Below are 576,716 nucleotides of genomic sequence, written 5' to 3'. Positions count from 1 at the left end.
TGAATGGGCTGCCATGCCTTTGTTTCCTGCAGAAAAAAGGTGCATTCAACATTTAAAAAATACAGTTGCCTTGTAATCCATTCTGCTTTTCCACCATGCTACTTACCTGCAGTTCTTGCACACACAAACGCACTGTGTTTTTAAAAGCGTGACCTAAATGTCTAAAAATGCAGCAAGTTTGACAGTGCGGGAACTGCAGATAAGTCACAGCAGACAGCAGAATGGACAGACAGTGCTGTATTTCAGTGCTTGATGGGCATAGGTGCGCCATGTGCGCAGCCTATTACATGAGGCATGCGCTTTTCTTTGCAGGAAACGCAGGCATGGCGGCCCATTCAAATGAATGGGCTGCTGTGCCTGCGCAAATGTGGGCCGCCAAAACACATACATGTGAACCAGCCAGGCCCAAAATAAGCCCATCAAGCAGTTAAATACAGACAGTAATGCCATGTGCTCTGAGGCCTTACTCAGCCTGGACTGCAGGTCTGGTCTGTGATTTAAAGAGTTCCTCTATTTTACACATGGCATGGCATGGGGTCCCATGGTGCTAAAGCAGAATGGACAGACGGTGCTGTGATCCCATGCCATGCCATGTGTAAAATAGAGGAACTTTTTAAAAAAAATGACCAGACCTGCAGTGAATCATCAAATATTATAAAGACTTTGGGCACACTCTACAGAAAACTTCTATTTATAATATAGATTAGCAAACAGTGACATACCTTGAGGAGCAGGACATGAAGAAGTCAGCCTCGGGAAGAGCAAACTGGGGATGTTATAAAATCACATTCTAATTCACTTTTATATACAAGCAGCACCCAATGGCAGGAAGGGAGAAGTGCACGTCTAAAGGGAAGCCAGGGGTGCTGTACATTTTAAAACACTGGGAAGGGAAGCAGATGTGGCACTGGCTGCATGCTGCTGATGATTTTCAGCCTGATTTGTGGGCAGCACAGGGGCTTAACGGGCAGCTCTGCTTTGGGCCCCCAACAGTGACAGGGCCCTGGGCAGCTGCCCCTGTTTGCACTATGGTAAAGATGGCCCTGCACCCAGTAATTCACACCTCCTTGAAGTCTCTAACACGTAGAGAGCATCCTGCCACACAAATGTAGTTCCCAGGAGGGGGTGAGCACGTTACTGACCACCGCAGTAAAGCCTCCCATCATGGTGGTCAGTAAAATGAGACAAGCAGGAAGTGAACAGAACAGAGAAGAAATAGAGCAACTTCTGAGCAAAAACGAACAATGAGGAAGTGAAAAGAGGAATGTGTGCAGGTAAAGGATGCTTATTATGAAAAAAAAATATTTTCCTTTACAACCCCTTTAATTCAGATTTTCGGACCAATGCATTTTTTAACGAAACAAAATAAATAAAAATGAATTTCGGGAGTAACTAAATACATTTATTTTTCGGACTAAACCGAAATTCCGAAACAAAATATTTCAGTGTGCACATGTCTATAAATAAATACCCAATTATGTAAAATAGAAATGGAAAAAAAAGTATTTCTTGCATTTGATTTAATGACTAAAATGGACACATTAAATGGTTTGTTCCAACACTATATATAAATAAATAACTGCCACTTTTTCTGGACAGCTTGGTCTGTTGAAAAGTAACAGACTTATTGGCAAGATCAACATGTGAAAATAAAAGAAAAAAACACCTAAAAAATGAATTCATCCACCTCATCTAAGGACTGGTAAACTGCAATGCAGTATAATACTTTCTTGGATTTAATACTGCTTTAATTCTGTGCTGTGCTCAAGCTGTAGCCATGGCTAGGTGCCACAGGAATACTCCATAAACCTCATTCCAGACAACAACCAGCCTCAAGGACACATTTAATTGACCTGCAGCAAATCAAAATTAATAGTTACATGTACATAAATAAATGTAATTCAGAGTGAGTGATCAGTAAACTTACGGTGGAACTGCAGCCAAACCTTTTTTTGGACACAGGGTGGAAGAGCTAAAACTTCTGCCAGAAATTTAAAGCAGTCTGGGTCCTTTTGGGGGAAAGTTCACTTTATTTCCTGTCCCAGACAGGTAACAAAGTGAGATGAACTGCCTCCTTTGACAGCTGCCATCTCAGCTGGAAGACCTTACCTTCTGTAATAGTGACAATGACAACCAAGACACATAGGGGTTGATTTACTTAAGGCTAAAACACTGTTTACTTGCACTCTGCACTGTAATTATCCCCAGAACTTGGTGAACGAGGTGAAGCTCAGCTGACTACCATTATCCTGTCATGTGCAAGCATTTTTTAATTTAATTTTTTTTATTTGCACGTGATTAGGTATTTTCAAAGTGGAATTGCACCACATTCACTAAGCTCTGTGAAAAATTTCCATGGAAAGTGGACAGCTTATAGCCTTTAGTAAATCAACCCCTTAGTACACCTGGATTTCCTGAACAGGGGACACAGGTAGACTGACAGGAGTCTTAACCCTTCCCTTCTTTAGGTCTACAATAAATGGTCTTAAATTATTCACTGATTAATATAAAACAGAGCAAATTAATACAGAGGGTTTGATACAGGCCGGACTGGCCATAGGGCACACTGGGCTCAAGCTTGGGGCCTCAGCCCGATGTCTGTTGATGACCGGGCCCAGAGCGGGAGGTAAGCGGCGACCGGCGACGCTCACCTCCCGCTGTGTGGCCATGCCTGTGTCTCCCCTTCAGGCTCCCCTGCCCTGCCAACAATGTCATCTATCAGCAGGGCAGGGGCAGGAGGAGCTGGAGATCTGTACACTGAACAGCGTGAGTGCAGGGATCCGTGGTTGCAAGGCAGCAGGTCGAATCCAATTAAAACAGTGATCACTGTCCACACACACGCGCTGCAGCCAGGGATTGCTAGGCAACGGGGGATGCTGCCAGGGCTGGGGCCACTGATGTCATGGAAACGTATGACATCAGGAGACCCCGTCCACCTAGGCAGATTACGTCCTTTAAAAGAAACAAGGGGAATGAGGGAGACAGTGAGAAGTCAAGCCATCAGATTGGGAGTGCATACAAGAAAAGGAGACACAGAAGGAAAATGGGTAAATGAGAAAAGGCAGACCAAGGAGTAATGGAGGACACAGGAAAGTGTAAATAGATAAAGATGAATGGCGGCAAAAACTAAATAAGAAAGGGGGAAGAAGAGGGAAAGGAGGGAAGAACGGATAGAAAAAAGAGGGAATATATAAAGAGAAAGAGAAATGTAGCACTCACCCCCGAAGGAGCCGCTGGTTATAGATTGGGATGGCGTATTACCTCTGTGAGCGTCTAAGGTAGATGATGAGAGCTTTAGCAAATGGAATGTTCACACGGCAGGTGTCTTTTCTTGTGCTTTTTTTTTCCCAACACAGCAAACAATAAAACTTGAGGTAGAGAATGGAGAAATAGTAGGAGAAGGAAAAACAGATCCAGGCGTAACGGTGCGGAAACAATCCGGTTTCCGACAACACTTTGCTTTTGCCGCCACTCCAGCCGGAGTGGGTATAGTGTACCTGGACAGGCCTCTCACACCGACCTGGCAGCCAGAATATCACACGGAACTTTGAGAGGAACAGGTCTCTGCCACAGACCTGGCCTCAGAACTTAGATTATGGAGACTATTCTCCTCAGTGGACTTTTCTTTGCCTAGATCTTCCTCAGGTAGTTCCAATTAGGTTACCGACTGACAGGTGGCCAACATCCACCCCCTCAGTGTCCGGCTACCCTGATCCCCGGTGGATTGTCTAGGCCCTGTTGGACCGCCAGCCTCTCATAGGCGCTCCTCAGACGGACTCCCCACCGAACAGCTACACTTGCTTGGGATCTTTTCCTCAGAATTTGGGGACCCAGTCGATCACTGGGGCCCCGCCACAGCTTCAATTACTCCGGGCCAACAGGGTCCCGGAACCAGGAACACCTCATGGCACGCGCACCCCGGCCTGGTAGGCCATCTCGCCAGGGGCCGTGATGTGTGGTCACCCTGAAGGTGGGCGCCACACCAGGAACAAGAACCCCGCCCAATGGCGTCTGCTCTAGATGTACCTTCCCCCAGCATGCCCCGCGAGGGAAACTCCCTCCTGATTGGCTGCTGGCAAGAGGCACTCCACAGGTGCCACCTGTCGCTCTGGGGTGGTATAGCACCCCAGCAACAACAGAATGAGCCCACAGTACAGCCCAGCTAAAGCAGAGGCCCAATTTGAACAAATCAGCTGGATGAGAGCTAACTAACTCCCTCATCCCCCTTAAATTTAGAATAGCACCGGTACTTGAAAGTACACAGGCGATACAAAAAAAATAGACAAAGGAAAGGAAAATAAGATACAAATACGAGTGAAAAAAAAAAGGATAAAGATAGAGAAATGAGAATGGGAAAAAAGCAAGAAATTAATGAGGCCTCGTGCACACAACTGAGGAACTCGTCGTAAATCAAACATCGTTTTCCTCGACGAGTTCCTTGTTAGGCTTGTCGAGAAAATTGACAAGATTTCTTTGCGTACACACTGTCAAGACCAAATCTCATCGTTCTCAAACGCAGTGACGTAAAAACACCTACGGCAGCACTATAAAGGGGAAGTTTGATTCCACTGGCACCACCCTTCTGAGCATGTGAGGGTTTCTAAGCATACACACAAACGTGTTTCTCTTCGAAAACCAGCCCGACGAGGAACACAACGAGGAAATTGAGACTCCCGACAAGGAAAAAGAGAACTTGTCTCTTTTTTTCTCATCGAGTTCCTCGACAGTTTTCTCGCTGAAAAACATACACACGATCGTTTTCCTCGGCAAAAAAGCTCTGCCACCAAGTTTCTTGATGGATTCTGTCGAGGAAAACGGTCGTGTGTACGAGGCCTAAGAAAAGGAGACAAATTAAGAGGATTGAGAAAAATGTTGGAAAAATTTTGGAAAATAAACTAAAAAAACAAGTAATAAAACAAATAAAAAAATAAATAAAGTGTGAAAAAATTATAAAAAAATAAATATAAAAATAAATATAAATAATAATAAAAAGAAAAGGAGAAATAAAAAATAATAATAAACAATAAAAATGAAAGAACACGAAGAATAAAAAAACATAAAGAGGGAAAAAAGAAAAATGGGAAAACCTAAAATATTATAGGTGAAAAAGGAAGAGAACAAACCGGCAGTTTCTGGAAAATTGGCTGCTAAGTCTAAATTGCCCAGGCCTGTTTTTTGTCCCAGTCCAGGCCTGGTTTGATATACTAAAACTGAAGGGTTCAAAATCATAGTGCAGCTCGTGAAAGCTTAATTGAACAAGCTGGAATTAGAAGCTGATTGGCTACAATGCACAACGGCACCAGATTTAACCCCATAGTGTTATTAGTAAATAGAAGGTGTAAGCAACAGCCTGTTCTCAGTAGACTTCCAGCCAGAGACTGAAAAATAGTTCTAGAGAGGTCTGATGGCCTCCCCAGTGCCCAGTTTTGACATTGCTGTCACGCATAATGCTTGAGACTTGACAGAGCTGGAAATGTCGTTCTCTCACATAACTGTTTACCTAACACTGTCAGGGCACTTAATAAAAATCCCTTGAAGCTAAGCAAAAGTTAAACAGTGCATTACCTAAATATTTCTATTGACCTCAGTAGTATATTACAAAGTCCATTACAGCCAACATATTCTACCGTTGACTAGAATTCACAGAGCTATATATGTCTTCTTTTCACAAATTGACCCCATAAAGATCAACAATGGCTCAGTCTAGGTTCATGAGCTTAAGTCCTGTTTTAATTCCCAATCGCTGTGGTGTATAGAATTTTTTAATGGATGTTATCATTCTTGGCTTCAATATATACAATACAACTATATATTCATTTATATAGCCCCAGCAGTGATAAATTGACAGACAACTGACATCAGCTAATATTCTAATGTCCCTAAGATATTAGATGAGCGTGCTTTACAGTGTAGGAGCTATTAAGTTGCAGCTTATCAGTCCGTAGAACTTTTTAAAGCCACAAACCAAACATGTAATTCATTGCATATATCAATCCTTGTGGTGGCTGCATTCATTTTCTTTTTATAGGCTTTTCCCCTCTGTTTTCCCCTGGTAATCTGGCCAGTAACACACCTCCTTTATTAGAGTGCCCCCATTCTAAATAAAGGATCACAGGGGACACCTTTGTACAGCAGCATTGTCAGTGCAGCCAGTACTTCTAAGAATGGGTAAGTGGCATTATAAAAAATGTTGCCTTTTGGGTTTATTACTGCTTTATGCTAAGTACATTTTCAGTAAATACAGAAAATACATGTTGATCCTGCCAGAAATGTAGAGTCTTTGTCACTTCCTATGAACTGCACAGAAAATTTTCCTTCCGAGCTATCTTCTGTAAACTACCTATTGCCATGCCCCATGTATTCTAGATCAGTGGTCTCCAAACTGCGGCCCAGGGGCCGGATGTGGCCCTTTGCTTGCCTTTATCTGGCCCTTGGGGCACTATTTCACCAACTGACACCAATGATGGGGCACCATTCCCCCTACCGACACCATCAGTTGGGCACTATTCTTCCCATTGATTCCAACAATTGGGTACTATTTCTCCCATTAAAACAAATCATGTGGCTACTTCTATTGGCCACAGCCCGAAGGGCGGCAAACTGGCCCTTTGCTTAGAAAGTTTGGAGACCCCTGATCTAGATGAAGAGACACGGGCATGTTTTTACTCCATGTCAGCAGTGCAGCCTAAGGTGACAACCATGGCTCCCTCTATGGATACAGTGGAGGAGTGATATAACCCAGGGACTGACTTCCAGATCCCAGTCTTCACTGGATCCCTTGAGCTCTTCCACAGCTATCCCGATGTATACTCCTCAAGCGTCACACCCGCTATCCTGCTGGGTCCCTGGCTTGGCACTGGCTGATGCTTTCCCACTTCTTCACCGTCCCCGGGTGGTGAGAAAGCTGCTCAGGTACTTGCTTCAGCTTACTCACAGTAGTCTTCGGTTACAAGGTGGTTGGTCCCTTAGTGGCGACAGCTTCCCTTCTACCTCCGACCACAACTGGGTCCAACTGAACCTTCTCAACTCGGTTGTACTCCGATCCTGCAGTCCCAATCCTACGCTGCTTCTTCTGCTCCTGGATAGGCCTCAGGCAGCCTAGCAGTCAGATGTCCCCAGGATAGGCCACAGACTTCCAGCCTAGCAGCCGGGGCAACATAACACACGTTTACTCAGACAGCCTTCCAGGTGGCACCAAACCCCGATCACCTGACTCCACCAAAATAAATAGGCTCTCCCAGCAGGCCAGGAGGCTTAAAGAAACCCCTGCCCATTGGCTAAGACTCCCCATACATCCAAAATATGTCCTTGCTTTGCCATTGTCTATCTAATGTCACCAACTACAATACCACCTAGTGACAGAAGAGAAAAGTGCAGCAATTCCAGAATTAGGGGAAAATCAGTGGATCTCCTAACAATTAGTCAGGACAATTACTACCTGGCAAATTAAATTGGTTAGAAACCCTGCCTAAACACCAGGGTGCTACATCTAATATTAGGAAAAGAGAGCAAAGAGTGACCCCGATATAACCAACCAAAATTTATCATAGATTTATCATAGACGTGCCCCCATCCCCATGTACTGTATTTATCGGCGTATACCGCGCACTTTTTTGCCCTGAAAATCAGGGCAAAATCGTGGGTGCGCGGTATACGCCGATACCCGCTTTCCCGCGCCGAGTTTGAATACTGCGCCGACATATACCGAGCGCTGTACACTCGTGTATTGTCGGGCAGTCTCGGCTCCTCCCGCGCTGACGTTCTGGACATACAGGACGTCAGCGCGAGAGTAGCCGAGCATTGCCGACAATACACGTGTGTACTGCGCTCTGTATATGTCGGCGCAGTATTCAAACTCGGCGCGGGAAAGGAGCGGGGAGGACGCCGCAGAAGGACGCCGGACCCGACGAAGAGGACACCCGAAGCCGCAGACGGACGCCGGACCCGACGAGGCCGCCGATGGACGCCGCGCAAGACACCAAAACTGGAAGTACAAAAAACTTTTTTTCCACAGGATTCGGGGCAACTTTAGGGGTGCGCGATATACGCGGGAGCGCGCTATACCCCGATAAATACGGTATATATGTAGAAAGAAAAGGAAGTTTTTTTTTGGGACTTTAGATGAGGCAGGTATATGTACATAATAAAAAAGACGAGTATCTAATTATACATAAGTTACGTGTCATAGGTCCCCTAGGGGAGCAGGCACGCAGTCATGAAATAAAAAGTTAGAATTGATAAATCTAATTAACTAAATGCAGCTGATGTAAACATTACAAAAGTTTCTGAGTACTGTATCATATAAATAATATACAGAACATGATTTCCATAGGAATAAACATAATGAATAATAATAATAATCATAACATATTTATTGTCATTGATACACATGATTAGTGCAAGCAAGAACAGTCAATAAATAAATTATAGACAAATACAGGTCCAATAAGTTATAACAATCCCTGGGTCAATTGTACATATATGGGGTTTACCCTAGGTAACGTATAAGGCCTCGTACAGACGACCGGATCTATCCGATGGGATTGATCCGCGGATCAGTTCCAGCAGATAGATCCGGTCGTCTGTACGTCCGAGCGGACATTTCCCAGCGGATAAAAATTTTGTAGCATGCTACAAAATCTATCCGCTGGGATCCAGTCCAGCCTCTCCCCTCCCTCGCATGCGTCGTAATTATTCGACGCATGCGTGGAAGTATTTACCTTCTCATCGTCACGGCGACGGCGCGACACGTCACCGCGGATGTATTCCGCGCGGATTTCGATCTGATATATTTTCAGTTGTTTCACACTTTTTTGTTATGTATAATTCCACATGTGTTAATTCATAGTTTTGATGCCTTCAGTGTGAATCTACAATTTTCATAGTGAAAATAAAGAAAACTCTTTGAATGAGAAGGTGTGTCCAAACTTTTGGTCTGTACTGTATGTATAATTAGATACTCATATTTTTTATTATGTACATATACCTGCCTCATCTAAAGTCCCAAAAAAAACCTTCCTTTTCTTTCTACATCTAATTTTAGATTATATCTGTACTATACACCAGAGGGTCTGGATATGAAAACTGCTGATTGGGGCGTAAAATAATGATTTTAGCATGACTTAATGCATCGGTTTTCATAATTAGAAGGAAAACCTGTATCTAGAGCAGGGGTGCCCAACCTTTTGAAGAGCGGGGGCCAATTAATCGACCTGGTAACTGGTCGCGGGCCACAATGAGCAGAGCGGGTATTTGACAGCTCTCTCTATAGAGCCCACTGAACTTTTTTTTTTTTTTATCGGATTGGAGGTAGGCATTTGTAAACAGACACAAGATCATTTACATCTGCCATGCCTTAGAGGTGAATGGAGGGTCCGATTGGGTCGGAATGACAATGTGAAAGAGGCCTAAGGCTGCTTTCACACTGATTCACTGTTTACCCGCACTGCGGGTGCACCTGTGGCTTTCCTGCAGGTTAGCTGCACTTTGCCATAGACTTCTATTATATCCTGTAGGTGTGGTGCACTTTCAGAAAGCGCGTCAAACTTGCAGGTAATAGAAGTCTATGGCTCAGTGCAGGTAACCCGCAAGTGCACTGCTCTGCACCTGCAGATCAGTTGAAAGCAGCCCTGTAACCTCTGCAGAACACACATGCCCATATATACACTGCAATTTTAGTAATAAACTTACCTTTATAACAGTATTCTATTCCATCCCAGAGCAGGAGGTCGCGGGCCACATCAGAGGGCACCCCTGATCTAGAGAGTGATCACAGCCTGGTCCCTAGGCCTCATTCACCTTGACACAGACTTGGCTTTATATATTCACCACTGGAGGGAGTAAGCAGCTTTTCATAAAGACCAGAACACTATTTTAATTTGAGCCTTACAACTACATTTCCTTCTGCCTTAAAAAAAATTATATTGTGATCTAAGCAGTGTATGTTCTCTGAATTTGAGTAAATTAATCCTTTTGTACTTTCCTTGACAGTTTCTGTCTATAATTGGTTTCATGCAAGAAGCTTTAACCCCCCTGGCGGTATCCCCGAGCGTGACTCGGGGTTGATTTTTTCTACCAAAATCGGTAACCCCGAGTCACGCTCGGGGTAGATATGCAGAGCCTGCAGTGTGCGCTGGCTTACCTTCTCCTGGATCCAGCGATGTCACCACGCTGTGTGAGCGAGTGGGACCTCGCTCGATTCACACAGCGTCCTCCTGTGCCGCCGATCTCCGTTCCCTGCGACGTTACGACGTACGGGAGCGGAGATCGGCACCAAATTCAAAAAAGTAAACAAACACTATAGATACAGTATACTGTAATCTTATAGATTACAGTACTGTATGTAAAAAAACACACCCCCTTGTCCCTAGTGGTCTGCCCAGTGTCATGCATGTCATTTTATATAATAAAAACCTTTTTTTCTGCCTGAAAACTGTAGATTGTCCATAGCAACCAAAAGTGTCTTTTTATGTCAAAAATGGTTTTAGATCAGCTAGAAAACAGCGATAATAAATTATAATCACTTGCAGAATTGTGCGATAGCGATTTGCGGGGAAATTCGTCATAAAAAAAAAAAAAATAATGACAGCAACAATTCTGCAACTGAGCAAATTTCAGTGATTTTGAGTTGATTACATTATTAAATAATTTTTATTTTAATTATATTATTACTTGCTATAATTATTTATAATTATTTATTATATTATAATTTAAAATTTTGTTTTTAAAAAAATGTCATACCCGGGATGCCTATTAGATTCTTGTTTGGTCAGATTTAAGTGAGTTATTCCTAAAAATCACAGGCCTACAGTATAAAACACCAAATTTCCTTGCAAATAATTGTACCGCTTTCAGCATGTTTTTTCAGACAGAATCATACCGCCAGGGAGGTTAAAATGTAAATGTATTACAAATAAGCTAAGTTCAGTGTTTCTTATTTGAATAACATTACTGTGTAAATAGTAGATTATGTATGTATTATTTTCAAATGAAAATCAGGTGATTCTGTGAAAAAATATTGGTAAGAAAGGTAAAACAGCATAACAGTATTGTAATCTTAACCTCCTTGGCGGTATTGCTGAGTGTGGCTTGGGGTAAAATTTCAGTACCATTAGCGGTAACCCTCAGCCACATTCGGGATTGCATCGCTGGATCCTGGAAGAGGTAACTTACCATGTCCCAACAATCCCCGCAATGTATTCCAGCTGTGTCTGGAGGCCAGATCTTCCCCCGATGCTCTGTGCATCCTGGCTTACTTTCCCTGCGAGTGTTGCGACCAGGCCCGTCGCTACAGGACAGGCCAAACAAACAATTGCTTGCGGCCCCGAGCTGGCCTGGGGCCCCCAACTTCCCCTTTCCAGGCTGTAGCGTGGCCAAACTCCTCTTCCTTCCTCCTGGAGTCCTGTCAGTCTAGCCGGGTACCGCGCGCGGTACAGGAGATTCAGTTTCCTGTTCATGGCCGGACTGACAGGAAGTGTACACTGAGTGCTCACTTCCTTTCAGTCCGACCGGGAACACAGGAAACTGAATCTCCTGTACCGCGCGGTACCCAGCCCAGGCACTTTCTAATAGGGGACTGGGGACCCATAATGATAGAACACCGGACTGACGGGAGGAAGAGGAGCTCGGCCACGCTGCAGCGGCAGCCTACAGGGAAGAAGGGGAGGTGAGAATAGAAAAACATAGTTACTAGGGAGGGGGGGGGGGGTAAGAAAATGGGTGTAAAAAATTAGTGTAGCGCTAACGTAGGCTTTGCGTGCAGGGGGGGTGATTGGGGGGCCCCCATTTTGCTTGGGGCTCCCAAATTCCTTAAAGCGGACCTGGTTGCGACGCAGGGGTGTCCAACCAGCTGCAATTTCAAAATGTATAAATCATATGTAGCACTACCCCCGAAGGAGCTGCTGGTTTGATTTGGGTGGCACGTTACCTCTATCTTTCCTCCGTCTAGGGTACTGGATGAGAGCTGTAATAAAGTTAATGTCCACACTGCCGATGTCTTTTCTGTGCTTGATTACCCAACGGAGTAAAATGGTAAAGATAGTAATAGGAGAAGGGATAGAAGAAATGGAAGATGGCAGATTCAGGGTTAACTGGTTTTTGGAAACAGTCCTGCTTCCTACGACAACTTTCTTCACCACTCTAGCCAGAGTGGGTACAGTGCACCTGGATAGTCCTCTCTCACCAGCCTAGCAGCCAGGGTGTCACTCGGAGCTTTAGCAAAGTCCCTGACACGGACCTTCCCAAAGAGTGGAGATATTCTTGGTCCCAAATCCTTCTCAAACTGGATTAAGCACCGGATCTCTTTCAAACATCTTTAGTGATTTCGGGACTGATAGGCGACCATCATTCAGCCTCTCAGAACGATGTGTCCTTCGATGAAGCAACAGGCCTCTCCTGAGATACCAGCCTCGCGCTCAGTATTCCTCCGGACAGGTTCCTCATTGGTCGGGTTCCTCCCTCAGGACGAACAGCACAGGACCACTTGCAAATTGTAGACCCAATCTACTCACTGGGCCTACAGGTAGATTAGTTGCTCCGGACCAACGTGGTCCCGGAGCCAGGAACACTCCAACACACACCCCGGCCAGGAGGGCCACACACGGGGGTGGTGGGACAACTGCCCAGGCGGATGGCGGCGGGGACGACGACAACCCGAACCAATGGCGTCTGCCCTCTAAATACCTCTCCCCAGCATGCACAGCGAGGCGATCAACCCTCCTGATTGGCTGCCGAGGAGAAGCATCCACTCGACCCTGACCTCACTGCTGCCACCTGTTGTCTGGGGGTGTGAGGTTCCCCAGACAACAAACATGGGCACACAGTACAGCCAGAGCTGAAGGCTCTAAATTTAACCAAATAAACATGGTCAGAGGCAACTAACTCTCTGACCCTCTCTAAATTTACAGCAGCACCTGCTATGAAAGTAGCCAGGCGCTACACATAACACATACACAATACATTGTAATCTTATTGGATTACATTACTGTATCAAATCATTTGACTTCAAGGGGTTGTAAAGGTTCTTATTTTCTAAATAGGTTCCTTTAAGCTAGTGTATTGTTGGTTCACTTACCTTTTCTTTCGATTTCCCTTCTAAATGTTTTTTTGCTTTGTCTGAATTTTTCACTTCCTGTTTTTCCTCAGTAAGCTTGCCCCCCTCATCCGAGCCGCTCTGGCTGGGGGTTAGTCAATGTGCTCGCCCCCTCCCTTGGGACTACATCCCTGTGTTCACAAGTGGTTGTTTGTCCTTCCAGAAACACCAACTGGCTGGGTGAGCACCCCCGCAAAGTAAGCATGCTTAAAACGGCACGCGTTGTACCACTTGCAGTTGCTCTTATTGAACATCCAGTATAGACCTTTTTTGGGGGCAGCCGACGCTACGGAGAGAGTGCTGGCCGGGGACTGAAAGGACGAAGGCCTGTGGGGGCACATGAGGAATAACCACAGGTGGTAGCCTGTGACGGTAGTCTTGGCAATTAAAACAAAACTCCTTATGTGTCGCCATTTTTGAGCGAAACTGCAGGTAGCAAAAGAGAGATGCGGCCAACTCCAGGAACTGCTCAGAAAGCACTCCACCATGAGCACAGAACTCCTGCAGCCTGTTCCCGAACGTACGAGGAAGCTGTTTTGATTTGTCGCCCTGCGCCGCAACGTCAACCCGACAAGATTTGTCAATCGTCTCCCTGTTGGGAGGGACTAGCGTGAGAAAATCAATAAATTTGCGACACCAGATCCTGTCCTTGACGTCCTCCGACAGATGCGTGCCGGTTGGTAAAACCGCATACAAAGCACCACCCGCAACGGAGCCGAACTAACTGTTGGACTAGCCACACCCATGCGGGACAGGAACGACTTCACGACTGTAAATATGCATTCCTTTGGTGGGCGCCTTTGTAACAGGCACTCAATACAGCGCCGTAATGCGTTCCATGCTAGAACGCATATGGCGCCCGCCCGATGACGTCATCGCTCAGCGCCGCGTGTGTTCCAGCTTGGAACGCGGAAGTGCGCTGAACAGCCCGGCTGCGCTGGATTCGGTGCTGATGCACTGCAGCTGTTCACTGCCTATAAAGGCATTCATTTCAAATAGAAACATCGTTCTTTTATTGTCAGCCGTACCGGCCACACTACAATACAGGTAACATTATGGCCAGCTAGCAACAGATCTTCACTGCGTCCAGCCTGCCATCGCTGCGGACAACCTTGGAGTTCTTCCTTGCTGATGCCCTACACTACGGTGTCCCTTGCTGTTAAACACTGAAGCCCTGCAAACGGATAAGTAACAATTGTGTCACTTGTAGTTCTACCGAAAGATCTGCTGCATATTTTCCACCTAAGACAATTGCTGTTATTTATTATGGCTTGTGGCTATTAACATACTACTTGGGATAGACTATTGTGCCTATGGCTCTTTGCTAAGGAATATCTTAACCGCTTAAGGACCACCTCCTGCACATTTACGTCGGCTGAATGGCACGGCTGGGCACATGCACGTACAGGTACATCCTCTGTTAGTGCCCAGCCGTGGGTCGCGGGCGCGCGCGTGACCCGGTCTGAAGCACCGGGACCGTGGGACTCGCGGACCCGATCGCCGCTGGAGTCCCGTGATCGGGTCCCCGGTGCAGAAGAACAGGGAGAGCTGTGTGTAAACACAGCTTCCCCGTTCTTCACTATGGCGCCCGCATTGATTGTATGTTCCCTTTTATAGGGAATCACAATCAATGATGTCACACCTACAGCCACACCCCCTACAGTTAGAAAAACATATGAGGTCACACATAACCCCTTCAGCGCCCCCTAGTGGTTAACTCCCAAACTGCAATTGTAATTTTCACAGTAAACAATGCATTTTTAATGCATTTTTTGCTGTGAAAATGACAATGGTCCCAAAAATGTGTCAAAATTGTCCTAAGTGTCCGCCATAATGTCGCAGTCACGAAAAAAATCGCTGATCGCCACCATTAGTAGTAAAAAAAAATTTTTTAAAATGCAATAAAACTATCCCCTATTTTGTAAACGCTATAAATTTTGCGCAAACCAACCGATAAACGCTTATTGCGATTTTTTTTACCGAAAGATGGTAGAAAAATACATATTCGGCCTAAAAAAAGTTTTTTTTATATATTTTTGGGGGATATTTATTATAGCAAAAAGTAAAACATTTTGCATTTTTTTCAAAATTGTCGCTCTATTTTTGTTTATAGCGCAAAAAATAAAAAACGCAGAGGTGATCAAATACCACCAAAAGAAAGCTCTATTTTTGGGAACAAAAAGGACGCCAATTTTGTTTGGGAGCCACGTCGCACGACCGTGCAATTGTCAGTTAAAGCGACGCAGTGCCGAATCGCAAAAACTGGCCGGGTCCTTTAGCTGCCTAAAGGTCCGTGTGGTTAAAGTGGTTAAAGAGACATTTACTCTCAAATTACCTCAGCTATAATTGCCTCTCATATGCAACTATTATTACCTGAGCTATATTTGCCTCTTATATGCAACTATTAGTTGTCTCTACAACTCCTATATTACTATGTGTACTCTCAAAGTACCTGAGCTATACTTGCCTCTCATATGCAACTATTTTTACCACAGCAATAATTGCTTCTCATATGCAACTATTATTATCTGAGCTATATTTGCCTCTTATATGCAACTATTAGTTGTCTCTACAACTACTATATTACTACGTGTACTCTCAAAGTACCTGAGCTATATTTGCCTCTCATATGCAATTATTATTACCTGAGCTATATTTGCCTCTTATATGCAACTATTAGTTGTCTCTACAACTACTATATTACTATGTGTACTCTCAAAGTACCTGAGCTATATTTGCCTCTTATATGCAACTATTAGTTGTCTCTACAACTCCTGTATTACTACGTGTACTCTCAAAGTACCTGAGCTATATTTGCCTCTCATATGCAATTATTATTACCTGAGCTATATTTGCCTCTCATATGCAATTATTATTACCTGAGCTATATTTGCCTCTTATATGCAACTATTAGTTGTCTCTACAACTACTATATTACTATGTGTACTCTCAAAGTACCTGAGCTATATTTGCCTCTTATATGCAACTATTAGTTGTCTCTACAACTCCTGTATTACTACGTGTACTCTCAAAGTACCTGAGCTATATTTGCCTCTCATATGCAATTATTATTACCTGAGCTATAATTGCCACTCTTATGCAACTATTAGTTGTCTCTACAACACCTATTTACTACGTGCTTGACATAAGTGCTACTTATTTATGGGCCTATGCCCTAAGTTGCGGAACATGTTCGCCTAACCTTTTCTATGCTAAGGGTTGACGTATTTCATACCTTCTCCTTTAGTGGCCTAATGCACAACGCTATGTAATACTGATAATCACTTGCATACAGTTGTGCATTGGAATCTTTTAGTGCATACTATAATTTTAAACGCTAAGCTCTGGTCGCATGTTGTAATGCGTCCAAGCTCAGTAGCTCAATGCCTTTCTTTATGTGAGAGAAAGATGATGTAGAGAACCCCCAAACTCCTGTTTGTGTGGAGTGACGCCTGGGGTCTAATACTGAATTCTCACATAGATAAGAGCATTTAAATCCTTGCTACCGCAGTTGTGGTTCATCCCGTTCCCTAGAGCTGTTACAGCCTTATATGGCAGCATCACTGGACCTACCCCAAATTAAATCACAATCATACTCACTAATGTGCGAAGGCGGAGCTGAAGAAGTGCAACCAGCAGTAGATCCAGGAGGAACGCCCGATGCAGAATCATCCGTGGGAGGGGCTGGCAGAGGCTCCTGGAGAAATGGTGGTGCCTGGCGAGGCAGGAGGAAGATGATGAAAGGAGATATCCAGGGGTGGAGGTCCGGTCACTGACCCTGATGAGCATGGGTGGCCAAGGACAGCAGCCATGCAGCTTCAAGAGCAATCTGAGACTTCAGATGGAGGACCCATAGCAGGCGCAGTCAACATCCTGGGAGTGGCGTGGGAATCTCCCACACTGCCGGGCGCAGGGAGATAAGGCCGCACAGCAGACCAAGGCAGGGCTGTGGTGGCAGGCAGCAGGCTTGAATCTTCTACCCAGCCGGGTGCAGGGAAATGCTAGTAGGCTGTAGTCAGCAGCAAGGGGTGGGCGGCAGGTGAAGAGTGGCCATCTGAGATGCGGGTAGGCAGGAGTCAAAGGCAAGGGGTGCACAGCATGTGAGGCTTGGCAATCTCCCACCCAGCCAGGCGCAGGGAGATGCGGATAAGCAGATGTCACAGGTAAGGCAGAATGTACTGTGGCACATTCAAATCTCCCGCCCGGCTGGGTGCAGGGAGATAAGGAGCCTCTGGCAATGGCAGGACCGCTGGTGCAAGTTGAGTGGGGGAATCTCCCGCCCAGCTGGGCACAGGGAGATGGGAACCTGTGGCCGAAGGGGACATTACAGAGGCTCCTGACTGCTGTGCCGGGGGACGAGCAGAGAGGGAAACGGACACACGGGTGGATCTCTGTGTAACCCCCCCCCAGCGCCCACCCCGCCAAGCATTGGGGGAGCGGGGGCGGATTGAGGAACAACTGCGGCAGGCACCTGTGGGTGTAGAACAGAACGCAGAAAGCGCTGCAGCTCCTGCCCGGCCTGGCGGGATGCCGGATGGCTCTAGGACTGTGGGAGCGAGAAGAAGATCTGTGTACTCTAGGAGGGGAGAGCTAGTACCCAGCACATCAGTGGCTCCGGGGGTGGGGAGAACAGGCCGCAGTGTAAGTAGCCCTGGAAGGACTAGGGCTCAAACGGGATGGTGGGTGGGCACGCCTCTGGGCCCTGGATGCAGGGGGCCCTGCAGCAGAGTCCGCAGGTGGCAGGGGAGTGGGGGAGGAAGCCATCTCAGGGGAGAGGACAGCAAACAGCCAGTTAGCCTGACCTTGGAGTGCCAGCTTGTGGACCCTGGCCAGCAGTAGATCAGTGTCCATGGTAGTGAGGGGTCTTCTTGCTCTTCCAGCCATGTTCTTCTAAAAGGCCCAGAAATCCCCTGGGGTAATACTTTTTCTGAACTCAGGCCCAGCACATCCCCTATAGTTCGACCAATCCGTGGCGACCATTCACCAACATTTCCCAGCACCTGGCCATGCCCCCATTCATCAAGGCTCTCTTTCCCTATAGGGGCTCAAGAGCCCTTCATTCGTATTCATTCCATTCCATTCGTTTAGATGCAGCATTCCTCACTTTGGATAATTCGTAACTTAGAATGCTTTCATATTCGTTATGTTCACTAACAGTTATTGAGCCCAATTTGAAAGGAAATTTCAATAAAAATATAAATCTAATCTATCCCAAAAATGCCACTATAGTGCAGAGACATGAATAGAAGAATTCAGCTATTTTACCTATAATTTATTTGTTTATAATAATAAATTTACAATAATAATAATGATAAAAACGATAATAATTGTTAATAATTTTTTATATAATAGCAAATACGAAAAACAAAGTTATCCAAATATAATCGTTAAACTCGTAGGTTGAATTGTTTTTCATTCTTTCGGATTTTTGTTTTATTGGATTTTCGCTCTTTCGGATTTTTGTTCTTTATGACAATTTGTTTTTGTATGCATTTGTCAAAAAAGTATTTTGTTTATTCCGATGTTTACCGATTGAACGAATATGCAAAATTTCGTCCTAAAACTAATTTGTGACTAAATGAATTGCACATGTCTAACCAAAAGTATTTTTTTTACAGGGTATAAAAGAGAAGAGAGGCAATAAGTTGCTAAATGTTGTACCTTCATTAAATGTAACCATATTGCTACACTTAGAGGCTCCTCTCTTTTTTTTTTATACTCAGTTGTGACATGACGCTACTCTTATATGAAGACATCGCTTGTATATCAAGGCAAAATGTATTAAAACATCTTGCTTGTCTTGCAAAATGCTCTCAAACCAAGGTTTTAATGTACTCCAAGGTCATGTGGTACAAATTAATGGGTCTGGAAAAAACAAAATCTGGCCTGATCAGATATATGTACCAGAGGTAAAATTGGCATCCAAACTTTACCACTTCCTGGACTACTAACACCCCATTTACCTTCTGTCTAGTTCGATCACATCGATTCTGGTATTGTGGAAAAATCTGGATGATAAATTGCTGGGCTACTAGATTGTACAAGTATAGTGAATCTCCACATTCCGTCTGAGCCTACAGCCCTCCATTTTCCAAGCATGATTATTTTCCTGGCACTTCCCTTCCTCTGAAATACGAGCTGCATGACCTAATGACACTGATATGTTTAATGAGTTAAAAGGTCTGTCCCTCTGGGGACTAAAGTGACGTCATGAAGCACTAGCTTAATGTGTGAAAGGGTCAGTCCCATATGGCAGTGAAGTGATGTAATAACAGTGGCATTTCTCAAGTACTGTAAATCATTCTTCATGACTTGCTTGCAAAGGAACAGTGTGCATAATATAAAACAAGGATCCAGCTCCAATGAAACTCTCTCTTTCTTAGCCTTGACTGTACAGGCATTGTGACTTAAAAAAAAGGAGAGAGATAACACTGAAAGAAAACAATAAATCATGTGATGGATGTTTACATTCCTGCTCCATTGGGTAGCTGAGCTATGATGGCTTCCCTCATTTAGAACATTTCCAATATCTCAAGTGCAGAACAACAAGACATCCACAGCCAGGATAAAACTTTAGGCGAATACAATAATTGATGTCAGCACAAATATTCTTGTTAATTTCCCTTTTGGTTTAGCCAGCAGTTTAAACAAAACATTTTTATTCGTTAGGCCCAACAATGCTACTATGAAATTACAATTTTTCTTTATCATAAATGGGTTTACAAAAAAATGACATACTATGCTACAATCCGAAATACTTTCAGCATCAGCATTGTGGCATATTGCTTACCAACGTTGGGGTGGATTCAAGAAGCAATTGCGCCTGTGTAACCATAGGTTACACAGCGCAATTGCTTACTTGCCCCGGCGTAACAAGTGCTCCTGATTCAGGAACCTGGTTACGCCGACTGCAGCCTAAGATCTGCGCGGCATAAGGCTCTTATGCCCGCATATCTTAGGCTGCATTCTGGCCGCTAGGTGGCGTTCCCGTTGTGCTCAGTGTATAGTATGCAAATTGCATACTAACACCGATTCACAACGTTGCGCGAGCCCTGCGTACGCAATTTACGTCGTTTACGTACGGCAGTTTTCGCGCAAGGCTGCCCCTGCTATTAGCAGGGGCAGCCAATGTTAAGTATACCCGTCGTTCCCGCGTCGCAAAATTAGAATTTTACGTAGTTTGCGTAAGTGAATCGTGAATGGCGCTGGACGCCATTCACGTTCACTTTGAAGCAAATGACGTCCTTGCGACGTCATTTGCCGCAATGCACATCGGGAAACTTTCCCGACGGAGCATGCGCTCTACGCTCGGCGCGGGAACGCGCCTAATTTAAATGATTCCCGCCCCCTACGGGATCATTTAAATTGCGTGCTCTTGCGCCGGGCATTTTGCCGGCGCGCCCGCGCAATTTACGGAGCTTATGCTCCGTGAATCGAGGGCAGCACAAAAAAATTGCGGGGGCGCAGGGCAAAATCGTTGCCCTGCGCCTCCATAATAAATGCGCAAATCTCTTTGAATCCGGCCCGTTGTCTTTATGCACCAAGGGTCAATTATTTGTGTCTACAGCTCTTTATTAGGGTCCTTTCACACGAGCGGACCGTTCGTCCGTTCATTACAAGTCCGTTAACGGACTTGTAATGAATCCCTATGGGAACGCGTCCGTTAGCGGATGGAGCATCCGCTAGCGTCCGCGTCAGTCGGGATCCGCTTTTCCGAACGGAAGAAATCCGTTCGGCGGAACGGACCGGATGCAGACGGACAGACGGTCCGTCTGCATCCGGTCCCCCATAGGGGACAGCGGAGCAGAGACAGGGCGGTCCCTGCACTGTGTGCGGGGACCGCCCTATCCGCCGACAGCTCAGCGCTGAGCTTTGGCGGACACACGGTCCGCTCCGTGTGAAAGAGCAATAATACTGTAGAAATATATAGCACTCAATTCTAGTAATTGAGAATTTTGGTTTCCCACAGGTTTTGGCAAAAATATGAGGATTTAACCACTTGGCGCCCAGAGGACGTCATATGACATCCTGGGCTTTGTGGTACTTTGAGGGGCTATATCTGAATGATGCCTGAAGCTACAGGCATCATTCAGATATCGGCATTTTCAGCCGGCGATTCCCTACACCATAGGAACGATCATAGCGGCTGTTCCGCCGCTTGATCATTCCTACGGGAGGCGAAAGGGGACGTCCCCCCCTCCCGCCGCCCTCCGGTGCTTCTACCGACTCACCTGTGCGATCGGTGAGACGGTGACAGGAACCGCCGGCCCCCGGATGCAGATCATAGAGATCTTTGGTGGACCAGATGGTCGCCGAAGTCTCTATGATCGTGGGAGGCCGGGCGCGATTTGATGATGTCACGCCCGGCCTCTGCATTCAAAAAAACGTCGCCGCTTTGGCTGTGAAGCGGTGATCGTTTTTTTTTTTCTATCCTTCCCAGCCTAGAGGTGAGATGTGGGGTCTTATTGACCCCATATCTCACCGTAAAGAGGTCCTGTCATGCCATATTCCTATTACAAGGAATGTTTACATTCCTTGTAATAGAAATTAAAATGATCAATTTTTTTTTTTTAAAGTGTCAAAATATTAAAAAAAGAAGTAAAATTAATAATAATAATAATTTTTTTTTTTTTAAAGTGCCCCTGTCCCCGTGAGCTCGCACACAGAAGCGAACACATACGTAAGACCCGCCCACAGATGAAAATGGTGTTCCATCCACACATGTGAGGTGTCACCGCAAACGTAAGAGCGAGAGCAATAATTCTAGCCCTAGACCTCCTCTGTAACTGAAAACATGTAACCAGAATTTTTTTTCAAAGCGTTGCCTATGGAGATTTTTAAGTACCGAAGTTTGGCGTCATTCTACGAGCGTGTGCAATTTTGAAGCGTGACATGTTAGGTATCTATTTACTCGGCATAACTTCATCTTTCACATTATACAAAAAAATTGGGCTAACTTTACTGTTTTTTTTTAAGCATGAAACAGTTTTTTTTGTTAAAAAAGCGTTTGAAAAATTGCTGCACAAATACTGTGCGAGATAAAAAGTTGCAATGACCGCCATTGTATTCTCTAGGGTCTCTGCTAAAAAACATATATAGTGTTTGGGGGTACTATGTAATTTTCTAGCAAAAAATAGCAATAAAGATGATCTTTACATGTAGAAACGAAGTGTCAGAATTGGCCCGGGCCTGATGTGGTTAAAGAGATGATCCTTCAGATAAAATGAGAAGTCGGTAGCTACAAATACTGTAGCTGCTGACTTTTAAGATTAGGACAATTACCCATCCAGGAATCCAACGGTGTCCTCACCTGAGCCGGTTTTTTAATCGGCCATTGGGTGCTACCACACCCAACCTCACCAGAAACCAGCAGTGAAGCCTTGCGTCCCTTACTGGGCATGCAAGAAGCACGCTGCGCTCTGTGCATGGGTCAGCTGTGGAGGGGGGGGGGGGGACTTTTGCTTCAGTTTGCCAAGTCAAAACTAAGTAACTGCTCTCCTCCCCCCAAAAGGTGCCAAATGTGGCAGCAGATGGGGGAAGGAGGCAAACAAGCGTAGCTTCCCCTTTTGGGTGGAATGGAGCTCCACTTTAAGTTAGATGTCAACCATTTGTGGTAAAACATATTCAAGTCAATGGGGAATGTGAAAAGGAGGGTGGTTTTTTATAGTTTAAAATTAACCACTTAAGGACCTTGGGTGTTTTTCAGATTTGGTGTTTACAAGACTGAGCCCTGGTTCACACTGGGCTGCGGGAGTGAAGCCGTGCGAGTTCAGCTGAACTTGCACGATTTCACTCCCTCTGGCTGTCCCGATTTCGGACGCGATTTAAGAGACATCTGTGCAGTAATGTCAATGTAAATCGCGGGCCGAAATCGCAAAAAGTAGTACAGGAACTACTTTTTGAAATCGGTGCAGCGCCGCAGATGCGGCGTAGCACTGATTAGGACGGTGTCATTGCCGACAATTGCCGGCAAATGCCGCCGATTTGAGTTGCGATTTCACATGTGAAATCGCATCTCAAATCAAAGTAAATCGTACTCAGTGTTTACCTGGGCTAAAACTGTTTTTTTGCTAGAAAATTACTTAAAACCCCCAAACATTATATATATTTTTTTCTAACACCCTAGAGAATAAAATGGCGGTCATTGCAATACTTTTTGTCACACCGTATTTGCGCAGCGGTCTTACAAGCGCACTTTTTTTGGAAAAAATTCTATAGGTTGCATTTTTTGAGGAGGAGGTCTAGGGCTAGAATTATTGCTCTCGTCTAATGATCGCGGCGATACCTCACTTGTGTGGTTTGAACACCGTTTTCATATGCGGGCGCTACTCGCATATGCGTTCGCTTCTGCGCGCGAGCTCGTCGGGACGGGGCGCTTTAAAAAAAAATGTTGTTTTCTTATTTATTTTTATTTATTTTATAATTTTTTACACTGAAAAAAATTGTTTTGATCACTTTTATTTCTATTATAAGGAATGTAAACATCCCTTGTAATAGAAAAAAGCATGACAGGTCCTCTTAAATATGAGATCTGGGGTCAAAAAGACCTCAGATCTCATATTTAGACTTAAAAGCAAAAAAAATAAAAAATAAATGGAAATGTTGTCATTTGAAAAAATGACAACAAAAAAATGTTTCTTTAAGACGCATGGGCGGGACTGACGTTTTGACGTCACTTCCGCCCTGCAATGCTATGGGGACGGGTGGGGGCCATCTTGCCGGACAGCAGGACCCGATCGCCTCCGCCGCTACCGACGGCTCCGGTAAGCGACGGAGGGCGCGGGAGAGCGGCAGGAGGGGGGGCCCTCTCCCGCCACCGATAATGGCGATCTCGCGGTGAATCCGCCGCGGAGACTGCCGTTATCGTAAACACGACCGCTCATGCTAAAGATGGATACCTCGGCTGTGGCAGCAGCTGCTGCCGTTACCGAGATATCCATCTTTAAAATACCGACGTATATGTACATGAGCGGGTCGTTAAGCAATGTGCCTTATATAAAGTAAAAATAGCAAGTAAGACAGTAAGAAAGGTCAAGTAAAAACTTAAACTGACAAAAACACAAATGCACACACAAATAAGGAATAAAACACAATTGCAAATAAAATAAACTAAAATAAAATAAACAACCTAACTCAACCTAAACTACACTAAATACCCCCCAACCAAAAAAAAAAGAACACCCCCAAATAAAGAAAAAAAAAGGCGTTCATGAAAGAAATTGATAGTCTCCTGGGGTAGATTCAGATAGATTAGCGGATCTTTAGATCCGCGTAATCTATCTGATTTACGATCCGCCGGCGCAAGTTTGAGAGGCTAGTGCTGTATTCAGAAAGCACTTACCTCCAAACTTGCGCCGGCGGATCGTAAATTCCCCGGCGGAATTCAAATTCCACGGCTAGGGGTAGTAAAGTATTTAAATCAGGTGCGTCCCAGCGCCGATTTAAATGCGCATGCGCCGCCTGCTAAATTTCCAAGCGTGCATTGCTCCAAATGACGTCGCTAGGAAGTCATTGGTTTCGGCGTGAATGTAAATTACGTCCATCCGTATTCGCGAACGACTTACGCAAACGATGTAAAAATTCAAAACTCGGTGCGGGAACGACGGCCATACTTAACATAGGATACGCCGCATATAGCAGGGGTAACTATCCGCTGGAAAAAGCCGAACGCAAACGACGTAAAAAAAAAGCGACGGGTGGGCGTTCGTTTCTGAATCGGCGGATCTCCTCATTTGCATATTCGTCGCAAGTAAAACACGAAACGCCACCTAGCGGCCAGCGGAAGATTGCAGCCTAAGATCCGACGGTGTAAGTCACTTACACCTGGCGGATCTTAGGGAGATCTATGCGTAACTGATTCTATGAATCAGTCGCATAGATCCGACCGTCAGATCTCAGAGATACGACGGCGTATCAGGAGTATCCCTATCTGAATCTTCCCCACTGTAATCTCACGTATACTCAAGTTATAACATAATACATAAACATGTTTCTAAAATGTACTATTTTATGCATTTTGGTCTGCAGAGGTCTGACTACATAGAAGAATATTCATATAAGAAGATACACAGAATAACAAAAGATATATAGGGCTAAATTCAGATAGAATGGTCTATCTATCCACCCGGCAGATACGTTACGCCGCCGTAATTTAGGGCGCAAGTTCTGTATTCAGAAACAACTTGCGCCCTTAGTTACGACGGTGTAACGTATCTGTGTCGGCGTAAGCCCGCCTAATTCAAATGTGGATGATGTGGGCGTGTTTTATGTATATTAACTGTGACCCCGCGTATTTGACCTTTTTGCGGACGGCGCATGCGCCGTTCATGAAAAAATCCCAGTGCGCATTCTCGAAATTCCGCCGCAAATCGTCATTGCTTTCAACGTGAATGTAAATTACGTCCAGTCCTATTCGCGAACGACTTACGCAAACAATGTAACATTTTCAAAACTTGACGCGGGAACGACGGCCATACTTAACATAGGATACGCCTCATATAGCAGGGGTAACTATACGCCGAAAAAAGCCTAACGTAAACGGCGTAAAAAAAATGCGCCGGACGTACGTTTCTGAATCGGCGTATCTATCTCAATTGCATATTCCTCGCGTAAATATACGGAAGCGCCACCTAGCGGCCAGCGTAAATATGCAGCCTAAGATACGACGGTGTAAGACACTTACGCCGGTCGGATCTTAGGGAAATCGATGCGTCACTAATTCTATGAATCAGGCGCATAGATACGACCCTGCACACTCAGAGATACGCCGTCGTATGTTCTCTGTGAATCTACCCCATAGAAGATAATGGCACTCTTTCTTACTTGGTGAGTGCAGTGACCACAGTGGATGGCTCTGTTCGGTTATTACGATACAGAAGGTGTTGAAATCACAGAAAAAGTTGTCTCTGAAATTTTTTTTTTTTTAGTCATGACAAATGACATAACGTGGGAAATTTACAAAAACTGGTGCACAAAAAATCTGATGCAGCAGTACATAGTGACCAATCGGCTTCTAATGTCAGCTTTCTTTAATTAAGCTTTGACAAAACCTAGAAGCTGATTGGTTACTATGCACAGCTGCACCAGATTCTGCATGCTCCGGTTTTAAGAAATCTTCCCCTAAATGTTTCAGAACTGCTTAGAGTCCTTCATCAAGGCAACACCAATACACTGCATCCTAAAATGGACAAAGGATCAAATAATCTAGGCCTTCTGTCATTTTGAATACCTTTAACAAACTTTTACATATTTCTATCTTTACTTCTCTTTAATATTTTTATATGGGATAATGCATCCTAGCATTGGTGTGCGCAGCCTATTGCATTAGGGTGTGCACCCAAAGTTCAAACGCACATGTACACCACCTGCTATGACAGGAAGGGAGGCTCTGGTGGTGGGAGACAGTTGATTGGGAGCATATTACAGTACACCCTAAATATGGTTGCAACGTGTTCCTAAAGTTGAACCTAGACTTTAATATATTGGGAGCATTTACACTGGCCACTGGCACCCCCAACCACCCACCTGGTGCTGCTTCTGGTTAATGCTAATGCACATGGGGTGATTAGGCTGTGCCCGGGCACACCCGGCACACGCTGTGCGCACGCCTATGCATCCTAGCTAACTCTAATGCCGTGTACATGGGGCTTTGCGCAAAGTGACGTCATTTTTTCGAATGGCGACGTGCGTAGCGTACTTTCGTATTCCCGGACATCTTACGCAAGATCAAAAAAATTTCAAATTTCGACTCGGGAATGACGGCCATACTTTATACAGCACATACGTGTGCTGTGTAAAGTTAGGGCAGCAAAAACGACGACTAACTTTGCGACAGGAAATCAGACTAGCAGCGACGTAGCGAACGCGAAAAACCGTTGTGCATCGCCGTAACTACTAGTTTGCATACCCGACGCTGGTTTACGACGCAAACTCCCCCCAGCGGCGGCCGAGGTATTGCATCCTACTGTGTAATTCAATTACACCTGTCGGATCTTAGGGCTAACTATGCGTAACTGATTCTATGAATCAGTCGCATAGTTAGGAAGACCCTAAAACAGAGATACGACGGCGTATCAGGAGATATCTCTTTTGTGAATCTGGGCCACTATTCCTCCCACTGACATCAAAGATGGGGCACTATTCATTTCACTGATACCACTGATGGTGCACTCTATTTTTCACTGACACCAACGTGGGGCACTATTCCTTCCACTGACACCAACGATGGGGCACTTATTCCTCCTCACTGACACCAACGATGGGGCACTATTCCCCCCATTGACACTAACGTCGGGGCACTATTCCCCTTCACTGACACCAACGATGGGGCACTATTCCCCCTCACTGACACTAACGTCGGGGCACTATTCCTGAGCAGTATTCCTTTTGCTGATTCCAGCAATAAAACAATATTCCTCCCACTGATATAAATAATAGAACAATATTCCTCCCACTAACGCCAATGATAGGATACTATTTGTGCCACTGACACCAACAATGAAGCACTATTCCTTCCACTGATACCAATGATAGGTCACTATGCCTCCCACTGATATCAACGATAGGGCACTATGCCTTCCACTGATATCAACAATGGGGTACTATGCCTCCCACTGACACCAGCAATGGTGCACTATTTCTTCCGCTGACACCAATGATGGGGCACTATTCCTTCCACTAATACCAATATGATGGGTCACTATTCACCCTCCAACTGACTACAGGCATACCCCACTTTTAAGTACACAATGGGTATTATTTACTAAAGCTGGAAAGTGCAAAATCAGGTTCACTTCTGCACATAAACCAATGAGCTTCCAGGTTTTATTACCAGGCTTAATTGAACAAGCTGGGGTTAGAAGCTCATTGGTTTCTATGCAGAAATGAGCCTGATTTTGCGCTTTCCAGCTTTAGTAAATAAACCCCATTGTGTACTTAAAGTTTGACCACCAAACCTGAGGCATTATTTAATTCCACTGACACTGGCGCATTGTCTATTCCAATTGGTTGCAGTTCAGCCCTTTTAAAATCTAAAGGGCCAGAAGCTCGCCCTTTGTTTAGAAAGTTTGGAGAGCGCTGGTATAAAACAATGCGCTCGATGTGAGAGCGGACAATCCTTCTCTTCTCTTATGCTTCCAATTAAATGTCTTCATGCAATAACCAATTGTACCGTGGAGTCACGCTTCTGTTGACTTTCTATACAAGCGCATTCAATACTGCCAGATTAGCTACTTTCCTTGGAAGTGACAATGCCAAGAGAGAAGTATGGGGGTTGCCATTGCTGGCATCATTATGAACAATCTAAATGCCGGCTGTGTTTGTCTACTGCGCTTTTCAGTCACAGACTCAGATCAAACACACTGTAAATAAATGCCAGCAGCACCTTAAAGGGGTTGTAAAGGTTTGTTTTTTATTTTCTAAATAGGTTCCTTTAACCGCTTAAGGACCGCCTCCTGCACATATACGTCGGCAGAATGGCACGGCTGGGCACAAGCACGTACAGGTACGTCCTCTTTAAGTGCCCAGCCGTGGGTCGTGGGCGCGCGCCCGCGGCGTGCGCCCGCGACCCAGTCCGAAGCTCCGTGACCGCGGGACCCGATCGCCGCTGGAGTCCCGCGATCGGTCCCCGGAGCTGAAGAACGGGGAGAGCTGTGTGTAAACACAGCTTCCCCGTTCTTCACTGTGTCGCCGTCATCAATCGTGTGTTCCCTTTTATAGGGAAACACAATCAATGACGTCACACCTACAGCCACACCCCCCTACAGTTAGAAACACAAATGAGGTCACACTTAACCCCTTCAGCGCCCCCTTGTGGTTAACTCCCAAACTGCTATGTCATTTTCACAGTAAACAATGCATGACAATGGTCCCAAAAATGTGTCAAAATTGTCCGATGTGTTCGCCATAATGTCGCAGTCACGAAAAAAAATCGCTGATCGCCGCCATTAGTAGAAAAAAAAATCATAAAAATGCAATAAAACTATCCCCTATTTTGTAAACACTATAAATTTTGCGCAAACCAATCGATAAACGCTTATTGCGATTTTTTTTTTACCAAAAATAGGTAGAAGAATACGTATCGGCCTAAACTGAGGAAATTTTTTTTTATATATATATATATTTTTGGGGGATATTTATTATAGCAAAAAGTAAAAAATATTGCATTTTTTTCAAAATTGTCGCTCTATTTTAGTTTATAGCGCAAAAAATAAAAACCGCAGAGGTGATCAAATACCACCAAAAGAAAGCTCTATTTGTGGGAAAAAAAGGACGCCAATTTTGTTTGGGAGACACGTCGCACAACCGCGCAATTGTCAGTTAAAGCGACGCAGTGCCGAATCGCAAAAACTGGCCAGGTCCTTTAGCTGCCTAAAGGTCCGGGTCTTAAGTGGTTAAGTTAGTGCATTGTTGGTTCACTAATCTTTTCCTTCGATTTCCCTTCGAAATGTTTTTTTTCTTTGTTTTCTTTGTCTGAATTTCTCACTTCCTGTTCCACCTCAGTAAGCTGTTCTGGCTGACTAACCCCCGGCCAGATGATGGTGGCAAGCTTACTGAGGAGGAACAGGAAGTGAGAAATTCAGACATTTAGAAGGGAATTCGAAGGAAAAGGTAAGTGAACCAACATGCATTAGCATAAAGGAACCTGTTTAGAAAATAAAAAACAAACCTTTACAACCCCTTTAATGCTTGTTAAAAAAAAAAGTGTCAATAAAATATTTTGGGGTAGATCCACGTACAGCGGCGCATTATTGCTCCGGGCGTAGCGTATCTAAGATACACTACGCCGCCGTAACTTACCTTTTTTTTCGAATCCTCAAAGAATTTGCGCCGTAAGTTACAGCGGCGTAGTGTATCTTTGTCGGCGTAATTGAGCGGCATTCAAATCTCTGTGATGGGGGCGTGTTTTATGTTAATACGTCGTGACCCCAACGTAAACACCGTTTTTTTTAACTGCGCATGCGCTGTCCGTGGGGGTATCCCAGTGCGCATGCTCGAAATTAACCCGAAACAAGCCAATGCTTCCGACGGTGACGTCATTCTACGCAAATCCCTATTCGCGAACGACTTATGCAAACAACATAAAAATTTCAAATTTCTACGCGGGAACGACGGCCATACTTAACATTGAGTACGCCTCATAACAGTAGCTTTAACTATACGCTGGAAAAAGCCGAACGCAAACGAAGTAAAAAAATGCGCTGGCCGGACGTACGTTCGTGGATCGCCGTAACTAGCTAATTTGCATACTCGACGCGGAATTCGACGGAAACGCCACCTAGCGGCCGCCGAAAAATTGAATCTAAGATCCGACGGCCTACTAAGACGTACGCCTGTCGGATCGACCCGAGATGCCGTCGTATCTTGTTTTGAAGATACGACGCGGGAAATTTAAAATTACGGCGTAATTCTTTTGTGGATCTACCCCCTTGTTTATAAGGGACTTGTTCAGACGATCTTTCTTATTGGTATAGTAATATAATTATCAAGTAGGTTGCAGTGTTGCCAACCGTTCGTATTTTTACGGACAGTCCGTAAAAACGGGCACTTTTTTCGGCCGTTCGTAAATGTCCGTAAATGTGCCAGTAAAAATAGCCGAGATTGGTTCGGCTTGGAACTGCGCATGGAGATTGGAGGCAGGGGGTGATTGGAGGCAGGAGGTGATGGTGGCTGCGGTGGCACCGCAGAGGGGGTGGAGGCAGGGGGCAATGGAGGCAGGGGGAGATTGTAGGCAGGGGGTGTTAGTGGCAGGGGGTGATTGGAGGCACCGCAGAGGGGGATGTGGCACGGCAGAGTGTGGGGGGTGGAGACAGGGGTTGTTGGTGGCACTGCAGAGGGGGATGGAGGCAGGTGGTGATGTGACTAAATAATTTGCCCTTATTATATTGAAAATAACAAAAATATGTTTTTTTTACCTTAATATCTACCTTACATCACATTGCTATTTGCCTAGCGTACATGTTTGTAGCCTAGATACTGAAATTTGCACCTAAAAATTTAATTTTGTAACTTTTGTGAAATGCCAGTAAAAACGTGGCTGCGCCAGTAAATTTCAGGTGTCGTGCCAGTAAATTTCAATCTGGTAGGTTGGCAACACTGGTAGGTTGATACATAAGGCTTTATTATGATTTGTAATTATATGATAAAATCAGTTTTACTATTGTAAAAAACACGCAAGGTGAATATGCTGAATGAAAATCTTTCTATAAGAAGGATTATTTAGTCACAACACATCCATTAGGAAACAAATTATTTTTCTTAGTACATATGCCATGAATAGCTATTGACTCAGCAGCCTTTCCAGATTCTTCCTATGAATATGATATGTCCCGAGTCAGAGAGTATGAAAGAACCACATATGAATATATCTGGTTACAATCCTGACACAACATCTTACCAAATATTTACACCATGATGGGTCTGAGGCAGCCTTCATTTGTAGGTAGAATTCTAACATTACTTAAAGGGGTTGCAAAGGTTCATTTTTAATTTTCGAAATAAGTTCCTTTAGTGTATTGTTGGTTCACTTACCTTTTCCTTCCATTTCCCTTCTATGGGCCAGATTCTCGTAGATCCACGTATCTTTGTGCGGGCGTAACGTATCCTATTTACGTTACGCCTCCGCAACTTAGACGGGCAAGTGCTGTATTCTCAAAGCACTTGCTCCGTAAGTTGCGGCGGCGTAGCGTAAATAGGCCGGCGTAAGCCCGCCTAATTCAAATGTGGAACAGGGGGGCGTGTTTTATGTAAATAACTTGTGACCCGACGTGATTGGCGTTTTTCACGAATGGCGCATGCGCCGTCCGTGGAATATCCCAGTGTGCATTGCTCCAAAGTACGCCGCAAGGACGTATTGGTTTTGACGTGAACGTAAATGACGTCCAGCCCCATTCACGGACGACTTACGCAAACGACGTAAAATGTTCAAAATTCGATGCGGGAACGACGTCCATACTTAACATTGGTACGCCGAATGTACGCCTCATATAGCAGGGGTAACTTTACACCGGGAAAAGCCTTACGTAAACGACGTATCTGTACTGCGTCGGCCGGGCGTACGTTCGTGATTTTGCGTATCTTGCATATCTTGCTCAGTACCCTGCACCCCTCCACAGAACCCTGCCCCCCAACCCATAGTACCCTGCACCCCTCCACAGAACCCTGCCCCCCAACCCATAGGACCCTGCACCCCTCCATAGTACCCTGCACCCCTCCAAAGAACCCTGCACCCCTCCACAGAACCCTGCACCCCTCCACAGAACCCTGCTCCCAACCCATAGTACCCTGCACCCCTCCACAGAACCCCGCCCCCAACCCATAGTACCCTGCACCCCTCCACAGAACCCTGCATCCCTCCACAGAACCCTGCCCCTGACCCGTAGTACCCTGCACCCCTCCACAGAACCCTGGGGAAAAAAATCAGTTTGATGTCCCCCTTATGGGACAAGATTAGGCAGAAGTGAGAAACTTCCAGGCCATAGCTGTTGAGTCAGCTGTCTGTCCCCTCCCCCATGCTCCTCTGGTCCCCCCCCCTGCTTCTTTGTTCCCCCAAGGTGAGCGCTGCGGGGAGGGAGAGGAGGTGAGCACTGCGGGAAGGGAGAGACAGAGGAGCAGAGGGAGGTGGCGGTCCACTGTCACTGAAGCCAGCCCACTGAGCCATCAGCCCACCAGGAAATTCCCTGTTGTTCCAATGGCCAGTCCATCCCTGACTGTGATGCAAAGGGAGAGTGGGGGACTCAACTACTGATGGTGGGGTGGCTCTTGACATCTAATGTAAGGGGAGGGGATGCGCCGGACATCTAATCTTACAGATACAACCGGCCCTTTTGAGGACAATCATAATGCTGATGCGGCCCACAATGAAATTGAGTTTGACACCCCTGCATTAGAAGGAGGAATCATGCTTTAGTCATGACACAGTAGCACTATTTATATTTTGGTATATATCCAGTGAATAATCATTAACTCAGTAGCCTTTCCAGATTGTTCTTATGAGTTTGCAATTGCTTAAATCAGAAAGCATGTAAGAACTGTACATGAATACATCAAATTAGGATGCTGACCTAACATGAAACCAAGCAATTACCTCATTATAGAACCAAACTCTTATTCATTTTTGTAAACAACCCCCATTTACAATAATTGTAATCATCATTTCTCATATACTAATGTTCCCTTGACCTTTGTACAGTAATAGGAATAATATGTCCATCTGTCAAATGCTTATATATTAAGTTTTGATATATTTATAAATATTCAATATATCACCTATATTACATCATTTATCTAATTAAATAAGCACAGTGTTTAGGTCTGACCTCCAATTTCTCTTGTTAATTTAGCTGCCTGCCTAGGAGCCCTGTCTAAAAAATATCCTTTACTCTTTTTTATGGTGCTGAAAAAATTCCCAAACCTGTCTAAGATTCCTTTAAAAATCTAAATGTGTGAGAAAATTGAAATGTGTGTGGGGGACCAGGGGATGGAGGTAGGTAGGAAGGGATGGAGGTAGGAATTAAGGAGGAAGGGGTGGTGATAAGAGGGAATAGGTGAGGATGCATGTGCAGCTTTTCTGGTATCATGCTTAATATTCTTAAACTCTTCATAGGATTCAATAGAGAGAGCTTCATGCATGTATTAGCCTGACAGAAGAATTTTTAAAAAGAGGTGTAGTCCCGACCCAGCCACACAGCGGATATCTTGCCTGGTCAGGGATAGGTGAGTATAAGACTGGGCTGGGGGGTGATCAATTAAAGTTTAGCCACTTGCCAACCGCCACACGACTGTGTACGTCGACAGAATGGCACGGGCAGGCAGATGGGCGTACAGGTACGTCCCTTTAAATCTGCCGCACAGTGTAGAAGCTATAACTTTTGTGCAAACCAATCAATAAACACTTATTTTTTTTATCAAAAATATGTAGAAGAATACATATAGGCCTAAACTGTTGAAAAACATTTCTTTATATATATATATATTTGTTGGGGATATTTATTATAGTAAAAAATATTGATTTTTTTTCAAAATTGTCGCTCATTTTTTGTTTATAGCGCAACATTTTTTAATTGCAGAGGTGATCAAATACCACCAAAAGAACATCCATTTTGTTTAACTGACGTCGCACGTCAGTTAAAGCGAAGCAGTGCCGAATCGCAAAAAGTGGCTTGGTCTTTGGCCACCAAAACGGTCCAGGGCTGAAGCGGCTAATGTGCAAGTAAACCCAGAAACAAAAATGTAAAAAATGCAGTTTGCCAATCTTTAGGTGAGGTAGCTGCAGTAGTTTTCTTATTCAAGTATTTTTTTAACCTTTATTTTTACAAGGTCATGCTGTGAATAACACACTTCCTCTTCCTGTGTGGCTATGCTCACACCTTCACTCTATCTATATAGGGAACAATGGTTATCAGGCTAGGTTTCAGCCATGTTTGCTTTTGTTCATCTCCATTATATGATAGACATGGGCACACTGAAATATTTTGTTTCGGAATTTCGTTTTCGTCTGAAAAAAAAATTATTTAGTTATTCCCAAAAATTCGTTTTTATTTATTTAGTTTTGTATAGTTTAAAAAATACAGTCGTCCGAAATTCCCAATTAATTAAGGTCGAATCTTTTATTTTTTATGTCAGATCTTTTGGTTTTCGGACTTATCGTTTGCTAAAACGAACGCGAAAATCCCTGAAATTCGGACGAAAATGCATTCGGACGAAAACGAATGCACATGTCTATTATATGAGGATGATAGGATTAGGAGGGTATGATCAACATGTATTAATATATAAGTGGTCCATATAGTGAACTTGGTGGTGAGTTATTCACTTTAAGGTCATCACAGAGGACAAGGGGGCACTCTTTAAATCTGGAGGAAAAGAGATTTCATTTCCAAATACGGAAAGGCGTCTTCACAGTAAGAGATGTGAAAATGTGGAATAGACTCCCTCAAGAGCTTGTTCTGGCCAGCTCAGTAGGTTAATCCAGGCTCAGAAAGGCCTGGATTATTTCCTAGATACACATAATATACCGTATAAACTCGAGTATAAGCCGACCCGAATTTAAGCCGAGGCACCTAATTTTACCACAAAAAACTGGGAAAACGTATTGACTCGAGATTAAGCCTAGGGTGTCCATCTGCATGCCTTACTGGGCCGGGTACTAACGACCAAACATGTTCGCTGGAAAGTGTCCGACGGGCAGTTTCCGGCGTACAAGGCTGTTTTGTCTTTTGGCCCGCTGGCTTGTACACACCAGCGGACCATATTTCCCGGCGGACCAGAACGCGTGCACGTAAACCACGTTTGACGTCACTATAAAGGGAAAGGCCAAAGTCAATGGCGACGCCCTCTGTTCCGCTTTTGCTAGTTACGGCTTTGCTCGTGTTAGTGAAGGTTTGGTTAGAGCTGATTCGCACTTCTCGGTCTCCGTGCTTTAGCAGGTCGTATTTTCGGGTTCAGTGCGTGTGCTTGTGGGTTCGTAGTTGGCATTCGGGTACAGGCGTGCAGTTCGTTCTGCTTTGCAGTTTCGTTCTGCTTTGCAGTTTCGTACTGTGCGCTCGTATCTGTTTGTCGCGCGTTCTTTGCAGGTACCGCTGGATTTGATTGTGCTTTCTGTTGGAGTGTGTTCTTGACTGACCAGCCGGCCGGTTTGAAGCCATGATGGAGCAGCAGCATCAATTTTCGCGAGTTGGTGCTGTTTATGGGATGGCTGCTGGATATGTTCATCATTCCAGTACTTTGGCCAGGAACAGGGGGAGGAGGCGTTCCTGGACCAAGAATTGGTTGCGCCAGCGTGACCAGTTCTCTCATATGCCTCTGCTTAGGCCCCTTTCACATTGAGGAGTTTTTCAGGCGGTAAAGCGCTAAAAATAGCGCTGCTATCCCGCCTGAAAAACTCCTGCCCAGCTACCTCAATGTGAAAGCCGAAGGGCTTTCACACTGAGGCGATGCGCTGGCGGGAGACAAAAAAATCTCCTGTCAGCAGCATCTTTGGAGCGGTGAGAGGAGCGGCATGTATACCGCTCCTTCACCGCTCCTTCCCATTGAAAACAATGGGAACCGCGGCAATACCGCCCGCAATGCGCCTCTATAGAGGCGCATTGCGGGCGATATTAACTCTTTATCGGCCGCTAGCGGGGGTTAATACCGCACCGCTAGCGGCTGATACCCGCGGCAATTCCGGCGGTATAGCGCCACTATTTTTAGCGGCGTTATACCGCCACCGCAGCTCCCGCCCCAGTCTGAAAGGGGCCTTAGGGAAATCCAGGAGAATAATCCTAATGACTATAGGAACTTTCTCCGCATGACGGACCCCGTATTCAACCGTCTGCTGGATCTTCTGTCCCCCTATATCACGAGGCAGGACACTGTGATGCACCAAGCCATCACGGCTGAGCAGAGGCTTATTGCCACGTTGCGGTACCTGGCGACTGGGAGGAGCCTGCAGGACCTCAAGTTCTCGACAGGCATCTCTCCGCAGGCGCTTGGGGTCATCATACCGGACACGTGTGCTGCCATCATCAAAGTTCTGCAGGAGGAGTATATTAAGGTACGTTTCCTCATTTTACCCTCACAATCTGGCTTTAACCCCCCTGGCGGTATCCCCGAGCATGACTCGGGGTGGGTTTTTTCTGCTGCGATCGGTATCCCCGAGTCACGCTCGGGGTAGATATGCAGAGCCTGCAGCGTGCGCTGGCTTACCTTGTCCTGGATCCAGCAATGTCACCGCGCTGTGTGAGCGAGCGGGACCTCGCTCGATTCACACAGCGTCCTCCTGTGCCGCCGATCTCCGTTCCCTGTGACGTTACGACGCACGTGAGCGGAGATCGGCGCCAAATTCAAAAAGGTAAACAAACACAGTACATACAGTATACTGTAATCTTATAGATTACAGTACTGTATGTAAAAAAAACACACCCCCCTTGTCCCTAGTGGTCTGCCCAGTGCCCTACATGTTCTTTTATATAATAAAAACCTTTCTTTCTCCCTGCAAACTGTAGATTGTCCATAGCAACCAAAAGTGTCCCTTTATGTCAAAAATGGTTTTAGATCAGCTAAAATACAGCGATAATAAATTATAATCACTTGCAGAATTGTGCGATAGCGATTTGTGGGGAAATTCGTCATAAAAAAAAAAAAATAATGACAGCAACAATTCTGCAACTGAGAAAATTTCAGTGTTTTTGATTTGATTACATTATTGAATAATTTTTATTAAAATTATATTATTATTTGTTATAATTATTTATAATTATTTATTATATTATAATTTATAATTTTGTTTTTAAAAAAATGTCATACCCGGGATGCCTATTAGATTCTTGTTTGGTCAGATTTAAGTGAGTTATTCCTAAGAATTGCAGGCCTACAGTACAAATCACCAAATTTCCTTGCAAATAATTGTACCGCTTTTGGTACGTAATTCCAGACAGAATCATACTGCCAGGGAGGTTAATAATGTGGGCAACTAACTATTTATTTTATTTCCCAGATATGCTGTGTGTTTAACTAACGTTCCCTTTTCTCCCTATGCATGTTGATATAAGCTTTCCATGTTCTTTTTCTTTTGGCCTACCTGCATATTTGTACCTTACCCAATATTAACCTGTCCAGCATGCTATCCTAGAGCCAACCCCCACCTTGCCTATTTGTAGTTAATATTTTAGATTTTTAAACAGTTTAAACACCCCCCACCCCCCCTTAAAAGTGTTTTTGTCCCCATCAGAGGGCTGTGGAGTCTCTTATTAATTAAGTGGGCCTATATATTTGTGCCCCGAAATTCTCCCTTCACAATTTGAAAATGCTATTTGAAAACTGTGAAGCTGCACAAGGATGCTTGTAGGATTATGTTTGCTATGTTTATGTGCCAAAGTACTAAATCTCTTTTTTTGTTTGTCCCCACAGCTACCCTCCACACCACAGGAATGGCAGTCTGTGGCTTCCCAATTTGCCCAGCGGTGGGATTTTCCAAACTGCGGTGGAGCAATAGATGGGAAGCACGTCCGCATAGTGCCCCCACCCCACTCGGGGTCCTACTATTATAACTACAAGGGTTATCATAGTATTGTGTTGATGGCGGTGGTGTCGGCACAGTATGAGTTTCTATATGTGGACGTGGGGAAGAACGGCCGGCTGTCAGATGGGGGAGTATTCGCGCGGACAGAATTCTACAGTTGTCTCCAAGCTGGTGGTCTGGCATTGCCACCTGATGAAGATAATGTTGAAGGACTTCCGTTTGTGTTTCTAGCGGACGAAGCTTTCAGGCTTGGACCTAACCTCATGCGGCCGTTTCCCCAGAGGACCCTCACCTCAGAGAGGAGGGTGTTCAATTATCGGTTGGCCAGGGCTCGGAGGGTAGTCGAGAATGCCTTTGGGATCCTCACCAACCGGTTCCGCCTGTTCCTGACAGCGATACACTTGGCGGAATATAAATTGAACACCATTGTATTTGCCTGCTGCATTTTGCACAATTTTCTGCGCAGGCACTCCCAGTCGTACCTACCCCCCATGGGCTCTGAGGCAGGACTACCCTCAGATAAAATTTCTGGGCTGGACACTTGTCTCGCTGGCTTGGCCCCCCTATCTGCTCGTGAGGTACGCGACAAATATGTTGAGTACTTCATGGGTGGGGGGGGCCATTGCTATGCCAGATCATATTTCTTTCTAATTCGGCCCCCAAAAGAAAGAAATATTCACAGAACTAATAAATAATTTGACCATTGGACTTTATACAGTTGTTTGTCATTATTGCTTTTTCTCTTGTTTTCTGTCTTCCTGGTTCTCAAACTAACTAGTGCACTTCTAGTGCCAATTTAAGTTAGGCAGATTTAGTAAATAACCACAATTGCACATTATTCACTCATCTACAAACTGGGTATTGAGTCGAGAAATACGAAGCCACTCATTTTTCAGCTTTTGATATCACCATTTTTATTTTTAGTTTTTTCCTTACTCCACAAAAAAGGATGCATTTTTGGAGTCAAACATGTTTTTTGAATTTGGAGTCAAAAAATTTTTCTTTTTTTTTTTCACATTTTTTCTAAAAAATTTTACAGTGATTAGCAAGAATACTGATAGAAACACAATGTCAGATATATTTTCTGCAAATATAGATAATAATTTTCTGGCTTGTCTATATATATATATATATATATATATATATATATATATATATATATATATATATATATATACACTTCAAAATGTACAAATCTTTATTTTTAGCATCAAAATAATCTTTAGATATTTTTTATTTTTGTGGTTTTCTGTAAACAAGATTTATTCTTTTGATCATATTTTTTGGGGGTTTTTCACAAACATTTTTGAAAATCTTTATTTTTTTGGGGGGTTTTGTTTTGGTAAAAAAAAAAATTTCTTCAATTTTAGTTTTTTGGTTGTGTTTTTCCGAAAAATTAGCTTTTTGTATTCTTATTTTTATTTATTTTTAATTTTTTTTAACCCCAAAAAAGTTTGATATTTGTATTTTAGAAAAATATATCTATTTACATATTTTTTTTTTGTCCTTATTTTTTTTTTATCTATTAATATATCTTTTTTTTACTAGGATTTATTTTCCTTTTTTTGGTTTTGTTGATTTCTTGTCATTTTTGGGATCTGAAACTGTAAACATTTACAACCAAAACAAGATCACCACCAAAAAAAAATCTCTTTTCAAAACAGCAGTCAGTCATGGATGGTGTGCTTTCACACTGGAACACGCCAAAATTTCAAGATGCACACATTCAGTGTCAATTCGCCAAATGTCATTGGTTCTACAGACAAATGGCCACATGTGCTATCTGCCATCATGGGTGATCAATGTCTGTGTTTTGTGGGAGCAAACCCTTCCTCTCAACTACTTGAGGATGGAGGAGGGGGTTGTACCCACAAAGCACAGACAATAGATATTCTGTGATGGCAGATAGCACATATTGGCACACTGTGTGTGCATCTTGAAATTTTGGCGTATTGTTAAATACAAAAAATTAAAACGGTTGGGGGGGGGGGGCGGGGGATGGGCGGGGGGTGTTTCAGTCTTTGACACGGCCCATCATGTCAATGATATTTTTGTAATTCTGTTCGATGACTATCATCCTTTGGCGCATGTTGTCCATTTCCGTGCTGCACTCCAAAATGACATTTCGAACATTCTGCTCCATGACGACCATCCTTTCCCGCATATTGTCCATCTCCGTGCTGCACTCTATTACCTGCTGTACTATTATTGAAGCACTTGCACGTGAAAAATGTGCTAGACCATCTTCATCCCCTAAAAACAAACAAATTGGCATTCAAAATATGTAAAGAGTTTCCGGCCTATCTGCATATGTTTTGCCCTATTAAAGTTGGGGTGACACTGACCTGATGGCCTGCTAATTTCAACATCCACAATTTCGCCATCTTCTATCACTCCTCCTTCTTCCACCACCTCAGCCTCATCATCCACGACTCCTCCTTCTTCCACCACCTCCCCCTCATCTTCCACGACTCCTCCTTCTTCTTCCAGAACTCCTTCTTTATCCATCAATACCCCTTCAAAATCACTCAATTCTGCTTCGTCAAGTTCCGCCTCATCTTCCCTGAATTCTAAATCCAAATTTAAGTCTTCCTCCTCTCTTCCTTCCTCCTGTCTTACTTCCACATCCTCCTCTCTTACTTCCACATCCTCCTCTCTTACTTCCACATCCTCCTCCTCCTCCACATGCGGAGGTGTGTGATTTTGGGGGTGTCTGGCCCTCTCTGCCTCCTCCAATTGCTGGCGTCTTCTTTCCCCTATAAGAAATAAGAAAAAACAAAAGGTATACTCATCAGCACACAGATATTGTAGAGCTGAACTCGCACACATTGCTTAGAAGAGTCCTTTTTTATTTTGTTTTATTTTCTTCTTTCAGCAAATTTACTTTTTTGGCGGAGTTCTAGGCCAAGCTCTGATCCTGCCCCTTTTTTGCTAAGAAGTGACACACATGGATGTCCCCCCAAAACATTAATTCTCGGAGACCCTACTAAAACTTCTGCTTTTATTGTTGAGACACAGGTGCTTTGCATTTCCAGATGGGAAAACATCTGCTTTATTAGCACTGTTGAGAATGAATCTTGTTTGGCTGTCACATTCACTCAATTTAATTTCTCTGATTTTGCTTATCAACAATGTTTGCAAACAAAGTTTGGGGCCAGTCAGCCATGTCCAGGTGTGTTGTTCCTGGACTAACCTCGCATTTCTGCGAAACAATGTCATATTACGCGTGTTACTATTTCACGATATTTGCTAAAGGTTGGTATTTAACATAAACACAATACAGTATCTACACGTGTTCAAAAGTACAAGCAGGCCAAGGAGGCAGATGTCAAAATTTACATGTCAACACATTCTTGCAGACATTTCCCCCCCCCCCCCAAAAAATATGGACTTACTTTTCCGCAGAATTTTGAGAATCTTCTTCATGTGATGTGGCTCCCGCAATTTCCTGAGTTGCTCTTTGGACCTGGTGACACCAAACATCTTCCTCATTCTCCTCGCCACCTTGTCCATAATGTGTGACTTTCTGCGGTTAGGGGTCTTGTAGGGCCCAAATTCACCATCATAGTCCTTCCTCCGCATGATGTAAACTAACTCCACCATTTCGTCGAAAGCCATATTAGTGGCTTTATATCTTTTTGGCCTGGATCGGGACGGTCCTGCCTCTGTCCCTTCACTTGCGCCATGAGAGCTCCGTGCCCGCTCGTGTGACATCGCCATCTTTCCTTCCCACAGAGATTAGGGGCGTGGAAACGAGGAAATGTCCCATCATGGGCGGAGATGAGGGCGGGGATTCATGCATATGCGGAGTGTCGAGAATGCAAACAACGTGTTTACGTAGGTTACGCAGAGAATATTCGCGCGATTCCAGAACCTACACAGTTAACGCCATATTTCCGTTTCACATTGATTAGGGGCATGGCAAAGGTGACGAGGGCGGCGTTTCATACATACGCGGAGTGTATAAAAGGCGCACGCCGTGATTACGTAGGTTACGCGGTCATTAATCGACGTTACAAACGAGCAATTTGAGAGAGGAAGGTAAGAAATTTAAACATGGGATCAGCAGCGGCCTACAAAATAGAGAACCATGGGATGGGGGTTTGGTCTGTTGGTTGCACCCTTTTATTAAGCTATTATGTCTCTTGGATACCACAATGGGATTTTGGGAGCCAAATGCTTTTGTAGACATCACAAAATATAGATGTGAAAAATGCTCTACCTCATTACAATTTATGTAGGGTGTATTCAGATCAGGCCAAGTATTGTTCTGTGTTGGTTGGACAGAGGACATTAGGAAGTGTCTTTCATGTAATCAATGCTGAGGGGCAGGATATCTACACATGAAATAGTGCCTTGATGAATGCTCTCATTTGTAATAATTGGGTATGGTTCTAGATTCCACTTATTTACTGCAATGGAACCAAAGGGACGGCATGTCTAAAAACAATGTTAGGTACAACCAATGGGGCAGAGCTGGCCAGCATTTTGGAAACAAGAGACACTGTGTTTGTATTTCTATATAGGTCCTACATTTTGTGCCACATATTCTATCAATGTCAACGCTGAGCCTTTTTTAAATCGTGTTTTTGGTTTCTTTTTCTTTTGGTAATCTAGACTAAAATTAGCCACAACAAATATTTGGAATGGATCTACTGCAGACCCAAGAGATTATCCAGCACTTGCTGGATAAATTCAGAGAAATGCCCATCCTGTGGGATTCCAAGCAGCCCACTTACCACAATAAGGACCTACGAGCGGCAGCACTTGAGCAGCTAGCAGCCTACATGAGAACATGGGTGCCAGAATGCAGTGCCAACATGGTGAAGGATAAACTTGCCAACCTCAGGGGCACATATAGGAGAGCGTACAAAGCTCACCAAAAGCAGCTAAGATCTGGAGCAGCAGCAAGACCAACAAAGGAACCCAAGCTATGGTATTTTAACCAGATGTCGTTTTTGCGGGATCAACTGGAGGGCAGGCCATCAATGTCAAGTCTGCCTCCCAGCCTTCCCTCCACACTACCTTCCAGCGGGACTTCCCCAGATCACCACAGCCCTGCAGAGTCGGATGAAGAGGGCCTGGCTGACAGAGACGTAGATCTGCGCCTCTACGATGATGAGGTATAGTAGTTTCCTAAATATTTCTGAAATAATAATAATAATTGTTGGATTATTGACTTGATATTGTAAAATAAAAGACAAGCTGGGGAAAAAAAATTAAAAAGTCGTGGGCAAACAAATAGGTGTCAGGGATGACAACTGCAGGGGTCAGAGGGTGAGTCTGTTCAAGTTTAAATTAGCCCCAAAAAAGGAGATTCAAGCATGAAAATGTGAGTGATTAGATTTAGAAATATATTAAAACATGTCCCTTTTTTTTACACAGGAAGAAGAGACCAGCCAGGAGGTGGCAGATCCTCTCGTCACTGTCAGCCAGGCCGAAGGGGTCAGTGGCAGCCAGGAGGAGGCCGGGCCCAGTGGCGTTCAGCAGCTCCCCAGGACAACCACCACCAGCCAGGCTCCTCCCCTCCAGATGAGGCCAACAGGCCGAAAGAGGAAATTGGGGCCAGTGGAGGAAGCCAGCCTCAAAATGATTCAGGAGGCGAGTGCCATCATGAGGGCCCCCCTCAACCCCACTGAGGCCTACAGTGCCTCCCTGGCACACGATCTCAACAAAGGGACGGAGGAGCAGAAGCAACTGGCAAAGGGCGTGATCAACCAGGCCCTTTGGTGGATGGAGAGGGAGCTGCTGACCACAGACACTGGGCTATGTGACCCGGCCCGGCTTGCTGAACACCATCCTCCTGCTGCCAGATCATCCCCACCTGCAAGGGGCCAGGGAAGACCCGCTGGAAGGAAGCCTGGAGGGAAGGTTGCAAGGAAGAGGAGACGGTGATTCCCTGCCTTCCATTTGATCCCCCACAAATGGCATCTTGTTTGGACTACCACAGCTTGGGTTCCTTTGGTTATGTGCTGCTGCTTCAGAATTTTGTTTGTGTGCCTCCTGAGGTTTGCTAGTTTATCCTTCACCATGTTTGAAATGCAAGTCTGCATGTATTTTGCTAGCTGTTCAAGTGCTGCCATTCTGTTTTATTTACTTTTTCACATTTGCCAAAATAAATGGCCTTTTGTTTAATTTAAAAACGTGCCTATTGTTTGTTATACTGTGGGGATTATTTTAGGCATCAAACATTCAAAACAAATACAATGTTTCATTTAAAAATTACACAAAGTCCTTTGGGGGGGGGGGGTGTGCATTTGGTGTGCCAACATGGTAGACAATTGAAACAACCTTCAATAAAATCTATGAAAAAATTCAAACAAAATATAAATACAAAAATTACGTACCACAAAATTAAAAATGGTGACATAACTATAAACACAGAAAAAAAGTGGCTAAGATGAACATTAAAGAAAACCTAAAATAAGATATACATGTGGAGGACCCCAAAAAATATACTACGTCTGGCCTAGAAAAGATTTCTAAAATATTACTACATCCCAAGCAACAAATGTCACTTTTCAGTATGGGACAACTCAGTTGAAATAGCATCAGCAAGATAACGGGTTTATTCTAGCAAGAGAACAATGAATAAAACAACGCCATCAACTGTTGTTTATTGCGTCGTTTTCTTCATTGTTCTATTGCTAGAATTAATCTTTCTATTGACGAATGTGCCATATCCCAAACAAACGTGAGTTTTACCTGAACGAGCGCTCCCGTGGCCTCCTTTAGTCTGAGCATGCGCGGGGTTTTTGTACGTTGCTTTTGTGTACTAACCACCGAACATGTCCGAGCGGACAGGATTTCAGCGGACGGTTTTAAAACAAGTTTGGAAATAAATGTCTGCTGAAAAATGGCCCGGCGGGCAAATGTACGCTGAAATTCTGTACGCTCGTAACTACACACGACCGAACATGTCTGCTGAAAATGGTCCGCGGACCAGTTTCAGCAGACATGTTTGGTCGTGTGTACGGGGCCTTACTGTGCCTCACTTTGCTTCACTTCTTGATCCAGGAAATATCTGATTAGGAGGGGATTTTTTCCCCTGCTGGAACAATTTGTATCATGCTTTATAGTTTTTGTGACAACACTGAAGAAATGACACTTTGCTACAATGTAAAGTAGTGAGTGTACAGCTTGTATAACAGTGTAAGTTTGCTGTTCCCTCAAAATAACTCAACACAGCCATTAATGTCTGGCAAAAAAAGTGAGTACACCCCTAAGTGAAAATGTCCAAATTGGGCCCAATTTGCCATTTCCCTCCCCGGTCTCATGTGACTCGTTAGTGTTACAAGGTCTCAGGTGTTAATGAGGAGCAGGTGTGTTAAATTTGGTGTTATTGCTCTCACTTTCTCATACTGGTCACTGGAAGTTCAACATGGCACCTCATGGCAAAGAACTCTTTCAAGATCTGAAAAAATTATTGTTGCTCTACATAAAGATGGCCTAGGTCCTAGGATATAAGAAGATTGCCAAGACTCTGAAACGGAGATGCAGCACGGTGGCCAAGACCATACAACAGTTTAACAGGGCAGGTTCCACTTAGAACAGGCCTCGCCATGGTCGCCCTAAGAAGTTGAGTGCACATGCCAAGCATCATATCCAGAGGTTGTCTTTGGGAAATAGACGTATGAGTGCTGCCAGCATTGCTGCAGAGGTTCAAGGGGTGGGGGGGTCAGCTTGTCAGTGCTCAGGCCATACGCAGCACACTGCATCAAATTGGTCTGCATGGTTGTCATCCCAGAAGGAAGCCTCTTCTAAAGATGATGCACAAGAAAGCCCACAAACAGTTTGCTGAAGACAAGCAGACTAAGGACATGGATTACTGGAACCATGTCCTGTGGTCTAATGAGACCAAGATAAACGTATTTGGTTTAGATAGTGTCAAGCGTGTGTGGCGGCAACCGGGTAAGGAGTACAAAGACAAGCATGTCTTGCCTACAGTCATGCATGGTGGTGGCCTGCATGAGTGCTGCTGACACTGGGGAGCTACAGTTCATTGAGGGAACTATGAATGCCTTGCCAACATGTACTATGACATACTGAAGCAGAACACGATCCCCTCTCTTCGGAGACTGGGCCGCAGGACAGTATTCCAACATGATAACGACCCCAAACACACCTCCAAGATGACCACTGCCTTGCTAAAGAAGCTGAGGGTAAAGGTGATGGACTGGCCAAGCATGTCTCCTGACCTAAATCCTATTAAGCACCTTCCTGAAACAGAAGGTGGAGGAGCGAAGGTCTCTAGCATCCACCAGCTCCATGATGTCATCATGGAAGAGGACTCCAGTGGCAACCTGTGAAGCTCTGGTGAACTCCATGCCCAAGAGTGTTAAGGCAGTGCTTGAAATAATGGTGGCCAGAAAAAAAATGTTCCCAATTTGGAAATGTTTACTTAGGGTGTACTCACTTTTGTTGCCAGCGGTTTAGACATTAATGGCTGAGGGGACAGAAAATGTACACGCTATACAAGCTGTACACTCACTACTTTGTAGAAAAGTGTAATTTCTTCAGTGATGTCACATGAAATGATATAATAAAATATTGAGGGGTGTACTCACTTTTGTGAAATACTGTATATATATATATACCTTGAATTGGTTGAACTAGTTGGCCTTTTTTTCCAGACAGACTAACTATGTAGTAATCTACAGAAGGAAGATAATATTGTTACTTCTTTCAGTTCATCTCAGAGTTCACACAGGACGATTATTGGACGGTATTGGCCGGTTCAAAAGAAACTGGCCAACATTTGGCCCGTGTGAACGGCAGCTGGTCCGTTCACACAAATGGGATAAATTTGAGCGGAGACTGTGAGCCAGGCCTTCTCATCCAACATTAGTGCTTGACCTCACAAATGCGCTTCTGAAAGAATGGTCAAACATTCCCATAGCTGTTATAGTTGCAAGGGTGGGCAAACTCAGTATTGAACCCCATGGACTAAGACTGGGATGCCATTAAAGTTCATGTGCGTGTAAAGGCATGTGTCCCAATACTTTTGACAATCTAGTGTATGAGTTTACCTTTCAATCACACTTGTCTGCAGAAATGTCTACCTCCTTATTAAAATGTAACTGGAACTGGAACAATAAAAAGGTTATTTTCCCTCTGTTCTATAGCAACACTATTCTTCAACTCTGAGGCCTCGTACACGCGACCGAGGAACTCGTCGGGCGAAACAAATCATTTTCCTCGTCGAGTTCCTTGTTAGGCTTGTCGAGGAACTCGACAAGCTTGCTTTGCGTACACACTGTCAAGACAAAATCTCCTCGTTCTCAAACGCGGTGACATACAACACATACAACGGCAGGGGAAGTTTGATTCCACTGGCACAACTCTTGGGGCTGGTTTTGCTATTCTCATGTGTTTGCGTGTTAAGTAAAAGTTTGGTAAGAGACGATTTGCACTTTTCAGTCTGTTACAGCTTGAAAAATGTGTTATCTCCATTACAAATGCTACTTTTACTCCCGTCTCATACTTTATTCTGAGCAAGCGTGGGTTTCTTAGCATACACACGCTCGAGTTTCTCGTCAAAAACCAGCCTGACGAGGAACACGACGAGCAAATTCAGACTCCCGTCGAGGAAAAAGAACTTGCTCTCTGTTTTGCTCGTCGAGTACCTCGACAGTTTCCTCGATGAAAAATGTACACATGACCGGTTTCCTCGGCAAAAAAGCTCTCCCACCAAGTTTCTTGATGGATTCTGCCGAGGAAACCGGCCGTGTGTACGAGGCCGTACAGAGCACATACAAGCATGCAGATCCATCTCCAAACAAGTGCACCCAGCAAACTGTTAGGCCCCGTACACACGACCAGTTTTCTCGGCAGAATTCAGCAAGAAACTCGATGGGAGACGTATTCTGCAGAGAAAACCGGTCGTGTGTACCCTTTTCGCCTAGAAACCCGTCGGGAAACTCGTCGAGCCAAAAAGAGAGCATGTTCTCTATTTCCTCGTTGGGCAATGGGAACATTTGGCTCGACGAGTTTTCTGACAACCGAACAAGGAACTCGAAGAGCAAAACGATGTGTTTTGCCCGTCGAGTTTCTCGGTCTTGTGTACGGGGCCTTACTACATCACTCATAAAAAATATTCTAGTTTCAACCTGAGATTGTTTGTTTAAGTTACAGAATTGAATCAATATTTTGTAAATTCCTAAATGTATACCAACCGATAGTTTTATCACTGCTCTGATCATAACTGATTTATGAAGTACCAACCTATAACACAGAAGACAAAGCAGTGCTTTACCAGCACATTGGGATTGCAGATGAGGCTTCGCGCTAATAACGCTCGAAAAACACTTGAATAACGCTTGAAAAACACTTGAATAACGCTCGAAAAACCCTTGAAAAATGCTTGAAAACGCTGGAAAAACGCCCCAGTGTGAAAGAGGCCTATAGGATTTGCACTCACCAGATTCTACTATACAATCACATTCAGATGTTTGTAAGTGCAATGTATTAAGAGAAGGCGTTTTAGTTTTAATAAAGGCTTTATAGTTTTACACGATAAGGCTTCTTTTCCCTTCCTTTTGCCCGAGTATTATGGAAACTTATCAGTCGGTTGTATCCTCAGTATCGCAAAAAATGGCCTGGCCATGAAGGGGGGTCAATCTTCTGGAGGTCAAATGGGAAACTCTAAGGCCTAGTACACACGAGAGGATTTATCCGCGGATACGGTCCACCGGACCGTATCCGCGGATAAATCCTCTCGAGGATTTCCACGGATTTGGATCCGATGGAGTGTACTCACCATCGGATCGAAATCTGCGCCGAAATCCCCTCGCGATGACGTGTCGCGCTGTCGTCGCGATGATGACGCGGCGACGTGCGCGACGCTGTCATAAAAGGAATTCCACGCATGCGTCGATTCATTACGACGCATGCGGGGGATCCCTTCGGACGGATCGATCCGGTGAGTCTGTACAGACCACCGGATCGATCCGCGGGAGCCAATTCAAGCGGATAGATTTGTAGACATGTCTACAAATTTTTATCTGCTGGAATTGGGAAATTTCCGTGGATAAATATCCGCAGGAATGTACACACCATAGAATCTATCCGCTGAAACCGATCCGCTGAGATTTTTCAGCGGATGGATTCTATCGTGTGTACGGGGCCTTAGCTAAAAGCAAAGGTCAAGCTTGAGAGATGAAATCCAAGATGTATTTGCTATGAAGAGGCAGTATGCTATAATTGCAAATGTGATGGAGAGGGGATAATATCAATGAGCAGGTCACAGTATGCAGTGACGGTGAAGCTATGATGATTGGGAAGAGGGAATTCTGGGAGAATTGCGTACAGAAGGCGGTTGGCTTGGAGGTAGTGTCAGAGTCCCAGACATAATGCGCTGCATGCTTCCTGCTCAGTGACCACACACATCATCTGCTATTCTAGGAGCAGCATCACAGGAGAAATATGAGACTCCCCTCCCCACTTTGTTTCTCTCTCGTACTAGTTCTTTATTAGTCAGTCCTTTTCTTTCCACCCCTTTGGCCTTCTATCTATCAGTCTGTTCTCCTAATAAACACCAACATGTAACTCACACTGTATGCTGCCACAATTATCTATATTATAAAGTTGCCAATGATCTATTTTCCTACAGGCACTTTATCAGTGTCCATTGCATGTATTCACTATTTTTATTTGGGGTACTTTTTCTGTGTTTATGGTGTTCTAAAAAAAAAAAAAAAATGCATTATTCTTTTAGCCCAGGTTCACACTGGGTACGATTTCCTTCGATTTGAGATGCGATTTCACATGTGAAATCGCATCTCAAATCGGCGGCATTTGCCGCCAATTGTCGGCAATGACACTGTCCTAATCGGTGCGACGGCGCATCTGCGGCGCTGCACCGATTTCAAAAAGTAGTTCCTGTACTACTTTTTGCGATTTCGGGCCGCGATTTACATAGACATCTGTGCAGAAACCGGGACTGCGGGCAGGAGTGAAATCGTGCGAGTTCAGCTGAACTCGCACGGCTTCACTCCCGCAGCCCAGTGTGAACCGGGGCTTAGTCATACAAGGGGTTGATGTACTAAAACTGGAGCAGTTAGACTCTGCAGCTGTGTATGGCAGCCAATCAGCTTCTAACTTCAGTTTGTTCAATTAGGCTTTGACAATAACCTGGAAGATGATTCGTTTCTGTGCAGAGCTGCACCAGATTTTGCACTCTCCAGTTTTAGTAAATCTCCTCCATTGAGCGTAGAAACTATTGGATCAACAAAGATTTTTGGTGGAGGTTCATTTCAACACATATAAATGCTTACCAAAGCAAATATGAGTAATATCAAATCAGTAGCGGTCAATTTGAACTATTTCAAGAACTATTCCATCTCATTGGATTTATTTTTGTTAGTATTTTTGGTTTTAGTAAATCTTTTTTTTTTTCATGTTTTTCTCCCCTGTGATACTTGTGATGTTTGTAGAGATGTGTTTTATTGCTGTATAGGTTGGCTAGATACCGTATTTGTCTTGCTATAACGCGCCCCCGACGCATATCGCGCACCCCCGAACTTGAAGGAAAATTGCTGTAAAAAAAAAATACTTACAGTTTGGATGCCCCTCGTCGGTGTCTTGCCCGTCATCCATCGCGTCCTGCCCGTCATCCATCGCGTCCATCGGCGGCCTCGTCCAGTCCTGCGTCCTTCTGCGGCCATCGTGGTGTCCTCCCCACTCGATCCCCGTTTCCCACGCTGTGTTCGAACCACTGCGCCGACATATATCGAGCGCAGTACACTCGGCTCGGCTCCTCTCGCGTAAAGGACGTACAGGACGCACAGGACATGACCGCGAGAGGAGCCGAGCCTGCCCGACTATACCCGAGTGTACAGCGCTCGGTATATGTCGGCGCAGTGGTTCAAACACAGCGCGGGAAGCGGGTATCAGCGTATATCGCGCACCCACGATTTTGCCCTGATTTTCAGGGCAAAAAAGTGTCCGGTATACGCCGATAAATACGGTATATGTAAGGACTGTTAAGACAAGACTGTTAATATGGATATAAGAAGAATGTCTTCCTTTTCAGCCGACAAGCCCAAATATAGGAAGTCAAAGTGATAATTCAAAATATCAATAGGCTGGGATCCATAGCTGAAGAGAGATATACAATACAGATTCCCAAGTAGCGACTATCTACTATTTGACTGGACAGATTCAAGGTAATCCCCAGGGGAGAGCACAAAAATAGGGCTCTACACAGAAGTTCTTCTTATATACATTTTCTCCATGTGTGACTTTTGTAGTCATATATACCGTCTATTTGGAAATTACAGTTGGTTTCCCTGTTTTTTCTTCGCCCAGCATTGCACCTTTTTTTCCTCTATTGGATGTCTGGTTTGGCCACATTCTAACCAAGAAATGAATTTGTAAGAGTGAGATCCCTTTCTTGCCTCTACAATTACTGTTTTCCTGAATTTGCGTCCTAAAGAAGCCCTCAAGGTGAAACACGTTGAAACATTCAGGTTCTCATCATTTATATGTATGATTTTTAATTCTTGTATTGTCCTTATATCCTATGTTATATATGTGTTTTTCTATTAAACATTTATATATTTTTTACACATCTCTATTCTTAACTGTGCCACTGAAAGTCCGATTAGGGTTCATACCCTTATTATTTGCTGTTTTTTTTTTACCACGTTTTTTACCACGTTGTTATATGCTTTTCACTGATGTTCAATACTAATGGTGCCATATGGTTTATGTTTTTTTTTTATATTTTCTGCTTGAAAAGGCATTGTTTCCCTCCCAAACAGGGTCCTCCACATCACAGAACTAGTGTGAGCCAACCCACACCAATTACCTGGACTCTTAATAGAAAGACTGGGCAGTCCAACTTTTGTTATTTGTTGCCTTATGTGTACCAATGTTGCTGTGTATGTAGCATTAGCAAACTACTATTGTTGCTATATTTGGTCTTTTTTCTTATATCTTGGAAAGAAATTGTGTAATAAAAACAATTGAAACAGCAATTCCAGTTTTCTTTTATGTTTAAAAACCTATGTGGGTTGGCCCGTCTTCCATTCATGTAATATGCCTCTACATAGACTGAAGATGCAATGCAGACCAGCTCCTTAAGCCTCGTACACACGATAGGTTAACCAGAGGACAACGGTCTGAAGGACCGTTGTCATAGGTTAACGGATGAAGCTGACTGATGGTCCGTCACGCCTACACACCATAGGTTAAATAACCGATCGTGTCAGAACGCGGTGATGTAAAACACAACATCCTCTGGTTAACCTATTGTGTGTACGAGGCCTTACTGCCTAGCCCTCTGTTACATGTAAATCCATTAGTGTATGTTCACTATGCTCATCATGTTCATACATCTTAAGAACACAGATGTCTTAATCTGGTGAAGTTAAAAGAAGCAACCTTCTCAAAGTTGGATATGTGCGGTCATCCGCGCTGCTTATCGCTGCTGTGGGTGGTCTGATTGTAGACAGGTGCAGTTTACTTTCTCCACTGAAGGTGGCGCTCACCTGCAGCTACCTTGCAGATGGAGAAGAAGTCAAGAAGAACATAGTTCATCTATGGTTCACTGGGTAACTGGGGAAGTTATCCAGTTAGACGCCGCTGCCCCATGTGACTATGGGAGCTATCTTTGGTCAGGCAGAGCCTATTTAAGACCCTGGCTCCCAGGGTTTGTGTGCTTTATGCAAGTGGGCAGCATAGAGAAAGGTTTCCCATCCGTTATTGACAGTACTAGCGTTAGGGAGAGGTTCCTGAGGAGGAGGGAAAGGGTAGGGTCGTGACTCCTCTGGACATCCTCTAACTTGGGGACGAGGTGGCCAGGCAGAATTCTACCCTCCTAGCAGATGCTGTCAGTCTGGCTGAAACCTGCTTTTTTTGCCGTACATACCGTTTTATTGTAATTTTCCCCCCGGCTTCCGGGTTCTGGCTCCCGCGGGAGTGGGCGTTCCTATCAGAGATGTATTATGGCCTAGGCCGACAAGGCCCAGGCCTTGGGCGGCACTTTGCGGGGGCCGGCGAAAAAGCCCCCCCGCACGGAGAGCCGCACAGCTGAATCCTGGAGTTCAGTGCCGAAGCGTGCAGTTGCACTGAACTCCAGGATTCAGCTGTGCGGCTCTCCGTGCGGGAGGAGGGGGGTTCACGGGGGGGGGGACTTTTTGCCGCCCCCCGCAAAGTGGCGTGGTCACCCGGGACATCTGCCGCCTGGGGTCCCGCAGCGTCATTCGGCTACAGTGCAGCCGTCCCTCTCTCTCCACTGACTGCAATACACAGTCACTCTTCGGCTCCTCCCCCCCTCTTGGCTCAATGTTCCTGTGTATACAGCCAGGAGGAGGAGCCGAGGAGAGACACAACTGAGAGAGCCGTGCTGCACAGTAACCAGGAGGTAAGGGGGGGGGGGAGCAGATACGAGGTGAACAAATGAAGTGATGGGAGAGGAGAGGGTGGTATGGGGATATGTGCTGGGGAGTGATTTGAGAGGGAAGAAGATATGTGCTAGTGGGGGGGTCTGATTACCCCCCCCTAGCACATATCATCTTCCCTCTCAAATCACTCCCCAGCACATATCCCCATACCACCCTCTCCCCCCAAATTAAAAGATGTTCTGTCCCCCTGTACTCATCCCACCCTGTCCCCCTGTGCTCATCCCACCCTGTCCCCCTGTGCTCATCCCACCCTGTGCTCATGCCACCCTGTCCCCCTGTGCTCATGCCATCCTGTCCCCCTGTGCTCATGCCACCCTGTCCCCCTTTGCTCATGCCACCCTGTGCTCATGCCACCCTGTCCCCCTGTGCTCATGCCACCCTGTCCCCCTGTGCTCATGCCACCCTGTCCCCCTGCCACCCTGTCCCCCTGTGCTCATGCCACCCTGTCCCCCTGTGCTCATACCACCCTGTCCCCCTGTGCTCATGCCACCCTGTCCCCCTGTGCTCATGCCACCCTGTGCTCATCCCACCCTGTCCTCACCCCCCCTGTCCTCATCCCACCCTGTCCCGCTGTCCTCATCCCACCCTGTCCCGCTGTCCTCATCCCATGAAAATGACAGGACAAGTCTTAAAAAGGAAGGGGTGCGTCATATATAAAGTAGGGAGTGTGCGAGTTTCACCAGGCCTAGGGCAGCACAAAACCTAAATACACCCCTGGTTCCTATTCGGAGGTTAGATGATTGACGTCTGGTGAAAAACTTCCCCTGGCGCATAAGGCGCGTCACCAGTTTTCCGTAAGTAGCCGACCTGTGAGTCGGCTCTATACAGCACTATACGGTGCCTGTGCCCGCCGTGTAGAGCTGACTGCACAGGCGCCATATAGTTCGGCTACTTACGGAAGACTCGTGACACACTTTATGCGCCAGGGGAAGTTTTTCACCAGACGTCAATCATCTAACCTCCGATTAGGAACGCCCACTCCCACGGGAGCCAGAACCCGGAAGCTGGGGGGAAAATAACAATAAAACGGTATGTACAGCAAAAAAAAAAAAATAGCATACTGTAGATGTTGGAAGTATGCTGGATGTAATGGTATATAGATGTTTTTTAGGGTGAACCTCCGCTTTAAAGTGGAGGTCCAGCTTTAAAAAAAAACTTTTTTTTAAAGTCAGCAGCTACAAACATTGTAGCTGCTGACTTTTAATAAGCACACTTACCCGTCCAAGGTGCCCGCGGCATCGGCCACACGAGGCCGATCCGTCGATCGCGGCAGGTCCCGGCACCGCCATCTTCACTAAGGAGGATTCACTGCCCGTTTCCTACTGCGCATTGGGCAAGTCGTGCGGTGCTTTGTTGAATGGGTACACCGTCCTGTGTGTCCCAGAAGGCAGCACGCCCATATTTCCCAGGAGGAAACGCGAGGAGAACACAGAACCTCACTGCGGACGAGGAAGTGGCAGATTAGGACGATCTGCCTAGTAACAGCCATTTATGGTAAGTATAAGTATTTTTTTTTTCTTTTTTTTAGCCTTTTTGTCCATTTTTTTTTTTTTTTTTTTTTAGGGTGGACCACCGCTTTAACAGAAACATATGTTTTGTATGTGTGTATGTGGTTGTATATATTAATTAACAAGATAACTTAGAAACATCTTTATAAAGATTAAAGACAGGTCAGTTTGTAGATTTTTTGCTAAAGCATATTTTCTACAGGCAAAAACTTTTCATTTAATATAGTTCCTTGTAAAAAGAGAAACAGCTGTACTTTCTGTGCTTTTATTTGAATGGTTTTATTCTCCTCCTCCTGATGTGATCTCATGCACTCTTCCTCATCAGCCTTCAGTAAGTGTCTTTCTGTGCCAAGAAACATCAGAGCCAGATCAGTCTCTTGGAGATCACTTGTGTCCTAGAGATGATGGAAGCACTTGGTGATTTTTCATCTGACTATAACGAAGACATAATTTGGTGTGGAAACATTTAGTAAATCGCAATATTCAGTTACAGCACAGCGTGTTTACAAGAAGCATGTCATTTTTCATTATCTGATGATAAATCAAGATTTCTACATAATTTTTGTTGTGTTCCAGAACTTTAAAAAGAGAATGTATACTTAAAGCAAACCTCCAAATGATGTATTTATAAAAGAGACTCTAGGATAGTGACAGAGGGCCAGATCCACAGACGAAGTACGCCGGCGTATCTACTGATACGCCGGCGTACTTTCAAATTTCCTGCGTCGTATCTTTAGTTTGAATCCTCAAACCAAGATACGACGGCATTTGGGTAAGATCCGACAGGCGTGCGGCTTCGTACGCCTTCGGATCTTTGATGCAATACTTCGGCGCCCGCTGGGTGGAGTTTGCGCCGTTCTCCGCGTCGGGTATGCAAATTAGCGAATTACGACGATCCACGAACGTACGCGCGGCCGTCGCATTTTCTAACGTCGTCTGTAGTCGGCTTTTTCCGGCGTATAGTTAAAGCTGGTATTTTGCGGCGTATAGATAGACTTGCCATGTTAAGTATGGCCGTCGTTCCCGCGTCAAATTTTTTTTTTTTTGTGTGTGTAAGTCGTCCGTGAATAGGGATGGACGTAACTCACGTCTAAGTTCAAAAAATGACATCGTTGCGACGTCATTTTGCGCAAAGCACGGCGGGAAATTTCTGGACGATGCATGCGCAGTTCATTCGGCGCGGGGACGCGCTTCATTTAAATGAAACCCGCCGCCAACCCGCCCAATTTAAAATCTGCCACCAGAAATACACTACGCCGCCGTAACTTACGGCGCAAACTCGCTGAGGATTCGAATATACGCCAGGTAAGGTACGGCGGCGTAGTGTATCTCTGACACGCTGTGCCGATCCAAATGTATGTGGATCTGGCCCAACGTCTCTTGCTAGCCCACCTACCTGAGCCACTTATTTGCACCATTGCTGTGCTCTCCTTATGCTTTGCTTAAACAACTACAAATACCTGGAGCTTCCTCATATGTAAGAGCTTGTGATCCTCTCCCAGGATGCTGTGCTCAGGTCTAAGCAGTGTTGCCAACCTACCAGATTGAAATTAACCGATTTGACACGCAAAATTTACTGGCACAGCCAAGTTTTTACTGGCATTTCCAAAAGTTACAAAATTACAGTTGTCAGCGCAGATTTCAGCATTGAGGCTACAAATAAGTACAATATGCAATTAACAGTGGGATTTAAGGTCGATATTAACTGCTTGTCGACCAGCCTCCGCAGTTTTACGGCGGCAGGTCGGCTCTGCTGGGCGAGAGCACGTAGCTATACGTCACCTCGCCCAGCAGCCAATAGGGGCGCTCGTGCCTGACTCCCGTGCGCGTGCCCGGCGGGCGCGATCGCCGCCGGGCACCCGCGATTGCTCGTTACAGAGCAGGGACCAGGAGCTGTGTGTGTAAACACACAGCTACCGGTCCTGTCAGGGGAGAAATGCCTGACCGTCTGTTCATACAATGTATGAACAGCGATCAGTCATTTCCCCTAGTGAGGCCACCCCCCCTACAGTTAGAACACACCCAGGGAACATACTTAACCCCTTCCCCGCCCCCTAGTGTTAACCCCTTCCCTGCCAGTTGCATGTTTATAGTAATCAATGCATTTTTATAGCACTGATCGCTATAAAAATGCCAATGGTCCCAAAAATGAGTCAAAAGTGTCCGAAGTGTCCGCCATAATGTTGCAATACCGAAAAAAAAAACGCTGATTGCCGCCATTACTAGTAAAATATATATATATATTAATAAAAATGCCATAAAACTACCCCCTATTTTGTAAACGCTATAACTTTTGCGCAAACCAATCAATAAACGCTTATTGCGATTTTCTTAATGAAAAATATGTAGAAGAATACGTATCGGCCTAAACTGAGGAAAAAAATCATTTTTATATATTTTTGGGGGATATTTATTATGGTAAAAAGTAAAAAATATTCATTTTTTTCAAAATTGTCGCTCTATTTTTGTTTATAGCGCAAAAACTAAAAACCGCAGAGGTGATCAAATACCACCAAAAGAAAGCTCTATTTGTGGGGAAAAAAAGGACGCCAGATTTGTACCACCTGAACCCACTGTAGCAGGCACTTAAGATGGTCCTGGCATGCCCAGTTCCAAGCCAAAGCGTCACAGCCGTGTTTTTTTACTGGCAACCTTTTCCTCTTACTGGCATTTACTGGCAGGAGAAAAGTGCCTGTTTTTTACTGGCTGCCAGTAAAAATACTGACGGTTGGCAACACTGGGTCTGAGTGGCCAATTGCTAGACCTGAACTCCATTGCTTGAGGAGGAGGACAATTTCATCTACCTTGTGCATGCTCCTAAACTATCCAATATGTTTTTAGACGTTGACTCCTGGAATCAATACAGGGAATACTGTGATTGCTCTTTTGTCCTCTGCTTTTCTTTTTTGAGCACAGCTTCCATAGTACAAGCTTTACCTCATTTACTAACCTCTGGAGCAACTGCACTTGTAGCGTGTGCAATTTGTTTGTCTTTAGTAAATTACTCTCATAGGCCCGGATTCAGGTAGATGACGTAACTCTGAGAGGCAAGTGCAGTATTCACAAAGCACTCGCTCCCTACGTTGTGCCAGCGTAATGTAAATTGGCAGGCGTAAGCCCGCCTAATTCAAAGTAGGAAGGAAGTGGGCGTGATACATTAAAATTAAGCTTGACCCCATGCAAATGATGGGCGGAACGAATGCTCAGAATCACGTTGAATTTACTCCTTAAGATACGACGGCTCAATGCCAACGATGTGAACGTAACCTACGCCCAGCCCCATTCACGTACGACTTACGTAAACAACGTAAAATCCGACGGCTGTTCCGTCGTCCATAACTTTGCATGGGATGCGCCTCCTATAGGTGTTTCAACTTTACGCCAGACGTACGCCTTACGTAAACGGCGTATACTACTGCGACGGGCGCAAGTACGTTCGTGAATCGGCGTATCTCGGTCATTTGCATATTCAACGCGTAAATCAATGGAAGCGCCCCTTGCGGCCAGCGTAAATATGCGCCCAGGCTCCGACAGCGTAGGAAACTTACGTCTGTCGGATGAAGCCAGATTTCAGGCGTATCTAGCATTGAGAATCAGGCGCATAGATGCGACGGCGCATCTGTGCACTTACGCGGCATATAGAAAGATACGTCGGCGTAAGTGCTTTAAGAATCCGGGCCATAGTGTCTGCCCATTCTTGAAGCACTGGGAACTGCTGCAATGCTTACCCTACATGGGACATTGCCTACTGGTACTTTGATCCAGTCATAGCATAACATATACTAGATCCTCTGTCATAACACATTACTAGATCCTGAAACTCTAATCTCCAACTGCCTGAGACACTCAATATACCATTCAGGCAATCAGAAAGAAATGCTTTAATTCGGGAGCTTTGCCCTTAATGTTTGATCCATATATGACTGGCCGCCCTAATAAATAAAATGAATGCAATGAACATAAAAATGGAAATAAGCCAATTTCCATATTTACTAAAAACTTTGCTTGCTATTGCTTAAAGCGGTGGTTCACCCTAAAAACGACTTTCCACTATTACACTGCCCCCCCGCATTACAATACGATTATGCCTTTAATTTTTTTTTTGCTGCTGTACATACCTGGGTACAGCTATTCACCCGTGTCCTCCGGGTTGCGAGTCCCGCGGGAGTGGGCGTTCCTAACATGGCGGTGATTGACGTTTTGACTAAAAAACTAGCTCCCCCCGTCGCGTAAGCAGCGTCACGATTGGCGGAAGGAGCCCGAACGGCGAGTCGGCGCTATACTGCGCCTGCGCATCGCCGTTCGGCTCCTTTCGCCAGTCGTGACGTGGCTTACGCGACGGGGGGGAGCTCATTTTTTAGTCAAAACGTCAATCACGCCATGTTAGGAACGCCCACTCCCGCGGGACTCGCAACCCGGAGGACACGGGTGAATAGCTGTACCCAGGTATGTACAGCAGCAAAAAAATAAATAAAGGCATAATCGTATTGTAATGCGGGGGGGCAGTGTAATAGGGGAAAGTCGTTTTTAGGGTGAACCACCGCTTTAACCCTTTATTTGATAATGATAAGACCAACTCTATAGATATATTTATTTCCGAAAATGTCATTTGTATTTGAACCCAAGGTCAGACACATGGAACAATTTTAATTTTCGCAAAAAGTTTTTGATGTTTGTTCTACAAATGAAGTAGTAAATGTAGTAGAAAATAATGCACCATGAAATTGTTCAACATACACATATTCAGTAAAGCTAATCATTATACAGTATATCAGAAGGCAGCTGGAAAAACAGCCATGATACAACCACTCAAATTTTTTATTCTGAATATATCTAAAAAAATTTATTGGGTTTTCTTGTTAAAAAAAAAAAATTGTATTGGGTTGTTTTAACATAAATGTTTATGGCTATAGAAGAGGTGGTTGGCACAGGAAGAAATCTCTGGCACTGAGTTACATTGGAAAAAGCAATAGTGACTCGCTGAAGAAATTCAACATGGATTATTTTACTCCAAAAGTAGACAACTTACTATGCTGTGGAAGTCTGCTAGTACCCATAGACATGGGGATTGTTACTCAGTGAAGCCAAAACCATCCAAATCGGCTGGTTATAATCTCATATTTACAACCCTATTTGAAAAATTATTAAAATCTAGATAAAAACTGAATACATTGATTTGCAAATCTCATAAGCCTATATTTTATTTGTGTAGCGCAGGGGTGCCCAACCAGTGGCCCGGGGGCCATATGTGGCCCTCGGAGCCCTCTCATGTGGCCCGCAACCTCCTGCTCTTGGATGGAATAGAATAGAATACTGTTATCAAAGGTCTGTTTATTACTAAAATCACAGTGTATATATGGACATATCTGTTCTGCAGTGGTTACTGGGCCGCTTTAAAACGAATCCGCAGATGCAGAGCAGTGCACCTGCGGGTTACCTGCACAGAGCCATAGACTTCTGTTATTACCTGCAAGTTTGGTGAGCTTTCTGAAAGTGCTTCAAACATGCAGAATATAATAGAAGTCTATTGCAAAGTGCAGAAAAGCCAAAGGTACACTGCGTTGCACCTGCAGTGCAGGTAAACAGCAGCGCATCAGTGTGAAAGCAGACTTGGGCCCTTTTACATGGTCAGTCCGAACCAACTGTATCCTCCATTCACCTCTAAGGAGTGGCAGACTTGTGTCCTACCTCCAATCCGATCTGGCTGTGTCTGCAGAGCAGACACGGATCTGCCTGCTCCACTCATTGTGGCCCGCGACCAGCTACCAAGTCGCTTAAGTGGCCCTTGTACTTCAAAAGGTTGGACACCCCTGGTGTAGCGATACCCCCGAAAGAGCAGCTTTGTTTCTTCAGTCTGTTACTCTGCCTCTCAACCCTAATAACAGCCTCAGCCCCCTCTGGCACACCTGGCAATAGTGTAAGTGCAACAACCAATGAGAAACACACATGCTATTATAAAACACAGAAATTGTCTTTACTGCACTATTTCTGTGGAAGAATAAAAGACAGTAACAATATCTATTCAAGTAATCAACTAGAGAACAATAACTGAGATTTAAGAGCAATATAGCCCTCAATCCTATATTCAAGCTGCTTTCAGGGGATTCCAAACCTGAGAATGTCCCCAAGAGCAGAGGCACACGTAAATAAAGCACAAAATTACACTTTTAATTGGATTGGTTACCTTTACTTAGGAGGAGAGCAGAGGAATGACTCCCTTTGTGTCAGGTCTCTCTTTTCTGCTACCTGAGACAACACAGGCCCAACTTTAAACACGTTTATTCAAATCAACATGCAATGGTTACCTCCTAGATAAGCTGTCCCACACACCCCCACTGTATATACAGAGCCCTGAATATGTGTGTGCGGATCTGTATGACACTAGTAGCTTCAGTCCTTTTGAAGAAAAGATATGATTTGGTGTCTTCAGCTAGCCACTTGCATTGGTGCACTTAAACTCCTGGATAGCAGGACCAAACAACACAACCAGACCAGATTATCAAGTGAAGCAGGCAGGATCTTTCTCAGCAAGGTGAGAGGACAATGATGTCTGTATACAGTGTCCCAGAAATGTATAGCCGTATCCTTTATCCCTGTGGCACTACAAGTGTCAACAAGTGTCTCAGTTTCCTGCAAATGGACAAAAATCCTGCGATCAAGGCCCAAGCAAATGTCCTGGAACAAGCAGGCTTTCTTGGCAACCCAACTGGTCACCTCACACTGGAACACTTCACCGTTGGATATGCACCTGGGATCCCCTTCTCTCAATTGCGCGATAAAGTCATCTGAGAGACAGCGTTTCTCCCTCAGGTCTGATCTCTTTCACCGCCTCATGCTGACTAACTCTTTAGGAATTCAAATGGAGTATTTTATCTTCCTGCCCACAGATAGTGCTGGTTTTGGTAGTTTATGTCGCTATACAAGGCTATGGGGCCGCTCTGTGCTGGAAATTCATATCCCAGAGTCCTTTGCAGCTACTTTCTGTGTCTTGTTAAAGCCCATTTGATTGGCTCCTGTAACTGTACCTTTAATTGGCTTTCTTCCTCCTGCCAATAGGGACACAGATGAGGCTGTGAGTGAACAGCAGCTCTATGTAAGTCAGCTCATAATACATTACATCCAGTCAGTGAAACAGGAAGGAGGGGATCCCCTGCAGACTCGACAGGCAGCTCTTTCCCTCCTTCTGGCTGGAAAGTTCAGTATGCCTTCAATTTTGAATAAATCCCCAACAGTGTCACCAGCAAAGCACCCCCACACCATCACACCTCCTCCTCCATGCTTCACAGTGGGAACCAGACATGTAGAGTCCATCCATTCCCCTTTTCTGTGTCGCACAAAGACACGGGGGTTGGAACCAAAGATCTCAAGTTTGGACACATCAGACCAAAGCACAGATTTCCACTGGTCTAATGTCCATTTCTTGTGTTCTTTAGCCCAAACAAGTCTCTTCTGCTTGTTGCCTTTCTTTAGCAGTGGTTTCCTAGCAGATATTCTACCATGAAGGCCTGATTCACACAGTCTCCTCTTAACAGTTCTAGAGATGTGTCTGCTGCAAAAGGTGGCTACTTTGAAGAACCTAGAATATGAAATATATTTTCAGTTGTTTCACACTTTTTTGTTATGTATAATTCCACATGTGTTAATTCATAGTTTTGATGCCTTCAGTGTGAATCTACAATTTTCATAGTCATGAAAATAAAGAAAACTCTTTGATTGAGAAGGTGTGTCCAAACTTTTGGTCTGTACTGTATGCAAATGAGGGATATACGCCGATTCACAAACGTAGTTGCGCCGGGCGCATAATATACGCGGTTTGCTTAAGTCGTACGTCCGGCGTAAAGTTATTCCCCATATAGGAGGCGCAACTCATGCAAAGGTATGGACCAGGGAACAGAGCCGTCGTATTTTACGTTGTTTACGTAGTACGTGAATATGGCTAGGCGTAGGTTACGTTCACGTCGTAGGCAGTGATCCGACGTATCTTCGGCTGATGTTTCAACGTGATTCTGAGCATGCGCACTGGGATGCGGCCACGGGACGGCGCATGCGCCGTTCGTTTTAAGTACTTCTATGGCACTTGGCCCATCATTTGTATGGGGTCACGCCTCATTAGCATGGCTCACGCTGGCTTACGCCGAGGAAACCCAGCGTAGATTTGAGAGCCAGTGGGAGCAAGTGCTTTGTGAATACTGTGCTTGCCTCTCTGTGCTTCGTCGGTGTAGCGTATATTCGATACGCTACGCCGGCATAAATATGCGCCGATGTATGTGAATCCGGGCCTATATATTTTTCTTTATTGTCAAAAGCCAGACAAGGTACAGGAACTACAGTTGACACGTTTCACATGAATGTACAGTGCTTGTTCAACTTTAATTCCTGTACCTTGTCTGGCTTTTGACAATAAAGGTTTCATCAAGCATAGTTCTGGTGTGCGACCACTTCTTTTTTCTTTCCTATTCACTGTGGACGGTGGTGAGCCGGGGGTCTGCACCTGGAACCTGTTTGCCCCCGTAGCTTGCCTGGAGCGGTACACCAAACACTCTTTAAATTAACCTCTCTTGTTTTGCCTTCAGAGTGGCATGCTGATGTGCTTTTTAGTGAAAGGGTGGTAAGTATGTTTTTTTAAAGAGATGCAATCTTCTCTTGACACTTCCTTTAGTTATCTTGGTCTCATTATGCAGTGTAGTGTTTTGGGTGGTATTGGTGATGATTATTTCCCATGCTCCACAGTTCTTCTAAAGGTTAAAGGTCCTTAAATTAACCTTAACGGTGTCTATTTTAGTATTAGAGTTAGGTGGTTTCTTAAAAGTGTGGCACCACTGCTTTGCAGAAAGCAAATGAGCTCTGAAGGAGGGGACTCTGAAGATGATAACAAGTCCATGTCCTAGATGCCTAAAGAATATCTAACCCAAGGACAAAAAAATTATATATTACAGTTTATCAGACTTGTGGTGACTGCCTTAGTTTTGTTTTTCAAGCTAAGTACATTTTTTGCAGGCTCAGAAAGTACCTGTTTATTTTGCCAAAATCCCATTGTCTTTGTATCTTTCTGTGAGCAGAACTAAAATATGACTCCTTTTAGCTTTCCTATGTATCTTTTGTGAACAACAAAATAATGCCTCCCATTTATTGGCACTGGGGAGACCAAGGGGCGTGTAACCCAAATCAGGAACGCACACTAGCATAGGAAGTGTGATACTGACAGGATCACCAGTTGAAATATAGGAAAAAAGAGACAAAATTTGAAGAGTAATAAGGTGCTATATATTCATTATTGTTCTGGGGTTTAGATATTCTAAAGAGTTGGTAAGCAGCACTAAATGTATTGATTCACAGTTAGGCCTCATGCACACTAGGTGTTAACAATGCCACTTCTAGGAGCATTTGACAGGTTTTTTTTCTGGCTCTAAATGCCCCTCAATGTTAGTGTATGTGTCTATGCACACATAGGCGGTTACAGTCATTTAGAGGCAGGGACGTTTAGAAGTAGAGAAAAAGACACTTCCAGCACATTCAGGAGCAGCAGCATTTTGGCAGAAAAAAATGATTTTCTTTGGGTCCTCCTATAAGCTGCATAGCCAGGCAACACACATTTTCCAACTTGCATTCAAAGTCAGTAACAAGTCCATGAGCTTGTTTTTCTTAACGGATCAGTAACACAGTCTCTGTAAGGAGCACTTGGTCCCCTTTAAATTAGGGTGACCAGACATCCCCGGTTTCAGGGGACAGTCCCGGGATTGAGGACACTGTCCCCGGACCAAGTCTGTCCCCGGTTTTGTCCCCGGATTGGATTTGAACAGGGGCTGGGACTTTTTTAAAGACATTCAGTGCAGAATAAAAACAAAAATTCTGAATTACACACCTCCACTCCGCCGCTCCTACTAGTTTAGGGGGGGGGGGTGTATTTTTTTCCATTATCTGTGCCCCTTTCTGATGATCATGTGCTGGTCGAGGTCAAGGCCAGCCGCCCATCCAGTAGTAACCGGGGCCCGTAGAGTGAGACTTGACAGGCTTTGAGGCGGGCGGCGACAGGCAGAGAGTCGCTGATTGCCACCATTACTAGTAAAAAAAAAAATATGTCCCCGGATTTCATTTTAAAAATCTGGTCACCTTATTTTAAATGAACCTTGTCAGATCCCAGCAGGAACTACCACTCCACCTAGGTGCCCTACAAGAGTATCCCAGAGCAAGGGATTACAGAACAGAATTAAAGCACTGTCCCAGGGAGAACTGGCTGGGTATGGCACCTAGCAGCCCTTGTAGGCCCTGAGCGTGTGAGGTACTCACACTGTCCTTGTCTTGTAGCTAGCTGTAGGTGTAACTGCTTTCAGGCCTTTCACTGGGCTAGTTTCCTTCCTGGCTAACAGGCTGTCCTTTACAGACAGTGGAAATCCCACTTTCAGCTTCCTTCCTTCTTTCAGCCTTCAGCCTCCAGCCTGAAGGTAGACCCCCTCCCAGGCCACACACCGCAGCACTTTAGCACTCCATCTTCCACCTGACTCCCCTGCTGGCCAGGCTCTCTCATATTTAAGTGCAGGTTTAGCCACCCTGCCAGGCCCCCTGCCTGGGGATTGGCCAGATTTCCATAAATATTCAGATCCTGCCTCTTTGTCTCCACCCACCAGCTTCCAGAAGTTTCCAGGAAACCTCCACAACCAGGGGAAGGCAATAGAGGACTGGTCTGTGGGGCCTTCTAGCCTGACCTGAATCTGAACCCTGAGACTCATGATACAACTACTATGAGAGACATAGTAGTTGGGACATTCTTTACATTTGTCATTGAAGTTGTTAAGCAGGGGGAGGGGGGGGGGTTGTGCCACAGATTGAAGTTGTTGGCGTGGGGGGGCGCGTGGATTGAAGTTGTTGAGCGGGGGGGCGGATGATCAGTGCCGCGGATCTGATCGATGTTGTTGAGAGGGGGGGGCGCGGATCGGATCTAAGTTGTTGAGCGGGGGGGGGGGGTCCGCAGATCAAAGTTGTCTCCCCTCAGACCCCGTGCTCCTCCTTCTTGCACAGCTTTCGGGAAAATTAACCCATTTGCGGGACTGCGGGAAGATGCAGTCTGTGCGGGAAAGTCCCGCAGAATTCGTGCGGGTTGGGAGGTATGCTACACTTATTTTAGCACTAGAGGCTACACATGTAAACAAATGATAACGTTAGGTACATTTATCGCTAGAGCGTTAATTCACTTCAATGGCAAGAATAAATTATTTTTCTGGTCAATAAGATGAATTAATGCCCAAGCGGCTAAATGCAACTAAATGTGTTTACAAAAATGTGGGTTTAGGTGTGTTTTTGACACTGCTTTTTTACTGAGAGGAGAAAGGCATTCAGGAGAGCAGAGCAAATGCCCAGTGTGCATGGGGCCTTATCCATATGGCCCCTACATTTGATTTAGCTTATATAAACTAAACTATGGATGATGTGTGGAAATGTAATAAATAGATATACACCAAAGATGTGTTAAGATACTAAGAACAAAAACTGCTTAAAATCTCAGAAATGCAACTCACATACTTCTTCAATGTCACTCATCTGTAAGACTAATGCTTCACTTCAGAGAGATGCCTAGAACGTGCATCAATAATTCACATATCCTTATTCGGTTGTATCACCTTCTGAGAGGAGTATTGCCTTACTTTAGTTGTTAGCTCTTCCTGATTTTCAGAGACTGTCCCAAGTTTTGATCCAGATCATCTCTTGTCCTGTATTCCCTATTATTATTATTATAATGCAGGATTTATATAGCGCCAACAGTTTGTGCAGCACTTTACAACATTAGGGCAAACAGTATAGTTACTATATAATTCAATACAGGAGGAATCAGAGGGCCCTGCTCGCTTACAATATATTTTTGGGTATTTGGGTGCAAGTTTTTGTTTCATCCCATACGTTCATAAAGTATATCTAAAGTCGAAAGTATTGTTTCTTACATTTTGGATAAAATAGGGAATGAGTAAATCCCTGTTTTTTTTTAATCATCTGTGCCCCATTGAGTATATTTCCCTTCATTTGCTCCTAGAAGTTTTTGCAAGGAAAATAGAGAAAGAGGAAACCTTCCTAACAGGAAGAAAGACAGGAATACTGTATAAATCTGACAAAGGTTCTAAGGCTAGCTATAGACATTACTTTAGTAAAACAGTCCTAAATAATGTGGATAGAGGAATCTGACCTGCCAGCCACTGTATTCTGACAACCACTCTTCCTGAGTCCTTCGGCTGTCAGAATACCCAAACAGTGACTCTTTTGATTGTCTGAAGTCACTGAGTAAGTGTGCGGCTGAGCAATTTCCACCTGACTCCTTCAAAGTCTGTTGAACCAAGTGGTGGTCAGCTTGTGGGTGGGTGCAGCATGGTGCGGTGGCAGAAAAACACTCGGGTTGATTTACTAAAAGCAAATCTGCAAGTGCAGTTGCTCCAGAGGTTAGTAACTGAAGTTTACCAATACAGAACAGACCCAGTGGGAAGGCAACCCGACCAGAAGCACTCACAGCATGCACCAGCAATGTGTCAGTAGATTTAGGCCTCAGGTGTGCCCACAACTTCTGTCACGAGGTGTAGAATGAGGCATGGCTAGTGGAGAGGCTTCCAGATAGGATGGTGTGTAATTGCACTTTGCCAACTCCTCAGGAACCTCTTCCTGATGCCAAGCACTTTCCCTGCCAGACACATGACCTTTCCCTACTCTAGCCACACACGAAATGCATGCCAAGCCTGGGAGCCAAGGTCTTAAATAGACTCTGTCGAACACAAGGCTCCAAGAGTCACATGGGGCACCCCCTGTGGCTCAGGAAACCATAGAGGAATTAGGTTCCTCTAGACTTCATCTCCCTCTGCAATGCTGCTGAAGTCGAGTGCCACCTGCAGTGGAGAAAGCAGACTGCATCTGCCTACAAGCATAACCATTTTCCACCAAACTAAACAAAACATTTTGGCTTTAGATACATGTAAAGTCAACCTAACAGTGTTTAAATATACATATAAAAGAAATGTAAATTTGCAAAATAAATACCAATATTTAGCAAGCTTAGACATTCACAAAGTGACCATACACAACCAGCTATAATCAAGTGCAATGCCCCCAATCAATGGGGCATTTTAAGCATTTGTGTTGACCTGGTCATGTAGGGGTTCACTTCCAAGAGCTAACTGCAGCTCCAAGCTTGAGATGCATTCATTCTTAGGCCTCGTACACACGACCGAGAAACTCGACGGGCGAAACACATAGTTTTGCTCGTCGAGTTACTTTTGAAGCCGTCGAGAAACTCGACAAGCCAATTTTCTCCATTCCTGTCAAGGAAATAGAGAACTTGCTCTCTTTTTGGCTCGTCGAGTTTACTCGACGGAAATGTACACACGACCGATTTCCTCGGCAAAAAAATATCTACCAGAAAGTTTCTTGCTGTTTTTTGCCGAGAAACTCGGTCGTGTGTACGAGGCCTCACAGAGTTTCCCAGCACTCTGGAAAATATTCATGAAAATGATTGTCAGTTTTTCTCATTCTTGTGGAAAAAAGGGAAATAAAGGGCCGGATTCACATACATCGGCGCATATTTCTGCAGGCGTAGCGCATCTCATATGCGCTACACCGATGTAACACAGAGAGGCAAGCACAGTATTCACAAAGCACTTGCTCCCAACGTTGCGCCGGCGTAACGTAAAATCCTAGGCGTAAGCCGGCCTAATTCAAAGTAAGTGAAAGTGGGCGTGATCCATTTAAATGAAGCGTAACCCCATGCAAATGATGGGCCGAACGAACGTCGCATGCGCCGTCCCGTGGACATATCCCAGTGCGCATGCTCAGAATCACGTCGAATATACTCCCTAAGATACGACGGCTCAATGCCTACGACGTGAACGTAACCTACGCCCAGCCCTATTCACGTACTACTACATAAACGACGTAAAATACGACGGCTGTTCCCTGGTCCATACCTTTGCATGAGTTGCGCCTCATAGATGGGGAATAACTATACGCCGGACGTAAGCCTTACGCAAACCGCGTATGTTATACGCCGGGCGCACGTACGTTCGTGAATCGCCGTATCTCCCTCATTTGCATATTTGCAATGAGGCAGCCAGCGTAAATATGCGCCCAAGATACGCCGGCGTAGGAAAGTTACGTCGGTCGGAGGAAGCCTATTTTCAGGCGTATCTAGTTCTATGGGCACGGCGCATAGATACGACGGCGCACATTTACACTTACGCGGCGTATCTGTAGATACGTCCGCGTAAGTGCTACGTGAATCCTGGCCAAAGTGTTTACCATAAAATATATTGGATGAGTTGAATAGAAGTGGGTCCTAGTGGTGGAGTATTCACCGTTATTTTAAATGAGAAATCTGAATGGAGGGGGTAAAGCTATCAATCATCCACCCGTCCCCCTTTCAGAGATCCTGTGTCATTCACAGAAGCTGTAGTATGGCTTCTAGGAATGGAAAATAAGGCAGGTAAGGGCAGGTATAGTCAGGCACTCTTGATAAGAGCCTGTGATAGCCTTTTAGCTGTATTAACCTGTGGACGGTTACGCCGGGGACCATAGACTGGGTCACTTGCCCTGCACATGGGGTACCTTTACTCGTGTTGTGCTCATCAATGCTCAGGGAAAGGTGGAGGTCGCTGTTGAAGATAACTCAACCCTATGATGAACATCCTAGAGATGGTCATACACTGTGTACACTTGAACAAATAAACTGGACTTCATGCATGCACTTAGTTAAAGCGGTGTTTCACTCTGCAGAACAACTTTTTAGCATAAAATTCGACATAGTAGCGCGAGCTACAGTATGCCTGTCTTAATTTTTTTATCCCCGTACTCACTGTTATATCGTACATAGAAGATTCTGACTGCCCGCGGGGAATGGGCGTTCCTTTCAAGAGGGAGGGTGATTGACGGCCGGCTCTGGCACGTCACGCTCCCCGAAGACAGCCGGAGTAGGTCTCGGCTCTTCACGGCGCCTGCGCACAGACTATGCGCAGGCGCCGTGAAGAGCCAAGCCTATTTCGGCTATTTCCGGAGAAGCGTGACGCGCCAGAGCCGGCCGTCAATCACCTTCCGTCTGGATTGGAACGCCCATTCCCCGTGGGCAGTCGGAATCTTTTTTATAGGGTGAACCCCCGCTTTAACTCTTCCTTTTACTGTACCTGTGCACAGGCTGGGGACCTCTGTGATACTGATCTGCTCCAGTTGCTATGGAAGATGGACCTGCTCATGGAGAGAGTGCAATAACAACTCCTTCTGCAAGGGGCTAACCCACCTGCCACACTTGCAACAGACTGCTACACAAACCTTTGCTACCCTTGTAACCTCCTGTGTCTTCACACCATATTAACTCTTACACTGTTGTCTTCATACCCCAATGTGCTAAACTATGTGTGCCAGTTACTTGCATTACACCCCTTAAGTAACTTGAGACCAGGCAAGTACATAGTTTTGAAAGCTTAAAGGAGTTGTAAAGGTAAAAGTTTTTTTACCTTAATGCATCCTATGCATTAAGGTAAAAAAACATCTGACAGCACCGCCCCCCCCCCCCCCCTCGAGCCCCCGTTTTACTTACCTCACCGTTCGAAAGTCCCGGGTGCGTGCTTGTCATCCTGCTCGGTTCCCAGCCTGGCCGTTGATTGGCTAGGCTGGGCGGATTGATAGCAGCGCAGCCATTGGCTGGCGCTGCTGTCAATCACAGCGGATGACGCGGCGTGCCGGGGGGCGGGGCCGAGTGATACAGTCGGCGGCTATGGCCGCTGCTGTATCACGGGAGCGCGCTCGCAAAAGCTTTCCACCATGCGAGGGAGCTCGCATGAACGTGGAAAGCTTTTGCAAGGAGGAGCCGAGACAGCCGCCGAGGGACCCCAGAAGACACGGATCCGGGTCACTCTGTGCAAAACGATCTGCACAGTGGAGGTAAGTATAACATGTATGTTATTTAAAAAAAAAAAAAATTGTACCTTTAGTGTTCCTTTAACTGGAAACTGGATAAGGCCCCGTACACACGGCCGAGGAACTCGACGTGCCAAACACATCGAGTTCCTCGGCGTGTTCAGTCCTGGAGCCGCTGAGGAGCTCGGCGGGCCGAGTTCTCCCATAGAACAACGAGGAAATAGAGAACATGTTCTCTATTTCCTCGCCGAGGTCCTCGTCGGCTTCCTCGGCCGAAAGTGTACACACGGCCGGGTTTCTCGGCAGAATTCAGCTCTGAACCGAGTTTCTGGCTGAATTCTGCCGAGAAACTCGGTCATGTGTACGAGGCCTAACAGTTCCAAAACAAAATGCACAGTCTTTTCTCTAAACAAATCCCTAATGCAGGCTTGTGGCTGCCTCAGAATACCTGCACAGGCAAGAGTGCTCACAAAGCAGGGTCCACACTGCCAGATCTCCAGAACTGGTGTTCTTCAGGGAGGACTGCAGCCGCTTGGGACTGGCCTCCCTAGTGCTCTTCGCCCCCTAACCCTCCTTCTAGTTGTCACCCAGCTACCTACCTCTGGCTCTTGTGCCTCCATGTCCCCAACCTCCTAGTCACTGGCCACTGCCAGTACATATACAAGCTCCTTTCCAGGTTTTTCAGTCTGACTGTCCTATGAGACTGCAAGAGTCCTGACTCTCTGTCTGCACAGTGCTGATTGGCCCTGTTCTGATCACATGCACTCTCCCAAGAAAAATAAAACCTCTCTAGCAATACACACCAGACTGGTCATGTGCAGCCTGACTCCATAGGCTCTGTGTTATCAGGAAATCATCAGAGGACAGTGGAAGAAGGATAGGATCTGTGCATATAGGATTAAACAGCCTTTTTACAAAATGCAGGGGATTAACCTTTTAGGTTCCACAGTAAGTATAACAAGCATGCTTCACTGCATATACATGTAGCGCCCCCTTACTTTCAGTATGGGCAAAACGCTAAAGTTAGTGGGGAATGGGAGAGTTACCTTGCTCCCATTCACTATTTGTTTAAATTTCCGGACTTCTGTCATTCCGGAAATGTCCACTGGGTCAGTCTGTGGTCCAGGGAAGCAATGTCATCCCTGGCCAGCAGTTGGCGCCAGAGAGGTTCTGGCAGAGTAAGTTTCTCCAGCAGCCAATCGGAGGAGTTTTTCCCTCGCGGGGCGTGCTGGAGAGGAGTATATCTGTGACAGGTGTCATGTGTTCTAAAATCTTCACGGGGTCCCCATTCCAGGTGCGGCATCCACCTTCAGGGTGCACGTATCCATGGACCCCGCCGGCGTGGCCCACCTGGCCATAATTGCAGACTACTTGGGACCTCATCCGGAGGTACAAGGGGACCCCAGTGACTGGCTGGGTTCCCGGTTCTATTGAAAGGATCCCAGGCTGGGTGCCGTTCGATTGGGGAGCAGTTTGAGGAGGACCCGGAGGCAGGTCGTCCAACAGAGCCTGAACAAACCAATTGGGGATCCGGTGACCAGAGTACTGACAGGTGTGTTTGCTGTCATCTGGTGACCAATGCAGAAATCTACTGGGAGGATTCGCACCATCTATCTATCTAGCTCAGTTATTGTAATTGGCCTGTGGCAGAGGCCCGAGCCGGGTCTGTGAGAGAGGCCTGTTCCCCCCAGAAATCCTAAGTGACATCTCGGCTGCCAGGCCTGTAAAAAAGGGTCTGTCCGGGGGCACTTTACCCACTCAGTTGACGTGGCGACGAGTTACAAATTGGTACTTTGCAGAGCAGTACTGACTGCTCCATTTAATATCCAGGCCTGATACTGCAAGGTTCTTCCTCTCTCTCTATTCATCAACTTTGTCCTTCCCAATTGATGTTGATGTTGGCCTGGAAAATAAAGCATTGGAAAAAACATTTACTCACTGTCTGGACCTTCGCTCACTGTTTGTCTCTACAATTACACCCCTAGACAAACGCCAGGGTAACTTAATAGGCCGATCCCAAATCAATCAGCGGCTCCTTCGGGGGTAGCGCTACATACAGACTGGTTTTACTGTTGTGGGTTTAGCAAAACTTTAAGCTAGCCATGTTAGGGAGCCCCAGGTCTTTCACAATCCTAGCAAAGCCCCTACCCCCACCAATATGCAAACCTTTGTGAAAACAATGTGATAAGTGGTGGTGACTTACAGCAAATCCCTTGCTGTGTTTATCAGCTTAAAGGGGTTGTAAAGGTTCTTCTTTTATTTTCTAAATTGGTTCCTTTAAAGCGGAGCTCCACCCTAAAGTGGAACTCCCGCTGATCGGATCCCTCCCCCCCCCTCCGGTGTCACATTTGACACCTTTCAGGGGGAGGGGGGTGCAGATACCTGTCTAAAGACAGGTATTTGCACCCACTTCCGGCCACAGTCTGCGGGCAGGACGTCACCTCCCACCCCCGTCCCCCCCCATTGTGTTCTGGGAACACTCGGCTCCCAGAGCACAGCGGGAGCCAGTCAGCAGCCGCAGCACGACTCGCGCATGCGCCGTAGGAAACCGGGCAGTAAAGCCGGAGCGCTTCACATCCTGGTTCCCTCACCGAGGATGGCGGGGGGAGCAGCAGAGTGACGAGCGATCGCTCGTCCTCTGCTGCGGACGGCGCTGGACTCCAGGACAGGTAAGTGTGCCGATATTAAAAGTCAGCAGCTGCAGTATTTGTAGCTGCTGACTTTAAATTTTTTTTTTTTTTTAGCAGACTTCCGATTTAAGCTAGTGCATTGTTGGTTCACATACCTTTTCCTTCAATTTCCCTTCTAAATGTTTTTTTTCTTTGTTTGAATTTCTCACTTCCTGTTTCTCCTCAGTAAGCTTTCCACCATCTTCCGAGCGGTGGAAAGTCATTTAGAACAGCTTACTGAGGAGGAGCAGGAAGTGAGACATTCAGACAAAGAAAACAAAGAAAAAAAACATTTAGAAGGGAAATTGAAGGAAAAGGTAAGTGAACCAACAAAGCACTAGCTTAAAGGAACTTATTTCGAAAATAAAAAACGAACCTTTACAACCCCTTTAACATGGATACATCATTTTCAGTTAAAAAACAACAGAGAGTGAAATACTCCCAACTGCCATCTTGATGTAGTAAGGGATATATTACTGTATATATGGGTCTAAATTGAAAGGATAAAGTGGATATCAACAGCTTTGATTATTTATAAGAAGGTTTTGGCTATTCCCTACTTATTTTGCACCAAATTTCAACAGTAATGTACATAATGAAAATTTATGTGGCAGGTGGATTTTACCAATTCTTCAAAATGTTCACAAAAATTGTCTGAAAATGACACATATAATTGACATAACCCTAGACATGACATAATCCATTCTTTACAAGGATGTTTTTTTTAATTGAGTCACATTTAAGAGGAAGTAAACCCTCTCTTAAAAAAATAAATAAAAAAAAACCCTGCAAGACAAAGGCATAATGAGCTAGTATGCATAGCATACTAGCTCATTATGAATTACTTACCTGAGAACGAAGCCCCCTGCAGCGGTCCTCGGACAGCTCCTCCGTCGCCGCCATGATAACCGGAGTGACTTCCGGGTATCGATGCTCTGGCGCTGTGACTGGCCGGAGCAGCGATGACGGCATGATTGCCTTTCCCAGCTGCACACTCAGTGCGCCTGCGCCGTTGTCTACGGTGTGAATGCGCCATAGACATCAGTGCCGCCCTTCTTGCAAATATCTCCTTAACCGTGTAGGTTAAGGAGATATTTCTTGCACCTACAGGTAAGCCTTAATCTAGGCTTACATGCAGGTCAAAGTGTTCTGTAAGGGTTTACAACCACTTTAATTCTGTTTGCCACTGTGTCACATTTTTTTCTTTTTTTTTAAAGCTGCACGCCAGCTTCATATTCCAGGAGCTCACTTTGGGGTTGATTTACTAAAACTGTGGAGTGCAAAATCTGCTGCAGCTCTGCATTAGGGATGAGCCAAACACCCCCCCTGTTCGGATCGCACCAGAACATGCGAACAGGCAAAAAATTTGTTCGAACACGTGAACACTGTTAAAGTCTGTGGGACACGGACATGAAAAATCAAAGGGGCTCATTTTAAAAGTTAATATGCAAGTTATTGTCATAAAAAGTGTTTGGGGACCTGGGTTCTGCCCCAGGGGACATGTATCAATGCAAAAAAAAGTTTTAAAAACAGAATTTTTTTCGGGAGCAGTGATTTTAATAATGCTTAAAGTGAAACAATAAAAGTGAAAAATTCCTTTAAATTTTGTACCTGGGGGGATTTGTATAGTATGCCTGTAAAGTACCGCATGTTTCCTGTGTTTAGAACTGTCCCTGCACAAAATGTAATTTCTAAAGGAAAAAAAAGTAATTTAAAACTACTCGCGGCTATTCAAAAAACGGCAGGGGTCCCCCCCCCAGTCCATTACCAGGTCCTTTGGGTCTCGTATGATAATTAAGGGGAACCCTGAACCAAAAAAATCGTGGGGGTCCCCCCAAATTCCATATCAGGCCATTCAGGTTTAGTATGGATATTAAGGGGAACCCCGTACCAAATAAAAAAAATGGCGTGGAGTCCCCCCCCAAAATTCATACCAGATCCTTATCCGAGCACGCAACCTGGCAGGCCGCAGGAAAAGAGGTGGGGACAAGAGAGCGCCCCACCCCCTCCTAAACCGTACCAGGCCACATGCCCTCAACATGGGGAGGATGTCCCCATGTTGATGGGGACAAGGGCCTCATCCCCACAACCCTTGTACGGTGGTTGAGGGGGTCTGTGGGCAGGGGGCTTATCGAAATCTGGAAATCCCCTTTAACAAAGGGGAACTCCAGATCCCGCCCCGCCATGTGAATTGGTAACGGGGTACATTGTAACCCTACCATTTCACAAAGAAAGTGTTAAAATTTGTAAAAAACACACAGACACAGTTGAACAAGTCCTTTATTAAAAATAAATAAAAAAATTGTAATCCTGTCGATGTCCAACAATGATCCCTTTTCCAGCGACGCTGCAGTCTCCACTCTCCAGCAGGAACGAAACCCCCATGACACGTAAGAGGGGGGCAGGGTCACTCGTCCTTACCATAATGAACCCCGCCCCCTGGCCTGGCAGGCCGCTCTCTCGTCCCCCCTCCTTTCCTGCGGCCTGCCAGGTTGCGTGCTCGGAAAAGGGTCTGGTATGGATTTTTGGGGGGACCCCACACCATTTTTTTTTCATTTTGGTGCAGAGTTAACCTTACAATCCATACCAGACCTGAAGGGCCTGATATGGAATTTGGGGGACCACCACATTTTTTTTTGGTATGGGGTTCCCCTTAATATTTATACCAGACCCAAAGGTCCTGGTAATGGTATTGGGGGGGGGGGGGGGCTGCCGTTTTTCCAATGACTTTGATCTGTATTGCTGGGACCCGACAATTCATGAATAGCCGCGAGTAGTTTTATATGACTTTTTTTCCTTTAGAAATTATATTTTGTGCAGGGTAAGTTCTAAACACGGGAATCATGCGCTACTTTACAGGCATACTATACACACCCCCAGGTATGAAATTTAAAGGAATATTTCACTTTTATTGTTTCACTTTAAGCATTATTAAAATCACTGCTCCCGAAAAAACGTCTGTTTTTAAAACTTTTTTTGCATTGATACATGTCCCCTGGGGCAGGACCCAGGTCCCCAAACACTTTTTATGATAATAACTTAGCACTTTTCATTTCTCCCATAGACTTTTAATGGTGTTCCGAGGCTTTTCGAATTTGCCGCGAACACCCCAAATGTTCGAGTCAAACTCATGTTTGACTGGAACATAAAGCTCATTCCTACTCTGCATAGAAACCAACCAACTTCCATTTTTTTTTGTCAAAGCTCATCTGAACAAGCTGAAGTTGGAAGCTGATTGGTCACTCACCATGCACAGTTGCACCAGATTTAACACACTCCAGTTTTAGTAAATCAACCCCTTTATATGTTCAGGAGTTGTGAAGGGTGAACATCAAAAGTGCTCTTAATGGGAAATGGAAAATAAAGGTGGAAGTAATTTTGTTGATGGATATCCTAAGTGGAAGCCCAAAGGAAATCCCTGATTCTGTGGGTCACCGTTAACGAGCATTCCCAGACAGTTTATGAATGATACTGATCTACATTAACTTCTTCCTTGCCTGTAGCATTCTACTGGCTACAGTCACAAAAACATGTTATGAGTCAGAGTATTGACCTCTGACCGGGACTCTGCATGGTGTCATCAGTGGTACCTCAGCAGCCCTAAATAGCTTGTTCGTCTTTCTTACTGAAGAAAAGTTATAGAGAGAACATGCTGTAAACTACTTAAGTACAGTGACGGCATGGATGACACACACCCTACTCCTGCATTCACAAGTTGTTGTTTTTCCTCCAGAATGACAGGACGGATTTGTGTGGTGACAAGACAATGTGCTTCACAGGGTATTACAGGCAAGGGGTGCCCCACATCGGAATCATATTACTATTTATCCGTAATGGAGCTATTTGCTGTAATATTCTGCCTGAGGTGATTGTAGCCATATTAGTACACTTGCAATAACACAGCTGAGTATTGTTTGTGATACTTTCTTTATTTGCACTAACGGTTACATTTTCAGGACAAGCTTTCAGGGGAATCCCTCTTTCTTCTAAGGTCCAAGCAGTACTTCTAGACCTTAGAAGGATTGGGTATTCCCTCAAAAGCTTGTCCTGAGAATACAACTCAACTGTGCTGTTATATTCTGTTGTGTTTTATTAAAAACTGACATTAGAACACAGTTTCTGTACACTGAACACACAAGCCTCATGTTTCTTTAAAGCGGTGTTCCAGGCTTTTTTCGTTTATTAAACTACAGCAGCTACAAAGAGTTTAGCTGCTGACTTTATTAAACAGACACTTAGCTGCCCCATGGTCCAGCGATGCGGCTGCCTGGAGTGTCACTCCTCTCCCCCTCCTCTTCGCCGGCGCCGTCATAGCCACTGTGGGCACCCGGCCATGACAGCTTTAGGCTTTACGGCCGGGCACGCACTGCGCATGCGTGAGTCGCGCTGTACGTTCCCAGTGGACAGGCAATCTTCTGGGACCTGTCACGTGTTGCTGAGAGGCCACCTAGGAGGAGAGGAGGAGTTTCCCGTGGGAAGAAGGGGGAAGTGGGGCAGGAAGTCCGCTTCAAAAGTACCCCCCCCCCCCAAAAAAAAAGATTACTTGCCAAATATGGCATCTAAGGGGGCGAGGGGTACTTAAAGTGGAAGTTCCACTTTTGGGTGGAAGTCCACTTTAAGTCTTGTCTGTAGGAAAATGTTAATGCTTGCAGCACTGGTGAATGAATAAGATGAAAAGGTGCTTGTCAGCTGTCTACATGAGTTCGCTGCCTCTAAAATAAATAGCAAGTACTGACTATAATGACCATTTTCATATTAACCGCTTGAGGCCCACACTATTGTCAAATGACGGCTACAGCGCGGGCCTGAAAATTCGGGAGGACGTCAATAAACATCCTCCCCTTTGCACGCGCAACGTGCGCCCCCTGCAGGGCGTGCACGGCACTCACTGTAATCACCGAGTCACTGAGCCAATGACAGCTGATCACATGATGTAAACAAAGGATCGGGAATCGGCTTTTTTTTCTTCTCACGCTGCCAGCGTGAGGAGAAAAAAAACGATCACCGGCTTGTTCACGAGGGACATTGGTCCCGAAGAGGAAGGAGGCACATCTGCCTTCACTGTACCAAAAAATACTGCCTGCCAGTGCCAACTGCCACAGTGCCCACAGTGCCACCTATCAATGCCCGCAATGCCACCTATCAATGCCCACAGTGCCACCTATTAATGCCCACAGTGCCACCTATCAATGGCCACATGTGACACCTATCAATGCCCACCTGTGATGCCAATCAGTGCCACCTAGTAATGCTGCCTATCAGTACCCATCACTGCCACTCATTAGTGCCCATCACTGCACTTCATCAGTGCCCATCACTGCCAGCTATCAGTGCCACCTATCAATGCCACCTATTAGTGCCACTTCTCAGTGCCCACCAGTGCCACCTATCAATGGCTTTCAGTGGCACCCATCAGTGCCACCTCCCAGTGCCGCCTATCAGTGCCCACCAGTGCTGCCTTATCGGTGCCTATCAGTGCCGCCTTATCGGTGCCCACCAGTGCCGCCTTGTCGTGGCCCATCAGTGCAGCCCATCGGTGCCCATCAGTACAGCCTCATCAGCGTACATCATTGAAGGAGAAAAATTATGCGTTTGCAAAATTTTATAACAAAATATAAAAAAATATATATATATTTTTTTAAATCTGTCTTTTTATTTATTTTTTAACAAAATATTAAAAACCACAGAGGTGATCAAATACCACCAAGAAAGAAAGCTCCATATATGGGGAAAAAATGATAAAAATGTAATTTGGGTACAGTGTTGCATGACCGCGCAATTGTGATTCAAAGTGCGACAGCGCTGAAAGCTGAAAATTGGTCTGGGCAGGAGGGGGGTTTAAGTGCCCAGTAAGCAAGTGGTTAAATATGGACAAATGTTTTCATTAACCGCTTGCCAACCAGCCGCTGCAGTTACACTGCGGCAGGTTGGCTCAGCTGTTCAAATCGGCATAGCTGTACGTCGGTTCCTTTAACAGCTATAGCAGGCGAGGCAGCGTCGCTTCACTAGAGCCGATGCGTGTGGCTGGCAGCTGCGATGTTCGGTGGCTACCCGCGATCGCCCCACAAAGAGCCAGAATGGGGATCTGTCAAGGTAAACAAAATTGTCAGTCTATTTTTGTTTATAGCACAAAAAATAAAAACCGCAGAGGTGATCAAATACCACCAAAAGAAAGGACGCCAATTTTGTTTGGGAGACACGTCGCACAACCGAGCAAAGGGGTTGTAAATGTTAGTTTTTTATTTTCTAAATAGGTTCCTTTAAGCTAGTGCATTGTTGGTTCACTTATCTTTTCCTTTGATTTCCCTTCTAAATGTTTTTTTTTCTTTGTCTGAATTTCTCACTTCCTGTTTCTCCTCAGTAAGCTTGCCCCCATCATCCGAGCCGTTCTGGCTGGGGGTTAGTCAGACAGACTAGAGGAACAGGAAGTTAGAAATTCAGACAAAGAAAACAAAGAAAAAATACATTTAGAAGGGAAATCGAAGGAAAAGGCTAGTGAACCAACAATGCACTAGCTTAAAGGAACCTTCCGTATATACTCGAGTATAAGCCAAGTTTTTTAGCCCCTTTTTTAGGGCTGAAAAAAGCCCCCCCCCCCCCTCGGCTTATACTCGAGTCAGTACCTGAATTCTTGACAGGCGTCCATTTTTTAAACGACGCGGCTTACTACTGGCGTTCCGTTCCGTGACAGGCATTTGACACTGTGTCCTGCCAATCGCGGAGGTCCTCTTGTTCAAGGATGAAAGAATGTCCGTGATTGGCAGAACACTGAACACAGTGTCTGCTGGCAAACTAAGTCCAAGGATGAGCGGACCTCCGTGATAGGCTGAAAACAGTGTAAAATTCCTATCACGGAACGGAACGCCAGGAGGAAGCCGCGACTTTTAAAAAATGTACGCCTGTTAAGAATGCAGGTACTCGGGCACAGTCTCCGTGATAGGCGGAACACAGTGTCAAATTCCTATCACGGAACGGAATGCCAGGAGGAAGCCGTGACTTTTAAAAAATGGACGCCTGTCAAGAATGCATGTACTCGGCATAGTGAGACTGTAATGGGCACAGTGAGGTATGGCACAGTGAGACTGCAATGGGCACAGTGAGGTATGGCACAGTGAGGTTGCAATGGCCAAAGTGAGGTATGGCACAGTGAAGCCTCGTACACACGACCGAGGAACTCGACGGGCGAAACACATCGTTCTCCTCGTCTAGTTCCTTATTAGGCTGTCGAGGAACTCGACAAGGCAAGTTTCTCCATTCCGTCGAGGAAATAGAGAACTTGCTCTCTTTTTGGCTCGTCGAGTTTCTCGACAGTTTCCTCGACGAAAATGTACACACGACCGGTTTCCTCTGCAAAAAAATATCTCCAAGCAAGTTTCTTGCAGGTTTTTGCAGAGAAACTCGGTCGTGTGTACGAGGCCTGAGACTGCAATGGGCACAGTGCGGTTGCAATGGGCACAGTGAGCTTGCAATGGGCACAGAGAGGTGTGCAAATGGGCATTGTTGACCCTCTTTTCGGCTTACAGTGGGCATTCTCACTCTCAGCTTATACTCGAATCAATACGTTTCCCATTTTTTTGTGGTAAAATTAGGTCCTCGGCTTATACTTGGGTCGGCTTATACTCGAATCAATACGTTTTCCCATTTTTTTTGTGGTAACGTTAAAGTGGAGGTTCACCCGAAAAGTAAATTTTTAACATTAGATTGATGCTCATTTTGTGAAGGGGAATCGGGTAGTTTTTTTAAAATCGAAGCAGTACTTACCGTTTTAGAGAGCGATCTTCTCCGCCGCTTCCGGGTATGGTCTTCGGGACTGGGCGTTCCTATTTGATTGAAAAATGGGAAAACGTATTGATTCGAGTATAAGCCGACCCAAGTATAAGCCGAGGACCTAATTTTACCACAAAAAAATGGGAAACGTATTGATTCGAGTATAAGCTGAGAGTGAGAATGCAGCAGCCACTGTAAGCCGAAAAGAGGGTCAACAATGCCCATTTGCACACCTCTCTGTGCCCATTGCAACCTCACGCTTTAAGTCCTTGGCTTATACTTGGGTCGGCTTATACTCGAATCAATACGTTTTCCCATTTTTTTGGTGGTAACATTAAGTCCTCGGCTTATACTTGGGTCGGCTTATGCCCCGTACACACCATCACTTTATGTGATGAAAAAAAACGATGTTTTTAAAAACGTCGCTTTAATTGACCGTGTGTGGGGGAAAACGCTGTTTTATGTCTTGTAAAAAACGACCAAAAAAAATTGAAGCATGCTTCAATTTTATGTGTCGTTTTTCAAAACGTTGTTTTTTACTTCACAGAAATTGACCGTGTGTAGCAAAAAACGTTGTTTAAAACAACGTTTTTTCACCCGCGCATGCCCAGAAGCTAGTTATGAAGCGAGCTTCAATGGAAAAACGTGGTGAACGTAACCTTGCTTTGCTAGAACATTGTGAGAAAAACGATGGTGTGTAGGCAACTTCGTCTTTGAAAATTGAAGTTTCAAAAACGTAATTTTTTACTTCACAGAAAATGTCGTTTTTTTTCATCACATAAAGTGATGGTGTGTATGCGGCATTATACTCGAATCAATAAGTTTTCCCATTTTTTTGTGGTAGCATTAAGTCCTCGGCTTATACTTGGGTCAGCTTATACTCGAATCAATAAGTTTTTCCCATTTTTTGTGGTAACATTAAGTCCTCGGCTTATACTCGAATCAATAAGTTTTCCCATTTTTTCGTGGTAAAATTAGGTCCTCGGCTTATACTCGGGTCAATAAGTTTTCCCATTTTTTTATGGTAACATTAAGTCCTTGGCTTATACTTGGGTCGGCTTATACTCGAATCAATAAGTTTTTCCCATTTTTTGTGGTAACATTAAGTCCTCGGCTTATACTCGAATCAGTATGTTTTCCCAGTTTTTTGTGGTAAAATTAGGTCCTCGGCTTATACTCGGGTCAATAAGTTTTCCCATTTTTTTGTGGTAACATTAAGTCCTCGGCTTATACGTGGGTCGGCTTATACTCTAATCAATAAGTTTTCCGATTTTTTTGTGGTAATATTAAGTCCTCGGCTTATACTTGGGTCGGCTTATACTCGAATCAATACGTTTTCCCTTTTTTGTGGTAACATTAAGTCCTCGGCTTATACTTGGGTCGGCTTATACTCGAATCAATACGTTTTCCCAGTTTTTTGTGGTAAAATTAGGTCCTCGGCTTATACTCGGGTCAATAAGTTTTCCCAGTTTTTTGTGGTAACATTAGGTCCTCGGCTTATACTTGGGCCGGCTTATACTCGAATCAATACGTTTTCCCATTTTTTTGTGGTAACATTAGGTCCTCGGCTTATACTTGGGTCGGCTTATACTCAAGTATATACGGTATTTAGAAAATAAAAAACAAGCCTTTACAACCCCTTTAAAGTATCATGTGGGCATGTGGTGTTACTACTAACATCAACACTCACCAATGCTGATGGTTAATTTTGTTTGTGTACAGCGTTGCATGACCGCGCAATTGTCAATTAAAGCGACACAGCGCCGTATCGCAAAAAATGGCCTGGTCATTAAGAGGGTAAATCCTTCTGTGCCTGAAGTGGTTAAAAAGCGTCCTAAAATAAAGTGCTTTAAGTTTCACAGAATTAAAAATGTAAACTGACCTAGCAGATTAAATATAGTTAGGTTGTTATGTCCTATACTGAAATACATAGCTTATATAGGGATGACAGTATGTTTTTGTGAGGTGATTAATAGAAGTGGGGGGGAGGGGGGGGTATCCTTTGCATTACATCTGCTGCTTTTGTTAACTTGTGTTGTAAGATCCCCTTCCCTCTGCCCCCTCTCCCTTTCCAGACAGACCTCCCTGACATGGGGTGTCTAAAAATACTGAGATGTTACAAGTCGTTGAAGCATGGGTGAACGTAAACCAATCGCAGGCCGCGCTATGCATAGCACCCAATCCGGCTCTTGCTCACTATCACACTGGGGATTAGAAAATACTCATCTTAGTTGTATATGGTCATGGCTAAGGCATTCCTGGGAGTCCATGCCTCTGACGTTGGGGGGGGGAGGGAAGAGGAGAACAAGGAGGGAGGGGGGATCAGTTTTCTTTAAAACCAACACCATCCTGGTCTCCACACTTTCAAACAAGTTTTGCTAAAAGCCCTATGCTTTCAGCTGTCAGCTGCCTCTCCATTTACTTTCCTCCTTTTCTCTGGGACTTGTACATCTCTGGATCAGCACTTCTCCTACATCAGTTTCTATTATCTCAAGCTTTTTTCCCTAACTTCTTTATCACAAAGCAGGGCTGCTGTATTTATCTGTGCACCTCTGCTCCCTACAAAGCAAGGATTGACTGAAAGGAAACAGAAGACAGGAAGAGTAAAGGGAAAGGTGGAAGTGGATTACACTGGGATAACCCACACACCCCTCCCGCTTCTCTCTGAGCCCGCTGAAAGAGTTAACCGCAACTTGCCAAGAAACATCTCACACTTTCCAACAAGAGGACAAATAATAAGGGAACTAATTTGATTGTTGAGGTCTGTTTCAGCAGCTTGAACTCAATTTCACAGTGTGGCTTTGGATCCAGCCGTCCCTACACCCTCTATTTTTTTTTGTTCTCCTCCCTTTTTTTTTCTCCCTTCTCCTTAATCCTCTTATAAAAAGCAGAAATCTAAAGTCATCATGAGCACTAACGACTTCTACGACCAACACCAGTTTCATCAAGGCGAGGAAGCGGATGAGATGCCAGCTACAGAGAAAGACCTGGCAGAAGATGCCCCCTGGAAGAAAATCCAGCAGAACACCTTCACCAGGTGGTGCAATGAGCATCTCAAATGTATGAACAAACGCATAGGGGACCTGCAGAAGGACCTGACCGATGGCCTCAAGCTCATAGGCCTGCTAGAGGTGCTGAGTCAGAAGAAGATGTACAGAAAGTACCACTCCAGACCCAACTTCAGGCAGATGAAGCTGGAGAATGTGTCTGTGGCGCTGGAGTTCTTGGACAGAGAACACATCAAGCTGGTGTCCATAGGTACATACCTTTGCACTTTTTATTATTTCATAATAATATCAAAATATAATAACATTTTATCATGTGTTTCGAAAAACAATATTGATTTTTTGGGTAAATACATACAGTAAAACCTTGGTTTGCGAGCATAATTCGTTCCAGAAACATGCTTGTAATCCAAAGCACTTGTATATCAAAGCATTTTTTTATCAGGGTATAAAAGAGAAGAGAGGCACCTCTAATGCCGCGTACACACCATCACTTTATGTGATGAAAAAAACGACATTTTCTGTGAAGTAAAAAACGTTGTTTTTGAAACTTCAATTTTCAAAGACGAAGTTGCCTACACACCATCGTTTTTCTCACAATGTTCTAGCAAAGCGAGGTTACGTTCACCACGTTTTTCCATTGAAGCTCGCTTCATAACTAGCTTCTGGGCATGCGCGGGTGTAAAAACGTCGTTTTAAACTACGTTTTTTGCTACACACGGTCAATTTCTGTGAAGTAAAAGACGACGTTTTGAAAAACGACACATAAAATTGAAGCATGCTTCAAGTTTTTTTTGTCGTTTTTCAGAAGACATAAAACGACGTTTTCCCCCACACACGGTCATTTAAAGTGACGTTTTTAAAACCATCGGTTTTTTTCATCACATAAAGTGATGGTGTGTACGCGGCATTAGTGTAGCAATAAGTTGCTAAATGTTGTACCTTCATTAAAGTGGAGGTTCCCCCTAAAAAAAATATCTAACAATACATTGAGAAGACTGATTACACTGCGGGTATGCTGTTTTTTTTTTTTTCTTTTCGTACATACCTCGTTATCGCTGTTTCATCCCTCGGCTTCCGGGTATGATTCTTTCGGGTCTGGGCGTTCCTAGTTGATTGACGTTCCTCCGAGCGACGCATACTTGACGTCACGACTTTCCGAAAGAAGCCGAACGTCGCTGCGCAGGCGCCGTATAGAGCCGACTCTATACGGCGCCTGCGCAATGACGTTCGGCTTCTTTTGGAAAGTCGTGACGCGCAGTATGCGCCGGTCGGAGGAACGTCAATCAACTAGGAACGCCCAGTCCAAAAACCCTAGCATACCCGCAGTGTAATCAGTCTTCTGAATGTATTGTTAGAATTTTTTTTAGGGGGAACCTCCACTTTAAATGTAACCATATTGCTACACTTAAAGCGGGAGTTCACCCGAAAAAAATGTTTTAACATTAGATTGATGCTCATTTTGTCAAGGGGAATCGGGTAGTTTTTTTTAAATCGAAGCAGTACTTACCGTTTTAGAGAGCGATCTTCTCTGCCGCTTCCGGGTATGGTCTTCGGGACTGGGCGTTCCTATTTGATTGACAGTCTTCCGAAAGGCTTCCAACGGTCGCATACATCGCGTCACGAGTAGCCGAAAGAAGCCGAACGTCTGTGCGGCTCTATACGGCGCCTGCGCACCGACGTTCGGCTACTTTCGGAAAATCGTGACGCGATAGATGCGACCGTCGGAAGACTGTCAATCAAATAGGAACGCCCAGTCCTGCAGCCCATACCCGGAAGCGGCAGAGAAGATCGCTCTCTAAAACGGTAAGTACAGCTTCGTTTTTAAAAGAACTAGCCGATTCCCCTAGACAAAATGAGCCTCAATCTAATGTTAAAAATTTACATTTCCGGGTGAACCTCCACTTTAAGCCTCGTACACACGATCAGTCCATCCGATGAAAACGGTCTGAAGGACCGTTGTCTTAGGTTAACCGATGAAGCTGACTGATGGTCCGTCACGCCTACACACCATAGGTTAAATAACCAATCGTGTCAGAACGCGGTGACGTAAAACATAACGACGTGCTGAAAAAAAACAAGTTCAATGCTTCCAAGCATGCGTCGACTTGATTCTGAGTATGCGCGGGTTTTTAACCGATGGTTTTTCATACTAACGATCGGTTTTGACCTATCGGTTAGCAATCCATCGGTTAAATTTTAAAGCAAGTTTGCTTTTTTTTTAACCAAAGGTTAAGTAACCTATGGGGCCCACACACGATCGGTTTTGACCGATAAAAACGGTCCGTCAGACCGTTCTCATTGGTTTAACTGATCGTGTGTACGCGGCCTTAGAGGCTCCTCTCCTTTTTTATACTCAGTTGGGACATGACGCTACTCTTATATCAAGACATCGCTTGTATATCAAGGCAAAATGTATTAAAACATTTTGATTGTCTTGCAAAACACTCTCAAACCAAGTTACTCTCAAACCAAGGGTTTACTGTACTTGTATGCACATAGTACACAAAATACACCTACCTACAGATGAAGCAGTTACACAGATGCACACATACATATACACACAGAGCACATAAACACCTACACAAACAGTGATCAAAGTACATACACGACACACAAGTTACGAGCAGTAGTAACTTCACTATCTTTAACCTACCTAGGTACACGTAGAGCCTGTAGAAAGGCTAAAATTAGGAGAGATTGGAAATATACTTGAGATTTCTATCACTGTGATCACTGGCTGCAGTTCATAAGTGGGCTTGTTTTCCCACAATGGGAATATTTGGTGAAAGTAAAGATTAATTCTAGCCTTACTTATCTTTCATTGAACAGTTACATTGGGTGTCTATGGGCCAGATTCACAAAGAGATACGACGGTGTATCTACAGATACACCATCGTATCTCTGACGTAAACTGGTCCTATCTATGCGCCTGATTCATAGAATCAGATACGCATAGATAGGGCTAGATCCGACAGTGTTACACTGTGTTACACTGTCGGATCTTTTTTTAAATTTAAAAATGGCGCCGGGGGCGTTCCCGCTGATTTACGATAAATAATATGTAAATCAGCGAGATACGCAAATTCACGAACGTACGCGGACCCGTTGCATTGTTTTTACGTCGTTTCCGTAGCGGTTTTCCATCGTATACTTACCCTTTCTTTTATCAGGCGCAGCCAATGTTAAGTATAGCCGGCGTTCCCGCGTCGAATTTAAATTTTCCTACGTCGTTTGCGTACGCCGATTCACGAACACGCGCGTTGCAAGTCCCGCTCACGTCGCAACCACTGACGTCCTATTGACGTCAGTGGGAGCAATGCACGCCTGGAAATTCCCCGGACGACACATGCGCATTTAAATCGGTGCGGGAACGCGCCTGATTTAAATATGACACTCCCCTAGCCGCGGAATTTGAATTCCGCTGGGGGATTTAGGATCCGCCGTCGCAAGTTTGGAGGTAAGTGGTTTGTGAATTAGCCACTTGCCTCCTAAACTTGCGGGAGCGGATCTTAATTCACGTAGATCGAGCGGATCTATAGATCCGCTGAGCTACGTGAATCTGGCCCCTTATCTATACATGTTGGAAGCAGCAATTACGCCATGCTGCAAATCAATGACAACGCAAAGGGAGGAACACCCACTTTCGTCTCCTCTATATATATATATTAGTCCATACAAAAAGTTTCAGCACACTTCTATAGTTTATTCAACCCAGGAAAGTAACAGTTGTTTTTGTTTTATTATTATTATTTATTATTATTATTTAAAGCAAACTCAGCACCACAAGTTTATTGCAAAGCTTTGATTCTCTCTGAATGTTCATATCACTTATTCTGCAACAGAATGTACTACTAGAGTATTGGCATAGGTGTGCGCAGCCTATTGCATTAGGGTGAGCACCCCAAAGCTCAAACACACATGCGTGTGTGTGTATAAACATATAGGGCAATGGACAGCGTTGGTAGAGCAGTGGACGATGTCAGTAGGTGCAGAGGTTGATGTCAGTAGTTTATTTATTTTTTTGATTTTTTTATTATTACATCTTTACAATTGCATTCTTTTTTATATTATGTTCATACAATCATTTTTATTATTGTTGTTTTTTTACCATTTTTTTGGTGCCCAATTGGGGGCTTTGGTGAAATATCAGGGGTCTAAACAGGCCCCTGATTTCTCACTTTTGAGACAAAGAAAGGGACTGGGGACAGAGATTCCCCAGTCCCTTTCTCGCGACCAAGCAGCAGACTGAATCTGCCCAGCACAAGGTGATTAGGGTGTGCCCAGGCACACCTGGCACACCCTGTGCGCACTCCAATGAGTATTTGTTTCTGAAGAAAGAATGGAGTTGTAAAATAATGATTTAAAAAGTCTCTTATATGTTTAATTCTGCCAGATCTTTTTATGTGGAAATGCATGTGTGGATCAGATCGGGTGTATGTACCCTGAGGCCCCATACACACGGTCGGACAAAACCGATGAGAATGGACCGAGGTTCAGTTTCATCGGTCCAAACCGACGTTGTGTATAGCCCATCGGTCTGTTTTCCTTCGGTCCAAAATTTTAAAACATGCTTCAAAACCAAGCCGATCGGACCAAACCGATGGTTAGTACAGAAAAGCATCAGTTCAAAACCCGCGCATGCTCAGAATCAAGTCGACGCATGCTTGGAAGCATTGAATTTCGTTTTATTCAGCATGTTGTGTGTTTGCCGTCACCACGTTCTGACCCGATCGGTTTTTGGAACGATGGTGTGTACGCACATCAGACCATCAGGCCACTTCAGCGGTGAACGGATGAAAAAGGTCCGTCGGACCATTCTCATCGGTTTTGTCCGACCGTGTGTACGGGGCCTGACAGCATCAGTATAGGAAAAACTTGTTGCAGATACAGAACTTTAGTATTGCACTTGTATATCCCAAACTTGTAACTAATGGCATAATACAGTTTAGTTACTAAAAAAGTGGCAATTATTAACGGAGTGGTAGTGAATACATATAATGGCAAGCCAAGCAAATACAATATTATAAAGGTATAATATAATGTACATCATATTCCTGTAATATATTGCTATTATATTACATAATGTATTATAGGTGTGCGCATAGGGTGTGCCAGGTGTGCCGGGGCACATCCTAATCACCCTGTGCAGCGCAGATTCCCCCTACTGCCCTGGCTCCTCTCACCCCCAATCCCCCCCCCCTCACAGCGCTGCCAGCTTCTCTCCCACTGGCTGCTGCTGCAGGCACACACAGAGGGGGATGTTTTAGGATGAGTGGGGGAAGGGGCCAGTAAATATGTAATTTTCCGACCCCTTCCCTTTCTGAATGAACACAGTGAGTGATCAGTACTGTGTGTTTGAGCTTTGGAGTGTACACCCTAATGCAATAGGCTGTGCACCCATATGTAATGTATAATGAGACAGTTATGACTGGTAAGGTGCTATGGTTGAAGGTTTATGCTGTAGGTAGGCAAAGGATCAAAGAAAAAATGAAATATGTGGGATTTTGAATGAGACGCAATGGGGATTATTGCGCCTCCATCCCTGGTTGCTTTGCATAAGTAGGCAAAGGAAGCCAGTTTTGGTTACCTATGATTTCCCTGTGGAAAACGTACTAAATGATTTTGATTGACGTTGGTGGTTAGTGAATAATCTATCAGTGATGCCTAAACAGTCCAAATGTCCACAGGTGTCACATCCTGATGATAAGTCAAAGAAAAGGAAAGTGGGGATGGACTATAAAGGCACCAATGGTGAATGGACACAAAATTGTATCAAATATAGAAAAGTTTATTAAACATACAATTAAAATTGGATAAAGAGATAAAAGAACATGCACACAATATGCATGTTACATACAAACAGAAGTTGGTGGTTATTCACTGGATTAGACCTCATGAACCTTATCTCGGTTTATTGTTTTACAAAATTGCTGCATTGCCTTTTCCCGGTGGAAAATTCCATCGGAAATCCGATTGCGTGTCAAAGCTTTCTTGTCGGCTGATATCACAAATCTAGTCTAGGCTCTGCATGGATCCCAACAATAATGTCAGGATCATCCCAGATTCCTGACTGGCAGCTGGCCCAGCACCGCTCAGAGCCTGAGCCAGCCGTTCCTGCCTTCTCCACCGCCCGGTGCTCCAATGAGCGCTGGAGGGGTAGAGCATAGAGTCGGAGTCTGACAGTCACCGCTCTGTGCTCAGAGTGGACTAATGAACTGAATGATCAGTGGCCTTTGATCACTCAGTTCTCGGTGTAGAGCCAGCGTGGGACAGCTGCAGCTCAGATCGATGCTGCAGCCGTCTAGGTGAGATGCAAAGTATTGTTTTTTTTAATTCTGCACTTTGCTTTTAATGAATACGATGAAGACATGCTCACATCAATCTTTTAATTGAGTGCAAGTGAAAGTCCTTTAACCACTTACCCCCCGGACCATATTGCTGCCCAAAGACCAGAGTACTTTTTGCGATTCGGGACTGCGTCGCTTTAACAGACAATTGCGCGGTCGTGCGACGTGGCTCCCAAACAAAATTGGCGTCCTTTTTTTCCCACAAATAGAGCTTTCTTTTGGTGGTATTTGATCACCTCTGCGTTTTTTATTTTTTGCGCTATAAACAAAAATAGAACGACAATTTTGAAAAAAATGAATATTTTTTACTTTTTGCTGTAATAAATATCCCCCAAAAATATATAAAAAAACATTTTTTTTCCTCAGTTTAGGCCGATACGTATTCTTCTACATATTTTTCGTAAAAAAAAATCGCAATAAGCGTTTATTGATTGTTTTGCGCAAAAGTTATAGCGTTTACAAAATAGGGGGTATTTTTATGGCATTTTTATTAATATTTTTTTTTACTAGTAATGGCGGCGATCAGCGATTTTTTTTTCGGTATTGCGACATTATGGCGGACACTTCGGACATTTTTGACACATTTTTGGGACCATTGGCATTTTTATAGCGATCAGTGCTATAAAAATGCATTAGATTACTATAAAAATGCCACTGGCAGTGAAGGGGTTAACACTAGGGGGCGGGGAAGGGGTTAAGTATGCCTGGGTGTGTTCTTACTGTGGGGGGGGGGGGGGGGTGGCCTCACTAGGGGAAACACTGATCTTCTGTTCATACATTGTATGAACAGAAAATCAGCATTTCCCCTGCTGACAGGAACGAGAGCTGTGTGTTTACACACACAGCTCCCGTTCCCCGCTCTGTACCGAGCGATCGCGTGTGCCCGGCGGCGATCGCGCCCGCCGGGCACACGCACGGGAATCAGGGGGGAGCGGGGGGCGCGCGCGCGCGCCTCCGGCGGCGCGCGTGCGCCCCTAGTGGCGGCTAAAAGGCAGGACGTCCATTTACGTGGTCTCGCCTAGGAGAGCCACCTTGTGGACGTAATATGACGGTGCGGCGACGGCAAGTGGTTAAAAACGATTTCCAGGTATGGAAATTGTATACATAGATACATTAGTCTAACTTTGACCAATGTAACTAAGTTTATGCCATTACTGGCCGATGCCCCTGGAAGCTGTAAATTACTGAAGTAGACACCACTACTCCAGTGATCTCTATTTGCTTCCGGGTCTTGTGTTGAGTGGCTGGCTGTATTCTGAACACAGGAGGTCGGCTGACTAGCACTGGTGCAATTCAGAGACTACTTTGCATTCTCTAATCTGACGAGATGGAGAGTGTAATATCGCCCCCTGCTTCTCCACCTCAACCAATCAGAGAATACTTTGCATTCATTCATATGATGCAATGCATTCTTCTCTGAATGGCGCCCAACCTCCTGTGTTCAGAACACATCAGGCCAGCCACTCAGGACAGGCCCCGGAAGTCAACTTAAGTGATTTCCAGTTTACAGGAGCATTGACCTCATATGGTATAAACATAGCTGCATTGGTCTAAGCTGGACAAATGGAATTATGTATGAAATATCCATATCTGGAATTCATCTTTAATTTCCCTGTACACGGGTAGTCAAAGTGAACATAAAATTGGCTTATTTACAAAGTTTACAATACAAAAAAAGGTCACTGCCCCCACCTATAACTAGGAGGAGCACTGGAAGGGCAAATGCATGTCAAATAAAACCAAAGAATTTCCAAACTCAACTTACCAACCAGCCTGTGACCAACCAAATTAACCGGTCTAACAGTATGCATTAAAAACAGGGGTCTAGTTGTACACATTTGCAAATACATGCGTAAGTTGCAAGGCCCCGCCAAGGCTCCCTGTATCCTGCAGACCCTAACTCTTAGGCCCCGTACACACGTCCGAGAAACTCGACGGGCAAAACACATAGTTTTGCCCGTCGAATTCCTTGTGAAGCCGCCGAGGATCTCGGCGAGCCAAGTTTCCTCATTGACTAACGAGGAAATAGAGAACATGTTCTCTATTTGGCCCGACGAGATCCTCGTCGGTTTCCTCGGCCAAAAGTGTACACGCGACCGGGTTTCTCGGCAGAATACGGCTCCGATCGAGTTTCTGCCTGAATTCTGCCGAGAAACTCGTCGTGTGTACAGGGCCTAAGGCTGCATTCACACCTGATCGTTTTGTCGCCAGAAGCACGACGCTCAAAGACGCTAGAGGGGAAAAATAACATTATTCTCTATGGAGATGGTTCACATCTCCAACGCAAAACGCCAAACGCTTGAATTTCAAATAAGTCCCGGACCCTTTTTTGATGCGCGAATCGGTCGGCTTGGGTGTTTTCCATTGGTACCAATGACCTGTACAAAACCGCGGTAAAAAACGCAACGTTTTGTCGCGGCAAATTGCGGTAAAAAATGCCGCAAATCGTCTACGCTCGGGTGTGAATGCAGCCTAAATTTGAAGAGTCTCCACAGTGGAAGCACGTGTATTCCAAATTTCTGATGGATAGATGAAGGGCAGATGACTAGAGGGAGCCCAACCCTCCTTAAAGGCGCAGGAACACACTAGACACCCAGCACATTGCACAATGGCTGCAAAGGTGTCAGTGCGTTGCCTGACCAATATGTTATTTACAAAGTTAAAACATTCTCTACACCTATTTGTAAATCAATCCAATAAAGCAAACCTGTGCTTTTTCCATGCAGGGCAAAGCAACAGGTTCCCTTTAATGCCCCCCTCCCTGGCAACCCATATTCAACTTCTTTTTGCTCCCTTGCTCCTGTATTCAGTCTCCAAGAGCAAAGAAAAACAGACCTGCATTTATAAGAGGCAGCTTTACCAGGGGCATTGGTAAGCTTGAGCGGCGATAATGATGCCTGTGTGTGAGTGTGCCTGCTAGAACACACACATAGGCAGTCAGCTCAGTGACCCACCATTGTGGGTTTTACCTTGCTCAGCCTTACCAAACAGTCCTGAGACCAGAGTGTCCATGTGGGCATTGTGACCTCACTGCTGCTTCCTTCCATGGGTGCCGCCTTAGGCAATTGCCTAATGTCTCATAGAAGGAGCGGTTCTGGATGGAAGTGGCAGATAGCAAAGGAAAACAGAGCCTGTGCTGCTGGATTAAAGCATGGACAATGCACAAGTTTGTTTTAAAAGAGAAGTTCGGGAAATTTTTGTTTTTTAAAGAATCATACTAACCTAGGTGGATGTGACATCAGTCCGATGCTGCATCTCTCCCCCGCTGGCTCTAAGACAGAGAACCGAGCAAAAATCTCAGAACTCAATGAGCAGAGAGCTGGGGACTATAAGTCACTGCTGTCTGCACTCACTGGATCGCTGGGCTGTGGAGCGGCTGGCCCAGGCTCTCAGTGGCTGTCCGAGAGGCTGAGCCAGGTGCTAGTCCAGGGTTCTGGGTTTTTCCCAACCATATGGTCACAATCTTTTCCCAGCCTGTACCGGCTCTGTTACATTGGCCAATAGCAGAGTTCAAAAGTTCAAATGGATCACAGGAGGAACAAACTGCACTCCTTTGATCCACAGAAGTACAGCCAAATGAGCCTTGGCCGTACTTCTTTAAAAATTACTATTTTAATACGGCACTCAGTTTGAGTTATAGTTTTGTAATGAGATGATAACTGAAGGATATGTTTTATTTTTTTAGTTGAAATCATTGTTTAAGAGCAAGGGGTAGAACGATAAGTCAGAAAAACACTGACTGACATCCATTGCTTGGAGTACAACAGGTGTACAACAGGGTTTTATGGCCCAGTCAGTACATGCCACATTCATACAATATTAAAGACGATAATATGTGAGGGTGATGTCATCATAATGAGGTAATTGATGGATCTAATAGAAGACTGACACTAATATACAACTAAGTATAATCATTCTGGTACAGTATAGTTTGCAACATCTGGCTGAGTTATGTTTGAATGCTACGCTTATGATTAAACACTCAGTGACAATTTTTCTTTCTTATGAATTAAAATGAACATTCTAAAGTAATTATTCTATTACCCATGCCAGCAATCTGGGTATATATAAGTTGCCATTGCTGACCTCATTTGAAAATGCTAGTTGTCTGAATGTCATGTTTATCCAATGGCTTCAATACTTCCTGAGTTACTGACCAAGGAAAACAAGTGTGCAGGTCACAATTACTGAATTAAAGTGGAGATTCCACCTATCTAACAACTTAACCTTAAACACAAGGGCACAGTTAGCCTAAAAACCGTTCGCCAAACAAAAAATTATAAAACGTTTGTTTACCTTTCTTTATGGTCTGTGAAGCAGGCACTTACTGGTCTGTCTGAGTGGGGCTGGGCGTGTCTATTTCTTTCCAGCATAGGGCTTCAGAATGCCAGGAGCTAAGATGGAAACGTCCATCGCTGTATTTTATAAAGTTTACTTTCTGATGAATTAAGAATGCTGGTGCCTAGATTCCTGGGACGGGTGAGTACATTATATGTGCTAAGCGGGAGAAAGGATTTTTTAAAAAAAAATGAATTTCGGGGGAACCACCCCTTTAACTCAGGAAGGTCAATGGCTGAAGCCTCGTACACACGACCGAGAAACTCGACGGGCGAAACACATCGTTTTCCTCGTTGAGTTTCTTGTTAAGCTGTCGAGGAACTCGACAAGCCAATTTTCTCCATTCCCGTCAAGGAAATAGAGAACATGCTCTCTTTTTGGCTCGTCGAGTTTCTTGACAGTTTCCTCGACGAAAATGTACACACGACCGGTTTCCTCGGCAAAAAAATTTCTCCCAGCAAGTTTCTTGTTGGTTTTTGCTGAGAAACTCGGCCGTGTGTACGAGGCCTTAGGAGGCCAGAGTCAGCAAAACAACTAGAATTTTCAAAATAATACTCTTCCCATCTAAAAAAAAAAAATGGGTTACTAATGACTTACTATATGTAGGTTTTAAGCGGAACTGGGTAAAAAATAAAATAAAAAATACACTTTTTCAATGGAGCCCTCCACTTAATCTGGGGAATGGAAGGAGGGAAAGGGATTGTCAGGGGTGACTCCAAAACGCTACCACAACACCTAATAATCTGGAAGACTATCTCCGTACCCAGGGATTAGGACAAGGTATTTATAAAAAATATTTATTAAGACAAATTTCAATAAAAACATTTGATACAACAAAACACAAACAGAGGGTTGTTGTATAAGATTCTGTTTGATTTACACTTGACAAAACATAGAGACCCCACTGGCAACTGGGAAAACACTGATGTAGGTTCAGACGTGGTCTTCTACATGTTTTGCGACAAATGTCGCTTCTTCAGGAGGAGTCGACCATACATATCTATAGAGAAATACAATCTCATAATTACAGAGTCAGGAATATTTGGACACAATGGTATAGATATACAAGTGATTATTGGAGTATTGGAATCCGGCATAACTCACCAATGGGATCAAACAGCGAAAAAAGATGCAGGGATATAGGGGGATATATCTGGGGGATGCAGGGATATAGAGTAATACTTAACTTATTCCTACCTTCGGCATGTTTCCTCCATGCATGCGACCAGTCCGGTGCTGACATTCTCAGCCACCGTTACACGCTCGCCTCCTCCTTGTACAATGCACAGTTATTAGTCCTGCACTGTACACAATGATGCAGAGGGGCAGCCCACAGCCTGGAGTTTTGGGCAGATAAGAAAAGTGCAGAAACCTGATGGACCAAGAGATAGGCTAAGTAACACACCTTATCCCTGCACCCCACACTAGATGAGCATTTAGCAATGCAGGTCGAGGGGGCCCACTGCAAGGATGTATTTTGTCTAATTTCCAGTGTTCAGCTTTAGGGCTCTTTCACACGGGACGGATCCGTGATGATCCGCCCCGTGAACTTCCGCTTGCTCAGCGAGGAGCTGATCCCCGCTGACCCGGTGGATGACAGGGCGGTCTTTGCACACTGTGCAGGGACCGCCCTGTCAGATCCCTGCTCTCCACTATGGGGGGGATCGGATGAACACGGACCGTCTGTCTGTGTTCATCCGATCCAATCCACAGATGGATGGAAAAATAGGGTTTTCCTCTGTCTGCAGAATCGGAGGATTGCAAAACCGGATGAGATCAGGTGTTCATGTTCATCCGCTGACACCCGCAATCTCATAGGGATCAATGTATGTCCGTTTTTCATCCGAAAGCATATGGATGAAAAACGGACATACGGTTCGCATATGTGAAAGAGCCCTTAGGGTGGAACTATGGGGCAAACCAAAAAAATATACAGTCTGTCACCAGCACTGACACAACTGTTTTTCTTTCCCCCTTCTTTCCCCTTATATTAACTTTTTTTTCCCCTTACCGTGTTCCCCTTATAACATTGTTCTATTACCTGTTGATCCTGCCATTAGATGCATTGATTTTTTCACTTCCTGTAATAGGGTGACAATGCTGTTCTTTCTCCAGTGAAATCACAAACAGACATATATGTATTATAGAAGGATTTAAGATCCAAGCCTTTCACGTGATTTTTCTTTAAAAAGGTTTGTTTATCTGTTGTCTTAGGAACATTTCAGATGTAAAGAGCAGCTATACGTTTTTGGTTAATTTTCTGAATTGAAGTAGAATTTGCTGTAATTTCAGATAATTTTAAAGTTATTGTAGCCACATGGGGAGAACATGATGCAAATAAGCAACATGCATTTCACATTACTTTTAAGGCAGAAATCTGGGCTAAACAAATATGGTCTAAATAGAAGAGGCATGTGTATTATTATTTGAATCTTGGTCTCCTTTGTGCATTTCTTGCAGATCTGCGCAGTCATCCAGCATGAAACAATTCCTGTACCTTGCCTCTGTGCAGTTTACTGTCATTGTTGCTCTCTCCCTGCTTGTACAGGGTGTATAGTCTTATATCCGCTCCCTCCTTCCTGTAGTTTTTTGCAGGCAGCCTGTAGTGGGTGGAGCCAGGGCCGCCATCAGGGGGGTACAGCCATTACACCTGTAAGGGGCTCGATGGTCCCCAGGGGCCCGCCTGCCCCCCCATTTTTTGTTGTTGACCCCCCCCACCTTTAGAAACTCGCACCAGGGGCCCGAATCCCCCCCCCACCCCCCAATTTTGTATTTATTTATCTTCGTCTGACTTTAGCAACTCGCGGCAGGAGAGAGAAGAGGAGACTTGACTTGACTTTATTTTGTTTGTCAGCACCAAATCCCCCCGCCCCCCCCGTCCCGCTTATCATCTCACGGCAGGAGACACAAGAGAAGAGATTACACTTTTGTTACCACAAACCCCCCCCCCCCCACCCGGCAGGAGAGAGGAGGGCTCCTCCCCCGGTTCTCTGCTCCAGGGGGCCCTGCCTAAAGCTGTGTAAGGGGCCCCAAAATTTGTGATGGCTGCCCTGGGTGGAGCTTATGGGCCCCTCCCACAGCTCTGTTTTCTGAACAGGTTATGCACAGCACAATGATAATGTCACCACTGTTTCTGTGGAAAAAATTAGGTTAAAAAGCCGTTTAGTGCACACAACGTTGATTTATATCTTTTGTGGCTATTGGAACATTTAAAAAAAGTTGGTGTCTGAATTTCAGTTTTTAACTGTTATGCTATCTAGCAAATGGTCTGGAATTATTGTAGTTCAAATTAAAGAGGAATTTCAGGCAAGCAACTAAATAGGTAAAATAATTTGTTTTATCCATTGAAGGATTTGAAATTCTATCACAGATTCTCATCAAGAGAGCCCAACTATGCCTACCCTTTCCGCCCAGCTCCTCTATTAACAGAACATGAACTACAGCTTCTATGAATAAAACAGGATCCTGTAAATCATCCATCCATTCTCCATTAAGGCCTCGTACACACGACCGAGTTTCTCGGCAAAAACCAGCAAGAAACTTGCTGGGATTTTTTTTTTGCCGAGGAAACCGGTCGTGTGTAAATTTTTCGACGAGGAAACTGTCGAGGATCCCGTCGAGCCAAAAAGAGAGCATGTCTTCTTTTTCCTCGACAGGAATGGAGAAACTTGCCTTGTCGAGTTTCTCGACAGCCTAACAAGGAACTCGACGAGGAAAACGATGTGTTTCGCCCGTCGAGTTCCTCGGTCGTGTGTACGAGGCTATAGTCCCTGACTTACTGGCTGTAAGTTATGTCCCTTGTGCTGATTTTTCTGCTTTTTATTTTGGCTGCACTTTGGCTCCAATGGGTAAAGCACGAGTACATTTCAAATACAGTCAATTTAGGTTTGGAGATCTCCAATTTAAAAAAGTAGAAGACACGAAGAGTAAATATATCAGCCATAGCAACAAATCAGACATTTCATTTCTGGTCAGCAGCAGAAATATTCCAATGAAAATCGGACTGGTTGCTTTGAGAAAGACATTTAGCTCTTGATCACAGCGGTGCGACTTGTCATGTGATTTGACAGGCCCAAATCACATGGCAAGTCGCACCCTATTGTTGGCAACGGAGCTGTTCAAATAGGTGCGATGCTGACAACTTTTCTGGTGCCGCACCTATTTGAAAAAAAGTTTCCTTCATTTCAGGGGAGATTTGCATAGACATCTGTGCACGAAGTCGCACAGATGTCAGCCAAATCACACCTAAAGTCGCACTGACCTGTGGCTTTGAATCGTGCAACTTCAAGTGAAGTCATTTCAAAGTTGGATTCGGTGTGACCGGGGGCTTAAAGAAGTTTGGGGTTTACGGAAAAACTCTATGCTGCAGCATTCCCACGGTGGCTTTAAGCCAGAGAACTGAGTAACCACATGATCGCTGGTCACTCAGTTCTGGTAGAAGCAGTCACCTCTCTCTGCTCTTTCATCAATCACTGGAGTGCTGGGCTGGGGAGGGAGTGGGTGGGAGCGGGAGGGGTGGTCTGCGGCTCTCAGCCATGCACTGAGAGGTGCATCCAGTTATCAGTCAGTGCCAGGAACAGCTCTGCCATGTCAACTGATGGCAAGCAGTTGCCCCCAATCGCCTGATTCTGGGTTTGAAGGAGAGCAAAAGTAAGTGCACTCCTCTGAGCCACAAGAGATGTATGACCAAATAAGCATACTTTTTAATTTAATTTCCTTGAATAAATACTTTGTAACTTGCTGTCACCTTTAGTTATGTTTAAACTAGTATATAACGAATGTAAAAAGCAAGCTATGTGTATTACGTAGACCAAGATCATTGCTTAGAACAGTCTATAGAAAGTATATAAAACTACTGTACATAGTTAGAATGTTTCACTTATGTGTAATTACTTATCTCCTGGGACCTGGAAAGTCACAAAGTGAAAGTATACTGGAGAAGCAATGAGATTAACTGCCATTGACATTTTATAACAATATGTCCAGTTACTATATTTTACAGTTAATCCAGGTGATTGGCTGCTATCTGCCAGTAAATTGATAATTGATCATTTCCAGTAAAATAATCAGAAAAAAATCCTATAAACACCAACATCATACAAGACCAAAGTGACACTGGGCTGGACAAAGGAGGCATTGTATGAAGGTTTTAACAGACCATCTAATCGGATGGTGTCATAAACATAGGTATTAAATACATTTAGACCACTTTTAAATACTTGCTGTTTTTGTACTCATACCTTCTCCCATGTGAGAACAAAAGTCAGTAATGGTAAATTAACATTAATCACATTTCTTTTTTTATGCCTGGGGCAACATAATCCTTTCTGATGCCATGGTTGTTGCTTATTTATCCAGCAATGCCAGTTGGTAAAAGATTCCTAAAATTCCACCCTCTTGGAGAGCTTGTCGGGGGGAAGTATCCACATACCACGTCTCCTATCCCTGCAGGCTTTGCTCTTAGGAATATTAGCAGCAGCGAAAAATATAAAAAGGCCTGTAAGTATATGATGGTAGTCAGATCCAAACGTCAAACGGTTATTCATGCAAAATCATTAATACTTGTTTTAGCCACCTGTGCGTTTTATGGCAATGTGTAGACAACCCTGGCCGGTGGTCAAGTGAGGAATCCAGTAGACTAATTAATTATTCCTAAGATCAGTTGGAAAGGACATATATGAAAAGGTCTGCGAGTACTCATAGGATACACGATCATCTACTGGTTTGATATTATACATTCACTTTAGGCAATGGTCGCCTATAGTTATATACACTCATGGGTTTATGTTGAAGAAATATTTGATTAGCTTTCCTCTAGATCAGGGGTGCCAACTCAATTTAATCGCGGGCCGCATCAGCATTATGATTGCCCTCAAAAGGGCCAGTTGTATCTGTAAGATTAGATGTCTAGCGCATCCCCTCCCCTTTACATTAGATGTCAAAAGCCACCCCACCATCAGAAGTTGAGTCCCCCACTCCCCCTTACATCACAGTTCACCCCCCCCCCCCTTACCGTATGCTGCTGCTCGGAAGAAGTTGGATGCATTGCTTCAAAGCAGAAAGTAAGGGTCTGGAGTAGGACCAGAGGAGGGCTGGGGCTCTCCTGCAGCTGTAGGAGAGATGCGAGGGCCACATGGAATGGCCTGGAGGGCCAGATTCGGCCCGCGAGCCTTATGTTTGACACCTGTGCTCTAGATCATGGGTCGCCAAACTTTCCAAACAAAGTACCAGTTTACCATCCTTTAGGCTGGGTTCACACCTAATACCAATGCGGCTCCCAGGGTCCTGTGCATCCCCGTTCATCGTTTAAAGTCCGATTTCAGCCCGAATGTTTGGCTGAATTTGGACCTGAAACAGACCAAAAGACGCACAGGGCTCCTGTGCAAATTCGCACTGGAGCCGCAGCAGAGATATGTGAACCGGCTCCATAGAGTCTAAATCTCTTGCTATTGCGGAGAATCTGCATCCAATTCGCAATGGTGTGAACCCAGCCTCAAACTTTATGGGGGCCTGACTATGGCCACTGGGATCAGAAAATGTCCCAGTACAAATGGAATAAAAAAATGCTCTGTCTTTGGTGTCAGCGAGAGAAATTTTGCCCCATCATTTGTCATTGGTGTCATTGGGCCCCATTGTTGGTGTCGTTGGGGGGAATTGTGCCCTGTCATTGGAGTCATTGGGAGGAATAGTGCACCTTTGCCGGTCTTAGATGGGGGGGATTGTGCTCCATTTTTTGTGCCAGTGGATAAAATGGTGCCACAAGGGCTGGATAAAAGTAAGCAAAGGGTCACAGTTTGAAGACCACTGCTTTAGATTCATGGTATTTATTAGCTTCCTATCATAACATATATTTTTAAGTCCTCCCCATGGTGAGAGAGTAATAAAGGGCTAGTACATTTGCACGGAAAGATGTCTATGTGTGTTTACACAAGCTCAGCACTCAAGGGGGTATTTTTGGGTATTCCAAAGGCAAGAGATAGCTCGAGGCAAAGCTTTTACCAACCCATATGTCCTTCAGAACTTTGTGTGGTATTTGTGGGAGTCAGCTTTCTCATGTGTAGGCATTTAAAACAAATAAACTTTAGTTTAAATTTGAAGTTGCTATCTAACAATTAGCTGTGAATGTTTGTGTGTGCATGGTGCAGAGCAGATAAGCTGTGAAGAGACATGACAGGTGTGGGTGACATTGAGCAGGGCTCTCATCACTGATACAACTTATATGTTGTGTGGGGGTAAATGGTCATGACAAGGGGATGGTAGTTTGTATACCCTCAGTATATAATCCCTGGTACATGTCTGCTAACTTATCTGTAGTTTTCAAAATGCAAACCTGAAAACAAGTGGGTAGATTCAGGTAGGGGCGCCTAAAATTAGGACGGCCTAGCCTACTCTTTTTAGGCTACACCGCCGTAAATTATTTAGGTTAGTAGTGATTCTCAAACCACTTACCTTCACATTTTCGGCGGCGTAGCCTAAAACGAGCGGGCGTAAGGGCGCCTAATTCAAATGACTGGGAGGGGGCGTGTAGTAAGGAAATGAGGCTTGGCCTCAGGTTTTTTTTTACGTTTTTTACACTGCGCATGCGCCGGGCGACTACATTTCCCAGTGCGCATTGCGGCTAAGTAGGCCGTACGGGCCTATTGATTTAGACGCGTACGTAAACTACGTAAATCCCGATTCGCGGACGACTTGCGCAAACAACGTAAAAAATTCGAACCTCGCGGCGGGAACGGCGGCCATACTTAACATTGTTATTCCACCTCATAGGTGGAATAACTTTAGGCGGCCTATCGCATACGGAAACTACGTAATGCGACGGTGTAGGCCCGGCGTACGCTCGTTAATCGTCGTGAATCGTCGTATCCCCTCATTTACATAATCTAGGCCGGCCGCAATGTAAGCGCCACCTAGCAGTAAGCCAAAACATTGCAATCTAAGATAGGAAGATAGGACGGCGCAAGTCGTCCTATCTTAGATATGTTTAAGTGTATCTCTGTTAGAGAATACACTTAAACATAGGTCGGCTTATCTGTAGATAAGCCGGCCTAACTCTTTGTGAATCTACCTAAAGCTATTCATAATACTGTAAACTGGGATGGTTGTGCTTAACATTAAAGCACATCTAAAGCCTACATTTCTCATATTGGCTATAAGGGAGGGGTATAACTGCTGTCAATGACAAAAAAGAAAGAAAAATGCTTGTCTTTTTTTTTTTACATCTGTGTCTCATTAGGGAGATTTCCCTCCTTCCTGTCCCGTAGACTCAACTCCAATGTGAGGAAAATCCAATGTCCCCATTGGAAGATTTCCCCTCTATTGCTGTTTTGGTGGATATTATAAATTTAAACTTACCCTCCCGTATTATTCCTGGTAACATTGGTGATAAGGACAATTAGAGAGTAAGGCTTAGATTCACAGAGAGCAAGGCGCACATTACGCCACCGTAGAGTAACCAATGAACGCTACGCCAACGCAGCGCAGAGAGGCAAGCAATGCATTCAGCAAGCCAGTGCTCCCAACGCTGCGCCAGCTTGGCGTGGAATTCGAAGGTGTACGCCGGCGTAGGTGGAAGTGGGCGTGACCCATGCAAATGAGGCGTGACCCCATGCAAATGATGGGCCGAGCGCCAGACAGATACGTATCACGAACGGCGCATGCGCCGTGACGTGGAAGCATCCACCTGTGCCTGCTCACAACCACGTCGGAACAACTGCCTAAACTACGCCGGATCACTGAGTACGGCGTGAACGTAACCTACGCCGACTTGTGTTCCCTGGTGCAGACCTTTGCATGTCTGCTGCTGGGTTGCACCTCCTTTATGGGGAATAACTTTACACCGGACGTACAACTTAGGCGCACCTCGCGTAGCAGGTTCGTGAATCGCCGTATTTCCCTCATTTGCATGTTTGAATGGCTAATCAATGGGAGCAGCACCATGCACCCAGCTTAAATGTGCGCCCACCCTACGCCGGCGTAAGTAAGCTACGTCGGCGGGGTGTAGGCTGGTTTTAGGCGCATATCTGTTTGTGGGTCTGGCGCACAGATACGACGGCGCACATTTGCACTTATGTCGGCGTAACTTGTTATACGTCGGCGTAAGTGCTTTGTGATTCTGGGCCTAAATCTCCCTATCAAGGACACAGACAGCAATACAAACCTGATAGCGGTTTTACCCCCTCACCACTCACCTTTAAAAAACTTGATAGTTTACCTTTAGTTATACTTTAACCCTTGGCTAAATATTTTTTTTTTTTACTTAAGCTAACTGCCAGGGGTGGATTGCCTGTACTTGATGTAAAGGCTACCATTCAGGTGATATGATGCAGGATGCTTCCACTTGTTCCTCCCATAATAGCAGCATCATTATAGCTAGTAGGTATATTTTGGGCCTACAATACTAAAATAATTATTGCATAGGCCAATGGGCGCCCCCACAACATAGCCAAGACTGTAACAGATTATGCAAAAACATTTAACAAAAAATTAGATCCCCTTCACTCCTGATCACAGGATGCCTAGGTAGCTTGCAGCCTTTAAAATGCATGATTCTTTCATCACCTAATTTGTCTATCCCTTCTCCCTTGCTTTACAGGAAACACGCTTTCATTAAAACTATGCTTCCCCCTGACTCGTCTTTCCTGATAATGTTTAGTGTCATTTAAATTATACCACTTCTTACTAATGGAAAAATAAACATTGAAGCCAAATAAGCCCTCAGATCATCAAGCTTAAAAAATCACCATATTCAGGGGGCCAATGGAAACAAATCTTAACCAGTTCTTGACTGTGCTATAGCGGAAAGATAGCTACATTGCGGTCATCCAATTCTGGGAAAGCATCCATCGGCATCCTCTCAGAACCAGAAACTCTCAGACGCCCTAAACGGCCGACTTTGTGGCATGCTGATCCAAGATTGGGGTAAAGGGCTGATCACAGAGGCCCTTTACCATGTGATCAGCTGATCACAATGTAAACAAGCTTGAGGAGAGCTGTGTGACGGGAACATCTACACTAATAACCAGGGCACTGACCATTAGTGTAATGTCTTGATTATCAGTACAGCCCCAACAGTGCCAATCAGTGCCGCTAATAAGGGCCCATTAGTGCCTCCTCATTAGTGTCACCTATCAGTGCCCATCAGTGCCTTCTCATTAGTGTCACCTATCAGTGCCCATCAGTGCCAGGTATCAGTGCTGCATATCAGTGCAGCCTCATCAGTGCTGTCTCATCAGTGCTGCCTCATCAGTGCAGCCTCTCAGTGCCCATTAGTGCAGCCTCATCAACACACATCAGCGAAGGAGAAAAATTACTTATTTGCTAAATTTTATAACAGAAACTTAAACTTAAAAAGTTTTTCTTTTCTATATCATTAATGTTCAGTCTTTTTTGTTTGCGGTGCAAAAAAAAACAGTGGTGATTAAATACCATCAAAAGAAAGCTCAATTTATGGGAAAAAATTTGATAAAAATGTCATATTATTATTTTTGATTATATTACTGTTATTATTACAATAGATTCCACTAGATAATGTCAATAAATGTGCAAACAGTTTTTTTTTTGCCATGTACTGAAAGGCACAGTAAGGGCTCTTTCACACGGGCGGCCCATCAGGTCCGCCTGCCAGTTTTTTAGGCGGACCTGAACGGGCGCTCCGTGCTCCTCTATGGAGCCGCGGATGTCAGCGGTGACATGCCCGCTGACATCCGACCCGCTCCGATCCGCCAAAGTGTGACGGAGGAAAAACCTACTTTTCCATCCGTCTGGCGGATCGGATCGGGTGAACACGGACAGACGGTCCGTGTTCATCCGATCCTCCCATAGGGGAGAGCGGAGAAAAGACAGGGCGGTCCCGGCAAAGTGTGCAGGGACCGCCCTGTCATCCGCCGGCTCATCGGTGATCAACGGAGCGATCCCCGCTGAGCAATCGGTGGTTCACGGGGCGGATTATTACAGATCCGCCCCGTGTGAAAGGGGCCTGAGGCCTCGGATGTTTTCCAAACTTTCCTAGAAGCTTTCTTCCTGGCAGTAGCATTTAGGCATAAAAAATAAAAAATACGCCAGACGCCTGTAAAAGTGTGTACCGCTTTTAGCCGCCTTTACCCGCATGTGTATTTGGGCATTAATTAATTTCATTGACCAAAAAATACTTTATTCTGGCTATTGAGATTAATTAATGCTCAAAGCGCTAAACGTGCCTAGTGTTTAGACGCATTTACAAACGTCAGGCAATTTTGTCTGGTGTTCCTGGATGCATTGGCAGAGGGATTTTTTTTCCTGCCTCTAAACTTTGCTGCCATGAAACGCTGCTAAAAGTGTGCATGGGCACATAGACTAACCAGCAGGAGAGTTTAGAAGTAGAAAGAAACGCCAGATGCCCCTAGAAGCAGCTGTAAAAATGTTCAGTGTGCATGAGGCCTAAGGTTTATAAATGGACTTCGTTTTCCCCACTACATGAAATGTTATGTATCCATTTACAAAAACTACACCCCTGGCATTTATATCGACAACTGTATATTTATACACAACGCACCAACTGAAAAGTTTATTTATACTCGTTAAACATACTTTATACAAAGAGTGCATTCCATTCCAACTTTAAAGACAGATGGCAATATGTTATATATATATAGAGAGAAATTGCTGAAAGAACATGCATAGGAAGGCTTGATATTTGCGATATATAGAAGTCAATCTATCAAGCAGTAAAAATATCAGCAGATAAAAAGAAACACATGGTCCTTAAAAGGGAAGTTCCAAAATGATATGCTTACCATTTATTAAAAACAGCTCACTTGGCACATGATTTAAGTGGACCAAGACTTTATTTTTTCCCTATAATCCCAAAGATTTCAAATATATTATAAATGCATTCCCTACAATGGGCTTCATGAATAGGAGTATCATAAATAGAACAGCTGTCAGCGCAAATAAGGACTGCAATATATGATTTTGTTCTTAGGTATAGACACTTAGGTATAGAGGGGGTTCACCCTATAAAAAAAAATATTCTAGCATTAAATTAAGCATAGTAGCGCGAGCTACAGTATGCCTTTATTTATTTCTTTAGCCCCGTACTCACTGTTTAATCCTATAGTGAAGATTCCGACTCCCCGTGGGGAATGGGTATTTATATCCAGAGGGAAGATGATTGACGGCCGGCTCTGGCGCGTCACGCTTCTCCGGAAATAGCCGAAATAGGACTTGGCTCTTCACGGCGCCTGCGCATAGTCCGTGAAGAGCCGAGACCTACTCCGGCTATCTTCGGGGAGCGTGACGTGCCATAGCCGGCCATCAATCATCTTCCCTCTGGATAGGAACGCCCATTCCCCACGGGGAGTCGGAATCTTCACTATAGGATTAAACAGTGAGTACGGGGCTAAAAAAATAAATAAAGGCATACTGTAGCTCGCGCTACTATGCTTAATTTAATGCTAGAATGTTGGTAATGAGGGTGAACCACCGCTTTAATAACCCGCATTAACAGCATATAAGGAAGAAGTAGCTTCATACACTTGTATATATATGATACTTAGTTGCCACAAATTAAAGATATTTTAAGTAATTAATTTTGTGAAAACATATTAATTTTTTTTTCTAAAAGTGCCATTTGGGTTTCCTAAAAGATGACAAAAATGTCTGGTATTTTGAAGCTTGCTGGGCCTTTGCATTGCCTGTGCCATGGTCTGTAACACATGAGTTTGGCTGATGAGTTGCTAGCAGTCTATCAATTTTCTCTAACTCTTGGACGGAATGGTGTACCGCTTAGGCTCAGCCGGTTCGGGGGGTGATATGGGAAATGAAAGCATCTGCTGCTTAGGGAGTGCTGGCGGGGGAGTGGAGCTCGTTCTGGCTCCTGTGGGGGCTGGAGAGAGAGAGGAGAGGAAATCCCCAATGCCACACATACACGTAGGTGTTCAGTAGTTCAATGACAACCTCAGCCTGGACTCCCAAAAGGCCAAGCCTCGCGGGAGTCCAGGCTGAGATTGTCATTTTACTACTGAACACCTACGTGGATGTACATAGGGTGACCAAATTTCTAAACGACCATTCAGGGACAACCTCCCTTCCAAAAAATCAGCTTGTGCTCTAACGAATCACAGCACAGTGGTTGGACACAAGAGGCGTGATTTATGATTTCTCCAATCACAAGCAGGGGGCGGGGATTGTGCTCCTCCAGGCATTCCCGACCAGGACAAGTACTGTGATGTGGCCGACTTTTTTGGAGGTTTCATTCTGGGACACTGTATTGTCCTGGAATAAATGTGCCCGGGACAGACCTGCAAAATGCGGGACTGTCCCGGGCATTCTGGGACAAGTGGTCATCCTAGATGTACAGCTCCTGGATTTCCTCGTATCTCTATCAATTTTCTATAGCTTAGGCAGGCCATACATGGTTTGTTTTTGTTTTTGATCGGCCACACAAGAAAGGTAGATGGAGGAATCCTCCCTGCTGTGCCATTGTATTCCGACAGCAGGGAATCCTTCAATTGGCTGCAGGTGCTGATCAAATTAAAGTTTTCCAACAATCCCCTTTGGAAGAAGTCAATCATTAGGTCATCAAAATGTGTCTGTTTTCTGCTGAACTGGCCAAATAACTATCCATCTATGGCCAGCATAAACTACATTAAATATAAATGTTTATTCATACCCAAGAACCAGTGATATACGGCTATAGGTAACATTCACTGTACGGGACCTGTGACCACATATCTTTCTGTCCACAAAGTTCATGGATCTTGAGAGAAAACCTGAAATATCCACAGTGTGCTTATTCCAGCATTGTTAGCCCCATAGAGCAGTTGTCAGGCGTGGAGATTTTCTGCTTGGATAACCAGTGCTGTAATATGGAAAGGTGTCACATGATAGGGCGGCATAGTGGTGTAGTGGATAGCACTTTCGCACAGCAGTAAAAAGGGTTGCTGGTTCAAATCCTAACCACGACACCACCTGCCTGGAGTTTGCATGTTCTGCCTGTGCCTGTGTGGCTTTCCTTTGGGTACTCCGGTTTCCTCCCACACTCTAAAGACATGCTGGTAGGTTAATTGGATGCTTTCTAAATTACCCCTAGTATGTGTGTGTTTGAATGTAAGCTCCTTGAGGGTAGGGACTGATTACAATGTATATGTAAAGCACTGTGTAAATTGACAGCGCTATATACTGTAAGTACCCAAAATAAATAAAAAAATCAAATATGTCCTACTACCTGGATAAGCAGCATATTTCTCAGGACTTTGGTGGGAGATTAGGGTATCAGGAGAGAACACATAAAGTGAGTACAGACAACGTATAGTGAAAACCTGTTGCTTTGACTAGTATAAGAATAGTACAGGTTCACTTTAAAGCAGCATGTTAAATAGTTGGAATGCTCGTGGCAGGATTCACAGTTTATGTTTGCTGTGATAAAGCAAGTTTTAATTATCCACATTATGAGCAACATATGTCTATTTTGGCAAACTCTGATAACAGTATTACGAACGTCATTGTTTTAATCAGGCAAAACTGTAACCTGAGAACAGTCTCACACTATAATATCCTGGTTCATGCAAGCTGGAAAAGAGCTACAAAGAGAAAAATCACTTTTTATGTCTTCCACCACTTTGCAAATAATACCCAATCATGTACAAGGAAAAACAATATATACATTTTTCCTTGCACATGATTGGATGATGGAAGTCAGCAAAATTTTCACCTCATGCATTAAGCTCTAGGGCAAATGCCCTTGCAAAATGACGAGTGTAGGGGGTTGATTTACTAAAGGTAAACAGTGTGCACTTTGCAAAGTGCAGTTGCACTCTGCAAGTGCAGTTGCTCCAAAGCTTAGTAAATGAGCAGAAGCTCTGCTGACTTTCATCACCCAATCATGTGCAAGCAAAAATGCTGTTTTTTTTATTTTCCTTGCACCTGATTGGGTAATCTTTGCAAAGTGAAGCCCTACCTTATTTACTAAGCTCTGGAGCAATTGCACTTTGCAAAGTGCACAGTCTGTGTAAAGTGAAATTCCGCGCCTGACAAATATATATAAAGAAAAATTAAAATTATATATAGATATTTGTAAATGTATACAAATATTGAAAGTGTATATAAATAAATAATAAGCTGCTCCTCAATAACACAAGTATTATGTGGACATGATATAATATAAATAGAGGGCGCTAGGCCCATATACATTAAGTATAGTGCCGTGACACAGTGTCTAATTCACAATAAAATTGCAACATAAAAAAACACAAAAAGTATATATAAATGAGTCCCAACAATTGCAGCCAAAAGCTACGCTTGAAGCCACGCGAGTGAATTCAAATATGATCAAAAATATATAAATCGAATAAATCAGTGAACAAAGTCCAATGGTAATAATAATTCTGTGAAGGAAGAAATGCCACCACCGCTTCAGTATGATTATCAATTCCACCCAAGGTGCTTTAGATAAGGTTTGCTCTTACCAGAGCTCGTTGACCCCTTTAATGAAAAAGATGGTCAGCTGAGCTTATGCAGGATTGTGCCTGCAACACATGAAGATATGGACAGACCACTTTGCAAATCCAGGAACCTCACACGGGATTATATGTAAAAGAAGAGAGGCCAGATAGCCAAATAGCGTGATACCGTTTTTAATTAAAATATTAAAATGTACATAAAAGTCAGCCAAATGGCTCCTTACATTGAGGGGTGCCCACCCGGCACTGAGGCTGCGGACCTGTCACCGCTCAGGGCGGTAGTTAAGTGGGATTCGCTGGAATATGGAAGCCGCCGCTCACACATGTAGCCAAACGATCTCTCCAACAGTCCAAAGCACGGGGGGTACGTCACGTGACCAGGCTGCCTCCGACGTACGTTTCGTTATGTTAACGTCATCAGGGGGGCGTGCCTGGTCACAAAGCATGATGGTATATGTAGTCAAGAAAACACAATGATTGGTGGGCTGAAACTAGTTGCAGATACAACCTCGGTGCCGTGTGTCATCAATATAATACAACACCGTAGGTAAATTACATAACATTGATCAGATTTAAACAAGAAATTAGAGAGATACATAGAAATATATATAATGGCCACATAACATGAGTTCAAGAGAATTCCACTATTGAAATACATATTGAATAAAATACAGATCTCGCATCCCTCCGGACGTGCAGATTCAACAATAGGTGCCAGAAAGCAGTAAGACTAAACTTCGTAAAAATTCGGTCGTGATCACTAAAAATAATTATTAGTAAAAAATCAACTTAGATAAACCAAAACTAAATATATATTATTATAAAGAATGTATAAAAAATATATATATATATAAAAAAATCATATCTATATATATGAAAACCAGATCCAAACAGGGTAAAAAGGAATTATCTCACAATAATTAGTGATATATCACAGATGTCACTGGATCGCTCCGGACATGTAATATGGATGAATGGAGATTGGAGAGTATTCAAATTAATTAGATCTTACCTCCAATTGGGTTATGGAGTATTTAAATACAATAATAATCTCTACAAGAGGGGGATCACATAATTAGCTAGCCCCAACCAAATTCCAGCGTACAGAAATACATTATATAAATAAAACCCAACAATCCTAAATAGTCACTGACGACTATAGATAATTAGATCAAAAATGAACATAATTAGAAAAATTAGATAAGAAGAAGAAAATGAATAAGAAGGGGTGAGGGACTAGAAACTGAAAAGAGGAGAGAACACTCAATCATCAGTTAAGAAACAATTGAGGTCCAACTCCACGTTCAGTCCTAAAGGTTGCATGGTACGTAGTCTGTGTACCCATTTCATTTCGTTTTGGGAAACACTACGTAACATATGTGTACCTCGCCAATTTCTTTCTATTTTGTCTATGCCATAGAACTTGGGTCACTTCCATGGTGATTAGCAAAGTGTCTTGAGACACTATGGTTAGGGAAACTTATTCTAATATTTGTTAAATGTTCATTAATGCGGATCTTAAGTTGGCGAGTGGTCCGGCCAACGTACTGTAAAAGACATGGGCATTCGAGCACAGGCCTCAGGAACAAAATTGCTCCCAATGTTCCTGATCCACCAAAGAAATTGGTGACCTTTTTGGATGGATCTGGTTTTCACCATTGCACTAGGTGCAAAGCGTGTAGAACTACACGGAATCCTGGCGATAAAAAGAAAAAAAAAAAAAAAAAAAAAATTGAGTTCAGTTCTAATGTAACAGGCGAATCTTTTAAGATCAAACCCCTAATCACATGTGGATCTGACCATGTTACTTACTTATTATTGTATTTAAATACTCCATAACCCAATTGGAGGTAAGATCTAATTAATTTGAATACTCTCCAATCTCCATTCATCCATATTACATGTCCGGAGCGATCCAGTGACATCTGTGATATATCACTAATTATTGTGAGATAATTCCTTTTTACCCTGTTTGGATCTGGTTTTCATATATATAGATATGATTTTTTTATATATATATATATTTTTTATACATTCTTTATAATAATATATATTTAGTTTTGGTTTATCTAAGTTGATTTTTTACTAATAATTATTTTTAGTGATCACGACCGAATTTTTACGAAGTTTAGTCTTACTGCTTTCTGGCACCTATTGTTGAATCTGCACGTCCGGAGGGATGCGAGATCTGTATTTTATTCAATATGTATTTCAATAGTGGAATTCTCTTGAACTCATGTTATGTGGCCATTATATATATTTCTATGTATCTCTCTAATTTCTTGTTTAAATCTGATCAATGTTATGTAATTTACCTACGGTGTTGTATTATATTGATGACACACGGCACCGAGGTTGTATCTGCAACTAGTTTCAGCCCACCAATCATTGTGTTTTCTTGACTACATATACCATCATGCTTTGTGACCAGGCACGCCCCCCTGATGACGTTAACATAACGAAACGTACGTCGGAGGCAGCCTGGTCACGTGACGTACCCCCCGTGCTTTGGACTGTTGGAGAGATCGTTTGGCTACATGTGTGAGCGGCGGCTTCCATATTCCAGCGAATCCCACTTAACTACCGCCCTGAGCGGTGACAGGTCCGCAGCCTCAGTGCCGGGTGGGCACCCCTCAATGTAAGGAGCCATTTGGCTGACTTTTATGTACATTTTAATATTTTAATTAAAAACGGTATCACGCTATTTGGCTATCTGGCCTCTCTTCTTTTACATATAATCCCGTGTGAGGTTCCTGGATTTGCAAAGTGGTCTGTCCATATCTTCATGTGTTGCAGGCACAATCCTGCATAAGCTCAGCTGACCATCTTTTTCATTAAAGGGGTCAACGAGCTCTGGTAAGAGCAAACCTTATCTAAAGCACCTTGGGTGGAATTGATAATCATACTGAAGCGGTGGTGGCATTTCTTCCTTCACAGAATTATTATTACCATTGGACTTTGTTCACTGATTTATTCGATTTATATATTTTTGATCATATTTGAATTCACTCGCGTGGCTTCAAGCGCAGCTTTTGGCTGCAATTGTTGGGACTCATTTATATATACTTTTTGTGTTTTTTTATGTTGCAATTTTATTGTGAATTAGACACTGTGTCACGGCACTATACTTAATGTATATGGGCCTAGCGCCCTCTATTTATATTATAAAGTGCACAGTCTGTTTACCTTTAGTAAATCAACCCCTATTTGCCTTTAATAATGCATCAATATTTTTTGAAATTGTGGTATGTGATATACCCTATCTACAGACAGTTTAGGTTGCAGAGGATAGACAGCATCGTTTTTATTATATTAGAACCATAATAATATCTGTTCTTTGCTAGGTTCTGAAATATTAAAGTGGAGGTTCCATCAAAAAAACAATTTTGCTTTAAACTGTAGCTTACGACTAAAAAAGAAAAAAAAATATTTATTTTTTTACTCATCTGGAAATGCCTGTTGCTATGCGGTCCCATGAAATCTGCCTTTGAAACCACCTAGGATTCTGACATCATCTCCCTCTAATGCTCCTGGGAAATGTGTGTCATCATTTCCCAGGATGCAGTGCGCTGTCCTATTATCACTCCCTATCCAAGACTTCCAGGAAGTAAGTGCCTGTAGGCTTCACAATGCCCACAAGCAAAATGACAACGGTGTAGATATAGTTTTGTAAACGATCTTTTTTGAATATCTCTAAAATAGTAAGTGACCGGATTTATATTATAAAAACGCAGGATGAAAGGACATACATTTAAAAAATGCTAATTGTGGTTGGAACTCCGCTTTAAGGCGACTTTGATTACCTCATTATTTTGTGCCAACAGTGATAATCATTTCAATGAAAATTGGGTGTCCTTAGCCTTTTCTCATACTGAGAGTAATGAAAAAGAAAGTGAGTCATATTTCTGACACCATCCAGCATAATAACTCTGTGGTTTTGGTAAATACACTAGTTCAGGGATAAGCAATTAGCGGACCTCCAGATGTTGCCAAACTACAAGTCCCATGAGGCATAGCGAGACTCTGGCAGCATCAAGCATGACACCCAGAGACAGAGGCATGATGGGACTTGTAGTTTGGCAACAGCTGGAGGTCCGCTAATTGCTTATCCCTGCACTAGTTCATAGCAAGTAAATATACTAGTATATTGCATAAGAACATAGAAATATTACAGATCATTGCATAATTCAAAGTTTTATAAAATAACATATTGTAAATACATATATACATACACACATATATATATATATATATATATATATATATATATATATATATATATATATATATATATATATATATATATACAGTATATATATATATATATATATATATATATATATATACATATACATATACATATATATATATATATATATATATATATATATATATATATATATATATACACACTATATACAAGTGTTCTTCAAAACTTTTCCACGCTTTTTTTTAACTCTTTTTATTAAGAATTTCAAAAACAAATTAAATCACTTTTCTAAATGGTCCCCTTCCTTTGCTGCATTTTTCCCCAGTGCTGTACCAACTTTATAATGCTATCAGCAAAACTCCTCCCTCCCTCACAGTTTCCAATGAAAATATAAAAGTGCAACAACTTTTTGAAGAATATATATATATATATATATATATATATATATATATATATATATATATATATACAGTATATTACTAAGGAGAAAATTACAGTTATTGCACCTATAATAGGGAAGTTTAAAGGCCACTGGAAATAAGCCACCAGTCTCTCAAACCCACCGATACCAAAATGTCATTATACCACACTGTTGACTCTTGCTTGGCAGCTCAACGGTAGATAACTACAAAAACATATAACATTTTTCAGAAATAAATGAATTAAAAAAAAATGTTTTACATAATTTACATAAAACCATGGGGTCCACAATTGTTACCAATCACAATTTAAAAAATATAAGTTGATTTTGATTTATGAAGTGCAGTGCCAAAAACACAGAGTTTTGTCATATATTTTAGATTTTTTTAGCTTTCTGTATTTATTACTGTTGTCAAGAAATAATAATTAGCAAATAAAATGTATGACTAAGTAAGAAAGTGTAAGGTTGCAGATTTCTCCCCACGTGGTGGTAAGAGGTTTAGTAGACTACTTTTGGCACTGATTCCTTCTTCCGTCCTGGCATCCTGGGACACAGCTGTCACCGATTTCTCCTGTCCTGCTCACGAGGCTGCCGTTGGGGACAGACAAAGTCTCTGTCAGTGACACAGCAAATAGTAGAGATCGTTCCAGAAAGTCAGACTCAGAAAGATCCTCAACACAAATGTCCTGGATACAGTATTGATAACTGATACCGACCACCATTTTGTTTATTTATTATTACTTATTTATTACAGGTATTTACATAGCACCTACAATAATGCAATGCTTTACTGAACTATATTGAATCTGAGTAGCCAAATGGGACATTTTTTATTTTTAAAAATGATAAGAAGAGATCGTTAGGAAAAGTTTCCTTTTTTAGTTTTGATTTGCTCCTGTCAACTAGTTTATTTGGTTTGGATTGGCCAATTTTTTTTTTTTTTTTTTTAACAGTTTGTTGTTTTTACTCATTAAACCAACCACCTAAACATACCTGCTATTAGCTAAACTTTAATGGGTGGGTAATGCACTTTTGGCTGATATCAGACAAGTGTCTGCTTCTAGCGATGCGGCTGCTGGTGATTGTTGAAATTGTCTGTGGCAGGATCGCTAAGAGCAGGGCCGATCCTAGGGTCACTGGCGCCTGGGTGCAGAAATATTTCTGCCACCCCCACATGGGCGTCATCATTTTACTAACACCTCCCCTTTACAAATGTTTCTATGGCAATGACTCAACCACAGAGATGCTCCCCCACGAAGTCTTCATTAACCTGGGATCCTTACATCTCTTAACAATAAACAAAACACAGGAAGAGAAGCAGAGTACTTTATTGGGATCTGGAGGGGTGTCTGTGATGGACACAGAGAGGGCTTCTGTTAGAGAGTCTGTTAGATGTTTGGCACCCCCACCTCTGCAGGCGCCTGGGTGCAATGCACCCTGTGCACCCTGCCTAGGATCGGTCCTGGCTAAGAGGACGCCTATTTGTCCTTGTTATCGCTCCCTCTGTAGCTGAAGCAGCCAGATGATCACTAGTGACTGTGATTCAACAGCATTTGGGCCACAACGAAATCTCACAGCAACTGTCTAAGGGGAGCGATTTTATAGGGACAGACAGGCGGCCTCTTTAATCATCCTGCCACTGACGATTTGTGTCTAGCAGCAGAATTGCCCATTTGACAGCAGCTTTAAGCTGGCTGTAGACAGTTATTTATTTATTTTTTATTCACCCAGTGGGCTGAAAGAAATAAAAACGAACAGTTTCCTCCACCCTCGTGAACAAAGTGGATGTAGGCATTCTGACGGCGGGACCCGCTGCTATCAGAATACACTGATTGGCCTCAGCCCCTTATTAAGAGGGGTTTTTCAAACATGTCCCTTTGACAGAAGCTAATCAAACAATCAAATTGTGTTGATTAGGGATGGCCACACATTGAAATTCCCAATTTAACCATCAAAATTTCAATCAGTGTATGGCTAGCTGTACTCCAAACAATGATGTATGTGTCTTTAAAGATCCCGGTGCTGGTGATTTGTCTTTAGCAGCATAATTCCCCATCTGACATCAGCCTTACTCCTAACCATGATGTAGATGAACATATACTGAAGATATATAGATGATGTTTTCATGATCCATTCAATTTTCTTACTCTTTCTGACTGTGTCCCTAGGTTGCCCCAGAGAGAATAAATATAACTAGAAAACTCAGCTGCCAAGCACAGGGTAAGCTGACAGCTGTCATTACTGGACAGTGACAGGTTCAACGTCTGTCCAAACAGTCTTTATCACCTGTGCATTTCTGAAACAAAGAAGATCATTAGCAGGAGGTTATTCTGAAGTTTCCATCAAAAATAGCTCTGATACCCTAGTGCAAGAATGAGAATTTCCATTTTTAGTTCCTCTTTATGAGCATACATTATCTTTGCCATATTGGAACTGATAGAGTTTTTGGTGTCAAACTGTAGCCATCATCCCGACAAATTTATATTTAAAAATATATTTTTATTATACAAAAATATAAAACCAGATGCAGCTAAAGTATAAAGTGTAGCATATAAGTTTATCATACAACACCATGCCATTGATTGATAACATATACCATATACAACCTTGATCCTAAAATCAGTTGTTTCCAAAAAGAGCTAAACCGCTAATACATAATACACTAAATTGCTGAATTTACCACCCCATCTATCCACCTCATCCAATCACAGAACACAAAGCATCCTCTGAATGGTGCCTGTGCCAAGCAACCAACATCAAGTGTTCAGAATGCACGGGACCCAGAAGTAATTGGAGATCACTGAATTGTAGCGTCTGCTTCAGTGATTTCCAATTCCTGGGGCATTAGCCAATTATGGTATATAGTCATACAGCAGTTACATTGGTCCAAGTTTTACCAATGAAACTATGCATAAAATATCCATACCCATAATCCATTTTTAAAGTGTGCTTAAAAGTGATATTGGTATTCCAAAATATGTTCTATTTATGTGTAGATTGGAAAAAGGTCTGTAACTGTCAGGTAATTGTTGCTGTCTGTGACTTCATTGGAGAGACTTCTCATCACTTCCTGTCCTAGAGGCAAAACAGGAAGGGAATCAAAAAAATTCCCAGTATGAAGTGAATTCCCAAACATTTCCATTGGGAGATATACCCTGCACTCTTGATTCAATGTAAGGTAATCATAAAAAATAACAGTTTTTGAGGAAGTTTCACTTTAAGTTGTACTTTTGGATGGTGTGGATGGTGATGGGGATGTAATTATAGTTACATTTGATGCCCTGCTCTCTTTAGGCCGAGTATTGTGGAATTCCTCTAGCGCAGGGTTTCCGCTACCTTTTTTCAGTCAAGGCACCCTTTAAGATTCTGCAAAATCACTAGGCACCCCATTCTAAAATTTAAAAAACAAAACCAATAGATCGCATTAATACACATTAAAACACATGTAGAACACCCAACGTTAGAAGTGTTGCAAAGCAAAACACACCTTTGCACACTGGTGTTTTTCTTTTCCCACACTCAGCTAATGTGAAACCAGTACTGATGGAGTGGGGTAGTGGAGTACACGTGCCCAATGTCCTCCTTATCATCTGATGATGCCTTTGGTTGTTAGGACGCCAGTGGCTGGAAATTTCCACCCACTGGCTTGTTGCCAATTTTTGGTAAATTTCTAGGCATTTTACCAAGGCACCCCTGAAGTAACCTCAGGACACCCCAGGGTGCCTGGGCACCCTGGTTGAAAAAGGCTGCTCTAGTGTAATATTGCACTACTGCAGCATGCAAGAAATTGCTGTCAGCCCACTTAGCTGTAGGCAATGGATCAAGACCACCGAAGAAACTTTGTGCGATCAAAGTGATAGGTCTGCAGAAATAAATATTGTTTAATACTGAGCCTTCACTTAATGAAGTCCGTTGCTTCAATTAAACGTCTTTTTTTAATATTTTTTGTCATAAAGGGAATATCCTTAACATCCTCCACTATGTTCTGTGATTGCCAGGAGTATTAACCCACCCCGCACTGGTCACAAATTCCATGCATTGTTGTAGTATGCTTTGTCTATGGTATGGTATGGTTTGCTAACTGGAAGGCAGATGGGAAAGGCATTGCGGCCTCTAAGGGAGTTTGAATAAAGCGTTGCTGGTTTGGGGCAGGTGGTGGTTTGCTGGCTCAGTGACAGGTGTCACACACTTGGTCCAACCGCTTGAGCAGTTGGTCCTGATCCTCCAGGAGGAAACAGCTGAGAACACCAAAGCCTGAATGATCTGGAGTCACAACAGCATTCTTGAACATGACAGCTGTCTCCACATTACTACTGACCATCTATTACCTCTCCCACTACTAAGGATACTAAGAAATCCTAGAATTTGTCCCTGCCCCTTTGGATTTAGTGGTGACTGTCTACCAGTGTTCTGAACATTGCAGCTTTGCATGATATTGAATTAGCAATTTTTTGGTGGAGGAGGACAAAAAACTGTAATGTTGCAAAATTATGAATTTGATTACTCAAAAAAAATGATATATACATAGACTTTTTTTTACCACAGCGTGTTATGCAGCTTACAGAAAATACCCAAATATATGTTAGGCAACCTAAAGCTGAACCCCAGGAATCATATGTATGGAATACTATAGTGATAGCCGTAATCTTCTAGATCCTACTCTGCACTCTGACTACAGGGGCTTGTTTGCTTGGCACCCCACCCCCGTAATTCATAGAACAAGTAGATTTTCTTATTAAAGGATAAGTTCACCTTTACAAAAAATAAAATAAAAAATGCAAAATTTTTTTGCAAGTATAAAAACATGCATTTTTTATTTTGTTAGGGACCTGTAAAGCATTGTACCCACGACCTGCTGATCTTGGGTGTAATGCCACTGTCCTGCAGACTATCTGTGTATATGTCTGCTTGTACCTCTTGGCAAACAGTTACACTGGGGGTGATTTACTAAAACTGGAGAGTGCAAAAGCTGGTGCATCTTTGCATAGAAACCAATCACGGTCAAGACCAAATCTCCTCGTTCTCAAACGCGGTGACGTACAACACATACAACGGCAGGGGAAGTTCGATTCCACTGGCACAACCCTTGGGGCTGCTTTTGCTAAACTCATGTTACTGCGTGTTAAGTAAAAGTTTGGTAAGAGACGATTTGCACTTTTCAGACTGTTACTGTTACCTGTTACAGGTGCGCTCCCGTCTCATACTTTTTTCTGAGCATGCGTGGGTTCCTTAGCATACACACGAATGTGTTTCTCGCCGAAAACCAGCCCAACGAGGAACACGACGAGGAAATAGAGACTCTAGTCGAGGAAAAAGAGAACTTGTTCTCTTTTTTCCTCGTCGAGTTCCTCGACAGTTTCCTCGATGAAAAACGTACACATGACCGTTTTCCTCTGCAAAAAAGCTCTCCCACCAAGTTTCTTGATGGATTCTATCGAGGAAAACGGTCATGTGTACGAGGCCTTAGAAGCTGATTGGCTACTACGCACAGGTGCACTAGATTTTGCACTCTCTGGTTTTAGTAAATCAACTTCACTGTGACAGGAAGTTCAATGAACTACCAGAGCGCTCAACAGGGATATGGTAGTTCATTGAGAACGGCAAGATGACAGCCGCAAATGCTGTCGGCCCTTGCAGTTTTCCTGTTCACAGAACATGAATGACACAGCCGATTGATCGGGGGGGGAGCAGGGGGACGGTGCATATGTAACATGTTACATGTTACACCCTGAATATGGGTGTAACGTGTAACATGTTACAAAAGGTGAACTTATCCTTTAGATACAAGGCATTCTCTAATTAGACAAGTGGAGAGGGGAGCTGTGATGTCATAATCTCTACCTTATCCAATCAGAGAACACTGTGTATTCATTGAAGAAAATGCACGGCATTCCATGAATTGTGGCGATGTTGAATGAGGGAATGCCTGTGGTCGGTGCACAGTAATGCCCCGTACACACAATCGGGTTTTTGCCCGTCCAAAAGCACATTGGAATGCCGACGGAATTCCATCGGAGTAAAATAGAACATGTTCTATATATAAACTCAGATGGAATTCATCAGAATTTCTCCAATGGGGCACAAAGGCGGTAGGAATTTCCGATAGAAAAAGTCTGTCTGACTTTTTCCATCGGAAATTCGGAAATTCCAATTGTGTGCACAAGGCATATGGCAACTACTCTTATAGAACTTGAGCAGAACCCGGAAGACATACCTCCCAACTATTTGAGATGGGAACGAGAGACACATATTAGCAAAAGTATGTAGTCATAGGACACACACCCTGCCATTACCCTTTAAAAGTGAATTATACAAAAAAGAATGACTAGTTAACCTGGCTGGCGGTATTCCGGAGTCTGGCTCGGGGTGAGATTTTCGTGCTTGCGATCGGTAACCCCGAGCCAGACTCGGGCTCGCCTCGCAGCATCCACAGGCAGAAGTTACTTACCTTGTCCCTGGATCCTGCGATGCCTCCCCGCTGTGTGAGCGAGCGGGTCCTCGCTCAATTCACACAGTGTCCCTGTGTGCCGCCGATCTTACGACGCACGGGGGCAGAGAACGGCGCCAAATTAAAAAAAGTTAATAAACACATTACATACAGTATACTGTAATCTTATAGATTACAGTACTGTATGTAAAAAATACACACCCCCCTTGTCCCTAGTGGTCTGCCCAGTGCCCTACATGTACTTTTATATAATAAAAACTGTTCTTTCTGCCTGAAAAACTGTAGATTGTCCAAAGCAACCAAAAGTGTCCCTTTATGTCAAAAGTGATTTTAGAGCAGCTAGAAAACAGCAATAATAAATTATAATCACTTGCAGAATTGAGCGATAGCGATTTGTGGGGAAATTCGTCATAAAAAAAATAAAAGTAATGACAGCGACAATTCTGCAACTGAGCAAATTTCAGTTTTTTTTATTTGAATACATTATTGAATAATTTTTATTATAATTACATTATTATTTGTTATAATTATGTATAGTTATTTATTATATTATAATTTATGATTTTGTTTTTCAAACTTTATCATACCCGAGATGTCTACTAGACTCTTGTTTGGACAGATTTAAGTGAGTTATTCCTAAGAATTACAGGCCTACAATTTAAAATGCCAAATTTCCATGCAAAATAATGGTACCGCTTTCAGCACCTAAAATCTGAAATAATCATACCACCAGGGAGGTTAAACCCACAAGTGCATTTTTTTGCCACTACTATTCTATACTGGCATTTAAAATTTATACATGTAGCAATTTAAAATCGGATGAAAGGTTTAGCACTGGGAAACACTTTTTGAAAGATAAAAAGTGCATTTTATATACAACTATATTGATCAGACCAAAATGAGGGACAAATGAGGATGAATGAGGGACAGAGGGACTTTGCTCCAAACCAGGGACACTCCCTCAAAATCAGGGACACTCGGAGCTATGAAGATTGCAATGATCACTGTAGTAGTAGCACTGACTACTATAATGATTTTCAGCTTCCTCAGTGGTCCTTCAGGTCTAATGCCGCGTACACACGGTCGTTTTTTGTCTTGTAAAAAAACTAAGTTTTTTCTCATGATTTCTCACGTTGCCTACACACCATCGTTTTTTCAAAATGCTCTAGCAAAGAGCGGTTATGTTCAGCATGTATGGCGGCACTCTGTTCCATTCAAGCTTGCGTCATAACTTGCTTCTGAGCATGCGCGGGTTTAAAAACGTTGTTTTAAACGTCAATTTAGCCCACACACAGTAATTTTTTATGACCAAAAAACAACGTTTTGAAAAACGACATAAAAAATTTAAGCATTGTCGTTTTTCAGAAGACATAAAACGACGTTTTACCCACACACGGTCATTTTAAATGACGTTTTTAAAAATGACATTTTTTTTCATCACAAAAAACGACTGTGTGTACGCGGCATAAGACATGTATACTGTTCCAAGCTGGACAAATGTAAGTATTTAATTCAAATAATTCTTGAGTTCAGCTTTAAGGTATTATAACATTTGCTCTAGCTGAACAGTAAACAGAAAATCCGCAAGCCCTTGTCACTACATATTCAGTATATCATTCACAGGCACTTACATTAATAACAGATAATTGTAACTTATAGCCAGAACAGGTTCCATTTTTCATGACAGCGAGAGAGGTAAAAAAAAAAGGGTGTGAAGGAGCCAGAGAATAAGGCAGAGGAATTTGTGATCACATTATCTCAGCTGTCATTTGTGCCGCCAGTCTTGTAATTCCCTTCTGTATCACACCCTCCTTCCAGATGACTGCAGGGTGTACTGCCTCCATCACCCCCCACATCCCCGTCCCCACCCTTATATTCCTGGACATTCTCTCTCCGCTTTTGTTCTTTGGTTATATGGAAAGATTGAGGAGATATTGGAATGTAGAGGATGCATGACTCATGTGGTGCTTGTGGTAGTATGTTTTGTGTATGGCCTCGTACACACGACAGAGATTCTCGGCAGAATTCGCCGAGAAACTCGGTCAAAACCCGGATTCTGCCGAGAATCTCTGTCGTCTGTACAGTTTTGGCTCGATGGAGCCGCCGAGGAGCTCGACGAGAAAATAGAGAACATGTTCTCTATTTTCTCGTTGGCCGCGTTGTTCTATAGGAGAAGCCGGCCCGCCGAGCTCTTCGGCGGCTTCATCCCAAAACGAGACGAGGAACTCGACGTGCCAAGCACGTCGAGTTTCTCTGTCGTGTGTACGAGGCCTCTGAGTGTGAGGTGCTTGCAGGACAGTGGAGGAGATTTACTAAAACGGGTGCAGCTGTGTCTCGTAGCCAATTAGCTTCTAACTTCAGTTTGTTCAATTAAGCTTTGACAATAAAACCTAGCAGCTGATTGGTCTCTATGGACAGCTGCACCAGATTTTGCACTTTCCAGTTAAAAGTAAATCTCCCCCAGTGTCTCTTACATGAAAGAGGAATACCTGTGTTTTGCCTACCTTCTTCTAAAAATGCTATTTTTCTGTCTGTCTCTGGCCTCAGTACTTTGAATCACTGACCTGGAACACACATGCAGTTATCAACTGCATACCTTTCTTAGAGAGTACCGTATTTTCCGGCGTATAAGACCACTTTCTAACCCCTTAAAATCTTCTTGAAAGTCGGGGGTCATCTTATACGCCGGTAACCTAACTTACCTTATCCTAAAGACATGCAGAATCGCGGCCGTATGTTTTTTCAAAAGCCGCGCCTCCTACATCTTCTGTTCCGTGATAGGCGGAACACTCAGCTTCCCAGGAGGCACTGTGTTCAGTGTCCGCCTATCACGGAGGCCCTCTCGTCCTGTGTTTAGTGTCCGCCTATCACGGAGGCCCTCTCGTCCTCGGACGAGAGGGCCTCCGTGATAGACGAACACTGAACACAGTGCCTCCTGGAAAGCTGCCTGTTCAGCCTATCACGGAACAGAAGACGTCGGAGGAGTGGCTTTTGAAAAAACGTACAGTACGGCCACGATTCTGCATGTGGATAAGGTAAGGGCACAGCGAGGGGGGACACGGAGTGGAGCGCGGACAGGGAGAACAGCACAATGGAGGGGTAATGTAATGTAATGGGGCACAGTCTGGCATGTAATGGGGCATGGTCTGGCATGTAATGGGACACAATCTGGCATGTAATGGGGCACAGTCTGGCATGTAATGGGGCACAGTCTGGCATGTAATGGGGCACAGTCTGGCATGTAATGGGGCACAGTCTGGCATGTAGTGGCACAGTCTGACATGTAATGGTGGCACCGTGAGGCGAGGCATGACTAGTAGGAAGGGGGTAGTCTTATACGGTGAGTATATCCCAAAACCAACATTTTGGCTGGAAAATTAGGGGGTCGTCTTATACGCCCAGTCGTCTTATACGCCGGCAAATACGGTACTTACTTAAGTGCAAAAGTACAGCACAGCAACACGGCGACTAAGCATGTTTTGCTGCATTGAACCACACAGTAGAACTTTTATGCTTGTTTTAATGTGTGTGCAGTGCAAAGGAAAGCCATTGGCTCCCGCTGTTGTCATTCAAATCCAATGACGTGGGAGCCAGGGGCAGGGCTGAGTCCAGCTGTCTGTGTCAACGAACGCAGCAGCAAGACACAGGAGCGTGCCCGCTTTGGTTCCCCCTGAGGGTAAACGGCTCTCCAACGGGTTACTCGAGAAGAGGAGGAGCCGGAAGCACCGCTGAGAGACCCTAGAAAATGAGGACTGGGGCCACTCTGTGCAAAACCAACTACACAGAGGAGGTAAGTATGACATGTTTGTTATTATTATTATTTTTTTCAAAAAAAGCTTTAAACAGTTGCCGTCCACCCTATAGCAGTTTTACTTATACAGAACGGCAGCTGTGTGCTGGATCACATATATATATACACACACATATCTATATATCTGTATATACAGGGATATTTTTTTGAAGTCCTCAGGATCTGTCATAGAAAAGTTCCAGTAACTTTGAAATCATATTGGGAGTTAAACTTGCAGTCTTTGCTATCATAGCTCAGGAAGACGTAATATCTTTAATTGCATATAAAACATATTGAACGGTGCTAGACTGGGTTCATTCATTTTCAGAGCAAGCCTCTTCACTCTTCCTGTACTCCCTTTATCTGGTGAAGGGCACACTTGCTCAGAGTTTGAATGGAAAATGTTTGCTGCCAGACCATTGCTCTGAACACCTTTATAATCTAGCAGACGTTGTGCTATAATGGAAATGGTATGCATTACTGTCTGATCCTCAGTGTGAAAATAAACATTCATAGCTCCCAACTGTCCCTGATTTAGAGGGACTGTCCCTGATTTGGAACAATGTCCTTCTTTCCCCCTCATGTGACCCTCAGTTTGGTTTGATCTATATAGTTTTATATACAATGCAACTTTTATTAGTTTTAATTAGGGCTGTCACTGACTAAATTTTTTGTGTTCGATTAATCGATTTTTTTAATCGATTAATCGACTAATTTCAATTTATTATAACGCACATACAGATCCAACTACTTTTAGCTGATCTCCTCCTTGCAGGCTGATTCCCAGTGCAGCTACCAACCACTGAAAAAATGGATAGCAGGATACAAAAAACACACAAAATCAGCGCTTGATGCTAATAGCATTAAAACTTTTATAGTCTTCAAGTAGGTTACAAAATAAATATTGGACTGGAGAAAAAATTTGGCGTAGCTACATAAACTGTAAAAATGGTGCGAGTAATACCAAACGGTAGCAAAAGCAGTCATAAAAACATGTAGCTAAGTATGATACTGGTATAAAAATATGTACAATGATACCACTGCTGAATCCAGATGAGGAGGGGTTAACATCAGTCCATCGGCATGTAGATGTCCCATGAAGGGAACTATCACAACTCCCAGTAGATGGTTGTAGAATCCCAGGTTGATAGAGGGAAGTGTAACAGCCCTTGCGTGTGGCCGATAGTAAGGTCCCGCCGGCATGCAGATATGAAGGCACAGCAAAGGAGCCCTTCAGATGGACACAGCAAGCCCCGCCAGTGTCCGTGACGCCACCGGATCTCTGACAGAACTCCCTGAAGACCCGGGAAGCCGGCGGAGAGGTGAGTACTGATCAAAAGAATTTTGATTGATCAACATTTTTTACGATTAATCAAGGAATTAATAGTTCATTTCCACAGCCCTTGTTTTTATCTTTCAACAAGTGTTTCCCAGTTGCTAAACCTTTCATCCAATTTCTAAAGTTTAAAAAGCCAGTATAAAGGAATAATAGTGGTAAAAAAATGGAAAAATGGAAGCACTCACATTGCCACATCCGTTAAATTTAGAGAGGAAACAAGAAAAACTGTGCTCAGAGAGTCACCATTAGGTTGGACTTTAGAAGCATGGAAAACAATGGAGAGGTAGAATTTTTTTTAAATTGTATTGAAAAAATTACATGGTATAGTCAAAAAGTAATCAAAATCGATAAAAATCATATAAAATTATACAATTTGTACAGTGAGCCCTTGTGCATCAACGCGTTTCACCGTTAGGCTTCTTCAGGATACGATCAAGGTTCAAAGAAGTAACAAAAAGAGAGAACGAGTCTTACTGTCTTCTAGTGGACTTATGTCGTTTGCAAATGTCCAATGGCCAGAGCGTTTTACTACACTACATCCATAGGGGAAAGATATCAGTAATCAGACGAACGGGTGTACCCTTGGGAGACAGCCTGTGGTAAAAAAAAGAAAGCACTTGTGGGTTTAACTAATAATTTTTTTGTATCATTCTCCTTTACAGGGGCGTGGCAGGTGGTGTGTCCTATGCCTACATACTTTTGCTAATAAGTGTCCCATCTTAAAAGTTGGGAGGAATGAACATTCTATAACCTCACCTGTAATAAAACCTTTTTACATCTACAGACTCAACTAAAGAAGACTGTCATACATAGAACCTTATCAAAGTAAAATGCAGCAACCCATAGCAACCAATTAGATATTTAGATATAGTACATAGTTAGTCAGGGTGAAAAAATACACAAGTTCATATAGTTTAACTAATGGAAAAAAAATAAAAAATAAAAATAAAAACCTCCATATACACAATTCTATACCCCCAGAAGAAGGAAAACGAAAAAACAATAAAAGTATGATCTTATTTGCTGCAGTGGGGAACAAATTCCTTCCTGACCTCCCAGAAGGCAATCAGATATTCTCTGGATCAACTAACCCTGGTGTTATCACCTATAAATTTTAGTATCCAGTTATATTTTGTGAGTTTTTGGAATGCATCTAGCTCTTTCTTAATCCTCGTACACACGCTTGGTTTTCTCGGCAAGAACCAGCAAGAAAACTGCTGGCAGAGCATACCGAGTATACCGAGCGTGTGTAAGAGGCTTTGAGGTTTTTCGTCAAGAAAACTGCCCAGAATCTAGAAGAGAAAAATAGAGAACATGTTCTCTATTTTCTCGTCGTGAGATTCTCGGCAGTGTTTTCCTGCCGAGAAACCCGAGCGTGTGTATACTTACCTCTCCATGGAAACCCGCGCATGCTCGAAATGACTTTGACGCATGCGCGGTAGCTTCCAAGGCATAGGTAGGGTGTAGCAAGATTGCGGCGACGGCATCGAATGTGACGAGCGCATGCTCGTCATAGTCGATGACGTCACTGCCTTCGTGCCATTCAAAAGAACGGCAGTGTCTGTACACTCGGCCGGCAAGAGATTCTTGCCAAGAATCTCGTCAGGAAAAACTATGTTTTTTTCTGACGAGATTCTGGGCCGTGTGTACAGGGCTATAAAGTGTAAGTAAACCCTCCTATCGTTTTCAGCCAAGAAAGCTGCCATCTTTGCCTCTGTTTAATCTACAACTGATGATGCTGCACATGTGATCAGTTATGACACCAGCCATTGGATGGTTTTACAGTTTGGTTGAGAGCACAACCAATGGGAGTGTTACATTTCCAGGACGTGCCAGAAATGAAACTGTTTTATGGATGGGTTTACTTCCGCTTTAAAACAATCTGCTGAGCCAACTAAAACTAGTTCTTGAGGAAGTCTATTCCACATTTTCACAGCTCTTACCATGAAGAAGCATTTCCACATGTAGAGGTTACATTTCTTTTGCTCCCAAAGTCAAAAGTGCCCCCTTGTCCATTGTAATTATCTGAAAGTAAAATGAAGCCTCGTACACACGACCGAGGAACTCGACGGGCGAAACACATCGTTTTCCTCGTCGATTTCCTTGTTAGGCTGTCGAGGAACTCGACAAGGCAAGTTTCTCCATTCCCGTCGAGGAAAAATAAGACATGCTCTCTTTTTGGCTCGACGCGATCCTCGACAGTTTCCTCGTCGAAAAATGTACACACGACCGGTTTCCTCGGCAAAAAAAAAATCCCAGCAAGTTTCTTGCTGTTTTTTGCCGAGAAACTCGGTCGTGTGTACGAAGCTTAACTTAACACCAAGTTCACTATATGGACCCCTTATATATTTATACATGTGGATCATATCCCCCTTAATCTCATCTTCTCAACAGAGAATAAATTCTGTTCCTCTAATCTTTCCTCATAGCTGAGCTCCTCCATGCCTCTTATCAGTTTGGTTGCCCTTCTCTGCACTTTCTCCAGTTCCCCGATATCCTTTTTGAGAACTGGTGCCCAAAACTGAACTGTATATTGCAGATGAGGGCTTACTAATGATTTGAATATATGTAATGACTCATAAATACATACTATATACAATTTTCACACATAAAGTGCTGTTCTCTTCTATTCCTCTGTGTATTATTCTACCATTGTTACTGGTCAGGTGCTTTATTCATCTCACCATAAGAGTACATATTCCTAGCCGTCTAGTCAGACTGTAAGCGCTCAGATTCTAACATCTAGTTAGTTCCAGGCTACTTTTATCTGCTCATGAAGCTGCCAGCCTTCCATTCATAGCAGCGGCTATGGAGAGTGCTGCTGAATGTTTCCTTAAATAGTTTGTTGTACGATTAAAGCCCTCAGTGCTATATATCTGCAGCTGGTCTGATGTCAGAAAAGGATTTGTATGTGAATCTTTTAATATTTTACATGCAGCTAGGATTAGTGTGTGCAAATCGGTGTTATTTGTGTCTGTATTTCTGTAAGGAAAAAAATTGGGGTAAGAATGTGAAACAAAATAAACCCCATTATTAGACCTTTGTTCGCTTGTCTGTGCCAGGGACTGAAAATGAGATCGTATACTAAAGTGTGAGGTCATCTCTCCGTACTGTGCTACATAAATCATCTACCTGCTAATGAAATATTATTAATATACTTAATATAATATATTAAAACTAAGATATTCATTAATGAAATATTATAACGGCAGTATCTGCAGTTGAGGTTCATCTGTTTGCTTTTAACCACTTCCCGACGGCCGTACGACTATATACGGCCGCAGGGTGGTTCTACTTCTCTGAGGCGCCGTGTTTTTACGGCCGCCCCTTTCCGCAGTCCCCGCACACGCTCCCGAGCGCGCAGCGGGAACTTCTGTGCTGGCCGTGTCCCTTAGACACAGCCAATCACAGATCGCCGAGAACGGCCAATCGGAGTGGCCGTTTGCTAGGCGATCTGTGCGGCTAATGAGAGATGATCTCATATGTTTACATATGAGATCATTTCTCATTGCCGGCTCTCACAGACAGCGGTGCTGTCAGGGAGAGAGGAGACCGATCTGTGTCTCTTGTACATAGAGACACAGATCGGTCACCCCCCCAGTCACCCCCCTTCCCCCACACTTAGAACACTATATAGGAATACATTTAACCCCTTCCTCACCCCCTAGTGTTAACCCCTTCCCTGCCAGTCACATTTATACAGTAATTAGTGCATATTTATAGCACTGATCGCAGTATAAATGTGAATGGTGCCAAAAATGTGTCAAAAGTGTCCGGTGTGTCCGCCATAATGTCGCAGTCGCAATAAAAATCGCAGATCGCCGCCATTACTAGTAAAAAAAAAATAATAAAAAATAATTCTGTCCCTTATTTTGTAGGCGCTATAAATTTTGCGCAAACCAGTCGCTTAGTGCGTTTTTTTTTTTTTTACTAAAAATATGTAGAATACGTATCGGCCTAGACTGAGGATAAAAAAAAAATTGAGCTATTTATTTTAGCAACAAGTAAAAATGTTTTATTTTTTTTTCAAAATTGTCGCTCTATTTTTGTTTATAGCGCAAAAAATAAAAACCGCAGAGGTGATCAAATACCACCAAAAGAAAGCTCTATTTGTGGGGAAAAAAGGAGGTCAATTTTGTTTGGGAGCCACGTCGCACGACCGCGCAATTGTCAGTTAAAGCGACGCAGTGCCGAATCGCAAAAAGTCCTCTGGGCAGGAAGGGGGTTTAAGTAAGGAAGTTTTTAAATTATTTTGTTTATATAATGCAACATACATGCAGTGTTCATTTTGGCAGATAGTTTTAGGACTTAATTGGCATTTTAGTTTTAGTCCCATTTTAGCAGTGGCGGCTGTGTTTTGTTTTTGTTTGTGGGGGTGGCAAACAGACATCCCCCCCCCCGGTTGGTTGGCAGCAGCAACCCCCCCCCAGAGGACAGTCGGGACATCAAAGCCCTGCACTTATCCCATCCAGGAAGCAGGCAGCGTGTCTGGCGGATTTCTTCCTCCTCCTGTGGTGAGGATCACGGCAGCTTCTGCTGGGCATCCCCTTCGTCCTTCTCCTAGGCATCCAATAGGATTTCCTGACCTTTCAGCCAATCGGGAAACGGGTATCAGACCCACGCTTCCTTATTGGCGGAGAGGCGATTCAGTTATAGGAAAGCAAATATTAATTTCTAACACATCTGAGTGGGCTCCGAGTGCAATGCTCAGCGCCACGAGTCCACCCTATTTTGAAGCCTATTAAAGCTTATGGCTCTGATCAGGTGCTTCAAAAAATGCACAGTTCCCTGGATGCCAGTGGTTAGAGGATGCCTGTAATGCACACACATTGCTCCGGACGGTGGCCTGAGGGGAGGCCTCAGGCCTGCTGTAATTGTAATGTACTACACACTCACAGTCTTCCCTGCTCTCTGCTCTGGACGTGGGCGCCTGGCGGTCATCTCGTGAGTTGGGACTTGGGAGTGTGACAGTCTCGTTGGGACTTGGGAGTGGGACAGTCTCATCAGGAGTGGGAGAGTCTCGTCAGGACTTGGTAATGGGAGAGTCTCATCGGGACTCGGGAGTGGGACAGTCTCATCAGGAGTGGGAGAGTCTCGTCGGGACTCGGGAGTGGGACAGTCTCGTCAGGACTTGGGAGTGGGAGAGTCTCATCGGGACTCGGGAGTGGGACAGTCTCATCAGGAGTGGGAGAGTCTCGTCGGGACCCGGGAGTGGGACAGTCTCGTCACGACTTGGGAGTGGGAGAGTCTCATCGGGACTCGGGAGTGGGACAGTCTCATCAGGAGTGGGAGAGTCTCCTCAGGATTTGGGAGTGGGAGAGTCTCATCGGGACTCAGGAGTGGGACAGTCTCATCAGGAGTGGGAGAGTCTCGTCTGGACTTGGGAGTGGGATAGTCTTGTTGGGACTTGGGAGTGGGACAGTCTCGTTGGGAATCAGGAGGACTGACAGTAATGCACAGACAGTGCTGCTCTGGTCTCTGGCAACTCACTTGCTTGCTGGGAGCGTAAGCAGGCAGAGCTCTGTGAAAACCGGAAGTTAGTTCACATTTTCCTCATAGTTTTTGACAGTGGATGAAATAGTGCTGTACTTTTCGTTTCGTTTTCATCACTGTAAAAATGCCGCTGACGAAAACTTAGACGAAAAACATTTTTGTTGGTGAAATTAAACTGCATACGCTATGTGTTCTTTTTCAAATGCTGATTTATGCAATGACAGAGATCTCAGACTGTTTAAACAGTTTGGCCACTTGCTGACTCAACATAATCCACAGACAGCTTAACTCTTTAATAAGACACTTAAACTTAAATTCAACAAAGCTTTACTTCACAAAGTACTGTACAGAGAATGTTTTTCCAGTCTTTGACATGTAAAAAAAAAAAAACTGAAGAGTGCAAAATCTGGTGCAGCTCTGCACTGAAACCAGTTTTCGGGTTTATTTATTTATCATAGGTACTTTACATTTATTTATATATATATATATATATAGTACCTGCCCTCAAAGGAGTTTACAATCCAGGGTTCCTAACTCACACACATACATACATACATACATATACCTCCCAACTTTTTTAGACATTGATGAGTGTCCCCTATTAGCAAAATAGGGGACTTATTTAAAAAAAATATTTTTTTTTTATTCCTTTATACTGGCTTTTGAAATTTCCAAATGCAGCCATTTAGAAATTGGATGAAAGGTTTAGCAGTGTGAAACCCTTTTTAAAAGATAAATAGTAAATGAGGAGAAAATAGGGACTTTGTTCCAAATTAGGGACAGTCCCTCAAAATCAGGGACAGTTGGGAGCTATGCATACACATACTAGGGCCTATTTAGACAGGATCCTAATAACCCACTAATGTTCCTTTGAAGGCATGCTTAGGGGCACAGAAAACATGCAAACTCCAAGCAGGTAGTCTCGTGATTCAAACCAACGACCCTAATGCTGCTAGGCAGAAGTGCTATCCACTTAGCCATGGTGCTGCTCATAAGTAGCTGATTAACTACCATGCACAGCTGCACCAGATTTTGCACTCTCCAGTTTCAGTAAATCAACCCCAATGGTTTGCTAATAAACCCTAGCTATGATAAAACTAAAACTAACTGAAAAAACTGCGAGATAGCAAGGATCTAGCTAAGCCTGTGCTAACTAGCATTAAACAGGAGGGGGAATAAAGTAACATACCATGGTGCTGTGACACCATAATACCACTAAATGTCAGTAGATATCACTATGCAATAATATAATGCAATAAATTGCAACAACAATAAAACACACACGTGGGACACAGCATTATGACTTGTGGTAAGTATCTATTGACCTGACCTAAAAAAAAAAATACATAAAAAAAATACAGAGCATATACAGTTAAAAGAAATGTTCTAGCTGTGATTGTTCAAACTGTTATTTGTGCACATAGAAAAGTCAAAAGGTCATACAAATTTTAGGCTTATGAGAAATCAAACAGTGTAGGTAGTGACTCACCTGACAGCAGACCTACACCCATAAACAGTAATCATTTAAAGATCTAGCTGTACCTAGGACAACTTATGCAGTCGTGTTACATAATAGTATCAGGCCAATAAAGATGAGCAATTTGGTATTTACTGTCAAAATGTAGGATAATTGACAATACAGATTGGTTGGTAAAACGGGTATTAAACAGATTACAAAATAGCAGATGGAGTGAATCCACATAAAGTAACAGATTAGAGACATAGTTCTTGTACTTGGCCACTAGGTGGCAGTAAAAAATAACAGGTTAGCACATACCATCAAGTAAAGTGATTATAAAGGCATAAGGTTTTTTTGTTTTATTTTTTAATAAAATAACAATCATGTCATAGAGCAGCCCCGATCCTCCTCTTCTCAGTCCGCCATCGGCACTCAAGGCCTCTCCCCCTTGCCACTTGCTATGGGGGTGCTTGTGCTTGCTCGCTCCAAAGAAGGCTCTGTGCGTCCATTATCACATAGAGTGCAGCTGCCCCCCCCCCCCCCAATTCTCTCTCCTCATTGGCTGTGATTGACAGCAAAAGGAGCCAATGGCTCCTACTGCTTCCTCTCTGTCCATCTTGAATATCAGACGAACGATCGTCCATTTATTTTGTATGTCTCATATCGAAAACGAATAGGTTACTAAAGTTCCCGAAAAATCTCAGAAGACAGAATACAACTTCAGAAGTGATGTAATGTATTATATTAAATTGTAATGTATTCTTTAGTTTCCGAGCATGCGTGGTCTTGGTCACTCGATTTTTTTCTTAAAAATACCACACTAATTATATGAAAATCATTCATTCTGTAATCTTACGAGAACATTTTTTTGGATATTTTCACGTGAACTGTCGCGATCGGCTCTCGAAAGCTGTACTAATGAATAGATTATCGAACGATTGCTCCTAATGCAGGGGTTTTTCGCCCAATTTTCTCATCGTGTGCACTAGACATTAGCTTTTGAGGGAGGAAAACTATTACAATAGCTAATTAGCCAGGAAAATCCTTCTTGGCTGATTCATTTTAATTTAATTGATTAATGATCTGTCAGACAGTTAGTGTTGAATCCCTCCTTCTGAGCCTTTGTGTTCTTCTGGCGGGGGGGGGCGGGGGAAGAAGTCCCGCCGGAAGAACACAGTGATTATTGCTAGCTGCTAAAACAGCCACTAGCAGTAAGTTCAGGTAAAATCCAGTAAGCTGGTTGTACTCAAGTGGATTGATCGATCAACTTGGGAACATTCAGATTTTGGCTGGTTCCTGCTGAACATCTATGGCCGGCTTTAGCCTGGGAAAAACAAAATTCTACTAGGGAATACAAACACATCAATGTTTTCTAATGTCTGTATGTTTTTCACCGAGAATTCCAAGCTTGTTAACAACGTCAGTTGTAGATTACACTTGACATTATCCATTGTTAAAGCAGATACGACTAAGAAAAATGTTATCAGTGTGACAGCAGTGTTTGATAAGCTCCAGGAGCCAAAGTATCTAAAGTTAGTTGGTACCTATAGCCGGCCATAGACAGTTTGAATCTCGGCCGATTCAGCAGGAACCGGGTAGGCTAAATATACTAAAGTTGATCGATCGATCAACTTGGGTACAACCAGCCTGCTGGATTTTACATGTAATTATTGATATCGGCTGATATAGCCCCGCCCCCTCCCTGCCAGGAGAAAACAATGGCTCAGCGGGAGGGATTTCAATATCAACACTGTCTGTGGTTGCAGGAAAGAAAAATAAATTTGCTCTGTCTATGGCCAGCTTTACACTTTTTCTTGAAAAAATCTATCAACAGCCTTTTGTTTATATTGTGAATAATTACTGAAAATATGTATGACTTTTAAAACTCACTGTTTGGCTCTAATTAAGCTCTATTGCACCTATCATGGGGTATCTTATCTCACTCTGGCTTGTCAAGAGAGCAGCGGTTGGTCTACCCCATGGTACGTTGTTCAGATGTATGCAGTGAAATGCTGGCACCCCACTTTCTAGGATAAAGTGGACGAGTTTCCTCTCCTGCTTGAGCGGCGGCACCACCAAGCTTCATACGTACATGCTCTATTGCACATGTTAGTAATTTTGAATAATGCAAAAATGATTTCAATAATTGATTAGATGTTTTAACCAATATGTACAATGATTCTTTATTTGCAGATTCAAAAGCCATTGTGGATGGAAACCTTAAGCTGATACTGGGTCTGATCTGGACTCTCATTCTACACTACTCCATTTCTATGCCTATGTGGGAAGATGAGGATGAAGAAGATGCAAAAAAGCAAACTCCCAAGCAAAGACTTCTGGGATGGATCCAGAACAAGATTCCACAGCTTCCTATCACCAACTTTCACCGGGACTGGCAAGATGGCAAAGCACTGGGTGCCCTGGTTGACAACTGTGCTCCAGGTATGTCAGTTTTATGAGGGTCAACAAGGAACTTACATCAGGTTGGGTTGGATAGGTTAGAGCAGAGGTCTTCAAACTGTGGTCCCACAAGCCAAATGTGACCCCTTACTTGCCTTTATCCAGGCCACAGGGCACTTATCCTCCCATCAATAGGGTACTATTCCTCACACTGACACCAGAGATGGGGAGCTAGTTCTCCCACTGAGACCAGTGATGGGGCACTATTCCTCACACTGACACCAGAGATGGGGGAACTAGTTCTCCCACTGACACCAGTGATGGGGCACTATTCCTCACACTGACACCATCAATAAGGTACTATTCCTTCCACTGACACCATCAATAGGGTACTATTCCTTCCACTGACACCAGAAATGGCGAACTAGTTCTCCCACTGACACCAGTGATTTGGCACTATTCCCCACACTGACACCAATGACGTAATTTCTTTCCTCCCACTGACCACCAAGGCTATGGCTTTGTTTACTCCCACCAATGCCAGGACATTTTCTACATCCACTGGCCACAGTCCAGCCCTCCTAAAGTTTGGAGGGCAGTAAACTGGCCCTTTGTGTCAAAGGTTTGGAGACCCCTGGGTTAAACAGCCACCCTTTAATACATATTATGTAGGCAACGGACACACCCCATCCCACCACGAAGAATTATTAAGCAAAATATGATTTAAAACAATAATCTGATAATAAAAAGTTTTGAAAGAAAGACTTAACGTAGTGTAAGGCCTCGTACACACGACCGTTTTCCTCGACAGAATCCATCAAGAAACTTGGTGGCAGAGCCTTTTTGCCGAGGAAAACGGTCGTGTGTATGTTTTTCATCGAGAAAACTGTCGTGTAACTCGATGAGAAAAAAACAGAACAAGTTCTCTTTTTCCTCGTCGGGAGTCTCAATTTCCTCTTGTTCCTGTCGTGTGTATGTTTTCCGACTAGAAACACGTTCGTGTGTATGCTTAGAAACCTGCACATGCTCAGAAGGGTGGCGCCAGTGGAATCAAACTTCCCCTTTATAGTGCCGTCGTACGTGTTTTACTTCACCGCGTTTGAGAACGACGAGATTTTGTCTTGACAGTGTGTACACAAAGAAAGCTTGTCAAGATTCTCGACAAGCCTAACAAGGAACTTGTCGAGGAAAACGATGTTTCATTTACGACGAGTTCCTCGGTCGTGTGTACGAGGCCTCACACTTTTGGACAGTTAAGTATTGCATTTATTATAGAGGCCTACACATCTGTCCAAAATGAGAGACAACTGAGAAGGAAAGAGGGACAGAGGGATTTTGTTCCAAAAGAGGGACAGTCCCTCCAAATAAAGAAGAGTGTAGAGATATGGAAAATGTGCATACAGTATGCTGATAGATCACAGAGTTTTCTAAGCTTTTTGTTTTGACTAAAAACCAGTGTCAAAGGGATTTTATTTGCTTTAAATGGGTTTTGCATTCTTATACTAGTCTATAGGGATGCAAAAGCGGTTTAATGTAGATGAAATGCGGCTTCCTATCCTTCTTATTTTTTGGCTAACTTTGAATATATTTTTTAGCAAAGTTTATAACCTAGATGTTTTTATAGCTTCCCTTTCTACTAGTCTAGTTAAGTTTTAATAACCAACTTTAAGGGCTCATATTGAATGGCAAACTCATCACAAGAAAAGACTGATTTGACCTGCTTTGCCTGAAGTTATAAAGCACCTCAGTAGGACATGACACATTCAAAGAAATGCAGCATGATGCAAAGGAGATCATAAGTGGCCTCAAAACGGTAGTAAAGTGTACTGCTTAATTAAAGACAATGGAATTTTAATAATCTGTGTTTGATGTGTTTTAGAACATTCCCCATCAGTCCTTCAGTAGTTGTGTGTGTGTGTATATATATATATATATATATATATACACTGTATGTATAAATGTATATATATATATCACAAACATTTTAATCATATCTGGGGGGTATCCTTTAGCACTTAAGGAGTTAAAAAGTATAATATAAAAAGCATATTCAACCCACGGGTGATGTCGATGTCTGTGATCAATGTCCAAGTATTAGGTCATAGACGTTATTATTTCTAGATATCCCTGGGACATTTCCCCCCTTCCCATGCTTTGGAAAAGCAAACACTGGCCAGCCCTAGGGCTGCTGCTGGTTTTGCTCAATATCTGCCTTGCTTAGAAGCATATAGCACGTTAAAGCTGAACTCTGGGCACAAAACTTTAGTTTATATATATATTTCTTAATAGAGACATAGGCCCAGATTCTCAAAGGAGATACGACGGCGTATCTCCAGATACGCCGTCGTATCTCTGAGTCTGAGCCGTCGTTTCTATGTGCTTGATTCATAGAATCAGTTACGCATAGATTTCTATTAGATCCGGCCGGCGTAAGTCTCTTACGCCGTCGGATCTTAACTGCATATTTACGCTGGCCGCTAGGGGCATGTACGCTGATTTACGCCTAGAAATATGTAAATCAGCTAGATACGCAAATTCACGAACAGATACGCCGTTTACATTAGGCTTTTCCCGGCGTAAAGTTACCCCTGCTATATGGTGGCGTACATGCGGCGTACCAATGTTAAGTATGGGCGTAGTTCCCGCGTTGAATTTTGAATATTTTACGCTGTTTGCGTAAGTCGTCCGTTAATGGGGCTGGAGGTCATTTACGTTCACGACGAAACCAATACGTCCTTGCAGCGTACTATGGAGCAATGCACACTGGGAAATTCCACGGACGGCGCATGCGCCGTTCGTGAAAAACGTCAATCACGTCGGGTCACAAGTTATTTACATAAAACACGCAACCCTGTTCCAAATTTGAATTAGACGGGCTTACGCCGGCCTATTTACGCTACGCCGCCGCAACTTACGGAGCAAGTGCTTTGAGAATACAGCACTTGCCCGTCTAAGTTGTGGAGGCGTAACGTAAATAGGATACGTTACGCCCGCACAAAAATACGCCGATCTACGAGAATCTGGCCCATAGTGTATAAATCCACTTTGTAAGCACCAAATGCCTTTGGAAATGAAAATATTAGCTTGTAAATGTAAGAGTGATATGAGTACTGTGCTGCAAATAGTCTGTGCAGAGATCAAAGCTGTGGGGGGGATTTGGTAGTGGGGCCATCGGGTCCAACCAGTACAGGCTACCTGCTTAAAACTACAGGAGGGGTGGATACAAGACCAGTCACCCTGCACAAGGAGAAAAAGCAGCAGTGACTGGTCTTTATTACAGGAAGCTCCTGATTTGAGGTAAAGTTTCATACTGGAGATTACTGTACAGATCAGTTAGAAATACGCAAAGTAGAAGATTCAAGTAAGAATACACATGCCTCATTTTTCTGGACAATATATTCTTAGTCTGGAGTCCAGCTTTAAAATGTGTACTCTAACGGTACAAAATGTGACTCTGTGAGTAGCACTGTTGTAGCACCACACCCCATGAATTTCTGTTGTATGGACTCTACAAAGAGACTACAGATTATGATACTATATATTAATATGTAACTCAATTTTCACAAATCTCTTCTTGTTAGTTAATACATAGCAAGGAGATCAGCAACCCCTATTTTAGGACCTGGGCAGGCACACCCTAATTACTATGTGTAGTGCAGATTCCCCCTACTGCCACGGATTCCCCCCGTGTTGTCTCCGCAGTGCTGCTGGCTTCCCTTCTCTCCTCCTGGCTGCTGCAGGGGGATGTTTTAGGATGAAGAGCAGGGGAAGGGGCTAGAAAATATGTAATTTACAGTCCCCTTCCTTTTCTAAATAAACACAGTGAACGCACTCACTTACTGTGCTTATTTATAACTGAAGCATAGTAAACTGTGCTTACTATGCCTGAGTTTGTGAATGAACAGGAAGCTGCTCAGCACAGAGCACTTCACATTCATTCACTGACCAGTGCAGCTGAGGCTGCAGAGAAAGGCAAATTTGTTTGAGCTTTGGGGTGCACACCCTTATGTAATAGGCTGTGCACACCTATGTTTTAGAGGCATATCTTCTGCTGTTTAGTTAGAAACACACACATGCATTCCACTTACTTCTTGTTTCCTGTGTGCGGACTGACAAGGCAGCTATGGTCACATGACTATTCTCACTACTGTAATAAGAAAGAATCTGCAAAAAAAACACAGAGTCAATTTCTGGAGGTTATCTGTACACATATATCATACAGAACACCCCAGCTGCTATTGATTCAAAAAGGCTATTTCATATTTTTAAGCTGTAATGGATGAGCAAGATTAAGTTGGTCAGAGAAAGTCTCAAAGGCACCCCATCCGAAAGTACTACAAAACAGGACACTTGGGAATGCTCTTATATAAGAGCTGGGATTTTTTTTAGGTGCCAATACCTAAAGTCATAATTACATACTGTAATAAAATTCAATCAGTTTATTTATTTATCTCATATAAAAAAAAAGATTAAAAAAATAGACATATTATAAACATGGACACAATTCATGTCTGATATTCTGAATTCATTGCAGTTGCTTATCATGGTGAAGCAATCCCGACATGTTTCACTGCTTGATCAGGTTTCCTCAGGAGATGTATGCTACCACACCAAAGTAGGCAAGTGGTTGCATTAACACTGAAAACAAGGGTTAAAATACAAGTTTTACACCAAGGAAGAGGACATGGTATCCCTTCCAGTAGGCCAGGGTAAAAGCTGCTATGCAGTTATCTGCAGGAGGAATAATCAAACAGGCAGGATAGCTATTAATATGGACTACTCACAGACCAAACAGAAGACCAAAGCATTGAGATACCTTTCAATTGGAGAGTCCCAACCACCGGATACCTCCAAGGGGAATAGAGCAGTTTGCAATAATATACATGAATATCACAAACTCCACTAGCCAAGAACCTGCCTGCCACGGCCTCCCACCGGACAACTGTTTTAGGAAGGATTATTTCTGATAGCAATAAATGACATAATACCCTGTGCAGCATTTATTTATCTTATACAAACTGTTATTTAACAAAAGCCAAGTTGCCCTTTATAACCTAACCTGCTGTCCTCTATAATAAATCTATCATGAAAGAAGTGCGGAGCTTGCCATTGCTGACCTCTCCTTTGGAGAATGTTAATTATCTGGCTGTCATGCTGATGCTTTGGCTTCTAGGTATTCTGAGTCACTCACCTGGAACAAATATAGCGTTGGGTCATTCCAACACTTTTCTCACACATTTATAGTAGACTTGTTTTAGGCAGTGACTCAAAAGCAGCCAAGGGAACTAACATTTTCATCATGGGGTCAGCAACGGCAGTCCCCATATTTCTTTTATGACAGATGCACTTTAAGCCTCCAATTTCTTTTGAACGTCAAGTGATATTTGCAGCAAACACAGGCTTGGTTACATATGACTTATTTTGTACATTGACACATCCTGCCTGTAAAAAGGCAGTTTCTTGCTGGATTAGTAATAGTTCAGATATACATCAAAGCATAGGTTTAGTTAAAAAAAAATCAGCACAAGGGATATTACTTACCATCACTGTGATTGCTGGCTCTTGGATTTCTTCCTCCTCCGATGCCCCATCCACCACCTCCATAGTCTTCTGATGTAGAAGGGGTTAATAGAACTCTCATCAAGAATGCTAGACTAGGCTCACCCTTTTTTCATACTCCTACCTAACTTTTTGAGATGGGAACGAGAGACACATATTGGCAAAAGTGTGTACACCCCCTGCCATGTCCTCTTAAATGAGAACTATACAAAAATATATTTTATATTATTAAACCCATTATATTAGTTAAAACCACAAGTGTTTTTTTTACCACTACTATTCCTTTATATTGGCCAATTAAATTTACAAATGCAGCTATTTAGAAATCGGATAAAAAGTTTAGCACCGGGAAACACTTTTTAAAAGATAACAAATGCATTTTTTATACAACTATATAAATCAGACCAATATTAGGGACAGATGGACTTTGTTCCAAATCAGGGACAGTTGGAAGCTATGCTTTTTGCCCATCTTTTCCATTCATAGAAGTGATACTATAGCTTCAATGAAGGACACGTGACTTATGAATGGAGGATGGGCGAATTACTGTAAGGTCCACCTCCTCCATTCATAGAGCACTTTTTTTTTTTATCTAAACCTAAGCTTTAACTGGGCATGCATATTCTATCTTATTTAAATGGACTACTACTGGGTGCTTATTTTATGCTGTTCACAAAGCTTGTCATATTTTTTCAGTCATTAAAGCTGATGTGCCATGAACAAAAAAAAATTAAAAGCCAGCACTTACCTGTCCCTGAGTCCAGCGCCGTCCGCAGAAGAGGACAAGCGATCGCTCGTCACTCTGCTGCTCCCCCCGCCATCTACGGTGAGGGAACCAGAAAGTGAAGCGCTCCGGCTTCACTGCCGGTTCCCTATGGCGCATGCGCGAGTCACGCTGCGCCTGCCGATTGGCTCCCGCTGTGTACTGGGAGCCGAGTGTTCCCACCACACAACGGGGGGCGGCGGGAGGTGATGTCATGCCCGCAGTCTGCCCGAGACTGTTGTGGCCGGAAGTGGGTGCAAATACCTGTCTTTAGACAGGTATCTGCACCCCCCTCCCCCTGAAAGGTGTCAAATGTGACACCGGAGGGGGGGAGGGTTCCGATCAGCGTGAGTTCCACTTTAGGATGGAGCTCCGATTTAAGCTATTATGTTGTTATATTTGCTGTAGACAGTTACTGTATCTTTCTGCACTTTTCTACAACCACCTTCTTTCTGCCAACAATATAATGTTGGCAGAAAGAAGGTGGTTGTAGAAAAGTGCAGAAAGATAATTAAACCAATGGAAACAATATATTCACCTGTCCATCCAGAGTGTCATACAGAATAATTCATCAATAATATCATACAGAATAATTCAGAAAAATGTATTATATGTCGTGGAGAAAAGCTGATTACCATTTTTTTTCCCTGCTGGCATTTTCTGTTATAGCAGCATGCTGGCATTTTATGGATGCTCATTTTCAGATAAGACTTCTTGATAAAATTGTAGAAAAACCTTAGTACAATCCCTTAAACTATGGTACTTGTCTACCTGGGCTATTTTTTTACTTTTTACACACATGTTAAAATAAGCATATTTTTTTTTTTTTTTGCTAGAAATTACTGTAAACTATAGAGACCCTGGAGAATAAAATGGTGGTAGTTGCATTGCAATTGCATTGAGTAAATAGATGTCGAACATGTCAATACTTAAAGTTGTGCACATCCACGATGGTACCTGCAATTCTCCATAGGCGATACTTTAAAAGCCTTTACAGCTCATCAGTTTAAAGTTAACCATGAACTATGGCCTGAAGCCTCGTACACACGACCGAGGAACTCGACGGGCGAAAACACATAGTTTTCCTCGTCGAGTTCCTTGTTAGGCTGTCGAGGAACTCGACAAGGCAAGTTTCTCCATTCCCGTCGAGGAAATAGAGAACTTGCTCTCTTTTTGGCTCGTCGAGTTTTTCGACAGTTTCCTTGACGAAAATGTACACACCACCGGTTTCCTCGGCAAAAAAATATCTCCCAGCTATTTTTTTGCTGGTTTTTGCAGAGAAACTCGGTCGTGTGTACGAGGCCTTAGAGTTATTTCTCTCACTCTGATGGTTGCGATGATACTTCACATGTTTCACGCAATTGATGTTACATATATAGGCTTGTTATATGCTCTGCTTTTTTATGGAGTGACAGAGGTGCTTAAAAAATTGTATTTATTATTTTTTCACTTTTTTATTTTTGTTTACTTTATTGCCATCACATGTGCTAGCATGGGCAGGTGACAGGCCCCCAAACGACTGTGGGTGCTGCTGGAACTGTTGGCAGGGAGGCGTCCCTTTGAGAACCCCGTAATCGGTAGGCTCTAGATCTCTTTTAATGAAAAGCCCTTCCTGCTCTCCAATGCAACTATTCCAACACAAATACTGCTGGAGTAGCTGCATCCTTGGCTATCCTTGGCTATACTAGGATGACAGCTGTGTCCCCGGAATTGACAAAATACACATTTTTTCAGGGGCCATTGGACACAGGAGGAATCGGGGAAACAGATGTTCCCCAGGTTCCACATGCTTTATCTGGGGAAGTTGTTTCTTGTGGTCCCAGGCTCCCCCGAGGAATGGGAGAGCCCACAAAGGACTGTGGGTGCTGCCGACACCTTCGGCAGGGAGGCGTTCATTTAAGAACTCCATAAAAAAAGTGATCGTAGGCTCTAGATCTCTTTTAATGGAAAGTCCTTCCTGGCTCTTAAAATCGGTATTAAGCTAACTGCTGCAAAAGCAGCTGTGGGCTTGATTTAACCACTTGTCTACCATGATGCTTATACCCGTGCCTTGATAGATAAGTGTTTAAGTTGCTATTTGTGGTAAGACATTACTTCTTTTTCAACTGGACTGGCAAACTAAAGTCCTCAGGGAAAGCCTATAGGGTTGGATTTGTGGCAAGCTGTGTCATTTTCTTTCTTAAATAGATCTTAATGACTGTAAATTAGAAAATACCCCAAAATGTCAGAGGACTCCACCCCTTGAGAACTGACTTAATACCCTTACGGGACAAGAATAGGGACAGAGTAAGTCATGCACAGTCATTTCTGTTGTCTGCTGGCGGTCATAAAGAAATACTTTAGGATAGTATATATTTTACAACAATCCTAAAGGATTTCTTTATGACTGCCAGCAGACTACCAGAACTGAATGTGCATGACTTACTCTGTCCCTATTCGTGTCCCGTAAGGGTATTAATAGTATTTGAAAGGGACATGTCATGTTATTGGAGGAGGGATCTAATGTCCATTTATATGTAGGCATGAAACAATTTTCAGTGTAACAGTATTCTTTTGCTCGTTCCCTTCCATGACAAGTGAGAAATGCGGTTGTAACATTATCCAGTATAGCTGTCTGTCTGCCTGCCAGAGAATGAGAGGGTGGGGAGAGACGTGTGTAATCTCATATAAGGCAAGAGGCAGAGAGCAAGCTTGCACAATCGCATCATGCAACATCAAATAAAACAGAACAATGACACAAGCACACAGATAGACATTTAGTCATTCCTTTTGCTAATATATTATGTGATAAGCGTTATTTGCAAGCTTAGAGGATTAGATCTGGTCTCTAGGAATATTGTGATTTATTGTGTTAATCATATAGAACTTATTGTTTTCAGTCTAGCAGGCTTAAGAGGTGCTCTTCTTTTTTATGATACAACAGGGTATCATTTTCTGGACTGTGAGTTTACCATTAAATTCAGCTCCCCAAATGTATGATCGTTGATGAAAATGAACATCATTTCGAAGAGTATGAGATACAGAAATATTATTGTAAAGACTCAAAGTGTATTTAAAATATTTAAAAAAACTCATGTATGACAGCCCATAAATTAACCAAGTCAATAATTAATGACTATTAGGCCCCTTTCACACGAGCGTTCAGTTTGTCCATTTTTCATCCATCATCTCTATGGAAAAACAGATGTAAACGGATGATCGTCCATATCCATCCGTTTACATACGCTTCCATGAGCATCGTTTTTTTTGGAACGGATAAAAGTCCTATTTTTCTTCCATTAAAAAAACGGAACTGATGAAAAATGGATGTAAATGAACAAACGGTCTGTTTTGCATCCGTTTTTGCATTGGTAGCGGATGTAAAAAAAAATGATAAGAAACTGATAAAAAAAATGATGAGAAACTCATGAGAAACTGATGTAAAATGATCCGTCTTTTCTTTGAAAAAATTTGACTAAACTGATAAAACACTTGTGTGAAAGGACCCTTAGGACCCTTTCACAGGGTCTGTCTGATATGGTTCACCTGTTTTTCAGGCGGACCTTATCTGACCCTCCATTCACCCCTATGGAGCGGTGGATGTCAGCAGTGACATGTCCGCTGACATCCGCCCCGATCCGATCCTGTCCGCAAAATCCAGACGGTGGGTGGTCCTATTTTCCATCCGTCTGTTGGATCGGATATGATTGGATGAAAACAGACAGGCGGTCCGTTTTCACTTGATCTCCTTATAGGGGAGAGCAGGACTGTGTCCGTCTCTGTTCTGCACAGTGAGCAGAGACAGACCTGTCATTTGACTGCTCAGTGGGGATCAGTGGAGCGATCCCCGCTGAGCAAGTGGATTCCATCCCACGGAGGTGTCCATTTGAAAGGGGCCTTAGGCATATATCCAGTCATGCGTTTGATCTGTCATGTAACCTTACACTATCACAGCTCAGTTGGTTGCTCAGTAAAAAAGTTTCAGTTATTATAATGATATTTCCCCCACACATTTTTTACTATTGGTAACACTTGATCATTGAGTGAATGTGTTTTTTTAGGATAATCTGAAGAAAAGAGAATATGAAAAAACCTTTCCATATTTATTAATACAATTTTACACATCTATCTTTCTACTATCTACTTTGCAAATTAATATTGCATAATACATATACAAATAATATTATATACAATCCTTTCCCTAATGGAAATGATCAAATGAGCACTTTCTTACACAAAGTATAATGCTTAATCCCCCCAAAAAATAGGGTTCAATAGGTTATCGCAGATATCTCCTGTCTCAACGTGTTTCACATATTAGGCTTCATCAGGAGAACAGGAAGATGTTTATATGTAACATCAACAATTGTACTGGATTATGCACTACACTTTCAATTTTTTTAGTATTTTGGTTAAACTCAATTGAACACCTAAAAAGCCACAGTCAGCCTATAATGCATCACTAGTTGGTCTGTGTCTAGAAGGGGGTGGTGCTATACCAAATCTTTTGATGCCATATTAGGACTTCTGATGTAACTTGATCATTGCTAGCAATGGTTGCTGTGAATTCAGATGCTATTGATTCCAGGACTACATGCAGTCTATCTCTAGATAGCTGAAAAGTGAATTCTTTGTTAATGCACAAACATAAACCACAACAAGTCAATAGAAATTATTCTGTCACCCTTCATTTCAAGATTGGGTGGATTTTGTAGTCACTATGGAGATTGTATGTATGTATGTATTATGACCTGATTAATGGAATGAGCCACTTACATGCACTTTCATCATGTAGACGTGAGTGTATTTTAATAGCTCTACAAAGACTGGTAACAAATGATAATGCTTTGTGTCACTATAGGTCTGTGTCCGGATTGGGAGGCCTGGGACCCCAACCAGCCTGTGGAGAATGCAAGAGAGGCAATGCAACAAGCTGATGACTGGCTAGGTGTGCCACAGGTAAGTGAACATGGCAGCTATGGGTACCTGAAGCTTTCTGCACATACATCATTACCATAACTGATAGCCACATATAATTGTTAAACATTTTCAGGAGTAAATGGTGACAGACAGATCTTAAAGTTTAGCTAAAGCCAAAACTTTTTGGATAAATTGAAGGACTGCAGTTTAAACAATTTCATCTGAACATTTGGTAGAAATCCATGGCCAAGAGGAAAATAAATGAAAATTGCACTAGTTCTGCATTCTTTAACACATGTCTTAATGGAATAAAAAAAAAAAAGTGCATCATGATGATTTTTGTCTGTGTGGCTCATAGGCCATAAATCTAGAATTTACAATATTAAACAGAGCTAGCGTCTTCAACTGGACATTAATGGAATAGTCTGGTTATGAGCTCACTGCCTTCCATATGCACAACAGCATATTAAACCCCTGACATTATTTTTATGTCATTGCTTCTGAACTATAAACTTCACTGTCTGCAGCAAGTCATCTGCTAAGCCTGTTTTTATAGTCCACCAAATGGCTGGCTATAAAAAAAAAACAGCTTTCATGTAGCCTGATATTTTCAATCTTGTATTTCTGATCTTGTATGTTTGATGTCCAACCACATATCAATTATTGCAATGCACAACAAGAATTTGTACCAAACCTTAATTATTTAGTCTTATGTGCATGTGGCATAGATACTGGTTTTAATACAGTAACTAACCTATCAATTCTCTCATCCTTGCTTGTAGGTCATTGCTCCTGAAGAAATTGTTGACCCCAATGTAGATGAACATTCAGTCATGACCTACCTTTCCCAGTTCCCCAAGGCCAAGCTGAAGCCCGGTGCTCCTCTAATATCAAAGCAGCTGCATCCCAAGAAAGCCATTGCCTATGGGCCAGGTATGAGACATTTCAGCACTGCTGAAGCAACTCCACAAAAACATTAAACTTTTTTATCTGTTCCAGGGCTCAAGTCCTGCGGGAACGCGTGGGAACGGAGTTCCTGCACTTTTTTCACAGCAGGAACTCAGTTCCCTTTGGACTAGAGCAGCCGAGAGCAGTCGAGCCGCCTGAGCCAATCCTTCACTAGTGCCCAGCTCGAGTCACTGTCAGGGGCAGGCGAACCTTAGTAATCCTTTGTTACTGGCCGCTTCCTGTATATGGATTTATCAGGTAGCGTCCATGCCGCAATGTCTCCTGGGAGCTTCTGTCATTGTTCTCATGAGACATTGCGGAGGTCTGCCACGAGTTATCGCGGGATTTAGAAAGAACTTGCTTCTTTCTAAATCCCGCGATAACTCGCGGCAGACCTCCGCAATGTCTCCTGGGAAAAATGACAAAAGCTCCCAGGAGACATTGAGGCATCGAGGAAGTGACGGAATACCCACACACTACCCGATAAATCCATATACAGGAAGCGACCGGTAACATAAAGGATTACTAAGGTACAGTGGATTGAAAAAAACAAAAACATGCGGTTTAGTAATTATGCATATGAGCGTATCATTTTTTTTTTTTTTAGTGGGGGAGTGGATCTTGGGTGGGAGTTCCCACACTTTTTTCCCCAGGACTTGACCCCTGATCTGTTCATAGAAGTTTCAAAATATATTGTTTATATATGGATCTCATCTCTAAATGTCCATATACCGTCCATGATGCTGTGTCATATTACTGTAGCTATGGGTGTGTCACAGAAGTGTGCTTTGCCTTATTGTCTTTCCCTGGGTTTCTGTGAGATCTGTGATCAAATGAAATAGGTTTGGAGAAGAAGGACAACACTAAAGCCAGTTTTTCGTCCGTTTTTTGTGTAGTCTTGCTCTTTCGATTTCCAAATATAGTATGATCTGGTATCGTACGAGTAAATAAATTGTTTTTATCCCTTTGGATAATTTCAGATAAACTGTTGTGATTGGCTCTGGAAAGCTGTGTATCAATGATAATATTATCATATGATCTCTTCTAAAGCAGTGTTTTTCATCAGATTTTCTGATTGTGTATACTAGGCTTTAGTTACTTTTTTTGCTTATTCCTGTGATACAGCAGAGAGGCCGACTGCCATGTTTGAGAAAAGATGGCTATTGGCACATTGACATATTCCAATGCGAATTCTTCAATGATTCATAAAATCAAATACACAAGATTTGAGCAGAGGCTTCTAACATGTTTCACATACACTAAGCACCTGTGTGCTTGAAATACGTTAGAAGCCTCTGCACATCTACTGTGTATTTGATTTTATGAATCCATACGGAAGGCCTGGACAGGCTTGAGCACTTTTTAGTGACAGAGAGCTGAAATTCTTTTAAAGGCACCTTAAATGATGCCTATGCATTAAATTGAATTATTTATTAATCAATTAAAAAAACAGAACGCTAAATGCATAGTGCTTTAACCAATAGCAATCAATTATTATTCACTTAATTGAAACTGGACCAGTTCAAGATTTATTCTGATTATATATTACTGTGCTTTGTGCTTAGAAAATTGAGCCTTGTACTGTTTTATTGAATAGGCCTGTTTGATTTTTATAATGAACTCTCTTGGGTTGGTAGTAGAGGGTTAAAGTGGGAGACCAGGTAGCCCCCGCAGTTCCCTTCCTGCTGGCTCTGTCAGTGTAACACGATGTCTGGGTGAGCTCATGCTCTCAATCCGCCGTGCTCCATCTCTACTTGGCAGCATCGGGATTGTTACAATATGTTGATCCGAAGCAGTTAGATCATCTGCTGCCAAAACTCCCAAATGTGGACAATTAAGAAACAGCCAGAACCAAAACACACACTTTAGTGGGGCCTTATACATTCCCATCAGCCTTGGACATATCTTGAGATGCAGCAGTGAGAACACCAACGCAGTCAAATCTGCAGTGTGTCCTTTTTTTACAGCTTCTGAATTGTTCTCATGATAAAGAAATATGAATTTAGAGATAGTATGTCTTCCACTAGATTGTGGTGACTGGTGGCTGTAGTATTTTAGTCCATATGTACGTGTATGCATTTTTTTACCTGCCGTGTAAGAAATTTGAAAAATATGTTGCAGGGTATGAAACAGTATTTTACATAGGACTCTACAAACGATATTGATACATTATATAAAAGTGTGGTTTTCACTAATACTATGGGGTTGATTTACCAAAACTGGAGAGTGTAACATCTGGTGCAGCTGTGCATGGATGGCCAATTAGCTTCTAGCTTCAGCTTGTTCAATTAAGCTTTGAAATTAAAACCTGGAAGCTGATTGGTTTCTATGCCGAGCTGCACCAGATTTTGCACTCCCCAGTTTCAGTAAATCAACTCCTATATGTCAGTTTGTCATATTTTGATAATACATAAAATCCAGCTTCTTATTTTATTTTTTTATGAAATAATACTTTTTAAAATTAAGGCTTTATTCACACCTGGGCAAAGCATATTACTGGTGATTTTGAAGCTTTTTTTCAGCCATCCTATAGGCGTTTTATGGGCGTTTCACAAGTTTTGCGTTTTTGCAAAAGTTTCAAGATTCAGGTATTTGTTTCCTGGGCAGGGCAATGGGGGGAGAGATGATTGAAAGGAAGAAAAGTGTTCACCAAGTGTAACCCTGAAATCTACAGGGTAAAAAATGCCTGAATATGCTAAAGAAAAGTCATGTACTTTTTGGAGCGTAGAGCGCAAGGCAACAATTAGAAAGAATGGTATTCTGCATGTTGCATGTAGTCAGGCATAGGGAAGATGAAAAAAAAATAAAGTGTAAATGGGGGCATCTAGACACATATATATACTGTATAATTATTATTATTTTTTGTATTTTAGATATATAGATATTGTTTGGATTGGATTGGTATTGATTACTGTGCTGTATGCTATCGTTTCAGGAATTGAGCCTCAGGGAAACACAGTTTTGAAACCCGCCTTCTTCACAGTAGAAACTATTGAGGCTGGACTGGGAGAAGTGCTGGTATTCATAGAAGATCCCGAAGGACATACTGAGGAGGTAAAAAATTACCTGCAATAAAGTTAACAAAATATAAGTATATATTATATATATTATAAAATATACACCATTAATAACTTGGACCACTATTCAACCTAGGCAAACAGACATGATCAGCCTGTTATGGTATAGTTCAATATTGGTCTGTTATTATTCTAAACTCCCAAATGATGGCTTTCTTCAGGATTTAGTTGTATAAATAGAATACCTAGTAATGGGAATTCCAGGACCTGATCGTGTAACCATAAACTCTCTGATATAGCCAAATATGAGTACAATGTTACAAAATAAATAACTGGATCAACACATAAATATATCATAAATACAAGCAGAGACAACTTTATTTATCATTGAATATAAGTTGACTAAATGAATACTAAATATTGCTTATAATTTAAAAATAAAGAATTATTACATTTTAAGGAAATGTTTTTATTTAATTTATTTTGATGTTGAGTTTGGGCTAAGTCACCTACACAATATTTCTTTTGAAGGCAAAGGTTATTCCCAACAATGACAAGAAAAGAACCTACTCAGTCAGCTACGTGCCAAAGGTGGCAGGTCTTCACAAGGTAAGAAACATAAATGTGTTTACTTTTCTTGTTCTGAACAAAATCAATGAAAATGGCACATGCAAAAATAGTGAAGCTTTTGGTCATTACAACCTTCCTTTAGTGTGGCATATTTTTTTCTGAGAATGATGTGTAGTGAGTTACCTGCCCATCCTCAAATGAGTCATCTTAGCAAAAGGACCTGCTATTATTATTGTCTTACAATGACAACTTCATATGCATACATACAATCCAATGAGCACACCAAAAAAATGTCCAAGAGTCCATGGTAATTTAATGATAATATTAATCCATAGCAGAATCCACTGCGACCCTTGGACATTTATTTGGTGCTGTCATTGGGTTGTATGTAAAGTATATGATTTCTTAACTCTGAGACCTTTCCCTACTCCTGGAGGTGGCCCCCGTTTTGTTGAATGTTGCTGAACCCTAGCCATTGTGCCCAGGGACAATTTCAGGGACTCATAGAAAATCTGAATTGATTACCCTGCTTGGTCTTAGGTTTTAACCTCATATGCATAGTACTTTGATCCTTTGCTGTGATGATTGTTTCTGGCCATCAGAGGTTCCTTTTATTGTCCCCATGGAGGTCAGAAGCAACCCCAACATTTCTTAAATACAGAGCATGGCTTGTAATCATTTGACAAGTTGTGCCACCCTAGGATAGCAGTAATAAAAAATATATTTTTGTGCAGGTTAGAAAACGAAAGAAAACTTTTAAATGGTTGTTGCTAGCAATACAACATTTTTTTGTTGTTTTGTTTTACAAATCAGACTCTGATTTCTGTGAGAGATATCTTTTTTTGATAGATAGATAGATAGATAGATAGATAGATAGATAGATAGATAGATAGATAGATAGATAGATAGATAGATATAGATTTACAATTATTCCATTCTATATGAAAGAGAAGATTTTTTTAAACAGAAGAGTGTTTACTTGATTGATAGTGTATTATACATTATTTTTATTTGTATGATTAAAAATAGAAATATGCATGCATTTGAAATATGCTCTCATCTTATGTGTCATGAAACAAGACTCCTACCAGGATTAAAAGTTATAACCTTTATTTGAACTTGTTCTCATGTAGGTCACAGTTTTATTTGCTGGACAGAACATCAACAAAAGTCCATTTGATGTCAATGTTGCAATGGCACTTGGAGATGCCAACAAAGTGACAGCAAGGGGACCGGGTCTTGAACCAGTGGGAAATGTTGCAAACAAGCCAACCTACTTTGATATCTACACCGCAGGTGAATTTACCTTAACATTTTGATGAAATTATAGAGAGAGTGTGCATTCAAAACTTTCCAAAACATTAATCTAAACCGACATATTATCAGTTTAAAGGGTATAACCCATTTGTAATGTGCTATCCATAGCTGATGATCTAACGTTTGGTGATTCACGACCTGAAAAATATTTGTCTGCAATATGTCCATAGGTGCTGGTTCAGGTGATGTTGGGGTGGTCATAGTTGATCCTCAGAATCGTCAAGACACAGTGGAGGTAATCTTGGAAGACAAAGGTGATAGCATCTATCGCTGCACATACAGACCCAACATGGAGGGACCTCACAAGATCTACATTACCTTTGCTGGCGCCCAGATTCCAAAGTGTCCTTATGTTGTTAATATCTCAGAAGGTAGGAATTCCAGAGTTAATATAAATCCAAGTCCATTGCATTTACACATTACTTCTATTTTTTAGTCTTCATATTTCACTTTTATCTTATCATGTTTTTAACCTGCTTCTGTCATTACCCATTCTATATTTTTGTTCATGGTGTTTTGTTCTCTCACAAGAAGCCATTGGTTTCTCATTATAGTGAAATATTGTACAATCTTAAAAAAAGATGCTTCTAATCTAGTGAGATTTGTGAACAACAGCTAATTAAAATGTACCTTATTTTTGATTTGGTATATAGGTTTAATTGTATTCGTAAATGAAGATTAAAAACTACAAACATATACACACTAAACATTTTTTTTTTTTTTTACCAAAGCTAAATTATAAATTTAGAGGTGACTTGGAATCTGGAATCATGTCATCATGTTAAGTAATGCACTCTGCAAATTAGTATTATGCTTGTTTAGGAATGATTTTGGTCACAATGACCAAATATTAGGTAACCTTTGGTACATATCCATGGTCATAAGGAAAATAAATCAAAACTATAATGACTCTACATTCCTTAAGATATTTATTAATGGAACAAAAAATGCATTCACACCTCTTATAACTTGAATAGTAAAACAGAACTATGAGGCCTCGTACACACGGCCGAGTTTCTCGGTAAAAACCAGCAAGAAGCTTGCTGTTTTTTTTTTTTTTGCCGAGGAAACCGGTCGTGTGTACACTTTTTAACGAGGAAACCGCAGAGGATCTCGTCGGGCCAAAAAGAAAGCATGTCTTCTTTTTCCCCGATGGCAATGGGAAAATTTGGCTCGCCGAGATCCTCGGCGGCTTCACAAGGAACTCGACGAGCAAAATGATGTGTTTTGCCCGTCAAGTTTCTCGGCCGTGTATACGAGGCCTAAGGCCAAGACCAAGACTTTGGGTTACACTGGTAATTGATTGTATATAAGATTGTTATATTTTTTTTCTAAAAGTTATTTAGTAGGTAGAATTATGAATAGTATCACTAAAGCTTCATAAAGTGATCTTGTTTCATTGTATTGGCTAGTTAGAGCATCTTCTCATTTTTGTTAGGAAGAAAAAAGACAGACTAGTGTTTGCATTGCCTGTGGCAATCATAACTCTTTGGCTAAAATGTGAAAAGTAGACTCCAATATATGACTCGATACTCTAGACCACTTTTACATAGTCAGTGGTCTACAGACCACTCTGACACTTTGATTCAATTCTTATAAATCATATTAACAGACTATCAATATTTTTTTCTACAAGTTTATTTTTCTTCTGCATGGTTTACTGCATGAAAAAAAAAATGAAGAGGTGTTAAATTCATTGTCTGTCACTGTGTGAATGTGTATGTCTTCTTGTGCTTGTGAGTTGCCACTTTGTATGATTGTCCACATGTATAACGTCTTTGCTGAACTTCTCTCCCCATGTTTTTTTGCATTCCCCATAGCTATTGCCTTGGCTCCCAGCACCCTTCCCTTGCAAGTCACCCCTCAGGCCATTTCTACCCCACCTCCTGAAAAAGCAAAGAAAGTGGCTCCCCCACCTCCACCTAAACCTAAGCCACGCAAAGCAAGTTAGTATGGCCTGAGCATGGCCTGACAAGTGTGAGAGAACACAGCCTCAGGATGGCTTGCCCATGTAGGGTAGACTTAGCCTGTGCATGGCCGTAATTTTGTGAACAGGCTTTGTAATGATATATGACTGTTTCACATGTATAAACCTGCACGCTCTAAGCATGGCCTGTCCTCTGACAATGCCTTGCATATGTTTTATAAACTTCGGTACTTTTTTAACTAGTAATTTGTAGAACCCATTAAGAAGATAGCTGTTTATATGATCAATGTTCCCTATTGCATGTACCATTGCAAATCCATAGCTACTTACTTTGAGAAAAAAAGTGTTTGTGTTTAGTCCCCCAGGATGAATAATGATTATTCAATTTTCTTCACTTTATAAACAATCATTATTCAATTCTCTTACCTGTGGCATTTTCCTGTACTACAAATCTTTGTTTTGTCTAAGCACCTTCCTTGCGTGCTATGCCTGGTTGTCCTTGGCCTTTCACATGGGAACCACTGAAATTTTTCCTATGCCTGGACCTTGCCTGGACCTTGCCTGTTAAATACATGACCACTTTTAAGATATCCAATTTTCTAGAATATGTTTCTTTTAGTAAAGAGTTACATATATTGAGTTTTAATTATACAATTATTTGCTATAAAAGCAATATTTGTTATAACAATTTGCCCTATTTTGCATAGACTGGAACAGGTTTGATCACATGCTAGATTTGTTTACTTTTGCCAAAACAAGGTTCCTGATAGATCACCATAATACTGTGTCACTTGTCCCTGCATTGTTTCTGTAATAATTTGGGGACTTAATCAGAGACAATTGACTAAAAACTAAACAGGTTCTGTCTTGGCCACAACATCAATAACAAGATCTTCGAAAACCCTCTAACTTTCCCCAGTTTAACCAAAACAGCTGTTTATTGAGGTGGAAAAAATGCACTGCTTAGAGTACTTTTTCCAAACTATAGACTAATCTTATCATTAATAAAACAATGCTCAAGCATGGGTTCTCTTATATAAAATCTTGAAATATTGGAAGGCATAACAATAAATTGTTGCTGCATTCTTGTCAGAATAGCAAAATTGTATGCATGATCAACAAACACTGCAATACTGTGTGGAGTGCTGCTTAAGAATTTAATAAGGATAGAAGCACTGGATCATTTTGTAAACACCCACCCTTCTAGAAACATTAGGCACTGCTGTATTAACATGCTATACGTAGGTACAATTGGCTATATTCTAGAAACTTGCTAAATTCTATCTCTGGTAAATGGAATGTTAGGAGATTATACTCAGTGGGATAATTTTTCTGAGGCCAGTGCAGATATCATAGCTACACTAGGGCATTTTCCTGAGTACCAAGGAATTCAAGACATGGCGATCCCATTAACAGTGTATGAGAAGAATTATAGGCAGTGCAGGTAGCTTAGTAGTACCGAGGCCTAGAAAAAAAGGAGCCCCTACACCACATGTGACTGGGAGGGAGGGAGGGACTTAATCATATCTTTCCACTAAAGCCTTCTACTGTGGTTGTCCTCCATTGCTATTATTCTTCTAAATCTCAGATATTTTCATTTACTAATGTTTTAATAATGCTTTCACTAAGTACTAAGTATACGCACCTTTTTAAAGAATTATCACATAAAAGATTTTGTTCGACATCATAATAAGCCCATTTCTTTGAAGTTCATTTGAAAATTAAGAAAAATAAATAAACTTTAGGATTTTCCTACAAATACATCTGGTGTATCCATCCTTAGAACATACAAGGAGAGGTGTGTGCACACTTTGTATGTCTGTTTGTTCATGCATGTTGCTTTTTGTCCTGGGCAAAACCGAAGCAAATACCTGTGACATGGCATACCATTTGGATGGTAAGTGATACGTTTTTGATGAAAATCAGATGCATTTTTTTTTTTAACTTGCAGTCCTGTGTTCTATCAGTGGGTGCATTGTGTTATTTATGGCTCAGTCTATGTCTGTTTCTTTTCTCATTGTATTTTCTTATGACTATAACATGTTATGTCTTTTTCAGCTTGTAACCCCAATGCCTGCAAAGCTTCTGGTCGAGGACTGCAGCCTAAAGGAATACGTGTTAAGGAAGTGGCTGACTTCAAAGTGTTCACCAAGGGTGCAGGAAGTGGAGAACTGAAAGTTACCGTTAAAGGGCCCAGTAAGTAGCCATTAAAACTGTACTACTTTGCATCAGTTTACACTATTCCATGAAAAATAGATGTATTATTAATGACTACCACAAAAGATTATTGCAAAGTGTTAATTGGGTTTTAAAGTATAACTCCAGGCTGGCTATAAAAAATGTAATATATATCCAATTCCTTTCCAGCATATCATGAATACGCTGCCCATTCTTTTTATAATATGACCTGATAGAGAATATTACTCAGGGGCCAATCTTCAGTACTTTTCTCATCATCAGACACAAAGGAGAACCAGCAGTGGCTTGTATTGTGTGTGATGATGTCTATGAGTGGGGTGGCAAGATAGAGCTTTGGTGGACAGGTCACCCCAACCCAAACTGGTGTGGAGAAAGATAATACATAGTCACTTATACAAAATGAGCACTATATTCTTCATCTGTTAGGGGGGAAGGCCATTTTATGTTTTAGATTGGCCTGAAGGTAAAACTTAATAGGCATCTAAGAATGTGGGTACAGATAAAAGGGTATAAAGCAGGTTTCTCTGCTCTTTGCCTATACCAAAGCTAGCATCATAGCCAGCGCACCATTACTAACAAAAGAATAAACGTTCAACATGTAGCTAATACATCGCCTCAAAAGGAGGCATGCTGACTAATTTAGTAATGACTCCTGTATTCACTCCCCCTTACCATAATATCTTTACCAATGTGCTGGAGTAGTTAAGACCCAGCAGAAAATGAAAAATTTAAAAGAAAAGAAAAAAAAAAGCATCTTTAAAGAGTGCTATCATTAACCTCCCTGGTGGTATGATTCTGTCTGGAAAAACATGCTGAAAGCGGTACCATTATTTGCAAGGAAATTTGGTGTTTTATACTGTAGGCCTGTAATTTTTAGGAATAACTCACTTAAATCTGACCAAACAAGAATCTAATAGGCATTCCGGGTATGACATCTTTTTAAAAAACAAAATTTTAAATTATAATATAATAAATAATTATAAATAATTATAGCAAGTAATAATATAATTAAAATAAAAATTATTCAATAATGTAATCAACTCAAAATCACTGAAATTTGCTCAGTTGCAGAATTGTCGCTGTCATTATTTTTTTTTTTTTATGACGAATTTCCCCACAAATCGCTATCGCACATTTCTGCAAGTGATTATAATTTATTATCGCTGTTTTCTAGCTGATCTAAAACCATTTTTGACATAAAGGGACACTTTTGGACAATCTACAGTTTTTAGGCAGAAATGAATTTTTTTTTTTTATAAAAGTACATGTAGGGCACTGGGCAGACCACTAGGGACAAGGGGGGTGTGTATTTTTTACATACAGTACTGTAATCTATAAGATTACAGTATACTGTATGTAATGTGTTTGTTTACTTTTTTGAATTTGGCGCCGTTCTCCGCTCCCGTGCGTCGTAACGCCGCAGGGAACGGAGATCGGCGGCACACGGAGACTGTGAATCGAGCGAGGAGGACCCGCTCGATCACACAGCGGGGTGGCATCGCTGGATCCAGGGACAAGGTGAGTAACTTGCCTGTGGATCGAGCGAGAAGGTAAGCCGCGCCGCTGCACACTCTGCACGTCCACCCCGAGCGTGACTCGGGGTTACCGATCCTAACATGAAAAACCAACCCCGAGTCACGCTCGGGTTTACCGCCAGGGAGGTTAAAAAAAACAATCCCAATTTGTTAAGTGTCTAATATAAAACACGGATAAAATCCCCATACACACCTTTACACTAGGCAATTTAAAATATGGACACATTTTAAAGGAATTAACAATTTCTCACAGAAGGTAAAAAAGCTACATAAAATAAGAGTAAAGTTCATGACAATCTCCAAACTATTTTTCTGACCACCAGAGGGTACAGAGGAGCCAGTGAAAATCCGAGATGTTGGAGACGGAGTTTATGAGTGTGATTATTACCCAATACTGCCAGGAAAATATGTTGTGACCATCACTTGGGGTGGAATTGCCATTCCTAGAAGGTGAGCATGAAAACTGAATATTTTCTCTACTTATGTACCATCCTTAAGACAAAGGATTTAAAATTATAGATCAAGTAAAAAAAAAAAATGGTGCGTAACTTACTACCAGCTCTCAACGATCTTTTTTTTTTTTTTTTTAAACAATTTTTATTGGTTTTTTGACATACACATCCGGAAAGGAAAAAAGGCACATTAGTTGTTACAAAATCTGCATGAAGTGGCACTCTCAACGATCTTTACCTTATTATTACATGTAGCACACATTTGAATACTTAGTTATACATTTCATTAAATAATGACCCGGGATCTACTTTTCTTCGACTTGACATAAATAAACAACGTCAGTTATATCCACAATGCATTTCTGCAAACACATACTTTTTCTTTGTCTTTTAATATATTTGTTTCTGTTTTTGTTTATATACAGCCCATTTGAGGTTATTGTCAGTCCTGAGGTCGGAATACAGAAAGTTAGAGCATGGGGTCCTGGCCTGGAGACTGGCATGGTGGGCAAATCTGCTGATTTTGTTGTGGAAGCCATAGGCACAGAGGTTGGAACACTTGGTAAGAGATACCATAGACAACACTAATAGAAAGACTCTAAATGTACCTTTTGAAATTTGTTTTCATTTTCTATGCAATGCCATTGTTGCAAACACTGTCTTTAATGTCATCTCTAGGTTTCTCTATTGAGGGCCCCTCACAGGCAAAGATCGAGTGTGATGACAAGGGAGATGGCTCATGTGATGTGCGCTACTGGCCCACTGAGCCTGGCGAGTATGCTGTGCATGTAATCTGTGATGATGAGGACATCAAGGACAGCCCTTTCATTGCTCATATTCTACCTGCCAGCATCAAAGGCTTCCCAGAGAAGGTAAAAAGAAAATAATGGACTGTTTTATGCAGAGGTTTACATTTTATTCAGTTAGGAAGGATCATGTGGGGCCTCCCCAAGACAAACTTTAGGTTGGATAAAGTTGATGTGTGTCTGTTCAAAGGTCCTAATAGTACATGCAGGCCTTAGGGATCTAACATACTAAAATCTGATGTGGAGTTTTAATTTTTCTGTTAAACGGTGCATTAATTATTTTTATACACGATTTATTTAGAGCCAACAGTTTGCACAGCTCTTTCCAAGGTAAAGGGAGACAACACAGCTACAATACAATTTATTACAAGAGAACCAGGAGGATCCTGCTCCTAAGAGAATAATTATTTTAGCATCTGAGCCTCAGGGTGCCCCAAAATCAGGATATATGATATTAAAAAACTTCTACGTAATAGATAGAATCAATAAACATATAATATAAACCATTGTGAGCATTTAAATGTTCTCTACCAATGAAGATAGCGCTCTTAATCACCTACAGAACACAACGTACCCACAAATTTAAGCTACCAACAAATTTAAGAGATTATTTTAAAAGAGGATGAGGCCATGTAAATTCTGTTTCTGTTTCAGCTCTTAGTCAACCTCCCCCTTTCCCTCCCCTGTCTACCACCTGTTATTTTACAAGTTCAAGAGGGAGGGTTGGGGATACGCATTTGTCTAACTGGGATCTGACCTTTGCAGGCTCATCTTCTAATCCCCCCCACTACCTCCTTCTAAACATAATTTATATGACTGTGAAACTATTACTAGCATCAAAGGCAGAGAAACCTCTCTTGTTCAAGACTTGTGACCATGGGCTTAGTGGAAAGGGATCCTATTAGAGGGAGAGAGAGATAGTCCTACACTGGGTTATTGAAGACTAAACAAATATTGAATACACAAGAGTCTGCATCAAAGTAATTGTGAAGTATAAGACCAATTAAAATCTGTTATTATGTCAAACAAATTAAATAAATAAACAAATAAATAAATAACGAAAGCAGTTAAACTAAAAACAAAATAACTAAAAATGTATAACCCTGTATTAGTGATGGTGCTTATATTGGCTATTTCTCATCCATTTCCAGGTTAAAGCATATGGTTCAAGTCTTGAACCTATTGGCTGCATAGTAGAACACCATGTTATTATGTCAAACAAATTAAATAAATAAATACATAAATAAAGAAAGCAGTTCAACTACATACAAAATGACTGAAAAAAAACAACGTCTTGGTGATGGTGCTTACATTGGCTATTTCTCATCATTTTTCAGGTTAAGGCACATGGTCCAGGTCTGGAACCTACTGGCTGCATAGTAGAACATCCTGCTGAATTTACTATTGATGCCCGTGCGGCTGGCACAGCTGAACTGAAGATCTATGCACAGGTACATGAATACTGGATAGATTTTTAGCTGAATTGTACCAAGATATGAGTTATCTATGTTCCCCTTTGTCATTATTGAATTGGTTTTGAGTTTGGATGTTCATAACGTCATTTAACATAAAAGTATATGAAACCTGTATAATGCTTCAGCATTGACAAGTTTTACTGTATATTAATACACTTATCTTTAATTGTATGTTATGCTTTCTTTCAGGATGCAGAGGGAACACCAATTGACATCAAGATTAAGGACAACGGAGATAATACTTATGTGTGTGTTTATATACCAATGAAAGCAATCAAACATACTATCATCATCTCATGGGGAGGAGTTAATATCCCCAATAGCCCTTACCGGGTGAGTTACAATTTTAATCAACAGAATGCTGAGCTAGTGGTGCTGCTTAAATTTTCTATAGGAACAGTATTGACTGACTACCAAATGCTGGCATAAATTTTATGTAGTACTCTATATGTATTTTGGTGTATAATTTATTATATGAGCATATGTTCTAAACTTAGGAATGTGTAGATGCACTTATATTGCTTATTACTGATTTTAGGTGTCAGTGGGCGAGGGCAGTCACCCTAACAAAGTTAAAGTTTATGGACCTGGAGTAGAAAAGACAGGCCTAAAAGCTAATGAGCCAACTTACTTCACAGTGGATTGCAGTGAGGCAGGACAAGGTAAGACTGACTTCTTGGAAAATGTTATTTCTTGAAATCAGTATTGACATCATTCAGACTGTTTAATCGACTTTTTTCACAGGTGATGTCAGCATCGGCATTAAGTGTGCACCTGGTGTGGTGGGACCAGCGGAAGCAGATATTGACTTTGACATAATCAAAAATGATAATGACACTTTCACTGTGAAATACACACCCCCTGGAGCAGGGAGATATACCATAATGGTCTTATTCGCTGACCAGGTACGAAAAAACTCCACCTCACTGGACTAAAAATGTTAATATTGCTTGTTTATGTACTAGGTGCACTGACTGCATCAGTCACTATGGGGGGATTTAAAAAAAACTGGAGCACACGGAATCTGGTGCAGCTGTGCGTAACCAATTAATTTCTAGGTTTTATTTTAAAAGCTTAATTGAACAAATTGAAGTTAGAAGTTGATTGGTTAATTGGCACAGCTACACTAGATTCTCCAGTTTTAGTAAATCGCCCCTTATGCATTTTAAGAACCTTCCCATATAAACAGATACTGTATGTATGAATGCTTTCCCCTATGAACGCAGATGTATGAAGAGAAATGTTCTCTTTCTCATGAAAATTATGTAATTTATTTATTAAATTTATTATAAATACCCTTTTTCTTTCTTTAATAGGAAATACCAATCAGTCCCTTCCGGGTAAAGGTAGATCCATCTCATGATGCCAGCAAGGTACGAGCAGAAGGCCCTGGACTCAATCGCACAGGTGAGACTGCTGTGATTCCCCAAAAATGTGTCAATTGAAAAGATTGTTGGGAAACCAGGTGTAAATATATGCCTAGCAAACTGTATTTCATAAATTTGTATCATTTTGCCACTGCCATTTTTTCTTGCTTGTTTTGATTAATTGTTAAGCCATTAACGTGTTCCTTTTGTTTCACATAATTAGAAAGTTTAAAACATGAAAAGGATCAATTCATATTTTTATGTTTTAAAAACAATGTCAGTTCAGGCATTATAATTCCGTTAAGGTATTTTTGAGGTATACTGCTTAGTTAGTGATATCATTTGTAAAAGAAGCAGTGACTACTATTAACTATTACCTTCATTTGATATTCTACAGGTGTGGAAGTTGGAAAGCCCACACACTTCACTGTATATACTAAAGGTGCTGGAAAAGCAAAGCTGGATGTTCAGTTTAGTGGGACCATAAAGGGCGAAGTTGTTCAAGATTTTGAAATTATTGATAACCATGACTATTCATACACTGTGAAGTATACAGCTGTGCAACAGGTATGTTTATCATATATAATTTAAATTCTTATGGTACCCAGGTTTCCTGCATTACCTGTTATGTGTTGTTTAGTCAACAGTATGCTTATTTTACGTATGTTGCACGTCTTAAATTCTGGACAGCACATTTAAGTTCTCTACTGTCTGACAGGGTAATATAACTGTATCAGTCACCTATGGAGGAGATCCCATCCCGAAGAGTCCATTTATTGTTACTGTGGCACCTTCTCTGGACCTGGGCAAAGTTAAAGTGCAGGGGCTCAACAACAGTGAGTAGCCGCATATTTTGCAGTTCATATCTTGTTAAATCTGTGGGCTTTTGATAATATCTTGATTCATTCCTGTGAGAGCGTGGTCAATTTGTTAGGTTTTATTGTTATTTGTCTACCTGTTTCCCAAACATTAAATATATTTTCTTATGCAGAGGTGGATGTTGGGAAGGACCAAGAGTTCACCATTAATACCAGTGGAGCAGGAGGTCAAGGAAAGGTTGACGTGAAAATTACATCTCCATCACGGCGTCCAATTCCCTGCAAGGTGGAAACTGGTGTCACCAGTGAGATTCACACCGTGAAATACATGCCTCCAGAGGAGGGACCATACAAGGTGGACATTAGCTATGATGGCCATCCTGTGCCAGGAAGCCCATTCACAGTGGAAGCTGTCATGCCTCCAGATCCTTCCAAAGTATGTAATGAACAGAAATTCTTCACTCATAGGCTTTGTTCCTTTATTATCTTCCATTGTTTTGTTTTCCAATGATTTTTATTGGAAAAAGATTGAGACCCCTTTCACACTGAGCCGCTCAGCGGTAAAACTCAGCTATTTTTACTGCCGACGCTATGGGCACATTTCAGGCACAGGTTTTACCCCCGCTAGCAGCCGAGAAAGGGTTAAAACCGCCCGCAATGTGCTGCTGCAGCAGCGCATTGCCAGTGGTATAAACCCCGCTGTCCCATTGATTTCAATGGGCAGCAGCGATGAAGGAGTGGTAAACACACTGCTCCTTCACTGCTCCAAAGATGTGGCTAGCGGGACTTTTGTGCCATCCTGCTAGCGCAACGCTCCAGTGTGAAAGCCCTCGGGGGTTTAAGGGCAGATTGCAGGAGCTACTTTTAATGCTATAGCGCCTGCAATACGCTCCAGTATGAAAGGGGTCTTAGACAAACAGTGAAGTACTAATAATTGTCAAACAACTGTGATGCAAAGGGGATTACCAACAGCCATCATATTCCGATCATACCAACTAAACAATATTGACTGTTCACAAACTTCTCCACCCAGAAGGGCAAGATGGAGACATGCGAACAGGATAAGGTGCAGTGGTTGAGATGGTCCAATCACTATAGACATAATGATAATACTAGCACATACAGTATGTCGATTCATGACTATCATTCCTATATGGATTCAAGATAAAAATAACATAATAAAAAGGGAGAGAGAATATCATAAAAGACTGCTATGAGATTAAACTAGAGTAGCCAATGCTAAACCGAAGAACATCGCATTTCCAATATTGCTTTCTTTCATTCTTACATGTTTAAACCATTTATGCGTATTTTTTTACATTGTAATCAAAGCATTGATTTTCTATTTCTTAGTTTATTCCAGTTCTGCTCTTTTTCACATTATATCTGTTTTTTCTCCTTTACATTACCTAAGAGCATTATTCAGATTCACTCTATATTCCTCTACCCCTGTTCTATGTCTTCTTTAGACCTGGCACACCAGTGATTTTCATCCATGTGTTTCTCATTGTTGTTTGAGCAGGATGAGGGGTTAATGTCAGGCCAGAGCAGTCGGAGAGGAGGGGGATACGTATCCCTGTTTACATAAGCCTATAGCTCAAAGTTGCAAACAGGGCAGGGAGGAAAAAATGCATTAAGCAATAAAGGATATACATCTCAGCATATCGCATTCACAGCTTTTTTTTTTAAATATATATGGTGCATTTTGGCAGAACAGTGAGAATGAGCAACACAGCCGAATTGGGACAACTGCCAAGTGTCAGTTGCTGTGGGATGGGAGTAAGCTGTCCAGTCCTACTAATGCACAGGTGACCTCACTGATCTATGTGGGAAGTTAACAGGAGTAAGAAGCTATAATACAATCTGATGTTCACAGACATCCCTTATTATTTAGAAGTGAAATGAAAAATCATAAACTTACCTGAGTAAAGTTATTTTCTATCTAACAATAGCAACAATAAAAGAGGTAAAGTCTGTAAGAAATATGATGCACATGATGCAATGCTGACTTTTGTCAAAAATAAATACACATGGCTTGTAGCAGGAATCAGTCTGTTTTATTAGCTTACCATAAGTATTTTCATATGTCTGGGGAGTTTCATTGCCTTAAGTGAAGAGAGTGGGAAGGGGGTAAAGATATCAGAAACATATCCCTTTTAATCTTACTATTATTTTTAAGATGTGGCTGCTATATTAATGGTGCTCGCAGGTTTGCATATTGGAAGCCAGAATGTACATGTTTGCTAATTTATTCAACTTATGCCCACATTATGGACATTTAAAATATTTCTGTATTAGTTACAGAACATTTACAGAATCCTGTGAATATTTACAAAAATAACTTTTGTAACATATTTCTTTAATTTCTAATCATGCATCAAATTTAAAAAATGTATTGTAATCTCCACGAAGGTCATACTAGTTAGAATGATGTATAGCACTGCTAAATGTAGTGCTTTTATTAACATTTTAAAGGTTTATTATGTTATGTAAAATGTATTTTATGTCTTTCACAGGTCCGTGCCTATGGCCCAGGCCTTAAAGGTGGGTTCGTGGGCAAGCCAGCACCATTTGCAATTGACACCAAAGGAGCCGGTACTGGAGGTCTAGGTCTTACAGTTGAAGGACCATGTGAAGCCAAGATTGAGTGCCAAGATAATGGAGATGGTTCCTGTTCAGTATCCTACCTCCCTACAGAACCAGGGGAATATTCTATCAATATTTTGTTTGCAGATGCCCATATTCCTGGTTCTCCTTTCAAGGCCGACATTCGACCTGTGTTTGATCCTAGCAAAGTGACAGCCAGTGGACCAGGTTTAGAAAGAGGGAAAGCAGGAGAAGTGGCCACCTTCACTGTCGACTGCTCAAAAGCTGGTGAGGCTGAGCTCACCATTGAGATTCTTTCAGATTCAGGTGCAAAAGCTGAAGTGCTGATCCAAAACAACAGCGATGGAACCTATAGTATCACCTACATCCCATCATGCCCTGGGGCTTACACAATCACCATTAAATATGGAGGACATGCAGTACCTAAATTCCCTGTCCGTGTAAACGTTGAACCAGCAGTGGACACCAGTGGTGTAAAGGTGTTTGGCCCAGGAGTAGAAGCCAGAGGTAAGTGATTAGAAAAAGATTAACAGTAAATAGTATTTTTTAGTAAAGTGTATATGCTGATCTTCCCTAAAAATTAGCGTTTGCTGTATTCATTGGGAGTTGCAGCTTTCAAGAACATAACACTTATGGGTTTGTCAAGAATTTCCTTGAAAGCTCTGTGACTAGCAAAATTTTTACATTCCAACCAGTATCAATACACAGTTAAAACACTGGAAACTATAGTAAATGTATATTTTCCACATTTAAATATAATACAATTAATAGAATAATAAGGGATCGTTTGACTACTGTTTAACTACTTATAACCCATTTTAGGTATTTATCCTTTTCAAGTCTAGTAAATTCTGATGAAACTAACTTTAAACATATATTAATGTGAACAGTAGTTTTCAATTTCTACAAGATGTATACATGGTAAATATAATATAATTTTAATCCCTTCCCCTGTTTTAGGTGTTCTTCGTGAAGTCGTCACAGAATTTACTGTTGATGCTCGCTCTCTAACCAAAACAGGTGGCAGCCATGTCACCACCCGTATCATTAGCCCTTCAAATGCTGTCACTGAAAGCTTTATAACGGACAAAGGAGATGGAACCTATCATGTACAGTATACAGCATATGAGGATGGTAAGATCCAAGCAAATTTATCACTAGCATTGTAATGCTATACAAAACATCACCCTGAGCCCAACTTTTATACAGTTACAAATAAGGCACTAAGATCATTCCATTGTGAATGCAGTTTACAAATTTAAAGTGGATGTAAACCCTCCATACACCCAGTGAAGTAAACAGCCTCAGATGATATAGAGGGATGAAACAAATCTCCCTACATACGTTTTACATCTATATCTGCTGTCTTCAGCTCTATATACTGTTTAGAAAGTTCTGATCATGTAAGGAAATTTTCTCTTCCTGTTTAACAGGGAGTGTGATGTCTGGGCATACAGCCAGGATAGCTAAAACAGCTGATTGGAGGAAAGGCATACATCCACTATCCACATAGGCAGAGACTGTCAGGTGTTTTGTAACAGGGTCAGCTCTCTGCTAATCTGTTTATAGCAACCTTCCCCGACAGAAATTTCAGGCTGCTTTTATCTGATGTGTCGGAGAATTTGTCAGGAGTTATCAGACTGATAACAAAGAACGGGTCAGGAGAAAGCTACGGGACTTAGCTCTTTGAAGAGAGATAACAAAATACTGCAGATATATGTGCCCAGATCAAATTTCATGAATTGGGTTTAAATCGACTTTAAGACCCGTTTCATGTGTTATGCATGCTTCAGTGAAATATAAGTTATATTCCTTAATTACATATTTCTTTTAGTTGTTTGGGTTGTTTCTATTAAACAGTAGTTAATTCTGATAGAAGACAAATTAATGTAGTTTATTAACTGTTGGTAATAAATGTATAGTAAACAAAGATCCTTTAGCATATTGAAGGTAAACTGGGATCAAGCCAAAATGTCTGTTTATGTTACTGCAAATTATTTACTACACTTTATATCTCTGGCCTCCCCTAGTAAATGCTTAAGATGTGCATGCATAGTGCTGAAATCATGAATGTGTTTTTTATTAAATTTTCATATCAGTTTTCCTGAGTGGGCATTTTCTTACAGTCTTCTTTTTTTATGACAGGGATTCATTTGGTAGAAGTTCTGTATGATGATGTTCCTGTGCCTAAAAGCCCATTCCGTGTTGGTGTCACGGAGGGTTGTGATCCAACCCGCGTGCGAGCATATGGCCCAGGGCTAGAAGGTGGACTGCTTAACAAATCCAATCGCTTCACAGTTGAGACCAGGTTAGATTATAACATTTTTACTTACACTGTGTAATGGATGTTTTCATTACATTTTCCCTTTATTTTGACTTATCAGTTAAATATACTTTTCTTGATTTTTTAGGGGTGCTGGCACTGGTGGTCTTGGCCTTGCAATTGAAGGTCCATCTGAAGCAAAAATGTCATGTAAGGATAATAAGGATGGTAGCTGTAGTGTAGAGTACATCCCTTTCACACCTGGAGAGTATGATGTCAACATTACATTTGGTGGGCGCCCAATCCCAGGTACTGTAATTTGCTTGCTTCTATTGCATATATTTGTAACTTGTCATTCGTATGAACACACAGATGGCACAATATGGACTTAAGTAATTGTTAGTCTTTTGACCCTTGCAGGAAGTCCATTCCGTGTGCCTGTGAAAGAAGTTGTGGATCCTAGCAAAGTGAAGTGTTCAGGTCCCGGTTTGGGGGCTGGTGTGAGAGCACTTGTCCCACAGACTTTCACTGTAGACTGTAGCAAGGCTGGTCTTGCACCATTGGAGGTGTTGGTACAAGGACCATCAGGTAAAGAAAAGAAAATACATGAAAAGTGCAAAAGTAATAAAATAGGTTTTTGCAGACACAAAATATTAGTTCATCTCTCTTGTTGTAGGTCTTGCAGAGCCAGTTGATGTAAGAGATAATGGTGATGGAACCCACACAGTAAAATACACCCCAGCTACAGATGGACCATACACTGTATCTGTTAGATATGCAGACCAGGAAGTACCAAGGAGGTAAGATTGGTGCAATTCCTGAGCATAGCCTGTGGTTATTAATACTGTAAATAAAATAGTGCAAGAGCTACAAATAAATCCTTTGCAATTTATAGCCCCTTTAAGATCAAAGTGCTGCCAACCCATGATGCAAGCAAAGTACGTGCTAGCGGCCCAGGTCTCAACTCAGCTGGTATACCAGCCAGCTTGCCTGTGGAATTTACCATTGATGCCCGGGATGCAGGCGAGGGGCTACTTACTGTTCAGATTCTGGTAAGCACATCTAACTTCTTTGTATACAACACTTCCTAAATGCATAACATGATTTCTTCCCCAAAAGGGATTTTCCACTTGCCAAAACTATAAAGAAATGTATGCTTGCAGATCCATACCTATTTACACTTTGCCAGGAATAGGTTAAAAGCTTTGCTTATCTAGAAACTTTATCCTTGTCCTTATGGTATATTTATAAAAACAAGTGACCCCTAGTATGCTTCTAGAGCAGCTGAAAGATTTGTACATCCCGTTAGAATGAGCTCATTCATATTTAGAGTTTGTTGAGAACTGGAAGGAAATCACCATCTAGTGGTAGAATGGAGACATTGGGTTGGGTTTACTAAAGGCAAATAGACTGTTCACTTTGTGAAGGAAGTTGCACTTAGCAAAGAGATTTTCTTTTTTTTTTTTCAATTTGTTTTTATTAAATGTTTTAAAAAAACACAGATTTATTTTACAATTCATTACCAGTAAGCATACGAAAAAATAATTCACATTTAAAATAAGTTCAACATTTCATGGACATAAATAACAAAAACAACTCATATAAAACAATAGTATGGGTCAATCCTGCGTCCTTCTGATCTTTTACTCTCACCTCCGCCTTTACCCTTTCCCCTCTGTCTTCCCCTCCCCTCCCCCCCTCTCCCCTTGTGCTAAGTGCCCAATTCCATTTCTAGTCCTTTAGGCCCCGTTCACACCTAGGCGTATATACGCCTGTAGTGTGAACGCCGCTGCCGCCCCGACACGCCAGAGGGATGCTTTAGCATTGCCCTCTATGGAGATGGTTCACATCTCCACGCCGAACGCCTGACGCCTGAAAAAAGGTCCCGGACCTTTTTTTCAGGCATCTTTCGGCGTTCGGCTAGGAGATGTGAACCATCTCCATAGAGGGGGTCACAGGCTGCATTCACAATCGCGGCGTTTTGTCGCCGCGAATCGCGGTACAAAACGCTGCTATTTGCCGCCGCAATTCGCGGGACAAAACGCCGCGATTCAGTGCGCTATAGTGTGAATGCAGCCTAAGTGCCTGTGCCCTGTCTATTAGTATGAGGGGGCAAGAGTAAAACTCTTCCCCCATTACCTATGTGCCTATGTGCTTCTCACCCTTTAAATCGTGTGACTTCTCAAAAATCCTCCCCCCCCCCCCCTCTCCCCTCCTCTCTCCGCTGAAAAACGAAAGAGAGGGAAAGGGAGAAAGAGAGAGGGGAAAAAAAGGGGGGAGGGGGAGGGAAATCCCCCCCAACACAACCTCCTGGGGGGGGGGGGGAGAGCCCCGACTCCTGCCACAAGCCAAGCAGGCCAGTGTTACCTAGATACTGTCTTCCCTGCACATATAGCGCATGTAGACCATAGACTGTGTAAACTTCGTCCAACCTCCCCATGTTCCAATATCACCACTATTCTGCTCCTTATGCTGATACGTTACCTCCTCCATAATTCTTATCCTTTCTACCTCCCTTAATCATTCTTGTATCGGGGGAGCTTGTTTGTCCTTACACCTTTTCGGGATTAATGTCTTTGCTGCGATTAATAGTATTGGAATAATTGCCGTTTTGTATTTTTTCCTGGGGATAGCCGTGGAAAACAATAAAAAAAACAAAAAAAAATGCAAATTAGCCTACTTATAATTGGATGATGGAAGTCAGAAGTTATTCACTAAGCTCTGGGGAAAATCTCTTTGCAGGAATCCCCAGCAAAGAGATTTTCCCCAGAGCTTAGTGAATAACTTCTGACTTCCATCATCCAATTATATGTAGGCTAATATGCAGGTTTTTTTTTTTAATTGTTTTCCTTGCACATGATTGGGTACTCTTTGTAAAATGAAATTTCTCCACATTACCTAAGCTCCGGGGAAAATTCCCATTCAAAGTGCAACTTCCCTTGCAAAGTGAACAATGAACACTTTGTCTTTAAAAAATCAACCCTATTGTTCACTGAGTTATGTAAAAGTATCAATTTAAACACACATACTGTAGATGTAAAATAAATCTACAATAATTGTTATTTTATTAGACAATGTAATATATTTTAGTCATATCCATCAGAGTATGTAAAATATTACTGTTTCAATGCAAAGGTCACTCTGGATGCAGCCATGCAAAATACATTTCTCCATCATTAGGCAAAGAAAAGCATTAATACTGTAATGTAATACCGCTTCAAAAAAGCAGGCATTTTGAAGGGATTTGTTGATGTCATATCTGATATACACAAGTAAATCAGAGAAATACTGATAGCTTAAATTAAATTAAATAGGAGGGATGTAATGGAGAAGTTGGAACTCAGTATAAGCATTAATCCTCAGCAAACTGTCACCATCTGGCAGGGGTAAATATTCACACAGACATTAATGAGTCACACAGCTCTGTCATATGATATTCCACTGACAGAAAGCGTACCTTTCCATCTTTAGGACATGACTGGAAAAGTTAGACAGCCATTGACTTGTCTGTTTTTTTTCTTCAGTAAGACAAAGAGCAATGAGCAATGTGCAGTAACCCAGAACAACCAAACAGCAATATGCTTTTATTTAATTAATTTCTCTAAACTGAAACCTAGTGCTTGCAATGGGTAACTGCACTCCATATGGTTCCTTTGCCATTCATGATACTTTGCTGAATAAGCCAGTAACAGTTCTAATAACTTTGGTTGGGAAAGTTAAGATTTATTCAATGTAAAAAGATAACTGATACATTAAAACGTTGGTACTATTCAATTTAGTTTTATTAGTGCTGTTGCAAACTTTATGCACTTGTTAGATTTTTACTGGGCGTTTTTTGAAGAATAAGATAAAGTGTGGAACTGCTAATCAAGACTCCATAGTGTTGATTTACCAAGGGCCAATAGACTGTGCACTTTGTAAGTGCAATTGTTCCAGAGCTTAGTAAATGCGGTAACTCTTCACTTTGCAAAGAATACCAAATCACATGCAAGGAAAATTAAAAAAAAACAGCATTTTTTACTTGAACATGATTGGATGATAGAAATCATCAGTTAATAGAAATGGCAGTCAGCAGAGCATCTGCTCATTTACTAAACTCTGGAGCAACTGTACTTGCAGAGTGCACAGTCTATTTACCTTTAGTAAATCAACCCCTATGGTTCACTTTTAAAAAAAATAATAAAATAAATATTTAATGGCTGCAATTTGCAATGGTCCTATTTTCCCTGCATCAGAAATTAGCTACCGTATTTATCGGCGTATAACGCGCGCTGGCGTATAACGCGCACCACAATTTTAAGAGGGAATTTTCTGGAAAAAAATGTTTTTTAAATAAACAGCTTTGAAGCAATCTAAGGGTCTCACACACATACCTCGGAGGGGAAGGAGGGGGACGAGCGCCCGCCGAAATCACGCCGTCATCGCCTGTCTACTCACACACATACCTCGGAGGGAAAGGAGGGGGACGAGCGCCCGCCAGAATCCCGCCGTCATCGCCTTTCTCCTCGGCTCTCACACACATACCTCATTTACCTCAGAGGGGAAAGAAGGGGGACGAGTGCCCGCCGGAAAAATCACCGAGCCATCATCTCCTCTCCACTCGGCTCTCACTCAGCTGGCTGTCACGTCACACATGCACAGTCCCGCCTCCGCCATCGGCATTGGACCATCTCCTGTGATAGACAGAACACTGGTCCAATGCTGGTGGCGGAGGCGGGACTTTGCATGTGTGACGTGACAGCCGAGTGAGAGCCGAGAGGAGATGACGGCTCAGTGATTTCCGGCGGGCGCTTGTCCCCCTCCTTCCCCTCCAAGGTATGCTATCGGCATATAATGCGCACCCACGATTTTTCTCTGATTTTATGGGGAAAAAAGTGCTCGGTATACGGCGATAAATACGGTATATAAAGACCAGTAAGTGTATATACTGTAAATCAAATTTTATTCAGAAAATATGTCCAGCTTTGACCATAGTAACATCATGACCCATACTATTTATTTTAGGATCCAGAAGGAAAGCCAAAGAAAGCCAATATTCGTGGAAATGGTGATGGTACCTACACAGTATCCTATGTACCAGACATGGCAGGAAGATACACTATTACAATTAAGTATGGCGGAGATGAAATTCCCTACTCTCCTTTCCGTATTCTTGCAGTACCCACTGGAGATGCCAGCAAGTGTTTAGTGACAGGTAAGTGGTGGTACAGCTTTTGTTTTTTGTTTTTACAGTTCTGAGAACTCAGTATTTATTTTTTACATTTGCAATGTCTAATGTAATTGTTGCATTCTCTCTTTTTTTTACAGTGTCTATTGGAGGACATGGATCAGGTGAGCCATGAGTGTTTATTAACTCTGAGAATAACTATAACCTAAGTAATAGCCATATTTAATTTATGTGTTTTCTTAAAAGCAGTCTGAAGGTTTGATCATTTTGCATATGAACAGTTTAGTAGTTACCTGACTTGCAAATAATACCCCTCCTCCTGGTCATTAGGAGCCTGTCTTGGACCCACCATTCAGATCGGGGAAGAAACTGTGATTACAGTAGATGCTAAAGCTGCAGGAAAGGGAAAAGTGACCTGCAAGGTGTCCACACCTGATGGGGCAGAGCTTGATGTGGATGTAGTGGAAAACCAAGATGGCACTTTTGATATCTACTACACAGCGCCTGAACCTGGGAAATATGTCATCACCATCCGCTTTGGTGGGGAACAGATTCCCAACAGTCCCTTCCATGTGGTGGTAAGTTTCCAATATAAAGCAGAAACATTCTGTGATACAGCGCTCCCCATGTAATAATCAGGCATTTACCTTTCATGTATTTAATGTCTTTCCTCCCTTCTGCCAGGCCTGTGATACCATTCCAATCATAGAGGAACCATGTGACACTGTGCAGCTACAACAGCCCTATGCTGCACACCTTCCTGGCTATCCAACTCACTGGGTATAAAACAGAGATATCCCTCCAATTATACTGCCCTGTCACTCTAGAACTCTAAAATCTTCACTTTATTTCATTTCTTCTATGCAGCTCATCTCACTGCTTATTCCTCTGCCCTATTAAAACCCAGAATTCATATATTTCATACATTTAGCCTCTGTATAGAATAAACATATAAGAAATGATAAAAGAAACCTAGTTCTCGTAAAAGTTTACCTTTTTTCACAACAATGCAAAATTAGCCAAAAATTCAAAGCACAGTTGGCTGAACCATCTGCAGTTTTATTTGCCTAATCCTGTTTGGTACAGGGAGCTTATTATATCACCAACCTGTTTAGCACTGGATGTCCCATACCAATGATCTAGGGGGATTAGGACACAGGAAGGGATGTAAGTCCCTGATGGAATATGAAGTTTACTCCTTACTTTTCATTGCTCTTTTACTAATCTTTTTATGTTCATTATCAGAATGCTGCTGACTTTTATGATTCAGTCTTTTTTCCCAGCATTTGTTTTCCTCTGTCGAGATTTAACTAATTGCTATGAAATGAGTTATCTTTGTTATCCTTTTGCATTCACTCACGCCTTTATACGTTGGCATTGCTTCACTTTTGTGTTTTTATTGTTTTGGCTAAATTCTAGTATTTTTCTGATCTCTGTAGGCTACCGAAGAGCCGGTTGTTCCAGTAGATAATTTGGACACCATGCTTAGGCCATTCAACCTGGTCATTCCTTTCACTGTGCAGAAAGGAGAAATTACAGGTACAGTCCTATCACTACAGCACATACTGGACCGTTTTACACCAAGCGTTTTCTCAACTGTTAGTAAATTTATACTACTACTTACTTTTAGCAATGGGTTCTTCACAACTAAGCTTTGGTGCCATGGTGCATGCAATAGTGTGCTTTCAAACCCATATACTGTATACAGCATTATACTCTCACATGTGGTGTAGTTTCACCACACTAAAACTGCACATTGAAAATTGCATATCTTTTAAGACCTGGAGAATTAATCACAAAACAAGTCCACACTCAAATGGCTCTGAAAAGTTACGCATGAAACAACATTTACATTTTTTTTACAAAAAAACAGTTTGTAGATGATGAAATTATGGTTGAACTTGTGAATTTTAATGCAGCCAAACTGCCTACTGTATTATGTTTAAATTAGTACAAAAGTCAATTTTTTTCATACAACTTATGACAGAAGGTACCTACATACTCTGGTCTCTTTTCTACACATCACATATCAGTTGTTCTTATGCCCCGAACACATGGTTGGACTTTTGACCAGCCAAAATCACATCGGAATTCCAACGGAATTTCATCGGAGTAAAAGAGAACATGTTCTCTATCTAAACTCTGACAGAATTCCTCGGAATTTCCAATGAAAAAAGTCAGATGGGGCATACACACGTAATTTTGATCGTGTGTACAGGGCATTAGGTGTTATTTGTTCTACTAATACTAATTGCTTGTCTTCCTTTGCTTTCTGAATATAGGGGAAGTCCGTATGCCTTCTGGCAAGACTGCTCGGCCCAATATTACTGATAACAAGGATGGAACTGTTACTGTTAAGTTTGCTCCAGTGGAAAAGGGATTACATGAGATGGACATAAAGTATGATGGAAATCACATTCCAGGTAACCTATGTTATGTATAGGCAGTAAAATATCTGTGTGACCCTGAGTTACAGATGAAAGGAAATGTTTTATCGTTTTTAAGTTGAGATGTTTTAGATTGCAAGTTCTTCATAATAGGGTTCTCATTTTTAGTCATGTATTTGTATATTTTGTAATGTTAATGATATAGCTTCTGTATGTTCTCACTCTCTTGATACTGCAGAAAAAGTTAAAACTATGTGAATTCACTAATAATTGTAACATTGCTTATTAAATATTTCAGTAGGACCCTTAAATAATGCACATCTACATATAGGAAATATTACTGGGCTAATTTAATAAAGGAGTAGATGATATTTACATACATTGTATATGTCGTGTGAAATTTTTATTTAACTATCCAATGAAATGAGAAGTATATTCCTATTCACTTTAATTATCCATTTTTTTGCTGATGAAATAAGTAAACAAAAATTAGCTTTATACGTGATTGGATAAATAAAGTGAATATGCACACAATTTGATGTTTGAAGATTCTCAACTCATTAGCAAATCAGCGTTTAAGTCTAATAAACGTAAAATCCAATGTTGATGATACTAATGCCATATTTGGAACATTGTGGTTGATATACTAATACTGCAGAGTGAAAAATATGGTGTAGCTGTGCATGGTAGCCAATCAGCTTCTAACTTCAGAGTGTTCAATTAAGCTTTGACAACAAAAAAAATTGAAAGCTGATTGGTTTCTATGCCCCAGATTTCACATGCCCCAGATTTCTCCAGTTTTAGTAAATCAACTCCTTTTTGTCAAACTGGGTATGATAGTGATGTTATAAACAAAAACTGTCATTCTACTTTCAGGCAGCCCACTGCAGTTTTATGTAGATGCCATTAACAGCAGACATGTGAGTGCCTATGGACCAGGGCTTAGTCATGGAATGGTAAACAAGCCAGCCACTTTCACGATCATCACCAAGGATGCTGGAGAAGGTATATTTGTATATTAGTGTCTGCTATTTTTTTCTTGAATTTAGTGAACTCTTGTTAATAGGATTTGAAGTATAAAAAAATAATTTAAAATCTTTTAACACAGGTGGCTTATCACTGGCTGTGGAGGGTCCCTCAAAGGCTGAAATCACCTGCAAAGACAATAAGGATGGTACCTGCACTGTGTCTTACTTGCCCACAGCTCCTGGAGACTACAACATAATTGTACGCTTTGATGACAAGCATATTGCAGGCAGTCCTTTCACAGCTAAGATAACCGGTGAGTTTAATAATGAGATTGGTGATTTTTTTTAAAAAGATTGTAGGCATTAGAGAAAAGCGTATTCAAAACTATTTGTAACATGGCAAAAATAAAAGTCAAATCCTTATCATTTTTTGTTTTAACGTTTTTAGTTTTTAACAACATAAAATGTAGTATATCAGTAGACACAGATTGGTTAGTGGGGAGTTCCTAGATATTTCAGGAAACATTTTGACCCTTTTCCTTCTTACCAGGTGATGATTCCATGAGGACTTCTCAACTCAATGTGGGGACTTCAACAGATGTGTCCCTCAAAATCACAGAGTCAGATCTGAGCCAGCTGACTGCCAGTATCAGGGCTCCATCTGGAATGGAAGAGCCCTGTTTACTTAAGAGGCTGCCAAACAGGCACATTGGTAAGTGACCATGAAGGGAAATTGAGACGCAAATTTCAGTTCTGTTATTAAGGAATTGCATTTGTTCCACTGAACTCACACATTGGCCTTGCCTTGTTCTTTGAAACCACAAAGAAATATTTTAAGTAACTTAAAAACATCATCATAGTGCGTTTTATGTATCAGGTAATCCCCTTTAACTACTGTTTCTCTCATTCTACAGGAATCTCTTTCACTCCAAAAGAAGTGGGAGAACATGTGGTGAGTGTGAAGAAAAATGGAAAACACGTCACTAACAGCCCATTCAAGATAATGGTTGGACAATCTGAGATTGGAGATGCAAGTAGAGTGAAAGTGTCAGGAAAAGGATTGCTGGAGGGTATCACTTTTGAGGTGTCCGAGTTCATAGTGGACACCAGGAATGCAGGTACACATATATTTGTATAAATACTTTTTTTTTTTTTTTTTTTTACTACCTCATTTCTATTATTCATCTGCTTCTGTTGACTCTGTGTGACTCTTATTCCTAGGATATGGAGGATTAGGGTTATCCATTGAAGGTCCAAGCAAAGTTGATATAAACTGTGAGGACGTGGAAGATGGAACATGTAAAGTGTCTTATTGTCCAACTGAGCCTGGCACATATATTATAAATATCAAGTTTGCAGAGAAGCATGTACCAGGTGAGTACGCAGTGGTACATACCTTTGTCATATCATTTTATTTGTCCCAGTAACTTTTTAAACTGAAGCCAAATCCCTCCTTGCCCTAAATGTGAACATGCACCACACGACATAATTTCATTAATAATGCTTCACATGTTATGTAAAATCAGGATATAAATCCTGTATACATTTACTATAATAAAGCTTTCATTATTAAAAATAAAGGGGGGGGGGGAAACAGCTTTTTAAAAGGGGCCAAGCTGCCATAAGTCCTACAGTAGTTTAATGTTTCTGTTAAATTTCAGAACATAATGAAATACAACTCCCACATACCTGGACTATGCAAACACAAAAATATATTTCTTTCTTCTCAAAAATAGAAGGGTCAGTAAACTAAAGCTTTTAATATTTTACTATTATGTATCCTATTATCAAAAATAACTTTTCAGTTAATTCATGGTTTTATCACACTAATCAGATGAATTACTGCAGGCATGGTATATTATCTTTTTTTTGTAGTAATCTTAACAGTCAATTGACAAAGATTTTTGCACAAGTTTTGACACCCTTAAAATACTTATTTTTGGCTGATATTAATTTAGAGGTTCATGAGTTGCAGAGAGCATAAAAAGTAGCAATTTCATTCAAGAAATAAAGACTTGTAGTGGTAAAATAACTATGCCAATTGTTATAACAGCAAATACACCACACCTAGTCTATATTTTAGTAGATTTATAATTTTGATAAGAAAATTAGCATATCATAAAATAAGTAAGGTAAGTAAAATAATCCAAACAGTAAACTGTCCCTACTGTGTATAATAAAAAAAATGATAAGGGGCATCTAGTCCTAAAGTCTTTTTTTTTATATATATAAAAAATATATGCACTTACACTGGATTTTTGTATGATTTACAGGAAGCCCATTTATGGTAAAGGTTACAGGGGAAGGACGTATAAAAGAAAGCATTACAAGAAGACGCCAGGCCCCATCCATTGCAAGCATTGGCAGCACATGTGACCTCAATTTGAAGATTCCAGGTATATAGACATGGAACCCATGAAACCAGTTACCAGTAGGGCAGATCTCATTTGCTGCATGCCTCTAAACTCTTTGACTATACGAAAAAAGTACATATGTGATGTAGCACACAAACAGTTAACCTCCCTGGCGGTATGATTCTTTCTGAAAAAACATGCTGAAAGCGGTACAATTATTTGCAAGGAAATTTGGTGTTTTATACTGTAGGCCTGTGATTTTTAGGAATAACTCACTTAAATCTGACCAAACAAGAATCTAATAGGCATCCCGGGTATGACATTTTTTTAAAAACAAAATTTTAAATTATAATATAATAAATAATTATAAATAATTATAGCAAGTAATAATATAATTAAAATAAAAATTATTCAATAATGTAATCAACTCAAAATCACAGAAATTTGCTCAGTTGCAGAATTGTTGCTGTCATTATTTTTATTTTTTTATGACGAATTTCCCCGCAAATCGCTATCGAACAATTCTGCAAGTGATTATAATTTATTATCGCTGTTTTCTAGCTGATCTAAAACCATTTTTGACATAAAAAGACACTTTTGGTTGCTATGGACAATCTACAGTTTTCAGGCAGAAAGAAAGGTTTTTATTATATAAAATGACATGCATGACACTGGGAAGACCACTAGGGACAAGGGGGGTGTGTATTTTTTACATACAGTACTGTAATCTATAAGATTACAGTATACTGTATGTATAGTGTTTGTTTACTTTTTTGAATTTGGCGCCGATCTCCGCTCCCGTGCGTCGTAACGTCGCAGGGAACGGAGATCGGCGGCACAGGAGGACGCTGTGTGAATCGAGCGAGGTCCCGCTCGCTCACACAGCGTGGTGACATCGCTGGATCCAGGAGAAGGTAAGCCAGCGCGCGCTGCAGGCTCTGCATATCTAACCCGAGCGTGACTCGGGGTACCGATTTTGGTAGAAAAAATCAACCCCGAGTCACGCTCGGGGATACCGCCAGGAGGGTTAAAAAAGATCATGCTAATTCAAATTGCAATTTATACTTAAAAGCAAATGAAAAAAGTGTGTTCATATATATTAATCTGCAGTAAATGGATTATTTGTTAACTGATAACTATTTCTAAAGGCAACTGGTTCCAGATGGTCTCAGCCCAAGAACGCCTTACTCGAACATTCACCCGCAGCAGTCACACATACACACGCACTGAACGTACAGAGATCAGTAAGACCCGTGGAGGCGAAACAAAGAGAGAAGTACGTGTGGAGGAGTCTACACAGGTTGGCGGTGATCCTTTCCACAATGTCTTTGGTGACTTCCTGGGTCGGGAAAGTCTGGGCTCTTTTGGAAGCATTACACGACAAGAAGGTGAAAGCAGCATTCTCTAGTACAACACTCTTCTTTTAACTATTATTAAAGAAGGACTTCTTAATCAAATTGTATATTCTCTTCCAGGTGAACCAGGAGCCCAAGAAATGACAGCACAAGTGACTAGTCCTTCTGGAAAGACAACAGATGCAGAGATTATTGATGGTGAAGATACCACATACAGTGTGCGTTTTGTCCCACAGGAGATGGGAGCTCACACTGTTAGCGTCAAGTATAGAGGCCAGCATGTCCCAGGCAGTCCTTTCCAGTTTACAGTTGGACCCATGGGTGAAGGTGGTGCCCACAAGGTCAGGGCTGGAGGCATTGGTTTGGAAAGGGGAGTCGCAGGTGTTCCAGGTAAGAAGTAATGATATTAAACCCAGGCATAAACAAAAATAAACTAAGCTCTCAAATATTTTGCATGTTTCTGGTGATTTAACACTTTTAATCCCCACAGCTGAATTCAGCATATGGACTCGAGAAGCTGGTGCTGGTGGTTTGTCAATTGCAGTAGAAGGTCCAAGTAAAGCAGAAATCTCTTTTGAAGATCGCAAAGATGGATCTTGTGGCGTGTCCTACATTGTTCAGGAAGCTGGTGAGTGCATTCATTTTAGTACTAAATTCAGTAAATTTAAGGTTCTGGGATTGTATAAGCATTTACTAACTACATTGTGGGAGAAATGTCCCTTTAAACCTGGCAAAATGTGTAATTACTTCCTTGCAATGGTTGTATTTAGCACTGAAAATTCCATACGCAATAAAGGTACATGCAATAATTGACTATTATTCCTTACATTGTTGCCCAGGTGACTATGAGGTGTGCATTAAATTTAATGATGAACACATCCCTGACAGCCCCTTTGTGGTACCAGTGGCCTCACGTTCTGATGATGCTCGCAGATTGACTGTCACCAGTCTACAGGTAAAAAGCTTAAACCACACTTTGTTTGTGGATGTTAATTTACACAGTTAATTCGTTGTGCAATATTTATTTTTAAAATAATAATTTTAGTTCAAATTTTTTTTACTTGCCTTTGATAACATAGTATCTTTGATAGAAAAGCTGTCCTGTAACGTTCTATTAAAAAGCTAGAATTACTTTAAAAATTCACTGTATATATTGAAATATTTGAACTGTGCTGCACATATTCCTCTAAATTAAATAAACTGTGTTATCCTACAGGAGACAGGACTGAAGGTAAACCAACCAGCTTCATTTGCAGTGCAGTTAAATGGAGCTCGTGGAGTGATTGAAGGCAAAGTGCACACACCATCTGGGGTGGTGGAAGAGTGCTATGTGTCCGAAGTGGATAGTGGTGAGTAAAGAAACTCAAAAATACAAAAGGAACTGTTTAAAATATTTTTAATTGTATGACCACAATGTGTCTTCTGTTCTGCCTTAGATAAATACTCAATCCGTTTCATTCCTCATGAAAATGGGGTGCACTCCATTGATGTAAAATTTAATGGTCGCCATATACCTGGCAGTCCTTTTAAGATCCGTGTAGGAGAACAGAGTCAGGCTGGTGATCCAGGTCTAGTTACAGCATATGGACCAGGCCTTGAAGGTGGAGTCACAGGTGAGAGCCACAAGTCCATCTATAAAACTAACTCATGTTAAACTCTTTTGTGTGTGTAAAAACCATGGCTTATTCTTCCAAATCACAAAGTCATTCAATGTTCTACTAAAGAGGAAATGATGCTAAAGATGTAACCTGCATTTTTGTAGCTGCGCTCTAACAAGCAAGCCTCTTAATTTCTGTGCCAACTCTGCCTTATAACTTTCATGTGTAGATTAGTAGCTAACAAAAAGCCCTCTTATAACTCTCCTCTTTAACAACCTTGAAAGCTTTAATGACAACTATAACATAAGTGGTGAATGAGACACCATAAAATGTTCTTTGCTGCCAATGCAGACAGGAGCCCTAACCATGTCTTCCCTACCTTACACAGGGAGACCCTCTGAATTTGTAGTCAGCACCCTGAACGCTGGGGCTGGCTCTTTGTCAATGACAATTGATGGGCCTTCCAAGGTGAAGTTGGATTGCCAAGATTCTCCTGAGGGCTATAAAGTCTCATATACTCCCATGGCACCTGGAAACTACCTAATCTCCATCAAGTATGGAGGACCCCAACATATAGTGGGAAGTCCTTTCAAGGCCAGGGTGACTGGTGAGTTAGAGAACACCAAAGTACAATGTTATGAAATACAATTCAAATAAAATTGGTTCTTGCAAGTTTAGATGGAAAGTTTCTTTAAATTAAGACATGTAGCCTTTTCTAAGTCTCTCAGTGTTTAATCTAACATTTCATCTTTCCTTCAACAGGTACTCGGCTATCAGGTGGTCACAGTCTTCATGAAACATCTACAGTGCAGGTGGAAACAGTCACCAAATCCTCAGCTTCTGTAGGAAGTTATGGAATGGCAGTGCCTAAATTTGCATCTGATGCCTCCAAAGTTGTGTCCAGGGGCCCTGGACTTTCAAAGGCATTTGTAGGTCAGAAGAACACTTTTACTGTAGACTGCAGTACAGCAGGTAAGGGAGAAACACAATTCAATGGTGGATAAAATTTTCTTTATAATCATATTACTTGAGTGTATATGTATGTTTCTTCTTTTGCAATGCATAGAGTTACTTTTATCAAACCAGTAAACACTGAAATGAACATGTTCATCTAAAAGTGAATGTTATTTTAAAATATACACTTTTTACTATTTTGGGATATAAAGTATTAAACATTTTTATTTCTTAATAGCTCATTTATTTTGGTCTGCAGTTTCTCCACATTATGTTCACAGTTTCTAAAGAATCTATAACTGTCAATGTTATAAATTATCTGTAATTTAGCTGTGTGTCAAAATAATGGATCCTATTCCAAAACAGGGAAGGTTGGGCATAGTACAGATAATGATGAAGAAGAGTAATAGGTTTTATGACAGTGGACTGTATGTTCAGAAGTGTGCAGAGGGTATGACTACAGGCTAAATATACAGGAGAGGTGTACAGAGGTGATAATGGCAGGCTGTATGTACAGGAGAGGCAACTGGAGGATATGACAGTGGGTAATATATGTATAAGAGGTGGTATGGAGGGTATGACAGGGGGTTACATATATAGGAGAGAAGTGTTTAGGATAAGACATTGGGTAGAGTGTGCAGAATAGGAGTATGAAGGGTATGACAGTGGACAATATATACATAAGATGTGGTACAGAGGGTATGATAGAGGGCTATATATATATATATATATATATATATATATATATATGTACTGTATATAGGAGAGAAGTGTTGAGAATATGACATTGGGAAGTATGTGCAGAAGAGGAATATGGAGGGTATGTCAGTGGACAATATATCAGTGGCGGTGCGTCCATAGTGGGTGCAGGAGCGCCGCCCCCTCTCTCCTGCACCATCACTCAACAATACATAGATTCATGCATTGCATGAATCTATGTATTGTCGCCGCTGCCGCCCACTATTCAGGTAGCCGGCCCCCTGTTGAGCGCCGGCCATCTGAATAACAGCGATGGGTATGCTTTGGAAGTGTCTATCAGAGCCAGCGGCTTCCCGATTACAGTCTGTGGGCTCTAATCGGCTTCCAAATGGTTAACCAGAGGGCGCACAGAGTGACACGCGTCTCAGCCAATCAGGTTCACCGGGTCTGGTTCCCGGTCACCTGATTGGCTGAAGCGACATTGAGGGCAGGAGAAGACAACGAGGGAACGTGGAAGAGGGTGGCTGACCCGAGAAAGGTAAGTGCCACGCGGGGTGCAAACTGGCTGCATTTGAGGGGGCAATCTGGTGGCATTTATGGGGGCAATCTGGCGGTATTTAAGGGGGCAAACTGGTGGCATTTTATGGGGCAAACTGTCGGCAATTGATGGGCACAGTGGCGACAATTGATGGCACTGTGGCTGCGTTTGATGGGCACAGTGGTGACAATTGATGACACAGTGGCTGCGTTTGATGGCACAGTGGCGACAATTGATGGGCACAGTGGCTGCGTTTGATGGCACAGTGGCGACAATAGATCGCACAGTGGCTGCGTTTGATGGCACAGTGGCTGCGTTTGATGGCACAGTGGTGACAATTGATGGCACAGTGGCTGCATTGATGGCATAGTGGCGACAATTGATGGCACAGTGGTGACAATTGACGGGCACAGTGGCTGCATTTGATGGCACAGTGGCGACAATTGATGGGCACAGTGAGGCTGCAATTCTTTGTCATTTGTTTGCGCCCCCCCAAAAAAAATTGAGCACCAGTCGCCACTGCAATATATGCATAAGAGGTGGTACAGAGGGTATGACAGGGGGCTATATATATAGGAGCAAAGTGTTGAGGATATGACATTGGGCAGTATATGTAGAAGCCTAGTGTGGAGGGTATAACAGTGGACAGAATGTGCAGGAGAGGTGTGTCGGAGAGTATGATAGCAATTTGCTTTTTGATTGTATTGGGGCACTCTCACACAGTGGAATGTTTTCCTAAAATGTTTATTATTGATATCACACAGGTACCAACATGCTGATGGTTGGTGTCCATGGGCCAAAGACACCATGTGAGGAAGTTTATGTGAAGCACATGGGAAATCGATTGTACAATGTGACCTATACAGTAAAGGACAAAGGAGACTACATCCTCATTGTCAAGTGGGGAGACCAGAATGTTCCAGGAAGTCCTTTCCAAGTTTCAGTCCCTTGAGAGACTGCACTACAACCCGTTGCCCTAAAGGCCTCTCAGGAGGTCTAATTTGCCAATGAAGGACAGACTTTCCCCTTTTTATGCAAATGCACTGATTAAAAAACTAAAAAAAAACTGTTATAGCATAAATTCACTAAGTGCCTTTGTCTGTCCAAATTAAGGACTTTCCCATAAAATGATGACACAAAAAACGCTGGGTGTAGGGAGAAGGGATGCGAGTGTGCACATCAGCCACCATGTCCTTTCTGCCTTTTACATAATGTTCCTTTATATTATGGTTGGTGTTTTATTTTCTAAAGTTGCTACCTGTTGTGTTTTATATGCGCTTTAATTGTTTTGTATTTTTATTTCAGGGGAGGGGGATTTTAGGGGTGAGAGGAATCAGAGGTCATGGGGTCGGTGTACAGAAGCTATAGGATCAGTGTACGGTGACTACTGCTGTATGTATTGGTATTTTCTGCAGTACATTTATTAGTATCTCTGTTATACTATCATTACATTTATGGGTCAGCTAGTTTTGCTAATCATGCAATAATTTTTAATCATAATTTCCAATCTACCTTAGTTTACATCCCAACATATCCCCAACTTAAAGGGAATATGATTACTTTAGGAGTGGGCTTATAACATACCAACATTAGATATTCAAATGAGGGGAGATATAACACATTTTCCCCTGCAGAATCACACATGCGCTAATACAAGCTTCTCTTGAACACCGTTTTTACCAAAGAAATCGGAAAACCCACAAATGTTTATTTATTATGTCCACATTTGTTGTGGGTAAGTACCCTTGATATACTCAAGACCAAGATGCCCCTTGTAGATTTAAATTAAAACGTCTGATATCACTGAATTGTCAGTCCCCTGAAGTCAATGTGGAATCTTTAAAACTATTTCCGTTTACGGTAAGTTGAAAGTTATGAAGTTATGAAACTCTTTAGTTGAAGGTTATGAAACTCATTTTCTTCTGCACATTTCGACTCTTTGACCTCTGACCTGTCCAGTCTCTAAAGAATATGACTGGTTGTCATAGCACTGTTATAAGGGCGGAGCCAATATCACATGGTGCTTTGCCATGTGACTGCATTTTATAGATATTTTATATGCATCAAATTTACTATTAAAAAGTTTGTTTGTTACAAATGTTTCAACTGGTGCGTATAAAGAAAATAAAGATGTATTGCTAAAGTGGTTATGTGTACAGTGACTTATTCCCTTAGTGAAGAGTTATGTTTTTTTATTTTGGGTTTTATTAGAACTAATCTGTTACAAAAAAGACAATAATAAATTGTTGAAGAGCCAATAGAAACCATGCAGAAAATGTTAAGTAATCAGCAGTGAAAAGTCTGACTATTATTATACAGGATTTACAGTGGGTATAGAAACGAATCACCCCCTTTAAATAATCACATTTTGTTGCTTTACAGCCTGAAATGAAGACAGTCACATTTTTTGTTTATCCAGCTATATCCAGCAATGTATAATATGTAGCGTTACCCCCCTATAGGGCCGCTGGATACATTTTCGGGTCCTGCCGTTACCCTACTTTTCACCGTCCCAGTACTAAGAGTCTATGTTAGGAAAATGTCAGATATGGCTCAGTCACTTCAATCTTTTCCAATGCTTTATTAAACAACTGGCAGTAAAAAGGATAGAGGGTAAAGCACACAAGGGCCAGAATCTCGTCAGGAAAAAACCCTTGTTTTTCCTGACGAGATTCTTAACAAGAATTTCTTGCCGCTCAAGTGTACAGACTCTGCTTTCAAAAGAACCGCGGTTCTCTTGAAAGGCAAGAACGCGGTGACATCATCGCGTACGATGAGCATGCGCTCGTCACATTCGATGCCGTCGCCGCCATCTTGCTGAACCCTACCGATGCCTAGGAAGCTACCACGCATCCGTCAAAGTCATTTCGAACATGCGCGGGTTTCCACGGCGACCAGGTAAGTATACACACTCTCGGGTTTCTCGGCAAGAAAACTGACGAGAATCTCACAACGAGAAAATAGAGAATATGTTCTCTATTTTTCTCGTCTAAATTCTGGGCAGTTTTCTTGTCGAGAAACCTGAAAGCCTCGTACACACGCTCGGTATACTCGGCAAGAAAGCTCTGCCAGCAGTTGTCTTGCTGGTTCTTGCAGAGTAAACCGAGCGTGTGTACGAGGCTTTAGGGGAAGTTCAGATACCTTGTTTGCAGATCACTGAAGAATTTATTGGATCCAGACGACAACAGCTTTCTGTCACTGGATCTTTGCAAAAACCGGACAGGCCTCTCACACCGACCAAGCAGCCGGTACGATGCACGGACAAAGTCTCTGCCACAGACTTAGCAATACGTGGAAACTCCTGGATAATCCCCTGCCACAGGTTTGTATAACCAGCAGTCAGTTAGTTGTAGGTCAGCTGCACAGTACCAGAACCTTTAAGCCATCTGGCAGTACTGTGAGGTAGGTTGACTTGGGTGCATCCTCCAAACGAGTCACCAGGCCCTTCCTGAGAAACCAGCCTTCCGCTCGGTTCTCTCCAGCAAGGTCCTCCCCTGAAATCTTCTCTGTTTGAGTGGCTTCTTCCGCGCAGGCAAGACAGCACAGGACCACCTTCAGTTAAGTAGGCTCCAGACAAATTTCCGGGCCTACTTGTAGCAACTCAGCTTTGAGCCAGCAGGGCCCAAAGTAGGAGAGAGCAGTATCGCATACCTTAGGCCAGGAGGGCCATGAGGTCAGAGAGAGAGAGAGCGAGATAGCACAGCCCCTGGCCAGGAGGGCCACGAGGGAAGAGAGACCGGAAAAATGGCATCTGTTCCTTAAATATCCTCTCACAGAATGCACAGTAGTAAAACACTAACACTGGGCTGTTTCTGGGGAAATAATAGTCAAATATATAAGGTCCACTTATCAGATTCCTCACCCCCAATGCACTTCAGCTTGCTGTATTTCTCACACTGGCCTGTGGTGCCAGTGACACCTACTGGCAACAGTGAGAAATGCACACAACACACCAAAATAAGAACAGAAGCCAAACTTGAATTTACACAATAAATCTGAACTATTTACAATTCAGATAACCAACTAAATTTACATTATAGCGCCTATTCTTTGGGAACCCGGCGCTACAAATATAGGTAAAATATATAAAACCAATGTGTCAGAAATGTTTTAAAAAAGTTTAAAAAAATTCAAAAACAGAATCACTGAGTTGGGAAAAGGATCACCCACTTGTGTCAGTATTTTGCTGAACCACCTTTTGCTACTAACTTTGCACATCTAGACTTTGCAATATTTGGAGCATGAGAGGAAGTGACATGGGAGTAGGGGGCAGGAGGCCTTGGGAGGAATGAAAAATAACTCCTTGGTTGGAATTTTGAGGCAAGGTTGGTTATTTTACATATTGACACCATAGCAGAATGCTGCACAGAGTTGGGAGTCTTCAACCGTACCTTTGAGTCTAGACACTGCAGATAACTATTTAACACAGCTACCCTCAGAATTAACTTTTTATTTATAAATTTGCACCCAACAGACTAAGCAATATCATATTACCTTAATTAATGTTTTTCTGAAAATTGCACAAGGAGTCTAAAGCCTTGTGATGGCAGGGTTTTGCCGACCGTTTGTATGCTCCATCGGACAATTGTTGTCAGATTTTCCGACAACAAATGTTTTATAGCACGCTTTTAAAACTGTCTGACAACAAATGTGTTTTGTCGGACTATCCGATCACACAAGTCCGTCGGAAAAAAATCAAAAGTACAAACACGCATGCTCCGAACCAATACTAACCATAGCACAACATTAGCAGAGGTTGCCCAAAGGGTGGTGCTAAAGAGCTGAAAAAACACGTAGTGTCATGTATGTTGGCTGAAAATGTTCTGCCGTCTGTATGCATACCACGTTCACGGCCAGCGCCCTTCGGACAAAATTCCACGGATTTGTCCGATGGAAATCCCATCATGTGTACAAGGCTTAAGTGTAAATTGATTATCTATTCCAGTCAAAAAAGAAAAACCTTCTGCTTTTTACTCTACCTCATACCTGACCTCTGCCTGACCCGTCAACATTTGCCCCAAAAATACACCAGTGCTTTAATTTTACACTGTGTTGGCTCATACACATTGCTGATTAAGGCCATACACAGTCTAGATCAATGTATTTCAGTGGCGGGTGCAGTCGGGTGTTTCTGATCTCTTGTAAGAATTAATGACTGGCCAATACTGTCTGCATCTGTTCCCATGTAATTACACATGGAGTGATTACCTGCAGTTAGGGACAGATGTGCTCCTCTGGATGCAGACAGTTCATGTCCAGGGGAGAACATCTGTCAATAAGTGGATGGTAATTGTTTGCAATGCAATTACAATGCAATTACCTGTGAACAGCCGCAGGCAGGATCAGCCTGTCATTGATTTGAACAGGCTTCCTGTCCACATGTAAAAAGAAAAAAACATCTGGCTGTACCCAGGGCCGTCTTAATAGCATCATGGGCCCCTGGGCAAAGTAATGCTCTGGGGCCCCTACAGTGGAGACAGACATCAAGTAGGTAGGAGACAGACAAACAGAGCTTCCCCTTTTGGGTGGAGCTTCGCATTAACTACATGAACAATCATTCTGTACAGCAAAGAAACAGTGGGGAAAATACTACATTCATAAAGTAACAAAGCTGTCCTGTGCATATAATATATCTGCTAGAATGATGTCTCCCGAGCACTCTGACCCCTCTACACCCCAGATACCCCCTCAGCACTCTGACCCCTCTACACCCCAGATACCCCCTCAGCACTCTGACCCCTCTACACCCCAGATATCCCCCCAGCACGCTGACCCCTCTACACCCCAGATATCCACCCAGCACTCTGACCCCTCTACACCCCAGATATCCCCCCCAGCATGCTGACCCCTCTACACCCCAGATATCCCCCTAGCACTCTGACCCCTCTACACCCCAGATATTCACCCAGCACTCTCACCCCTCTACACCCCAGATATCCACCCAGCACTATGACCCCTCTACACCCCAGATACCCCCCCCCAGCACTCTGACCCCTCTACACCCCAGATATACACCCAGCACTATGACCCCTCTACACCCCAGATATCCCCCCCCCTGGACTATGACCTCTCTACACACCAGATATCCCCCCCAGGACTTTGACCCCTCTACACCCCAAATATTCCCCCAGCACTCTAACCCATCTACACCTCAGATATCCCCCCAGCACTCTGACCCCTCTACACCCCTGATGTCCCTCCAGCACTCTGACCCCTCTACACCCCAGATATTCCTCCCAGCACTGTAACAATATACCACAAGATACCCCTTGTACTGTTACCCCACTACATTCCTGATACCCCCTACACTGTGGCCTCTCTACATCCCTTTCCTTTGAGTCCCGAGCATTCAAGCTGCATGGGGCAGGGTCAGAGCATCATTGGCGCTCCGGCCCTTCCCCTCCCTGCTGGCTGTGAAATAATAGGTATCATTCTGCACAGCACGGCGCACAGCTGCCATCCTGCTTCCCCTGTATATCCATCACTCTCAGTGCCATCGTGGGGCCCCCAATTTTGGTGCCCAGGTGTGCCCTCTCATTAAGACAGCCCTGGCTGTACCCTCTGCAGAAAAATGCTGATCTGGGCTTTGCATGGCCCTAATCAGGCGTGGCCACAAACCCAAAAAGCTGCATGGACTCAAGTAATGTTGGTCTATACAATTCAAGTCTGACATGTCCATATTCGACTTATAGTCAAATTGCACCTTGGTGACCTATACAGTAGTGAAGGGAGAACACCCAAGGGAGTTGCCAGAGCTCTGTAGCTGTCATAGTTACTATGTTAAGGTGACTATTTGCATATTGAGCATCCTTAGTTTGGGGGCTACCAAGAAGAGGGGAGGACATTTATAGGAAGAAAGAAGAGCTTCCATCTGTCCTTCCTTTGGACCTCAAGCCCTTTGTCCACTTTCCTCTTGACAGAGTCATACATTTTTTTTTCTTGGGTGGTTAATTTTTGTAGAATAATGAAGTGGTACACACAGCGCACCATGGGTGTGACAAAACACAATAGGGTGGGCTTATACATTTAGCTTACTCTTTGGGGTCTATTTACAAAAATATGCTGCTTCAGCAATTTACACAGCAGTTATTATTATTATTATACAGGATTTATATAGCGCCAACAGTTTACGCAGCGCTTTACAATATAATATAAGTTGCGAGTGATGACATCAGCACCATCTAGTGGCAATGATTCTGTATTTTCCTGTAATGCCACAATCAGGAATATACCGCATTATGGCCACTAGCTGCAAATATAGGAAACAAACAGAAAATTCAATTTCACACATATTAGGTGGGTTATGGGGATCATTTGCGAATGCCAAGACATTCACAGAGTGATTTTTTTATCAGATGGGATACAAAGGAAGGGAAAAAGATCGTAACCTAATGAGATTAAGATAATAGATAAGTTAATGAGATAATACCAAAGTAACAAACCAATGAGGCAAATGTGTATGTTATTTACATAAAAAAAGCCACCTTAGAAATGAAAACAGCAGAATATCCCAATCAATAGGGATATACATTTTTATGAAAAACATGCATTGTGTCATATAGTGTGTGATATATACATTCAGAGAGTTTAATCATTTCCATTCTAGCCAGCAGTGTTAATTTTGTTGACAAAAAAAATGTCGTCATTATTTTCATTAGCGGTATATTTCCAGTGATAAACAAAACTAAAATTACCCCACATTTTCGTCAACTGGTGAAAACTATGATGAAAATTAATTCCATTTTTGTCAACGAACAATAACGGAAAGGAAAATGTGAGGGAGGAACGTTTACACTTGTGAACTTCTGTTTTCCTTGGAGCTCTGCCTGTAAAGCCTGTGAGTGCTTCCCTTCCCAGCAAGCAAGGTAGCGACCGTAGCATGCTTAGTGCTGTGGCGTGAATAGCACTGTGCAGCATCACAGGCCTCCTCAGACAACCATCCAGAGCACTGTGCATTACAGGCCTCCCGAGAGACCCGACTCACGACTGTCCAGAGCACTGTGCATTGCAGGCCTCCTCAGATGGTCCAGAGCACTGTGCGTGTGTACATTACAGGCCTCCTCAGACAACCGACCAAAGCACTGTGCAATACAGGCCTTCCGAGTCCCAGTCATCCCAACCATCCAGAGGACCAGAGCACTGTGCATTCCAGGCCTCTTTAGATGACTTTACAGAGCACTGTGTAGCATTACAGGCCTCTTCAGACCACTGTCCAGAGCACTGTGTGCATTACAGGCCTCTCAGACTACTGTCCAGAGCACTGTGTGCATTAAAGTCATCTCAGAACGCCCAGAGCACTGTGTAGCATTACAGGTCTCCTCAGACCACAGTCCATGTGTCTGTGTACTTTATTCAAACTTTAATACCATAAATAATAACAAGATATTAGATTTGTTTTACTCCAAGGGTATATAATGAGTTTAGAAATTCTAGGGAAATGCTTAAATAATGCATTACACTTTAAACCTGTTAGATTTTAGTTAAAAAATGTACTGCAGATTTTAGTCGACTAAATACAACTAAAACGAACACAATTGCAGATGACTAAAATGCGACTAAAACGAAAGTGGCATTTTATCCCGATGCGACAAACCCTGCCACCATGGTTGAGGTGGCAGTGGTGAAATCGTTTGAAGCGCTGACATTTTTACTTTTCCGTGGCCCAAAGGCCCCATACACGTTGACACCCTCCATGTGCACCACGCTTTGTGCATGGGGGGCGGGACTTCAAATTCTCCAGCTGCTCCCTTGTGGTTGAACCCCACCCTTGAGCATATTTACAAATTGCCCGAACCCCTTGGACCAAATTCAACATTAAAACAGTGATCGAAGTAATCTATAATCAATCTCTGGCCCCACTCCCCAAATTGATCTCTGATTTCAACATCCCACAGAGCAATTTTTTTTTATATATCTACAACATTCCCATGCCTTTGGTCGCCAATGCTCCGGTTCTCCCATCCTGATCGTCCACAATAGAGGACCCTTCTCATGTCCGGATGTGCAGATAAGCCCACCTCGCGACTGTACTCTCATTTAATAATGACCTCTCTCCCTGCTCGTGAAAAACTCAGAAGCAAATGGCTATACGACATTCCCGACTTTGACAATGACGATTGGGATGACATATGGGACTTCCCTTTCAAATCCCTGGTCTCCCTGAGAGACCGACTAATACAGTTTAAGATGGTTCATCGCGCATATTTTACCCCACACAGGTTACACAAAATGAACCCCGCCTCCCCCCCAGGATGCAGGCGATGTGAAACAATACCGGGTGACTTTACCCATATTTTTTGGACTTGCCCAGCCATTGTCGAAGACTGGAAAGAGATACTAAAGGTCATCGCATACAGTTGGTCACCACCATATCACTCCAACCCTCCATAGCAATATGTATATTGGGCCTAATAGAACAATTAATCCCCACTGTGGCAAGTTGCACCCTGGTCGGGTAAGTATAAATGTAGAAGTAGTGCTGCGCTGTGCATAAATAGGTGATAAAGTGCAAATGTGCTTACGTGACAGGTACACTTGAAAGGCAATAAATAAATGGTCAAAATAGCAACAATAAAAAATAAATAATCAGCTGCGACAGTATAAACAATGGACTAATAAAGTGTCCAAATACTGTGAAAAGTGTACCAAAAAATAGATGTGAGAATAAACTCATAGGGCCAGATTCACAGAGATCGGCGTATCTCTGTGCGGGCGTAGCGCATCTCATGCGCTACGCCGACGTAACATAGAGAGGCAAGTACAGTATTCACAAAGCACTTGCTCCCTAAGTTACGGCGGCGTAGCGTAAATGGGCCAGCGTAAGCCCGCCTAATTCAAAGTAGGCTGGTAGTGGGCGTGTTGTATTGAAATGAATCGTGACCCCATGTAAATGAAGCGCCGAAGAGGACGATCGGGGCCACTCTGTGCAAAATTAACTGCACAGTGGAGGTAAGTATGACATGTTTTTTTTTTTTTTAATAATCTGCGAACCTTTACAATTACTTTAGAAATATTCCAACGGGGAAGCGTGTTCTGGGAATAACTGCCTTAAAAGGGATCTCCCCTTACTATAGAGAGAATACATCTCACTTTTTGTTGTGTATCCAGACAGAAAGTGAAGGAAAATCTCCCAAATGAGAACAAATAAACATACAAAGTTCTAACCATTTCTTAAGCAGGCCATACAAGGATCTATATTCGGCTAGTTCAGCAAGAGCAAGCCAAGATTCAATCCATATATGGACAGGATGATAACTCCCAAGTCGATCCATCGTTCATCTTGGGTACAACCAGCATGTTGGATTTTTGGAATTTGATTGATGCCGTCGCTGATAGCCACTAGCAGTAATCATTGTGTTCTGTCGGCCAGGAAGGCTCCCTATGCCCCCTCCCCCCCACCTCGCCAGCAGAACACAATAGCACTGTAGGAGTAGTGGAAGGAAAGAAAAGCAAGTCATCTATGGGTTGCTTTACTGTATCTAAAACTTTTTTTTTTCAAAAACAGCTTTTAGGCTGGTTACAAACAAAAATGTAATCACAATACCGCTAACACCAATGAATAATAATATTGTCCATTGACATACTTTTACCTTGTTCTTATTCCCCTTCTACTGTATATGGCGATAAATGTCAACCACAGGCTTGTGAAGTGCGTTCAGCCTTTCCAGCTCTATGTTTGTGTAATAACAAAAGTTAAATGTTTACAGTAAATGTGGGAAATAAGGAAAAGTTTGTTGTTTTCTAAAAATAAATGTTTTTTTAGAAAAAATGACAAAGTCCTTCAGCAATATAAACAAAGCTCTGATGATATCTAAACAGAACTGAGAAAACATCAGTAGATCATCTTATACCGCGTGCACATGGGCTCAATTCCTCAAAAGCAGGGGCCACATGGTAATGTCACACATGTTTACTCAAACCTGTGTAGCTAATACGGTAATATTTTATCACTCTATACTAGCGTACAGAAAATAGACCACAAGCAACTTAACCACTTAAGGACCGGACCAATATGCTGCTAAAAGACCCAAGGTGTTTTTACAATTTGGCACTGCGCTTCTTTAACTGGTAATTGCGCGGTCATGCAATGTTGTACCGAAACGAAACTTGCGTCCTTTTCTTCCCACAAATAGAGCTTTCTTTCAATGGTATTTGATTGCCTCTGCGATTTTTTTCTTGCGATATAAAACGGAAAAAGACCGTAAATTTAGAAAAAAAAATGATTTTTCTTATAACAAAAAGTAAAAAATATCGAATAAACTAAATTTTAGTCAAACATTTAGACCAAAATGTATTCAGTCACATGTCTTTAGTAAAAAAAAAATCGCAATAAGCGTATATTTATTGGTTTTCGCAAAAATTATAGCGTCTACAAACTAGGGTACATTTTCTGGAATTTACACAGCTTTTATTTTATGACTGCCTATCTCATTTCTTGAGGTGCTAAAATGGCAGGGCAGTACAAAACCCCCCTAAATGACCCCATTTTGGAAAGTAAACTGCTGAGAGGCATGTTGAGTCCATTGAATATTTTAATTTTTTTGTCCCAGTCCAAGTAATTGAATAATGACAAAAAAATTTTTTTTTACAAAAAGTTGTCACTAAATGATATATTGCTCACACATGCCGTGGTTATATGTGGTTATATGTGGAATTGCACCCCAAAATACAATCTTCTGCTTCTTCTGAGTACGGGGATACCACATGTTTGGGACTTTTTGGGAGCCTAGCCACGTACGGGACCCCGAAAACCAAGCACCGCCTTCAGCATTTCTAAGGGCATACATTTTTGATTTCACTCCTCACTACCTATCATAGTTTCGAAGGCCATAAAATGCCAAAATAGCACAACCCCCCCCCCCCCAAATGACCCCATTTTGGAAAGTAGACACCCCAAGCTATTTGCTGAGAGGCATGTCAAGTTCATGGAATATTTTATATTTTGACACAAGTTGCGGGAATATGACAAACTGATTTTTTTTTTGCACAAAGTTGTCACTAAATTATATATTTCTCACACATGCCATGGTTATATATAGAATTGCACCCCAAAATACATTCTGCTGCTTCTCCTGAGTACGGGGATACCACATGTGTGGGACTTTTTGGGAGCCTAGCCGCTTACGGGGCCCCGAAAACCAATCACCGCCTTCAAGATTTCTAAGAGCATACATTTTTGATTTCACTCCTCACTACCTATCACTACCTATCACAGTTTTGAAGGCCATAAAATGCCAAGATGGCACACAACCCCCCCAAATGACCCCATTTTGGAAAGAAGACACCCCAAACTATTTGCTGGATGGCACTGAAAGGCAGCACTGATGGGCACTGGTAAGCAACACTGGTGAGCACTGATAGGCGGTACTGATGGACACTGGTAGGCAGAAAAGAAATAGGTGACACTGATGAGCACTGATTGGCAGCACTAGTGGGCACAGATTGGCAGCACTGGTGGGCACTGTTGGGACTGCACTGATAATCAGTGCCCTGATTATCAGTGTAGATGTACCTTTTAGAAAAGCTGGTTATTGGCTCTCTTCTCCTCTCCTTATGCTGTCAGTGTGAGGAAAGGTGTACCAATAACAGGCTTCTGTTGACATCCATGATCAGCTGTGATTGGACACAGCTGATCATGTGCTAAAGAGCCGCAGATTGGTTCTTTACCTCAATATGTGATCAGCAGTTTGTACACAGCGTTCACAGAGCTTGCTGCCCGCGCCCTGCAGCGTAGTCATATAACGGTATCCCAGAACTAGCCTGCCGTGCCGTAGCTGTCATTCGGCTGTAGCATGGTTGGCAAGTGGTTAAGCATTGTAATAAAACACTACATTTTTCTATGTGTAAATACCTGTTTTTTTGTAGGTCTGCTCTTCAGCCAATGCCATTCTCCTACACGAATGACGTAGGGTCCTCTAATCACCTTGGTGCTTGGGTTATTTTCAATGCTGTGATGGGAGAGCTGGAAGATGGCTGGAGGGTGTAGACAGGCAGAGAAGGATAGAAACCATTACTGCACATGTGCAGTGCTGTGCCGCCCACCGCGTATGAGAAGGGTCTCCGCTGCCTCACCGAAACCCACAAAATCCCTCAGTAAAGGCAAATTCCATGCATGGACAGCATGGGGTGCCCATGTGCAGTGTGGCAGCGGGAGCCACGCTTGTGCGGACAAGCGTGGCTCCCGCTGTCACACTGCGCATGGTCACCCCATGCTGTTCATGCATGCAATTTGCCTTTACTGAGGGAAGGGATGCGGCAGTTACCAGGAAGCGAAAGGGTGATAGCTTCAGCTGCCCAAACTTAACATGGCCGCAGTGGTGGGGTTTCGTGAGGCTTTTTGGGGCTTCGGTGAGGCTTTGTGGGGCTTCAAGCGAGCTTTGCCATAGACTTCTATGGAGGCTTTGAAGACGCTTTGAAGCACCACTGAAGCTACATGGGGTATCATTTTTGAAGCAAAGCAAAAGCAAGGTGTAAACAGGACTGTAAGCTAACAATTTTATTTAATGACAGGAGCTTTGACTGGCATTCAGAGAGCTTTAACAAAGCCTGTGCGAAGCCTTGTTTTAAAGCAAGTGTAAACTAGCCGTTAATGTGTGTTGAAGCCGAAGCAAGTGTAAATCAGCCCTAACTGCAACATGCATAGGTGTGATTCAGGCCTAATGCCCCATACACACCCAGCATAGCGGGAACATGCATTTTTTACACTTTTCTTCTTTTTTTCTTGTTGCATGCTTTGGTGCATCTGCTGGCTGCTCTTGGGCTATCATTAAGAAATCATAGAACCTCAAGAGCGACTCCGGTTTTTTGCGTGTTCTGGAATTGCACGTTTCTGCACACGCTCACCGAACACATAGATGTGCAGCTTTATTTGGCACAGGACTGGCCTTAGGCCCCTTTCTCATTGGGGCGGGAGCCGCGGTGGCGGTATAGCGCCGCTAAAAATAGCTTTCACATTGAGTAGGCAGTGAAGGAGTTTTTCAGGCGGTATAGCAGCGCTATTTTTAGCGCTGTACCGCCTGAAAAACTCCTCAGTGTGAAAGGGGTCTTAGGATCAGGCCTGGAACCACCAAGAAATGCAGGGCAATGCACCCTGTGCAGAGGTCATGTATGCTCCTGACTAGAACTAAGAGCAGATAGGTTGCTCTGTCTATATTACACTTTTGTTTCTGGGTTTAATACTACAGGTATTGTTTAATTGCATGTCATGTCTCTATATCGCTGTCCTCTCACTTCGTGTTACATACACAGGGAAAGGAAGTGGATAAATGTCCCCCGCAGGGACACACATAGAAATATCCACTGACATAGCCGGGGTCATATCTCCTCAATGTATTCAGTTACGTCATCACTTATACTGTATATGGCGGGATTTGACCTTCACACGAGTTCCCGCCCCTCACAGAGAACTCCCCCTATCCGCCCGCCCCCCGCTGTCAGCTGACCGGTGCGCCCAGAGTCACATGACACTCCTCAGCTCCGAGCACAGAGGCGGGCGGTGTGTATTCAGCTGACAGCGGAGTGATCATGGCGGGTATGGCCCGTGGAAAGCTGATCGCTGTGATCGGGGACGAGGACACTTGTACCGGCTTCTTACTGGGAGGGGTCGGAGAGCTGAACAAGAACCGGAAACCGAATTTCCTGGTGGTGGAGAAGGAGACGAGTGTGACGGAGATAGAGGAGACCTTTCGGTGAGTGAGGGGCCTGGACGTTTGTATTGAGGGGGGAGGGGATTATTACAATGAAGACTGATCTAGGTGTCCCCTGAGTGAGCTCTGTATGAGGGGCCCCTTCACCTCCATGGAATGGTCCCTCTGCAGACTGTCAGGACTGGGCTCTGTCCTCCTCTGTCCTCCTCTACCACTAGTATTATACAGTGACTGCTGTGCTCAGGGCGGATGGCGCCCCCCAGTGTTGCTAATAAAATACCACTTTCCTGGCTGTCATTCTGATCCACAGATCAATCACTGATCTACAAGTATTCCAGTCTGCCTGTCCAGCGTGATGTTTAGGGTTGTCATTTCACACCGGGCCGATTTCACATGCAAAATTGGAGCCTATTGCCAGCAATGGCACTGTAGAAATCTTTTGGGGATAGCAGCACCGATTTCCCAAAAGTCGTTTTTGAACTATGTGACTGAGTACCAGGTCTTAAGGGGTGCTACAAAAATGTGGGTTGCACAGTGGTTAGCACTCCTGCCTTACAGCACTGAGGTCACTGGTTTAAATCTCAGCCAGGGCACGGTCTGCATGGAGTTTGAACGCCCTCCCTTTGCTTGCACAGGTTTCCTTTGTATGTTTCAGTTTCCCATCACGCTCCAAAGACATGTTGGTAGGTGTATAGGCTGCTGTCTGTATTGCCCATAGTATGTGTGTGCCGATTGGTCATGTACAGATTGCCGTCTGCACGCCGGTCCCAAACCGAGCAATTGGGAAGTGTTGAGGAAAGATCTGGCTCCAACATTGTGGAAAAACACGAACATTGTATAGAAGAAAACTATTATATACACACACACCGTATCTCACAAAAGTGAGTACACCCCTCACGTTTTTGTAAATATTCTATTACATTTTACAACACTGAAGAAATGACACTTTGCTGCAGTGTAAAGTAGTGAGAGTACAGCTTGTACTGGCTGTTACTCTGATCCACAGATCAATTACTGGCCTACAACAAGTATTCCGGTCTGACTGTCACCTTCAGTCCCCTTTCACACCGTGCATGATCTGATGTGTCAAATCAGAGCCTATTGCCGGCAATGGCACCGTCCAAATCGGTGCGACTCTGAAGAGTCTTAAAAAATAGAATTGTTGCTCTGCATAAACATGGTCTAGGCCATGGGTCTTCAAACTATGGCCCTCCAGTTGTTCAGGAACTACAATTCCCATCATGCCTAGTCATGTCTGTGAATGTCAGAGTTTTACAATGCCTCATGGGATATGTAGTTCTGCAACAGCTGGAGGGCCGTAGTTTGAGGATCCCTGGTCTAGGCTATAAGAAGATTGCCAAGACCCTGAAACTGAGCTGCAGCACGGTGGCCAAGACCATACAGTGATTTAACAGGACAGGTTCCACTCAGAACAGGCCTCTCCATGGTCGGCCAAAGAAGTTGAGTGCACGTGCTCAGTGTCATATCCAGAGGTTGTCTTTGGGAAATAGACGTATGAGTGCTGCCAGCATTGCTTCAGAGGTTGAAGGGGGTCAGCTTGTCCGTGCTCAGACCATGTATCACACACCGCATCAAATTGGTCTGCATGGCTGTCCTCCCAGAAGGAAGCCTCTTCTAAAGATGATGCACAAGAAGAGGACTCCAGTGGCAACCTGTGAAGCTCTGGTGAACTCCATACCCAAGAGGGTTAAGGCAGTGCTGGAAAACAATGGTGGCCACACAAAATATTGACACTTTGGGCCCAATTTGGACATTTTCACTTAGGGGTGTACTCACTATTTTTGCCAGCAGTTTAGACATTAATGGCTGTGTGTTGAGTTATTTTGAGGGGACAACATATTTACACTGTTATACAAGCTACACACTCACTACTTTACGTTGTAGCAAAGTGTCATTTCTTCAGTGTTGTCACATGAAAAGATAGAATAAAATATTTACAAAAATGTGAGGGGTGTACTCACTTTTGTGAGTTACTGTGTGTACACGCACACATACTCTGAATGTAGACTAAATGTCTCATATGGGGATAGGGCTGGGGAAAAAATCGATGTGAATCGAGTTGTGAGGTCAAATCGATTCACATTTTCAGCAAATCTATTTTTTTTTTTTTTCTTACCAGGATTGGCGCTGAAACCGCACCGGTCCTGAGGAGCTGCAGGCAGGAGTTTTTAGCCGAGGCTTCGGCCTAGTCCGCGAGGCCAGACGCCACGGACTATGCCTAAAAACTCCTGCCCGCAGCTTCTCAGGACTGGCGCGCTGTCCATCAAAAAAAATTGAATCGTGAATCGATATATTTTTTTTCGCCCAGCTCTATATGGGGGACCAGTCAAGCTTTATATTAGATTGACTTTAAAATGAGAGAAATAGTCTGATCACTCTTGGCAGTTCCAAGTTTATTTCCGTTTTCTTTGCACCACAATTATAAATGAGCGCTTATTCGTTTTTTCTTTCATTTATAGAAAGAGTTTAGCTGATTTCCAAATGTAACCATAACATCTCCAATGATCCATAGAAGAGTCTACTTCAACCTCTGATCAATAGGACTTCTTTTTTTTTTTTCTTCCTACATACAGTGACATTGTGCTCTGACCGCAGTCTTGCAGATCTTCCCCTCTTTTGAGTGTCTTGTGTTTGTGTTGATAACAGAGACCGAATGTTTACAGTAAATGTTCTGTGTCAGTGGTGATGGAAGTATCTACAGCATTCTGGATTGTACAGCTTTTATCTTGTTCACGATTGTAAGCGCCTAGATCTATCCTCTCCACACACACACAGGTTAGTCAAGGGCTTTTTTTTTTTTTTAAGCGGAGCTCCGCCGTAAAAAAAAAAATATTAAAAGCCAGCAGCTACAAATACTGCAGCTGCTGACTTTTAATAAATGGACACTTACCTGTCCTGGAGTCCAGTGACGTCGGCAGCCGAGACGAGTGATCGCTTGTCTCGGCTGCCCCCACCACCATCATCGGTGAGGGAATCAGGAAGTAAAGCGTTGCGGCTTCACTGCCAGTTTCCCTACAGCACGAGTCGCGCTGCACCGTCCTCACTGGTCCCAGCTGTGTTCTGGGAGCCGTGTGTTTCCCAGAACACAAGGGAAGTGACGCACTGCCCGCAGGTTCCCGCAGTTTGTATTCCCGGAAGTGGGTGCAAATACCTGTCTTGGGTATCTGCACCCCCCCCCTGAAAGGTGCCAAATGTGACACCGGAGGGGGGAGGGTTTCAATGAGCGGAAGTTCACTTTAGGGTGGAGATCCACTTTAAGCCTTTCCTGCCCTGACATTCCTTTAATGGCGTCTGTTCGCCCATGGTGTGGGTAGGACATGATCAGGAGCCGGTTCTGCCAGCTGCCGATCATTAGCAAGGACCAAAAGCCATCTTTGACTGCTCAGTCTCCATGCCGGGAGCATGCGGTTAGCCCCGCTCAGCATAAACATCGGCCACCCAGTGAGGGTTTTCATTTTAAGTTTTTGTGGTCTTCACTAATGGTATGGTTTTAGTCTGTTTATTAAATGTAACTTCTTATGTTTTCTCTTTTTGTTACCCTTGTTTAGGGGTTTTCTGCAGCGTGATGATATTGGAATCATATTGATCAATCAGTTCATCGCTGAGATGATTCGCCATGCCATCGATGCCCACAATCTCTCCATTCCAGCCGTGCTTGAAATTCCATCGAAAGAGCACCCATACGATGCCAGCAAGGACTCCATACTGCGGAGAGCTAAGGGCATGTTCACTGCTGAGGACCTGCGATAATTGCTCATCGTCTGGAGGTTCCTGTTCTGGGTGTTGTGTAACTCTTTCACTTCCAGAATTGCACTGTATGTCAGTGACCTGTTAATAGTGGAAACTGTCTGTATGTGTTGTACTTTTTTCTTTTTGCCCATATAATTTATCTCAAGAGCCTTCGCTGTATTATTTTATTAATGGTCTCTGTGTATAAATATTTGCTGTAATCTATGACCTGTTGTGTTCATCCATGTTTCATGACAGATATTGAAATGTTTATCCACTGCTATGATATTCTATGATGTACAGAACAGGATACATACATAGAACATCAGATTTGTAATGCTCAGCAATGACTCTGCACTAGTGAGTGGTCTAAACATATCTTGTGCTACTTTCCCTTCATGTGTCCTACTAATAAAGATTTCTATATCTATGCTAAACAAAGCTACCCCGCTGGCTGTTGTATTCAGACAGCTGGCATCTGTCAGAATACCTGAACAGTGAATGCATCTGGGTGGACAATTTTCAACCCGACTACTTTCACGAAACTTGATTTGAAAAATCTAATTTTGTTTAGCTGGACAGTCTTGCCAGGGCCTCCCACAGCTTGAATATTCATCAGTTCAGCAGGAATTGTCCAAAATTTGAGCTGTGTATGTCAGGCTTTAATTTCTGGAAGAAATGTCTGTGTTATCAGTTGTAAACGATTACACTTATCTTATTCTTTGGGCAGAAAATATGTTGTCAACCTGACTTCAGGGTCTCCGCTCTGGCATCTATGTCCCTTATTCGGTGTATTCAGCTGAGGGTGCAGGTCAGGATAGGAGTCCACCCTGCCTCCATGTAATCTTCAGAACAAGGAGAAAAATCTCAGCCACTGCACACCATACAAGCCCAGTCTGTAATAGGTGATAGCCTCAGCCTAACTCTATCCAGGCCCCAACCCCACCACTGACCTGGAAGTATAATGCCTAAGCCCCCTTGTGTGGGGCAAAATATATTGGGGGGGGGGGGGGACTATGGTCCAAATGGAGTTAAGCTGAGGCTGTTATCACCAGTGTTAAATGCCAGGCCTGTATGTTTCTCTTTGTTCTGCAGAAAATATATTATTTAATAAGTGCTCTGTTAGTTCAGTCCTCGGTTGTTCTTCATGTGGCAGCTCATACTGGCTGCATATGGTGGAACAGTTCACTCATGTGCTTACCCTGCTATAGAAGGTGTCTTGGCCCAAAAAAACTTGCAATTTGTTTATAAAAACGAATTGCTTTTAATTTTAATTTATTCAATCTATTTTTTGTTTTGTGCATGAACATGCGTTAAAGGGTCCAAGTGAAAAGGAAATCGCAAAAACACTTGTATCATGGTTTTGGCATCTGCCCAATGAAACCTGCCTGTCCGTAATGCTCTTTGTATGATGCGTAATTAAACATGCAACATTTACTGCATACTCATAGATGTGAAAAAGACCTTAAAATATATTTAAAGATAAAACTTTTGTCATCTGTACCCATTGGGGGGGGGGGGAATCTTCTTTCCTGTCTCCAAATAAAGTGGAAGATTTTCTCTCTAGCCCTGTTCTGGTGACAACTGACAATTCTGGATGTTCTCATATTTTGTCTTTGGGAGAATGGTCATCAAGACACAGAAGATGTGACTGTCCCCAATATGGACACAGATCAGAGTGGGGAAGACCTTCATTACCCTACCTGAAACAAAAAAAAAATGTTAAGCTTTAGATGTGCTTTAAATCTGGATGAGTACTTCCTTTTTTTTTTTTTCTTCATTCACAAGATATGGAGTAAATGAGAAGCCAGAAAGCTGTGCGCTGTACATATTTGGTTTTAAAGATCTTTTTGCAAAATGTGTATGCTGTTAAGTTATTCATAATGGATTAAGAGTTCTAAATTTTTGAGCAGCTTTTTGTCATGGAAACTGTAAGCATGTTCTAAATAATTTGATTCATCATTGTTGGCTAATTATAAATGTTTGTGTTTTAATAAATACCCTGACAGTGGAAGTCAACGTTTTTGTTTACTTGCTAAACTGTATTGGACATGTTTTTCTATAGATGACAGATTTACCACTAATTGTTGTAATGGTCACTAAAGCGCAGGATATGTTAATAAAAAAAAAAAACATTATTTATTGCCACAATTTGATATGTTGACATAATTTTGATATGTTAAAAAAAAAACATTGTCTAGTACCGCAATCTTTTTTTTCATTTTTATACCAACATATTTAAGCATATTTACCACATTAAAGCCTAACACCATGTTTAACCACTTCCCAGCTGACCTGATGCATTTATGCAGCCTCTCAGCGATTGAGCTTTAACGCAGAGCGGCCGCATATATGTCCGCCATAGGTAAACGCTTCACTATGCTGTGAGAACAGTAACAATCAGGTACCAGAGAGCTCCAGATGCATACTTTCAATTGAGAGCTTTCTGATCATGTTACTACCAATCACAGTGGTCACACCGGAAATGCCTCCCTCTGCCTCTCTGCATTTTAATCCACTTAAAGGCCTGGGAGGCAGCTGCAGAAAGGGGTTAAGCAGGGTGGATTTGATTTAAATCGCTGGGTAAAAAGTATTGATTTTAAATAAACTGTATTTAAATCATTATTTTTAAAAGGCAACTGTTATCTCTGTCCTGCAGCGGCTCCTCCTCTGACCTGCTATTGACTCACCGACAGTCCCATTCACTTTAATGGGATGGCTGGTGACGTGGCAGTGACACAACAAGGTGAAGGACGTGGATGCCCGCTTACACAGTGGTCATCAACCCTCCTCAGTGCCCACCAACAGGCCAGATTACATTATTCACATAGGTGGGGCGGGATCTGGGGGTCCCCTTTGTTGAAGGGGTCTTCCAGATTCTGATAAGCCCCCCGCCTGCAGACCCCTACAACCATCGGGCAAGGGTTGTGGGGATGAGGCCCTTGTCCCCATCAACATGGGGACATGGTGCTTTGAGGGGCCACAGACCCCCAAAGCATCCTCCCCATGTTGAGAGCATGTGGCCTGGTACGGTTCGGGGGGGACGCTCTCTCGTTCCCCCCTCTTCTCCTGCTGCCTGCCAGGTTGCATGCTCGGATAAAGAGTCTGGTATGGATTTTTGGGGGGAACTCCGCGCCATTTTTTTAATTCGGGGTGGAGTTCCCCTTAAAATCCATACCAGACCTGAAGGGCCTAGTAATTGAATTTGGGGGGACCCCCCACGCATTTTTTTTTATTTTTTTTTTATCAATGTCTTTTCTCTGTATTGCCGGGAGCCGACAATTCGTTATAGCCGCGAGTACTTTTAACCACTTCAATACAGGGCTTGTATACACCCTTCCTTCCCAGACCAATTTTTAGCTTTCAGGGCTCTCACACTTTGAATGACAATTACTCAGTCATGCTACACTGTACCCAAACCAAATTTTTTTCATTTTTTTTTGTGGTATTTAATCACTGCTGGGTTTTTTATTTTTTGCAATATACGTGAAAAAAGCGATGGTCTCTGAAAGTTTTATAGAGTCTACAAGCTATAATGCAAATCATTGAAAATGATCACACCTGATGTAATGAAGGCCTATCTAATTTCTTGAGACCCTAACAAGCCAGAAAGTACCCCCCAAATTAACCCTTTTTGTAAAGCAGACATTCCAAGGTATTTAGTAAGAGGCATGGTGAGTTTTTTGAAGTTGTAATTTTTTCCCACAATCCTTGGGAAATAAAAAGTTTATTTTAATTTTTTTCACAAAATTGTCATAATAACAAGTTATTTCTCTTACACAGCACATACATACTTGCAATGACACCCCAAAATACATTCTGCTACTCCTCCTGAGTATAGTGACACCACATGTGTGAGACTTTTACACAACCTGACCACATATAGAGGTCTAACATCCAAGTAGCACCATCAGGCGTTCTACAAGCATAAATTGCACATCTCATTTGATGACAACCTATCACACTTTTGAAGGCCCTGGAGCACCAGGTCAATGGAAATGCCCACAAAATGACCCCATTTTGGAAAGCTAACACCCCAATGTATAATCTATGAGGCATAATAAGTCTTTTGAACAGTTCATTTTTTTCCAGAAGTTTTTGGAATATGTGGGAAAAAAATGAAACCGCATTTTTTTTATACAAATTTGTCCATTTATAAGATATTTCCAACACATATATGTACATGTACAAAGCAAAACTGACACCCCAAAATACATTCTGCTACTCCTCCCGAGTATGGCGATACCACATGTGCGAGACTTTTACACAGCCTGGCCACGTACAGAGGCCCAACATTGAAGTAGCACTGTCAGGCGTTCTACAAGCATAAATTACACATCTCATTTCTCAAACAGGTACTGGTTTCTGGCAGGTGGTGAGGTGGCGTGTACTCTGGTGGCAGGTGGTGAGGTGGCAGGTACTCTGGTGGCAGATGGTGAGGTGTCAGGTGGTGAGGTGGCGGGTACTCTGGTGAGGTGGTGGGTACTCTGGTGGAGGGTATTCTAGTGAGGTGGCGGGTACTCTGGTGAGGTGACGAGTACTCTGGTGAGATGGCGGGTACTCTGGTGAGGTGGCGGGTACTCTGGTGAGGTGGTGGGTACTCTGGTGGCAGGTACTCTGGTGAGATGGCGGGTACTCTGGTGTGGCGGGTACTCTGGTGAGATGGCGGGTACTCTGGTGGCAGGTACTCTGGTGAGATGGCGGGTACTCTGGTGAGGTGGCGGGTACTCTGGTGACGGGTACTCTGGTGAGGTGGTGGGTACTCTGGTGAGGCAGCGGGTACTCTTGTGGCGGGTACTTTGGTGGCAGGTACTCTTTATTTGGGGGGGGGCAATCTGGGCACAGTAGTACATATGTAGTGTGTAACATATGCGTAACACACTGTTAGCTGATCTCCTCCTCACACTGGATCAGTGTGTGAAGAGAAGAACCCAGCAACAGTAAATTACACACAATGGTGTGTTTTTGTTTACATTTAGTGACTGGCTGTGATTGGACACAGCCAGTCACGTGGTAAAGAGCCAATTTCATTGGCTCTTTACCACTGGCGTGCGCAGCCTATTGTATTAGGGTGTGCACCCCAAAGCTCAAACACACGTGTGTCTAAAATATATAACACACATACATACACACACTGTACACAGAAACTCTTATAAATAAATGTGAACAAACATTTTAAAATGTATTAAAACATTTTTTAACACTTAATCTTTACATTTTAACAATTAATTGTTCACACTAGTGGTTAGGGGCAGTAAAACTCTGCGGTTGAGCCATGCTATTACCACCCCTCAACCGCTACCACCTTTTTAGCTGTAGAGGCAGCGACTGGGCATGTTCACGTGCCGCACCTACAATTATACCCTGTTGCTTTCAGCAGGTATAGCACCCACTGACCATGACCCATTCAAGTGAATGGTTTTAGTCTGCAGGCAGCCCTCAACCATGTGCAGTGTGGAGTTCAAAGGGTAAAGCAGGTGGTGTGGAGGTGATACAACTCCTCACTGCTTCTTAAAGTGGAGGTTCACCCTCCAAAAAAATTCTGACATCACACGCAGTCGAGCCATCCTACCGACAGAATGCCGGTGTTTTTTTTTTTTGCACATACCTCGTTATGTGCGATTTTCACCTCACGGCAATCCCGCGGAAGTGGGCGTTCCCAAGCACTGCCTGTGATTGACAGGCTTCCGAACGGCGCATACTGCGCGTCACAGGTAGCCGGAAAAACCCGAACGTCGGTGCGGCTCTATACGGCGCCTGCGCACCGACGTTCGGGTTCTGTCGGCAACCTGTGATGCGCAGTATGCGCCGTTCGGAAGCCTGTCAATCACAGGCAGTGCTTGGGAACGCCCACTCCCGCGGGATTGCCGTGAGGTGAAAATCGCACATAACGAGGTATGTGCTGAGAAAAAAAAAAAACACTGGCATTCTGTCGGTAGGATGGCACGACTCCGTGTGATGTCAAAAATTGTTTTAAAGGGTGAACCCCCACTTTAAATGCTCTCTGAAGAGCGATCTGTTTGCAGATCGCTCTTCAGAAATCAAGATTGCCCCCTTGATTTCCACAGTGCCCCCCTCTCATCTGAGTCCTCCTTTACTTTAGAGTCCACAGCATTTAACCTTACACCAGAGTCAATATCTTCTATCACAGTTCCGCCCTTAAATTAGGGATCTCAGAGAGCCCCCCTTACATCAGAGTCCCCAGAGTTCCCCTTCACATTGGGAAATCTGATGTAAAGAATGCTTTGGACTCTAGTGTAAAGGGGGACTTCGAAATAAGAGGGTAACTGGTCAGCAGAGTCCCCCCTTACATCAGAATTCCTAGCATCCCCTCTTATATAAGGGTACCCAGAGTCCTGCTTTATGTACACTGTAAGTGGGAACTCTGATGTAAGGGGGGATCAGAGACCCCTTACATCTGCCCCATCAATGTACCCTTTTTCTCATCTGCCCCACCAATACACCTCCTTTTACATCTGCCCACTGCTTTACACCCTCTGCTTTTCTGGCCCAACACTACCTCCTGCACATCTGCCCCACCTCCGTACCCCCCTGGTCTTCAGCCCCACCTCCGTACCCCCCTGGTCTTCAGCCCCACCTCCATACCCTCCTGGTCTTCAGCTCCACCTCCGTACCCCCCTGGTCTTCAGCCCCACCTCCGTACCCCCCTGGTTTTCAGCCCCACCTCCATACCCCCCTGGTCTTCAGCCCCACCTCGGTACCCCCCTGGTCTTCAGCCCCACCTCCGTACCCCCCTGGTCTTCAGCCCCACATCTGTACCCCCCTGGTCTTCAGCCCCACCTCTGTACCCCCCTGGTCTTCAGCCCCAACTTTGTAAAGCATGCTGGGACTTGTAGCCCCATCACAGGCTTTAATGCTCCTGCAGAGCATAGTGCGACTTTCAGTTTTATCATAGGCTGCAATGAAAATGCAGAGCATGCTGACACTTGTAGGTCTATCATAGGCTGCAAGAGAGGTGCAGAGCATGCTGGGACTTGTAGTTCTATGATAGGCTGCAAGAGAGGTGCAGAGCATGCTGGGACCTGTAGTTCTATTCCAGGCTGCACTGTATGTACATCGTTTTAGTTCCCCCTCTTCCCAATCCCAGTTCTGCAAGCAGCATCTTTGGGGCAGTTTGGGAACGCTGTATAGAATGCTCCCAAAAACGCCCCTGCCCATTGTAATGAATGGGTAGTGCTTTGGAAGCGCCACAACACAGGCGTTTTTAACCTATTCTTTGGGGTTAAAAGCACCCCGCTAGTGGCCAAAAAGCACTGCTAGAACAAGTGGTGCTAATGCGGTTGCGGCCCCAGTGGGAAAGGGGTTTTAGAGCCATAATAAATGTCTGAAAATGCATGCATTTACATTAAACTAAGACTGGTGCTCCGTTAATTAGTAAATGATGACCCCCACCCTGCTAAATTAGAAAAGTTGAAGGCTTATTGATCCAAGGACCTATGTCCCATCAGACATGGAAGATACATCCATGGATCAATAAACCTTCAACTTTTGTAATGTAGCAGTGGTGTGGCTTATCTATTGCTCCTGTGAAGCAGGACCGATTCCCATATTAGACACTTGTCTGGAGCAGTACTTGGACCAAAGTGCCATTTACTTATTGAAAATCAATCAAATAAAAAATAAATAAAAATAACCAGCCCTCTGGGCTCATGGCCATTTGCCTATAATACAGTATGTTCATGCAGTAGGAGATGGTATGTTGCCACTACTACGTGTAGATCAAGTCTGGACCTGCCTGATAGCTGCTCATAATTTACCAAAAACCTGAACCAACACAGATATCCGTTTTAATTTTCCTGCTTGCCAACAAAAGAACCTTGTGAAATAGGTAGGGCATACGTCATAGGTATTTTGGTGGCATGTATTTATAGGATTATATCTCAATACTTTATTTGAGACTCCTAATTAACATGCATTCATTGGATCTGTGCTTGCCAGTTTTAATTCCCCTTTTGTTTGGATCAGAATTTCCCCATTTCTAAAGCTTGGCTTGGGTAGATATCAAGTCTGTTTTTTTCCTGTTACTTCTCTTAGCTCCTATCCACCCTCTGGAATTATAAGAATGTGTTACCATGCTGGTAATACGTATGTGTGAGTTCTTGTGGGCTTTGGATGTGGAGACAGACACACAACGAGCTTCATGCTGAAGACACTGAGATTTGAATGGTATGTTCAGACTAATGCATGGTTCTTTACTTGTTTGTCTGTTTTACTAACCTCTTTAGTTTAAATTCATTTATAAAGTGTTTATAAACCTAATCACAAAGATTTAATATTTGTTTTTTAACATGCTAATTTAATTTCAAATGGTAATTTTCAGTGTTTTTAAATTTTTTATTTATTGTCTTTGTCTAGGTATTTCGGGCCTGATCCACAAAAACCAGCCGTAACTTAACTTTTGCCATTTAAGTTACACCGCCGCAAAATCTCTACCTAAGTGCCTGATCCACAAAGCACTTACCTAGAAATTTTCAGTGGTGTAACTTAAATCCGTCCGGCGCAAGGCGTGCCTAATCTAATGGGGCGAGTCCCATTTAAATTAGGCGCGCTCCCACGCCGGACGTACTGCACATGTTCCCGACGGTATTTTCCCGACGTGCTTTGCGCGGATTTACGTTGCGCCGGGTTTTGAGAATCGCGACGGCGGGAAAAAAACGGGGGGAAAAAAAAAAAGTTTTTTAAAAAAATGACAGCGACGCGGGATAGAAGGGTATACTTTTACAAGGTGTAAACAGTTTACACTTTGTAAAAGCAGCCCTAATTTTGCGACGGCAAACTAATACTTACGGAGAAAAAACGAAGCTTCGTGGATCTCCGTAAGTGCTAATTTGTATACCCGACGCTGGATTTCGACGAGAAATGCCCCCAGCGGCGGATGCGGTACTGCATCCTAAGACCTGACAGTGTAAGTCCCTTACACATGACAGATCTTCTGCCTATCTATGAGAAACTGATTCTGTGGATCAGTTCCATAGATAGAAACAGGGGGCCAGATCCTCAAAAAACGGGCTTAACTTAAATATGCCGATTTAAGTTACACCGCCGCAAAATTTCTACCTAAGTGCCCGATCCACAAAGCACTTACCTAGAAATTTTGAGTGGAATAACTTAAATCGGGCCGGCGCAAGGCGTTCCTCATCATCAGGGGGCGAATCCCATTTAAATGAGGCGCGCTCCCGCGCCGGCCGTACTGCGCATGCTCGTGACGTCATTTTCCCGACGGGCATAGCGCGAAATTACGTTACGTCGGGCTTTGTGGATCGCGACGGGTCAATAAAGTTGCGTCGTGAAAAAAAAAAGATACGGCGGCAAAAAAAAAATTCAAAATCTAAAAAAAAGCGCGGCGCGAGGAAGAAGGGTCTGCTTTTACATGGTGTAAACAGTTTACACTTTGTAAAAGCAGCCCTAATTTTGCACTTGCAAAATAAAACTTACGGCGACAAAACGAAGCATAATAGCTTCGTGGATCGCCGTAAGTCCTAATTTGCATACCCGAAGCGGCATTTCGACGCGAAATGCCCCCAGCGGCGGATGCGGTACTGCATCCTAAGATCCGGCAGTGTAATTCAATTACACATGCCGGATCTTCGTCCTAACTTTGGAAAACTGCTTCTGTGGATCAGTTCCAAAGTTAGGACAAGGGATACGATGGAGTAACAGCAGTTACTCCGTCGTATGTCTTTTGTGGATCTGGCCCAGGGATACGACGGCGTATCAGTAGATACACCGGCGTATCCCTTTTGTGGATCAGGCCCTATATGTATTAAGGTGATAAGTATGGCCCAGTTTCACAGAGAGCAGGCGCACATTACGCCGCCGTAGCGCAAATAATATCTGCTACGCCGACGCAGCGCAGAGAGGCAAGCATGGAATTCACAAAGCCAGTGCTGCCAAAACTGCGCTGGGTTTCGAAGGTGTAAGACGGCGTAGGTGGAAGTGGGCGTGAGCCATGCAAATGAGGCGTGACCCCATGCAAATGATGGGCCGAGAGCCAGACAGATATGTATCACCATCTGCGCATGCGCAGAGACGAGGATGCATCCCTCTGCGCATGCTCATAACCACGTCGGAACAACTGCCTAACCTACACCGGATCAATGCCTACGGCGTGAACGTAACCTACGCCCAGCCACACACACGTCCAACGCAAACTCCGTAAAATACGCCGGCTTGTGTTCCCTGGTGCAGACCTTTGCATGTCTGCTGCTGGGTTACACCTCCTTTATGGGGCTTAACTTTACGCCGGACGTACAACTTACGCGCACATCGCTTAGCCTGCGTCGGCGCACGTACGTTCGTGAATCGCCGTATTTCCCTCAGTTGCATTTTTGAATCGCAAATCAATGGGAGCGCCAGATGCGTCCAGCCTAAATGTGCGCCCACGCTACGCCGGCGTAGGCAAGTTATGTCGGCGGGATGAAGCCGATTTTTAGGCGTATGTTAGTTTGTGGGTCCGGCGCACAGATACGACGGTGCGCATTTGCACTTACGTCGGCGTATCTTGTTCTACGTCGGCGTAGGTGCTTTGTGAATCCGGGCCTCTGTCTCCAAATTGTGTCCCTTGTCACCTTTAAAATGGTAATATACCTTGCAGTTTGGATGTGCACACTCAGGAGACGTTTGAGAGGGGATAGGATTTCAATTTACAAATACCATACTGGTGACCCCACAATAGGGATAAAACTTTTTTTGCGGAAGGGAGTTTAACAAGACACGTGGCCACTCATTAAAATTAGAAGAAAAGAGGTTTAACCTTAAACTACGTTTACTGTAAGAGTGGCAAGGATGTGGAATTCCCTTCCACAGGCGGTGGTCTCAGCGAGGAGCATCGATAGTTTCCAAAAAACTATTGTATAAGCACCTAATCGGTGCGACACCGCATCTGCGGCGCTGCACATATTTTAAAAAGACATTTCTGTACTTCTTTTTTTTTTGAAGGTACGATGAAAAGTATTCAACATTGGAGGATCTTTCTGTAAATGAGAAATAATAGCACTATACCGCTTACATTTTTTTTTTGTTTTAAAGTGGAGGTTCACCCGAAAAGTAAAATTTTAACATTAGATTGATGCTCATTTTGTCAAGGGGAATCGGGTAGTTTTTTTAAAATCGAAGCAGTACTTACCGTTTTAGAGAGCGATCTTCTCCGCCGCTTCCGGGTATGGGCTGCGGGACTGGGCGTTCCTATTTGATTCACAGGCTTCCGACAGGCTTCCGACGGTCGCATACATCGCGTCACGATTTTCCGAAAGTAGCCGAACATCGGTGCGCAGGTGCCGTATAGAGCCGCACCGACGTTCGGCTTCTTTCGGCTACTCGTGACGCGATGTATGCGGCCGTCGGAAGCCTGTCGGAAGCCTGTCAATCAAATAGGAACGCCCAGTCCCGAAGACCATACCCGGAAGCGGCAGAGAAGATCGCTCTCTAAAACGGTAAGTACTGCTTCGATTTTAAAAAAAACTACCCGATTCCCCTAGACAAAATGAGCCTCAATCTAAGGTTAAAAAAAAAATTCGGGTGAACTCCCGCTTTAAGCAATTATTATTTTTGATGCACAGTGTGATAATTAGATAGTCACCAATTTCAAAATCAAGGATTAGCGCTGCATTATTTAGACAATTGGTATTTTTACACATTTTAAAGGGAGTAAGTTAGGGTGCTGGCAGCTATTTGTCTAAATATAAAGTACACATAGAAGTTCACAAGATTACAACACATATAAATGAATACTTCGGCAAAGAATATCTTGTCTTTATGGCAGGGATGTCATTACATATTTAGTCCCAGTAATATATGTAAAAAATAAATTAGTGCTTAGATGGGGTTTACGATTACTTTTAGAACCAAAAAGGTATTTTACAGATCATGAAAATAACCACATATGAAGCATTTCTTCTGGTAGAAATATGTTGTCTTGGTGTTTTGCCAAACACGATAACCATAGTGACTGACCATCAACAAGAGTAATGACTTACATGGGTCTCACGTTAGTTTTCTCAGCCAGCCAACTGTAACACTAGGGAAAGCATTGCGCCGGTACATAAGGAAGGGTAATGAAACAGCCTAAAAAATACTTTCCTTGCACGGATACATGCAGAGCAGTTGATGTTGACCATCGATTATTTTAAATATCGCTTTAAACTAGGTAGAGATCAGCCTCATTGAATCACTTATTCTTGTCCTATTTAGTATTATTTTATATACTTTTGTGTTTTTTTTTATGTGGATTACTGTCTTGTGATAACCAGTTTCTCCAATGGCACGGGAGTTTAATCTAACCACCCAAAAACAAGACTTTTTGAAGGAATGTTATCTCAAAGAAGTCCTAATGCGTGCCAGTTGGCGGCATCGCTATGGACAGAACTTACCACGTTTCGCAAATACAAAACACAACATTTCTGTGCCAAAAATGAAGGATCATTTTAAGTTGCCGGCTATTTCTGATTCAGCCTCACATGGCAGTATGGATAAGAAAATATCTGGGAATAGCCATGAAAACAACCAAGGCCCAAAAGATATTAACAAAATAGATGGAGGAGAGACAACTTGCTTTACTGATACTGTGATGAGACCTGCCAGTCCCGGAACGCTAACTCTTCTGTATTCTGGAACTTCTAAAGAGGAGCAAGGACGTTACCACTACATGAGAGTAAGGAATAAACTCAAACCAGAGAACAAATACACTTACCCATTAATTTCCAGCTGGGAGTATGGGTGGCAAATGGGTGAGTTGAGATGTATTGTTACCGTTATATGTTTAATTTTAAAAGCTGTCTTTAACCACTTTAGCCCCGGGAAGGACTTACCCCCTTAATGACCAGACCATTTTTTGCGATATGGCACTTTGTTATTTTAACTCACAATTGCGTGAGTGTGCGATGTTGTACCCAAATAAAATTGATGTCCTTTTTTTTCCCCACAAATAGAGCTTTCTTTTGGTGGTATTTGTTCACCTCTGTTTTTATTGTTTGGGCTGTAAACAAAAAAAGACTCCCGATTTTGAAAAAATATATATTTTTCACTTTCTGCTATAATACATAGCCAAAAAAAGTAAAAAAACTAATTTCTTCATCAATTTAGGCCAATATGTATTCTTCGACATTATTTTGGTAAAAAAAAAACAATAAGCGCATATTGATTGGTTTGCGCAGAAGTTATAGAGCTAGATTCACGTAGCTCTTACGTCGGCGTATCTATAGATACGCCGCGTAAGTAGAAAGATGCGCCGTCGTATCTATGCGTGCCATTCTGGTAGCTAGATACACCTGAATTCTAGCTTCCTCCGACCGATGTAAGTGTTAGTACGCCGTCGTATCTAGGGTGCATATTTACGCTGGCCGCTAGGGGCGCTTCCGTAGATTTACGCGTAGAATATGTAAATTACCTAGATACGCCGATTCACGAACGTACTTGCGCCCGCTACGCTGTTTACATAAGGCTTACATCCGGCGTAACGTTACCCCTGCTATATGAGGCGCAGCCAATGTTAAAGTATGGACGTCGGAAAACAGCCATCAAATTTTACGTTGTTTACGTAAGTGGTACGTGAATGGGGATGTGTGTAGGTTACGTTCACGTCGAAAGCATTGAGCCGACGTATCTTAGGGAGTATATGCAACGTGACTCTGAGCATGCGCGCGCATGCGCGGATTGTTAGTGAAAAAACTTACATGGGGTCACGGCTACTTTGTATACAACACGCCCACTACCTTCCACATTTGAATTAGGCGGGCATACGCCTGCCTATTTACCCTACGCCGGCGCAGCGTACGGCGCCAGATCTTTGTGAATAATGGTCTGGGCGCCCTATTTTACGTCGGCGTAGCGCATATGAGATGCGCTACGCCGGCCAAACTATACGCCGAGCTACGTGAATCTAGCTCATAGTGTCTACAAACTACGGGATAGGTTTATGGACGTTTCATTTTTTTTTACTAGTAATGGCAGTGATCTGCGATTGGCAGGGAACGGGTTAACAGGACGATCAAAGGGTTAAGTGTGTTCCCTTAGGGTGGAGCTCCGCTTTAAGAATATGTGGCTGAATCTGATCTATTTATACAGTATATAGTTACCCAATGTAGCCAGAAACAAGACTTTTAAATTGGTAATGCACATTAAACAGATTATTTATATTATGATCATTATAGTATCTGAAAAAAATAATAGAAAGGATACTATTTATCAATGTTTTCACCCAAGATTTGCACACCTTTTACCAAAGATTACCAGCTTTATAATCAAATCTTATGATGTCAAAATTGGGTGAACAGATTCCAAAGACTAAGGAATCCTATACAATGTATTGCAAAACCTTATGATGATGTTATTTGTTAATTTTACATTTGACTAGTAAATTGTTTCTTTTTTTTTAGCTATTGTCAAAAGCGTGGCAAGATTTGATCTTAGGATTTGCTGTTTTTACCTAGTTTTGTGCTATTTAACCACTTAAGGACTGCCTCCTGCACATAAACGTTGGCAGAATGGCACGGCGGGGCACAAGCACGTATCTGTACGTCCTCTTTACGTGCCCAGCCGTGGGTCGCGGGCGCGCGCCCGCGACCCGGTCCGAAGCTCCGTGACCGCGGGACCCGCGGACCCGGTCGCCGCCGGAATCCCGCAATCGGTCCCCGGAGCTGAAGAACGGAGAGAGCTGTGTGTAAACACAGCTTCCCCGTTCTTCACTGTGGCACTGTCATTGATCGTCTGTTCCCTGATATAGGGAAAGGCGATCAATGACGTCACACGTCCAGCCCCGCCCCCCTACAGTTAGAAACACATATGAGGTCACACGTAACCCCTTCAGCGCCCCCTAGTGGTTAACTTCCAAACTGCAATTGTTATTTTCACAGTAAACAATGCATTTTTAGAGCATTTTTTTGCTGTGAAAATGACAATGGTCCCAAAAATGTGTCAACATTGTCCGAAGTGTCCGCCATAATGTTGCAGTCATGAAAAAAATCATTGATCGCCGCCATTAGTAGTAAAAAAAAAAAAAAAATAATAAAAATGCAATACAACTATCCCCTATTTTGAAAACGCTATAAATTTTGCGCAAACCAATGATAAACGTTTATTGCGATTTTTTTTTACCAAAAATAGGTAGAAGAATACGTATCGGCCTAAGCTGAGGAAAAAAAATGTTTTTTTATATATTTTTAGGGGATATTTATTATAGAAAAAAGTAAAAAATATTGCATTTTTTTCAAAATTGTCGCTCTATTTTTGTTTATAGCGCAAAAAATAAAAACCGCAGAGGTGATCAAATACCACCAAAAGAAAGCTCTATTTGTGCGAAAAAAAGAATGCCAATTTTGTTTGGGAGCCACGTCGCATGACCGCGCAATTGTCAGTTAAAACGACGCAGTGCCGAATTGCAAAAACTGGCCAGGCCCTTTACCTGCATAAAGGTCCGGGTCTTAAGTGGTTAAGTAGTCTATATTATTTTTTGCTCTTTCCACTTAACGAGGGCCAGCCCTTTGGGTTAGTGCTGGTGCATCATATGAGAGCCCATGTTAGTCTGTACTAACTTGACTTCCCAGCCCCAGTCTGTTTATGTTTTGAGTTTTGGCATTCTGGCGTGTTTGATTCCTGACTTGACATTGTCATCTATCTATATTATTTTACTGAAAGGGTAGTTGATTCTTGGAATAAACTTACAGCAGAGGTAATGAGCCAGTCAACAGTAAATGCCTTTGGGTGGGGGGTTTGTGCAACTCAGCTTACCTTAGAGAGCTCTGGAAACTCAGGGCCGGATTCAGAAAAGAGATACGCCGGCGTATCTCCTGATACGCCGTTGTATCTCGGAGTCCGGCCGTCGTATCTATGCGCCTGATTCATAGAATCAGGTTACGCATAGATATCCCTAAGATCCGACAGGTGTAAGTGACTTACACCGTCGGATCTTAGGCTGCAATCTCACGCTGGCCGCTAGGTGGTGCTTCCGTTTGTATACGCGAGGAATATGCAAATGAGGAGTTACGCCGATTCAGAAACGAACGACCGCCCGGCGCTTTTTTTTACGTCGTTTGCGTTTGGCTTTTTCCGGCGTATAGTTACCCCTGCTATATGAGGGGGTATGTGCGGCGTATCCTATGTTAAGTATGGCTGTCGTTCCCGCGCCGAGTTTTGAATTTTTTACGTTGTTTGCGTAAGTCGTTCGCGAATATGGATGGACGTAATTTACGTTCACGTCAAAACTAATGACGTCCTAGCGACGTCATTTAGAGCAATGCACACTGTGAAATTTTACGGACGGCGCATGCGCAGTTCGTTCAGCGCGGGGACGCGCCTGATTTAAATTTTATACGCCCCCTACCCGCGGAATTTGAATTCCGCCGGGGGATTTATGATACGCCACCGCAAGTTTACAGGCAAGTGCTTTCTGAATAAAGCACTTGCCTCGAAAACTTGCGGCAGCGTAACGTAAATGAGATCTAAAGATCCGCTCACCTATCTGAATCTGGCCCTCAGTGTTCAGCTTCCCCCGACCCCTCTTATGTGTGGCCGGGGAAGCTGGACACTATGGGCCAGATCCTCATAGCGAGTACGCCGGCGTATCTACTGATACGCCGGCGTACTTTCAAATTACCTGCGTCGTATCTTTAGTTTGAATCCTCAAACCAAGATACGACGGCATCTGGGTTCGATCCGACAGGCGTACGGCTTCGTATGCCTTCGGATCGTAGATGCAATACTTCGGCGTCCGCTGGGTGGAGTTCGCGTCGTCTTCCGCGTCGGGTATGCAAATTTGCTTTTTCCGACGATCCACAAAGGTACGCGCGGCCGTCGCATTCTCTTATGTCGTCTCTAGTCGGCTTTTTCCGGCGTATAGTTAAAGCTGCTATTTTGCGGCGTGCCATGTTAAGTTGCCATGTTAACTTGCCATGTTAACTTGCCATGTTAAGTATGGGCGTCGTTCCCGCGTCGAAATTTGAATTTTTTTTTGCGTAATTCGTCCGTGAATAGGGATGGACGTAATTCACGTCTAAGTTAAAAAAATGACGTCGTTGCGACGTCATTTCGCGCAATGCACAGCGGGAAATTTCAAAACGGAGCATGCGCAGTTCATTCGGCGCGGGGACACGCTTCATTTAAATGGATCACACCCCCTACCCGCCGATTTGAATTACGCGCCGAGAGATACACTACGCCGCCGTAACTTACGGCGCAAATTCTTTGTGAATTTAAAGAATGAAAAAGTAAGTTACAGCGGCGTAGCGTATCTCTGATACGCTGCGCCTATCTAAATGTATGTGAATCTGCCCCTGAGTTTCCAGAGCTCTCCAAGGTAAGCTGAGTTGCACAAACCCCCAACCCAAATTGAGTACCATCACAGCCTTCAAATATACTTGGGACAAAAAGTTAACGAAAGAAACAAAAAATATATATATATATATAAAAAACAAAAAACAAAAAAAATGGGGAGACTTGATGGACTACTTGGTCTTTTTTATGTTTATTTAAAGGGACCTTGAAGGAATGAAATATACTTATTTTCAAAGGGATAAGTTAGAAAGCAGTCCTCCTCATCCTAATTGGAATAATTGCTAAGATATTGACCTAGGGATAAATATGCAGCCTCTGAAGTTTCAATTGTTGCCCTGATTCTTGTGTCAGTGACTCACTAAGTTGTGAAACACAGATGCAGAGTTTCACTTTAGGTTTTGAGGGATTTATCTGCCAACCTCTATTTTCTGTATGCAGCATAGCGCACTAATAATGTGGTTCTTTTCTTCCAGGTAGTGCAACTAAAAACAATAGAAGTTTGTACCGGCGTTGTCCTATTGTGAATGACACCTTCTTCAGAAAGAATGGTATACCCTGCGAACCGCACCCTAAGGATATGGCCTTGTAACTTTGTCAGACTGAAAAACTGAGGATTTAATCAATTTATGATCATTTAAATGCAAAAAAGGAAATTTCATTTGTGTGACCTAATTCCACTGTTTATATAACAAAAAAAATAAGTAGTAACCATAGAAACATATTTACTTTATCAAATTTTATTGAATTTCTTGTGCATTCTTGGGTCAAATTCTTTTAGCGCTATTACATAGTTAATCAGGTTGAAAAATTACCATCTAGTTTAGCCAATATTTTTTTTTTTAATAAAATAAAATAATCATACAATCCCATATACACCATTCTTTACCCACAGTTGATCCAGAGGAAAGTGAAAAACCCCAGCAAAGCATGATCCCATTTGTTACAGCAGAGGAAAAAATTCCTTCCTGATCTCCCCGAGAGGCAATCAGATATTCCTTGGATGAACGTTGCCTATAAATGTTAGTACCCAGTTATATTATGTACAATTAGAAAATAATGCAGGCCTTTCTTAAAGCAATCTACTGAGCTGGCCAGAATCACCTCCGGAGGGAGTCTATTCCACATTTCCACAGCTCTCACTGTGCAGAAACCTTTCCGTATTTGGAGATGAAATCTTTTTTCTTCCAGACGTAAAGAGTGTCCCCCTTTGTCCTCTGTGATGACCTTAACGTGAATAACTCAACACCAAGTTCACTATATGGACCACTTATGTATTTGTACATGTTGATCATATCCCCCCTTAATCTCCTCTTCTCAAGAGAGAATAAAGTAAATTCAGTTCTTCTAATCTTTCCTCATAGCTGAGCTCCTCCATGCCGCTCATCAGTTTGGTTGCCCTTCTCTGCACTTTCTCCAGTTCTCCGATATCCTTTTTGAGAACTGGAGCCCAAAACTGAACTTCATATTCCAGATGAGGTCTTAGTAATTATTTGTACAGTGGCAAAATTATATCTCTCTCTCTCTGGAGTCCATACTTCTCTTAATACAAGAAAGGACTTTGCTCGCTTTGGAAACTGCAGCTTGGCATTGCATGTTGTTATTATTAAAGTGTAAGTAAACCCCCTTATCGTTTTCAGCCAAGGAAGCTGCCATCTTTGCCTCAGTTTAATCTACGATGCTGCACATGTGATCAGTTTTGACTCCAGCCATTGGATGGTTTGACAGCTTGGTTGAGAGCACAACCAATGGGAGTGTTAGTTTTCCGGCACGTGCCAGAAATGAAACTGTTTTATGGATGGGTTTACTTCCGCTTTAAGTATATGATCTACCAAAGCCTCGCATCCTTTTCCACCATGGATGCCCCCAGTTGTACCCTAGTACTGTATTTATGATGCATGCATATTCTTATCCCCCAAGTACATAACTTTACATTGATCAACATTAAACCTCATTTGCCACATAGTTGCCCAATTAAACAGAGCATTGAGATTGGCTTGCAAGTTGGAGACATCCTGTAAGAACGTTATTCCACTGCATAGCTTGGTGGCCTCTACAAAGACTGAAATTGGACTTTTAATTCCAGACCCAATATCATTTATAAATATATTAAAAAGTAAGGGTCCCACCACTGAATATTGGGGTACACCACTGATAACCTTAGACCATTCAGTGTATGAAGCATTAACTACTACACTCTGAATTCTGTCTTTTAGACCGTTTTCTTTCCATTGACAAACTAATATTTCCAATCCTGTAGACTTTACAGGCTGGATAACTGTGTCAAATGCTTTTGCAAAATCCAAGTATACTACGTCCACAGCCACCCCACTGCCCAAGGTTTTACTTACCTCCTTATAAAAAGAAATCAGGTTTGTCTGACAACTTCTGTCTTTCATGAGTTCATGCTGTCTGTTGCTTAAAATATTTTTTTCCAGCAAGAACGCGTCTATGTGGTCTTTTATTGAACTTCCAGTGACCAGTATGAAACTGAGAGCAATAAAACCAAATTTAATACACCTGCTTCCCATTCACACCTGAGACTGTGTAACACTAACGAGTCACAAGACATTGGGGAGGGAAAATGGCTAATTGGGCCCAATTTGAACATTTTCACTTAGGGGTGTTCTCACTTTTGTTGCAAGAGGTTTAGACATTAATGGCTGTGTGTTGAGTTATTTCAGGGAGGGGGGACAGCAAATTTACACTGTTATACAAGCTGTACGCTCACTATTTGACATTGTAGCAAAGTGTCATTTTTTCAGTGTTGTCACATATAATAAAAAGATATAGAAAATATATAATAAAATGTTTACAAAAATGTGACGGGTGTACTCACTTTTGTGAGATACTGTATATCTATATATATATATATATATATAGATATATGTAACATTTTTGCTCATTATTTTTTAACTACTGTACATTTAGTTCTTAATGTCTGTCTATATTCAGTTTGTAAATTTTAATTCTGTAAATTAGTCATTCATTCCTAGATTGGGTTGCTATGACAACCAAGGCCACAATCATAGCTAAAGGGTGATTTCAATTTATGAAATTCTGTTTTCAGGCAACACAATAGCTTTGTTAGAGAAATAAAGCTGTAAAGAGATGTAATAGATGTACAGTGAATTACTCACTGCCCTATTTGTATTGTTCTCACAGCAGTCTTGATCCCTTAGCATGACATTGATGGCAGAAGCTGCATAGTTTAGAAAAATAATCATACCATAAATGAATAGGGCTGTTAAGTGAAATCAGGACTGTACAGTATCCACAAGTTGGTATTACCACCTGATACAAGGACATGCCAATTAGGGATGAGCTTCGAGTTCGAGTGGAACTCATGTTTGACTCGAACATTGCCTGTTCGCCGAACAGCTAACAATTTGGGGTGTTCATGGCAAATTCGAAAAGCCGCGGAACACCCTGTAAAAGTCTATGGGAGAAACCTAAGGCCTCGTACAGACGACCGGATCTATCCGCTGGGATTGATTCGCGGATCAGTTCCAGCAGATAGATCCGGTCGTGTGTACGTCCGAGCGGACATTTCCCGGCGGATAAAAATCCAGCCGACGGATTCCCAGCGGATAAAAATTTCTTAGCATGCTAAGAAATCTATCCGCTGGAATCCAGTCCAGCGGACTGATCCGGTCGTCTGTACAGACTCACCGGATCAGTCCGTCCGCTCCCCTCCCTCGCATGCGTCGTAATGATTCGACGCATGCGTGGAAGTATTTACCTTCCAGCGTCGCGCACGTCGCCGCGGCGACGGCGCGACACGTCACCGCGGATGTATTCCGTGCGGATTTCGATCTGATGGTGTGTACAGCCATCAGATCCAAATTCGCCAGAGGATTTACCAGCTGGAAACGGTCCGGCGGATATCCTCTCGTGTGTACGGGGCCTAAAGTGCTAATTTTAAAGACTTATATGCATGGTATTGTCATAAAAAGTGTTTGGGGACCTGAAGGGTCTGGTATGGATATTTGGGGGGAACCGCACGTTATTTAATTTTTTTATTTGACGCAGGGTTCCCCTTAATATCCATACCAGACCTGAAGGGCCTGGTATTTGAATTTGGGGGGACCTCCAGGCATTTTTTTTTTATCAATAACTTTTCTCTGTATTGCCGGAAGCCGACAATTCATTATAGCCACGAGCGGTTTTCAATGACTTTTTTTCCTTCAGAAATGGCACTTAGTGCAGAGATAGGTCCAAGCTGTTTGAACGCTACTTCACAGGCTTACTTTTTTATACTTTTATTGTTTCACTTTAAGCATTATTAAAATCACTGCTCCCAAAAAAACGGCAGTTTTTAAAACTTTTTTTTGCATTGATACAAGTCCCCTGGGACAGAACCCAGGTCCCCAAACACTTTTTAGGACAATAACTTGCATATTAGCCTTTAAAATTAGCACTTTAGATTTCAAACGTTCGAGTCCCCTAGACTTTAATGGGGTTCTAAAGTTCACATGAACTTTTGGTCTGTTCGCAGGTTCTGGTGCGAACCGAACGGGGCGGTGTTCGGCTCATCCCTAATGCCAATGAGTGGGTTGTCTGTCTGAAGAACTTTATATAATATGATGATAGTTATGGCCACGGTTAGAGAGTGTTCATCTCATGCAGAGGCTCTGTCAGTGAGGTCTACTGTATATGGCTGATCCACTTTAGAGAATCTGAGGATTAAAGTGGTAATAAACGCTACTGATTTTTTTTTTAATGGTTTAATGGGCCCCCTGCAGGTTTATGCCATAATGTAAGCCTCGCTATAGTTAAGGTACATTTTTAGACTCTTGTAGGCCTAATGGCACTGCTAACTTGTCATTGTTCTTTCTGTGTTAGGGCCCTTTCACACCTACGGACAAAACGGTCCGTTTATTACAAGTCCGTTTACGGACTTGTAATGTATCCCTATGGGATTGCAGACGTTAGCGGATGATGCATCTGCTAACGTCCGCAACCATCTGCGTCCGCAAAGATCTGCTTTTGCGGACGGAAGAAAACCCTATTTTTCTTCCGTCCGGCGGAACGGATCGGATGAATACGGACACACGGTTTTTACGGAGGAATCCCCGCTGAGCCAAACGGGCTAACGGAGCGGATCAATACGGATCCGCTCCGTGTGAAAGAGCCCTTATGAATAAAGTACTTTTGGAAGGGTCATACAAGAATGTTTGAATGTCTTATGGCAATGGACATTTATGAAAAGATAAATGAGTGTGTTAAAGCGGAGGTCCACACAAAAAAGTGAACCTCTGCTTTTTGGAACCCTCCCTCCCTCACATTTGGCAACTTTCAGGGGGAAGGGGGTGCAGATACCCATATAATACTAGTCACGCCCCTTTGCGTCACCCCCCACTGTCTTCTGGGAAACACACTGGTCCCAGGAGACAGCGGGGACCAGTGAGGGCGCGCCGCACTGCTCGAGCATGCGCAGTAGGGAGCTGGGCAGTGAGGCCGCAAAACTTCACTTCCTGATTCCCTCACGAGGATGGCGGCGGGGGCAGCCGAGAGACGAGCGATTGCTTGGCCTTGGCTGCCGACATCGTGGGCGCACTGGACAGGTAAGTGTCTATTTTTTAAATGTCAGCAGCTGCAGTATTTGTAGCTGCTGGCTTTTTAAAAAAAAAAAATTGGGTGGACCTTTAAAGCTGAAGTTTAGCTAAATATTTACCTAACTTACCCGTAATGGAGTATGTCCCACACCGTGCAGGTAGCTGGATCTGGGAGATCTGAATTACAATGTGCAGGGGGTTAACAGCTTTGGATTTCCGGGCTAAATTAGAAAGAGACCTGCCCTGTCTCCCCTCTGATCCATTGTGACGTTCTTTCTCTGCTTTCACAGCGTGTAACGTGGTCTTTAAATGGTGGCGAGTCTGATAAATCACAGGATTCTCTTTCCCATTCACAGATAATGTTCCATGCAGGGAAAACAATGAAATATGTTTTCCTAAAAGAGGAGGAGTCAGGAATCATTTAATCCCATTCACACTGGGGGGCAGATCCACATAGATCTGCACCCGCGCAGCGTATCAGAGATACGCTACGCCGCCGTACCTTACCTGGCGTTCTTTCAAATCCTCAAAGATTTTGTGCCGTAAGTTACGGCGGCGTAGTGTATTTCTGGCAGCGGAATTCAAATCGGTGATTAGGGGGCGTGTTTCATTTAAATGAAGCGCGTCCCCACGCCGAATGAACTGCGCATGCTCCGTTTCTAAATCTCCCGCCGTGCATTGCGTGAAATGACGTCGCAAGGAAGTCATTTTTTAAACTTAGACGTGACTTACGTCCATCCCGATTTACGGACGACTTACGCAAAAAAACAAAAAAATTCAAATTTCGACGCGGGAACGACGGCCATACTTAACATGGCAAATCTAACTATATGCCGCAAAAAAGCAGCTTTAACTATACGCCGGAAAAAGCCGACTAGAGACGACGTAAGAGATTGCGACGGCCGCGCGTACGTTCGTGGATCGTCGGAAATAGCTAATTTGGATACCCGACCTGGAAAACGACACGAACTCCACCCAGCGGACGCCAAAGTATTGCATCTACGATCTGAAGGCGTACGAAGACGTACGCCTGTCGGATCAAATCCAGATGCCGTCGTATCTTGGTTTGAGGATTCAAACTAAAGATACGACGCTGGAAATGTGAAAGTACGCCGGCGTATCAGTAGATACGCCGGCGTACTCTCACTGTGGATCTGGCCCTAGATGTTTAGAGAAAGGAAGAGGATGGGGCATCCCTGCAGTAAAGATTTCTCCAGGATCCAGTTAGGTCAATAAAGATGTAGGGCTAAAATAGTTCTCAGCTTTGAGCCCAGGTTCACACTGGGTACGATTTGGTACGATTTGAGATGCGATTTCACATGTCAAATCGCATCTCAAATCGGCGGCATTTGCCAGCAATTGTCAGCAATGGCACTGTCCTGATCGGTACGACGCCGCATCTGCAGCGTTGCACCGATTTAAAAAAGTAGTTCCTGTACTACTTTTTGCGATTTCGGGCCGCGATTTACATTGAACCCTGCACAGATGTCTCTTAAATCGCGGCCGAAATCGCGGCAAAATCGCAGCCGCGAAATCGCAGTAAAATCGCGATTTTACCGCGATTTTGAATTCGCAGCAGTGTGAACCTAGCCTAAAGGTTGGCTTGTGCCCAGAACTGCTGAACAGATTGCGCTAATTACATCTTCTAACAGGCTCTATTAACTCATTTTCATTTCTTTAGCTAATATTTACTGTTCCACCTGAAGAGTAGTGACACGGATACATTCCACAACATTTTCTGGAATTTCTTTTTATTTTTATTGGCTTTGCTTTCACAGTACACACCTTGTTACAAAATAGTTGCCCTACAGCAACCATCCAGGTTTACTTTTCAGTTCTGTACTACCTTATACTAGCCACTTGCATATATCCCCTTTGACTTTTCTAGAGACATTCAGACACTGTGAGGACAATAGACCATATCTACAGAGCCCCCTAGGCCAGTGTGCAGCATTGTCTATTCTTTTTTGTGCCCTGTTAAAGTGTTACTAAACCCAGGACCCTGCATTCACTATATCTGGTCTCCCGCAGTACACAGAACATGGACATGCAATTATTTTAATAAATATAAACTACTAAATACCTTTTCTCATCAGCAGTATATAGCAGTCTTTTGCCTTCTATCAGTGTCTGGTTAAAGCTTGTTGGAGGAGTTTTCATTCTACTCTGACTGTACTATAAGGCTACAGGATACCTGACCCTCTGTCTGGACATTGCTGATTGGCCCTGTGCTGATCACATGCGCCCTCCAAAGAAGAAAAAACTCTATAGCAATACACACCAAACTGAGCTTGTGTAGAGTGCCCCCAAAGGCTTTCTCATCACAAGATGGATTGGGAACAGTGGAAGAAGGGGAGGATCGGAGAAGACAGGTTCAAACAGCCATTTTACACAATGTGGAGGATGGATCCCTTAGGTTCCATAGTGAGTATAACAAGCATGCTAAGTGAATCATTGGGTATATAGGGTATGTACGGTATTTTCTATGTAAATGCTGGCTAGATTGAACTCTGAGGCTGTAGTACATAGGTGTCAACACAAAGCCCGTGGGCCGAATCCGGCCCTCCAGGCCATTTCATGTGGTCCTCGCACCTCCTCTGGTCCTCCTCCAGACCCTTACTTTCTACTTTTAAGCAATGCATCCAGCTTCTTCCCAGCAGCAGCATAAGGAAAGTGGGGTGCACTGTGATGTAAGGGAGAGTGGGGGACTGAACTTCTGATGGTGGAGTGGCTCTTGACATCTAATGTAAAGGGGAGGGGATGCACTGGACATCTAATCTTACAGATACAACCGGCCCTTTTGAGGGCAATCATAATGCTGATGCAACCCACGATGAAACTGAGTTTGACACTCCCGCTGTAGTAAATGGACCTGTGTAGAACTTTATATGCTGGATTTTTCTTGGCCTCTAGGCTTTACATTATCAAATACTCTTATTAGCAATATACCACCCAAGTGACAGAACAACAGAGCACAGAGCCCCTGCACACACTGTTTATTTTTTTATTTCACATAAAACCGATTGAAATAAATCACAGCATATCAAATTGTTACATCATAAAACTCATGCACACTGGGTTTAAAAAAATGCCAGTTCCCTTGGCAGAAAAAAAAAACCACTCCTATAGAGCATTTTTTTGTAAAAAGTTTAGATGAGTTTAGGAGAGATTTTACTTTTTTCTGCTAGCAAGCTCCAATCAGAAACGCAAACCAGAAGGGTTTTTATTCCTACCCGAGCTCAAAATATGTCTGTCACCATCCAATATAATGTACATGTGCACATAGGATAACATTGAGTTGCTTCTACAAGCAGAACACAAAACTCTTAGGCCGCGTACACACGATCGGTCAAAACCAATGAAAACGGACTGAAGGACCGTTTCATCGGTCCAAACCGATCGTGTGTGGGCCCCATCGGTCAGTTATCCTTCGTTCAAAAAAAAGAGAACTTGCTTTAAAATTGAACCGATGGACGCCTAACCGATAGGTCAAAACCGATCGTTAGTATGAAAAAGCATCGGTCAAAAGGCCGCGCATGCTCAGAATCAAGTCAACGCATGCTTGGAAGCATTGAACTTCGTTTTTTTTAGCATGTCGTGTGTTTTACGTCTGACACAATCGGTTTTTTTTAACTGATGGTGTGTAGGAGCGACGGACCATCAGTCAGCTTCATCGGTTAACCAATGAAACGGTCCTTCAGTCCATTTTCATCGCATGGACTGATCGTGTGTACGCGGCATTATAGATTGTAAGCTCTAACGAGCAGGAAAAAAAAAAGGGTTTGCTTTTTAAGAAACGACAGTCGTTTTTGCAGGGCCCTGGTCAAGTGGGATATTTTATCACATCCCTTCTGCACCTCTCAATTCCGATCCACTATCTTCCCTCTTATTCTTTGCCAGCACAGGGTCCAGTAGTTCTCTGAAGCTGCTCATATTCCTGTAATTAGAGAAAACGTTTTTAGAATTTGCTGTCAAGCTGCGGTTCAGTCTGTCCCCCGTACACACGTCCGAGGAACTCGACGTGCCAAACACATCGAGTTCCTCGTCGAGTTCTGTGTTGAAGCCGCCGAGGATCTCGGCGGGCCAACTTTCCTCATTGAACAACGAGGAAATAGAGAACATGTTCTCTATTTGGCCCGACGAGTTCCTCGACGGGTTCCTCGCTGAAAAGTGTACACACGACCGAGTTTCTCGGCAGAATCCAGCTCCGATCGAGTTTCTGGCTGAATTCTGCCGAGAAACTCGGTCGTGTGTACGGGGCCTAATACACATTAAAGGATATGTAATACACATTAAAGGATATGTAATACACATTAAAGGATATGTATTATGTAAGCCGCATTCGTGTTTTTAAAAAAAAAAAAACAATTTGGCATAATTGCCTCCTCTGTGCAGTTGCTTTTGCACAGAGTGGCCCCCGATCCTCCTCTTCTGGGGTCCCTCAGCGGCGCTCGTGGCTCTTCCTCTTCTCGAGTGCCCCATCGGAGAAGCAATCTGCCTCAGGGAACCCGTGCAGGCGTGCTCCCGTGTCCTGCTGCTGTGTTTATTGACACAGACAGCAGGACTTGGCTCCTCCCCCGGCTCCCGCATCATTGGATTTGAGCCAATGACTGCGCTTCTATCAATCTATCCAATCAGGACCCGAGACACTGGCTGGAGCGGGTGTGCTCGTCCCCGGTGCATAAACGATCGGGCTCAGGTAGGTAGAAGGGGGGCTCTGGGGGGGGGCTGGTGCACTACAAGAGGTTTTAAAACCGTGAAGGGTTTACAACCCCTTTAACCTATATTGACTTATCTGTGTACCACATAGCTCAAATCAAAAAGGTACAACTCTACAGCCTATTTGGAAGGTAGTCATTTTTTCCACTTATAGTTTTTAGCTGATTGTAAAGCCAGGTACACAGTACAGTTTTTTCTTCGCGGGGTTACACAAAAAAAAAGGTCAGTTGGAGCCGCTGTACTAACCATACGAGGTTAGTCCTGCGATCTCCCCCGCTGAGCTGCTGGTTTTCCAGCATGCACGTCCAACAGAACTGACATACACAGGGGCAGAATTTCGACCTGTATTTTCTGTAGCGGCAAATGTCATTGTGCCCGTGTGTATGGGGCTTTAGACAGAGCAGTGTAATGCCTCGTACACACGATCGGAATTTCCGATGGAAAAAGTCAGATGGAATTTTTTCATCGGATATTGCGACCGTGTGTATGCCCCATCGGAAATTCCGACAGAATTAGAAAGAGGAAAAGGGAATAGCCGCTCCAGGTGGGAACCCAGATGAATATCCTCCGTTGCAGACAACTCAGGTGCAGGCAATGCACTAAGCAAAGCAGGAACAAAGGGCCAGATTCACAAAAGAGATACGACAGCGGATCTCCTGATACGCCGTTGTATCTTTGTTTCTATCTATGCGACTGATAGAATCAGTTACGCATAGATATCCATAAGATCCGACAGGTGTAATTGTTTTACACTATCGGATCTTAGAATGCAGTTCCGCGGCCGCCGCTGGGGGGAGTTTGCGTCGTAAACCAGCGTCGGGTATGCGGCGATCCACGACGGATTTTCGCGTTCGCTACGTCGCCGCTAGTCTAGTTTCCCGTCGCAAAGTTAGTCGTCATTTTAGGTGCCCTAACTTTACACAGCAATCGTATTGCTGTATAAAGTATAGCGGTCGTTCCTGCGTCGAAATTTAAAAATGAACGTCGTTTGCGTAAGTCGTCCGGGAATATGGAATTACGCTACGCGCGCCGCCGTTCTAAAAAATGACGTCACTGCGTGCAAAGCACGACGGGAATTGCGAAACGGAGCATGCGCAATAGGTCCGGTGCGGGAGCGCGCCTAATTTAAATGGCACACGCCCATTTGAATTGGCCCGCCTTGCGCCGGACTTCTTTACGATACACCGCCGCAAGTTTCCAGGTAAGTGCTTTGTGGATCGGGCACTAAAACTGGAAACTTGCGGCGGTGTATCGTAAACGGTTTACGTTACACCGGCGCTCTTGTACGTGAATCTGGCCCAAAGATTGTCTGTGGACAGCGCACTCTGAACAAATTGTAGCCTTTTATTAAAAGAAGGACAGCACTACAAGTCACAGCAAAATAAAACCTGACCCCTGACGCGTTTCGCACTGAAACTAGTGCTTAGTCATAGCTAAAAAATACAACAAATGATATCAAATATATATACAACCTTAATGAGACCAAACAACTGAAGACCCAAGAAAACAGGAAGTGTCTAATTATCTAATTAGTAATGAGTGAGAGTGTCTGGTGAAAGAACCCTCTAATAAAAGATAAAAATGTGTGTTTGGTGATTTACATGTATATACCTTCATGTGCATACAAAAATTATATAGAGAGTTCCCCTATAAAAAGTTTATAGATGGTGAATGTTATACAGATGTAAAAACAACAAAAGAAAACGACAAAGCCACCTATAGTAACATTGGTGTGAATGTGTGTGAGCCCCATGTGCCAGTGGATAAATATACAGTATAATGTGTGTTGCAGCACGAGAACATACAATGAATAAAAGGGAAATAATGAAATCTCTCATACATGTACAAAGCGTGCTGTGCAGTGAAATGAAGAAAAAATGGATGTATTAATTGTATGGATGAAGATGGACAAAGGTTGTGTATGTGTATCATAAGTAATCCAAATATTAGTGTAATATGTAACACAAATGTGAAACAAATGTGTACAGCGTGTATAAGTAAATGAGTGAAAAGTAAGGCGAGTCCTACTGAGTGTATACTATAAACTAGAAATGAGAATAAAGATAAATGTGAAAAAATCTTTATAAAGAGTAAAAAGAGAAAAAAATAAATAAATGTGTTATATGTGTCAGGATACTGTGCAGGCATCGTGTGAATGGGGATAACATGCACAATAGACAGGCATTGCATCAGACCTGTCAAACAGGAGATATGTATGCAGGGATATATAAGTACATGTGTCAGGATACTGTGCAGGCAAGGAGGAAGGCGGGGAAACGACAAGAAGAGATAGACAAAAGGGATTGATCAAAAATGGAAAGCATCCCATTCGAAATTCATGCCCGCCGGTATTCTAATGTGAAAAATGAATGTCCAGTGAACCTCACGCCCACACAGAATCCTGAACCTGTCACCCCCTCTGATGAAATGCCCAATGTAAAAATCCATATTTTTTATTTGTATTTATTTTGTTTTATTAGTTTTAGAGTAATTATATTAATAAAGTGCGCATAGCTATGCATAAAGTATACTAAACATAGTAATGTGCTAGTATGCATCTGTGAGTGAAATACACATTCACACCAATGTTACTATAGGTGGTTTTGTCGTTTTGTTTTGTTGTTTTTACATCTGTATAACATTCACCATCTATAAACTTTTTATAGGGATACTCTCTATATAATTTTTGTATGCACATGATGTACTTGATTGAAAAATGCTGTACACATTTACCTGTCCCTCCTAGTTTGCATGATGTATGTGCGCTCTCGTTTCATCATCTCCACTCTCTCTCGCACTGCAGACTTTTGTCGTTCTGTATCTCCCTGTGTGTAATCAAAAGGGTCAAACTACAATGTGACAGAATCAATCATTTTTTTTTTTTTATATAAATTCTTTTTATTGAGTTTTCATACATGACAACACAAACACAACACTTAGGCTGCATTCATATCTATGCGACGGCGGCGTACGTCGTACGCGGCGTATTTTGCCGCGAGTGTGTATCTTTTTTTTTAAGATTCTTCCCATTGCTGTCAATGGGCGAACGCCAATGTCGCCTGAAAAAAAAGGTCCGGGACTTTTTTTCAGGCGACAGGCGTTCGGCGTCTATGAGATGTGAACCATCTCCATAGACAGCAATGGGAATTCTCCCCTCTAGCGGCAGAAGCGTCCGGCGTCAGGCGTTTTGTCGCATAGATGTGAATGGAGCCTTAACATAACATCAGGTAGGCAACATACCTACCCCGACAGTGGCCACGCAGGGCCCAACCGCAAGAGAAAAAATAAATAAAATTAACATAGTTCAACTTAACTCAAACTCGATTAGACGCGAAGAGTCTCCAGTGCCGAGGGAAGGGACTCAACTCAACTCTACGATCGCTGAACTGCACCTGAAAGGCATGGCGCAGCTGCAGGTAGCGAAAGAAAATGAAATTGGCAAGCCATGTCTGGTCTTTAATTGATCAAAGGAAATAAGACCCCCCTCCCTAGTGATAATACCCCCACAGGCCCAAATCATTGGATCCGGGAGGGAGCAGAAGTCTGATATATTCGGGTTCAACCACAGCGGGACTGAGGGCGAGACTCCTTGATAGGAAGGTGACATCAGGGTGGTGGTGGCCTCCCACGCCCGGATGGTGGCTTTCATCGAAACAGTTAAGGGTAAGCTGGATTTTGGGCCCCTATATAGGGCTAGTCGTAGGCTTTCGTAGGACCCCAAGAGTGCTGCTTCTAGTGGCCATGTCACCCTCATCAGCCATCAGTCAAACGCCTGGCAAACACCATCTAGCCCGCCAGATAATACTTTTGCCAGTCTGGAAGCGCCAACCCCCCCTGCCCCCATGGTTCCTGAAGGACTCTAATATTGACCTGAGGTGACTGCGGCAGAATCAATCATCTTAATAGTGAACTGATTGATAAATTGATTGATTAGGAAGTACAAAGAAAGCTTGTCTGTTCTTGCTAATCAACAAATACATTTATTACATTTCTAGCACTCCACACCTGCAATCTGCCCACCCGTACGAGAAGACAGATACACTGACAAGTCTGCAGGAGTTCTGCATGGTACCCACGACCTGCTGATCATGGGTGCAATGCTTTACAGGCTCCAGGTAAAAAAATAATAATAATAAATGCACACTTTTTACCTGCAAAAAAAATGTGCATTTATTTAAAAAAAAATTAAAACGTGAATCTATCCTTTAACCCACATTCACATTGGGCCGATTTGGCATGCGATTTGACATGTCAAATCGCATGCCAAATCGGCGGCTATTGACGAATCGGTGCAATGCCTTTGCGGCGCCACACCGATTCCCAAAAGTAATTCCTGTACTACTTTTGACGACTTCAGGGGCGATTTGAATAGACATCTGTGCATGAACCTGCACAGATGTCTGTCAAATCGCCCCTGAAGTCGGACTGTATTGCCGGTTTGCAATCGTGCGCGTTCAGCTGAACTTGCACGATTTTAAACCCGCATCAGTGTGAACCTGGCCTTAAAGGATATCTCCCAAAGCGAGGGGAATTTTCCTCTTGGTTAGTTGTCTTCACGACAGGTGTTCCCATTAGATGATTTTCCATATACCTCTTAGGCCCCTTTAATATGATAAGCCCGCTCGGATCCACCTGTCTGTTTCTCAGGCGGATCCGAGATGGCCATCCATTGACTCCTAAGGGCAGGCAGATGTCAGCGGAGATGTGTTTACTGACACCCGTCTGCCATCCGATCCGCTCAAGAAAGATATATGGCGATACGTCTGCCGCCCGTCTTCGTGGATCGTTTTGGATAGAGATCAGCGGGAGAGATCGATGTCATTCGCCAGCTCAGTTAACTTCCGGTTTATTTAAACCAGCAGTAATTGGAGTTTTTGACGAATTGGCGGTTGGACACAACACTGGCAACCGAATAGAGTCCGGTGCAGGATATTATGAGCGGAGATTGTTACTCCGCTCCGATACTAACCAAGAAAATGTCCGCCTCCGAGGTGGTGACAACTTTGTCCTCGTTAGTTGCTGTGCTGTCAAAACAGCTCAGTCTTCCTGTACCGGACTCTATTCGGTGTTGTGTCCAACCACAAATTTGTCAAAATCTCCAAAAACTGGAAGTAACGTGGTGCAGGGTCCCCCCACAAAGACCATACCAGACCCTTCAGTCTGGTATGGGTTAGGAGGGGACACCCCCACATAAAAAAATAAAATAAATGGCATGGGGTCCCCCCAAAATCCATACCAGACCCCAGACCTTTATCCGAGCATGCAGCCCGGTATGTCAGGAAAGGGAAGGGACGAAGCAAGTGCCCCCCCTTCCTGAACCATACCAGGCCAAATGCCCTCAACATGGGCAAGTGGGTGTTTTGAGGCAGGGGGGCACTGCACTACGCCCCCCCCACCCCAAAGCACTTTGCCCCCGTGTTGATGTGGACAAGGGCCCCTTCCCGACAACCCCTGGCCATGGGTTGTCAGGGTCTGCGGGCGGAAGGGCTTATCGGAATCTGGAAGCCCCCTTTAACAAGGAGACCCCGGAATCCCAGCCCCCGTGGGGGTTTCCCCTCCTAACCCTAGTCTGGTATGGTCTTTGGGGGGGGGACCCCACGCCATTTTTTTATGTGAATTCTTCTAGCCGGCAATTTTATTTTTTATACATTCAGCTGTCAGCGGGGAAGCCGCTGACAGCTGATGACTTATCAGTTGTTAAGGACATGGTGGGCGGCTTCCCGGCCCGCTTCTTAGATCATCATCCATTTACACCCTTTTTTTCATTGAGATGCATTGATGTCGGTTTTTTGTCCATCGTCCAGGGGCTTTATTTTGAGGACAAGTTTTGGATTTAACCTCTTGGTCTTTATTAGAGTCACCAGTACAAACAGAGAGGTGAATATCTCCAATGCAGATACAGGCAGTAATACAAACTTGACAGAGGCTCTTTCCCACTTTATCCAAAAATAAAAAGAATAGGATTTGCTTAGAGATACACTTTAAGTTAAGACAGTCACTCACCTCTGGCAATGGCTCTGGAGTCATTTGGGGAGATCTCCTCTGAGTAATATCCATAAGATCCACCTCAGATTTTCTGTTTCGAGCTATCGAAAGTCTCTCTTGAAACTGCCAGCATTAGGAAAATAACATAATGGCACCTTAAGGCGGTGGAAAACATTAACTAGTAAAAACCTAAAATAATAATACAGCAAAAGGCCTTAAAGCACTAAATACCCAATGCAAGTATTTATTTTATCAAGTAACCTAATTTTCCAACAGATTCCTCATTTTTTGTTTAAGATTCACATTCGTTTCTTTCTAATAGACTTTAAAAGTCCAACTTGTGTAAAAGGAATTAGCTAAATTAATAGTGCAATAAAACTATTTTTCAAGTCATTAAAAGAAAAGTGTAGGACAAAAAAAATGGATAAACATACATACTCACCTAGGTGGACGCAGCATCTGTCCCCTACCTACTCTACACCAAGAACTGAGTAATCAAAGACAGCTGATCACTCGATTTTCTGTCTTTAGTGAGCAGAGAGACAGTTACTGACAGTCTCAGGCTCTCTGCTTTTACCCTCCAGTGCTCACTGGAGCACTTGGCTATGGAAGGGGCAGGAGTGGTTGGTTCAGGCTGTCAGTGGTGTGCTGAAAGGCTGAGCCAGCTGCTGGTCAGACATCTGGGAAGATCCCAACATTAAAGTCGGGATCTCCAGACCCTGGACCAACTGAGTGACATCAGCCGGTTTAGTCCGCTGTTGACTGAATACGGGTCACAGGAGTGCAGAATGAAGTGCATGCCTGTGATGCCCAAGAGAAGAAAGGCCAAAAGAGCTTTGGCCCTACTTCTTAAAGTGGTTGTAAACCCTTTTTTTTTTTTTGCTACAGGTAAGCCTATATTAAGGCTTACCTGTAGCTAGTCTTACCTGTGTCTGCATGTGCCGAAATGATCGGCACATGCGCACTGAAGCAATGGCACATCATGCCGTTGCTTCAGTTAGCTGTGCCGTAACCGGCGGCTCCCGCGCGTATGCACAGAAATGATGTCATCTCAGCTCCGGACAATCACAGCGCCGGAGCCGCGATACCCGGAAGCAAGCTCCGGGAGAGATGTCTGCAGCCGGAGGGGGGTCGAGGATGGCTGCGGGGGCTTCGATCTAAGGTAAGTAATACATAATGAGCTAGTATGCTATGTACACTAACTCATTATTCTTTGTCTTGCAGGTATTTATTTATTTATTTTTTAATTTACGGGTTTACAACCACTTTAAAACTAACACCTGCATAACATCATGAGACTCTGTAAAAGACAGTCGATAAAAAACACTGCTGTCTTGGTGAAAGCAGCAGTCTATCTGCATTGGTCCAACACGCCCCCTGACTAGGCAGCCATCTCAACATCTCTGCAATCGGCATGGCACATGAGGGACAGCTACAAAAATACCAATGCTTTCACACAGAGAGCAGGGGTATTAATCTGCAGGCTGCTGCCCAGGGCTCAAAAATGTTATGCTAGTGCTAGACATTTAAAATGTGTTTTGCTGCACCCTCATTGTTAGGTTGACCAGACATCCCCGGTTTCAGGGGACAGTCCCTGGATTGAGGACACTTTCCCCCGGACCAAGTCTGTCCCCGGTTTTGTCCCCGGATTGGATTTGAACAGGGGTTGGGGCAATTTCAAAGACAGTCAGTGCAGAATTAAAAAAAAAAATTCTAAATTACGCACCCCCGCTCTTACTAGCTTAGGGGGGTGAAAAATGGGCAAATTTAGAACATGCTCTAATTTTTCTGAAAAACGGTGTGTAGACTTTAACGAAGAGGAAAAAACGCGTATTCTCAGAAGCAAGTTATGAGACGGGAGCACTCGTTCTGGTAAAACTAACATTTGTAATGGAGATAGCACATTTGTCACGCTGTAACAGACTGAAAAGCACGAAGACTGAAAAGCGTGAATCGTCTCTCACCAAACTTTTACTAACACGCGGTAACACGAAATCAGCAAAAGAAGCCCAAAGCGTGGTGCCATCCGAATGGAACTTCCCCTTTATAGTGTCCACGTTGCTCGAGCATTTTTTTTTCATGATTGTGTGTACGCTTGACAAGCATCGCGTCGAGGAAAACGTCGTTTTTTTTCCATGACATGAAAAATGGTCGTGTGTACGCGGCTTTACTCTTCGGGCCCCCAGCTACTACTCGTCATTACTAGTAAAAAAAAAAAAATATGTCCCCGGATTTCATTTTAAAAATCTGGTCACCTTACTCATTGTAGCTCATTACTTTTACATTAAAGTGGTCTTTAACCTCCCTAAATAGCTATAGCAGGCTAAGACATCCAGTAAACATCGTTTACATCCTATGCTCTTGTTTGATGGGAGGAAACCGGAGAACATGCATGAAACCCTCACAAAAAACATAAACACACCTTGCAGAATGTGCCGCTGCTAAGAATCAAAAATCTAAAAATAGTGACCTAAAGCAGCTTCATAGCAGAGTTTAGCACTCTGTCAACATAGTTCAACCTAAATGATTGATGCAATCCTGGGGTTCTCTTGTCTGTGTACAAAGCAGTCATTAAACATCAGGTCTGGTCAAACTAAATGTGACTATTATCAAAGAGATGGTACCTAAATAAATTCACTGCTAAACTCAAACATGGAGAGATTCTTTCGCCCACCCCTGGCCTTCAATGTTCTTGGTGTGTTGTGATCTCAAATTCTTACCTGACATTTCTGCAACTCATCCATGCTCAACTTAACCACTTAACGACCAAGCCTGTTTTTCAGATTTGGCGTTTACAAGATTAAAAACATTTTTTTTGCTAGAAAATTACTTAAAACCCCCAAACATTATATATATATTTTTTCTAATACCCTAGGGAATAAAATGGCGGTTATTGCAATACTTTTTCTCACACCGTATTCGCGCAGCGGTCTTACAAGCGCACTTTTTTGGGAAAAAATTCACTTTTTTGTTTTAAAAAATAAGACAACAGTAAAGTTAGCTCAATTTTTGTATATATTGTGAAAGATAATGTTACGCGGGGTAAAATGATACCCAACATGTCACGCTTCAAAATTGCGCCCGCTTGTGGAATGGCGTCAAACTTTTACCCTTAAAAAAGTCCATAGGCGATGTTTAAAAAATTCTATAGGTTGCATCTTTTGAGCTACAGATGAGGTCTCAGGCCTCGTACACACGATAGGTTAACCAGAGGACAACGGTCTGATGGACCGTTTTCATCGGTCAAAACCGATCGTGTGTGGGCCCCATAGGTTATTTAACCATCGGTTAAAAAAAAGCCAACTTGCTTTAGATTTAACCGATGGATTCCTAAACGATGGGAAAAAAACGATCGTTAGTAGGCACAGCGATCGGTTAAAAATCCAGGCATGCTCAGAATCAAGTCGACGCATGCTCAAAAGCATTGAACTTAATTTTTTTCAGCACGTCGTTGTGTTTTACGTCACCACGTTCTGACACGATCGTTTTTTTAACCGATGGTATGTAGGCGCGACGGACCATCAGTCAGCTTCATCGGTTAAGCGATGACAACGGTCCGTCAGACCGTTCTCTTCGGACGGACTAATCGTGTGTACGAGGCTTAAGGCTACCTCACTTGTGTGGTTTGAACACCGTTTTCATATGCGGGCGCTACTCATGTATGCGTTCGCTTCTGCGCGCGAGCTCGTCGGGACGGGAGCTTTAAAAACATTTTTTTGGGGTTTTCTTATTTATTTTTATTTATTTTATTCATTTTTACACTAAATACAAACAAAAAATGGATCACTTTTATTCCTATTACAAGGAATGTAAACATCCCTTGTAATAGAAAAAAGCATGACAGGTCCTCTTAAATATGAGATCTGGGGTCAAAAAGACCTCAGATTTCATATTTAGACTAAAATGCAAAAAAAAAAAAAAAAATTGTCATTTGAAAAAATGACAAGAAAATATTGCTTTAAGAAGCATGGGCGGAAGTGACGTTTTGACGTCACTTCCGCCCTGCTATGCTATGGGGACGGGTGGGGGCCATCTTGCCCTCACTTGTATCCCAGCCGAGCAGGGGAGAGGACCCGTTCGCCTCCGCCGCTGCCGACGGCTCCGGTAAGCAGCGGAGGGCGCGGGAGAGTGGCGGGAGTGGGGGGCCTCTCCCGCCGCGGAAAACGCTGATCTCGCAGCAAATCCGCTGCGGAGACCACGGTTATCATTGACAGGACCGCTCACTGAAAAGATGGATATCTCGGTTGTGGCAGCAGCTGCTGCCGTTACCGAGATATCCATCTTTAAAAAAATGACGTATATATACAGTGAGCGGTCCTTAAGTGGTTAAAACAATTCATGATGTTTATATAGATGTTACTGTACTGAAAATGGGGTTAAAGTGGATGTAAAACCGAAAATGTATTTATTTATTTTTTGATGTCACAATGTACAGTATAAGATTTCCTATCATCTGTGCCCAGTCTTGCCACACAGAGTTAATCCAGCTCTGAGCAATCCTTTTTTATTGTTCAGCAAAATAAAACGGACTTACAGAGAAAAACCTTAGTCTGTTCTGCCCCCTTGCTGTGAGTGACAGGTTATTTACATATCTCATGAACTAACCTGGAGACAGGCATTATTTTTTAATTCCCACCCCCACTCCTTTTCTGAAGTCATGTGGTTACTTTTCTGAATTTTGCGTGGATGTTAGTGATCATAGCAGAATTTAGTGTAAGGAATACACAGGAAAAAATGAATGTTGACAAGGGGAGTGTAGAGGTGGGCGGGGAGTCTTCTGACATCACGACTCCACCCACAGAGCTCCAGACAACAGACCCACCCACAGAATCTGCAGTTTTTCAGTTCTTATAACAGACAGAGGGGAAACATTTGACAGGTAAGGATACATGCAGGAGGTATGTATATCCTTATAGATCAGCACTATGGCAGGAGATTAGAAAGAATGAGAGTGGGTTTACATCCACTTTAAATTAAGTTGGGAAAACATGGTGCATCATAGTTATGGTGCATCACAGTATTGTCCTACTCACTCTTAACATCTGTCTTCTCCTGTCACTGGTGCACTTTAATTCTGCCTCTCTTTGCAAATCCTGGAGCCGCTGCAGGGCTTCCTGCTGCTCCCTCAATGACAGGCGGATGAACACTTTCTCCCTCTGCAGTGCTGCTTGTCCAAGGGGAAGAGAGCACATATGATGGACACTGCTGTCCACTGTATAAGGCTTTAGCTATGAAATCAATGAAAAATCATGTATGATTATAGCACTTTTATAAACAAGTACAGCAATACTGAAAGTAGGATACTGGTGAAAAGACAAAAATATCAGTATTAGGTCCTTTATAAAGTATACTTCATGTATGTCAGAGAATACCAGACATACATGAAGTTTACTTTATAACGTTGTTGAAGCCAAAGAAGTATGTCTAACAATTCAACCATTTGACAACCAAAAAATATTTGTACATTTGCTTTAAAGGGTTATCCTGGAGAAGTCCTGGAGGCAAGCATGGGAGGAGTGTGTTGTAAGGAAAAACTTGCACGCTACTATGTTCTAATTTTTAAGCAAATCAGCCTTCAGTGAGTATAGTGGAAATATATATATATATATATATTTATATATATATATATATATATATATATATATAGTACATGTATAGTGACCATGAATTAGCTGCAACTACTCAAAAAACACTGCGTAATAAATGTAAAAGAAAAAGATGAGAAGATGAGAATGGTGCGCTTGTTCAATAATGTGCCATAAAGTAATATACTCAAAGAATGAATACGATAAGTATCCAAACATACAAATAAATAAATAAATGTGAATAAAGTCCAACTAAAGCCTAATGGTAGAAGTTAGTTCATATAAAGGCAAAAATCTCATAGGCATAACTTGATAGAAGAAAAAAACTGATAAAACATCTATCCAAACATTGCTCAAGCGGGCAATTCATAAATCCACCAGCAGGATTCCTTATCTGACTATCTGATGAGCCTTGTTTGATCCTTGGGTCATTGTTGGAGGTGAGCAGCCAATTTATAAATTTAACAGTCAATGTTTGGATAGATTTTGTATTTGTTTTTTCTTCTATCAAGTTATCCCTATGGCCCCGTACACACGAGGAGACATGGCCGCTGAAACTGGTCCGCAGACCAGTTTCCGCGGACATGTCCAACCGTGTGTACGGCCTAGCGGACAGGTTTCCAGCGGACAAAAGTTTCTAAGCATGCTTAGAAACTTGTCCGCTGGAAACATGTCCGTCGGACATGTCCGATGGTTAGTACGCCTAATTGGACATGTCCGCTGGTTATTACGTCTAACCAGCGGACCGAAATCCCCCGCATGCGTCAAATTGATTCGACGCATGCGTGGAAGCATTGAACTTCCTGGTTTGCGCACGTCGCCGCATCACCGTCACCGCCACGTCACTGCGTTCTCTGTCCGCGGGGATTTTGGTCTGATGGTGTGTACACACATCAGACCAAAATATCCCAGGAGACATGTCCGATGAAAACGGTCCGCGGACCGATTTCATCGGACATGTCTCCTCGTGTGTACGGGGCCTTTGAGATTTTTGCCTTTATACGAACCTACTCCTATCTTTGGGCTTTAGTTGGACTTTATTCACATATATTTATTTGTTTGTATGTTTGGATACTCATCATATTCATTCTTTGAGTATATTACTTTATGGCACATTATTGAATAAGAGCACCATTCTCATCTTTTTCTTAAGCATGGGAGGAGGTGATGAGGGAGCTAGAGGTCTTGGGAGGAATGAAGAGAATGATATGGTTGGTATTTTGAGACAAGGTTAGTAATGCAGCTGGGGGTAGAGTTATGGGTAGCTATGTAAGTCGTTGTTAGTGTTTTGAATTTAGATTGTTGGGTTAGCGGAAGCCAATGGAGGGATTAGAAAAGAGGGGTAGCAGACACTGACAGTTGGTCAGGTGGATTAGTCTGGCAGCGTCATTCATGATTGACTAAGAGGGAAAGCCTATGTATAGGTATTCCAATGAGGTGGGATAGATAAGATGAGAATCAATGAAGAGTACAGTCATGGGAACCAAAGAAATTGAGTTTTTGGAGGAGGATGTGGTGGTCCACTGTGTCAAAGGCAGTAGAGAGGTCCAAGAGTAAGGGTAACGAAATAGTGACCATTGGTTTCAGCTGCCAGAAAATTGTTTGTGAGTGTTAGCAGAGCAGTTTCTGTGGAGTGTTGCGGACAAAATCCAAACTGAAGGCGATCAAGAAGGTTATTGTTACGTACCTGGTATGTTTAGAGTCTGGTTGTAGGAGGCCTCTCTTACAGCTCTGGTTCACGAGCCACTGAAGTGGGAACAGCGGACTCGGAGCACAGCGGGGTAGGAGTGCCGATGCAGTGATGAATAGATGTAGGGGGCTGAGTCTCTCTGGCGGGAAGGTGCAGACGGCACTGAGGCAGAAGAGGGGGTCAGCGACCCTGACAGGTGATACGACTGCAATGGCAACAAGCTGATGAAGAAATCAGATAAATAGGAAGCAAGAAACAGCAGGGTCAGGCAAGCCGGGTCACAACGGATAATCAGATGGTTCAGATGCAGGTAACTGAAGCGTAGTCGTGGTGCAAGCAGGTGGGTCTGGCAACGGTGGGTCCAATCAGAAGGGTAGTCAAACAAGCCAGAGTCAGGGATTAGAGAGATACGGATAGTCAACAAGCCGGGTCAAGGTTCAGTCAGTAATTCAGGATCAGGTTTCAGGATCAGGTTTCAGGATCAGGTTTCAAGTGCTGCGGTGTGTCAACATGGAGAAACCCTGTTGTTTCCTCAGAAACGAGGATGGATGAGGCTGGGAGGTAAGTCCCTGACATTGCCCCCCCCCAAGGGGCAGCCTCCGGATGCCCAGTCGGGCCTTTTTGTCTGGGTGAGCAAGAAAAAAGGCACGTAATAACTTCTTGGCGTGTAGATTACCTTCAGGTTCCCAAGAGTTATCTTCTGGGCCATACCCCTTCCACTTGACCAGAAACTGGTTTTGTCCTTGTCGCTTTCTGCAGTCCAATATAGTTTCCACTACGTACTCTTCACAACCATCGATCTGGACAGGTTCAGGAGGCTTGGATCCTCTGTTAGGGAAGGGATCAGGGGCTGCAGGTTTGAGTAGAGAAACATGAAATACAGGATGTATTTTCAGGGAATTAGGTAGAGACAGTTCATATGAGGCTAAATTAATTTTCCTCTTAACCGGGAAGGGTCCCATGAACTTAGGTGCCAACTTCTTAGACGGGCAAGGTAATCTTAGGTTATTCGTGGACAGCCATACCTGATCATCCGGTTTGAGATCCAACTCTCCCCTTCTTCCCTTGTCGAAGAATCTCTTGCTGTCAGCTTGAGCCTTGGTTATTGCTTCGCGTAATACCTGGTTGTTACGTTTAAAAAATTCCAAGATATCTTGAACCGCTGGAACTGCTGATTCTGAAAAGAAATCTGGCAAAAATGTTAAATTAAAACCATAATTAGAGAAAAAAGGGGATTGCCCGGTAGCTGAGTGTTTGGCATTGTTGTATGCAAATTCTGCTAGAGGTAGCAGCGAGACCCAATCATCATGAGAAAAAGTTGTAAAGCATCTGATATATTGTTTTAAGGTTTGGTTTGTTCTTTCGGTTTGCCCATTGGTTTGGGGATGGTAGGCTGAAGACAGAGAAAGCTTAATTTGTAACTTCTCACAAAGGGCTTTCCAGAACAGAGAGGTAAACTGGACCCCTCTGTCGGAGACAATATTGGAAGGTACTCCATGTAGCCTGACGATTTCTTTGATAAAAACGCGAGCAGTTTCAGCAGCAGAAGGTGTATTTTTCAAAGGAAGGAAGTGAGCCATCTTGGTAAAACGATCTACAATCACAAAGATTGCTGTACATCCTTCGGAACAGGGAAGTTCCACAATAAAGTCCATTGCAATCATTTCCCAAGGTCTATTGGGCACAGGTAGAGGTTTTAATAGACCCCAGGCTTGTTTTCTGGATGTCTTGTTCCGATTGCAGATGGGGCAAGAGTTGATATATTTCTTACAAAAGTCCTCTAAGTCTGGCCACCAGAAAGTGCGTCGCACTAATTCGAGGGTTTTACGAACTCCGAAGTGCCCCGCTAACGGGTGGTCATGGAGAAGTTTTAGAACTTCCACTCGGGTATTCTCCGGTACAAAAACTTGACTCCCTCTCCAAAATAAACCGTCTCTGGAAGTTAACGAGATATTGGGGGGTTTGGAAGATTCGGAAGATGCTTCTCTGATCGTGGAAAGCAGATCGGTATGCAAAAGTAGAAAGTTGCCATCCGGAAGGATGGTGTCTGGAATGGATGTGTCCTTCGGGTTATCATGCATTCGGGATAATGCGTCTGGTTTAACATTCTTGGATCCAGGTCGATAAGTAATATGAAAACAAAAGCGAGAAAAGAAGAGAGCCCAACGGGCTTGTCGAGGTTTTAGCCGTTTAGCTGTCCTTAGATACTCCAAATTTTTGTGATCTGTGTAGATCAATACAGGATGAGCAGCGCCTTCAAGTAAGTATCTCCACTCCTCTAAGGCGGTTTTGATGGCCAACAGTTCTCGATCCCCCACGTCGTAATTCCTCTCTGCGGGGGAGAGCTTTCGGGAATAGAATCCTACTGGATGCATTAAATCCTTGTCCCCTGAGCGTTGTGAGATGACAGCCCCTACCGCCACTTCAGAGGCATCTACCTCAAGGAGGAAAGGCAACGCTGGATTGGGATGACTGAGGATTGGAGCGGATGTAAAGAGTCCCTTCAGGGTATCAAAGGCCTTTTGAGCTTCAGGATTCCATCGGAAACGAAGATTCTGCTTAGTGAGTTGAGTAATGGGAGCCACTATCGTAGAGAAGTTTTTAATAAATTTCCTATAAAAATTTGCGAACCCAATAAAACGTTGTACCCCTTTTTTATCCAAGGGTGTTGGCCAGTCTAGGATGGCGGATACTTTTTTCGGATCCATTTCAATTCCGGTTGGAGAAATCACTAGACCTAGGAATTGGATAGTTAGTCGCTCGAACTCGCATTTCTCTACTTTTGCATACAAGCTGTGCAGGCGGAGACGATTCAGGACCTTGCAGACGTGCACTCGGTGCTCTTCCAGGGAACAGGAAAAAAACAGGATATCGTCCAAATAAACAATAACAAAGATGTCTAAGAAGTCTCTAAATACATCGTTAACAAAGTGTTGAAATGTAGCAGGGGCATTACATAGGCCAAAGGGCATTACCAAGTACTCATAGTGTCCATATCTTGTGCGGAACGCTGTCTTCCATTCATCGCCGTCCCTGATGCGTATCAAGTTATACGCTCCCCTCAGGTCCAGTTTAGTGAAAATAACGGCAGATCGTAATTTTTGAAAAAGTTCAGGTATTAGGGGCAGGGGATAGCGATTCTTTACAGTGATGTTGTTTAGTTCCCGATAATCAACACAGGGACGAAGAGTTTGGTCTTTTTTTGTGACAAAAAATATTCTGGCGCCTGCTGGCGAAGTGGACGGACGAATCCTTTATCCAAATTTTCATCAAGATACATTTTTAAGGCGTCCTGTTCCTTCTCGGAAAGTGGAAAAATCCGCCCAAAGGGGATCTCAGCCCCAGGAAGGAGCTCAACCGGACAGTCATATGGCCGATGAGGCAGAAGAGAATCAGCTCCTTTCTTGCTAAACACATCAAGGAATCCATGATATGGTTTTGGAACGGACTGAAGCAGACTGGGATCGGCATTTAAACACATCAGGGTAGGAGATGGGTTGGACGGTCTGGGCAGGCAGTGTTCCTGACAGTAGTAAGAAGGGAAGGTGATTCTTCCAGATATCCAGTCAACTTGGGGGTTGTGTGCCCGGAGCCAAGGTATGCCTAAAATTACTGGGAACAAAGGAGATGAAATGACATCCAAAATTAACAGTTCCTTGTGTTGGAGAGAAGTAGTAGCAGGTAGGGGAAGCGTTTCTTGTGTTACCTGACCAGACTTGATGTGTGAGCCGTCGGCCAAAAAGACAGAAAGTCTAAAGTCCTTTTTACGTAAAGGTATATTATGGAGATCAGCAAAAGTGGAATCAATAAAACAGCTGCATGCGCCTGAATCAACGATAGCGTTGACCAACACCGTCTTTTCCGGAAGCTGTAACGAAAGGGAGAGAGCAAGGTGGGTGGTGTTGGCAGAAATGGCTGAAATATTAATAGGAGCTGAAGACTTGAACTTACGTATCTTGACGGGGCAGTTATACACGTAATGGCCGGCCTCGCCGCAGTAGAGACACAGGTTCAACTGGCGACGACGTGTGCGTTCTTCCGGAGTGAGAGTAGGTCGCATCACGCCTAATTGCATTGGTTCGGAAGTGTCCATAGACGGATCAGTAGAATTCGGAGGAGTAGGTGGTCGGTAACGAGAAGCGGGTAAGGGGGCCCGAGCAGTGACCCATACTGGGAGACCTTGTTGGGAAGAACGCTCTGCCCGGCGTTCCCTTAGTCGCCGATCAATTTGCACGGCCTTAGTGATAAGTTCGTCTAGGGTTTCAGGTACCCCAATGCGGGCTAGTTCATCCTTCAGGGGTTCTGACAAGCCTAAGCGAAATTGGTGGCGCAGAGCTGCGCTGTTCCATTGAGTATCTGCACTCCAACGACGAAAATCGGTTACATAATCCTCGACCGCTCGGCGGCCTTGTTGAAGTGCAAGTAAAGCGGTTTCAGCCGTGGCAGTCCTCTGGGGATCGTCGTAAAGTTGGGCCATGGTCTGGAAGAAGTTCAGCAAAGTCTCTGTCTGAGGGCCATTATCCTCTAGCAACCGATGTGCCCATTTTTGGGGTTCCCCTTGAAGCAGGGAAACGACAAACCCCACTTTCGTGGCCTCTAGTGAGAATGTTCGGGGTTGCAGGGCAAAATATAACTGACATGCGTTCCGAAAGTCCCGGAATTTAGAGCGATCCCCTGTGAATCGTTCAGGCATAGGAACCCTGGGTTCAGGTGGTAACATTACCACAGACGGAGCAGCAGCGGCTGATGAAGACCTAGTGGAAGGTGCTGGGGCATCTCCAGGAACGGCTAGGTTCTGGACCTGTCCTTCCAATCTCAGGTAGCCATCTTGCAAGTTTTTAACCGCTTGAGTGAGGGATGATAGATGCTTGCATATCTCCTCCATCGCTGGGGCAACTCCTGCAGACTCTGTCATGGCTGCCTGATACTGTTACGTACCTGGTATGTTTAGAGTCTGGTTGTAGGAGGCCTCTCTTACAGCTCTGGTTCACGAGCCACTGAAGTGGGAACAGCGGACTCGGAGCACAGTGGGGTAGGAGTGCCGATGCAGTGATGAATAGATGTAGGTGGCTGAGTCTCTCTGGCGGGAAGGTGCAGACGGCACTGAGGCAGAAGAGGGGGTCAGCGACCCTGACAGGTGATACGACTGCAATGGCAACAAGCTGATGAAGAAATCAGATAAATAGGAAGCAAGAAACAGCAGGGTCAGGCAAGCCGGGTCACAACGGATAATCAGATGGTTCAGATGCAGGTAACTGAAGCGTAGTCGTGGTGCAAGCAGGTGGGTCTGGCAACGGTGGGTCCAATCAGAAGGGTAGTCAAACAAGCCGGAGTCAGGGATTAGAGAGATACGGATAGTCAACAAGCCGGGTCAAGGTTCAGTCAGTAATTCAGGATCAGGTTTCAGGATCAGGTTTCAGGATCAGGTTTCAAGTGTAAGTTCACTCCAAAACTGCAGATCAGGCAGCAATGTGTTTGAGTCCAGCAATGGCTTTTAAAGTGTGCTTTGGCGCCAAAAACGTGCACACGCGCGCTCCCGCTATCGTGCACGTGCGCGCGCCCGTTGTGCACGCGCGCGCCCCCCGTTGCGCACGCGCAGGCGTGCGGGAAGTGCTGCGGTGTGTCAACATGGAGAAACCCTGTTGTTTCCTCAGAAACGAGGATGGATGAGGCTGGGAGGTAAGTCCCTGACAGTTATTCTCAGTGAGGTGGTAGCTCAGGCAGTTGTAGGCCATGCGTTAAAGGAGTTTGAAAGTAAAAGGGAGCAAGGAGATGGGTAATAGAAGTATGGGGGTGACCAGTGCATATTTTATAGAGTTAGGGAAGATGCCAGAAATATAGCTCTCAGATGTTGGTAGACCATAACATTCCTTTAGAAACACATGGTTGAGCTTTTGACTCATTGTATGTTCTACTGAAAATAGAAATATTGTCTAAGGGGAGTACTAAACCTATGTTTTCAATAAAGGTTTCACTACAGGTTCAGCATTCCCAAGGTTATTTTTTTAATCTTTGTATTTGTATATTTGTAACTGTATATTATAAACAAATAATATAATAATATAAAATAATAATAAAAGCCCCCCACCCCGAATAAATAACCAGCCCTGCACTTGAGGTATGTGGGCTGGTATCCCTCTAGCAGGAAAGTGACAAACTACAGCTCTCCTATTATGCTGGTACCAGCCTACATGCTCTTCATCATCAGGGTGCTTTGAGATGGGTTCTTGGGGGTTTCTGCTCCTAAAGCACTGGTGCCCAGAAAGAGTTGCCAGCAAGGAGGGCTTATGTACCCCCTAACTAAGGGGGAAATTGCGAGGTCTCCCTCTCCCTGAAGAACTAGATTTAGGTGTCTCCTGGACCAATAACCAGTTCACCAGCGCATGCAGGTAGGAAAAGTGAATAAAATCACCCACACCATTAAAAACACCTTTAGGCCTGGTTCACACCTATGTGTTTTTTAGTGCATTTCGCACTTACCATGATTTCCTATGGAACACGTTCACATCTACTGTATGCGTTTTTCAACCGCAACGTTTTTGAAAAGGGTCAGGCACAACACGGTGCATTTTTGGTTCAATAGACTTCAATGGACATGCTGCGGAAACGCATATAGTGCATTTTTGAATCTGCCAAACAACAAAAACATCTCCCCTTTAAAAAAAAAAAGCATGAAAAAACTGTGTGAAAAAATGTGTGCACGAAATGCACCACAAAAAGCACTGCAGAATGCATCAAAAGCAAACTGCATAGGTGTGAAACAGGCCTTATTACATTTTTTTTTACTAATATTTACCTTACAGATTCCATTACTCAGTGATCAATCACTTTTGATATACCTTGTTTTATATGTTTGCATGCACTTACAATATCTTGCAGTCTGTCTGCTCTCTCCAGCATATGTAGTGGCTGATATGTATGCACAGGACAAAGCAGTTGTGCCTGGAACATAGAGAAATATAAAAACATTGCTACTATTTTGTACATTGTATCCACAGGTTAGTTTAAAATATGTTTAAGTATTTCTTATAAAACCCTAAAAGATCATTATCAGGCGCCCACACACATAAAGAGTGAGGTCATTTTTTAAATCGTCTTTCAATAATTGGCGACTAAGGCGATCGGACCGTTCAGGTCCGCCTGTCAGTTTTGATGGCGGACCTGAACGGTCGCTCCATGCCGTTCTATGGAGTGTAGGATGTCAGTGGTAACATGTCCGCTGACATCCGACCCGATCCGCCAAAATCGGACAGATGGCAATATGTCCCCATCCGTTCATGGCGGATCGGGTGAGATTTGATTAAAACGGACATGCTGTCCATTTTCATCAGATCTCCCCATAGGAGACAGCGGTGCTGCACAAGCAGCTTGCTCAGTGAGCAGAGAGGGACTTGTCATCCGCCGGCTCAGCGGAGATCTGCGGAGAGCAGGCGGAGTCTGCCTGTGTGGAAGAGGCCTAAGGATCCAGTTCAACACATATCTGTTCATATATCGAACTGCAAGGAATTCTTTTTCCATAGTTTACAAGCTGCACTGATGGGTGTATGTGGTTCCCAGCAACTGATATACCTGTATACAGGGCAGGACTTAGGGTGGTGGGGGCCCCTGGGCTTGAGTGTTGAAGGGGCCCCCTGGAGCCGAGAATTGGGGGGGATCGAAGTTGTTGAGCGGGGGGGGGCGAATTGAAGTTGTTGAGCGGGGGGGAGCGAATTGAAGTTGTTGAGCGGGGGGGAGCGCATTACGGGAAGAAGCTGTCTGTGCGGGAAAGTCCCACAGAATCCGTGTTGGGAGGTATGCGCCATCAGGAACTTTGGGGCCCCTTGCACAGCTTAAGGCATGGGCCCCCTGAAGCAGAGAACCTGGGGGGGGGGGGTGCTGCCGCCTGAAATTGAGAAGCGTGGGGGCCTTTACAAAAAAAAGAAGAAATAAAGAAGAAAACAAATATATATAAATATATGTAGCCATCCGGGGCCCTGGGGACCTCTGGGCCTTTTAATAAAAAGAAAAAATAAACCTCTGGGCCCTTTAATAATAATTAAAAAAAACATTTATAAAAAAATACATAAAAAAGGGAGGTTGCCAAACCCGGGGGCCCTGGGGACCTCTGGGCCCCTGGGAACCTCTGGGCCTTTTAATAAAAAATAAAAAAATAAAAAAAAAATAAAAAAATAAACATTTATAAAAAAAATAAAAAAATAAACATTTATAAAAAAAATAAAAAAAGGGGGGGTTGCCACATGGGGCCCTGGGGACCTCTGAGCCCTTTAATAATAATAATAAAAAAAAAAAATATATATATATATATATATATATATATATATATATATATATATATATATATATATATATATAAAAAAATGTATTTTTTTTTATAAAAAAATAAAAAAGGTGGGTTGCCATCCGGGGGCCCTGGAGACCCCTGGGCCCTTTAATAATAATAATAATAAAAAATTATATATATATATATATATATATATATATATATTATATTATATATATATATTATATTATATATATAAAAATAAAAAATATATAAAAAAACATTTTTTTACAAAAAATAAATAAAAAAAAGGGGGGTTGCCGTCCGGGGCCCTGGGGGCCTCCGGACCCCTAAAAAAAAAAAAAAAAAAAAAAAAAATTTTTTTTTTTTTTTTTTTTAAAGGGGGCCCCCTATTGGGTGGGGCCCCTGGGCTTGAGCCCAGTCAAGGCCAATGGTAAGTCCGGCCCTGCCTGTATAGCCCACATTTATATTTCATCTGTACAGTGGAACCTTGGATTACGAGCATAATCCGTTCCACGAGAATGCTCGTAATCCAAAGCACCCGCATATCAAAGTGAGTTTCCCCATAGAAGTCAATGGAAATGAAAATAATCCGTTCTGCATTGCCTTCTATGGCATGCAATACCGCATGTGGCCATAGGTGGGGGGACGACGCCGGAGAGCCTTGGAAATACTCGGGGACAGCTCGGCTGAACTCAGAAAGCCTTGTAAAGTCTCGGGAATCTGTTTCCGAGTGTTTCCGAGTATTTCTAAACGGCTCAGCTTGGCTCCGATCGGCTTCGGCGCCCCCGCTCCTCTGGCAAAATGCGGTACTGCACACCACAGAGGCTTGAATCCTACTCATTTTGCGAGACAACACTCGCAAATTAAGTCAGGATTTAAAAAAAAAAATGCTCGTATTGCGAAACGCTTGTTAACCGCGTTACTTGCAATCCGAGGTTTTACTGTATATATGTTCAACAGAAGAATATTTAGCATTCAGCTGTTAGTCTGTTTTTACCTTTCAATTACATATCTCTGTACAGTGTGTCCTAGGATTACTGCAAGACATACCTCATTTCTCACTAGCACCCCATTTGCTGGCACTTGTGCCATGTCATTCAAGATTTCATCACTCTGTTCAGTTTCAGCCAGGGTTTGACGGGCCTCCTCCTTAAACTGCAGCCATCGACTTTCTGCCTAGAATAGCACAGTAAGAATATACTGTATGTCCATGTTAGGATCATGCTATGGATGATTATACATTGCTGTCTGCATGGAACTCAATTTATCTGCTTTTATTAGGACTAACTTTTTAGAATGAATGCAAAGAAAGGCACTTCCCATGCACTGGCTTTATTTCAACATAATTCAAGCAACACATCCATTAGTGCCAATCTCCAAGTGTGAAAGAAATCTAGGAACTAATGAACCCAAATGTTAAAAAATTGAAAGAGCATTTGTATGTAGGTGTATACAGATATAAAATACCCATATTTAGTAGACATGTGCACACTGAAATATTTTGTTTCGGAATTTCAGTTTCGTCCGAAAAAGACATTTATCTAGTTACTCCTGTAATTTGTTTTTATTTATTTTGTTAAAAAATTAATTCGTCCGAAAATCCTGATGAATTAAAGCAGGAGTTCACCCATTTATTTATTTTTTTACCTTTTCCCCTTAGATTCCTGCTCATTTTGTCTAGGGGAATCGGCTAGTTGTTTTAAAATATGAGCAGTACTTACCCGTTTTCGAGATGCATCTTCTCCGTTGCTTCCCAGTATGGGTCTTCGGGAGCGGGCGTTCCTTCTTGATTGACAGTCTTCCGAAAGGCTTCCGACGGTCGCATCCACCGCGTCACTAGTAGCCGAAAGAAGCCGAACGTCGGTGCGGCTCTATACTGCGCCTGCGCACCGACGTTCGGCTTCTTTCGGAAAATCGTGACGCGATGGATGCGACCGTCGGAAGCCTCTCGGAAGACTGTCAATCAAAATAGGAACGCCCAGTCCCGCAGCCCATACCCGGAAGCGGCAGAGAAGATGCATCTCGTAAACGGTAAGTACGGATCATATTTTAAAACAACTAGCCGATTCCCCTAGACAAAACGAGAATCCATCTAGGGGGAAATAGTGTCCTGTGCGGGTGAACCTCCGCTTTAAGGTCGAATCTGTCAATTGAAGGCTTATGGTGTGTGTCTGATGTTCTAAGAAGATTCGACGAAGCAGCTAAACTGTACGACGCTGCGATCGTACATTTGTGGTCAAATGCTCCGCCCACAAGCTTAAGTAGAATTCTAATGTTGTATGACTAGTAATAATTATATTTAATTATTATTACCCCCCCCCCTTTTTTTATAGATTTACAGGGATGGAGGTCTGTGGTAGTTTTTATCATATGCCTCATCTAAAGTCCCAACCCTATCCCCCCTTTTTTCAACACTATCCAGGGATGGAGATGCGTTTCAGGAGTGGAATAGAGTGCCTCCACAGATCTACCACCGACAGTTAATTATGCATTGTCATTTTTTGACTAGCTGACCCAGGTTGATGTGGTCCGCCCTTAGTTTGGTGGTATTTTGGTTTGGTAGGCATGTTTGGTTCCACTCTTGTAATCTTGGTGGCTATTATATTATGTCCAGAGAGGCTTCCTTGTCTCCTGATAGCATCCTTCAAAACCAAAAAGTCCCCCCTCCCCTCCCCATCATTATGGTGTAGCCGATCCATCGTCTAAACATGATGGAGCTGAAAAACCACAAACAGAAACATAAACAAAAACAAAAAACAAAATTAAAACCAAAACAAAAAAAAAGGGGAAGAAATTAGGAATTAGATAGAGTAGAACAGAGTGCGATGGGTCCCCCGGGTCCCGGCCTCTCATCACAAATAACCCAGTTTTCAGGGAAAACACTGCTGTTTTTGATTTTCCTCCTCTACAAGACCCATGAGTGCCTCTAAACCAGTTTTGTCTATCTATCTATCTATCTATCTATCTATCTATCTATCTATCTATCTATCTATCTATCTATCTATCTATCTATCTATCTATATCCACAGTACAATACCTATATACATGTCATGTGGTTTACCTGTTTAACTAAGGCATCTTTAGTTGTTGCTCCTCTCTCTATATCACAGTCTTGTGCTGGTTGTTCTGGCCTAGTCTCTGTGTCCTTTTTTCCCTCTTGGCTATAATTCTCCTGTTTTTGCTCCATGTTTACATTAATGTTACTGTTCATCAAATACATTTCAGCTTTGCTTTCTGTCTGCATAGTTTGTCGTTTCTCAATAGATTTATTATTAATTGGTAGCTCTGTATTCATGGTCAAATCATCATCGTTGCCTGCCAGTTCCTTTGAAGCCAACTTGAAGTTGTCCAGGCCCAGCCGTTTCCCTTTCTTGTCTACGTGTTCTCTGCCAACAATTTGTTCATGTGAACAGCTACTTTTCTCCTCTACTTTCTCTTCTGTATTCTCTGATTTCTTTTTTGTTACTTCATTTTTTATATGTTTTCTTAAACTGTATAAATCTGACAAATCTTTCATCTCTGCGCTTTCTTGTTTTTCTGTGCTGCTTTGTTCCTCTGCTTGCTGTATTCCTCCGGCCACTACTTGTTCATCCATCTTTTCCTCAATCCATCCATCTAGGCCCATACCTTCATTTCTCTCAGGAACTAAGGAGTTCTTACTAATATCACTCAAATTATGTTGAGGAAATATCTGAAATGGTGAAAGCAGAGGAAAGAAAATGCATCATTAGTTATGGGGTTATGATTCATGGTGTAATAACACACATGGCATATTGGTATTTAGGCCTAGCAGCACTCGGGGGCCAATATAGTCTATCTGAAAAAATCATTGTAAAGGCTAAGATAAAAATTTCAGTTTTACTTTAGGATGAAAAGACTGTGAACAGCTTTGACATCTCTGATAGATTATCATGAAGAGATTATAACGCTTGACTGTCTGAATGTTGAGCATGTTACAATGATCATTAATGTGACTGCTTTGGAAATGAAGGCAGCTGAGTTGGTCACTTGGTTTTACCGTGGCTTCTGTCATATACAATTGCACCATTGAAACACTGGTGTTTCCATAATTTACTTTGTGTATGATATGTGCATTCGTTTTCGTCCGAATTTCAGGAATTTCCGAAATACGAAAGATCCGACATTTATTTTCGTATCGTTTCAACAACATTTCGATATAGATAAAAGATTCAACATGACGGTGACAATAGCGATCTGTGTCTATCGAACCTGCGGTCGAATGTGCCTAACCTAACTCTATTAGTCTGAGATTATTTTACATAGAGAGGAAAGATTCAACATTATAGAGACATGAAGATTCGACGAAGCAGCTAAAAAACATACGATCGCCACAAACGGACATCTATGGTTAAATGCTCGGCCCATAGGCTATAGAAGAATTCTAATGTTGGTTGACTAGTAATAATAATTAATATATATAATTATTACTAGTGTCATACAACATTAGAATTCTACTATAGCTTGTGGGCGGAGCATTCGACCGGAAATGTACGATTGCGGCGTCGTACAGTTTAGCTGTTTCGTTGAATCTTCTTAGAACATTCGACGGATACCATAAGCCTTCAAGACAGATTTGACCTTAATTCATTCGGATTTTCGGATGAATACATTTTTTAACGAAACAAAATAAATTCCGGGAGTAACTAAATAAATGTATTTTTCGGACAAAAACTAAATTCCGAAACAAAATATTTGAGTGTGCACATGTCTAGTGATTTTATTGTCTAAAATGGCTTAATATCTTAGCAATGTATCTCTGTGAAGCATCTGCCTCATCTTTAAGCAACACATGTGCCAGCATTGAGGCTTCATAGAAACTGCTATAGGCCACTGGTGTCCTCCACTATGATAGGAAAATCCTGTTTTTGATTTACAAAGTTCTTAGCATTAATGTGAAGCTATCCCTTCCCTTGAAACATTTTATATGATGGGCTTTCTTTTTTTTTTATTAAGCAACAGCACTTGGCATAGCCAGTATAGATTAACAAATGTTTTTTCAGCTATGCAGTTTAAATTTAAATGCCAGACAAACATTTAAACTAACAGCTGAAATGCATACAAGTCTATTAATTTAATTGTAGCATTTTTTATTTTTTAAGGCCAATGTTGGGACTTACACACATTGGGGGTTATTTAGGAAAGGCAAATCCACTTTGCACTACAAGTGCAAACTACAAGTGCAAAGTGCACTTGAAATTGCACTGAAAGTGCACTTGGAAGTGCAGTCGCTGTAGATCCGAGGGGGACATGCAAGGAAAATAAAAAAAACAGCATTTTAGCTTGCACACGATTGGATAATAAAACCAACAGAGCTTCCCCTCATTTCAGATCTACCCCTCAGATTTCCAGTGACTGCACTTCCAAGTGAACTTTCAGTGCAATTTCAAGTGCACTTTGCACTTGTAGTTTGTAGTGCAAAGTGGATTTGCCTTTCGTAAATAACCCCCATTATATGTAAACCCCAACTATGAACTTCTCTTAATTGCTCTTTTTTGGACTGGTTAAAAATACCATTCATTAAAATAGTTTATTTTTTAAATCTGCAAAAATACTTGTTGATTCTGACATAACCACCCCATCTCTCCACCTTGTCCAATTAGAGAACGCTTTGCATTTATTTAGAAAATGCGAATCATTCTTTGAATAGTGCCTGTGCTGAGTGGCCGAACTCTGTGTTTACAATTCATCAGGACGGCCATTTGGCACAGGACCCGGAAGTAAGTGGAGTTCACTTCCAACTTCCAGGGACATTGACCAGGTATGCTAAACTCTTAAGCCTTGTACACACGTCCGAGGAACTCGACGGGCAAAACACATCGTTCTGCTCGTCGAGTTCCTTGTGAAGCCGCCGAGGACCTCGCCGAGCCAAATTTTCCCATTGCCGTCGGGGAAAAAGAAGACATCGGCGGTTTCCTCGTTGAAAAGTGTACACACGACCGGTTTCCTTGGCAAAAAAAAAAACCAGCAAGCTTCTTGCTGGTTTTTGCCGAGAAACTCGGCCGTGTGTACGAGGCCTTAGTTATATTGGTTCAAGTTGGACCAATGTGACTATTTAACCCCCCTGGCGGTATTCCCGAGTCTGGCTCGGAGTGGAATTTCAGCCCCAAAAGTGGGAACCCCGAGCCAGACTTGGGATCGCCTCACAGCATCCACAGGCATGGTTTACTTACCTTGTCCCTGGATCTTGCGATGCCTCTCTGCTGTGTGATCGAGCTGTGTCTCCTCGCTCGATTCACAGTGTCCCGCCGAGCTCCGTTCCCTGCGACGTTACGACGCACGTGGGCGGAGAACGGCGCCAAATTCAAAAAAGTAAATAAACACAATACATACACTGAGATCTCTACTAGACTCTTGTTTGGACAGGTTTTAGTGAGTTATTCCTAAGAATTACAGGCCTACAATGTAAAACGCCAAATTTCCTTGCAAAATAATGGTACCGCTTTCAGCTCCTAAAATCTGAAATAATCATACCGCTAGGGAGGTTAAGAATATATAATTCCTGGAATTTAGTCTATACAATATTTTCAAAAAACATTTCTTATAAAGATTCTTCTGATCTTATTACCTTCTGTATGTTATATGAGGCCTTCAGTTCTTCAGTTGTATCTTCTGTGTGATGTTCATGATTTTTGCTATGTCTTAATTCCTCTACCGAGGAAAAATGTATAATAGTTTCCTCCATGTGTTTTAGTGAGATCATTTGTTTTTGTAATACCTGATCCTCATTCCTGGTTTGCATATCTTCCTGCTGATTACCATCTTGTGGAAAGTCAGGTATTGCTGTCTGTATGTGCTTTTGTGGGTCAAGTTCTTCAGTTTTATTTATTAATATCTCATTTTGAACAATAAGTAAATCATCAGTAGAATGCCCTGTATTTGTTTTCTTTTCTTTGATTTGTGTCCCTTCTGTTCCAGGCAGTGCATGTGCTTGAATGTTTTTATTATATTCTTCTTCAGTAATTATTGCTCTGATAAGTTTACTGTCTGTCTTTATTTCGCTCAGTGCTTGATAGACTATCACATTATCATTTCTGATGCAATCTCCATTATCCTGGATTTCATCGTCATTATCCACAGTATCTGTCTGCTTCAAGTGTGCCATTGCCATCTAGTAGGAATAATATACCAGAACAGTCCTTAACACAGAATAAAAACATTAAAGAAGCAACAAAGATATCTATCTTCTGGTTATTTTAAGGATACTCAGTTATCTTACATACAATTTTTTTTACACCAATACAACCATTAAACTTAAAGTAAAACTAAAAGCAAAACTTTTTTTAAGTTTTGGATAGGGGGGAGTGAGAGGTGTTAGAACACCTGTCAGGTTTTATTGCTGTCTGTGCCCCCATTACGGAGATTCCCCCTCTCTATTTGTCCTATTTGCCATTATCACTGAAAGTGAAAGTAAAAGAAAATCCCAAATTGTGGGTTGTCCCTGGAAAAGTAATGGGGAAATCTTCCAATGGGGACACTAGTTCTGGTGACCTGGAGTTTCCAAGAAATTCCCTTAATTTTCAGGGATTTTCCCTCACTTCCTGTTTGGTTATGGGACAGGAAGTGAAGGTAAATCTCCACAGATCAAGGGGAAAAAAAATGAAAGGAGTTATAACCCTTCCTTACTCTATCCAAAAAAAAAATACCGGGCCTATTTTGGCACTTCTCTCCTACATGCATAAATCATAATTTTTTTGTTAGAAAATTACTCAGAACCCCCAAACACTATATATGTTTTTTTTAGCAGACACCCTAGGGAATAAAATGCTTTATAAAATAAAATATGAAGTTACGCCGAGTAAATAGATACCTAACATGTCACGCTTTAAAATTGCGCACACTCATGGAATGGCGCCAAACGTCAGTACTTAAAAATCTCCATAGGCGTCGCTTATTTTTTTTTTTACAAGTTACAAATTTAGAGAGTAGGTCTAGTGCTAGAATTGTTGCTGGCGCTCTAACGCACGCAGCGATACTTCACATATGTGGTTTGAACGGCGTTTACATATGTGGGCGGGACTTACGTGTGTGTTCGCTTCTAAACGCGAGCTACCGGGGATAGGGGCGTTTAAAACATTTTTTTTTCTTTTTTTCTTTTTTCTTTTACTCAATTTCTTTTATTTTTACACTTTTTTTTGTCATTTTTTTTTTGATCACTTTTATTCCTATTACAAGGAATGTAATAGGAATGTGTTTTCTGACAGGTACTCTTTTTTGAGAGATGCAGGGTCAATAAGACCCCACATCTCTCCTCCAGGATGGAAAGCATTAGATCGTGAAAAAAAATTCACCGTTCTAATGCTTTCAGCCGCGATTGCGGCTGTGTTTACATTCCAGGACCCCGGCATGACGTCATAACATCGCGCCCGGGCCTCTGACGATCATAGAGATGACTGGTGACCATCTGGTCACCAGTCTACTCTATGGTTTCCATCGGACGCTGGCGGATCGTTTCTCCGGGTCTCCGATGGCAAAGGAGAGCCCGGAGAAGCACCGGATGGCGGCGGGAGGCAGGGGTGTATTTAGGTTTTGTGCTGCCCTAGGCCTGACTTAACTCGTGCACCACCTAATTTAAATATGACCCATCCCTTCCTGTCAAGGCCACACCCCTTGCATTTTAATACCCATCCTGAAATTTTCAAGTGGGGACACTAGTTCTGATTGCCTGGGGGGGCAATGGATTCCCTTAATTTGCATAGATTTCCTCTCACTTCCTGTTTGGCTATGGGACAGGGATGGTAAAAAATTTGAAGCGACGCCCCCCCCCACAGTTGCAGAATGCCAACCACCCACATACTGGAAGCAGTGGGAGCGCTAAACTAATTTGCCCAACAGTGTAGCGCAAGCCAGCAGGGACACTGTCCGTGCTGCCCCCCTGCAAAGTGCTGCCCTAGGCCTGGGCCTTGTTGGCCTAGGCCAGGATACAGCACTGGCGGGAGGGGGGGCGTCCCACCGCCTACAAGAACGATCAAGCCGCGGAACCGCCGCTATGATCATTCTTATGGTGCAGGGATTCGTCGGCTGAAGAGATGGATATCTGAATGATTCCTGTAGCTGCAGGCATCATTCAGATATCCCCACTGAAAGTCCAGGACGTCATATGACGTCCTTGGACGGGAAGCGGTTAATTTCATTCCTTTAGTTACATATTATTACATTTATTTATTACATTCAATTATTTTATTACATTTATTACATTATTTTTGGTCACCTCATCTGAAGTCTTTGCTTCATTTACATACTCTTTGTAATTTTTCATGCTCTGCACATTTTCTTTGTTTATGCTTATTACATTATTCTGCGAATTTCCAAGTTCAGCTTTAATTGAGGACCATCTTCCTATTAGACTACCCGTGGCTTCCAGTATGGATACAGTGAGATCTTTAAGAGAACCCTAGAAAGATAAAAATAGAAATAATAACCTCAGAGTCTACATTTCTAAAATTAAAAGATTATAGAACTGATTTAATAACAATCACTGTCTTCCATAATGACTGTTATTTTCAGCAATGACAGCCAATTGGAGTGGAAAATAAAAGTCACATGGCTGAGAATTAATATTAGGTAGCAATTATGTAAAAAGATCCTGATCCAGTTCACTTCATATCCCAAGTTCTTTCCAGAGCTTGGGTTCCCTTTTCAAACCCTAGCAGAGTCAGATAAAAGCATTTATGTTATATTAATAAAGAGCATCCATACCAGGCATGTGCCACACCGTCATTTTAATAAGTGATCTCCTCTTGACACACATCATTGAGGCTGGGCAGGATACGCATGATCTGGAATGGAATGTAGGGAGACGAAAACCTTCCTGCAAACTCTACAATGCAGAATAAACTAATAAGGACCCTTTCTATTTCACCAAGCATATCTGCTTGCTCAGCTTGATTCACTGTATATTCTTCCCAGAGGATGGACTCTTTCTATGGTTGGTGTTATTCAGTTGCAAATGTTCTGTGTCCATGAGCCTCCAAGCTGTATTACAATGGTATTAGAGCCATACCAAATTACACTATGCAAAAATATATCCCCATTAAGCATAATGTCATGCCTTCAGCATAGAGTTTTAACCAGTTGTGAACACTGAACACATGACCAGAAAAAAGCATATTAAAGTATACAGGATGGCCCGGATTCACAAAGCACTTACGCCGACGTATCTCGAGATACGCCGTGTAAGTGTAAATATGCGCCGTCGTATCTATGCGCCGTGCCCATAAACTGAGATACGCCTGAAAATAGGCTTCATCCGACCGACGTAACTTTCCTACGCCGGCGTATCGTGGGCGCATATTTACGCTGGCCGCAAGTGGCGCTCCCATTTATTTCCTATTCAAATATGGAAATGAGGGAGATACATCGATTCACGAACGTACTTGCGCCCGGCGCATAATATAGGCGGTTTGCGTAAGTCGTACGTCCGGCGTAAAGTTATTCCCCATATATGAGGTGCAACTCATGCTAAGGTATGGACCAGGGAACACAGCCGTCGTATTTTACGTCGTTTACGTAGTACGTGAATAGGGCTGGGCATAGGTTACGTTTACGTCGTAGGCAGTGATCCGTCGTATCTTAGGGAGTAGTTCCGACGTGATTCTGAGCATGCACACTGGGATATATCCACGGGGCGGCGCATGCGCCGTTCGTTTTAAGTACTTGTATGGCACTCGGCCCATCATTTGCATTGGATCACACCTCATTAGCATGGCTCACGCCCACTTCCACTTACGACGACTTACACCTAAGAAACCCAGTGCAGATTTGGTGACAAGTGCTTTGTGAATTCGGTGCTTGCTTCTCTGCGCTACGTCAGGGTAGCGTATATGAGATACGCTACTGTGGCATAAATATGCGCCGATGTCTGTGAATCCGGGCCGATGTGTGCAGTACACCCTGCCCTTCTGCCCGGTTGCCCATCCTCTCCTCACACGTGCCAGCCAATTCTCAGCTGTAAAAATTATGGCTGGCAGTAAGCCCTACATGGGGACAACATTATCCATTTCCCCCCTTTGTGGATTCATAACTGTACAGCTTTGAATTTGTACCCAACTTGTTACACCCACTAGCAGGCACACTGTTCATTTGACATTGTATATGTTCTTACTATATGCTTTTCATCCCACCCTCTTTGTTTAACCACTTAAGCCCCGGACCATTTTGCTGGTCAAAGACCAGGCCACTTTTTGTGATTCGGCACTGCGCCGTTTTAACTGACAATTGCGTGGTTGTGCGACATGGCTCCCAAACAAAATTTACGTCCTTTTTTCCCCACAAATAGAGCTTTCTTTTGGTGGTATTTGATCACCTCTGCGGTTTTTATTTTTTGCGCTATAAACAAAAATAGAGCGACAATTTTGAAAAAATATATTTTTTACTTTTTGCTATAATAAATATCCCCAAAAATATATATAAAAACATTTTTTTCCTCAGTTTAGGCTGATACATATTCTTTTACATATTTTTGGTTAAAAAAAACCCGCAAAAAGCGTATATTTATTGGTTTGCGCAAAAGTTATAGCGTCTACAAAATAGGGCAGTGTTTCTCAACTCCAGTCCTCAAGGCACCCCAACAGGTCATGTTTTCAGGCTTTCTATTATTTTGCACAGGTGATTCGATCAGTTTCACTGCTTTCGTAATTACCAAAGCTGTTTCATTTGAGGGAAATCCTGAAAACATGACCTGTTGGGGCGCCTTGAGGACCGGAGTTGAGAAACACTGAAATAGGGGACAGAATTATGGCATTTTTATTATTATTATTTTTTTTACTAGTAATGGCGGCGATCTGCGATTTTTATCGTGACTGCGACTTTATGGCGGACACATCAAACACTTTTGACACATTTTTGGGACCATTGTAATTTTTACAGCGATCAGTGCTATAAAAATGCACTGATTACTGTGAAAATGACACTGGCAGTGAAGGGGTTAACCACTAGGTGGCGGTGAAAGGGGTTAAGTGTGCCTAGGAATGTGTTCTAACTGTAGGGGGGATGGGCTATGTGTGACACGACAGTAATAGCAGCTTCCGATTACAGGAAGCTGTGTACACTGTCCTGTCACTAGGAAGACAGGGGAAATGCTTGTTTACGTAAGCATTTCCCCCTTCTTCCTCACTGTGACACGATCGCGGGTATGCCTGCAGACATCAAGTCCGCGGGACCCAGAGTCAGAGTCACAGAGCTCCCGGTGGCACGCGCGCGTACACAATGCCGGCTTCTTAAAGGGGACGTATATATACGTCCTTCTGCCTGTCCGTGCAATTCTGTCGACGTATATAGTCGTGCGCTGGTTGGCAAGCAGTTAATAAAGTTCCAAACTTCTACACAATCTGACTAGAGTTGGCCATACATGGAGTGAATTTTTTTTGGATTCATGTATGGATACTATGGTTGTACAGAAGTTGATCTACCAATAGACTTCTGTACAACCTTCCTGCTATATTTTCCCCACTCAATCAGTATTACAGGCTATAGACTGCAATGCTGATCAGTGTATTCTGATGGTGGGGATGTCTCCCTGCTGTCAAAATACAGTAGCTCAGCAGAGGGATTTCCCCATCCACCTTCGAATTTGTAGATGGGAAAATTGAGTCAGGTTTTTTTGTTCAACTCAATGGTTGAATGAAAAACAAACTGATCCATCTATGGGCTCTTTTATTGGGGAATAGGAGGGTTTAGCTGCCTGTCAAGCTGCAGGGTAACATTTTGTGCGGACACAACAGTGAGGCCTCGTACACACGACCGAGGAACTCGTCGTAAATGAAACATCGTTTTCCTCGTCGAGTTCCTTGTCAGGCTTGTCGAGAATCTTGACAAGCTTTCTTTGCGTACACACTGTCAAGACAAAATCTCGTTGTTCTCAAACGCGGTGACGTTCAACACGTACGACGGCAATATAAAGGGGAAGTTCGATTTCATTGGCGCCACCCTTGGGGCTGCTTTTGCTAATCTCATGTTACTGCATGTTAAGTAAAAGTTTGGTAAGAGACGATTCGCGCTTTTCAGTCTGTTACAGCGTGACGAATGTGCTATCTCCATTACGAACGCTAGTTTTACCGAAGGTGCGCTCCCCTCTCATACTTTATTCTGAGCATGCGCGGGTTTCTAAGCATACACACAAACGTGTTTCTCATCATAAACCTGCCCGACGAGAAACACGACGAGGAAATTGAGACTCCCAGACGAGGAAAAAGAGAACTTGTTCTCTTTTTTGCTCGTTGAGATCCACAACGAGATTTCTTGACGAAAAACATACACACGACCGTTTTCCTCGGCAAAAAAGCTCTGCCACCAAGTTTCTTGATGGATTCTGTCGAGGAAAACGGTCGTGCGTACGAGGCCTGACACATGGCTTTTTTTCACAGAACTGCCATTGAGATTTGCTTAAAAAGTAGGGCTAAATATGGATGATTGTTGCTTAAACAGAAAAAGGTATAAAAGGGCAACTTTACCCAAAACTGACAGTGGCTACATGTGTCTCTGCTGCCTCACATGAGACCATAAGAAAGGTGTCATCCTTTTGTAGTTGATTTGTTTATTCCATATTATGTGGGTTCCAATGGAAAAGAGGGGAATCCCACAGTGGTGTCATGGCCTCTGATTTTGGATTGATGTGGGAACCCAGTTGACATGAAAAAAACAAAACAAAGGGTGAAGCTGCCAAAACCCACACAAAATGAACTTAGTTGTGGTTGAAGTTGGGCTGAAATCTTAACACATTGGGGTGTATTTACTAAAGGCAAATAGACATTAAAGATACACTTACAACTGAAGAATGTATTGTGCTTGATTGTACAGTTTTATACAACACAACAAAATAATCAGGCAAAGAGATATTATGGTATTATTATAGTTATAATAAGTATACTTTACCAGGTCATTTACTTCGGACCCTCTGAAGTCATCTTCTGTGTTTTCAGTGCTTATCATTTTCCTCTCATTATGTTCCTTTGTTGTTCTTAATATGTCTTTCTCAATCTTTGTGTCTTCATTACTTAAACACAACTGATCAGCATTTCCCTGCTCAGACTCTTCTGTGCCCGGGATAACTTGTACAGGAGGGTCCGCTCTCTTCCGGTGTGAAGCCGAATCACTTTTTGACTTCTCGATAACTTGAATCTTAAATCTTTCTGAAATTTGAGACTTGACATACACAAAAGGTGGTAAACGTGGTAATATAATAGCTTACTATCTTAAAATACTGAGAAAAGCAATTAAAAATATATCTATAAAGTAAATTACAAAGTGGTGTGTGGGGGGGGGGGGGGTGATTTACTAAAACTGTAGCACTCAGAGTCTGGTGCAGCCATGCATGGTAGCCAATCAGTTTCTAACTTCAGCTTGGTAAATTAGGCATTGACAATAAAACCTGGAAGCTGATTGGTTTCTATGCAGAGCTGCACCAGATTTTGCACTCTCCAATTTTAGCAAAGCTCCCCCCCGGTATGTAGTAATTTTGATAAATGCAAATAAGTTGTGGGTTAGATATTTATTGAACTGTAATGAACTATGTTCTTTGCTTACTACAACAATTCCATGTACCTAACTTACTGCTTTAACCCTCTTGCCAACCAGCCGCCGTCATTATACTGCGGCAGGCCGACTCGTTCCCGTGGACCGTCGTAGCTGTAGGTTGGTCCCTTTAAGCAGGATAGTGGGTGCGAGTGGCCACTGCACAGCGGGGGTGCCGATGCTTGTGACCGGTGATCGCGAAGACCACCGGCCACGAGCGATTGCGGGCACGAGAGGCAGAACAGGGACTTGTGTGTGTATAAACACACACATCCCTGTTCTGTTCTGAGAGGAGATGCAGATCATGAGTTCCTACAAGCTGGGAACCACGATCTGTCATCTCCTATAGTGAGTCCCATCCCCGCACAGTTAGAACACACATTATGGAACACAGTTCCAGAAAATGTGCAAAAACTGAATACAAGAATTCCCTGATATTATAGAAATAAAAGTATGGTAATGATAAAAGTAATAATAATAATAATGTACACAAGATTTGCACAGTATAAAAGAGTCCAAGCTCAGGGAGGTACAAGTTTAGGGCAGAAAGTCCAGGGATGGATTTAGGCCCCGTACACACGACCAGTTTCCTCGGCAGAATTCAGCTTCCGACCGAGTTTCTGGCTGAATTCTGCCGAGAAACCCGGCCGTGTGTACACTTTCGGCCGAGGAAGCCGACGAGGACCTCGGCGAGGAAATAGAGAACATGTTCTCTATTTCCTCGTTGTTCTATGGGAGAACTCGGCCCGCCGAGGTCCTCGGCGGCTCCAGGACTGAACTGGCCGAGGAACTCGATGTGTTTGGCACGTCGAGTTCCTCGGCCGTGTGTACGGGGCCGGAGAATAGTTTTTGCAGGGGTAACAAATATAACCTCAGGGCTGCCATCATAGAGGAACTCCTTGATCGCCCACTAGTGTTAACCCCTTTCCTGTCAGTGACATTTACACAGTAATCAGTGCATTTTTATTGCACTAATCGCTGTATGGCAATGGTCCCAAAAATGTGTCAAAAGTGTCCGATATATCTGCCATAATGTCGCAGTCCCAATAAGAATCGCAGATCGCCGCCATTACTAGTAAAAAAATAAATAATAATAAAAATGCCATAAATATATCCCTTATTTTGTAGACGCTATAACTTTTGCGCAAACCAATCAATAAACGCTTTTTGTGATTTTTATTACCAAAAATATGTGTAAGAATACATATTGGCCTAAACTGAGGGAAAAGTTAGCTTTAAGAAAACATTTTTTTTTTTTTTTTAAATTGTTGCTATTTTTTTGTTTGTAGCACAAAAAATAAAAACCGCAGAGGTGATCAAATACCACCAAAAGAAAGCTCTATTTGTGGGGAAAAAGGACGTAATTTTCAGTTAAAGTGACGCAGTGCCGTATCGCGGTCATTGAGCAGTCAATTCTTCTGGGGCTGAAGTGGTTAAAAAAAAACATCTGTGCAATCGCTGTTTGTTTTTTTGCTTTATTCCCTAGGATTTTGGCATCTGCTTACAGAAAGAAGTTTCAAAAGGATTCATGTACATGGACTAGTATAGACATTTTCCAGCGCTTTCCTGTGCCCAGAGAGCACTACATGCCATGTACAGGTTCAGCCTACCATTCATGTGAATGTCTGTACTCAACCGTACTCCCGTAAAAACACCAGTGCTTTTTTGTATCAGCTATTTGGATACACATACACATCCATCATTTCCCAAACTCAAAAATGTTGTGTTCAGCAAATATTCAACTATGCATATATACGGGTAAACACATTTGCAAAGAAACATCAGCATTTAGAAAAGTATGGCTGTATCCACCATTCACTTAAATGGCAGATTGTTCATGGCACGTAGTCAGGTCCCCGGGTACCAGGAAATATATGCTTGGCATACAAAATACTTATAAAAGTCCATGTGCATGAACCCTAATAGTACTGCCTACATCACTTTAGCAGCAGCTAGTGAAATAGCAAACATATCTTACTTTTCCATCATGTATCCATCGTGCAACGTAAGGATGGACTAATTACAGTAAATGCACACCATTATAAAAGCCCTACCAACTGTCATTCCCTTACCCAATGAGAGGCCTTCATTAGCCAATGAGGGCATTTCACTGGACAATTAAAGGGCAGCTGGAAAGCTTACGGTAGTTTCAAAGTCAGGCCCCGAGTAAAAATATTTTCCCTAACAGGTTGGCTTTAAGAATAAATATTTTTTTTGACCTTTAAGTTCTGAAGTGGCCTGTAGTTACATAAACGTCCTTTTTGTCCTCCACTGATCCTCACCTTTAATATCTGATTCTCACTTATTGATCTCCACTTGTTCATCAAAATTTTGCTGTCCTGCTGAACCAAATCAGGCTCCATATAAGCAAAATGCAGCTCTTTGTCCCTGGAAGGTGGGCTGGCAGGGGGCGCCAACACCCCAACTATAGATGGAACAAAGGTACTTTGTTCTGCATCTTCCTGGTGAATGGTAAGGTAAAGAAAATGATATCCTTGATCATTAGAAAACAAATAGGATCCATAGCAGTGTATTTAAGAGGTCACACCTGAGTGAATTACATGACATCAGAAGCAAATGAAAATGTGCATCAATGCACATCTCTAGAAGACAACAAGCACCTTTTTGTGGACTGGATGTAGTCAGCCCTGCCAGTGTCACTTGCTATACTGCTCTACCTCCTCCCCCACTCTCAGATCTCTACAACATAAAGGTTAACGTATAACTAAAGACACAAGTTTTTTAGTTTCGATAATGAAAAGAGGTATTAGAACACCTGTCAGGTTTTCATTGCTGTTTGCATCCCTGTTACAGAGATTCACCCTCTGTATTTGTTCTGTATACTGTTATCATCGAAATTGAAAGTGAAAGAAAATCAAATTTTGGGTTGTCACCAGAACAGAAATAAAGGGGGAATCTTCCAATAGGGACATTAGTTTGATGACAACCAGGAATTTTCCTCACTTTGAAGGGATTTCCTCTCACTTCCTGTTTTGGCAATGGGACAGGAAGTGAAGGAAACTCTCCCCAATAGAACACAGATGACTAAAAACCGAGGTTATAAATCTTGAAAAAAAAATGTTGCCTTCAGTGGTTATAAACCCTTTACAACCACTTTTGCCTACAGGTAAAGCCTCGTACACACGACCGAGAAACTCGACGGGCGAAACACATCGTTTTGCTCGTTGAGTTCCTTGTTAGGCTGTCGAGGATCTCGGCGAGCCAAATTTCTCCATTGCCATCGAGGAAAAAGAAGACATGCTCTCTTTTTGGCTTGACGAGATCCTCGATAGTTTCCTCGTCGAAAAGTGTACACACGACCGGTTTCCTCGGCAAAAAAAACAAAAAAAACAGCAAGTTTCTTGCTGGTTTTTGACGAGAAACTCGGTCGTGTGTATGAGGCTTAAGCCTATAATAAGGCTTACCTGTAGCTTCCGTGAATGTCTCCATAGTTTAGGAGATAGTCACTATATATGCCTGTGCCAATGTCATCGGCACATGCGCACTGAAGAGACAGCTCGTTCGTGCCGTTTATTCAGCTAGTGTACCAATACCGGCGGCTACGGAGTGATGTAGTTGCGGCTCCGGGCAATTACAGCGCCGGAGCCCGCGATACCCGGGAAGTGACTCCGGGAGACATGTTGCTGGCCAAAACGCTGTGCCGGCATTGCTGCGGGAGCTTCTATCTAAGTTATGCTATGCATACTACCTCATTATGCCTTTGTCTTGCAGGGTTTTTTTTTTGTCCCTGTGGGTTTACAAACACTTTAAATTCTACTTTAATCATTCCGAACTATAGTGGCTTTTTGCGATAACACAGGAAGTCTGCACAGGACAGCACTTTCAGTCAGACCAAAACTGAGCAAATAAAAGCTCAATAATAGTTATGGTTTATTATATGTACTAAAGAAATTAGCATCCTATGTTGAATTAGTAATAAATTAGGGCAATAAAATATATACCTTTTATAGTAGTGTTCTATATTAACATCAACCTTAGATATAGTATTAAACAGTACAGCTGAGTAAGTGTAGCTAGGCATTAAGAGCCACCTCTGTATTGCTGCATATATTAGATGGAAATGTCATTTTAAATGTACTTTAGAGTCTTAAAAAAACAAGAACTGCTGTGCTAATGCTAGACACGGACTGCTTTTTATATATGTCATACTTATTTTGCAATTTTGTACATAGTTCTGCCTTAAACAATTTTTTCATAATGACCTCTACTGTGTCAGGACCCTCCAAGCTGAGGACCAACCCCATCCGCAACAAAAGATACTTGGGCTGACGTCTCAGCCATAGAATCTACTGCAGGCCTGACATTCAGTCCAAAAAAAAGCAGCCTATCCTCTCATTGACAATTAGTTATAAAATGCTTCCTACCACAGAGATGTCCCTCGTAAATTGACCTTGTAAACATAAAGCTCCAAATGATATTAGGTATATGTATAATTTATCATAAAGTTCTTAACTACAGGGGAATAATAATTGTAGCAATAAAGGACCCACCTTTTCAGCCATTCTCTGATTAATGTTGCTTTGACTGTTATTGTTATTTTCTTGTAATAAAAACTGACTAATCTTGTCTTCTGAAAGCTTGCCACTATTTATTATGGTGCTTTTTCCACCACTGTAAAGTTCAGATTGCTGGCCATTCTGCATTTCTTTTTCATCCTCCATGGTACATGGATGTTCCTTGTTTCCTTTTAAACATGTATTGTTGTCCTGTTCCCTGGATAGTTCATCACATTTCTCTGGGTCACAGGTATTGTTCAGGGGTCCTAATGCTGATAATTCCTCATTTCTTTGAAAGTCCAAAGTAGCACAAAATTGATAATCACCTTCGATGGTGTTTTCTGCAAAATCCTGTGGAGGTAATTGTTTCTGTTAATGGGGTGGCACCATGCAACCCATATGGTGGAATTTCCCTATTTGGAGTCCATTTTGGGATAATGTTTTTAAAATATATAATGATTTTGCCTCAGACACAGGAGTTGATTTACTAAAACTGGAGAGCGCAAAATTGGGTGTAGCTCTGCATGGTAGCCAATCAGCTTCTAACATCAGTTTGTTCAATTAAGTTTCGACAAAAAAAAAAATGGAAGCTGATTGGTTTCTGTGCAGAGCTGCACCAGATTGTGCACTCTCCAGTTTTAGTAAATTAACTCCACAGTTCCCCAAACCTCCAATATCATTAGTATCCATGCTGTCAGAACCTTTTTTTAGAGGTTAAGAAGGGGAATTTTCATTTCTGATCAGCGACTACCAGGGCAGTAATCCCGAGATTTTAGAAATCTTAGCGTATATCCTCTATAACAGAATGGATAATTTAATTAAATGACCTTATGAGAAAGGAAGAGCTATCAACGCAGTTACACAAACAATATAATAATTTCTAGGACATATGGTTTCCCTGGATATCATTTATGATTAACCATAATTTTTTAAGTCCACTACCTTAGAATTCCTCTACCAGACTTCAAAACCCCCAGAAACGCCACCATTTTATATAGTATTGGACACTTGGCAACAGGCCTATCTCCATTTTTCTCCCTATGTCTCTCCTTTTTTTTTTTTCGTTTTTTCTTTCTCTGTCTTAATATTTTTTATAAAAAATTCACACTTGGCCTTTTTACACCGACAAGGCCCCAGATTTTTTGGTTTCTCCCCCTCCCCCTGGACCGTTCAGTAAACATGTAATCTGCCTACATTTTTGTGCAGCCTTCATTTCTTCTAGTCATCCCTTTTTATGATCCATTACATTGGAAAAGTATCTTTTCGACCTATTATATCTTGACTTCCTAATGGAGAGGCTACTCAGGCTACATTCCTTGCTATGAATGTTTGCTTCCTTGCTTTGGCCTTTAACTTTTTTCAAACATCCTTTTAAGCTATGGCCCGGTGACTTATGTTATGTTGTGTGAATTTCATATGTACAAGTATTGGTTTACGCTTGTACTCTTGTATTGTGAATTGTAATACCATTTTTTATACTGGTACTGTGTTGGAATTTTTTCATCTTACCGTCACGTGCCAAACATAACAGAGAACATTAAGTTAAAATTAATTAAGTAAATTAACCTATTTCTTCTACTGGCACCAGTGACCATGTTTGAATTACATGCCAGCTGCCTTATGCCAGGTTTAGACTTGCGTCTAAACCGCAGAGCCTCTGAAAACAATCCCTGTTCGGATTGCATTGCAGAGGCATTTGACAGAGGGTGAGGAAGCAACATGACACATTCTAACTGCTTGTTTTAACCCCATAATTGCCTTAACAACAAGCCGCAACCGCATGCATTGCACGTAGTTGCAACGTGTTTGCAGTGCTTCGCTATTCACTTGAATGTGTTGCATTCGGTGGGCTTGCTGCAATAATTTTTACTGCTTATTGCTACCTTTGCAGCTTAATGGGGGAAATTGGAGGGTTCTAAAACCGCAACTCAATCTAAACAAGCCCTATTTGTTTGCTGTTTATTATAGGTAACCTAATAAACCAACCCTGCATTGTCCTCTTACCTTACTTACCTTTAAATAGTAGTGCCCTGTAGACTCAAACACTCGTTTGTGTTCCTTATGGTAAAGTTGTTCCTCTCTATAAAATCTAGCCCAGAAATTCACTGAGTATAACCTCACAGAAGATCCAGCTTTTTTCTTGCTGCATGTCTCGAAAATACCGGGGAAAATATATAGTAAATACATTTTACGCATCTCATTAATGCAGCTAGATTGTGTATTGCCCGGCAGTGGAGAGACACGAAACCTCCAACAATACTCTTATGGCTCACACAAATTGAAGAGGTAAATAGGATGGAGGACTTATTATAATCGATTCAAAACCGACATGAGATCTATTCGGAAACTTGGGCACAATGGAACATATTTAAATATTCGGAAGAGGGGAAGTCCCTCTTTGAACCTTGAGACAGGGGGAAAATGGGGGAAGGGGAGGACTCTGCTGCCCCTACATCCCCTGCCAACTGGAGATATCGGATTTGTATTTTTAATTTTTTTTCCCCCTTCTCTCTCTCTCTTTTTTTTCTTTTTGGGTTAATTTGATGCTATTAAAAAAGAAAAGTATGTTGTTCGGGTATCCAGGAGGGGAAGAACCAACGTAGACGGAAGATTTCAATATAATTAGGTATATGATGTACTTAAGATAAAAGTAAGATTGCATATTGAAAGGATCCGGGTTGGCGCTCATTGGTTTGATGTATTGAATCAGTAAATATGTTATTTCTCCTGTATGCTGGACAAATTAGATAAATAATAAAAAATTGAAGAAAAAAAAATCTAGTTAACAACATTTATCAGATTTCAAACTTACCTGATCATGCATTTGCCCTGTGGGTAATGTGTTACTTATATTGTCACTGGCGGCCAGACTTTTAGCTCTGATGTTATTTCCCATACTATCCTTAAGTGACGTCAAGCTCCCAATGAGATCTTGAGTTGCCAGGAGGACATTTCTTACCAGTGTGTCTGGAGAACCTCTATATGGATGCTTTAAAAAAAAAAAAAGTAATCAACACAATGTACTCAACCTAATGTAAATGATAATATATCAGTATAACAATTTCTATATGAAAACGGAATAACAATATAGTGTTTTAGATAGTGATCTTTCAGTTGTTTCCAATTGGAGTGTAGCACTACCCCAGAAGGAGCTGCTGGTTTGTTTTGGGTGGCACATTTATCTCGTGGCTCTTCCGAATTCCTAGGGGTGAATGGTGCATATAGCAGTAGTAAAGGGATGTCCGCAACAAGTGTCTTTTGCTATGCTCATTATTACCCAGCCGTGTAAAAACAATAAAACTTGTGGTGAGGAAAGAAAAGTTGAAGAAAGAAGGAGAATAGCAAATTCAGGCATAGCAACAGGGAAACAGTCCTGCTCCCACATATAACACTTCTCTGCGCCACTCCTGCTTGAGTGAGAATAGCGTACCTGGACAGGCCTCTCTCACTGACCTGGCAGCCAGAGTATCGCTCGAACCTTTAAGGAAAAGTCTCTTCCACAGACCCTCCTGGAATGAACTTCAGGATTTGAGGAAAAGTCTCTGCCACAGACCCTCCTGGAATGAACTTCAGGGAGACACCTCTGCCACAGGCCCTCTCTGATTGCAAATTACGCTCATATCAGCACTGTTTAGTTGTGATCTACAGTTTTCTGAGGAATGTAAGCTTTGATAAATAGCATTTTCCATTCAGAGATGGAATCCTGTGCCATGCAGAGCCTTGTGGCACCAGATGCTCACCATTTGTGCCGTAAAGAAAGTTCTTGGTTTTCTTGCAAAATTTAAATTACTGTCATTGAGCCAAGCAATACATAATCCATACATTTTTAATACTGACAAATATCTAACACTCACCAGATCTTTGTGTTCATCCTTTTTACCATCTAGTTTGTCAGCTGTTTTAGGTTTTATGGTTACTTTATCTTCTTCTGCTCTGCAGATATTTTCTTCATCTTCCTTTTCTAAAAGTTCTTCACAAGTGGCTCTTCCTTTTTCAGTATATTGCATATCTGTCTTTGAGCCTTCACTTTCTATGTGATCTATTGATCGTGTGCACATTATCTTCTCTCCACCTTCTCTGTCTGTAGTTGTTGTCATCATGATGCTCTTATTCATCTCATTTTCTGCCTGGGACACTGGGTCTCCTCTGTCACTTGTCACAGTTTTTGGTGCAATATTTCCTCCAATGGATTTCTGTTCTAAAATTGATTCACTGTTTAACTCACTTGTTTTTCCTTGGCCTACTGTCAGACCTAGCTTTTCACACCCAAAATTATCTAAACATTCAACATTATCAATGGTCTTTCCCTCTTTCACATTGCACTTTGTTTCTTCCCCTTTTCCTTTCTGTAGCCCAATAACAGGCTTATTGACGCCATCTTCACTGTTTGCTTTGATTTTTATGTATAGTTCCAGGTTTGGTTCATTAGCCATCTCACATAAACTTTCAGTCAATGCTTCCTCTTTAGCTGATATGATTATTTCTTCTTCGTTTTCCACATTTTTAAATTTCTCCAATGATGTCTCTAATATTCCTTCACACCCATTTGAGGGACAGGTCATCTTCTCAATTTCCTCAGAGTCTGGCACATCTGGCTGCAGAGAGAAATTCTTTACTGCATACACAACTTTGACTCTCTTAGCATATATTTTGAAACTGATAAAATGGAGATTACAACTTAATGCTACAACAAGAATGGTGGTGAAATAATAGTTTAGGACACCTACAGCTTAGTAATGTTATACTTGCAACCTGACTTTAAACAAACATGTTTTCTTGGAAGCAGCCCCATTTGGTATTCAAATCATTAACATTTTCTGACGATGTAGATGTTATTTTTTCATGAAGCAGTGAATCTCCGCAGAGATGTGCAGTACCACTACAAGCCTGATGTACAAAGGCTGGCACAAAATGAAACAGGAAGAAAAGAGTACAGTTGGCCAAACCAACCAATCTGATTGTTTTTTATTTTTTATTTTTGTATTTAAAAAAAAAAGTAAATGTGATTGGTTGTGTTTGGATAACTGATCTGCTTTCATTCCAGTCTTCTTTGCAGTAGTATTTGTAAATTATTGCCTTCTAATATGACCAGTAGTTAATTGGTTTCTGAATATCCCTTTGACCTTCTTAGCCTCATAAAAGATAGTGGTAGTAGTAGTAAATGTAAGTAATCGATCTTGCCGAGTTGCTCCCAACACCATGACACAGATCCCTTAAGCCTTATACCTATATTGTTCGTAAATGACAGGAGTGAAGCCTAAAGGCTCGTACACACTATAAGAAAACCGGGCAAACATTTTTGTCCAAGGAACAATCGTAAGATTTTCTGATAGTGTGTAAACAACTTTCCGATCTTCTGAACAAAAGTTTCCCAAGAGACAAACTCAAAAAAAAATTCTCATGCGGGAACAAAATTAAAGATTTTCGTTTAAAAAAGCCTATGTCAAATGAGATTTTTTGTACATTATTTCCTTCCTTGGGTCCGACTTGCTTTGAAACAATGAGGAAAATCAGACGATTGCCCAATTTTCTTACAGTGTGTACCCCACATAATTTGGTCTTCTGTTGTTGCAGCCCATCCTCTTCAAGGTCTGACATAATTTACATTCACCAATGCTTTTCTAAACACTGTTTGAACAAGCTCCCTGACTAGCCGCAGACATCTTAGGCTGGTCTTCTTCGGGGTTCCAATCTTACACCATTTTGATTGGCTGGGCCAAGAAGACGTCACTCCTGTGCGCAAATACATGCCAATATTGTACGCTGAGCTGCAGATGCGAAGCTCAGTGTATATTGCAGAAATTCAGGTAAAGAACTTTAAAGCAGAAGAGACATAGTAGTTTCTATTCTGCATAGAAAAAAAACCTGCCTGTTTGCATTTTTAAATTGAAGTTCCACTTTAACTGTTTCCCAAACTAGTTAAAGCGGAACTAATGTTCCACTATGACACATTGGAGTTGATTTAGTAAGGCTGGAGTGAACAAAATCTGGTGCAGCTGTGCATGGCAGCCAATCAGCTTCTAACTTCAGCTTGTTCCATTAAAGGCTGAAGGTTTTTTACCTTCTATGCATGAAGGTAAACCTCAGTGTGCACCAGTCCCCCTAATACTTACCTGAGCTCCCTCTCAATCCAGCAACGTACATGAGAGCATTGGCTCTCCAGGGATTCTCCCTTCTCATTGGCAAAGACACACCTGCTTGGGTGCCCCCATTGCAAGCTGCTTGCTCTGGGGGCACTCGGCAAGAGAGAGGAGACAGGAGCGCCCCCGGGGGACCCGGGAAGAAGAGGGTCGGGGCTGCTCTGTGCAAAACTGCTGCACAGAGCTGACATGTTTGTTATTTTTTTCTTTTTTTACCTTTAATATCACTTTAAACTTTGACAAAAAAAGGTTTGGAAGCTGATTGGTTTCTAACTATACAGAGCTGTACCAGATCTTGCACTCTCTAGGTTTAGTAAATCAACCCCACTGTGAGCAGGCAGGTATTTTATTGCAGAAGAGACATGCAATGGGGGAGATTTACTAAAACTAGTGCACTCATAATATAGTTCAGCTGTACATATAGTGCTAGCTAATTGACTTTAAACTTCAGCTTGTTAAATGAAAGTTTTGCAATAAAACCTGAAAGTGGTTTCTATGCAGAGCTCCAGTCTTAGCAAATCAACCCCAATGTCTCTTCTGCAGTAAAACACGTCACATGCACTCCTTGCGGAGACTACAAGTGGCTGTGCCAAATAAAACATTCCTACCTGCCTGCTCACAGTGATCCCTGGACTGTAAACTGAGCGGCTCATGCACACTCAGCTTACAGCGGCCAGGCCGATCCTGTGTGCCGAGAAGTTCCCGACGCAAAAGCTGAATAATTCCTTGACTGCACAGAATGGGAGGGTTTAGTTACACTTTAATGTATTGAGTTGGAGACACATGGGGCCAGATTCTCGTAGACTGGCGTATAACAGCGGCGGCGTAACGTATCTCATTTACGTTACGCGGCCGCAAGTTTTACAGGCAAGTGCTTGATTCACAAAGCACTTGCCTGTAAAGTTGCGGCGGCGTAGTGTAAATTCTCCGGCGCAAGCCCGCCTAATTCAAATGATCCAGGTAGGGGGCGTGGATCATTTAAATTAGGCGTGTTCCCGCGCCGATCGTACTGCGCATGCGCCGTCCCTAAAATTTCCCGACGTGCATTGCGCTAAATGACGTCGCATGGACGTCATTGGTTTCGACGTTAACGTAAATGGCGTCCAGTGCCATTCACGGACGACTTACGCAAACGACGTACTTTTTTAAATTTCGACGCGGGAACGACGGCCATACTTAACATTGGTTGCCCCTCATATAGCAGGGGCAACTTTACGCGTCGCAAAAGCTACGGAAACGTCGTAAATTCTCTGCGTCAACCGCGCGTACGTTCGGGAATCTCGCGTAAATAGCTCATTTGCATAGACGATGGAGAAAAACAGCGTCGGCGACATCTGGCGGCGAAAATAAAAATGCATCTAAGATCTGACAGCGTAAGAGCCTTACACCTGTCAGATCTAATGGATATCTATGCGTAACTGATTCTAAGAATCAGTCGCATAGATACGCCGGGCCAGATTAGGACTTACGACGGCGCAAATGGCGTTGCGCCGTCGTAAGCATTTTAAGAATCTGGCCCATGATTTCTATTTGGCTAAATACTCTAGTGCATGTGTACCCAAGTGGAAATTTTGAGGTTTAAATATACATATTTTCACGCAAGATACACAGAACTTTCACTCAAGATTTCAAAAATGTTCTAGTTGGATTTAATTGGAAAAATGTGTGAATGAGTAAATAGACTCCTTAGTGTGTATCCATTTTTATTTACCCATTTTTTCATCTCTGTCTTCCTTGTACAATGTCCACCTGGACATTCCTCTGAAGGGTCAGCATAGTTATCATCCAGAACATTGGTCCCTTTCTCACTGATGACTGGCTCATGGCTGAGATCATGCCTTTCTTCCTTGGATAAGCTGGTGTCCTGAGATTCCTCACCCGAAGATCCCTTTTAAATAGAAATATTCTTTAATGAGCAACCCCAATTAACAACTAAAATGAGTGAATGCATTATATTATGCTAATATGAGCCAGGGAATTTAACTATTGTGCTAAATTCAAAGTCTGGTTAGTTTTACCTAGGTTTTAGTTATATGGCACCCTTTTTACATTAGATCCTTACATGTTCCCTGGAGAGAATCTGCAAATCCGAGATAGGATTTATGCTGTGCTGCTTCTTTTTTCTGAGTGAGAAACGTCAAAAAACCTACAATGAATGGTACTCTGAAGAGCAGGTCTGCACATATGCATTGCTCACTGGCTGGTGTTCTTACATCAGCCTTTCTCAACCAGGGTGCCATCTGGGTTCTTCAAGGGTGTCATGGCAAAATGCCTGAAAATTGCTCCAACAAAGGCAGGCAGGTGAATCAAGCCTACCTTATTTTACACAGAGCCACAGGTTATTACAACCATTACTAATGCAACATTATAAGTACTGACCCTGTGCTATGCTGCACCAAGGAGTATGTGGGGCACCCACACAGGGTCCTTGGATACCTCACCCCTGCCTCTCTTCCAGTGCCAGGGCTAATGCCTAGGGGAAAAATAGAAGCCCTGGCTGGATAGGCTCTTTCCTCATATGCATGTCAACGATGTACTTTCAGTCTTGAAAAAAGATTACCTTTGCTATTTATCATATATTTGAAATGGTATTACAACCCCAGGTCTTAAAATGTGCATGTAAAAAGAAGACAAAGGTTTTTATCTGCATATGTACTATTAACAAAACAAAAAAGCTACTTAAAGTGGATGTAAACCCAATTCATGAAATTTGAGCTGGGCACATATATCTGCAGTGTTTTGTTATCTCTCTTCAAAGAGCTAAGTCCCATAGCTCTCTCCTGACCTGTTCCTTTGTTATCAGCCAGATAACTCCTGACAAATTCTCTGACACACCAGATAAATGCAGCCTGAAATTTCTGTCCGGGGAGGTTGCTATAAATAGATTAGCAGGGAGCTGGACCTGTTACAAAACAACTCTGAGAGTCTCTGCCTATGAGGAGAGGGGGTGTGTGCTTTTCCTCTAATCAGCAATGTTAGCTATCTTGGCTGTATACCCAGACATCACACTCTGTGTTAAACAGGAAGAGAACATTTCCTAACACGATCTGAACTTTCTAAACAGTATACTGTATAAATGTGAAGACAGCAGATATGGATGTAAAACTTATGTAGGATTATTTTTTTCATCTCAGTGTATCATCTGAGGCTGTTCACTTCACTTGGTGTATGGAGGGTTTACATCCACTTTAAGCATTCACAAAAGCACAAGAAAACATTTAAATTCTTAAAGCAAAAACGAATAGGTTTCACCTTTGTAAGCTCCGAGGAAATTACATCTGCTTAACAATTACACTTCATTTCATACGCAGCCACTTACCTCCAAAATACTAATTGTCCCACTAGCTTCAGAAAATTCTTCGCCCTGATCTAGAATGACATCACCATCATTGGTAGTACCATCTGTCAATATGACAACAACTCGTCCCACCACTTCTTCTTTACCTGGTATCAGTCCACCTATTAAATTCTGAGCTGCTTCTAAAAATGACAATGCTAGTTTGTCAGCAGAATCCTGTTTTGGGAAAGAAGACAAAGAAGGAAAGCGGGGGTTCACCCTATTAATAAAAAAAAAAAAAAAAAATTTCCTCTAGCATAAAATGAGGCATAGTAGCGCAAGCTACAGTATGCCTGTCTTTATTTTTTTAGCCCCGTACTCACTGTGCAATCGTAGAGACAAGATTCCGACTCCCCGCGGGGAATGGGCGTTCCTATGGAGAGGGAAGGTGATTGACGGCCGGCTCTGGCACGTCACGCTTCTCCGGAAATAGCCGAAATAGGACTTGGCGCTTCACGGCGCCTGCGCATAGTCTGTGCGCAGGCGCCGTATAGCGCCGTGAAGAGCCGAGACCTGTTCCGGCTGTCTTCGGGGAGCGTGACGTGCTAGAGCCGGCCGTCAATCACCTTCCCTCTCCATAGGAACGCCCATTCCCCGCGGGGAGTCGGAATCTTGTCTCTACGATTGCACAGTGAGTACGGGGCTAAAAAAATAAAGACAGGCATACTGTAGCTCGCGCTACTATGCCTCATTTTATGCTAAAATGTTGTTATGGAGGGTGAACCACCGCTTTAAGCATTTGCTTTTTCATTACTTTTAAATATGCAGCTTTCAATAAAATAATAACTAATGATCCTGCCATAAAGACCATTTTGTAGGCACTTTATTCTATGATGGGGTAAAAATGGTCTCCCCATTATACTTCTGTGTTGCAGCCAACACTGGAGACAATGCATGTAGATAGGAAGTGGTTTTAAAGGGGCTGCACAAGATCAGTAGCACTACAACAAAGAAAAGAAAGGTGAAAATAGTGTATTCTAATAAAAAATAGTGATTGTGTATAATACACAGTTCTCTATCAAATTAAGTGTCTTTAGCTGGGGTTTAGATTCAGTGTATGACGTAGCTATAACACTGAGATGGTTGGAAACAACCCATAGTTAGTTGGAAGAAAGATAATTCCAGAGTATAGGCTCTTCCCCAGGAAAGTCATGTAAACAAACATTACCCGTGGTGAACAAGGAGGTAGTTTTCAACATACTGGCTGCATTTATACCTTTCATTAAAACAGTGGATGGCTTTAAAGTTTAAAGATAATATCCTAAATGTACTTAGAGCAAAAGAGAGCTACTGCAAGAATTTACAGAGGAAAGTTACTTGTATGCACTGTAAGCATATTCCATACATGGTTCAGCAAATTCCTTTTTTATACTTTGTTCATCTTCCAGATTCCTTGCAATAAGGATACCAAGTAAATTGTAATTTTGTTAATAAATACAGCTCAGGCTGGGCATACACGGTCCTTTTTATACATGGTTGCCACCATGATGTAGAAAGTGATGTAGCGCCTGTGTACTTTCAAGTACCGGTGCTATTCTAAATTTAAGGGGGACTGAGAGAGTTAGTTAGCTCTCATCCAGTTGATTTGTTCAAATTGGGTCTCTGCTTTAGCTGGGCTGTGCTGTGGGCTCATTCTGTTGTTGCTGGGGTGTTATACCACCCCGGAGCGACGGGTGGCGCCAGTGGAGTTCAGGCTAGGGTGCCTCTTGCCAGCAGCCAATAGGGAGGGAGTTTCCCTCGTGGGGCATGCTGGGGGAGGGTACTTCTGGAGCAGACGCCATCAGGCGGGGTTCTTGTTCTGGGTGTGGCACCCACCTTCAGGGTGACCACACATCACGGCTCCCCGACGAGATGGCCTACCAGGCCGGGGTGCGAGTGCCACGAGGTGTTCCTGGTTCCGGGACCATGACGGCCCGGAACATTTAAAGCTCTGGCGGGGGCCCCAGTGATCTACTGGGTCCCCAAATTCTGAGGAAAAGATCCCAAGCGAGATAGCTGTTCGGTGGGGAGTCAGCCTGAGGCGAGCCAAGAGAGGCAGGCGATCCAATAGGGCCTGGACAATCCATCGGGGATCAAGGTAACCAGACACTGAAGGGGTTGGAGGTTAGCCACCTGTCAGTCGGTAACCTAACTGAAAATTACCTGAGGAAGATTAAAGCGCAAATTCTACTAAGGAGGATTGTCTCCATGACCTAAGTTCTAGGGAGGGTCTGTGGCAGAGATCCTTTCCCTCAAAGTTCTGAGTGATACTCTGGCTGCCAGGTCGGTGTGAGAGGCCTGTCCAGGTACACTATACCCACTCCGGCTGGAGTTGCGACGAAAGTAAAGTATCGTTGGAAGCATGACTGCTTCCGTACTGTTAGGCCTGGAACCGATATTTCTCTTCCTCTTACATCTTTACTATCTACCTCCAGTTTATTGTTTACTGTGTTGGGTAAAATAAAAGCACAAGAAAAGACACCTGCTGTTTGGACATTCCATCATTGCTGTTCTCATCAACTACCCTAGACGGCAGAGTCACAGAGGTAACAGGCCATCCCAAATATAACCAGTGGTTCTTTCGGGGGTGAGCGCTACAGTGAAATCATACACAGTTACTAGCAGTGGTTCATTTTATAGCTAATCTTACCGGTTCAGTGCAGCCGTACTTTGATGAATCTTCCATAAATGCCATAGAGGAAGTTGTATCTTCTCCATGTTCCTTATTTACAGTGCTACTATATTCTGTAGGTTCCTCTGTGCTTTTGACTAAGGCGTGTTTTTTGTGTTCATCCTCTTCATGGTCCAGTTCATATCTTACTGCTTTTTGATCTTTTATTGCAATGTGTTCCTTTTTAGTGCTGTCGTCGCTTTGTGTTAGGGGGTCGCTTGACAATCTTTCTAGTTGTTTTTTCTCAACACCACATTTAAAGTCACCAGTCTTATTTCCTGTAGTCTCTTCTGTTTTCGTGATCCCTGAATCTACATTCTAAATACAATCAAATGGAAAAAACAATTCTCAGAAGCATAGATTTAGTGCAGTACTTTTCAGCATTTGATCAATATATTTATTAAACAGTTCACTCTGAGACAACATAATAATATGCATAATTTAAAAATGAACCACAATTTTAACTTTCAATGTGCTAATGTATAAAGCTTATACATACATGTAGATATCTATATCTATCTATATATACAGTATCTCACAAAAGTGAGTACACCCCTCACATTTTTGTGAATATTTTATTATAACTTTTCATTTGACAACACTGAAGAAATTACACTTTTCTACAATGTAAAGTAGTGAGTGTACAGCTTGTATAACAGTGTGCATTTGCTGTCCCCTCACAATAACTCAACACACAGATATGAATGTCTAAACCGCTGGCAACAAAAGTGAGTACACCCCAAAGTATAAATGTCCAAATTGGGCCCATTTAGCCATTTTTCTCTCCCCGGTGCCATGTGACTGTTGTTAGTGTTACAAGGTTTCAGGAGGGAATGGGGAGCAGGTGTGTTAAATCTCGCTCTCACTCTCTTATACTGGTCATTGGAAGTTCAACATGGCACCTCATGGCAAAGAACTCTCTGAGGATCTGAAAATATAATTGGTGCTCTACATAAAGATGGCCTAGGCTATAAGAAGATGGCCAAGACCATACAGTGGTTTAACAGAACAGGTTTCACTTAGAACAGGCCTCGCCATGGTCGACCAAAGGAGTTGAGTGCACTTGCTCAGCATCATATTCAGAGGTTGTCTTTGAGAAATAGATGTATGAGTGCTGCCAGCATTGCTGCAGAGGTTGAAGGGGTGACGGGGGTCAGTCTGTCAGTGCTCAGACCATACGCCACACACTGCATCAAATTGGTCTACATGGCTGTAGTTCAGATGGGGTCAAGCGTGTGTGGCGGCCACCAGGTGAGAAGTACAAAGACAAGTGTGTCTTGCCTACAGTCAAGTATGGTGGTGAGAGTGTCATGGTTTTCGGAGATGCATGAGTGCTGATGGCACTTGGGAGCTACAGTTCATTGAGGGAACCACAAATGCCAACATGTACTGTCACATACTGAAGCAGAGCATGATCCCCTCCCTTCAGAGACTGGGCCACAGGGCAGCATTCCAACATGATAACGACCCCAAACACATCTCCAAGATGACCACTGCCTTGCTAAAGAAGCTGAGGGTAAAGGTGATGGACTGGCCAAGCATGTCTCCAGACCTAAACCCTATTGAGCATCTGTGGGGCATCATAAAATGGAAAGGTGAAGGAGCGCAAGGTCTCTAACATCCACCAGCTCTGTGATGTCTTCATGGAGGAGTGGAGGAGGACTCCAGTGGCAACCTATTAAGCTCTAGTGAACTCCATGCCCAAGGGGGTTAAGGCAGTGCTGGAAAATAAAGGTGGCCACACTAAATATTGACACTTTGGGCCCAATTTGGACATTTTCACTTAGGGGTGTACTCCCTTTTGTTGCCAGCAGTTTAGACATTAATGGCTGTGTGTTGAGTTATTTTGAGGGGACAGCAAATTTAAACTGTTATACAAGCTGTCCACTCACTACTTTAAATTGTAGCAAATAGTAATCTATGTTGTCACATGAAAAGATATAATACAATATTTACAAAAATGTGAGGGGTGTACTTACTTTTGTGAGATACTGTGTGTTGTGTGTGTATATATATATATATATATATATATATATATATATATTAATATTTCAGATATTAGGATTTTTGGTTGAACTGTAAAATCTTTTTGGAGCACATCCCCGGACACAGATGACTTCCTATAAATGACTACTTGGGTTATGCTGCCACCTTCAGGTGAATGGACACTGGCCAAAAAAAGCAGGAAGCCCCCGCAAAGCATAACCCCTCCCAGCTCAACTAAGTCTCAGTTTTGTAGCAAGCAATGAGGAACAGACAAGAGGGAAAGGACCTCTGTATTATATATTGTATTCCAAGAAAAGTATTTTACAGGTAAACCAAAAATACTTAATTCTTTACATCACAGGACACAGGAATTCATATGCATGACTATTTGGGATGTTCCAAAGCACTGAACATGAGGGGTGGGGAACAAAACAACAAGGCTGACATGTCCAAACCCAAAAACAAAATAGGGGAGATTCAAATACAAAGCTGAATGCAAGACCATACACCCAAATTTGGTGTCCGCAGAGGCATACACATCTACCTGGTAGAACTTAGTAAACATGTGAAGAGAAGACCAGGCAGCAGCCTTACAAACTTGAACAAAAGAAACTTGATGCTAAATATGCCAGGAGTCACTGGTGGAATGGGCCTTGACCATGAAAGGAGGAACCTTGCCCTTGATACTGTAGCCACGAGAAATAAGCTGATGAATCAACCTAGAAATAGTGGCTCGAGCAGCAACATGACCCTTTCGAGGACCCCCAGGTAGATCAATCAAGAAATCAGACTGTTGAAGTGAAAGCTGTGAACTTCTGTTAATTTGGACAGATCCTCTGGATTTCATGCTCTGGAACGGAGCATATATTCTGCTCAAACTCTAAGGGCTTGGCAGAACCCCACTATAGCCACTGATGAATGGAGAGCCATTGCTACCAAGGGCCTTTAGCCTCTCATCCGTGGTGTCTTTAAAAACCATGATCTCCACCAGGAATGTCAGGGTCTTGTTTAGGTATGAAATAGCTGGGTAAACAGCTGGAGGACCCCATGTCTTGTAGAATTCCTTCTTCTTGGGGTACTGCTGAATAAATAGCTTCAGAAGTGAAAACGCCTTCTTCAGGTAATCTTACCTTTTAGGGAGCCATTGTAGGGCACACTGTGTAGTGTGTCCTGCCTACCTGATAGAAGGATTTGGGAGACCAATCTATCATTCTGTTCCCCACATCTCTGCCTGCATGAGGTCATGGCTTTCTGAGGTTAGGTAGGCCCTCCATACCCTGCAGTGATTGGCCACTCAGGTGATAGAAGTATAGGGTGTCTGTTTCTGAGCTAAAGGATCTTGAAAAACACATGCTGCTAGTGGAACCAGAAAAATAGTGTCTGTGCATGCGCAGAAGCCCCCCCCCCCCCCCACATTGGAACACCACTACTGTGCCCAAAAAACACAGCCAAACCAGCTCTACTGACCCAGAAATACCAGTGGGAAAACTGTCACCATCTTCACAAAGCCCAGGGGTATTCAGCAGTGCATGTAGCAGGGCCAGCAGGCCCACTCATCATCCAGCACAGTGGGTGCACCCTGCATGGCCCTCAGGGACTTGAGTTTCCCTACATTGAAGCACTGTTCTGGACCTGTAAAGTACCCTGCTATTGATTTTTACTGATAAACTGAAACCTGGAGATTGTTGCCTGCTGGATCCAGCACTAATTGGTAGTATTACATGCTGTCCCGGCTCTTCCATATAGAGTCCGGGATGCAGTGACTGATTTGGATAAAGCCCTCTTCTGCCCCATAAGGAGTCTCAGGAATAGGCCAATAATTGGGGAAATAAAGCCCACAAAAGCAATCTCCAGAGAGACAGCTATAGGTACATCCATCACCCAAGCACACTAGCTAAAAACTGAAGCTTAGTTGAGCTGAAAGAGGTCGTGCTTGGGTGGGGATTTCTCACTTTTCTGCCAGTGTCCATTCACCTTGAGGTGGCAGCATAACTCAAGAAGTCATAAAAATTATGTCCTCTGTGCCCTGTGATGTATGAGTAAGAACACATTTTTATTGTAAGTGTAGTAAATTATGGAGGCTGCCACTTCTTAACCCAGTCTAAAAATGCTAGTTCTTAAGGGTTCAATTGTTCCTGAGACACTGGCTTCTGGAGTCCTGGGGCACATTTGTTGGTTGGGGTAAATGAGCCACAGGATGTCAGAGACTAAACACTATCCAGGGTATTAGTGAGTGAAAATATTACAGCTGGCTTTTGGGCTTTCTGCGTAAATCAAATGAGCTCTGCTGCATGGTACACTCATAATTTCTATTCCATCGTCACTAAGAGAAGCTAGCACCACCATCAGTGTCTCTTCTGGTTAATGTAAGTACTCACTAAATACCAACCTTTGGGGGCCCTGTTCCCACTAACACCAATGTTTTGGTGCTATTATGTTACTGACAGTAACATCAGGAGGAATTTTTTCCACGGATACTCATGTAAGGAGGCCCTTCTCCTACTGGCACTAGTGTGAAAGGGCATGACATGTAAGATCCAAAAACATATTTAAGAGGTGCTGGAACTTCAAACTTTATTTGTTCTATAAAACGGAGAAAACATTATACTTTGTTGAAACAAACATATTATATTTACCTGCTCTGTTTAGTGGTTTGCACAGAGCAGCCCTGATCCTCCTCTTCATGGGTCCCTCACTGGCACTCCTGACTCCTCTTCCTTGACCAGTGCCCACAATAGCAAGCCGCTTGCTATAGGGGCATTGGTGCATGATCGCTCCCGAGCTTTGCCAATGACTCCCACTGCTATCTCAGCCAATAAGGAGAGGGAGTCCTGGGACAGCTAAGGCTCTTGTGCACATCTCTGGACTGAGAGGGGGCTCAGATCAGTAATAGAAGGGGTGTGGGGGAGCAGCACATAGAAGTTTTTTTACCTTCATGCATAGAATGCATAAAGGTAAACAACCTTTAGCCTTTACAGTCACTTTAAAGGTTTTAAAAAAAAAAAAATAGAGCACCAGACCAAATAGTGAAAAAGTCCAAATTGCTTTAATGATTTGTGATATAAGCGCATAAATCAGCCTCTTAACCCAGGTGACGCTCCAAGTCACCAATCCAGTTATTACCGCTGAGGGTGCAGGTCAGGGGAGAGCGTGTCTTGGCTCAATGGATACAAATGTAAAAAAAGAACACCCCAGGTGCTGCACATCCAGCAAAATCCAACAGTCTTTGTAGTAAAAGCAGCCTCTGTTTAGGCTCATCCAGGCCATACTATTGATGTGTTTTGCCCTGCCCTTGGGGCTTAGTCATTGAGGTGGAGATTCCATGTGGTAGTGGAGAATAAATACATCATCAGCTGCTGCTGCAGGATGAGGGATCACTTCTCCAATATACACACCAATAAAAACACCTAACCTAACCAGACACTCTTTAGACACTTCCATGGCTCTAATACACAATCTTTAAAAGTCCAGACTGTGGAAAGAGTAGACTGTCCTGTCCGTGGTGGTGACCGGTTTTCCCTCTTTTGCAAAAGGGAGGTGTATTGAATCTTTAAACTTGACACTCTGATCCTGAAGGGTCTAAACTTCAAATGGGATATCACCTATTAATATGAGTGATTCCCTACAATAGCCCATACCTCATTCTCAATAAAACTCTAATATTTCTTCTTTCTAGTCCTTTTCCTCCTGTTTCCCCCTTTTCCTCTCCCCCTCCTTCTCCTTTCTTTCCTTCACCTTTTCCTCTCCCCCCTCTCATTTTCCTCTACCTTTTTCCCCCCCCCCCCCCCCTCCTTTTTTTCTTCCATTTTATTTTGCCTTCCTCCATCTGCTTTTTTTTTTTCCTATATCACTTCTTCCCACAAATTCCCATGTCACAGAAGATGCTATTTGTAGCAAAACGCATAGGAAGAAGCCTCTGTTTGTGACGTCATCGCGCTTTTGACATCTACAAGAGGTCCGCCCCTCTCCCAGGACTGGCCGCAACAAGTGATTGTGTTTCGCTTTTTTTTTTACATGTTTTTATACTTTACAAGCTTTTAATATATATAATAAATAAAAGGTACTTTTAATGGTTGTACCGGAGGGTGGCCTATGAACTAAACTAGTGGAATGTCTTGGTGGTCCTGTGAGGTGGATTTGACTGTATTTGAGCCTTCTTTGACCAGGTGCACTGTGGTGAAACACTAAATATACAGTTCTTATGTTCTTCTGTAATAGGGGGTCAATATGTTCTGGTAAGCAGGAATGACCTAAGGTGTAGTGGAGGTGCACAGTGGTGAAACACTATAGATGAGATTTACCAAAACTGGTGTGCAACGAATTTAGTGCAGCCTTGGGCATAGTAACCAATCAGCTTATAACTTCAACTTGTTCAAATAAGCTTTGACAATAAAATCTAGAAACTGATTGGTTAGGTTACAATGCACAGCTGCATCAGATTTTGTGTGCACCAGTTTTTAGTATGTCTCCCCCAATAGATGTGGCTCTTTTGACCACTCTATTTAAAAATACATAAACTCAAAAAACATAACATAATAATAGACAATCAAATGCAGTAGCCATACTGCATTAAAAAAATGAATATTAAAAAAAAATATTGCATAAATGAATAAATTACTTTTTTTTTTTTTGCCTGCCTTCCACAACCCCCCTTCTCAAATCACCCATTCGGACCCCCCCCCTCTCTCCCGTCACAACCCCCTCCCCCCACATTTCCCCTTCTAGAACAAATCCCTCTCTCCTCCTTCCTTTTGCAAGACAAATTTCTCACCAAACAGAAATTTCCCCTTCATCCAGTACAACTACCCCCTGATGAAATCCTCCTTCCCAGCACAAATCATTGCACCCCCCAGTAATAATCATTTCCCCTCCTACCACCAACCCCCTCCTATTTCAAATCCCCCTAATTTTCTTTAAAATATTCTAATCATTTAATCCACAAGACTGCTAAATCAATTATTTAGAACTGATAGAATACCTTCTCCGGTGAAGTTTATATAAGAGCAGTATAAAATCTACAGTCAAACACAAACCTCAGTGCACGTTTTTAACATCTTTGGCCATACATTTGGAACCAGCTGAACATCTGAATTAGGGTGGTTTCACACTGACACGCTGTCAGGGCTGCTGTTAGAAATCATGGGGCCCCGTATAGTCTTCCTGACGGGGCCCTTCCAAACCTGTCTACACCAGCCTCTGAGATGCAGTGGGACTGACTTTATCCGCCTACATCCCCGAAAATAAAAAGAAGAGTTCCTCCTCTGCTCCCACCTTCTGGGTCCCTCTGTTGATGTGATGGGGCCCAGGGCAATGTAATTTAAGCCCTGGTAAGCAAGTAGGAGTAGGGGTATGGTCTAGTAAAATAGATTTATTCATTTAGGTTAAATGAACAATGAAGCTGCCCCAGGCCCCCCTGTTTAACTGATGAGGCCTGGGCTCAGTACAACAGGACCAGTTGTACTGCCTTATCAGTGGCCCTGTGTGCTGTGATTTGGCCACAGTATGTTTTTTTCTGTGGAATTACTCACTGTCTCCCATAGACTTCTATTAGATTGCAAAAACACACCAAACATACAGCATGCAGGACTTTTGGTGTGCTTTCAGAAAATGCACCAAAAACTCCCAATCTAATAGACATCTACGGGAAACCACAGGTAACACACATGAAAACCATGGGTACACTACGCTGCACCTGCTCTGCAGCCAAACTGCAGTGTGGCAGAGTGAAACCAACCTTGGGCATGGGATAACAGAAGATTTCACATTACACCAGACAAGTGTCATTCATCATTTTCGTCTAAACCAATTTGTCTGTCAAACCCTAATATATTAAAGATAGCGCTTTAATCTCAAGTTTGGTTTGAAAAGAAGGACTAAATGTTTGGCCCCTTGGCAGCCACATGTGAGAGCTCCAAGGTTCTTATTTACTGGTGCAGTTTGCTTTTTTTCTTTCAGGTGTATGCAAGTTAACATAATTTACTCTTTGAAGAGGTAGTCAGCAGGAGAGATGCCCACTGCTGCAGCAAGGGCATGGGATTGGATCAGAACACCACTGGCTAGTAGATGGGGGACAGTGCAGTGTGGAGTGTTTACTTACCTGCCGATTACCTACTTTATTTGCTGCTGGGACAGAAGTGAGGAGATAGGGGAATGGTAAGAAAACACTGCACAGAGCAGATCCGACAGTCCCGATCCAATAATGCTGTGTGGCAGAGGGAAGAAGCTGAAGGGGGAGAGAACATAGCCCACAACTACTCTCGGCATTCTCCTACACTTCAGAGTATATCGCCTCCAGCACAAAGCTGATAGGAGTAGTCAGATGCTGCTGTCACTACACCTATCAGCTTACAGTGTCAGGAACTCGGGTCAAGATGCCCCTCCCCTTACATGATATGCCACCCCTCCTGCCCCCCTTCCTGACCCTGTGTGCTGTATATGGATACATCCTTTATAGATTTATTTTGTATCTTTAATATGAGGGGAGTGTGTTGGCCCCCAAAAATTAGCTGTTTTTATTTGTTCATATCACAAAGTCTTTAAAGCAATTTAAATTCTTTCACCATGCCATGAATGTAAGGGAGCACTACACCTACACTATTGGAAGGGGTCCCCTTTACTAACACCAATGCAAGGGGTAACTTTTCCCACTGACACCGATATAAGATGGCCCTTTGGCCCTTCTCCTACTGACATCAATATAATAGGGGTCTTTTCCAATAAGTGGGCCCTTTTCCCAGTGACTACAAATGTAGGGGGGCCCTTCTCACACCGGCCATCAATTTGGGGGGGAAGGGGGCGCTCTCAACTTTGACCAATTTGTCAGTGGCACAATAGTTTAATAACATAGTTTGCAAAAACGACTTCAAAACCACAATCTCCCATTCCCTGAACCCCTGGCATATCCATAGTTCCACATATTCCTGAAATATAGAATATAGAGGAAATGTCCCACTAATCGCAGCATCTCCATGGCTCACAATTTTTAGTCTCTTCAAAAGGTGCCAAAGTGCTGAACGCATCCTAAATGATGAGTCATTGATGCAGAGAAAAGAACGCCAGCTTCCCAGAACCTGTCTTTTGCAGCATGGCCAATGCTGAGTTCCATAAGCATTAGAGTGTATTTTGATAGACCGTAGCCACAAAAATGTTTTTACAGTGCTAGAATAAGCCAGGTGAGGTGGCAGGTATCATGTATGTTTTTTAACCAGGTGACAGCTAAATGTTTAGTCTGTATCATTAGCAGAAGAGATATTGTAGTCATTGGTAATCCTAGACTAGTTCTTTTTAATGAAAGTTAGCCAGTCCACAGTGTCATAGGACAGGCAGATTTGTCTCTCAGTAAAAAATATCCTGCTGCACCGAAGGTCTTTCCAGACAGCACACTGGCTGCAGGGCAAGCCAGAGGCTCCAGAATATACTGTGCAAGCCAAGCTCCAGCCAGTGGCCCGGGCTGAACACCCACTAGTCAATGGGTCCATGTCAACCCTGGAACCGATGTAGTAAGCAAACATATAGTTTAGGCTCTGCCTGAGTGCTGCTTGCAGCTGGGCCTGGCCACTATAGTTTTTAAAACACTGAAAATTGTTGCTGAGGCATCCACCACCACTGCTACTCCTTTTAGGGATCAAATGATTGAAAACATGTTTGTCACCCTGGGATGCCAAATCAGATTGCAGATGTTTGGTTAGAAAAATGAAAAAACAATAATCTACGTGTCCTGTTCTGATTCAGCCCAAAATCAGTTCATATTGGATTTATCTAGGGGGCCATAATAAGTGCTTCGGAATGTCCATTACCATACTCACAGATTCCTATCTAGTTGGTGCCATTTATTTCCATCTCTGTGGAGGAATAAGATGGTATAATCCAGGGGCGGACTGACAACTAATTGTGGCCCCTGGGCAATAGGAGATTATGGGCCCCCTGAGCAATAGGAGATTATGGGGCCCCCGGGTAATAGGAGATTATTGGGCCCCCTGGGCAATAGGAGATTATAGGGCCCCGGGCAATAGGAGATTATGGGGCCCCCAGGCAATAGATTATGGGGCCCCCAGGCAGTATACACACACACATGCAGTATACATACACAGTATACACACACAGATACACAATATACACACACAGTATACATACACACTGAAAAGGTACTGGAGAGGCGGGGCAGCTATAATCTTGGGATTTTTTTTAAAACACAGATTTTTACATACTGTCCCTGGTTTTACTCAGGCTGGCAACCCTGATGGGGCCCCCTAGTGGCATGGGACCCTTGGGCAGTGCTCAAGTGCCCAAATGGTCATTCCGACCCTGGTATAGTCACCTCCATATGCCCTATATTTACCCCTCAGCCAAATCAGAGGTGGCTTCAAGAACAAGCTGATGTCTCACTTCTCAGGATACAGAGTGAGACCTCTGCTCATATATGGCAAGATTTGCTAAATCACATTCATTACTTGGCTCCACTTTGATACCCTGTGGTAAATACATACTGATTTTTCAGCAGTGTAATAATCCCATACCTTTAGTCACTATTAAATAACCTGACATTCACCTTTATTGTAATATGTTCACTGTCAGGTTCTGAATCCCAAAGCTTGGCATGGCTGCAACCCTGGGAGCATTCTGGGTGTACTTCCCATGAGACTTCTCTGATCAACGGCTCAGGAACATGAGAGGAGTCATCTTCATAAGTCTGAACAGCTTCATCCTCCAGACTAGAATAACAATAGAAACACACTAGAAATCATTTGCTCAAGAACAAAACACAACTATGCTTTAAAAGGCTTCTGTGTATTCATCTGGGGGCTACTATAGTAGCCGTTCCACTCCCGGGATCACCTATGTGCTGTAATATGGCTTTCAGACATATGTTGCCTTGAAGTGGAACTAAAGTCTAGATAAAAAAATTGCAAGCAGGCAGGCCCTGTATTGCATAAGAGACTGAATGACTGAACTCCTATGCATGAGTGGGAGTTTTGACCGTAGAGCCAGCATCTGGAAGAAGCTAGTTAGAGGTTACTGTTGTTGGTCCTCCCATTGGAGCTTAGGTAAGTATTTTGGACTTTAGTTCTGCTTCGAGTTATAAGGGATTTTTAGTTCATTCTGCACTGCATTGACCAGCACTTCTTCTATAAACTGACTCTGTTTTTCCATAACCATTGAGATTCTTATATTCCAACTGTCATTTTCCAGGACAAGATTGCCTATTGGTTATATGATGTTGCTTTGTGAAAACAAGAACAAAGAAGACTGTAAGATAATTATCTAAAACATGAAGCTTAGATTGTTGTGGACTATCTGAAGTTTATTGGATAGGCCTCATAATACAGTTACAATGGGATATATGACTAGTCAAACACTGACGGTTGAACATAAATGCACATGGACATGTGGAGAGGTACACAGATAACCACTTTAATAATATTTTAAGAACACGTACACTGTTATTACAGGGTGTAGTACTTATGTTATTAAAGTACATATTTTATAATGTATTTGAACAGCAAATGATAGCTGTTTTTTGCTGGGAGTTCAGCTTTCATGACAGCGTGATTGTATAAATAGCACTTTACAGCTGAGTTGAGCAGAGGATAGGTAGATGAGGTTAGACAAGTACAGGTGGTCCCCTAGTTACAAACATCCAACTTACAAATGACTCCTACCACGGCTGGACTGGGACAAAAATTTGGCCCTGGACTTAATCCAGACTGGCCCACTTTGACAGGTCTTTCCCATGGCGGTCAGACAACTCCCGCACCCCCCCCCCCCCCTGGCCACCCAAGCCCTCTCTTCCCCTTCACTAGCCACTAGCCGTTCTACTTTATTAGAGTAGAATGGATGGTACTTGTACTCTTATAGGCAGTACCAGTGGGGAAGCTAGACATTATTTCACCTGGGGCAAAGAATCAGTTTAGTGCCCCCCCTTATGGGACAAGATTAGGCAGAAGTGAGAAACTCCCAGGCCATAGCTGTTGAGTTAGCTGTCTGTCCCCTCCCCCATGCTCCTCTCTCATCCCCCCTGCTCCTCTGGTCCTCCCCCTACTTCTTTGCTCCCCCCAGGTGAGCGCTGCGGGGGGGGAGAGGAGGTGAGCGCTGCGGGAAGGGAGAGACAGAGGAGCGGAGGGGGGCGGCGGTCCGCTGTCACTGAAGCCAGCCCACTGAGCCATCGGCCCACCGGGAAACTCCCTGTAGTCCCAATGGCCAGTCCATCCCTGACTCCTATAAAATAAATAAACAAGTGATAAGCGCTTCAAATATGTGATCAAGATCACAGTAAAGGATAATACCAGTAATGAGTGCACACACACAATATGTGACTGAACTGTGATTGGTGAAATAAATACCAACTGGAAATAAATCCCAAAAATAACACAAGGAATGTGAACCTGAAAAGGTGCAAATGGACCTCTGTGCAATAAATGTCCTACAGCAATGAATGCAAATAGTAAAAGTTCAAAAAATTAATAGATGGATGATTGAAGGTTCAAAATATGACAGACAGTCTGTAAACAAGGTGGATCAGATAAAATCAATTTCTAGATCTCTGCTCTCTTCCCTCAATAGGCTGGTGGACTATCCTCATAAGTGATATAGTGCCCTTACCTGCAGGGTACTATATATGGGCATATAGTATTGTCTCCACAGCGTGATGGTCTTGCCTCTCCAAATGTGGGTTACTCCTACTGCTCCAGCTGCTGGGTATCTCCAGGCTCCGTGATCCAGAGTGAGCGGTGGGATTTATTTCCAGTTGGTATTTATTTCACCAATCACAGTTCAGTCACATATTGTTTGTGTGCACTCATTACTGGTATTATCTTTTACTGTGATCTTGATCACATATTTGAAGCGCTTATCACTTGTTTATTTATTTTATTTGATTTTTGTGTTATGTGAACACTCCTAGATATAGCTGCCTCAGATATATTTTGTACACTTTATTATCACTGCTTTATTATCATATCTGTTTACTCACAGTAGCGCACTGAATTCTTTCACACATCATCCCTGACTCCTACTTACAAACGGAGGGAGACAACAGGAAGCAAGAGGAAATCTACCCCTAGGAAGGGAAATTCAATTTTGTAAGAGTTATTATGGGAAAAAGGTGTCTCCGCTGATGCTTTATAACCAGGGCTTGTTTCCACAACAACCCAAAATCTTCTGAACAGGGGCACAGACAGCAAAAAAAATGTTACAGGGGTGATAACCCTTCCCTATGCTATCCAAAAAGCTTAAAACTTTTTTTTTGGCTGGAGCTACACTTAAAAATGTACCCGTTCCGACTTACAAACAGATTCTACTACTACGATTCTTGTTTGTGACCTGGGGACTCCCTGTATGTAGAAGGGGTAAGCATAGAACATGTTCTTCCTTATACGTCTCTGGAAATAAGGGTATATGTGAGGGGACAATATTTTTGCACAGAACCCTTTTTATCCAAAGGGTAGCCCTGTTTGTACCACTTTAATTCCATCACAAATGTGAATAAACATAATTCAGTCCAATTTTATAGCTATTACAAGATCTTGTAACATCTTGTTTCTAAGCTTTAGTACCTTTTCTCATTCATCTTTTTGTCTTCTGATATTGATTTGTATCCCCCTTGTTTTGATGATGGAGGCATTACTGTCCTAGTATTGTCCTTCTTGACTGGGGAACCTTCTAGATATTTGTATCCATCTACTGTAGATGTTTCTCCCCTCTGTTTTGTGATCTGGGACTGAGAGGCTCTACTGATTTCTTCTTTAAGAGTTTTCAGGCTTCCAATGAGATTCTCTGCAGCTTCCATGACAGCAGATGCTACTTGTTCGGATGAAATCTGTGGGCAAGAACAATGTATCATATAAACCTGTGGTCTCCAAACTGTGGATGCTTTATCTGGCACTATTACTCTAACTAACACGAACAGTGGGGCAGAATTCCTGCCACTGACACCAATGATGGGGCACTATTACTCACACTAATATCAATAATGTGGGTACTATTCGTCCGATTTCCACCAATAATGGGGTATTATTCCTCCCATTGATACCAATGATAAGGCACTTGTCCTCCCATTTACACCAATAATGGGGTACTATTCCTCCCACTGATACCAATGATTCCTCCTTCTACTAACCACCAGCCCTGAGGCCATGTTTATAAATATTTTTTGCTATTAAAACCGTACCTATTAATAAATGTTTCTCCAAAAACAAAATCCTTTTTGTTAATATTAAACAGAAAAGGCATGCATACAGGCATAATTATTAAACCTTTTCGCTGATTCGGAGTAAGTAAGGCTGATTTAATAAAGCTGTCGAGAATCTTTACTCAATAAATTGTGTGAATATTTAATTCAGTTATCAAATTATTTAAAAAGAAGATTACTGTTTATCCTTTCTGCTCATGACTGGAAACAGGAATTTTATTTCCACATGATTGAATAATTGAAGTGACATGATTGGATAATTTAATTGAATATACACTTAATTCCCTCGTCTTCATACTGCAGCCAGCATTCCGAATGTGGCTCTTTGCTTGTTTTTATCCGGCTCTTAGGACACTCTTTTACCACTGATATAATGCAGTATTCCTTCCACTGATACCAATAATGAGGTACCAGTCCTCACACTGGCACCAACGAAGGGGCATTATTCCTTCCACTGACACCAAAAATGTGGTATAATTCATCCCACTTATATAAACGATTGGGCACTATTCCTCCTACAGACACCAATGATGGGGCAATATTCCTCCTATTATTACGGATGTTGCGCCCTATGTAATATTTTTAAACCAACTGATCACCAAGCTTGGGACATTGTCCACTCTTTCTGATGATGGGGTATATTCTACTCCCACTGGCCACAGTATGGCCCTCTAACAACGTAAGGACAGTAAACTTGCCCTTTGTTTAGAAAGTTTGGAGACCCAACTTATTTTTTTGAGTGAAGATTCTTAACTACCTTATGTAAATCAGCTGTTTTGTGTGTGGAGGACTGCGTAGAGAAAGGATACACCTGTGAGGACAGAACCGGCCATACCACAGTCATACAACTGCATTTATACATTATGACCAAGTTTGTTTGGAATCTTAACAGGAGCGGTTCGTCCATAGAGGGCGCCGGAGTGCCGCCCCCTCTGGCTCTCGCACAGCCACTAAAATATATAGATTTATGCATTGTATGAATCTATATATTTTCGCCGCTGCCGCCCACTATTCAGCTGGCCGGATGTTGAGCGCCAGCCAGTTGAATAACGGCAGCTGGTTGGCTGTGTGGAAGTGCCTATCAGAGCCAGCGACTTGTTAGATTTTAAATTCATTAATATTTATTATGTGATAAATGTTTCTGAATCATTGGTTTAAACATGGTAGTTTTGAAGGTTTGTTAAAGACAAAACGAAGGTCAGTTACAGGACAGTACATCTGTTGTAGACCACATCTATTCTTGAAGACATACGTCAAGAAAGTGGGTGGAGATGTTACTTAAAAATACATAAGTGGGTGTTAACGTTCATCACCGACCTTCTTTGGAAGCTAGTCAATTATGCTTAGTTAGCTTTTAAACCTGTATAAGTATCCATGTGGTGAGTGTAGTGAGCTAGAGGACCTTGGGGTCCCCGACCCTACGGGAAGATGGGGGTAGGAAGCCCCACCCAGCAGGAAGCTTTCTCAATGGAAGCCGAGCAGAAAGACGTACCATCATACCATCATTACATCTATTTCCTCCTTCTGTAACCTTCTGAAATTACCATCTTGCCATGTGTTATCAGCTGTCATTATGTAAGCATTGACTGTTTGCTTGTCCTGTTTTGGAGAATAAACCTCGTACTTTGGAAGAAAATCTGAGTCTTGAATATTGGGAATAAAGCGCCTGGGAAGAAGGAGACTTTTGACATATCACATAACACGTGTTAAAAATGTCCCCTCTCTCCCACATTCTACACGGCTCTGATAGGCTTTCCAAGTACAGCCCTGAGGCTGTAGTCGGCTTCCTGAATTTCCTTCGTTCCTTGGATAAGACTGACAGGCGTCTCAGCCAATCAGGTAATCTGATTCTGGTAATCAGTAACCTGATTGGCTGAAGCATCATCGAGGGCGGGACGAGGGACATCGAGGGACGGTAGAAGCATGGCTGACCCCAGAAAGGTAAGTGCCAGGGGGGGGGCACTTTACAGGTCACAGTGGCAGCATTTTACTGGGCACAGTGGCGACAATTGCGGGGCACAGTGGCTACAATTGCGGGGCACAGTGGCGACAATTGCGGGGCACAGTGGCTACAATTGCGGGGCACAGTGGCTACAATTGCGGGGCACAGTGGCTACAATTGATGGGCACAGTGGCTACAATTGATGGGCACAGTGGCGACAATTGCGTGGCACAGTGGCGACAATTGCGGGACACAGTGGCGACAATTGCGTGGCACAGTGGCAACAATTGCAGGGCACAGTGGCTACAATTGCGGGGCACAGTGGCTACAATTGATGGGCACAGTGGTAACAATTGATGGCACAGTGGTGACAATTGATAGGCACAGTTGTGACAATTGATGGCAAAGTGGTGACAATTGATGGCATGGCATAGTGGTGGCAATTGATTGCAAAGTGGTGACAATTGATAGCATGGCACAGTGGTGACAATTGATGGCAAAGTGGCTGTGTTTGATGGCATGGCATAGTGGTGACAATTGATGGCACAGTGGCTGCGTTTGATGGCATGGAACAGTGACTGCATTTGATGGCATGGCACAGTGATTGCGTTTGATGGCATGGCACAGTGGCTGCGTTTGATGGCATGGCACAGTGGCTGCGTTTGATGGCATGGCACAGTGGCTGCATTTGATGGCATGGCACAGTGGCTGCGTTTGATGGCATGGCACAGTGGCTGCATTTGATGGGCACAGTGAGGCTGCAAATGTTTTTTTTGGTTTTTTTTTCTGTTTGCGCCCCCCCCAAAAATTTTGAGCACCAGCCGCCACTGAATCTTAAAACTATAATAATAGGTTTTTGAGTTATAGAAATAAACTAGAGTGTGCAATGACAAGCCACACAAACACAGGAAGAACATACACAATCTATATATAGATCGCTCAAATAAGATTTAAAAATTCCAGGGCTGCAACATCCCATTGCTATTCAGTAATCTGCCTTTCATATTTTATAGCATTGTGTTTCAAATTGCAGTAGAATTCCTAATGATATTAATACATACAGCTTTGCTATTATAGATAATGAAGACATATATGCATTTCAGTTTGTTTATAATGTGGTCACTCACTTCTGCCGACGGTCCATGCATATTAGCATTTGATTCCATACTTGAGTCATTGTTTTGGTTCATTTCTGCATCACATGACAAACTTATCAACTCCAATATTTTCTTCTCCTTAGCTTTTAGTTCTCCTTGGATTGTCCCAAGTTCCCTGTGTTCCACCGAGTCAGGGTGGCTTTCATAGCCTTCTGTTTGGGTCCCCTCACCTTCATTGTTGCAATATATATTTTTACAAGGCTTGGGTTGAGTTTCTTTTTTCGCAAGCTCGGTCCAGGTGTTAGAATCAGCAGCTTCATAAGAGGAAGTGTCGTATTTTTCCACGGCTTTAGGTATCAGATTTTTTTCCACTGGAGTTTTGTTTTGTGAGTCACTGACTTGTGCATTCAGCGGGAGCTTAGAAAAAACATATCACATTTATAAAAAGCTTAAATATGCCAGTTTTACTTATGTGTAGTAACACATTTTATTAATACAACTGTGACGCCACTCACTGCTGATCCACGTAGCTCAAAACAAAATTTTTGTTCCATCAGATATGAGGACACTTGGCCCACACCTGGATTTTTAGCTCCCTGCTGGGATTTAATTATAGAGATTTATAATTAAGCCCCAGTAGGGGGTGGGGTGCAACAGAGAGCAATTGGGCAGGGTGTTATCATTTCTGCTGGCTCAATAAAATTGTTTTGAACTTCTTAATTCAGTAGTGTGCAGCTGCATATTTATACTAGTGAAAATTGTTTGGGGAGTGATGGATCCCAAAGACACCCTTTGAACCCCTGAGGTGGATAAAGCACAGGACCTGTGAGTGGTACCACAGGGTTGCGTACCCATTTTATCACCTCTGTAGAGTATATTTGCATTTTTAATTCCAGATGTTCATTGTTTTAGTCAAATACTTAATAAAAAATGTAAATACAAAATGTAGAATCCACCATCAGCAGTTACTTACGTTACACAGTCAGGTACAAAGGGGGACACTCTGGAACCCAATGGGGTTGATTTACTAAAACTGGAGAGTGCAAATCTGGTGCAGCTCTGCATAGAAACCAATCAGCTTCCAGTAACCCTGAGCCACACTCGGGATTGCATCACAGAATCCATGTAGAGGTTACTTACCTTGTCCCCAGGATCCCGCGATGTCTACCCGATGTGATCTGTGAGCCGCCGTGTCTCGCTCGATTAACAGTGCCGAGCTCCGTTCCCTGTGAGCTCTTACAGATTACAGTATTGTATCAAATAAATACACACCCCCTTTGTCCCTATTGGTCTGCCCAGTGTCCTGCATGTAGTTTTATATTATAAATACTTTTCTTTATGCCTGGAAACTGGAGATTGTCCATAGCAACCAAAAAGTGTCCCTTTATGTCAAAGTGGTTTTAGACCAGCTAGAAAACAGCGATAATAAATTAGAATCACTTGCAGAATCGAGCGATAGTGATTTGTGGGGAAATTCGTCATCAAACACTAAAAGTAATGACAGCGACAATTCTGCAACTGACCAAATTTCAGTGTTTTTGATTTGATTACATTATTGAATAATTTTTATTATAATTATATTATTATTTGTTATAATTATTTATAGTCATTTATTATATTATAATTTATGATTTTGTGTTTCAAACTTTATCATATCCAGGATGTCTACTAGACTCTTGTTTGGACAGATTTAAGTGAGTTATTCCTAAGAATTACAGGCCTACAATCGAAACCACCAAATTTCCATGTAAAATAATGGTACCGCTTTCAGCATCAAAAATGTGACATAGTCATACCGCCAGGGAGGTTAAAGTCTGACACAATCAGGGATGGACTGGCCATTGGGACTACAGGGAGTTTCCCGGTGGGCCGATGGCTCAGTGGGCCGGCTTCAGTGACAGCGGCCTGGGAGTTTCTCACTTCTGCCTAATCTTGTCCCATTAGGGGGGGGCACCAAACTGGTTCTTTGCCCGGAAGAAATAATGTCTAGCTTCCCCACTGGTACTGCCTATAAGAGTACCTGTACCAGTCGTTCTACTCTAATAAAGTAAAACGGCTAGTGGCCAGTGAAGGGGGAGAGGGGGCCTGGGTGGCCGGGGGGGGGGGGGTTTGCGGGAGTTGTCCGGCCACTTTGGGAGAGACCTGTCAAAGTGGGCCAGTCTGAATGAAGTCCAGGGCCAAATGTTTGTCCCAGTCCAGCCCTGGACACAATCATACTTAGGTGCACAAGGATACATATATGTTACTGTTTATCCATGATGTATGGACCTACAGTATGTCATACCTCACATTGAGCTCACGAATATGTATCTATCTTTGTACCTGTCAAGTATTAAACACTTACTTCTTTGATGATGTTGTTTGGTGGTTTTTGAAAGGGATTTCCCTCAGCCTCTCTCACCATATATACTTGTTCCACTCTCACCTTTAGTGTCATTAGACCAGCTATCAGACCTTCTGTGGCATCGAGCACAGAGGTAGCTAATTGATTTTGGGGGACCTGAAAGAAGGATCACATTGACTTATTGTATATAAGTAAATCATTTACTACATTTTTAAAATATACCAACATAGCTCACCTGTTCATGTGCGTGCCTGTTCTTCTCATCCTTCCCGTATTTGTCATTTCCATGCACCATATTTTCTTCTGACTTCATTTCTTTTCTCTTGCATGCATGGTTTTCTTGGAGTTTTGTGTCTGGTACATGTTCTAAACTTTTTGTGTTTTCATTCGTAAATTCGGTTTGTGATGAGGAATCTGTAACTGTGTTTCTATAGTCTGTGTTGTTTTCTCCACGATGACAGCCCTGTTCTACTTGTGCCTGTGTCTTTTTTGGGTCAGCCCATCCATCTGTTCTTATTTCCTGAAATTCGTTCTGCGCTCTTCTACTATCTTCATTCATTTTATCCTTAATTTCTTCATTTGTAGAATCCAAGAATGCTAGAGGTGACTTGTTGCCAGTTTGAATTTCATTATATGTTTCAGCTTCTGTTATATCACCTACATGTGTTATGTACTGCTCCTCCATACATGGGTCCTTCGCTATAATGGGTTTTCCTTTGTCAGAGGTAAGCTAGAAAAAGCATAGCATGTTATCCTATAACTAGATTATCATTGCTATTATCATCATTCATTTTTATCAACAATATCAGTATTACGTTATTGTCAATTGCTAATAAAATATAAATATCAGAAAATACAAATGAAAGTGTTATTAACCACTCAATGTGATTTACAGTATATTCAAACTTTTCAAACAAAGTGCCACTTTATTGTCCTTCAGACTTTAGGAGGGCCGGATTGTGGCCAGCAGGGGCAGAAAATGTCACAGGCCCAGCATCAGTGAGAATAAATATGGCCTCAGGGTTGGTGTGGTCAATATGAGGAGTATTCCCCCTATTAGTAGGAGGAATAGTATCCCATCATTGGTATCCGTGGAAGATATAGTGCCCCATTGTTGGTGTCAGTGGGAGAAATAGTGCCTCATATCAGTGGAAGGAATTGTGCCCCAAGAGCCGGATTAAGGCTAGCAAAGGGCCACATCTGGCCCTCGGGCCGCAGTTTGGAGACTCCTGCTATAGAAGAACATTACAGGGCTTACAATGTTTTCTCATTGCTTTCTGTCTATAGTTTGTCAATTCTTTGCATTATGCCATACAAGCTGCTCTTTTTCCACTTTCGTCATGAATGTGGCTACACTTCCATGTAGGGTTCCATGGAGCCCAGCAGTCACCACTTTTACACTTGTGCCTTAGCCTGAGATAAGGTGTGCAAGCACTTTTTTTTGTTATGATATGGCGCTCATTGTGTGCCATTTACAGCTTACATGTTTGGCTGTGGGACAGAGTATGCATGAACTGTGCTATCTCTGGAAATTAGATATCATGCACTCCAGATGTGTTTTTTTTTTTTTTTTTTTTAGTTAAAAGAGGTTTAAAATGACTTTTTTTTTCTCTTGTCATGGCTCCTTGGATCCTCCTCAATTTTAAAAACTTAAAGGAGATCTCCACATCAGTCTTTTTTTCTTGGAATTTACAGCAGACAGATAGCAAGTACCAATATACAACAATGAAGAATTCATTCAAAAAACTGTCCTGAAGAGTAGACCAGTGTCTTTCACAAAAAGACACACAAGCAAGAAAAATAAAGGCGCACCAGCCTAGTGTATTACCGTTTGACAGTTTAATAAAAAATAAAATAAAACTACTCACAAACGAGATAGTGTAAAAGGCTTGTCAACAACGGTTGATGATGAATACCCCTCGAGCCACAATCCCGAAGGGGGGGGGGGGGGGAAGAGGTGTGTCCCTGCCATCAGACACTATCTCGTTTGTGAGTAGTTTTATTTTATTTTTTATTAAACTGTCAAACGGTAATACACTAGGCTGGTGCGCCTTTCTTTTTCTTCTTTTCAGTGTCTTTCACACTCTATACTTGGCATGAATGTAAGTTATGTGAAAAGAAAGATTTTGTCACATATCCTCTTATGCAATATAAACATGCGAACAAAGCAATCTCTTACCTTTATATTAAGTTGATTTAAACCAAGATGCTCTTCAGGTGTCAGAGGCTGCAACAGACGTATGAGGTCCGACACAGGATCTTGTTCTTCCACTACATTGGGTATAGTCTGATGACCAATGTTCAAGTCACTATCAAGCTGTAACATTTTTGGAATTACTTCCAAAAAAAGATTAAATGTGCAATAACCACACTATATTAAAAATGAATGGGGAAATTGTTCTTTGTTACAGAAAAGAGACCTTCCTCACTGCTCATTTGTTATTGGCTATGCTCTCACTGTCGGTCACTTGACCACAATAGTACCAGACATGCATTCTGCATCCCACCTACTTGAATTACAGTTTTTAAAACCCCAGTCCAAAATTCAGTTCACTAGCATTCGGCAGTCCTGTAGAGTAAAAAATATTTCAGCATCTGCCGACACATTTTAAAAACCAAAAAGTATTTCCATTTTGTGCTAAATAGCTTGGGAAAGCTTTTGAATTTTGTTAGATATCCTGCTACAGTCACTCCACAACAATGTCCAGCAAGCCTCCTCTCTGAAATCTCCCACCTACAGTGGAACCTCGGATTACGAGCATAATCCGTTCAAGGAGAATGCTCGTAATCCAAAGTACTCACATATCCAAATAATTTGTTTTGCATTGACTTCAATGGCATGCAATACCGCATGCGGCCAGAGGTGGGGGGCACCGGAAAGCCTCGGAAATGGGCGAAAAGGCCCAAGGATATTTCGGCTGACCTCGGCAAACCTCGGAAAAACTTTGTTCCCAAGATTTGCAGAGGTCAGCCAAGCTGTCCTCGGGCCATTCTGTGCATTTCCGAACGGCTACGATTGGCGACGTTCGGCTCTGCTCGGCTCCAGCACCCCCCACCTCAGGCCAAACGCGGTACTGCAGACCGATTTGGCCTGAATCGTGCTAGTTTTGTAAGACAACACTAGCAAACCGAGTTACGATTTTAAAAAATACAGTGCTCGTATTTCGAAACGCTCGTTAACCGTGTTACTCGCAATCCGAGGTTCCACTGTATTTAGAAGACTACATAGAATATTATTGTAAATAACAAGGATGACAGAATACAGCCAGTGATAGCAAACAGAATAAAACATATTCAGTTGGCTTGTTCTGTTTTTTCAATACTTCATTACACTCTGCATAGGTACCATTCAAAGAATGTGTTGCATTTTCCGAATAAATGCAACAAGTTCTCTGATGAAATGGAGAGCATGAAATTGCCACCCTGCCTCTCCACCTTGTTCAATCAGAGTCTTTGCATTCATTTAAAGCATTCTCTGACTTGAACCTATGCTGAGTGGCCAACCTCCTGTTTTTAGAATGAAGAAGGCCAGCCGCTCAGCACTGGACCTGGAAGCAAGTGGAGCACACTGGAGTAGCAGTGTATACTTCAATGATTTCCAGTTTCCAAGGGAATCAGTCAGGTATGGTATATACATAGTTACATTGGCCCAAGCCATACCTTACTTTGATCTATAAATTAAAAAAAAATGTTGAAAAGAATCTCACCCCATTAACCAGCTCTTGAATAAGTTCTCTTAGCTCCAGTTCCTGCTTTAGCTGCACCTGTACAAGTAATTTTACTGCACAGTCTCCCCATGTCACCACTCCACGATCCTCTTGCAGACATGTCTTTGTCACCGTCATAGCAAGAAGAAAAAGGTCTCTTAGCGGATTTCGTGCAACTTTATTTCCTGAAACTTGAAAAATAAAACAAAGTGAACATGATAAAAGGTGTGAATGTTTTAAACTATTTGTTTAAGTGGTTAACTTATTATCTATTTATTTTATTATAATGAGTCAATACTTTGTAGAACCGCCTTTCACTACAATTACAGCTGCAAGTCTTTTTGGGTATCTCTCTACCAGCTTTGCACATCTAGAGAGTGAAATGTTTTCCCATTCTTATTTGTAAAATAGCTCAAGCTCTGTCAGATTGGATGGGGAGCGTCTGTGAACAGCAATTTTCAAGTCTTGCCACAGATTCTCAATTGGATCTAGATCTGGACTTTGACTGGGCCATTCTAACACATGAATATGCTTTGCTCTAAACCATTCCATTGTAGCTCTGGCTGTATGTTGAGGGTCGTTGTCCTGCTGGAAGGTGAACCTCCGCCCCAGTCTCAAGTCTTTTGCATGGGCCTCTTGGCTGCTTCTCTGATTAATTCTCTCCTTGTGAGCTTATGGACGGCCAAGTCTTGGTAGGTTTGCAGTTGTGCCATACTCTTAAAATTTTCAGATGATGGATTGAACAGTGCTCCCTGAGATGCTCAAAGCCTGGGATGTTTTTTTTAGACCCTAACCCTGCTTTAAACTTCTCTACAACTTTATACATGACCTGTCTGGTGGGTTCCTTGGCCTTCATGATGCTGTTTGTTCACCAAGGTTCTCTAAAAAAACCTCTGAGGGCTTCACAGAACAGCTGTATTTATACTGAGATTAAATTACACACAGGTGGACTCTTTTTGCTAATTATGTGACTTCTGAAGGCAATTAGTTCCACTAGATTTTAGTTAGGGTTATTCGAGTAAAGAGGGCCAAATACAAATGCACGCCACACTTTCGGATATTCATTTGTAAAAAAAAAATGAAAACCATTTCTCATTTTTCTTCCACTTCACAATTATGTGCCACTTTGTGTTGGTCTATCACATAAAATCCCCAAAAAATAAATTTACGTTTTGGTTGTGACATGATAAAATTTGGAAAATTTCAAGGAGTGTGAATATTTTTTCAAGGCACTAGATTTAGTCTGGGGGAATCTCTGACGAATAATCCATCCATCCTGACCATATGTCTTTAAACTTGTCTTGTTGGTCTTTGACTGTGTGTATCGTGTCAACCTCCCTTTTCCAGTCCAGTAAAAAGGGAGATAATGATTGTTTCCAGAATCTGAGGATCAATGATTTAGCTGCATTTAGTAGGTGTGGGGTAAATTTTTTTATACAATTTAACAGAAAAAGGGACCCCTGTGAAAAAGAAAATGTGCAGGTGGAACCTCTATGGGTCTGAGGGTCGTCTTTTTGATCCATGGAGTAATGGCCTCCAAAAATGCCTTAATGGGGACAAGACCACCACAAGTAAAGGAATGTGCCTGTCTGGTCACATCCCCTCCAACAGCGAGCATCCACTGTCGAATATATCTGAGCGAGGTGGGAGGGGTCTGGTACCATCTTGTAAGGAATTTATAAGATGAACACGAACGTGTGGAGGTCGTGTGTGTTAATCTGATCATCCTCTGAATCTGTGAGAGGGTGAGATCCTGACCTATTTCTCTCTCCCATTCTCTAATATAGTAGGGTACTGATGTAGATTGTGTGCTAAGGACAAGTTTATACATTTCTGACAGTTGGTATTTAGATTCTGGGAGGTCAATACATAAGGATTCAAAGGTAATAATTGTGTTGAGGGGTCTCAATAGGGGCTGTAATTTATTAAGGAAATCTTTCAGTTGACGATGTCTCCAGGATACTAAAGGAATAGTTTCATTATAGATGTCAGTAACACGAAAAGGGAGAACAGGGTGCCCTGTAGGGAAAATTTAGCACATGCAATATTGCCATCAGATCCCCAAGACCAAAAAAATCCCAGCTCTTTTCTGGGTGGGAACCAGGGATATTCTCCTAGGGGCACTAAGGGAGACGTTTGGGGACCATATTGGCCTGAAGCATTTAATCTGTCCCGTCTAGACAGAGAGGCTCCAGTCAGTGGGGACGTCCAGTCCGAGGGACCTTTAAAGGTGGTCTGAACCCAAGGAGCGCCTGCAAGATTCCTACCGGCCAATGTTCTCTAGTGGGACCCACAATTTACTCGAAGAATCATGACACCAGTTTAAGATACAGACTAGAGCCATGGTCTTGTAATATAGAGCAATGTCAAAAAGCCTGACGCCACCAAGTGCTTAACATATTATTTAAACACAATTGTCTGCAATATATAATTTTCTCTACTATTGATATTATCAGTCAAAAGAAGTTGCGCTAACATATATACTTTAGTAATAAATATTAAATATGTGTACTGGCTGGAAGGACTAGTAAGTTTACAAACTAGAATTCAACACTGGAAAGTCTCAAACTCTTCCTGTAGCACAGTAGCCAAAATAACTTTAATTAAATTAACACATTTTCTGTCAAAATTACAGACATACTATAGATCAGTGGTCATCAGCCCTGTCCTCAGGGCCCACTAACAGGCCAGGTTTTATGTATTACCCTGGGGAGATGCAGACTAGAATACTGCAATCACTGAGCAGCAAATTATATCACTTGTGATGTATTTCAGTTATCTTGCAAACCAGGCCTGTTAGTGGGCCCTGAAGACAGGGTTGATGACCACTGCAATTGATAATTCACTATATTAGCAAAATTAACCTGGCTAACTGTACACCAACTGGCTGTACACTGTTGTAACTCATCAGTGAAACATGTTTCTTACTTTCTTCTATAGGGTGTGAATGTTCCTCAGACTTGTTGTGTAACAGGTTTAATAAGGGCTCTTGCAATTCTTTATGGCTACAGCTTTGTAAGAGTTGAAATAAGAGGTCCCTTGCTTCTTCTTGTTTTCTCAGAAGAGAGAGTAGTTTATCTTCCTGTTTCATTGTAAGATAAAAAAATATAAATTATCAGCAGACCTGAAATTATACCCCTGCCCCTCCAATCCCCAATCCAATTATGTTTTTATGTTTTAACGCCTCGCCAAATGACATTCACATCCTCCTCCCATCCTTTTTTTTTATTTTTTAAGCAATATGAATTGCACCAATACTTACACAATATCTAAAGCTTTAGAGTAGGTAATAGAGAAAGGAATGGTTAAAACCACTGTCTGGTTTATTTTGCTTTCTATGTCATACCCAAGAAATTCCCCCTTGCTAACTCAACAGAAAGTGAGAAGTGATCAATCCAAAGTGAGGTAAATTGCCTCTTAGACAATTGTCATCAGAACATGTGTTCCCATCAGAAGATTTTCCTTACTTGATTTTCTCTATTTTTCAATCCTGGTGACCATTGTCATAAATAGAAAGGGTGAATCCACCTAGCAGGGTTCTAATCCTTAACAATTTAACAAGATTGTACTGGGGGTGGATAGAGGGCTTCATAAATAACATGCTGTATATGCCAGGCTGTAACAATAAATAGAACCCAGAAGGTGGTGGGAATTGAAGAAGAAAGATGCTGCTACTGCCATAAGGCTAATAATCACTTATTGACAATGGCAGTGACTCAAGGCTTATGTGGCTTATGTGGCCTGTGGGGAAATCTGGCCCAGCATAACTGATAGTATACTCTGATTACTTACATGAGAAATGTTTACTTACTGAATTATAGTTGGCACACAGGTCACACATTATGTGAAAAAAGATCTTACCTCTATCTGCATTTTTTGCAAGTTTGGTTTCTCAAGCTTGGATTTTATTCTTTGGCCTGTAGTCAGTCGGATATGGGCAAGTTCTTCATAACAAGCTCCTGGACACATAGGGGTCCCATCCCAGAACCTAGGATATAAATGAGGAGGTAACTGGTTCTAAATGTGTTCCTTTCCTGTGCACAAATCTTGCATATTGCTAAGAATATATATACATTACTGAAACAGAACAATGGCTGTAAAAAAACACAGGGCCAGATTCATAGAAGAAATACGCCGGAGTATCTACTGATACTCCGGCGTATTTTCAAATTTGCCGCGTCGTATCTTAATTTGTGATTCACAAACAAGATACGACGGCATTTGGCTAAGATCCGACAGGCTTACGGCTTTGTACGCCTTTGGATCTTAGGCTGCAATACTTTGGCCGCCGCTGGGTGGAGTTTGCGTCATTTTCCAGCGTCGGGTATGCAAATTAGCTTTTACGGCGATCCACTAAGCTACTCGCGTGCGTTACGTCGTCGCAAGTAATTTTTTTCCGTCGCAAAGTTAAGCCTGCTTTTTCAAGGCTTAACTTTGCACCAGCCATGTTAAAGTATGGCTGTCGTTCCCGTGTCGAATTAAAAAAAAAAAAATTTCGGCGTAAGTACGTTACGCACGTCGCCATTCACAAACACGTCGGGCGCCGTAATTTCGCGCAAAGCACGTCGGGAAATTTACTAACGGAGCATGCGCAGAACGTTCGGCGCGGGAGCGCGCCTAATTTAAATGGTACACGCCCCATTTGAATTAGGCGGGCTTGGTGAATCAGGCACTTGCGCTGAAAACTTGCGGCGGTGTAACGTAAAGACCATACATTACGCCGCCTCGATTCTTTCTGAATCTGGCCCACAATATAAGGGAGTTACACTATCGAAGTATACCTTCTGCAATAGTACATGAATGATATTTCACCTGTGTTCCCAGTGTGGTTCCACTACAAGCACTGCAGCTCTAAAGTTGCTTTCCATTCTCACTCTGTATGTCTGGGCAAACAGCAGAAAGTAATGATGTGCAGGGGGGATTGGGCTGCTGTAGAGCAATAAAAGGGATAACTAAGTCAAATGGAGAAAAGCATCCAAAAGTAAAGAACATGTGAAGAACAAATACTATCATACTAGTTATACTGTATATTCTAGGCATGTTGAAATTTTGGCGAGCCCAATACATCTATGCATCATATTTGGATCATAATCAGTTATCTGAATTTTTCTAAATACAGAATGCACGTTTTCTTTAATTTGCAATATTTTTGTAGTTTTCGCCTTGTACCATATTTTCAGACCTATCCTCTCTCTTTGAACACTTTCTACTACCAACACATCTTGTTCTATTTAATTCACTGACCCTTCTCCTTCAGCAGCCACAGTCAACCGTTCCAGCTCCAGTCTTCTATGAAGCTCTTTAAGTCCCTGGACTGCAGTCCAAGTCTGTGATACCTCTTTGCAGTTACAGTTGCTGTCTTCCTCCCTATAAATGACATATACCATGTTTTTATCTAAATAAACATTGATATTCCACCAGTACTTTTGGGGGGAATGTGCCACTGTAGAATTTAGAAGGCACATTTGATAAATGTCTATTAGTGTGAACATAATATGGGCCAGATTCACGTAGGGAGCGCGTACTTGTGAGCGGGCGTAACGTATCCTATTTACGCTACGCCTCCGCAACTTTGACAGGCAAGTGCAGTATTCACAAAGCAAAGTTGCGGCGGCGTAGCGTAAATAGGCCGGCGTAAGCCCGCCTAATTCAAATATGGAACATGTGGGCGTGTTTTATGTTAATTTATTTTGAACCTACGTAAATGACGCTTTTTACGAACGGCGCATGCGCCGTCCGTGAAAGTATACCAGTGCCCATGCTCCAAATTAACCCGCAAAAAGCCAATGCTTTCGACGTGGACGTAAATGACGCAAAGCCCTATTCGCGAACGACTTACGCAAACGACACAATCGACGGAAAATTTGACGCTGGCCCGACGTCCATACTTAACAATGGCTGCGCCTCATATAGCAGGGGTAACTTTACGCCGGAAAAAGCCTAACGTAAACGGCGTATCTGTACTGCGACGGCCGGGCGTACGTTCGTGAATTGGCGTTTCTAGCTGATTTACATATTCTAGGCGTAAATCAGCGTACACGTCCCTAGCGGCCAGCGTAAATATGCAGCTAAGATACGACGGCGTAGGCGACTTACGCTGGTCGTATCTTAGAAAAATTCTGGCGTATCTGATTCTTTGAATCAGGCGCCAAGATACGACGCCTCAGACTCAGAGATACGACGGCGTATCTGGAGATACGCCGTCGTATCTCCTACGTGAATCTGGCCCTATATCCATATATTTTTACAGTTTTCTTTTTATTGTGCATCCATACCTCCTAACTTCCATCTACAGATACAAGAATTGGAGTCTAAGCTTCTACTTTTGCAACTCAAGCATGTCATAGCCTAGCAAGTCTGAGCTAGGAACTAAAGTTAAAGTACTAGTTGCAGCATTGCCCTATGACAACCATAGTACTGCAGTTTACTATATGTTCCATATAAACACTGATGTAATAAGAGTAGAATGTGGTGAATTATCTTCGGTTTGCTCACGTGTCACTATCTTTTATAAATAATTTATTAGTACACTGTCTGCTGTCTTTTTTATTTCGCTCACCTGAAGTTGTGTGTTGCCCCAGGGAGTTGGGATAATACCAGTTCACTTCCTTTCTCCAAACCAAACTGTGCCAGCATTTTAAATTCATTCAAATTTCTCTCCTTCTGGCCAGCATTCATTGAAGCCCAGACCTGTGCTCCTGAAAATGACAGCATTTACTTACTCACTGCAATCATAGCAGCTACTGATGCCTGTTAGCACCACATGAGGTGACCAATGATGAGTTACAATGCTATTCAATGTACAAAACCAAAGTACCATAATGAGCTTGTAACATGTCGCAAAACAGCTTCTCACGTAATACTGCATATTTAAGCTCTACCACTTCAGTCAAGTCATCTTGAGTAATGGTGTGGTGCCTCCTTTCATTATCAGCTTCCTCTGTAGCTCTAACCAAGTCTACTAGACCTCCAGAATCCCATCTGTCAAAGAAAAAGAGAGCTCAGTTTTAAATAATTAAAATTTTTAACAAAGTTTGGAAGAGTTAACATTTGTTTTTTATTTCAGTCTGTCGCCCCACTGGAGAGATTTTCCTTTACATCACACACCTGTCATTCCCATGTAGTGCACCCCATAAATAGCCATTGGTAGTTTGGGCCTATTTCCTTCCCTTCGCGCGCACACAGCCAATCTTTCACTGGCCCAAGAATCAGTCTAGGGCTTTCTTTTTTTGTGATTTTATTGGGAAACGATAAACTTAGATGGGGGATAGGGAGCATGGGATACCCTGTAACTGTAGAACTTGAACGTGAGCAACTTGAGAACTGCTAAATTTATAGTTTCTGTTTTAGTGATCAGTAACATTAAATTGTTTATCTGCAGAAAAAAATGGAATAGAAATGTGACTGCAGTCCACGCTAATAAGCTGAATGTAGCAACAGAATACGTTTTTATTTCACTTACTGCATCTTAAGCCTCATCTTCTCTTTTCTCAAGCCTTCCTGATACTGCACTTGATCAAGCTGGTGGAAAACATACAATTACAGTTGAGTTTTAATGGGAAGATCATTTGGTTGATTCAATCACAGACGTGTCAATAAAATTATGGAATCATGTAATAATACAATTAATGTAAAAACAAGTGGTTTATCTCTTAAAGGCCTCGTACAGAAGAGGGGTTATCCGATGGAAACGGTCCGCCGGTCCGTTTCCATCGGACATTTCCCATCCGGATTTTGATCCGATGGCTTGTACACACCATCAGATCAAAATCCACGTGGAAAACATCTGCGGTGACGTGTCGCGCCGTTGCCGCGACGATGACGCGGCGACGCGCGCGACGCTGGAATGTAAATACTTCCACGCATGCGTCGAATCATTCCGACGCATGCGAGGGATGGAGAGCGGACGGACTTATCCGGTGAGTCTGTACAGACGACCGGATAAGTCCAAAGGACAGGATTCCAGCGGATAGATTTTGCAGCATGCTACAAAATTTTTATCCGCTGAAAATCCGTTGGCTGGATTTTTATCCGCTGGAAAATGTCTGCTCGGGCCTACACACGACCGGATCTATCCGCTGGAACTGATCCGCAGATAAATCCCAGCGGATAGATCTGGTCGTGTGTACGGGGCCTTATAGTTTAAGTAAAAGATAATGGCAGAGCTGGTTATATAACCCATATTAAAGAAGAACACTCACTTAAAAGTGACCTTGTATGTAGACTTTTAAAGCAGGTAGAAACATGGGACACAACATTACATGTACCTTGTCCCCTGGAGAACAGAACACTGAAAAAATGTAAGATCTCAGTAAAATGATATTTAACGGTTTGAGCCCATCCTGCGTTTCTTTCGCTAGAAAGCAGTGGAAACCTTTCTGGGCCTGTATCTGCTCCCTCCATTGCATCCTCTTGTCTTGACTGACACATAAAGTGAGGAAAGCTACTACTGTTTTTTGGGAGCAGAGTTTTTATATTCCTTAGTCACATCTGTTTAGCTATGACATGTTGAGAATAAGAAGTGGAGAATCACAGGTCCTAAATTATTTTTAATTCTTTCTAATTCTAAGTTCTCTGTTTCAAAATGTAAGAACCAAACATATGTTTTATGCCACAAAAGAATATTTGGCGCAAAGTTGGTACCACAGATTTTTTTTTACAACTCAACTGTTGTTTTTTCCACACGTACTTTGGCTTTATTTTATAAAAAAGGTCTGCCAAGGTCCTAGGTGTAGTCCTGGACTCTGAACTCTCCTTTAAGCCCCACGTCCAATCACTGTCCAAATCTTGCCGCCTCAACCTCCGCAACATCTCCAAAATATGCCCCTTTATAACCAACGACACAACAAAGCTCTTAATTCACTCCATGGTCATCTCTTGCCTTGACTACTGCAACTCCATACTCATTGGCTTACCTCTAAATAGGCTATTTCCCCTTCAATCCATCATGAATGCTGCTGCCAGACTCATCCACCTTAGCAACCGTTTAGCATCTGCTACTCCTTTCTGTCACTCCCTCCACTGGCTTCCACTCACCCAACAAATTGAATTCAAAATACTAACAACTACTGTATCTGAGTGAGTGAGTGAGTAACTTGTATAGCGCAACAAATGCGAACCTAATCGCCTCAAGGCGCTTGGCATCCAGAGTCGTACAGGTCTTTCAGAAGAGGTGGGTCTTTAGTTTTTTCCTAAAAGCCCGATGGTTTTCTTCCAAGCGGATGGTAGTGGGTAGAGCATTCCAGAGCCGTGGTCCTTGGACCGAAAATCTAAGTGTACTCACAAAGCCATCCACAACTTAGCCCCCAGCTACATCACTAACCTAGTCTCAAAATACCAACTTAATCATTCTCTTTGTTTCCTCTCAAGACCTCCTGCTCTCTAGCTCCCTCGTCACCTCCTTCCATGCTTTTCCCAGAGCCTCTCAAATCCTATGGAACTCCTTATCCCAATCTGTCCGATTATCTCCTACTCTATTAGCTTTTGGACAATCCCTGAAAACCCGAAAACCCTCCTCTTCAGAGAAGCCTATCTTACCCACACCTAACAACTGTATTTTAATTTTCTCCATCAGCTCACCCCCCACAGTTATTACCTTTTTTTTCTCTTGACCTTCCCTTCTAGATTATAAACTCTAACAAGCAGGGCTGATTCCCCCTGTATTGAATTGCATTGTAACTGTACAGTCTGCCCTCATGTTGTAAAGTGCTGTTATATATAAATCCTGTATAATAATAATAATAATAACAATAATATAATAATATTTGTAATTATCTCCATGAAGAAGATTTAACCCCCCTGACGGTAAACCCGAGCGCGACTCGGGGTTGGTTTTACATGTTAGGATCGGCAAACCCGAGTCGCGCTCGGGCTGGACGGGCTTACCTTTCGCTGGATCCACAGGCTTGGTTTACTCACCTTGTCCCTGGATCCAGCGATGCCACCCGCTGTGTGAGCGAGCGGGACCTCCTCGCTCGATTCACAGTCCCCGTGTGACGCCGATCTCCGTTCCCTGCGACGTTACGACGCACGGGGACGGAGAACGGCGCCAAATTCAAAAAAGTAAACAAACACATTACATACAGTATACTGTAATCTTATAGATTACAGTACTGTATGTAAAAAATACACACCCCCCTTGTCCCTAGTGGTCTGCCCAGTGCCCTGCATGTACTTTTATATAATAAAAAATGTCATTTCTGCCTAAAAACTGTAGATTGTCCAAAAGTGTCCCTTTATGTCAAAAATGGTTTTAGATCAGCTAGAAAACAGCGATAATAAATTATAATCACTTGCAGAATTGTGCGATAGCGATTTGCGGGGAAATTCGTCATAAAAAAAATAAAATAATGACAGCGACAATTCTGCAACTGCAAATTTCAGTGATTTTGAGTTGATTACATTATTGAATAATTTTTATTATAATTATATTATTATTTGTTATAATTATTTATAATTATTTATTATATTATAATTTATAATTTTGTTTTAAAAAAAAAATCATACCCGGGATGCCTACAAGACTCTTGCTTGGTCAGATTTAAGTGAGTTATTTCTAAAAATTACAGGCCTACAGTATAAAACGCCAATTTCCTTGCAAAATAAATGTACCGCTTTTGGTACGTAATTCCAGACAGAATCATACCGCCAGGGAGGTTAAGGAACACAGACTTATCATACTGGTGTCTTGTGCCACATGCAAGGCTCTTACGAACTCCTGTCCTTTGACAATATTTAAAAAGGAGGTTTTACTTTCCAAGTAACTCTATTAAGAGTACATTGCTATATAAACATAATGCCAATGATGAACTTTCTTATTCACTGTCTATGAAAGTGTATGGGGTTATATACAGTGTATGGGGTTATATACAGTACCCATGTAAATAGCTTGCACAAATGGGCACCAAGGATGTAACCTGATTTAGGCATAAAAAAGTTCTATAGAGCAGTAAGGTAAGGCATCCCTACATAATGTTTCATTTCTACTAAATGGCTAACTGACACAGTGCAGACAATTTTCATTAATTAATCATGTAAAATAAAAACAATTTTTACCTGGCCTTTTGACGCTCCTAAATTTACTCTTGTTCGTTCATTCTTGGAAGGTGGAGTCTTCTCAAAGAGCCATGCCTATGAAATAGAGACATTATTGAAGCATTGCCTTTAACTGAAAAAGCCTAGGTGTGTTTAAAACCTAAAACCTGTGCACTTCAAGCTAATCATGTGATGAAATAATGGATAAGCTTAGGATGCCTTCAGTGAGACCTGCATGACAAAGGTATCCGAGTCTGCCATCTTCCTGAAACTTAATGGGGGAAAAACTGAGGTGATCATCTTCAGCCATCTGTCCACCCCCCCCCCCCCCAGATATCCCACCTTGGCCTCCCTCATTTGGTCCTACTCCGGAGGTGGCCCCCCAGGTCCATGATCTGGGATTCATCCTAGATTCAGGTTTAACCCTGGCTCCTCAGATAAAAAAGTTTGTCAGTGCATGTCACTGGCAGCTAAAACTTCTGAGGGGGGCTGTCGAGCTCCAGGCCCCTACTATACCGGACTTCCACGGGTTACTGAAGACTTGACTTTTCACGCAATCCTTTCCTGCGTAACCTCTCTCTTCCACCCTTATTGCCGCTCTGTGCTGATTTTGGTTCTTGGGTCCTCTTTTCCCAGGAACTCTGCTATGCGCGTCGGGACCCTTCGGTGTAAGACCGCGCTATATTTAGATACCTCTTAACTCAACGTGCAGCTGAAGATATATTCAAATGTTTACTTTTTCTGTAAATTTAAAGCTTCACTCTTCTGTCATCTTCCCTACTGGACAATGTGGCCACCCATTACATTAATAGGTTTAAGCTGTCTAAACCTCTGGATCTACTAATCTTTTTCACAAGCAATTTTCACCAGTTAACATTTACTTATGAATACTTTTTGTCATCCTTATTTTGAATTGCCCATTGTCTTTGTTTGAGATTTGCTTTAAATGTCTTCAGTGAAAGTGCTGTAGGGTAGAGCAACAGATGTGACCTGTTGTAGTTACCCTGATTGGGCACTGGATGCCCCCATTAGGCGCTGCTTGGATTAAATTGTCAGTTCTGCCCCTGTTAGGAGAAGAGAACCCTGGGTAGGAGTATATTAGGAAGCCAGAAAGCTTCCAGAGTTAGTTTCCACAAGTAGAGCGATTACTGGTTTCTTTGTGGATGGGCCAGACCAGAAAAACATGTAGGCAGTTGACCTTTATTCATTTAGCCCAGGGATCTCCACAAACTATGGCCCTCCAGCTGTAGCGGAACTACACATTCCATGAGGCATTGTAAAACTCTGACATTCACAGACATGAATAGGCATGATGGGAATTGTAGTTTCTGAACAACTGAAAGGTCGTAATTTGGAGACCTCTGAACTATGCTGCACTGTTTGCAACAGTATTAAACTCAAAAGCAAACCTTTATTATAGTGCAGCTTACTAATGTTAAGATGTTATTGTTGCATTTTTATTTTTAGGTTCTCTTTCTTCTGTTTTTAACTGGTGATCAAGTCAGCAAGTTTGTTGTTTGTTACAAGCACAAGCTCTTCAGCAGAATGTATCAGTTTACATGGATGAGACAAATCACTTAACACTGGCAGGGGTGATTAAAATCATTAGCTTTTATTTATCCATGCATCCTTTTTTTAACGCCAAAGCACCTGAAATATGCTCCAATGTGAAAGGGGTCTAAATCTGATAATACATTTAACACTCCCCTCCTCCTAGTCCAGTGATGGTGAACCTTGGCACCCCCGATGTTTTGGAACTACATCTCCCTTGATGCACTGCAGAGTGCATGAGCATCATGGGAAATATAGTTCCAAAACATCTGGGGTGTCAAGGTTCTCCATCACTGCCCTAGACTGACAATGTTGCTGTCTCTTGCGCCTCCGGTGCTCATTCCTCCAGAGATGTGTTTTACTAATACAGGAGGTGTGCTACTGGCCAGATCACCAGATGAAAACAGAGGGAAGAAAGGCAAAGACAAGAAAACTGACAGAGCCATCACATCTAATGATTGGTAAACTGCAATAAAATACATTTTTGGTTTTGGGTTTAATACTGCTTTAAGTTTATTGCTGCCACCTGCAAGGGATGGCCAAAGAAGTGTAAATACTTTTACTTCTACTGATTCAGTAAACTGTTAAATGGTATTCCTGGTGTGGACTCCTCTGCCACCAAACCTCTATATGAGGACATCTCCTGGAAACACAACTTGTGCCCAAGGGGCAAAGCAGGGTCCTTTGGTGTAGGTCTGCAGAGGACAATCAACAGGTACTGTTTGCACCAGGACAGGTTGCCCTACAGGCATCTTCACACAAAAGGAAAAGTAAGATTGTTCCCTGGAGGGGGGGGGGGGGGGGGCTGCCCACGATGGGCTGTTAAGACAAAGTCATCTCCCCTAGGTCTGGGCAGAATTTTTTTTAAAAGTGCATGTGCTCCCCTATGACACAGCCGCTCCAAATTATTTGTATTGCCATTATGTTTTAGACAGTGGGTGATTCCACTTGAAATAAAACTTCAGTTGAAAGAGACCATTCATGGGATAAATAACCATTTGTCTTTCAAGATCTCCTCAGTAAATTTCATAACTGACCCCTGGATCCATCAGTTGGAAATTGAGCTTTTTCAGTCCACTCCAATCACTTTGCTTACCTCTAACTCAGACCATGTGACTCTGCCTGAAGTTTCTTGACGCTGTGTTAGGAAGTCCACCCAGGAATTAGAAGTAATTTGGGATTCTTGGGCTCTCTGTAGAAGAATCTTGACATCGCTTAAACTCAATGAGGAATCTCTGTTGAAGTCCAAAAGCTGGAAATCCCAATAGATCTGAAATAATAGCTTACATGTTGATGTTTGATGAACACACAGGTTTTAAACTCTGCACATTGTGCATATTTGGGCAAACTATAGATGTGTGAAATTCCCAGCCTATATATCATACTACTGAGGGATAACGCAAGGGATGCTACATGCTGTAGGTTAGAAAAAGGACTTGCAGCTATTCAAAGCTCCACCAGGTGGCAACATAGTCATTTTAAATGGACACTGTACAACCTACTTGGCAAAGCTGAATCCTGAGATCCAGCCTTCGGCATATTACAGAGACTTATATTAGTCCAGCTTGGACCAATTTAACTAAGTGTATACCATACCTGACCGATGTTGCTGGAATCTGGAAATTAATTGTACAAGTGTACAACGCTACTTCTGTGACCTTCACTTGTCCCACGTCGCTATTCTTCTGCATTGTGAACACAAAATGTCGGCAGCTTGGCGCAGGCGCCATTCAGTAAATGTTTTTTATTTTCTTAATGAGTGCAAAGTGTTCTCTGATTGGATGATATGGAGAGACAGGGTGGTGACATTACCTCTCCTATCAGTGAATGCTTTGCATTCATTCAGGAAATGCAAAGCATTCTCTGAATGGTGCTCGTGCTGAGCGTCCGACCTCCTGTGTTCACAATGCATCAGGCCAGCTGTACAGCACAGGACCCAGAGGCAAGTTGAGATCGCTGGAGTAGTGGTTTCTTGTAGCATTGGCCACATATGTCATATACTTAGTTATATTGGTCCAAACTGGACCAATGTAACTATGTATAACCTGCAGATACCTGGAATTGTTCTTTAAAGTTTTCTATGCAGTTGGTGTATTCTTTTGTAATGTCTATAGTTTTCTTTTATACCTTTCTCTACTTTAACTACTTGCCGACCAGTCGCCGCAGTTGTACTGCAGCAGGTTGGCACAGCTGCGCGAATGCTGCATGCTAGACCTGCTTGTTAGTGTAGCAGTGGTTGTGATCTCCTGTCCTTCAGTTCTTGGGCGCCTCCCCAGTGAGAATGTTCTGGAAGAGGGGCAGGGCTGGGAATTGGAGTGACAGGGAGCTCATGTGAGGAGCCCTGACCAATCCCCAATTGGAATTGGCAGGGGGCAGGCCTCCTTCATAAGCTCAGGTCCAGCCCACTGAAGGGGAGTTGTTGGCTGGGAGAAGTAAAGAATGCAGTGTTAGACTGCAGTAGAAGGCCCATCCCCACCTGGCGGGTAGGGGGGGATGCGCGCCTCGGCGGAGAAGCTTGGGAGCTGGGAGGGAGCCTCATACTTACACGGTCATATAGGAGGTGTCTTGGAACAGAGGAGCTAGAAAAACAGTCGGTATGCATGTCCGGTTAAGTTCTTTACCATGGACTTAGGGCAGGAGAAGGTCGGTGATAGAGGCACATTGGATATCTAGTGGAGGCATGCCAGGGTAGCTGGGTGCAACGCCAGAGGAGAGACTGTGGGGTTTTGTGTAAAATTTATGTGGCCTGCGGGCACTGGATTTGCAAGTCGGACTACCTGGGATCAGTAGCCCACCAACTTTCTAAAGCTGCTAAACGCTAGGACGCAGTACCCCACAGACCCCTGGCCTACTAACAATTCAGCAAGTTCAGCAAGCACCTGGGACCATTCAGAGTGATCCCTGGTGTAGTGTGAAGAGGATGGGGCAGAGAAACTAACATTGCTCAGTGAAGTTGTGTGCAAGAGGAGAAGAGTACTGGGAGTAATAGTCTGCAGGAGTGGTGCAGAGGAGGAGTAACGGCCTGCAGGAGTTGATGCAGGGGAAGTGACTGTGAATGTTAGAGTCCATCAGTTCTTCAAAGCTCAGTTCATTCAACAATTCTTTAAAGGGTCACTAAAGGAAATTTTTTTTTTAGCTGAAATGACTGTTTACAGGGCATAGAGACATAATAGTTAACGGATTCCTTTTAAAAATGATTAAAAATTGATAAAAAAACAATCATATAATGTACCTAGTTTCGTTTTTGCTGTTGTTTGCTGGTTCTCTGATGTACAGAGAGCCACTAGAGGGCAGTCAGCCAATAGAGAGCAGTGATACTTTGTCTAAAACTCCTCAGCACCAATCCAGTTTCGTTTTACACACAGTAATCACACCTCCTTGATTAGTGACCACCGTGAGAAATCTCCCAGTACTGTGGTTATCAGGAAACAGGCAACCAGGAAGTGTCCAGAACAGAGAGGATTTACAGCAACATCAAAGCAAAAACGAACAATGAGGACATGAAACCAGGACTGCAGCAAGGTAAAGGAAGCTATTTAGCTAAAAAAAAAAATTCCTTTAGTGACCCTTTAACTATGATGGCAAAGTTATCTGTTCTATGGGCATCCCATATCCCCTTTCCCCAACCAAGTTATATCTTCCAAATAAACAAAAAGAAAACAAAGCAAAATGACTGTTCATTGTCTCTGAGAGTGATATATGGAGGTCTGGCAGCAGGGTAGGGTGACCACATTTCCATACTACCATTCAGGGACACCCTCCCTTCCCAAAAATCAGCTTGTGCTGTAACGAATCACAGCACAGTGATTGGACACAAGAGGCAGGATTTATGATTTCTCCAATCACAATCGGGGGGCGGGATTGTGCTCCTCCAGGCATTCCCGGGCCAGGACAAGTACTGTCAGTGAGTAAAGTGGTGATGTGGTGGTCTTTTTTGGGGGTATCAGATTGGCCTGGGGGGGTGGCTGTGTCAGTTTCATTTCAGGACACAGTATTGTCCTGGAATGAAGGTGCCCGGGACAGACCTGCAAAATGCGGACTGTCCCAGGACACGTGGTCACACTACAGCAGGGTGATATGGTGGATGATAGTAACTAGTAGCAACCATCCGCTACATACAGTTTTATCAATTTTTTTTAAATTATGGTCACCAAGTTATGGCCAAAGGCACATTTACATCATAGGAATTTAGCAGACCCACAGCTTCTAGAAACCTATGTGGCTTGTCCTGCTCCATGTACAAAACTATCTAAGAAAAGCAGATTTTAAAGTAGTGAGGTAGTATGCAGCCCACAATGCCCAAAGTGGAAGTGGACATGACTAAATGAGCATGGTTTACAGGGTGTGACTGCTGCAGTGCATAGGAGTGCACAAATCCAATATATTATGCACTTTGCTACAGCAAACGTCTTGCCATTAATTGTACAGGGTGGGCCATTTATATGGATACACCAAAAACAAAAGTTGGATTCAAAATGGCCGATTTCAAAATGGCCACCATGGTCACCACCTATCTTGAAAAGTTTCCCCCTTACATATACTAATGTGCCACAAACAGGAAGTTAATATCACCAACCATTCCCATTTTTTTTAAGGTGTATCCATATAAATGGCCCACCCTGTATTTCAATGCAAAAACTGATTAGAATCTGCACCCCATCCATATTTTACTGCTGTCTGTGGCTCTGTTAAAGAGATTTTCCTTACTTCCTGTCCTGCTGACAATGGGTTCATGAAATTATCTGTAGTAGGGGTTAGTGAATACATTTACCATATACAATTGCTCACCTGTTGCTTGACCCAGCGCCGTCTTTCCACTTCCACCAGTACATCCAGCAACCTGGAGGAACAGCAGAAAGCACTGTGCAGCCTTACCCCACAAACCTGTAGAGAGACGGCATTTTAAAGAACTAGTAGCAGGTATGACAGCAAAGCAAGTCAGGAAAATTCAAAGTAAAGCATTAACCATTAACTTCCTGTTAAAAAATTGACATTTGAAGGATATTCCACATAAGAGTGGAGATTAGTGAAATTTCAAATATCTTTTCTGTAATGTTTAATCATGTACAGTACATTAGGGCCTAGTGCAAATTAAAGCTAAACTCATAAGCAAGTATTGTCTAAATACAAGAGCCATCTCTATTTGTCCTTGATTCTTGGTGTGCTCTGTGTATTTATTTCTGACCTGTGTAGTAATCCAGTGTGAAACTTTGTTATTACAGAAGCTTCCAGTAAAAAAAAAAAGACCAGTCACTGCTGCTCCCTCACTTTGTGCAGAGTGATTGGTCTTTTCTACTCCCCCTCCTGTAGTTTTCTGCTGGCAACCTGTAGTAGGTGGAGCTTGTTGGGCCCATCCCACAGCCCTGCTCTCTACAAAGGCTATGTACAGTACAGTGAGAATAGAAAGGGAAAACGCATGTGTGTAGAGTCCATGGGCCGCACCAGGGCCGTTTGAAGGAATTTGGGAGCCCCAAGCAAAATGGGGGCCCCCAAGAACCCCCCCACACGCAAAGCCTATGTTAGCATAACACAAATTTTTTCCACCCATGTTCTTATGTTTTTCTATTCTCACCTCCCCTTCTTCCCTGTAGGCTGCCGCTGTAGCGTGGCTGAGCTCCTCTTCCTCCTGTCAGTCCAGTGTTCTATCATTATGGGTCCCCAGTCCCCTATCAGATAGTGCCCGGGGTACTAGGGTACCGTGCGTGGTACAGGAGATTCTGTTTCCTGTGTTCCCGGCTGGACTGAAAGGAAGTGAGCACTCAGTGTGCACTTCCTGTCAGTCCAGCCGGGAACATGAAACTATATCTCCTGTACCACGCATGGTACCCGGCCAGACTGGCAGGACTCCAGGAGGAAGGAAGAGGAGCTCGGCCACGCTACAGCCTGGGAAGTGGAATTTGGGGGCACTTTAAGGTGATCTTCAAACATTTTACCTGATCAACAGCAGCCTGGACAGAATTGATGTCAGCAGGAGTCTGGAAAAGCCTTTGGTATAGGGAGCAGATCTCTGTCAAAGAAACTCGGCAGCATGCTGGTTGTGCTGGTGAATCCATAAGATCCTTTGTTTAAAGACACATACAATGAATAATTCTGTGCAAAAAGGATTCCTATATAAAGTATATTTACAAGACTTGTATGTTTTTTATATATCTTCTCTGCATGCACTTATTGACCAATAAGAAGTATCCTACTAACAAAGGTAAGTCAGAACCGCTGATCTGCATACTTGGGCTGGGTCTGCCCACAGGTCCCGCTGGACTGGATGTCCGCCGGCGACGCGTGATCAAGGTGCGGAGAGGCAGAACGGGGAACTGCCTATGTAAACAAAGCGATTCCCTGTTTTGCCATGATAGACATGATAGACATGATAGAGATCTACTACTCCCAGTGATCGGGAACAGTAATCTCTGTCATGTTCCAGTAAGCCCATCCCTCTTACAGCTAGGCCACACCCAGTGAACACACTTAACCCCTTGATCACCCCCTAGTGTTAACCCCTTCCCTGCTAGTGACATTTTTACATTGATCAGTGCATTTTTATAGCACTGATCACTGTAATAATGTCACTGGTCCCCAAAAAGTCCGGCTAAAAATCCCAGATCACCACCATTACCAGTAAAAACAATAAAAATAACTAAAAGTCACTAAATCTATCCCGTAGTTGGAGGCACGATAACTTTTGCGCAAACCAATCAATATAAGCCTATTGTGATTTTTTTTTACCAAAATTATGTGGAAGAATATATATCAGCCTAAACTGATGAATACATTTGTTTTTTATATATATTTTTTTGTATATGTATTATATAACACAAAGTATTTTTTGTTTATAACGCAAAAAGTAAAAACCGCAGAGGAGATCAAATACCACCAAAAGAAAGCTCTATTTGTGGGTAAATTTTTTTTTACATTTTGTTGGGTACAATGTCACATATCAGTTAAAGCGATGCAGTGTCATATCGCAAAAAATGACCTGGTCATTAAAGGGCAAATCCTTCCGGGGCTAAAGTGATTAACAAACTTTGAGGAAAGTTGCAGGGTATGTATCACTCTTAGACGTGATTTCCTACGTTGAGTATCTCACCAATAATACAATTTAATTTTTGTTGCATCTGATGCCTGAAATTTGACTTGTATCTTAGTGCAGACTTCTGGGAGAATCAGTGAGCCAATCACACAAGCAGGAAATGTCACAGAAAATTACAGAGGCCGCTGATTGAAAGGAAAGGTAATTTATTTTTAATAACATTCAATTACAATAAGACTTGTGTTGCAATTGTATATGCTATATACATTTTTTTATTTGCTATTTTATTTTACCCCACAAAAGTAAAGAAAGGTCCTTTAATTATGAACTGAATTGAATTCTATCTGTCTGCCAAATGGGAAAAATAAATAGCCAGATTTGGCCTGTTCACTCATATAACCTAATTCAATTAGTGATAATATTACAGCCACATAACCAGCCGGCTTATTAATATAGTGTGCGGGTCGTTATGTTTGTGTTGGCAGGTTGTCATTCAGCATGATTGAAATGGATCTGCATCAACAAATGTTGTAATTAGCAGTGGATCCACATCACTGGGTGATGAGGTGGATGATGGATTTACACATTTTTCTTATTTTTTGGGGGGGGGGGCTTAATTAAAGCGGGTGTTCACCCTAAAAAAAATTCTAACATTACATTAAGCTCCATTCCGACATTGACTGTACGCTGATCTTTTTTTTTTTTTTTTTGCCGTACATACCGTTATATCTTTATTCCCCCCCCCCCCCCGGCTTCCGGGTAGTGAATCCCGCGGGAGTGGGCATTCCTATGCACAGGCTAATTGATAAACGTATGACATAAGCTTCCCCCCGGCGCATACGGCCGCGTCACGAGTTGCCGAAAGAAGCCGGACTGCGAGTCGGCTCTATACGACGCTATACGGCGCCTGTGCACCGACGTTCGGCTTCTTTCGGCAACTCGTGACGTGGCCGTATGTCCCGGGGGGAAGCTTATGTCATACGTCAATCAATTAGCCTGTGCATAGGAATGCCCACTCCCGCGGGATTCACTACCCGGAAGCCAGGGGGGAAAATAAAGATATAACGGTATACAGAAAAAAAAGGATCAGCGTACAGTCAATGGCGGAATGGAGCTTAATGTAATGTTAGATTTTTTTTTTAGGGTGAACCCCCGCTTTAAAAATAAGTTTTCAACAGTGTCTATGTGTTTATTCATATTTTTTTGTGAAAGAGTAACGGGGCTCTTTATTCATAATGCGGTTTCCAATTTCTGATGCGTTCCCTTTCTGCAGTCCCCCACATCCATTGGGCCAGGGATGTAAGGATTAGACTCCTGTCCCCATCAACAGGGGGACAAGATGCCTTGCTGGAGGGGGCTCCCTTGGCAAGGCACTTTCCCCATGTTAAGGGCATTTGGCCTGGTATGGTTCAGGATAAGGGTCTGGTGTGCCATTCTTTACAAACAAAACAAAGCAATTCAGGAATTGTCATTTAGTGGCAATTGTTTTTTTTTTTTTCTAAATGTTATTTTTGCAGAAACACATTGTACAGGTGCACCAGTTTGTGTGTAGATTTAAGGCATTCCCCAAGCCAAATAACATTTAGGTTGGATTGTATATTGTAATATTGCCCTTGAAGGTTTAATAAAAATCCTGCTGCCTGCTAAATGGTATTTAACCACTTAGTAACCGCCCTATAGACAATATACGTCTACAGGGCGGGTGGTTAACTCTAGGAGGGCGTCAATGTACGTCCTCCCAGAGTCCGTCTCCCGCGCGTCCCCTGGGACGCGCACACGGGAACATCCGTGACCGCCGGGTCCAGAGGACCCGGCCGATCACGAATCGCGGTAAACGGCCGCTGATAGCGGCCGTTTACCATGTGATCGCTCCGTCCAATGACAGAGCGATCACATGTAAACAAACCGGCGTCTTTTGATGACGCCGGTTCCTCCCTCCTCTCTCTGTACTGAGCGGTACAGTGTGAGAGGGGAGCGAGGGTGTCAGCAGCGCTGTGGATGGATCTGTGACTATTGCAGTCACAGATCCATCCATCCCTGCTCAGCCATCCCTGAAACCCCCTGCAATACCCCCCCTTACAATACTCTGCAATACTCTGCATACCCCCTACAATACTCTGCATACCCCCTACAATACTCTGCAATACTCTGCATACCCCCTACAATACTCTGCAATACTCTGCATACCCCCTACAATACTCTGCAATACTCTGCATACCCCCTACAATACTCTGCAATACTGTGCAATACACTCTGCAATACCCCCCCCTACAATACTCTGCATACCCCCGGCAATACTCTGCATACCCCCCTGCGCAATACTCTGCATACCCCCCTGCGCAATACTCTGCATACCCCCCCTGCGCAATACTCTGCATACCCCCCCTGCGCAATACTCTGCATACCCCCCCTGCGCAATACTCTGCATACCCCCCCCTACGAAATACTCTGCATACCCCCCACCTGCGAAATACTCTGCATACCCCCCACCTGCGAAATACTCTGCATACCCCCCCTGCGCAATACTCTGCATACCTCCCCTTCGCAATACTCTGCATACCCCCCTGCGCAATACTCTGCATACCCCCCTGCGAAATACTCTGCATACCCCCCTGCGAAATACTCTGCATACCACCCCCTGCGCAATACTCTGCATACCACCCCCTGCGCAATACTCTGCATACCCCCCTGCGCAATACTCTGCATACCACCCCCTGCGCAATACTCTGCATACCACCCCCTGCGCAATACTCTGCATACCCCCCTGCGCAATACTCTGCATACCCCCCTGCGCAATACTCTGCATTGCTCCCCGGCAATACTCTGCATTGCTCCCCGGCAATACTCTGCATTGCTCCCCGGCAATACTCTGCATTGCTCCCCGGCAATACTCTGCATTGCTCCCCGGCAATACTCTGCATTGCTCCCGGCAATACTCTGCATTGCTCCCCGGCAATACTCTGCAATACCCCTGCACAATTACTCTGCGCAATTACTCTGCAATACCCCCGCACCAATACTCTGCAATACCCCTGCACCAATACTCTGCAATACCCCCGCACCAATACTCTGCAATACCCCCGCACCAATACTCTGCAATACCCCCGCACCAATACTCTGCAATACCCCCGCACCAATACTCGGCAATACCCCCGCACCAATACTCTGCAATACCCCAACACCAATACTCTGCAATACCCCAACACCAATACTCTGCAATACCCCAACACCAATACTCTGCAATACCCCGGCTAATACTCTGCAGTACCCAGAAAATACTCTGGGAAAAAAATGCGTTTTAACCACTTCCCGCCCGCCGGCCGTCATGACGTCCTTGACTTTGTGCAGGGATATCTAAATGATGCCTGCAGCTACAGACATCATTCAGATATCATTTTTTTCAGCCGGCGATTCCCTACACCGTAAGAACAATCATGTCGGCTGTTCCGCCTCTTGATCGTTCTTACGGGAGGCGAAAGGGGACGTCTCCCCTCCCTTCTCCCTCTGGTGCCTCTTCTGACTCACCGCTACGATCGAAACCAGGATCGTTTTATTTTTTTTTATTTTTTTTCAGGCTTCCCAGCCTAGAGGTGAGATGTGGGGTCTTATTGACCCCACATCTCACTGTAAAGAGGACCTGTCATGCTATATTCCTATTACAAGGGATGTTTACATTCCTTGTAATAGGAATAAAAGTGATCAAAACATTTATTTTTGGGGAAAAACGTATCAAACTAAAATAAATAAAGTGAAATGAACAATAACATTTTTTTTTTTTTTTTAAAGCGCCCCTGTTCCTGCGTGCTCGTATACAGAAGCGACCGCACACGTAAGTCCCGCCCACATATGAAAACGGTGTTCAAACCACACATGTGAGGTATCGCTGCGAACGTTGGAGCAAGAGCAATACTTTTGGCCCTAGAGCTCTTCTCCAACTAAAAAGATGTAACCAGTAAAAATATTTAAAGCGTCGCCTATGGGGATTTTTAAGTAGCGAAGTTTGGCGCCATTCCACAAGCGTGTGCAATATTGAAGGGTGACATGTTGGGTATCTATTGACTCGGCGTAACTTCATCTTTTATATTATGCAAAAACATTGAGCTTACTTTAATGTTTTGTTTTTTTTAAAAGCACAAAACCGTTTTATTTCCAAAAAAACGCATTCGAACAATTGCTGCGAAAATAACGTGCGCGATAAAAAGTTGCAACGACCGCCATTGTATTCTCTAGGGTTTTTGCTAAAAAAGCATATATAATGTTTTGGGGTTCTATGCAATTTTCTAGCAAATAAATGATGATTTTTCCATGTAGGAGAGAAATGTCAGAATTGGTCTCGGTGCTCCAGAACGCCTGATGGTGCTCCCTGCATGTCGGGCCTCTGTATGTGGCCACGCTGTGTAAAAGTCTCACACATTTGGTATCGGCATACTCGGGAGGAATAGCAGAATGTGTTTTGGGGTGTAATTAGTGTTATGCATATGCTGTGTGTGAGAAATAACCGGCGAATATGAACATTTTGTGAAAAAAAAAAAAAAAAAAAAAAAAATCTTGATTTTGCAAAGAATTGTGGGAAAAAATTACAACTTCTAAAAACTCACCATGCCTCTTTCTAAATACCTTGGAATGTCTTCTTTCCAAAAAGGGGTCATTTGGGGGGTATTTGTACTTTTCTGGCATGTTAGGGTCTCAAGAAATGAGAGAGGCTGTCAGTACATCGGGTGTGATCAAATTGATCAATTTTCAGTAATTGGTACCATAGCTTGTAGACCCTATAACTTTCACCCAGACTAAATAATATCCCAATTTTTTTTTTTTTTTTTACCAAAGATATGTAGCAGTATACATTTTAGGCCAAATTTATGAAGAAAAATAAATTTTTTGCAAAATTTTATAATAGAAATGAAAAAAAAATCATTTTTTTACAAAATTTTCGTTCTTTTTTCATTATTAGCGGAAAAAATAAAAACCGCAGAGGTGATCAAATACCACCAAAAGAAAGCTCTATTTGTGGGAAAAAAAGGACAAAAATTTCATTTGGTTACAGTGTTGTATGACTGAGTTATTGTCATTCAAAATGTGAGAGCACCGAAAGCTGAAAATTGGTCTGGTTATTAAGGGTGTTTAAGTGCCCAGTTGTCAAGTGGTTAAAAAAAATGCATTGATATATGTCTCTTATGACAGTGTTCAGCTATCTGTGCCCTGTTTTTACAAAAAGCTTGCAAATTGACCTTGAAAAAGGCCAGTAAAATAAAACATGTATTCACCCCCATAGACTTCAGTGGGGTTCGGGATATTTTTAACTGTTTAGCAAACATCCAGCTAACTGAACTGGCAATGGCAACCTCCATGTTTTCTCAGCACAATAGAGGTTACAGTCACAGATACCAACTAGCTCTACTTTCCTGTTTCAGCTCTAAATAAACAATTATGCCGCATACACACGATGGGAATTTCCGATGAAAAAAGTCAGTTGGACTTTTTTCAATCGGAAATTCCGATCGTGTGTGGGCCCCATTGGACTTTTTTCCGTCTGTGTTTAGAAACAGAACATGTTTTATTTTTTTCCGATGGGAAAAAAAAAAACGTTAGGAAATTCCTATCGTCTGTGTGCAACTCCGACGGAGAAAAAACCCACGCATGCTCAGAATCAAGTCGACGCATCCTCGGAAGCACTGAACTTAATTTTTCTCGGCTCGCCGTAGTGTTTTACGTCACCGCGTTTTGGACGGTCGGAATTTGGTCTGACAGTGTGTACGCAAGACAGCTTGGACGGATTTCCGACGAAAAATTCCATCGGATTTTAGGCCATTGGAAATTCCGATTGTGTGTACGGGGCATTGCTGGAAGTTTTTCTCTGAACTTTTTATCAGTTTTAGATTATTGCCCAAAAAATATATATTATATAAAGTTGGGGAAACACTGGGTGTAATTTACTAAAACTGCAAAGTGCAAAAGCTGGTGCAGCTCTACATAGAAACCAAGCAGCTTCCAGGTTTTCCTGGTCACGTTTGTAGCTGATTCCCCTATCATCTGGCTCTGTGAGTTGGCGAGGCGAGAGGAGGATATACGCCGCACGGAATTTGAGGCTTGTGCCTCCTTTATCGAGCCTGCAGACCCAGTGCCGGGATGGGCATCTTTTAATGTAAGTGGCCCATGCTTTGTTTTTAAATACGTTTTTAATAAAACCGGTTGCACTATGGAGCTGTCTTTCTGTTCTATGTTCCACCTGTGAGACTCCTTGAAGAGGATTTGTCTATGTCAATACTGGAAGACGCATCATATGTTTGCAGGCATCAATCTGCATAAGCAAATTTGACTCTCTTTTTAATTAAAGGAGTCCAATCGCTTTGGTAAGCGCATTCTATTATCAGCATTTTTTGGGTGTCGATCGCTTAAGTGGTGGAAGAGATGATTGAAGCGCTTTGTCTATGAGAAGATTGCATGTTTATTTTTGGAATACACAGAAGATTTGTTACTATCTCAAAATAGTGGTTTACCCTCACTTTGGGAACACACGGAAATTATTATTATCACTATAATATTGGACTAATTCCTGATGTATGATTTTGGGAGCACACCATTCATTACCAGAGTTTTTTATCACAAGATTGTTCTCATATTGTTCACTTAAATTCATTTCTTTGGATATTGACACGGGCATATGCAATTTTATTTTTATCACAAGTTTTTTGTAATTGCTTATCACTGAAATGGTCAGTGTTTTTCATATTTATGTATATTTTTTTATACACCTCTGACACTTTATAATAGGTTATAAAATTTTCCTATTACACTACGCCCCCTATCATCTACCATTCACTAAATTACAAGGTATATGACTTCTTTTTTTCAGGGGAGCAGCTTTATTTATATATATATTTTATTACTTTATGTTCCACATTTATTAATTAATTTTTGGCGCGAAAATTCTTCTTTACCAGCTTCCAGGTTTTATTGTCAAAGCCTAATTAAAGAAGCTGAAGTTAGAAGCTGATTGGCTACCATGCACAGCTGAACCAGATTCTGAGTGCTTCAGTTTTAGTAAATACCCTTCACTGTGTACAAGTAATGTGGATGACCCTTCACTGTGTACAAGTAATGTGGATGCAGCAATCTCCCCAGCCAGGACACTGTTTTCCGACAGCGGGGACTCCCTGCGGTCAGAATGTACTGATCAGCATTGAGAACAAGTGGCCTCTAATCGAACATAACAGGGAGGGCTACACACAGATCAAAATCTGGACAGTTTTTGCTGAATTTTAGTCCATGTGTACCCAGCTTAGGAGTTATGTAGTGGAATGGAGTCAATAACTTTGAGTTACTATAGTGGTGATAATGTAGTGTGGGAGTTTATTGTGCTTTTCGGTGCTCTAGATGTTAAAGTGAGTGTGTGTGTGTGTTTGTACTGTATAAATTGCAGTAGTGTATATGATATATACAGTATGTACAAGATACAATAGTAAACATATAGAACCATTCACCATATATAAAACTAGACATTAGATACTTTAAGGCATTGGTGTAATGTGAGTGAGTACTAATACAAACTAATATACAACAATAGCCATGAACTTACTTGTAGTTAGCTTGTACTTACCTGTTGAAGGCACTGCATGTTTTGTATCTTGGTTGCGTATTGAAGTGTTTTTCCACATTTGCAGTTAGTGTGACATTGTGATATGGGCTGTCACAGACACTGCTTCTTCCATTTCACTTGTTCCTTGGTGTAATTCTTCCTATAGCTTACGTCTCTTTGTTTGTAGCCTACTTTCTCTGGTGTCTGTCTAACTCTGTCTCTATCTTTGTCTCCACATCCTTTCTATCAGTTTCCTTATTGTACAGCTGAATTATTCATTGGTGGATCTGTTTACATGCTGAATCCCCTTTCATCATCCTGATACTCACACTATACAGAGCATTACAATTTAACCTTATTGATCATTATAAATTGCTTCTAATCGTAATAGATCAGTCTGCAGAATTGTAGAGAGAAGGTATTGGGGGGGGGGGGGGGGACATATGGCGCTGCAGTCATTTGTGGGTTTATTAGAACAAAATACTTCTTGTTAAGTAAAGCATTATATTATGTCTTTGTGTTAATTAAAATGTATCTCAAGGCAGTTTCTGGTCACATTCATGCTAGCCTCCTGTATTTGGTTTGTTTCACACTAGATGCAGTGACTAGCTTTTTCTGCCCATGATTATTGTCAATCAAGGCAAGGGCACAGTACATTGTGATGAATGAACAATAAAGTTAAAAAAAGAAAGATAAACAGTGCTGAGCATTGTAACAAGGCAAGGCACCAGCTCCACTGCCAGCGCACAGTAGGAGCCAGCCAGCACAATAAAATGGACAGTCTCAAAGTGGTTGTAAACCCATATAAAAAAAAAAATGTAAGGCCGCGTACACACGATCGGTCCATCCGATGAGAACGGTCCGACGAATTAACCGATGAAGCAGACTGATGGTCTGATGTGCCTACACACCATCAGTTCAAAAACCGATCGAGTCCAACGCGGTGACATAAAACACAATGACGTGCAGAGAAAAATGAAGTTCAATGCTTCCAAGCATGCGTCGACTTGATTCTGAGCATGCGCGGGTTTGGAACTGATGCTTTTGCATACTAACCATCGGTTTTGAACTATCGGTTAGGCGTCCATCGGTTGAATTTTAAAGCAAGTTCAAATTTTTTGGACCGAAGGATAACTGACCGATGAGGCCCACACACGGTCGGTTTGGACCGATGAAACTGAACTTCAGTCCGTTTTCATCGGTTTTGTCCGATCGTGTGTACAGGGCCTAAGACAAAGGAATATGGAGGTTTAGGAAACTAGATCAACATGTGAGGTCCGACCCTGTGTACGAGGCATAAGAGGGAGCTGTCGGTACATTCACATATGAAAAAAATGAATAAAACAAAAAAATAAAATAAAAGTCTGACTGAGCTCAACCTTGATTGTACACACTGTGTGCTGTGTCCATAAATAGGTGTAACAAGAATCTGACACATTTATAGAAATATGGAAATCACCTTTCTTAAACGCAAATATCTGAACAGTACAAAACCCACTATCTATCTCATAAAAACATATTTGGCCAATTATTTAAAAATACAAATAACCATGGAAGCTGTATTTCCCTGCAACTTCCCTGCAGCTGCCATGGTTATGTGTATTTTTAAATAATTGGCCAATTACGTTTTTATGAGATAGATAGTGGGTTTTGAACTGTTCACATATTTGTGTTTAATAAAGGTGATTTCTATATTTCTATACATGGGTCTTGTTACACCTATTTATAGATACAGCACACAGTGGGCCAGATTCACAAAAGAGATACGACGGCGTATCTGCTGATACGCCGTCGTATCTCTGTTTCTAACTATGCGGCTGATTCATAGAATCAGTTACGCATAGCTAGCCCTAAGATCCGACAGGTGTAATGGACTTACACTGTCGGATCTTAGGATGCAGTACCGCGGCCGCCGCTGGGGGGAGTTCTCGTCGTAAACCAGCGTCGGGTATGCAAATTAGCACTTACGGAGATCCACAAAGCTTTTTCCCTTCGTTAAGTCGCCGTAAGTGTTAGTTTGCCGTCGCAAAGATAGGGTACCTTTACAAAAGTGTAAAGGTACTCTACCATGCAAAAGTATACCCGTCGTTACCGCGTCGGTTTTGAATTTTTTTCAAATCTTTTATTTTTCCCGCCGCAACTCTTTTTTACCCGTCGCGATTCACAAAACTCGGCGCAACGTAACTTCGCGCAAAGCACGTCGGGAAAATAGCGTTGGGAGCATGCGCAGTATGTCCAGCGCGGGAGCGCGCCCTACTTTAAATGGGACTCGCCCCATTTGAATTGGCCCGCCTTGCGCCGGACTGATTTAGGATACACCGCCGCAAATTTCCAGGTAAGTGATTTGTGGATCGGGCACTAACTTGTGTAATTTGCGGCGGTGTAACTTAAATCAGAAAAGTTACGTTGCGCCCGCTGGTTGTGAATCTGGCCCAGTGTGTACAATTGAGGTGAGCTCAGTCAGGATTTTTTTTGTTTCTCAAGAAACCCCTAGCAACCTCTGGAGGAACCCTGGTTGAGAATGGCAGACTTAAGAAATGTGGTGAAGTTTCACTTTTTAAAGAATACCCAATCAAATGCAATGAAGATATAAAATAGCATTTTTTTGCATGCAATTGAATGATGGAAGTCAGCAGAGCTCCACCTCATTTATTAATCTCTGGGGCAAATTATATTTCAAAGTGCAACTTCCCTTGTAAAGTGAGCAGTGTTTTTTCCTTTAGTAAATTAACCCCACAGACTCAAGTGCACGAGAGAGACATCTTCCATCCATAAAAAGCATAATTAATACCTCATTTTGAATACGGAGGTTGTTTTGGCCACCAGTTTGCAAAATAGGATAATGCTGAAAGATGCATAGAATGGCACTAAATTAAAAAGGAGCACTGAGGATCTAATCTATGAGTAAGGATTAACTGAACTGGAAAGTAAGCAGATTAAGGGGGGTGGGAGAAGGTGATAACTTTGTAAAAAAAACAGTCACTTTAAAGCCCATCCCCAGACAATACTTAAATACCTTACTGGGGGTACTGCTATGGGTGTAGATCCACCATTGTGTGTGTGCTGTTATGTATGTGTATGCTGCTATGGCTTGTTGTTACACAAAGTTCTGTGCTGCTTTGGGCGTAGTTACACCATTGTGTCTGCTGCTATGATTGTAGTTACACCACACTGTGTGCTCCTAGGGTTGTAATCAGTGGCAGCTGGTCCTTCATTTTTTGGGGGGGGGCGGCAAACAAACCTTAGAGCCATACCCCCCTGTCGCTCCGTCGATCGTCCTGCACTACTTACCCCATTCAAGTCCTTGGCGGCTTCTGCTGGTTACCCCCTGCTTCTGCTCTTAGGCGGCTTCAACCCTGCTTCTTCCTCTCTGCGGCTTCCCCCCTGCTTCTCCTACCGGCCAATCCGGTCGCTTCTCCTCCCAGCCAATCCGGTCTTAAGACCCGCTTCCTGATTGGCCGGGAGGAGAGGCAGGAAGACAATAGCGAATAATAATTTGCTAATCTCACACAAGCGGGTGGGCTTGGGACGCAGTGCTCTGTGCCCCGATCCCACCCTTTTTTAAGCCAATTAGAGGCTGAGGCTCTAGTCGTGCTTCAAGCCCCCCCCCAATAGAAATCCATGCGTCCGGCTCCCTGCATGGAAATTATGGACAGGTACATGGAGGTTTGGGGGGGCAGCTCCCCTGCGCCTCGTATGAGCAGCTGCCACTGGCTGTAATTTTAACACTATTTGTGCTTCTGCAGCTGTAGTTATTAGTGTTGCTCACGAATATTCGCATTGCGAATATTCGACTCGAATATAGCATATTCGAGAAATCGCGCTATATTTCGAATTTCGCGGTGAATATTCGCAATTCCGAATATTCGCATTTTTTCAATTTGATTTTTAAAACAGATCACATCCTATCGACGTCTAAAAGCATTGCTGGTATGATTAGAGACCCTGGGCCGAGTAGCTAAGCTGAGGCGATCCTTTTATGTTGCCAAATTGAAAATGATTGCGAATTTTCGATAACTGTGGTAGGAGAACTCTGATTGTCTCTGATGCAAAAGGGGGGGGCTTTGTGTATGTTTCTGTTATGAATATTTGTATGTTTGATATTATTTTTTTTTGTAAGAAGGAAAAAATTGCGCATACCTTAAAAAAAGGGGAGAATACAGCAGCAACTCAAAAATGTTATACAACATAAATTAATACAAGACAGAAAATGGAGTCGCTCTACAAGAATAAAAAATATGTCTAGTGACAAGACATGTGGGCAAATTATAAAATAAGCAAGCGCAAATAACTTGTGAAATACACAGTGAAACAAATATATAAAGAAATATAGTCCCAATAATAGAAAAATAATCTTTCATAAAAATGTCTTTGATATGTGAAGTGAAAAAAAGTCCAAAGCATGCAGCATGAACGTGTTCAATCTTCAAGGTGTTTGATTGACAAACGGCTGTGACAGATGGATAGAGTAAAGAATCACCACCAATGCAAAACACTTTTTATTTTGTATTGTAAAATATCAAGAATATTCTGAGCCAATCAGAGTGCTCCTTCTGCATTTGCCGAATATTCGCAATTATTTTGTATTGTAAAATATCAAGAATATTCTGAGCCAATCAGAGTGCTCCTTCCGCATTTGCCGAATATTCGCAATTATTTTGTATTGTAAAATATCAAGAATATTCTGAGCCAATCAGAGTGCTCCTTCCGCATTTGCCGAATATTCGCAATTATTTTGTATTGTAAAATATCAAGAATATTCTGAGCCAATCAGAGTGCTCCTTCCGCATTTGCCGAATATTCGCAATTATTTTGTATTGTAAAATATCACGAATATTCTGAGCCAATCAGAGTGCTCCTACAGCATTTGTCGAAATTGCGCAGTAAATATCGCATTCGCATGTTGCGATATTTCGATAAAATATCACGAATATTCTGAGCCAATCAGAGCGCTCCTCCAGCATTTCTCGAAATTGCGCAATAAATATCGCATTCGCATGTTGCGATATTTCGATAAAATATCACGAATATTCTGAGCCAATCAGAGTGCTCCTACCGCAGTTATCAAAAAATCGCAATTATTTTCGCAATCGCAATAGCGAAAAATCGCAATCATTTAATTTCGATAAAATATCACGAATATTCGAATTTAGCGAATATATCTCGAATATTCGAATATATATTCGAGATATATCGCGAAATCGAATATGGCATATTCTGCTCAACACTAGTAGTTATGCCATTGTCCATCGATGCAAGCAATGACATTTTAAGAGTAAATATGCTCAACATTTAGGAATAAATGAAAACGAATACAGCACTTGTTAAACAGAACTAAAACCATCTTTATTATTTTTGAATATGTAACAATAAATACAAATGTCATTATCTTTTGAATACAAAGTCATAAAAAAGAAGGATATATAAATATGGCAATCTATAAGTATAAAAAAACAGTGGTTTTCACAAAAGTAATCTCTATTAGTGAGCGAGCAACAACTCCAAGTCCATCAGCACCTCACAGAGGATTGGAAATACATGTGCTAACTCCAAAGGTTTAAGGCAGTAGGTTTGCGTGCCAGTTTGAGGTGACAAGGCCACAAATGATGTGAGGAGTGTATGTGCTATCTAAGGGACAAAGCATGGTAACTAGATTTACTGTAGCTAGTCCAGTGCAGCAACAGAAAATAAATAAAAAATGGAACAACATTTTATTGCATTATGCGCAAAGTGCATTAGTCCACAGATTTCAGTGCATTGTTAGTCAATTTAGGCAAACAATGAAATCTGATTTAATTTTATTGGCACTTTGCATCATTTAAAGAAACCTAATATTTCTATTATATTTACATAATCTTTGTAGTCTTCATTTTTTTTTCAATATGATGAGAATTGCATGTTAATTCTGCTAATGCATTTTTAGAAGACGCTGGTTTTATTACAGCTTAGCCCCAAAAAGACACCAGTGATGATGCGTAATAAACAAAATTAGGAGAACTAGACTAAAAAATGAAATGTGGTCAGTCGGTGGCCATGGCTGACCTGGGAGCAGATCACAACTCTTCACAACCTGAGTTAGGCCAGCCAGTTCAGAAACTGAGAACTAATTCCGTTTTCTAATCTAGTAATGTGGCTGCTGCTTAAATTGTCATTTAGGGGCACTTAATTTTAGGAGTGGATTGGATACACAGGGTAATAAATTAACTGTACCTAAATCCACATTTGTATCCAATCAAAGCACCACAAATGTTCAGCACAGCCCACATATATCAACACATGGAAATATGCGCTACAAGACATTGACGCAAATGTAATTTATTTCTCAAACCTTCAGCTGTTTCAGTAAGTATCCTGATATGTATCGTATTTTAGTATGTATAAATAGAAGAGTTAAAAACAGGGAAAGTGTTTTCTGTGGCCACCACAACTGTGCTGTTTTCAAGACAATTTTCTATGGTTAGGATAGTAATAGAAAAAAGACCATATGGCTGGTTGCAGTAATCAGTGAAAATGGTTTACTCTTTTTGCAGTCAGTAGTACACAACGTTTTGCCCTACTTTTGGCAGTTTATGACAGACTGTAGCATAAATGGTCATGGCCCACTACTGTGAAGACGTGAGGCAGTACCACAGTCCAGATTTTTTGGGCAGCCCATTAAACCCTCACTACACTGAGCCCAGGCTTGCCAGGCCTTCTCATATATCCAACCATAATTAAAAATAATTCCCTTACAGGTTATTTGATGGGAGAATGTTATTAATTCATGCCAGTCTCTTTATGAGTGCCGATTTACACTGGGGCGGCACGACTTGCCACGCGTCTCGGCAAGGCAATCCGTAGACGACTTCAGAGGCGACTTGTAAAATGACTTCTGTATTGAAGTCAATGGAAGTCACCCTGAAGTTGACCCCAAAGTAGTACAGGAACCCTTTTCTAAGTCGGAGCGACTTGAGTCCCTCTGATTAGAGCGGTTCCTTTGTACAGAACGGGACGCGACTTGTCAGGAGGCTGAGTCAAAACAGATAAATAGATGGGGCAAAAGAAAAATGGTGTATAATAAATGAAGTGTGTTTTATTATTGAGTTCATGAGTTATCCATTTAGGTAAATTTTACAGCAAGGTAAATTAGATATGTTCTCTGTATTTGTAGTTAAAGCGGTGGTTCACCCTCAATAACAACATTCTAGCATTAAATTTGGCATAGTAGCGCGAGCTACAGTATGCCTTTATTTTTTATTTTTTTGCCCCATACTCACTGTTTAATTCTATAGTGAAGATTCCGACTCCCCGCGGGGAATGGGCGTTCCTATCCAGAGGGAAGATGATTGACGGCTGGCTCTGGCACGTCACGCTCCCCGAAGATAGCCGGAGTAGGTCTCGGCTCTTCACTGCGCTATACGGCGCCTGCGGACAGACTAGGCGCAGGCGCCGTGAAGATCCAAGTCCTATTTCGGCTATTTCGGGAGAAGTGTGACGCGCCAGAGCCGGCCGTCAATCATCTTCTCTCTGGATAGGAACGCCCATTCCCCGCGGGGAGTCTGAATCTTCACTATAGGATTAAACAGTGAGTACGGGGCAAAAAATAAAAATAAAGGCATACTGTAGCTCGCGCTACTATGCTTAATTTAATGCTAGAAATTTTTTTTTTTTATAGGGTGAACCCCCTCTTTAATAAAGACTCAAATTGGTTTAATTTTTGTACAGTATAAGAGATTCTAACTTCAGATTGTTCTAGAAGCTTTGACAATAAAACCTGGAAGCTGATTGGTTTCTGTGCAGGGCTGCACCAGATTTAGCACTCTCCAGGTTTAGTAAAAAACCCCCATAGTGTGTTCTGATAATGCAATCAGTCACAAACAATGCTGTTTTTCTGAAACACTATTTAATTTTCATTCAGAAATGTATGGAGAATTAATGTTCTTTTGGTTGAAAGTCTTTATGACTTCTGGTATCTCCTCCATGTTTCCCACTATAGACATTTCAGTAATTGTCGATTGGCTAATTAGGTGGTTATGCTGCTTAAAGGGGAAGCTGAACATCAAATGCACATTGAAAAACAAAAGAAAAGCATGAGACATATTTCATATTTAAGTTCATAACTGTGATGATGAAAATGTGAATCACACTTTTTACTGTGCAGGAAAGGAAAGTTTGTGTAATCACCAAGCAGATTAAAACACTTCTTTCACACATACATGTTCATGCTGGAAGTGTAGATGTTCTATGAATTCAGAGGTTTCCATGAATAATCTTCGGGCATGACTCGGGTGGGATGCAGTGAGATTCGTGTTCTACCAGCCCAGCTGGACATTGACAGCCAGGAACACATGGCTTAAAACAGTGAGACTCCAGGACTCCAAGGGGAACATCTTTATTGAAACACGTTTTGGGACAGGGAGGGCCACATTCATCGAACACATAACCTCTGTCATGTGGACAGCCAACAGCTGTAAGAACAAAAAATCAACATTAAATACGACATCATACTACAGATAGGATACATCTTCATCTAAAAAAAAAAATACAAGCCATTTTTACTATTCGAAGACCATCAACTATTTTTCTCTGCAAAAAAAGGCATCTGGAGCTTACACTTGCAATTGTAGATAGTTTCATGACCATGTTATGGATTCCATGTAAACAAACTGCACCAATAAAGTCAGTAATCCAGCACGAAACCGGAACCTATAAATGGATTCTATATGATCTCAGAATCAAACGGATGTCAAACTGATGTCATGGACACAAGCCCAGAGTCCATCGACACAGGCCCAAAAGCTCTTTGGTCAATAGGCACACATTACAAAGTGTAGTAGTACGCTGTATGAAACTTTAAAAACTCAATAAAAACATTATGAAACAGTGTTTGTCATGGCATTTTGGATCTGATATCTATGCCAACTTGCCTTGGTCACCTAAAGATGTTGTAAACCCCCCCCTCCCCCCCCCCAAAAAAACCCTGTAAGACAAAGGCATAATGAGCTAGTATGCATCTAAGGTAAAATACCTTCGAATCAAACCCACGCATCGGCACCCGCACACCTCTGAGATGGATGACATCTTCCCGGTGTTTCTTCGGGGTTTGCAGGCTCCAGTGCTGTGAGTGTCTGGAGCCATGAAGATTGTCACTCTCGTGCATGTGCATGGGAGCCACCGGTTACGGCACACGGCTCTGAAGAAACAGCACAGGCGGCCGTTCCTTCAGAGCGCACGTGTAGATGATGTAATCAGCGGGGTATACAGTAAATATCTCCTAAAGAGTGCAAGTTTAGGAGATATTTACAGTACCTAGGTAAACCTTAATATAGGCTTAACTCTAGGTACAAACAAAGCATGGGATTTTACTTCCTCTTTAATCCAACCCTGATTGTTAGATCTTTTACCCCTTTTCTTAACAAAAAAAAATTCTAAGTTTTGCAGTAGGTATGTTAAAGGGAGTTCTGAGTAAAAAATGTTTTAAAAATGTTTTTAAATTTAAAATAAAACGATACAGTGGAACCTTGGTTTATGAGTAACGCGGTTTACAAGCGTTTTAAAAAGAATTTGCTTTGGTTTGCGAGCGCCGTCTTGATATACAAGCTTTTTTTTTATGTTAAAAAAAAATTACACTCACATTTGAAGGATTTCGTTGGCCATTCGTGCAAAACCGCTGTGTGTATGACCAGTTAAGCCGCACAGTGCACAGTACAGTATACAGCTCAGCTTTGTGCACTGTATGTGACCAGAAGACGACTCACAGCACTTCCTGGAGACACTCAGACACTCCCAGCAGGGGCAGGATTACCCGGAAGTGATGTCAACAGTTCAGAGTTCTCCAGGAAGTGCTGTGAGTTGATGCTGTGGACACATACAGCGTTACTGTGTACTGTACACCAGCTCTACTAAATACAGTACCCTGTACAGTAAAAAAATAAGCACCAACCCTTTTGGCCAGCTTCTCTACAAACAGTACAGTATACAAAGCAGGTGAGCACCAGACTTCTTAACACTGTGCACATTCTTTTACTGTACTTTTGCAACACAGAGCCACTGCAAGTTCAGTTTAATTTGTTTTATGTTTACAGTACATTTTTTACTGTGTTTTGTTTTGCCGTAATCATTTATATGAATAAATGGTTGTGGAACAAATTATCTGATTTTCCATTATTTCCTATAAGAAAATTTGCTTTGATATAATAACGATTTGGTTTAAGAGCATGCTTCCGGAACAAATTATGCTCTTAAACCAAGATTCCACTGTACTTTACTTAAAAAATATAATTTTACACTAAAAATATTATTAATTTAAATGTATTGAAATGTTTTATTTATTTTTTAACCAGAAAAATCAAGTTTATTGAGATGAAAAGGAGGCATACATACATAAACAAAAGACAATGGATTAACAGCAACTAAACTTAAACAAGGGTTTTACATTTGTACACTGTACCTTTCAAACCATCCCTCTGGTACAACCAGTCATTACAGTCATAAGCACACCAGCACCAAACCCATAAAACTGAAAAGCACATACCACCCCCCCCCCCCCCCCCACTCAGACACTTCATTATATAGTACCTCAGACCTTGCAAGTTTCTCCGTCACCCAGCCACCTGTCCCAAACGGCAGAAAATTTCTGTGGTCGCCCCCTATGGACATAGATCATCCGCCTGTACGGAAGGGTGATGTTAACCTCCCTTTTCCATTCTTCTAATGTTGAGGCCCTGGCCCGCATCCAGGCCTTGGCTACCACCTTCCTAGCCATAAACAGTGTTTCATATATAAAGATAGTCTGGTACTTGTCTACCTCTACATCCGGCAGTAAGCCCAGGAGACACAGGTATTGAAATTATTTTTACATTTCACTCTTTAGCCAGCCATTATTCTTGTTAGTCCTTATATTATTTCTGCTCTATTACAGAGTTGATTTGCAAAAACATCAGTCAAATGTTGCATATTTGTAACCATGGCAACACTAGGTGTATTTTACACACCATGTACAGAAAATACCCAGATATCTCATTCCCTTTTTGGATTATGAGCTGCTCTCTTTTTTCCTCAGAAGAATGCATAGGGTCAAATTACAGACATCCCTGCAACAGAAAATGTATGATTTTGGTATTTAACTGCAACACATAGAGAGCTATGGATTGTCCATTCGAGTCAGTCTGTGTGAACGGGGCCTAAACACACTGAAGACAGGATCTCCCAGTTAACCTTTTTGATGCTAAATTGGTCCCTCCTGAACTGGCTGAATTTTGATCTTTCTACTGCCAGTTTTACAATCAGAAATCCCAGTGCCTGGCCCTTGTTTTCATACCAAGACTTTAGCTGTCCATGTGACAGGAGTTCTCAGTTATTTGTATCTTGGGAAGTTTTATTTATTCTTATAAACATCCTGGAGGTTTAAAGCGTTTGTTACCCTAAAAAAAAAGGATCCTGTCCCTTTAAAGCATGTTAAACAGCATAGTGCTTGTGCTGTGTAATTTGGCCCCCTTTAACACCTGAAATACCTGGCTGATCCTGCCTGGCTATGCCCTCCCTTCTGTAAACGGATTACAGTGTATCATGGCTGCTGAGCCCTGACACTGTGGTCAGTTTATGTGCCCCTCTCATCCGCTGTCTCTCCTGTCCTCCTCTCCCCACTCCCTCCCCGCCTGTCAGCAATTGACAATGCTCCCCCCCTCCTGCTGCTGGAATAACATTGACATCTTTATACTATCAGCGCTGTCTCCTAATCCTGTGTTCCCCTGGGTGTGTGTGTGTGTGATTTATTAAAAAAATGCAGTATATACCTAATTTCAGAGAGCCACTCAGCGCTTACGTGACTAACTGGCACTCTTCTCCTCCCCTCCTGACTGACGTCAGTGGGGGAATCTTGGTCCCGCCTGCTGCAGCTGTCAGACGGGGAGAGGAGAGAGCCGGCCAGTCACTTGAGCGCTAAGCGGCACTCTGAAATGTGGTATAATCAGATTTTTTTTTAAATCACACACATAGGGGTACACATGATTAGGAGGATCCTCTAGGATGTTTATATGATGTAAAAATGCCTAATAAAATAATGCAGAATTGAAAATAATGATTCTCTCTTTATTTTATGGAGACACAAATTATGTTTCTTTCAAAACAGCACAATTTTTACAGAAATATTTTAAGATAACATTGTACTCACCACATAGTGCTGGAGACCTCCACTGCAACACAACTCCTGCCTCCCTGCACTCTGATGCGTATGCTTCCAGAGCATCACACAGACACTCATCTCCTGCTCCGCATGCGCACAGATCATATACACATGAAGCAAAGAACATCTCTGGTGGAACCACTCTGTGACATGGCTCAAACACACTGGACTTTAGTAATTTGCAACGACCATTGGCTTCTTTCCTAGCACGATATCCAGCCTGTTTACAGGGGTCCACATCTTGCCCATCCCAGCATACACTGGAGGAGTCGTTACTGCTTTGTACCTGTGTAAATCATAAAACATAAATGTAATTCAGCATACAGCTATACGGATCTTCATAACAGTATAACTGCACATTATAGTTTATATAATAATAATTGTATTTTTTATGTAAGCATCATCATTCTTAATGACAAGCCTCAAATAAAGTCCCACTACCCCTTTCCTTCTTTTTGTTACATATTATAGAGGCTTTCAAAATGTACAAAACTGTAAAGAGATAAAGAGCCTTAGAAATCAATAGCTAGAGAATTCTACTCGTCACACTGCAGCATTTTCATCACCTTCCAACTGTTTCCAAAGGCGGCCTCAGACAGAAGTATCTGACCCCTTCGATCACGGAAATCATCTTGAGGATAATTGTTGAAATTTCCACAAAGCCCACATAGATGATCACGATATGTTCCTGGGACGCTGACCTCAAGATGAGATCGTCCATTCCATTGTACCTGAAGGGTATGAATAGAGTGGAAAAGCAAAAAAAATTAAAAACAAGGTGGTAGACTGGCAGATCATTACAAATAAAACAAATATTTCTCTATCATCCATTGAAACACAGCTTGGTGATAATAAAAATTAAAAGTAAAATTTCACCATCTTCCTCCACCTTGATTTCTTGCGTCACATCTTCCCATGTCTCAGCAATGTCAGACAAAACATTTTTTTACAATTCAAGTATTTCTCTCCCGGGAGTTATAGGTTTCCATTCCCCGAACCAAAAGTTTTTGTTCAAACCTGTTTGCAGTTGCAAAATCCAGGGTAGGAATTCCATTTCCTCCCATCTTGGACTTTAAGCGAGAGAGAATGATGTGGTCCAAGGCACCATGTTTAATTGACCTCCATCACAAATTTGTACAGAAAAAGGAGAATTTGGTCAGGAGGACTTTAAATGAGGCCAATTACTATGTAGAGTAAGCATGTGGGATATATAGTATTGCTTAACCTCCCTGGCGGTATGATTATTTCAGAAAAAAGGTGCTGAAAGCGGTACCATTATTTGCAAGGAAATTTGGCGTTTTATACTGTAGGCCTGTAATTCTTAGGAATAACTCACTTAAATCTGACCAAACAAGAGTCTAGTAGGCATCCCGGGTATGATTTTTTTTTTTAAAAACAAAATTATAAATTATAATATAATAAATAATTATAAATAATTATAATTATAACAAATAATATAATTTAAATAAAAATTATTCAATAATGTAATCAACTCAAAATCACTGAAATTTGCTCAGTTTCAGAATTGTCGCTGTCATTACTTTTATTTTTTTATGACGAATTTCCCCACAAATCGCTATCGCACAATTTTGCAAGTGATTATAATTTATAATCGCTGTTTTCTACCTGCTCTAAAACCATTTTTGACATAAAGGGACACTTTTGATTGCTATGGACACTCTACAGTTTGCAGGCATAAAGAACAGTTTTTATTATATAAAAGTACATGCAGAACACTGGAAAGACCACTAGGGACAAGGGGGGTGTGTATTTTTTACATACAGTACTGTAATCTATAAGATTACAGTATACTGTATGTGTTGTGCTTGTTTACCTTTTTGAATTTGGCACCGTTCTCCGCTCCCGTGCGTCGTAACGTCGCAGGGAACGGAGATCGGCGGCACACAGAGGCACTGTGTGAATCGAGCGAGGTCCCGCTCGCTCACACAGCGCGGTGGCATCGCTGGATCCAGGGACAAGGTAAGTAAACCAAGCCTATGGATGCTGCAAGGCAAGCCAGAGTCTGACTCAGGGTTACCGATCGTAGCTAAAAAATCTCACCCCGAGTCAGACTCGGGAACACCGCTCAGAAGGTTAATTGGGTTCCAACACGAAAGGGGGGAGTTAGTTAGGGACTTTGAATGAGAGATGTATACCAAAAAGCAGCCTTAGCAAAGAGCATTTTAGGGCATACATATATGCATGATGTTCATACAGGTGATTTTATGTTTTTTTATACAGTTTTACTCCTAGATTTTCATTATACCATCAAGCCCCTCCAGTGGTTCATGTTGTGCAGGACTTGTCTTTACTCCACGATATGCCAAGTACCATGGCGTCAATATGTAATTTGTAGCATGTTTATGCGAATTTGTGGATGCAATTTTTTTTGTCATTCAGTATTCTGTACGTGATGTCACAAGGCATAATAAAATGCTCTTTGCTAAGGCTGTTTTTTGGTATACATCTCTCGTTCAAAGTTCCTAACTAACTCCCCCCTTTCGTGTTGGAACTCAATTAAACAATACTGTATATCCCATAAGCTTACTCTACATCGTGATTGGCCTCATTTAAAGTCCCCCCGACCAAATTCTCTTTTATCTTGGACTTTAAAGCTCTCAAAAGTTGCATATGGAGGTATTCCAATTTAATTGGTTTGGATCAGTGTGTATCCTTAAGGACTTCAAACGATTTCTGAACTTTGAGAGTTATATCTAAGGCCTCATACACACGAACGAGAAACTTGTCGTAAAAAGAAACATTGTTTTCCTCGACGAGTTCCTTGTCAGGCTTGTCGAGAATCTTGTCAAGCTTTCTTTGCGTACTCTCGCCGTTCTGAAACGCGGTGACGTACAACACGTGCAACGGCACTATAAAGGGGAAGTTCGATTCCACTGGCACAACCCTTGGGGCTGCTTTTGCTAATCTCATGTTACTCCGTGTTAAGTAAAAGTTTGGAAAGAGACGATTCACGCTTTTCAGTCTGTTACAGCGTGACGAACGTGCTATCTCCATTACGAACGCTACTTTTACCGAAGGTGCGCTCCCGTCTCATACTTTATTCTAAGCATGTGCAGGTTTCTAAGCATACACACGAGCGTGTTTCGTGTCATAAACCAGCCTGACGAGAAACATGATGAGGAAATTGAGACTCCCGACGAGAAAAAAGAGAACATGTTCTCTTTTTTTCTCGTCGAGAACCACAACAGTTTTCTCGATGAAAAACATACACACAACCGTTTTCCTCGGCAAAAAAGCTCTCCCACCAAGTTTCTTGATGGATTTTGTCGAGGAAAGCGCTTGTGTGTATGAGGCCTGATTCTCTCATATCGCTTGGAGTACTGGAGTATTTTCCTGGATACGATTCATGGCTAAGGCCTTTTTGTCTCACAAGAAGTTGACAAAGTTGAAGAATCATGTTCAGCATATTCAATTGTGAAGTTGGTCTTTCCTGCAGAGTATGCAAGTGCTAAGATTGATGGAATCCACTTTTGAAGCAGTCCCATTTGCTAATTTTTACTCCAGAACTTTGTAATGGTGTGGGGCACCTACTGTACATTCTCTCTTGAAAAGAAGATCTTATTACATCCTCAAACCAAGATATCTCTGTCATAGTGGCTTCTGTTCCTGGCATTGTTGGAGGGCAAGTTTTTATTGTTTCCCTTAAATTGAAAGAGTGTCAAGATGAATGCCAGTCTTTTGGCTCAGGGCACTGTTCTGAACCTTCTGTCTGGTCAGGGTTGCTGGTCTCAGGAAGATTCATAGCTTTCAGTCAACATCCTACATATTTAAGCAATTCATCTATCATTACTTTGCTGGACCCCATTCCCCCCTCCGAATGGTGATCTGGTCTGGGTTCAAAGTGAACAATGCCACAACCGTGGCTACCAGCAGACTATGTTTGGAACTGGGTAATGGTCTCTGTAGCTATCCAGGACATATGTCAGCCTTGGGGTGTTGTTGGATGTGGATCTGCTATCTTTTTGGTTCATCAACAGATGGGACAGATTTGTCTTCAGGATGCACGACTCAACGGCATATGCAGCAGATGCACTGATGGAAACATGGGATCAGTTCTCCCTGATGTATGTCTTTCCTTCACTGACGCTACAAACTTAACTACTAAGGATCAAGGCTGTGGGCATTCCAGTCATTTGCATAGCTCCAGATTGGTATCAGAACCAATCTCCATCCTATTTCAACTGTGAACTTACACTTTGCTTCTTGTTCCATGCCTTTGATGGCCTGGCTGCTGAAACCCAAGTTCTAAGAGACAGTTCTATCAGATTCAGTGCTCCTGACCATGCATAGAACTCATAAATCTACCTCCCAGAAGGTGTTTTATTGAATGTGGAAGACTTATTTTCACTGGAGTGAGTCTATGAGTCTCCTCACATGCTTTTTCAGTGAGCTATAGTGGTGGTGAGAAAAATGTTGCATACTTTTTTTTAAAGTTATGCTACATATGAGGTAGAACATGTAATAAATATAAAGTAGATGTTATCCCAATGTGGCTGAAAAAGTGGAAGTACTTGTAAATGCCCTTGCTTTGCATTTGTTTTCCTTTTTCCTTGCTGGGTTGGTCCACCCATGTTTGTTTTGGTGTGCTTGCCCCTCAGTTTGGACTGCTTTTGGATATCCCTAGATTGCTTATTATCATCCAGTTGGTACTCACCATAAGATCTTTGGAATTTATTAAGGGACACAGCTCCCTCCTCTCATATGCTATAGCTTTCTCTTTGGTTAGCTTACTACAAGTGAGCAGGTATTAGGTGGCAGAAGTTGTAGCATAAAGTGGGCAGGCCTTCAGTTTTCTAAGTGAATAGTGTTCATTTCTCCTGAAGGCAGCCGTATAATCCTAGGTTGCTTATTATCATCAAGCTGTGTCCCTCATGGACTCATAAACAATAATACTCCCAATAACAGATATCCAAGCAAATACCTTAACTCCAATGTTACTGTTCAGTAGAATAGTGTTTGTCTTCCTCTCAATGTATATATACGGTTCTTTCAAGTATGGCAACTCTACAGTCTGGTAATCTACCTGTAAAGGAAATTAGCTGTAAATTGACAGAATAAAATATTCAGGTAATGCTTACTAATGTAATTTTCATCTGTACCCAAAAATACAAACACAATGGAAGTATATATCACCAATATAGAAATGAATTGAAGTCTATTTTTATGCCCCGTACAAAAGATCGGAAATTCCACCAGCAAAAGTCTGATGTGAGCTTTTGTACAGAAATTCCGACCGTGTATATGCTCCATCGGACTTTTGCTGTCAGAATTTCCGCCAGCAAAAGATTGAGAGCCGGTTCTCAAATTTTTCTGGCGGAAAAAATTCCTATCGGAAAATCCAGTCGTCTGTAGCAATTCCGACTGGCAAAATTCTGACGCATGCTCGGAAACAATTTGATGCATGCTCGGAAGCATTTAACTTAATTTTCTCGGCTCGTCATAGTGTTGTACGTCACTGCGTTCTTGACAGATGAAAGTTCAGAGAACTTTTGTGTGAGCGTGTGTATACAAGCTAAGCTTGAGCGGAATTCCGTCGGAAAAACCATCCAAGGTTTTTCCGACGGAAAATCTGGTCGTGTGTACGCGGCATTAGAGTTGTTGACAGAAGATAAGGGGAGACATTACCTTTTAACTACTTGCCGACCAGCCGCCGCAGTTTTTATTGCGGCAGGTCGGCTCCCCTGCGCGAGAGCCCATAGCTATACGTCGGGCTCTCGAAGTGGCCGCTCGTCCCTGACTCCCGTGCGTGTGCCCAGTGGTGCCGCCCGGCACTCGCGATTGCTCGTTACAGAGCGAGGACCGGGAGCTGTCAGGGGAGAAATGCCTGACCGTCTGTTCATACAATGTATGAACAGCGATCAGTCATTTCCCCTAGTGAGGCCACCTCCCCCTACAGTTAGAACACACCCAGGGAACATACTTAACCTCTTCCCCGCCCCCTAGTGTTAACCCCTTCGCTGCCAGTGGCATTTTTATAGTAATCCAATGCATTTTTATAGCACTGATCGCTATAAAAATGCCAATGGTCCCATAAATGTGTCAAAAGTGTCCGCCATAATGTCGCAGTATCGAAAAAAAATCGCTGATCGCCGCCATTACTAGTAATAAAAAAATATTAATAAAAATGCCATAAAACTACCCCCTATTTTGTAAAAACTATAACTTTTGCGCAAACCAATCAATAAACGTTTGTTGCGATTTTTTTTTAGAAAAATATGTAGAAGAATACGTATCGGCCTAAACTGAGGAAAAAAATATTTTTTTATATATTTTTGGGGGATATTTATTATAGCAAAAAGTAAAAAATATAATTTTTTTTCAAAATTGTCGCTCTATTTTTGTTTATAGCGCAAAAACTAAAAACCGCAGAGGTGATCAAATACCACCAAAAGAAAGCTCTATTTGTGGGAAACAAAGGACGCCAATTTTGTTTGGGAGCCACGTCGCACGACCGCGCAATTGTCAGTTAAAGCGACGCAGTGCCGAATCACAAAAAGTGCTCTGGTCTTTGACCAGCAATATGGTTCGGGGGTTAAGTGGTTAAAGGACTTCTCTCAAAACTAAAAGGAAATCCCCATTTAGGCAGCTGTCATCAGAACAGGTGTTCCCATTTGAAAATCTCCCTCATTTCCTGTCCCTGTGACAACTCAAAAATGTAGTATTTACCATCACTTTTTAGACCAGTCACAGTGACCACCAAGACAAATAGAAAAGAATGAATCCCACCAGAAGCACTACAATAATGAAACATAATCACGCTGTTTTCTCCTCCTGTCAGCATGTTTACTGTCAGCAAATGTGCAGTGCTGCAGAGCCTGGAGTTTTAGGACTGACATTTTCAATCCTTGTCTAAGCACTTTTGTACATTATACATGAAATTAAAGGAGGCGAATATTAAGAAAAATGCAGGTAATTACACAAGTTGCATTAAACAATACATTTATGCTCTTAGTAAAGTGAACTGAATAAACCTTTTAAAATCAATTTTGTTGTGATTTTATCTAGATTTCCCACTTAAGATGGCAGAGAAATGATTACAGATGCCCCACTCACCACAACCACCCAGTCCTGCAGGAGCTGGACCACAGCATCCCCAATCAACACAGTCACTTCCTTTGTCCACGATACTCCGCGTTGTCCACGGTCATCATTTGTCACATGAATACTAAAAGGAATCAAAAGAATTAAAAAGGTCTTCTGAAGCATTAAACACATAATACATTATAAAAATGTTATGATGTTATAAGGCAGTGGCAGAAACAGACTGGGCATACAAACCAGTCTTCCGCTAACACTTGCTCTGTTCCTGAAGGACCCTCACCTGAAGTCTCCTCCTTCACAGTCTTCACTCAAGACATAGGTACAGCTGCCTTGGAAATGGTACATTTTACCATCAAAGGTCCTATAATGTGGGTCTCCAAATGCAATGCAGGTGGCTGGGCGAGGTATGCAGTGTGGACAGCACATGCCAGGGATCAGAGCTGGGGTCTCATCCTAAAAAAGGCAGAATATTAACTGATATATACTGATGAAAATACACAGCTGTCAACCAGGCTTCACATTTTCTGCTAAAATAATATTTTATTACTGTTCCTGGGAATAAAACACATTGGCCCGGATTCACAGACACTGGCGCATATTTATGGCGCCGTAGGGTATCTCCTTTACTCTACGCCGAGGCAAGCACTGAATTCACAAAGCACTTCCTCCCAAATCTGCGCTGGGTTTCCAAGGCGTAAGTCGGCGTAAGTGGAAGTGGGCGTGAGCCATGCTAATGAGGATGACCCCATGCTAATGATTGGCCGAGCGCCAGACAGATACGAATCGCCAACTGCGCATGCGCCGTCCCGTGGGTGCATCTTAGTGCGCATGCTCACAATCACATCGGAAACAACTGCCTAAGATACGTGATGGCGTGAACGTAACCTACGCCTAGTTATATTCACGTCCTACGTAAAATACGTCGGCTTGTGTTCCCTGTTGCAGCCCTTTGCATGGATGCTGCTGAGTTACACCTCCTTTATGTGGCATAACTTTACGCACAAGTGAGCAGGTATTAGGTGGCAGAAGTTGTAGCATAAAGTGAGCAGGCTTTACTTTACGCGCACTGCATCGGACGGACGGACGTTCGTGAATCGGCGTATCTCCCTCATTTGCATATGTGAATAGAAAATCAATGGGAGCGTAAATATGCGCCCACTCTACTCCGTTGTAGGCAAGTTACGTCGGTCGGATGAAGCCTATTTTCAGGCGTATGCTAGTTTCTGAGTCCGGCGCATTGATACGACGGCGCATATTTGCACTTACGCGGCATATCTCGAGATACGTTGGCGCAAGATCTTTGTGAATCCGGGCCAAAATGTACTGAATATTTCACTGTCTATATGCCCATATATTTTTGTCCTGATTCCAGTATATGTCCTTTGTAACCAAGAACCTATCTACATACAGTATATTTAATGTAGATTTAGATCCTAATTGGATGACATTTAAGCCCTGTGCACACAATCGGATTTTCCTACAGAAATTGTGTGTTGACAGACTGTTGGCCTAATATTCGATTGTTTGTTTGGTCCATCGGACAATTGTTGTTGGATTTTCCACGGACAAATGTTGGATGGCACACTTTAAAATTTTCCACGGACAATGTTCTGTTGTCAGATTTTCCAATTGTGTGTGCACAAGTCCATTAAATAAAAGTCCAAAATAAAATAAAAAACATGCATGCTCGGAAGTAATGTTCACCAAACACAACCTTAGCAGAAGATGCCCAAAGATTGGTGCTAAAGAGCTGAAAAACCATGTAGTATGTCACTATGTTCGTGTTTGTTGGCCGACAATTGTGTGCCGTTTGTATGCAAGACAAGTTCCTGGCCAACACCCTTTGGACAAAAGTCCGAAGCTTTGTCTGCGGAAAATCCGATCGTGTGTATGAGGCTTAAGTTTACTAAAGTACTGTGTATAATAAATAATTGTCTTTTTTTTCCTTTCTCTTTTTTTTTTTTTATAAAACGGTTTTACTTTTTTTTCATCCTTTTTTACTTCTCAGTGCTGCCTCTTCCTGTCAATGTGCATACAACAGCTATGGTGACAACTGTGTATTGGGAACAGACACTTTTGGGAATATTTACTAAAACTGAAGCACTCAGAATCTGGTGAAGCTGTGCTTAGCAGCCAATCAGCTTCTAACTTTAGCTTTTTCAATTAAGCTTTGACAATAAGCCCACGTTCACATCGGGCCATTTTGACAAATCGCTGCCTATTGCTGACAATGGGAATGTCCGAATCGTTGCAATACTGACTTTGCAACGCCGCACCGATTACCAAAAGTAGTTCCTGGACTACTTTTGGCGACCTCGGGGGCAATTTCAATAGACGGCTGTGCAGGAACCCGCACAGATATCTGTGAAATCACTCCTGAAGTCGGACTGAAATGCAGGTTTGAAATTGGGTGAGTTCAGCTGAACTTGCACGATTTCACGTTTTCAAACCCTCCTTCAGTGCGAACCCAGGCTCAAACTAGATGCTGATTGGCTGATTGGTTTCTGCACCAGATTTTTGCCCTCTCCATTTTTAGTAAATCCCACCATGAATACATGTGATAGGGTTACAACAACGGAGAGCAATTCAGAGATGCGTACAAACCATTTTAACTCTATTAAAGGAAGTGCCTGAACAAGGACCTTTATGGCAGGATCAGCACATATTTAACCGCTTAACGCCCGCCGCACGACTATATACGTCCACAGAATGGCACGCACAAGCAGATGCGGCGGGCGGCTTACCTCCGGGAGCGATCCGACTCGAGGGGACGGCTGTTCGTTTCTGTCCGCCCCTTCGTGATCGCTCCCAGCCAATCCTGTGAGCCGCCGCCGTGTCACTTCCTCTGCCTGTAAAATGTAAACACTGGCAGAGGAAGTGATGCAGCTCTCATCTCGGCGGTATTTTCAAACCGCCGAGATGAGAGAAGAGTCACAGTAAGTCACACCTAACACTACACTGACACCAGTACACATAGGCACATTTAACCCCTTCCGATCACCCCCCACCCCCCTGTCACACTGCCACTGAATGCAGTGATCATATATGTACTGATCACTGCATTTAGTGTCAGTGTGACAGTTAGTGTGACAGCCAGTTAGTGTTAGGTCCAGGGTAGCCCCGTACCCCCCTAATAAAGTTTTAACCCCTTGATCACCGCCCTAGATAACCCTTTCACTCCCTATTGCCAGTGTCACTAAGCGATTATTTTTCTGATCGCTGTATTAGTGTCACTGTTGCCGCTAGGAAGCTATTTTTTTTTTATTGCGATTTTTTTTTTTACTAAAGACCTGTGGCTGAATAAATGTTGGCCTAAATTTTTGACAAAAATTTTGTTTATTCAATTTTTTTATAACAAAAAGTAAAAAATATTGTTTTTTTTTCAAAAATGTCGCTCTATTTTTGTTTATAGCGCAAAAAATAAAAATCGCAGAGGCAATCAAATACCATCAAAAGAAAGCTCTATTTGTGGGAAGAAAAGGACGCGAATTTTGTTTGGGAGCCACGTCGCACGACCGCGCAATTGTCTGTTAAAGCGACGCAGTGCCGAATTGTAAAAACGCCTCTGGGCATTTAGCAGCATATTGGTCCGGGGCTTAAGTGGTTAAAGGAACGCTGTATACTTAAAAAAATAGAAAATGACTTAAAATCACATTTATACGGTAATGATTATACAAGTTTTTACAGACCGGGTTTAAGCCCCCATACACACTATTAGATTTTCTGAAGATTTTTATCTTCAGTTTTACCAAAACCATGTAGTGCAAGGACCTGCCTGATTGCATACAAGTTGAAACTCTTAAGGTTTGACCTCATATTAGATGGTTTTGGTAAATCTGAAGATAAAAATCTGCAGAAAATCTAATAGTGTGTATGGGGCTTTAGATTTAATTTGAATAAAGGCTTGCTAAATAATCACCAGGAAATAAATATCGTATGAGGAGTAGCATTACATCTCTGTAGCAAGTAAATCTGACATTATAGAAATGATATGATATAATTTATAGTAACTCACAGCAGTACAGGATACTTGTGGACACCTCTCACTGTGGCAGTGCACCTCTCCAGAAACACATGTACAGGTTGTACACTCATTCACCTGCCAATGCTCATTAGATAAGTACCTCTGCCCTTGATACAGACAGGATACAGCTGAAGCTGAAAAGAGAAAGATGTATGTTATAATGTTTGTCACTGATACCAAAGAAGCCACCCAAACAGCTAGCCAAAAGGCTTATAAAGAACACCTTCCACAAGAGAAATGTAGATGTTTCTTTTGCTGACCTCCTTCTTACAATCCTATTTTCCTGGCTATTCTGGCTTTAGAATTTTCTGAATCCCAGGCCCAGAGCAATCATGTAGCAAGTGAATTCAGATTTCATTTAGGAAAGCTGATCCTTGTCAGTGACCCAAAGAGCCCTGTAGCCAAATGGCCCACATAACAGGCAGGTGGCTAGCATTTTCAAACAGAGAAAATCAATGGCAGCCTCTGTATGTCATGTTTTTTTTAAAATGTATAGTCCAATCTTTGTTTGTTTTGGAAAGAATGGAGATGTGTTAGAATCGGGTTTGTTCATTATTTGCTGTCAATTTCCCGTTGTGGAGATCTTCCTTCACTTCCTGTCCTGGAAACACAACAGAAAGTGAGAGAAAATCTCTACATAGTATAGGAACGTTCCCGTTTAGACAGTTGTCTCCAGAACAGGTCTCCTCAATGGAAAATTGACCCTTACCTCTTGTTCTGGTGATGACTGTAAGGACCTGTACACACGACCGAACATGTCTGCTGAAACTGGTCCCAGTTTCAGCGGACATGTTCGGTCGTCTGTACGTCCGACCGGACAATTTTCCGGCGGATCGGACAGGTTTCCAGCGGACAAATGTTTCTTAGAGTGCTAAGAAACATGTCCGCTGGAAGCCTGTCCGTCGGACATGTTCGGTCGTCTGTACAGACTCGAAAGCCCTCGCATGCGTCAAAGTGATTCGACGCATGCATGGAAGCATTGAACTTCCAGGGCCGCGACAGCGCAGGCAGCGTTACCGCGTATATATTGTCCGCGCGGATTTCTGTTTGATGGTGTGTACAACCATCAGACAGAAATCTCTGAGCGGACATCTCCACTGAAAACGGTCCGGCGGACCGTTTTCATCGGACAGTCCGTCCGTGTGAACGAGGCCTAACATTTTGAATTTCCTCTCACTTTCTGTTTTACTGACGATGATTACCATTATGAACAGAGATAAATGCATTGTCCATCACTGATGTTCCATGGCCTACTCACCCTGACAAACTTGGCAGCAAGTTCCCGGTGTCCGCACTTTTAGTTCACCTTGCTGGCACTGAATAGGACGGCACTCTTGTATCTGGCAGTCAACATGCCCCAGCTGTGAAAAACAAAGTATTTTAACAACTAATGTAGATATTATAGACAGATATTCCTAGAATTTTGCACATAAATATAACTGTTCACTACAGGAATCAATCATTTCTAGAGGGATAGTCTCACTACAATTTTATAACTTTTACAAAAAAAATTGTATGAACATTTGTTCATTTAACAGTTGCCACAGAGCCAAGGTACACCCTCTGAGGAAAAGCTTACCATTCAAGTTTGAAAATAAATAAAACAGTAAGCACGTGGACGTTTTCACACATTGCATTTGCCTAACATAAGACTCCCGGGTGATTTCCTCGCCTGGGGAGCCACAGCTGGAGCATACAGCCTGTCATACAAATGAATGGCTGTACCTGGCCATAGTCGTATAAATGCCAATGCTTCCATGCATCAGTGTTTACCTGCACATGTAATGTTTTTTTGGATGTATAAGTTTTGCATTTAGTATAGCACCAAGGATTTTGCTCTAGGCATAGAAAATCAAAGTCAAAGTGCATGAGGCTTAAGGCCTGGTCACTACCTTTGCATTTTTATGTGCATTTTGGAACACACAAAAACACATGTGCCATAAAAATGCATTGAATCCAATTAGGCCGTTCACATCCATGTGTAGTGTACAATGCATGTTAAAAGACACACAAAAAATACCCAACAAGAGCGGATACAGATAGATAAGAACCTAGTATAAGAGTAGCACACATGTAAAATGTTTCTTTTACCATTCATAGGTTCTTTAAAACAGCCAATCTACCCAAAGCAATATCTCAGGCCTCGTACACGTTTTCCTGGACAGAATCCATCAAGAAACTTGGTGGGAGAGCTTTTTTGCCGAGGAAAACGGTTGTGTGTATGTTTTTCATCGAGAAAACTGTCGAGGAACTCGATGAGAAAAAAAAGAGAACAAGTTCTCTTTTTCCTCATCGGGAGTCTCAATTTCCTCGTTGTCTTCCTCGTCGGGCTGGTTTTCGATGAGAAACACGTTCGTGTGTATGCTTAGAAACCCGCGCATGCTCAGAATAAAGTATGAGACGGGAGCGTGCCTTCGGTAAAAGTAGGGTTTGTAATGGAGATAGCACATTCGTCACGCTGTAACAGACTGAAAAGCGTGAATCGTCTCTCACCAAACTTTTACTTAACACGCAGTAACATGAGATTAGCAAAAGCAGCCCCAAGGGTGGCGCCAGTGGAATCAAACTTCCCCTTTATAGTGCCGTTGTACGTGTTGTACGTCACCGCGTTTGAGAACAACAAAATTTTGTCTTGACAGTGTGTACGCAAAGAAAGCTTGTCAAGATTCTCAACAAGCCTAACAAGGAAATCGTCGAGGAAAACGATGTTTCATTTACGACGGGTTCCTCGGTCGTGTGTACGAGGCCTGAGTGTATGATAGTTACCATTGGGATGAATTATTAACAATTGTTTTAAATTGTTCAAAGATTTTTGTGGGGAGATCTTTGAAGATGTCTTCTAAGCTCTGCCTATCTGCTATCTACCACTGTATTTCCAAGTGATCTCACTGCTGATTGCTTAATTTATTGTGTACTACAAAGAATGCAGCCGGAAAAGTAATACTCCATGTTAGGTAGGAGCAGACCTTGGAACATCAAAGTGGAAATTTTTCTTCTGAGGCTCCCGAGTGATATTCAGCAAGTTGATTATTCATGCATCAGCATCCACCCATGATGAGTTTTAGAAGGCTGAACCTTTCAAGGACATTTGTCATGAGAGAAACATAAAGGCTAATACCCTCTCCACGTGAAAAGCCTGGCTGCCTGACTGTCTTGCTGACCATATTAGCTTTACTTTTTTGAGTCACTGACCTAAAACAAGTATCGACATAAGAACTTCTCACTTTCTAAATCTACAAACTTGTTCCTGGTCAGATTATATTAACTGAATTTTTTTCTAGCATAGTTTTCTTTAAATAGTTTACGCTATGTTTACAAAATCATACAAGAAAGGATACTTTGTCAATAGCTACATCATACTTTACAGTACATAGAAGGCCAAGAGATGTTAGCTGATGACATTTACCTTCCTATGAGATGTTATCTGATGACATTTGCCTTCCTATGAGATGTTATCTGATGACATTTGCCTTCCTATGAGATGTTATCTGATGACATTTGCCTTCCTATGAGATGCTAGCTGGTGCCATTTTCTTTCCTTACATTCTGCTGTCTGCACATCAACATAGCTACCGATAAATCATTAGCTTATTTCTAACTACAGTAATAATTTTCAAGATGAGATGAGATCAGGATTCAGGAAGTTTTAAATTTTCCACACCAAAACAGTAACAAAAAAAAACATGTTTCATACCTTACATCATTATTAGATCAGCTTTATGCGGGTTCTTGTTAAGATATCTACACTATATACTATATCCATGAAATGTCAACATAAACACCACTCACTGTACAGGTGCAGGTGATACATGGATTTTGTCTGTCTGCCCAAGTCTCTCCATCTGAAACCCTTCGTCCTTCAAGCTCAACCAAACATTCTGTACAGGGATGACACTAAGTTAGTAAAATAATGCCTTGTAAAAGGTTTTGCAGTATAATTGTACAATAAAGTGGCAACCACCTCAACCTATAACTGGCCTTTGGCAGCAAGTTGTTCACGAAAGGGCAATGCACATCACAAACAAACAAAAGATTTTCCAAGCACACTTACCAGCCAGCCTGCAAAACAACCAAACTGACCCTGTCTAACAGTTTACGTTAAAGTGGTACTAAAGGTTCAGTTTTTTTAAAATAACAAATATGTCATACTTACCTGCAGTGTGCAGTTCATTTTGCCCCAATTGTCCTCTTCTGGGGTCCCACGGCGGCTCTCGTGGCTCCTCCCTGTAATAGCTAACCCCCCCTGGGAAGCTCTCCCCCATGTCATAGTGTATGACTCGGCCCCGCCCCCCTGTTAGACAGGGTAAATTTGTTTGTTTTGGCTGGTAAGTGTGCTGGGAAATCTTTTGTTTGTTTGTGATGTCAGTTGCCTTTCCACGTGCACCTTGCTGCAAAGGCCAGTTATGGGTTGGGGGGGGGTTGCCACTTTTTAGTACAGTTGGTTAAATTGGGTACAACAGGGGTGCACTGGATGCCTTTGCTGCCATTGTGCTTTTGCTGGGCATCACATACACCCTGTTTTAGTCTCACTAAAATAAGTCTCACCAGTGCATACTGGGCAACATGAACCAGGCGGTGTGATCTGTTCTGAACGAGGGCAGCTGAGAACTGGGCAGGGTCTATGTTCACACAGCCATGTTAGGTCCTAAAACAAAACCATAAAATACAATAATGAGGGGTAAAAAACATAAACATAGGATAATCAAGCTCTAGAATGTATTTTTTGTACCTTGCACTGGCAGGTGTAACAGGGGTCATTGATAACCTGTATCTCACTTCCCACCAGTAAGTCTGTACAGTTGCTCAGAGCCTCTAAAAACAGAGTAAATTAGATATGCATGTAATTCATGTTTTTTTACTTCAACTACTTCGAGATGATTAAAATGTACAACTTACGGGCACAGCTGGCACAGCACTGGCCAAAAGCAGGTGGCAAAATTTGACTTTTGGGACAATCCACAAGGCTGGGGCACTGCTTTCTGCTGCAACGTCTGTACTGGCGGCCATCTGGTAAACGCTATACAGAGAATGGAAACTTAATTGGTATAATATACCGATAACTATGGGCACCATTTTCTTTCAGAGGTATTTGTTAATAAGTTAACTCTTACATACAATAATTGTAATCTCTTACCTCACATGTGCAGATCTCACATGGATCATCAGAAGGGTGGAAACTGTCCCCAGGAACGTACACCTTTTTATTAACTACACAGTCTAAAAGGAAATGCAGGTAAAGTTATACAGTAGGACCATGTAAATAATATAAATGATATACAGATGGAGCGTTAACGCAGGGAAAAGGGTAGATTGAGCATGTAAACTACCAGAAATCCAAAGATAGTGACAGATAATAAACCAGAAATATAACTCACATATACAAAAAAAACACAGATAAAGTTTTACATAGGAGAAAAGTTCAGGCAGGAAATAACATTCAGATACTACATATGGTAAACCCAGAGAAGGTGATAATATATATACCTGCACACAGAGGACAGCACTCCCCAGGCAATGTTATGTGACTGCTACAAGAAGTGATACACTGCAACATGGAGCAGGTAGTGACACCATCCACACACATGCATGCCATGCAGCGGTCCACACTGGAGACCCAGTTGCTGTGGTCTTTATATTCCCGACCATTATAAATACAGCCTGTAAAACAAATGTAGGAATGGTGTAACATAAGCTGTGTAGGCATCACAGAAAAAAGTGGTAGATTTAAAAAAAAAGTGTTAAATGCATGGTAGTGGTTGAAGTGAAAGGATGCCTTTTAAATAGTATTACATCCAATGTAGAAGCTCCAGTGTTGGCTGGTATGAGGTGTCCATTATGCTGAAGTGCTCACAATTACATATTTGCAATATCATTATGTCTGGACGCTTCAGCAGGACATTACAGGCAGAAGAAAACTAGATACATTGAGTTGGATATGTCCGATGACTACCAATTGTTTTCAATAGATACTGCAAAGATAAGTACAGTACGTGGCCTACAGCTCATGCATGTTTTTCTAGACTAGACTAGACTAGATGTCCATGCATATGTATATTTGGGAAGAAAGAAAGGGATCTGTAGTTGGTGACATCATTGTTATGCTTTATACTTGGGTCAATTGCAGAATTAACTTTTTCTATTGTCTCAACAGTATAGATTATGGGGCTAGAATGAAAAAGTCTATGTGTTTGTGTCAACTAAACAGGGTCAGATTTATACCACCTGCCCTGCTTGCCAACTGTCTTGTGAAGCCCATCTTCCATTCCAATCAACAGGCTACATAGCAATGGAAGACATCATTACTACATGAGGTTTACCAAGGGTGGGGCAGAGACATTTAAGCAATTATTAAGCACTTTGTGTGAAACGCATCTGCTGAACAGTGTGGATACCTCTTGTGTCATGTTTTTTAAACCTTTGACTCTACAATTTAGCAACAAATTTTTCATCATATCTGGATGAGCCGCTTTTTCTCTTTGTTGCAGAGACATTTAGGAGGCTGTTTGCTCAGTCTACACCTAGTGCTGATGACTAAGGGCCCTTTCACACGGGGCTGTCTGTGTGCGGGCTCCACTTTGCTCAGCGGGGATCGCTCCGTCGATCCCCACTGAGCAGGCAGATGACAGGTCGGTCACTGCCACTCTCCCTGTAGAGTCCGTTGTCATTCGATCCGATCCGCCAGACGGATGGAAAAGTAGGGTTTTCCTCCGTCACACTTTGGCGAATCGGAGCTGGTCGGATGTCAGTGGGCATGTCACTGCTGACATCAGTGGCTCCATAGAGGTGCACAGAGCGCCCGTTCAGGTCCGCCTAAAGAACTGGCAGGCGGACCTAAACTGTCCGCCCGTGTGAAAGGGTCCTACGAGAGCAGGGAAAATTGTCAATCTATTCTGATAGAAGTCTAGTTCTATGTATGGATCCAGAGTGGGTGACTTGTAATTACACAATAGAATAGTCAGACAACAAAATTACACAAGTTGTGTATGAACTAAAACAATGAGAACCCAGAGAGACTGCTCCGCCAGGAAGGACAACAGTCTCCAAACTTTTATCTGATGTATTATGCGTGTATTAGAATTAGGTTACTGATTGTCAATACCATACCATGCAGGTTTTTTTTGCTTTCAGAACCTACCAAATTATTTAAAGTGAGTATTAGTTTTTACTGTAATCTACCAAATGTACTTGAAACTCTAGACTTTCATTCTATCTATTCAGTTCTATGGCACTTGCATCTATTAAGCAAGGACAAGGCTTGCATTGAGACTCACCTCTACAACGAGGACAGCATGCTCCAGGATCAGTCACTTGTTGTGTACATGGCAGAGCGGGACATGTGGGAGGCTCACATTGTACACTGCCTGACTGTAAAGAAACACAAAACATCAAATCAAAGAAACCCATGCAGAAAATACCTGTAAAATGCAAGCATATACAATTTTCCAACATACTGAGGGGAATTTATCAGAACTGGAGCAGCTGTGCATGACAACCAATCAGCTTCTGTCTTTCATTTTCAAAATCTAACTGAACAAGCTGCAGCTAGAAGCTGATTCGTTGCCATGCAAAGTTTTGATAAATCCCCATCACTGTAAGCAGCATTGTCTAGGAAACATGAAACTGTCAGTATGGCACTGCTCGGGGAGGAGTGAGAACCGAGCCATCGGCGGTATTCGGTTCTCAGTGCAAAGACGCCGGGGTACAGCCTGATGCTCCATCCACCGAGGTAAGTATGAATAGCAAAAAAACAACAACATACTTCTCTTTTAAGTAAAGGTTTTCCATTGTTCTGAAAACAGAACTGATGCCATATACGAGGAGTCTATAAATGACAGAAATGCAGAAGTCCAATTTCATTTGTGCATTTGTGTACTTACTTTACATGTGCATTGCAGACATGGATCTGTGGGGGGCACCCAGCGAGCGCCTTCACTGTATTCCTTCCCTTGGTACCAGCATACTGATAAATAGAAAAAAATAGAAAAAAAAAAAATAGAAAAAAAAGTATACAGTTTTTAAAAGTGGATTTAGCGTATATGAAACACACAAATCAGGGCATGATAAACAAGGAAATAAGTTGAATTTATAAGATGATTTTGTTTCAGGGTAAAGATAAATTATTTACAGACCTGATGGTTTATAATATTTTAGGTTTGTAAAAAAATCATCTTTACCCTGAAACAAATCTAAATATGTGAACAAGCTAGTTTATTTTGAGCTGTGATGTTTGGTCAAAATGAAAAAATTAAAATCAGCCCAAGTGACATTGCTAACTATTAGGCCTCATGCACACTGGACGTTAAAATAACATAATAAAAACGTCAGTAGCTTTGCAGTGAGTTTTTCAACTTTTTTCAGCTTTTTCAACGTTTTTTCAATAGCATTTTTTAGCGTTTATTGGCGTTTTTAGCGTTTTTCCGCGTTAGCGATTTTAGCGTTTTTTGGTTAAAAAAAATAAATATATATATATATTTTTTTCAATGGATCAAAAACGTTAAAAAAAAGCTAGTGAGTGAAGTTTTTGAGCGTTTATCAGCGTTTATTGACGTTCATCAGCGTTTATCAGCGTTAGAGCGTTTTTACAGCTGAAAAAAACTCACTCGGAACCCACTATTTATTTATTTTTTTTACTGCTCAAAAACGCCACTGCCCAAAACTGCTGATAGCAGCCTATGTGTGCACATAGGATAACATGATGGAGAGTTTATTGACTGTAGAAAAAAACGTCTACTGCCAAAAACAGCTGCTGTAAAAACGTCCAAAAACGTCCAGTGTTCATGAGGCCTTAATCTTAGTAATAATCTTAATACTAGTATTAGTATTAATTCTTATCCTTGAGTCTGCATTCCTTGAAATATTTATCTTCCAAACCTTCGCTCCAAACATTCCACACCACCCCCATTGTGAGTTTGGTTCTCATCAAAGTGCCTGACTATGCCCACCCTTTCCGCCCAGCCCCTCCATTCTTAGAAGTCATGCTACAGTTTCTATGATTGAAACATGTTCTATGACAGAAGGATGGGTGGATGATTAAAAGGTCTGCCCTCCCCATTCATAGAACCTGTTTCATTCATAGAAGCTGTAGTATGGCTTCTATGCATGGAGGTGCTGGGCGGAAAGGGTGGGCATAGACGTGCACTCTTGATGAGTCCTTTTCACTGCTCACTCAGTTCTATCAACCCTTGCAGCACCATAAGATTATGAAGGGTGAAGATTTCACGGAAAGCAGTGTGCTCAGGTACTATTTTAGCTGATAGGTAAATTTGGCACAACATTTTGGGTTATTGGGGGGTCGTATATAATAGTTTAGGTATATGACATGATTTGGGTTCACTTTATAGTCAAATACGGAAAGCAAGTTTTCAAACTCCTGCATTTGCCCCTTTTCCTGGTCATGTTATTGACAACTTCAGCAATTCATGGAGTCCAACAGTAGTTTTAGTGAAGAGGACTAGTTTCTGAGTGATTCTGCATGTGTTCCCGAAACATGCAGGTGTAAATGGGGTCTAATAGTATTCTACTGTGTTGCTTACAACACTGCATCGAGTAATCTTTGGTTCTCTCTTTTGTATCTTTGCCCACATTTTAAAATAAGATCCAGGAATATTTTATTACAGGCATACCCCACTTTTAAGTACAATGGAACCGTTTCGCAATACGAGCACTGTAGTTAAAAAAAAACTGATTCCGTTTGCAAGTGTTGTCACGCAAAACGAGCAGGATTCAAGCAAAAGCTGTGTGCAGTACTGCGTTTGGCCTGAGGTGGAGGGGCTCCGGAGCCGAACAGAGCTGAGCAAAGACGATCGGAGCTGTTCGAAAAATGCTCGAAAAACATTGGAAATACTCCATTCCCAAGCCTTTCCAAGTTCAGCCGAGCTGTCCTCATGCCTTTCCGGGTGTTTCCGAGGCTCTCCAGGCCCCCCCCACCTCTGGCCACATGCGGTATTGCATGCCATTGAAGTCAATGCGGAACAAATTATTTTGATTTTCATTGACTTCTATGGGGAAACTCGGTTTGATATGCGAGTACTTTGGATTACGAGCATTCTCCTGGAACGGATTATGCTCGTAATCCGAGGTTCCACTGTACACAATGGGACCGGAACATGTATGTAAAATGAAAATGTACTTAAAGTGAAGCAATGCTTTTTATGTTTATTGTAGTGAGGGTGTCAGGGCTGTAGTGAGGGTGTCAGGGAAACAGTGGAACAGGGCGGGCTATGCTCTCGGACCTTCAGCTCCTTCTACTGTGGCTGCAAAATGTCTGTACAGCACTTGCGAGGCACTTACATACACTCGCGGGTATGTCTGTACGCACGAGTGTACGTAAAGTGAGTGTACTTAAAGCGGGGCATGCCTGTGTATTTAAAAATAATTATGCAGAATACTGTCCAATGCCAGAAAAATTATGTGTATTAAATAGGAATCTAAAAACTTCTATTCAATAAATTCACATTAACCTAAAATATGGGTCAGTATAATTATTTTAAGATATGATGACATGACCTGCAACAAATTTGGCATGTGAAATAGTGGCTCTGTATTGGAATTACAAGCAGCTAGCATTTTTATAAAGCCCCAACTGTTTTTTCATAACAGGTGTAATTTAGGCTTTTTTTGGGGGTTTAATAATTATTTATTGCGGATTCAAATAGAAAACAATACAAAATATAATGTATGAAAGTAAACAAAGCATGAAATTTCACCATAATAAGTCACACCTCTACTAAACATGTAACTCACAAAATATCATTTAGTTAAGTTATCAAAAATAAATAAATAAAAAACATACATATAACATACATTGTCACTCTCATAAAATGCAAGCTTTTTTCTTTCTTTCTGTTTACAAAAAAAAGAAGGAAAAGGAAAAAAAGAAGGATGGGGGGGGGGGGGACAAATGCGCTATGATAATGGCAAATCATTGAATATAATAAAACTAATAATATAAAAATAGGCCGAGCTTAGTCAGCAAATAAGATAAAAATCCATTTAAAATGAAAAACCATTAGGGGTCTGAAATGATATCATAATACAATGCAGTAGCTTTAAATTCATTCATTCAGGCTCTTTCTATGGGTTTAGTGATTTGGGAATATAAGTAAAGTTGCTCCAGACTATCTACATCTTGCTCCACACTCATATTTTGGACATAATACCCATCTCGTTCAATACTCAAAAGTCTTTTATGTACCCTCAATCACAGTCTAGGACATAGCTTATCTTACTGCAGCAGTATCATACCTGGGCACTCTTTGCAACACTGGCCAGGCTTACTGACTGGGTTGGCACAGTACATTTGAGGGCACACAACATGTGTACACGTCACACTTCCTTCTAGGCACACACATCGGAGGCATGGGTTGGATAAGGAGTTGAATGTCTGCCGATTTGAATATTCTTTGCCTTCATAGAGACAACGGTCACACACAGGGCAACAAGGAGATAATGGGGAAGGCACGGGATGACTGCAGTCTTGGGAACATGGAACTCGCTGACAGTTCACCAGCTCATTCTGTTAGGAGAGAATTTTTTTTTTTAAACAAAAGCAAATGCATACAAATTCTATTTTTTTTTTTTTTTTGTGATAGAAAGTTTCTGGTTAGAAAGATTACTCATAAAGAACCTGCAAGCACTTGTTCACTTGCATACAGTTATTCAAGGTTGGAGACTTGGAGCGCCGCTCAAAGCTGGAGGATAAGTGTCCCTACCGATATTCAGAAAGTGGGAGCCGGCATCAGGCACTACCGTAATTCAGGAGTGTGCATACATGGGGTAAGACGCCGCTCAAAACCAACCCAGTGCTTTAGATGTGAATATGGCTGTGTATAGCCTCAGCAAGCCCTGCTACAACCATGCCCCTTAACAAAGGTGACCTTTGTGGCCAAGCCTCGGTAGTCAGGGGCGAAACATGTCAGGGGGCATGGCCGGAGCAGCGCTGGGTAACTTTAATTTGCTTACAATTCCTGGCTGAGAAAGTATTAAAGCCAGATGTTCAGCATAACAGCTAAGCAACTGAGCCATAGTCAAATGATGTCCTCGATTTGAAGTAGAATTTCGTTGTAGCTGCAGAAATAAGCCATAACCCCGGTATTGTTTTTTTCAGTTGGGCGATTCTCTAACTGCTAAAAGCCATCCAAGAGGCCGATTAGCCGCTGGATCACTTTTAGATGCCTCCTCCCATTTCAGGTGGTTCTCGGGCTTACTAGAATGATCGGTGAGTCTGGAAACCGATCCGGCGGTTGCAGTGGCTGACCACAGAGATTAGCAAAGGAAAGATGGTCTCAGCTAAATTCTATGGTCTAGGACAGTGGTCTCCAAACTGCGGCCCGGGGGCCAGATGTGGCCCTTTGCTTGATTTTATCTGGCCCTTGGGGGTGCTTTTTTATTTATTGGCACCAATGAAGGGGCAGAATTCCTCCCAATGACACCAATGAAGGGGGCAGAAGTCCTCCCAATGAAGGGGGCAGAAGTCCTCCCAATGAAGGGGGCAGAAGTCCTCCCAATTAAGGGGCAGAAGTCCTCCCAATGCAGGGGCAGAAGTCCTCCCAATGCAGGGGCAGAAGTCCTCCCAATGCAGGGGCAGAAGTCCTCCCAATGCAGGGGCAGAAGTCCTCCCAATGATGGGGCAGAAGTCCTCCCAATGATGGGGCAGAAGTCCTCCCAATGATGCCAATGATGGGGTCCAATGACGCCAATGATGGGGTCCGATGATGGGGTCCAATGACACCAATGATGGGGTCCAATGACACCAATGATGGGGTCCAATGACACCAATGATGGGGGATTTTGTACTCCTGATGACCACAGTCCAGCCCCCTTAAAGTCTGGAGGACAGTAATCCGGCCCTTTGTTTAGAAAGTTTGGAGACCCCTGGTCTAGGAGAACTAGTTCCTCCGGTGTTATGTAAACAATGCCATTTTATTTTGAAAAGCTTTAGATACATTTTTTTTATTAATCTAATGCTTTCTATTGTAGAGGAGAGAACCTGTCATCCAGTATTGTTATCGCAAGGGACGTTTACATTTCTTGCGATAGCAAAAAAAGTGAATAAAAATAATTCAAGGGAGAGTATAAAAAAAAGTAAAGCGCCCCCCCCCCCCATCCCCCCGTGCTCGCGCACAGTGGCAAATGCATATGTAGGTCACGTCCACAATTGTAAATGGTGTTCGCACCACACTTATAAGGTATTGCCACGGACGTTATAGGGAGAGCAATAATTCTAGCACACGACCTCCTCTATAACCATAAACTGGTAACCTATAAACCTTTTTAAAGTATTGGCTACGGAGATTTTTAAGTACCGTAGTTTAGAACCACAATTTTAAAGCATGACTTGTTGTGTACCTATTTACTCAGCGTAACACCACCTTATATTTTCAAAAAGTGAATTTTTTCCCAAAAGAAATTGCGTTTAAAAAAAGTACCTTTCTAGCAAAAAAACACTGAGTTTTACATATATGAGAAACGTGTCAGAAATGAGCTGGTAAGCAAGTGGTAAACCACATTTGCTTAAGTATAAGTTGATCTGCACTTATAGTTTTCTCTGAGTTCCCTAGCAAAATACCACAAATACCTGTTGATCCTGCCACTGAATTCCACCTAATTCAGCTGCCTACGATAGGGTGGCAACAGTGCTGCACTGTGGCTCTAAATATGTGAAATGTGTTTGCTGTGCATGAGTTTTGATAGACTGTCCACCAGAGCACCTTCTGATAGATTAAATGCCCAGTCTGGCATGGCATTTAGAAGGTTGGACTCACCCTACAGGAACATTGAGTGCACACGTCCCCGGGTAACTGGAAGCTGTCACCATTCTGGTATGTGCGTCCATTGTGTTTACATATACCAGTGCAGCGTGAGCAACACTCTCCTGGTAGTGTGACTGGGTGTAGACATGATACAGCTGGACATGGAAGGGACACACAGGACACGTCTCCATTCTGTAAAACGGAAATAAAAGATTAACAGGGCATTACAAACAAGTACAGTAAAACTTTGGTTTGAGAGTAACTTGGTTTGAGAGCGTTTTGCAAGACAAGCAACATTTTTAAATAAAATTTGACTTGATATACAAGCGATGTCTTGCTATAAGAGCGGCGTCATGTCACAGCTGAGTATAAAAGAGAAGAGAGGCGCCTCTAAGTGTAGCAACATGGTTACATTTAATGAAGGGACAACATTTAGAAACATATTGCTACACTTGGAGGCACCTCTCATCTCTTTTATACTAGTCTGTAGCTCCTGCTGGGTTTTGCTTCTAATCCCCATGTGGAGACTTCCATTTGTGGATGGACATTTTATGGTTACACAACCTGGTCACATTGCTATAATCTTTTTATATGGACTATAAACTGAAGGACCTGTGAATAAATGGTTGTGGAACGAATCATCTGAGTTTTCATTATTTCTTATGAGGAAATTCGCTTTGATATATGATACATGTTTCTGGAACTAATTATGCTTGCAATCCAAGGTTTTACTGTATATTTAAATGGTTTTTACACATATTTTTATATGTACAGTGCATCCGGAAAGTATTCACAGTGCCTCACTTTTTCCATTTTTTTTATGATACAGCCTTATTCCAAAATAGAGTAAATTCATTATTTTCCTCAAAATCCTACAAACAATACCCCATAATGACAATGTGAAAGAAGTTTGAAATCTTTGCAAATTTATTAAAAATAAAAAACAAACAAATCCCATGTAAAGTATATAAGTATTCACAGCCTTTGCCATGACGCTCAAACTTGAGCCCAGGTGCATCCTGGTTCCACTAATCATCCTTGAGATGTTTCTACAACTTGTTTGGAGTCCACCTGTGGTAAATTCAGTTGATTTGGAAGGGCACACACCTAGCCATGAAGTCCAAGGAATTGTCTGTAGACCTCCGAGACAGGATTGTATGGAGGCACAGATCTGGGGAAGGATACAAAAAAATTTCCTGCAGCATTGAAGGTCCTAATGAGCACAGTGGTCTCCATCATCCGTACAAGGAAGAAGTCTGGAACCACCAGGACTCTTCCTAGAGCGGGCCACCTGGCCAAAACTGAGCGATTGGGGAGGCAGGGCCATAGCCAGGGAGGTGACCAAGAACCTGATGGTCACTCTGACAGAGCTTCAGCATTTATCTGTGGAAAGAGGAGAACCTTCCAGAAGAACAACCATCTCTGCAGCACTCCACCAATCAAGCCTGTATGGTAGAGTGGCCAGTTCAATTTTGCGTCATCAGGAAGCTGCTGGTGCCATGCTTGTTAAGGTATTTATGCCCCCACTATTGAATAATAAATAGTGGGTGCATAAATACCTTATCAAACATGGCACCAGCAGCTTCCTGATGACGCCAAATTGATTGCGAAACACGTAGAGTCTGCTGGAAAACGACAACATCACTTCCTGCTAGTACCTGAGTGAGAGTGAGGCTTGGGCCGCACGCGATCACAGGGGAATACTTGTTGGTATATCAGCTTCCTATACACTGCTGGAAAGGTTTGGTGCCGGCCTATGGCCACTGAAAATTATCCTGATAATAACCAATAAGGGAATATAAGAAACCAATTGCTGATACGCTGACATTGTCGATACGATGACTGGGGAAGGCTTCAGGCTGATCCTTACGAGTGGAGTGGTTATCCCATAGATGAACCAAAGTTTACTTCTGGTGAGTGGCCAATTTAAAAGGTGGTGGAGCTGTCACACATTGGTGGAACACAGATGTGTGGAGTAACAGATGAGTAGTTGATTAAAGTGGAGGTTCACCCGGAACTAACATTTTTTAACCTTAGATTCCTGCTCATTTTGTCTAGGGGAATCGGCTAGTTGTTTTAAAATCGAAGCTGTACTTACCGTTGTAGAGAGCGATCTTCTCCGCCGCTTTCGGGTATGGGCTGCGGGACTGGGCGTTCCTACTTTGATTGACAGTCTTCCGACAGGCTTCTGACGGTCGCATCCATCGTCACGATTTTCCGAAAGTAGCCGAACGTCGGTGCGCAGGCGCAGTATAGAGCCGCACCGACGTTCGGCTTATTTCGGCTACTCGTGACGCGATGGATGCGACCGTCGGAAGCCTGTCAATCAAAATAGGAACGCCCACTCCCGAAGACCATACCCGGAAGCGGCGGAGAAGATCGCTCTCTACAACGGTAAGTACAGCTTCGATTTTAAAACAACTAGCCGATTCCCCTAGACAAAATGAGCATCAATCTAAGGGTAAAAAATGAGCATCAATCTAAGGGTAAACGTTTTTTTATTGGTGAACTCCCGCTTTAAACAAACATACAGTTGAACAACACTGAAGATATTCACTGGGACTTTAATATTTAAGATCTATTTCTTTATATTTTGGATTTTTTCATTTATTTGTTTTTTTTGATCTGCTTGGTGATTGTTTTTTGGGGATATAAGTTTTGCTTGTGTAGCGCTACCCCCGAAGGAGCCGCTGGTTTGTTGTTGGGATCGGCATATTAAGTTACCTCAAAGTTGTCTAGGGGTGTAGCTGATGAATAAGTAGTGAGCGAATGTCCAGTACACGAAGAAAGGTTTTCAAATGCTTTATTTCAGGCCCAACATAGCCAACATCAACATGCAGTAGGAAGAAAAAGGTTGATGAAGCGATAGAGAACTTTGCGGTATCAGGCCTGGATATAGAAAAAGCAATCCTGCTCTCAGTAACACAATAATTGTAGTCACCGTTCGTCGCCACTCTAGCCAGAGTGGGTGAAGTGCCCGCGGACAGACTTCTGCCACAAGCCTGTCAGCCGAAGTGTTACTTTAGATTTGCTGGGAAGAACAGGCCTCTGCCACAGACCTGGCTCTAGGGCCTCTGCCACAGGCCTATTACTTGAATGAGCTAAACAGACGAATTTAGCGAATCCTCCCAGTAGATTGAAAATAGGTCACCGGATGACAGCAAGTGTACCTGTCAGCATTCCGGTCACCAGATCCCCGATGGTTCGTTCAAGCTCTGTTGGACAACCGGCCCCGGGTTCTCCTCAAGCCGATCCCCCAATCGAGCAGCACCCAGCCTGGGATCTTCTCAGTTAGGTGGGGGACCCAGCAAGTCGCTGGGGCCCCTCTCAGCAATTTGGAGCTCCGTGTAGCATGCGACCCCGGCCTGGAAGGCCATCACCGGGGTCCGTTAGATGCACGCGCACTAAAGGTGGATGCCGCACCTGGAACCAGCGGGAAGAAGAACAAAAAAAGATGGCGTTTGTCACAGATATACCCCTCCCCAGCATGCCTTGCGAGGGAAAAACTCCTCCAATTGGCTGCTGGGGAAAAGTGGCTTCTCCAGAACCCCTCTAGCGCCACCTGTCGCCCAGGGGTGGAATCAACACCCCTGGAGCGCAGAATGACCCACAGGACAGTTCAGGAATGACAGCAGCCCATAATTTAGAAAATTGTGAATGGGAGCAAAAATAACTCTCCCATTCCCCACTAACTTTAGCGTAGTGCCCATACTGAAAGTAAGGGGGTGCTACACTTGGTTTTGTATTACTGAACACGTGTATAAGGAGTATTTTGATGGGAGTTTTTTTAGAGTATTCTATAATTTAATGTTGCATATCTGTTAATTTTTATTGCAGAATCTAAAGTCGCACATTCACTGCTGAATTACAAATGTTTAATACATACTAAAGTTAGCACAATTATCACTTTCTTCCTTTAGTCAAAAATAATTGAGGCTGTAATTGGTGCTAAAGGTCCTTTAACAAAGTACTGATCAAAGACTGAATACTTATGTACATGTCTTTCCTTTTCATTTTTTATTTTTAATACATTTGCAAAGAATTCAAACAAACTTTGTTTAGGTTGTCATTATAGGGTATCATTTGTAGAACTTTGAAGAGAATAATGAATTTAATCCATTTTGGAATAAGGCTGCAACATCACAAAACGTGTAAAAAGTGAAGTGCTGTGAATACTTTCCGAATGCACACTAATGTATCTTTTTATTACTTTTCCCATAAGCAACATCTATCAGCACTTGTAGTTATATTTATCAAAGTTTTCCTCTTCGGCCAGCTTAAAGAACTGTCTGCCTCAGTAAGGACTTGCAATAAAATTCTAATCAATAACTGTTTCTAGTTGTTGCCTCACCCTGCAAGTGCAGCGGCTGCAATCATCCTCAGGGTCAGGGAAGCTCTCTCCATTCAGACAGTCCTGGCCATTATAGTTACATCCATCACACACTGGACACATGCATGGATCCTCTCCAGGGTGAGGACAGTTCACGTTTTCACAGGCCCGAGGGACACAGGTAACATGCCCTCGCTGAGAATTAGAAAAATATATGCCACTAGTTAAATATTATTTAATCAGTGAAGATATCATGGCATTACTTTAGTGCCTTGGGTCTTATAGGTTCCTTCACTCACCATGCAGCGGCATTGCTCACATTCACTTTGTGGGGAAGTAAAAGCCTCCCCATCTAGGTAGTTCCGGCCCTGAAAATGGCAACCTAGAAACAGGAAGACAATCATTTTTCCAGGTCCATGAGCCCATCTGTCACTTTAAATAAAGATATAATACTCTAAAGAGGAATGAAGAGAACGTTGAACTTAACCTTTTTATACTAGGAATATAATTATATTATAATTTGGATATAAAGACACTGGTGTTGTCTCCTTTGTTTATGCAGGATTAAGGCAGCAACTGATGTTGTGAGATTTTGGGAAGTACTTCAAAATGAATGCTGGAAGCAAAATCTGTAAACTAACCCTTCCACAATTAGTAATCTTATAATCTTCCAAAAAATGACACTGTATAATTGACTAAAGGTGGTGCTATTGCAACTCACCTTTAAATAATATACAAGGGACAGTAACAATGAAAACATTACCCTGGTTAATCACAAACCAAGTGTAACTGGACTTCTCTTATCAAAAAGATACCACCAAACAGACCTCATGCCCCGTACACTCGATCGGACCTTTGTCCGACCAAAATCCTACGGAATTCCATCGGAGTAAAAGAGAACATGTTCTCTATCTAAACTTTGATGGAATTCATCGAAATTTCCAATGGAATTACTCCGATGGGGCATACACACGGTCGAAATTCCGATCGTGTGTACGGGGCATTAGAGGTAGATGTTACCCATGTTGCACTGGCTGGCCTGTGCAGCTCCTGGCAATGTTTTCTTCCCAATATCAAGCCAAGCTCCTGTGCTAAAGTGTGTATGTGTGGTGTGGTTCCCAATCTACAGGAATGAAGGGAAGAACCATCTAATTAGGTTCAGTGAATAGCTATTTTAATAGTTTACATGGGCCACATGCCATATATGCACACTATTTGATGAACGGTGTGGGGGGATTTGCTGGAGGTTCCTTTCCTAAATAAAGGTGTCTTCATAATATCAGATCACTATCAATCAATAATTACCTTGGCACAAGGGACAATCACATGGTCCGGTCACAGGATGAGGACAATTCATTTGAGGACACATCTTGCGGACACATTGGACAGATCCAGACTGAAAAATGATAAATATGTTTTCCAATTAGAGACACTTGATGAACTGATGACTAGGGAGGTTTTTATAATGCATATTGATTTATTACAGCAATATATCTTACTTATAAAATAAGGAGAGCTGCTTGCAGGTATAACATGTAGCAGTGCTCATCAACACTCATAGCTATGCCTGTTCAATTCTGTTGCCCTTTGACAGTAGCAGATGTGAATAGGAGCTGCTGCAGGTATGTGTCTGCACTTTATACCTTCTAAGAGCTATTTTTTTTATTTTAGGTAATACCAGGGGTGTTATATACCTGGCCCCCCACTGCATGCTTTGATTTCTCCCGCCAGCTCCTAAATCACAACAGGAAATAGGAGACAGTGGGAGGGGCCACAGCACGTTGCGGAAGACTAGGTAACCGCAGGGCCGATCCGCCCTATAGGCTCACTATGCAAGCCGCTTAGGGCCCCGCAAAGCTGCGGAGGGCCCCCCAAATTGCTAGAGGCCCCGCCTGGTGAGATGTCATTTTTGGCCCCTCACTCCGCTTCTCAACTCGCTGGCTGCATGGGAGAAGAGGTAAGAAGTCAGCACCCCCCGCTTCTCACTTTAATGTAAGATGTCATTTCCAACAACACCCTCTTTCACCCGCTTTTCAACTTTATTCTTTAATGTCACTGTCGGCAGCACCACCCCCCCCCCCTTCCACTTCTCAACTGTGACATGTCCTTTTAGGCAGCCCGCCCCCCGCTTCTCAACCTTAATGTGACATGTCATTTTGCTTAGGGCCCCAGGGAGGTCAGGATCGGCACTGGGTAACCGACACACCTGGAAGTGTTGGATAACTAAGGTAGCTGGAGATCTGAAACACAGTGGGTTTTAGATACTGGCAACTAATAAGGTAGATATACAGAGTGCCTTTGCTTTACCTCCATGGACTTACTGACAGAGCCACTTTTATTACAATTTTCACATACATAAATGTAATGACATAACAGTGTATGCTCACCCTGCAGGTACACTCAGAACAGGTTGGGTTGGAAACATCAGGAACAGATTTACCGTTAATCATATCAACTCCATTATACGAGCATCCTGAAAAAGGTCACATGAGAACAAATGATATAAAAAAAATAGACACATACCTTCCCATTATACAGTACATGTATGTTGTATTACTGAAAGTTTTTTTTTATATGAAAGAGAATCACATGGTACACTTGATATGAGCCTGCATACACTGCAATGGTGGTCTATAACAAGGTACCAGCTGGAGGTTCAAGTTCAGATGATCCAGCTAAATGTTAAAGCTTTTATCTATAAAATGTGTAAATTTGACAACTGCATAAGAACAATTCAGTTTGTGTAAAAAAACAAAATATAAAAGTATACAGTATAATCAGACTGATCAGATATCAATGTACAGGGCACAAATATCCCACAGAAATACATGTTGCATGGGGTGCCTGAAATATGATTTCTATATAACTGTAGACATTTGGGAAAATAAATTAGATTCTTGAGGTAATTCTGTACACCAACAATGTACAGAATGCCTGCAGGTTGCCATATGATATGATATTTGATTATTTTAACAGCTATACAATGTCTGAAAATTAAAATGGAAAGTACTATTTTGTAACAAAATGCCTCATATAGGGGTTGGGTTACTAAACTATTTTCCCCACAGCTTAGTAAATGTGGTGAAGCTATGCTGATTTCCATCAACCAATCATGTGCAAGCAAAAATGCTTTTTTTTTTTCCAGATTGGGTAGTCTTTACTAAGAAAAAATGAGTGCAATTGCACTTGTATTTGCCTTTAGTAATTCAAGCACTATAGTGTTGTATAGTGTATGTGTTGTTCTAATCATTTAAACCAGTGAGCGCCAAACTGTGGCTTGTGGGCTGGATGTGGCCCATTGCTTGCCTTTATCTGGCCCTTAGGACACTGTTCCTTGTACTGATGTTAGGAACTATTCCTCCCATGGATACAAGCATAGACGTGTGCGCACAGGGTGTGCCTGGGTACACCCAAATCATCCCATGTGGATTAGCATTATCCAGGGGTGGTACCAGGTGGGTGGTTGGGGGATGCCAGTGGCCAGTGTAAATGCCGCCATTATATTAAAGGCAAGGTTCAACTTTAGGAACACATTACACTCGTATTTAGGGTGTAGCGTAATATGCTCCCAATCAACTGTCTCCCACGACCAGAGCCTCCTCCTTGTGACAGCAGGTGGCATTCATGTGTGTTTGAGTTTTGGGGTGCACACCCTAATGCAATAGGCGGCGCACACCTATGGATACAAGGTACTATTGATCCCACTGATACAAGGCACTGACACCAACAATAGGCACCATTTATTTCTCTGACACCAGTAGTGGGGAACTATTCCCCCTAGTAACAGCAGCCACATGGAATTTTTCCTTCCACTGACACCAATAATAGGGCACCCATCCTTCCAATGATACCAACAATGGGGCACTATTCCTCCAACTGATATAACTGATATAAATGATGAGGCACTACTCCTTCCACTGACATCAATGATGGGGCACTACTCCTTCCACTGACATCAATGATAGGGTACAATTCCTCCAAATAATACTAATTATGTGGAACTATTCCTCATAGTTACATAGTTGGTGAAATTGAAAAAAGACCTGTGTGTTGGACTTGATGGACTTGTGTCTTTTTTCATCCTCACCAACTATGTAACTGAGAAACGGTGCCACCTAATTAGTATTATTTGGAGGAATAGTGCCCTGTTCCTACTGCCTGACAGGAGGACATCACTTTTTTTATACCGCTACCCACCAAGCCTGAGACATTGTGTACTCTCATTGATGCTGGGGCATTTTCTACCCTCACTGGCCACAGTCAAGCCCTCCTAAGGTCTGAGGAACAGTAATCTGGCCTTTTGTATAGCAAGTTCTGATACCTAATAAAAGAAAATCGGACAGGCTTTGCCTGTCAGTTCTAACCCTGCATATTTGAAGGGGGAATGCATTAGACGTGGCTTTGTTTCAGGTAAGGAGATGCCTGGGGACCAGATATCAGAAAGTTATACATTTGCTGAAATCTCCAATTGCATTGGCTGCAACAAGACTTATTTAATATTTGAATTAAATATCTGTTGTCCTGCTATAACCTCCTCACAAAGACATATTTAATATTTGAATCACATATCTGTTATCCTCCTATGACCTCCTCACAAAGACATATTTAATATTTGAACCACATATCACAACAATACATATTTGATATTTGAATCACATATCTGTTGTCCTGCTATGCCCTCCTCAACAGCTCGTTATAAACCAAGGATTTAATCTGAAGCTTTGTTACTGATAGTCACTTATCTCCCTACATCTTCTAATGCTCAGTGGAATGTTCTGATTCAGTGATGATCATGAGACACAGTTGCTAAATAATATGATAAGTATTAAGCAGGGATTTGTTCTCATAAAGCAAAATTAAAGAAAATAAAACTGTTAAATGACAATGACTAGGATGTTTTAATCAGAGCTTTACTGTCATCTTTCTAGTTGCGGTGAATAAATAAAAGGAAACAGGTAATTGGTTGTATTGGTATTAAATATGTCTTGCACAAATATACCTGAGCCTGAGTGTGCTATTTTTCTCCTTTTTTTTTTTTTGCTACGAGAATAACGTTGACAATGAAGGTGGCCACAACATTTGGCCAATATAACAAAACACAATACAATTAGATGGGTGCAGCGTATGTGAGATATGCTACGCCGATGTAACTTACTTTTGTAAGCTTTGAATCCACAAAGAATTTGCGCCGTAAGTTACGGCGGCGTAGTGTATCTCTCGCGGTGTAACGGCGCCTAATTCAAATCGGCGAGTAGGGGGCGTGTTTCATTTAAATGAAGCGCGTCCCCGCGCCGAATGAACTGCGCATGCGCCATCCCCGAATTTCCCGCCGTGCATTGCGCTAAATGACGTCATTGTTTTGACGTGGACGTAAATTACGTCCAGCCCGATTCACAGACGACTTACGCAAACGAAATAAAAAAATTTAAATTATACGCGGGAGCGACGGCCATACTTAACATTGCGTACGCCACCAAATAGCAGCTTAAACTATCTGCCGGAAAAAGCCGACTAGAGACGACGTAAAAAAATGCGACGGCCGCTCGTAGGTTCGTGGATCGTCGGAAATAGCTAATTTGCATACTCAACGCAGAAAAAAACGGGAACGCCACCCAGCGGACGCCGAAGAATTGCATCTTAGATCCGAAGGCGTACAAAGTCGTACGCCTGTCGGATCTAACCCAGATGCAGTCGTATCTTGTTTTGAGGATTCAAAACAAAGATACGACGCTGGAAATTTGAAAGTACGCCGGCGTATCAGTAGATACGCCGGCGTACTCTCTTTGTGGATCTGCCCCTAAGCATTGCATGTTGGATAAATGGCAGTCAGTCGTTTTACCTAGCAATTGATGGAAGGGAGGGGCGCCTTGGCTAATTGAATATGGGGTATAATTAAGGTGGAAGGTGGAGTGGGGGGGCTGGATGGCCTCGGTGGATACTGTGTCGGATTGAGGCTTGGTTCAGTAGAGCCGTCAATTATATGCAAAATAAATTCGGCAGGGAAATTCTTTTAGGGGGTTGGTGGACCATTGATCGATCATATTATGATGGGGTTACTGTGTACTCTGGGAGAACATTTTATTTTTTACAATGCATTTGGGTGTCTTCAGAGGGAGGAGAGTCATGCTTTGGATTTTTATACTTTATCTGATATCGAGGCCCGGGGGGCCAGAGAGCGCGGGTCCTGTGTCATCTAGCACCTACCCCCCAATTCGGGGGGTCAGCAATGGAACTGTGATTGGGCACGCACAAGGTCTTCATTATGAAGGAGGGGGATCTGATTTAATTTTAGATTGATCGGTAAATATTTGATGTATATTATTATTTTCTCCTGTGTTTTTTTTTGTTTTATTTTCTCTGTAAACCGGTAACTGTTTTTGGCCGGTAATTGTTGGTCATGACTCATGGCCAGTTGCTGTATTTATGTTTGGAAAATTGAATAAAATTTATTTTACAAAAAAAAAAAGTGAAAGGTGGAACATTAACTTGGGGGGGGGGGGGGGTGGTTAATAGTCTGGTTTGTTTGATACCATTGACTGTAGTGAAAACTGTACTATGGATTGTTGGGTATCAGTAGGTGGAGCTTGAATGAAGGATTCCCAAACATCAAAAAGGGTGTTTTTTCTCCTTGATACTTACCATCACACACAGGGCAGCATTTTCCAGCCGGAGTACTAGGGTGAGAACAGCCAGGCTTATAACAAGGCTTCTTACTACAGGTGACAAAGCCATCAGCACAGACACATCGGCTACATGAATCCTGGGGAGATGAAAATTCCTGCCCATTCAGGTAGACTTGGCTTAGGTACTGACAGTCTGTGGGAAAAAAAAAATTCCCTGATTATATTTATCTCTCACAAAGTGTTACACACAGTATTCACTGTTTCAATCATGTTATTCATTTATTTTATATTTTTTCAAAAAATTTGTAGTGATGATTTTTCTTTTCACACAGTTTAAAAACATAACAATTTGCATTAGAACACTAAACTGACAAATAAGAGTTACAGGACAAACGTGTTATGCATAATTGTGTAAAATTTGAATATAGAGATAAACATTAAAGGAAAAAATATTAGGAAAACCTTTCCCCATATAAAAGCAAAACCAATAGTAGAAGAAGAGAAAAAAGTGGAATAAGGTGATAAAATAGTGGCCCAAAGAACCCATGATTCTTATAAGACCATCCTTATACACCTGGCTGTATAGCCAGACAACAATTATCAGGTTGATTTTGTCTTGCAATATTCTTAATTTATTTTGAGTCATAATCTAAGAAAGCCTTACTAAGACCAGCTCGAAACTGATAATAGTTATACCTATCTAAGCCAGTAAATAAATGGATGGCGTTTGGGAAATAAATCAAAGCAACCATACAAAGTACCACCTCTGGGATGATTTTTTTTTTTGCTTCTACGTCTAGTTTAGATTTTTGCCAATGTCTAAGAGGTAAGTGAGCTGTAGTAAATCATCTTTAGATTTTAGATCTGAGACCAATATGCAGTCCAATTAAATGGACAGACGATATAGCATGGCCATAGTTGTGCCCAGCCCATTGCATTAGGGTGGACCATGTCATAAGGTCAGAGATGGGTGTCAGTAGGGCAGTGGACGGTGTTAGTGTTTTTTAAATTTTTTATAATTTTTTTCCTTTTTTTTAGGAGCACCTATGAGCATGGTATATATGAATTGAAGATCTATTTAAATCCCCATGTGCAGAGGATGTCTTTGTAGTTATATTAACTGAACTATTCTCCTCCAGTTTGAGTAGATCTGAGTGTTGCAAATTCAGAAAGCATAAACTGAAAGAGTTCACTTTAACTGACTTTGTGGCTAATGGAAATTCTCTGATGGAAATCTCTGTGATCATTTGGCAATTGTTACCCATTCCTCAAAGGAAAGGTAGGACCTGTGGAACATGTGAGCAATATCTAAACTGGAGACAAATGTAATATACATATATATATGTGTGTGTGTGTGTTTTGGTGATCACGCGAGAAACATTAGTAGTATTTTCTTTGAATGAAACTTATGAGTTATTCATCCCGGAGTAAAGATGAGAAACAGATGTCTTTCCACTCCTCCACTCCTTGAGCCCCTCCTTTTTCCTCCCCCCCTCCCACAGAGCAAAGGGAAAATGGCCCCCATGTCCTGGAATGTGAAGCCTCGTGGTCAAGAATAAACGTCACAAGAGGAGACTATATATGGATGAACCAATCAAATATACACATATGTGATGACGATTGCTTATGTCACTTAGTTTATATAAGGGACTGTGACCCTGAATAAATGCCTGCTGACTGGTGTATTCTAGTGTGATCTTTCTTCTACATGCATGCATTTACATCATCATAGATTTGGATCATTAGCAAGAATAGAAAATTTGTATCCTGGAATTGGACCAGGGAAAAGTCTATTACACAATCTCTTAGCCTAGGTTCACACTTATGCAAATTGGATGTGAGTTTTTGCATGGCAGGAGAGTGGGATCGGCTCTTAATGGAGCCGGCTCACACATCTCCAGGGCAGCCATGGAGAAGGGTCCCGTGTGTCTTTGGCTCAGTTTTGGGTCTGAATTTAAGAAACAATTTGGCCCTATTTGCACCTGAAGGGACGCACTGGAACCACTTTCAAACTACAGTAGTCCTGTAGAAAGCGACTGAGTTTTCCTCTGCAGTCTGTTTTGGTCATTTGTATCCCACCTACTTTGTAATCGATGGAAAACAGCATTTTTTTGTCTTTGATTACTTTGAAATTTCATCAAAGAATGGAATAGAAAGTTAAATCATTTGATCAAATAGTGATTTGTATGGTCAGCTTAAGGTTAACAACAACTAAAGGTATATTAGAGACATTAGTAATAAGAAGGGCAAATAACAGACAAAAGAGTGTGAAAATATGGGTTTTACAGAAGAAATTAGGGAGCCAAAGCAACATTTACAGCAAATATTAAGCACAACTTTACAATATATGTAATATGATTTACCTCTGCATTCTTTGCAGCATTGTCCAGAGGCTGGATATGGACAATTAAGGACAGGGCAAGTTTTGGGCTGACAATTGACGCTACCTTCCCAGCAAACACACATTGCACATGGATCTGAAGGCTGGGCGAACTGTTCACCATTAGCCAGTTCTTTTCCAGACAGAAGACATCCTAAAACAAAGTTTATAAGTTTGAATATATGATGCTATTCCATTCCAGGACAATCTTGGTATATGACATGATATGTAAGATATTTGTGGTTAATAAAAACATACTTTTAAACATTGTCAGTGAGCAGATGTTTTAATACGTTGTATTTTAAAAGTTTTCCCTTTGTACTAATATGGGCTAGATTACCAGAAGCAGAATTTAACTAATTAAATTGAATATCACTTTATTAAGGAGAACCTTTAGACAAACAGTTAAATATACAGTTGAATTTATATATATATATATATATATATATATATATATATATATATATATATATATATATACATATATATATATATATATATATATAGATATATAGATATATAGATATATATATCACACTTAAATGATTCAGGTCGGGTTATCAAACAAATTCTAACAGCATACAAAGATAACCTGAGTAAATGCAAAATTCAGTTTTTAAATGATGATTATATTTATTAAAGGAAAAAAGCTGTTCAAGTCTGCCGGTCTCTATGTGAAAAATAACTGCCCCACTCCCCCTAAATCATGGATGAATTGTGATTAACCACATTTTTTGCAAAGCAGAGTTAAATTTCACCCAGGCCCGATTACTGCCAGAACTGTTGAATCAAGAAATCACTTAAATAGAAGTTGTCTGACAAAGTGAAGCATGCTAAAAGATCTCAAAAAGCAACACATGCCACAATTTAAAGAAATTCAAGAACGGATGAGAACAGTCTGCAAAGGGTTACAAAGCCATTTTTAAGGTTTTGGGACTCCAGCGAACCACGGTGAGAGCCATTATCCACAAATAGAGAAACATGGAAGAGTGGTGAACCTTCCCAGGAGTAGCCGGCCTACCAAAATGACTCCAAGAGCTCATCCAGGAGGTCATAAAAGAACCCAGAACAATATCTAAAGAACTACAGGCCTCACTTGCCTCAGTTTAGGTCAGTGTTCATGGTTCAACAATAAGAAAGAGACTGGGCAAAAATGTCGTCCATGAGCGAGCTCCAATGTGAAAGCCATTGCTGACGGAAAAGAAGCTTGTCCCACATTTGCCAAAAAACATCTTGATTGACCCGAAGACTTTTGGACAAATATTCTGTTGAACCTTTGAGAAGGTGTGTCCCACTACATCTGGCATAAAACTAACAGAGCATTTCATAAAAAGAACATCATACCAACAGTGAAACATGGTGGTGATAGAGTGATGGTCTGGATCTGCTTTGCATCTTCAGGACTTAGATGACTTGCCATAAATGATTGGAACCATGAATTCTGTGTTCTGCCATAAAATACTGAACTTGGGTTATGCAGCAGGACATTGATCCGAAACACACTAGCAAGACCATCTCTGAATGGCTCAAAAAAAAAAAGCTTTTGGAGTGGCCTAGTCAAAATCCGGACTTAAATCGGATTGAAATTCTGTGGCATTACCTTAAACAGGCCAATCATGCTCAAAAACTAAATTACAAAGAAGAATGGGCCAACATTCCTCCACAGAAAGGTGAAAGACACATTGCCAGTTATCACAACTGCTTGATTGCAGCTGTTGCCGCCAAGGGTGGCACAACCAGTTATTAGGTTTAGGGGGCAATTACTTTTTCACATAGGGCCAGGCAGTTTTGGACAGCTTTTTCTCCTAATAAATAAAATCATTGTTTAAAAACTGCATTTTATAAGTACTCGGGTTATCTTTGTATGATATACAATTTTGTTTGATGATCTGAATCATTTAGGTGTGACAAATATGCAAAAAAAAAAAATCCACATATCAGTGGCGCCGGACCATGGATTCGAATGTAGGATGGGTGTTTTTTCACAATTCAGAAACCAGTGTATAGATGCCACTGAGTACATGCTACCATCAAAAAAAAATGCAATGTTACCATCACAGGAACGGCAGCAGTCTCCCTGAAGGGGATGTGTACATGGTGTTGGAGCACAAGGCTTCCGTTGACAGGTTACAGTGCCATTATTACAGATACAGTCTCGGCATTTGTCTGATGGATCATAGAAACGTTGCATGTGTCTGTATGTGATTCCAGTATATGGACAGTCTGCTGGTGGCACTGATAAAACAAAAAGAAAGCACACAGATACTCATTTTAAAATAAACTCTTCATCAGTTTGCCATTTACACTTAGTTCTACAGTAGTACCATGGGATGAATATAACAGAGCTGGCACTGCTTGTAGGGATCACTTAAAGTCGTTGTAAACCTCTGAAATGAAAAATGAACAAAGCATATCCCTCGATAGTGTGTATTTGCCTCAATCCAAAGCACATAGTGTGGTTCCTAACTGCTCTTTTTGCTGTCTGAGTCACTTCTGACAGGTTATGCTTGTAGGTGGGAGGCAGCGTGATGTGGCGGCAATAGTTCACACAGACAGGTGCAATGGAAAACTTGTATTGAAATAGCACAGCAACAGTTCACAACAAACCCGGTGGGAAGGCTGCCCAGCCAGGTTTACTCACTGTTTCCATTAACGTGAAGAGAGCGGGTATCAGCTAAATTGAAAGCATCTGTAAAGAGATCAGAGTGCGTCCTGGCCATCTTGTGCCCAAGAGGAAAGGTGTCCAAGGAGATGTGACCCTATACTTTCCCTCCTCAGCAGGAACTTCTCCCTTGCCACTATTACTGTTCCTAACAGGCCATGTACCTGTCTCTACTCTACCAATTCGCAAAATGCATGCCAAATCTGGAAGCCAGGACCTTAAATAGCCTCTGACTGATCCAAGATGGCTGCTAAAGTCACACGGTCGGCAACATCCAATAAGATAGCTTCCCCCCAGTTAGGCCTCGTACACATGACCGAGAAACTCGTCATTAAAAGAAACATCGTTTTCCTCGACGAGTTCCTTGTCAGGCTTGTCGAGAATCTTGTCAAGCTTTCTTTGCGTACACACTGTCAAGACAAAATCTCGTCGTTCTCAAACGCGGTGACGTACAACACGTACGACGGCACTATAAAGGGGAAGTTTGATTCCACTGGCGCCACCCTTGGGGCTGCTTTTACTAATCTCATGTTACTGCGTGTTAAGTAAAAGTTGGTGAGAGACGATTCGCGCTTTTCAGTCTGTTACAGCGTGATGAATGTGCTATCTCCATTACGAACGCTACTTTCACCGAAGGTGCGCTCCCATCTCATACTTTATTCTGAGCATGCGCGGGTTTCTAAGCATACACACGAACGTGTTTCTCGTGGTAAACCAGCCCGACGAGAAACACGCCGAGGAAATTGAGACTCCCGACGAGAAAAAAGAGAACTTGTTCTCTTTTTTTTCTCGTTGAGATCCACGACAGTTTTCTCGACGAAAAACATACACACGACCGTTTTTCTCGGCAAAAAAACTCTGACACCAAGTTCCTTGATGGATTTTGTCGAGGAAAACGGTCGTGTGTACGAGGTCTTACCCAGGAAACCCTTTTCCTTTTGACTTCCTCTCCAACAACAGTGCCGCTGCAGAAGAGCACCACCTGCAGTGGAGAAAGTAGACTGCACCTGCCTACATGCATACACCACAGAATCCTGAGGGAATGCCCCCCTCCCCAGTACACAGAAGATGATTGACAGCCTCAGTTGTGCATGTTTCCCTATGTGACTGTGTAGAGGTGGGTGTTCCTAGTCCCTTCACTCAGGCCTCAAATTACACTCAGCTTTGTTCTCTATGCTGTGCTGTGTGTGATGTCAATCTCCGCCCCTTGCCTTTTGTAGCTCAGAAATACTAAGTAAGTTGTGTGCTTTAGGAGGCTGTCAAGGAGAAGGGTACAGCTTATGTAGGAGGATTTGTCTCATCTCTGTTTATCACATGAGGTCAGTCACTTCACTGGGTATATGTAAGGGTTTACAACCACTTTAACATTAACTGGCATTCATATTACAGTGTACCCTCAGCCTACCTCCATGAATGGTATTACCTGGGCACTGAGGGCAGCATTCTCCTGGCACAGGGTATGGCTCACTGCAAGCAAGCGGAGGGCATCGCTTTGTCAGACACTGCACGTTACCATTCTGCAGACAGACACACAGTTTTGTCATTCATGATTAATCATTTCATAACAGAGAGGAAACACTGAGTCATCTACAGATATACAGAGAAAAAATGAAAACTGAATAAGATATTGTATATCTCTAAACTAAAAATAAAATATTGAGTGAAATGAAAAGACAGGTCAATGAGAAGCTCATGTTGAAAAACAAACAGTCACAGAGTTCTGGAGGCTAAATCTGCACGTCAGTCTTGCACAGTTGTACAGGCTTCTCTCTCCTACTAAAAGTGCTTACTCTGATTTCAATGCAATTTGTATAGAAAAACCTGTACCACCAGACTGACATCCCCTCTCAAAGCATTTCGATACACCGATCTGTCACCTCTCCTAGTCAGTACCAGCAACTCCCCCCCCCCAGTTAGAACACACCTAGGGAACACAGTTAACCCCTTGATCACCCCCTAGTGTTAATCCCTTCCCTGCCAGTGACATTTATACAGTAAACAGTGCATTTTTATAGCACTGATCGCTGTATAATTGTCACTGGTCCCAAAAATGTGTCAAAAGTGTCCAATCTGTCCGCCGAAATATCGCAGTCCCGATAAAAATTGCTTATCACCACCATTACTAGTAAAAAAAAAAAAAAATGCCATACATCTATGCCCTATGTTGTAGATGCTATAACTTTTGCTCAAACCAGTCAATATATGCTTATTGTGATTTTAACCAAAAATATGTAGAAGAATACATATCAGCCTAAACTGAGGATTTTTTTTTTCTTTTTTTAAATTGGGGTTTGTATTATAGCAAAAACGTAAAAGATATTAGGGGTTATTTACTAAAGGCAAACCCACTTTGCACTGCAAATGCAAACTACAAGTGCAAAGTGCAATTGAAATTGCACTGAAAGTGCACTTGGAAGTGCAGTCGCTGTAAATCTGAGGGGTAGATCTGAAATGAGGGGAAGCTCTGCTGATTTTATCATCGAAACATGTGCAAGCTAAAATGCTGATTTTATTTTCCTTTGCATGTCCCCCTCGGATCTACAGCGACTGCACTTCCAAGTGCACTTTCAGTGCAATTTCAATTGCACTTAGCATTTGTAGTTTGCACTTGTAGTGCAAAGTGGATTTGCCTTTAGTAAATAACCTCCATTGTGTTTTTTTCAAAATTGTCGCTCTTTTTTTGTTTATAACGCAAAAAAAAAAAAAACTGCAGAGGTGATCAAATACCACCAAAAGAAAGCTCTATTTGTGGAAAAAAAGAGCGTAAATTTTATTTGGGTACAACATCGCACGACCGCGCAATTGTCAGGTAAAGCAACGCAGTGCCGAATAGCAAAAAATGGGCTGGTCATTGAGCAGCCAAATCTTCTGGGGCTGAAGTAGTTAAACAGTTTAATATTAAAATAATTACTAAGGAAACATTACAGAGTGGCTTGCATTACAGAAACAACTGTCCAAATGTACCTACATTTATTGTATGAATTGGACTTTATCCAGCTGTTTAAAGTTGGAGTACCATCACATTTATATTCACTTCCCAACCTGGCAGATATCCTCTGGCCAAGACTTTCAGTGAAAAGAATCAGCTTAACCACTTAAAGGGGTTTTCCACCCATTTTGTAAGTTTATTAAAAGTCAGCAGCTACAAAAAGTGTAGCTGCTGGCTTTTAATAAACCGACACTTACCTGCTCCACGGCTCCAGCGACGCGCCGGACGGGGCTCCGCTCCTCGCCCCCCCTCGCCGGCCGGCGTCTTCATGCTCAGTGTGGGCACCCGGCCGTGACAGCTTTCGGCTTCACGGCCGGGCACCCACTGCGCATGCGCGGGCGGCACTGCGCATGCGTGAGCGGCGTGGCCCGGCGAGGCGCTGTCTGATTGGACAGGCGATCGCCGAGGACCTGTCACGTGTCCTGGGCGATCGCCTACAGCAGCCCCTTCCTGTAGGTGATTAAGCTTAATCGCCTAGGCAATTAGGCTTAATCGTCTACCCAGAAGGAGGAAGTGGGACAGGAAGTCCCACTCCTCCTGAAGCCCCCACTCCCCCCCCAAAAAATTACATGCCAAATGTGGCATGTAAGGGGGAGAGGAGTGGGTTAAGAGGAAGTTCCAAATTTGGGTGGAACTCCTCTTTAAGGACCGCCTAACCCCGATATATCTCTCAAAAATATTCCGATTGCACACCTTCCGGCAAAATGGCCAAGTAGTAAAAGGGTGCTGAAACGATCACCGGCTGGGAACCGGAAAGTAAATCATATATATATATATTCGCCAGCACACCCGGGATCATCTTAAAAAAACGTCCAAAAATGTAATGCATATCTATTGATCCAAAAGAGCAACGTTTCGAGGCCACGCAGGACCTCTTCGTCAGGCAAAAGATGATATGTCGGCAGAATGGCACCGGTCCTCAGAGCTGAAGAACGGGGAGAGCCGTATGTAAACACGGCTTCCCCGTTCTTCACTGTGGCGGCAGCATCGATCGTGTCATCCCTTTTATAGGGGGGAAACAATCGATGACGTCACACCTACAGCCACACCCCCTACAGTTGTAAACACACTTCAGGTCCCACATAACCCCATCAGCGCCCCCTGTGGTTAACTCCCAAACTGCAATTGTAATTTTCACAATAAACAATGCATTTTAAATGCATTTTTTGCTGTGAAAATGACAATAGTCCCAAAAATGTGTAAAAATTGTCTGAAGTGTCCGCCATAATGTCGCAGTCACGAAAAAAATCGCTGATCGCCGCCATTAGTAGTAAAAAATATTTTTTTTATAAAAATGCAAAAAAACTATCCCCTGTAAACGCTATAAATTTTGCGCAAACCAATCGATAAACGCTTATGGCGATTTTTTTTTTACCAAAAATAGGTAGAAGAATACCTATCGGCCTAAACTGAGGAAAAAAATGTGTTTATATGTTTTTGGGGGATATTTATTATAGCAAAAAGTTAAAAATATTGAATTCTTTCCAAAATTGTCGCTCTATTTTTGTTTATAGCGCAAAAAATAAAAAACACAGAGGTGATCAAATACCACCAAAAGAAAGCTCAATTTGTGGGAAAAAAAGGACGCCAATTTTGTTTGGGAGCCACGTCGCACCGGGCAATTGTCAGTTAAAGCGACACAGTGCCGAATCGCAAAAAGGGGCCTGGTCTTTTACCTGCATTTTGGTCCGGGTCTTAAGTGGTTAATTGGATTTTCCTGGTCAATCACTATTTTTCCCCCAGGTTGGGTCTGTTTTGGATTTTATTCTGTACAGTATGTCCAGATTTTATTTTGTACAGTATGGGAAGATGTTTAATATGAAAGGTCTTTTGGTGATCAGATAGTGCCTACATGTCCAACCACCCATTGCCAGTAAGCACCTTAAAGGGGTTGTAAACCTTCAGGTTTTTTCACCTTAATGCATCCTATGCAGTATGGTGAAATAACACCTTGCACTCTCTCCCCCCCCCCCCAAGCCCCCGTTTTACTTACCTGAGCCCCAAACTTCTGTGGGCGCGACCCTGTGTCGCTTTCCAAATGGCTTGTTGGCTCTTCATTGGTTAGATTGATAGCAGCGCAGCCATTGGCACCCGCTGCTTTCAATCAAATCCAATGACGCGGGTGCCAGGGGGCGGGGGCAAGTCATACACTCAGCGGCTATAGCCACCGACTGTATCACACGGGAGGGCACCCACAAGGTACCCCCTCGGGAGAGAGCTTCCAAGAGGGGTTAGCTCTTGTGGGAAAGAGCTGCGAGAGTAGCCCTGGGACCCCAGAAGTGGGCGAAAAACTGAACCTATAGTACCACTTTAAGTTAATACTCACAATGCAGTGACATTGTCTGCACTTGTCTGTGGGATGTGGAAAATCTGCACCATTGGGATATTCCTTTCCAGCGTAATTACAACCTGTACAAGACAAGAAATGCCAAATAACATTCTACAGTGAGTAACATGTCTTAAAATTGTATTGTAATCCCCTTCTTTGACAACACCACTAATAATCTTGGTTGACATACTTTTCTTTGCTTTAGTCCTGGTTCACATTGATGCTACTTTGAAATTGCACTACTTCACTTGAAGTAGCACAATTTCAAAGTAGCAAGGTAAGTGGAATTTCAGGTGCTACTTGATAGATATCTGTGTGGCTTCATGCACAGATGTCTATTGATTTCACACCTGAAATTGGCAAAAGTACCGTAGTGCAGGAACTACCTTTGCAAATCGGTGCGGCACCTCAAAATCAGTGTCGCACCGATTGGAACTGCCTCCAATTTCATCTCTCAAATCGCATGACAAATCGCTCCAATGTGAACCTAGGCTGAAACAGGTTTTGTATTCCTATGGAGGTGCAGGTTAATTGCAGGTCATAAAGAGACTAACTGCAAGTCAAAAGCATCTGCTAATGAATTCTGAAATGTCTCAAACTGATGTCAAACTGATTCCATCAACACAAACCCAAAGCCTTGCAACACAGGCCGTAACTCTTTCCATAGTGATTTCCTTTTTATTTAATAGATGGCACTGTAAGACAAATCAAACCGTATTTATGAGTGCCATACCCATTTCTATCACCTACTGCCCAAACACAAGAAGCTCTTAACTTTATTTTCTTTGTAACTGCTAATGGCGTGTGTTCTTTTTGCAGGCCTTTTTGTTGGTATATTTCCTAAGAAAAACAAGATCTTGTATAAAATATACATGTATAGGGTTGCATGCTCTATTATAGCAATGATTTTTAACCACCGGCCCATGCCTGGCCGTTTCCTCCCATTTCCTTTCACTCCAACTAACTGCAGACCCCTAACCTACCACAGTGCCTCGTAGCTCCTCTAGTGCCCCTCAACTTCTCACAGTGCCACCCAGCCTGCTGCAGAGCCTCCAGTCCCCCATGGTGTTTCTAACCTCCAAAAGGGTCCACAGTGCTCCCCTGCACACTCCATCCACAGTCTTCCAATACAAATATAAAAAGCCAAAAGTTTGTAAACAAATCATTCACCCCAAAAAAAATTAGCCCAGCCTCTGCCTTCTACACTTCCAGGAAGCATTGGGGATGTCACCAAGCCTTCCAGAGGAGCTAGAAGCTTAAAACCTCAACAGAATGCACTTTAGTTAGGGTGACCACCTGTCCCAGATTGCCCGGGACAGTCCCGCATTTTGCAGGTCTGTCCCGGGCACCTTCATTCCAGGACAATACAGTGTCCCGGAATGAAACTGACACAGCCACTCCCCAAGCCAAACTAATGCCCCCAAAAAAGGCCGCCACATCACCGCTTTACTCACTGACAGTACTTGTCCTGGCCGGGAATGCCTGGAGGAGCACAGTCCCGCCCCCTGCTTGTGATTGGAGAAATCATAAATCCCGCCTCTTGTGTCCAATCACTGTACTGTGATTCGTTACAGCACAAGCTGATTTTTGGGAAGGGGGGGTGTCCCTGAATGGTAGTTTGGAAATGTGGTCACCCTAACTTTAGTCCATTACAAGAGTGCATTGTCGCCAATTTTGAGCTCCCAGCAAATGTCACCTGTACCTCCTGGAAGGGTCAGAGGCTGTAGGCTGTACATTGTTTGTTTCTGGTCAACTGCTTTGCACAATTTCATACTCTTTTCTGACAGTGATCATTGACCTCCCAGCCCTGATATACACCAATCTTACCATTACAGTTGTTGTTGCAGCAGCTTCCTGGCAATGGATATGAACACTGTGGTCCTGGGCACCCTCTGTCTGTACACGTCACTTGCCCACCCTGGCATCCACATTCCTGACACTTGTTATCTGGATTTGTGAACTGTTGTCCATCCAAAAAGGTATTTTCATAGTATGTGCAGTCTGAGCAATATGACCAACAAGTTTACATGGAAGAAGTACATACAGAGTGTTAAAAATAAATACAATTGACAACATGGCATATTTCTATTAACCAGTAAAATAGATGTCTTACCAGGGCACGTGGCACAGCAGTGTCCAGGTTTTTTTTCTGGTCTAGAGCATGACACAGATGGGCATACAATGGGAGTACACTGGACTGTACCATCCTATGCACAAGTAAGAGTGTTAGACATTTCAATATTCTATAACCTTCCATACACATTAAGAATTATACACAATAATATCAGTTTGTAATTGATACATTTAACCTGTACATGTTTTACCTTTTTTGAAGCCGAAGATATAACTACTGTAAGTACCCAACTTTGACTTGCTTTTAGCATCCTATAATCCTCTGTACAGCAGAGCACAGACTGGGAGAAGCGAGAACAGCTCTAGGAGCCAATAAGATGTGCTGCAGCAGACATGAACTGGCAAGGAATATTTTGACATGAGGCTAGAATATAGTGAACAGAGGGATGACTCATGAATGTCCTGCTGCTGCCCATTCCAAGGCTGGGGGTCAGGAGAAGACCTACTGTAGGTGTATTGCTAACCATACCTCCCAAAAAGTCTCGGACTGTGCCAGACTATCCCGCCTTTTAAGCAGAGCCCTGCTGTCCAGTGTGCAGTCCAGCAAAGTCTCTGCCCTTGTACATTGTACTTGCAATAACAATGCATTTATATGCAAATTGTGATTAATACGATCAGTGGCTTGTAATTTGCATATAAATGACCTCACTGGGCTTGCATATGAAAGAGCTATAGTGGCTCCTTCTTGTGCAAATCCTGTCTGTGGCTCATTCATATTCAAAGTGGAGGGGTACCACTCCATTCCTGTCACATACACATCTTACTGCCGCTACACATACTGGGGTTCTGTATTGAGGATTCATTCTGAGAAGGTGGTCTGCACTAAGGTGATCTGTACTGAGGAAGTGGTCCGTATTGGGGATCTTTACTAAGAAGATGGCCTTTACTGAGGAGAGGCGTGGTCTGTACTTGTGGTCTATTCTGAGGAGGTGGTCTGTACTGGGGGTCTGTACTGAGGAGGTGCTCTGTTCTTGTGGTCTGTACTAAGGAGGTGGTCTGTACTGAGGAGAATGTCTGTACTGAGGAGGTGGTCTGTATTGGGGATCTTTACTAAGAAGATAGCCTTTACTGAGGAGAGGCGGTGGTCTGTACTGGTGGTCTATTCTGAGGAGGTGGTCTGTACTGGGGGTCTGTACTGAGGAGGTGGTCTGTTCTGGTGGTCTGTACTAAAGAGGTGGTCTGTACTGAGGAGAATGTCTGTACTGAGGAGGTGGTCTGTACTGGGGATCTGAACTAAGAAGGTGGCCTGTACTGAGGAGAGGAGGTGGTCTGTACTAGGAGTCTGTACTGAGCCGGAGAGGGCAGAAGAAGTCTGAAGAGACCCCCGGAGCTGCCTAATAAATTATTTTAAAACCCTGTGTTTTATTGTTGACCCTTTTTTCCAGGCAAATGAGTAGGGGTATAATGTACCCCATACTCATTCACATAGGGTGGGGGGCCGGGATATGGGGGCCCCCCCTGCCCCAAAGCACCCCCCCCCCCATGTTGAGGGCATGTGGCCTAGTACGGTTCAGGGTGGGCGTTCGCTCGTCCACACCCCCTTTCCTGACCGGCCAGGCTGCTTGCTCGGATAAGGGTCTTGGATGGATTTTGGGCGGACGACCACGCCGTTTTTTCAGTGTGGGGGGTTCCCCTTAAAATCCATACCAGACCGAAGGGTCTGGTATGCTCTTAGAAGGGGAACCCATGTCTTTTTTTTTTGGCGTAGAGTTCCCCCCAAAGATTCATACCAGACACAGTGCCTGGTATTGTCGGGGATCGAAGTCGAATCCCTGTTAATTAAAGTCGGACGTATGTTGCAGGACAAAGTCGGATCCAAAGTAGTACGACTGTCGTGTCGTACCAGTGTGAACTCGGCCTCATTGTCAAAGATTAATTGGACAAGCTGAATTTAGAAGTTGATTGGTTACTATGCACAGCTGTAACAGATTATGTGTGTACCAGTAGTAAATCCCCCTAAAGTATCAAGTTTAACTTATCAATAGATGTCTTGATTTAAAGTATATATTTTAATTTATATAGTAGAGAAGACATTTTTTTTTTAGTTTTCATATAAAGCAGATCCTAATGTAGCAAGGTCCCAGGCCTTTGGTCTAATGAGAACCTCCAGGGCCAGAGATAGCTGACATCCTTCTGTATATGGTGGGTGCAAAGTGGTTAGTGGCGTCAGACATTTCTTAAATGCAAAAGAAAGTTTATTTCTCTTAACAAACTTTTTGAGGGGAGAGAGGGTTAGGGCCAGGACACCCTTAGGTAGTTACAAGATTAATTGGCAGACTCTGAGACTTCAATAGAAGGACAGCCATACAGGGAAAGGCATCCAGCAAGACGCCACATCTGCATGTACAGGAATGCTGACTCCTATAGCAACAGTCTTTAACAGTTTCTAACAAAGCCTAACAGTCCTTTTGCTTCCACTACAATCACATCTTATAGTTCTTCAGCCCACTGAGCTCCCAGTCTCTCACTAGACTAGATGATTCACTGACACTGAATCCCTTGAGCTCCTCCAATCTTCACGGTGGTATCTTCCTCAAGCATCACCCCCCACTTCTCTGCTGGGTCCCTAGCTTGGCACTCAAGATACCTCTCAAGCTTCACCCCACTGGCCTGCTCGGTCCTTGGCTTAACACACAAATCTGCTCTGCAAGCGTCACCTCCGCTGGCTGGGTCCCTGGCTTGATACCCACTGAAGTTTCCCTATTCTTCACCATCACAGGTTGGTAAGAATTTTGCTCTGTTACTTGCTTCAGTTACTCACTGTGGTCCCGGGTAATAAGGTGGTTGGGCCCTTAGTGGTGACAGCTTCCCCTCTATCTCCGACCACAACACGTTCTCCGGCCGGCAGAACCGGCACTTTTGTTTGGACTGCAAGCCGCAGTCCCAACCCTATGCTGATCTCTTGCTTCTGGATAGGCCCTCAGACAGCCTAGCAGCCAGATGTGCCTGGGATAGGCCCAATCTCCGGCCTAGCAGCCTGGGAAATACAACACACATCCACCCAGACAGCGGTCCAGGTGGCACAGAACATAGATCACCTGACTCCACCCAAATATATAGGTTCTCCCAGCAGGCCAAGGGATTCAAGAAAACCCCTACCCATTGGCTGAGATACCCCATATACCCATAATCTGACCTTCCATTGCCCTTCTCATATCTAATGCCACCAAGTACCCGGCCACCTAGCGGCAAAAGAGAGAAGCACAGCAACTACAGACTTAGAGTGAAATCAATAGATCCGCAACAATTAGCCAATGTAGCTATACCTGGCAGGTAAATTTAGGAGCAACCCTGCCTAAACACCAGGGTGCTACATCATGATTTGCTGAGAGATAATTCATCAAATTTGGCCATAATAATGTAGCACCCTGTAGTTTAGGCAGGGAGTTCCTCCCAAATTTACTTGCCAGGAGTAGTTATCCTTGGCAATTGTTAGAGATCTATTGATTTCTCCCTAAGCTTGGCCTATATGCACCTTTCTCTTCTACCACTAGGTGGCCAGGCACTTGGTGGTATTTAATATGGCAAGGGAAAATTAAGGTCAGGTTAAAAGTATATGGTGTATCCCAGCCAATGGGCAGGGGTTTTCTTGAATCCCTTGGCCTACTGGGAGAACCTATATATTCGGGTGAAGTCAGGTGATCTATGTTCTGTGCCACCTGGATGGCTTTCTGGGTGGACATGTTTCGTACACCCTGGGCTGCTAGGCCAGAGATTGGGCCTTATCTGGGGGCATCAGGCTGCCAAGCCGTGTAAGGGCAGCGCAGGGTTGGGACTGCGCCTTGCAGTCCAGTCAGAAGTGACGGTTCTGCCGGCCGGAGAACCTGTCAGTGGTCAGAGGTAGCAGGGAAGCTGTCGCCACAAAAGGGACCAACAACCTTTACCAGGGACCACAGTGAGTAACTGAAGCAAGTACCAGAACCATATTCTCACTGACCAGGCACGGTGGAGAATCAGGAATCAGAACTTCAGGTGGTGATCAAGTGGGACCCAATCCGCATTTGGGACGCTTGCAGCGCAGCCTTGTGAGTCAAGCCAGGAACCTCGCCGGTTAGCAGGGGTGAAGCTTGAGAAGTATCTGGAGTGCCAAGCTAGGGACCCAGCAGAGAAGCAGGGGTGACTCTTGAGGGAGATACCACCGCCAACCTTGGAGGAGCTCAAGGGATTCAGAGTCAGTGAATCAGAGGGTCTAGTGAGAGACCGGGAGCTCAGTGTTGAAGAACTACAAGAGGCAATTGTAGTGGAGCTAAAAGGACTGTTACTTTGAGTTAGTAACTGTTACAGACTGTTAAAGACTGATACCATAGGAGACAGCATTCCTGCAAGTAAAGATGTGGCTTCTCGCTGAGGCCTTTCCCTGCATGGCTGTTCTCTTATTGAAGTCTCGGAGTCTGTCAATCGAATTAGCAACTATCTAAGGGTGTCCTGGCCCTAACCCTCTTTCTCCCATAAATACAAAAAGGACTGTTAAAAGAAATAAAACCTCTTTTGCATCCAAGAAGTGTCTGGCGCCCAATGACTTTTAACAGCTTTGCACCCACTATGCCTCACAACCCACCACATACAGAAGGATGTCAACTATCTTTGGCTTGGAAAGTTCTCATTAGATTGGACGAGGCCAGAAACTTTGCTACGATACATTTTTTTTTATATATTGTGAATATCATTTTATTAAATTAAGAATATATACATGAATATTTTTATTAACTGGAGTTTAGTTTCATTTTAACTATTGCACCTAACTATTCAAATTATAACGGACAGATATTCTGTATACTAAGAAATATAAATACTATTTTAAAAAGCCATTAGCAAAATCACATTACACACCTAACTAAAGTTAATTCTGCTAATTTATTACAAGAGTGAAGTAGCTGTAATGTTGACGCACGTTCTCACCTGGCAGCGGCAGCTCTGGCATGGATTGTCAGGGTCAGTAAAGTCCTGGCCATTGCCATATATACGCTGGTTGTAGGTACAGGTGTCACATACTGGGCAGCAGTCACCTAGGATGTTAGCAAACACATTTATTACTCCACAATGCATTTCGCCTAATTAAACATAAGTATTATGTTAAATGTAACTCAGACCTTTGATATGCAGCATTTAGAGTTATTTTTAAAGGTCTATGTTACTTTAGTGGTTTCACGATCAACAAACCATGCAAAAACACCTGCCAATCCTATACTATAGAATGGTACTAGATGGGCTACAGTGTCAAAATCTGTAGAGTTAATTGGTATAAAAGTGATAGCTTCTTACACTTGTAAATGTAGGTTCATGGAAAGATGTACAATACAAAATGCTCAGACTACAGCGTAACTGTTCTTCTTACCTTCATTGTGGGTAGGATGAAGACAAGACAGTGGGGGGCACTGACTGACTCCACATACTGTATCACCATTCAGACAAGCACAGGTGCTGCATGGATCTCCTTCCGGCTCCCACTCTACCCCTTCCAAGAATTCGACACCTTCCTGTACACATACTAAAAACAGATACTGAAATTAGAATAGGTATAATAAAAGAGAACTGAAGTGAAACAGATGCAAGGAAGAAGACTTCTATGTCGGTCCCACAGTAAAAACAAGAAGAATAGGGAGACATTGATTCAACACAGATGAAGAATGCACAATATGCCATAACAGAATTTACTAAGAGTTATTACAGTCTTGGGAAGAATCTGAGCCCCTCTCCCATCTGTCTCACCTTTACAGACGGGACAACATTTATTGGGTTCTCTCACTGGGTTTGAGCAGGACAGAGGTGGGCAGCTTTCCTCAACACAACGGACATTGCCTTTCTACAACACAAAGGATTATTTCAATTATGTAAACTGTCTCAATAGAATCCCAACAATTTATAGAAACATAGAAAAGTGATACAGATAAAGATAGAGTAGTCCATTGAGTTTGCCCGCTTTTTTTTCTTTTGCTTGTTTTGTTTTTTATTCGTCAACTTTTTTGTCTAGGTTTGTCCCATGCATGTTTGAAGCCATTTACTGTTGAATGTCTCACTACCTCTGCTGGAAGTTTATTCCAAGCATCAACTACCCTTTCAGTAAAATAATACTTTCTAAGATCAGTTTTAAACTTTCCTCCAGTTAGTTTGAGGTCATGTCCCCATGTTCTTGATTTTGGTTTCATATTGAAAAAACTGCCCTCCTGAACCTTATTCACCCCTTGACATATTTAAAGGTTTCAATCATGTCTCCCCTTTCCCTTCTTTCCTCCAAACTGTACATAATAAGTTCCTGAAGTCACTCATGATATGTTTTATCCCTTAGACCTTTCACCATTTTTGTTTCCTGTCTCTGGACTTGTTCTATCTTATCAATATCTTTCTGTAAGTGAGGTCTCCAGAACTGGACACAGTATTCTAAATGAGGTCTCACTAAAGATCTATAGGGGGGAATCAGAACCTCCTTCCTCCTGCTGGTGATCCCTTCCTAGTGATGAATCCTAGAATTCTATTCACCTTTCCCACTGCCTAGTCACACTGTTTGCTCATTTGGCAATCATCTGAAATAAATACCCCCAAATCTTTTTCCTCTGTAGTGCTGACCAACACTGTACCCCCAATGATGTACTCTCTCAAGAGATTATTTTTCCCTAGGTGCATTATTTTACATTTAGAAACATTGAACTGCAGTTTCTACTGCTTTTACCAACCTTCCAGCAAAGCCAAATCATGTTTCATATTACAGACACCTCCAGGGATATCAACCCTATAACACACCTTTGTGTCATCAGCAAAAAGACAAACCTTGCCCAACAAACCTTTAGTTATATCACTTACATAAAGATTAAATAGAACAGGCCCAGTACAGAGCCTTGTGGTACCCCACTAGTGACTGGTCTCTGTTTCGAATGAACCCCATTTACACCCACACTCTGTAATCTAGCCAACTGCATATCCACTGAACCACCCAAGGGTTAAGTCCTAGCTTGTACAACTTTTGTATTAGATCATTATGTGGAACTGTATCAAATGCCTTGCTGAAATCAAGATATGATATGTCCACAGAACCACCCTGGTTAAAAAAAAAAACATTTGTAATATATTATTGCTTAACACCAGTGGTTTTCAACTTATGAGCTAAATGGGGCCTCAAATGTAGCCCCTAACATAACCAACGAGCTGCACGTAATGTTCAATATACTGTAATGTGATGCTTGCGAGGACTGTCAGTAACTGTTGACCTAATATAGGAAATGTTGGTCAGAAAATGTAGATATGCTACAGAAGACAATACGAAATTGGGAACACATTAAATGAGGCTAATAGGGATCAATGCTATTATCCTAATCAATGTTCCTACTACAGACTGCTGAGATCCAAGGACCACATGTCATATTCCACAGTTTGGGCACCAGGGCTTAACACCCTCACTGGTGCTGTATTTGTTTATATATATTTGCATTGAAGACTATAGGTATATTTTAGATATATTTTATTATGTAGTAAATATATTTTGTTAAAGTTTAGAAGCCTCTGTTGAATATGTATGACATGTGTATCACTATCGGGTATTCCTAGCTTTTCTCCTATTTATATCTAGGACTTAGTCATCAAATGATGGGCGATTCTATTTTATTTTATTTCATTATTTAGGTCAAAATGTTAAGAAGCTAAGCCAAGGTAGATGACTTCATGATTTGCCTGATCCTGGTACCAGGAAACACAACTTTAAAAGATTTTCTGCACATGTGATCATCAAAGGTAAAGCGCATTCTTTCTCAACTTCAAAAACAAAGCTTGTCTTTATCTATACCAAGATATGTGCATGATTTGTTACGTTTGGCAATTTTTTTTAAAATATGATCCAGCACAAATATAATTTGATGAGAGAGTTTTGAATTAACACATGTGGAATTATACATAACAAAAAAGTGTGAAATAACTGAAAATATATTTCATATTCTAGGTTCTTCAAAGTAGCCACCTTTTGCAGCAGACACCTCTCTAGAACTGTTAAGAGGAGATTGTGTGAATCAGGCATTCATGGTAGAATATCTACTAGGAAACCACTGCTAAAGAAAGGCAACAAGCAGAAGAGACTTGTTTGGGATAAAGAACACAAGGAATGGACATTAGACCAGTGGAAATCTGTGCTTTGGTCTGATGAGTCCAAACTTGAGATCTTTGGTTCCAACCCCCGTGTCTTTGTGCAACGCAGAAAAGGTGAACAGATGGACTCTACATGCCTGGTTCCCACCGTGAAGCATGGAGGAGGAGGTGTGATGGTGTGGGGGTGCTTTGCTGGTGACACTGTTGGTGATTTATTCAAAATTGAAGGCATACTGAACCAGCATGGCTACCACAGCATCTTGCAGCGGCATGCTATTCCATCCGGTTTGCGTTTAGTTGGACCATCATTTATTTTTCAACAGGACAATGACCCCAAACACACCTCCAGGCTGTGTAAGGGCTATTTGATCAAGAAGGAGAGTGATGGGGTGCTGCGCCAGGTGACTACCTCTTGAAGCTCATCAAGAGAATGCCAAGAGTGTGCCAAGCAGTAATCAAAGCAAAAGGTGGCTACTTTGAAGAACCTAAAATATGAAATATATTTTCAGTTGTTTCACACTTTTTTGTTATGTATAATTCCACATGTGTTAATTCATAGTTTTGATGCCTTCAGTGTGAATCTACAATTTTCATAGTCATGAAAATAAAGAAAACTCTTTGAATGAGAAGGTGTGTCCAAACTTTTGGTCTGTACTGTGTATATATATATATACACTTCTTTGGCTTGTTCTTCAAACTTCAGTAATACAAGTTAGTAGTAATACGAATTTTCTGGTCCACTTATATAGCAGCAGATGGAGGAAACTACATTGGAGCTATCATTTTAGTGCATGCTCTCTTTGATAATGGTAGTGGTAAACAGAAGTCTGAATGGGAAGTCACTAGCAGATACTATGGGGTCATTTGGAAATATTATAACAAAAAAATAATAATAATTGAGGTGTTGTCTAAACTAACCAACCAGATTTGTTATATATAAGCCCCCAAGGGCGGACTGACCATTCGGGCACTCAGGCAATGCCTGAGGTCCCCATGCCACTAGGGGGCCATCAGGGTTGCCAGGCTCAGTAAAACCAGGGACAGTATGTAAAAATCTGTGTTTTTTTTACATCTGTCCCTGATATGTCCGAAACCGACATGCTTTGAATGTGAAAATCCCAAGATTTTAGCTGCCCTGCCTCTGTACTGCTTCCTGGTGTGGTGGCCATCTGTAAGCCCAGGGGCCCCATAATCTTCTATTGCCCAGAGGCCCCATGAGTTGTCAGTCCCCCCTGTAAGCCCTGTTATGTTACTAAATGATATGAAGGTTTTAAGCAAGATGATAACAGGCACTGAATCCTTACCGTACAGCTACACCGAAGACATGGTCCATGTCCAGAAGGCTGGAATATCTGTCCATCAGTATATATGGTACGCTCAAAATCACACACTGCATAAAGAAAATGATGAACAAGCTACAGAGAAAACTCAAACAGTAAGAAATGTTCCTTAATGCTATAATTTCATTATTTTAATTTTGCATCCACCAATAATTGAAGTAGATGTTTTTTCTCCATTGCAAAGCTTTCTTTGGATATTTTTTATTTATTTTTTGCTAACAGGTGACTTGCAAATAAAGTGTTACATTTTTCTTTTTTTCTGAAAATGTTTTACCTTCACAGCTTGGGCAGCACTGTCCTTTGCCTTTGCCTGGGTGACTACATTTTGTAGGAGGACATCGTCTATCCAAGTGATCACATGAAACTTCCCCTGCCTAAAGAAGAAAAAGAAATGAACCTGTGCTTGGAACCATTTGTTTATTTAAGGACCAGACCCATACTAATGATATTATCTACTCACTGAACATGTACAGCTGAGACAGGGGTCATGGGCAGCAGTGAACACATCACCTTCAGCATATGACTTGGAATCAAACTCGCATCCCTCACATCTAATAAGAAAAGAGGTACTGAGAAATCTGGCACAGTTACAGACAAGAGGAGTAGAGTAGAATATTCAGTTAAAGACAAGAGGCATTTAATGTACCGTAGGCACAACTGTAGAGGTTTTAATAACATCTTGGCCTTTTAGGAACCCATAAGCATGGAGAAACCACCGCACAATCCAACTGATTATGGTTAGATTAAAAAACAGTTCTCAACCTATAGAAAGCCCGAGACCTCTAAAGATTCACCCTGATACACCAGTAATAGGTAAATAAAGTATAATATAGGAAGGATTCTCTGAGCCAATCAAGTTTGGTCCTTTGAGATAAAGCCTGAGGGTTATCAAAGTGTGTTAATATGCACATTTAGCTAATATGAGTATGCTCCTGCTACGATAATCTCACAACCAATCAGTAACGATATCTTCTACTATTTAATTTCTATGACCAGTTTAATTGGGAGCAAAGGCCTGGGCTAAGGCCGGATTCACATCTGTGTGGTTGCTTTTTTCTAAATCAAGTTTTTTATGCGCATTTTACATGTGTTTTTAGGTGCGCTGCCCTGAAACTCTATTAGAACGCACATTTTTTGAAAGTGCATCAAAGATGCAGTATGCAGGGCTTTACTGTGTGTCCATGAAAATGTGCATTGTAATAGTGTTTAACGACAGCGCACCTAGAAAGGTGACAAGGAAAAACTTCACCGCACAAATGTGAGCAAAGTCTAAAACTAAAATTTATCAGGACAGAAAAAGGTCAAGATATCTTCTTTGCACATTATAAGTGTACATGGGGACGCTCGTGGTATCATAAGCTGGTCCATTTTACACGCAGAGCTGCAAGGTACTCATGTACCCCGGAATTTGATGTCTGCTTGTGGTGTGAATAAAAAAAGTGGAAATATGACCTACAGTCCTGCATGATACAGAGTATACAAGGACGATTTGCACTTTTTAGTCTGTTACAGCTTGAAAAATGTGTTATCTCCATTACAAATGCTACTTTTACTCCCGTCTCATAATTTATTCTGAGCAAGCGCGGGTTTCTTAGCATACAGACGTTCGAGTTTCTCGTCGAAAACCAGCCCGTCGAGGAACTCGATGAGCCAATTTGAGACTCCCATCGAGGAAATAGAGAACTTGCTCTCTTTTTGGCTCGTCGAGTTCCTTGACAGTTTCCTCGACGAAAATGTACACACGACCGATTTCCTCGGCAAAAAAATATCTCCCAGCAAGTTTCTTGCTGGTTTTTGCAGAGAAACTCGGTCGTGTGTATGAGACCTTACCTTCTCCACCAGCCCTTGCCACCCCAATAAGCTACTGCAGCACCCAAAACTCCTGCCCAAATTTTAACTTTCACAAAGCAAAACATAGGTTCACTATAAGCTTGTTGGCCACAGTAGGCTGAGTATAGCTGAAGAGAATACTCAATATAGTTGTGGAAAACAAAGTTACAATAAACTAGAACAGCCTACCTTGCACAGCATTCTCCTGGCTTGCGCACAGGGTTTCTGCATGGTGTTGGGATACATGGTATAGGGCTACACTCGACATTTCCATTCTGTAACACAGGAGATAGACAAAAATCACTTACATTTAGAAATTAAATACATTTGCAAGTAAAAGTTGAAAGTAAACACTTCAGCAGTTTGAAAAAGTTCATTCTCGATTACAGGCACATTGTCCTAATTTACTATAATAGCTTCTGTGCACTCCAGGGGCCCTCTGAAGATCCTAAGCAAACAGTTACATTCTGAAAGTCGATATATGCATCTGGCTAGGCTGCCTTATATGACAATGCTCAGGCATTGAGAAGAAGCAGAGGAGATAATGTGCAGGTCACTGTGTATCCGGCGGTTTGTGGTTTTTAAGAGACTGCTAGGGAGATTTGCAGGAGAATAGGAATACTAAGATCCAGCACTGTATTGGGCTTTCTCTTAAAGAGAAGTGTTTCTTTTCTTTACTCTAAAGCCTCGTACACATGATACGATTGTTGACAGGGGATTGTCTGTTCACAGACTGTTGTCTTAAAATATTACCATAAGTACGCTCCTTTTGACAAACGTTATCCAACTTTCGGCCAAGAAATGTTGGATGACAGGCTAGTACATTTTCGGCGGACAACGGTTTGATGTCTGATATTCGTATGGTTAGTACACAAATCCATCACAAAAAAAGATGAACGTATGAACACGCATGCTCGGGATCAATGCTCAACAAACACGAAATTAGCAAAAGAGGCCCAAAGGAGGGCGCTCATAAGCTGAAATTATTCGTAATTTGCCACTACGTTCGTGTTTGTGGCACAACAATTGTGTACTGTTAGTATGCAAGACAAGATCCTGGCACACGCCTGACAAAAATCAGATGCTCGGTTGGCCAACAATCGTACCAGGGAAATTTAATTTACTGCAATGGCTTAAACAAATAATTACTGATCAGATGTGTAATTCCTCAGATTCAGACAAAAGAATCCTCTTAGTCTGGCCAGAATAAGACTGAGGCCCCTTTCACAATGGGACGGGGTCAGTATCGGCGGTAAAGCGCCGCTATTTTTAGCGACGCTTTACCGCCAATTTCGCGGGTTGAAAACCACCATTGTAGCCGCGGTGTCCCATTCATTTTAATGGGCAGGAGCAGGGGAGGAGTGATATACACACTGCTCCTTTACTGCTCCAAAGGTGCGGCTAGCAGGACTTTTTTTACCGTCCTGCCAGCGCACCGCTCCAGTGTGAAAGCCAGCCCTTGGGGCTTTCACACTGGAGACACAGCAGCGGCTGTTTAGGGTCAGTTTGCAGGCGCTATTTTTAGCGCAATAGCGCCTGAAAGCCGCTCCAGTATGAAAGTGGTCTAAATAACATTTAGAACTTGCAGAACCCTGTGCTGCTGGAAGCATGCATTCCAGTCCATGTGCAAGTGCTGGATCTGTTCACAGATTATAACTGCTGGCCATTCTTGCATTGTCACATGTGCCCAGTCATACCAGAATCTGACGACTCAAATGCTGACCAACCCTGGCCAGAACAGACATTGAGAAGTAACTGAATACGAGGTCTGTAAATTAATTTATAATCGGCAAGGGGGGCTTTAAGTTACAACTGCAGTTACACATCCAGAACATTGTATTAAGTTGGCCCTTACACTATTCAATGTGATAGTATAATCACCTTTGGATTTACCAAAATTATGTAATCATTATAATAATAATACGAGGACCAACCAAACAATCCATTACATTAGTTTAAAATTAGGCAGACCCTTGCACTACATAGTTGATGGCAAATCAAACAGAGATGGAACAGAGATGGAACAGTCAGATTTTGTAGTTTATTGTCAACTTTAGGAGAAATTAGTAAAATGACCTATTAGAAAATGTTCTTAAAGAAAAAATATAGCACTAGTACATGAAAAATATCTAAATTATTTAGAAATAAAGTATAAAATTCACCTCACATAAGCAGCGTTTACATTGGTCAGAGCTTCTTACTGGTTGTCCATTCTGATAAGTGCGACCATTATATGAACATCCTGAGAGAAGAACAAAAAATAAGATGGCATAGCAAAGCAACATCATTAAAGAAAAATGACATTAGTGACAGGATTTCCTGTGTAAATTCTATTGAAAGATATAATATTTTCCACTCACATTACAGATCATCAACATTACAAAATTGAGCTGATTTATGAGGATTAAAGAAATACACCAAAGCAAAAATGAGGCTGTTGCCAAGAGTTAGCAGCTAGGTTTCATTTTTCAGTCTCTGAAAATTTGAAGAAAGTCTGAGAATCTAAGAAAAATACGTCTGTGGTCTTTTTATAAATGTCTGAAAAGGAAAGATTAGCGCTATTGATTGTAGTTAGGTTTCATCTTTCAGTTTCCAGGAAAAAAAAAAAAAGGATTCTGATTAGTTGTTATGGGAAACGACTCCTTTGGTGCTCAAATATTTTATAAATCATTATTTTCTAAATGTACATTTAATGCTGCCATTGATGGGGCACCGACACCTCTGTGATGATGGTGAAAACCTTATTGCTAAATATACACATTGGGGTTGATTTATTAAGGGAAAATATGCAGTTCCTTTTGCAAGGGAATTTTCCATTAGCTTAGTGAATGAGGCAAACAAACTAAAGTTTTTCCATTTTCCTTGCATGTGATTTGGTTTATCTTTGCAAAGTGTATAAATGATAAAAATCTAAAATCATATATTAATTTCCACTCTGTATTTTAATTGTTTGAAGCCGACTTCTATTAATCTGAACAATCTTGCAATTTGTGAACTTTGTGAAAATAACCAAACATTTAACTCCTTGTGACACATATTCACTATGCCCTGTCAGTACTCACTGCTGTCACACATTTCACAGAGCCTGCCTTCTAAACTACAGAGGTGCTGAGAGGAGGAGTTTAAAGTAGTTGTAAAGGCTGAAGTTTTTTTAACTTCATGCATTATGCATTATAGAGCGCCTTTAAGCTAAGGGAAGATTCCCTTGCAAAGTGAACAATTTCCCTTTAGTAAATTACCCCACTGAGGTTCAGCATTAAAGCTTTGTCTTCTCCGCTGCACAAAGGTGAAAAATGCTTTTAGTGGATAGGAGACACACTGATAATCTCAAAGGGTCCTTCAAATGTATGGCCCAAGATAATGTTTAAAGGCACAGAAGGAATTATGTTCCTCTGCTTTGAATAATGGGTTTATATACCATAACCATCTGCAACTTAGACTGAAGTTTAACAAGTTTTAAAACTATGAAAATTCTAGCATACAAAAGTATCAGCATGCTTAGCATTACACTAACAAAGCTTGTTTTTTATTTTATAAACATTTTTGTCAGATTTTCTAGAAGTCATGTTACCACCTTTGGCATATCCAGTGCAGCAGTGGCTTTGGGTGTGTATGCCCAGTCTCGTTCCATATAGGCTAACAAACTTTGAGAAATAACATTCCCATGCTGCTTGAATTTCAGCAGCAGTATGCCAGTGTTTTGAGTCCTCTCATGGAAATGACCCAAAGTGCCTTAAACTGGCAGAGCCACTGGGTCAAAACAAATACAAATGCGGGGGCATATATTGAAAAAATTGTCTCACATGAAAATGTGCAGGGTAAAGCATTGTTGCATTCATTTTTAGTTTAACTTTTACATACATTTTTAAGAAAAAGAGAGACATTAGGGGACGGGGACTCGTAACAAGCATTCAGCTTAAAAGTCATGGTGAAGTCACAATTTCTGTCATGCAGAGTTTTTCAAGGCCTGTGAAAGTACTGTAGACATTGGGGCTGTTCGAAAAATAGTAAATTAGGAATTTCAGAATTCGTAAATTAGAAAATTCGAAATTTGTGAATTTGAAAATCCGAAAATTAGAACGAAAATCCAAGAATCCAAAAATTCTAAATGATAACTAACTAACTAATAATAACTAACTATTAAATTATTGATCAATGATTATTATTATTACTATTATTGTTATTTATTATTATTAATTTGTTACGTTCCATTGGTTTAGATATGGCATTCGTTATTACGGATAATTCGTAACTTTGGATAAATTCGTATTCATTACATTCACTAACAGACAAATTTGAAAGGAAATTACAAAAACCTATAATTTAATAGTTAGCAATAGTTAAGTTATTACTAGTTAGTTATTATTTCAGATTTTCGAGTTTTCGGGTTTTTGAATTTTCTGATTTTTGTTCTTATCTGGATATTTCTGAATTAACAAATTTGTCTAAATTCGTTAAAAAAATTATGTGGAACTAAACAAATTACACATGTCTACTACTTATACCAAGCTATCACATTATCTTGAGTGGTCTTTGAACCCCTCAGTGCCATAGAAGTCCCAGCAAAAAAAGACATGAGGATCTGTTCACAATCTTACCATCACATGTAGGACAGCACGTTCCTGATCGAGGAGGTGCAGGATTTCTACACAGAGACGCACAATGACGCTTCCTACATTGAATTTTTCCCTCCTGTGTGAACAGCAAATATAAAATCACATAGCAGGAAAAACAGTTAGAACTGCTATAGGAGACAGCTGATGTGACTGCACTCCTAGGGTACAGAAGGACAGCATCAATACATTCATTTAGAAAGCTGGATTTAGTGTAGAGAGAAATTCAATCACTGAACAGGGTAATAAAAATATAGTTAAAAAGTGGGAGTTGCGCTAAAAATAATAATAAATGAGTGACCATATATAAATAAAAATAAAAAAGCGCTGAGCCAGAGTCAGCTCAATCAAAAAACCAAAATGTAGAATATATAATCTCAATGTGTGTTCATAAACAAATCAATAAAAAATATATATTATAAAATTGAAGAAAGTCCCCAAAAAAAGTCCAAAAACACTAGGAAGTGAATCCAAATCTGTGATTTAAAGTTGGGACAATATCCAAGTGAAAGAAATTTCAGGCTTGACCCTTACCAGAAGTATAGATCCCAGGGGATCAAGAAGAGCCATCCATACTGTAGCCACAAATATGTGGAGCGGTCCTATGTGGAGCGGTACAGGGGTTCCTACTTCCGTAGACTCAGCCCAGTGAAAAGTAAAAGGAAAAAAAGAAAAACAAAAATAGTGCAAAAACGGATGATAAGCAGACACAAACTAACTCCCAGTGGCTAAAGTTGACAGACACTGTGCAGTAAAGCTGGGGTCCCACCACCAAACGAACACACTGACCCTTACCAAAGATAAGCGACCCTCAAAGGATCAGTTTTGCATGTCAGTGTGTAACGATCTACAGCAGGAAGGCGCTTGTCAGGCAGGTCATTTTGATCCAGAGGTCAGGTAACCAGGAAACATGAAAGATAGGCAAACTCTCATAGTGAAATACCATCAAGGTTTAATTAATAAAAAAAGTAGAGCACTTACAATTAAAAAGATTCAATGCAGCAGAGATAAAATGTAGCCGGCCGGCAAACAAACAAACGAGGCACGTCCTCTGTACGCGATGACGTCAGCACGCCAACCTCCCAACGTTTCGTCTTCGTATAGACGTGGTCACGGGAATACGAAGACGAAACGTTGGGAGGTTGGCGTGCTGACGTCATCGCGTACAGAGGACGTGCCTCGTTTGTTTGTTTGCCGGCCGGCTACATTTTATCTCTGCTGCATTGAATCTTTTTAATTGTAAGTGCTCTACTTTTTTTATTAATTAAACCTTGATGGTATTTCACTATGAGAGTTTGCCTATCTTTCATGTTTCCTGGTTACCTGACCTCTGGATCAAAATGACCTGCCTGACAAGCGCCTTCCTGCTGTAGATCGTTACACACTGACATGCAAAACTGATCCTTTGAGGGTCGCTTATCTTTGGTAAGGGTCAGTGTGTTCGTTTGGTGGTGGGACCCCAGCTTTACTGCACAGTGTCTGTCAACTTTAGCCACTGGGAGTTAGTTTGTGTCTGCTTATCATCCGTTTTTGCACTATTTTTGTTTTTCTTTTTTTCCTTTTACTTTTCACTGGGCTGAGTCTACGGAAGTAGGAACCCCTGTACCGCTCCACATAGGACCGCTCCACATATTTGTGGCTACAGTATGGATGGCTCTTCTTGATCCCCTGGGATCTATACTTCTGGTAAGGGTCAAGCCTGAAATTTCTTTCACTTGGATATTGTCCCAACTTTAAATCACAGATTTGGATTCACTTCCTAGTGTTTTTGGACTTTTTTTGGGGACTTTCTTCAATTTTATAATATATATTTTTTATTGATTTGTTTATGAACACACATTGAGATTATATATTCTACATTTTGGTTTTTTGATTGAGCTGACTCTGGCTCAGCGCTTTTTTATTTTTATTTATATATGGTCACTCATTTATTATTATTTTTAGCGCAACTCCCACTTTTTAACTATTGATTTATATGCTGTATAACATTTTGAGTCTGCTGCTCTTTTAAGTTTCTTTTTGGTATGCGCATTTTTTCACTTTTTATAATAAAAATATAATTAAAGAAATATTTTGCAGGTCCCTATAAAATAGCAAATGGAAGACAGAAAACTATACTTTACCATACAACGGCAACTATGACACGGCTCTCCCTGGGGTCTCCACTCCTCCTCGTGTCTGTGGGTGACTGTGCCATCAATACAGCCTTGGATGTGAAGATATTTGAGAGACGCGTCAAAAACAGTCTTATTACACAGTACAATGTATTTAAAGCGGGAGTTCACCCATTTGTTAAAATTTTTTTTTTCTCCCCTTAGATTCCTGCTCGTTCGGTCTAGGGGAATCGGCTATTTGTATTAAAATATGAGCAGTACTTACCCGTTTTCGAGCTGCATCTTCTTCCGTCGCTTCCGGGTATGGGTCTTCGGGAGCGGGCGTTCCTTCTTGATTGACATTCTTCCGAGAGGCTTCCGACGGTCGCATCCATCGCGTCACTCGTAGCCGAAAGAAGCCGAACGTCGGTGCGGCTCTATACTGCGCCTGCGCACCGACGTTCGGCTTCTTTCGGAAAATCGTGACGCGATGGATGCGACCGTCGGAAGCCTCTCGGAAGACTGTCAATCAAGAAGGAACGCCCATTCCCGAAGCCCATACCCGGAAGCGACGGAGAGGATGCATCTCGTAAACGGGTAAGTACTGCACATATTTTAAAACAAATAGCCGATTCCCCTAGAGAAAACGAGCAGGAATCTAAGGGGAAAAAGTGCCCTCTAAGGGTGAACCCCCGCTTTAAACAAATATAACGCACAGTAAAATCGCCTTACTTTGACACTGTTTGCAACATTCCCCCGGTATCTCTTCTTGCAGAACACAAGTTAGCGTTGGACAGGTCACTCGTACACACTGTATATTACCATTCTGTGGAAAAGAGCCTTGATTAATTATTATTACCCAGGGGGGGCTTATCATATATCAGACCAGGAGACTAACAACTATCATAGAAACAGAAGGAATGTTTTTCTGCTCTGTTACAGTGCATGGTGTTTTTATTACGGTATTTTACTTTTAGTTACAACATTAGCAATAAAAAGTCACTTTCATTAACCACTTCCATATCGGACCTATTCTGGCACTCCTCTCCTACATGTAAAAATCTTAATTTTTTTGCTAGAAAATTACTCAGAACCCCCAAACATTATATGTGTTTTTTTTAGCAGACACCCTAGGGAATAAAATGGTGGTCATTGCGCGGTATTTTCGCAATAATTTTTTTGGGGGGGGGGGAACTGTTTCATGAATTAAAAAATAACAAAACAGTAAAGCTATCACTTTTATTCCTATTACAAGGAATGTAAACATTCCTTGTAATATAAATCTATTGTGACAGGTCCTCTTTATGGAGAGGCTGGAAAGCATGAGATCAAGAAAAACAAAATTCACTGATCTCATGCTTACAGCCGCGATCACTGCTTTGTTTACATTCGCGGTCCGGACGTGGCGTCATGCCCGGGCCTCCGACGGTCATAGAGATGACGGGTGACCATAAATCTCTATGGTCGTCACCCGGCGCTGGACGATTCTTTCTCTGGGTCCCTGATGACACGGGAGAGCCTGGAGAAGCACCGGATGGCATCGGGAGGGGGGCCTTCCCCTCCCGCTGTAGCATCATTCAGGATGTCATATGATGTACTGCGGGTGGGAAGTGGTAACAGTAAAATATTTCAGATACTGATAATGTTAATAAACACTGTAAATAAAAACATGTAGAACTTTTGATAAGGTCCCTGCACACTGGGTGTTTATCCCCGGTGCACAGGCTCTTATATTTAGCTCCAGGTGGAGGGCACAGGTGCACCACTCAACCCTGCTTCCGGCAGCCATCAAAGGCTGTGCCCAAGGACGGTTGGCTGGAATGCAAGAGGTCTGTGCTCTGGGCATTAGTCCTTGGGTACATACTGCCCTAAACTGAAGTACCGCTCGGTTCACTGTCCAGCCCCAACCAGCCACAACAGCTGTTAGATTTTCATTTTCTGGCAGGCTGCTGGCAGTGGGGCTGGACGGTGCACGTGTGTCCTCTATCCACAGCTAAATGTCAGAGCACCATTTTTCAGTACTAAATGACCAGTGTGCATGGGGCCTAAGACACAGATGTGTAGCTATTTTACCTGGCATATGCAGCTATCACATGGGTTCCCATTACCCTGGAAGGTGACTCCATTAGGTATTATATCACCTTCTAAGTCACAAGCCGAACAATCTGGGCAGCATGAGCCCCGCCTGACACCATGGGTACAGGTCTGCTGACAATGTACAGCATCAGTACACTTCACTTCACCATCCTAAAAATTTTGAGAAAACATGAAGTGAGACAATCTTGTTTGTTTTATTAATGTAAGCAGCACCAACTTATACTATAGTGCCTTACAGAACCCAAAACATTACCTGTATGGCCTTACAATCTAATAACAGTGGCACAGATGCACATGTACAGAATAGGCATAAATTAGGTTGAATTTTAACGTAAAATTAATTTTGAAAGCATGGAAAGAAACCAGAGCACATGGAGGAAATGTAAAGCCAAGCTGAACTTTTAATTTAAAGAGGTTGTTAATAACAAACATGTTATACTTACCTGTTCTGTGCAACCTCCTCTGGTGTCACCTGCCAGTGCTCTCGACTCCTCCTCTTCTCTGTGAGCCACTATAGGAAGCCGCTTCCCTTGGGGGGCACACCTGCAGGCTTGCCCCCAAGCTGAACTATATGCCCTGCTCCCCCTACTTCATCATTGGATTTGAGTGACAGCAGCAGGAGCTAATGGCTCCCACTGCCCTTGGCCAAGCTTATAAGAACAGGGAGAGGACAAAACTGAACAAGCTAAAGACAGAAGCTCATTGGTTACCATCTGCTCGAGATTCTGTCTTCTCCAGTTTTGACACTGTCTTGATATACAGCAAGAAGCATCTGCAGTAGTGAAGATTTTTAAAGCTGAACCCCCGGAATTTGACCACTCTGTAAAATGTGTTGGAATACTATGAGTAAGTCCAATGATGTGCATATCACCTTGTGGACTTATCTCTTTTATTTACAACTGCTTTACTGAGCACCAGGAGCACAGCTATTGCTATATTCCCAGGGCTATGACAGTGGAGACAATGTCTCCTCACAAATAACATCTCTGCCTGCCCCTTTCCTCTGCTGCTCATTCACAGTAGACTTTTTATTTTGTGAATGTACTCACATAATACAGAGTGATGTGTGATCGGGCTGGAGGAGGGGATGAGCAGGTACTATGGCTGCATGTGATTCTGTAGCTGCTGGAGCTGAGACCAGAAGGTCCAACGCTGGAGCACCAAACGTATAGCAATAGCTATGCTCCTGGCGCTCAGTAAAAATGTAAACTTTAAATGAAAGCAATAGGTACACAAGATGGCTTGCACCAAATTGGACTTAACCCCTAGTAATCCAGCATGTTATACAAAGTGGCTAAATTCCTGGAGTTTAGGCCCCTTTCACACGGGCGCCTCTGTGCAACGGATTCCACTTGCTCTGCGGGGGATCGCTCCGCTGATCCCACTGAGCAGGCAGGTGACAGGTCCTGTCTGCTCCACTGTGCAGAGCGGACACGGACACAGTCCCGCTCTCCTCCTATGGTGAATATTGGATGGAAATGGACCGCCTGGTTTCATCCAATCCTATCTGATCCGTCTGGATTTTTTCGGGCAGGATCGGATCGTATAGCAGCGGATGTCAGCTGACATCTGCAGCTCCATAGGGGAGAATGCAAGATCCGATCAGGTCTGCCTGAAAAACTGACAGGCGGACCTGATCAGACAACCCGTGTGAAAGGGTCCTTAACCGCTTGCCGACTGTCTTGTGCACATTTACGTCGGCAGAATGGCACGGGCAAGCAAAGCAATGTATATATACCGCGGCTCCCTCCACAGTCTACATGACCGTGGGACCCGCAAACTCGATTTCCGCTGGTGTCCCGCAATCGTGTCACGGAACCGCAGAGCGTGGGGATGCCTTTGTAAACAAGGCATCTCCCTGTTCTGCCTAGTGATACAACACTGATCGTCTGCTCCCTCTTATCAGGAGCAGCGATCAGTGATGTGTCACAGTAAGCCATGCTCTCTAACAGTTAGAATCACTCCCTAGGACACACTTAACCCCTTCCCCGCCCCTACTGGTTAACCCCTTCACTGCCCGTCACATTTATACAGTAAGCAGTGCATTTTTATAGCACTGATCACTGTATAAACCTTAATGGTCCCAAAATAGCGTCAAAAGTGTCCGATGTGTCAGCCATAATGTCACAGTCACGATACAAAACACAGATTGTAGCCATAACAAGTCAAAAAAACAATAATAATAAAAATGCCATAAAACTACCCCCTATTTTGTAGACGTTTAATAACTTTTGCACAAACCAATAAATATTTATTTTACCAAAAATATGTAGAAGAATACGTATCTGACAAAACTGATAAAAAAAACGTTTTTTTTTTTTATTTTAAAATTGGGCATATTTATTATAGCAAAAAGTACAAAATATTTTATTTTTTTTCAAAATTGTCGCTCTATTTTTGTTTATAGCGCAAAAAATAAAAACTGCAGAGGTGATCAAATACCACCAAAAGAAACCTCTATTGTGGGAAAAAAATTGGTAAATTTTGTTTGGGTGCCACGTCGCACGATCACGCAATTGTCAGTTAAAGCCGGTTCGCAAAAAGTGACCCGGACATTTGGCAGCCAAATGGTCCGGGGCTGAAGTGGTTAAAGTTCTCAAGTTTTAAAAACTAAAACAGAATGACAGGTGTGTATTGCTGGCACACTTTCCATTGCAATATTCTGGAAGTAAGTAAAAACAAAACAGTTTGAAATAAAATAAAAAAAAGTAAAGCTGTAGCAAGAAAATGGAACTGATCAGTATTGCACAAGGAAGCCTCCCAGTATGTGGAATCCCCTGTAGAAGTTAGGCTGTGATTGTGAGTGACAGCTCACCCTGCCTGTATAATTGGCTTCACTTTGTACCATTAGTGCAGTTGAGTGTTATAATCTGCCTTTATCTGCCAAAGAAGTCAGAGCCAGCCTAGCTCCTGTAAGGAATAAAGCAATTTACAAAGCGCACCGTTTCAGGAACAGTTTATTAAATCATGCAAAACCACAATTTGTAAAATGTTTATATGTAGCCAGACAGTTCAGGATGGATACAAATGCAATAATATACAAATAGCAAACAGAGCAGCATGAAAAGACCCACACACACATATATACAGTACCAAGACACAAACATAAAAAAACACCATACGCTGAAAACCGAAAATGTAACCCCCACAATAAAATGATGTTCCAGCTATAAACAGAACACTATAAACAGTTTATACCACATTTCCTGTTTTTTAATTGAACCGTGGCCTAGACATTTGTTTTGTGTTTGAACATTGTACGCTCGTGGGAAGACTTTTTAAAATGATCTTTCATTCACAGTACTCACCAGACAGACACAATGCTGGCAGCCATTGGAGGTGGTAACATTCTTACCGGGTAACAAGGGATGCCCATTGAGATCACACACTAGAGGGAATAGAGGAATAAAAATGTAGGTGATATCACAGCAATCATGAGGAAATTCTTCACTAACCACAGATCTCACTGACGTCTGTCGTGTGCCAACCTGTGGTAAGACAGTATGGTCTACTGATCCCTTTTTATCCCTCTTCTTCAGGGGTGATGGCATTTTGGCACTGAAAATATTTATTTTTGCTTTTTATCCTAAAGTACAGTGACAAACAGTACTATTCCAACCACCTTATGGAGGCCATGCTATGATCCCATTTCTTCAAAACAGGTACTATCAGCAGAACTTAAGAGTCGGTTCACACTTAGACGGCACGACTTCGGGGGCGACTCTGCAAGTCGTCCTGAGGACGACTTCAGAGGCGATTTGCAAAACTACTTCTGTATAGAAGTCAATGCAGGTCGCCCCGAGCCGCCCCCGAAGTAGTACAGGAACCTTTTTTCTAAGTCGGAGCGACTTGCGTCGCTCCTATTAGAACGGTTTCATTGCATTGAATGGGACGCGACACGTCAGGCGGCTGACTTCATTCACATGAACGTAGCTATCTTTACACCTGTGCTAAGGCCTGTCTTCACCCACGCGGGAGGCACATGCTGCCACGTGCAAGCAGGCTGTTCAATCTAATGACAGTCTGTCTGCATTCTGATCCATGCATCAGACCCACACAGATGTACACTCCGGGATGCACTTGGAGATCTGTGCAGGTCCCTGCAGCCGGCTGAAAGTCATAGGTTGTTTGCACATGCCTGCATGGAACACCTGTGCATCTCACATGGGTGAAGACAGCCCTATGCACAGCCCTTTGTGCCATGAATCTAAAATACAGTAATTTCTTTAGCTACCTGGTATACCCTCTTGTGCACTAGCTGAACCAGTTGTTGGCCACAGCAGTACGCAGCATTGGACTTTTCGGTTTTTCATCTATCCTCACCTGCCCGGGTTTGGTGGGCTGAAGCTATAATCTTTGGAAGCGCATAACGATCACGCTGGACATTTTTCAATAACACCACTAGATTGGTGAGTGTACAATAATAACTATCCAATGCTTATTCACGATCCCAGCATTGGGATCTGTTTTTGAGCATATGTCTTAATATTTTTTCTTTTCTTTGTTTGTTATTCTTTATATGTTGTAGTTCTAATGCTCCTGAGGAAGCGGCTCTGATCCGCGAAACATGTAGAGCAACCCTTGAGCAACTTCTATACATGTCAAGACTTTGACGGTGTCGACCCAGGCAATATCAACCCTAATCGTCACGCTTTGGCGACAGTGTTTACAACAATATAAGCCTGTATTTGCGGTTTCCTCACCTGGTCTTATATCTTGACATTTTGTTTTTATTTTGTGTTTTATATGTTTCATTAGATGCAATTGGCATCTTTAAATTGTACATATTTGCAGATTATTAAAAATCAATTTTTTACATTTTTAAGTAGTGCCTATAAAGTCCATATGTTCTATTATATTCTTCAAACATTCACTAGGATGTGGCACAATCTATATTCAGGGTGTTGATTGCCACCCAAGGGCATAGCAATCAAAATGTATCAGGTGTAGAGATAGGTACACTCTTGTTAATGAGGCCATAGCATTAAGTTGTGGGATTTGTTTACAGAAAGGCCCCTCAAAGGCATGATTTATCAGAGTAGTCTAATAAAATTCTTGGCAGGAATAAATCAATTTATAGGATTTTTTCATAGACCAGCTTTTGACTTACTGTTAGGAAGATATTTTTACCTGGGCATGAGGGGCAGCACTGACCAGGAGTGGGTACTGGCTTTCTACAGGCAACTACAGGACACTGAACAGGAAAACAACGCACTAAATTGTTCTGCAACATAAAAGAGAATATGAAACCGTGTATTACTGTCACAGCATAAAAAACAAAGACAATAGGAATGTAGTTACAACTGGATTAAAGAAGACTTAGAGCAAGTTTTTTTTATGTGTGAAGCTAAGTAATGTTTGGTGTAATATTTACATACATTCATTGACTGCTAGGGTCACCAAATACATTACACTCTGATTGTAAAATCTCTCAACTTTAGATTTCCAAAAACTATGTAGTATGAGGTCCTTTCTAAACTATCCAATTAATTTGAATTTAGACAGGCTCCTAAGCCTGGTACACACGTGCCGAATATCGGCCGGTATCGGCCAGTTCAACAGAAGATGGCCGACATTCGGCTTGCGTGTACGGCAGCCTCCCTGACAAAAGCCGGCAGAAAATCCAGCTTCTGTTGAAGGGGCAAGCCCGAAAAAAATCTGCCGATCAGCAATCTGTCAAACAGGCTGCCGTACACATGGGCTGAATGTCGGTGTGTTCTGGCGGTGTGTCGAATGTCGGTGTGTTAGAGCGGGGAGATCGCTCTATTAACATTCAATAGTTAGTACTGCAAGCTCCTCTCAAGCTCCTCAGTTATTATTCTTCGTTCAGCCCACTGGGTTGAATGAAAAAAACTAGCATTACATTACATAGTTATTGGTAGATCTAAAGGAGATAGCACAATCAAATTGTAAGGTGTGTGTGGTGAGATTTATAGAGATTGCAACACTCTCTCTTATAATGACTTCATCTGTTTTTCTCTCCATCAAACAAGCACCATTTTCGTATAGGCATTATGCAGGGTCAGCAACCAGTGTTCCATGGAGCCCTAGTGCTCCTCCGGAGGTTTCTAGGGGTTCCATGAGTTGTGGTTGATTCATCTCTCATTTTATGGTGCCTACATTGTTTCAGGGCCAGTGCCAGTGCCACTTGAAAGAGCCATTTTAGCTGTCTGAAAGGTGGCATTCTGACTACCAATGTAAGGTAGGCATTCTTCCCACTGGTCACCAAAGTAAGGGGGACAGTCTTCTCATTGACCACCACTGTAACAGTACATTCCTCCCACTGATAACATAAGTAAGGGGAATTCTTCCTAATGATATCTGATAAATTGGTTTTAGCAGGGGTTCCCCTTAGACCTAAAAATGTTTTCAAGGGTTCCTTTGGGACACAAAGGTTGAGAATGGCTGTCTTGAACTAATGACATCAACTCAGCCAAGGAAATATCATTTGATAAGGACTATGATTAAATGGTAGATGTACTGTATGTGTTTTTTTTTACAACAATACTGTTCCTGTATATATTTTGACACGTCAAATATGTATTCCTGCAGACCCTTTTAAATACTGTAGAATTATATATAAAGTTGACAGAAGGAACAATTCAAACATTTAAATCTGCCCAATCAAATTAGTGTAATATTTACATACATTCATTGACTGTTATGGTCACCAATTAATTTGAATTCAGACAGGCTCTTAGGCCTGGTACACACGAGCCGAATATTGGCAGGAGGCGGCCAGTTCAACAGAAGCTGGTCAACATTTGGCCCGTGTGTACAGCAGCCTCCCTAACAAAAGCCGGTCGAACATCCAGCTTCTGTTGAAGAGGTATGCCTGAAAAACATCTGGAAGGTGATCAACAAAGTAGGTGATCCAGGCAACAACCACAGATGTTTTTAAAGTCCCATTGTATTTATGTGAGTTTTTCTCTCTGTAAGGAGGGCTGTGATCAGATCTCTTCCACAAAATCACCAAATACATTTTTTCTCATATATCTTCAGTATTTGCATACTGGGTTTGTTTGCTACATAAATTAGAAGGTTGGTGCCCATGGAGGAGTCAGGGAACAGAAGCCCTAAGTTTTGTTTTTGGGTCAGTCTAAAAGGCCTTGCTAAAAGTCCAATGTATATTGAAGCCCCGTACACACGTCCGAGGAACTCGACGGGCAAAACACATAGTTTTGCTCGTCGAGTTCCTTGTGAAGCCGCCGAGGATCTCGGCGAGCCGAAATTTCCCATTGAACAACGAGGAAATAGAGAACATGTTGTGAAGGATATGTCAGTGTAAATCTCCCTGCTTGGTTAAATTGTGGGTTAGAGGTAAAATGGATTCATGTGTTACAAGCTATTGACATGTTAATGACCCGTCTGCAGCTCGCTCCTTATTTCAAAGGGATGTTAATCCTGTTACTGTGATTAGAGGTGACTCATGTTATGTATTCTGATTGCTTCATTGTGCGGTGCCAGGCTGCCCAGATAATGTGTTCTGTACACCTTGTAATTAACTTCCCTGATGTCATTATTTAAAGAAAATGTGTCTCAGGTCGGCTCCGAATTGTCTGGCTATATTCTGTATGAGAAACTCCAGAGTGGGTGAAAAGGGGGTGGAGCTCCCATTGTTCCTTGATTAAGGATTTAGCTTGTAAAACTGTATTTATAACCAGCAGCAAGCTGCCAATAAATCAGTCTTGGTTCCAGCATCCAGTCTTGACTCATGTGTGGGGGATCCTGTGATGTTCTTGTATGGAGAGGAGGGAATGCTTGACGGGGATATCATACCGATACCGTCACAAATTGGTTGGCAGCAGCGGGATCTTCCCTTCTACTCTCCCTTACACCAGGACTCCAAGCAGACACTGGGAACAGTGAATGGAAGGCTGCTACACCCTGCTTAAAAGAACTACTGGAAGTTCGTGGAAGGATTGCTAGCAACAAAACCAAGCGGGTCATCATAGCAGAATTAATGGAGCTAGACCAGGAGAACGTGATTGCAGCAACGCCAGCAGTACAAGAGATGGAGACGCCAGTGATTTAGGAGGAGTCACCAACCAACAAGCTAATGAGAGAGAAGCTAGCGTGGTTCGGCCCGAACCCAACGCCGGATGTGGTGCTGAAAGTGATGGACCTGTTAGCAAAGGAGGATAAACAAATAAGAGACGCAGAGCTACAGTTAAAACTGGCAGCAGTCCAACAAGCAGCCGCACATTCTCCAAACAGTGAGTACAGCACAGCAGACGCAAGGAAGATTCCGTTTAGCGCTTTTAAAGCTTTTGATGAAAAGGACTGTGAAATTGATAACTACCTGGCGGATTTTGAGCGACAATGTAACCTGCACCGAATAGCTAGAAGAGAGTGGGTTGCAATATTGTCAGGCAAACTGTCAGGCAAAGCTTCTGATGCTTTCCGGACCGTGCCAGATCAGGATATCCATAGCTACGCCAGGGTTAAAGAAGTGCTCCTGGCTCGTTATGCAGTAACCCCAGAGTCCCACCGACAGAAGTTCAGGGACTCACGCAAAACCACGAAAGACTCTTACGCGGAATGGGCATGCCAGTTGTCCCTGTCGGCCTCTAACTGGGTTAACAGCAGCCAGGCCACCACCGCAGAGGACATTTTGCAACTAATGCTCCTGGAGCAATTTTACAATCACATCCAGACAGATGTTAAAGATTGGGTGAGAGATCGCAGGCCCATGACTCTACCAGAGGCCGCGAAGTTGGCGGATGAATATGCGGATACTCGCAAGACAAACCAGGTCACACCACGGGTACAACCTCCACGACCAACGGCGCCCTCACACCCACCAGCCGCTAGATACCAACCGCCTAACAGACCGATGACATCTAGCCCTCGCTACCCACGCCAGGAGGACAACGAACAACGCTGCTTCCGGTGCAAACAGTTGGGTCACTTCAAGCAGAATTGCCCCATGAATGACAACACCAGGTCAAATTGGTCTCAACCTGGGTACCGCCCACCAGCAGCAGCCCATTGTGTAGACTCGGCTTGGGATCCCCAGGAGCTGGGTCAGGAAGAACCATTGGGCACCCCTTACGAAGCCCTCATGGTACAATCTGTTATTACGGACAACAGGGAACACCATTGTCAGCTGGTCATGGGCGACAGCCATGAGCCGGAGGGGCCCTGGAGGGAGCTGGGCAGAAAGAGGCACCGCCAGCTACCCTCCAAGAAGAAGAGGTCCTGGAAGTCATATAACCAGCGGACCTGGGAGGAGAAAAAGCGACTGGAGGAGATGGAATCGCAGCGGGCGCCCCAGATGCGGGCCGAGATGTTCGTCAAGGGCCCACCGGTGGCCCCTTACACCACCACCCAGTTCCTGATGATGAAGGACCACGTGGAAAGCCTGCAGGACATGAGCAAGCAGGAGCTGATCCGTGAATACATGGAGCTGGAGGAGTGCATAAGCTGCATGGAGGAGGAGAACAACCACCTGAGGTCACAGCAGGCTGACCCCCCCAGGCTCCATGAACTGGAGATGGAGCTGGAGAAGCTCCAAGAGGAGAACCGGCGGCTGCGGAGGGAGCAGGGGGTGGCTGACCTTATGGGGCTCTGATTCCCCTCCCCCCCCCCGGACTCTGAGCACCAGTGCTACAGCATTTCAACAAATATAACTTTTCCTTTTTATGAATCTCCTGTGATTGTCACTTCAGAGCCATAACCTGCCCCTCCCATAGCGGGACACCTAGACGGCGGCGCACAGACCCATTCGCCGTCTTCACACTGACTTCTGGTGACTCTGCAGATCGCACAAAGACTTGGGGACTGACCGGCGTGTGATCTGACGACCCGGTGGCATACCTGAGTCTGAAGCAGTTACCAATGGAGGTCAGTCACGCCAAACGGAGTTAACCTCGGACTAAAAGCTCTGAACCCGTCAACCCTACTGGACCGGGGAAGGTCCAACCGGGTTTGCCGGAGCAGGGAGAAAAAGGGGGGCCATTGTGAAGGATATGTCAGTGTAAATCTCCCTGCTTGGTTAAATTGTGGGTTAGAGGTAAAATGGATTCATGTGTTACAAGCTATTGACATGTTAATGACCCGTCTGCAGCTCGCTCCTTATTTCAAAGGGATGTTAATCCTGTTACTGTGATTAGAGGTGACTCATGTTATGTATTCTGATTGCTTCATTGTGCAGTGCCAGGCTGCCCAGATAATGTGTTCTGTACACCTTGTAATTAACTTCCCTGATGTCATTATTTAAAGAAAATGTGTCTCAGGTCGGCTCCGAATTGTCTGGCTATATTCTGTATGAGAAACTCCAGAGTGGGTGAAAAGGGGGTGGAGCTCCCATTGTTCCTTGATTAAGGATTTAGCTTGTAAAACTGTATTTATAACCAGCAGCAAGCTGCCAATAAATCAGTCTTGGTTCCAGCATCCAGTCTTGACTCATGTGTGGGGGATCCTGTGATGTTCTTGTATGGAGAGGAGGGAATGCTTGACGGGGATATCATACCGATACCGTCACACATGTTCTCTATTTCCTCGCCGAGATCCTCGTCGGCTTCCTCGGCCGAAAGTGTACACACGGCCGGGTTTCTCGGCAGAATTCAGCTCTGACCGAGTTTCTGGCTGAATTCTGCCGAGAAACTCGGTCGTGTGTACGGGGCCTTAGGCTTATCAATGGATCACAAAATATATACCATATTTCATGGCCTCGCAGGTTCCCTTCATTAGGCAAAGTGTGCCAATGACATAATTCATACATGTTTAGTTTACTAACAATTTATAGTTGTTACTGCATCCTAATTAAAAAGGTTTTGTCAAGCATGGTTTGCAATGGGAATATACTGACTGTCCCAAATGATCTATCACTATACCACTTATGAAAAATATTCATATAAGGAATTTTAAACAATGCAGGAAATCAAGAGTGTCACTCACCAAACATGAGCAGTTCACACAAGGATTACTTTGTGAAAGAAAGTGATCCCCATTTTTGTATGTCAGCCCTTCATATTCACAGCCTGCAAACAAAAGAGGTACTTTAACACCACAGCTCAGAACAGCAGCTGCTATTAGAATTATTATTAGGTGGCCAAGCTCTTACCTTGCTGGCAGACTGCACAGCACTGTCCAGGTGGGGTGAACCTTTTCAGACAGGTGAGCTCTGGACAACGCTCTTTTATACACTGGACCGTTCCATTCTAGGAGCATATCCACAGAAATTTACCAAGATGCAATAACAGCATTAGACACCAAAATAATGTCTGGATATATCAGTGAACAAATTAAGAATTGTATTATTCATAATTTCAGCATTGAATGCTTATATGTAGGTAAAATCAAACCTGTTTGTTGCATGACTGAATGTAACTCTCCATTCATTTTCCTAAATTGTGTATTGACTGCTAAGGTAATATTTAATGTAGTAAAATATCACCATGGAAGTTATCAATCAGCTAAATCTCAATAATCTTTCAAGTACCCTGTGGTGTTGATTTACTAAAACTGGAGAGTGCAAAATCTGGTTCAGCTCTGCATAGAAACCAATTAGCTTCCATTCATTTATTTTTGTTAAAGCTTAATTGTACAAGTTGAACTTATAAGCTGACTGGCTTCCATGCACAGCTGCGCCAGATTTTGCACCCTTCAAGAGGAAGTAAACTTCAAGTTTTATATACTATATAGTATTGCAACTTTAAATACATCAAAATTGGAAAAAAAAAGAGGCAGCAAAATACCTTATTTCTCATATTTTGTAAATCTTCACTTCTGGGTATCGGCTGCACCATTTCTACTGCTGTTTCTTAAGTTTAGTATTGACGTAATTTCCGCCCTTACTATGTTTCCCTTTACAAATCTTGCACATGCGCCGTATCGCCTAAACCAAGCCTCTATCTCGATTGCCATTACTACGGCAACCAAGCTAAACCATAGCTGAAGCTTAAAGAGGAGTTCCACCCAAATTTGGAACTTCCTCTTAACCCACTCCTCTCCCCCTTACATGCCACATTTGGCATGTAATTTTTTTGGGGGGGGAGTGGGGGCTTCAGCACGAGTGGGACTTCCTGTCCCACTTCCTCCTTCCTGTAGGCGACTAAGCTTAGTCGCCTTCAGGAAGTGGCTGCTGTAGGCGATCGCCTAGGACACGTCACAGGTCCTAGGCGATCTCCTGGCCAATTACAGGGCGCGGCGCCGGGCTGCGCCGCTCGCGCATGCGCAGTGCCGCGCCGCTCGCGCTCGCGCATGCGCAGTGGGTGCCCGGCCGTGAAGCCGAACGCTGTCACGGCCGGGTGCCCACACTGAAGATGAAGACGCCGGCCGGGGAGGGGGGGAGAGGAGCGGAGCCCCGGCCGGCACGTTGCTGGAGCGCTGGAGCAGGTAAGTGCCTGTTTATTAAAAGCCAGCAGCAACACTTTTTGTTGCTGCTGACTTTTAATAAACATACAAATGGCTGGAACTCCCCTTTAATAACTTGCAAGGCAGTATCGCGAGACTTCCCTCTGTGCCGTTCAGAGAGGAAGTTAATGAATGATAATGACTGGCACTCAGAGGGGGACAGAAATGGCACACACAGTGTGCCGTTAAAGAATAAACCTACTGCACAATCACGCCTGACGTCACCCACGCTTGCAGGGCAATCTAGATTTCAAAAAGCACAAGTTGTATTGGAGGGTTTACAACCACTTTCCGTTTTAGTAAATCAGCCCCTGTGACCACCCCTATTTGGTTGGGTATTCTAGAAGTTCCATTATGACCCAATAAAGGATAACTAATACCAAAAATGAAACTGGAATTGCAGCTTACCAGTGCTTAGATGTGGTGGCTGCATTCATTTTCTTTTTTTCAGGCTTAAAACATTTTCAGCAGGTACAGAAAATACCCATTGATCTTGCTAGAAATGCAGGGCCAGATTCACAAAAGGGATACGACGGCGTATCTGCTGATACGCCGTCGTATCCCTGTTTCTATCTATGCGACTGATTCATAGAATCAGTTACGCATAGATATCCCTAAGATCCGACAGGTGTAATAGTTTTACACTGTCAGATCTTAGGATGCAATACCGCGGCCGCCGCTGGGGGGAGTTTGCGTCGTAAACCAGCGTCGGGTATGCAAATTAGCAGTTATGGCGATCCACAAAACTTTTTCCCGTCGTTATGTCACCGCAAGTGTTAGTTTGCCGTCGCAAAGATAGGGCACCTTTTACAAAGTGTAAAATTAGTACACCATGTAAAAGTATACCTGTCTTTCCCGCGTCGCTTTTGAATTTTTTTTTTTTCCCAGCGCAAGTCTTTTTTTCACGTCGCGATTCACAAAACGTCGGCGCGTCGTAATTTCGCGCAAAGCACGTCGGGAAATTTGCGTCGGGAGCATGCGCAGTACGTCCGACGCGGGAGCGCGCCTAATTTAAATGGTACCCGCCCCATTTGAATTGGCCCGCCTTGCGCCGGACGGATTTAGGATACACCGCCGCAAATTTCCAGGTAAGTGCTTTGTGGATCGGGCACTTAGCCAGAAAATTTGCGGCGGTGCAACCTAAATCGTTTACGTTACGCTGCGCCCGGGCTACGTGAATCTGGCCCCTTGTGTTCTTGTTAATCTCTGTGAGCTTAACAAAAAGCTCAAACACTCTCGTCTTCTGCAAACTATTAATCCCATCAGCCACAATGTAATAAGAATGAACAAAGGAGACATATTTGAAGTCCAGTCTTGGTGACAACCATGGCTCCCTCTAAAGGTATAGTGGAAGAGTGAAAGTAGACACCCAAGGACAGGAATTGTGTTATTTTTAGGTTTACTAGATAAAAAATAAACAAAAAAAGCCTGAGAAAAAGCCAACAAATGTAGTCATCAGTTTAAGTCAGTTTAGGAGTATCTGTGGTCAAAATGCAAAATCACATATTTATTTCAACATTTGGATTTCTAGCTGTAGCCACTCCTATTAATTAGATTCATCTTGAAGTTTGTAAACTTACCCACAGAAGTTACTATACTGTATATAGCTTTGTATTTACTCACTTACTCACAATTATTCACTTTACTTACTGAACTGATTTCTAAAATGTGCTGGATTACTGTGAATTAAGATCTTTGAGGTGCATGCTACCTCATGAACTTATCTCTTTTTACAACTTAGAGTATAGCTATCACTATATTTATGGTGCTCTGACCCTTTAGGTCTCAGCTTCTGCAGTTGATAGGTATTTGCGGACACTCTGCCTGTCCCTCCTTAACTTGTGACCAATCATGGAGAGCATTGTATTATGTGAACCCATTCACAAAATACAAAGCCTTCTGTGAACAGACAGTATAGGAGAGGGGAGGGCAGATTGTCTTCTGTGTGAGAAAGCAACATCTCCCCTGTCAAAGCGCTGGGAGGATAGCAAAAACTGTACTCCCAACGCTTAGTAAAACTTGTAAGATGTAAATAAACAAGATACATTCATGAAGTGGCATGTACCTCCTTGGACTTAGCCAAAATTAAGCCAACACATTTTACAAAGTGGCTGAATTCCTGTAGTACAGCTTTAACATATTTTAATGATTTCTTTACTTACCCTACATGTACAAGCTGTACACAGATCTGGCCGAACCATTTCACCGTTCCTCACGATCTGCCCCAGGTATTCACAGTTGGTGCATTCTGGGCAGCACTTCCCAGGATGAATGACAGGGTGTTCACAAGTGCTTTGGTCACATGCCTCAGAAATACACCTGACTGAGCCCCCCTATAGTAAGCAAATGTATCTTTAGTTTTAAATAGGATTCTCACAAATTAAATCTGCAGTCTGCCAAACATATCAAAGTCAAACCAATAATTTTAAATGCTTTATGTACAAGAAAGTAGAACTATGACTTTGCAGAATGATTTATTATGTCTGTTCAGCACCAAAGATACTCCATGCTGCTTTAGGTAACACTAATACCCATCAACTGTAATAAATGAGCATGGTTGTACTATATTATACCTGACAGATACAGCTAACACAGGAATCTTTCTTCCATACGTCTCCTTCCAGATGACCATCAGAGCAGCCTACATCACAAGCACACATACGGAGATGAGAACAGAACACATAAATATTCACATAAACCAAAAAATGAGCACTACAGTAAAGCAATACAGCATAGATCACTGACAACAATTTTTTTGGAAGTGCTGGAAGTAAAAATTGTGCTCCATTGATGAGAAACACTGAATGGAGTGAAAAAGCAAACATTTATCTGGGGACTAAAGAACTGTTGGCTGCAATCCAGCTCCATGGCCATCATGAAGATTCTGCATTTCCAATTGTATTTGGGTAATCACACTTCATAAGTCTCAACAACTACATATTAAAACATAAACTCTATATCCACATTATTACTAATGAATGTTATAGTGCTATAATTCCTTTGGGGCTATAATGCGACACATTTTACAAGGAGGGCCTTTAATACACTTATCGTATTTACTTAAAGCGGGAGTTCACCCATAAAACATTTTTTACCCGTAGATTGATGCTCATTTTGTCTAGGGGAATCGGCTAGTTGTTTTGAAATCCGAGCAGTACTTACCGTTGTAGAGATAGATCTTCTCCGCCGCTTTCGGGTATGGGTCTTCGGGAGTGGGCGTTCCTTCTTGATTGACAGTCTTCCGACAGGCTTCCGACGGTCGCATCCATCGCGTCACGAGTAGCCGAAAGAAGCCGACGTCGGTGCGGCTCTATACGGCGCCTGCGCACCGACGTTCGGCTACTTTCGGAAAATCGTGACGCGATGGATGCGACCGTCGGAAGCCTGTCGGAAGACTGTCAATCAAAATAGGAAGGCCCAGTCCTGCAGCCCATACCCGGAAGCGACGGAGAAGATCGCTCTCTACAACGGTAAGTACAGCTTAGATTTTAAAACAACTAGCCAATTCCCCTAGACAAAATGAGCATCAATCTAAGGGTAAAAAGTGGTATTTCCGGGTGAACCTCCACTTTAACCTATATCCCAATTCCAAAATCTTTTATTTTTTATTTTTTATAGAGCTGGTCTAAACCTGCAGATGTTCTAGCCCTCTTCCCTCTTTAAGTTTTAACTGGAATTTGGATTTAATTTACAATTTATGCTTCCACTTTTGTGTTTATTTCCCTTCTTGCATGTGGAAGAAGGTATAAAGCAGGGTTTCTCAACCAAGTTCAACAGAACCCTTGGGTTTCTTCAGAGGTTGATATGGGTTCCTTGAGCAATTTCTGACTCTCAGATAAGTTGCCACTGACACCATTGGTCTTTTTAGCTATCTGTAAGGGGGTTATTCATCCCAGTGACCACATGTGTAAGGAGCATTCTTCCCACTGACCATCACACTAATATAACCTGAGTTGTAGATATAGTCATTTTTAGCAGGGGTTTCCTGAGACCGGAAAGTTATTAAAAAGGTTCCTCTGTGTTAAAAAACTTGAGAAAGGCTGGTCTAAAGTCTGACCTTTCAGAGAAAATAACATAAAAAGAAAAAACTATCATTATATCCAACAGCCAGCCTTTTATACCAGGTACCGTATACGCACAAAGCCAGATAAGACCAGCACAAGGTTATGGATAGCATGTCATGAAACTGAATGGCCCCTTCATATTACTTAGTTCAGAAGTTCCAAGTGAAGGGCACTCAGGATAAAATCTGTATACATCTGTTTTTCTATAGGAGTGCATTGCTGTGCGTTTGTCATCCGTGAACAGGTAGATGAAAAAAAGGATAGACAGAAAGCCAGTGGGAAAGGACCCTTAATGCTACAGAATACAAAAGGGAAGGTTCTTTTCTGTTGCAGCATGATTGTACCCTGTCTTAAAGGGTCACTAAAGGAATTTTTTTTTTTAGCTAAATAGCTTCCTTTACCTTACTGCAGTACTGGTTTCATGTCCTCATTGTTCGTTTTTGCTTTGAAGTAGCTGTAATTCTGCTGTGATCTCCACACTTCCTGGTTGTCTTTTTCCTTATAACTATCGTACTGGGAGATTTTCACGGTGGTCTAAGCTGTCATTACTGTGTGTCTAAAACTCCTCAGAACCAATCAGATTAATTTTAAAAACAAAACACTGCCCTGGATTTGTTGTTTTTGTTCTGTGAGTCTTCCCGACTCACCTCTCACCCGGAACTTCATGTATGTACCTTTAAAACCGAACGTGAAACTAGAGGCACATTATATGATAGATTAAATTCATTTTTTAATCATTTTAAAAGGAATCAGTTAACTTTTATGTCTCTATACCCTGTAAACAGTCATTTCAGCAAAAAAAATTTTTCCTTTAGTGACCCTTTAAGTCTATAAAGATATGGTTTGGTGAGTTTGGTGTAGAGGAATTCGAGTGGCCTGCAAAGAGCTGTGACCTCAACCTGACTGAACACCTCTGAGATCAAATGGAATTCCAATTGTAAACCTTCTCATCCAAGATAAGTACCTGACCAGGCAAATTTTTTATTTATTTTTTGGTCTGAAAGACCATAACTTCCCATAGGCTGTTATGGCTGTAATTGAGGTGAGGGTGGGAGCAATTGCACAATAATAACCATGGTTTTTAAATAGATTGCTCATATAGGTGTGTCCACAAACCTTTGACATTGATTATATTTTACATATGCTTTACATTTACTTTTACATATTTTTAGTATTACCCAAAAGTATAAAGGTAATTTGCACCTTGTTAAATTCTAATGATGGCCAAAATAAATAATAGTTACACTTTAAACTTGAAATGGGCACATTTACTTGCACAGCACAAACAGTACATGTCTGCATATTTTTGATAAATGGTACTGACCAAGGCCAAAGACTCACCCGTTGGACAGCGAGGGCAACACTCTGTAGGCAGCATCACTGGATTAGCACAGGCCACAGGAAGACAAGTCTTTTGAACACAGACCACTTCACTGTTCTAAAAAAAAAAAACGGTAAGCACATAAACGAGATTGTTTGATTTAGAGGACTCAACAACCATATCACCATTAAAATCCAAATGGAAAGATGAATGTGAAACAGGAACTAAACCCTTAGGCCACGTACACACGGTTGTCCAAACCGATGAAAACAGACTGAAGTTCAGTTTCATCGGTCCAAACCGACAGTGTGTACGGCCTATTGGTCTGTTGTCCTTCGGACAAAAATTAGAGAACTTGCTTTAAAATCGAACCGATGGACGGCTGACTATCGGTCAAAACCGATGGTTAGTACACAAAAGCATCGGTTCAAAACCCGCGCATGCTCAGAATCAAGTCGACGCATGCTTGGAAGCATTGAACTTCATTTTTTTCAGCACGTCGTGTGTTTTACGTCACCGCGTTTTGACCCGATCGGTTTTTGAACTGATGGTGTGTACGCAAATCAGACCATCGGTCTGCTTCAACGGTGAACCGATTAAAAAACGGTCCGTCGGACCATTCTCATCGGATGGACCGGTCGTGTGTACGCGGCCTTAAAGTGGAAGTCTGGTCTAAACCTAATATCAAATTTGCTCCCACTCCTTCTAGCCTGCAGAAGAAATATTTCATAACTTACCTATTCTCAGGTCCGGTCACGTGATCTCCTGGGCGGCTGGTTTTAGGGGAGAAGAGAGAGCAGTGACAAGTGACAACAGCTGCAATACCTGGACAATGATGTCACCCATAGATTTATTCTGTTGTCCGTTGTCCCTCCTCTCCCCTAAAGCCGGTGCTGGGAGCCAATCATGTGATGGGACCAGAGTGCCCTCAGAATAGTTAAGTATACAAATATTTCCTCCACTGGGTAGTTAGAATAGGAGTTTGAAGGGGGATGAGAGTAGATTAAAGATTTGATAGATTTAGCCTGGATTTACACTTTAACTGGCAAGCCCTGTACACATGATCGGTTTGTCCGATGAAAACAGACCGATGGACCGTTTTCATCGGACAAACCGATCGTGTGTGGGCCCCATCGGTTTGTTTTCCATCAGTGAAAAAAAATAGAACATGTTTTACATTTTTCCTAAGGATAAAAAAACTATAGAAAAATTTGATCGTCTGTGTGGAACTCCATCGGACAAAAATCCACGCATGCTCAGAATCAAGTCGACGCATGCTCGGAAGCATTGAACTTCATTTTTTTCGGCTCGTCGTAGTGTTTTACGTCACTGCGTTTGGACACGGTCAGATTTTTGACTGATGGCGTGTAGGCAAGACTGATGAAAGTCAACTTCATCGGATATCCGACGAAAAAATCCATCGGATTAGATATCAGATCGTGTGTACGAGGCTTAAAAGTTTCCCAAATCAGTTATATTCACAGAAGGTCATGAGTTCTAGCTTTCACGGTTTCTCGTGTTCTCAAACAAACTGTGAGGCCCCGTACACACGACCAGTTTCCTCGGCAGAATTCAGCTTCCGACCGAGTTTCTGGCTGAATTCTGCCGAGAAACCCGGCCGTGTGTACAATTTCGCCGAGGAAGCCGACGAGGACCTCGGCGAGGAAATAGAGAACATGTTCTCTATTTCCTCGTTGTTCTATGGGAGAACTCGGCCCGCCGAGCTCCTCGGCGGCTTCAGGGCTGAACTGGTCGAGGAACTCGATGTGTTTGGCACGTCGAGTTCCTCGGCCGTGTGTACGGGGCCTTAGGCTATGAAATGGCTGATGTCATAATGGATCATTTGCAAAACCATGACAACTGCAGATCAAACAGAGACCAAGATGGCAGCTTCCTTGGCTGTAAAGCAGGGGTCTCCAAACTTTCTAAGCAAAAGGCCAGTTTACTGTCCATCATTGGTATTAGTCGGAAGAATAGTGCCCCCTCATTGACATTAGTGGAAGGAATAGTGCCAGATCATTGGTATTAGTGGAAAGAATAATCCCCATCATTGGAGTCAGCGGGGGGAATAGTGCCCCATATATGATGCCAGTGGGAGCAATAGTGCCCCATCTATGATGTCAGGGAGAGGAATAGTGCCCAATAAGTGGTATTAGTGGGACAAATAGAGCCCCATCATAAATATTAGCGGCAGGAATAGTGCCCCATCATTACCATTAATGGAAATAATAATCCCCATCATTGGTGTCAGTAGGAGCAATAGTGATCCATCTTTGGTGTCAGTAGAAGGAATAGTGTGCCATTGTCGGTGTCAATGGCAGGAATACTGGCCCATGGGCAACCGTGTGGAGACCACTGCTGTAAAATATAGGAGAGTTCATTGCGCTTTAAGATGTTTTACTTAATAAATTCACTCCATGTTGCTAGTTCCTGGAGAAGACACAAATAATATATTTTTTTTTTCAACACCATTATTCCAAATTAATCCGGATCCCATACTAAAAGTATGGCAGTGGGAGGAATAGTGCTCCGTCTATTGTGTCTGTGGGATGAATAGTGCCCCAATACTGGTGTCAGTGAGAGGAATAGTGCCCCATCATTGATATTAGTTGGAAGAATAGTGCCCCATCATTGACATTAGTGGAAGGATTAGTGACAGATCATTGGTATTAGTGGAAAGAATAATCCCCATCATTGGAGTCAGTGGGAGGAATAGTGCCCCATCTGTGATGTGAGTGAGAGCAATAGTGCTCCATCTATGGTGTCAGTGGGAGGAATAATGCCCCATCTATGATGCCAGTGGGAACAATAGTGCCCCATTCATGGTGTCAGTGGGAGGAATAGTGGCCCATCTATGATGCCGGTGGAAGCAATAGTGCCCCATCCATGGTGTCAGTGGGAGGAATAGTGCCCCATCTATGATGCCAGTGGGAGCAATCGTGCCCCATCTATGATGTCAGTATGAGAAATAGTGTCCCATCTATGGTGTCGGTGGGATGAATAGTGCTCCATCTTTGGTGTCAGTGGTTGGTATAGTGCCTCATTGTTGGTGTCTGTGGAAGGAATAACGGGCCGGATAGAGTCAAGCAACAGGTCACATCTTGCCCACAGGCCGCAGTTTAAAAACTACTGCTGTTAAGGATAGTAGGGTTCATTCCGCTTTAACATGTTTTACTTAGTAAATTAATAACATGCTGCTAGTTCCCAGAGCACACACAAATAGTATATATTTTTTCAACCTCATTACTCCAAGTTTCATCTGGATCCCATACTAAAGCCTCGTACACAGGCTTGGTTTACTCGGCAAGAACCAGCAAGAAAACTGCTGGCAGAGCTTTCTTGCTGAGTATACTGTGCAGGTGGAAAGCCTTGTACACACGACCGAGAAACTCGATGGGCGAAACACATCGTTTTCCTCGTCGAGTTCCTTGTTAGGCTGTCGAGGAACTCGACAAGGCAAGTTTCTCCATTCCCGTCGAGGAAAAAGAGAGCATGCTCTCTTTTTGGCTTGACGGGATCCTCGACAGTTTCCTCGCCGAAAAATGTACACACGACCGGTTTCCTCGGCAAAAAAAAAATCCCAGCAAGTTTCTTGCTGGTTTTTGCCGAGAAACTCGGTCGTGTGTACGAGGCTTAAGAGGCTTTCAGGTTTCTCGTCAAGAAAACTGCCTAAAATCTCGACGAGAAAAATAGAGAACATGCTCTCTATTTTCTCGTCGTGATTCTCGGCAGTGTTTTCCTGCCGATAAACCCGAGAGTGTGTATACTTACCTGTCGCCGTGGAAACCCGTGTGTACAGGGCTTAAGAGTTTGGCAAAATAATATCTCACAGAAACTGTCCTAAGAATCTTACTGCAACCCAAGACAAAATTTCTCCTGACTAGAACTTCGTAGCTCTGTACTCTGTACAGCGATACATAGTCAAGGCTACAAATAACTAACAATAAAATACAATTGATTGACTCTTCCCGAATTATTACAAAGGGTGGTCAAAGAGCAGACAAAAAACCCATAGCACTTGTTTGAGCATCACTTGTAACGTTTTGGTTTCTGCCCCCCAAGGGGGTGATAATGAGGGTGCCTAGTCGCTGAAGGCAATTGTTGTCAAACAGAGAGATTTCAGCTTGTTAAAAACTTCTCTGTGGGTAGAAAAGATCAAATGTTGGTGCGTGAGCAGCTGTCAACACTGGATGAGAATCAGAAGAATCATGGTGGACTTATTTGGTTAGGAGCAGATATTTCTAGCCTTAGTGTTCTCGGGGAGATATAAGCCCATATATGGACAACCTAATAGTATGTTTAATAGACTTCAGATGATGGTTGAATGCTGTATATATATTACAACCACACATGTGCTGTGAACGGCAAGGGCTGAACCTAAAGCTCAGTAGCCAAGAAAACAATTGTAACTCACCTAACAAAATGACATTTGCAAGATTCCCTTTCCAGTTAAGGTGGCCATAAAACGGGCAAACATAACGAGTGACGCTCCTTTATATCTTACATATGTATATTGTGTTTGTATAGAACATCATAAAGTGGAACAAAGGCAAAAATACGGCCTATTATTATACGATTCACTCATACTCTTTTGATACATAAACGTTTGTGAACAGTTTAGCAGATATCTGGCGGTGCTGCACAACTTAAAGGTTAAATGTCTATAAAAAGACAAATGGGGATAAAATTGCAGGACTCGGTAATAAATATCAGCCTTTATGTAATGTCAAATAATACAAAAAAGATATAATAAGAACCAGATGTGCTGATGAAAACAATGTGCTGAATATAACAGTCTACCTAGCCTCACACAATAAAACAAACAATGTAACGAGTGGTTAAAACCAAACATAGAAACGAACACTCACAGATATTTCAAGAGATAGATTAGAAATACTTTATACATGCCATCTGTTCTCATAAGGCACTTGTTTTGTAAAGAAATGCCAGCGAGCTCAGCTGCAAGTTGTTTGTTTAAAGCAGTAAAGACCTGCAGTCAACGCCATGGACCTGATTTACTAAATCCTGAAATGAGGTGCAATCACACCAACTCAAACCCAAAACCAAAAATGTCACATATTACAGCTTACCAATCATTAGATGTGGTGGCTGCCTTATACCGCGTACACATGAACGGATTTTCCATTGGAAAAAAATCGGATGTTTTTTCTGACGGAATTCCGCTCAAGCTTGGCTTGCATACACACAGTCACACCAAATTCCGACCATCAAGAACGCTGTGACGTACAACACTACGAAGAGCCGAGAAAAACGAAGTTCAATGCTTTCGAGCATGCATCAAATTGTTTCCGAGCATGCTTGTTTTTTTTCCCGTCGAAATTCCATACAGACAAATGGATTTTCCGATCGGAAAAATAGAGAACATGTTCTCTAAGTCTGTCGGAATTTCCGATGGAAAAAGCCCGATGAAAAGCTCCCATCTGACTTTTTCCGACCGTGTGTACAGGGCATGAGTGCTCTTTTTTTTTCCCGCTCTTTCCCCCCCCCCCGCTGATGATCTGGTCAGTAACACACCTCTTGAATTAGAAGGGGTGAGTTACCATAACTGGAGCCCAGAGAATTTGGCGCAGCTGTTCATAGTAACCAACCAGCTAATTTCAGCTTGTTCAACGAACCTTTGACAATGACATCTAGTAGTGAAACAATATGCAGCGCTAAAAATTCTTATAAAGAACAAATTATGCATCAATGTGATGATAACACAATAACCTGTGAATGAGTGTCCATTTGAAACAACCAGCACAAAAAGAAAAACACAAAGAAAAAAGTCCATCAATATGGGGTGTATGACCACATCCTCATCTTTGGAAAAACTTTCTGCACGGTAGAATCGAAAATAGATGGAGTACTCTTACCAGATGTCGTGGATCTGCTTGTCAGCGACAGCAGATCATAAAGGCATGTAAGGGATCGGCTCGGCTCTGCTCGGCTGGATGTTGGTACAATGGTAGACTCACCACGGGGTATCCTGTTGAATGGCTGTAGGCCTGGACTGGAACCTCACCGTAGGTGTACTCGCTCCAACTCGAATCCGTGGACAGGAACCAAGAGTCCGATTCCTTTAAACGCCAACTGGTGATGCGAACAGTGGTGTCCACTGATGCAAGGTGCACACTGGTGTGGAGTTTTGAAAAAACTTTGTATCCAAGCAAGTCATGCAGGGAAGAGAAAGAAAACAATGCTCTGGATGGTGCAGGTAAAAGAGGATAGGTTTTATTGAAATAAAACCAATGACATGAAAGTGATCACTTCAGTAAAAAATTGAATAAAAGCAATATGGGGGTGAAGGTAGATGCCCCAGTTGAAGTCCACTTGGACGAAACGCGTCGGGCTTGCTATACCTGCACCCCATATTGCTTTTATTCAATTTTTTACTGAAGTGATCACTTTCATGTCATTGGTTTTATTTCAATAAAACCTATCCTCTTTTACCTGCACCATCCGGAGCATTGTTTTCTTTCTCTTCCCTGCATGACTTGCTTGGATACAAAGTTTTTTCAAAACTCCACACCAGTGTGCACCTTGCATCAGTGGACACCACTGTTCGCATCACCAGTTGGCGTTTAAAGGAATCGGACTCTTGGTTCCTGTCCACGGATTCGAGTTGGAGCGAGTACACCTACGGTGAGGTTCCAGTCCAGGCCTACAGCCATTCAACAGGATACCCCGTGGTGAGTCTACCATTGTACCAACATCCAGCCGAGCAGAGCCGAGCCGATCCCTTACATGCCTTTATGATCTGCTGTCGCTGACAAGCAGATCCACGACATCTGGTAAGAGTACTCCATCTATTTTCGATTCTACCGTGCAGAAAGTTTTTCCAAAGATGAGGATGTGGTCATACACCCCATATTGATGGACTTTTTTCTTTGTGTTTTTCTTTTTGTGCTGGTTGTTTCAAATGGACACTCATTCACAGGTTATTGTGTTATCATCACATTGATGCATAATTTGTTCTTTATAAGAATTTTTAGCGCTGCATATTGTTTCACTATTTTATTTTCAATTTTTGTCATATTGCTTGTGTGGCTGCTCACTTGATATTTAGATCAGCGCAGTATTTCCCCCTTTTCACAATGACATCTAGTAGCCGATTGGTTACTAGGCACAGCTGCACTGGATTCTCTACGCTCCAGTTTTAGTAAATGTTCCCCAGAGTGGTTTGTATCAACCCTGTAACTGCTACATCTGCAGGACAGCTTGTTCTGTAAAAAAAAACCAGCAGAATTAGGGCTCTTTCACACGGGCGGACCATTCAGGTCCGCCAGCCAGTTTTTTAGGTGGACCTAAAACGGGCGCTCCGTGCTCCTCTATGGAGCCACGGATGTCAGGGGTGATTTGCCCGCTGACATCCGACCCGCTCCTTTCCGCCAAAGTGTGACGGAGGAAAAACCTACTTTTCCATCCGTCTGGCTGATCGGATCAGGTGAACACGGACAGACGGTCCGTGTTCATCCGATCCCCCCATAGGGGAGAGCGGAGAAAAGACAGGGCGGTCCCTGCACAGTGTGCTGGGACCGCCCTGTCATCCGCAGGCTCAGCGGGGATCAACGGAGCAAGCAAGCAGAGGTTCACAGGGCTGATCATTACTGATCCACCCCGTGTGAAAGTGGCCTTACTGGCAGGTTCACCAGGTGAAAATAAAAAGTAAAAATCCTAAATAAATTTAAATAATGCAGTCATATCTAAGAATTGGTTAGCTGCAAATAAAAAAATGTTTGGGTTTAATACTGCTTTGAGGACAACAATCTTGCTATGGATGGATAAAGAGTACTAGAAACTGCTGCTTCAGGCTCATTCTAGCACTAGTAATGGGATGAAGATCCTAAGCATTTCATAAAGGAACAATACAGCTAAAATTGTGTGGTTCCGATTTTTTCAACCAGCATATCTTTCCTTGCCCATGATTGGATATTAAATCAGAACTTCTCATAAAATGTGAATCTCTGCTTATCATCCTCCCTTCCTCTCTAATTTTTTTCTCTGGGAGCGGGCACCTATTGGGTACCTATTTCTGACAGGTACCCACTCCCACTTGCCCTCTGCTTGCCTAGGTGAGAAAAACGAATGTTTGGCCCACCTCTTCCTCCCCGCAACCTCCTGAAACATGTCACATATCCTAGAAAACTGCAGGACCATTTAGAAAGCATGGCACGTATTATGCATGCACAGTAGGGAGCTGGCTGTGAAACTAGGATTTCACAGCCAGCTTTCCACATCCAAGATGGTGGACTCGTAGACTGGTGAAGAACCAGCCATGGCGAGGACAGCGCTGGACTCCTTGGGTGGTAAGTGTCTCTTTATAATAAATCAGCAGCTACAGTATTTGTAGCTGCTGATATTTATTTTTCTAAAAAGTTCCTCTTTTAAAATATTATAAATTAACTTCACTGAGAGCCGGTTCACACTGGGGCGACATGACTTCCAGAGCGACTTTCAGAGGCGACTCCGACACGACTTGAGCATGAACCACAGGGCGATCTGGGACGATTTACAACACGACTTGAAGTCGTCTCCAGGACAGGAGACTTTCCAGTGGCCAATCAAACAACAATCAGCTCTAGGGGAGGGAGGGGGAGGGAGGGGGAGGGAGGGGTTATCTTCCTGGAAAGTCGCTTCAGTTAAAGCGGGGGTTCACCCTATTAAAAAAAAAAAAAATGTTATTCTAGCATTACATTCGGCATCGTAGCGCGAGCTACAGTATGCCGGTCTTACATTTTTTATCCCCGTACTCACTGTGCTATTCCACGTTGAAGATTCCGGGGAATGGGCGTTCCTATGGTGAGAGAAGGTGATTGACGGCCGGCCCTGGCACGTCACGCTTCTCCGGAAATAGCCGAAATAGGCTTGGCTCTTCACGGCGCCTGCGCATAGCCTGTGCGCAGGCGCCGTGAAGAGCCGAGACCTACTCCGGCTGTCTTCGGGGAGCGTGACGTGCCAGAGCCGGCCGTCAATCATCCTCCCTCTCCATAGGCACGCCCATTCCCTGCGGGAGTCGGAATTTTCAATGTGCAATAGCACTGTGAGTACGGGGATAAAAAATGTAAGACCGGCATACTGTAGCTCGCGCTACGATGCCGAATGTAATGCTATAATGACGTTAAGGAGGGTGAACCACCGCTTTAAGACAGTGATCCGACTTGGATCAGACTTGGAGGCGACTTCCATTGAAATCAATGGGTACAAATCGCCTACAAGTCGGATTGAAGTAGTACAGGAACTTCTTTTGAAGTCGGAGCGACTCGAGTCGTGTGTATTAACACCGCTCCCATTCACTTGCATTGTTTTTCTCGACAGCGCGACTTGGGACGACTTGAGGCGACTTCAAGTCGGATCCCAAGTCGCCCCAGTGTGAACTGGCTCTGAAGTTCACATTTTTAGTAAATCAGGCCCCCAGCAGATGTTAGGCATTTAGGGTGTCTCCAATAGGGTACATAAACCTTGTGTAGCGGTGTGGTTTCTGTGTCGTGGTACTGGAAGTGCAGTAATGCCAATCTCGGAGATATGCCCATTTATGGCCAGTATTAGAAAAGGTATATTATCATATATAAGTATATAAAATAACCTCATCTGAGGTTATGTAAAATTATAACAATATTCTTACTTCAATAAAATCCCAATATAAGTTAAATAACGTGTATGTACCGGTATTTATTTTTTATGTAACCTATGAAAAATAAGTTTTTATTGCTTTACAGCGCTTACCTGGCAGACACATGATGTGCAGGAACCCACAGAGAAGGTCTCCTTGTTACTGTATATTCTTCCTTCATAAGTGCAGGCTATTAAAAAAAAAAACATCATCTGCTATGTGCAACATAAGATTGTGTACTATATATCATGCTTAAAGAGATTGACATACACAATGTGGCAGACTTTTTTTCAATGTAAGTATGCATTTGCAAGTTGAAAGGCATTGCAGACATGGTCTGTCAACGTGGAAGCTTTCATATTCACCATACTGACAGGTCTGGCTGGGTGGCTTAGCCTGGCAGGGGTCCCTTTAGGCTGCACAGGCCTGCATTCTTGTTTTGCTACAATAGCATCATCCACAAACAGCCTACAGCCCTACACAATCTACATTTGGAGGTTGCCTGTTAAAGGCAAATAGGTTGATCACTTAGCTTAATGAATGTGTGCTCTTCTTATTTCAAACATCCAATCATGTCAATTCCCTTGCAAAGTTAATAGCCTATTTTCTTTTGCAAATCAACCCCTTGGTGTCTAGTGCTAAACTTTGCACTACTGCTTTGGGAAAATCTTAGTGGTATCTCAATAGTTCACTTGCCATAGGAAAACCTCAGTACAAAGGACTGGTTGTTTTATTCACTGGAGACATGTTAGTACAATTTGTTTAGTGAAAACCCTGGCAGGTGGTTGTAGGGGGGTGCGGAATCTGGAAACCCTCTTTAACAAGATTCTGGCCCCTCATGTCAATGAGTAGTACCCCTACTTATTCACCAAAAAGTGTAAAAAGTAAAAAGCACAGCCAAATCTTTAAAAAAATTAAATAAATACATGTCCCCCAAAGTAGATCCAACATCAGTCACGATGCCCGCCACTATTACCGCTGACTGGAAGAAAAAAACAAACAAAAAAAAACTATGCATCCAACAAAGGCTTGTCTGACAGTTCTTAAAGAACTAAGGGGCCTCCTTGTGACGTCATCAACCCAGCATTCCCCAGTTCTTATTTAAGAATTGTAAGACGGCGGGAGACTTTGTCTGTTTGTTTTTTTTGGTGGTAGCGGCGGACATTATGATTGCCGTTGGATCTACTTCGGGGGACATTTATTTTATTATTTTTTTGCTTCATTTAATAAAGGGCTTGTCAAAAACTGTTTTTATTTACCTTTTACACTTTTGTGCAAAATGGGATACTATGTATTCCGTACTCATTCTCATGGGGGCTGGGATCTGGGGGCCTCCAGATTTTGATAAGTCATCCCCCACACACCCAGAACCACCTGGAAAATGTTTTGGGGAAGGGGGGCTGGGATCTGGGGGCCTCCAGATTCCCATAAGTCACCCCCCGCACCCCCACAACCACCTGACCAATGTTGATGACAACCCTAAGATTTTTAATTCTCCATTAATTTCAGTTCCATTGTCGATGTTTACCAGGTCAATCAGAGATGACGACTCTCCTCAAGTAGCCACTTCAGCTACAGGATATTTACCCCCCTTCATAACCAGGCCATTTTTTGCGATGCAGCACTGCATTAATTTGCCTGACAATTGTGCGGTCATGCGATGCTGTACCCAAATAAAATGTATGCCCTTTCTTTTTCCGACAAATGGAGCTTTCTTTTGGTGGTATTTGGTTTTTCTTTTTCTTTTTTTGCGCCATAAACAAAAGAAGACTGACAATTTTGAAAAAAACTATATTTTTTACTTTCTGCGATAAAATATATCCAATAAAAAAATGTAAAAAATAGAATTTTTGGTAAAAAAAATCCCAATAAACGAATATTGATTGGTTTGCGCAACAGTTATAGCGTTTACAAACTATGGGATATATATATATATTTTAACAATTTTTTTACTAGTAATGACAGCAATCAGCGACTTATAACGGGACTACGATATTTCAGCTACAGACGGACACTAACTGACACTTTTTGCAGACCAGTGATACTAATACAGTGATCAGTGCTAAAAATATGCACTGTCACTATACTAATGACATTGGCTGGAAAGGGGTTAAACATCGGGGGCGATCAAAGGGTTAACTGTGTGCCTAACTAGTGTTTTTGTGTACTATGGGAGGTTCTTTTACTAGGGGGAGACATGGATCCTTGTCCCTGCTTTACAGGAACACAGGATCTATGCCTTCCCTACTGACAGTACATACAGTCCTTTGTTTACAGTACATAGCCTCTGTGCTGAATGATCAGCGGGTGTTGGCGGACATCAAGACCGCAGTACCCGCAGATCAGCTCCCGCTGTGTATATTCAGAGCTGGAGCGGGTTGCCGGCACCGCGCATGTGAGCCCCAGACCACCTTGCCGTCATATAAATACGTTATACGGGCGGCAAGTGGTTAAGACACCGACAGCAATTAAAAACCTAATAAAAAATGTAACCCTTCCAAAAAAATAAAGTTTTTGGCTATGGATACGCATTGAACCTGAATGTTCACAGGATAACTGGTACATCGAAAAACAGCATCTTTTCTACTTTGCATATGAATTAGTTCAATAAAGCTCTCATACAAAGTACAGGCTGTGTACGATATCCTACAACATGCCATTAAATAAAAAGACAGTCAACTTACAGAGACATTGAGGCCAATCCTGACGTAGGGAACACTTAACGGAACCTCCCACGCACACGCAGATGTTACATGTGTCTTTCTTCCATGTCTCGTTGTCCTGATACTCTTTCCCTTCCCATAAACATGAAGGTCGGCGACATTCGCAGCTCTCCAAAGTTTTCACTCTGGCCTGTAGGTCGACGTTCTGTAGAGATCAGTTTATGTTAGGTTTGTATTCTCAGGCCACATCATGTGACAATATACTGTAAAATGCCTGCTGATGCAGAAACAATTGGACCAGCAGAATTTTGACAAATTTTACAGTTACAGATACAGTTCCAATGTAAATCAGAAATTCTGTTGCACGCTGTTAGTTTACTTTGCTTGTTTACAAGCCAGACTTAACATTTTAAAGATCCTACAGAACATCCATATTAAAGTTTATCTAAAATATTTAACATGTTACAATTTACCAGTCGCAATGGATATATTGTTTATCTTTTTTTTTTTTTTTTTAGCAATGAAAAAAGTTGGGGATATTCATAGGTACTCCAGAGAATTAAGATATACTTTTTTATTTGTTTGCTTGGCCTTATAAACATGTGCTGACACACTCCATTCATAAAAACTCTCCTAGGTCCCGTAAAATATAGATATGCTATAACTGTCAATTATAGGCGTGCTCACAGGGTGCGCCAGGTGTGCCTGGGCACAATCTAATCACCCCAGTGTGGTTCATATACCCCACTGTTTAGACCCTTGATATTTCACCAAAAGCCCCCCAATGGGGTTGCTAAAAAAATTGCTAAAATATAATAAAAATGTTGAAAATAAAAAATAAAATAATACAAATAAAAACTACTGACGTTTCGTCCACTGTCCTACTGACATCGTCCACTGTCCTACTGACACCAATCTTGCCCTACTGACCTACCTGGTTTTGACAGGTACCCGCTCCCACTTCTGGCTGACTTTGTTGTGGCAAATGCATCAGGAAGTTTGGCCCCCTCCTCCTTCCCCTGCCACCAGGCCATTCACAAAGCGCAGCAACTTTGCGCGTGGCAGTAGGGAACTGGTTGTAAAGCCACAAGGCTTCACTGCCGGTTTCCCTTAGCCATGATGGCGGCGGCAGCGGTGGCGGTGGCGGCGGCGAAAAATCAGATCATAGCCTACTTCCAAACGAACGACACACCTGGGAGTGATCCGGGAATGGTGTGGGAGGCGCACAAGACAGTGATCAGGGGTGTCCTGATTAAAGGGTCACTAAATGAAAAAAAATTTTTTGCTGAAATGACTGTTTACAGGGTATAGAGACATAAAAGTTAACTGATTCCTTTTAAAAATGATTAAAAATGTAATTTAATCTATCATATAATGTGCCTCTAGTTTCACGTTCGGTTTTAAAGGTACATACATGAAGTTCCGGGTGAGAGGTGAGTCGGGAAGACTCACAGAACAAAAACAACAAATCCAGGGCAGTGTTTTGTTTTTAAAATGAATCTGGTTCTGAGGAGTTTTAGACACACAGTAATGACAGCTTAGACCACCGTGAAAATCTCCCAGTACGATGGTTATAAGGAAACAGGCAACCAGGAAGTGTGGAGATCACAGCAGAATTACAGCTACTTCAAAGCAAAAACGAACAATGAGGACATGAAACCAGTACTGCAGTAAGGTAAAGGAAGCTATTTAGCTAAAAAAAAAAATTCCTTTAGTGACCCTTTAAGCATGGATCGAACTTGAAAAAGAGACGAGAACGACAGGTTAAAAAATTACTAGAGGAAATTCAGGTATTGGAACAACATAAAACTACACCAGATCCCCATATAGGAAGAGAGTTAGGTCAGCTGAGAAGGCAAATTACAGAGATTTTACCTTACAAGGCCAAGGCAACAATACAAAGGGGAAGAAAAATAAATTATGAACTTGGAGACAAATGTAGCAAATTGCTGGCCGGGAAATTGTAGGAAAAAAATATTTCAACGTACATCCTGCAAATTAAGGGGAAGGAGGGACAACTAAAGCGAAAGCCAAAAGATATAGCAGAAGAGTTTGGTAGATATTACTCTACTTTGTATAATTTGGTACAAAGACCGGTTGCCCAGTCGAAAATGGAAGAATATCTCTCCTCAGTAGACTTATCGAGGCTTTCATCACCTGCCCGAGCCAGTCTAGAAACCCCCATCTCGATAGAGGAATTAAATGCGACATTAAAAACCGTGAAGGCGGGGAAAGCCTTCACGGCTATACACTATACACTATACACGGACGGCTATACAATAAGATATTAAAAAAGAATTTGTTAGATTATTAGGCAACCAGATAATAAAGGTTTTAAATGCAATGGGCCAAACTGCTGCATTTCCGCCGGACGCGTTGTTAACACACATCACGGTCATCTCCAAAGAAGGGAAGGATCCGGCGGAGTGCAGTAGTTATAGGCCGATTTCATTATTAAACACTGACCTAAAACTTTTCACGAAAATATTGGCAACGCGGCTTCAGTCATGGCTACCTGAGCTGGTAGATATGGACCAGGTGGGATTTGTCCCTACACGGGAGGCAAGGGATAACACAATAAAGGTCCTTAACCTGGTCCATTATGCTAGTGAAGTAGATATCCCTTGCGTGTTTCTAAACACCGATGCCGAGAAGGCATTCGACAGAGTAAGTTGGTGTTTTCTAATCTCGGTGTTGCGTCATGTGGGATTGGGGGAGTGTATGATTAGGTGGATCGGGAGTGTCTATACAGCCCCATATGCTGCAGTAAGAGTTAATGGAATATTTTCGAAATCTTTCAAAATTACAAACGGTACACGACAGGGATGCCCTCTTTCACCTTTATTATTTGCATTATCCTTGGAGCCTTTATTAAATAGAGTACGTCAAAACCCGGACATACAGGGAATACAGATAGGAGAGAAAGAGCATAAAGAATCAGCTTATGCGGATGATCTGTTATTCTCTATATCCAACCCACACGTCTCACTTCCCAATCTTGTGAAAGAGATCGTAAGATATGGTGAGCTGTCAAACCTAAAAATAAATCAGGCCAAATCTGAAGCGATGAGCGTGGCAATGTCACCTCAGAAGTGCAAGATCATACAACAACATTTTGGGTTTAAGTGGAAGAAGGCGCTAAAGTACTTGGGTATCCTGATCCAGCAAATATAAAGGAAACTTTTAAAACAAATTTCCCCCCACTCTTTAATTCTGTAAGAACGCTGCTTGAGAAATGGCAATATGGACTATACTCATGGTTCGGTCGAAACAACATAGTTAAGATGAGTATTTTGCCAAAAATGATGTATCTGTTTCAGACCCTGCCGATAACTATCTCCGACAAATGAGCTCCCTTCTGATGAAATTTATATGGGCAGGGAAGCGACCAAGGATAAAAAAAGAGGTGATGAGGATACCCAAGTGCTTTGGGGGGATGGCAGTCCCAGATATTGCCAAGTACTATCAAGCGGCCCATCTGACAAGATTGGTAGACTGGTGTAGGCACGGGTATTACAAACGCTGGGTTGATATAGAGCAACAGATTAGTCCAATACCACTACGCAGAGCCCCTTGGTGTTACAATGTATTACCAAGTAAGTTGAAGAAACACCCGATAATCGGTCCAACGCTGTTAATTGCAGCTAAGGTCTTTCGAAATCCAAAGTTTTCAATGAGGCAATCCCCCCTGTTTCCTATAATGGGGAACCCAGGCTTTATACCAGGGACAGAAGGAGGAGTATTCAATAAACTAAAAGAAAAGGGTACGGTGCAGGTCTCACATTTCTTACTAACAGAAACCTGGCCATCTATTGATGTCTTAATGAAAGTAGGGGGAATCTTTGAATTAAGTTTTTGGCAAGCGTTGCAAGTAAATCACTTTCTGAGATCTCTGGGACAGTCAACTAATTTTCAACGACAATTAACAAAATTTGAGGCCTATTGCGATGATGAGGAACCAATACTACGAGTGGTTTCTAAGATGTATAGATTGCTGAATTCCCCTCAGGGGGATTTTGTGATGCCGGGAATTAGTAAGTGGGAGAGAGATCTGGGGAGAAATTTTTCACCAACTCAGCGTAAAAATATCATCCACTTGGCTTTGAATTCCTCAGTATGTACGCGAACACAGGAAGCCAATTACAAACTTCTAACCCAATGGTACTACACGCCAGTAAAGATGCATACATTTTCTACAGAAAATTCAGAGTGCTGTTGGAGATGTGGACTGGAGCAAGGAACTTTGCTACATATATTCTGGTCTTGTGTAAAAGTAAGACAATACTGGCTGGAAGTCCAGAGAATATCTCAAAAGTTTACAGAGTTCCAGGTACCAGATGACCCGGCCTTGTTCTTGCTCCATAGTTCACAGATTCCAGTGAAATAACTTTACAGTGGAGAGACACTAGAACACCCTCCATCACGAGATGGCTCAATAGAGTTCGAGAGATAGGAGCCTTAGAAGATCTGGTTCTTTCAGCCCGAAATAAAAGAGAACAGTATGTTGAAACATGGACAGGATGGAATCTATTCATGTCTTCGGAAGAGGGGAAGAGAATGTTGGTCGAGGAGAATACGGAGTGAGGAGGACTACCTGGGGGGAGTGTGTATAGGAGTGTGATCAATAGAAATAAGGAAAGAGTACCACCATCTCTTGAGTAAAGGATTAGTGGGGGGGAGACGGTAGAAGGGGTGGGTTGGGGTTTCCTTTTTTTTTTTTCTTTGTTTGGGGTAGGGGAGGGGAAGGTAGGGTATATAAGGACAAGGGAACAGAGAGGTTTTAGGTGTATGAGAACAACACATTTAATTTAGAGTCTCGGATGAGAATGTTTAAGAAGTTATGTTCACTAGGATAATATTATGGGAAAGGAGAGATATGGACATTCCTTTCTTGGTTGCTTTTTGTTTTTCGCTGTTTGGAGCGATAATATGTATATGACTATGTACTTCTCTCTTTTCTGTTATGATAATACCTCTTTGTGGTCTTAGATAAAAAAGAAAAATAAATGATATGAAAAAAAAAAGAAAAATCAGCTCGGATGAAGACACTGCTGGATTCGTGGACAGGTAAGTGTCCTAATATTAAAAGTCAGCAGCTACATTATTTGTCTGAAGGAGCCTGGAGCTCCGCTTTAAGAGTGTCTGGTGGAAGCTAGGAACTGATCAGTTGTCCTGAGACAGAGATGTCTAAAGGAACCTGGGGGAGTTCAGCTGTCCTGGTGAGACATAATGAGAATAGACCTGAACTCAAGATCCAAGTGACGGTGTGCAACTTTTAGGGATAAATGTCAGCACCACAGGGTCTCTGTTCTGGCCATTCCTAATAACCCATGGCGGAAAGACTGTTCAGAGAAGCATAGCCTAGTTAACAGTGTCCTCCTGTTACTACTAGACATGTGCATTCGTTTTCGTCCGAATGCATTTTCATCCGAATTTCAGGTATTTTCGTTGTAATTTTGACAAACGAAAACGAACGCACAGAATACGAAAACCGAAAGATCCGACATAAACAAATGCTTTATTTTCGTTTTACGTACCTTGTAATCCATTATTTCAATCTACTTCTCCCCGTGGGAGTAGGCGTTTCTATGCCTAGGGGGATTGTCATCTGGGAGGTCGCCCAGATGATTGACGTCTGTTCGCCCTGGCAGATAAGGCCCTGCCCCCCGTATTGCGTAGGCGCGCACGAGTTACGGGGCTTCCGAAAAAAACCGAACATGCGGAGACGTGAGTCAGCTCTATACGGTGCCTGCGCCCTGCTTTTTCGGCTTTTTTCAGAAGCCCCGTAACTCGTGCACGCCTCCGCAATACGGGGGGCGGGGCTTTATCCCCCGGGGCGAACAGACGTCAATCATCTGGGCGACCTCCCAGATGACAATCCCCCTAGGCATAGAAACGCCTACTCCCGCGGGGAGAAGTAGATTGAAATAATGGATTACAAGGTACGTAAAGCATAAAAAAAAAACTAATTGCGGACTGTACTTGTTACGATTATAAGGGAGTTGGTCAGAAATACATGCTATTAGGGTGAACCTCTGCTTTAAGTATAGCAGTTAATACAGCGTTTGGTATTACTCTGTAATTAAAGAAACAGTAGAAGTAGAACAATAAGGCTGATAATAATTACATTTTTTTTTATATTTGTACTTTATCAGGATTAATCTGCTATGATCTTTTATGGTACATATACTAAAACATTGTCGTGCCACAAAGTTAAAATATTTTAATCCACTAAAATCATGGCTATATTTAACTAATGAGGCTAAAGTACCCACAGGGGCGTACTTACTTTTTAAGGTCATTAGTATCGCAGATAAATTAATTACCTGGATGTTAGGAACACTTGGCCTTTGAAGGATCATATCTTGTTTCTTTGAATTATTAGCTCTAATGTCTGGCACCAGGAATGTTAAGCTTGAGAGGGAACATTTATCTTAAACACTTAATCCAGTCTCTAGGGAACCCCCTATCAGTTTGGCCCTTTGGACACTCTGACCCAATGTAACTAAGTACAAAAACAAGTCTTTGTCTTGAGTTCAAAAAAAGATATCTGCAAATCCTTTTCCACTAATGATTCCCAAAAGACATCTTGTAAAACACATTTTATGAGTAAATATTTCAAACAATCCAAATGTATTTGGAATGCTTAGTCCTAAAACTACTCACATAGAAATTACTAGCAGACCCGTCACAAACCAGGGCAATTCAAAATGAAAATATGATGGAAATCATGCATAAGGAGAGGTTATGAGTAATGAGAGATGTATTGAGCCTGGCTATGCTAAGCATTCCTTCTGAAAATGTATGCTGTCTAACTGTCATGCTGATGCATTGGCTTTAAGATGCTGATTCAATTACCTTGGACAAGTATAGATGTAAGAAACTGACGCGTTTCATTTACAGTATGCATTTTTTTCGTCCTCTATACCAAATGTATTGATGTCAGACATACAGTAGCTAGGCAACAAACATTTTAGCAGGAAGTTAACAATGGTAGTCTTCATAATTTAGGTGAAAATGGCATGAAAAAGAGATCAATAGTTTCACAGATATAGGCCCAGATTCACAGAGAGCAAGGCGCACATTACGCCGCCGTAGAGCAAACACTATACGCTACGCCAACGCAGGGCAGAGAGGCAAGCATTGCATTCAGCAAGCCAGTGCTCCCAACGCTGCGCCAGCGTGGGTTTCGAAAGCGCACGTCGCCATAGGTGGAAGTAGGCGTGAACCCATGCAAATGAGGCGTGACCCCATGCAAATGATGGGCCGAGCGCCAGACAGGTACGTATTACGAACTGCGCATGCGCCGTGATGTGGACGCATACACAGCACCCCCCTGCGCCTGCTCACAACCACGCCGGCACAACTGCCTAAGCTACGTCGGATCAACACGTACGCCGTGAACATAACGTACGCCCAGCCAGACACACGTCCAAGCACTATACACCGGCTTGTGATCCCTGGTGCAGACCTGTGCATGTCTGTTGCCGGGTTGCACCTCATGTATGGGGAATAACTTTACGCCGGACGTACAACTTACGCGCATCTCGCGTACCATGCGTCAGGCACACGCACGTTCGTGAATCGGCGTATTTCCCTCATTTGCATGTTTGAATGGCTAATCAATGGCAGCGGCACCATGCGCCCAGCCCATATGTGCGCCCACCCTACGCCGGCGTGTGCAAGATACGCCGGCTGGGTGTAGCCTATTTTTAGGCGCATGTTGGTTCGTGGGTCTGCCGCACACATACGCCGGTGCATATTGGCACTTACGTTGGCGTAACGTGTTATACGTCGGCGTAAGTGCTTTGTGAATCTGGGCCATAGTCTGCTGGCAGAACGTATGGCAGATCTCTCCTTTTTTTTCCAAAGTCAACCTTTTGCTTGCCCTCTCCCACCACCTAAGCCCCACTATTGGTCTTTTCATGTGATTGGAGCCCTCATTAACCAATAGGGATGTTCAGGATGTTCAGGGCAAAGGGGTTATGTGGGTAGGCTAGACTTTCATAGAAAAAGTCAAGAATGTTATATAACTTCGGCTGCTTTAACCCCTTAGAGCCGGCACCGGCCTGCCCTTTAATGGGTTTAGAATGCCAGGAGGCGGGGCTTATGGTCATGTGACCGCCATGATTGACGAGCAGCGAAGGGGAGCTTTCCGTTAGCTACCGGTAACTGTGCTGGGAGTGCACAGGCCGTGCGCACCCGGCACAGCTCTGCTGCCGCTATATCACGCAAATATGCGACCGCTTGGCCTGCTCACCGAGAGGCCGCATATTTGCAAGAGGTTAATCTGTGGATCTACTGACTGGTCAATTTGATATGTCAGTTAAAGCGGAACTACAGTCATTGTTAGAAACAATAAAATAAGGCATCTATAAATACTGTAGCAGATGACTTTTAAAAAAACACTTACCAGCCCAGGAGTCCATTGGTGCCGTTACCTGGACTGGTATTTCACTGGTTTTCGATGTCATCTTGACTGTGGGAAGCCAACTATGACTTCCTGCTCTTTCACAGCCAGCTCCCAACTGCGCATTCACAAGAAGTGCTGCACTTTCAGACTCTCCCGCAGCCTCCTGGGACATGTAATGTGTCCCTGGAGGTTACAGGCAGGATGGGGGCCAAATTTCTGTTATGTATTACTCATTATGCCCTGTGAGTAGACACTGCTGTGTCACAGGATTCACTTGACCTGCCTCCTGAAATACAGAGGTGCTAACAGAGGGGAAGTTAGTACAGGAATCTGTGCTTGCAGGCAGCACAATACCATGGGGCATGTAGTCCTTAGAAATTTGAACATAAACAGCAGAGGAGAAAAGCATTCAGGGGATCCAGAGAGAGATGCTGCAGAAGGGTAAACCGCTTGATCAAGGTAGGACTCGGGTAAGCATACAGGTGGGTGAGGGTGGGCGATACAAATACTGGGACATTTTTTACCTTAATGCAGGGAATACATTTAGGTAAAAATGTTTAGCTACTACAATTACTTTATTGTATCTTTCAAATTCTTGCAAGCACACTGTACCCTTCTTGATCAACAACAGCTGAGATATTCCTCATGTTGTAAAGTGCTGCGCAAACTGTTGGCACTGTTTAAAGGGGCTGTAAAGGTAAAAATAAAAATCCCTAAATAGCTTCCTTTACCTTAGTGCAGTCCTCCTTCACTTACCTCATCCTTCGATTTTGCTTTTAAATGTCCGTATTTCTTCTGAGAAATCATCCATTCCTGTTGTTCTGTCTGTTACTCCACACAGTAATGCAAGGCTTTCTCCCTGGTGTGGAGAAAGCCTCTTGAGGGGGTAGGGGGCGTGCAGGAGCGTCAGGACGCCCACTAACACACCCAAACTGGCTGCATTTGAGGGGGAAAACTGGCTGTATTTGATGGGGAAACTGGCATCATTTGAGGGGGCAATTTGGCGGCATTTGAGGGGGCAAATTGGCTTATTTGAGGGGGTAAACTGGCATCATTTGAGGGGGCAAACTGGCTGTATTTGAGGGGGAAAACTGGATGTATTTGATGGGGAAACTGGCATCATTTGAGGGGGCAAACTGGCATCATTTGAGGGTGAAAATTGGCATCATTTGAGGGGGCAATTTGGCTGTATTTGAGGGGACAAAATGGCTGCATTTGATGGGGAAACTGGCTGTATTTGAGGGGGCAAACTGGCGGCATTTGATGGGCACAGTAGCTGCGTTTGATGGCACAGTGAGGCTGCAATTGATGTTTTTTCTTTTCAGTTTGTTTGCCCCCCCCAAACATTTTGAGCACCAGCCGCCACTGCCAAACATGCTTGCAAAGACTGGTCACTCTGATGTATTAGGGATTTAGAAAAAGTCTGAACAACAACCACGGGAATATAAATTGGATCTACAAAAAATTCCACTTGGTTTTCTCCTAATTTAAACAAACAGCGTTACACCTAATACGATATGTGAAATACTACTTTAATGACAAAGTAGTGACACATAATTTAACAATGTTATCTCTCACTGCCAATTAAATAAAAAATATCAGAACATTCCTCCAAACTTCCCTGGAATGTATCAATCACAGAAACGATTTGGCATCTGCGAGTTTGGAGATCAGATTTGTAATTAGTTCCAGTGGAGAACAAATTATAAACTCAAAAGGTTTTTGGTTCACTAAAATCTCAAACTCTCTTTTCGGTAAATAGGTAGGGAATACATTTTACGGTCTTTATGGTGCTATGATCAAGTAAAACAATAAGCGAGACGTAAAAAAAAAAAAAAACGACCACCGATTGAAGAAAAATGTAAACCCAAGATTTGGTATTCCTGATATGTGCCTGTTGTACCGTGTACTTGTATGAAAAAGTATCCTGTTCTCTTTGTATTGCTTCCCTTGTGTGAGATCCCTGGTGCTCCTACCATTTACTCTGCTTTCCTTTTAAAACCTGACCCACACTAGGCATGTGAGCACAGCTTGGTCAGTGCTGAGACCTCAGTCTGCTCTCCTCCAATCAGACTTGTCCTGAAACCCCCCTCCTCCCCCCCAACCCCCAAACAGTCATTCACTGGGAAGACCAGTGTACTGCTGTTTCTTCTCCCTTAGCTCCTATGCGATTGAGAATAAAGGGAATGTGATCACTTATGGAAAAAAAGGGTAAAAAAATGATTTATAATGTTTTTTTATATATACAGTATACACAAATGTTTTGCCTTTCATTTCTATTTTAAACTGAATTGGTTGTTTAACCACTTGCCGACCGCCGCATGTATATGTACGTCCACAGAATGGCACGTACAGGCAGATGGGCGTACATGTACGCCCCCGCCTTTCCGCGGGTCGCGGGTCCGATCGGGACCCCCCCGCTACATGCGGCGGTCGGATTCCCGCGGGGAGCAATCCGGGACGACGGCGTGGCTATTCGGTTATAGCCGCTCCGTCGCGATCGCTCCCCGGAGCTGAAGAATGTAAACACGGCTTCCCCGTGCTTCACTGTGGCGGCTGCATCGATCGAGTGATCCCTTTTATAGGGAGACTCGATCGATGACATCAGTCCTACAGCCACACCGCCCTACAGTTGTAAACACACACTAGGTGAACCCTAACTCCTACAGCGCCCCCTGTGGTTAACTCCCAAACTGCAACTGTCATTTTCACAATAAACAATGCAATTTAAATGCATTTTTTGCTGTGAAAATGACAATGGTCCCAAAAATGTGTCAAAATTGTCCAAAGTGTCCGCCATAATGTCGCAGTCACGAAAAAAAACGCTGATCGCCGCCATTAGTAGTAATAAAAAAATAATTAATAAAAATGCAATAAAACTATCCCCTATTTTGTAAACGCTATAAATTTTGCGAAAACCAATCGATAAACGCTTATTGTGATTTATTTTTACCAAAAATAGGTAGAAGAATACGTATCGGCCTAAACTGAGGAAAAAAAATGTATATATGTTTTTGGGGGATATTTATTATAGCAAAAAGTAAAAAATATTGCATTTTTTTCAAAATTGTCGCTCTATTTTTGTTTATAGCGCAAAAAATAAAAACCGCAGAGGTGATCAAATACCACCAAAATAAAGCTCTATTTGTGGGGAAAAAAGGACGCCAATTTTGTTTGGGAGCCACGTCGCACGACCGCGCAATTGTCTGTTAAAGCGACGCAGTGCCGAATCGCAAAACCTGGCCTGGGCATTTAGCAATAAAATGGTCCGGGGCTTAAGTGGTTAACAAGGTGAGGGTTTACATATACTTTACGTTTAGCAAAGTAACCGAGAATATGGACTTATTAAAAACACATTTGTTTTCCTTTAAATGTGGCTCTGCTGACCTGAACTTTTACCATATCCAACATGTTTGTCAGTCCCTGCACAATGTCCTCCAACCTCCGAATCCTTTCTTCCTGAGTGTGGGGAGGAGAAGGGGCTTCGCTCTGATGCTGCTGGTAGTTGCGAGTGTCAGAGAGATCTGGAGCTCTTGGCTGTCTCTGTATATCGTCATTCTCTATGTGTCGTTCTTCCGGCATGGAGAAAGGAAGAGGGAGAGAATCTGAGGGAACAGAAACACAAGACAAGTTATAAATGTGTAGAGTTCCCCCCAGAGGAGCCATTGAATTGCTTTGTGATTTCTCTGCACACCTAGAGATTGGGGGTTGCCACCTTTTCTTCAAATCAAATCCAAACACTTTAACGGCACACAGCAATTTTTAATAGTATAAACTAAACATACGCTATATTTTGGTAATAAAAAAAACATTTCTAATCTAATAACGTTAAGAACAAGAATCTCCCTTTACATCAGAGTCCACAGAGTTCCCCTTTTACATCAAAGTCCACAGAGTTCCACGTTTACATCAGAGTCCACAGAGTTCCCCTTTTACATCAGTGTCCACAGAGTTCCCCTTTTACATCTGAGTGCACAGAGTTCCACGTTAATATCAGAGTCCACAGAGTTCCCCTTTTACATCAGAGTCCACAGAGTTCCCCTTTTACATTAGAGTCCACAGAGTTCCCCTTTTACATCAGAGTCCACAGAGTTCCCCTTTTACATCTGAACTTGCAGAGTTCCCTTTCACCGTAAGGGGGGACTCTGCAGACTCTGATGTAAGGGAGAACTCTGGGGACTCTAAGGTATGCTCTGGGAACCCTGATTTAAGGGGGGAGGCACTGAGCACTCTGTACAGAGAGGGCTCTGCTGTAATGGGGAACACTGTGGCCTCTGGTGTAAAGGGAAACTCTGATGTAAGGGGTGCTCTGAGAACCCTGATTTACCTTAGTGTACTCACTCAGAGGCAGGAGAGAGAAGGGGGGTAGGGGGAGACTACAGTCACAGACAGGGGTAGATGGTGAGCTCACTCGCCCCTTGGCAGTCAGCACCTCTCATTCAGACACAGAGGGGTAGGGCCAGGAGAAAGAGGTGCAGATGAAGCCCTCTCTCTTCTCCCATCTGTGTTTTTTTTTGGGGGGGGGGGGTGATTGTTAGTGTTGGCTTTGGGGCAGTGTATAAAAGAGTATAGCAGACACTCTCAGCTTAGCCAACTGCAGCCAGCAAACCTGCTGGGAAGCCATAGTCCAGTCTGAATAATGTGTCTTGGTTTCAGGCAGTCTGAAACCTGGACGCATGGTTCCAAGCCCAAACTGTCCGGGTGAATCCCGGATAGGTAGAAGCTCTAAACCTCGCTCACCCAGCACTTACCAACACACCATGAGATATTTCAAATAATTTATTAGGCCAAGCATAGCCTTAAAGAAGAAAGGATTAATAAATCTACTTATACAATCAACAAGACAATAATGTTACTCTGAGAGATATGGTTAACCACTTGCCGACCGCACACAGTACCTTTACTGTGGGCAAAAAGCATGGGCAGGCTTGATCACATATCTGTACGCCATCCAGCCTGTTCCGATAGACACAGCGGATTGCGGATCCTGGTACCCGGCTGCTGTTGGCAGCTGGGAATCATGTGATCGCATAGCAATCACATGATCACAATGCCAACAAAGCTGTTACAAATGAATTTACCATGTACCATGAATTAAAGAGGAATTGCAGTCTGCTCACATAATTTGTAATAAAAACAAAAACACCATTCTGAAGCTTCCCTCCAACCACTTTACATAATATTTTATATATACTATGATTCTGTACATGCCAAATACGCTGTAGAAATCTCCCTCTACTGAGTCTGGCTGCATCCATTTTAACTGTGGGCAGCTGAAGCTGCTCCCTGTTCACTTTCTGGATTTACACAGACACACAGAGGCACACCTCCAGCTCTGCATCCCTGCAGCGCTCGGTGCCCCAGACGACGTCATTGTATGACGAAACGTACGTTGGGAAAGGAGACGTATTGACGTGTGGCGTTACAGTCCTGTGTGGACGGGCGATCGTGAGAGCCGGCCGGCTTTACCTTTTATCCCATGCTTTTGTGAAGAAACCATGTTGTAAGTGCAATTTTTCTATTAAATTTATGTTTATTTTACGGTACATCACTATTGTGAGCATTATTTCTTTCTGGGTTCATACTGCTACCCACGCATACCTGGAGGATCCCACATACCAGTGTTTGTTGCAGTTCCATCACAAGGCCCGGGCTGGGGTTTACAGCCGCAAGCTGGTTATGCTTGCCATCTGGTAAGCTTGCATCCCTTACGGTGATCTTTATTGGTGGTGGTTTATCAGCGTACGATTCACTTTGGAATTATTCATTGCACCCTTAATAGGACTTCCTTATCAATGAACATTTTTATTGTCTTCCATTTTTGATTCACTTCATTGGACTTTGTAATTTTTTCACATGTTATTTAATTTTTATAGCGCAACTACATTTCTTCTTCTAAGACACATTTGTTGTCGGAAAATTTGAAAGTATGCTATTAAAACATTTGTTGTCTGAAAATCCGATCGTGTGTACGAGGCTTTAGCGATAGGAAGGTTTAGTGTGACTTTAAGGCCCCATGCACACGAGACGCTGCTAAACTCGAGTTCAGAGGCATTTGGGCATTTTTTCAACTGCCCCTGAACACATTTAATGTTATCCTATGTGTCCATGCACACAATCACGTTTTTTGGTGTTTCAAAGCAGTTGGGTTTAGGGCCGTTTTTCCAAACCCAAAATTTTGGGTTCAGAAGCATTCAGCTTTTGCGTTTTAGACGCAAATCGCGGCAAATCGCGGCAAATCGCGGTACCGGCATTTTGCCGCGATTTCGTCTATAGGCGTTTTTAAAGGTGATCTATTTTTTTACATTAGAAATCTCAAAAATGATGGCAAATTATGAAAAACCATAAAAAAAACATAAAAAATGTAATTGCTTGTATTGCATTGTGGACAATCCACAACTTGTGGCAGGTGACGTGGCCAGTGGACAATCCACAACTTGTGGCAGGTGACATGGCCAGGTGACGTGGCAAGTGGACAACCCACAACTTGTGGTAGGTGACGTGGCCAGGTGACGTGGCAGGTGACGTGGCCAGGTCACGTGGCCAGTGGACAATCCACAACATGTGGCAGGTAACATGGCCAGGTGACGTGGCAAGTGTACAATCCACAACTTGTGGTAGGTGACGTGGCCAGGTGACGTGGCAGGTGATGTGGCCAGGTGACGTGGCAGGTGACGTAGCCAAGTGACATGGCAAGTGGACAATCCACAACTTGTGGCAGGTAACGTGGCCAGGTGACATGGCAGGTGACGTGGCTTGGTGACGTGGCCAGTGGACAATCCACAACTTGTGGCAGGTGACGTGGCCAGTTGACATGGCAGGTGACGTGGCCAATCCACAACTTGTGGCAGGTGACGTGGCCAGGTGATGTGGCAGGTGACGTGGCCAGGTGACATGGCAAGTGGACAATCCACAACTTGCGGCAGGTGACGTGGCCAGGTGACGTGGCCAGTGGACAATCCACAACTTGTGGCAGGTGGGGTGGCCAGGTGACATGGCAGATGACGTGGCAAGTGGACAATACACAACTTGAGGCAGGTGACGTGGCAAGTGGACAATCCACAACTTGTGGCAGGTGACGTGGCCAGGTGACATGGCAGGTGACGTGGCCAGTGGACAATCAACAACTTGTGGCAGATGACGTGGCCAGTTGACGTGGCAGGTGGCGTGGCCAGTGGACAATCCACAACTTGTGGCCGGTGATGTGGCCAGGTGACGTGGCAGGTGACATAGCCAGGTGACATGGCAAGTGGACAATCCACAACTTGTGGCAGGTAACGTGGCCAGGTGACATGGCAGGTGACGTGGTCAGGTGACGTGGCCAGTGGACAATCCACAACTTGTGGCAGGTGATGTGGCCAGGTGATTTGGCAAGTGCATAATCCACTTGTGGCAGGTGACGTGGCAAGTGGACAATCCACAACTTGTGGCAGGTGTCGTGGTCAGGTGACGTGGCAAGTGGACAATCCACAACTTGTGGCAGGTGACGTGGCCAGTTGATGTGGCAGGTGACGTGGCCAGTGGACAATCCACAACTTGTGGCAGGTGAGGTGGCCAGATGACGTGGCAGATGACGTGGCAAGTGGACAATTCACAACTTGGCAGGTGACGTGGCCAGTTGATGTGGCAGGTGATGTGGCCAGTGGACAATCCACAACTTGTGGCAGGTGACGTGGCCAGGTGACGTGGCAGGTGACATGGCAAGTTGATGTGGCAGGTGACGTGGCCAGTGGACAATCCACAACTTGTGGCAGGTGACGTGGCCAGGTGACGTGGCAGATGACGTGGCAAGTGGACAATTCACAACTTGGCAGGTGACGTGGCCAGTTGATGTGGCAGGTGATGTGGCCAGTGGACAATCCACAACTTGTGGCAGGTGACGTGGCCAGGTGACGTGGCCAGGTGACGTGGCAGGTGACATGGCAAGTGGACAATCCACAACTTGTGGCAGGTGACGTGGCCAGGTGACATGGCAGGTGACGTGGCCAGGTGACGTGGCCAGTGGGCAATCCACAACTTGTGACAGGTGACGTGGCCAGTTGACGTGGCAGGTGACGTGGCCAGTGGACAATCCACATCTTGTGGCAGGTGACGTGGCCAGGTGATGTGGCAGGTGACGTGGCCAGGTGACATGGCAAGTGGACAATCCACAACTTGCGGCAGGTGACGTGGCCAGGTGACGTGGCCAGTGGACAATCCACAACTTGTGGCAGGTGGGGTGGCCAGGTGACATGGCAGATGACGTGGCAAGTGGACAATACACAACTTGAGGCAGGTGACGTGGCCAGGTGACGTGGCAGATGACGTGGCAAGTGGACAATTCACAACTTGGCAGGTGACATGGCCAGTTGATGTGGCAGGTGACGTGGCCAGTGGACAATCCACAACTTGTGGCAGGTGACGTGGCCAGGTGACGTGGCAGGTGATGTGGCCAGGTGACATGGCAGGTGACGTGGCCAGGTGACATGGCCAGTGGACAATCCACAACTTGTGGCAGGTGACGTGGCCAGGTGACGTGGCAGGTGACGTGGCCAGTGGACAATCCACAACTTGTGACATGGCCAGTTGACGTGGCAGGTGACGTGGCCAGTGGACAATTCACAACTTGTGGCAGGTGACGTGGCCAGGTGATGTGGCAGGTGACGTGGCCAGGTGACATGGCAAGTGGACAATCCACAACTTGCGGCAGGTGACGTGGCCAGGTGAAGTGGCCAGTGGACAATCCACAACTTGTGGCAGGTGGGGTGGCCAGGTGACATGGCAGATGACGTGGCAATTGGACAATACACAACTTGAGGCAGGTGACGTGGCAAGTGGACAATCCACAACTTGTGGTAGGTGACGTGGCCAGGTGATGTTGCAGGTGACGTGGCCAGGTGACGTGGCCAGTGGACAATCCACAACTTGTGGCAGGTGACGTGGCCAGGTGATGTGGCAGGTGACGTGGCCAGTGGACAATCCACAACTTGTGGCAGGTGATGTGGCCAGGTGATGTGGCAGGTGACATGGCAAGTGGACAATCCACAACTTGCGGCAGGTGACGTGGCCAGGTGATGTGGCCAGTGGACAATCCACAACTTGTGGCAGGTGGGGTGGCCAGGTGACATGACAGATGACGTGGCAAGTGGACAATACACAACTTGAGGCAGGTGACGTGGCCAGGTGATGTGGCAGGTGACGTGGCCAGGTGACGTGGCCAGTGGACAATCCACAACTTGTGGCAGGTGACGTGGCCAGTTGACGTGGCAGGTGGCATGGCCAGTGGACAATCCACAACTTGTGGCAGGTGACGTGGCCAGGTGACGTGGCCAGGTGACGTGGCAGGTGACATAGCCAGGTGACGTGGCCAGTGGACAATCCACAACTTGTGGCAGGTGGCGTGGCCAGGTGATGTGGCAAGTGGACAATTCACAACTTGGCAGGTGACGTGGCCAGTTGATGTGGCAGGTGACGTGGCCAGTGGACAATCCACAACTTGTGGCAGGTGACGTGGCCAGGTGACGTGGCAGGTGATGTGGCCAGGTGATGTGGCAGGTGACGTGGCCAGGTGACGTGGCAAGTGACACGCTAAATACACGTACACTGCTGCTCTCTCAGCTGCTCTGGTCTCACAAAATAGCTGAAATGGTTAAATAATATTGTTTTTTGAGCTTAGGGAGGGTCTTATGATGTTTCTTCACCAAATGCTTATAAACGCAAACGCGGTAAAACGCGGTAAAACGCAGCGAAATTCGCGGCAAAAACGGGCGTTTTAAACGCCGTTTTTTGCGTTTGAAAACTTGTGTTTAGATGAGTTTGCATTTGCTTCTCGTGTGCATGGGGCCTAACTGAACCAGCTAAAGCTAAAAGCTGATTGGTTTCTATGCACCTCTGCTCCTGATTCTGTCTGCTATAGTATTAGAAAAATGTCCTTTTGTACATGTGCATGTTATCCGCTGACCATTCACAATTTGTTTTTGTCTGCACAGGAAACATTGCTTTCATATACATGCTGTCTGTGTGCATGGAGTAATCAAAGCCCCTGATTGTATAAGTAGAGAGATTTGTGTTTTGGACCCTGTAGGGGTTTCCATTTAATTATGAAGTCTGCCCGAGCTCCTCACACCCCTATAACCTCTCTCCAGTCCCCAGCAGGGCTGATACCTCCAGAGGGACAATACAGATTACAGTGAGCGAGGGGGAAACACTGAACTCACTGTAATGCTTTGTTTGTACGGGAAGCACATTAGCCGACGAAGGGGGGGTACGTTTAACTCTCACAAGTTCATTATAGGCCAGCGGAGGTTCATGCAGATTTACTATGTTATGATATGCCAGTTATTGTGACCGGTTACCTATTTCTTTTTAAAGGAGCATTAAGATTCATGCTAAAGGCCATAAATCCCTTATTCTGATTAAATCATATAAACCTGTAATGTAGCTGTTGTATTCCTCTCTTGGCATATTATTTTATTTTACTGTATGTAGAGGCAATTGCTTTGTACACACGATCGGATTTCCACCGGGAAAACCTAGGGGAAAACCGAGAACCTGCTCGGTAGCTTTTTCCCCCTACACACGGCCGGGTTTCCCCGACAGGAAAACTGCCATGAGAGCTTTGGTCGGGAATACCGGCCGTGTGTATGCTCCATTGGAAAACTGCAGAGAAAAAAAACCCCGGGAATCCCGGCAGGAAAATTTTCTCTTTTTTCCTGCCGGGATTTCTGTTGGTTTTCCTGCCGGGAAAAACTGCAATTTAGCATACACACGGCCATTTTTCCTGGCAAAAAACTGTCATGGCAGTTTTCCTGCCGGGAAAACCGGTCGCGTGTACGAGGCATAATTGGGTAATTGAGAATCTTCACACAATACAATCTGTCACTATTGACTTCAATTATCCAATCTTGTGAAAGCCAAATTCTAGTTTCCATATTTAATTTGCACTTGCTTGAGCTTTTAACCACTTACATACCAGCCTATAATATTCCTTCATTACCAGGCTACTTTTTCATTTTCAGTGATGTGATAGTTTAATCATTACTTGGCCGCGTAACACTGTACCCAAATCTATTTTATATAATTTTTTTTGAGACAGATGGATCTTTGGCTTAGTGATATTTAAAAAACATTGTTTTTTTTATGAGGAGAGTGCTCGACATCGGCTGGTAAAGCCTGGAGTGGTAATGCCACTCCCTCCTCTCCCCTGCAGCCACTGCTGACTGACACAAGAGAGGTGGATCACGTGGCTGGACTGGAGCGGAATGAAAATAGGTAAGTATATAAATCTTTCTTATTCATCATAGTATTTTTAAGACTAGTTAGGTTTAGCCTAGAATTCTACTTTAATAAAAGGTGGGAAAATTGTCATTATTTATTTGTGAAGATTCTCAACTGCTTTAGTAAATCAGCCCTATAGTTTTAAATAGGGTTGCACTGATACCGATAATAGTATCGGTATCAGTGCCAATACCAAGCATTTGCACGAGTACTTGTACTCATGCAAATGCTCCAATGTTTCACCCGATACTTAGGCTGCCTCAGGGGTGAACGGTGTGGTGGTGGGAGGAGTTACAAGCACTGATCTCCCTGTATAGTTTTTCTGACAACAGCTTCTCCTCCTCTCCCTCACATGGCTGTCAGGGAGATCAGTGCTTGTAACTGCCCCCACCGTTGCCCCTCTCTGTGCTTTTCGTGTCCTCCTCCGGGTCCCTGCATCCTCCCTGGCTCTCCATGTCCTCCTCTGGGTTCCAATCCGTTTTATCCTAAGGGTCTCCCTCTGTTTCGTCCTCCAGGTCCCCCTGCATCATTCCTGGCTCTTCCACTCCTCCTCTGTTCCCCCATGTCCTCCTTCGTTCCCCTCCTGTCCTCCACTGGGTCCCCCTGTGTCCCTCCTGGCTCGATACCTTCATTGAGTCAATTACATTTCTTGAATGCTCTTACAAATGTTTATACCTAAATGGACTCCCAGGTGTATAAAAATGGTTTCCTTATTTATATGTACGGTATATTGCCTATATTATATAATATTTATATATACATACATTGAGGGGAAATTGTTAAAACTGGAGGAACCACAATCTGCAGCTATCCATGGCAACTGATCAGCATCTATCTTTAATTTTCAAAGGTTAAAGTGACACTTAACTCTATTAAAAAAGGTTATTCAAATATGAATTCTTAACTCAAAAGTCCCTTCTATTGCTCTCAGCCTCTTGCAATTTTTTTTTCTTGTTACTGTGATCAGAGACGTCCTCTAAGGCCTCGTACCCACGATAGGTTAAACAGAGGACAACGGTCTGATGGACCGTTTTCATCGGTCAAAACCGATTGTGTGTGGGCGCCGTCGGTTATTTAACCATTGGTTAAAAAAAAGCAAACTTGCTTTAAATTTAACCGATGGATTCCTAACCGATAGTTCAAAACCGATGGTTAGTAGGCACAACCATCGGTTAAAAATCCATGCATGCTCAGAATCAAGTTGACGCATGCTTGGAAGCATTGAACTTCGTTTTTTTTTAGCACGTCGTTGTGTTTTACATCACCGCGTTCTGACACGATCGGTTTTATAACCGATGGTGTGTAGGTGCGACGGACCATCAGTCAGCTTCATCGGTTAATGGAAAAAATTATTGCGCTCGTTCTAAATGTAAAAATTAAATGAAAAGCTGCGATCAAAAAGTGTTATACCACACCAAACAAATACAAAAACAGGAAGCAGATCGCGCTAATATATACGACCAGCTGTCTGCAAAAACAGTATATCAGATTGAGTGACACCATATACAGTGAGCTGTGACATATAAGACTATATTTAGTGAAAAAATATATAAATATATGAATATAATGTCCTTAGTGAAAAACATGTAAATCTTTGAAGAAAAAATTAAAATTAAATGGAAAATATTGGTAGATGGGTCTTATAAGTGAGCCAAAAGTCCACCATGCAGAAGGTTTAAATGAAGATGTCCCCAGTGCAGAATATATGAAACATCCCAGGAAAGGTGATGAGAAGGAACTTCCACCAAAGACAAACACTGCCTCTTACCGAATTTTATTGGTCTCTGTTTAAGGAGACCAAATACAGCATGTAAGGATGTAATTCAAGCAGGTATTCCCACCGGTTTATCCAACTAAAAGCTTACAGAATCGATCAGTCATCTCAGCCAGACAGGGTATATGCAAATAGAGAGGGACTCACAATAGTGTAAAATCCTCGCGATTTAATAAGGTAAAAAAGGGTATGCACTTACATCACAATAGATCAGACAAGGCATCCAACAAGTAAACAAGCCGGCCAGCTCTAAAAACGAACGCCCGTATCTTCCGGGTTCAAAAGATATGCGCGGTGACGTCAGAACGTCGCCTCCCTACGTTTCGTCACAAGGGGACCACGTCCCAGTGCTCCAGTCTTGATAAATGTCTCTATATATTCATCAGCCAATGGGGTTGTAATGGATTTAATATATAGTATATATATATATATATATATATATATATATATATATATATATATATATATATATATATATATATAAAATTATAATCGACTTATAAATCAAATTGGACATATACCACAAAGAATCCTTTGTATTGTACTTTCACACTCACCTATACCATACATAATAATTTACAAGAACAAATGCTTGCAACAAAAGGTGAAACTTTCTAATTGAAAGGTGAAACTTTTCCTAGTACATGCGCATTATAATAAATACGTTTTTTTTCTAAAGACCGCATTAACAGAGAATTTCCTTAATTCAGATAAGAAACAAAAATAATTTCCATCTTTCAACAATTTTTTTTTTGTCATTATGGTCAAAAACGGTCCTTGATTTGTCCCCATTAAAAAAAATGAATGTGCATTTCAAACTAAATCCTAATCATATATGGCCAGCTTACACTTTGTATAATTTTGTAGAGGCTGTTCGGTGCTTTAGTATACTGCACACCAATACTAATAATTCTAACTTATTCACATTCAAGTCAGTATTGTCACTGAATTTGTTTGTTTTGGGGGTTTTAAACTTGATCCTAACAACACCAGGTGCTAATGTTGGCTTTTCGCGTGACCATTTTAGACAACAATTGTACCTTCATGGACTTGAGTAACTTTAAATGACTCTTCGTTCATGTGCCATGTTAATATCTTAATCTTTGTATCAAAGAGATAAGAACAATTTACAGGAACAAAAAAACGTTTTACTTTTGGAGTATTTTCCAACCTTAGATTTTCTTTGCATGCTCTGAGTGAATACAATTGTAGAATCAGCGCCTTTAACTATTATGCCGCGTACACACAATCGGGCTTTTGCCCGGCCAAAAGCACATCGGAATTCCGACTAATTCCATCGGAGTAAAATAGAACATGTTCTATATTTAAACTCCAATGGAAGTCATCGGAATTTCCGATGGAATTTCTCCGATGGGGCATACACACGGTCGGAATTTCCTATCGAAAAAGTCCATCTGACTTTTTCCATCAAAAATTCTGATCGTGTGTACGCGGCATCAGATAATCAAACATTCTGGAAATTTCAATTTTCTAATGAAATTCTACAAGTGTAAGGCCTGCTTAACTCTTTGTGGGGCCTAATATTTTTTTTTACATTTATTTATAGGCTATTTATATCAAGTTATTTATATCAAGCTGATATATTTTCAATGTATATCCAAAAACAACTGAAAAGACCAAGAATTCCCTTTAAAACTCCAGCAGATAATGCAGTAGACTGTGATAAGGTTTCTATATATTGCTCCCTGAGGTAGAAGTAGACCTAGTTGTCTAATATCCATCAGTACATTGTACTCCATTGTACGAAGTTGGTGTATTTTCAGACACACAATCCAGCCCACACCGCTTCGTGTCTAAGAGCCCATAATAGAAACATCCTGAAGTAATGAACGGAGCTGGGGGCAATGAAAGGTCTGAGGATGGGGGAAAGAGTAGGAATTCTGATTGATGTGGGAAGTAGGCAGGACAGAGGACCTCATCTTGTTAGGAGGATGAGGGGGTCTTAGACGCTTTTTAATTAATGTAATGAGGCGTGAACTAAAAAGGCCTCTTCCAATGTATAGAGACAGCATAGGGGTAATATGGATTAAATTGGTCAGTGGAAGGAACAGTGATAAATTAAAGTAATTGTTTATAAAAGTGTGATCATTCTAAACGGGTCACACACCATTTTAATTAATGTTTGCAGAACGTGTGTGGGGCTTGCTTTCTTTAGGGCTATTTTTATACGACACGTTTTCTGCTTCCATGAGTTATTTTGGGTTTATTGAATTTTCTTTGTTTTTCATAAGGATTGTTCGGTTGATATAGCAATAATTAACCCAGCATTGTACTATACCAAGCAATAATTATGTGTTGAGCAGCACAACCTCACTGCAGGCTTTCTTAGCAGATGTGTGGTACCTACAGTGCCTTGCAAAAGTATTCACCCCCCCCTGGCTTTTTACCTATTTTGTTACATTACGGCCTTTAGTTTAATGTTTTTTTAATGTGAATTATATGTGATGGATCAGAACACAATAGTCTAAGTTGGTGAAGTAAAACTAGAAAAATATATACATGAAACTATGTTACAGAAATAACAAAACTGATAATTGGCATGTGCGTATGTATTTACCCCCTATGTTATGAAGCCCATAAAAAGCTCTGGTGCAACCAATTACCTTCAAAAGTCACATAATTAGTAAAATGATGTCCACCTGTGTGCAATCTAAGTGTCACATAATCTGTCATTACATATACACACCTTTTTGAAAGGCCCCACAGGCTGCAACACCTAACAAGAGGCACCACTAACCAAACACTGCCATGAAGACCAAGGAACTCTCCAAACAAGTAAGGGACAATGTTGTTGAGAAGTACAAGTCAGGGTTAGGTTATAAAAAAATATCCAAATCTTTGATGATCCCTAGGAGCACCATCAAATCTATCATAACCAAATGGAAAGAACATGGCACAACAGCAAACCTGCCAAGAGACGGCCGCACATCAAATCTCATGGATCGGGCAAGGAGGGCATTAACCAGAGAGGCAGCACAGAGACTTAAGGTAACCCTGGAGGAGCTGCAGAGTTCTACAGCAGAGACTGGAGTATCTGTACATAGGATGGCAATAAGCTGTCAAAATCAAAGTATTGACTTTAGGGGGGTGAATAGTTATGCACATTGACTTTTTCTGTTATTTTGTCCTATTTGTTGTTTGCTTCACAATAAAAAATAAATCAATTCAAAGTTGTGTGCATGTTCTGTAAATTAAATGATGCAAATCCTCAAACAATCCATGTTAATTCCAGGTTGTGAGGCAACAAAACACGAAAAATGCCAAGCGGGTGAATACTTTTGCAAGGCACTGTTAGGCCCCGTACACACGGTCGGACAAAACCGATGAGAATGGTCCGACGAACCGTTTTCATCGGTTCACCTCTGAAGTGGCCGTACGGCCTGATATGTGTACACACCGTCAGTCAAAAATACGATCGGGTCAGAACGCGGTGACGTCAAACACACGACGTGCTGAATAAAACGAATTTCAATGCTTCCAAGCATGCGTCGACTTGATTCTGAGCATGCATGGGTTTTGAACCGATGCTTTTCTGTACTAACCATCGGTTTGGTCCGATGGGGCAGCAGTCCATTGGTTCGGTTTTGAAGTTTTAAAATTTTGGACCGAAGGAAAACAGACCGATAGCCTATACACACGATCGGTTTGGTCCGATGAAAATGAACTTCGGACCAAACCAACCGTGTGTACGGGGCCTAAGGCCTCATTCAGATAGGTGTACTACCGTTTTTACTCATGTGAGGGCCGTGTTTGCCAAAGGGTTAACTTGAAGGTTTAAACATTGTTCCCCAAATTAAAATAACTGTAAATTCCCCCTCTTTTTCATAAGAATAAGACCACAACCAGTAACTTCTCCAGCAATTCAGGTGTTAATTCAGTGCAACAATTCAACACAGAACACTTCACAGTACCCTCCCCATAAATGTTGTCCCCACAGGGTGAGATATAGCAACTCAGTCCTCAGACCCATTGCAGGGTTCTGCTATGAGGTAACTCCACTGCTACACTCTGATCACATCTTTACATGTATGGTCCTTACTGCCCATGTCCCATGACTGATTGACCATAAGACCCAACCTCCTCCTGCATTTATCATCTCCAAAAAGATGTGGGAAGTGACGCATGCAAGGGAACACATACCAAAGCACACACTGTTAACCCTTATAACACAAATCATTAACCCTTCGATCAATAAGAATATTATTTAGGCACCTACCTACAGTGGGGATCGAAAGTTTGGGCACCCAGGTAAAAATTTGTATTAATGTGCAAAACTAAGCCAAGGAAAGATGGAAAAATCTCCAAAAGGCATCAAATTACAGATTAGACATTCTTATAATATGTCAAAAAAAGTTAGATTTTATTTTCATCATTTACACTTTCAAAATTACAGAAAACAAAAAAATGGCGTCTGCAAAAATTTGGGCACCCTGCAGAATTTATAGCATGCACTGCCCCCTTTGCAAAGCTGAGACCTGCCAGTGTCATGGATTGTTCTCAATCATTGTCTGGGAAGACCAGGTGATGTCAATCTCAAAGGTTTTAAATGCCCAGACTCATCTGACCTTGCCCCAACAATCAGCACCATGGGTTCTTCTAAGCAGTTGTCTAGAAAACTGAAACTGAAAATAGTTGACGCTCACAAAGCTAGAGAAGGCTATAAGAAGATAGCAAAGCGTTTTCAGATGTCAATATCCTCTGTTCGGAATGTAATTAAGAAATGGCAGTCATCAGGAACAGTGGAAGTTAAAGCAAGATCTGGAAGACCAAGAAAAATATCAGACAGAACAGCTCGCAGGATTGTGAGAAAAGCAATTCAAAACCCACGTTTGACTGCACAATCCCTCCAGAAAGATCTGGCAGACACTGGAGTTGTGGTACACTATTCCACTATAAAGAGATCCTTGTACAAATATGGTCTTCATGGAAGAGTCATCAGAAGAAAACCTCTTCTACGTCCTCACCACAAAAATCAGCGTTTGAACTTTGCAAATGAACATATAGACAAGCCTGATGCATTTTGGAAACAAGTTCTGTGGACCGATAAGGTTAAAATATAACTTTTTGTCCGGAATGAGAAAGGTACTTTGGAGAAGAAAGGGCACATAATGTAATGATAAGAACCTCTGTCCAACTGTTAAGCATGGGGGTGGATCAATTATGCTTTGGGGTTGTATTGCAGCCAGTGGCACAGGGAACATTTCACGAGTAGAAGGAAAAATGGATTCAATAAAATGTCAGCAAATTTTGGATGGTAACTTGATGCCATCTGTGAAAAAGCTGAAGTTAAAGAGAGGATGGCGTCTACAAATAGATAATGATCCTAAACACACCTCAAAATCCACGGGGGATTACATCAAGAGGCGTAAACTGAAGGTTTTGCCATAGCCTTCACAATCTCCTGACCTCAACATAATTGAAAATCTATGGATAGACCTTAAAAGAGCAGTGCGTGACAGACAGCCCAGAAATCTCAAAGAACTGGAAGACTTTTGTAAGGAAGAATGGGCAAAGATACCTCAAACAAGAATTGAAAGACTCTTGGCTGGCTACAAAAAGCGTTTACAAGCTGTGATACTTGCCAAAGAGGGCAGTATAAGATATTAACTCCTGCAGAGTTTGATTTTATTTCCATCATTTACACTTTCAAAATTACAGAAAACAAAAAAATGGTGTCTGCAAAAGTTTGGGCACCCTGCAGGTGCCCAAACCTTTGCAGACACCATTTTTTTGTTTTCTGTAATTTTGAAAGTGTAAATGATGGAAATAAAATCAAACTTTTTTTGACATATTATAAGAATGTCTAATCTGTCATTTGTTTCGTTATGCACATTAATACAAATTTTTACCTGTGGTGCCCAAACTTTCGATCCCCACTGTACAAACAATGAGTAAAAATCAGCCCACAGACATACAGACAGCCATAGAAGCCTTTCTCACCTCATCCAAAACGTAACATTATTATGGTTTAAGTTTTGCTTTACTTTTTTCCTGTGTTTCAAGTATTTTACTGCTGCATGTGTTCTTATTGAAGTGATTTCCCTTTACTTTCAGTCTCATGGATAAAACATGAAATGATGGCAATTCTTTGCATTAGGAACATAGATACGAGTATAAATCCTAATCTTATTCTTTTACAATTCCATCCAAAAGAAAAATTTAGATTTGGTCAGACAAAAAAAAAAGACTAAATTCCCCCATACACACACATTCAAAGTGGATGGGGGAAAGCTATTGTATTCTGACAGCGGGGCCTTCCTCACTGTGAGAATACACTGATCGAGTGGGAATTTTTGGCAACCGGGCGGTTGTACAGAAGTCGATTGGTAGATTGACTTCAGTGCAACTACCCTACCCATATGTGGATACAGGGCCGTCTTAATAGCATTATAGGCCCCTGGGCAAAGTAATGCTTTGGGGCCCCTACAATGGAGACAGTGCAGGTAAACAGACATCAAGTAGGTAGGAGGCAGACAAGCGGAGCTTCCCCTTTTGGGTGAAGCTCTGTATTAACTATATGAACAATCATTCTGTACAGCAAATAAACAGTGGGAAAATACTACATACATAAAGTAACAAACTGTCCTGTGAATATAATATATCTGCTAGATTGATGCCTGCCCAGCACTATGGCCCCTCTACGCCCTAGATATCCCCGCAGCACTCTGACCCCTCTACACCCCAGATATCCCCCCAGCACTCTGACCCCTCTACACCCCAGATATCCCCCCAGCACTTGGACCCCTCTACACCCAAGATGTCCCCCCACCACTCTGACCCCTCTACACCCCAGATATTCCCCCAGCACTCTGATCCCTCTACACCCCAGGTATCCTCCCAGCATTCTGACCCCTTTACACCTCAGGTATCCTGCCTGCACTCTGACCCCTCTACACCCCAGATATCCCCCCAGCACTCTGACCCCTCTACAACCTAGATATCCCCCCCCCAAGAACTCTGACCCCTCTAGACCCTAGATATCCCCCCCAGCACTTTGACCTCTCTATACCATAGATATTGCCCCAGCACTGTAACCATATACCATAAGATACCATAAGATACCCCTTGTGTTGTGACCCCATTACATCCCTGATGCCCCCTACACTGTGGCCTTTCTACATCCCTGATACCTCTGAACCAGCTACATTTCAATCCATTTATGGCTAGCTTTATACCCACTTTAAACTGAGTGAAGGAACCACCTGCTACTGCTACTGTTACCCCTATCATTATATTTCGAATGTCCCTGAAATAAAACCTGAACCCACACAGACAGTACTACATGAAAGAAAGGATTTCAGCAATGGGTCATGTGACCAGATGCTGCACAGATGTCCCGTGAAAGGATTTCTAAATCTAGTTGCACTGGATTTTATGAAATTTAAATTAAAATAAATAGAATGGCCCCTGTAACCTCGATTTTAGAGTACCATTAATAGTTCACTGGTTGATTTTATTTATCGTGGCTCATTGCCATCTGTTCTGTGTTAATGTGCATCAACAGCTAAAATAAAAACAAGATACAGCAAATGCTCAGAAAGGACACACTATATGCTCTGAAATGGAGCCAATTTTAATATTATTTCTCTTATTGAATAGAGTGGTTACAGCACCTGGCATCAGCACAATTACACCTCTGCCAGTTCATGAACTGGAACGAGCTATTCATACACCTAAAACTGACAAACACGCACTTTTCCACATGTGCAATCTTGTTAAAAGGCCATATTAGTCTTTTGAAAGGGGTGCTTATTTTATGTGTCCAGATGTGCTTTGGTAAGCATTTTTACCATTCAAATATGTAATTTTCACTCTTATGCCACGTACAGACGATCGGACATTCCGACAACAAAACCAAGGATTTTTTTCCGACGGATGTTGGTTCAAACTTGTCTTGCACACACACGGTCACACAAATGTTGTCGGAAATCCCGAGCGTCCTACACGTACGACAGCACTAGAAAAGGTAAGTTCAATACCAGTCGTGTTAGTAGAAGTTTGTAGTAAAAACAGACAGATGAGGATACGTTCCCCATCCGTTTGGCAGATCAGATCAGATGTGAGTCAGGTGTAAACAGACTGTTTACATCCGACCGCCTATAGAGGAGAGCGGCTGTGTCCTCTCTGCATTAAAGGATTGGACATCGACCAGCCATCTAACTGCACAATGGGGAACAGTGGATAGATTTGCCACTAAGTAGGTGGATTCCAATGGAGCCCGTCCCTGTGTGAAAGGGGCCCTAAAACTGAACTGCAGGCACTCATTCTCCTCCTGCCCCTTGCCACTCCTCTCCCTTTAAAGCAAAGGTTCCACCCAAAAATTGAACTTCTGCTTTTCGGAACCCTCCCCCCCTCCGGTGTCACATTTGGCACCTTTCAGGGGAGAGCAGATACCTGTGTAATATAGGTATTTGCTCCCACTTCCGGGCATAGATACCCAAGCTATCTACGCCACTTCCTTTGCCCCCCTGCTGTCTTCTGGGAGATACACAGGTCCCAGAAGACATCAGGGACCAGTGGAATAGCGCAGCATAAGTCGCGCATGAGCAGTAGGAAACCAGGAAGTGAAGCCGCAAGGTTATCGAAGATGACGGCGGCAGCACACGAGAGCCGAGCGATAGATTGGCTTTGGGTGCTGACATCGCGGGCGCCCTGGACAGGTAGGCGTCCTTATTATAAAAGTCAGAAGCTGCAGTATTTGTAGCTGCTGGCTATAAAAAATAATTGTCGGACCTCCGCTTTAAATATGAATTCCAATCAAAGTATATTTTTACATAGTTACATTGGTCCAGCTTGATACAAGAAAAAATTCCCACTACTAGCGCTACACCATAAGGACAATAAAACACAGTGTTTTGTGTAGTAAAAAAGATGCAAAAACCTTCCCGTGCAGCTGTCAATCACCTGAGAACATGGGCAAAGAACTGAAACAAAAAATACAGCGCTCGAGGATGGAGTACGAATCACTTTATAGTCTTAAAGTAGTGCAAAATATACACATGAACTGAAAAATTAAAAGCTGCACACTAGGCAGAAAGTTTAAACAAGCGAATCTATTGCAAAATCCCCAAACACTTGAACAGTAACCGTATGATGATAGTGGGATAGCAACCTGAAATCACTGCTGGGAGAAAGCTTCCAACCAAAGTACACTTCTGTAGTGTGTGAAGGTGGTACAGCCGTTAGTATGCCTCTAAGCAGGGAGATGGAAAACACACCGCGGGGAGACAGCATCCACGCTGGGAGTGAACATAAATATTATTCACCTGCCGAGGGAGAAATGGCTGTAGTTCTAATCCAACAGGGAGGCCGATGGGGGCGGGATCACTCCTCGCAACGAAGGATATAGGGCAGTGGGGGAGATCCTGGATGGGAACCACCGTGCCAATACGAGGACGCCGCCGCGTCAATCAGAAGCGAGGAGGGAGGGGTGGAATCACCGCTGCGTCACATGAAGGGGAAGGGAATGAAGTCCGGACTCTGTCCCTCGAGGGTCATGTGACTCCAGGGGCCAATCAGTGGAAGAGATAGACGAGCAGTAAAATCAACCTGCTGAACGTCACTGAAGGAATTCCCAGACTGTCAGTATCTCAGCATTGGCTTCTTGTAAACAAGTGGGGGCATAAAACGAGATGGGGGTGAGCCGAGTCACGGCTCACCCCCATCTCGTTTTATGCCCCCACTTGTTTACAAGAAGCCAATGCTGAGATACTGACAGTCTGGGAATTCCTTCAGTGACGTTCAGCAGGTTGATTTTACTGCTCGTCTATCTCTTCCACTGATTGGCCCCTGGAGTCACATGACCCTCGAGGGACAGAGTCCGGACTTCATTCCCTTCCCCTTCATGTGACGCAGCGGTGATTCCACCCCTCCCTCCTCGCTTCTGATTGACGCGGCGGCGTCCTCGTATTGGCACGGTGGTTCCCATCCAGGATCTCCCCCACTGCCCTATATCCTTCGTTGCGAGGAGTGATCCCGCCCCCATCGGCCTCCCTGTTGGATTAGAACTACAGCCATTTCTCCCTCGGCAGGTGAATAACATTTATGTTCACTCCCAGCGTGGATGCTGTCTCCCCGCGGTGTGTTTTCCATCTCCCTGCTTAGAGGCATACTAACGGCTGTACCACCTTCACACACTACAGAAGTGTACTTTGGTTGGAAGCTTTCTCCCAGCAGTGATTTCAGGTTGCTATCCCACTATCATCATACGGTTACTGTTCAAGTGTTTGGGGATTTTGCAATAGATTCGCTTGTTTAAACTTTCTGCCTAGTGTGCAGCTTTTAATTTTTCAGTTCATGTGTATATTTTGCACTACTTTAAGACTATAAAGTGATTCGTACTCCATCCTCGAGCGCTGTATTTTTTGTTTCACATTGGTCCAGCTTGGCCGATGCTCCTGGAAGCTAGAAATCACTGAAGTAACCAGGAAGCATAAGCTGTCTCATTGTCCAATAGGACACTTCAATGGCTGATAGAGACAGTTGGACCGTGGGAAGTGTTCTCTATCATCCATTCAGAAGAGGGCAGGTGTACAAGTAACTTTCACTCATTGTGCAGTCTTCAGAGCCATTACAGTGGGATGTATGCTATAAAGCAGCAAGGAGCTTTAGCGTATCTCCTGCTGTCTTGATGTCAAACAGGATGGCTCAGTGCCTGTTAGAGATTAGATAGAGGGACAGCAGGGGTTATGTTTAAGCTCCTTGTCAGATTGCACCTAAAGCTGGCTATTCACTAGCAAATTAGTGTGAAAATTCTTTGTACATTTGACAGTTGGACAAATGTTGTTCAAAAGGACAAAAACGAAAACCACATACACTTTTGCAAATTTGTTAGTTGTAAAAAAAAATTCCATCTTGCGCCTTTGAATTTCTTGTCATTGTGGCTGAAAATGAACATCGATTTTACCCCACTGATTTAAAACTCTAATGAACGTTCTTAAAATGAAAAATTTCTACAAGTGTTTAGCCAACTTAAAGTGGTTGTAAAGGCTGAAGTATTTTTACCTTCATGCATTCTATGCATGAAGTACTTACCTGAGCCCCCTCTCGATCCAGCGATGTCCTTGCCTATCCAGGTACTCACACTCCTGATTGGCTTTTGGCATTGCAAGCTGTTTGCTGTGGGGGCACTCAGGAGGGATGAGCCAGGAGCGCCGACGGGGGACCCGAGAAGAGGAGGATCTGGGCTACTCTGTGCAAAACCACTGCACAGAGCAGGTAAGTATAACATGTTTTTCATAAAAAAAAAAAAAAATGAATCAAGACTTTACAATCACTTTAGGTCTTGAGTGGTGAACGGGCACTATCTATCTAAGCTGTGTAGCGATATGGACTGTCACCAGAAAGCACCGTACCTTTTAGTGTTTCTGGACATCGCTTGTCCCTTTGGTAATCAGTGACAACCTATCTGTGCATCCAACAAAGTGTATTATGGGATGTATAGTTCTCCTTCAGACTATTACTGTGTCACCATGTACCCTAAGACTACACATCCCAGGGATCTTCGCGGTAACATGAAGGTTGCTGGGAGTGACCATAAAGCAATAATTCCACGCAGAACTCTCTTCCTCCTGGGCCTGAATCAAAACGGACCTCTCTGTGTAACAGGGAGAGAGGTCGCGGCCTACCACGCAGAGCCGTACTTCCAACCCGAGGCCTAGCTCTGTTATCAGCTGTCGGACATCCTGACGCTAACATCACTTGGATCACATGCCTCTCGGTGTGGATAGATGAGGCAAGTTTCACTTCGGAAGCAGGAGACAGTAAATCTGCAGCCTGAGTGTTGCTGTACGTGTTCCTGTCCAGAAGTTCTCGGATTGAGTTAGTTGTTGGTGAGAGGGCAAACTGCTCAACCCCTTTATTTATTCATTGCCATTGTTACCGAACACTGTGCACAGACATCTTTACCCCAAGAAAACTTTATTGCATTGCTTGAACACTGTGCTCAGACGCCTTAGATCTTCACCACTAGGAACCTATTGCTTTATCTGCAACCAAATGGATCACAGTTAACAAGCTCCATCTAGCTAGCGAAGAACACCAGATCTGCAACATGGAACTCTTTCTTTTGTCATTACTTATAGAAAAGCCTATATATTAGTGGACCTGCTCTCTCATTGGGATAGCATAGGCTGGCTAGATTACATCCCTCTCAAAGTAGCCACATAATTATTAACTGAAATGTCTACTGGGATGTGACTTCAGATCTAAATATAGTGTACATATGTGTATATAACATTCTTTGTTGCTGAACCATTGTCTGCATCATTGGGAAGGAACTTGTTTGCTGAATTGGCGCTGTTAGGCTGGCTCAGCAGATTCATTACCTCTGTTTGTGAAAGAATTTTTCTTTATCTGGTCCAAGTAAAGAATTTCAGAACCTAATATTACAGAGTTGTTTGATTCTTGCTGCACAGTGTTTCCAGGATGTCTGAACCCAGAGTGTCAGGTGGGTTGGAAGGTTCACTTGGTCGTGGCCATGCAGATGAGCAGGTAATTCTCAGCAGTCCCCAAGAGGGCAGTACTACAGCTGATTTCCGGTTGTTCTTTTCAAAGAAAACCTATAACTAAGTGTGTAACGTCACCTGCCATTAAAATATTCAACCTCTACTAATACTTCTCTTAAATGAACTCAATTTGCCCATTAGGGGTAAAGTGAGCATTTATTTGAGCACATTGTGTGGATTTTCTGTTGGCTTGAAAAAAATCTGGCCTCTCTCTTTTCAGCTGTCTTTTAACGTTTTTTCCACCACAGAACTACATTACAGTAATTATAAAATTTTTCATTTTTTTCACAATTCTCTAGAAACTCTACAGACTTTAGTATGTAGGGAATCCCAGGTTGTCAATTGTATCCGAGATTCTGCAGCCAGCATGAACAACCATTTGACAGTTGAAATATCTGAGATTACACATCCAACCCTTCTAATGTTTGCTTTAACAATAATATGAACCACATTACTTAAGACGGTTTTATTAAATGTCTTTATAGTGTTTTGCTTTATGCGTGAAACAAAAAAAATGTCTTTATAAAATTCTTTATGGTTATTGTTGCAGTAATTATGCTTTAGGTGGGATTATAAGGGGCATAGCCAGTAATTTAGCTTTGTGAGAAGGGGACATCATCACTCAAGCTTAGAGCAGCAATAGGCTGAATACAGCCTTGCCTCAAACAGAAACTTTTTAGGGAATGGAACACGAATGTTCTCACATTAGTCTCCTTGGTCTGCCTGTTCTTGTATACATAGGCAAGGCTGCTATTAGAAATCACAGTGTCTCATACAGCCTACCTGACAGAGGGCCCCCCTGAAAATATCAAAAATATATTTTCGCTTAAAATACACTGAAATCATTATTAGCGGACACAAACAACATAGCTTACAAATTCCTGCAAAATCTAAAAGATAAAACTTTATTGAGTTAACCACTAGATGACCAGCCGCTGCAGTTATACTACGGCAGGTCGGCTCACCTAGGCTAATCGCTGTAGGTATACGTAGGCCACTTTAAGACCACTAGGGGGCACGCACGTGTGCCCGCAGCATGACGACAGAGCGATATGCTTCCTCCTTCAGGCAGTCCCATCCCCCCACAGTTAGAATCACTCCCTAGGACACACATTTAACCCCTTGACCGCCCCCTAGTGTTAAAGGGGTTGTAAAGGTTTGTTTTTTATTTTCTAAATAGGTTCCTTTAAAGTGGAGGTTCACCCGGAAATGTTAATTTTTAACATTAGATTCATGCTCATTTTGTCTAGGGGAATCGGCTAGTTGTTTTAAAAACGAAGCTGTACTTACCGTTGTAGAGAGCGATCTTCTCCGCCGCTTCCGGGTATGGGCTGCGGGACTGGGCATTCCTATTTGATTGACAGGCTTCCGACAGGCTTTCAATGGTCACATCTATCACGTCACGATTTTCCAAAAGTAGCCGAACGTCGGTGCGCAGACGCCGTATAGAACCGCACCGACGTTCGGCTTCTTTCGGCTACATGTGACGCGATGTATGCGACCGTCTGAAGCCTTTCGGAAGACTGTCAATCAAATAGGAACGCCCAGTCCCGAAGACCATACCCGGAAGCGGCGGAGAAGATCGCTCTCTAAAACGGTAAGTACTGCTTAGTTTTTTAAAAAACTAGCCGATTTCCCTAGACAAAATGAGCATCAATCTAATGTTAAAAATGTTTTTTCGGATGAACTCCCGCTTTAAGCTAGTGCATTGTTGGTTCACTTACCTTTTCCTTCGATTTCCCTTCTAAATGTTTTTTTTTATTTGTCTGAATTTCTCACTTCCTGTTCCTCCTCAGTAAACTTGCCTAGGATACTCTTTCTATTTTTTAAATCTATCAGAGAAACATACACGAAATGTCTCTGGCACAATAATATCACGTATTGCTTATTGAGATTTATTGCAAAACTGGAAAGTTGCGCCAGGAAATACCGGTCTACAAGGGTTTTTAATCTCACCTGAGCGATTTTCACAGTGCCATGGCCTACGGGAAAATCCAGTTGGAGAGATCTCGGCTGTTTGCCAGTAGCCCTGAGGGAAGATGACAGAATTAATTCTATATGTTACTTTTCACATTGGATTTTAATAACTATTCAGTAATACATACTGAATGCTGAAATTAATCAGAAAAACACCCAATGCTCTACACATGTGTGCAGGGGAAACATAATACTGTAAAAAAATAAATAAAACAACAGTAACTCAAATCTACAACTTGAACAGTGCAAATCAATGTTTTAGCATTCTCAAAAAATATATAAACCCAAGTGCAGCAAACGAACAATGACAGGCAACAAAATGGCTTGCACAACAAATAACATCACAGCCATCACAGTCATACTTATCATAAATGACACCATCAAATTGTAAGCAAATGTCAAGAAAAGTCTAAGATGAAAATCAAATCAAAAACAAAGGGATAAAGCAATACTCTTACCAGGAACTTGCTGTCTTTGTTTCCTGGGTTGCTTGCAAAGCTAATTTCAAGATCCAGTGGAAGGATAAGGCTTAATAACTCATCTTCTCCTTGGTTTCCAAATATCACTGGTTCTTCACAATCCAGGAAAAGTGTGACCTTGTGAGTGTCAATGTTTAGTGCAAGTCGTGCCCATTTGGAGCCAGAAAATGGTGATCCACCTGGAAGCAACAAAGAGGCCGGTTCCATGGTCTGAGGAGTTCGGTACTCTAAACGTAACTGGTCTTCTTGCGTGTCAGAAACAAGGCGTAAAAGAGGATGACCATCCTTCTTCATAGCAGCCGGAGACAAAAAGGCGAGCAATGTTCCTTGGTTGTTCTTGGCTTGCTTGGCTACAAAATGTAGGCCAACCGAACCCTGTGTACTGGATAAAAGGTAGACTGAATAGTCCCAAGGAAGTGTTAGGTGAGGGACACGTGGCCTGAACTTCCAGGCTGGTGAACCAGGGTCAAGACCCTTGGACTTTGTAACCCCCTTGATAGAGCGTGTAACATTCAGAGCTTCCAGGAGATCAATAACTACAAAAATATGAAAAATGGAAATAATGATCAGTAAAAATATACAGAAATATTAATACAGTAAAACATTCTCATAAAATTCAGTACATGAAACCATAAATTATTTAAATAAATGAAAAAGCTATCTAAATTCCTGCAGTGCTACAATAACAAATACAGTCCTGATCAAAAGTTTAAGACCACTTGAAAAATGGCAAAAAATCATATTTTACATTGTTGGATCTTAACAAGGTTCAAAGTAGAGATTTAACATGCAACAAGAAGAAATGAGAGTGAGACAAAACATTTTTTGAGCATTCAATTAATATCGAATAATAACGAAAATAACGAATTAAGATCCAACAATGTAAAATATGATTTTTTGCCATTTTTCAAGTGGTCTTAAACTTTTGATCAGGACTATATATGTAAAACTTATACCAGGAAAGAGAGATGTTTTATGTGTGGCACTAATGCTTAGTACACACGGGCCAAATGTCGGGTGGCATCGGCCGGTTAAAAAAAAACTGGCCAACATTCCGCCCATGTGTATGATAGCCGGTCCAACACAAGCTGGTCGTTTGGCCATCTTCTGTTGGATGAGCATTCTGGAAAACCAGCAGCTGACTGGCTCCTGATTAGCACTCTCAGCCAATGTGTACCAGGTTTAAGGATAGAAGGAAAGAAAATCTAATTATCTATAGGCCGCCTAAGAGCTTTGAATACCAGGTTGCAACCAGCCATTCCGTAGAAGTAAAGACAAAGCCAAACGCTTCCATTTGCACATGTGTATAGAAATTAAAATTTCTATATCTATACAGCAAAAATATATAGCTGTACTATACATAGAAGAAAAAGCTATTCAAGTATTAATTTATAACTAGGAATGTTATTAAGCCAAACATCTGCACAGTCTATATGTTTGCACTGAAGGTAATGTATAGTTTTTTATAGAATTTATATTTTAACAAACATAGTGTAAGGCTGGTAATATAGGGTTTCATATACAGTAGATTGTTTACTGCTGTGCTTTACAGGCCTGAGTTCAGGTCACTTATTCACAAAACCGAATGAATCAGTTGAGTTATTCAGAGGAGTCCATTCATACCAATATCAAATGTGACAAGCTAACAAAATCTTGAACTACCTTTGGATCGACATTCAAATGTTTTGAGAATTTTCATACAAATTTTCCTAAGAATGCTCATATGAATTTCCATTTGAAATTCTAGTGTATACCCAACTTTAATCTTAGTTCTGTAGGACCAGTCAGCAAATGCAGAGATAGTGTTGGGCTTTCATATTATGTGAAAGGGGGGGGGGGGGCTCTTGGGCCAGGGCACTATTTATAGGGGCCTCTTTTGGAGCTGACCTGTATTGATCTCTGGTGGATGGTTCACACTTCACACTATTTTCATGGATTATCAATAAAAGGTATTGCAATTGGTTCCTTAACTGGAGCTTCACCCTGTTATTCTTTTCCCAAGCCTTAATAAATTTGTATCCACTTTACTCATTCATTCCCCTTGCTTGGCCCTCTGCATCATTATTTATGTCTTATTAATTATTTTTACCCCTAGTCCAAGCTGTATTTAGTTCCTTGCACTCCTATCACCTTCTTCTATCCACCTTTTTCACGCTCTTATGTTCTACAGTTTCCAGTCTCACTTCATTTTCACAGTGATTATATTATATATACCATTCACAGGGTGCTTCACCTTTTTTGGTCCCCCTGTCTGCTTTGGCCGCCAGCCTTCCCTACCTTCAGCTCCTCAACAGAGCTTAACCAGTGGATGTATTCCCAAGTCATCCTTTTTTGCATTTACTGCTTGGATTGCATCTTTTTGCATTTTTGCCCTTGTTGGTTGATATGTAAGTATATTCACTGAGGGGGTGAATCTTCACTACCCTCAGTGGCCCTATATATATGTTTTTTCTATATACAGTAAAACCTTGGTTTGAGAGCGTTTTGCAAGACAAGCACAATTTTTTTATAAATTTTGTCTTAATATACAAGTGGCGTCATGTCACAACTGAGTATAAAAGAGTAGAGAGGAGCCTCTAAGTGTAGCAATATGGTTACAATTAATGAAGGTACAACATTTAGCAACATATTGCTACACTTAGAGAGGCGCCTCTCTTTTCTTTAATACTCTGTAGCGTCTGCTGGATTTTGCTTCCAATCCCCTTGTGGAGGCTTCCATTTGTTGGTGGGACATTTTATGGTTACAAAACCTGGTCACATTTCTATAATCTTTTTATATGGACTATAAACTTAAAGCGGAGGTCCACACAAAAAGTGAACCTCCACTTTTCGGAAGCCTCCCCCACCTTTCAGGAGGGAGAGGGTGCAGATACCTGTATAATACAGGTATTTGCACCCACTTCCAGGAATAGTCACGCCCCCCCCCCCCCCCCCGCTGTCTTCTGGGAAACACACTGGTCCCAGGAGACAGCGGGGACCAGTAAGCACGGACCGCGGATGGTGGTAAGGGCAGCCAAGAGACGAGCGTTTGCTCGGCCTCGGCTGCCGTCCATCGTGGGCATGCTGGACAGGTAAGTGTCCATTTATTAAAAGTCAGCAGCTGCAGTATTGGTGGCTGCTGGCTTTTAAAAAAAAAAATTTGGGTGGACCTCCGCTTTAAGGACTTATGAATAAATGGTTGTAGAACAAATTATTTGAGTTTCCGTAATTTCTTATAGGGAAATTCGCTTTGATATACAAGTGCTTTGAATTACAAGCATGTTTCTGGAATGAATTACGCTTGCAATCCAAGGTTTTACTGTATATATATAAAATAAACAAATAGTGAGAAAAGGAAATTATTATGCGCCCTTCAACGTTCTTCCACCCCACTGCGCCAATCAATATACGTACCCCAAAAAAAGCAGCTACTTAAAAAATAAATAATATGTAAAAAATTCTCAAATAGGGTTGAAGAAGTCCTGAGCAACGAAACTGGTCAAGGAGTGGTTACACGGCATACCAGGAAAACGTTCGGAATACCGACCACCGCGTGTGTAGTGCTTTGAAGTGAAGAGTGGAACGAACGGAGCAGGGGGTGAGACTGATGGTTTACCTTAGGTCCACCTAGACCAGGGATCCTCAAACTACGGCCCTCCAGCTGTTGCGGAACTTTACATCACATGAGGCATTGTAAAACTCTGATATTCACAGACATGACTAGGCATTATGGGAATTGTAGTTCCTGAACAACTGGAGGGCCATAGTTTGAAGACCCATGGCCTAGACCATAATACAACAAGCTTATTGCAAAATTGTCTGTGGTTTGGAGCCCACTGCCGATTTCTCTGTTGAAGTGCCTCTATTTGTTTTGCTAAATGTGAGTACAACGTGTAAAGCTTTTTTACTGTTTTAATAAATTAGTTTTGATATACTTCACTATTGGAGCCACTTTTACTTTTTCATGTGAAGCAACTTCTGATTTATGGGAACACTGGTGGAATTGATTATTTCGTTTGGAGATTTATTCAGCTCTTTTGCCAAGCATGCGAATGCAAGGCATATTCTATTGGTAAGCACAATTCCTTTGGGTGTGGAGTCAATGAGCACTATGGTGTGGTGAAAGGTTTCAAGCAAGATTGCTTAAGAAGATTTTTTTGGACACTTTGGGCCAGATTCTCAGTGGAGATACGACGGCGTATCTCCAGATACGCCGTCGTATCTCTGCGTTGTGCCGTCGTATCTATGCGCCTGATTCTTAGAATCAGTTACGCATAGATATCTATTAGATCCAACAGGCGTAAGTCTCTTACGCCGTCGGATCGTAAGTGCATATTTACGCTGGCCGCTAGGGGCGTGTACGCTGATTTACGCGTCGAAATATGTAAATCAGCTAGATACGCAAATTCACGAACTTACGCCCGGCCGACGCAGTAAAGTTATGCCATTTACGTTAGGCTTTTTTGAGAATTTGAGAATTGAGAATTTGAGAATTTTACGTTGTTTGCGTAACTCGTCCGTGAATGGGGCTGGACGTAATTTACGTTCACGTCAAAACCAATACGTCCTTGCGGCGTATTAGGAGCAATGCACACTGGGAGATTTCCATGGACGGCGCATTCGCCGTTCGTGAAAAACGTCAATCACGTCGGGTCACAGAACATTTACATAAAACACGCCCCCCAGTTCCAAATTTGAATTAGGCGGGCTTACGCCGGCCGATTTACGCTACGCCGCCGCAACTTACGGAGCAAGTGCTTTGAGAATACAGCACTTGCCCGTCTAAGTTGCGGATGCGTAACGTAAATCGGATACGTTACGCCGCCGCAAAGATACGCCGCTGGATGAGAATCTGGCCCTTTAAATTTAATCACTTGGAGTTTAATCACTTATGGACTTGTCTTGTTAAAATTATTCTTTTCATCACTGGATGGATGTTTTTTTCTTGGAACACTTCATTATATTGTTTTTTATTTACTAATATATATATATATATATATATATATATATATATATATATATATATATATATATATATATATATATATATATATATATATATATATATTTTTCCACTCCTCACATTTATTCATTATAGTGTAATATGTGTATATTTTGTCCCAGATTTATTTTCACATTTATTTAGGATTGCTCAAAATCATTTTTGCACATAGCGCTACTATTTAGTTCATTCAGAATTTTTTACATATATATATATATATATATATATATATATATATATATAAAAATATATATATATATATATATATATTTTATATATATATATATATATATATATATATATATATATATATAAATACTGTTTATGCATGGGCTTATTATAGTTTTTCTTTCCTGAAATGGTCTCTCCACAGATACACTAAAAACGCGTTGAGTTTTCAGTCTATTTGAGTGTATTTGCAATACTGTATCTACATCTAACCATTCTGTCCATTGTTTCACAAGATACGGTATGTATTTTTTACTGTGTCTGGTTTTTAATTCCAATATGGAATACATTTTGTTATCAACTTTATTTGGCGTTCCATCGGAAAAAATAATTTTTAGGTCTCTAATTGGGATTTCTTATTAGACAGCCCAGCATGCACTGCACATTGAGGCATGAAAACACTCCAAATTTTTATATGTTAAATAAAGACTGGATTAAAATAATACACAATATTATAAAATATCAGTCAGTAAACCTAAATTAAAAATAAATATCTAATTGTTCATAAACCACTAGAGTTTTTATTTTAATGTCTGTATCTACTCATTCATGCAACTAATGCCGTGGTTTATCCAAAACAAAGGTTATGTAGAAAATCTATCCAGAATAATACCAACGAAGCATTCAGTGCATCCAAGAATCTCAAAGAGGCAAAGCAGCTGATTGTTCATTTTTCAGCAGATTGCCCATTAAAATGAAAGGAAGTATAATGTTATTATGGCCAAGTGCCTGTTTCAGACAGTATGACATTTTCCCACAGGTCTTACATAAATTCATACGCAAGGTCTCTGGCAGCAAGTGAAACACAGCTGCTCTCCAGCAATGAGAATTGCTGTGCAGGTATCTAGCAATACATCATTAAATGTGTAGAAGATTTTTTTGCTAGCCTCTCCCCACATCGTAGCTTGGTATGCCCCTGGCTCTATCGTACACAGCTGTAAAAGATGAGTCAGGGCTGTAAAGTTCACATTGGGAGGGGGCTTGGCCTCATTCCCAGGTATTAGGTCTCCTGGTGGTACCAAAGTCACATGACTACACACATTCGCCTGCAACACCTTAACCCAGAAGAAATTAGCTACAGATTACCTCTAAAAATATATATTTTTTAAGGATTTCCTATTATATTAAAGTGTATATCTAAGCAAAATACAAAAAAATATATTCAGTACATATGTGCAATACATACACATTGCCCAATGTTATGTCTTTTTAAAAAAATGCTGCAAGTACAGAAAAATACCTCTTGTTATGGACAGAAATGAAGTGAGTTTTTAATTTCCTGTACTGAGCGAACAACACTGTAATCCCAAGCAGAGTTGCAAATAATGAGTTCACTTGTGCTGGTCTACGGAATACCTCCTCGTTTTGTTATGAAAATGAGGAGGGGGTAAAACCAGCTGCTGACAAGGTCTGTGATTGCAATCACAATGGAAAAAATAAGGCCCAGTTCACTTCTAGTCTATTCACATTGCTGTCATTCATGCCCTGATGAAGGCAGCTGTCTTGGACCTCCGAAACACGTTGTCTACTTTTTGGACTGTCTCCCTGACTTTTATTAAAATAAAATTGGATCTGGACTTTATAGCTGTGGTATGGCACATCAATTTAAATTTTTCTGCTACGATATTGTAATTGTGCTGGCCAATGGGCATAGATTTGTTATATATACAGTATATACATATTGTTTCTCAACCATTTTCTATGTGTTATGTTTAGTTTACATGCTGCCATCTAGTGACCCTTTGTGGTAATGCACAGTTTTGTGTTTTCTTTGTCTGATCTATTACACACTTCCTTTCTGTGTATGCTCCACCCCTTCTTCCTGACTTTCTTCTTCCTGTCTATGGAGACTGCTTACAGGCCGCATATAACAAGGGCACATGTATTCTGCATAGTAAGCTACAGACAGTATCATATTTTGACCGCACAATACTACAACCTGTTCATCTTCTGTAACCTGTCATCTGATGTATTCTGAAAGCAACTTCTGTGAATAGAATCATATTGGTGAGTTCAAGCTATCTGATAAGGATTGTCCTCAGTGATTATATCTGCGTATACAGGCCAGGCATAGAGCTCTCAAACGGGATAAATCGCTTCACAAAAATTGGAGTCAGAATAGTAATCTCAAGCAGGGTTGTAAACAATGAGTTTACCCATGCTGACCTACAGAATACCTTCCCCTTATGTCAGGGAGATAAGAAGAAGGTAAGGTATTCTGTAGTTCGTAAGTTCAGCAAAGGTAGCAATGTCAGCTCACTAGAGGAATTTAGGAGCTCACTGGATTTCTAGCAGGATCCTTGGGTATTTTTATTTTGCACTTGCATCACTGTTAGCGCCGATAGAGATGTGCTGATAGCATGTGCCCTGCCCGCTTCCAGCACAGTGACCGGCGAATCACAAAAAGCTCCCAATCGCTTCTTGCGATCGGGAGTTTTCTGATCATGTGACCACCGTGACAGCCACTCACAAGCCCCGCCCCGCCTCCTGTAATGCCAAACCCCTTAATCATTTCCATACTGGGCCTATTATGGCACTCCTCTCCTACATGTAAAAATCATACTTTTTTTGCTCGAAAATTCCTCAGAACCCCCAAATATTATATATTTTTTTAGCAGACACCCTAGGGAATAAAATAGCGGCTGTTGCAACTTTTTATCTCACACAGTATTTGCGCAATTTTTCAAACACGTTTTAAAAACAAAAAATGTTTCATGAATTAAAAAATAACAAAACAGTAAAGTTTTTTTTATATAATGTGAACGATGATGTTATGCTGAGTAAATAGATACCCAACATGTCACGCTTTAAAATTGTGCACACTCATGGAATGGCACCAAACTTCGGTATTTAAAAATCTCCATAGGCGACACTTAATTTTTTTACAGGTTACCAGTTTAGAGTTACAGAGGAGGTCTAGTGCTAGAATTGTTACTTGTGCTCTAACACACACAGCGATACCTCACATGTGTGGCTTGAATGGCGTTTACATATGTGGGCAGGACTTACATATGCGTTCGCTTCTGAGTGCGAGCTACCGGGGACAGGGGCATTTTAAATTTAAATTTTTTACTTTATTTTTTTTATTTTTACACATTCTTTAAAAAAAAAAAATTGGATCACTTTTATTTCTATTACAAGGAATGTATACATCCTTTGTAATAGGAATCGTTCGTGACAGGTCCTCTTTATGGAGAGATGCAGGGTCAATAAGACCCCACATCTCTCCTCCAGAAGATTCACAGTCTCATGCTTACTAGCCGCGATTTGTTTACAACCACGGCCCGAACGTGACGTCATAACGTTGCGCCCGGGCCTTCAACGGTCATAGAGATGGCTGGTGACCATCTGGGGGTACTCGAGGACCGGTGTTGAGAAACATTGCCATATTGGATAGCTCAGCCTAAGGATTCAATGAATAAGATTGTGAAAGGGTAAATCTGCACTGTGCTGCCTCTTTAGCTCACCTACAGCGCTCTGGGAATTGTGTGTCATGTACATAAATGTTTTAAAAAAAAGTATGAAAAGTAAGTTTAAAACATATAAGCTTTAAAACCATTATAATAAAATTAAATTATAAAAAAAACATACAATCCTATATACACGTTGTTATGTCCATAGTTGATCTAGAGGAAGGCAAAAAACACCAGCACGGCATGATCCAATTTCCTCCAGTGGGGTTAAAAAATCCTTCCTGATCCCTCAAGATACAATTGGATATTTCCTGGATGAACTTTACTTATAAATGTGAGTATCCAGTTATATTATGTACATTTAGGAAAGAATCTAGGCCTTTTTTTAAATCTACTGAATTGGCCAGAACCGCCTCTTGAGGGAGTTTATTTCACGTGTTCACAGCTCTTACTGTAAAGAAAACATTCTGTATTTGTAGATTAAATGAGTTATAAGGGCAGAAGTTTTTTTTTTTTTTATCTTAATGCATTCTATGCATTAAGATAAAAATCCTTCTGTGTGCAACAGCCCCCCTTAACACTTACCTGAGGTCCATCTAGTTCCAGCGATGTCCATGAATGTCTAAGGCCCCGTACACACGGTCGGTTTGGTCCGATGAGAATAAACCAAAGTTAATTTTCATCGGACCAAACCGACCTGGAAGCATTGAACTTAGTTTTATTCAGCACGTCGTGTGTTTGACGTCACCGCGTTCTGACCCGCTTGGATTTTGGACTGATGGTGTGTACACATATCAGGCCATACGGCCACTTCAGAGGTGAACCGATGAAAACGGTCCGACGGGCCAGTCTCATCGGTTTGGTCCGACCGTGTGTACGGGGCCTCAGCCATCCGAGATTCTCCTTCCAGATTGGCTAAGACACAGCAGCAGCGCCATTAGCTCCTGCTGCTGTCAATAAAAGTCAGCTAGCCAATCAGGGGAGTAAGGGGGCGGGGCCGGGTTGGGGCTCCATGTCTGAATAGACACAGGGAGCTGTAACTCAGCTCAGGTACCCCCATAGCAAGCTGCTTGCTGTGGGGGCACTGAACAGGAGGGAGGGGCCAGGAGAGCAGAAGAGGGACCCGAGAAGAGGAGGATCCGGTCTGCTCTGTGCAAATTCAGTGCAACAGAGCAGGTTAGTATAACATGTTTGTTATTTTTATAGGAAAACAAATGAGCCTTTACAATCACTTATGTTTATTTTACTCGAGATGTAAAGAGTGCCCCCTTGTTCCCTGTAATGACCTTAAAGTAAATAACTTAACACCAAGTTCACTATATGGACCCCTTATATATTTATACATGTTGACCCTTTCCCTCCCTAATCTCCTCTTCTCAAGAGAGAATAAATTCAATTTCTGTAATCCCTCCTCATAGCTGAGCTCCTCCATGCCTCTTATCAGTTTGGTTGCCCTTCTCTGCACTTTCTCCAGTTCCCCGATATAATTTTTGTAAAATGGTGACCAATACTGAACTGCATATTCCAGATGAGGTCTTACTAATGATTTCTAAAGGGGCAAAATTATATCTCTCTCTCTCTCTCTGGAATCTATACCTCTCCTAACACAAGAAAGGACTTTGCTTGCCTTGGAAACTCCAGCTTGGCATTGCATGGTATTTACACAGAACCCCAACTTCACCCCTCCCTGTCCCGCTGACCTGTATGGCGGTTATAGCCCGTTCTGAGCTCCGATGTAGCCGCCTTATGGCTCCGGGGCTTAGAGAACTTCAGAGCTTAACCTCCTAAATGTACCCCATCAGGAGGGACATTTAGGAGCATTCTAATTGGTCCGCGCCATCACATGGGTCACGGCACGGAGCAATCAAAACTCGCACAGCCCGTGTTCTCAGTGGGGAAGAAGAAGAGAGAAACCTGAGAAATGTATAAGTGCCGGAGCTGTGAGGTGGCTATACCGGGGCTCAGAACCATACAGGTCAGCGGGGGGGGGGGGGGGTAGGGGTCCTGTGTAAGTTCGCCTTACAGATTTTTCTGTAAAAGTGAACTTACACTTTAAGCTTATGATCTACCAAAAACCCCAGAGCCTTCTCCACCATTGATTCCCCCAGTTGTACTCCCCTAGTATGTATGAAGCATGCATATTCTTAGCCCCCAAGTGCATAACTTTATATTCATCAACATTACCAATAAATAGGTGTAAAGGAAAAGAACTGTATCTCAAATATGCAAGCAGCAAGTAAGAGGTGAGTCAGAACTGATCTGCATACAGTGCATACAGAAAGTATTCACAGCGCCTCAATTTTTCCAAACATTTTGTTATGCTACCGCCTTTTTTCAAAATTGATTAAATTCATTATTTACTTAAAAATTCTACAAACCATTTACCCTTAGGCCCCTTTCACATTGAGGCGTTTTTCATGCGGTACAGCGCTAAAAATAGCGCTGCTATACCGCATGAAAAAAACCTGCCCTGTAGTGTTCAATGTGAAAGCCCGAAGGCTTTCACACTGAAGCGGTGCGCTAGCAGGAGCGCTCCAAAAGTCCTGCTAGCCGCATCTTTACTGCGGTATAGGAGCAGTGTGTTCACCGCTCCTATACCGCGCCTTCCCATTGAAATCAATGGTAAACCGCGGTAATACCGCGGTATTAACCCTTTTTCGGCCGCTAGCGGGGGTTAAAACCTCACTGCTAGCGCCCGAATATCGCGGTAAATACGACGGTATAGCCGCGCTACAAATAGCGCGGCTATACCGTCACCGCGGCTCTATCCCCAATGTGAAAGCAGCCTTAATGACAACGTGAAAGAAGTTTGTTTGAAATCTTTGCAAATGTTTTAAAAATAAAAAAGTATTCACAGCCTTTGTTCAAAACTTTGCTGAAGCATCTTTGGCACCAATTACAACCTCAAGACTTTTTGAGTATGATGCTACAAGCTTGGGACACCTATTTTTGAGCAGTTTCTCCCATTCTTCTTTGTAGCTTTTCAAGCTCTATTAGGTTGGATGGGGGTAGTCGGTGCACATCCATTTTCAGATCTTCAATCCGGTTCAAGTCTGGGTTCTGGCTGGACCACTTAATGATATTCACAGGGTTGTCCCATAGCAACTCGTTTGTTATCTTTGTTGTGTGCTTAGGGTCATTGTCTTGTTGAAAGATGAACCTTTGCCCCAGTCTGAGGTCCAAAGCGCTCTGGAGCAGGTTTTCATCAAGGATGTCTCTGCACATTGCTACATTAATCCTTCCCTCGATCCTGACTAATCTCCAAGTTCCTGTCTCTGAAAAACATCCCCACAGCATGATGCTGCCACCACCATGCTTCACTGTAGGGATGGTATTGGCCAGGAGATGAGCGGTGCCTGGTTTCCTCCAGACATGACACTTGCCATTCAGGCCAAAGTGTTCAATCTTCATTTTGTCAGACCAGAGAATTTTGTTTCTCATGGTCTGAGAGACCTTCAGGTGCCTTTTGGCAATCTTCAGACGGGCTGTCATGTGCCTATTACTGAGAAGTAGCTTCCGTCTGGCCACTCTTATATGCAGGCCTGATTGGTGGAGTGCTGCAGAGATGGTTGTTCTTCTGATAGGTTCTCCTCTCTTCACAGAGAAATGCTGGAGCTCTGTCAGAGTGACCATTGGGTTCTTGGTCACCTCCCTGACTAACGCCCTTCTCCCCCGATCACTCAGTTTGGCCAGGCAGCCCACTCTAGGAAGAGTCCTGGTGGTTCCAAACTTCTTCCATTTACAGATGATGGAGGCCACTGAGGTCATTGGGAAATTCAATGCTGCAGAAATGTTTCTTTACCCTTCCCCACATCTGTGCCTCTATGCAATCCTGTCTCGGAGATCTACAGACAAATTCTAGGACTTCATGTCCTTGTTTGTGCTCTGACATGCCCTCTTAACCTTATATAGACAGGTGTGTGCCTTTCCAAGCCATGTCCAATCAACTGAATTTACCACAGGTGGACTCCAATCAAGTTGTAGAAACATCTCAAGGATGATCAGTGGAAAATTTTAAGTGTCATTGGAAAGGCTGTGAATACTTATGTACATAGGATTTTTTATTTATTTTTATAAATTTGCAACAAACTTCTTTCAAGTTGTCATTATGGGGTATTGTTTGTAGAATTTTGAAGCAGAAAATGAATTTAATCCATTTTGAAATTTGGCTGTAACATACCAAAATGTGGAAATAGTGAAGTGCTGTGAATACTTTCCGAATGCACTGTACTTGTTTAAAGCAGAGGTCCATGCAAAAAGTGAACCTCCGCTTTTCGGAACCCTGTATAATACAGGTATTTGCACCTACTACCGGGCATAGACTCGCGCCCCTTCCCCGCTGTCTTCTGGGAAACACACAGGTCCCAGGAGACAGCAGGGACCAGTGAGGACGTGCAGCGTGACTCGCGCATGCGCAGTAGGGAACCGGGAAGTGAAGCCGAAACGCTTCACTTCCTGATTCCCTCACCGAGGATGGTGGCGTGGGCAGGCGAGAGCCAAGCTATTGATTGGCTTCGGCTGCCGGCATCGCGGGCACTATGAACAGGTAAGTGTCTATTTATTAAGTCAGCAGCTGCAGTATTTGTAGCTACTGGCTTTTAATATTTATTTTTTTCGTCCGTTTTAACATAAGTGACTCTAAAGCCTCGTACACATGATCGGATTTTCCGCAGACAAAGCGTAGGACTTTTGTCCAAAGGACGTTGGCCGTGAACCATAACAGCCAGACAACTGGAATTTTTAAATGGAAAGTTGGGCAATGGATGAAAAGAGGTCCTGGACTGCCGCACTCCTTAAAACGATATCTTTATTCAGCAAGTGAAATCCATTTTATCAGCACAAGTTTTTTTTAACCACCTACGTTGAAATAGTTTGTGAAACAGATGTAGGATTGTACATGACATTGATATCCGAGGAACTTTGTTTTGTGATTTTACTCCAACCTCCACCTTCAGGGAGAGCAGGACCACCTAATAATGGCCACAGTAGGTGGGCTAATTTGAAAACTCACGCTGAGGGATCTCACCGTGTCATATGAGACATATGAGAATTGTAAGAAGCCATTAGAGATGAAGATGATTGAAAGCTATTTGCAGTTTCATTAAATAAATTGGAACCTTTTTCATTTGATATACATGCCGCTCATCTGTTCAGTTTGCAGTAACTGCTGCCGTACTGGCACAGAGCCCTTCTCACCATTATCATTGTATGAAGCCATAGGGAAGAGCAGTTGTATTGTATATAGAGGGCTAGATTCATGTAGGGGGACGCAAGTTTGTGCGGGCGTAGCGTATCCTATTTACGCTACGCCTCCGCAACTTAGACGGGCAAGTGCAGTATTCACAAAGCACTTGGGGCTAGATTCAGAGAGAATTTACGCCGGCGTATCTATTGATACGCCGCGTAAATTCAAATCTGCGCCGGCGTATTTTCTTTCTGTATTCAGAAAGCAAGATACGCCGAAATTTGCCTAAGATCCGACTGGCGTAAGTCTCTTATGTCGTCGTATCTTAGTTGCATATTTACGCTGGCCGCTAGGTGGCACTTTCGTCGATTTCAGCGTAGAATGTGCAAATGAGCTGGATACGCCGATTCAGAAACCTGCGGAATTTTTTACGTTGCTTGCATAAGGCTTTTTCTGGCGTAACGTTGCTCCTGCTATATGAGGAGCAACCAATGTTAAGTATGGACATCGGGCCAGCGTCAAATTTTGCGTCGTTTACGTCGTTTGCGTAAGTCGTTCGCGAATAGGGCTTTGCGTAAATTACGTTCACCTCTAAAGCATTGGCGATTTGCGGCGTAATTTCGAGCATGCGCACTGGGATTCTTTCACGAATGGCGCATGCGCCGTTCGTTAGAGACGTCATTTACGTGGGGTCATGTTTTATTTACATAAAACACGCCCACCTCTTCTCAATTTGAATTTGGCACGCTTATGCCGGCAGATTTACGATACGCCGCCGTAACTTAGGGCGCAGGTTCTTTGTGAATCCAGCCCCTGCCTCACTAAGTTACGGCGGTATCTGAGATACGCTACGCCCGCACAAAGTTACGGCGGGCTATCTGAATCTAGCCCAGAGTTTCTAATGGCACAGGCATCCTATACGCTCACTGCTGACAATACCTCCTTTATTCACAGGCAGAGCTTAACCAGCAATGTATACATTCCTGACACATAGTATCCATTATCCCTCTTTTTCACCATTCTTTTCAGATTTCTTTTGCCACACAAATTGTTTGTGTTTGTTTCATGTGGAATGTACGAAAAGGGGATTCGGGGACAAGCAATTAGTAAGAGCCTGAAGCGAAAAGGGGCTGCAAGTATTTGTGTAACACCAATGTCACGCCGTTCATCTCTCACAATAATACCAGTCTTTGATCAAAGGAGGACGGAAATGGAGGCTCTTAGTACTACTGATATTTACTAACAAGTCTGTTCTAGCCTGATTGGAACTATTAGCACACCAACAGAACTTTTAGTGTTTACTTATGAAAAATACCACCATATATTCATGGAAGGACCTAGTTAGTGGAGCTGTGTTTTTATATTTATCAGCTTTAATCAGCATTAGGAAAATAAGGATAGTCATCAATTATACTTTGCAGAAACATAAAGTACTTCTAAAGGTTACATGCCAGACATGCAACACTTTGTTCTATTAAATCTTAAATTCTCCTTAAAAGGAACCCTGTGCCATGTCTCATTCTTCTCCGTGAAGTAGCTTCAGTCTACGACAGTGGCCTCTCTCCTACTACTGGGAGGCATGCTCCTAATGAGACCTGAACCTGTCCAGCTTTACTGCCAGTGACATCACTGCACCAGTCGTAGTATGTAACTAGTTAATGTGGCTTCTCCTCCAGTAAGAAAATGTCTCTTTCATAGGTGTGCGCACAGGGTGTGCCAGGTGTGCCTGGGCACACCCCAATCACCCTGTGCTGCTCAGATTTCCCCTGCTGCTTGGCTTCAGAGAAAGGGACTGGGGAATCTCTGTGCTCAGTCCCATCCTCTGTTTCAAAAGTGAGACATCAGGGGTCTGTTTAGAAAACGCACCGCAAGGATATGAAATGCCAGTAACTAACCTTTAAAGTGTTGCAACCTTTTAACCCAATGAAGGAACCAGTTAAATACTATTCAGGTCTCAGCCCTGCTAAAGTTAGTCCATTAGAGTTCATTAGGAAAATACTCCTTAAAGGGGAGTTCCACCCACAATTTCACTTTTTAAATATAAATACCCCTGTAATACACAAGCTTAATGTATTCTAGTAAAGTTAGTCTGTAAACTAAGGTCCGTTTTGTTAGGTTGTTACAGCATTTAGATAGTTTATAATCTAGAAATAGACCGTGGCCATCTTAAGTGTGGACATCATGAAGCCAGACTGTATGACTTCCTGGATTTCAGCTTTGCATATCTCGCACATGCTCAGTGCACAAGCAATGTAATAGGTTTCAGTCAGGTTTGCAAGGACTACTGGGAAACATGATGCCTATCCCAGAAACCCTTGCAAATAGCCTAGGCAAATAAGGAGGAGGAAGTAATGAAGGACTACAAAATAAAGGTATTTACAAGCAACAAATTAAATAAAAATTGTCCATTCTGAACACTATGAGATTAGAGCATGCAGCACAGACAAACATAAAAAAATGGGTGGAACTCCACTTTAAATTGCTGGTCAGTGGAAAGATACACTGGTGGTTAGACTGCCACCCTTATCGATAGCTAAAAGGATCATTGGTGTCATGCTACTGGAGTTGATCTATGCAGGCACCATTAGATGGGAGTACAACTCAAGGAACCTCTGAACTCTTCATGAGAATGGCTGAATTAAGCTGGACATGGATGGATTACAATTTTCCCAGTTCAGCAGGGACTGGCCAAATTTCCAAATTTCCATCCATCTATGGCTGTACCTTCTTGCGACAAGGCCATCTAATGAATGACTTCTGATAACGGGGCTTATTGGGATGTTTCTGTTCGACCAGAGGTGCAGCCAATTGGCTGCTGCGCTGATCAGTGTATTCTGTTATCAGAATACAATTACACAGCAAAGAGGACTCCTCTATCCACATTGCTTACACATGGAAAATCTGTTCACCCAGCGGGCTGATAAAAAAAAAAACTGACCCATGCATTCTCAATATTTAAAGAACTTTGCACTTTGTTTAAAGGGGTTGTAAAGAATTTTTATATATTTTTTTAAATAACAAACATGTTATACTAATGCTAGCCATACACTATACGAAATTTGGTCGTTCAGACAGTTCGTTCTTTTTTCAAACAGTTAATGGGTACAAAATCGATAATCGTTGGGACGTTTTTGAGCCGAAAAAACGAAGGACAAGTATGGAAATGTTCTGCCGAACGAACGATAAATCGGAAGGTTAATGTGTTTCCTGTCTGAACTTTCTGCACTAGGTATATGTAAAACAAATTAACCAATTTTTTTTTATTTATGTTCGTTTTTCGAAAGTTCGTTTGGTAGATTTTTCGTAGAGTGTATGGCCAGCATTACCTCCACTGCGCAGTTCGTTTTGCACAGAGTGGCCCCGATCCACGTCTTCTGGGGTCCCTCGGCGGCTGTCTCTGGTCCTCCCCACAAGAACTCCACACATTCATGCGAGCTCCCTCGCATTGTGTGGAGTCCTTGCGGGCGCGCTCCCGTGATACAGCGAGCGGTCATAGCTGCTCACTGTATCACTCGCCAATGGCTGCGCTCAGGGCTCAAGTCCTGCGGGAACGCGTGGGAACGGAGTTCCTGCACTTTTTTCACAGCAGGAACGCAGTTCCCTTTGCAGGACTAAAGCAGCCAAGCCGCCCGAGCCAATCCTTCACTGAGCGGCGATGCCCAGCTTGACTCACTGTCAGGGGCAGGCGAACATTATTAATCCTTTATGTTACTTGCTGCTTCCTGTATATGGATTCATCGGGTAGTGTGCGGGTATTCCGTCACTTCCTCGATGCCGCAATGTGTCCTGGGAGCTTTTGTCATTGTTCCCAGGAGACATTGCGGAGGTCTGCCGCGAGTTATCGCGGGATTTAGAAAGAACTTGCTTAAAAAAAACATGCGCTTTAGTAATTATGCATATGAGCGTATCATTTTTTTTGGTGGTGGAGTGGATCTTGGGTGGGAGTTCCCACACTTTTTTCCCCAGGACTTGACCCCTGGCTGCGCTGCTGTCAGTCCATCCACTCTAGCCAATCAACGGCCAGGCTGAGCAACGAAGAGGATGTCGGGGCCGAGCGCGGGACTTTCGAAGGGTCAGGTAAGTATAACGGGGGGTCGGGGGGCAGTATAGTCGGAAGTTTTTTCACCTTTATTCATAGAATGCATTAAGGTGAAATTTTTTTTTACCTTTACAACCCCTTTAATGCATATGCACTCTCTGGGGTTGAGTTACTATAAGCAAACAGACTATGCAAGTGCAGTTGCTATAGAGCTTAATAAAGCTTCACTTTACAAACAATACACAATCACATGCAAGGAAATAAAAAAATAAAAATATCTGTTTGCACATGATTGGCTGATGGATGTAGACAGCGTTCTCCCTCACTTACTAAGCTCTGAAGCAACTGCACTTGCAAAGTGCACAGTCTATTTGCCTTTAGAAAATCAAAATTTTGCAGAAAAGCATTTATGTGCTGATGATATTAGAAAAATGCCAAATCCATAATCTTTTCGACCCTGAAAACCAAACCACTTTCAAATCTGAATAATACCATGACTATTTATAATGAAGCCTCCTTCATAATATGCTGCATCTAACAACACATCCATTCCCATAGTTTATTTGTAATTAGGCTGATCCCTTATCCCGGGAAAAACAAGTGCTCTGATTAGTATACAAACTGACATAACTCATAATACATTTATTACAGCAAACTAAATATCTGTGCAGCACTATGGGGGTTATTTACTAAAGGCAAATCCACTTTGCACTACAAGTGCAAAGTTCTCTTGAAATTGCACTGAAAGTACACTTGGAAGTGCAGTCGCTGTAGATCCGAGGGGGACGTGCAAGGAAAAAAAAACAGCATTTTAGCTTACACATGATTGGATGATAAAATCAGCAGAGCTTCCCCTCATTTCAGATCTTCCCCTCAGATTTACAGGGACTGCACTTCCAAGTGCACTTTCAGTGCAATTCAAAGTGCACTTTGCACTTGTAGTGCAAAGTGGATTTGCCTTTCGTAAATAACCCCCTATGTGTTATTTTATGTGGTCATAATCTAGAACCTCAGAGATTTATCTGTGTACATCAATGCCTTATACTTGTAAAAATCAATGGATTATTACTCACCATTGTCATCAAAGTACTGGAGTGGCAGTTCCATTTCATGGGGACCTGGTTCCTGGTCTATGCAGTTCATACTGAAGAACATCATTGGCAAGAGCAATGCATATCCTGATGGCAGCATCATGCTGAGTGGTGTTACAGAAAGCCAAGGCTACATGCCAGGTGGGCTACACAGGACTGCAATGGCAGGTGCGCTCACCAATCCCTTCCATAAGATCGCAGGATCGTATGAATTCCACACATGGAATATTACAAGTTGTACTCTGTAAAGTGCTACACGGGTTTCCCAAAGTTGGAAGGTGTCTTGATGACAGAAGACATAAAACCTGTAGAAGACTGGCAGGACTGGGGTTTGGCAACATTAAGGTCACTGCACTGTGAAAGGAATGGATGTACAATAATATAAGTACTCACTGCATTATACAAAGGGTTCTCTGATCCCCCATGGCTGTCCTCTGCCATACATTCTCATATAGACAAGGGAGGATGAATGGCAGCACAGTGGGCACAGGTGACGTTCAGGAAGACTTGCTGAGATTTGCTGCAGGGCATGAATAAAGATGAATCTCATAGGATTCCTTCTCTGGTCCAGAGCACCTAGAGGTGACTGCAGAGGAGAGGGAGGGGGGATCAGTCCTCCTTAGATGAGATACATTCATTGGCTTCCCATAGGAATGGTGACACCAAGGTGTCCTGCTGGTGTCACTGCAAATCTCCTCCTGCTCATTAGTGTTGTCGCCAGTGAGTCCCAGTATGGTAATGCTGTCAGTGCAGAGACTCCAGTTTAATGTCAGGAACAGAGTGACTAGTTAGGGCAAACTTCCCCCCCTTTGTGCCTCTCTATCCCTCCCCTTTCTACTTTTTCTCTTTGCCTCCCTTGTTCCTCCAATTCTCTCTGTCTTTCTTTCTGTCTGTTTCTTCCCATATCCCTCCCCTCCGGTTTCCCACCTCTTTATTTCACTATCCCACCCTTCTCAGATCCTCCAAATCCCTGCATCCCACCCTCTCATTATCTTCCCATACCTCCCCTCCTGGGTCCCTCCTCTGACATTCACACCAAATTCCTTCTCTCATCTCTGCATAGTAGTAGTAGTGAGTAGAGATGGGGGCTGGGGTAGGGAGGAGAAGAGGCTGACTGTGCGAGCTGAGGTTACCTCTGGAAGGTGGGTCACGAATGTCTAAAAACTGTACGAGCGGGCGCTGGATATTAAAGGGTTAACACTGGATTCCCTTTTTTTTGCATGCTTAGGATATATATATATATATATATATATATATATATATATATATATATATATATATATATATGGAAATTGAAGGGTTAACACATAAAGGGTTAACACATTAAAGGGTTAATATATTAATATATATATATATATATATATATATATATATATATATATATATATATATATATATATAGATATATTATTAAGTCCTTAGTATGCAAAAAAAGAACTACCCAGTGTTAACCCTTTAATTTCCATATATATATATATATATATATGGAATAATATAAAATATTATATATATATATAAGTCCTCAGTATGCAAAAAAAAAAGCAAACCCAGTGTTAACCCTCTAATTTCCATATATATGTATATATATATATGGAAATTAAAGGGTTAACACTGGGTTTGCTTTTTTTTTTGCATACTGAGGACTTATATATATATATAATATTTTTTATATATATATATATATATATATATATATATATATATATATATATATATATATATATATATATATATATATATATATATATATATATGGAAATTAAATGGTTAACACCGGGTTTGCTTTTTTTTCATACTGAGGACTTATATATAAAAATATATATATATATATATATATATATATATATATATATATATATATGGAAATTAAAGGGTTAACACTGGATTCCCTTTTTTTTGCATGCTTAGGATATATATATATATATATATATATATATATATATATATATATATATATATATATATATATATATATATATATATATATATACATATATATGGAAATTAAAGGGTTAACACTGGGTTTGCTTTTTTTTTTGCATACTGAGGACTATATATATATAGAGATTTTTTTTTTTTTTCAGGAGACTGGCTAATAATAATAATGTATGGTACTAGACACACTACAGTTCACTGAGCTAATGTCAGCAGACTGTGTGATTGTATATCCTATGCCCCATTCCAATTACTGACATAAGTAAAAGAACATACATATGTGCCTGCTGTGATTGTAGCACACAGACAGTTCTTGTAATATGAGAAATCCAGAATAATGGGACAGTTGTACTACTTGATTTTTGGTTTCCTTTTTTTTCAGAACAACTAATGCTGATATATCTTCCTCGGATAGAAAACAAGCCGTGTTTGCATACACTGGGTTACACGGAACATAATTCCTTGCAGGTTCTTTGCATATGAAGTGAATGCCTCCGAATAAAGTTTAAGATGAACTCCGGACACAAACCTTTTGATTCTAATACTGTAAAACCCAGTGGCGGCTGGTGCTCAAATTTTTTGGGGGGGCGCAAACGAAAAAAAAAAAAAACAATTGCAGCCTCACTGGGCCCATCAATTATCACCACTGTGCCATGCCATCAAACGCAACCACTGTGCCATGCCATCAAAACGCAACCACTGTGCCATCAAAACGCAACCACTGTGCCATAAAATGCAGTCACTGTGCCATGCCATCAAACACAGCCACTATGCCATCAATTGTCACCACTATGCCATGCCATCAATTGTCACCACTGTGCCATCAATTGTCACCACTGTGCCATCAATTGTCACCACTGTGCCATGCCATCAATTGTTACCACTGTGCCATCAATTGTCACCACTGTGCCACCAATTGTCACCACTGTGCCCATCAATTGTCACCACTGTGCCCATCAATTGTCACTGTCCAGACATCCATCCACCTCGGAGCTTTATATTATAACCTGCTGGGACTTGTAGTTCTCCATCTTCTCATGGAGAAGATGGAAATTGGAGAACTACAAGTCCCAGCAAATTATACATACAATATGGCTCTGAGGTGGATGGGTGTGGATTGCATGCACCTATCAATCCCGGGGGATTGATAGGTGCATGCAATCCACACACCCATCCACCTCAGAGCCTTATGGGCACTAGTGAGGCTGCATTTGATGGGTGCTGGTGGGCTGCATTTGATGGGTGCTTCATTAAAAAGGTGGGGTATACATGGGTAGGGGTGGAGCTAAAGGGGGGGGTGCAGCAACATTAGGTTTCGCCGAGGGTGTCAAAAATCCTTGCACCAGCCCTGGCCATCCACATAGACCGTCCTCCGCACCGCCGGCTCTCACTGCTGTCAGTCTGCAATGGTGACCAGGAAGACTACCCTGCAGTAGAGCGATCTTATAGTGAGGCTTGAAGTGCTCGTGGAGCGCAGCGTGGAAGGGACAACATCGATGGCAGGGCAGAGGATGGTCTATGTTTTACTATATATTCATCAAAAGTAACAAAGGATATAAATCCACTTTGTAAACAACAAATGCTTTTGCAAGCACACATACTACCTTGTGAATGTAGCAGTGACATCATCACTGTGCTATGCACTCACCGGCCACTTTTTTAGGTACACCTTGCTAGTAATGGGTTGGACCCCCTTTTGCCTTCAGAGCTGCCTTCATTCTTCATGGCATACTGTAGATTCAACAAGGTGTTGGAAACATTCCTCAGAGATTTTGGTCCATAGTGACATGATAGCATCACGCAGTTGCTGAGATTTGTCGGCTGCACATTAGAGCTGCACAATTCTGGCCAAAATTAAAATCTCAATTTTTTTGCTTAGAACAGGGGTCTCCAAACTGCGGCCCGAGGGCCAGATGTGGCCCTTTGCTAGCCCGTATCCGGCCCTTGGGGCACTATTCCTCCAACTGACACCAACAAGGGGGCACTATTTCTTCTACTGATATCAATGATGGGATACTATTCCTCCTACTGATAGGGGCCCTATTCCTCCTTCTACTGACCACCAACCCTGAGGCCATATTTATTCTCACTGGTGCTGGGCCCTGGACATTTTCTGCCCCCGCTGGCCACAATCTGGCCCTCCTAAAGTCTGAAGGACAATAAACTGGCCCTTTGTTTGAAAAGTTTGGAGACCCCTGGCTTAGAATAAAGATCACGATTCTCGTGGTGTAACATCATCTTTCACATTATACAAAAGAATTGGGCGAACTTTACTGTTTAGTTTTTGAAAGACTGCTGCGCAAATACAGTGTGACATAAAATATTGCAACAACCGCCAATTTATTCTCTAGGGCAGGGGTGTCAAACTCAATTTCATTGTGGGCCGCATCAGCATTATGATTGCCCTCAAAAGGGCCGGTTGTATCTGTACGATTAGATGTCCAGCGCATCCCCTCCCCTTACATTAGATGTCAAGAGCCACCCCACCATCAGAAGTTGAGTCCCCCACTCTCCCTTACATCACAGTGCACCCCCCTTTCCTTATGCTGCTGCTGCGAAAAAAACTGGATGCATTGCTTGAAAGCAGAAAGTAGGGGTCTGGAGGAGGACCAGAGGAGGGCTGGAGCTCTCCTGCAGCTGCAGGAGAGGTGGGAGGGCCACATGAAATGGCATGGAAGGCCGCATTCGGCCCGCGGGCCTTGTGTTTGACACCTGTGCTCTAGGGCCTCTGCTAAACAAAATATATATATAATGTTTGGGGGATCTAAGTAATTTTCTAGCAAAAAAAACAGATTTTAACCTGGGAGCAACAAGTGTCAGAAAAAGGTTTAGTCTTTAAGTGGTTAAACTGACCTCTTTTACAGACCGAAGTTCATTCCTTTGAACTAAAAGAACATAAGATACATTGTTTCTCTTTTTCTCAGCCTAATGTTGTGATAAACTTGGCAGGCTGCCCTTTTTTTTTTACAGCTGTCAGCAGTGATCAGAGAACTCTCTGCACCGAATTGGGAAAATGCTGTAATAAGATCGCGAGAGGGGTAGAATTGCGATCTCGGGTCTTTAAAGCGGATGTCCGCTGAAAAAAAAAAATATTAAAGCGGAGGTTCACCCAAATAATATATTTCTCAGAACAACTTCTTCTAACATGTACAGTCCGCAATTTTTTATTTTTTTTTACGCTGTACATACCTTATAATCTATCTGCGCCGTATAGAGCCGACTAGCAGATCTGCTTGTTCGGCTTCTATCGGAAACGCAGTGACTCGGATGCGCCTACGGAATACGGGGGGCGGGGCATTACTTATCCGCCGGGGGGAGCTTTTGCTGAAAAGACGTCAAACATCTGGGCGACCTCCCAGATGACATGCCTCCTCAGCTTGGAAACACCTACTCCCGCGGGGAGAAGTACCCGGAAGCCGGCCCGGAATGAAAAGATAGATTATAAGGTATGTACAGCGTAAAAAAATAATAATTGCGGACTGTAAATGTTAGAAGTCTAAAGAAGTTGTTCTGAGAAAAATGTTATTTGGGTGAACCTCCGCTTTAAAAGCCAGCAGCTACAGATACTGCAGCTGCTGACTTTTAATATCGGCACACTTACCTGTCCTGGAATCCAGCGCCGTCCGCAGCAGAGGACGAGCGATCGCTCGTCACTCTGCTGCCCCCCCGCCATACACGGTGAGGGAACCAGGAAGTGAAGCGCTCCAGCTTCACTGCCCGGTTCCCTACGGCTCATGCGCGAGTCGCGATGCGCCATGCTGACTGGTTCATGCTGTGTTCTGGGAGCCGAGTGTTTCCCAGAACACAACGGGGGGAGGGGGGGCGGGAGGCGACGTCTTGCCTGCAGTCTACCCGCAGACTGTGTGGCCGAAAGTGGGTGCAGATACCTGTCTTTAGACAGGTATCTGCACTTCCCTCCCCCCTGAAAGGTGTCAAATGTGACACCGGAGGGGGGGGAGGGTACCGATTCGTGGGAGTGGAGGGTGGAGCTCCGCTTTAACGATTAATCATCCAGCTCTACTGCAGATCCATGATGCAAATCTCCCATTTTATCACATCCTAATGGTGCTCTATTGGATTGAGATCTGGTGACTGTGGAGGCCACTGGAGTACAGTGACCTCATTGTCATGTTCAAGAGACCAGTTTCCTTGAATGTCTGTGGTATTTCATTGACAGTAGGAGGAGGCAATGACTCCTGCTGATATCAATCCACCCATAGTGCAGGGACAGAACCGGGAGAGCCTCGACTTTCATACACAGCTCTGGATTGGGAATGGGCACAGGTAAGTATAAGGAGGGGATTCTGTTACAAAGAAGGTTTTGTACCTTAACCACTTAAGGACCGCCTCCTGCACATTTACGTTGGCAGAATGGCACGGCTGGGCACATGCACGTACAGGTACGTCCTGTGCTAGTGGCCAGCCATGGAACCCGCGGACCCGATCGCCGCTGGAGTCCCGCGATCGGTCCCCGGAGCTGAAGAATGGGGAGAGCTGTGTGTAAACACAGCTTCCCCGTTCTTCACTGTGGCGGCCTCATCGATCGTGTAATCCCTTTTATAGGGGTACACAATCGATGAAGTCACACCTACAGCCACACCCCCCTACAGTTAGAAACACATATTAGGTCATACATAACCCCTTCAGCGCCCCCTTGTGGTTAACTCCTAAACTGCAATTGTAATTTTCATAGTAAACAATGCATTTTTTGCTGTGAAAATGACAATGGTCCCAAAAATGTGTCAAAATTGTCCGAAGTGTCCGCTATAATTTCGCAGTCATGAAAAAAATCGCTGATCGCCGCCATTAGTAGTAAAAAAAATTTTTTTTTATAGAAATGCAATAAAACTATCCCCTATTTTGTAAACGCTATAAATGTTGCGCAAACCAACTGAAAAACGTTTATAGTTTTTTTTTTACCAAAAATAGATAGACGAATACGTATCAGCCTAAACTGAGGAAAAAAAAGTTTTTTTTATATATTTTAGGGGATATTTATTATAGCAAAAAGTAAAAAATATTGCATTTTTTCAAAATTGTCGCTCTATTTTTGTTTATAGCGCAAAAAATAAAAACCGCAGAGCTGATTAAATACCACCAAAAGAAAGCTCTATTTGTGGGGAAAAAAAGATGCCAATTTTGTTTGGGAGCCACGTCGCACGACCGCGCAATTGTCTGTTAAAGCGACGCAGTGCCGAATTGCAAAACCTGGCCGGGTCCTTTAGCTGCCTAAAGGTCCGGGTCTTAAGTGGTTAATGCATAGAATGAATTGGGTAAAAATGGTTTTAGAACTACTTTAAAATGTAACTAAACCCACAACAGTAAAATCAGTTTGTATATAGAGTAAAGCATGCTTGTTATACTCACTGTGGAACCTAAGGGGTTAATCATCTGCATTGTGTAAAAAAGCTGTTGGATCCTGGCTTCTCAGTTCCTCCCCTTCTTCCACTGTCCCCAATCCATCTCCAGAAAGAAACCGAGCCAAGGGGACAAGCTGCACATGCTTAGCTTGGTGTGTATTGCTAGAGAGTTTTTTCTCTTGGGTGGGTGCATGTGATCAGCAAAGGGCCAATCAGCACTGTCCAGACAAAAGGTCAGAGATCCTGCAGCCTTATAGGATAGTCAGAGCAGAATGAAAACTCCTCAACAAGCTTTAACCAGACACTGATATAAATCACAAGACTGCTATATACTGCTAATGAGAAAAGGAATTTAGCAGTTTATATTTACTAAAATAATTTCATTTCCATATTCTGTGTATTGTGGGAGACCAAATATAGTGAATGCCGGTCCTGGGTTTAGTAACACTAAGCTAGCAGTGCAGTGTACCTTTGGTGAAATAGAAACTTTCATTAAAGTGCATCTATGGTTAAAATGTAGTCCCATATTATTATTATTATTATTATTATTATTACTATACTGGATTTATATAGCGCCAACAGTTTGCGCAGCGCTTTACAACATGAGGGAAGACAGTACAGTTATAATACAATTCAATACAGGAGGGATCAGAGGGTCCTTCTCATTAGAGCTTACAGTCTAGATTCATTTCCACACTGCATTCCAATTATTTCTAGCCTAATGCTATTTCTCTGAACAATCTTGAAATTTATAAACTTACTTTATGAAGCTTCCCTCGCATTTACTTCCTGGAATTCTTAATAATGTATTCACTGTGTCTTGTGAGTAGGCACTGATGTGTCTAGCATTTTACAGAGCCTGTCTTCTGAACTACAGAGGTGTTGAGAGGAGGAGTTTCAGCAGGCAGAGTCAGTACAGGAATCACTACTTGCAGGCAGCAATGTACCATGGGATATATAGTCCCTAGCAATTGAAGTAAACAATAGGGGAGAAGCTGCAATGTATGCAGAGAACCTAAAAAGCTGTGGAAAGAGATGGCTAGCAGACAGGCAGCACTCAGAACATGGAAGGATATTTTTCAAGTAAGCTTATACTGGATTGTAAAATATCACAATCGTATTGTTATTACAATGCTATAAAATTAAAGTGTACATATGTGATCATAGATTTCCTTTAACGCCCCCCCCCCCCCCCAGCCCCACGTTATACTTACCTCAAAAGTCCCGCGCTCGCCCCCGACATCCGCCGTTGAGCCTGGCCGTTGATTGGCTACAGTGGATGGATTGAAAGCAGCGCAGCCATTGGCTGGCGCTGCTGTCAATCACATCCAATGACGTGGCGCACCGGGAGCGGGGCCGAGTGATTCAGTCGGTGGCTGTGGCCGCCGCTGTATCACGGGAGCGCGCGCCCGCAATAACTCAACACCATCCAATCTTGCTTGCATGAAGATGTTGAGTACTTGCAGGGGGGACTCGAGACAGCCGCCGAGGGATCCCAGAAGACCAGGTTCGGGAACACTCTGTGCAAAACGAGCTGCACAATGGAGGTAAGGATAACATGTTTGTTATTTTTTCTTTTTTTTTTTCATTTTTTTTTTATCTTTAGTGATCCTTAAAAGCCGGTTCACACTGGGGTGGCACGACTTCGGGGCCAACTCGGCAAGGCGTCCTGAAGAAGACTGCAGAGGCGACTTGCAAAATGACTTCTGTATAGAAGTCAATGCAAGTCGCCCCGAGTCGCCCCCGAAGTCGTACAAGAACCTTTTTCTAAGTCGGAGCGACTTGCGTCGCTCCTATTAGAATGGTTCTATTGAATAGAATGGGACGCGACTTGTCAGGCGGCTGAGTCGCCCCAGTGTGAACCGGCTCTTAAGGGGGAATGTTTAAAACTCTGATGTAAGTGGGAGGTTTTGTGAGAAGAAATCCCCTTACACCAGAGTCCACAGTGCTCCCCCTTAAAAATAAAATTTTGCAGGGCGCCCTAATGCTGCACCACTTTTAGAACGCACGCGAGACACTTTTGTAAAAATCTGTCTGCCCAAGGTCTCTCTCTGTACGCCAAAAGAGAGTTGGTCTTATCTAGCTCCACTTTCATAAGATGTGAACTAGCAGTAATTTATTTTGAATCTGTTTTATTCATTGTGCCACAATGTATAAGTGGTGCATTTTATAACTACCTGAATTTAGCACATGAGTCGCTGTCAGAACCAAAAGTGTTGCAGATGCTTTATGAATTGGGTGTAACACATTAACAGGGATTTACGCCAGAAAAGTGGTGCAGTGGCTTTATTGACCCCCCCCCCCCCCCCCCCACACACACACACACACACACCCATTCTGTATGAATTCTAATGTCTCCTGACCAATCAATATTGAAAGAGAAGACACCCCTTGCACTAAAAACGAGGACATGCCATTCAATGGGATTGATTTACTACAATTAAATAGACTGAGCACTTTAAATAATACAGTTGCACCTCTGCATGTATAGGTGCTCTAGAGTTTAGTAAATGAGCAGAAACTCTGCTGACTTCCATCATCCAATTATGTGCAAGCAAAACATTTTTTTTTCCTTCCTTGCACATGATTGGGTATTCTTTGCAAAGTGAAGCTCCATCTCATTTATTAACCACTTCAGCCCCGGAAGAATTTCCCCCCTTCCTGACCAGAGCACTTTTTACAATCTGGTACTTCGTCGCTTTAGCTGACAATTGTGCGGTCGTGCGACATGGTACCCAAACAAAATTGACATCATTTTTTTCCCACAAATAGAGCTTTTATTTGGTGGTAAAAAAAAAGAGCGACAATTTTGAAAAAAATATATAAATATATATATATTTTTCACTTTTTGCTATAATAAATATCCTCCAAAAATATGTAAAAAAAACTAATTTCTTTCTCAGTTTAGGCCGATATGTATTCTTCTACATGTTTTTGGTAAAAAAATATCACAATAAGCGTATATTGATTGGTTTGCGCAAAAGTTATAGCGTCTACAAAATAGGGGATAGTTTTATGGCATTTTTATTAATATTTTTCATTTTTTTTTACTAGTAATGGCAGCGATCTGCGATTTTTATCGTGACTGCGACATTACATCGGACACTTTTGATGCTATTTTGGGACCATTGCCATTTATACAGCGATCAGTGCTATAAAAATGCACTGATTACTGTGTAAATGACACTGGCAAGGAAGGGGTTAACCACAAGGGGACGAGGAAGGGGTTAAGTATGTCTTAGGTAGTGATTCTAACTGTGAGGGTGCTGGGCTACCTGTGACATGACATTGATCACTGCTCCCGATGACAGGGAGCAGTAGATCAGTGTCCTGTCACAAGGCAAAACAGGGAAAGGCCTTGTTTACATCCCCCTGTTCTGCAGCTCCGTGACACGAAAGCGGGACACCGGCAGACATTGAGTTCACTGGGCCTACGGCACAGTCACGGAGCTCGTGGGAAATTCAACGGGTACGTTGCTTTGCCCAGCCAAGCCATTCTGCTGACGTATAAATGCGTGAAGCGGTTGGCAAGTGGTTAAGCTCTGGAGTAACTGCACTTGCAAAGTGCAAAGTCTAGTTCTCTTTGGTAAATCGAACCCAATGTCTCTGATCTCTTACTAAGTTTAGAAGGATCCCTCTCTCCTATGGGCCCATATACTACAGCACTGGTCCAAGGTGGAAATGAGCATGGCAGAGCTAAAATGATGACATAAAAAAATGATAGTACCCACTGTGATTGTCTCCTCAGCTCCACCGATGGCTGGAAGATCTCTGTATTCAACAAAAAAAGCTTCCAGAGGCTGGAAGAGCGTGTAAAGTTCCCTTGGGGAAACCCCACATGACTCAATTACTGCCAAATAACATGATCATGTGCATTTCTTGCAAGAAACACGGCTATCCCAATGCCGCGTACACACTATCAGACTTTTGCCCGGCCAAAAGCACATCGGAATTCCATCGGAGTAAAATAGAACATGTTTTATATTTAAACTCCGATGGAATTCATCGGAATTCCGATGGAATTTCTCCAATGGGGCACACACACAGTCTTGTTTCCATCGGAAATTCTGATCGTGTGTACGCGGCATAAGAGTAATGCACTTAGTAAAGCAAACTGGGCAGCACAGGGGCTTAGTCATTGTTCCTTGCAATACTGGTGCCCTTGGTTCAAATCCCAGCACGGGACCAGGAGAGCCTGCCTAATCTATCCAATTAATCTGTATCCAACCAGGCAGACCCTTGTACTACATAGATGCTAGTCAGGGGTCAAGTCCTGGGGAAAAAAGTGTGGGAACTCCCACCCAAGATCCAAAAAAAAAAATGATACGCTCATATGCATAATTACTAAACAGCGTGTTTTTTTTTTATTTTCGATCCACTGTATCCTTTATGTTACTGCCCGCTGTATATGGATTCATCGGGTAGTGTGCGGGTATTACTAAGGATTGCTAAGGATTACTAAGGTTCGCCTGCCCCTGACAGTGACTTGAGCTGGGCATCGCCGTTTAGTGAAGGATTGGCTTGGGCAGCTTGGCTGCTCTCGGCTGCTCTAGTCCTGCAAAGGAACTGCGTTCCTGCTGTGAAAAGAGTGCAGGAACTCCGTTCCCACACGTTCCCGCAGGACTTGAGCCCTGATGCTAGTAGATCAAAACAAGATGTACAATTAAAATGTAGCATGTGTGGTGAGCTTAGATTGTAGGCTCCTTGAGAACAGGGGCTCATGTAAATTTATAGTATGTAAATAAATAAACTTGGACCTGGAATGTACCAAGACCCCAATACACATTGAAATTGGCAGAAGGAACAGCGATAGACACCAACATGAGATCAATGAATTATAAGTGCTTACCAAGATGGTATTTAACACCCACTAAAATACATAAATTCCAACCAGAAAGATCATCGTTATGTTGAAGGGGATTTGAGTTAAAGGGGTTGTAAAGGTTCGTCTTTTATTCTCTAAATTGGTTCCTTTAAGCTAGTGCATTGTTGGTTCACTTACCTTTTCCTTCCATTTCCCTTCTAAATGTTTTTTTTCTTTGTTTGAATTTCTCACTTCCTGTTCTCCTCAGTAAGCTTTCCACCATCATCCGAGCAGTGGAAAGTCATTTAGAACAGCTTACTGAACACCTTACTGAGGAGGAACAGGAAGTGAGAAATTCAGACAAAGAAAACAATAAAAAAAACATTTAGAAAGGAAATTGAAGGAAAAGGTAAGTGAACCAACAATGCACTAGCTTAAAGGAACCTATTTAGAAAATAAAAAAACAAACCTTTACAACCCCTTTAAGAGGAACAATAATACATGTTTGGTGGGAATGCCCATAATTACAGAAATGTTGGCAGGAGATTATTCAACTGATCCAGAAAATATTGGGAATGAAAATGCCTAAAAAACACGAAACCTATTTAATTCAAAATACTAAATTAACAATTAAAAAATATAAAAAAAACTGTGGTATACCATTTAATAAACGCGGCAAAAAACGTAATTCCAGGATATTGGTTGAACCCAGAATGTCCAATGTTACTAGAATGGGTCAGATAGATAAATACATACCGTATTTATCTTGCTATAACGCGCCCCGGCGTATAGCGCGCACCACCGAACTTGAAGGAAAATTCCTGGAAAAAAAAATTCTTACAGTTTGGATGCCCCTCGTCGGTGTCTTGCCCGTCGTCCATCGCGTCCTGCCCGTCGTCCATCGCATCCATCGGCGGCCTCGTCCGGTCCGGCGTCCTTCTGCGGCCATCGTGGTGTCCTCCCCGCTTCCCGCGCTGTGTTTGAACCACTGTGCCGTCATATACCGAGCGGAGTACACTCGGGTATAGTCGGGCAGGCTCGGCTGCTCTCACGTAAAGGACGTACAGGACGCACAGGATGTGACTGCGAGAGGAGCCGAGCCTGCCCGACTATACCCGAGTGTGCTGCGCTCGGTATATGCCGGCGCAGTGGTTCCAACACAGCGCGGGAAGCGGCGTATATCGCGCACCCACGAAAAGTGCACGGTATACGCCGATAAATACGGTAATATGGAAGGGTTATATCATGTTAGGGAAGATAAAATAGAAAAGTGTGCAAATATATGGAAATGTTGGACAGAATTTAAAGCCTCGTACACACGATCTGATTGTTGGCCAACCGAGCGTCAGATTTTTGTCTTCAGGGCATGTGCCAGGAACTTGTCTTGCATACTAACGTTACACAATTGTCTGCCAACAAACACGAACGTAGTGACGTACTACGAGGAATTTCAGCTCTTGAGCATCACCCTTTGGGCCCCTTCTGCTAATTTCGTGTTTGATGAGCATTGATTCCAAGCATGCGAGTTCGTACTTTTGACTTCTGTGTGTTGGGTTTGTGTACTGACCATCAGACAACAAACCGTTGTCCGCTAAAAATTTACTAGCCTGTCATCCAACATTTGTTGGCTGAAAGTTGGTCAACAAAAGGAGCGTACTAATGGTCAGATTTTATGACAACAGTCTGTCAACAGAAAATCCCCTGCCAACAATCGGATCGTGTGTACGAGGCTTTAGAGCACAAGACGGTACACTGATTTAACCTCTTGCCCACGGCCCCATGTCCAAAAGACGTCCTCTTTTTAAAGATGGATATCTCGATAACGGCAGCAGCTGCTGCCACAACCGAGGTATCCATCTCTTCAGTGGGCGGTCCTGTACACGATAACGGCAGTCTCCGCGGCAGATTTGCCGCAAGATCGCCGTTATCGTGGCGGGAGAGGGCCCCCCCCTCCCGCCGCTCTCCCGCGCCCTCCGCCGCTTACCGGAGCCGTCGTAGTGGCAGAGGCGATCGGGTGCGTTCAGCAGCTGATTGGGGTTGCGAGTGAGGGAAAAATGTCCTTCACCCGTCCCCATAGCTCTGCTGGGCGGAAGTGACGTCAAAACGTCAGTCCCGCCCAACGTCTTAAAGAAACATTTTTTTTTTTGTCATTTGAAAAAGTGACAGTTTCAATTTTTTTTTTCTTTTTTTTGCATTTAAGTCTAAATATAAGATCTGAGGTCTTTTTGACCCCAGATCTCATATTTAAGAGGACCTGTCATGCTTTTTTCTATTACAAGGGATGTTTACATTCCTTGTAATAGGAATAAAAGTGATAAAAAAAATGTTTTTTATTTCAGTGTAAAAAATTATTAACTAAATAAAAATAAATAAGAAAACAAAAAAAAATGTTTTTAAAGCGCCCCGTCCCGACGAGCTCGCGCACAGAAGCGAACGCATATGAAAACTGTGTTCAAACCACACAAGTGAGGTATCACCACGATCGTTAGAGCGAGAGCAATAATTCTAGCCCTAGACCTTCTCTGTAACTCAAAAAATGTAACCTGAAGAATTTTTTAAACGTCGCCTATTGAGATTTTTAAGGGTAAAAGTTTGACGTCATGCCACGAGCGGGTGCAATTTTTAAGCGTGACATGTTGGGTATCATTTTACTCGGCGTAACATTATCTTTCACAATATATAAAAAAATTGGGCAAAATGTATTGTTGTCTTATTTTTTAATTCAAAAAAGTGTTTTTTTTCCAAAAAAAGTGCGCTTGTAAGACCGCTGCGCAAATACGGTGTGACAAAAAGTATTGCAATGGCTGCCATTTTATTCTCTAGGGTGTTAGAAAAAAAATATATAATGTTTGGGGGTTTTAAGTAATTTTCTAGCAAAAAAAAACTGTTTTAGTCTCGTAAACACCGAATCTGAAAAACAAGCCCGGTGGGAAAGAGGTTAAGGAATAAAAGTTAAAGAATAGACTAAAACCTCATACACACACTACGATTGTTGGCCAACCGAGTGTTAGATTTTTGTCTTCAGGGCGTGTGCCTGGATCTTGTCTTGCATACTAATGGTACACAATTGTCGGCCAACAAACACAAATGTAGTGACGTACTACGAGGAATTTCCGATCGTGTGTATGAGGCTTAATTCTGTAAGTATTTTGTATAATGTGAAAATTTATAAAAATGTATATATATATATATATAAAAAAAGGAAAGAAAACCCAATCCATCTATTAGTATAGGCATGTAATTCATCAATCTAATCTGACACTCTACCAGTGCGTTGCTGTCTGGCTAAAGAACGCAATTGGTTTTAATTCAGTTTTGAAGAAAGTTTTTGTATTGTGTCACCAGAGGATCCTGATTGATTGTGTGTACACACCGGAAGAAGATGCCACTCCTCATCTCCTTGTCAAAGTACACTATTGTGCAGTAATCCTCAAACAAGAGATCTCCAAGCGGAGAGAGCAGAATAAGGTCAGGGCACCTTCATTTACTCGGTTTACTGAATAAAATAATTAGCATCAATGTATATTATCAAGACTCTTTATAGGAAAATACATGCATGAGATTTCCCCAATCATAGCTAAATTTAGGGCAAACAGAAAAAAAACACGAATAATGTACTCATTAAAATCATTTAATATATATTTTTACAGTAAACACATCCATTATAAAGATCAAATGATCGACCTCTTATAGGCATAGACCTCTTTATTTTCTAAATAGGTTCCTTTAAGCTAGTGCATTGTTGGTTCACTTACCTTTTCCTTCCATTTCCCTTCTAAGGCCCCGTACACACCATAGAATCCATCCGCAGATAAATCCCAGCAAATGGGTTTCAGCGGATAGATCCTATGGTGTGTACACGCCAGCGGATCTGTTTCCGCGGAGAAATCTCCCCTGGGATGGATTCCAGCAGATCGGATATTTGCTGACATGCACAACAAATCCATCTGCTGGAATCCATCCTAACGGATGGATCCGCTGGTCTGTACAGACTCACCGAATCCATCCGTCCGAAGGGATCCCCCGCATGCGTCGTAATGAATTGACGCATGCGTGGAATTCCTTATATGACAGCGTCGCACACGTCGCCGCATCATAATCGCGGCGACGGCGCGACACGTCATCGCCAGAGGATTTCGGCGCGGATTTCAATGCGATGGTGTGTACACGCCATCGCATAGAAATCTGCTGAAATCCTCGAGAGGATTTATCCGCGGATACGGTCCGCTGGACCGTATCCGCGGATAAATCCTCTCGTGTGTATGGGGCCTTAATGTTTTTTTTTTCTTTGTCTGAATTTCTCACTTCCTGTTTCTCCTCAGTAAGCTGTTCTGGCTGACTAACCCCCAGCCAGATGATGGGGGCAAGCTTACTTATTTTTGTCTAGCGCTTCCAGTTTAGCATGTACGAATGAAAGATTCATTCTCTTTTCGACTTCCGGTAACATTAATGCTGCCGATTTCCATGCGCTAGCTATTACCTGTTTCGCGGCTATCATAAACAAAATAAATAGCTTATGTTGATTCCGAGAAAGGGTTTCTGGTTTAATGTTAAGTAAGCCCGCCATTGGATCTGGTAATAAAATACAGTCAAATATTTTAGAAGCGATCCGGAAAATCCCCTCCCAGAATTTCCTTACAAGTGGACACTGCCACCAGATGTGGATATATGTTCCTTTGTCTGGGCAACCGCGGAAACATAGATCTGAGCAGTTTGCTGAAAATTTAGGTCCAGATTAATTTTATAATGACAATATGAATTCTATTGTGAACGTTGCCAGTCTGAATAATTACTGTATTTATTGGCGTATAACACTCACTTTTTTACCCTGAAAATAAAGGGTAAACTGTGCCTGCGTGTTATACGCAGGGGGCTGTGCAAAGTTTTTTTCCTGAAATTTCGCTCTTAAAGTTAGGGTGCATGTTATACGCCGATAAATGCGGTATCTGCTTTGTGCAGAATCAAGAGCTTTCTGTTTTTCACATTTCTTTCGGCTAGGGTGATGACAATTTTGATTTCAAAACTGCTGATTGCTCAACAACAGTAATGTGAATAGAAAAACTACAACTCCTTTCTTACTACATTTCTACAATAGAAGGGGATTTGTATCAGAGCACTGAGTATTACAGGCTGCAAAACATAGATAGATAGATAGATAGATAGATAGATAGATAGATAGATAGATAGATAGATAGATAGATAGATAGATAGATAGATAGATAGATAGATAGATAGATAGATAGATAGATAGATAGACAGACAGACAGACAGATTTTATCCATATCAGCCTCCTTGCACTTTTTGCAGCCATAAAAAAGTTCAAGGATTTAATTTTTTTTTTTTTAATAATATTTACCTAGGTGCATGCAGCATCAGTCCAATGCTGCATCTGACCCCCACCGGCTATAAGGCTGAGAACCGAGTGATCAAACACTACTGATTGCTCAGTTCTCAGAGCTCCATAAGCAGAGAGCTGGTGACTGTCAGTCAAATGAGCTTTGGATGTGCTTCTCCTTTAACTACTTCCCAATCATGCTATAGCCAAAAGACGACTACAGCCAGGGATGGACTGGCCATTGGGACTACAGGGAGTTTCCCAGTGGGCCGATGGCTCAGTGGGCCGGCTTCAGTGACAGCGGACCGCTGCCCCCCTCCGCTCCTCTGTCTCTCCCTTCCCGCAGCGCTCACCTCCTCTCCCTCCCCGCAGCGCTCACCTGGGGGGAACAAAGAAGCAGGGGGAGGACCAGAGGAGCAGGGGGGACGACAGAGGAGCATGGTGGAGGGGACAGACAGCTGACTCAACAGATTTGGCCTGGGAGTTTCTCACTTCTGCCTAATCTTGTCCCATAAGGGGGGGCACCAAACTGATTCTTTGCCCCAGGTGAAATAATGTCTAGCTTCTCCACTCGTACTGCCTATAAGAGTACCAGTACCAGCCGTTCTACTCTAATAAAGTAGAACGGCTAGTGGCTAGTGAAGGGGGAGGGGGGCGTGGGTGGCCGGGGGGGGGGGGTTGCGGTAGTTGTCCGGCCGCCATGGGAGAGACCTGTCAAGGTGGGCCAGTCTGGATGAATTCCAGGGCCAAATTTCTGTCCCAGTCCAGCCCTGACTACAGCCCAGGCCTTAATTGCCGGGACGGTGTCCATGTATGTCCTCCCGAGCATGCACTGTCTGTGCACCCCCTTCAGAGTGTGCGGCACGCTTTATGATCAGCAAGTCAATGAGACTCGGTTGATCGCAGATCGGAGTAAGGGGCCAATCCCAGCCCCTTACCAGGTGATCAGCTATCAGCCAATGACAGATGATCACGTGATGTAAACAGAAGATTGGTAATCGGCTATAAGCGTGAGGAAAAAAAACAAGCCGATGACCGGCTGAAGGACCTGTGTCGGTCCTTCAGAGCTGTGTGCCGTGGCCGAGATTCACGCGTGCATGCGCGGGAGTGATGTCATTGCGGGTCAACTATTTAACCACTTCAATATCAGGCACTTGCACCCCCTTCCTGCCTGAGTCCTCGTACACAAGACCGAGTTTCTCGGCAAAAACCAGCAAGAAACTTGCTGGGATTTTTTTTTGCCGAGGAAACCGGTCGTGTGTACATTTTTCGACGAGGAAACTGTTGAGGATCCCGTCGAGCCAAAAAGAGAGCATGTCTTCTTTTTCCTCGACGGGAATGGAGAAACTTGCCTTGTCGAGTTCCTCGACAGCCTAACAAGGAACTCGACGAGGAAAACGATGTGTTTCGCCCGTCGAGTTCCTCGGTCGTGTGTACAAGGCTTTTAGTGCTGTCGCTGTTTAAATTACAATTTTTATCATTTTGTACCCACAAATAGAGCTTTCTTTTGGTGGTATTTGCTCACCTCTGAGGTTTTTATATTTTTGCACCTGTGAGAAGTGCTTTGTCCAGTCCCGTTCAGGGGAAGAAAACGCATCTCAAATGCAAAAAAAATGCACAAAAAAAGTGTCAAAAAAAAAAAAAAAAAAGGCCTAATTCAGCCCAGTTGGCTGACAGTTACATGGATGCCGGGAGATCAACACTCCCAGAAATATTGATTTCCCAGCAGACTTCAGGAGACTATTACTTTCTTACCGCCCAATGCTTAGCGGTGCAAGTGGCAGAAGTAGATCTATACAATTTTTCTTTTACAGGTTATGCTCTGCTGGAAATATTCATCAGGGACAGGTCTCTTTAACCACTTCAACTCCAGAAGGTTTACCCTCTTCAGGCCCTTTTTATCGAGACAGCACTGCGTTACTTCAACTGACAATTGCGCGGTCATGCGATGCTGTACCCAAATTACATTTATGTACTTTTTTCAACACAAATAGAGATTTCTTCTGGTGGTATTTGATCACCTCTGCAATTTAATTTTTTTGTGCTATAAACTGATACGCCGGCGTACTTTCAAATTACCCGCGTCGTATCTTTGGTTTGAATCCTCAAACCAAGATAGGACGGCATCTGGGTTAGATCCGACAGGTGTACGTCTTCGTACGCCTTCGGATCTAAGATGCAATTCTTCGGCGTCCGCTGGGTGGCGTTCGTGTCGTTTTCCGCGTCGAGTATGCAAATTAGCTATTTCCGACGATCCACGAACGTACGAGCGGCCGGCGCATTCCTTTACGTCGTCTCTAGTCGACTTTTTCCGGCGTATAGTTAAAGCTGGTATTTTGTCGTGTATAGTTAGACCTGCCATGTTAAGTATGGCTGTCGTTCCCGCGTTTATTTTGAATTTTTTTTTTTTTTGTGTAAGTCGTCTGTGAATCGGGATGGACGTAATTCACGTCTATGTTAAAAAAATGACGTTGTTGCGACATCATTTAGCGCAATGCACGGCGGGGAATTTAGAAACGGAGCATGCGCAGTTCATTCGGCACGGGACGCGCTTCATTTAAATGAAACACGCCCCCTAATCGCCGATTTGAATTCCGCCGCCAGAGATAGACTACGCCGCCGTAACTTACGGTGCGAAATCTTTAAGGATTCTAAATAAAGCCAGGTAAGCTCTGTGGATCTGCCCCATAGTATCTACAAACTATGTAATAGATGTAATAGTTTGATGGGTTTTTTTTGTTGTTGTTTTTACTAGTAATTACGGCGATCAGCGACTTATAGCGGCATAGTGTGGTGGACACTTTTTGGGGAACAGTGACATTATTACAGTGATGAGTGCTAAACAAATGCACTGTCACTGTACTAATGACACTGGCAGGGAACGGGTTAACAACAGGAGCAATCAAGGGGTTAAATGTGTCCCTAGGGAGGGCTTCCTAACTGTGGGAGGGTGCTTGTGCTGTGGGAAGACAGAGATCCCTGTTTCTGCTTGGCAAAAACACAGGATCACTACCTTCCCTTGTCACAGAATGGGGATCTGCCTTATTTACATAGGCAGATCGCCGTTCTGCCTGTGTCGCAAATGATTGCCGGGGGTTGGCGGACATCGAGTCTGCCAGACCCACTGATTGGCTCCCAAACCTGAATATGTTTCGTAGAAAAAACAGTTCACTGCATTGCTTTTGGCATAATGTGTTCTACTCTAGGATTTGTAGAAGGCTTGCCTTTGTTTTTCAGAATCCATATTAGAGACACCCTGAGTTGGATCTATTTGTGTTCCAATCCTATACTGATTTTCCACTTTTTCATTCTTTGTACATTTCCAACAATTAAAGGGATTGTAAAGGTTCATGTTTTTTCACCCTAATGAATTCTATGCATTAAGGTGAAAAAACATCCGACAATTAGTGACCCCCCAGCCTCCCCCGTTTACTTACCTGAGCCCTGGAAAGTCCCACGTCGCGCATGCGCTCGAATGTTGCCCAGGCTTCTCGGCTCTTCGTTGGATAGATTGATAGTAGCGCAGCCATTGGCTCGCGCTGCTGTCAATCAAATCCAATGACGCGTCGGGGGCAGGGCTGAGCTATACACTCGGCGGCTATGGCCACCGACTGTATCACACAGAAGCACGCCCACAGGGTAACTTCCTTTGGGAGAAAGCTTCCCAGAGGGAGTTAGTTCTTGCGGGGAGGAGCCACAAGAGCCGCCGTGGGACCCCAGAAGAGGACGTTCGGGGCCACTCTGTGCAAAACGAAGTGCACAGTGGAGGTAAGTATGATATGTTTGTTATTTTTTTTTTAAACCGCAAAGCTTTAGTGCCCCAGTAGAAGTCCAACTAGGACGAAACGCGTCGTGCAAGCCTTTACTGTTCCACATGTTGCTTTTATTTTTACTTTTATATTTTTTTGTATGTCGGTTTTTATAAATAAAACCCAATTTTTTGACCTGCACTATTGGAGGCCCCTCCATTTCTTTGTTTCTTCCATGTGCTGGTGATTTGAGTCCTGCTGGGTTCATTTGGCAATTGCTACCTCGGTGTGGGCTATCAATACTTATTCACCATTGAGTATTGTTTGGATTGTCCCTGAACTGTTTGGTTCCTGGAGTCCCTTGGAATATCCGTGGCAGACCGAACACCTGTCGTGTACAATTTGGTTCAGCTTCTCCATCTTCAGCTACTCACACTGAGATTCCTAAAAGGAGTGTTTGGAGTTCCATTGGATCCACTGGACGTCCCGTGTATCCATTGATTGGGAACCCTAAGCCTAATCGACCCGCTGTCACTGACGGTTGGGTCCAACATTGTTGGTAAGAGTGTTTAATACACACCACTTTTACTTAGAAGATATATTCCTTGTGACGCCTGTCAACTTTGGCAACACCGGGCCAGATTCACGTATCTGGCCGTATCTTTGTGCGGGCGTAGCATATCCTATTTACGCTACGCCTCCGCAACTTGGACGGGCAAGTGCAGTATTCACAAAGCACTTGCTCCGTAAGTTGCGGCAGGGTAGTGTAAATTGTCCGGCGTAAGCCCGCCTATTTCAAAATAGGCTGGTAGGGGGCGTGTTGTATGTAAATGAATCGTGACCCCACGTAAATGACGCGCCTAACGAATGGCGCATGCGCGCGCATGCTCAGTATCATGTCGAATTTACTCCATAAGATACGCCAGGCCCAATGCCTGTGACGTGAACGTAACCTATACACAGCCCCATTCACGTACGACTTACGTAAACAACGTAAAAAGATACGCTTGCCGACGTCCACACTTTGCATTGGCTGCGCCTCATATAGCAGGGGTAACTTTACACCGGACGTAAGCCTAACGTAAACGGCGTAGCAGGCGCAAGTACATTCGTGAATCGGCGTATCTACCTAATTTACATATTCGACGCGTAAATCTACGGAAGCGCCCCTTGCGGCCAGCGTAAATATGCACCCAAGATACGACGGCGTAGGAGACTTACGCCGCTCGTATCTTGGCCAAATCTATGCGTAACTGATTCTAAGAATCAGGCGCATAGATACGACGGCTCACATTCGGACTTACGACGGCGTACGTGGAGATACGCCGTCGTAAGTCCACTGTGAATCTGGCCCACCCTCATTATTTGATTCTTCAATCACCTGTGATGGACATTGTTACACAATTTTTTATTTTTTTTTTTATGGACTCAGTTTTAATTACTGACCCTCATATGTGTTTTTTCACAGTTCATCACACCCTTTTGTGTTCTTAGTAATAGTGATTTCCATATATCTCACTGTTTATGATTTAGCGCTGCATATTTACTTCCACTTAGTACCACTTTAAACATTTTATTTGAATGGGCCTGATTCCCAAAAGAGATACGCAGACTTAACTGCTGTTCAGTCTGTGCCTAACTTTGGAAACGATCCTCAAAAGGCTTTTTCCAAAGTTAGGCAGAAAATCTGACATGTGTAAGACACTTAGGCCCCATACTCACGACCAAACATGTCTGCTGAAACTGGTCCGCAGGCCAGTTTCAGCAGACATGTTTGGTCGTGTGTGGGCGCGAGCGGGCCGAATTCCAGCAAACATTTGCCCGCCGGGCCTTTTCCCAGCAGACAAATATTCCTGGACTTGTTTTAAAACAGTCCGCTGGAATTCTGCCCGCTCGGACATGTACGGTCGTCAGTACAGACCTACCGTACATGTCCAGGCGCCCGCCGTCCCTCGCATGCGTCGAATGACTTCGACGCATGCGTGGAAGCATTTTAAAGGCTGGCCGCCCACGTCGCCGCGTCATTGTCGCGGCGACACCGCGTCATCGACGCGGCGACACCGCGGACACGCCCCGCGTATTGTTTACGCGCGGACTTCTGTACGATGGTGTGTACAACCATCGTACAGAAGCCCTCTGGCAGACATGTATGGTGAAAACGGTCCGACGGACCGCTTTCACCATACATGTTTGGTCGTGAGTACCCGGCCTTTCACGGTCAGATCTTAGGATGCAGTACCGCATCCGCCGCTGGGGGCATTTCTCATTGAAATGCAGCTTTGAGTATGCAAATGAGGACTTAAGCAGATCCACAACGCTTTTCAGCATTGTGATTTCTGCGTAAGTTCCGAATTTGCTTGCGCAAAACTAGGGCTGGTTTTATAATGTGTAAAATTAGTCACACCTTGTAAAAGCCCATTCAAGCGACGGCATTTGGTATGCATTCCTGAGGGAGAACTCCACGGCAATTTTTAAATTCAAAACCGGCATAGGTTCCCCCCCAGGAGCAAACCAGGCCCTTAGGTCTGGTATGGGTTGTAAGGAGACCCCCCCTACGCCGAAAAATCGACGTAGGGGGTCCCCCTACAATCCATACCAGGCCCGTATCCAAAGCACGCTACCCGGCCGGTCAGGAATGGGAGTGGGGACGAGCGAGCGCCCCCCCCCCCCTCCTGAGCCGTGCCAGGCCGCATGCCCTCAACATGGGGGGGTTGGGTGCTCTGGGGCAGGGGGGCGCACTGCGGGCCCCCCCACCCCAGAGCACCCTGTCCCCATGTTGATGAGGACAGGACCTCTTCCCGACAACCCTTGCCGTTGGTTGTCGGGGTCTGCGGGCGGGGGGCTTATCGGAATCTGGGAGTCCCCTCAAATAAGGGGGCCCCCAGATACCGGCCCCCCACCCTAAGTGAATGGGTAGGGGTACATCGTACCCCTACCCATTCACCTGGAGGCAAAAAGTAAAAGTTATTAAACACACAACACAAGGGTTTTTAAAATAATTTATTATTCTGCTCCGGAGGCCCCCCCTGTCTTCTTTATTAGCTCTAATACCAGGGGGGGGCTTCTTCTCCGCTCTCCGGGGGGGGCTTCTCCTTCCGCTCTCCGGGGGGGGGGGTCTTCTCCGCTCTCCGGGGGTCTTCTTCTCTCTTCGCCGCTCTCCGCTGTTGACTCGGCGAACCCCGGTTCTTCTGCAGATGTCCGGTGCCTTCTCCTTCAGCGCTGGCTGCCTGCTATCTTTGTGTGTTAGCTCAATTACTAACAGGCAGCCAGCGCGGTCTTCTGTGACGTCAGGTTCTTCTTCTCCCCTCTTCCGATGTTGACTCGTCGCCTCTTGTCGCTGTAATGATGGAAGCGCGCCTTGCATCCCATTTATATAGGCATCACCGTCCCATCATGCTCCGGCAGGTACCCACGTGGTGGGTGCACGTGGGTAGGCACCCACCACGTGGGTACCTACCGGAGCATGATGGGACGGTGATGCCTAAATAAATGGGATGCAAGGCACGCTTCCATCATTACAACGACAAGAGGCGACGAGTCAACATCGGAAGAGGGGAGAAGAAGAACCTGACGTCACAGAAGACCGCGCTGGCTGCCTGTTACTAATTGAGCTAACACACAAAGATAGCAGGCAGCCAGCGCTGAAGGAGAAGGCACCGGACATCTGCAGAAGAACCGGGGTGCGCCGAGTCAACAGCGGAGAGCGGCGAAGAGAGAAGAAGACCCCCGGAGAGCGGAGAAGACCCCCCCCGGAGAGCGGAAGAAGAAGCCCCCCCCGGAGAGCGGAGAAGACCCCCGGAGAGCGGAAGAAGAAGCCCCCCCTGGTATTAGAGCTAATAAAGAAGACAGGGGGGGCCTCCGGAGCAGAATAATAAATTATTTTAAAAACCCTTGTGTTGTGTGTTTAATAACTTTTACTTTTTGCCTCCAGGTGAATGGGTAGGGGTACGATGTACCCCATATCCATTCACTTAGGGTGGGGGGCCGGTATCTGGGGGCCCCCTTATTTGAGGGGACTCCCAGATTCCGATAAGCCCCCCGCCCGCAGACCCCGACAACCAACGGCAAGGGTTGTCGGGAAGAGGTCCTGTCCTCATCAACATGGGGACAGGGTGCTCTGGGGTGGGGGGGCCCGCAGTGCGCCCCCCTGCCCCAGAGCACCCAACCCCCCCATGTTGAGGGCATGCGGCCTGGCACGGCTCAGGAGGGGGGGGGGCGCTCGCTCGTCCCCACTCCCATTCCTGACCGGCCGGGTAGCGTGCTTTGGATACGGGTCTGGTATGGATTGTAGGGGGACCCCCTACGTCGATTTTTCGGCGTAGGGGGGGTCTCCTTACAACCCATACCAGACCTAAGGGCCTGGTATGCTCCTGGGGGGGGGAAACCCATGCCGGTTTTTTCTTTGAAAATTGGCATGGAGTTCTCCCTCTCAGGAATGCATGCTGAGCGACGCTGTCATTTTTTTTTATAATTATTTGTTTTACCGGCGCGTATATTTTTTTTCACCCGTCGCAACTTTAGTGTCCCGTCGCAATCCACAAAGCCGCCCGGCGTCAATTACGTTCGCGCGCTGCACGTCGGGAAAATTACGTCACACGCATGCGCAGTACGGCCGGCGCGGGAGCGCGCCTCATTTAAATTTTAAATGCCCCCCGGAGAGGAGGACCGCCTTGCGACGGCGGCACTTAAGTTACACGGCCTGAAATTTCTAGGTAAGTGCTTTGTGGATCAGGCACTTAGGTAGAGATTTTAAGTCAGTGTAACTTAACTGCTGAAAGTTAATTTAGGCAGCTTTTTTGGGAATCAGGCCCAATGTTTTTGTCGCACACCCACATTCCTTCCATTCCTTCCGTACTTTTATGTGCACCCAGGACCCAACATTTCTTTTAAGTTTCTTCTACTGCGTGGGTTTGTGGAATACGCTCATTGGGGAATGTGCGGCATATCTTTTGGCCTCTAAATTGTTGAAAAAAACATGTTTAGCCTCATTCTAAAAATATTCTTAGTTATCATTCAGTTTTCATTATGTGCTAGTCCTTAAAGTTGGATTCCAAGCAAATAGAAAATGCACAAATGAATGCAGCTCTGTATTTATTAATACATCATTAAAAAGTGGTATTAAAACCAAAAAAATGTACGTGTTGCCGCATACCAATCATTAGATGTCGTGGCTGCATTTGTTTTCTTTTTTAAAGTTTTTTTTCCCCCTCTGTTTTCACCTGGTGGTCTGTCCAGTAACACACCACTCTGGATGAAGGAGCACAGGGCACCTTTGGACAGCAGCATTGTTAAAGGGACATTAAAGGTTCATTTTTTTTCACCTTAATGTATCCTATGCATTAAGGTGAAAAAACATCCGACAATAGCGCCCCCCCCCCAGCCACCCCCCTACCCCCGTTTTACTTACCTGAGTCCGTTCACCTGCGGCGCTCGCCCCCGACGTCCTCTTCGCCGCTCAGCCTGGTCGTTGATTGGCTAGAGTGGATGGATTGAAAGCAGCACAGCCATTGGCTTGCGCTGCTGTCAATCACATCCAATGACGCGACGCGCCGTGGGCGGGCCCGAGTGATACAGTGAGCGGCTATAGCCGCCGGCTGTATCACGGGAGCGCGCCCGCAAGAACTTACCACCATGCGAGGTCACTTGCATGAAGGTGGAAAGTTCTTGTGGGCAAGACCAGAGACAGCCGCCGAGGGACCCCAGAAGTAATGGATCGGGCCACTCTGTGCAAAACGAGCTGCACAGTGGAGGTAAGCATAACATGTTTGTTATTTTTTATTTTATTTTTTTATTCTCTTTACAACCCCTTTAATTTAGAGGAAGTGGAGTGTTAGATGTACTAGCAGATTTAGATACACTAACACATTGAAGCCAAACTCCAGCACACTTTATAAGCAAACTGTTTTTTTTTTTTCTTTTGGGATAAAGATTTCACATAAACAAATAAATAAATAAAAGCTGATCATTATAAGAACCCATGTCAGGCTTGTCTCAGCTTCCAGGTTTTATTACCAAAGATTAATTGTATAAGCTGAAGTTAGAATCTGATTGGCTTCCTTGTACAGCTGCAGCAGATTCTGGGTGCTCCAGTTTTAATAAATCTACCCCTAAAGCCTCATACACACGATCGGATTTTGGCCGTGAACTTGTATTGCATACAAACAGCAAGGAATTGTCAGCCAACAAACACAAATCTATGTGTTTTTTCAGCTCTTTAGCACCACCCCTTGGGCAACTTCTGCTTATGTTGTGTTATGGTAAGCATTGGTTCTGAGCATGCGTGTTTGTACTTTGGAGTTTTGTCCGACGGACGATCGGATAATCAGACAACACACATTTGTTGGCGGAAAATTTTAAAGCATGTTATCCAACATTTGTCTGCAGAAAATCTGACAACAATTGTCCGATGGAGCATACAAACAGTCGGATTTTCCATCAACAGCCTGCCATCGCACAATTCCCGTCTGAAAGTTTGATCGTGTGTACGAGGCTTAAGTGTCTCTTTTGTCTGCTGCTTTATTCCTCTGCTATCTACATGAGTCACTTCTGACAAGTTTTCCAGACACCAAGAGAAAAATGGTGACAGGGGAGGGATCTCCAGCTGCTTGACAGCCTCAGATCCATTCCCTTCCCTCCCCTCCCCTCCAATCAGCTCTCAGAGCTCTCTGAGCTCTGCAGATTATAACTTAAGGTCTCCGCCCCCTTTTTTCTGAACTCTGAGACAAGCTTTCAAATTCAGAACTTTAAACAAATGTGGAGAATAAATGGCTGCAGATAGACAGGTACAACTTATGTAGGAGGATTTGTTTCATCTCTGTGTATCACCTGATGCCAGTCACTTTATTGGGTATATGTGAGGGTTTACAACCACTTTAAACAGAAACTATATCCATTCCCATGAATTTACTTACAATCTGCCTAGTCCTTTCCTCACCTATTTCTATTTTATAAATCAGTTTCAGTCACTAAAAGTAGTGAAACAAGTAGTAGAAGTAGTATCAAATCCAACACTCTTTAGCTGTCTGATGTCTTTAGTGTTAAAGGGTCACTAAAGGGATTTTTTTTTTTTTTGCTGAAATGACTGTATACAGGGTATAGAGACATAATAGTTAACTGATTCCTTTTAAAAATGATTAAAAATAGATAAAAAAACAATCATATAATGTACCTGCAGTTTAGTTTAGTTTTTGCTGTTGTTTCCTGGTTCTCTGATGTACAGAGCCAGAGAGCCAATAGAGGGCAGTGAAGGTTTTGCAAAACGAAACTGGATTGGTGCTGAGGGGTTTTAACCACTTAAGCCCCGGACCATTTTGCAGCTAAATGCCCAGGCCAGGTTTTGCGATTCGGCACTGCGTTGCTTTAACAGACAATTGCGTGGTGTCCTTTTTTCCCCACAAATAGAGCTTTCTTTTGGTGGTATTTGATCACCTCTGTGGTTTTTATTTTTTGCGCTATAAACAAAAATAGAGCGACAATTTTGAAAAAAATGCAATATTTTTAACTTTTTGCTGTAATAAATATCCCCCAAAAACATATATAAACATTTTTTTTTTCCTCAGTTTAGGCCGATACGTATTCTTCTACCTATTTTTGGTAAAAAAAATCGCAATAAGCGTTTATCGATTGGTTTGCGCAAAATTTATAGCGTTTACAAAATAGGGGATAGTTTTATTGCATTTTTATTAATTTTTTTTTTTTTACTACTATTGGCGGCGATCAGCGATTTTTTTCGTGACTGCGACATTATGGCGGACACTTCGGACAATTTTGACACATTTTTGGGACCATTGTCATTTTCACAGCAAAAAATGCATTTAAATTGCATTGTTTATTGTGAAAATGACAGTTGCAGTTTGGGAGTTAAACACAAGGGGCGCTGTAGGAGTTAGTGTTCACTTTGTGTGTGTTTACAACTGTAGGGGGGTGTGGCTGTAGGATTGACGTCATCGATCGAGTCTCCCTTATATAAGGGATCACTCGATCGATACGCCGCCACAGTGAAGCACGGGGAAGCCGTGTTTACATACGGCTCTCCCCGTGCTTCAGCTCCGGGGAGCGATCGCGACGGAGCGGCTATAAACGAATAGCCGCGCCGTCGTCCCGGATCGCTCCCCGAGGGGATCCGCCCGCCGCACGCAGCGGAGGGGGTCCCGATCGGACCCCCCACCCGCTAGAAGGCAAGGACGTATATATACGCCCTTCTGCCTGTCCGTGCCATTGTGCGGACGTAAATAGTCGTGCGGCGGGCGTTAATCACACCTCCTTGATTAGTCACCACAGTGAGAAATCTCCCAGTACTGTGGTGATCAGGAAACAGACAACCAGGAAGTGTTCAGAACAGAGAGGAATTACAGCAACATCAGAGCAAAAACGAACAATGAGGACATGAAACCAGGACTGCAGTAAGGTAAAGGAAGCTATTTAGCTAAAAATAAAAATTCCTTTAGTGACCCTTTAATGCTTGTGTCAGTTTCACACAATAAAATGTGAAATATTTCCATTTATTTTTTGATATATGATGTTTTTTTTTCTTCTTCATGGATCTGTTTTAAATGTCTGAACCCCATTTTGTTTGGGCTAGGCTAATTTACTTTTATGCTTTTCCATTCGATTTTACAGTGACACCAACTAAAGCTAATGAAGGGTGCTACAATATGATTGGACAATCATAAATCTTGCTAAGTTACGGCATGAAAGGACACCGCAAGAGTAGTATTTTATTTTAGTTTTTATAGCTTAAATTGACTGTAAAGGCTGAAGGTTTTTTTTACCTTCATGCATTTTATGCATGATGGTAAAAAAACTTCTGTGTGCTTACCTGAGCTCCCCTGATCCAGCGATTTTCCGGATATCCTTGGCTGGATGGTGACTCTCCCTCCTCATTGGCTGAGACAGCAGCGGGAGCCCATTGGCTCCAACTGCTGTCGATCACAGCCAGTGAGCCAATGAGGGGAGGGGCTGAGCAGTGACTCTATGTAACTTATGGACGCATAGTGCAGCAGATCGGGAGCAAGCACATAGCGGTGTCCCCAGGGCAAGCAGCTTTCTCTGGGGGCACTGCTCGAGGGGGAGGAGCCAGAAGCCAGCAAGGGACCCGAAAAAGAAGAGGATCGGGGTTGCTTTGTGCAAAACCATTGCAGAGAGCAGGTAAATATAACGGGCTAGATTCAGATAGATCAGCGGATCTTTAGGGTGGTGCCAATGGAATCGAACTTCCTCTTTATAGTGCCGTTGTACGTGTTATACGTCACCGCGTTTGAGAACGACAAGATTTTGTCTTGACAGTGTGTATGCAAAGAAAGCTTGTCAAGATTCTCGACAAGCCTAATGCCGCGTACAGACGGTCGTTTTTTGTGATGAAAAAAAACGACGTTTTTGAAAACGTCATTTAAAATGATCGTGTGTGGGGGAAAATGTCGTTTTATGTCTTCTGAAAAATGACAAAAAAAAATTCGAACATGCTCGAATTTTTTGTGTCGTTTTTTGTTTCACAGAAATTGACCGTGTGTACCAAAAAACAACGTTTAAAACGACGTTTTTAAACCCGCGCATGCCCAGAAGCTAGTTTCAATGGAAAAAAGTGGTGAAACGTAACCTCGCTTTGCTAGAGCATTGTGAAAAAACGATGGTGTGTAGGCAACTTCGTCTTTGAAAATGATGTTTCAAAAACGTTGTTTTATTTCATGATTTATTTTTTTTTCATCACAAAAAACGACCGTCTGTACGCGGCATAAGGCCGCATACACAAGATAGGATCGCCAGAGGAGAATGGTCTGATGGACCGTTTTCATCAGTCCAAACCGATCGTGTGTAGGCCCCCATAGGTTATTTAACCTTCGGTCCAAAAAATGAGAACTTGCTTTAAAATTTAACCGATGGACTGCTAACCGATAGGTCAAAACCGTTAGTATGCAAAAGCATCGGTTAAAAACCTGCGCATGCTCAGAATCAAGTCGACGCATGCTTGGAAGCATTGAACTTAGTTTTTTTCAGCACGTCGTTGTGTTTTACGTCACTTCAAGGCGTTCTGACACAATCGTTTTTTTAACTGATTTTGTGTACGCACGACGGACCATCAGTCAGCTTAATAGGTTAACTTAGGACAACGGTCCTTCAGACCGTTGTCCTCTGGCTATCCTATCGTGCGTACGAGGCCTAACAAGGAACTCGACAAGGAAAACGATGTTTCTTTAACGACGAGATTCTCGGACGTGTGTACGAGGCCTAAATCACAACAATTTGTAACCGTCTGAAATTCCTAATCTGATAAGAGATACAGAAAAGATGTTTATTGAATAAGTCCATGGTTTACCTATAACAGGCTCTTTAGCAACGCTGTATCCTGGCCTAGGCCAACAAGGCCCAGGCCTAGGGCAGCACTTTGCAGGGGGACAGCACGGAAAGAGTCCCCACCGGCTTGCGCTACACTGTTAGTGTGGCGCCAGTCTTATGGGGCGAACTGGGCTGAGAGGCAAATTAGTCTAGCGCCCCATAAATTGGCCACACTGCTTCCGGTATGCGGGCGGCCGGCATTCCGCAACTCTGGGGGAGGGGGGGGCGCTGCTTCGAATTTTGACTGTTCTATCATCCTGGACCACAAACCTTCCTCACTGTGCTATATGTTTTCTGCTGCACCATTGGCATGGTTATATCTTCTTAGTCCTCTCCATAAAATTATCAGAAATTTGTGTTTAAAGTAGAACTATAGGCAACACTTTTTTTTTTTCATTTTGGACAGAGTAAGGGAGGGTTATAGCCCCTGTTAGTTTATTTTTGACCATCCCTGTCCCATTGCAGAGATTTCCCTTCACTTCCTGCCCGATAGCTAAACAGGAAGTGAGAGCAAATCTATGCAAATTAAGGGAATTCATTGCCCCCAGGCCCTCAGAACTGTAAGGGGTTAAGGTTCCGAAGTTAGGGTCCTTCCTTAACTATACATATGGTTGTGAGGGGTTAAAAGTTTTCAGAGTGAATATTATTTCACTCATTTTAGTAGAATTCTAAATGGCCTTGTACACATGTAGCCAGATTCAGGTAGAGATACGACGGCGTATCAGTAGATGTTGCTAAGATACGACCGCCGTCGCCGTCGTATCTTAGCTGTCTATTTACGCTGGCCGCTAGGGGCGTGTAGGCTGATTTACGCCTAGAATACATAAATCAGCGAGATACGCCTATTCACGAACGTACGCTTGCCCGTCGCAGTAAAGATACGCCGTTTACATAAGGCGTTTTCAGGAGTAAAGATAAACCACCAAGAAGATGGAGTAGCCAATGTTGAGTATCGACGTCGGAACCGCGTCAAATTTTTAAATTTTTACGTTGTTTGCGTAAGTCGTCCGTGATTGGGACTGGCCGTAATTTACGTACACGTCAAAAGCAATGAGTTTTTGCGGTGTAATTTGGAGCATGCGCACTGGGTTACATCCAGGGACGGCGCATGCGTCGTTCGTTCAAAACGTCATTTACGTGGGGTCATGCTTAATTTACATAAAACACGCCCACTTCTTCCACATTTGAATTTGGCGCGCTTACGCCGGCACATTTACACTACGCCGCCGTAACTTAGGATGCAAGTTGTTTGTGAATACTGTACTTGCCTCTCTAACTTACGGCGGCGTAGCGTATATGAGATACGCTACGCCTGCTTAAAGTTAGGCACGTCTACCCAGGGCCGGCGCTAGGCATAGGCAAGTCAGGCGGCTGCCTAGGGCACCAGGGTAGGGGGAGCGGCAAAATCCGGATCCCCAGCCACTCGCTGGGGATTCAGATCATTAAAATACCTTGTGCACCGGCCTTTTTAAAAACCATTCCTAGTTTGCGCCAGCTGCTAGGCTAGGGGGGGGGGGGTTGTGCCTGTGGAGACACTCACATCACCCTTACCAGTCTATCCCCAGCCTGCAGTGCCGTAGCAGCGGCAGTGAGGGGAGAGAGCCGGGACAGCAGCTGGCCGGAAGTGCTGCATGATAGTGGAAACGGCGGGTGAGATGGTGACTAAAGGCATGCAAGTCCTGGCTTGCCGCCACGATGTCCGATCCCCCCACCCCCCTTCAGGTCGCTTGGGGATCTGTTGTGACTTGAGAAGAGGAGAGACGGGCATCAGCAGCAGCGCAGTTCTTCAGAAAAGCCTTCACCGCCGCTGGATCGATCAGGTACATTAGTGGATGCACAGGCAGGAGGACGCTCAGTGCTACAGCCTGCACCAAGTCACAAGAAATAAAAAAAACTCTGCTGTCACGTTTACAATGCACTCTGTACAGAGGGGAAACTGGTTTGTGTGTGTGTGTGTGGGGGGGGGGTACAGATGTGTGTGTGGGGGGGGTACAGATGTGTGTGTAGGGTGGTACAGAGTGGGAACGTGTGTGTGGGGGGGTACAGAGTGGGAACTGGTGTGTGTGGGGGGGACGACAGATGTGTGTGTGTGTGGGGGGGGGTACAGAGTGGGAACTGGTGTGTGTGGGGACGACGACAGATGTGTGTGTGTGGGGGGGGTACAGAGTGGAAACTGGTGTGGGGGGGGGGGACAGATGTGTGTGTGTGTGAGGGGGGTACAAAGTGGGAACTGGGGGGGCAGAGTGGGAACTGGTGTACGGGGGGGGGGGGGTAGATGTGCATGGGGGTACAGAGTGGGAACTGGTGTGGGGGGGCACAGATGTGTGTGTGGGGGGGTACAGAGTGGGAAATGGTGGGGGGTACAGATGTGTGTGTGTATGTGTGTGTGTGTGTGTGTGTGTAGGGTGGTACAGAGTGGGAACGTATGTGTGGGGGGGGGGACAAATGTGTGTGTGTGTGTGGGGGGGGGGGGTACAGATCTGTGTGGGGGGGGGTACAGATGTGTGTGTGTGTAGGGTGGTACAGAGTGGGAACGTGTGTGTGTGGGGGGGTACAGATGTGTGTGTGGGGGGGGGGTACAGGTGTGTGTGTGGGGGGGGGGGGGGTACAGAGTGGGAACTGGTGTGTGTGTGTGTGGGGGGGACAGATGTGTGTGTATGTGTGTGTGTGTGGGGGGGTACAGAGTGGGAACTGGGGGGAGGGCAGAGTGGGAACTGGTGTATGGGGGGGCAGATGTGCATGGGGGTACAGAGTGGGAACGGGGGGGTTCAGAGTGAAAACTGGTGTGGGGGGGGACAGATGTGCATGGGGGTACAGAGTGGGAACTGGGGGGTACAGAGTGGGAACTGGTGTGTGGGGGGGGAGAGGTGTGTGTGTGTGTGGGTACAGAGTGGGAACTGGTGTGGGGGGGAGAGAGGTGTGGGGGGGGGTTGTCTTTTGGCTGGGTCCAGAGGCACAGGTGCAGGCCTGTGGACCACGGCAGAAGAAATAACTGAAGAGGCACCGCAAAAATCTCAGTGAGGGGCGGAGCGAATGTCACGCGTGCGGGGGGCGGCAAAATGAGGCTTCGCCTAGGGTGTCAAAAATCCTTGCACCAGCCCTGCGTCTACCTGAATCTGGCTAATGATTTCTTGTAAGGTTTTATCTCTGAGAAAAACATTATACATGCAAAATTCTTTAGTAATTGCTAAAAATGTGTCTTTCTTCTTATTATTTTCACAGGTGTAGTTTTCTGTAAGAAATTCCTTAGTAATTGCTAGAACTATGTTATATACTTTTATCTATAACTCCCCTATCTCGTACTAGGAACATTCGCTCCTATTAATTAATTCATACAGGTGTTGTTTTCTTACTAAGCTTTTTTAATGAATAAGAAGCCTGGGGTAGATTCAGGTAGAATTGCTTATTTTTGTGGATACGCTACGCCGCCGTAACTTAGTGAGGCAGGTTCTGTATTCACCAAGAACCTGTGCCCCAAGTTACGGCGGCGTAGCGTAAATCTGCCGGCGCAATCGCGCCTAATTCAAATTGTTGAAGAGGTGGGCGTGCTTTATGTAAATAAAACATGACCCCACGTAAATGACTTTTTTGACTAACGGCGCATGCGCCGTCCGTGAATGTAACCCAGTGCGCATGCTCCAAATTAACCCGCAAAAAGCCAATGCTTTCGACGTGAATGTAAATTACGCAAATCCCTATTCGCGAACGACTTACGCAAACGACGTAAAATTTTCAAAATTCGACGCGGGAACGACGTCCACACTTAACATAGGATACGCCTCATATAGCAGGGGTAACTTTACGATGGAAAAAGCCTAACGTAAACAACGTAAAAAAAAAAAGCGCCGGACAAATGTACGTTTCTGAATCGGCGTATCTACCTAATTTGCATATTCGACGTGTAAATATACGGAAGCGCCACCTAGTGGGCAGCATAAAATTGCAACTAAGATACGGCGGCATAAGAGACTTACGCCGGTCGGATCTTAGGCTCCATTCACACCTAGGCGTTTTTACGCCTGTAGCGCGACGCGCACAAACGCCAGAGGGACGAAAAGTAATGAAAGGCAATGGGGATGGTTCACATCTGAACGCCTAAACGCCTGTAGCCTGTAGCCTGTAGCTCAAAAAAGTTCCGGACCCTTTTTTGTCGCTCCTAGCGCGCGATATGCGCGTATTTGAGCGTTTTTTTTTTACATTGAAGTCAATGTAAAACGCCTGATACGCGCGTATTGCGCGTAAACACGCGCTTGTACAAGCGTTTTGACGCCTGTGTTGCTGAAATCCCAGGAAGAGGAATAAAAAATTCCTAGGAGAGCAACAAGTGATGTCAGGGATGATCATTTTTCTTATTGGCTAATATGGAAAAAGACAAAGTACAAAAACGTCGAACGCCACTGTGCGAAAACGCGTGCAAACGCGCGCAAACGCGCATATACGCGCGACAAAAACGTCGGTAAAAATCGCCTGTAAAAACGCCTGTACGCCCTACGCCTAGGTGTGAATGGAGCCTTAGTCAAATCTATGCGTAACTGATTCTATGAATCAGGCGCATAGATACGACGCCGCACACTCAGAGATACGACAGCGTATCTGGAGATACGCTGTCGTATCTCTTACCTGAATCTACCCCTCTGTGTTTATCTTTACAGAATACGTAGTCTGTATTAACCAATCACATATTGCTAACATAATATTTTTTTCTTCTTACCCAAAATGAATGTATTTCTCCCCTCCCCTTTTTGTAATGCATATATTGTCATAGTATTATCACTAAAGTCAGAGAATGATTTCAGATACATTGTGTCTCCTATGTCTTACTATTCCTGTACTGTCTATCTGAACCATACCCCTTTTCACCGTACCCATGTGTTCGTCTCACCTTTACCATAATAAAGACACAACACCATATTACCCTTGAGTGGACGTAGGGGTCGGCCACAGCTTTTATTGATAACCATATAACATTAACTTGTTAACCTTTATTAACACCGTAATTTTCCAAGGGGAAGCAACCAGCCAGCCGCCGGCCTAAGCCGACGGGCATAAAAGCCTTCCCCTCCTTTAATAATTAACTCCTGTACCGCCAGCTGTGACTTAAAACAAGTAGAAAACGCATAGTGCAACCAATAAACGGGGCCTGCAAGGCCAGAACCATAATATCCGTATAAACGTACCACCATAAAACACTGTCATCCGTGACTCCTTTACATACGCTCATTTCTCTTATATATTTTTTTTTTTTGCAAAATTAGCTTGCTAAAACCAGACCTAAGGGGCGGGAGGGTGGGGAGCTCACCTGCTGGGGGCTGCTGCGGGCAAGAGGAAGCAGTTGGGAGGGGGAATCACTGTCACATGTCCCCAGTCCACCCCCTGAGCCTATCTACTGGCCCTATGCTGCCTGTGGAAAAACCTCCCCTATCCCAGGGAAGGGGAGGGGGGAAACCTGGAGGGGGGAAGACTCACTTAACTCTTCCCTGCCTGTGTGCCATCTCATATAGTCAGTGGCACCTAGCCCTACTTGGGCCGGTGCCAACCAGACTATCTATACCCCTTTTCACCGTACCCATGTGTTCGTCTCACCTTTACCATAATAAAGACACAACACCATTAGTGTTGCTCATGAATATTCGTATTGCGAATATTCGGCTCGAATATGGCATATTCGAGTATTCGCGATATATTTCGAATTTCGCGGTGAATATTCGCTATTCCGAATATTCACATTTTTTCCATTTTATTTTTAAAACAGATCACATCCTATCGACGTCTAAAAGCATTGCTGGTATGATTAGAGACCCTGGGCCGAGTAGCTAAGCTGAGGCGATCCTTTTATGTTGCCGAATATAAAAAAAAAAAAAATTGCAAAATTTCGCTAATGCGAATGCGAAAATGATTGCGAATTTTCGATAACTGTGGTAGGAGAACTCTGATTGTCTCTGATGCAAAAGGGGGGGGGGGCTTTGTGTATGTTTCTGTTATGAATATTTGTATGTTTGATATTATTTTTTTTGTAAGAAGGAAAAAATTGCGCATACCTTAAAAAAAGGGGAGAATACAGCAGCAACTCAAAAATGTTATACAACATAAATTAATACAAGACAGAAAATGGAGTCGCTCTACAAGAATAAAAAATATGTCTAGTGACAAGACATGTGGGCAAATTATAAACTAAGCAAGCGCAAATAACTTGTGAAATACACAGTGAAACAAATATATAAAGAAATATAGTCCCAATAATCGAAAAATAATCTTTCATAAAAATGTCTTTGATATGTGAAGTGAAAAAAAGTCCAAAGCATGCAGCATGAACGTGTTCAATCTTCAAGGTGTTTGATTGACAAACGGCTGTGACAGATGGATAGAGTAAAGAATCACCACCAATGCAAAACACTTTTTATTTTCTATTGTAAAATATCACAAATATTCTGAGCCAATCAGAGTGCTCCTTCCGCATTTGCCGAATATTCGCAATTATTTTGTATTGTAAAATATCACGAATATTCTGAGCCAATCAGAGTGCTCCTTCCGCATTTGTCGAAATTTCGCAATTATTTTGTATTGTAAAATATCACGAATATTCTGAGCCAAATTAGAGTGCTCCTTCCGAAATTTCGCCATCAATATCGCATTCGCATTTTGCGAAATTTCGATACAATATCACGAATATTCTGAGCCAATCAGAGTGCAAAATATCACGAATATTCTGAGCCAATCAGAGTGCTCCTTTCGCTGTTGTCGAAATTTCGCAATTATTTTCGCATTCGCAATAGCGAAATTTCGCAAAAATTTCATTTCGATAAAATATCACGAATATTCGAATTTAGCGAATATTTCTCGAATATTCGGCTATATATTCGTGATATATCGCGAAATCGAATATGGCGTATTCTGCTCAACACTAAACACCATATTACCCTTGAGTGGACGTAGGGGTCGGCCACAGCTTTTATTGATAACCATATAACATTAACTTGTTAACCTTTATTAACACCGTAATTTTCCAAGGGGAAGCAACCAGCCAGCCGACGGGCATAAAAGCCTTCCCCTCCTTTAATAATTAACTCCTGTACCGCCACAGGAGGAGCACAGCCCCTCAAACTGGGCTCCGACCCCCACCCAGAATGTAAAGGGCCTGTTCAATGCCATCCTGAAGGCCGGATAAAAAGATATCGAGCCCGATATCATTGAGATGAAACCAATCTTGACCCAAAAGCCGCCTAGTGTCCCCTTCAAGCTGCCTGTGACGTACCACTACCCCAGATCTTGCCCTAACGTACCGGGACATGCGGGAGTTAATGGTTCTGCGAGCCCTCTCTATTGCTGCCGCGTCCCTGTCCTCCTGCCACGTGACCCGAGGGACAATTTCCGACCAGACTAACAAGACCTCAGAAAAAAGAAAAACCAATCTCTCCAAATCCATCCGCATTAAGATCATGATCTCAGGAACTCGCAGGGAGCGAATATCATTTCCACCGGCATGTATTACCAGCACCACCGGAGCCCGGGACACGCCGGCAATCTGAACGGCTTCCAACAGGATTCTGGACCAGGGGAGACCCCCGATGCCTCGCCAGTGAACCTCAACTGGAAATTCCAAGGATCTACCTCCCGGCCGGCAGATAGCCCTCTGCGCGGCACGATGTATGTATGCATGGCCCACAATGTGCACCACCGGCGCACCAGGACCTAAAAAAGGGGGAAAAAAGATTAAAGCAGCAATTCCGGGCGAACATAACCTGCAAAGCACCCCGACTTCCATCGACCAATTCTCTGAATGTCATCCATAGCTAAACCGGCCCTTGCCGCTTCCGTGGCCGCACCAATTCTAAACGAATGCGTGCCGAATTCGCCCGCCGAGACCCCCGCAGCCGCAAGGCAGCGCTTGAAAACCGAACTAAACTGATACCGCGTGAGAGGGGCCCCAGAGGCGTGTACCAAAAACTTATCCCCAACAGGACTCACCTTTAGGAACTCCGTTACCAAAGCAACTGGACAAAGGGGGCCCCCTACCGCCCCAAGGCGCAGCCAAGAACCCTTACCCAACTGATCTGTTTTCAACTTTCTAACCCGAACCTGTACCACCCCGTTGGCTAGCAGGACATCATCCCTGAAAAGGCCCCCAGGACCACTAGCCGCCGACGCTACCAGCTCGCTTACGCGTAACGCGCCGAAAAAAGCCAGGCAAAAGGCCGTAAAAAATAGAAGCCCCTCGTAGGGAGAGGAACATACATTAACCGTGGCCCCGATCAGGGAATTCAGTAAAGCAAAGGAAACCGGACGCCTGTTGTCCTTTTTCCCGTGCCTTTTCCGCCAACCCTTCAAAGCCTGCAGGATACCGAAATGCTTCGTGCAATCCTGCCAACCGTGCAATTTAAGGTGAAAACCAACCCCCCCCCATACGGCGTTGGGCGACCGCGGCAGAACAACCAGAAAGTTCTAAACTCAAGAGATACTCAACCGTAACTTGAAAGCGTACATCCCCATTGGACGCCACATCCCTCTCACCCGCCACCCCCAACCAGGTCTTCCATGCCTTACCATGATTGGACCAGGTGGCTGGAGTCACCGAAGATGCGATGAGTGGCATCAAATTTATAAGGCCAGGGTCCAGAGGAATCGCGGGCAAGGCAGGCCTTCCTGAGCCGCCCCCGGGCAAAGAATCCGGAACTCCTGGAAACGAAAACGAGATAATGAATCTGCGATACCGTTATCAACACCGGGAACATGTCGAGATCTAAACCATATATTATACTCCAGACACCTGAGCACCAGGTGACGGAGTAAAGCTAGGACCGGTAGTGAGGAGGATGACAGACCGTTGATGCAATGAACCACACTGCTATTGTCGGTCCAGAAGCATACCTTCCTGTCCCTGAGCTTATCCCCCCAAAGTTCAACCGCCACCACGATGGGAAAACGCTCAAGGAGAGTCATGTTGCGACACAACCCTTTGTCTTGCCACTCCTGCGGCCATGATTCAGCGCTCCAATCAGGGCCAAGAATTGCACCGTAGCCCACCGATCCAGCCGCATCAGTGAACAGGGACAACTCCTGATTGTCTATCTCATTTAACAGGAAACCGTTGTAGTTCCGCAAAAATTGCCGCCATACCGACAGGTCCGCTTTTAGGGATGAAGTCAGTCTTATGCGGTGCTCAGGCCGCTTGGCGCCTCTTGTGGCCAATGATAACCGGCGTGAAAAAACCCTACCCATCGGCATGATGCGACACGCAAAGACTAAGAGGCCCAAAAGCGACTGCAACTGACGCAGCGTGACCTTCTGAACTGTGCAAAAACCGTCAATCAGGCCTGATAGTTTCTCGAGCTTGTCCGCCGGCCAAAAACCAAGCCTCCTTAACGACCAGCCTGCAGAACAACCAAATTAACCTGTCTAACAGTATGCGTTAAAAACAGGGGTTTTTCCGCACGCATTTGCAAACGCATGCGTGAGCCACAGAGCCGCGCCAAGGCACCCTGTAATCTGTGGTCCTAACACTAAACAATGAGCATTCCCAGAGTGGAGGCACATGCATTCTAATGGATAGATGGGGGCAGGTGGACTGAAGGGGAGCCACCACTCCATAAAGGTAGAGGAGCACACCAAACACCCAGCATATAGCACAATGGCTGCAAAGGTGTTGGTGCATTGCTGGACCAATTTAAACACCACAGGTGAAACAAAAACGTGTCCACCGCCCCCATCTATTGCTGCCAATCACAGTAAGTGGCATAGGAAGGCTAACACAGATAACAACAAAACCTGGGGAATGCCCAGGGAAAAACCAAGCCTCCTTACCGACCAGCCTGCAGAACAACCAAATTAACCTGTCTAACAGTATGCTTAAAAACAGGGGTTTTATTATGTAGCGCCTGTGTACTTTATGGTACCGGTGCTAGTCAAATTTAAGGGTAAGATCAGAGTGTAGTTAGATCCAGATTGTTAAGTGCAAAACAGGGTCTCTGCCTCAGCTTGGCTGTGCTGCGGGCTTATTCTGTTGTGCTGGAGTGTTCTTCCAGCCCCGGTGCTGCAGGTGGCAGCAGAGTCAAGGTTTGGGTGCTCTTTCCCAGCAGCCAATCAGGAGGGTTTGACCTTGCTGTGCATGCTGGGGAGGGGTATTTATGGGGAAGACGCCATTGGTTCTGGGTCTTCTTCGTCCAGTGTGGCACCCACCTTTAGGGTGGCCACATCACAGCACCCGGCGTTATGGCCTACCTGGCCGGGGCGTGCACGCGTTGTTCCTGACTCCGGGTCCATGCTGGCCCAGAGCATCTGAACAGCGATGGGGACCCAGTGAGTGACTGGGTTCCCACCTTTGAGGATCCCAAGCTGTACTGCTGTTCGGTGGAGAGTCAGTCTGAGGAGCGCCATTGAGAGGCTGGCGGTCCAAATGGGCCTGGACAAACCACCGGGAATCGAGGTAGCCGGACACTGAGGGATTGATCACCTATCAGTCGGTACCTGGGCGACAAGTTGAAGGAGATCCAGACGTAACTCCTCTAAGGAGGTATATCTCCAAGAATTCAATCCAGAGAGGGCCTGTGGCAGAGGTGTTTTTCTGAGGCTCATCGAGGAGGGTCTGTGGCAGAGACTTTTCCTCAACTTCAAGTTCACCAAGGAGGATCTGTGGCAGAGACTTTATCCTACAATTGTCTGAGTGATACTCCGGCTGCCAGGTCAGTGAGAGAGGCCTGTCCGGGTATACTAAACCCACTCCGGCAGGAGTGGCGCATAAAAGTGTTACGCTTGGGAGCAGGACTGTTTCCTATCCTCACGCCTGAATCTGCTATTCTCCCTTCTTCAACTTTACTTTCCTCACCACAAGTTTACTGTTTTTACCCGGCTGGGTAATAAAGAGCACAGCAAAGAGCACCTGTCGTGGACATTCCTTTACTTTTACTATATGCAATGCACAACATTCACCCCTAGGAATTCGGAGGAGCCATGAGGTAATGTGCCGCCCAAAAATCCAGCAGCTCCTCCAGGAGTAGTGCTACAATTATATTATAATTTATGATTTTGTGTTTCAAACTTTTCCATACCCGAGATGTCTACTAGACTCTGGACTTTGGTCAGATTTAAGTGAGTTATTCCTAAGGCCTTATACACACGAGGGGACATGTCCGATGAAAATGGTCTGCGGACCGTTTTCATCGGACATGTCCGCTCTGAGATTTCTGTCTGATGGTTGTACACACCATCAAACAGAAATCCGCGCAGACAGGATACGTGGTGACGTGGCCACGCCGCCGCGACGATGACGCGGCGACGTGCGCGACCCTGGAAGGTCAATGCTTCCACACATGCGTCGAATCACTTTGACGCATGCGAGGGCTAGCGGCCGAGCGGACATGTCCGGTGAGTCGTACAGATGACCGAACATGTCCGACGGACAGGCTTCAAGCGGACAGGTTTCTTAGCATGCTAAGAAACATTTGTCCCCTGGAAACCTTGCACTTTAAAAAATGTCTGTGCTTCCGTCCCTTAGCCTGGTTCACATTGATGCTACTTTGAAATCGCACTACTTCACTTGAAGTAGTGCGATTTCAAAGTAGCAAGGTCAGCGCGATTTCAACTGCTACTTCATAGACATCTGTCTGACTTTATGCACAGATGTCTATGGAAATCGCACCTGAAATCGGCAAAAGTAGTGCAGGAACTACTCTTGCAAATCGGTGCGGCACCACAAAATCGGTGTCGCACCAATTGGAACAGTGCCTTTGCCTCCAATAGGCTGCGACTTGTCATGCGATTTGATCTCTCAAATCGCATGACAAATCACTCCAATGTGAACCTAGGCTTATGGTCACTTTTTGCCATCCCTTCTAGCCAATAGGAACTGCCTGTAGAGTCCTATGTATAAATCTATTCCAAAGAAACAACAAGAAAGGTGAAAAATATTGAAAAAATATATATCTCTAGGTTTGCTGTGTGAATGGGAACACATAATTGACATGTAAGGAGGGTTCCTGAAATTTGACTGCACATTGGATGTGGACATACATTTTGAAAATGAAAAAATATGAATTAAAATAATGGTTCATGAAAAAAAAAAGGGATGTGGTGGTTAAACAGCTAATTAATGTGAAAAAAAAAATCACACCTGTGCATGTTTATGCATGTAAACTGTATAATTTTATTCTGTAATAAAATAACAAATGCAATAAATTCTTGAATGTTGACCCCACTCCTGAGAAGTTCAGGTTTTGAACAATTCATAAGGGAACCAGGCAAATAGGTGGAGATCGTGATGTGATGTCACTGCCCTTTCTTTCCACCAGTTAAAGAACTCCTTTTATTCATTGCAAAAAAAATGAGCAACACCCTGTGATGAGTGTGCATAGGAAGGCCGCTCACACATAACCCAGACAATTGCAACTATTGTAGCCAGAGCAAAATACTAAAGTGATTTACAGCATCCCCAGTGGCTCTCTAGATATCAGATATGCACACTTATGCCCTGTACACACGATCGGAAATTCCAACTGTGTTTATGCCCCATCGGAAATTCCGATGAATTCCATCAGAGTTTCATAGAGAACATGTTCTCTTTTCCTCCGATGGAATTCTGATGTGAATTTGGTCAGACAAGGTCCGATCATGTGTATAGGGCATTACTGTACCTTGAGCCAAGCTGGCCCAATGTAAGTATGCAAGAAATATAATTGGTGGAGTTTAGATTTATACAGCCTTTCCCATACCTGCTGATTCTGCTAATATATTCCCTGGGCACATTGCACAGACTCCTTGGCTATTCACCCTACACAAATAGTGTTAACATATAAACTGCAATGGAAACCAACCCATCTTTACAGGCCAAAATAGTACAACGTTGCATCCCCATTACATGGTAGGGGTTATTGACCTTATTTTATTAAGACAATTACCGTATGTATCGGCGTATACCGTACACTTTTTTGCCCTTAAATGTATATATGTATATAATATATAATATATATAATTCCAGGAATTTCCAGGAATTTCAGGGCTACATTAGGGGTGCGCGCTATATGCCGGAGCGCGTAATAGGGAGATAAATACGGTATATTATTTCAAGGTATACTTAGTGCTGGTTCACACTACCGCGACTTGGGATCCGACTTGTGTCACCCTAAGTCGTGTGACATGAGAAATTCAATTGAAGTGAATGAGAGCCATCTTAATGTACACTACTGAAGTCACTATGACTTCAGAAAAGGTTCCTGTACTACTTCAAGGCGACTTCTAGGCAACTTGTACCCATAGATTTCAATGGAAGTTGCCTCCAAAGTCGGATCACATCTTAACTGAAGCAACTTTACAGGAAAAGAAAATAGTTTACTCAGGCAAACCCCTCCCTCCCACAGAGCTGATTATTCTGTGATTGGCCACAGCCAAAGTCCCCTGTCCTGGAGGCAACTTCAAGTTGCGTTGTAAGTTGCTCCAAGCCGCGCTGAAGTTGCCTTGCAAAGTCGCGCTGTAAGTCGCGTTGCCCCTGTGTGAACCGGCACTTACACATGTATAAAATGCTACAAACTGCAACTATATAATGTCTCCCCTGGTTCTTTTACCACTGGACTGGGCATACAATCAGATGCTATATAATAGGAGTAGTGTCACTTTATTAAGTAAATCATTTTTCACACATAACTCGTTTCTCTTCTTCTTTTCTGCACAGGGTATTGTAATTGATTCCTTAGATACACAGGCACCCACAGAGCATGTTGACACAGAGCATCACAGAGCAGCTCTAGACTTGTAAAGACATGCTTGTATCGCCGTCTCAGGTGTGTGTGAGTCTGTGTCACACTTCCTTCTCCTCACACAGCTGTGTTTGTGTGGAATCTCGAGCACACAACTCAAAGTGTGCATCCTAGTGTGACTGGGACTGTGTACCCTTTGCTGGTTAGAATTCACAGCAAGAACTTAGGTAACATCTGCCTAACAAAAGATTAATGTGATCTTATCTATGATGCTAAAGGTACCCATAGAAAAGCGCTCCTGGTCTATCCATCATTAGAGACCCCGGCCTAGAACATCATATTTCATACAATGGCATAATGTGCTAGTATGCATTGCATCAAAATACTTACCTTAGAACAAAGCCCTCCAGCAGCGCGCTGTCACTGCTGACAGGGCTTCCATTTTCACCTGGTCCTCCTTCCGGCTTCGAGTGCTCCTGCCTTCTTCATGTCTGTGCGGAAGTCATGGCCAGAGCATGGCTTACCTGTAGGTACAAGTAACGAAAAAAAGACTTTACTACCACTTTTTTTGTTTTTAGTTTTTTTTTACAATTATAGATGCTTTATTGGTATCATACAGGGTAGTAACAGTATGCTGGTTGACATAAAACAAAACAGAATGCTTTGACAATGGGCAAAGAAACAAGTAAATATAGAATGCCAAACAGAATACATAGTGACTCATAAGGTACAATTGAGAGGTGACTATAAAGTAAAAAGAAGGACAAAACAGAAAACTTAATACAGAGGAATCCATAGTGAATTGAGAGCCTTGGGTCGAGATTCAAGGAGCCCATACTTTACCATATTTCCACTTGCAACCTCTACTCAGGTACGTGATCCTATACATGGGCATCTATGAGTGCTTCCCAGGAAGAAAGGGCCAGGAGAGAGGACAAAATCTATTTCAGGAGAATATCCTTTTTGTCATAGAATAGGAGATAGGACATCAATAATTTATCATGCAGAGAGCGCTGGGCATCCTCATGAACCCCCAGTAAGGCCAACTCCGGCAACTCCAGGAGGGACAATTGCAACCTAAGATTGATTTAATTGAACACCACTGACCAATAGGATGAAATAGTCAGATAATCCCAAAACATATGAAAAAATGTTCCTACGTGCGTTCTGCATTTAGGGCAGATAGGGTCTTTGCATTGAAAGATACAATGCAATTTCTGGAGTGTGTAATAGATTCTATGTAAGAATACCACTTTAATGTTAACACACTTATCCACAGACACATAGTTGCATCATGAAAAAGGTTGCCAGCTTCCTATATTAATCTGCATTTGATGTAAGTGACCAAGAGGATGCTGAAAGCCTGAGCAACGATACTTACAGGACTCCAGATTTGTATTTATTAGGACCCTGATGTGAGAGCTGCCACCTCTTTTTTTCCAATCATGAAACATGTCACATGTAGGTACACCTTAGGCCCCGTACACACGACCGAGTTTCTCGGCAGAATTCAGCCAGAAACTCGGTCGGAGCTGGATTCTGGCGAGAAACTCGGTTGTGTGTACAGTTTTCACCGAGGAAGCCGACGAGGAACTCGTCGTGCCGAAAAGAGAACATGTTCTCTATTTCCTCGTTGTTCAATGAGGAAAGTCGGCCCGCCGAGATCCTCGGCGGCTTCAACCCTGAACTCGATGTGTTTGGCACGTCGAGTTCCTCGGACGTGTGTACGGGGCCTCAGATCAATGGTCTCTTTGGGGCAAGGTGGGGATGCAACATTGCTGCATGTCAGTTATACAACCCTTTCATGGAGTCCAGATAATAATTTGAGACACTAACAGTACATGGGAACCCCTTGGGGAGAATGACTGCTCCAGTAAGGACACAAACAGGTGTTTAGGCAAAGAGAGGCAGATACAGGTGGTGAGGGACTCGATTATTGGAAAGGCAGAGAGGGAAATCTGTCACAAGGACCGAGATCACAGAACAAATTGCTTTTTTACTGGGTGATCCTTTTTGACATGTTGCCGATCAGGTTGACAGAATGTTGGGTGGAGCTAGGCAAAATCCAGACCCAGGCAAGAGCCTCTCATGGGGCCCCTATGGGCCCTCAGGCAGTGCGAATGCCTGAATGGTCAGTCCGTCCCTATTCACAGAGTTGTCCCGTGGCCACTCCTTATCTTGGCAGTGTGCTTAGGGTCGTTGTCCTGTTGGAAAATGAACCTTTGCCCTAGTCTGATGTCCAGAGTGCTCTGGAGCAGGTTTTCATCAAAGATGTCTCTGTACATTGCTGCGATCATCTTTCCCTCGATCCTGACTAGTCTTCCAGTTCCTGTCACTGTTTGGTTGGGCGGCCCGCTCTAGGAAGAGTCCTGGTGGTTCCAAACTTCTTCCATGTACAGATGATGGAGGCCACTGTGCTGCAGAAATGGTTCTGTACCTCAATACTATCCTGTCTCGAAGGTCTACAGACAATTCCTTGAACTTCATGGCTTGGTTTGTGCTCTGCTATGCACTGCTAACTGTGGGACCTTATATAGACAGGTGTGTACCTTTTCAAATCATGTCCAATCGACTCAATGTACTACACGTGGACTCCAATCAAGTTGTAGAAGGATCTCAAGGAATGATTAGTGGAAACATGATGCACCTGAGCTCCATTTTGAGTGTCATGGCAAAGGCTGTAAATACTTATGTACATGTGATTTTTTTGTTTTTTTATTTTTAATAAATTTGCAAAGAATTCAACCAAACTTCTTTACATTGTCATTATGGGGTGTTGTTTGTAGAATTTTGAGGAAAATAATTAATTTAATGAATTTTGGAATAAGACTAACATAAGAAAATGCTGAATACTTTTCGAATGCACTGTATACTGATTAATGCACTGTATATAAGCTTACCAGTGTCTTAAAGTTGTTAAAATCATTTTCTGAGTTATAATTTTAAGTATAAGGGACTTATGTACATAAGGGACTTAGATTTACACATTTTATGTATTATAGCATAGCATAAAGGTTTTTCATCTTCGTAGTGTTGGACAAACTGATTAGCAGATCAATTAACACTAGTTACACAAAGCAACTAATTAATAGCATGGACAAAAGCTGAAGAACATACTGTATACTAGTAGGCTGTCAAACTGTGCAGGCTACCCTAGGAGCTGGATGACAGTTCTTTAAAGGTTCCACTAGATTCAAACTGAAATCTCCATGAAGTTTCTGTAGTGACAACATTGTATGAATGGGGGCTTATATATTTAAGAATTTACAGTTAAACATTGACGTTTTTTTTGACGTTTTGACATTTTTTGACGTTTTTTTTTTCTTTTGTATAAAGTTCTTGCAAGAGCAGTCTCCTGTCTAAAAAGCCCTAAGGACTATTTCCACTTGAGTCTTTTGCCACGTAGAACATTTACCAAGAGCAGACTGCTTGTAAAACGAAAACAGACAGTAAGCACTTGCTTATTTCCATTCTTTAGCAAATAGGAGTTTAACCTCCCTGGCGGTATGATTATTTCAGAAAAAAGGTGCTGAAAGCGGTACCATTATTTGCAAGGAAATTTGGCGTTTTATACTGTAGGCCTGTAATTCTTAGGAATAACTCACTTAAATCTGACCAAACAAGAGTTTAGCAGGCATCCCGGGTATGACATTTTTTTTAAAAACAAAATTATAAATTATAATATAATAAATAATTATAACAAGTAATAATATATTTATAATAAAAATTATTCAATAATGTAATGAACTCAAAATCACTGAAATTTGCTCAGTTGCAGAATTGTCGCTGTCATTACTTTTATTTTTTTATGACGAATTTCCCCACAAATCGCTATCGCACAATTCGGCAAGTGATTATAATTTATTATCGCTGTTTTCTAGCTGCTCTAAAACCATTTTTGACATAAAGGGACACTTTTGGTTGCTATGGACAATCTACAGTTTGCAGGCAGAAAGAACCGTTTTTATTATATAAATGTACATGCAGGACACTGGGGAGACCACTAGGGACAAGGGTGTGTGTATTTTTTACATACAGTACTGTAATCTATAAGATTACAGTATACTGTATGTAAGGTGTTTGTTTACTTTTTTGAATTTGGCGCTGTTCTCCGCCCCCGTGCGTCGTAACCAGGGCTCAAGTCCTGCGGGAACGCGTGGGAACGGAGTTCCTGCACTTTTTTCACAGCAGGAACGCAGTTCCCTTTGTAGGACTAGAGCAGCCGAGAGCAGCCGAGCCGCCCAAGCCAATCCTTCACTAAGCGGCGATGCCCAGCTCGAGTCACTGTCAGGGGCAGGCGAACCTTAGTAATTCTTTATGTTACTGGCCGCTTCCTGTATATGGATTCATCGGGTAGTGTGCAGGTATTCCGTCACTTCCTCGATGCCGCAATGTCTCCTGGGAGCTTTTGTCATTGTTCCCAGGAGACTTTGCGGAGGTCTGCCGCGAGTTATCGTGGGGGTTTATAAAGAACTTGCTTTAAAAAAAAACATGCGGTTTAGTAATTATGCATATGAGGGTATAATTTTTTGATTTTTTTTTGGTGGGGGAGTGGATCTTGGGTGGGAGTTCCCACACTTTTTTCCCTAGGACTTGACCCCTGGTCGTAACGTCGCAGGGAACGGAGATCGGCGGCACAGGGGGACACTGTGTGAATCGAGTGAGGACCCGCTCGCTCACACAGCGCGGTGGCATCCAGGGACAAGGTAAGTAACTTTGTCTCTGGCTGCAGCGAGGCAAGCCCGAGTCAGGCTCGGGGATACCGCTTTTGGTATAAAAATCTCACCCTGAGCCAGAATCGGGAATACCGCTAGGAAGGTTAAAACAGATCTAGATCTGAGCGGATCTGAGATCTACTCACACCATTTACTTTCATTTGCCCTGTGCTTTAATTACTTCTTAGGCTGATACATGTTGCCAGTGCCACCAGCACCCTTTTAAGACATTTGTGGACCCAGGGCAAACATCTCATGAGTAGACTCCCCTCTCATCTGTTCCTTCTTTCAAACACAAAAATGTTTTCCAATACAGTGAGGCCTCGTACACACGACTGAGTTTCTCGGCAAAAACCAGCAAGAAACTTACTGGAAGAATTTTTTTTGCCGAGGAAACCGGTCGTGTGTACAATTTCGTCGAGGAAACTGTCGAGAAACTCGACGAGCCAAAAAGAGAGCATGTTCTCTATTTCCTTGACGGGAATGGAGAAAATTGGCCTGTCGAGTTCCTAACAAGGAACTCGACGAGGAAAATTATGTGTTTCGCCCGTCGAGTTTCTCGGTCATGTGTACAAGGCTTAAAACCTTGGTTTGAGAGTAACTTGGTTTGAGATCGTTTTGCAAGAAAAGCAAAATGTTTTAATACATTTTGACTTGATATACAAGCGATGTCTTGATATAAGAGTAGCATCATGTCACAACTTTGTATAAAAGATAAGAAAGGCGCCTCTAAGTGTAGCTATATGGTTACATATAATGAAGGTACAACATTTAGCAACATATTGCTACACTTATGCCGCGTACACACGGTCGTTTTTTGTAAAGAAAAAAAACGACATGTTTAAAAACGTCATTTAAAATGACCGTGTGTGGGGAAAACGTCGTTGTATGTCTTCTGAAAACGACCAAAAAAAAATTCGAGCATGCTTCAATTTTTTAAGTCGTTTTTCAAAACGTCGTTTTTTGTGTCATAAAAAATGACCGTGTGTAGGCTAAAACAACGTTTTTAAACCCGCGCATGCTCAGAAGCAAGTTATGACGCAAGCTTGAATGGAACAGAGTGCCGCCGTACGTGCTGAGCGTAACCGCGATTTGCTAGAGCATTTTGAAAAAACGATAGTGTGTAGGCAACGTCGTTTTTTAAAATGAAGTTTGAAAAACGTCGTTTTTTTTTTCATGAGAAAAAATTACGTTTTTTTTCATCACAAAAAAACGACCTTGTGTATACGGCATTAGAGGTGCCTCTCTTCTTTTTATACTCTGTAGCTCCTGCTGGATTTGGCTTCTAATCCCCTTGTGGAGGTTTCATTTTGTGGATGGACATTTTATGGTTACACAACTTATCACATTGCTATTCTCTTTTATTATGGACTTTAAACTGAAGGACTTATGAATAAATGGTTGTGTAACGAATCATTTGAGTTTCCATTATTTTTAATGGGGAAATTCGCTTTGATATACAAGGGCTTTGGATTACAAACATGTTTCTGGAAGAATTCAAGGTTTTACTGTACTGAGAAAAAAAAAAAGAAAGAAGAACATCAACATTGTAAAACTACAAGTCTCAGCATGCATTCTTGGGCCTAGCAGTTCCAGCAGGTTTAAATGTTTTCCTTCCATATATGTTACAATAAAACCACAGTTTTATTTCATATGTTGGTGATCCCGTTTTAAAATGTTTTTTTTTCTTGTTTTTTTTTAATGTATCAATTAATGTATCAATTCCCTATTGTAGCGCAGTACACATCTCAGTGAACCATGCAAAATTCTGCTAGTTTCTTTAAGGCCCCATACACACGATAGAATTTATCCGCGGATACGGTCCAGCGGACTGTTTCCGCGGATAAATCCTTACCATCGCATTGAAATCCGCGCCAAAATCCTCTGGCGATGACGTGTCGCGCCGTCGCCGTGATTATGACGCGGCGACGTGCGCGACGCTGTCATATAAGGAATTCCACGCATGCGTCAAATCATTACGACACATGCGGGGGATCCCTTCGGACGGATGGATCCGGTGAGTCTGTACAGACCAGCGGATCCATCCGTTGGGATGGACTCCAGCAGATGGATATGTTCTGCATGTCAGCAAATATTCGATCTGCTGGAATCCATCCCAGGGGAGATATATCCGCGGAAACAGATCCGCTGGCGTGTACACACCATAGGATCTATCCGCTGAAACCCATTTGCTGGGATTTATCTGCGGATGGATTCTATGGTGTGTACGGGCCTTAGAATGAAGACATGACATCAGAATGCTTGAAGGGCCACCGTGATTTGGGGAAAAGAATAAAAGGGGGATAGCTCACACGTTTTTAAACACCGGCGGTAGATATCACCCTGGATCAAATAGGCTCACAATCATCCTATCAAAGCTACATTTTTTGCCCATATGGCAAGCCTGGTCCTGATTGCCATTAACTAAAATAGACTTGGAAGCAGAAATTATTACATCCTAGTATAATAAATGGTAACAAAATATGTCCTACTTATAACAATAAATTCTGAACCCTCGAGTCTAACTGCCTGTTATAGTGTTTCATTCATAGATATATTCCTTTTTTGTGGCTTCGCTTGTCTTTAATGACAACCCCTGGTAGTCTGATCTTGTCTACCTGTCTAGATCCTCACTCTGAACTTCCGCTCCCGTGCAATGCATTTTTTATATTTATGCATGATTTCTCTCTTGGCTTCATTATCTGCCACATTAATACCTGGGGGCACCTGAGTAACATGACATGGATGTGAAACATATCAGAAAAATAGCTGCTATAGGTAGTAAATATGCCTTACAAGGGGTAAATATCTTACAGGTGATGGCATGGAGCAGCTACATGGCATTCATCTCTGACATTAAATATTGCAAGCGTGTAACAAATGATCTGTATGCAGGGCCGTCTTAATAGCATCATGGGCCCCTGGGTAAAGTAATGCTCTGGGGCCCCTACAATGGAGACAGTGCAGGTAAACTGACATCAAATAGGTAGGAGGCAGACAAGCGGAGCTTCCCCTTTTGGGTGGAGCTCTGCATTAACTATATGAACAATCATTCTGTACAGCAAAGAAACAGTGGGGGAAATACTACATTCATAAAGTAACAAAGCTGCTAGATTGATGCCTCCCCAGCACTCTGACCCCTCTACACCCTAGATATCCCCCGAGCACTCTGACCCTTCTACACCCCAGATATCCCCCCAGAACTCCGACCCCTCTACACCCTAGATATCCCCCCAGCACTCTGACCCCTCTACACCCCAGATATCCCCCGAGCACTCTGACCCTTCTACACCCCAGATATCCCCCCAGAACTCCGACCCCTCTACACCCTAGATATCCCCCGAGCACTCTGACCCTTCTACACCCCAGATATCCCCCGAGCACTCTGACCCCTCTACACCCTAGATATCCCCCCAGAACTCCGACCCCTCTACACCCTAGATATTCCCCCCTCCAGCACTGTAACCATATACCATAAGATACCCCTGGTATTGTGACCCCACTACATCCCTGATACCCCCTACATTGTGGCTTCTTTACATCCCTGATACCTCCAGCACTATAGCCACCCAAGATACCCCAAGAATTGCTACCCCCTATACACCCCAGATCCGTCCTCAGCATTGTTTTGCCCCCATACATCCTTGATAGCCCCCAGCGCCATTATTCCATCCATGTAGTACCCTCTTTTCCAGTGGAGATACAGTGCATGTAAACTTTTGGCTCTGTGCCCACCTCCAGCACTGGACTCACCTATACCAATCAAACAGGTAGAAGGAGGGGTGGAGGAGGGAGCTACCCCCCGGGCATTTCAAGCCTTTCAGTGCAAACAGTGCTGGACAGCTGGGCTCACCATGACACCCTCCACAATGCTACTTCTGCAGGCAGGCTCTCAGTGCTGCCAACTCAGCAGCTCCCATTTCAGCTCCTACCCCGCAGCCTTCGAATCCCAAGCATTCAAGCTGCATGGGGCGTGGTCAGAGAATCACTGCCACTCCGCCCCTGCCCCTCCCTGCTGGCTGTAAAATAATAGGTATCGGTCTGCACAGCACATCGCACAGCTGCCAGACTACCTTCCCTGTGTATCCATCACTCTCAGTGCCATCATGGGGCCCCCAATTTCAGGGCAGCGTGGGCTCAAGGACCAGCTGCTTTGGGGAAAGTGCAGGGGCCCCCATGTAGCTGGGGCCCCTGGGCAGTTCCCAGGTGTGCCCTCTCATTAAGGCAGCCCTGTCTGTATGGTTACAATTATCAAGTATACAGTTATAGAATTGGGTGGAATTACAGTATATAAATTGTTTCCTTACTAAATCAAGTGATACTGCATAACTACAATGTATCCTTTCATATAAAGGTGTAGTCAAGCGCAGAAAGGAATATATAAAAAAGCAGATTCACATGCAAGAGTGGTAGGAAAAAAAGTATTTTGGTTGAAAAAGGAGGATGCAGGTGTTGTATCCTGCCACAGCCCTCATGTCTGTTATATGGAAAACAGGTCAGAGTAAGATCACAGACTACACAGATTCCCTTATTTCTAATGAGAATGTAGCTAGAAATATTCATAATGGTCTTAAAAGGATAGAACATATTTTGTGCATATAGTAGGTATTGACATTGCTAAAGAATATAGCTGACCACTTTGTGCTGTACATCAATGTTAAGATAAAAGACATTTAAAGGGGTTGTAAATGTTCGTTTTTTATTTTCTAAATAGGTTCCTTTAGGCTAGTGCATTGGTTGGTTCACTTACCTTTTCCTTCAATCTCCCTTCTAAATGTTTCTTTTCTTTGTTTTCTTTGTCTGAATTTCTCACTTCCTGTCCCTTCTCAGTAAGGTGTTCAGTAAGGTGTTCTAAATGACTTTCCACCGCTCGGATGACGGTGGAAAGCTTACTGAGGAGAAACAGGAAGTGAGAAATTCAAACAAAGAAAAAAAACATTTAGAAGGGAAATGGAAGGAAAAGGTAAGTGAACCAATAATTCACTAGCTTAAAGGAACCTATCTAGAAAATAAAAGACAAACCTTTACAACCCCTTTAAAGTAAATCTTTGTCCATTCAGGGGGAAGTATCAGGTCTATATAACTGCTGATCAGCCCATCTGATTATACCTTCCTTTCCTTTATTGACCACCACTCCGATCACCCACAGGGGTGGAAGAGAAAAAGCCCTGGCTAAGGCTTCTATTTTCATTGCCATCTGAGCTTTGTAGTGTATGTGTGGGGTAGCACTAGAGCTTAGCGGTGGTGGGTAGGTCTGTGACAGCTCGACTTATGGAGGGTCCACGGAGTGGGTCCCTTCAAGTGTGTGAAGACTTCAGAATACAGTACTTTAAAGTATTAGCAGAAGGTGACTCTCATCCCTTCCTCCCAGAGAGTGAAGCTAGAGTGAGGCCTCATACACACGACCGAGAAACTCGACGGGCGAAACACATCGTTTTGCTCGTCGAGTTCCTTGTGAAGCCGTCAAGAAACTTGACAAGCCAAGTTTCTCCATTCCCGTCAAGGAAATAGAGAACATGCTCTCTTTTTGTCTCGTCGAGTTTCTCGACAGTTTCCTCGACGAAAATGTACACACGTCTGGTTTCCTCTGCAAAAAAATATCTCCCAGCAAGTTTCTTGATGGTTTTTGCGTACGAGGCTTGACCCATCACTAGGCACAAGCACTGTGACTTGGGAATAGGAAGATTGTGGAGGTAGGTGAGGAGTGCAATTAGAGCCGTGGTTACATTGTTAGTCTGGTTGAAAAAAGACACAAGTCTATCTAGCTCAATAAAGGGGAAAGAAGTCATACAATCTTATATAAACAATCCTCTACCCACAGGTGATCCAGAGAAAGGCAAAAAACCCAGAAACGCATGATCCAATTTGCTCTAACGATTGAAAAAATCCCTTTCCCCAAGACGCAATCAGATATTCTCTGGATCAACTACCAATAAATATTAGTATCCAGTTATATTATGTACATTTAGGAAAGAATGGCCAGAACCACTACTGGGAGGAATCTATTCCACATTTTCACAGCTCTTACTGTGAAGAAGCCTTTCCGTATTTGGATATTTAATCTTTTTTTCTCCAGACGTAAAGCGTGCCTTCTTGTCCTCTGTGATGACCTTAAAGTGAATAACTCAACACCAAGATTACTATATGGACCACTTATGTATTTGTACATGTTGATCATATCCCCCTTATTCTCCCCTTCTCAAGAGAGAATAAATTCTGTTCCTCTAATCTTTCATCATAGCTGAGCTCCTCCATGCCGCTCATCAGTTTGGTTGCCCTTCTCTGCACTTTCTCCAGTTCCCCAATATCCTTTTTGTGAACTGGTGCCCACAACTGAACTGCATATTCCAGATGAAGTCTTACTAACAAAATGAAATGAAATATGACATAAAACAATGACAATTTGTTTTGGGTGGTTGGGGCTCCTTCTTTGGGGCTTTGGTAGTGTTATGCCCTGTACACACGATCGGTCCATCCGATGAGACCGGTCTGATGGACCATTTTCATGGGTTAACCAATGAAGCTGACTGATGGTCTGTCGTGCCTACACACCATCAGTTAAAAAAAATGATCGTGTCAGAACGCGGTGACGTAAAACACAACGACGTGCTGAAAAATACGAAGTTCGATGCTTCCAAGCATGCGTCGACTTGATTCTGAGCATGCATGGATTTAACTTTAAAACAAGATTGCTTTTTTTTTAACCTATGGATAAATAACCGATGGGGCCCACACACGATTGGTTTGGTCCGATGAAAACGGTCCATCAGACCGTTCTCATCGGTTTGACCGATCCTGTGTACGCGGCATAAGATTTCTTAGGCATTGGGACTGTGGTGTCCTAATATGATATCAGGGTTTCCAGAGTGTTTGTTGAGACTGCAGTGGCAAATAAATGTTAACATTCAAAAGTTAACAATGTTAAAGCGGAGGTTCACCCTAAAAAAATTATCTACCATCCCATCCAGCATACTTGCGTCAGCTACAGTATGCTTTTTTTTTTTTTTCGCTGTACTTACCGTTTAATCGTTGATTTTCTTTTCTTCTTCCCGCGGGGAATAGGCGTTCCTATGAAGGGGCGTAGATGATTGGCGTGCGGCTAAGGCGCGTCACGCTTTCCGAAAATAGCCGACCTAGGACTCGGCTATATACGGCGCCTGCGTAGTCAGCTTCTAGTCTGTGCGCAGGCGCCGTATAGCGCCGTGAAGAGCCGAGTCCTAGTCCGGCTATTTTTGGAAAGCGTGACACGCTTTAGCCGCACGTCAATCATCTACGCCCCTTCATAGGAACGCCTATTCCCCCACGGGAAGAAGAAAAGAAAATCAACGATTAAACGGTAAGTACAGCAAAAAAAAGCATACTGTAGCTGACGCAAGTATGCTGGATGGGATGGTAGATCATTTTTTTAGGGTAAACCTCCGCTTTAACTACACAAAAATATCCTCTACACGAATGCAGGAGCAAGTCACAATTATCATATTTGATAAATATTATTTTGTGTGAAGAATCCAAAACAGTTGTCTTCTAGTATGCACAGTAAGTAGTACAAACGTCACAGAGCATTGTATTTCATATAAAGCATATGTGTGATAGGGACACCATTGTCTATGTAATGCCCCGTACACACGATCACTTTTTGTCTTGGAAAAAAATGTCATTTTTCATCATGAAAAAAAACGAAATTTTTCCAACTTCATCATTAAAAATGATGTTGCCCACACACCATCGTTTTTGAAAAATGATGAACAAAGTGACGGCACTCTAAAGGGGAACTTCTATTCGCCTTGAGGCTGCTTTTAGCTGATTCCGTGTTAGTAAAAGACGATTCATGCTTTTTTGTCTGTTACAGCGTGATGAATGTGCTTACTCCATTATGAATGGTAGTTTTACCTCCCGTCTCATAACTTGCTTCTGGGCATGTGCGGGTTTAAAACGTCGTTTTTGCCCACACGATAATTTTTTACGACACAAAAAATGACATTTTAAAAAATGACATAAAAAATTGAAGCACGTTCGAATTTTTTTTTGGTCGTTTTTCAGAAGACAAAAAACGATGTGACGCCCACACACAATCATTTTAAATGACGTTTTTAAAAATGTCATTTTTTTTTTCATCACAAAAAGTGATCGTGTGTACGGGGCATAAGTCTTTCAGATTCTTGCCTTCATTTGCAATGTGCTCTATGAGAATAGCATCTGAAATCAGACTGGTTTCAGAGTGATAAATACCGTTCATGGACTTACAGATAGGAGAGGAAAGGAAAATAGAGAAGCAAACCTGACCTGTTTTACCTGGAGTAAAAACGTGCTGAAACTTGATTTTATTACACTTAACAACCAATTGTATTTAGATGTTCTCATTAAAGAGGTTTTGTTCAGCTCTCAAAGCATTTTCAGACCAACAAACCCCGCTTTTTGTAATCTGTGTAGTTCATGAATTCTTACTACCTGGATTTATGATACATCTATTCCCTGCAGATAGGTTGAATCTGCAAGCATATATTTAGTTGAATTGAAAATGTGCGATTTGCTAAATAAGATGAGAGTCACCAGATTTGCAAATCAATTCTCTCTCAAGACGCTCTGTGATTGATTTACTACAGGAGTACAGCATTTAAAAGGAAATTTAGCTCAGAATTTAGAATGTGGTAAAAAATATTATTTGCAAAGAGTAGCCAATCACTTGCAAGGAAAATAAAATATTTTTTTTCTCTGCACATGATTGGATTACTGAAGTCAGCAGAGCTTCATCTTGTTCACTAAGCTAAGTAAAAATTCCTTTGAAAGTTAAAGCTCACTTTGCTATGTAAACAGTCAATACTATTTTAGTTAATCTGTATTTCCTGACATATTCCATGGCAGCATACGTGTGGGTTGGCCCCACCTCCATAACTACCCAATAGGACCCCTCCCTATAAATTTCAGCTGTGGGCTCTCAGCCGTGTTCCTTTTTTGTCCTCCTCCTGCGGAGGACCATGTGTTTTTGGTTCTCCTACCTGAAGACGATTGTTCCTACGATCAAGATCGGCCAATGATATGGTGTCTCATCCCTCCGATAAGCCTTGACTGTCAAGCCGGGTATGGAGTGTATTGCAGAGTAGCGCTGAAGAGCTGGATTATGTCTTCCACTGGAGAGACGAGCGCGCACAGGCCTGAATACCTAGCATTGTGCAGGTGGCCATTATCTGCTGAAAGCCCGGTGTGTGTATGGATGCGGTGTTCCTGGCCGAATCGTAGGTGGTGGTAAGCGGTATGGCCTACATGGCAGCAGTGTTTATGTTTGTTGTTTGTTTCTCTGTTTTCCATATGTTGTTTTTTGATGATTGCATCATGCCCAGTGAGCAGCTGGTTCCCGTGCGTTTCAGCCGCCGCTCCCTCTTACTTCCGGGTTCCATCTGCATTCTACGAACGGACGGACCCGGGAACGAAAGCGAGGCTTGGTTTGCGCATGTGCATGAGTATCGCCGTTGTTTTAAAAAAAGTCTGGGGAGATCTGTGAAGGTTGGGAACGATCGCTCTAAACGACGTCTTCCCGGCGCATTTACAGAGCCTACCCCAGGAAAGTGCTCGGTCAGAACGTTCGGATTTTAGCATGTGTTTTAGCCGTTTGAGATCTGATGTTTGACTCTTCCACCTGCAGTGTGTCTGTTCTACTATGGATGCTTCACTGCCTCCTAGTGGCCAGCCCTCTCTCAGCAGGTAAGATTGGAAAACTAATTTTTTCTTTGCCTGTTGGGGGGGAAGAGAGTGGAGTATAAGGCATTGTCATGACTATGCTTGTCTCTCTCTATTCTTCTTTTCTCAGCCCTTCTAGGTCTGACCAACATCACAGCGAGTCCCGCAGATGCAGCGGGTCCTCTAAATCGCACCACCGGCACTCATCTTCTAGACACCATAATTCTTCTAAATCCGGACATCCCAGTAGGGATACTCCTCACCCCACAGCAAGGGGTCAGGGAGATTTTGTTGGGGGTGCAAGGCTCCGGTTCCTGCTAGCAAAACCCTTTGCAACCGTTGTTTTTAAAAGGCAGCCAATGAAAGGGAAGGTGCAGACAAACACCTAGAAGCATTGGTTAAGCGGGTCGTGGACAAGTCGCTACAGGAGAGAGATGCCAGAGTGCAGCATTATTCTCCTCCAGACCCACTGGTTCCCTTGTTGGATCAGGGACAAGTGCATGAGACTTTTGAAGTCTCCCAAACCAGCCATCCCTCAGCTCCCTCATCAGAGAGTGGTTCAGAAGTGGATGATCTAGGGATAGGCTTTGATTATGCCTTAGTTCCTGCTTTAGTTAAAGCAGTCAAGGAAGTTTTGAATTTGGAAGATCCAATTATCTCTCCTCCCAAATAAAGGAAACTCTTTAAACAGCTCAATAAGGAGCGACATTATTTCCCGTTTGTCATGGAAATAGGTGCCATTATCTCAGAAGAATGGGGTAAACCTGATAAAAAAAAGTTCTATGCAGTCAAAAAATTGCAAAATTATATCCTTTTAAAGAGAAAGACATGAAGCATCTTGACTCTGCTTTGTTGGTTAATGCAGCTTTGATGCGTTTGGTTAGATACGTAACCCTTCCCCTGGAAGATTCGGTTTCTTTCAAAGATCCTCTAGAGGGACGGATTGATTCAGACCTGAAGCGAATCTACCTAAAAGCAGGATCAGTCTGTAAACCAATTCTGGCTTTAGCAGCTGTCTCAAAAGCCTTAGAGCAGTGGTCTCAAAGTACCGGCCCGCGGACCAGTTACCAGGGTGGAAGTGGGGGGAGCAAAGAGTAAAAAAAGAGCTGGTGCTATCTGCTGGTGAGCCGTTGGTATTACAAGTTATTACCACCAGATGTGAGCTGGCGCCATCTGGTGGTGGCCGTTGGTATTACAAGTTAAGCATTACAAGTTAAACAGCAATTCTAATGTCATTTTACACTATTTTCACTGCCATCTTCTTCCCTCTAATTAGAACCCCCAAACATTATATATATTTTTTATCCTAACACCCTAGAGAATAAAATTCGTTGAAATACTTTCTGGTGCGCCGTATTTGCGCAGCGGTCTTACAAGCGCACTTTTTTGGGAAAAAATTACACTTTTTTTTTATTAAAAAATAAGACAACAGTAAAGTTATACCCATTTTTTTTAATATTATGAAAGATAATGTTACGCCGAGTAAATTCATACCCAACATGTCACGCTTCAAAATTGCGTCCGCTTGTGGAATGCCGACAAACTTTTTTACCCTTTAAAATCTTCATAGGTGACGTTTAAAAAAATCTACAGGTTGCATGTTTTAAGTTACAGAGGAGGTCTAGTGCTAGAATTATTGCTCTCGCTCTACCAATCGCAGCGATACCTCACATGTGTGGTTTGAACACCGTTTACATATGCGGGCCTGCTCGCGTATGTGTTCGCTTCTGCGCGCAAGCCCGTTGGGACAGGGTGCGTTTTCTGGCTCCTAACTTTTTTAGCTGGCTCCTAGATTACAAGCAAATTTGTCAAACCCTGCCTTACACCAGTGCTGGTGGTAATAATGCGCTCGCTGACACCAGTACTGTTGTTTTTGAAGTTCGAAAGTTTGCATGCGGCCCCCCATGGCATATGAAAACTTGTCTTGTGGCCCTCAGGTAATTTGAGTTTGAGACCCCTGCCTTAGAGGCATGGTCAGACAATGTGAACGATTCCCTCAGAAGTATCTCTGAAGAAATGGCCAAGAGCTCTCCTATCCAAGAAATCAGGCTAGCATCTGCCTTTCTGGGAGAGGCCTCTGTGGCTCAAGTAATGTTGTCAGCGGTTACTGCCCGCCGTGCCTTATGGCTCCGTCCCTGGTCGGCGGATCCAGCTTCAAAGCAAGCTTGGTGCAGCATTCCCTTTAAGGGCTCTTCTCCCTTTGGCAATAAACTCGATAATGCCATTTCCCGGGCCACGGGTGGTAAGTCGGGGTTCCTCCCTCAGGATTAACGTTTGCAAAATCATGAATTTTGAAGGTCTTGGAAATCCAGACAGTCTTCTTTTAAGAAGCAAACTAAGAATACTCCTTCTAGTAATCAGGAGTCTACCAAATCTTTTGAAATTGGGCGGCCTCAATTTGAGATTTTTTTTGGACCATCAAGATGGTCTCTTCAGGCCACACATGGGTCTTCAACAGCAACCCCAGGCTCAGATTCATGCCTACAAATCTTTCATGTACAGAAGAAAAGAAAAAAATCTTTAGTAACTCAAGGCGCAGCCATTACTGTTCCAGAGGGCGACCGAGGCGAAGGCATGTACTCTCCTTTGTTCATGGTACAGGAAAAGAACGATACCTGGAAACCAGTAACAGATTTGACTCACCTCAACCGATTTATTCGGAAAGGGAAATTCAAAATTGATTCACTATTGACAATCCAGCAGTCAGTCCATCCAGGAGACTGGTTAGTGTCAATAGACCTGAAAGACGCATACTTCCACGTTCCAGTGGCGGCAGACTATCAAAAGTACCTCCGATTTGCGGTAGGCAATCAACACTTATGCCCTGTACACCCGATTGGTTCATCCGATGAAAACGGTCTGATGGACCGTTTTCATCGGTTAACTGACAAAGCTGACTGATGGTCAGTTGTGCCTACACACCATCGGTAAAAAAAACGATCATGTCAGAACGTGGTGACGTAAAACACAACGACGTGCTGAAAAAATGAAGTTCAATGCTTCCAAGCACGCGTCGACTTGATTCTGAGCATGCGTGGATTTTAACATGCCTACAAACGATCGTTTTTTTTCTATCGGTTAGGTATCCATCGGTTAAATTTAAAACAAGATTGCTTTTTTTTAACCTATGGATAAATAACCGATGGGGCCTACACACGATCGGTTTGGTCCGATGAAAACGGTCCATCAGACCGTTCTCATCGGTATGACCGATCGTGTGTACGCGGCATAACAGTTCACCTGCCTACCATTTAACCTCACGACATCACCTCGGGTGTTCTCCAAAGTTCTGTTAGCAGTTGTGGCTCTCCTTCGGGTGAAAGGAGTTTGTCTTCACCACTACCTAGACGATCTCTTACTTCTAGCTCAAGACAGAAGTCAACTCCTGGAACACAGAGACCTAGTAATTGCCACTCTCCAAAAATTCGGGTGGCTATTGAATTTGGAGAAGAACCATCTTGTTCCAACACAATCTCTGGTGTTTCTAGGTGACCTCTTCAATACAATAGAAGGCACCATTTCATTGCCCGAAGAGAAGATTGCAACAATCCGGGACAGGATTCGCGCAGCACTTGCTGCTCCTCACCTATCTGCTCTTCAATGTTTGAAGGTGATTGGCACCATGGCAGCCACCATTCCTATGGTGAAGGGGACTCAGTGGCACACTTACCCATTCCAAAAAGGGTCGGCAAGCAGTTAAATAGTAGAGTATGCACCTACATTAAGTGAAATCTACAGTCTTCGGTCACTTGTTTAGCTACTTTAGGAGACAAACTCTCCTCCTCCAAGAGGACCTGTAATATGATGTAGTCAGGGGCGGACTGACCATTCGGGCACTCGGGCACTGCCCGGGAGCCCCATGCCACTAGGGGGCCCCATCAGGGTTGTCAGCCTCAGTAAAACCAGGGACAGTATGTCAAAATCTGTGTTTTTTTACATCTGTCTCTGAAATGTCCCTTACCAACATCCTTTTGGTCTAAAAATCCAAAGATTATAGCTGCCCCGCCTCTCCAGTACCTTTTCAATGTGTGTATGTGTATTCTGTGTGTATGTATACTGTGTGTGTATACTATGTATGCATACTGTATGTATGTCTGTGTATACTGTGTGGTCCCATAATCTCCTATTGCCTGGGGGCCCCATAATCTCCTATTGCCTGGGGGCCCCATAATCTCCTATTGCCGGGGGGCCCCTATAATCTCCTATTGCCCAGGGGCCCCATAATCTCCTATTGCCCGGGGGCCCCATGAGTTATCAGTCCACCCCTGGATGTAGTAGTGGTTAAGTTAAAGAGGTCCTTTAGTGCTTTTAATGTGTTATACGGCGGCAGGTCGGCTCTGCTGGGCGAGAGCACGTAGCTATACGTCACCTCGCCCCCGACTCCCGTGCGCGTGCCCGGCGGGCGCGATCGCCGCCGAGCACACACGATCGCTCGTTACAGAGCGAGGACCGGGAGCTGTGTGTGTCTCCCTGTCAGGGAGAGAAATGCTGATCTTCTGTTTATACAATGTATGAACAGAAGATCAGTCATTTCCCCATGTCAGTCCACCCCCCCTACAGTTAGAACACACCCAGGGAACATACTTAACTCCTTCCCCACCCCCTAGTGTTAACCCCTTCACTGCCAGTGGCATTTTTATAGTAATCCAATGCATTTTTATAGCACTGATCGCTATAAAAATGCCAATGGTCCCAAAAATATGTCAAAAGTGTCCGAAGTGTCCGCCATAATGTCGCAGTACCGAAAAAAAATCGCTGATCGCCGCCATTACCAGTAAAAAAAAAAATACCCCCTATTTTGTAAACGCTATAACTTTTGCGCAAACCAATCAATAAATGCTTATTGCGATTTTTTTTACCAAAGGCCTAAACTGAGGAAAAATATTTTTTTTTATATATTTTTGGGGATATTTATTATAGCAAAAAGTAAAAATTGTCGCTCTATTTTTGTTTATAGCGCAAAAACTAAAAACCGCAGAGGTGATCAAATACCACCAAAAGAAAGCTCTATTTGTGGGGAAAAAAGAACGCCAATTTTGTTTGGGAGCCACGTCGCACGGCCGTGCATGGTGATGAGTCCTTGCGGGCGTGCTTCTGTGATACAGCGAGCAGCCATAGCCGCTCACTGTATCACTCGGCCTCGCCCCTCGGTGCGCCACATCACTGGATGTCATTGAGAGCAGCGCCAGCCAATGGCTGCGCTGCTCTCAATCCATCCGCTCTAGCCAATCAGCGGCCAGACTGAGCGGCGAAGAGGATCTCGGGACCGAGCGTGGGACTTTCGAGGGGTCAGGTAAGTAAAACAGGGGCCAGCATCATCAGATGTTTTTTCACCTTAATGCATAGATTGCATTAAGGTGAACAAAAATGTTTTCCTTTACAACTCCTTTAAGGCTGCAATATTGCTTAAAGAGCAATTCCAGGCAACAAGTGAAAGAATTCCTTGAGCTACTAATAGTATCAAGAAAATATAGTATCTATACTAAAGTTAGAAAGTTCCTTCGTGTCCCTTTAATCTCAGCTCTGAATGACCTAATGAAGAACAGCCACACTATAAAGGGTCAGTAGATGAAGATGTAATGTCCTCGCTTTCTCTGCTTCGGTTACCGATCACAGCCAACCCTCCAAGGCAGGGTTTAATCTGATTGTGGGCTGTGGGAAACTTCTTAGTGCTGATTTTTTTTCTTTTTTTTTTTATCAGTCTTTCTGTGTGTGATAGGCACTAATGTTCAAGAATAACAAGATTACAGACAAGGGATTGGGTGGACTGGATCTGGTTGAAAAAATAAACTGCTGAGCTATATTGCCAATATACTTCTTAAAGTTTTATTTTCAAATTTTGACCAAAGTCTAACTGTAACAGAACCAACTTTTTTCTCCAGATTTGATTATCATAATTTCTGTGGATCAGGTCCATTACTCTACCTCTTTTCTGCGGCTTCAGTGGAAGACTGGGAGACTTTGGCTGGTTGAGAAAATACAACCAACTGGGCAATAGCATAAAGAGTTACATTCCCTTAATTTTGGATTACAATCTGAACAGGGTCGTGATTGAGTTCCTGCACCTATTTTTTGAGAAAAAAAGCTCTGATTAGATACCATAATGAAAGGTGGGTGTTCAAAAAGGACGTGGTCTATCGTGACACGCATTTTCACAACTTCCAGAATCAGCCTTCTTTTGCACCCTGACCCTTGGCATTGACTTACAAAATCTCAGAGGAAGTTATTAATGGAAGACTTCCCTTCGCCAGATGTTGTGATCTTTAATGGAGGAACGATAGCTACGCTATATAATGCCCAGTATGTGTAACTGACTGAGACCTGAAGGTAAATTATCTCAACTCAGGGGTGCAGCACAGCATATCTATTGCTATTGTTACTAAAAGAGAAAAAAGGGATATATACCCTGGGGGAAAAAAATAGGAGACGATTACCTTGCGTCCAAAACTACAACTGATATGTTAGAAGGCCGAGCAGCAGCCTGCATTTATGGGAGGAGCCTGGCAGCCTATTTAAACCCCACACGTGGATACGGGCTCCGCCGGTTTCTTGTCCCAGGACGTGGTTCCAACGAACGTCATCCACCCACCCTATCCCCTTTTAAAGAAATTCCCAGATTTCATTCCTCTCCACAACATCCATCATTTAACAGGGTATGCCCCCTTATTTTGGCGTACCGTCCGTTAGGCCAGGGCACACTGCAGGCCTATTGTGTGTTGTGAGTCCTTGTCAGTCTGTGTCCTCCATGTCCGTATCGGCCATCGGGCTCCAACCATAAATACTATATATCAAAAGAACTTTTGGTACCTCTGCAATAAATCATAAGATACATACTTAAAGTGAAAGTAAAGGCAAAACCTAACTAACTCTAACCTACTCCCACCCCCATTCTGAAGTCTTGTACACACGACTGAGGAACTCGACGGGCGAAACACATCGTTTTCCTTGTCGAGTTCCTTGTTAGGCTGTCGAGGAACTCGACAAGGCAAGTTTCTCCATTCCCGTCGAGGAAAAAGAAGACATGCTCTCTTTTTGGCTCGACGGGATCCTCGACAGTTTCCTTGTCGAAAAATGTACACACGACCGGTTTCCTCTGCAAAAAAAAATTCCCAGTAAGTTTCTTGCTGGTTTTTGCTGAGAAACTCGGTCGTGTGTACGAGGCCTAAGACTAATCTTTCTAGCCCTGTAAAGAAAAGATCGCTATACTTACCTATTTTGCAGCCACTCCAGTCTGAGGCTGAGCTGTCAGTGGCGGCTTCAGTGTAAGTATGTCTATAGGTGATGTTCGTTACCAGGTATTTCCTAAAATTTGTTGGCATTTTTCTGCACACAGAGAGCACCGCTGGAGACTGGACTGGAGTGGCTTCAAAATAGGTAAGTAAAGGAGATGCCACTGGGCTCTAAGCACTTAACTTTTGGTTATCTGCCAAATAAAGCTTGTTTGAATATATTATTGTGGTCTTTTTTGAATTTTCATAGTATGTATAGTTATGTAAATGTATGTAAATCATTATATAAATCATCTTATGATTTTATTTTAAGAGATACCTCAAGCTCTTTTGATATATAGTATATACTATCGGCTAGATTCACGTACGGCGGCGTATCTTTCTGCCGGCGTAGCGCATACCATTTGCACTACGCCGACGTAAGATAGTGAGGCAAGTACTGTATTTACAAAGCACTTGCCTCCTAAGTTACGTCGGCGTAGCGCAAATGACCCGGCGTAACCCGCGCCTAATTCAAAATAGGCAGGTAGGGGGTGTGTTGTATGGTAATGAATTCACGATTCATTACCATACATGTAAATGAAGCGCCGATCGTACGGCGCATGCGCGCGCATGCTCAGTATCACGTTGCAAATACTCCTTGCTTTCGACGTGAACGTAACGTAACCCAGCCCCATTCTGAATCAGCTTACGCAAACGACGTGAAATTCTACGGCTGTCCAACGTCCATACTTAACATTGGCTGCGCCATCTTTTTGGTGGTTTATCTTTATGCCTGAAAACGCCTTACGTAAACAACGTATCTTACATGCGAGCGTACGTTCGTGAATAGGCGTATCTACGTCATTTACATATTCTCGGCGTAAATCGACGTACACGCCCCTAGCGGCCAGCGTAAATATGCAACTAAGATATGACGGCGTAGGAGACTTACGCCGGTCGTATCTTAGCAACATTTAAGCGTATCTCAATTTGAGCATACCGCTTAAAGATACGACGGCGCGGATTCGGACTTACGATGGCGTATCTACTGATACGCTGTCGTAAGTCTTTATGAATCTAGCCCTATATGTTTTATTGTTAACTAGGCCTTCCTGCCACAGTGATAACCACATCTTTCTTTCTTGTACAGGGCCACAAGGACAGGTTTGTGAAAATCTCCCCAATGGGGTCAAAATTGGAATTTAAAAAACTGAACAAATTATAACTCTTTCCCACTTTTTAATAGTACCATGTATAGGTTGACCTAATACATAATTTAAAGTCTTTTACAAATATTTTAGAGGATTATCATATAATCATATAATTGCTATGACTGTAAAGAAAATTGGGTATACCCGTAAATAAAACGTAACTCTAGATAATGCTTATTGGACACAAGCCTCACCCAAATGTGAGTCCAAGTAACCAGCCACCAGAGCTTCAGCTGATCGTTGTTTATCAGTCCTGTCCAAATGTATCGTGTTCTGGGTTAATCTGTTACACCCTGATGATGATTATGTAATACATAGAAGACTGTTGCGTACTTATACAGGAACACAGCCATACTGAATCTCAGAGGGACTATCTAGCCAATGGAGTGCCAACTAAACAGCTCTGCTTTGGATAATTTTATATTCAGAAAAGGCAGAAGGAGTTGTTAAGGAACAAAGGTATATCCTATGGTTGGTAAAAAAGGGTTACAGTAAAACCTTAGATTGCGAGCATAATGCCCCATACACACGATCGGAATTTCCGATGGCCTAAATCCGATGGAATTTTTCGTCGGAATTCCGTTCAAGCTGTCTTGCATACACACTGTCAGACCAAATTCCGACCGTCCAAAACGCGGTGACGTAAAACACTACGACGAGCCGAGAAAAATTAAGTTCAATGCTTCCAAACATGCGTTGACTTGATTCTGAGCATGCGTGGATTTTTTCTCCATCGGAGTTGCACACAGACGATAGGAATTTCCTATCGTTTTTTTTTTCCATCGGAAAAAAATAAAACATGTTCTCTTTCTAAACACCGATGGAAAAACGTCTGATGGGGCCCACACACAATTGGAATTTCCGATCGTGTGTACGCGGCATAATTCGTTCCAGAAACATGCTTGTAATCCAAAGTTAAGGGAATGTAACTCTTTATGCTATTGCCCTTACATTCATTACTTTATTATCTATTGAGCATTTAATTCTGAGTAGCTGAGATAAGGGATGACATAAGCAGAAGGCTGCACAAGGCTATTTGAATTCATGTAGCAATATACCTAATAACTGAATATGGATGGGCTAGTTCCCTAGATTTACACTGAGCAAAATTATAAATGCAACACTTTTGTGTTTGCCAATATTTATCATGAGCTGAACGCAAAGATCTACGACTTTTTTTTTGTACACAAAAGGCCCATTTCTCTCAAATATTGTTTACAAATCTGTCTAAATCTGTGTTAGTGAGCACTTCACCTTTGCCAAGATAATACATCCACCTCACAGGTGTGGCATATCAAGATGCTGATTAGACAGCATGATTAATGCACAGGTGTGCCTTATGTCGCGTACACACGACCGTTTTTAAGGGTCTAGAAAAAACTAAAAAAATTTAATTGCCTACACACGATCATGAAAAAAAAATGCTCTAGCAAAGCGCGGTGACATACAACACGTACGACGGCACTATAAAGGGGAAGTTCCATTCGGATGGCGCCACCCTTGGGGCTTCTTTTGCTGATTTTGTATTAGTAAAAGTTTGGTGAGAGACGTTCATGCTTTTCAGTCTGTTACAGTGTGACGAATGTGCTATCTCCATTACGAATGCTAGTTTTACCAGAACGAGCGCTCCCGTCTCATAACTTGCTTCTGAGCATGCAAGTTTTTTTCATGTCGTTAAAGCCTACACACAATTATTTTTTACGACGTGAAAAACGACAATGTTAAAAACGACGTTAAAATTTAGAGCATGTTCTAAATTTTTAATGCCCATTTTTTACGTTGTGAAAAATGCTCTGCAGCCCACACACATTTAATTTTTTACATCCCGAAAAACGGTCATGTGTACGCGGCATTAGGCTGGCCACAGTTAAAGGGCACTCTAAAATGTGCAGGCAGTTTTATCACACAGTACAATGCCACAGATGTCGCAAGTTTTGAGGGAGCGTGTAATTGGCATGTTGACTGCAGGAATGTTCAACAGAGCTGTTGCCCTTGAATGTTAATTTCTCTACCATAAGCCGTCCCCAAAGGCGTTTCAGAGAATTTGTCAGTACATCCAACCAGCCTCACAATCGCATTAATTTGAACGCACGCACAGCGTTAAAGTCTATGGGACACAAATGTGAAAAATCAAAAGTGCTAATTTTAAAGGTTGATATGCAAGTTATTATCATAAAAAGTGTTTGGGGACCCGGGTCCTGCCCCAGGGGACATGTATCAATGCAAAAAAAGTTTTAAAAACGGCTGTTTTTTTGGGAGCAGTGATTTTAATAATACGTAAAGTGAAACAATAAAAGTGAAATATTCCTTTAAATTTAGTACCTGGGGGGTGTCTATAGTATGCCTGTAAATTAGCGCATTTTTCCCGTGTTTAGAACAGTCCCTGCACAAAATGACATTTAAAAAAAAGTCATTTAAACCCTTTGGGTCTGGTATGAATATTAAGGGGAACCCCAAACCGAAATAAAAAAATGCGTGGGTGTCCCCCAAATTCCATAACAGGCCCTTCAGGTCTGGTATGGATATTAAGGGGAACCCTATGCCAAATAAAAAAAAATGGCGCAGGGGTTCCCCCCAAAAATCCATACCAGACCCTTATCCGAGCATGCAACCTGGCAGACCGCAGGAAAAGAGAGGGATGAAAGAGTGCCCCCCCTCCTGAACTGTACTGGGGTGGGGGGTGCGTGTTCCGCGGCAAACTGAGCCGGAGATTCACCCCCCTCCTCTCTTCGCAGCTTTGCTTCATGCATGCACAGTAGTAAACAGGCTATGAAGCTGCAAGACTACACTGCCAGTTTCCCTTTTCAAGATAGCGGCGCCAGAACCCGTTAGCCGATTGAAAAATCGGCTCAGGTGAGGACACCGCTGGATTCCTCAACAGGTGAATGCCCTAATATTAAAAGTCAGCAGCTACGGTATTAGTATCTTCAGACTTTTATTTTTTAGGGGGGGGGGGGGGAGCCTGGAGCTTCTCTTTAAATAATAATAATAATATTTACACTTATATAGCGCCAATTACAGCTATGCCGCTGTGTCTAAGCGCTGATAATGGTGGTCATTATTACCCAACTCAATGGTACTCATTTTACCGACCTCAGAAGGATGAAAGGCTGAGTGGACCCCGCCGGGATCGAACCTGCAACCCTTGGGACACAGGCAATCACAGACTGCTTCAAAGGAGCATTAGCCCCCTGCGCTATCTTACCAGCTATAAAGTGAAACTTCAGTAATTTTTTCAACTTTCCATCTATTAAATCTTCTGCCCTTGTTGTTTTAACTTTGGATAGTAAAACATTTTTTTTTTTTTTACGGCCTCGTACACACGACCGAGGAACTTGTCGTAAATGAAACATGGTTTTCCTCGACGAGTTCCTTGTTAGGCTTATCGAGAATCTTGACAAGCTTTCTTTGCGTACACACTGTCAAGACAAAATCTGACGTAAAACATGTACGACGGCACTATAAAGGGGAAGTTTGATTCCACTGGCGCCACCCTTCTGAGCATGTGTGGGTTTCTAAGCATACACACGAACGTGTTTCTCGTCGAAAACCAGCCCGACGAGGAAATTGAGACTCTCGACGAGGAAAAAGAGAACTTGTTCTCTTTTTTTCTCATCGAGTTCCACGACAGTTTTCTCGATGAAAAACATACACACAACCGTTTTTCTTGGCAAAACAGCTCTACCACCAAGTTTCTTGATGGATTCTGTCAAGGAAAACAGTCGTGTGTACGAGGCCTACCAGTAAATACCTAATACAGCTCACTTCCTGTTTCTTGTCTGGTAAAAAACCTAGGCTTATGACATCATGCACAGCTCTCGCTCACTCTTGTGAGAGTTTGTCAGGAAGGGAGGGGGGGGTGAGTCATAAGAGGGCCAATGAAATCTGCAGAGCTGGAGGTGTGTGTCTGTGTAAATCCAGTAAGTGAACAGGCAGCAGCTTTCAGCTGCCCACAATTAAAATGGTTGCAGATAGACTAAGGGGAGAGATTTCTGCAGTATATTTGGCAAGTACAGAATCACAGTATATATAAAATAATATGCAAAGTGGTTGGAGGGAAGCTTCAGAATGGCAAAGATATTTTTATTACAAATTATGTGTGCAGACTGCAGTTCCTCTTTAAGAACCTGTGGAATGTTAGTGAAATAACTTTCACCTCTACACACATACTACAGCTTTTTCTTATTTTTTTTGTTATTTGACTTTAGGCTGTACAGTCAAATCCCTAGTGTGCTTAAACACACAGACATCTGTCCACAAACTATTTTTTTTTTCATTTTGAGTGGATGTAATCTTCAAATAAAATAGATATGAAAACAAAAATAGTATGAGGAACAAAGTGTGTTTCCTGGCGTTCGGATGGCGAAGCATGAGTGGTCTGCAGTGATGTAGGTCGTAACAGCATTTCTGCTACCCACAAGCAGTGTGTGGGGTGACCTTTTGCAGGATTTGGTCACGGAAAAGCTTTGGACTCAGCAGGATAAATGTTTCCTAACACAGCTGAATTGGTTATACAAAAAATAAAATAAAAAATACAGTGACCCTGATTTACTAAAGAAACTGAGCATGTTCCCTTTGCTAAAAGAATTTTCATTTAGCTTAGTGAATGCAGGGAAAGTTCACTTTAAAGAATACCCATTAACATACAAGATTTAAAAACTTGCACATGATTGGACGATTGACATCAACGCAGATTCTTGACCTTCTCTAGGCTAATGCCGCATACACACGATCGGTCAAACCGATGAGAATGGTCTGATGGACCATTTTCATCGGACCAAACCGATCGTGTGTGGGCCCCATTGGTTATTTATCCATAGGTTAAAAAAAAAAGCCAACTTTCTTTAAATTTAACCGATGGATACCTAACCAATAGAAAAAAAACTATCGTTTGTAGGCACGTCCATCGATTAAAAATCCACGCATGCTCAGAATCAAGTCGAGTCATGCTTGGAAGCATTGAACTTTTTTTCAGCACGTCGTTGTGTTTTACGTCACCGCGTTCTGACACGATCTGTTTTTTAACCGATGGCGTGTAGGCATGACTGACCATCAGTCAGCTTCATCGGTTAACCGATGAAAACGGTCCATCAGACCGTTCTTATCAGTTTGACCGATCGTGTGTACGCGGCATAACAGAAATGTACTTTGCATAATAAAAATCAACTTTGCAAAGTGAACATGCCGTTATGTATTCTGAAACAGGATGGGGTCTTAATCAGGCTCCAAATAGGACTTTGTAGGCAAGATGGACGAGAGTAAAGTAAAATGTTATTTTAATAACAGCGAGTCATTAAAAACAAATCAAGTATAGAAAGAATAAAAAAAAATACAATTAACACATACAATTAACACACAATATACATAAATGTATGGCGTGAACAAAAGGTTGACACCAAATGGGCAGCAGTGAACCTGTGCGTCAACGTGTTTCGCTATTTTGCTTCGTCAGGACACTTGGGGGTTGTTGGAAGGAGCAGGTCTCACTATCTTGTCAGCATAGAATATCCCCCACATGGAAATCTCCCAGATGAACATCAAGAATCACTGTGTGGAAAGAGAGTCATAATCTGCCACTACTAGCAACCATATGTTATGTAGCATATGAATATAAATGTCTCTTCATGCAGAATTTATTGCAGAATGTCATTCACCGGGGATAAACTGTGAAAATGACTTTATGCCAGAAGGTTTGAGGCTTGTCTCTGTGCTATTTTCAGAGAGGTCTGTATTTCACTTGAAGTTATTTGTGGGTTTTTCTTTGCATCCCGAACAATTTTCCTGGCAGTTGTGGCTGAAATTTTAGTTGGTCTACCTGACCATGGTTTGGTTTCAAAAGAACCCCTCATTTTCCACTACTTGATTAGAGTTTGAACACTGCTGATTGGCATTCTCAATTCCTTGGATATCTTTTTATATCGCTTTCCTGTTTTATGCAGTTCAACTACCTTTTCCCGCAGATCCTTTGACAATTGTTTTGCTCTCCCCATGACTCAGAATCCAGAAACATCAGTGCAGCACTGGATGAAAAATGCAAGGGTCTGTCAGGAGTCCAGAAACTAATTGACCTTTTATACACAAACACTAATTACAAGCAAACAGATCACAGGTGAGGATGGTTACCTTTAATAGCCATTCAAATCCCTTTGTGTCAACTTGTGTGCATGTTATCAGGCCAAAATCACCAGGGTATGTAAACCTTTTGATCAGGGTCATTTGGGTAGTTTCTGTTGCCATTATGATTTTATGATTGATAATAAATGGCTTCAGACAAACACTAACCATGAGTGACAGAATTTTTTTTTGTGTTAACATTCATATTCTCTGAAAAATGGCCAAGGAATCATAAATTCTGCCAGGGTATGTAAACTTATGAGCACAAGTGTATCAGAGGCCCACCTTATTAAAGTTTTGTTTTATTTAATTACTAAAAATGAACTGTCCATTAAAGCGGAGTTCCGGCCACAATTTCACTTTTTAAATATAAATACCCCTGTAATACACAAGCTTAATGTATTCTAGTAAAGTTAGTCTGTAAACTAAGGTCCGTTTTGTTAGGTTGTTACAGCATTTAGACACTTTATAAAATAGAAATTGACTGGGGCCATCTTAAGTGTGGGCATCATGAAGCCAGACTGTATGACTTCCTGGATTTCAGCCTTACAGATCTCGCACATGCTCAGTGCTGCACAAGCAGTGTCAGATCAGGTTTCAGCACCTGTGCTGTCCAAGTCACATGATTCTTTGAGACTGGGGAGTGCACAGACTCCTGGAAAGTTACACCCACTACATTCCCAGGAGTCTGTGCGGTGTAGGTTAGGAAGCTTAAGCACCTAGGTGCAGGAAGTGGGAAGATTAACTATTCTGCCTAGCAACAACACTTTGAAGGCATCTAAAAAAAAAATGTTTTTCGTAAAGGACTAATGACATTTTTTTAAAACTACTGATGTAATGTTATATTTATGGGTGGAACTCCACTTTAAGTAAGAAGTCTTTATCTTTGTGCTTCCTCTTGTGGTTTCTCCTTCTATCGTTGTTTTCCCACAGCCCTCATGTTGGTGTCCTCTTTCTCTGGGACCTTTATTTATTTTGCCTCTTGGGCCCTGTTCACAGCTGGGGACATCTGTATCTCACCCCCTCATACTCACACATTCCATAGAATCACATTGAACTAACTCTTTACAGCCCTGGGGATTTCCAGCTTGTAAGGCTTGTTAGCGGTCCTGCATGGCATCAGCTAGATCTCTTCATAAACCATGCCGTAAATTCCCCAAATGGAAAATCAGCAACACGTTCACTAAAACCTTTATTTAAGAGAAACTGTTCACCAAGCTGTTTTGTCTTGGTTGCTCTACATATGACTTTATCACTGTTCGTTATATTATTCCTATTTGTATCTTCACTCACTTAACTGACAGGTTAATAAAGTATAATTCTATAAATGCAAACTAGATGCCCTATGATGCCAGTATGTATTATTTATTCACTATTTGCTGCAAGCCATAGAAACCCAAGCAAGACTTGGTTCCAGCACTATTGGCGCAGTGCTGCTATGACACTGCAGAGGGATTGGCTTGAATGTTTAAATAATCTATATTTCAGAATGATCAGGGATGTACCCAAAAAGAATGAAAATGTTATGCAGTATGAATAAAAGGGCTTTTATATATATACATATATACAGACCTTTTTTTCTCAGAAAATAGGTGCAGGAACTCAACCACAACCCCGTTCAGATTTCAAAAACAGTAGAAGGGTCTTAAAGGGGCATTAAATACCAGGATTGCATTACATACAGAGTGCAGAGTTCAGGGGGGTTACACACAGAGTGCAGAGCTGTCACTTGTAAACACAGAAACCAGAAACAAGGTTTAGGAGTGTGTCTGTGGGAATATTTGACCATTCTTCCGGGAAACTCATTTGTGAGGTCAGGCACTGATGTGGACAAGAAGGTCTGGCTCGCAGTCTCTGCTCTAATTCATCCCAAAGATTTTCTGTCGGGTTGAGGTCAGGACAGTCAAGTTCCTCCACTACAAACACGCTCATTTATGTCTTTATGGACTTTGCTTTGTATATTGTATGTTGCCCCTGTCTTTCCAAGGTAGTCCTCAAAGGCCTGCTCAATATGGCTGCAAGGGATCATGGGAAGATGATATCAAGTTTTTGGTCTTCACTAATACAGTAAGCTATTGATCTATAACAAGTATAAAGAATGTGTTTAAACATTGCAGTTTTCACTTGGCTGAATATTTGTGGGTAGTAAAGTTAGGACCAGGTTGGGGGCCCTTGGCGCTAATCTTTTACAAACCAAGTATGTAATGGCAGCTAGCGAATATCTGTCCTTACAGGATTACTTAAAGGTTTAAATTGTTTGTTGCACACTAATTGTCTGGCTTCTATAACTAATTATTTTGGTTACATTTTGTAAAGAATGTAGTGCAAATGGTGAAAATAACTGCAATGGAAAGTTGCACAATAAATCTACAGGACAAACCGAAAATTGTGTTTGGTTATCAACTTGTTTTCCATAGCAAGTGAACCAATAAATCTGGAATTGCAGTTTAAAGAGTATCCGTGGAATAGGCTGATTGCAGTATGTGTGCGATGTATCAAGTATTAAAAAGGTTGAACCCTAGTATGGGGTCCTTTGGATACCTTCACTAGTTTACTTCACTGGCCGATGAACTGTCTGCAAATATCAAATCCTGCAAAGTGGATCATAAAAGCCAGTGGAATGGATATTAGTTTCAGGACTGTTGTTTGGCCACCTACACGTAATATCAAATTCTTTCCAAATGTAACACTACTATTAACACCAAAAATCGAATTCAGACTTTTACGGTAAAGTCATAATAGAGTGACTCAGCTTCAAAACCTAACATGGTGAGAATGGTTTCTATATAATTTTTATCACATCGTCACATAAAAAAACAAAGACTTGCAGTTCAGCAATTTGACAACAAAAAATGTTCTCACTGCTTTTATCATAGGCGTTTGCTAACCTTCTATTAATATTGTCTGCTTTTCTCAAAGTGATATTATAGGGGTTGTAAAGGTTCATGTTTTTCACCTTAATGCATTCTATGCATTAAGGTGAAAAAAACATCTGACGATTACCAGCCCCCCAGCCCGCAGGCTTCTCAGCTCTTCATTGGATAGATT

General features: G+C 42.8%; 6 protein-coding genes across 10 annotated transcripts; 3 read left to right on the top strand and 3 right to left on the bottom strand.

Annotated features, from left to right (window-relative positions):
• The first annotated feature begins 83,681 nt into the window (after positions 1 to 83,681).
• Positions 83,682 to 186,695, top strand: FLNC (filamin C). Of its 5 annotated transcripts, XM_040343233.1 has the most exons (49): positions 83,683 to 84,575; positions 135,801 to 136,049; positions 147,170 to 147,267; positions 148,011 to 148,161; positions 151,112 to 151,230; positions 151,725 to 151,802; positions 152,897 to 153,059; positions 153,251 to 153,451; positions 154,901 to 155,026; positions 157,066 to 157,203; positions 159,065 to 159,191; positions 159,619 to 159,755; positions 159,872 to 160,065; positions 161,337 to 161,450; positions 161,664 to 161,807; positions 162,013 to 162,136; positions 162,219 to 162,379; positions 162,791 to 162,881; positions 163,239 to 163,408; positions 163,560 to 163,677; positions 163,833 to 164,095; positions 166,176 to 166,773; positions 167,227 to 167,400; positions 168,412 to 168,574; positions 168,678 to 168,838; positions 168,950 to 169,117; positions 169,206 to 169,329; positions 169,425 to 169,581; positions 173,534 to 173,723; positions 173,837 to 173,860; positions 174,027 to 174,274; positions 174,381 to 174,476; positions 175,136 to 175,235; positions 175,979 to 176,119; positions 176,960 to 177,088; positions 177,192 to 177,365; positions 177,602 to 177,763; positions 177,966 to 178,169; positions 178,273 to 178,425; positions 179,325 to 179,447; positions 180,554 to 180,793; positions 180,881 to 181,150; positions 181,251 to 181,388; positions 181,600 to 181,715; positions 181,977 to 182,109; positions 182,197 to 182,373; positions 182,747 to 182,965; positions 183,121 to 183,330; positions 185,314 to 186,695. In XM_040343233.1, exons 1-49 carry the CDS (start codon positions 84,224 to 84,226, stop codon positions 185,499 to 185,501), a joined length of 8,298 nt encoding a protein of 2,765 aa, XP_040199167.1. In that variant the 5' UTR covers positions 83,683 to 84,223; the 3' UTR covers positions 185,502 to 186,695. The 5 variants fall into 5 exon arrangements, with proteins under 5 accessions (XP_040199170.1, XP_040199167.1, XP_040199169.1 ...); XM_040343236.1 differs by lacking the exon at positions 182,747 to 182,965 and having other exon boundaries at positions 83,682 to 84,575; XM_040343235.1 differs by lacking the exon at positions 154,901 to 155,026.
• Positions 186,696 to 198,975: 12,280 nt separating this feature from the next.
• ATP6V1F (ATPase H+ transporting V1 subunit F) lies at positions 198,976 to 204,963 on the top strand. Its single transcript, XM_040343231.1, has 2 exons — positions 198,976 to 199,236; positions 202,764 to 204,963. The coding sequence occupies exons 1-2, from the start codon at positions 199,073 to 199,075 to the stop codon at positions 202,963 to 202,965; spliced, it is 366 nt and encodes a 121-aa protein (XP_040199165.1). The 5' UTR covers positions 198,976 to 199,072; the 3' UTR covers positions 202,966 to 204,963.
• A 5,482-nt stretch (positions 204,964 to 210,445) lies between these two features.
• On the top strand, positions 210,446 to 221,093 carry ATP6V1FNB (ATP6V1F neighbor). Its single transcript, XM_040341521.1, has 3 exons — positions 210,446 to 211,131; positions 215,214 to 215,690; positions 220,704 to 221,093. The coding sequence occupies exons 2-3, from the start codon at positions 215,222 to 215,224 to the stop codon at positions 220,817 to 220,819; spliced, it is 585 nt and encodes a 194-aa protein (XP_040197455.1). The 5' UTR covers positions 210,446 to 211,131; positions 215,214 to 215,221; the 3' UTR covers positions 220,820 to 221,093.
• An 8,433-nt stretch (positions 221,094 to 229,526) lies between these two features.
• On the bottom strand, positions 229,527 to 269,265 carry LOC120931616. The gene is made up of 11 exons (XM_040343230.1): positions 268,860 to 269,265; positions 265,939 to 266,208; positions 261,278 to 261,460; positions 258,635 to 259,177; positions 255,110 to 255,739; positions 253,099 to 253,224; positions 250,632 to 250,706; positions 241,523 to 241,717; positions 236,508 to 236,612; positions 233,238 to 233,329; positions 229,527 to 229,722 (listed from the first exon to the last, which is right to left on the bottom strand). Exons 1-11 carry the CDS (start codon positions 268,938 to 268,940, stop codon positions 229,626 to 229,628), a joined length of 2,397 nt encoding a protein of 798 aa, XP_040199164.1. The 5' UTR covers positions 268,941 to 269,265; the 3' UTR covers positions 229,527 to 229,625.
• A 4,603-nt stretch (positions 269,266 to 273,868) lies between these two features.
• LOC120930373 lies at positions 273,869 to 333,711 on the bottom strand. The gene is made up of 22 exons (XM_040341565.1): positions 333,694 to 333,711; positions 325,003 to 325,128; positions 320,166 to 320,321; positions 317,540 to 317,614; positions 313,947 to 314,005; positions 313,302 to 313,465; positions 313,044 to 313,182; positions 311,729 to 311,851; positions 310,346 to 310,472; positions 309,413 to 309,566; positions 306,485 to 306,669; positions 304,957 to 305,094; positions 303,013 to 303,507; positions 302,778 to 302,933; positions 300,464 to 300,850; positions 296,760 to 297,022; positions 293,756 to 293,918; positions 283,201 to 283,539; positions 280,554 to 280,748; positions 278,946 to 279,122; positions 274,949 to 275,689; positions 273,869 to 274,083 (listed from the first exon to the last, which is right to left on the bottom strand). Exons 1-22 carry the CDS (start codon positions 333,709 to 333,711, stop codon positions 273,877 to 273,879), a joined length of 4,587 nt encoding a protein of 1,528 aa, XP_040197499.1. The 3' UTR covers positions 273,869 to 273,876.
• Positions 333,712 to 341,537: 7,826 nt separating this feature from the next.
• LOC120931615 (kielin cysteine rich BMP regulator) lies at positions 341,538 to 500,413 on the bottom strand. The gene is made up of 54 exons (XM_040343229.1): positions 499,528 to 500,413; positions 480,588 to 481,144; positions 480,109 to 480,181; positions 455,983 to 456,200; positions 444,204 to 444,387; positions 441,633 to 441,709; positions 431,927 to 432,023; positions 429,095 to 429,162; positions 428,684 to 428,854; positions 425,230 to 425,326; positions 425,064 to 425,146; positions 419,292 to 419,385; positions 417,470 to 417,549; positions 414,138 to 414,311; positions 412,797 to 412,890; positions 412,095 to 412,177; positions 409,957 to 410,050; positions 407,521 to 407,600; positions 405,548 to 405,633; positions 403,989 to 404,079; positions 403,803 to 403,902; positions 403,493 to 403,578; positions 399,828 to 399,921; positions 399,454 to 399,606; positions 399,018 to 399,124; positions 394,099 to 394,192; positions 393,813 to 393,986; positions 391,983 to 392,065; positions 388,091 to 388,184; positions 386,058 to 386,240; positions 383,989 to 384,159; positions 381,642 to 381,818; positions 377,390 to 377,475; positions 376,308 to 376,398; positions 375,302 to 375,384; positions 375,024 to 375,197; positions 370,685 to 370,864; positions 368,166 to 368,436; positions 364,799 to 364,881; positions 364,193 to 364,286; positions 362,406 to 362,579; positions 362,056 to 362,138; positions 361,818 to 361,938; positions 361,651 to 361,733; positions 361,467 to 361,566; positions 360,711 to 360,799; positions 358,180 to 358,282; positions 356,913 to 357,055; positions 353,178 to 353,350; positions 352,910 to 353,021; positions 350,778 to 350,879; positions 346,402 to 346,566; positions 345,824 to 346,121; positions 341,538 to 342,119 (listed from the first exon to the last, which is right to left on the bottom strand). The coding sequence occupies exons 1-54, from the start codon at positions 499,646 to 499,648 to the stop codon at positions 341,902 to 341,904; spliced, it is 7,164 nt and encodes a 2,387-aa protein (XP_040199163.1). The 5' UTR covers positions 499,649 to 500,413; the 3' UTR covers positions 341,538 to 341,901.
• Between the last annotated feature and the right edge of the window lie 76,303 nt (positions 500,414 to 576,716).

This window comes from Rana temporaria, chromosome 3, assembly GCF_905171775.1.
Source record: "Rana temporaria chromosome 3, aRanTem1.1, whole genome shotgun sequence".
NCBI lineage: Eukaryota > Metazoa > Chordata > Amphibia > Anura > Ranidae > Rana > Rana temporaria.
This window is presented reverse-complemented; position numbering and strand designations above follow the sequence as displayed.

Excerpts from the sequence above, each read along its gene's own strand:
- FLNC (XM_040343233.1), top strand. The coding sequence starts at position 84,224 with ATGAGCACTAACGACTTCTACGACCAACACCAGTTTCATCAAGGCGAG. Across the intron at positions 169,118-169,205 it reads GTTGGTACAAGGACCATCAG|GTCTTGCAGAGCCAGTTGAT; the intron begins GTAAAGAAAAGA and ends CTCTTGTTGTAG. Across the intron at positions 180,794-180,880 it reads AAGCATTACACGACAAGAAG|GTGAACCAGGAGCCCAAGAA; the intron begins GTGAAAGCAGCA and ends ATTCTCTTCCAG.
- ATP6V1F (XM_040343231.1), top strand. The coding sequence starts at position 199,073 with ATGGCGGGTATGGCCCGTGGAAAGCTGATCGCTGTGATCGGGGACGAG. Across the intron at positions 199,237-202,763 it reads GAGATAGAGGAGACCTTTCG|GGGTTTTCTGCAGCGTGATG; the intron begins GTGAGTGAGGGG and ends ACCCTTGTTTAG.
- ATP6V1FNB (XM_040341521.1), top strand. The coding sequence starts at position 215,222 with ATGGCACGGGAGTTTAATCTAACCACCCAAAAACAAGACTTTTTGAAG. Across the intron at positions 215,691-220,703 it reads GGAGTATGGGTGGCAAATGG|GTAGTGCAACTAAAAACAAT; the intron begins GTGAGTTGAGAT and ends CTTTTCTTCCAG.
- LOC120931616 (XM_040343230.1), bottom strand. The coding sequence starts at position 268,940 with ATGGAGCCTGATTTGGTTCAGCAGGACAGCAAAATTTTGATGAACAAG. Across the intron at positions 236,613-241,522 it reads GGAGAAGACAGATGTTAAGA|TTTCAAGAGAGACTTTCGAT; the intron begins GTGAGTAGGACA and ends TAATGCTGGCAG. Across the intron at positions 233,330-236,507 it reads CTCCAGAGCCATTGCCAGAG|GGAGATACAGAACGACAAAA; the intron begins GTGAGTGACTGT and ends GATTACACACAG.
- LOC120930373 (XM_040341565.1), bottom strand. Across the intron at positions 311,852-313,043 it reads GGGGCAACACACAACTTCAG|GGAGGAAGACAGCAACTGTA; the intron begins GTGAGCGAAATA and ends TGTCATTTATAG. Across the intron at positions 297,023-300,463 it reads TGCATGGACCGTCGGCAGAA|ATTTCATCCGAACAAGTAGC; the intron begins GTGAGTGACCAC and ends TCTTGCCCACAG.
- LOC120931615 (XM_040343229.1), bottom strand. The coding sequence starts at position 499,648 with ATGATGCTGCCATCAGGATATGCATTGCTCTTGCCAATGATGTTCTTC. Across the intron at positions 441,710-444,203 it reads GGATTGGCCTCAATGTCTCT|CCTGCACTTATGAAGGAAGA; the intron begins GTAAGTTGACTG and ends TTTTTTTAATAG. Across the intron at positions 407,601-409,956 it reads GTGCTGTCCTACATGTGATG|GATGTTCATATAATGGTCGC; the intron begins GTAAGATTGTGA and ends TTCTTCTCTCAG.